Genomic DNA, 562,083 nt, shown 5'->3' with positions numbered 1-562,083 from the left:
ATGGTGGCAATTGTCGCAGACATCTTTTCATTAAAATCCTTTCATTAGGATTTTTCCTGCTGAAGCTGAGAAGTTTCAGCAACAAATGTAAACAATGGTTATCTGCTGCTGTGGAATGCAACAGGTGGATCCGTGATTGGTCTCCTGTGGATTTTTGGATTTACTGACCACTCACGGCAGAGCTGCTCTCCCTCTCTGCTGAGAGACAGATCTTTGTTATTCATTCTTTTCTATTCTTAGCTTAGCTAGCCTTCTGGGAACCTTTCCTTCTATTTTTTTTTAGTATAGTTATAAGGTAGTATATATATCATAAAATAATAAATCAAGCCTTCTGATCATGGAGTTAACATTTCCGTCTGTCTCTCATCCTGCAAACTCTTGTGACCACAGGCACAACTGGTGACCCCTGGACTGAGGAGGACAAATCATCACTTGGTGAGAACCCAGAGGAGCATTTGCTGCACTGGGTAAACCCCGAATGTGTGGCATTGATGGTTGCTTCACAAGTGACCACAGAAGAGGATTTCTAGCCAGGAGCTGAAGAACTGAAGATCCTGATTTGGACAGAGTTCACAGCAAGGCTGACCACAAAGAGAACCTTCTGAAAAGCCTCCAGGAGGATGGCCGGAAAGCTCAGCACCGTGCAGCAGGTCAGAGCATGCTGGACTCTGTCAAAAGGTACTGTTGGCTTTTCCCTTCCTGATGATCCTGGCCTTTGCAGGTTATGGCTGCAAAGGTGGTGGGGTCTTCCCATCAAGGCCAAGGTTCCTTCCTCCCCTTCAGAGGAGAAACTTATTGCCCTGTGGCAAAAATGGGATGAAGAGGATGGAATTCTTGGAATTTTCCTGGCAGAGAGACACTTATATGAGTTTATTCGATGGGCAAAGCTTTTTGGGTTTTTTTACAAATGTGCTGTATGCCCTGAATGTGTCTGTACGGGAGTGTATGGAATCCATTTTCCAATTCCTTTTGGACTGTGGATTCGGACACCCCCGAATTTACCTAACATTTAAGGCACTCTTTCTGGTCTTGGAACAGAGAGGAGCTGTTTTTCCCTGGATTGCTAACTGCAACGGGCTCGCTCCATTTCCCCCGACTCCAGCAGGAGAAGATCCTTTGGAGGGGGACAATTTGCTGCTTCCCAACCCCCTTGAATCGCAGCAGGGTGGAGGAGATCTTGCCCGGAGCCGACGAAGTTTTTTTCTCTGCATTTTCAGAGCATGGTCACACGGAGCCGTCATTTTCCTCTCCTCGCCTCTCTGCGGGGGATGATCAGTGGGCTGAGCCGCCCCTGGCAGCCCCGCAGGCCCCGCCACCGCCGGCCTCCTGGGCCCTGCCCTTCTCAGAGCTGGGGGCGGCACCAGCCTTCAAGGTCCCGCCTGTCGGGCCTGCGGGGCCGCCTCCCCGGGCGGTCCCGTCCGTAGCTCCACCGGCTTCCATGCCTGTGTGCGAGAGCTCAGAAACACCGCCGGGGGGGGCTGGCTCCACCGCTTTTGCCTTCTGCGACCGCATTCTCTCCGGCCTCGCCGCCTCCGCCAGCCCCCCCCGGCGGCTTCATCGCCTTCCACCGTGCCAGTCCCTTTTCAGGGTGATGCTGAAAACGGCGCAGAACCCGCGGGACCCTCGGAGCAGCCCGCGGTCCCGTGGGCCCCGGCGGCGGCAGCTGTCGCAGCGGCTCCTGCACCCAGCGTGATTTCCCCCCCCGAGTTTCTCGGGCTGTCCCGGGGCTGTCCCTGCGGGGGGAGCTGGGACAGGGGAAGAGGGCGTCGGTCTCTCCTTCTGTGGAGGAGGCATGGCCCGACAGCTGAGTGTGAGGGCAGCCTGGCTGCCGGCGTTCAAGATCAGCATGCTTGGTGGGTTGGGAGGTGTTTGGTTGCTTGGTCCTCCTTGGGGGTCCAGAAGTCCCTCCCGCCCCTCGCGGGATTACTTTCTGCTCTATCTTTATTTTCTTGTATTCTATCCCCCCTACAGTTAAAAGTTCTAACAGCAGCTTAAATTGTTTAATCAGTATCTTAATTGGGGTGGTGTCACAGACATCTTTTGTGAAAAATCCTTTCTTTAGGATTTTTCCCTCTTCTGGGAAGCTGAGGCTCCAGAAGAAGAATGTAAACAATGGTTATCTGCTGCTGTGGAATGCAACAGGTGCACCTGTGATTGGCCCATGTTGGATGTGTACAATTAAGGCCAATCACGGGCCGAGCTCTCTCGGGGACAGAATCAGAGAGAGCTCCTTTGTTGATTCATTCCTATTCTATTCTTAGCATAGCAAGCTTCTGAGACTTTTCTCTCTATTCTTTTTAGCATAGTCATAATGTAACATATATATCATAAAATAATAAATCCAGCCTTCTGATCATGGAGTCAAGATTCTCGTCTATCTCTTCACCCCTGAGGAGCCCTTGCAAGCCCAGAAACAAGGTGGGAATGTTGTACAGTTGTGGTGACTCTATTTTGGTTCCTGGTTCCTAATTGGAGCTCTGTTTTAAGAAGAGTGGTGACATCAGATAGATGAGAATTCAGATGCAGGGGGTAAACCTGCAGTTCTGAGTTCAGACACCCTGGGTTCACATCCTTGGGTTGTGGCAGCACTTGTGGTCCCCTTGAAGGGACAGATCCCTTCCTGACCTTGGTTTGTTGCTTTTCAGTTTGCTTTGAGAAGCTGAGCAACACAGCAAAGCTCCATTTTAATGCTCAACCTTTCCTGTTCTCCAAAGAAAGTTCTTTCCTTTCAGACTTCAAACACAAGTGCCTTCTCCAACACCAGAAGGATGTGGATTGATTTCACAGGTTACTTCTGTTTCTCAGCTTTGTTCCTTCCTTTCACTGTCAGATCTCTGCTTTCCCCTTTCTCTGCCTGATTTTTTGCATTTTTACCTCAGGCCTATCCAGACAAAGAAGCTGATTCTGTGTTTTGGAATGAAGATAAACTCAAATCCAACTGGCAATGTGAGTGGAGGTTCCCTGTGTAGCCCTAGGAATTTTCTCTGGAAGCACCTTTTCAATGTTAGTTGATGACTGCAATCCCTTTGATACCATGCAGAGCCTCAACATGTTTTCTCTCCTGTTATTTCCTCTTTCAGATGCCAGACTGACATTTTCCAGAGCTGAGGAGATGGATAAGTTACAGTCAGCCCCAGCTGATTGTAGGTAAGTATAGGAAAGCCATATTTTTGATTTGTTTGTTCCTGATTTTTTTTTATATAATAAACTTCCAGGGGAATTGCTATCCCAGGAGGGAATTGTTCATTCCTGGAGGAGTCCTGGGCTGATCCAGGAGAGCTGTGCCTTTTAACACTGTGTTTTGTTCCATCCTACTGCAGATTGAGGTGAATGGCTTCAGGACTCCAAGGGAGAGGAAGAAGCTGGGCCCACTGGTGCCTGAAGGATGTCCATTATTTGAAATTCCTGACACTCCTCCACTTACATAAAGCCCTGCCTGGAAGGAAAGGAGAAGTTCTTCAGTGATAAGACCAGGAACTTAGGTAAAAGGAGGATTTCTTTTTCAGCCTTTTCATGCTTCCTGTATGACCATCAGCAAGTCACATGCTGGGTCTCTGTGAAAGGTAGGAGGGCCCACCTTATTTCATAAAATTTCTCTTTAGAGACAAACTGGGCATCTGCTTCCTCTCGACTTCCAGGGTAGAACTAAGCAGCAGGTAGATTTAAACTAAACCTAGTGTTTAGTTTTCCTGCCAAAAAAGGCAATAACAAGTGTGTAAAAAATGAGCTGAATTTCCTGGTTTTGATCAGATCAGGCACTCTGAACACTCAGGACAGATTCTGCTTCATTTTTGAAAGGGAAAAGCGTAGTAAATGCCTATTAACTAAGGAAAATGTTGGCATGTATGTCGATCAGGTTAAACTGTGTCAATTTCTGGTTTCAGCACACAGGGGCAGTGTTGCACTGACGAACTTCATTTCAGAAAGAAAGTTGGACTATTTGAAGGAATCTAGGAAAAGACAGGGCAGTTGCCAGCTGCCTTGACTGATGATAAATACAGGGTTTGATTGGGACCTCTGCAAAGTGAAATTAGTGGTAACTTTTCCTGCTTTAGCAGTGCTCGATGAGGGAAAGTGTTCTGGCATGACTGTTCCTAATTTATTTTCCCTTACATGGCAACTGTGCAAAACTTCAATTAGATTGTTCTGTGTGGAAAGCCCTTTTCTGAGCCCGGGTTCTTTTGGTTGTATCCCATCAAAGAGTATGTCAGCTCTGTCCTGAGTGGAACTCCTGTGTGGAATAAGAGCCTGCTGAGGAGGTAGCACAGTATTTGGCAGCTCTTTTGAGGTGATTGATCAAACCTCTTTCCTTAGCTGGTTGTGAGTCTCTGATACATGGAAGCACCTGCTTGTGACCATTTTAGAGCTGGATTAACAGCATGAAAAAATGGCAAATTTGAGGGTGGTAAGAGGAGAAAATTCTGTGCTTGCAATGGTGACAAATCTGATGGAGTTTTGGCAAAAATTATGTTGGATTCAGCACTTGAAACAAACCACAGTGCTGGAGGAGAAGTAAAATTCTCTCTCAGAAGTATGTTGATAACTTTAAATCATCAGATGCAGCAGACCCTGTGAGAAACAGAGCTCTCACTGGAAATCTGGTGTCCAAAGACAGCTGTGATGACAAACGTTTCCTATGGGAAATGGATGCAATCCAGAGAAGTGCCTCGGGCTGTTCACAGGCTGCTGTGTCCTTACACAGCCTTACCCAGTTCTGCTGGCTGAGGGAGCAGGAGGCACGGCCTCAGGAGAGCTCCCAGAGGCTTTTCCTGTCCCTGGAAGGGCTGTGCAGAGCATGGGCATGAATTGCTCTTTGTGGTGCCTTGGAGCGAGGGTTTTCACACTGAAACATTAGGAGTGTAAAGCCTCAGAAATCTGATTTGAGTCAGGCTAAAGAGTGAGTTCTGGATAATAGCAACCTGTGAGCCTGACCAGGTTGTGAGGCTAATGAAAACTCAGCCCCTGGGAGGGAAGCTGAGGGGGCAAAGCTCAGGATAAGCAAGGATTGAGGAATCATCTACAATGAAAAATAAAGTGAGGGGCCTCTTTCCTGCATTTGTCCCCAGGGCTGTCAGGAATGAGACCTGGGATGTGTGGGGCAAATAGAAGGCTCTGGGAACCTGCAACATCTTAATGGCTGTAATGGGAATGGGGTGGCACGGACAAATGCAAGGAATCCTGGGTTTAAAGTCCCAGCTCCAAAGCTTTTCCCCCCCTGTTCATTAAGGTTTTGTTAACACAAGGCCCTGAGAGCTTGCAAAACCCAAAGGAGAAATAATGCACATTCCATGCATGGTGAGATCAAAAGCTGGGGGTGCCTTAGAGGCAGACACTACTGTGTGTTTCCTCAGCTCTGCCAACAGGAAAGGCAGTGGGCTCTGGTCTCCTCTCTCTATTGTCCCATTTGAGATCCAGTTAAAACTCAGGAAAGGTTTTGCACACCTTCTGTGACATGTGCTGTGTTATATGTTAAGGGATGAGCCAAGTTGTGAAGTCCGTGTGCACATACGGAAGAGCAGATCCACCCACAGCCACATGTTCTACAATAGGTAACTGCCTACACAAATAAAAGTATCCAGAGTTTTGGTGTTGTTTCTTATTCCATTTATTGGGAAAGCATTGGCATTTTCTGGCAATGTAAATGGGGAAAAGAAATATGTCCTGGGAAGCTGGTAGGCTCCACGCAGAGGAAAAGCACTTTATGAGAGCAGAATTATTAGCAGTGCTCCACTGAGCTGATTTGGAACAGGTCCATTGTGTTTTCAGCAACTGGCAGTTTGGATTGTTACAATTCCTTGGCAAGGACAATAGAAAGATGGTGGTTTCCGGGGGCATAATAAAAGGGTGAGCCCCAGCTTTGCACACTGCATTTTATAATTGCATGCTTGATGTGCACAATTGGGCAGCACTGCCTTACTTGCCTTAATCCATCTCTCTCTCTCTCTCTCTCTCTCTCTCTCCCCCCTCACTTCCTCACCCTCCTTCAGAGCAGCGGTAGCTGCTGCAGCTCTGGCCGCTCATCGGGGAGAGCACCGAAAATGAAAAGAGCTCAGCTATCGCCTTAACGTTTTTCCCAGAGGATTCATTTCACCTGCTACTCCAGCTTTCCCAATGGTTTCTTTTTCACTCTTTAATCCAATAAGTATGGAGTTATTTCACATTTTATACCCCTCTAAAGGGTTTTAGGAATAGACTTGCTCTCTCCCTCCTCCTCCCCTCGCCTTTTTTTTTTTTTTTTTTTGACAAGTCAGAAAATTGTGAAGTAAGCGAGCAGAGTAACTGAGAGCTGAGAGGGAGAAGACACTTCCATTCTTTTAGTGCAGTGGGCTGAGGCAAAAAGGCCATTGTAATGGTAAATCGCATGCAGAAAGGAAGAAAAGACTGATAATCAATCACAAATGAAGCATTCGTTTGGATTTTGGCAATTTACTGGCCGGGGGCTTTTAAATCCATAAACTTTTTCTTTCTTTTTTTTTTTTTTTTTTCCTTTTTCTTTCTTTCTTTTTTTGCCCCCATCTTTGAAAGCAGTTTTGATCTGCCTAAGGCAGGAAGAGAAATCTTTCCCGAGCTCTCATGCCCAGAGTAGCTGGGAATGGGGAGAGCTCAGTGCTGAAACTAAAATCCCGGTGGAGAAGCGGCGCAGTGAAATGTGGATGGGGCTGTTTTTAACCCATCACCTTGGACTCCAGCTCTGAAGCAGAACTTTCCACCTCAGGCTCTTGTTGTTCCTCCTATTCAGGGATGACTTGCGGTGGGCTTCTGGGGACTTTGATTTCCGAGCTGGTCGTTCTGTGACTGCCTGAGTGGGTTTTGTGTTTGCTTGAGTATGTGATTAGGACAGATGAGGATGCTGGACAACATTAACAGCAGCATATCCCCTTCAGAGTGCAGCATCACCCACAAGGGAAGATACATCTACCTGGAGGCACTGCTGCACGGAGGTGCTCCATGGGGATTCACGCTGAAGGGCGGGCTGGAGCACGGAGAGCCATTAATCATCTCCAAGGTAATTGTTCTCATTTTCTGTGCCATGCAAGCAAGCTGGGAGTGGTGCCCAACTCAGAGGGCAAGAGTTGTGGAAGTAACACCGAAATGTTATAACTGGCCTTGTATTTAGTTGGGTTTTGAGTGCTGAGCACCTGTTTGAGTCAGCAGCTTTGCTCAGGAGCTGCATATTTGAGAAACACAGGAGAGCTCTTGGCATTGTTTAACTATCCAAGTGCAGGTTTTGTCCCACAGGAAGTGGCTGTATTTATTTCACTGCCATCAATGGGAGGGAGCAGGGGACTCTGGTGAAGTGATCTTGTGTCGTGAAGCCGTGCCATATCTGAGCACGGTCAGTAATCCATCCATCCCCGCCACTCCTGAGGTAAAACACCGTGAGTGCTCCCAGCCACATGGAGGAATGTGCGCTATTTAGGAGTGTGTGTGTGAAACTGTGCAGTAAACACTTGCACCTGGTTGGTAAGTGGTTTGCTCACCCTGGTTAGTAAATATGTGTCAGGTATGGTACACCTTCAAGATGTTTACTACTTAATAATTGGGTATTCTCAACAGGCAACTAGAGGCATTGCTCTCAAGGATGTTTTGAGGGGGGAAAATGGGAGAAGGAATTCCTTGTTCTCATCAGAACTGGTGCTGAAGACCACGGATTTTCAAAAGCATCACCCTAAATCTTTGAATATCTAAAATATGTTTGACCTATGACCCTAAACTGTTCTGAAAATAGGATATAGGTAATTCTGAAATTTCACCTCTAGTAGGTCCTAACCATATGTGTCCTGCGTCATCAATCTGGTCAATTCTGTGTTTATAGTATGTATGTTAAACTACCAGTGCGCAAACGGACTTTTGTCCAATCCTACGCCCTCCTGCAAACTGGGATGTATGTGGGGAATTCAGTGGATCACAACCAGCAGCAGATACAAGAAAATGCTGATACTCAGAATCAATGTTGTTCAAATCCTTTGCATTTTCAAATCCCGTTGCAATTCCCTGTGCAAACACAATCACATGAAGACTGTCAGTCACTGACATAAATTAGTTATGATTACTACATTTACATGTTGAAAATAAAAAAAGGGGGCTCCTATTAAAGTCTTTCCAGCATAAAGGGATTTTAGAAATGTCACACAATCATCTTTCTTGCATCTTTCATCTTCTTGGAGGCAGTTTGGCATAGCCACAGACACAAAAGCCAGCCTCACTGAAATGGTGTTTTAATTTTTCTTTTATAAACACTTGGGACTAACACAGGCTGTTCACTGTTCCTGGCAGTGTTCTGCAGTTGTGAGGAAAGACTTTCTTTTTCCTCTGATATTCCTCTGTGATGTAAAAATTGCACTCCCTCCTTTTTTCTTTTTTTCCTTTTTATTTTTTTTTTTTAATTGGGGGCAGGGAGACAGAGAGGATGGGAGATGGCTCTGGCTGCTGAACATTAATTAATCTATGGGATTTGGTTTCCACAACAACCAAGCCCCTTAATGTCAAACATGCCCGGAGCGTACACAGTGCCACTGGGAGCTGTATGACTTGTGCCTGCCTTTCCTGAAACAACACTGCAAAAATGTGCTGGGTTTTATTTTTGGTGGGGTTTTCCCTTTTTTCTCCTCGTAGTCCCTGCTTGGTTTGTGCTCAGTGTCAGCATTTCAGTGTTTTGCTCATGCGTGGGTGATGCAGAGCTGGAGAATGGCTGCATGTGAAAGCTCTGATTTCTGGAATGCAGGCAGCTCCTGTTTCCTGGTTTCCAGTTTCAACTGAGAAATTCCTCTGGTGCTTCAATTCACTATGTGCTCCTCAGAATTAATTGCATATTACTCATTTAGTTAATTCAGTGTTCCTTGCCTGAGTGTACTGTGAAGTAATGAGGAACTGTGGGGAAATGATGAATTATGTTACAGATTTAATTCTGTACAAGAGTGCTTGGAGAATCATAAAAAGTTTTAGGTTGAAAAGGACCATTAAGGATGCAGGCACTGGGAATGATCCAACAACAGTTCCAGATAATACTAAAAATGCTTTTTTGCAGCAAATCACTTTACACTGTGGGACAAAAAAAAAAGAATCATGCATCAGTTTCTAATAACAAAGTAATTCTTAAGATTCTTAAATGTTTCCCTGAGAGAAGCCTCAGAATAAAGCTTTGTGGAATCCTCCCAGCATGTTTTTATTGTACCAGCAGGAAAGAAGGGGAAGGATGGCAAAAGGTAGGCAGTTGCATGTTCCTTTTCTGCTGCACCTCAAGGAAATGCCCAAAACTCAGCAGCTAAAGGAGCACCAGAATGTCCCTGGGTAGCAGTGAGACAGTGCCCAAAAAGAGGCAAATTAACACCATGTATTTTCCTTTTTATATTAATTGTGTGGTACAGAACATGCAGTCAATGACGTGTGGTCAAATAGTCCTTTGGCAAGAAGGTTCTCATGTTTTTAATTACTTTCCTTTTTTAAAAAAACAGGACACTTGTTTTGGTTTTAGTGTTTACACCCATTGGTGCTTAAAAAGTAACTCAGTGTCCTCAATGTGTCACTAAGGCTTCAAAATGAGTAGAAGTCAGATTCCCTGAAGTGACCTCCACTCCTCTGTTTCTAGACCTTGGGTCCTACAGCTGAATTTCTGATTTTTTTGTTATACCTGTTTAGTAATTTAGAACCCTGTAATTTTGGCCCAATTTGAGGATATTTGTTTGCAGTGGAAATTTCATTAAACAAGTGGTTTTTTCATCTGGAAACAGAACTTCAATGACAAATGCCACAGTGATACCAAGTGTTTAATAAGAATCCAATATTCTTTGGCCTCAAAATCATGATAATACCCAGAAGTAAACCCAGATTTCTATTTCCAAATTACTTTTTTGGCTCACCCTTAGCTGCAAAAATGCAAAAATGAAAGCCCTGACTGTTATAGGCAGTAAAGGCAAACTGGTAAGAGAAGGTAAGGTTTCATTCCCTCTCAATTTTCTCTAAGAATTTTTAACCTTAGGTAATTAATGTTAATCAGTCTGAACCATTTTGGAGCCAGGAGAGGTATTTCTGTGGCGTGTTTCTCCTCGCTACACAAACCTTTGGAACAGTTCTGGCTGTTGTAGGCCTCTGAAATGCCCTTTTATTTTGAGCTCCGTGTTGACAATGCTAACAAAGGAGTTGTTTCTCTTGCCTAGGAATTAAAGCATCCAAAGCCTTCTCCCTGGGATGGTGGCTGTGTGGGAACACTTTTCACATGCTGTGCTGGAGTTCATGGGTTCCCTTCACTCAAAAGGGCAGGTCGTTTGCAGGGACCTCATGCCAAAAGCATGACACAAACTCTGAGGTTTACCTCTCAGCAGGGATGTAGGAAGCAATAAAAGTTTAATAATAATGGGAATTGTTTGGGACAGAGCCTGAGAAATAATCTGGAATTCTTGTTAGGTGTTTAAATCTTGTCTGGAGCCTGATCCAAACTCTGATGGTTTGTGCTCTCAGTCAGTGCTTGCAGGGGCTGGACCCAGCTGCCTTCACAAGGCTCCCTTGCCTGTGCTACTTCTCTGGTATTTTTGGTTGAGGGAGCTCAAAGAGCACTTAGTGATGTGCAGTGGGAATTGTTCCACCATTCTTGACAAAACAAAACTCAAAAGGCCATTCTGTACCCAGCTGGTCCACAGACACTTAGCCCTGTCTGATCCAAACATTGTTTGTGTTTTCCCAGTAGCAGGAGCTCGTAGCTTTCCCCTCTTGAATGCCCAGAGTCCCCTTAAACAAAATAAAATTATCTTATGCACTGACAGGCAAAGTTCCTTTGCACTGTTCCCTGCATCCCTTGGTGTGACAAGTGGCAGTTTAGGAACTGTTACCCTTTTTGTAGGGCTGCAGGCACAAAACCCATGGCCCATGCCCAGGGTCCACGTTAGGGAGGCTTCTCTGAAGCTGGCAGAGTCATGAGAGACTTGTTGGCCTGGGCATTAGGACATGAAACTGAGCCAGAGGCACAGTGACATCTTCTGTGATTTATTTGAAATTTATTGTAATTTTTCTTTGGACATTTCCACCCCTGTTGCTGTCAATATGGACTTTGTTTTTCTCCTTGCTGCTGAAGAATAGCTCAGTGTGTTGTTAATTTTTGACAAAACCACGCCTTCTCACCCTTTATCTTCCAATATTCTGCAAGTGGGCTGGTGATGGTGAGGGGTCCACGGTGCAAAATCATCTGCTGGCACATCTGGCTCCTGCTGCAGGCAGCGCACAAGGCAGAGGTCTGATCCCAGAAACCAAGGGGATGTGGATGCTGCAGACTGGCAGCTGCCACAGTAACTGTGTGAGGAAGCAGCAGGCAGTTCCTCACCCCTCTTCCTGGCTTCCCAGGGCTCACATCAGGGCCTCTCCAAAGACTGCTGATGGCAGCACAAGGGACTACCTTTGCTTAAAGCGAGGGAGTTGCTGCATGAAAAGGCTTCTATTGTCAGCCCCCCCATCAGGCTGCTGAGCATTCTCCAGCACAAAAAGACTTCTGTTCACTTCCACAGCACTGCATTAGCAGCCACAGGCAAGCCCAGAGCCTGACGTGAGCAGGGCCTGGTGGGCACTGCTGCTGCCCCAGCAGGGTCAGGGCAGCTCTCAGACTGCTGAGGGGGCACTGCCAGCTGTGCTGTGGTGCATCCCAGGGAGCCTGGCTGCAGGGAATACCGTGCTTGTCCCAGGCTATGAATCCCAAGGGGCGCAAACAACTATGTTGTGAATGTGCCTGTGGAAGGAAAAGATGGTGAAAAGGATTTCTCTGTGCTGAGAAAGGGTGGGGATGGCAGCTGCCAGATGTTGGGGTCCAGCTGACCAGTCATGCTTTAGTTTCCTCCTCAGCAGAGGTCAGCCCAAGCTGTGAGGTTTTGGCCTAAATCCACTAAATCCTCTGAAAGATCAGGTCTCCACCCCTCATGGCTGCCACAGGAGTTACTGTCATGTCCTCCAAAGTCACAGAAAGGTATAAGGGAAGAAATGTTTTCCTCTCAGGACAGAGAGGAATCCTGTGTGATTAAACATAACACATAATCCTTAAGGTCCAGAAATGAAGCCTTTGTGAATCCTGCCTTGGCTTTACCTTGCGTGAAAGATTAGACAGAAAATGCCACATATCCTTGGCTGTAGCAGATACAGCCAGAGTTGAGGTTTAAAAGCTGATCCTAAAATGAGACCCAGGGAATGCACTCTTTAACTCGGTGTTTGTACACAACAGATGTTTGCTTGTGAAAGGGTCCACTACTTTCAGCCTTTACCACAGTTCTTGGGAGCCGAAGGCATAGGATGAAAACCCATCATTGATAATAGAGCTGGAGCTGAGCTAATCTCATCTCAAATTTCATCATTGTTTCACTTCAGGAACTTTTGAGGAAGCTCAAAATTGGGAAGCATGAATCCAGCATAGGTTTATTGCACAGGAAGTATTCACCCAGTGACAGGATCCCAGGGAGCAGCTGGAGCTGTGTCAGGAGGTGTTTGGCTGAATATTAGGAAAAGGTTTTTCACCCAGAGGGTGGTCAGGCACTGAACAGGCTCCCCAGGGCCTGCCAGAGCACAAGGAGTGCTTGGAAAATGCTCTCAGGCACATGGTGGTCTTGTGCAGAGCCAGCAGTTGGACTTGATGATCCTTATGGGTCCCTTCCAACTCAGGATATTCTCTGAACCAGTCAGAATTGGGAGGGAAGTGAAAATGAGGTGAGCTGTAATTTGCTTTCCAACAAACTCTGATAGTCAAAGGAACAAGTGCAGAGGCCTTTGAAGATAGACTGCTAAGGCAGAAAATTTCTGTTACTCATTTGTGTACTTCCAAAGCCTGGAGTGAATCCCCATCCAGTGGCAGCAGAGAGCATCCAAGGCAGTGCCAGGAAACCCCGAAAGATGTTGGTACCCATCAGTACCAACTGAGTACACCCAAGAGGTGGAAAAAAACTTTCCAAATGTTGTTTGTTTTAAGCAGGAGAAAGTTTGTGTCCACTCATTCACAGAGCTGAACCAGAAATAGAATTCCCATCTTTCCATTTTTAGCCAACCACTGCCTAAATCATAAAAAAACCCCAACAAATAAATGATTCCAGGTTTCTTGGTCAACTGAAATTAGGAGAAGAACAACAGGAGGAGAACAAGAGCAGCTTATCCAGGACACAGCTTGTTAACATCCTAACTGGTATTCAAGCATAATATTAATTTTTCACACTTGCATTAAAAAATCCCACCAAAAAAAATTGAACCCCAGTGAAGAATGATTCCTGCTGATAAGAAAATCACTGTGCTTAAATTCATTAATAGAATAGGCTGTGGGATACATTTCAAAGCACAGGGTGAGAAATAAGCTCCCAAATCCCATTAAGAAATAACAGGATTTATGTGCATTCCTCCCATATATTAACTTTCCCCTCTGGAAACGTCTTGTGCTGAGCTGGTGCCATTTTCCAGGCAGATGCAGTGTTTTGCAGTTCCCACAGACTCGCCAGATAATCTGGCAGCCTGAAAGCCGTTGCCCATTCTGCCCAAGAATGGGGATTTTGCGAGGCCCGGCCGCATGAGGAGCTTGGCTGGGTTGCACATTCTGCAGCGCTGCCGTCAGCAGCTCCGGCCTCTGCAACCCGTCCAGCGCACATCCAGCACATCCCGGGGCTTACAGCCACTCTTGGTAGCAGAGCATTTGCTGAACGTGACATGCAGGGTGCCATTTGTGAGCTGAAGTCTTCAGGGGATTGGTTTGTAGGATCAGCAGGGTCTGAAAATTTCCCAATACCTGTAGAGAACTGCTGACCCCCTGAGAAGGAGTGTTCACTGTAGCCCTATTACCTTGTTTTTCTGTTGAGTTTGTAGGCAGTATTTATTTTCTCTATCATGGTAGTGGCAGTAGGATAAAGGTAGGATAAAAGATAAAAGCTAAAGAAATGTTCTTCCAGGTGGTTGGAAGTTATGATACAGTCACGAGATGTAACTATAAAACCCCAAATGTGGGGATGGGTGAAGAGTTAAGCAAGAGTCTGCAAATGCAGCAGCAAGTTTACTACCTCATACATGAATGATGATGATGTTGCTTCAGATTTATGCATCATTTAATACTGGATTTTAAGATGTTTACAATGGCACATAATTGCTGGAATAATCATGCCCTTGAAAACTTGCAGTAGTGCCAGATCCATTATTGCTTTCTTTTAAAATTTTTCTGTAAAAATACGTGTTCTTTAAAGAAACACCGCATTTAGAAAAGTGGATTGGTCCCCAGTGTCAGACCTCATGTTTTCATACACTGATTGATGCCCACTCTTGCCAGTGGACTGAGATAGACCCACATTTCTCAAATACAGTCTCATAGAAACTGGGAAATGAGCTGATGGAATCCAGACCAAAGATCTGGCTGTTTTCCAGGGGCAAATACACGGCAAGACATTTCAAGAGAGAAGCTTGAAATGGAGAGAGAAATGTGAAACATTTGGGCAGCGAGGGGTGAGGTCATGGGGGGAATCTTCATTTTCTCAATGGTCCCTCTCCCCTCCCTCCTGCCCTGCTCCATTTGGTGTTTGCTTAAAAGCAGTTGCCAGTGTTTGTTGAATAGTGTCAGCACAGAAGGGATGCAGCCACTGACCTGACTAAAAGGCAATAGCAAAAGGTTAGCAGAATTAGTCTTGTACTGCAGACTTGTATTAATAGTTGTATTGTGGGGTTGTTGGCACCAACTCTGCAATTAAATAAGTTGTTGGCACTCTTCCCTAGGTTAAATTACTATGGCAGTTCCCCCTGCTTGCAAGTCAATGAATACAACACTTTTGGGGAGGCAAGTTCAAACATTTTTGTTCTTTGGGGATTCTGCACATTTGTGGTCTCAAGCTAAGAGGTTTCTGCTGGCTTTCCAAGCAGACCTCTGTTGTTGTTCTGTCTCTGCAAACAGCCTGTGCAAACTAATGCTGGAACAACCAAGCAGGGAAGGAGGTGGCTGAGGGAGACACCACAAAAGACTGATGGAGAAACAAATGCCCTTGGAAGAGGTCCTTGCTTTCTCTCCTGCCCAGATCCACAGATGTTTCTTAGCACTGGGCTATTGTTGGAGAGGATTAGTTTTCCATCACAGCTTCATCAAGGGCAACTTAGCCTTTTGGTAGGCCAAAAACACAGCCACAGACAGGGGAGGGGAGGGACTGCCTGCTTCTCCTTGCCCATAAGTGCAGAGCAGCCCCTTTGCCAGCCTAAGGCCCTGCTCCCTCCTGCTTTAGTCAATGGCAGTCAGGCTTGGCCAGGTGTCCCCACACTCCTCTGTGCCATTCTGCAGGAACCACTCTCAGCAATACACCACCACAGCTGGAAAAACTTTGGATTTTCAATTTATTAACAGTTCCTTCTACTTTGGGAACAGAAGTTCTTGTGCTTCTTTCTGAGCTGCCTCTAATGTAGCAACACATTGACCTGCCAGCAGCAGCTGTGTCCTCACCTGCTCACTAAGGGGTACATCCAAAAATCACTCTACCCTCCATGTAATCCAGTCTCTGTAAACTCCAGGCACAAGAACTGCAGGTGCTTCAGTCTTTCTTTTCCTGTAGACAGTGTGGAAAGGCAGCAAGACCATGGGGAGACTGTGCTCTGTACAATCTGAGCTGAGAAACCTGTAGAGAGAACATCTAAGATTTCTAAGAAACTGGTGCTATGCAAAAAAATGTCTGGGCACAACTTTCATCTGTGCTTTCCTTAAGACTGGCTGTTATTTAACCAAGTGTTGGACATTAATCATGAACTGCAGTTCAAGGTTTCCCTGCCCAGCAGGGACATGGGCTTTTTCTGGTTTATATCACTGTCTGATGGAGACTGATGGAGAGTGAACTGGAGGTTTGGAGGAAGGAGTAAGCAGAAGCAACAATAAGTACGCTTGGGTGACTCAGTGTCTCTATGACTTGTTGTGTATCTCGTCAGCTGCTGAAACAAAAGGTTCCTGTGCTGCTTGGAGCTGAAGAGAACCAGGGTGAGCATCTATTGTTCTGTAGGGTTTATTCTTCTCAGGTTGGGATCTTGTCAGCTCTCATTAGCTTAACAGGATGGACTGTGTCCCCCCTTGGATGGGGGAGTTTGCAAGGCAAAGAGAAATGACACAAAGTGGCTCAGTCTGTGGTCCTGCTGCTGCTGAGTCCGTGCTGAATCACTGACCCCTCGGGGTTTGTGGGGAGAGGGTGTGATAGCCCTGCTCTGGGAGACCTCCTGCCTCCGGTGATGAGATATTAGAGAAGCTCAGGGTGGCATATTGTACTAGGGGAAAAATGTGATGCCACAAGCTAAATTCTGGTCAGGATAAATCACATGGCAACAACAGCATTATCATCTTGATTTTTCCTGACTCACATTAAGCCCTCTTTGTAATTCACAGGGGGTTGTAGTCTGCCCCTGTACTTTTGGTGACTAGTTGTGGACCAAGCACAATCCTCAGTCAAATGTCTTTGGTTAGGTGCTGACTCTTCAGCACTCCAGAGTGAGTCTGCTTCTCTTTAGGGTAATTTGAAAATAGGGGCAGTATCCTGCCATTTCCAGCAAAGGCATTATCTTCCATCGTGCCTGTGGCCGTGGCATTCCCCAATGACTGGAAGGGAGCATATCAATCCAGTGGCAATTGGAGCTGCGTTGGCCCCCTGCATCCCTGTGAGATGTCACTGACCAGCTTCACAGCAATACCTAGAAATCTGCGAGGTGAGATTATTGTGCCAGAGGATGGCTTTAAAGTACTTCCTATCAAGGGAACTCAAGGCAATTACCTCTCTATGTGCTAAAAGTTGGGAATGTGGGAGCTGGGTAAGGAAGCCAAAGTTAGAGAGACACCTTTCTGTAAGGCGAGATGAGAGACTGGGCCTTTCCAAGCTCTGTAGATATCCCTGCAAATTCTCAAGCCAAGACAAAAAGAAAGGGAAAGAAAAAACCAAGATGGATAAAAGGAAAGTGTGGCTGTCTCATAGCTGCTCAACAGGCAACCCTGAGATCCCTCTGGCAAGAGCAACTGAAGCTGAATTTGTCATTGTTTGGCTTGTGTCACCCAGCTGGTCGGGTCAGAGAGCTTCTCTGACCTGAGTCCACGAGTGATGGACGGGTCTGTAGCAGGCATTATCACAACATAATCACATGGAGTGAAAGGAAGACCCTGTGTGCCTTTCTTAACTTCTTCTCTCCCTGTTCTCCAAATCTTTAGGATAATACATTCTTTTCTTATTTTACTCTGAATCCGTTAATGCTTCTGTTGTGTAATAAGGTTTTCACAGCAAAATATGGCCTGGAGAGTAGTAAATGGAATTCTTCCAAGGATCCCCAAAGATCTGCAAAGATTCTGTTGCACTGCTAAAGGAAGCATTAATCATGGCCAGAAATATCTCCTGCTGGGTTGTAGTATGCTTTCTGATTTCCTCCCTCCCTCAGGCACTAGTGGAAATTCCATCTGATAAGAAGGTGCGGGTTTTGGGGGTTTTTTGCTGGTTTCAGTTAGCTAAATTGGTTATGGAATGGAACAGGGGGTCTGTAACTTCTTAGTGGTGTTACTGCTCTTGCCAAAACTAACAGCGGCCAGGAAGAAAAATGCTGGAAACCCAAAGATCCTGGTCAGGAGGAGAACAGAGGAGGAATTTTCTTGGCCTGGTGGCTTATGAAATTCCTTTTCTCTTTCTGAATATCTGGATATATGTGTGTTGCTGGCTTGGGGGCAGCGTAGGAGATTTGGATTTGTGCATTTGGATCAGGCAGTATCAGGAGTTTGGTTGTTCACTTGGATTTACAGTTTTTATTTACTCACAGCATATTGACCATGGCATGAATACTAATTTTTAATACATGCAAAGCTTAAAGAACATAGAACTGTGTAATATTCTTGGTTTGGTGGTCTGTATAAAGAGACTGGTTCTTGTGGACCCTGAAACAAAATCATGGCAAGATGCGAAGAATAGAAAAAAATGAGGGACCAGTGCTGAACTGACAAGTTTTGTTTGACCCTGTATAATAAATGCAGGGGAACTTTGAAATGAAAATGATCACCACAAGCAAACCTGAAGTATTCTACTTTTAAAATGTCAAAGCTAAAAGTTTCAACCCTTAAAAGCTATTCCTGCTTTCATGCCTGTTGGGGAGCAACGCCCCTTGCTGCATTTAACCTGCATGTGGAAGCAGCCTTGTTCTTGCCACTGGAATCACTGTAGTTAAATGAGGGTGCCCCACTCTTGTCTTTTAAACTAAAGCTCTGCTTGAATGTGGAGTAATTTAGCTCTCATCCCACCTATGAATGGCACTCCTTATTATCTTTGGGGCTTATTTTGACCTTTTGTCTTCTGGTGAAATGGAGCTGAACCTTTCCAGAATCCCCCTTTTAAGACCTTTTCTTAATAGTACAAGGGATATCTTAAGCTCCTAGGAAAACTTAGGTAGTGAGGCAGAATTTTCATAAAGGAATGGATGTGATAATATCACTGGATATTATTCCTGTGCATGTAATATTTCTAATGGAGAAAGATATTTTCCCTTATTATTATTGATAACTGGAGCTGAGTGAAAAATGGATTTTCAGGTCAGTGGATGTTAAAAAAATATTTGCACTGGTTTCAGATGGTTTGTTTCAATAACATTTTTAGTTTTGACAATTCCCAGAGATAGCTTCAGCTACCAAAATCAAATCAAGTAATGACACACTAATTTAAATTGAAAAATTGTACCTTTTTGTTTTAAAAATAGTGACCTTCAGGCTGTTTGCTTTTTAATTAATATCTTATGGGAATCAGTATGTGTTGGGAAATGTTTTCTCTATTAACATGACACCAATTGGATTTAATCACCCAAGTCACATTGGCATTAGAAAAGTTGTTGGGCAGTCGTTAAAGCAAAGTAGATGAGAACTGGATTTGCAGGAGCCCTCAGTGTCCAGAGAAGTTTCCCTGGTTCTTGTTTGAATACCCATAAAAAATCTGGCTTTGTCACTCAAGTTCCCTGTTGGCAATTGCTCTTGTTTATTCACCCAGGGGTCTCACCCGTGATGCCTTTCCACCTTTCGGGAGGGGATATTGTGGCCCTTTGCCCATGAATGCTCCAGTGCAGAAAGGCAGGGAGAGTCATCCTGTAATGACCACCATGCCCAGGCGTGTCAGGGGCACTGGAGTTCCCTCTGCCTGAGCTAAAAAGCTCGGCTCTAAGCAGAAGCTTGGATGGAACTGGGTAAGGCCAGGAAGGAGGCACTGCGTGCTCAGCATCTGTGCTTAACCTCCCCACACAGCCCAGGCTGCCCAAACCTTGTTATTTCAACTATTCCAAATCACTTGTGAGATTTGTCTCTAAGTCTAGGGACGGCACTAATCCAGGCAAAGAGGTTTTGGTAGTGTAAGGCTTGGCAGTAGAGAAGCTTGTGAGGGTGAGGCAGCTTTTCTTAAAGCTGGTGTATGCATACCAATCTGGTACTTGTGTGCAGTGTGAGCCACTGGCTTTGTGCATCCTGCAAGTGTCTAAGGCTGGGCTGGACAGGGCTTGGAGCAACCTGGGATAGTGAAAGGTGTCTCTGCCCATGGCAGGAGGGTGAAACTACATGGTCTTTATGGTCCTTTCCAACCCAAACCCTAGGTGATTGTAAAATGGATATACCCCATAGGCTCCATTTGTATGGGAGCCATAGGTTTGGGTTACAGTGTCCCAGGCATCCAAATGTGCCTGTAGCTTGCTGCTCCTTGCTGGGCTTTGCTGGCCTGGTGGAGCATGCTGTGGAGATGGCAGCTACAGTGTCCCAGGCATCCAAAGGTGCCTGTAGCTTGCTGCTCCTTGTGGGGCTTTGCTGGCCTGGTGGAGCATGCTGTGGAGGTGGCAGCTACCTGTGTGCTGGTGAACCCTCCAGCAGCAATGTCAGCTGGAAAGTCAGAGTCTTGGTGTTCGTGCCCACCCTTGCTCTCAGCTCAGCATTGCTTGGGCTGTAATTCCCAGCCCGTGAGGCCTCGGCCCCGGGAGCGGCCCAGGAGCCGCGGTGGTGGCTGTGTCCCGTCCGGGCCAGGCCCGGGTTAGCTGAGGACAGCTCCGCTGCCCGCAGCCCACAGGAACGGGCGGGCGGCGTTGGAGCGAGCCCGGGATGGGTGCGTGTGTGTGCTAATGAGGCCCAGGGGTGCTGCCAGCTGGGCCTCTGCGCATGAGTGCACCAAGAATGCGCCGGCTATTCAGCGGTAATAAGTTTTTATAAGCACACGTTTCTGACCATGTCAAATTTTGTACCCATTCAGCTGCTAAAATCCATGGAATTTGACACTGGGGAAACAATCACATTTGAGAGGAGCTTGTACAAAGGGGAACTCACATTGCTTCCCAGCTAGAGCCTTGGCAGTTGATTGGCTTTTCTAACACAATATCACACATTTATTCCTTAAGCAAGATTAAAAGTTTAGAAGAAGAAAGATTAGTCAGCAAGATTAGAATAGAAAACATTCTTAGAGAGTTGTATTTTCCGTAAAGAATCATCTGCTCTCCACAACTGCAAAAAAGTAAAAGGACATTTTTTTTCTTCCACAGTTTTGAATAGCAGAGGTCTACAAACACACAAATGGGGCCTAGTCCATTCTCAGCTCACAAGTCCCATTATTTTCTCTAATATTACCTATGTGGGTAAAGTAAAACACGCTCAAGGGTATGATTAAAGTGAACAAACAGGAAAGAGTCATATTCCTGGAGGTCTTGGTGTCCCAATACCTAGACAACAGCAGCAGATGCTGATGTGCCCAAGGGGTTTCCACATTGACATGAGGGGAATGCAATATCTTCTCCATTAGAAAAAAATACACAATTTAAATAATGGAAAATCACTGGTGAGAGAGACCCAGTAAGCATCAAGGAGTGACAGCCACCACCACTGCACTAGCCACAAGGTGTCATCCTTGTTAAAAACAAAGGTTCTTAGGTTGGCTCTCTTTGCCTTCCTGGATGAAGTGTTGAAGTACAGGAGATGAAGTCTTATTTCCCACACTGCTGGTGTGATATCAGTTTACCACAATAACTGCTCTCTGGAAAAATAAACATTAGCTCAGCAGAAGGCAAACTGCAAAACACAAAGAGATGGAATATTAAGGAAATGGTGAGCAGTCACTTGAGCTTGCAGAGGAGCACTTAACTTTCTCACCCCAGGGGCTTGAGCGAGGTGAGAGGAGTTCCTAGGACTCATTAACCACAGTTCATTGTAAGCTTTTGCTGTGGGGTGATCGAATCTTCAGAACCTGCGTGGGAACTGACCGCAGATTAGGAGCAAATAATAAAAGTGAAACCAGCTTACAGGCCTGATCCTTCTGCACTGTGCCTTTGGGCAGGTTCATTCCTGGGCAGTGAGGAAAGCAGAGTGCTTCAAGAGAAGGGGCCCTGCAGCAGGACCAGGGAGCTGCTGCTTACAATCCAGTCCTGCCTCGGGCCCTCACTTGTGCCCTCTGTTACCTAACTTCTGTTTTGGGGCCGTTTGAGGTCTTCTTGCTGGCACACAAGAGGTGCAAGAGAAGAGCAGACATATAACACAGTCTTAGGTGTAGGTGATGGGCCACAAGAATAAGATGGACACAAAGGGCTTTTTGGGGTGTTGCACAGCAAGGGCTTTGAAGAAATACCCTTGAGTGCCTCTGTGAGGAGCATGATGAACCGTCAGAGTGGGAATCTGCTCTTGGAATTTCCTGTGGTAAACCTGGAAAGAATGAGTGAGGTGTCAGCAGTGTTTCCTCTGCTGTGCCCTGATGTAACTGGGGCAGAGTTTGGTTCTGGCTATTTAAGTGTCATGGATGAGCATTATTATCTGCCTGGAGAAATGGAGACACGACAGCAAAGTTATCCAAGGACACCCTTGGGAGCTGGCCAATATCCCAAATCTGTGCTATGGCATCAAAGAACAACATTTTTTATCTGGGCTGCTTCTCTCCAAGAAGCAGGGGAAATAATCTCTCCTGCCCTGATACTCCTTTGCTTCACACCTCTCCTGCTTTTCCCAGGCCACACGGGACTTGGAATTAGCTACTGATGGGAGAAAGAGAAGTGAGTGCTTTGTGTGAGCTACAGAGAGGGGATCTTTCATAGGACAGTGTAGCCAGGCCTTAGGAAATAAATTATGCCCTTTTTCTTTTGAGTTCTGGTGAAAAACTTGTATGATGCTGAAGAGCCATGAGACCTCTTTCTTAGATCCTGGTTCAATATTGCCTTCCCCATCATTCCCAAGAAAGCTCCCTGATTCATAAAAATCACCAGATATAACGCATGGAGCAATGATTTCCAGAGGCCAGTGCTTTTAGCTGGTGTAAATAAACACATTTGTCATACTGGAACAGCACCAGGATCTCAGCTGAAAAATTGCCCTGTGTTTTTCTTTCACTGGAGTGAATAATGTGTCCCTAAGGAACAAAACAAATTACTTAGGCATATTGCTCTGTCACAAGGAAAAGACCCAGGAATTCAGGTAGGCAGGGTTAGGCATAAAGCTCAGGCACAGTGTTCAGCATCTTAGAACAGAATTTCATGTGCTGCTTCAGCAGGACATTCAGCTGCTGAACTGACATTTTGAAAAGAAGGAGACAAGGAAAAAATGCAGAAAAACTTTAAAAAATGCATCAGGTTATTCAGTCCTTGTGCTGCCCAAATAGCAAGCCACACAGGTTTTGTTCAGAGTATACTCCTCAGGAAAGCATGAAGAACACTTCTCATCATCCTCCCAAAAGAGAAAGAAGAAATACCTGTTGGCAGACATTTGCTTCAAGATCAGCCACTTCCATCTTTGCTTGTGAGATTGAAAGGGATCTCAGAAGAGTCTGATTAGGCAGCAGAGTGGATCCTTGCAGAGTTGGAAAAAAGGTCTCAAAACTGAAAGTTTCTAAACTCCACCATGGATGTATTTCCACAATAGGAAAATCTGCATAATGAAGGGTGTTAGACACAAATATTTTGGGGAGCTTTGACTCTATGTATTTCATGGCTTTCATTCCCTCCACACAATGAACCATCTGCATTTAGTGAAGTCTGTGCCCAGCTTCTAAACCTTCTGCTGAGTTAATGGAGCTAGACCATGCCAGACTACTAGATATTAAAATTTGGTCTGTGTTTTTGGACTGATAAGGGAAATGTTGTGTTAACTGCTTTAATGCATTTTCCTATCACATTACATCATCTATGTGCATTTATTCATTCATTGTCAAATAGTCAAATTCTGGTTTAAAAAGTAGTATTTTAAAATCTGCAAAGAACTGTATTGACATGTCATGCTTCGCTACTTAACTCCAAACAGATTTCACCTGTGCGCATTTGGGGACCTGGGCCTTTATTGATTTCTTCCTGAATTAAATAAGCTTTTATGGGACAAGTAGACACCTAAACATATTGCGAGCATTTCAGCAAAAGCCCTTGTCTGAAACAGTAGTTTTTAAACCAAAGGACAGGGCTGCAATTTTGCCAGTGTTGTACTTTTTTTTATTGGGCTAGGGAGAAGCCATATTTGGAGTTGCACTAAACCTGCAGGTTCTCTGGCTGTGTTTCAGTCTGCCTTCCAGTCAAACTGGCATTTGTCTCCCAGTTCCAGAAATGTTACTGTGATGATGATGTGTGAAATGGAAACAAGACAATTAGCGTTTCAGACATGCCAAGCTGGCACTGGAACCAACTTACGTGAACTCCGAGGGAACAAATCTGATGTGGAGCCCATTCAGGGTAAACAGCAGTCTCAAAAGAGCAGCACGCCTTTATTTTCTGATCACGGTGGGTTAACGACTGCTTGTTAGTCCCAAGGTGTTCTCTGCTTCCTCACATCCATTCCTTGGGAGAAAGGAATGGGGTTTGCCCTTATTACTCAGATTACGAGTTTTGACCATGAAGTGATGAAGCATATGCAGGGAGCTATTACAGCTTCATTGGCAAGTGGCAGGGCAAAATTGTTCAGGGACTGTGAGCACAGGAATGGATGATAAGAGCCTTTTCATTTATTAATCACTTTAATTCACATCTAAAACTCAGCCAGCTGAAAAATAACCAGCTCTGGAGAACGGGCACGTAGAGCGCAGCACAGTCAGCTCATAGCTCGGTCATGACATCCATGTTTTACTACTTGTACTTTGGGAGGCTGTGCCAGGATTAATGACTCTGGACAATGCTGAGAAAGTGTTCATTATATGAGGAAGTTTATTAGATTAACTGACTAGGAGACATTTTGTGGAGATCTTCGCGGGGATGCTGCCAATCCCATGTTTTAAATGGAATATTAAGTGTTTTCAGTTGAACTACAAAAAACACATCACCGGTCGCTGGATGCTGAAGGGAAAACATTAAACTGAAGGTGCAATTTTTATTTTTAATTCTTTTTCCCCCAGAAAAGGAAAGTTTCAGATTGGTTTATGCAGGAATTACCTACTCATGAACCTGTGTTATCATGCTGAATGTTCACAAATTTAACACGTTTTTAGCTGTATTCTAAAAATCTTCCAAGGCTTACATCCCCTGTAGTCCATGGAGATGGTGGTGGCAATAGATACCTTGGGTAGATGGGATAGCTGGTGCTGGGAAGCTTGTACGCTCCCACAGCCTTGGAGGAGGAGGATGTTCATGGTGATAGACACCGTGATCATTCTGTCCTTGCACCAGGGTTACCCTTGCTGCTACTTGGAGTGAGGGAGAAGGAGAGGATTTAAAACATTTTCGTTCATTAAAGTATGACAAAAGACCTCATTCTGCCCAGGCATGCAGCCCACAAAGCTGTTTAGGGCCTGAAAGAATCAATTGAGGCGATCCAACGGCAGCAGGACAAAAGACCTGGGGCAGTGTAATTAGCTAAGTACTGCATGCTGCTCCTTCAGTCCCCTCTCAGTTAATCAGTCAGGACAGGGATGGCTGGGTGCAAAGCATCACTGAGATCATGCACTGGCCCCTGTCACCTGGGCTTCTCTGAAAGCCATGGCTGGCTCTGGGGTTTGTAGATTTTATCAGTGATTGAAACCTGCTTCCCCCACATGGACATGATGGGCATCCAGACTTAGCAGTTCTTGTGACAAATGGTAACAATGCCAGCGGCAAGTAGAAAGGAGAGACTCCATCCCTGCATTGCACACTGTTTAGCTCTGAAGACAAACACCAGCACAGAGTTACATCTGCAATTTATAGAGATCTCTAGGATCCAACAGGAACAGCCAAGAGGCCACCATAATCACTGTGCTGTTTTTGTACTTGGTATTTTGTCTCTCCATGCAGTGAAGGCATTAATCCTGACCTCAGTAAGGGCCAGAATGCAGGAGAGATCAAACTGCTCAGGCTTTGTTCAGATCTGGGGGTCTGTCCTGTCAGCAAAAGGGAGATTCAATCAGCTGGCTCTGTTCCTAATTCAGCTTGAGGAACAGATGCTGGGAAATTACTGGAACTGGTGCTCTGTGCAACTTTTCAAAGGGCCAGCACTGTACATTTTTAATTATTATGTTGGCAAGGGTGAGAGCAAACAGCAGCAGTTCAATATCAGTGCTCCTCAAAGTCTCTGCTAGGACAGCTGGAAACTCACACTTGCAGCCTTAAGGTTTGTTGTCCCATTTCTGGGTGGAAATCTCCTGCCAGGCCCTTTGAACCTGAGCTGACCTTCAAAGCTCATCCAAGCTTTTCACAAGTTCACCACAGTCTGCTTTGATACAAAAAAGGCAGTGCTTGCTTTTCACAACTGTCATAAAGACACTTCCTCAGAGAGTAGCTTTAAAATAATTTGGAAGCCTGGAGGAAGGGTTGCAGCTGGACATCTGTAGCCATAGCAAAGGAAATATCCATTCCAAGCCCTCTTCAGGGCACATTTTCCCTGAAGAATCCTTCTGTGTTGCGATAATGAGTGTTGCAGGGACCCCAGGCAGTGCAAAGGAGGGCTCTTTATTGCCAAAACCATGCCAGTTCATGCAGTTTCAAGGCACAACAAGCCCAGGTGAAGCAGCCAGCATTCACCACGATGTGGACATGCAGCATGTCTCTCACATCCCTCTATTCCAGCTAAGTCACTCCCTTCTCCTTAGCCTAAGGAACAGGCCAGAGCCCTGTTGCAAGGCCTTCCCTTTATAAAGCCTTACCCATCAGTAACACTTCTGTATAGGCTTCATCCTAACCTCATGAAATGAAAAAGGCATACACTGAATTTAGCAATGCCTGGTCAAATCCCTGGAAGGATATTAATAAAACTAATTCCAAACAGAGCAGTGTCTGCCACACTATTTCTGCTTTGAGGTTTCCAGTGAACTTTTTGTTCTTTCCTCTTGGAACTTTTACGCAATATTCAAGTTTTCTGCAGCTTGTTTGTCTCAAAGCTGTTGTTGCAAAATTGTTTGCCAGAAAGGACATTGTCATCATTCACAGGACCTATTTTTAAATTCCACCAAGATTCCTTAAGTGAGAATGTTATCCCAGAGAACTGTACATCCCAGAGATGCTGTGGAGCCTCTTGGAGCTGAAACAATTGAGCACATTCACTGAAGTGGCAGGGAGACCATGGGGAAACAGTGTCGTTACCTACACTGGAATTTGGCCAGCTGCCCAGCTGCCACTAATGCCTCCACTCTTTCAGGAATGTCCTGGGATTTTCATTAATGTGTAATTCAGCTTATAAAAACATGTGCCTGCTGCCTTATCCCCTGGAGCTATGGCAAGTAAAGAAATGCTGTTTGGCCTCTGTGTAGTGGCTGCCTTTAGCAGGCACATTCCCTTCCTTTCTAGTTATTCCTGCTCCTCTCCTTCCTCCTTCCAGCCCAGGATGTGAGGGTAAAGCTTCCAGTGCATTGTGTAAAAACGTGAAGCAGGAATATGATTTTTCAATGCCTAAGGCTGAAGCTAAGAAAACAGAAGGGCTATTTTTACCCAGAGGTTCATCATCACCACATTTGTAACAATACCTCCAGAACCTGGCATTATGTTCAAGAAGAGAGGAGGCCAGCAAGCCAAATGGCCTTCTCATGATGCAGGAGTTGGGGCTCATTTTGAGCCAGATATAAAACTGGAATATGAAATCTTTGTAATCCAATTCTTTCCTGACATCGGGAGCCTTTCGCTGCTGAGAGCTGAACACATCATTTTTCATTGCCCTTGTTAGTGAAAACCTCGGAGCTGTTTGTCCTGTCAGTTTATTTTCAATGACATTTTTGGAAACAGAAGAGCAGCAAAAAAAACCCTAACAAACATGAAGAGAACTGTGAGAAATCAGGAAATGGGGCCAAGTGGAGGAGAAGGCAGGAAGGGAATGTGTGTGTTCAATTTGTGTTTGCAGTGCTTGTGTGGGACTTGTCCCTGGCACAATATGGTAAAACAACAATTTGAAACCCTTCCTCTAGAAAGGAATGCCCATGTCATCCTGGAGATGCAGGGCAAGGTGTAAATCCAAAGCAAGCATGAAGGAGGAAGACAGCAGGCAATGTGCCTGGTGTTTTTGCAGGTCTGTTTACCTCATCCATCTCCGTGGCACCTGACAGCGCTGGAAACTTGGACCTGCCTCAACCTGAACTGCAGCTGAATTAATCTCTGTGTCTACTGCAGCTAAAAATAGTTTTGCCAAAAAGTGTTTGGCTTGGTAAATGAACAAGCTTGGAAATGCAGGTATAAATTCCCCTCCCTAAAATGTCTGGATAAGACATTTCCAAGCAGGATGTGGCCACTTCAGAGGATACAGGCTAAGAGAGGGAGAGGTGCTGCATGTGACTGTGGGAGTGGCTTTAGGGAGCACCTGTCCCTGCCACCCATATCTGAAGGGACTGTTTTAGAGGCAGAAGAGAACAAATGCCTTTCTTCTCTCACCCTGTCAGTTTCTGCAGGATTATGTCTGTATCTGCAGTATAAAATCAACAAGAAAGTTCCCGGAATGCTCTGAAATGCCTTGTTAATCACTAGCTAAGCCTGCTCTTATCATGTTAGTTTCCAGATTGCTCCAGCATTTCTTGAGCTGGTGAAAAACCCTCCCATGCAGGTTAAAGACATTTCTGCTAACATGTGGACAGGGAATTTCAGGGGCTTTTGGGCAGTAGTTAAAGAATTGACACGGAGCACGAACAAAATTAATTCAGTGCTTATTAACATGAATGTTCAATCATTTTTAGCAGCATAAGGTACTTTCAGGACAAACTCATAGGGAATGTGCTCTGAGCCACAGGGTGAACGATACTATCAGGAAAAACAGACCTCAGAGATCATGTCTGGCAGAGTGGGAAGCACTGTAAGATATCAGCCAGGCAAGCTGAAGGGGTCAGGACCCCTTCCCTCTCATTTTGTACGTGGACAGAGGACTGCAGCATCTCCTGATGAGCCTGCCTGGGTTTTCAGAACTGAAATTGAGGAATAAGGTAAATACCACTTCTTAAACAGTTTATTCTCGCTTTCCCACATAATAAAATTTATTCAAGCCTCTGCCTTTGAACCTTTCAGATACTTTCTGTGGCTTAAGTGCAGCACTGCTCTATTTTCACAACACCAGTAATAATTGAAAAATTATTTCCACTGAGAAATGAGTTCCATGGAGAAGCAGTTGTTCCCTGGAGCAGCCGCGGGGTGACAGCAGAGGACAAGGAAAGTGACTGCAGGCCGAAGCGGCCAGGGCTGGGTGCCCTTTACAGGGAGATCCTCCTAAGTGCTGCTCCATCTCTCTCCTGCTCTCAGGAAGACCAGGAGGCACCTCAAGACATCCAAACGACCAGAGCAAGAGCAGGCGCTTCATTTCCCGTGCTCTTTTCCATTTGGATAGCCTGCTACAAAGAAATGCCCGTTCTATTAAACTAGCTGCTGCACTTGGATCTGTGGAGCTGACCTTCCTTGGAGATCTCAGAGGACGAGTCTGCCTTGGAGACAAAAGAAATGGAAGAAGGTGGAAGGGAGGAGGGGTGACAAGCTGATCTGCAGGCAAGGAAAAGCAATCTCCCAGGCTGCGAGCCTGGCATCTTTCATGGGCACTAAATTCACTTGAGAAGAACTTACAGTAATTACAGAAGGCTGGGGGAATGAAGAAAGGGTTTGCCAGGAGTGATGTGATGACGATGGCTCGGGCTGTGAAATTCCTCTTTTGTCACGGCACCGTGGCCCTGAGCTGTGTGCTGTTGTCTGTCCCAGGGCAGCTCTGGCTGTGGCATTGGGCAGGGATGTGACCTGGCACCGAGTCAGGATGCTGGGTGAGCCGGCTCAGCTCCCTCTGCAAAGTCTGTTAGCTTTGCCTGCTCATCCCTAAGGGTGCCAGAGGTACTCTCCTGCCCTGAAGGACAACTCTCTGAATGTTCAGCTGGGTTTTATTTGCTGTTGGCCGCTCTAAGCTTTGATCTTCAAAGGGTGACTAAAAATGTTGATGTCTGATTCTCATTAAAATGAGGGAGAAGTGCATCCCTAAATCCCTTCAGCAGCTATTGAATCCTGGCAAGAGCTCCAGTTGATTCATCAAGCATGGCTCTGCTGCATGATCTATTTTTATTTCCTCTCAGATATATACTGTTTAGTGGTTAATGGTTTGTATCACTGGGCTCAGGGAGGAAGAAGAGCATGATAAAGAAGGGGAAAAGGTAAAAAGGCACATGATAGTATCATGAGGGAGAGGACAACCACAGCAAACAGAGGAGAATTAAACCTGTGGAGACAAGTGGGAAGCCAGAAATAATGATGGAAAGACATCCAAGAGCACTTCCTCATGCTTGTAGGAAAGGGAACAGTGCTGTGAGAGACAATGCCCCAGTGCTGGGGACATGGATGGAATATTAAAGGCAAGGAGTCTGGCTTGGCATCAGCACAGCATCATCTCAGTCAGAGCAGGGGCTCCAGAACTGCTGTGTGGTGCTTTCTGTGACCCTGGAAAAGATACATAAACATGGCTCCTGTTTTTATTCCTCTCTAATTTAGGAACAATACTTCCTGCTGTCTCCCTATGGTGTTGAAAGGCCAAATTAGTTAATGGAAGGAAAGTTCTTGAGGATGATTACTGCTGTTTTCATTACTATCATTATTGCTATTTATAATAGGTATAATGGAAGTGTTAATATTGGGGAAGGGAAATAAGGGAAAGAGAAGTGGCAAACATCAAAAGCAGTAACTGGCCATGCTGGGGCCAAGGATCTGTCTACAGGAAAGATAAGTACTACCTGTTCCAATAGCCAGAAAATCCCATAGCTTTAGATTCACCTAATTTATGGAATTACCTGATTGGAGGGTGGGTTTTCTTGACATTTCTGCCTTGAATCCATGTGAGCAATATGCCAAGGCAGGAAGTTCACTGCCTAATCCTGTGATGAAAAAGAACCTTGACAACTGTCCTTTGAGAGCTGCTGATTGTCTCCTTTCTCCTCCAAACTGGTCCCAGGTATGTACATCTCAGCTATATTTTCTTACCTGGGAGTATTTTCCAGTTAACCCAAAATGAGACAATCCCAAACCAGTCTCCTGGCACTTGGTCACCCTGTCAAGCCTCAGGGGGTTGCAGCAATATAGGTCATAAAAGCAAGTATAAAAACAGTAATACAAAAGTCTGGGAAGACTTGTTAAACATCCTGTAGAGAAGGGCACATTGCCATTTGTGCCTTGATTTTAGAACAGCCAGGAGATTAAAGCAGTGACTGAATTTCCTTCTATGGCTCTTCCTGTGATGCTAGGGTTGGCCTTCCCAAACCTTGGAAAGTTGTCCTTGGAGTAGGGAACAAACACAATTTTGAGGACACATCTCCAACTGGTCTGCTTTCCTAGATGGTGAGGACAGCCAGAGGGAGGGGACAGAAGGTACAGAAGGCCGTGCAGTGCACAACAAATAATCAGCCAACAGCAAAATATAATGACATGTGCCTAAACTGATCCAATTTCACTCAGTCCCAAAGGGGGCATTTTGGGGTGGGCCAATTCTTGCACCTTTAACCTTTTTGTGAGTGGATGGTAGTCCATAGCATCCCACAGTTTGAGGGATAGGCTGCAACCACAAGGGCTGTTTGGGGATGGTGTGTGTGCTCTGTGGAAGTGCCTGTGGGAAGGATTAGGGAACAGCTAATGCCACTGACTGTATATCCTAAGATTCATAGGGCTCAGGCAGTCCCTGAACAGCACCTTACCTCAGTTTTAGTAATTACAGCTGCTTCCACAGGCCCATGTCCATTTTTGAGGAATGTGTGGCACTGAGTGAGGAGCACTGAGCGCCACGGACTCACAGCTGTGAGGCAGTGCTGTCTCCTGTGCTGGGTGGCCACAAGTTTGACAGCCTCTTGCCTAGGCTAAATGGGCTTGCTGTCAAAATGTTCTAGGGACTGGATTTTAATTGCTGAAACCTTGTGAGAAATGTGAGGAAGGACTGTAAGGTTGGGGGCAGGATGGCAAAGCAGGGTGAAAAAAAAAAAATCCTTGGGTGTGTTTGGGGCAGAGCAGAAGACCTTTCCAGCAGACTCTTTGGCAAACAGCTATTTTTAACTCTCCCCTTGCAAAGCAAATATTAACTCTCAGCCATGTGCAGCCACTGGCTTTGTGTGCTCTGGAGAGGGGCGAGCTGTATCAGCTATAACAGAGGAACAGAGAATGAGTTCTTGTAGCCCCTTGAGCTGATACCGGCCGATAATCGCCGCAGACCAAACAGGATCAAGTAAACGTGCTCCAGGCCCCAATATTTGTGTCACCTGGTGCTATGCTCTCTGTGGCGTGCTTGGAATGGATTGTTTGCAAAAACCAAACAGTGAGCAGAGGAGTAAGGCTCTCTGATTGCCAGGAGCACGGGCAGGGCGTGTTCTGCAGGCTGGGATTGGAGCTGGGAGCAGGAAGCAGAGGATGAACAGGACGAAGTGGTGCCTCACAGGACAAGAACTGCTCTGCACCTGCACTGGCATCGCTGTTCCGCAGCTGACCCAGGTGTGCCTCAGTCCTTCCTTGCCTTGCCCACTTCCAGTGGGCTGTAAGCAACAGGAGGGAAAGGCGGGAGGAGGCTGTGGTGATGGATTTATGCTGGCTGAGAACCAGCTGTCTTTGCCTGTCCTGCAGCTGCTCTTCTCCCTGCCCAGAGGTTCAGTCCATGTGTCGCCCATGTGTAGCTGAGAGCCGACTTTGGTGCTGCCTCTCTGCTCAATCATCACAGCTTTTCCACATCTGTTTTCCATGCCTCTGTTTCTCAAAGCTGCAGGGCTTGGGGCAGGAATTGTCCATGATGAGGTGTTTGTACCAAGCCTTTGAAGGTGGGACCTTATACAGCTCAAGGCGTTGCCCACAGCAAACACAGATTAGTTCCTTGTCTTGTATAATCCAAGAGGGGTGGAGAAAATGTATTGTTGCTTTGCCTCCAGTTGCAGAAAAGATCCTGGATGCTTCTTGAAGGCCTGAATCCAAGCTGCATCACAGGCCCATCTTTCTTTGTGCATTAGTTGAAAGAAGACTTGATTTTCCCTGCCCCTTCCTCTTTTAAATGTAGAAATCTCTGTGGGAGCCTAGCAGTTTTGTGCTTAAGAAGGTGGAAAATTATCTTAAGAGCTAAGCCTTCTTTCCTCCACTGGCTTAGGAATTTAGAGTCACCAAGAGGAGTCAGACGCAAACTCATCCAGGCATGGCTCCTTATCTCTTGGAGCCCAAGCCAGCAATCTGTTTTCCATTCACTTCTTGCCACTTTTTGCTGAGGGGCTGGCTGCTGAGATTAACCTTGCTCCCAGGACAGGAAACAATCACACAGGAAATGGAAAGGTGTGGAAGTGTTGGAGCCTGCAGGGCAGTCCTGGGAATGACCTTGAATCCTCAGCACTTGTCAGTAACTTGCACCCCTCCTGCACGGATCCCACTGGCATATCTGCAGCTGGATTGCAGCTTTGGTGCCCACAGTCACTGTACCATCTGTGCCACTTGCACTCACATCCTGGGTGTTCATCAACATGTTCAGGCTGAGTGGGGGAGAAAATGCCTTCTTCTGCCTGTGTTAAAGAACAGATTTACTTTAAAGTATTGCAAAGGTTTCAGAGCACTGCTAACCCTTCAAAACTGTGGAGTTTAACTTGTTCTTCCACTGAATCAAGTTCGGCCTCTCAAGGTGCAGTCATTCAATATGAACCTTGTATGATCACCTGGAATAAATTAGTACACTACTATGCTTTGTACTTGGGAGCAGAAATGTTATTGTAGACCAATGCAGAACACTATGAGAAAAAAAGCCTTCCTTGCTCAGCAGCAGCATAAAACAATAACTAATTTGGAAACTCTTTCCTTAGTTTGGAGTAAATGGCAATAGCTGAATTCTCTCCAGATGCATCAGGGATGGGGAAATCCAACAGAGACATGGCTCCAGGGGGAGACCTTTGACTTAACTATTTCTTGATTGAATTGTCTTAACTGCTCTGTCACGCTGACACAGATGTTGGGGACAATGGGGAGGAATTTCTGTCTGCTGCATGTCACTGCCCCCCAGTTGTGACATGGCATTAAGGTTGAACGAGGGGAGCAGCATATCCTCTGGAGACATTCAGCAGCTCTGCAACTTTGTTTTTGGGTTTTGAGAACCATCTCTGAACTCCACAGGGGATTAAAAATCTCCAACACAAAGCCCACATCAATTCAGCAACTCAGTGAGTTTTCTGAGCAAGCCAAAATATATGTGCCCTGCTCTGCACTGGGTGCAATGCACCGGTGGTCTGGTGTGGCTCTGCTACACCTCATAGTGCACAGGGAAATGAAACATCCCAGTCTTCCCAGTTTGAAGCTCCAGTCTGGGCTCTGAAAAGTGACTAAAATCTTGGCTGTTGAACTTGGAGTGAATACAGTCAGATTTTCTGGTTCCACCCTTTCCCTCACATTGCACTGGTGCTGATGACCTTGTGAAGAGATGAACCCCAGATTCAAAGGAAACACATCTTACTACTGGAAAGAATGGAAATGGTTCCAGTGAAATACTTGAAAACAAGAGCTCTAAAGCAGAGAACATTTTTCTGTAATGCTGTTCCTGGGAAAGTCAGGGATTCCTTGCATCGGAGAATGCTCCCTCTCTATTCCTTCATGGGGGGAAATTGCTTCCTCTTTCCCCCTGTCAGTTCCTATAAAATCTTCAGCAGCTCAGGAATTCTGAACAACCACCTCCAGCAGTTCATATGTGATGCTTCTCTTCCCATCATTATAATACCTGACACAAAAAGGGCAGCAGTTTGTCATAGCAATTGCTGCTGCTTCTGTCAGCACCCTGCTATGCTGGCTTGCTGCTTTTTCCAGGGCATCTCCAGGTGTCCCCCAGGAACTGTCCTGACCTGCTGCATGGCTCTGCTCTCACCTGTGCAACTGCATACATCAGTGTGCACACATCATTGCTTGATTGCTCCTCTTTTTTGTTGAGAAACTCAAGCAAGTTTACAGTTTCAGAATCACATGTACTATTCACCATAGAAAGGACACAAAGATGGAATAATCCATCTTAAGAGCTGCAGAGAATTTGTTTTTACAAAAGCTCCTAGAAGAAAGGGAAGAGAGGGATAAATAAAGAAAACTTCTTTAAAATAACCAAGAAAGGCTATCAGTTAGCCAGTGTTCTCTGAACCTACAGTAACCATAGTGAGCCAAACAAAAGGCAGCAGTACTAAGTCTTATGTATCCTTGGTGATCTGCTTAAGCAACTTCTTGCTTTTACAGTAAGCCAAAAAAAGGGGGAACACATGGGTTTGAAGTCTCCTGCAGGATCTATTGAGTGACAAGAAGCCTCCTCTAATGCAAGAAAATGGTCTGGAATGTTCATGCAAAGCAGGACCAGGGGTGGCCTTTGGGATTTTCAGCAGAGGGCAGTGGGCATGGAAGGCTTTGCTGCAGAAAAGACAACGGCAGGACTGGAGTTTGCATCAGCCCAAGGAGACTCTGGAGGCCTTTTCAAGTGGGTGCATTTTAGGAGAGGCCAGCTTGGCAGGGAGCTCCTTGTCTTCTCCTTCCAAAAGAGCCTGACAGAATTGGCTAGATGGCTTTGTAATAAACAGGAGAAACGAGGAGGTGTGGAACCTGCTGCAATCACAGAAGTTTGATGGGGTTTCACAAGAAGTGGGAACCATCCTGTCTGGAACTTCATCAGGGAAGTAATACTTTGCTGTTGCATGTTTCTAATTGGCATGAACTCTCCCCAGGGCCAGGGCCTGGGAGCTAGGGATTTGCAGAGACATCTGGAATAAGAGCCAGGATCTGGATCATCACCACCCACAGAGCACTCACACATTAATTAGACAGGACAGAGGAGATAGAACAATTGTGTCCATTCCCGGGGGGAAACTGAGGCATGGAAAACAAGAGTCTTTATGCTATTGACATGTTTTGCTGTACAGATGTTCCTGCTGATTTCAAGGGCAAGGGATTGTTCTCCCCTCCTGGCACTGCCTAGGCTCTGGTCACAGCACCTGTAGTAAGCACCAGCCATTGAATCCAGCCCCAAAGGTTCAAAGCCAGACTGATTTTCAGGTATTCCTCTACCCCATACTTGTCAGAGTCACCTTTCATAACTTGACTTGGCAGAGCAGTGGGCCTAATTCAGCCAAAAGGAAAAAACTCCAATCCCTGGCTGGCTCCCACTGGCTCCTCCTGCTCCTGACGGATGAGTGACTATCATTACACCCACAAGGTGTGCTGGCTGCATTTCACCTTGTTTTTCTCAGCTTAAATAAACTGTAAGAGGTCTTGCTGGCCACTGATTGGCCCCTTGCTCGAGGTCCTGTAGCTTATGGCCATCACATTTTTGACACAAGTGACTACCGAGGGTGGTTTTGGCAATGCGGTATCTGCTCCACTTGCACACTGAAAACAACAGACTGCAGTGCTGGCTGTGCCCTGGCTGAGTGACAGCACTGAGATCCACTGGGGATTTAGGGAACAGTGGAAAGCTCACCTTCCCACTTCCACTCACTGGAGATCTGGCGCCCAGGGTGAGTCAGAGCAGGGAGCCACAGGCAGAGGTGGTCCCCACGTGGCGTTGTTTGGCTGCTGTGGCTGCATGGCGTGCACACATCTCCCATCCTCTGCTCTGTGCCTCCAGCACATCCCATCCTGGGCTCCGTGCACCCTCCTACAGCAAAGCAGGTGTTCATTTAACCAGGTTACCTGCATGGTGAGGTTTGTTTGCTTTGTTGATAATTGTTACACTGTGATAGAGCTTTGTGTTTATAGTGCAGCTCGTTTTGTTTGAATCACTCAATCCTCCCCAGGAAATTTCACCACTCCTTAAACACAAATATTTTCAGAGGCATGCAAAAATGAAGAATGGACATGGAGCATCTGAGCTTTGCTTTGGACTTTTGATGGAACCTTGTAAGTCTTTTTGCCCTTTTTGCTCCTCTGAGCAGTAGTACCAGGTCACAGGCCTGTTGTTAATGTTTTCTTCCAGGAACTTTCAGGGATTTGTATGCAGGTAACCCCAGCTGGGTAGATGAGAGATGAGGATGCTAACAGGTTTGTAATAGATGAGAGTGTCAACAGTAAAATGTCAGTCCACATCTCCATTTATATTCTCTCCAAGTCCGTAAGTAATACAGGTTTGAAGCTGCCATCTAAACCTTCCAAAGGCAGCATGTGGGTCTGGTTTTAGGTCTTGCTGATGGACAGTTTAAGCACACAGGAGCAAAGCAGTTCACTTCCAGCCTCTGGAGTAACTTGCAGATGACTCTACCCATGCTAACAAACTTTCCTTCAAGGCATCCTTTACTCTGGTACTGTGGCTGGCTGCTTGGCCTTGCAGGCTGCAGTTTAAGAGCCCTTGGGGTATGGATAAGCTGGAATGCATCAGGATTTGAAGAAAGATTTCTTTCAGACCGGTTAATAACGTTATCAGCATGATCAGAAGTATTGCAGGGTTTAGTCTTCCCTGAAAGTGTTTGATTTCACATTCTTTATAAAGGTGAAAATGGAAGAATCCAAATATCCATTTTCACTGCAAAAGGAGGAAAAGGAAGGTCTGGCCCCTGTAGTTGTAAAGACAACCTTAAAAGTGTTCCTGTGAAGTGAAAAACCTCAAATATATAATTACAATTGGAATTATTAGATGATAAATCACAGATCATAATTCTGCTGACATTTTAAGGTTAGGGTTCCTCCAGGCACAAATGAATACAAATGCTTCTGATGAGTATCACAGCCTTTGAAGTAGCTGGTATTTGTTACAAAACATATTTTTCCAAGCAGCACTTTTCTCCAGTATACATGCTGTAACATAAAGCAAAACCAAACATAAAATCCCTTCTGTTGACTATATCACAAGTTAATCTAACCCCTAGTACCCCACTATTGTATTTCATTGAAATGATACCCACCTGTTCTGCTTTACAGCAGCAATAAACTGCAGCAATACTGCATTTTTCGTTTGTTATTTATTTATACTGGCAGCAAGGGCTAATGTTTCATCTCTCACCCTTCCTGGTAATTGTGATACAAGGCTCTTTATGGGAAGGCTCATTCCTGTGGTTTTATTCATTCTTAAGAAGAAAAGAAAAAATTCATTCATCAGTGGAATGACTTCCTGGTAAAATGAATGACAATGATTTTTACCTCCCTTTGTAGGGGGTTTGGAGACTTTTTTGACTGATGTTTGGGGAAGTCAGATTTTACATTTTAGAAGGTACCTGGGCTGGAATTCCTTGGTTAGGAGGAACAGACCAGCTTTGCCAGTGAGAAACCACCATTGAACACCAAAACTAATGCCCTGGTAAAAACCTGGGCAGCGCGTCTGCATGTGCTGAGTTACATGTCTGGGGCATGGCTTAATTACACACTGCTTGGCCTGACTTGAAATAAAAGCAACTTCCAGAAGCATGCCTGCAATTCCACTGCCCTGGAAATCTCACCCCTGCACACAGCTGCCCTTCCTGCCTGGATCTGAGGCAGAACCAATGCAGCCACATCTCTTTGTGTCAGCAGGATGTCTGGGGAGGTGAGTGCCTGAAGGAAGTGCTTCTACTTCTGCTGTGCCAGGAGATGTTCCACAGGAGGGAACGTGTGGGTCCTGTGGCATCTGCTAACACAGGTCACAGCCTCTGTTGAGCAGGGACTGCACGGTGCTTTGAAAAGCAGGTGTTGTGGTGGCAGGTTTTGTGGCCAAAGTAATTATCAGTTGCACTTGGAGCTGCTGGCACTCCCGAGGCTCCTGGAACTCAGCATTTGCAGTGCCTAACCTGGCCCTCTGCTATGCTAGTATATGCCTTTGCAGGGAGAGTGCATCAGTGCACAAGGCTGCAATTCCCAGGTCCTGGGCCAGATTTTCTTCTCTGCCTTGTGTATTTCTACTGGCACACAGATGGGGAGTCACTACACTGTGTAGATGATGGGCAGTACAAAGCAGAGGCAAGTGCCCTGGGACTCTGCTTCTAGCCTTGCCACTCCATAGCCTGGATCAGACTGCTTACTTTCTCATAAAATTCAAATAATCATCTACTTTCTTTATATCCCTAGCTGAAAAACCCTACAGAGATGCTGCACTTCATTAACTACCTACACCTGAGTGCTCCTGCTTTGCTGCTGGCCAGTAAGAAAGAAGCTGTTGTTCATCAGGCATCTGGGTCCCAAAGGGGAGCTTGAACAAACAAAATCACATCCAAGCTCTTCTAATCCTGGCTTTGCCCTTGGGCTGGTGCCTGGGTGCTCTTATCAAGAGGCATTCCATGGCTGTTGCTGGAGTTCACTGCTTCCAAATACCAAAGACTTTTCAGGCTTATTCTAAGCAGTGCTTCTTGGCAGAGCTCATCTGGCTGCTGATTCCAACTCACTTCTATAAGAAATGTAGGGGTGTCAAGCACAGACCTTTGAGTGAGCTGGCTGGCAAAGGGTTTTTTTAATCCAAGAGCAGAGTTTGGGGCTGGTAGATCAATTCTTGAACAGAAGCACACTCTCAGCTCTGCAGGTGAAAGCCAAACTGTGTCAGGCACATCTCACTTTCTCCCTTCTCTCCTGTGCAGATTGAAGAGGGAGGGAAGGCAGATTCCCTGCCTTCCAAGCTGCAGGCTGGTGATGAAGTGGTGAACATCAATGAGGTGGAGCTGAGCAGCTCCAGGAGAGAGGCCATCTCCCTGGTGAAAGGCTCCTACAAGAAGCTGAAGCTTGTCGTCCGCAGGTAGGCGAGAGCCACAGTCATTCCCTGCCCTCCTCCTGCCCCACAGGCCACACAGCCATGCCCCTCACTACTCCAGCTGGAGCCCTATGGCTTGGCCTAATCTGAGCACAAGCCTTGTTTTGAGAGCACAGGCATGAGCCCACAGGCAAATGCTTGTTCTTTCACCAACATTTCTAGGGCTCCTTTGTCACTGACAAGTCCAAGCACGTGAAACACCCATTTCTCTTGCACTGCTCCCCTGCCATGTGGAGGGAACTCCTGCAATGTGCACATGACATTCCAGGATCCCTGTTCAGTGATGTACAGGCAGTCCCATCTTCCTCCCATGTCCCTGGGGCTCCCTGCCAAAGGGTGACAGCTCTGTACATAGCTCTTGCCTCATTTGCTGCACGCTGTCACTGTTGCTGTGGCAGCACAAAGATTTCCACTGGCCTCATCAAGATTTGGAGCTGTTTGGTGTTCTGCAGGTAAGTGATAGAGGATTTTGAATCCAAGATGTTTGGGTCTGGAATTTGTGTTGTTTTTTTTAAAACCTTAACAGAAATGCTACCTATGTCTTTTGCTGTGGCCATGGCCAGTTTCTTTCTGTGCTAGTTAAGTGATAGCTGGTATCACTTTATGGAGAGCTCTGTCCTCAAGCTCCACACTTGGGCAAAAAGAAGTCTGGGTGAAGATCAGCACAGCACCCTCCTGCTCTCTGGGCTGTACTTTGTGCTTTTGCTGACTCTCTTTGGTTGTTTAACTAAAACATCTTACAGCAAATTTTGAATATTCATGTACAGAACTATTACATGGTTTGTGCGCCCATTGGGAGAGGATTTGCAAAAGAAGCTCATTGCAATTTGAGTGTTTTCCAAAAATACCTTTTGGATTTGGTTTTTACTTTAAGCCTATGTAGATTGTAATCCAAATGTTTAATTCAAGCTACCTTAGCAAAACTGTGGAAACAGAACCTGTTTGTTTTGCAATGCAATAGTTTCTCTGCTTTTTTTTTTTTCCCCAATACCTTTCCACCTATTTTTCCCTCTTTAAAGAAATGCAAAGGGTTTTGATTCTTTTCTGGATTGAATTACTATAGTGAACATGAAAAAAATTTGGTTGGGAGTCTTTCATGGCTTCATTCATCACCAATAGAAGGATCAAGGACATTTACTTTTAGAGGTATTAGATTTGCATACCATCCCCTTGCCAAGGTACTTTGAATCCATTGTGCATATTTAAAGCTCAGTGATAATCCATACGTTTAGAACTGGAAAATTGCAATTAAGAAGTAAGAGCCCAGCCTTCAGGTAATTTGACCCGGTCTCAGCTCACCCTGCAGTGCTGGCATGAAAGCAGCAAAAATCAGGAAATGTGAGGTCCTGACTGCTCCCTCGGCAGTGAGTCACAAGTTTCTCTGAATTCACTCCATCACCACAAGTGGCCAGACTCAGCACACTGGCCAGGGTAGAAGAAGAGATTTCCTCTCCAGTTCTAGAAGGTAAGAAGACATAAAATGGTTGGCTGGAGATCTGCAGTACTACATAATCTGAAAATAAAGTATTTTTGAAATTCGTGTGGTGATGATGCTTGTAAACTTGCCATAATGATTGAATTGAACTGGATTAGGGTTGCTTGCTGCAAATACCAGTAGTTTGAATACTCCCTGACCTGTTTGTAACCTAAATTTTTCAGTGCTCTCAGTAGTCACAGAAACTCTTTCTTATGGGGTGACACAAACTTCCACAGACATGGACTTTACTCCTTACAAGTCATATACCAACAACAGCAAAGTCTGCTTGGTATATGTGCTTCTGGCTCTCTGCAGAGCACATTCCAGGTCAGCATGTTTTTGAGGGTTTAGCTGTTTGTTTTCCAAAGGAAAACCTGAGAAGTTCTCTGTAACTGTGTGGTGCTCACACCAACCATCATACCAGACAGAAAGCACACATTTTTAAATCATATGTATTGTGGCATAGTCCACACAGCATACTCAGATTGCTGTTTAATCTTGGTTTTTATTTCAGGACAAAGGTAAGCTTTTCGTACTTAAAGGGTGAGCCTCTCCATGTGTTACTAAGCAAAAGTAGATGTTACAACACCTTGCAGATCTGCAGGCTGATGCAATGATGTGGTACTTCCCTTGGAATGTCACAACTGATGTGTCATCATCAGTCTTCATCAACTCAGGTTTGATTGATCAGTGTAATGGAGGGACCAGGTGGGAATAGTTTGAAAGAAGGGAATGTGAAGGCAAAATTAGGGAAAATTCAGGGCAAGATAAACGGCTACAATAAGTAACAGTAAGAAAAATTATCTGTCTCACATGACCAGCACCAGAGTATTTAGTACATGAGGACCACACTCTGCCTCTCACTCCTGTGCAAATGTCCTGCTGTTCCCAGGGAGGAACTTGCGGGAGGAGAAACATGAAGCTGTGAATTTATACACTTTCTGCTTCCTTGCTCACAGACTTATAGCAGGGCAGAGGCAGAGAATGCCCTAATGAGCCCCAGTGTTAAGTAAATCCTGTGCCTGTTCCCTAAGAGGATCTTTATTTGGGAGATAAATGCTGAATAGTTTTCACAGATGCTCTCTAGCTGCATTTTGTTTGTCTTGTCCCCAGCTCAGAGGCCCTCAGTGACAGTTTTCAAATGTTCCATTTTCTCTGCTTCTTTAGCACAGCTGCTCACACCTCCCTTGTTTCAAAGGCTGTTCCCAAAGCCAGATCCTGCCTCTCTGCCCATTCCTCACTGGTTTTGCCCATTCATTTCCAGGACAATCGACTCAGATATGTGTGTTCATTCCTGTACACCTCAGGCCTGCAGCTGGTGTGCTCTGAGGGGCCTTGCTGATGCTCACTCCATCGTGCTGAGGCCAGAAGCAGCTGGAGCAGGAGCTGCTCTGCAGCCCAGGGAGTGACTCAGCGTGCCTCAATCACTGCTGGCGACAAATGTCTCTCACCATGGGCATAACAACAACCAGTTTCATCAGGCCTGAGGAATTCACAGGCTGGCGCTGGGGAGGTTGCTTTGCTCAGGGTTTGCCCATTTGGAGCAGTCGGTGTGAATCACAATAGGAAACTGGAGAGACCAGTTTGCTGGATTTTGTAGCACAAGGCTGGCCTACTGTCCTCAGCAAACTGCCTTACAGAGGTTTTGATACTCAGTTGATCTTTAACCAGGTGGAGAAAAAGCTGTTTGAAGGATACAGCTACAAAAGAAGTAAGACTTAGCTGGTTTGTTGTGAAATACATTATTTCCAACCTGGTTTTTTTTCTGTTGCTTCCTCTCCAACTGCATCCAAGCAGAGTTGGATGCAATTGCAAAAAGACCCTTTTCAGTTCTATCAGTCTGATCTAATTGTGTTGTGCATGCCTTCATCAGCTGAAGATAAGGCTCAAACCACAGGCAGGGCCTTGTGTGCTTTACAGCCCCTACAGTGGCCTGGAGCAGTTGCCAAAAATAGGCTTTAGCATAGGTCAGTGGGCAGGAATGGCTGCGGGAGCATCACACTGTTTACATGGCTGGACATGCAGCCTGTCCCTAACAGCGGCAATCAGGGCAGCCAGGCGTGGTGGCACACGGGGCTGTGCCACCAAGGGGGCCCGGCCACAGGGGACAGGTCCCACACGGCCTTTGCGGCACAAACACGGCCCGGCCAAGGCCTCCCACAGGCCGCTCCTCAGCACACCTGATTTGCTGCCACAGTAATAGATGGCCTGAGTCCCAGAGGATCCAATCCCCAAATGTTAACAGGTTTGGTAATTTTTAGTATTTTGTTACCTCTAAATCCAGTGTTGTTCTGGAAGAGAGGATGAAGATTAAATTCTCATTTTTAAATCATTTGGGATGAACAGGAGTATTTGTAACCAGTGACAGAATTAAAAGCCATCCTAGAAACACAGGTGCTCACACAGTGATGCTTCTGAAACTGAGATTAAAGCAAGGAACTCTTCTTACAACTTCTACAGCTATTTGTAGACTTTTCCTGATATTCTTCCCTTTGTCTTAAATCAGAACCTAAGAGGAAACCCCCCTCCACTACAGAAACAGCCAACAGCACATCACAGACACAAAAATACAGAGAAGCACCAACAAAGCTGAACTGGGCTGCGACAGGCAGCAAGGAGCCAGAGGGGTTAATGCTGCTGGTTTATCCTCACAGCACCCCAGGTTACACAATGTCACAGGGCAGCCTGAGATGCCCAGCTCAGCCCAGTGACATAAGGAGAGCTGGGCAGCCTCACCTCTGGCTATCCTCATCCCTCAAGCAAGCTCTCAGCAGCTGCCCAGCCGGAATTACAGCTCCTGGGGCTGCAAACAGCATCTCCACGGCAGTGCCCATCTATCTCCTGGCAAAGGACAAGCCCTCCTGTCTGCTCCCTGCTGTCAGGAGGGGGATGCAGAGCAGGGAGACACCACACCCATGCCAGGCACCCACCTTGGCTGTCGCTGTCCTGCTAGGCAGATCCTCCCGCTCTGACTGCCTGTGCAGTCCTTCTTGTTCAGGGGACAGTGCCCTGCAGAGGGAATCAGCCTCAGGCCGGGTTAATTAATGCAAAGCTCTATTAATATTTGCTGGTGGAACAGCAGTGAAAAATGTTCTGCAGAGAATTAACAGGGTTTTAGGCCCTTGCTCTGCCCATACCAATGTGCAAGGGCCCTGCAGATCTCTTCCAGGGTGTTGTTTTCAGGGCTCAGGCCAGCACAGATTGGGATGTGATGGTGACACTTGTGTTTGCAGAGCCTGTGAGACTGGACAAAGCATAAATCTCAAACTAGCTGTGATTTACAACAAAGCTGCTTGCTCCGGGATGCACATGTGTGCTCTTAGCATTTATCCAGTCATTCTGACACCAGTGACTGCAAGAAGCCTGTTCAAGTATTATTTATGTGGTGTACACAATATTGTAGTGAAGATCATTATTCAAGGTGGTTGATTTTCTGCTTTCAGTGGTAGTGGTTTGTGTCTGCCTCAGGCTTAGCAGTGCCTGCAATTCTTTTCCTTCTCAAAGAACCTCAAACTAAAAAGTCAAATAAAGGAGTGGGGATAGAAAACATCCTCCTTTTCCTGTTGTGCTAAAAAACTGTACAAAAAGGAATTATTAAGCTTATCCTTGGCTATGACCATAATCTGCATGTTTGTTTTCACGCTTCCCTAAAGATTCCCTGCATCACTTGGGTTATTTGGTAATTCTCTTGGTACATCCCTGGCCCTGGGCCCTCTTGCCTGAATGCTGAGACCTGGGGGAGATGCTGGGAGCGAGAAGGTGCTGGGCTGCATGGGCCTCCCGGGGCCAGGGCTGTGTTTTCAGACAGATCTAGTTCTAATCAACTCCTTTAAACACCTCAGTGGCAAGACCAGGAATTAAACCCAGACATCCTGAATACTTGCACTTATGCCATAGCTACAGAGTTGTTCTTGGTTTGGCAGCAAATTGCTATAACTGAGACTTTAGGAAAAAATACAGGAGAAAAGTCTTGCACTCCACCTAATAAATGACCCTGTGGAGGTGTGGAAGGACAGGAGGAAGATGTCAGCACAGCTGACATCTGCAGCTCAGAGCTGATTCAAGCCCATGGAAATCGGTGGAAAGATTCCCACAGACTCCAAAAGGCTTTGGCTTAGACCCTCACTGAGCAGTGATTTCCCTCATTGACCAGGAGAAAATGGGCTATTCCTGGAGAGTGGGGAAGCTGCTGGCATTTTTACAAAAAGACAAGTGCCAACACAATTCTTCAAAGAAGTCTGTCCACTAATCCTTTCCTCTTATGACACTAATGTAATTTTGTGCCGTATTTGACACTGTGCCAGAAAATTGCATCGAATAAATCCAAGGTTTGTGAATGAAATGAATGAGAACTGGCGCTGGCCCACGCCCCGCTCTGCAGCAGCGCCTTCCCAAAGAGCTGCTCTGCGGTGTGCTGAGGTTTGTTCCGTGCTGATGGCCGGGGGAATGGCAGAAAGGAAGGCTTCATGCACATGGAATGTTTAGCTGACAGCTCAGAGGCCAAAGCTGGCATCCGAGGGGCTGCCAGGGTGGTCTGTGTCTAGCGCTGGTTTCTGTTTGTTGTGAGCTCCTCCTCGGCTTTCCAGCGTGCCCCTGCTCATGTCTCCTTGTGTCTCAGCTCTTTCAAAGTGCATCCTTTTATCACTGAAAAAATGAGCCTTTGCTTGGGGCTGCAGCTCCTCATGTAATGCCAATGGGTGTGACCAGCCAAAGCCCACCAGGGGCCTCACCCACTGTTTGGATGGGATTTCCAAGCCCTGTACACTCTGGTAAGGAAAGGCCTTAACGATTCCTTGTGTCTTGGATCAAACTGGTCAGTCTTTAATATCTCAGGCATGAGTATTTTCATAGAGGAATTTCCCATGCATTCACTGAAATGTTTGCAGTCCCTGTCTCATTAGGAAGGGACAGACAGCTGAGAGGGGAACAGAATTTAATTTTTAAAACCCTGGAAAATCCTTACTGTCTAGGATTTAATTAGCTACAGCTCAGGAATGATAGGGTTTTAGTAAATGTAAGAGAGATCTAGATACAATTTTTGAACAAAAGCTTTTAGGTCACTGATAGGAACAGTGGGCAAATGCTTTGGAAAGAAATAAATGCCAGCCACAGTGATGTGTTATGGTTGCTGGGATGTTACAGACTGACCCCCCAGCTGAAGCTGCATTAGGAACCCAGGAATTTCCAGCCACTGCCATTCCAATTAGCTGTTCCTCTCACCCTGTGCCTGTGGATTAGTTTGCCTTCTTCAGGCAATAATCAGCCTGGGGTTGTATTTGTCAGCAAGTGACTCTGGAAAAGCTGGGAAATCTCTGCCAGTGCCATACAAAGTACATTTACAGTGTGAATCTCCTTTTTTTGGAATTTCCCAAGGATTAGGTTGGAGCTGGATCAGATCACAATAATATGAAAACTCAGACAAACAAGCATGTGTTCTCCCAGCACTCCCTGCATTGTTCACTATCTGGGATGGTCTAGAGGTGACCTTTAGTCCACAGGGCAAATACTGGGACTGGCCAAGGGTTCTGGTTACCTGTCCAGGTGCAGAGGGGTACAGGGTGACACCTTCACTGGGCAGCTGCAGGGAAAGCTGAGAATAGCTGCATTTCATCATCCCTGCGCTGTAAAGGAGCTGCAGTTGCATGGGAGCTGACTGTAAATACAGATTTATAAGGGGTTTCTTGCTTGGGTGACATTGATGTGGACAGATGTACATGTGTACACAGCCACAGCCAGGTTAAATATTTAGTTGCTCAGCTACTAATTTAAAATCATTTCACAAAATCTTTTCCTTGCTTTTCCTGCTTGGTCCAAGGTTTCCTCTAAAAGGGAGGTAGGGTCAGGAGAGGTTAATGAACACTGATGTAATCCTACTGATATAAATTGTGTTTGCCTGGATTTGCTTCAGCAAAACAGATGTTAGGGTGTAGTGTTTACTGTAACTCCTTTACGTTTTTTATGAATGGGCTTGTACAGGTCATCCAAATCCCTTGGAATTGCTTGTCCCTTAGGGCTGGATACATGGAATATCTCAGGCAAAAGAACAATGAAGAGCAGACACTGCACAGACAGTATCAAATATTCTTTCATATGCACAACTCTTCCTGTGTGTAGCGCAGAGCAGCCTGAATAACTCACCCAAACACAGATGGACAAAGAATATAGAACTTTTTTTTTCTTAATCCCCCTTTCTTCAGCTTCCTGCCTGACTTTGGTATTAGAAGGGAGGCAGGGCTGATCTTCAGTGCATGTATGTAAAGCATTTTTAGGTACGTTATACCTGCATAATAAACCATAACTTTTTTTTTCCTATTGAGAATGTGTAAAGAAATGAAAATCAGAAATAGTGGTTAAAAAATGCCTGTTTCAGGAGCTGGAAAGAGACTCAGCTCAGAGTTACCACTTAGGCTTTTGTGTTTACCAGGCTTTTAAAAACGATTACTATTGTCAGGTGAAATGTCAGGGGGTGAGTGTGAAAGAGGATGTATTTCCTTTACTTGAAGTCAAGGGGACATTGGAGTAGAGAAAATGTGGTGAACAGTATGGGTGAGACTGTGAATGTTTTGGTTTTACAGCTGGCCTGGAAAAGAGAACTATTTAGAGTTAAATGGAAATGCAATTGTGTGTTCTGTTTGGCCCGAAATGAACCATTTTGCTCCTCATAGGAAAAGCATGTTAATTTAATACATTTAATGTATATTTAATGTAGGTTTTCAGCTTTCTCTTGGATGTTAAGACAGCCTGGCTGGGTATAGAGCACCTGAACCTCCCATGCTGCATTAGGCTGCCTTCCTCAGTAGCAGGATGTGTCCAGTGGGTTGAGGGCCATGTGGTTTTCTGGGATTATTTCCATAGACTTCATCCAGTTTCCAGAGCCTTCTTCTGTGTCACCTTTTTCGGCCCTGCAGTCAACTGCTGAGCCCCAATTTAGGGGCCAGTGAACAACAGGGACCAACATCCCTGCTGCACCTCTCCTCCGCCGCGTTTATCCCCCACCCTTATCCCCGTTACATTCTTCATTAGCAATGTGAGGGGCGAACTTCGAGAGAAACAATAGATAGTTCCTGGCCGGCTGAAAACACCTTTTTCTTGGATATAGTTTCTTTTCTCCTCTCTCTCCCCGCAAAGCCCAGTGTTAATTACAAGAGAAGCCAAGCCCAAACCTGCGGGGAGCCGGGGCAGAGCTGACTGGCACTTTCACTCAGCACATTCCCCCTTTCCTCACGGTCCCTGCTCCTGTCTGTCAGGCCTGCTGACGACTGCCGGGTAGGAGGGCAGTAATCCGAGCTGCCTGTGCCGAGCCAACCTCCTGCTTTTTCCTGCGGGATTAGCGCCGAGGTGCCTGCGAGCACAGCACCTGTACCCGCGGCGCTTTATCGCGCTCCGGCCGCTGCTGCCCTTCCTCCCGTCCCTTCCCTTCCCCGCCGCCGGCCCCGCGCTCCCCTCGGGCGGGATGGGGATCCCGAGCCTGCCTCCAGGGGCTCCAAAGGTAAGCGGCCTCTGCGCGGCTCCGTCCCGCGGTGCTGGGCACAACGGAGGGCGGGAGCCTTAGGGACTCTCTCTGTCCTAAACCTCCTGGGCATCGGAAAGTTCAGAGCAAACGAGTGTTGGTGCAGTGCCGGGGGGGCATTTTTCTGGCGCCCAGCAAACGCGGAGCCGGGTGCTGTGCCGGCGCTCAGGGTCTGTCACCGGGAGGCTGTTGGGCAATCTAAGCAAAGCTGTCGGACTTCAGGCTAGAAAAGTGCCAGGAGCTCACAGGAGAGGTGAACTTGGGAGAGCCTCCAGAGCTGTGCAGCGTGTTGGCATCCCCCCCTCGGTGTCCAAGGGTAATATCAATGCCATGCACTTGGGATGCTGAGTCTTCGCCATCAGGGGCTCTGACTCACATCCGCACCACGATTTGTAGGGTGCAGTTTGCAGTTTCATAATCTGGAAGAATCCATGCTCAAGTTCGTGGCACTCTTCTTGGCCTTCACCTTTTATAAGTGGAGAGTCATTTAAAGTGGGTAGCAAACCGGGCACGAACTTTACGTCACTTCTGGACAGAGATGGACCAGCCCCGCAATCTGGGATATGCTCTTGTTTGAACATTGCAGGGAGCAGAGAGAGAATGTGAAAGAGGATGGTTCATGAGAGATGGTGATTAGTACAGCTCCAGTGCTGGCAATCACTGTAGCTCCAGGTGGCCCTGCACAAATTTGCATTCTTTGGAGACCTGACGTATGTTGTACACACATCTATCCGCCCTTCTAGATTGGTCATGAATCATAAAACTAAGTTCATTGAACTTGGATTTGATTTTGAGTATTTCCTGACACATGAACTCCTTTAGTAAACCTATTAACTAATCTTCAAACTCATTAGCTGCCTCATTGCTATTAGGATATTTTTAGTTTGGAGTTTGTTTGGGGTGGTTTTATCTTTGAGTATGGGCCAAAGCTTTAGCTGTGCACTTCAAGGGAAATTGTAACTGTTTTTCTCATCTAAGCTGTGGTGATCCACTGTGCTTAGGGAAAGTTGGCAGTGCAGGTTGTAGTGGTGCTAGTGGAATACTGGGACAAAACTAGTGGGCATGGGAGTATCCCTGAAGATTCCTGAGGCAGTGGAGCGGACAAGGATCCAGAGCATGGAGGAAGAGGTTGCTTCACAGCACAGATCCCACCACCCTGCCTGGCCTGATGCCTACAGGGGTGAACAGGGTGTTCCCAGGCTGCAGCAATCAGAGGAACCTCCCATCTGAAATTTGAAGAGATGCTTGAATTAAAGAGCTTGGGTGGTCACTCCCTTCAAGCAAATTGAAAAAATTCATCTCAGGCTGATGCTACTGTTTTCTCTGGTGTTAAAGAGAAGTCTTTTGGATGCCTTCAAAGGGCTGAAGGCAATACCTCATAGAAACCCAAGTGGCTGAAGAATTACCAGATATTAGCATTTACCTCAGTTGCCAAAGCTTGGACGTTTCTTTCTGCCTTTCAGAAATTACAGCCTGCAGGGACCATTTAGTAATAAATCACAGCAACTTGGCTTTTAGAGGGCAACCCATGTACAGAGACACTTCAGGGCTGTGCCAGCATCTCTTTTGTTCAATAAAAGTAACAGCAGGAATTTGATTAAAGACTGATAGAAAAGACAGGGAGGGAGAAACATAGCAAAGATTAAAGAAAGAAAGAGCCACCTGGAAATTTCATTCCTCCTTTATTTCCAACTTAAGCTCGTAAATACCAAATCTAAACCATTGTGTGTGTGTGAGAGGGAGGGAGAATTTCCTGCATGCCTGCACAGAAAAGACTGCACGTGCAGCCACCTGAACGACTTTTAGCAGAAGTCAGATTCTTTCCTCCAACATGGCTTGCTCCGTGTCTGCACTGGAAAGAAAAGGAACTAGAAAATGACATTCTCTGGGAGGAGGGCATTTAGGGGGTCAGGCGAGTCCCATGGCCGAAGCGGAGCGGCGCTGGCTTTGGGCTGAGCCTGCCCGGAGCAGGGAGCACATTTCCCAGCTGCCTCGGAGCAGCAGCCCTGCAGCTCGGCACAATGCGATGGCCAGCTGCACACGGCCGGCCCACAGCATCTGCCCCTTTGTCTCCAGCATCCTTGCTCCAGCATCCTCAGGAAAAGGAAAACCCGGTGGCTCCGGCAGCCAAATGCAAATTAGCCCCGAAGAGCCCGTCCTGTGTGATCAGCGAGCAACAAGCACATCGCATTCAGATTCCTCACTGCAGAGCCGGCCCCGCCGTTGTTTGGGTGTAGGAGAGCAGAACGCTGCCATTGAGTGTCCAACGGGAGCCAGGATGCATTTTCCTTGGCATGCCTGTGCCCTGGGAGAGCTTTGCTGGGAGTCACGGGCACGCTTTGGTTCCCAGGCGGGATTTGCAGGGCACAAAAGAGGAAGTCTGGGACCGTGAACTCCTTGGGAATGGGGAGTTCAACCCTCAACAAGGTTTTGCATACTTTGGGGGCTCTTGCAGGTAATCTTGCCCTACTGCAACCTAGATGGAGCAGCAAGGCAGAATGCTGTACCTGAAGTCTTTGGCTGCTGCATCTGGTGTCCCTTTTCTATATACTTGGTCATCTCTGCTTCTTAAATTGTGCTTTTCCCCACCTGCCACTTCTCTTAGTGCATCTTTACACTGGTTTCTCTCTGCTCACTTTCTCTCACGTTTCTCAGCTGTTTGTAATACCTGTTGGACAGTGAATCCTTTCTGGCCGTGGCCTTGGCTCTGAACTGTGCTCCCCTCAAGTGGTTAGGATGCAATGATGTCTTTGCAGCAAAGAGGACGTCTCTGCCTCTGTCCAGCCCTCCCCACCTCAAGCCCTTGTCCTGAAGGCTGCTGCCCCCTCCACCCAGGGAGCAGGAAGATGCCCAGCCCTGCATCAGGGTCTGGATCAGGCTCTTCGGTGCTGTTTTCTCACTCCCAATCAGATCACTACAAGGACGCAGGAACAATGTCCAGGACCGAGCCTCTGGTCGGCAAACCACATTCTCCCAGGCAGTGAAACTCTCCAAGTACCGAAATCCCGTATCCCGACAGGATTTGTGGTCCTGCTGCTTCGGAGCGGAGAGGAGAGAGGGCGGCGCGGTGTCCCGGGGACCGGCCGCCCTCGCCGGGGCCGCGTCCCGCCGGAATGCGGGGAATGCGAATGGCATGCTTGAGTGGACAGCTTCAGAGCCGGGCGCAGGGATGGCTCTCCTGCCATCTGTTGTGAGCCCCGCGGGCCCATAGCAACAGCGGCTCAGGAATGGGGCTGCTGCCTCTTTCTTGTAAAGAAATTCTTCCCGAGCCTCTTCTCTGCTCCTGCATGCGCGCACTCATGAATAAGCGGGAGCCGGGCTGGGATTCCTGCTCCGGAGTGATGCCTGCTGAAGGAGAAAGGGCCTTGTAGAGCTCAGCTTGCGTTTGGTTTGGGGAGGCATTTTCCTTTTTGTGCTAGGACGTGAGCCCATGTGTGTAATTTATTGTTAATTGTTTTAGGGGGATAGAATATAAGTAAATAAAGGTAGTATAGAAAGTAACCTTACCCCTTAAGGAGTTGCGGCTGAGCCAATTATTAAAGATTAGGAGCAGGCCTGACTTTAACAGGCCACAGCTGTAGCCAATAACAAGAAGAGTGCTATAAAAGAGTGGGTTGGTTGGTTGAGGGGACCTGGAGGCAGCTGGCTGCTGCGAGGACAAGGAAGAGTCAGTGGTTGGAGGAGCTGCCTATGGGAAACATCAGAAACATCAAGGAGATACCAAACTCTAGCAATGTGGAACCTTTGCAATGTAATGACAATAGGACTCTTGCAATATTAAGAAAACAAATTGCCAAAATCTAGTTCTATTCAAATCAAGTGTGAACCTGGGTTTGCCATGAGGTCAGTAAAATCTCCAATGGATGTACAACCACTTGATTGTCCTCAATAAAACAGAGATCACTTCTGCCTTGTTATTACAAATACCAAGGTTATAACTGATGTAAATAGTCCCAGTGGACTGATTTGTTGTGCCCATCATTTTCTTCTGGCCCTGGAGCTCCTCTGTCATGGCTGAGGGGTTTTGCTGCATCATGAAGTGGTGGGAGTGGATTCTCTGAGGTTACAGGCAGCTCAGCATCACTGGTGGTACTGAGAGATGCCAACTTGCGTTCCAGGGAAGATTTTGCCACGCAAGAACTCTGTCTTCCGTTCACCAGTGTGAGGTGGCATGCCATGGGGAAAGGTTAGTGCTGAAAGAGCATTTATTCTGTCAGCAGGGGCAGGAACAGACTGTCAGTCTGTCTGAATGGTTTTACTCCTTCCTTTCCTCTGGAAATTCCCTTCTGAAATGCAGATTTCTTTTCTCCCCATACCTTAACCTTTTTTTCCTGCTGTCAAGCAGCTGAGGCCTCATTCCTGCACATTGCTCAACCTCTCGCTGTGACTCAGCGAAGTGGATTGTGTTTAAGTGTTTTAATTCCTTTAAGATGAGGACTTGTAAGTTGCAAATTTACATGACTGTTTCAAGAGGTTTGACGTGAGACATTCAGAAGTTAGGGGTATTTAACTGTCCCAGACAATATATTGGTTTCTTTAGTGTTCTTTTAGTATTTTATTTCTATGCCTAACAGCATGCAACAAATACCAAAATTTGCAGAGAATCCTCCATGGACAAGAGGGAATCACGGAACTGGCAGTTTTATGTCCTTTGAAAGGAGATGCCACAAAGAGGAGAGGGGAGGAAACTCAGTAGTTTTCTCCTCAGTGCTCAGGGCTGTGTTTGAAGCTGGGCACACAGCTACAGTGGCTTGATCACAGGGAGTAGGGTATAATTTCAGTGAAAGCTGATATGTACAGGGAGGAGGGATAAAACTCTCCCTATTACAGGTATTTATTATCACTTGACAGCTGTCAGTTTGCAATAGGGGATTTGCCTTCCTGTCAGCTCTCTGAGAACCAGGTATATTTGCCCAAGGTTGTGGGGAAGGGTAGAAATCCTGCTTTCAAGCACGGGTATCATTTAACCGTGATAAGAAGGCAGGTAAGCATTTCTTCTGAAAGACGGCTGTGGAGAACAGGGGAGTCAAGTCTTTCTGGCCCTACCCAGATGGGAAAAAACAAGTCATTAAAATCTGATACCTACCTGCTTTTAATGAGAGAAATGTTGTTCGAAGAAATAATCTCAGTCCTATCACCACCGAACTATTTTCAGGAGCCATTAGCCTTTCACCTCCTCATATGTTTTATCTCTTACTTTTGATCTCATTCAGGGGAAACGGCAGTACTGCTGCAACCAGAGATTTGGGCTTTAGTCAGGAGCTTACTCAGTCATAGCCATGCTCTTTGCAGCCATCCTTCCCAGTAAATGACCCCCGAAAAACCATGGGGAGTGGGGTGGGGAAAACAGCAATTAAAATCAAGCACTTGGTGTCTTCAGTCACATTTAGTTCTTCACTGAGCCAGTATGGGTGTTCTTATGGGTTCTGCAGCGCTCCCTTCCTCTTTAGCCTCTTCTCCCTCCCCGGGAACTCTTGCACTGTGAGCTGCCAGCCTGAACTACAGGCACAAGGCAGTTGTGTTTTTGGCTGGAAAGAGCGAAGAGCAAGAGCCAGCTGTGGAGGGATGCTCTGAGCTGCACCAAGCAGTCACAAACTCTGCCTACATTTAACTGCACCTCAGTGTCAGCTTGTGTCTTTGCTGTGCTCTCTACTTGAAAGCTGTTCTAATGTAGAATAAGATCTTTGATCCAGGCATGGATGCTGTCACAATGCCCCAGCAGGAAGGGAACGAAGCCGAGTTGGGTGGTTTTGGTTTTGGATAGTGGGATCAGTAAAGGAAAGCTGTAGATGACTGAGGGCTGTTAAGGTTCAGTCTCCTTCTCTCTCTCTTCAGTGTTTATCACACTTTTTGTTCTTTGTACCATTCAGAATAACATTTCAAAACAGAACCAGCAATGTAGGCTTGAGTCTGCTGAGACAAGTCTGTGCCTTCTGCCTCATCCTGCCCAGGAGCCCACTTCTCCCTATAAAGTGTTGCTGCTGTTCCTATGCTGCAACACACCTCCTGAATCATCAATGTTCTTCAGTATTTTCTGCCTCAGCTCCAACATGTTGCATTGGATATTCTTTGATGCCAATTTTTTTCCTTGCATCTGTTAAATTCAGACTGGGATTCATTTTAGTGCCAGCCCAGTTTTATTTCAAAAGTTATCTGTCATCAGTATGTGAAGATAGAGAGAAATAAGTGAAAGAAGAAGGTCAATTATGAATGAGATATAATACCTACACATTTATTTCTGTGCTGCTTGTCCATATTTATTCCTTCTCTTTATCTATGGACATCAAAAGCACCCAAAAAATGCCAAGAATGCCACATCCCATTGAAGTTCTCCTGACGGGACATTCAGAGCAACCCACAGCAACAGCTGTACTGCCCATTTATCCTGAAGCAGAAAATTGTACATGGCCCAGGACAATGGCCAGCGTCACTGAACGACACGGGCTCACGTCTCAGTCAGGGTGGGAACGCTCCCTGCACTCCCCTGGGCTGTTTGTGTGCACAAGAATCATGCTTATCATATTGCTGTAACACAGCACTTTGCATCTAATTTAAGCAATACTGGGCCTTTTGTTTGTCTCGAGAGGTCTAACCCGGGGACAAAAGCCGTGGTCCAGCCTGAAGGTTATGAGACGTTAGCAGACATTCATGTTCACACATACACTCTCCGTCAGAGGAATTTATGGCCATTACCATGTTCTCTAATGAGTACAAAATGAGACCATTACATATTCACATAATTAGTTTGACAGATTTTCATTTAAATATAAAAAGACTTCTAGTCTTCAGAGAACAAAAGGAGGGGTTTGTTTCCAGGGCAGTTTTTGACTGGGCTTTGCTGGAGCAGGAGGTTGGGAGTGACAACTGAGGGGAGACAATTTGGTGTGAATAATTCTCAGCTTTTGATTTCGTGTTGCCATTTCTTTGCTGTTTATCCAGTTCCCCTGGAGCACCTCGAGGAGAGTTGTGCGATGAGGCCTTTCAGGTGCCGCCAGGAAAGCCCAAGTGTCATTTTTTGTTCTTAGATATTTGGGCATCAGGGAAAAAGATGTTGGTTTTTTTATTAATTTACTTAGATGAATTTCTCTTTGGAAAAGTTAGCATCAGCTTGCTCTGTACCTTTTCCCATGCCTCTTTCACACTTCTTTTACATGTGGTCACTTGTCCTTCAGGTTATTTATCTTTTTGTATTTCAAATGCACTGTTGGCATCACTTCAGCTGTGGTTTTCCTGAATTGGTTGGGCTATGCAGCTTCTTCAGGCATTTGTGGAGGAGCACTTGCTTAATTTCATGTCTGGGTTTTAGAGGCCACATGTTGGCCATCTCAGCATGATGAACACTACATGTGACACTTTCCAAGCAGGAATTCTTAAAAGTCAACATGAGGTGTCCTCCAAAGACCCATGCATGTACCCAGTGTATCCAAGCCCAAACTCCTTGGATTATGGTAGATTTGGATTGCTTTATGTTTGGGTGATACAACAGTATAATTGAGAAGTTCCTTTGGTTCATAGCGTGCATCTGTGGGGCCACTCACCTTTGTGTAACCAGCCCATGTCCTTATCAGAGCTGACAACGTTTGTTCCTACACAGAGGTTACATGCTGGGAGCCAGGACTAAGTGCACAGCTATTTTATTTACACATCCAAGTGCCTCTTGGATGATGCTGGTAAATTCCAGGACACTTGAAGTACCCTGTGACATTTCAAAAAAGAGCTTTTGTGGGAGAAGATCTTGAGCAAAATCCACACAGGCTCGGTTGTGACACTTGCCAGCCCTCCCTTTAACTGGGAAAGCTCAGGGCCCCCTTGTCCTTTGGTTTCCTGTGAATGTCCCCTCCTGGGATGTGCCTGCCACACACTGTGCCCAGCTGAGAGTAGGGAAAACTTTATTCACAGTTAACATGTAACCACACTTTGGAAATAGAGCTGTGAACTCATAGAGAGCACAAAGCATTTTGGTACTGGCAGATGCTAAATCCTCAGAAGGGCCTTATGTTCATCACCTGAGAAACTCCCCTGTCTTGTTCTTCTAGGAAATTGCTAGGTAAAAAGTGACCTTTTAAAAAGTGACCGAGTGCAAATATAGTACATTTGTGGTTTTTTCAGGATCCAAGCACTTTTATTCTGTGTTTTTTAGCTCTGTCTTCCTTAGTCTGCCATAGACTTTTAGAATGATGGCATGAGGAGGAGTTTGAGCTTAATGATGAATTAGTGCTATTGGAATTTGAACTGCTCTTGTTTTTCAAGTAATTCTTATCAGAGAGGCCTTGTTTCTGGAAGGAGAGCAGCGGCAGCTCCGTTCAGTAAAGCTGACAAAGCAGGAAATGATCACCAGCCCTTCACAAAATCCTAACTGAACATTTACTTAGAGCCACAGTGGGAGAGACCCAGACCCATAAATCAACCTATTAAACCTTCAGACATGAGTTTTTGGAACCTCCCAGGCATTTCTTTTTCCTGCTGCTCTTAAGAAGTCTTTTAAAGGCACAAGCTTCGTGATGTCATTAAGGACACGAGCGAGTGATGTTGTTCCAGGCCTGGAATCAAGGCAGTGAGTGACCTTACCCCTCCAGGAGCAAATCCCAGTGACTTCAGCCCTGGCTATTTATTAGACATAAGCACAAGCTGACACGAGGTGCCAGTTTATCAGGCAGGAGAGGTGGTTGTTTCTGTGTAGAAGGGGTAGAATCCCCTGGACTGTTTTAAGAAGGTCTGTGCTGCCTTTTATGGCAGGGTGTGAAGGTTAAGCCTAGCCTGGGTGGCTGAGGGGATGCATCTATCCTGATCCATCTATCCAGAGCCAAGCTATCGTCTTCTCACAGTCCAGTTCTGCACTGTGGAGGACAAGAGGCTTTTTGGTGTGCCTGAAATGGAGCCCTTCACTAAGCCCTGTGTACGGTGTGACTACGTGGGAATACCTCGTGCTCTGCAGAGACACAGCAGCCCTTCAGGGCAATGTTTAGGGGCAAAGAAAAACACAAACTCTCAGCTCTCAACATTTAAATTTGGGGGTAAGGCAGCTAGTATTATTCCTCACTGTTTAATCCCTGTGGAAGATTAAGGAAAGGATAATTAATATTTGCTGTTAAAAAATCAGCAGTATACTTCTTTCCTCATAGACAGCATTAAACTAAAGGCCTGTAGTTACATGTGTAAGGCCTGATTAGTAGGTGTGCAACTATTAGAGGGCCAGGATGCCTGGGTGTCATTTCTGCCTGTGCCACATACTCACTGTGGGATGGGAGGCAAGGTGTTTACTGCTGTGTATTTCCATTTCTCTGTGCAGGCAGTACGTGTGACAGCCCTTCCTCAGGTGAGGGATGTTGTGAGGCTTGATTGCCATGTGTGGTGCACTTGGCAAAATACCCTGCACCACTGAAGGTATGAAAAGGCAATTAAAAGAAAAATACAAGGTCTTTCTCTCTAATTTTCAGAGGAATGTCTTTGTACTGGTTGCTGTAACCGCAGCCCGGATTTTCCTGCTAAGTAGATGGTGAGAACTGCTTCTTAGAAAAGAAAATATTGCCTTCCTCAGCTGCAGCCACCCAAGAATGAGCCTTTGGTAGCTAAAAAGGGGAACAGATTCTTCATCATTCTCCCTCCCATCCAAGGCTTGGAAGATGGGGCTGTGCTCACAGGCCCAGAGTATTCCTGCATCTTCCTGCTTCACCTCTGCCTCAGTGACTGAGCGCTTATTCTCTCTCTGGCATGGGGCTGCCACCATGAGCACTACCAATGTGGCTTATAATTCCAGTGCCTCTGAAAGTATGGATAATAGAGACCCCAGGTGCCTGTAGCTGTCCCTAAGTGTGAGAATATATAGGACACTGGTCTGCTCCTGTCATCCCAGTAGGCCCTTGGCTGAAAGTTTTGCTGCTTCACTTGAGCTCTCTGCTGGAAATCACTTTTAATTCCAGCACTTTGCTGTCCCTGAGGATTCTGCAGTGCTTCTGAGTGCAGTGTTCACAGGGTTCCTCAGGAATAAAGAACACATGACAAAGAACCATAAAGGAGATACCATAAAGCAATTCTGCTGCAAAGGAGAGCCCAGAGAAAGTCAGCGTTGTGTCGTGCTTTATATTGTTGGAGTTGAAGATAAATCATAAGCCAAGGGGCTGGAAGTTCCTGGTGTGGGTGGGTGTGGGCACATGAATGGCTTCAGAGTGAGCCAAAAGGGAGCTGTGCTGAGACAAAATCAGTGAGGAACAATGTGGAGTTGGGTTTTGCTCTGCAAACTGCCCATTTGTCTCTTGGGGTATTTTGTTAATTATATAATTTACATACACAAGGCCAGCAAGTCACAAAAAGCAAGTTGCAGCTCAGACATGTCTGTTGATGGAAGTAGGGAAGCAAGAGCCTCTTCTCCTCCCTGTGCTGTTTGGGAGGGCAGCAGGAAGTGCTGACTGACCCTGTGAGTGGTGGTGCAGCTTGAAGAGAGCTGAACATCCAGAGCCTGGGCATCAGGAAGAATTTCTTCACTGAAAGGATTGTCAAGCATTGAAATGGGCCACCCAGGGAAGTGATGGAGTCACTATCCCTGAAGTGTTAAAGAAACTACTGGACGTGACACCCAGTGCTATGGGTTAGTTGACAAGGGCAAGGTTGGACTTGATGATCTTGGAGGACTTTTCCAGCCTAAATGATTCTGTGATGATATTGCTACACAGCACATCCAGCCTGTGACATGTGTAGAACATCAGGAAACCTTTCCAAGAGCTTTTGCCTTGCTGACAAGATCAAGCACTAGAGGAAAAGAAAGGAGAAACAAAGGGATGGACTGGGAAATGCTGCAAAGTCCCAACAGGAGAAGTGGCTGATAAAATGTCCCCATGCATGTCTCAGCACAGTTTCCATGGCTAAGGGCTCTTCTCCTCCTCCTGCAGGACTGCATGGACACCCCCTGTCTCATGGCTGCAGTGGGACTAAGCAGACAGTGAGGACTGCTTGTGTGAATAGTGCTTGCAGACCTGAGCTGCCTGCCCAGTGCTGCCCACACTCCAGCACTGATCTGGGCCATGAGCAGAGCACTGTTTTCCAGGGCCCTGGACCTTTTTGCAGCAAACAAAATGTTAATTTGAACTGTGTCTTATGACCTTGTGACCCACAACATGCTCTGGGGTGAAAGGTGCTTTGTTCCTTGTCCCAGTTTTGTCAGAGCCTCTGAGGGATGGGCAGTCAGATAATAGACACTGGTCCAGCAGTGTCAGCTATACTTGGCGCTAATGACCAGTCCCCAGTTTCAGTTTTAGCAGGTGGCAGGCTGGAGCAGCTCCTTTGCAATGTCCTAAATCTATTTTTACAAATGGCTTGGTCAACTTCATGAGCTAGTTCCTGTCCAGAGGGTGCTTTGGATCAGGTCTAGTCCTGCAGTGCTGGAGTGAGGGGATTGAGACCAAACATTTTACAAGTAAGTGATCAATGCCCTGCAGAGAGGTGTGCTGGATGCCAGAATGAGGACTCTGGCTCAGAATTATTGCTCATTGTTATCTACATGGTTGTATCTCATACAAACAGGTGGGTTACAAACCAGCAGTGCTTGCTGCCATAAAAGCAGAGCAAAATCCAAGGCAGGCCCTCAGGCATCAGGAATCTCCAGGTATGGCATCAGGCAGGCAGTCAGTCGGCATCAGCCCAGAGGGCATCACAGGAGCCTTTAGGGATGATTCAGCAAGTCACTGCTTACTGCTGACAGGGTGTATTGCCTCTGAACATTTATTTTATTAGTGACGTTCCATGTGAAGCCACTTCTGAAAACTGACTGAAAAATTGACTGAAAACTGACTGAAAAATTTTGCAAAGCGTGCTGGTGGGTGACAAACACCAGTAGCTCCAGTTCTGTGCTGGTCAGAGGTGGTGTCACTTCCTCTGCAGTAGTCCAGACATGGGAGATCCCATTGCACTCCTAGCTCTGTCCCTCAGCTCCAGGCTGGCACCAGAGCTTCACCTTTGCCTAAAGAAAAGGCCTAAGAGCTGAGCATTGTGTTTTCATAGTTAAGGTGTATGTAAGAGGGTCTTGCTTTAATTTCAAAGTTATTAACATATTTTCTGTCACAGAGCTTAACAGACAGACATCTTTCATCTGACTCACCCCTCTGTGTGTGTGGGGGGGGTGAATGAGAATTTGTGACAAATGGCTTTTTTAAAGAATGAACAAGGGTTCCTAGTTACCATAAGCTGCCTAAGAATTCTGAAGGATCTTATCTTTTTAATGGAAATGACTCTGGGTTAAATCTGCCAGCTTGGAGTTCATGTTGTCACCTTTCAGGTTCTTTACCAACCTTTGCTCTTAGGGGCTAGCATTCCAAGCTGGATTCACTACGGATCAGATTTGCTTGTTGAGAAGATTTTTATTTTTCAGTGTCACTGCCATTCCAGCTTCCTTGCAGGGAAATGAAGAGTGTGGTGTCATAGCTGCTGCTGGGATTGCTTGCTGTCAGTCCATGCTGAAGGCAGGTAGTATGTGGTGATGCTTACATAAGGCAGGAATGAGCAAAGTTTACAACAGTTTTCGAGGAGAGGAGTACACTAGTTGCCTTTAGGAAGATTTCACTGTGATGATGCACAGCTGTACTGATCTTCCCAGTTCCTGAGCTCTGCCTCTGGTTCTTCTCCTTAGGCAGATACCCAACTTTTTGCTAGTTCCTTCTTCTAGACTAAGAGAGAGGAATGGGATAGAGACTGGAAAGAAGATCCTTGGGATCTGTCCCCATGTTACACCCCAGCGTTTAAAAAAATCCAAACAACAAAATGCCTTGATTTGACTGCTAGCCTGTATGTTTTAAGGCTAGGCCAAGCAGGATTCCTGATCAAGGTCTGATCTCTGGCAGTACTGATTGCCTGCCTTTATCACCTGACACAGGCACAGGACAGGAGGGTGGTGGGGACATCTTTTCCCTCAAAGAAGGGGCAGTATTTGTTCCCGAGGTCAAGGGACCAGCTTGCCTCTGCCAGATTGGAAGCACAACCTTTCCAACCAGTTTGTCTGCTCAATTGTTTAGCAGCCTGCTTTGTTTATGCTATAAAACCTGGCTCTTGTGTTCAATGTGGAGTGCCAGAGGGCACAGGAACAACAGAGTGAGCTGCTTTAAATCTTGTGCTTAAACTCCATCAGGCCTTAGAAATGTAAAGAGAAGGTTTCTCTCTAGCTGATAGATTTATTTATTCCCAGCCACATTCCTGTGACCCCAGAGGAAACAGTCTGAGCTAATAGGGTGGAATACAGCTCCTGGGATGTGGGTGGAGTAGCCAGAGCTCCAGAGCCAAGACCCAAACACATCCTGCACCACTGGGGATTAAAGTCAGGCTGTCAGCAGGGCTTTAACTCCCTGCAGATCTTTCACCTGACATTGTCTTTAAACCCTTTTGGGCTCTAACAGAAACAAAGGTGAATTAGAGGAGATTTTCCTTGAAACCTGAGCCCCGGAGTTTTGAAGTTTTGTCAATGCTCACCTTGCAGCATCCTGCGGTTTGTCCCCAGCAGTTCAGTGAGCTGCTCCAGGCCTGGAGGTCAGAAGGTTTCCTTTACTTGCGAGTACTGATGTAGCCAAAGGCAAGCCAAAAATTCATGATTTAGGCTTCAGTGTAGCTCTGACCTGTCCCAAAGTCTGGCAATTGCTGCCCTCATGGTTTCACTGCCTTTATCTCTTACTGGGGGTGTTTGCTGGGCTGCTCCAGCTAAAGGGCTCGTAGAACATGAGTCACCAAAACAAGTGGTTCCCAAATTACCCAGTGCCAAATATTCTGGTTTGATCCAGCAAAGCTTTTCAGGTCATGATCAGCTTTAAGAGTGTGAGCAGTTGCACTGAAATGCTCTGGATTACCCCTGTGCTGGTGTGGGGACAGCGGGGCACAGCCTTGCAGGATCAAGCCTGTGGATAGAGGGGCCTGAGGCCATGTGCTGGAGGAAGGGAGAAGGTCACTGCCAGCAGTCCTGTCACAGAGTAGCACCCTGGAATTTAGGGCAAAAGCACATTGGGCTTTTTTTGTTTAATGCCAATATGCCCGAAGTCCTCAAACTGTGTAAGCCAAGATCAACAAAGGAGGCTAAAACCTCTTAACACTGGTTTCTCTTCTTTGCTGACAGTGATGTCAGGCACAAAATCAAATTCTTTCTGGGTGTCAGGTAAGTCAAAGACTGCAGAGTGCCCCAGAAGAGGATTCTTGGGGATTTATGTTCCATCAGCAAGACAAATGATAATTAAAGCCTGAATATTTCTGCTAAGCTGGGAAACAAAAAAGAACCGTCTTAATTCCTTAAATTCCTCATGCCAGGCTGTAAAATATATTCCATTCATGCCTGTGTCTTGCTGCTTGTTCTCTCTGTGTGTCTTTCTTTAGCATTCAGCCACCTGTTTGTAAGGAGTGTCCTGCAGGTTCTCAGGGCACTTTCCTCCCCACTCTGCCTGCCCTTGGACGTGCTGCTGTGACACTGAGGCCTCCTTGTCTACGGGAGACAGTCCATCAGAGCTCCCCAGCCTGCCCTGCTCCCATAACTTCATTCTTGGAAAGTTTCTGAGTTTCCCGGGTGATAAAACACGAGCAACGTTTGCTCTGACCCGAATCATTTCTGAAGGCATTGAGCCCTGTTTTGTTATGAAGGTTAGTCAGGGTGGGTGGCGGGGCATGAGAATTCCCAGTGATGGCAATTCCTGACAAGTGTCAGGAAGTCGCTGCCTGCACCTTTCACGCTGCAGGATTGTTTTGATTAGTTTTTTAGTCTATGCTGAAAAGTACATGTGACAAGCTGAGGGTGAGAGACGCCAGCAGAACAAATTGGCACGTTACAAGATTGTCTGCCATGGCTTGGCCCCAGCTCTCACCAAAAGGGGGGAAAAAAAAGGGGAAAGGAAAAAAAATCCAAGCCCCAGCTCTGTATATACAGCAGCTATCAAACTGTCACAGATCACCAGTGCTACAGCTGGGGTTAAAATAATATAATAGCAGAGTGTTTGCTGGTCTTGTAAAAACCTCCTGGTATTCACTGGAGACCAAACTCATGAATCAAGGGGACAGTGTTTAAAACTGTTAAAAAAACTATCAAATGACAAAAAGCCCCACACAGTAAATAGCTCTGGAATGTTGTGGGTTGACTGTGGGTTTTTTTTTTTTCTTTGCTCTGCATTATTTATCCCCTTAAAATTAATACCGTCTGCATGATGGGTGGCTTGGGGCTTAGAGAGACTTACAGAGCAAGTTCACTACCAGTTCTCAATTACTGTGGAGTCTGATTCTGTTCTCATTTACTCTACAGTACATGGGAAATGGTTGTGTTCCCCTTGATAGACTATATGCAGGGCATAATAAAACCTTGAGAGTCTGGCCTTTGCAAAGAGAGACCTAGGCCACACCAAATACTCTCAGTCAATTGGTTTAGTTTTTACTGCATTTCTGCTGGTGACATGCTGCATCTCTGCTCCCAGCTCAGCTCACAAGACCAGCATCACTTCTGTCAGAAATTAAAAAGCTTCAGGTTTGAACTTTGGAAATAATCAGTAACATGTCCAAGCTTTAATAAAAAAGCCCAACAGCGTTTCCATCCCGAGGGTTGTTGCCTGGCCAAACCTGGTAACTGAGCAACCTGCACAGGACACTGTGGTGTCAGTTCCCAGATCCATGGCAGAGGCTGGGTGGCACTGGCTTTCCTCCTGAAAGTAATAATCATTTTCTGCTCAAAACAATGAGTTAACTTTTTAGCTTGAAATTTCATTTCCTCTTAGGAGCATGAAAGATTAGGAACAGGATCATTTAGCAGTCAGACACCCGTCATACACACTGACTTGGCCTTTCCTGAAGCTTCCCAGCACATTGGCAGCTCCTGCCAGCGTGGCTGAAGGTCATTCTGCAGCCTCTGTGCCATGAGGAAACAGGAAGGTCATAGCTAATACTGTGCCAAATTAACAGACAGGATTTTAATTCAACACCAGTTATGGATGAACACTTGCATAAGGAATCCTGGGCGTGCTGTAAGCAAGGCCCCTGGGCATGTACTTCAGGCTAACCTAAGTGCTTCCTTGTGTTGTGTCTTGGAAGTGATGAATGCTGAGGTGCTTTCATGTCCTCTTTCCAGAAATCACATTGCCTTCAAAGAAGGGGAATTTCACTGTGCTGCTGGTGGAAGGAGGTGGAATGTTAGATGGGAACCATTGTGCCCTTTCAGTTTTTCATCTGAGTAAACTACTTTGCATGTAGGTTGACTGAGTGAAAAGTTGTACTATGAGGTTGTTAATTTCTCTTTAGCAATATTGAGACACTACCCAGCAAAGCATCTTGTGAAGTATTAACAAGGCCCCGGTTGGCATTCATGGGATCTTTCATCCAGGCTGTAGCTGCTTTCGGCATTAGCAGCTCTGGAGGTGTATCTGGGGAGGAGGAAAAAGCCATAGCAGGCTAATTTGAGAGAGCAGCTGGCTACCTGGCAGTCTAGGGACCAGGTGTAATTAAAAACATTCCTGTCTCCAGCACAAGGCTTATAGATCTGTCCTGCCTGTCTGTAATTAGAGATGTGGAGTGAATATATTGGTTTGGGAGTGGGATTATTTACACTTTCCTTATTTCTGGTCCTCCTGTTTTATGGTGACACCTTCTCTGGGACATGCAGGGGAGTTGGACACCCAGAGTGATCCCAGAGGGAGCAGGCTGAAGATAAAGAGGGAGCACTGCCCTGCTGGATGTGTACTCCGTAAAGAAAGCATGCTGGATTTCAGCACATGGTTAACGAAGCTGGAGGTGCCCTGATCTCCTGTTACTGATACAGTGAGGAGATACAGCCTGCTTGCATGGGGATGGGAAGATAATCACACATTTAGCAGACACACACTGTACCAGGGCACTGGAGCAGAGCCTGTGATGTGTCTTCATTTTGCTTAACCCTGTTTCCCATCCCAACCCTGAGTCACAAGCTTTTCATCAAAAGCGATCCTTATCTTTTTTCCTGCTTTTCCAAAATTGTGTGAATGGCCAAGAAGGACTCTTTGAAGTCAGTGGGGGCTGCAAACTGCTCTGTGCTTTGGAAACTCAGACCGTGAATTTAGACACCTGCTTTTTAAAGATCTTTATCTATAAATTTATCAGTGCTTCAGCTTCACTGTCCATATGACAGGTCAAGTAATTCCTGCTTCCTCCAGGATCAGAAATGCCCTTATTTAACTTAATGTGGATGTGCACAATATATGCCTAACTGGGGCATTATCCTTCAGAATATAATAAGGTAGGAAATCCTTTTAATCAATGTTTTAATGTACTCTCTATGAGACATTTAGTGGTTAATTTGATAGCATGGCACCAAATATGCACAGGAAAGTTATCATGTGTGATTCTGTTAGGTGACCTTTCCTCTAAGGATTCTCTTGTCTGCCTTTCTCCATGTTTCTTTGTGGTTTCTCTTATTTCTTCTGGCGTTTCCTTACTAATTTCAGCCTACTGCTCCTTTTTCATCCCTTTCCCCCTGGGGCAGAGGAGAAGCAGCAGCAGAGGAGGAGCAGAGGGATACATGTGAGAGCAACTTTTCCCCAGTCAGCCCTGCAGTATCACTCCACCAGGAAGCACAGGGCTTTCCCAGGACTGGTTCTCATTGCTGGAGGAGGAAAGGCAGTGTCTGAGCCAGGAGAGATCAGGCTGTTTCCCAACCACAGACCTGATGCAAGGGCTGGGCTGAGAGCATCCCTAGGTGTGGTTGTGAAACTGGCAATAAAATCTGTTCCTGAGCTCTCTTCATGGGTATTGGGGATCACACAGGGAGCTGATGGAAACCAGGAGTGAAGGGACAACCACTGCCATTGCCTTGGCTTCCTTTTGTTATCATTTCCCAAGGAGCTGTGTCTCCACTGTGACACTGGAATGGGAGCTTGTAAAGTTCTAAGATCATTTCAGGTTCTGGAAAAAAGTGTCAGATGAGGCTGGGCTAAGCCATCAATCCTTTGGGCAAGCTGGTGTGTTGAGCTTGGACAACTCAGGGTCACTAAAACACAGGGTCCTGCCTTAGCTTCAGAGCCACGGCAGGGCCTTTCTGGGAGGTGACAAGAAGGCACCGTCTCCCTGCTGCATCTCTTCTGCTGTTGCTGCCCCGCTTTAGTCACCTGGCTCTGCTGTGCTCCTGTCTCATCAGCTGGGTGCCTGCAGCGAGGGCAATTACTCCAGAGCCGCGGCTGGCTGGCTGCTGCCCTGTCATTACTGCGGCCGCCTGTTAAAAGGGTGAGCGGGGCTGGCTGCGCCCTGCGTGCCCCTGGCCTGGCTCCCCTGCGCCGCCGCCGAGCCCGGCCCAGGCCGCAGCTGAGGCTGCCGCGGGCCCGCTGCCCATGCAGAGCCACCTGCTCGTCCTCAGGAAGGTTCTGGCCCTGTGGAGCGCGTCCCACCGGTGGGTACCCGGCTCCGCGGGGTCGGGGGCGCCCGGGCACCGGGGCCCGGGGAAGCTTCAGCTCCCTTCGGTGGCAGTGCAGAGCAAGGCGCTGCTGCTCGGTTTGTCCGCCTGCTTTATGAGGGATGGGATGCTCGGAGACTCGGTGAGCTGGGACGCCGCGCTTTGCTGTCTCCTCTCGTTCTCTCCGGTGTCGTTTGCTTGTTCTTTTAGATGTGAATGGTGAGCGCAGCTGGGTCTGTAGTGGTGACACAACCCACCGGGCACAGGAGGTGGCACTCAGCTGTCAAGCAGTGCCACCCTGTCCCAGCCTGGCATGCTGCTGTAAGCGGGCTGCTCTGCTGGCTGCTTCGTGTCGTGCTCTGTGTGTGCTCCACATTGTGAGAATGTGTCTTTCTGATGGTTAGATGATGACAAGCTGATCAGAACAGCATTGTATCACCTGGGAGGTTAATCACAGGTGGCACTTGTCACTCAGACGAGTCCTGCCTTTGTGTGCTTGGTCACCGTCCCTATCAAGTGCATGGTATTTGCTCCTTTTCTGCTGGTGTGTTTGTCCAGGGGTGGGGGTGAGATTCAGGAGTTAGTTGAAGTACAAAAGACTGCAGAGAGATCTGTTTTCGGAACCTAACTCTGAGTTGTCAATCCTTTGATCCAATTATAGAAAACAACTTATTTGCCTTTGCATGGGTGCATAATTAACTGTGGTGGCACTGAGGATTTTCACCCACCAGGAGTGGCTGCCTAATGATACCAGGTGTGCAGCAGCCTTGTTTTATAGCAACAGAGTATCTTATAATTTAATCTTGACCTTATGAAATTACAGGATATCTTCCTTTTCTGCCAGGGCACTGTGCCTGCCAGTGGCACCATTCTTAGTGCAAATTGCTCTGGGGTTTAGGCAGGGTGGCCTCTCTCCTTTACAGCAGATTGAGGGCATGGGCTTGTTTTCAGCCATTAAATTATGCCTCTTTCAGAGCTCTGTTGTCACATAGTCTTGAATTACTGTGCAATTCCTGATAGCATCACTGTTCAAATGATTACTTTCCTTGCAGACCAAATATCTGGGAATTAAGATATAGCTGGCTTGGTTTTTCAAAAGTATTTCCCATCCATGACAATCCCAAGGAAATTATCGCGAGCTTTAGTTTAGATATATTGAGGCATTTTTATTGAGATATCTAAGATATTAGTTTTTACCTGTTTTACCCAGCTCTGGGTTATGTCATTCTGTACCACTTGGAGAGTCAAGTGTTTTTCTTTTGCTGTTGACTCGATAAGCATTAAGTGCAAATTCCTCAACTTGGCCTGTTCCAATGTAAATAAATCAGAATTTGTTTTAGTGATGGAAGTTAACAAGAGTTTAATTGACGTCAGCACAGGGTGAACAACATCATGGTATCACAGCATCAGAGTTAGGATGTGGAGTGGCTCCCTGGGCTTTTCCCTCTGCCACAGCTGAGGATACCAGCTGGGAAATGGCCAGTTCCAAAAGTGCCATTGCAAAACTTCTGGAAAACATGGATGGAACTGCTGCATGGAAGTAGTCAGAAAAGTTTTTGAGCCCAGTTGACTTGCAGATAGTGACTTTATTCCTGCAGGGGAAGCAAAACTTAATCCAACTGTACAAGGGAGTTGAGGCACCTAAACATTTATTCGGTAGGCTTTGAAAGTTCAAAAAGCAAAGGTTAGTGTAAGTGTGCCTTCACACACGTGGTGGGTGCAGCTGTCACTGCAGGAGGGCGTTGGTGAGGTGTCCCTTTGAGGACTAATGACAGGGCAGAGCAGACAGAGCCATGGCTGTGTGGAGCAGCCCATGTCCTCAGAGCAGCACAAACAGTAACTACAGCAGTGCCTGACACAGCTCTACCACAGGCTCCTTCCTGCCTGGTGCAATTAGGCAGCTCACAGGCTGCTGGGGCTTGGGAGAGACTTCAACAAGCTCAGCCTGTTCTGAGATAGGGCTCAGAGATCCTCCTGAGGGATCTCATGAGATAACAATTGAATTACTTTCATCAGCACCTTGACAATGTCTCAGGCTTAGTTCCTCACTTGGTGGGAGCGGTGTGGTGCAGTTGTTCTGTTCCAGTGCTAAACAACTGGCATTTGAGGTTCCTGCTTTGGCTTTATTGGTTTGCTTAGCTCCTGCTTGCTAAACAGCACGTGCAGGAAACGAAATTACTCTTCTTACCAACACTTTGGAATAACTGCACTTATCCCAAGTGTATTTTAGATCCAAATATATGAAATTTGGACCAGCCTCAGGCATTTTTTCCCAATTGATCAAATAGTATTCTTCCTTCCAGGAAACAAATTCCAGTTGCCTTGAGTTCTTATCACAGAGGCAGAGTCCCTGTACATGAGGGACAGTTCTGACTAAGGACAGTTTGACAGAACTAGACCAGGATCAGAAACTTCACGCTCCTCATACTTTTGAGGCGTTTTTCTTCATTTTCCCTCACAGCATTCAAACCTTTTATCTCTACTTTTGGGTCATATTTTCTGTGCTCTGGTGACCCTGCCTTTCTCTCCTGGTTTCCCTGAGCTCTGTCAGTAATTCAGTGTAAACCACCCCTCACTGCAACAGCGATTCTCAAGTGACAGCAGCTCTGGTGAGATGTTGAGCTGCTGCCTGGCACGCAGGAATGCTAACCAAAACCTCCACTTGTTTCTTAAACCTTTATCAACCCATTGAAGCAGGAGTGAGCACTGACCTAGAAATGTGGCAGCTGCAGCTCTGGCCGTGGCTGCAGAGCCTCTTGGTGACCTACTTTGTCCCAGCCCGGAGCATCCTGCTGTACAAGGGCGGGTCCTTCCCAGGACACTCATCAACAAATGCCTCTCCCTGCGTTTGGTTTCAGGGGAGGTGGCAGCTGAAGGGGTTAAACAGCTTAGGAACCTTGCTGGAGCCCTCCTCTGTTACACCCAGCTGTTAGCCTGACCTTATCTCTGCAGTTACAGTGGGATACCTTGGACATGCACTTAGGAAGCCCCTTGGGAATTGCCCAATGTAACCAGCACAGACCAGGTCAGAGAATTCTCTCCTGTAACTTTATTTTGGTTTAATCACCTTTCTTTGCTTTCCCATTTTGGTTTGTGCAGAGCAACAGTGACATCCATTGGCTTATTAGGTGAATCCAAAGTCCTTTACAAACACCATGTATTTACTTAAGTGTGCCTGAGAGATTATAAAATGCTGAATTCTCTGAATAATGGTTAGCACTGCACAACCAACCCAGGTAGGGAAAAGTTAGAACACATATGCTTCAGCTTTTTCACTCATGATAATACCTAAAATGTAAATTGCTACAATAGAAGTTTGTTCTATTTTAGAACTGCATCCTTTCTTGAAGGCAAGAGGGCTTAGAAAAAGAAGAAAATCAGTAGAAGTTGTGGGGAAGGAACTGACAGCCCGAGGGTTGTAAAAAAACCCCAGTGAATGAAAGACTGAAAGTCTGAAATAGAAGATTCAGTGATGAAAAAAAAAACAAACAAAACAAATCATTCATGTGAGAGGCTTTTCTGGAGGATTCTCATTCCATTCCAAAAAACCTGAAAACAGTTCAATTTCTTTTTAACCATGTGAGTGAATCAGTGGGCATTTCCTGCAGGTATTTCATTGAACAGAACAGTGTCTGCAGTAAATTTTTGACCTGCTGTGGTTACAGTCCCACTCCAGGGTCCAGCGCCTTGGCCTGGCAGGGAGTCCCTGTGAGAAGGAGGATTGAATTCCAAGCCCATTGGCCCAGTTTTGTTACTCCACAGCCCAGCACAGCTCTTGGGGCTGTGTGTGCAGCCAGTGCAGCTCCTCCCTGTGACTGGGACACCTGGGACTTGCACAGGCAGCACGGGGATCTTCCCTTCCAGAACCACCAGAGACAGAGGAGAAAGGGAGTTATGCTGGTGGACACCATCTGATCTGGAGTCTGGTTCATGGCTCTTAATTAGAAATTAAATTGTAAGTGCTGTGTAGAGCAATCATGACTGAGGGGAGCTACAGGTGCTCAGCAAAAGGTTTTCCATTCCATTCAGCAGCTTTGGAGCAGGCATCATGTCCACAGCACCTAAGAGGGATTTTCCCTTGATTTAGATTTTTATTTCAGTGGGAGAGGTCATGAAACATTCCCAGCTGATGCTCAGTGTACTGGGGAATTTCAGACTGCCCTTTGTGTATATGTGCACAACAGAGAGGAGGGGAAGTTCATGAGGAAGTTTTGCCTTGTATCCCTCCAGACTCCAACATGCTGGAGATGCTTTCATCCCATTTATGTGATTTTAGCCCTTAGAGTCTCTCTGCTTTATCTTCATATGCCATTGTTTGCCTTTGGCTGGCTCACAGCTTGAAAATATTTTTTCTTGATATTTCAGACACTGACACCGCAGTCCAGCCAGAAGTGTCCATTTGGAGACCGTCTCTTCTCCCTGCCTGCCTCTGGGGACTCCTCTGTGGAGATTTCCTGATACATTCCTTGCTTTCCCCCCTCCTGTGAAGTGCTTCCATGGCTGCATGTCTGCAGTTAATTCCACGGCACTGTTGCTGTGCTTTCATGGACTGAGAGAAGAGCTCACAATTTCTTTTTTTAATCTCTTAGTCATTCTCTGGCTGATCTCTCTCTTACAGCTGCTTTGCGGGTAAGCTCCACGCAGCACTGGGGTTTGCAGGCCCCGATCTTCCCGAGCCGTTGCCAAACGCTGGAATTCCCCTGGGTGTTGACTTTTTGGTGCCTGTTGAGCTCCTTTTCTCATGGCTGCAGTATGTGGTTTCACAGGGAGTGGCTGGCTGCCGGCTCAGGTTCCTTTGGCTATCCTGTGTATACATTTTCCATGATCAGAGAGGGAGGCCGGCGGATAAAATCCCGCTGTTTGCGGATAACAACGGATAGCATTGCTGTACTAACAGACATTTGCAGGGCAGATATGAAAACAGCCCCATTCATACCCTCCTGTCCTGCTGCTGGCTCTTACAGCTGCTTTGAAATTTGAGGTGAGCTGTTGCTCCATCGCATAAGGCTTTGCCACGGCTTCCCACAGGTGTGCACTGGACTTTCTGAGCCCTGGTCAGCCTGCTGGCAGCAGGAGGGTAAGCACAGCCCTTCTGCAAAGCTCCCAGCATCCTGGGGGGAGTTACAGACTGCTCGTGGCTGCCTTGTCTGCAGATTCCCATAGATGGAGGGGAAAACGCTTGATTTGCACTCCAGAGCAGGCTTAGCCCTGTTCTTACCCATACAGTAGGGATAATTCAGCAAAACACCACAAACATCCCAATTCCTTTTGGTAAGGAATAAGCCAGAAAGATGGGCTTCTCTCCAGAAAAGCTACTGACATTTCAGTGACACCCAGAATGCCCCCAAGCGCAGTTGCATGTCTGGAGACTGCACCGACCCGTTTGTGCCTGCAAGGCCGGCACTCAGTTGGCCTTTATGGTGAAGACAAACAGGGTTATCTCCTCCAGTGTGCTTGGAGCTGCCATGAAAGGGAGCCTTTCTTCCCCATTTCTGAGAGGAGCCATGCCTGATGCTCTCCTGTCACACCAGGACCTTGTTGTGCCTGTTTGTCCCCAGCTAATGACATCCGGTGCCGATTACTGGTGTCACAGTAGCTTCCTGCACTGCCCACTCTGGTACTTGATATTCCTTGTGCTGCTACACCAGATTGCCAAAATGCAGCAGATTTGAGGCAAGCTTTAATTTGGAAAATTCAGCCTGACCTGGGATCTTGCTGGGAGCTCCTCTGAGACTTGCCCAGGTGTCTGAGGTGGCACGATGTGGCCCATTTCTCTGCCCTGCCTGGGTTATGTTGGGGCCAAGTCCCTGCCTGGGGCTTTTGTGGCTCTGCTGTGGCAAAGAACAGCTCCCACTGTTTCCTTGCTCTCACACACTGGAACTGTTTGCACATTTAGAGCAAGTAATGCTTTATTACTGTTTACATGAAAGGGGGAAGGCAAAATAAATTTTAAAAAAAGGAGAGTGAGAACATCTTGTGAACCTGCTGTTCTGAGATCTCTCCGATAAGGACGGTTCCAAGTGCGTGAGAAGTTTCCTGCTCCAAGATTTATTTACTTCTGAAAGAAAAGCCACCTTCATCTCATTATTTTATTTTCAATACAGGTTTTAATTTGGTGAGAAAATATCTTCCCCTTAAAGAACCTATTCTGCCTCATTAACTCCTATAAAAAGCACCCCCCCAAGCTTGAAATGTTTAAAGAAGCATAAATTAAGGCTAAGTTTGTTGTTTGCTGCTTTAATCAACAAACAACTTTAAAAAGGACTCACAAAAGGTTCTGTACACTAAATTTATTAGTGAGCAGGAAAACAGGCCCTCAGCTGCAGCCTCCTCCCCTTCCCAGCCCCCTGGATTTGAAGGGGGGTGGGTTTTTGGAGTGACTGGTTTTGTTTACAGTGTCTTATTCTCTTGGGCAGGTTGTTGTGGTCCCATGGATCTCTGTTAAGCTTTTGTGATGCAGCTGAACTGAAGTGACTTGGGACAGTCTGTTAATTAGGTCTTCAAAGCCTTCTCCCTTTTTTCTTCACTGTACAAATGTTCTTTTTTTCCTCTTCTTTTCCCTAAGTCTTTTTGTCAGTAGCTCAGAAGGAAAAGAGGGGTTTTTTTTCAGAGAGGGTTCTCTCTGCCTTCCTTTCACCTCATGTTGGAGGAAAAGTGGATTCACATCTATTTTCTGCACTTCTCTCCTTGGAATGTTTAAAGAAGCCTTCTACTATTTCTTCTTTATGCTGTCATCATGATGTTTCTCTCTTAGGGATATCTCACACACAGAGAGGTGCTCACAGTGACTGCAGTGCCAAGAACTGAGAGAAAACTTTGGGGCACAGTCTAGAAATTTTCAGTGCAGAGGAAAGGGTAGTTGAATAAAAACATCAGGAATTAACTTCCCGGAGTTGGCACATGTGAATATGGGATTTCTTGCATCTCGACTGAATTCGATTAAACTGATTTTTCATTGGGTTTATTTGGGTGAAGTCTTCATGAGGAAATTTATGGGTTTTATTTGTTGCTGCAGGATTTGGACTTCCTCATTTCTTAATTTTTTTCACAGCTATCTTAAGTTCAGTCTGAGATACGCAGTGTAAGAGAGATCCAATAAAAATCCTTTTTGTTCACTGGAAAAAATGGCCTTGACCCATTAGAGAGAGATTTGATATTTATCTGAACACCACCTCACCTTCCAGGAGTTAATTTGACTTGGAGATAAGCCAAGACAGGGAGTTTCTCTAAACTTCTCCCAGCTTTACAGGCTTGGATTCAAAGAGACCTGGCTCTGAGCAACTCATGGTTCAAGTTTTCCAAACCAAAAGGCGACTGGGCACGTTTTGGAAAACCGGAGCCTCCCTGGGAGTTCTGTTCCCCCCTGATGGATGGCCCTGGCTCCAGCCCCTCTGTGTTCTCACTCTTCATGGTCTGTGGGTAGGTCAGCACTGGAAACACTCCTCAGAGGAAATCATCCTTCTCCAATGCAGCCCATAGTTTATGTCAAAACCCAATTTCCTCTGTGCATCCCACGCCTTCCCTTCCTCTCCCAGCAGACGTGCCAAGGGTCTCACATTTCACACCAGCTGCCTGGGCAAATGCAGGGGGGCCCTGCTGTGCTGCAGCCTGGCATCTGCAGTGCCCAGCAGGCAAGGGCCACGAGGAACAGCCACAGCACAGGCTCCCTTGGGGCTGTTTCACATCATCATCTCATCCTTCAAATAAGAGCTTTTCTCCATCTCTGTGACCCAGCCATATCCCAGCCCTGTGTCCAGAAGCTCGTGTTGCCAGAAGCGAGAAAACAGCTGGGAAAACAGCAAAGTGTGGGATGAGGGGGAGCACAGGGATCCAGGGGCACTCTTCCAGAGCCAGCACTGTGGGCATGCAGTGCTCCTCCCCCTCAGCTTCATTTTACTGGGAAGGGGAAACCTTCCTTGGTTATCCCATGCCCCCAGGAGCACACTATTCATGGCAGTACCAGGAATCCAGCTGGGCAGCTGGAGAGCAGGAGCACTGGAGGAGTTTTTGTGCTGACTAGAAAAAAAGCAAAAGAGAAAGGACTCTTGGATGAATATCTGAGTCCTCTGGTTCCCCACAGCAGAGCTATTCCTGTCATCTCTGGGACGGGATGGGATGTGGATGTGCATGGTCCTAGGGCATCTTCCCCTGCTCCCAAAGGCAAACAAAGGCAGTGCCATCAGGTGGTGTGTACACAGAGTTTGTGGGCTCTCTGTCCCTGTTGCAGCCCAGCTGGCAGCCCATGGAGCTGATGGCAGCAGTGTGTACACTGCCTGTTGGCTGTGATGTGGGAGCTGAGGTGAAACTACCTGCATGCTTTTGATCCAGGTGGGAAAGGGCAGAGAGATGGGCAAGCGCTTTACTGGACCTTCCTGACACTAACTCTGCCATAACTCACTCTGCTTCCCGTGCAACTTGCTGCAGCTGGCGGAGACAGGTGAGGAATCCATCTGGGCACTGCAGGGTCCGGCTCTCATTTCTTCAGGTGCCCTTTAAGTCCAAGGACAGCCATTTTCTAAGCAGTGAGAACACCAGCAGGACAGAGGAAAACTTCAAAGACCCATGATTGTTGAGGGAGATTATATGACCTCTGCTCTTGTGCTTAGATAGGATTAAACTGCCATCGGAAGCAAACACCAAGTAAGGAAACAAAATCCTGAAGAAAAAAAAAAAGAATTAAAACCAGCCCTCTGGTTCTTACCCCTTGCAGGATATGATATTTGATACTGGTGTCACAAGAGTCACCCGGTGGAGAAATCCTGCTTAGTTACAGACATTCTTTCATTTTTTTGTATGGAAGGGCTTTTCTTTCCAGAATAAGCACTGAAGGTCATGTAGGCTGGTCCTGGTGGAAAAAGTTCTGGAGGTAGTTCAGTGGGAGCGGAGCTATGCTGTCCCATCCAGGACGTGCCATCTGGGGCTGCTCCACCTGAGCAGGGAACAAACACAGGATCAGGAGGGAATTGCACAAAGGCCAAGGTGTGACCGGGATGGGTTTGGCTGTGTGGGGCCAGTGACATTCCAGGCAGGACACTGGCAGGAGGTGAGCTGAGAGCACTGAGCACCTCTGGGCCGTGGCTGCCATCGGGCAGAGCTGCCTGCAGCAGCTCAGCTGCGCCGTGTGGGTGTTTGGACCCAGCCCCATCAGTCTGCAAGGGAGGCCGTGCTCACTGCTCCAGGGCAGCAGGGACCGTGCGGAAGGTTTCGTTTTGTCAGCACTATGTGCTTGTTCCCAGTGGATTCCCATTCGGATTAGCTGCCTGTCATCTGCCTCAGGGCGAGTCCTTGTGCTATCCTAAGTGCTATTTTGCTTCAGTTAATAGTCCAAGGTTATGGGGAGCCTCAGGTTTATGCTATGGTGGTAATGTTTTTGTTGTTGTTTTTATGACAGAAGGACAAGCGTTCATGGGTTTTTATGATCTCATCCCAAAGCCGGACTTTGTTTCCTTGCCTGGTAACGTCTGTGACCCTGTTTGCCACTCGGTATCTTGCCAAATGGTTGGCCAAGATGCAAAGTACACTTCAAGTGTTTAAAATATCAATAAAACCATCTGGAGTCATTTATGGAGCAAATTATCGTGGGCCCTTCTGGGTCCTAATGGAATGATCCTGAGCAGGTGACATACGCTGCACATGCTGCTGTGGGAATCTACAGTGTTCCATGTGGTTTTCCAGTCAGGGAGGGGAGAAATCATGCCTTTGGGAGAGGTGATAGCAAAGGCCATGCCTCCAATGACATCTGCACAGAGGGACTCTGCTGGCAGCAGGGTCACCCTGGCTGGTGGCTGCAGACACCAGCTCTTGAGCGGGGTGATGGCTGTGCTCAGCTTGGATCAGAAAGGGCCTCTTGCTGTCAAAGGGGACAGGAAGGCAGGCACCACCTGAGTCATCCTTATTCCCAGGCTGCTTAATCCTGCTTCCCAAACCTGCCCTTTTGTGTCACAAGGCAGGGATCTGGAGCTGTTGAAATTATTAACCCATCCTGATGACACATCCCCTTATACACATGCACGGGAGGGGTCTGTTGTTGTCCCCGGTGGAAATCCAGGTGTGGGAGCTCAAAGCCATAGCAAAACAGGTGTGTGACACCACCCCAGGTTTTATACAGACAAAATATCCTCCCCAGGAAGCACAAGTGAAAAAAACCAGGAAATGACCCTTAATCTGCTGAGAGAGGTGCCACCTCATGATGGGTTTCATCAGAAGTGATGCTCACTGCCTTTGTAACCTCACCTCTGGTGCGTTTCTGCATCTGCCACTCTAGTTTATCGCTATGATTTCTGCAGCTGATGAAGTATGAAACATTTTGGGCTGCTGATTATGAGTGTGCAAGTAGTCAGAGAGACATTAACATCAAAAGTAGCACTGGCTGAGCATAATTTCACCTGACGCAGATGTACCTGTTCAATATTTTACTTCAAATGAGACCAAGAGAAACCATTTTAAGCTAGGTCAGAATTAAGTTACATATAAACAGAAGTAAAATCATCTATGTAACATGTTGTGGTAGCTTAACAGCAGGTGAACAAATGGCTTCAGGGAGGCCTCTTGTGAAGAGCATGTTGGGAGTGGGATTCTTTCCTGCTCACAATAAGATCACATCCTTTTCCCTCACTCTATAAAATACCAGTCTCTTTCTGTATAAAACAGAGATATTTTGGGGTGATGTTTAGATATTCCTGGATAAAAGATCCATTATGATGTATTGTGAAGAGCAATTTTCCCAGCATCTCCTTCAGCCACCTCTCTGGGTATTTCGCCACCTCTAAAGGTGTTTTCTTTCCCTCACATTCCCCCATTTGCCATCCTCGTTCTGCACCTCTCTCTGGTGCTGCCAGCAGCTTGCAGAGGAGTTTGAGTTCAGGGATTGTAACAGGGCCAGGTGCTGTATTTGCATCCATGTGCAAATCCAGAAAACGGGGGTGAACGTGGAGCCACCCCTTGAGAGGAAACAGCTCCCAGATAAAAACCCAGGAGGGTACAGAGCAGAAAGGGAGAGGCAGGTGTTCAGCATCACAAGGGCAGGAAAGAGGATGGCAAGTGGCAGGGTGGGAAAGCAGAAACCGATTTCATTTCGCCTGCAAAATCTGTCACCACTGGGAAAGGGAAAATGAAATCCTGCAGTCCTCAGCCAGGAAGACTTCCAGAGCACCTGGCCACTTCAATTCCTAGGCACAAACCAGCTTGGCTCTGTAATAGCACCGTGCTTGTTTCGTGCCAGCTGAAAGCAGGGTATTAGGAGTACAAATTCTTACTTGAAACTTGAACTCCTTCCGTGTGTAACACAAATCATTGTGCAGCATGAAGGGTTTTCTTGAGTTTTTCACAACATAAGAAATTGAAAGGGTTTATTTGTCTTGTCTCTGCCCGTCATCTTCCTTTGTGAGACACAACAGTTCAGATGTATGTAGTTTTAAAATTAATTTAATACAACTCATTTGCTGGTTAAGTGTCCTGTATGAAACGAACCTAGCAGGTGACAGCAGACGCTGTTAAAGCCACCCCAGCAGCAACGTGGCTTTGCTGTGGTCCGTGACACTCGCTCCTCAGACAGGACATCAGCGGGCAGGCGGAAAGCACCCGCAACAGCTTCTGATTAATGGGAAGGAGCGACTGGACTTTTTCAGGGACCAGGGAAGAGCGGCAGGGCTTGGAGGGAGAGCAGCTCTCTGAGCTCTGCAGCCGGGCGGGAGCTCGGGCGGAGCCGGCGCTGCCGGTGCGGGGATGCAGATGCGGCGGCCGCGCTGTGGCGGGATCGGGCAGCTTGCGGGGGCTCCGGGCTGCGGCCGCCGCGCCGGGGGGGCTCCCTCGGTGCGGGGCGGTGCCGGGGGCGGGCTGCAGCCGCGGCACCTGCCGGGGGCGCCCTCGCCCGGCGCGAGTGCGAGAGCGGAGCCGTCCGCGCCCCGGGGCACGGTGAGTGCGGAGCGCTGCGGCGGCGGGAAGCGGGGAGCTGGGTGCGCGGGGAGCGGGATGCTGGAGGCGGGGGAGATGGACGAGACCCGGCGTGAGGGGGCTGCCTGGGCTGCGGGGCAGGCGCGCTCCTTCTCCGAATGCCGGGCAGGGCGGGCTAACAAAAGGCGGCAGCCCCGCAGCTCGGCCGGCACCGGCGGAGTCTCCCGGGGAAGGGCGCCCGCCCCCACCCCTTCCAAGTGCTGTTTTCTCGTTCGGTGTTCTCGGCGCCTCCGGATGCTGGGAAGAAGCAGTCGGGGAGGGAAGTGGTGTAGGGTGAGACTCGCCGTGCCGCGCTCCCCCGTCCGCATGTGAAACGCATTGCTCGCAGGGGTTTCCAGGTGCGAGTTGAACGCCCTCGTTGTGCTGAGAGTGCACGGACGCGTCCGGGCCTGCATCACCCGCTGTGGGCTGCAGTGGGCAGGAGCTGCGGGGCTTGAGGGGTCCCTTTACTGCTCTTTCTCTGGAGCCGGGTGCCGGGCATCGGAGCAGCGGGAGGGTTCGTGTGCGCTCTCACCGTGTTACATGTTTTAGTAAGCAGTGTAGTGTTCCTGCACGGAGTTCTGCTGGCAGGCACCTTGCAACGAGATACTGGGACAGAAGCTGAGAAGTTTTATCACCTGGTTGGAGTGACCCACAGACTCCTTAAAATGGCTAGGAAGAGAATTGTATTCAAATTGAACACTATTAGCCACTGTTTTTCTTTGTAAATTTGGGAGGAATGTGTCCCACAGACCTCATTTGCCTTCACTCCAACTTTCTCCCCTACTTCTTCTGCCCACAAGGTCCAAAGGTCTGCTTTTCTCATTCCCTTCAGTAATGCCTTTTAAACTCTGATCTCTGTATGTTCTTCTGCCTAAACAACCCAACCTTAAATTTAGTTGGGTGCCACCAGCAGCACCCATTAAAACACATTCATTTCTCATCCCAGTCTGAGCCCCCTGTAGCTCATTCAGGAGAGGGGTGAGGCTCAGCAGCTCACTGTGTTTGCTCAGCCTGACTCTGCTCCTACAAGGTGCTTGTCCAGATTTTCCTCGACACCAGAAGAAACAACAGTAGGGAAAAATCAATGCCCTAAAACGCCTTTGAGTGAGAGAGGTGAAGTCCAGGCCAGCCTAGAGCTGGGAGAGGGAGGGCTGCTCTGCACGTCTGTAATGGGGGGATTTAGAGGATTGAGAGCTTGTTGGCCCACATTAAATGGTGCTTGGCACCTCTGGCTCTTTAATCAAAGAGGGAAGTTCAGTTCGACTGAAATCAGGATTACTGTAAATTTTAAGGAAAGTTCATTTAATAATCACAGAGGCTTATCTTCCAGAGGTCAGCAGGCCAGAGGTTTAACTGTAAAACATTGCTCAAAATGCAATAAAGACATACCAGGCCAGCTGTGGCCTATTTGGCATTGCTCTGCAGAGAGGGCTGTGGCACGTGGCAGCCCTGCCTCTGGGAGATGGTTCTGCAGCAGCCAGGGTCCTCCACAAATGCCCCTGTGTTCAGTAGGCCTGAACAGATTTTTTTATGAGAATAAAAGCAGAGTGATGTAGAGCCTTTCTCCCTGTACAGAGTATCCCAGGTCTTGGCAGCAATGGGAGAAAAGCTGGGCTCTAGCAGGAGGATGCAGCTGGCATCGGTGAGCAGATGGACTCGGGAAGGCTGCTAAGGGAAGAGCAGTGATGGGGAAAACATCCTTCCTGCCTTTGTTTAGTTAGGGTGGACCCTGCTTTAATGGTCAGCCCTCTGGGTGAGCAGCCATCCTTCACTTGGTGTTTGCAGAGCAGCTGGCATGGTGGAGCCTGGTCCCTCCCATCCCATCCCATCCCTGGGCTTCTTCACCCAGCAGCAGTGTAAGTAAATAAATCAGGAGGATATGATATCAAACAGGGTGTTTTATAATGCCCTGTGTGATTCCCACTTGGCTAACATTTGTTCAGGCCCAGAGTGCCTGTGGCTGGCGCTGGCAAGCTGCTGGACTTTAGTGGGTGTGGGAGTAGAGAATGGCTCATGGTCAGCAGGATCAGGCTGGAGCCACACTCAGTATCTCAAGGTGCACAGCACTCAGGTGCTCCAGGCAGTGGAAAAGAAACCCTGTGTGCTCAAAACCATGATTTAGGAGGTTGTTCCCCAGTTTAAGTGGAATGAAAAGCTTGGCTGCCCTTGATGAGCTGCATTGCTGCATGCTTGTCTCTGTTCTGACCAGAGCCACTTCCCTAATCCTTTACATTTCAGTTGCACCAGGGCTCAAATTAGTGGCAGTGTCCTTGGGTTTAAAGAAGCATGAGGAATGTCAGTCAGCAGTTGTTCGGAGGGAAGGGGATGGGGTGGGTTTTTCATGTAGCAGTAACTGTTGTATTGGCTCAGTTCTAGAGGTTGGGATCAGAAGGGTAAATTTATGCCTTTGAAAGGGGAATTTGATGGAAATGAAACCAGCCCACTTCACCCTGATTAGATTACATCGTGTTGTGCCTTCAAAATGTCTTCAGCAGCCTGGCAACAAGGGCAGAGATTTGAGAAATATCCAAAAGTTAAAAGAACGCGGTTCCTCTGGATTATCAGCCTGTCTGTTATTTAGAAAAAGAAAATCTCATCTTTACTATTCTTTCAGCAACTCAGAATGGTGTTGAAGAAAAGTATTCGGGGGGACAATAAAAATAGGCAGGCCAAGTGCTCTCCAGCAGTGACCTGATCCTGTCTCATGTGCTGCAGAGGGCACAGATTCCTTTGCAGTTACAGGCAGGCTCCAGGCTGGAGACAGACTCCATTTCAGCCTAATTTAAGCAAAGTACATGCTGATAGCTGGTGGCCAGTACAGTCACAGTGGGGACAGGGCCCCCCGTGCACGATGCATCCTCATCATGCTATGGCAGCTTGAATTTCCCATGTAGATGGGAGCAAGTATGTGCTATAGTAAGGCATGGCTCTAAAAACTCAGCTAGAGCCCTGATGGAAATACTGAGAGCCTGGAGTGGGTTTGTCCAATTCTGTGTTTTCCCATCCAGGCTAGGCAGAAGTCAATGGCATATAGATTCCTGTCCCCAGGGGCAGGAATGATCCGCAGGGAGAAGGAGAAGCTGGGATATTTGAAGTGACTCTGGCAGCCAAGGAGTTTGCCTTGTGAAATCATGGCTTGATTTGTTTGTCTTCCTGTGCAGACATTGTTTGCCTGGGAGCCCACTCACTCTGCACTGGCTAGAGTGCTTAATGCCCTGCAGCCCAGACCTTGGGATGGATCTGCTCTGTGCTGGGCAGAGAGTGGTTAAGCCAGACCAGAGAGAGGTGTGTGCTGAGAGCTGGATTGAAAGGGAAAGGTTTTATGGGGCCCAGTGGCTCTGTTGTGAAAGTTGCCAAACCTCCAGGCTGGGAACTGGGGGCTATCACTGTTGAAGCAAAAAGGGAGCTTAGTTTCTAAGTGGTTGCTGAGTTTACTACATGGTTTCTGTCAAAGGTTTGCCGGGGTGATGCTGATTAATGTTGTGTCCTTTCCCCAAGTCTGTCTGTTCCCTTCTTCCCTCTCACCAGGCTCAGCCTGACACTGTTTATTAGGCCACTTGTCCCTGCTTTATGAGGAATAAATACTGACACTGATGGCTGCTTAATAGGATTTTGGTTTGCTGCTTTCTCTCCAAATGAGTTTGGCACTTGTGGCTCGATTTGTTTTTGGGGCTGGCTCCTCCATTTTGGGAGGAGTGTTGGTAATGACAGTGTCACCAGGTGTGCTGCATGCAGGAGAGGCTGGGAGTGGGGGTGTGTGTTGCTCCCCTTTTCCATCTGGTATGCAGAGATCTCCAGGCTGGGACTCCAAATCATTGCATGTCCCTAGCAGAGGTGTGGCTTCCTTTGAGAGGGTGCTGCTGTTGCCACCGGGGAAGAAGAGTTTTTGATGTCTTGTTAACCTGTACATGCTGTGAGGGTCAGGTCAGAGTGCCAGCTGGCAGTGATATGGGTGCTCCTGTCCTCGCTGCTTCCTTTGGGGGCATCCACTCCAAGGAAATGCAGCCCGTGCTGTTTCAGAGGGCCTTGGGTGGATTTTTGAGATGTGTCTGAAGTGAGGAAAGGCCCATTAAAAGCTGATGGGCATTTAGGCTAAGTGAGGTTTTCTTGGGTTTCCCAAGAGCTGTGGAAGGTTTTGCATCTACAGAGCAGCACCTTCATGTTCCTGGAAACCCAGGAGCATCTGAGACTTGTCCCTGGAAGTCAAAGCCATATGCTAAGCTCTAGTGGAATTTCTCTTGGCTCTTGCTGGGAGTGGTTCACCTCAGTGGTACTGGAGGGCAGCATCACTGGGGAAGCCATCTCATCCAGGTGAGATTCCCCAGGTGCTCATCCAGCCCTGCAGTACTTGCAGAGAACATCCCAAGACCCAGCCTCAGATCTTGCTTCAAGCCCAAGGAATGATTTGGCATCACCAGACTCAGGATCACCAGACCAAAACACAGTAGACAAAGATGATGGGGAAGAGTTTTCCTGCTGGCAGGGCACATGGAAGGGGTCCCACACCCAGGGCTGTGTACAGGAAAGATGCTTGTGGTCCCTCCTCAGCAGAAGGATGGCAGATGACTCCTAATGCTGCTAAAATAGCTCCCTGCTGGGGGGAGTGTAGTCAGGAAGGCCAGCTGCCCCTTTTGCAGGGTTTATGTGAAAACAATGGGGATGCACAGAGGCATGGGACCAAGAGAGAGGAGCCAAGGATTCCTCCCTCATCTCATGTTCCTTGTGATGGTTGCAGTCCTCATCCTTTTCCAAGCTCATCTCTGCCAGACTGGCAGATGCTATAGGTATTTGGAGTGACAAACAGATATTTATTAGCTTAGCAGCCAGCATTTCTGTCACTTGCCTCGGTCTCTCTCACTGAGCTGGCCAAGTCCTCATCTCTTTACTCAATCCATCATCACTTCTTACTTGGGCAAATCTCCTGCTGAAATCCCCAGGAAGTAAATGGAATGCTGTGTTGAGTAAGGTGCCCAGGAATTTGTCCAGGAAGAGGTTGTGGGATGGAGAAGCAGCTCAAAAGGAGTAGCTCATATTCTGGGGATTAGGTATTGCTACACTTTCAAAGGTGATTTACATCTGCACGCTCCACCCGTCCAGTAAGTGCAATTAAAATCTGGAATACCAGGAAGCACTGCAGATAATCAGGTTAGAGAGGGCTGAGAGACAGCTCAGCTGCTGCAGACCTGAGTCCTTGGTGCTGAATGTCCACTGTGCCTGTGACAAATGGGAGTACAAGGCTTCCTTCTGCCCCTTCTGAAGGGATGCTCAGATTGTCACTCCTGTTAGTACAAATCACTGAGAGAAAACTCTAGCAATATGGAACCTTTGCAATATAATTACAAAAGAACTCTTGCAAGATAATGATGACAGTAGGAGAGCTGCAGTTACATTTTTAGTTTCACTTACACTTGTCCTTTAGAGCCAGCTTGTGCTTGGTGTGTGTAATGTAAGAGAAGTTAAATGTTATCATTTATCAGAAGGGCTTTAGATCCACATGATTCAGTGTGGGGATACCCCAGAAGCTGTCAGGCTGCTGCTTTAGCTGTGTGTGGTGGCCGTGGCCCTTACAGGGACAGGTGTGTTAAAGACCCTCCAGCTTACCTGAGCACTGCTGTGCATCATCTTCCTCTCAGGCACCTCTGCCCAACAGATCTGATGCACAGAGAGAGCTGATCCCACTGTTTTATGGCCAGCTCTGAAGGATTGTACCTCACAGCCTCCTGGTCCTGAACAGCCTGTGAGGAGAGGGGATGCTCTGATTCCCCAAGCTAATCCTGCAGTGTCCCCAAAGGCATCTCTGGAAGACCTCAGGAGATGCTCAGTAATGGTCAAGAGAAAGTTTATAGGATAGTCCTGTTAGTTGTGGGGTAGAAAAGAATGAAACTGTCATTTCTCTGTGGTTTTACTCCTGTCTTGACACAATAAGTAGGTAGATGTATTTTTGAGAGGGTTAAAGCTCTCTGAGCACAAGGTGCAGGTAGACGTGGAGTGTGCAGGATGGATCTCACAGCACTTTTTTGACAGACCAGGAGAGTTCTCACCTCTCAATTGTCTCCTCCTGAGAAGGTGAGATCTCCCCTGAGCGGGCAGAGTGCTACTCAAGTCAGTACTGCTTTAGAGTCATTTGCTTCCATTGAACTTGATCCCAGATTAGAACTTCAGGGAATGAAGCCACAGTCCAAGGAAGATGTGGGCAGAGCTGCACAGAGCCCACTTTGGGAACAGGCTGCCTGGGTGCTAACAGCAAGCTGTGACAGAGTCTAACCATACACCACTAACACAAAAAGCCAGCAATTCACTAGGGATAAAAGCTAAATCCTGAGCCACCAGGTTGTTTCTCCCGGCCAGGACCCAGGTGGTTTTGGCAGGGCTGTGCAGGGAGCTGTGCGCTCCAAACCGGCTGGGCAGCACAAGAAAGGACTGTGGGCTCCAGGGCTCCGTGCCCAGCTGCCTCCGAGGGCCAAGTGCTCATGCAAAGCAGGGAAGGCCCCCAATTGAGAAAGCGTGGATTTAGGGTGCCTGGAAAAGGGTGGCAGGCTCTGGGTCGAGGTCTGGGCACAGTGGAATGCTTATTGTCAAACCTAAAGACCAAAGGGAACGCTGCATATTGTGGGCCTAAATGCAGCTGGCACGAACCAAAAATGTGCATGTGAGTGCCTTTCTAAGTACCCAGTAATCCTCCAGGGCAAAACGGGGATTAGGGCTCTCTCCCAGACAAAGGAGGAGTTCATTTTCTCAAAGATCCCTTGGCCAGTGAAGTGAGGAACCCAAATGAATGCCAGGGCTCCTTTCAGCTCTGTGCTTGCAAACAGGTACGGTGCCGGAGCAGCTGGTTTGTGTGGGGCTGTGCAAACATAGCATGGCCAGATTGTGGGATTGAGGTCAGGTCAACTAAAACCCATCCACTCCCAGAGAAAAGGAGAAACCAGGAAAATGCTGGACAAGTAGGACTAGACAACTTGCACAGGGGAAAAGTGGTCTCCTTTTTCCAGAGTTTTTTCTCGGTGGCCCTGAAGGTCAGCGCTCATTGAGGTTGTTTAAGTTGGAGTTGCCTGAGTGAAGAGCCCTCTGAGAAGGAAAGCTGTGAGTCTGGATAAATTCCAGGTGACTTCTCAGCCTCTCTTGCTTTGCCCTGAAATCCTGCATGCTCGGAATCTCCAGTAGGAGCCCTAAGACTGAGAGTGATGGGTGCCTGAATGGGGGGATGGATCCATCTAAAATTCACCATCCTGTGATTCCTTTAATTTGCCTTCGAACAATGGCTTGTGCAGGTAGGAAAGCACAAGCCTGTCTCCTGGGAAATATATTTTCTCTTTTGGGATTGGCTTATGGCACAAAGATCAGCTCTAGTAATCCTGTTTTACCAGATATCAGGATAGATGTGCTTGTGATGTGTACAGAAAATGTGCATTAAGTAGTCCTGTTTCTTAGAAGCAGCAGCCAGCAGCACTGTGAATGGGTTTGGGTTGTGTGGGTTTTTTTCCCTGGGTTTTACTGACCCATCTGAATCCTAGGCATGGATATTATTGTTTCTACTTGAGAACTTGGACCTTGCTGCAGATCTCACGGAAGAATGCCTAATTCAGTCCCAAGATTCATGAGCTCAGTGAGCCTTACTGAGATTTGAGAGGAGTCTTGCTCTGCTTATGATGAAAATGTGCTTCCAGGAGTTACACAGGTGGAGCCTGTTGCGTTTTGGATTCATGAACCATTCTTGAATTCCTCATGTGTCTAATTAAGACTGTGGAGTTAAACCTGGCTGTTCCCCATCTCAGGTGAATGTTTGTAGTCACAAGCTAGAGCTTTTACGCAAGGACTGAGACTTTTTCTGGCAAAGGTTTTACAGGTTATTAGTGTGGGAGGTTTTGGTGCAATTTATAATTTTTTTTTCATGGTAAGTTTTGTCCACACGTTTCCTCCTGGTCTTGGTGTGGCTCGGGGGTCCTGTGCGCAGAGTAACAAAACAAACCTGTGCTGCTAGCAGGAGAGCACCTGGGCCTTTGTGCTGTGACACAGGGACACTTGCAGTGCAGCTCAAGGAGATTCTGGGAGCGTGACAGAGCTGTGGATTACAGGCTATTTCTGGGCCAGCCACAGGAGGTAACAAAATAAGAAATACGTCAGCACTCCAGTCGGAGCGGGAGGATCTGCCCAGCAGGACAGTGACAGCCAAGGTGGGTGCCTGGCATGGGTGTGGTGTCTCCCTGCTCTGCATCCCCCTCCTGACAGCAGGGAGCAGACAGGAGGGCTTGTCCTTTGCCAGGAGATAGATGGGCACTGCCGTGGAGATGCTGTTTGCAGCCCCAGGAGCTGTAATTCCGGCTGGGCAGCTGCTGAGAGCTTGCTTGAGGGATGAGGATAGCCAGAGGTGAGGCTGCCCAGCTCTCCTTATGTCACTGGGCTGAGCTGGGCATCTCAGGCTGCCCTGTGACATTGTGTAACCTGGGGTGCTGTGAGGATAAACCAGCAGCATTAACCCCTCTGGCTCCTTGCTGCCTGTCGCAGCCCAGTTCAGCTTTGTTGGTGCTTCTCTGTATTTTTGTGTCTGTGATGTGCTGTTGGCTGTTTCTGTAGTGGAGGGGGGTTTCCTCTTAGGTTCTGATTTAAGACAAAGGGAAGAATATCAGGAAAAGTCTACAAATAGCTGTAGAAGTTGTAAGAAGAGTTCCTTGCTTTAATCTCAGTTTCAGAAGCATCACTGTGTGAGCACCTGTGTTTCTAGGATGGCTTTTAATTCTGTCACTGGTTACAAATACTCCTGTTCATCCCAAATGATTTAAAAATGAGAATTTAATCTCCATCCTCTCTTCCAGAACAACACTGGATTTAGAGGTAACAAAATACTAAAAATTACCAAACCTGTTAACATTTGGGGATTGGATCCTCTGGGACTCAGGCCATCTATTACTGTGGCAGCAAATCAGGTGTTGGCTTAGACTCAGCAATCATGGCTCCAAGAGGAGGAACCATTAAAATATACCTATTCTGAAAAATTTTTAAAAAATTAAATTATTTTTTCCCATAGTTCCAGGTGCTGCTTGTGGCGCACCTCAGGCATGTCCTAGGACTCATCCCTGGAACTACAGGCAGCTAAGCCAAGAGTGCAGGATGGTAGTGCAGCCAGAAGAACTGTAACACTGTTGTCCTGGAAAATAAATGCTATGAGCAGAGAAAACTTCCCAAGTTGGGTTTGTGCTGCCTCCCTGTGCAAAGTCTGTCTCCTCTCTGGGAATTACAGCCAGGCAGCTGAGCTTGCACTGCATCATTTCCTCAGTGAGAGCAGTGATTTATGCTGCTGCCATTACTCAGAGAGCTATTGTTATGAAACATGGGCTTTAATATGATCTCTGCAGACTCTGATAATTGTCAGGAGAGCTGCTGGGCAGGGGCACCCACCCACACTTTCTGTCCAGGCTGACTTTAGAAAACTGATCTGTGCTGGAATGTGAAGGTTGTAAATAAGGATAAGGAAGACTGAAGAAAGTGAGGAGGAAGAGCCAGGAGCCCCAAAGGTTAAGATAAGTGCTGTGAAACGTTCCAAGCATGCAGGTAACAGGAGGTCAGCATGGCAAGCAGATAAGGGGCCAGAGGAGCTCGGAGTCAGCCCGGCTCAGAGGCAAAGGATCTCCCAAAAACAGCAACCGAGTTCTGCAAGGGCTGTGGCAGCTCAGGAGACGTCCAATGGCAGCAGCTGGCAAACCAGTCTTCTGGGGAGTTGATTAAAAAATAAGGCCACCCATGTGTTCTTGAAGAGCTCTGAGGAAGGTGGTGAGAAGGAGCGAGAGTTTCACAGATGCCTGCTGTAGAAAGGCTGTGCTGGCTGTGTGGGGAGAGATGGATGTGGGGTCAGGAGGTTCTGCCTCTCTTCTGGAGGGGGCACTGAAACTTCTGAAGGAGGTTTTCCTTGAAAAAAGCCCTTAATCTCTAGCACTGTATTCTTTCACTGTCAAGCAAGCAGCAAGGAAAAAATTCAAGCAGGCCATATTTTTAGATGAGAGAAAAGCTGAGCAGAGTGTCCTCATGGACATGTGTGGTATTAAATACCAAAGGCAGCATGGAAGCAGCAAGTATAAATAACAATTCGTAATTAAACACGAACTTTGCAGAAAAGGAAAGATTTCAGAGGCAGCTGCCAGCCTCAGGTGGGAGGTAAAGGAGTTTTAAATAGACTGTGTGTGCTGGGTTTCTAAAGCTCTCTCCCACTTGAGAGCTTTAGAAACAGCATGATAACAAAAGGAACAACTGCAGGCCCCTCCTTGCCAGGGATACTTTTTGGCTGTGGAATTGTGAAGCCCTTTGAAACATCCCAAAATAAAATGCAGCCCCAGGCTTTAAGAGCATCCCATCGGGCTGGGCGCTGCCACAGGGAGCTGGAGCTTCCAGAGAGGGGCCACTCTAAGGAGAAGGTGTGAGGACAGCCAAGAGGAAAGGTAGGCCCCCAACAGCTTTGCGCAAGAGTGGCTGTCTCCATGTAATGGTGGAAGAAGTGTCTTTGCAGAGATTAACACCCTCCTGGTTGTTAGACCTAAGGAGCTGCCTTCCTTAGGAATGTCGTGGCAAATGCTCTGGGCTAAGCAGCCAGGTGAGGCAGAAAGCTGCAAGGGCAGGACAGGTGTGGGCTTGGGGTCCTGTTTGGGGAGGTGTTCAGCTCTGCAGCCCTGGCTGGCCTCAGCTCTTCTCCCTGCCCTGCTGTCACAGGGACTCCCCCTCCCTCCCCTCTGGCTGTGCTCTGGCCCTGAGGTGGGTGTGCTTCCCAGGTGGAAGGATCCTCATCTCTTGTGTTCCCCGCTGGGCCTGGTTAATGTTATTTCTGGAGTGGATGATTAGTTTGCCGTGTCTTACTGAGCCTGCCATGCACCACAGAGCTCTGCAATTACAGTTTTCTAAGAGGCTGAGGAAAAACTCTGTTGCATTTCCTTGTTCGCCCAACAGCACCTCGGGAGCCCATTGAGACAGTAATTAAGGTGTCTGTCTCTGTGAGGTAAAGCCCAAAGTGATGCATGCTGGAAGCAGGGGTTGCTCCTGTGAGGGGGAACACCCAAGCTGCCTCTCCTCCCTCCCTCCCTCCCTCCCTCTGCTTGGGGCTGCCCCTGGAGGGTCAGGCTGGGCAAAGGCACTTCTTCAGAAAGCTCTGCTCACAGTGGAATATAGGGTCTGTGGTGTCTCTCGCTTTCTCAGCATCCTTCAAAAGCTGCTTTCTCTTAAAAAAAAAAAAAAAAAGAGTCCAAGTGCTGAAAGATCTCTAGGCTGTGGTGCCCATCCATGCCGGGGGAGCTGTAGGCACTTACTGCTCCTTTCTATCAGTTCTTCAGGCTCTTGATGAGTCTTCTCTTGGCCCAGGGGCAGTTTCCCAGCCCTACACATTGTCCCCCAGCTCCCTGAGAGACACTGGCTGCATGGAGGGCGTGAGCAGCTTTGCCCACTGCCATGGTGTGGCCTGGCACAGCCAAACTCTGTTCTCCAGGAAACAAGCAGGGAAGCACAGGGCTCTGTCCTCCAAACGCTGAAGCTGTGAATATGTTTTGCTCACAAAACTGTTAGACATGTTTGTAAGGATAAATTGTTTATATGCAATCTTTTAAATCCTCACCTGTCGCAGGCCTTCTGTCCTTTCCGTGTCTTGCAGTGAAATCTCCTCTGGAAATTGGTAATTTTTCATGGTAAGCTTGGTGAGCTAAGAGAAATAGAGCATTTAAGGATATTGACTCTTCCAGGGCTGCAGGAAAAGAGATTGTGCTCCTGGTGTACAGTGAGGCTGGAATGGGAACAAGGAAGGGAAACTTTCCATTTTGATCAGAGGCTTGACATCATCAGAGAGGAGTGGCAGAGACAAAGCAGGACGGGATTTGGCACATGGAAAGAAAAGGCAGCCAAGGCAGGATTTGGGGTAAAAATCGGGTGAAGATGAGCAGGGTGAGCAACAAAAGGCACTCCTGACAAGTCGCTTTCCCTGATGGAGGTGAAAGTGCTGCTGGCATCCCCGCTGTATCTCATCCGCAATGGGAGGCTTAACATTCCTGCCTGGCACGTGGGGGCGCGGGGGAGGGCCCGGCCGGACACACAGACGGCCGGGCTCTCAGCGGAATGGCATCCGAGCCATCTCAGCCATCCAAGGCCCCCGATGCCGGCATGTGGGCTCAGCGCACACTGAGAGGCAATTGCAGCTTATGCCGGGCCAGGGAGGGGCGCAGGGAGCCTTTCAGCCCCGCTTTTATTCGGCTTGGAGGCTCACTGAGCGAAATCTCAAATCCCTTCTGCACTGCAGGGCTCAAAATTGGAGCAAGTGGGAATAGTGGAGCCTTCCAGAGGAAAGGAAGGAGCTGAAGCAATGGTTACATTGTGTTTTTGTGACTTGGAGTGGGGTAAATATGTGTTTGCTGACTTGGTGGAAATATCAGCAGAGGTGTAGGACAGGTTTGTCCTTCTCCCTCTCACTGTGTGGAGTTTTCTCTTGGCTTTTCTCTTGTGTGTTCAGAGCAATCCCTGAGCTCTCATAAGGTGGTTACATGTGGAAAAAGCGTATCCCACAGTGGAACCCGTGACTCCATACCTGGGGGTTTAGTGTCCCCAAATGCAGCTGCAGGATAATGAGTTCTGTGCCCTGTGTACTGAGCTAATCTCACTCCTGTGTGTCGTGGGATTGGGCAGCTCCTCCAAAACACTCGTGAGGGACGCTCGCAGAGCCAAGCATTGCCCAGAGTAGAGAAAAACAAGGATACACATGACCTGATGCCCCTGCCTCGCCCTCTGGGTCTGTGCATTGCCGTCTTTCCCAAAATCCTGTTGGCTAAGGGCTGAGGTTTTGCGTGCTGGTGTTTACCTGTCCTTGCTCTCCTTTGCAGGGACACCCATGCAGCACAGGGATGCTCAGAGCTGTCTCCCAGCCCGCTCAGCCTGGGCTGCGTGACCACTGACTTCCAGCCCAGCAAAGCCACGTGGGCAGCAGGAGTCAAGCTACGGCTGAAGACCAGGTGAGAATGTGTTTGTGTGTGTCCCTGAAGCCTCTGCAAAGGCAGGGTGGAAAACAGTTACTGCTCTGGCTGCCTGTATGCTTGAGGGGCACTCACAGAGAAGGAGTGCTGAAATTTCTCCTTAGGAGCTTTTGTCAATGCTGGTAAAGGTCATCAGAAATGCTGAACCCAAATATCTCCACACAAGTGGTGTTAGTCTTCTCTGACTTCCCAACTTCAGGTGCCTGCCATTCCAAAATCACCTGGCTTCTTCAGAGTCTGGGTGGTTTGGTGGGAGTTTGGCATTCATGACTTTTGAGCACCCGTCTGCATCTTAGAATGATTAAATGTATTCAGAAATCACTTTGCTGAACTGCTCTGGATTGGCTGGTACTGTGGCCAAGCTTCACTCCCCTCCTTTGCCCATGCAGTTTAGAACCAAGTCCTACAGCATTTACTCAGGCAGAGCTTTTGCTGGCATCAGAAGAACCTCTTACATCAGTCAGCTATAGTCTGGGTGACCTCATAGATTTTTGTGTCTCAATCTTGTGAGATTTGTTCTGTGAAGCAGAAGCAGTGGCTTTTATTTGCAATATTGCATTTGGGTCAGACCTTGGCTTATTTGAAGTCAAGAAGCTACACTGATTTCCTGGAGCTGGTGGAGCTGTGGCCCAGTGCCTGTGAGTGAGCAGCTGAGAAGGGAATTCCACATTCTGATTTTATCAGCGAGGATGCATCTCTGGAGCAACCTCCCTGACCTTAGTGGAGGTGCTCCAGCTTCTGGCCACTGTAGGCAGTCATGGATGCTGACCCTGGCCCAGCCTTGGATGGAGCAGATTTTAGAGGCTGAAATATCTCCTCAAGCTGATTTGTTGAGAAGTTCATCTTTGACTGAGGAGTGGGACTCGGCATTTCCCCAGGTTATGTCACCCACAGGGAATTTGGGAAAGGAGCTCCCCTACATCCACCACCTCCCTATAACGAGTCATTCACCATATGCCCTCTGTAAATCCTTCTTGCCCAACAGTTTAGAACCAGATCTTCACAGAAACTCCAAAGTTTAGCATTTCACTTGGATAAATTTGCCTTTGGGTGTAGAGCCCAGTGTTTAACTTTACTTTTCCAGCAGCATTGGAAGCTGTGGCTGCAAATCTCAGTTTGACCCGGGCTGGAGCTTTAGTTACAGACAGGAAGCTGCTCTAATGTATAAGAATGTGCCTGTGGGAGGGTGTTTGAGACTCAGCAGCCTTTGCTTTGGCCCAGGCAACGGGTGCAGTTCCCTGACACATTTGACTCGCCCTGTTACCCCACCAGCTGCGTGCAAGTACCTCCACATATCCTCCTGAAGGCCCTGCTGCTTCTGTCCCATTTATGGCTCCTCCAGGAGGACTTGGATGTGGAGCCCACACTTGGATGTGGAGCCCATGAGCATTGCCTGTGATTTGTAGCCCTGTAGCTCAGGGGAGAGCCCAGCTGCTGCCTGGAGCCTTGCCCTGCAGATCCCCTTGGTTACCTGCCCAGCCTCATTGTCCACGTTCCGTTTGGATAATCGGGCTCACGGGGCAGGGTTCCTGCTGCCAGCCACCCAGCTCCTCCTAAGCACTGAAAACACATTCCTTCCTTTGTTTCCAAGTCTCTCCTGTTGCAAGTTGCTGTGTGTTGGGTATCAGGCGGTGAAAGAATCTAAGCTATGCTTGGGTTTCTGTCTTTTTAACTAATTTACTGACTGGAGAAGAATGAGAAAAAATTAATTGAATTGAGCCTGTGGGGCCGGTTTATCAGTCTGGATAAATCAGTGCAGCTCTGAAGAGCTCTGGGCAGGGAAGCCACTGCAGGCTCTGGCTGTTAGGATTTTCCATACTTGCTCTGGGAGAGATAATGTGAATCCCTGCAGAAGACGGGGAATAATAGGATCCTCCTCAAAGACTCTAAGTAAGTTAGCTGCTTCTTTTCCATGTCTGTTCTTTCTTTCTCTTTTTCCAGTAAAGGAAGCAGAATAAAATTACAGAAAGAAGAAAGTTGCAGAGAGTCTTTAACCCAGTGCTCTCCTGCTCCTCATTGTATGCATGGTCTAGGTACCAGGCTGAAGGCTCTCCTGGCTTCTCCATGTCCAAGCTGCAGTCCTGTGAGAGATGGACTATCTTGGTGGCAAGTACCTCTCAAAATAGAGATCTGAAATACTCCTTGTTTTGAAATTTAAATCAAACTCTGATGCTTGATAATGCTGTCTTCAAAATAGAAAGCTGTCAGAAGATCCCAGTACAACAGAGTCCTTGAACTCAGTAATCAGGAAGAGTGAGGTTTGTGTACATCACCTCTGTTCCTGTTGAAACCTGTGTCTGGTTAGTGTCAGGGAATGCCATGGGACCCTTTCTTTGTGTAGGGAAAAGTCCTCAATCTAAATATTGCCTGTCAAACCCGTGCTGGGGTGAAGGGAAGATGGAGCTGCAGCCCACAGCCTGGCTGCCAGCCCCTCACTCTTTGTTTCCTTTGCTGGACACTAGATAAATGCCTCTTTCTTGGATAAGACAGCGTGGGGGTTCCCAGAGATATGTGATAACACAGAGGTGTGACTTGCAGGACCAATAATCATTAATTACAATGTTTGACTGTTCCTAAGTTCAAGGAAGGAGCGCCGTTGCTCACAGCTGCCATCACCTCTGAGCGATCCCAGCACTTCCATCTGCAGCCTGTGCCTGGGGGCACTTCAGTCAGGAAAAGCCTGCATGAAAAAATCTGTCTCTAGATCCACATGGTTGTCATCTCTGCTTCCACAGAGGGATTTTCTCCCCAGTGGTATGGTGGGGAGTTTTTTCCCAAAGAGTTTCCCAAAGGTAGGAATTCTGAGAAGAAACTTCTGATTCCCTTCTTCAGAGATTTCAGGGAGATTGGTACCTGTCTCCCAGTTCCCAGATGGCACCCAGGGCATGGTCTGATGCAGCCCAGACATCTTCAGTGATGTTTGTCAAAGGGGAAAAACAAATGGTGTCTGACGTGTCAGCTGGAAACAGCACACAGGCACAGGAGCTGCAAAATGAACATTTTGTGGAAAAGCAGGTTGTGTCCTGGTATGAGAGTATTGAGAATATTGACACATTTCACCCAGCTGCTCTCAAGTGAAGGGTTTTTCATGTGTTTTTTACTCAGGGAAAGTTTTCATCTGAGCATTGAGGGGTGGGCAGTGTGGGCGTGATTCTCCCTTTCCCCTGTGGATGAGGAGACACTATTGGCCAAGATCCATGGTGTGAAATAACATTTCATAGACTTCAGGTCTTTCTAATGAGTCTTCTTTCTTTTTAGTCAAAATTGCGAAGGGACGGAGCTCACTCCACATCCTTTCTGCCCCAGAATTTACCAGAAGGGCTCAGTGAGCCTAAAAAGAGAGATTTAGTGAAAGACACACCAAGCTGACGCCATTCTGGTCCGACTCCTTTCTAATTGGCCTCGTCTGTTCTGCTTATTTTTAGAACCATGACTGAACCTTAATTAAGAGCGACGTTGCTTTGAGTAGATTGTGGCCTCGCTCTGTGGAAATCCTAATAGGCTTCTGAGTGCTTTACTTCTTCCTTCATCTCCTGTCTCCTGCCTAGTAGATGGACAGAGAGGCTGCAGCCACGTTTGGATGTCTGGAAAACATCTCCTTGTCATGCTCCTGCTCCTTTAGCAGTGTCTGTCTTGGAGACAGGTCTGTCCCAGTGAGAATTCAGATGGTTATTCTGCTTTCTGTCGGTGCAGGTGCACACTCACCCTGGAAGGAGGGTACGGGTGAATTGCTGGGATCAGGATCTCTCCATGTACAAAGATCCTGCTGCTGCACGTACAGGATATGGCTCAGGATGTAGTGCCCCTGCCACGTGGATTTTGTAAGGTTAGGGTTATCACCAGCTTGAAATCTCAACTGCAGTGAGGATGACGTGGTAAGGATGGGCAGCTGCCCTCTTGGCTTTCTCTCTTGTGACTCAGTGCCTGGGATCAGATCCAGGAGGCACCAGCTCTGCACTTGCATCCAAATCTTTCATTTCTCCTGCAGGAGGAGGGTCTGTGCTGCAGGGCCCCCATCCCTTCCCACCTCCCCACATGATAGGCTAGGCCATGGCTGTTCCCTTCCAGCTCCAGCAGCCTCCCACACAGCCACCTGGCTGCAGGGCTGCTGGGGGAAGCACATCCACAGGGATTGTGGTTGTGAGTGATGGCAGAGTGACCTTCTCTCTTCTCTGCCCCATCCCATCTGCCCTGGACACAGGAACACCAGCTGCTAGTCAGAGCCATCCCCTCAGGTCATGGAGGTGTGTCCTGGTGACCTCTGCTCCTGCCTGGATCCGCAGGTAGATTCTGCTTTCCTTGAAAAGTTTTGCAGTCTTTATCTTCAGCATTCCCTGTGTCTGCTGAGGAAGGGTTTGGAGCTTGTGGGGACAGAGAAAAATGACCGCAAGGTCAGTGGTACAAGAAGCATTGTTCACAGTTCTCTCTTCTAAGCCACCTGGATGATGTTTCTGATGGATGTGAGAATGGTGAAAACAACTCCCCAGGAGCTGTGTGGGAGTAGAAAAAGATCGGTTTATTGGGGCACTGATGACCCTGAGTGGCTGATTAATCAGCCACAACATCCCTCTCTGGCTTTCACTTATTAGCTTTCTAAGGATGTGGAAAAAATGCAAATGGAAATTTGAAGAAGCTGGGTTGTTTGCTTTGGTTGAGGATGGACTGCACCTCCTGAAGGATGCTGGGCTTGAGGTACTTTTGAACTTGCAGAGCACTCAGGTTGTATGTGTACTCCAGAAGTGGCAAGGAACAGTACGTGAAGAACAGCAGTCAGACTGACTACACTCTCCTGGATGTTCTCAGTTTGTGACCTTGAGGAGAAGATAACCTTTCAGTTAGACTCTGAAGAAAGCCTCAGATGCTGATTCATCTCTAGAGTTAGTGCCAAAGTGTCTCTGTAAAGTTCCATTCCTGTTTTGCATGCAATATAAAGATAATCTCCAGAGATTACAGAGAAGAGCACACTCAGCTCCTGCCAATAAGAGCGAGCTGCAGAGCTGTTCCTGGGGAGGGCCTCAGGGATATGAATGTGGTCCCTGCAGCCCAAACTGCTCCCAGTGTGCCAGACTGTAACTGAGGAGCCTCTGCTGGCCTGGGTGTGTTTCCATCTGCAAACACTGGGGCCAGCATAGCAATGGGCAGCTCCCAGATGGCAGCAGCTGGATGAGATGAAAACTATCCCTTTCCCTTTGACTTTCCAGTCTCCAGTGTGAGCTGGCAGTTCCTGGTCTGTAGCCTGGGTTACAGCTCCATTCGGATGCCAGCCTTGCATCACATCCCACTGACTTCTCCAGGTATTTTCACTCCCAGGCACTTGTCATGATGCCAACCTGACCTGGATGCCCAAGTTATCTGATCACTGCAAGTATCCATGAGGAACCAGGAGTCTCCTTTTCCAGCCTTGGCATTTACAACACAGGGATCACTTAGTCTGTTATTTGAAGAGGAGAATTTTTTGGTAGTAAGGCTGTCCAGACACATTCACAAGTACAGTAGAGAATATGTAAAAGATAAGGTGATGAGGTTGGTTTGTTATTGTTGTTAGTATTACAGTTCTGCAGTTTTAGATCCTACAGCCTTCTGTGCCAAAGTGTCACCTGTTGCTCCTGGTTTTGTTGCAGGCAACTTAGCTGCCCCAAAGTAATCCCAGTTAAAGATCTAACTGGTTTTTTGTCTTCATTCAAATCCAGCATTAGCTGCTGCATTTGCAGGTTGTGTCATTCTGCCAGTTGTCTGGGATCAGTCAGGATCTGCCACATTTCCAAGACAGGGTAGGTATGGAAACAGTGCAGGGTTGTCCCACACAGAGCTGCTAAGCTGGTACCATTTGTCTTGTGACTAAAATTCACAGCTGTGCACATGTGGTATTATTAGAAGGATATCAGACAAAAGAGTTAAAATACCAGTGGCTCGGATGATTGGCTACACAGCTCCCTCACTGTTTCTACTGATCAAACCAAGGGATAGCACATGCCTTGCACAGGATCATTCATTTTCCCAAGCAAAAAACTGGTGCTGATGGCTTGTACTCCACTAAAGTATTTACAGTCTTTAAAAATCTGCAGAGGAAAAGGTAAGAATGTGAGTTACTCTTAATAAACATTTTTGTCAACTTCCCATCTGGCAGTGTCCAGGTTCTTTGTTTTCTGGGCAAGGAGCTTAGCAGAAGAGCTCTGTCTTTAACACGCCTACACACGAAAAGGTAAAGTGGTGTTGGGTTCAGCTTGTCCTTTGCAGACCTCCAGTCCAGTTTCCCTTAAGACAATCCTGCAACAAGAGATGTTAAAGAGAAAAGCATGTCCCTTGCAGACAGTGAGGAAAAACCTCGCACTTGTAAAATCTGTATGGAAGAAATGCTGGAGAAATGGCCCTGCCTCTCACTCTCTGTCTGTGCTTTTCCATGCTGTCCAACATCAGCAGGTGCTGATGTTAACTGATACTAGGAAAGGACCTGACCCTAAAAAGCATTTTTAACTTTTTGCACTTTCCTGTACTGTTCCTTTTACCAATCTTAGGCAGTGCTCTCAGTGTCTGTGTGCCAAGGGCATTTTAATCTGTGTACTGATGTGTTCAGGACATGCTGTGCTGTGGATTTTTCAGTGAGACAAAGACTAAAGATGTGTCATATCCTCCTCTTGCATTTATTTAGTCAGAATTGTCCTGCAGGGTGTCACGTGTCAGTAGGACACAGGTCCAGGGCTGCTCCTCACTTTCCCAAGGAGAGAGTGAGAAACTGTGGAAATGAGTGCTAGAGCAAGGGAGAGAGATCCCTCATGGAAAGCAGCAGGAGGATTAAGGACATGCCCAAAGGCTGGGGCAAAGGAGAGTCTGTGTGGCCTCTTCAGGGGATTCGATCCCTAATCCCCTGCTTTGACTTTCCATTGCACCACTCTGTGCTTTAAATAAGGTGTCAGTGGGGCTTTTTTCCCTCGGAGCTGACAAACACAGGCCTTGGTGCTGGTGACTGAAGGCACCAAAGGGCAGCTGTGCCAGCGCCACGCCTGGGGACACACCCTGGGGACAGCTGTCTGCCGGGGTGGATGCGAGGGACACACATTGCTGGCACTTGGTTGTCACGTCCCGTCCTGCATTTTTAGCAGCCCCGAGGAGAGATCAAAAGTCCCTTTGCAGGCTTCCACCCCCTCATGGCATTCAGCGACTTGTGCAAATCCCAGAGGGAGCTGTTGTAGCAATGTGGGGACATTCACACGTGGTTACTGTGGGACTTGCTTGGAATGGACAGAAACACAGCAGGGGAGCACAAATGAGCACAAGCAGTTTTAAATGGTGGTGTTAAGTTCACATCCATCTTCCTGGGGAGAGCTGGCCTGTTGCTGATTTGCAAACCCCTTCTGCTTTCACCTAGGCGGAGTGAAACTCCAGGCCAACCTCACTCCTGGCGTTCCAGCAAACTCACGGAGAACCAGCCCGATCCCAGCATGATGCAAATATCTCAGGGTACGCTTGGCACCCCTTGGCATCAGTCCTACCACTCCGGGTAAGTACTGCACAGCTGGTGAGGGAAGGGAGGGGGCAAAGGTGTAGTGGGAAAATGGTACCAGTCACCTCCATACACCTGGACAGGTTTATACACAGCCAGGGTTCAGATCAGAGTTAGGAAGGCTTCAGTTCCTGTTTGGTTTCCCAGAAAAGGGGCTTTGTTTTCCTCCTATAAGTGCTCTGTGGGTTGATTAGCAGCTAGGAAGTCCCCCTTCCTACAAAGATGGGAGCCCACTGCCAGGATGGTGGTAGAGCTCTCTGTGGATGATCTCCCATACAGAAACACAGCATGGTTTTTTCCCCAGCAAAGGAACAGAAATCCAAAGTCTAAATTGGCCTATTGAACAAAAAGGAAGAAAAGGGTGTAAGTGGCAGAAGCTGTCAGTGTAACAGAGCAGCCAACAGTGCATTAGCAACAGTGCTGCCAGGGTGAGGAGTTCAGGGAGGGATTTCCTGCTTTGGCAGTGGCTTTCTGCAGGAGTCAGCTCTATCACAGCTGAACGTGCAGGGCAGCTTGAGGAAGGACAAGTTTAAATTCCGCCCTTGAAAGATTTTACCCAGAGAGGCAGAAGGGTTTGAAACCCCCCATTATAGACTCTGGGATTGAAACATCACTTTCTTCTACTGGCTAGACTGATCCTTGGCAGAGGAGAGGAAAGAGAAAAAAGAGCATTAAAGAAAGAGAGGAGATGGTTGCAGAAAATAAAGCGTGTTGGTCTGTGGCCTCAGCACAGCTCATGCTGGAGCACACTCCTTTCCCACCGAGGGGCTTTGCTTCCCAGGCAGTTGCTGGCAGAGCCTTTGGCAGCATGGCTCTGTCTCCTGGGTGCTTGAGAAGGAGCACAGGGAACATCTAGTGGCCAGCTGGCTGGGGCTGTGCTGGGCATTGCCAGGGAGATGGTTATTTGAATCCAGTATAGAGTGGTGCATTTAAATGAGCAAACCAGTTTTGTCCTGAGATTTGCCATATCTCTTCCTGCCCGTGTTCCTCTGCATCTCTCTGCAGAGCTGCTGTGAGCAGGCTTCCTTCTGCCTTTCCTCATCCTTAGCACCCTTCTCCCCTGGGTCTGTCACTTGTTTGGGATGTGATCTGGAGCCAGCTTCCAGCTCTGTGCCTTGCCCTGCCACAGCCTGTCCCTCCCTGCTGCTTCCCTGTGGCTTTGACAGGACAGCACATGTCATTGCACAGGGAACTAGAGAAAGTGATACCTGAGGAAGGGAAGCTGGGAAGAGAGGGAAGAAAAGTGAAATCCTCAGGCTACCCTCTCCAGTCCTCAGTGTATTTGCTTAAATCTGGAAGGGGAGATTAGCCAGGGCAAACTCTGCAGAAGTTTGTGACATCCCCTTGTGACTGGCATAGAGCTCCCTTCCCATGGATAGAAAGATCTCTGAATATCCTTGTTTTTTGATCACTTTTCTGACGGCTGTGAGTCCTCAGAGGAAGTGCCAAGGTGTACCTGCACCTGCTAAGCTACAAGAAGAGGTGGCAGTGCAGACTTGCTGGGAATTCTCAGACTGTTTCTGTGGTTGCACCCCACTTTCCTCCAGGCACAGGCACATACATCTCTCCTCTTCTTGTCAACTTAGTTTTCTCGCAGCAAACAAACTATCCTTGGGACAGCTGAATTTCCAGGAAGCCTGCCAGGGCATAGCCTTCATCTCCATAAAAAGAAATGAACTGGGAAAAAAAGAAAGAGATTAGATTCCCCCCAGAATGCCCCTCGTGCTCCTCTCCTCCTCAGCGGCGTCGGTGCTCATTCAGCTTTCCAAGGGCTTTGGATGGGTTTGCCGAGTGGGGTTGATCCTCCCTGGCTCCAGAGATGGACGATCTCTCTGTCTGTATTTCCCTCCCACCCTTCTGTGGTAAATAAGAGCCATGTGTTGCAATGTCAAGCAGTTCCTCTTTGTGAACTGGGATGACTCCAGACAGGGGATGGAGCAAGGCCCAAATATGGGTTTTCATCTCAAAACTAAACATCTTGCTTCTGAGCTCACTTATAAGTTGTTGTGCCTCTCCTCTGCTGGTTTTCACTCTTCCCTCGCTGTCCCCCAGCTCCTCCACTAGCGATCTCTCGGCGTACGAGCATGGCTACCTGAGGAGGAGCCCCGATCAGTACAGCTCCCGGGGCAGCATGGAGAGCCTGGACCACTCCTCCCCTGCCTACCACCCTTGCCACCTGTCCCCGGCCAAATCCACCAACAGCATCGACCAGCTCTCCCACCTGCACAGCAAGAGAGACTCTGCCTACAGCTCCTTCTCCACCAACTCCAGCATCCCCGAGTACCCCGCGGCCCCGGCGGGCAAGGAGCACTCGTGCTCCGCGGACAGCGCGCAGTGCCGCGGGGGGCTGCCGGAGGGCATGCGGCAGGCCGACATCCGCTACGTCCGGACGGTCTACGACGCCCAGCAGCGCATCTCGAAGGAGTACGAGGTGAAGCCCTCGGTCCTGCTCCCCGGCGGCGACGGCCGCGGCCACGGCAGGCTCCACGCCTTCGGCCGGCACAACGCCGCCTCCTCCTGGGCGCAGCCGGCGCAGGGCCCCTCGGAAAGCAAGAGCCAGCCGCCCCTGCCTCCCGCTCGCAGCGACAGCTACGCGGCCATCCGGCACCACGAGAGGCCCGGCTCGGGCACCGGCCTTGAGCCCAGCAAGCCCGGCCGGGGCCAGCCCAAAGGGGCCTGGGTGCCGCTCGTCAGCTCCCTGTCGCAGGGGCCACTGCTGAAGCCGCCCTTCGGAGAAGGGCACCTGCACACCGTGGTGGAGAAAAGCCCCGAGAGCAGCCCCACCATGAAGGCCAAGCAGAGCTTTTCCCAGGCGGCCCAGCCAGGGCAGCCCCTGCTGCCCACCAGCGTCTACGCCGTTCCCTCCCCGGAGCCGCACTACGCCCAGGTGCCCCGGCCTTCCGCCGGCAGTACCGGCACGCTTTACCCAGCTCTGGCCAAAGAAAGTGGCTACTCCCCAGCCCTCCCGGCCTCCTGCGACAAGGCCGAGGCCGGCGGCACCCTGCCCTTGGATGAGAATGGAAACCAAAGCACTACGAACAGGTCGACCATCTTCTACCAGCCCCCTGCCACTGAGAGAAAGCACGAAGCCAAACTCATCCAGCAGAAACCTCCCAGCGCAGCGGGCCCGGAGCTCGGCCTGGCTGTGTCGCGGAAGGAGGAGCTGCTACCCTGCTATTACAAGGCAGAACACAGCCACCGAGAGACCACCGGTACCACACAGACCTCCAAGCCCCTTTTCCAGGGTCCACAACCCCAGCCGAGGGATGCTAGTGAGAGGAAAAACCATTACCAGCCCAAAGAGGACTGGCCACCTGGATCCCAGGAGGAGAAAAATGGTAACACACAGGTAAACGAGAGAGACACTGGTGCTGCACATCCATGGGGTCACAGCAAGGCCAAGCAGTATGGCTTCTCTTCCTTACAGAACATCCCAGAGAGCTCCAGGAGGCAAAGCAGCTCTGACCTAAGGGAGACACAACCAGGTGAGGGTTATTCCAGCACCAGACTGTCCTTCCTGAACAGCAGCAGCAGAGAGGAGAAGGATCACAGAGAGCAGGGGCACAGACAGTGGAGTGATGGGGACCCCCAGGCCTTCACGAGGCAGGAGGAGGACGGCACAAGCATGGCTCTGTTCCATGCTGCTGAGCCAAAGTGCAAAGAGCCCCCTTCTCCTCAGCTCCCAAAGCCCTCAGATTTCGGGAGGAGCCGGCTCAGCTCTAGCAGCACCCCGAGCTTTCCCTACAGCAAACCAGAGGCTGGCAAGTCCCACTGCTCAGTGCTGGAGAAGGTCAACAAATTTGAGCAGCGGGAGCAGAGCGCTCCCCGGCCCCAGAGCGCCGGCGTTCCCAGCTTCGGCCAGCACTATGGGCCGAGCAGGACGGGCCAGCCTGCTGGCATGAGGTGCTCTGTGCACAGCCCAGAGGACATGAGAAGCAAGCTGCCCAGTGAGCCAGGCAGGGTCTCCAGCCCCTCCATCAGGAACGGGAAGCTGGAAGAGGCTGACTGGCGCCCTGTCGAGCTGCAGATGGTGGCTTCGGTGAAGCAGGCAAGACCCAGCGAGTACTACGGCCTGTGTCCTGAAAACGAGGTGCAAATAAGGGCACCTCAGCTTCCTCGGAGCAGGAGCACATTGCAGCTGGGAGGCGAGCCTGAGAAGGAGATCCTCTGGAAGGATAGCATCCAGAATGCGCACGGGTCGCAGCTGGACACATCATTTAATAGGGCCTACAGGAACAGCATCAAAGATGCTCAGTCCAGGGTGCTGAGGGCCACCTCCTTCCGGCGGATCAGCCCCCCGTTCGGGAACACGCCCAAGAGGGTGCCCCAGAGGCCTGCCTCGGCCCACGTGGGCATGAGGAGCACTGTGGCGTCCCCGCACACCCCCAAGGAGAGGCACAGCATCACACCCACGGAAGGAGGCTTCTCCAGCCTGGACCACGCCAGGACGCAGCAGGTGCTGCGCATCGGGGGCCGGAAGCGGCTGACGGCAGAGCAGAAGAAGCGCTCCTATTCGGAGCCCGAGAAGATGAACGAGGTGGGCATCTCGGACGGGGAGCCATCCCCTTTCTCCTTCCAGAAGAAAAGCATCCACTTTATCTTCCCAGAGAACACAGTGGCCGACCGGCGCAAGATCTTCGAGAGGGACGGCAAAGCCTCCTCCACAGCCAGCCTGTCCAAGCCGGAGCTCAAGCAGCTCCAGCAGAACGCCCTGGCCGACTACATCGAGCGCAAAATGGGGCGCCGGCCGTCCTCACAGGACATGGGGCTGCTCCGGGAGCGCTCCCACAGCTCCTACCTGCAGCTGGCTGGCCCCGACAGCCAGAGCCTTTCCTCCGCCTCCAGCATGAATTCCCTCCAGGACCAGAACATGTACCGCCACAGGGAGTCCATGGAGTGGATATCCAGGACGGGACGCATGTCTTCCACCCTTCCTCCTGGGCTGATGGACTGCTTGGACACGAGCGGAGATGAGAAGGTGCCAGGGCGCCAGGACAGCCTGGTCACCGGCCGGCCCAAAGCAGAGAGGTGCTGGGAGCACAGACCCAGATCGGATCTCACCAAAGGCACGCAGACAGACCTGCTGGGCATGCAGGGCCAACCCCACTACAGGAAGCAGGAGCAGGTCTTTGAAACCCCCTCCACCACCAGGAAATCTGGGAAATCGGTGTCTGTGGAAGACTTGCTCGATAGGTACGACAATCAGCCGGTCCCCGTGCATGTGCGCTCCAGGTCATCTCCCACGGCAGATAAGAAACACCAGGTATGTGGGAACGGGGTCATGTGCACCCACAAGAGGGGATCTCACAACCAGGGAACAGGGGGGAATGTCAGAGAACAGGCTGATGTCCAGTCATGGCCAGGACTCCATTGATTAGAGACACATTCAGCACATACTGGGGCAGTTTAGTGCACCTTAATTAAAAGATCACTGGTAGGGTTCAGCTCTCTCCCTGCTGGGGAGTCAGGGGTGTCAGGGATGCTGGGATTCCAGTGCATGTGCTGCTCTGGACATCCTGTCTGAGCTGTCCTGTCTTTACCTGCCAGCAGCACCAGAGATGCACTGAGCACTTTTCTAGTGGAGTGTTCCGCTTAGATGGTGATTTGCCTCAGCCCATTTTCCTGGTGCAACGTAGAGAGGATTAGAGGCTGCTTGGAATTGCCTTGGTTCCCACTGTGCCTGACAGTGCTGAGAAGTGCTGGGCAAAGGCACTGCCAAATAACCATTATGTTTAGCCTCCAGCCCTGGAGGGAAACATCACAGAGAAGACTGAACAGAGACCCTGGCCCTTCCATGTCTCCTGCTTGGTGGTTGGGAACATCACACTGATGTCACAAATGGGGAATTTGACTGACTCTGAAGATGGTAAACAGTAGAACCAGGCTAAATTCTTAAAGAACAACTGCCCAGGCCAGCTCTTCAGCTAGCTGAAATCTGTTCAGACCTATTTAGGAAACTGCAAACTGGTCGAGCCACATGGATTTGCAGCAGTGCTGGGTTTGCTGCCCCATCTCTATTTCCATGCCAGGCTCGATTCATCATGGAGAGAGGCAGCAAACAACCAAAATGTGGACAGGCTCCTAGCCCCAAATAAGCTGAGTGTTTGGAGAGGCTCACATGCTTACAGGGCAGTGGAGACCCAGGAAATCTCTTTCTACTCCTGCACTCACTCCTGGCCCAGAGCAGATTATCCAGGAGCAACAAAATGGTCCTGAGTCAAGTGACAAGAGAGGAGGCTCTGGGCAGCATCTCACAAATGGCCCAAACCAGGGTGGGGGGATGAAGCTGCCCCCCCAAACTCATTGTGTGCTTCATTCTACACATCCTCCCTCAGCAGCCCTCAGCTCCCATGCCACATCTTTAAATAGAGTGAATTAAAAAAGCATCTTGTGAATATCAGGTGACCAGAATGCACTTCCAGAACCGCCCCTGTCTCATGCCACCATCAGTATTTTTCCACCCCAGCCAGGCACCAGCCCCATCTGTGCCATTTTGTCACACTTGATGATCAGAGCAGCAGGAAAACCAGACATCCAGAAAGAGAAAAATCACCAAAGTGTACTTTGCAGTGACAGGTTGGATGACAAGCAGCCCCAATTCATTTTGCCTTGCCTAACTCTTATCAGGCGGGAGGTACAGGACAGTTCTTGAGATCTTCATTTTCCCCTCCTGGTTAATTTTTAGTTGTTCATACACTCAGCTGCCAAACCAGAGGTTCTGCCTCTTGGACGCCAAGTTGAGGAAGAGGGTGAAGAACATTGCAGACCTGAACACAGGGTCCTAAATCAGGCAATGAAGAGGGAAGAGCCCTTAGGGCTGTTTCCCAGAGGGATTTAGCTGTAACCACCTGTGGAACAAGGATTAGTCCCATAGGCAGCCAAGCACTTGTGAAAATCCTGGTCTTAAATCCTAACTTGACTTCCAGTGTATATATTCCAGTATATACACCAATCCATAGGGTCTGTTTGAAAGGGAAGTATATGTTGAAGTGCTTTCTTCATTAGGTTTGTTTTTATCCATCTCCAATGCAAACCCACAGCTATAAACATGGGGTAGAAAGCCAAACCAACAGAATGAGGTTTTTTTTAGTTATTTATTAGATTTCTTTTGGCCTTTTCAGATATTTTTGTGGGAAATGTTTATTTCCAGTTTAGCAGCAGACCTCTCTGCCTCACTCACTGTTCGTTTTTCAGGGCCTTGTGTACAGTGCTTAATATTCCTTTCAGGTTGCATACAAATCACATTGCACTATCACTGCAGGAATTTGTTTGGAGCTAGGCAGGAGTGGATGGCCATGGGGAATGACTTGCTCTCAGGCTTTGGAAGGCATTCTCATCCATGTTTTGGTGTTTTGTTTTGCTTGCTGCTGGTGCTGTGTTGGTGCCCCAGGAGCTGCTGAGGAGGGAGAGCAGCGAGTTCGGCGCCATGGTGAAGGATCCCTGCTACGTGCTCAGCGCAGGAGCCAGGTGGGTGTGTGTCCCTGTCCCCTGTGTCCCTGCACGGCCAGTTCTGGCCATCCCCCTGCCTGCCAGCAGCAGTTGTCTAGAGCTCAGACCCGCACAAACATGTTCCAGGTGTGCTGTGCCCAGCAGACTGAGGAGGAGTTGCTACAAGCTTTTTCTTCCACCACGGACATTAATTTACTATCAAGTCCTCTTTGTGTCATTGTGAGCATGTTTGTGCAGCAAATTCCCACTTTTGTAACTTCAGAGTGTGTTTGGTCTGCTGTTGAAACTCACAGTGTATGATAGCATTAACTGAAGGATCCTAAAGGAAACAGTACCTCCATGTCCCACTCTGGGTCGTTTTATCCACCAGGGATGCTGCCTCCCCAAAAGCAAGGGACTAAACCCAGGATATTTCCTTAATCATGCTCAACTGGGAGATGGCCTTTGGGCTGCTTCCGTTCATCCAGGCAGGATGTTGTACTCAGCAACAGGGGAGAGAGAAATGTTTTTAAAAATAGAAGAGCATAAGCACAAAACTCAATGTCTTAGGGCTTATGTAAGTCTCCACGTAGCCCCTGATTGTTTTGAAGTTAATGAGAACTGAAGTTGGTCGTGCTGTATTTACATTTAAATAATAAATAGATGTTTGCCCTAAGCCCTGAGTGCCCAAACAGCTAACTCCCATTACAGTAAAAGCCATCAAGAGGGAATAAAAGCATTGTTCACAAAGGAGCTCTGTTCCTCACAAACTTGCAGTAAATGCCAGCCCTCTCTGTGGTCACAGTGGGAGTTAACGCTGCTGTGTCCAAAGGTTTCTTCATGCAGCTCTGGGTCAGGGAGTGACAGCTAGAAGCAGAGGAAGGTTCCTACTCTGGCTGATCCTACTTCTGGCCATTTTTGCCCCTAAGAACACATAAATGTTGTTTTAAAAGGACTCAATCTGCCTTCAGGCACATCCTTGTAGGATTATTTAAAACACACTTGTTTACTTTGATTCGGAATAACTTTTTCCATGTTTTTTCCAAAGAGAACAATGCAGCTGTTTCAGTTCCTCCTGCCCCCCTTCTCTCCTAGAGATGGCATTTCATCCTGCTGCTCAATCACTGCTTGTGCCTTCCTTCTATTTTTTATTTTCCTTTCCCCAACCTATTTTCCAAGTAATGGGATGGAACACCCAGACTGAAAACAAGTTTACTGGGGCACGAAATGCAGGTTTCTCATTTTCATGCTTCACTGCACAAAGATTATTTGTTATCAACAGTTTTATGATGTTTGTGCAGCATAGGCATCCCACGTGCTCCACAAGCACATTTCTCCTGGGAGATGGGAGGTTGCTTTCCCTTCTTGCTTGGAATTGGACTTCCCAAAGGATAGAACAAAAGGACAGGAGAGGTGTTTTCCATGCATGGAGCCTTCAGGGAGGCAAGGCAGGCAGCAGGAATTACATTTCTATGTTTTCGTGGGACACAGCTGCTCCATGTGCTGCAGAGGAGATGGGACCATCCTTACCACCTCTCCTGCTGGAGAGGAAAACAGTCAGATGGTTAAGTGAGGAAAACCTTGGTCAGCAATCACTTGGCCCAGCCACACGTGCTGTTCCTCTGTTCCCCAGGTGTCACAGGCCATTGGGAACTGCTCCACCAGATTTAGAATGCACAGTTGCTTCCACAGTGGGAGAGATCTCTAAATTAGAGAATCACCATCTGGCATTCCCAACAAACACTGAGCATCTGAACAGAATACACACTGCTACTGTCCAGGAACCACAGACAATACCAAGAGCAGCCTGTCTGGGAAGTTTCCCCACCCCCCAGGCACAGGCTGCCAAATTCTGTTCTCAGTCACACCAGAATAAAGCCAGAACGACCCATGTCTTTGACAGAGTTGTTCTTAATTAGTACCAGTACATCTGAGAACAAATTTGGGGCCCAAGTCTCCAGCATGACAGATTGGCAGGATTATTTGACAGTGCATCTCAAGAACAGAAAATGCACTGGCAGTAGAGCTTCGTTGTGTTTTAGTGTTTATGATATGGCCTCGTGGTTCCAGGCCACCTTCTCTTGCCTCTGCCAGTGCCATTATTACTGCTCATTTTGTTTTCCAGCTAAACACCCAGACAGGCAAATAGGTTTGGCTCTGGATTCCAAGCAGAAACCTCAGTCCAAAGGCCAGATGCTGTTTCTCAGGCTCACATGACCTGGAACCTAAAAGACCTGGAAGGAATAATTCAATCTGCTGGCTTTGCAGCCTTAACATCCACTTGCAGTTGGAATGTGCTGGCTTTGGTGTTTGTCACACCTGCCTGTCTGAGGGAGCTCTTCCTTCTAACAGGATTCCAAGGCTGCAAGAGCTTTTTTCAATTTTCTCTATAGTCAAAATAGTGCATTTTTTGGCCTTTCTTCATTCTTGGAGACGGTTGAATCATTTTAATGGCGCCTTTCCAAAAGGAGCAGATAACATTATGAGAATATTTGGCTCATAGAGCTGAAATTCTTAAACTTTCAAGCAATTGAGAATGGAATTTGGTGGTAGATAATGTCAAATAGTCTATCTTACAACAATTGCTACTCACTCCATGTGTAATAAACAAAATTGAAAGCACAGCAGGAATGGAAGCCAGCCATTAGGTTCTCCTAATAGTTTTTCCATTGAGTTGCTGCTGTGGTGCATGCTATGTGTGTGATGTAGCACATACTGACAATGATGGGAGATGGTGAGAGGGAGTAGATCTGGCTCAGGATTTCATTTCCAGTTTCAAAGCTCAGCTGTACCTCACCTAGACCAGCAGGCAGTGATGATGGCCTCTGGTAGTGTTGGTAACTTGCCCATTAAGGAGGTGCACAGTAAATTTTCCTGCTCGTTGATGAGTTATTAATCTTACCATGGTCTGTCTCTTGGTATTCAGGTCTTTCAGCAAGAAAGAAAGAAGCCACTCAGAGAAAATGGCATTCACCAGTTACTGTCCCCATCCCCTCCGCAGCACAGAGCTTGTCGCCGGGCCTACTACGCTGGTTGAGAGTCACAAGCTCTCAGAACTTTCCAGGCCAGATAGCAGGACTTCTGCATTTTTCCCAGCCCCAATAGAGGCAAGGAGTCACTATCCTGAGCAAAAGCAAGGCTTTAAACCCTTGTTCCTTAACCTTACTCCTTCTGGGCCTGGCCACTCTTCCCCTAATACACCCGGCCAGGCTCCCGCAGACTTGCAGAGCACAGGTGACAGCCAGGCTCCGAGACAGCACCATGCCAAACGAGAGACTGCTCCCCCTGAGGGCAGCGGGAGCACTCAGGCACAGCCTCTGGATGCTGCCCAGGACAGATCCCCCAAGACTGCCATGGAGGAGATGATGTGGAGGAGGAAAGCGGGGCTGCTGCACAGGTCCCTCCCGCCCAAAGCAGCATGGGCTCATTCGGCCAAAGACAGCGGCTACACCAGGGCCGTGGTGTCTCCTCCAGCGGCTGGGCCCAAGCCCTCCCAGAGGTGGCAGTCCCTGCCCACACAGAGCAGCACTTCTTCCGACCCAGAGAGCCCTTCTCCCCAGGCCGTGACCCAGCTCCGCATCTCGGAGTCAGGGCTGCAGCTCACGCCCCCGCCGCCGCTGCAGGACGAGGAGGACGACGAGGTGTTTGTCGCGCCCTTCTCCCCGCCGCCGCCATCCCGTCCTCTTCCCGAGCTCCGCTCTTGCACTTCTGCCAACGGCACGGAGGAATTGCCACCTCCTGCCCCTCCTGCTGAGGGGAACGGGGCAGCTGGAGACAAATCCCCCTGGCTCCCAGAGGAGGCCGGTGTGAGGTAAGGGTGGGCTGGAGCGTGGCGGCTCGGGCGGTGCTGGGCCATATACAGTAAGGTATGCGGGGCTGGGACAGATGGGCTCGTCCCCGGGGCCGTGGGACCCGCAGCTGCTGGCCGGGCTGGGAGCTTGCACCATGTCAGGGGACAGGGAGTGACAGACTCACTGCTGGTCCACCAGCAGGTGCACTGACAGGTGCTCCCCAAAACCCCCAGGACAGGAGATTATGGGGGAACACTCCTGGGCTGGTTCTCCCGCAGATTTCAGTGTGGCTGCTTCTGACTCGCTCCAGCACAGAGCTGGAATGGCTGCTGGCTCCTTCCAGTTACTTGGTTTTGAGAGACAGCTGTGAAAATCCATGATGGGTTTCTCCAAACAGTTAGTATTTCCCAGAATATATTTTGGACCTGGCACAAAATAATGCTGTCATGAAGCGGTGACCGTCTGCCAAGAATGACAATGCAAATATGTCACAGTCAGACCTTGTATAGGGAAATTCTCCTGAAGGACAGGACTTTGGGCGAGGTGCCCAGGAGGTTTAACTCTGCACAGCTTCCCTCACTCCCAGGGAGCTGCTCTGATATCCATCTGGGAAGAATTTGACCAGGGCTGTAATAGTGACTGGCCTTGCAACATAGCAAGGACAAATGGGGTAGAGGCTGCTCAGGATGGCACTCCCAGGTGGGGACGTGCAATGTCCCCAGCCTGCCAGTGGAAAACAAAAATGACTTGGTGTTCACTAGTTCTTTCTGTGCTGGAAGGACAATCCAGCAGTGCCCAGGTTGAAGGGACAAAACAATTCTGGTGCCAGTGGCTTTACACTGTGGACCCTCCATATTGGAGTGAGAAGCGAGACACAAAAACAAGTGAGAGAGAAGGAAAACTCACTCCTTGTAGGCTTTTACTGTGTGGTACAATGGGAGTCTCTGGGTGGTAGGTTTCTCTTCATCTCACAGAATGTTTCTGTCCATAGCAGCTTCAAAAGCTTTCCCAAAGCCCTGGCTGAGAGGGAGACCACAGGGTTGGGCACCAGCACCATTGAAAATAACTGGTCAACCCCATTAAAGAGGACTGGCTCTCCAACTGCTGTGGATCAGCAGCACCAGTCCCCTGCTTCTCCTGAAGGGCCTCAGAGCACTGACAGACAGCCCATAACTCAGCCTGAAGGTAACTCCAGAGAGCCAGCATTGGAAAATGCCAGCCTGGACTCTGAGATAACCAGCACAGCACCCCCAATGAAGGCAAAGAACAAGACCCCAGAGGATATTAAGTCAGAGGCTCTAGCAAAAGAAATTGTCCATAAAGACAAGTCTCTGGCTGATATCCTGGATCCAGATTCCAAAATGAAAACTACCATGGACTTGATGGAAGGGATTTTCCCCGGTGGAAGCAGCGTGCTGAAGGAGAACAGCATGAAGAGGAAGATGTGGCAGACACAGGCCAGCAGGACGGCGGTGGCGGGTGACACGTAAGCACCACTGGGCAGAACTCCCTGCTCCCTTGCTTCTGAAATTTGGCCTGTGCCAAATTTTTCTGCATGTCTGTAGGTGCGAGTGAGTTGTGCAGTTCAGAGGTGTGAGGCCTGGCAGGGCATTTCCAAGCAGCCTTTCCCATGAGCTGGGCTCTGAGCTCACCTCTCTGAGCTGTGTAGAGAACGATGCTGAGCTTGGGAACAGAACAGGAAATGAAACGTCCCAGGAGATAGAACTGGGTTTTGCTATCTGAACCTTAGTAATCTGAAGCAGTTCAGTCCAAAGCAAAGGAACAGAGATAGTGAAGTAAAATCAGGATGAAAATAATGGCAGGCACAGAGATAACAAGAGGCCAAATTCTGGAAGGAGGGTTGAGGGGAGCTGCTTGTTACAAGATCAGCCCAAGTCGCCCAGTGTGGGTTTTTTAAGACAGAGACTTCCAGGTGGCAGCTGGAGAACTGTCCAGAAGTCAGGTGTACTGCATGAAGCCAGGTAAGGGCAGTCTGGCCACCTTCAGCAAGGTAAATCCTGTGCAGTGCTGTGTCCAATCACCTTTAAACCCCTGGCTGTGCTCTGCATCAGGGACCCCCTGATGGCAGGAATCTGCCTTGTCCTGGTGGGTAATCACCTTGGAAGGTACCAGAGAGGGAGTCCTGGAAAACCATGGGTCTAAACACCGGGAAAAGTCAGGCTCAGACTGAACTCTTGCTTTTTCTTCACTCTGGTGTAGGAGAGAGGAAAGGGAAGCTCCTGTCACCCTGGTCACCTGTCCTGCTTACTACAGCGTTTCAGCACCCAAAGCAGAACTGCTGAATAAAATCAAGGACTTGCCAGAAGAAGTAGGTGAGGAAGAAGAGCTGCTGGACATCAATGAGAAAAAGGTAAATTCAGCACACAGTACTGGTTGCTGCTCACATTCCCGAAATAATAATAAGCTCTGAAGTGCATTTCTATTTGATGTCAGCTTTTGGCAGCACCCAAAATTGCGTGGGAGCGGTTAGGCCACCCGTGAAGCTTCGTTAGAGTGACCCAAATTGTATAAGAGAGTTAATCTGAATTACTCACTGCAGATTGAGTACCAATCTTGCACCACCCTGAGGCGGGCCCGATCATACCAAATGCTGAGTGTACAGACTGTCAGGAGCTGTCCCTGTTCAGCAGCAAGGAAGGAAGAGAGAGAAGTGAAGCAAGTTGTGTGAGGCCAGCATGAGATGGAAACAAAAACAGAGTCCAGCAAGTGACTGCACTGAGTGCAGGAGATTTTTTTCCCCAGGACTTTCCTCTTTGGTGAAGTCAGTTTACCCATTTCACCTGCTGTCTGCACTCACTGCATCCAAAGAAACGTGGTTACTCTTTTTCCCGCAGACTATTGTTTCTCTGCCTCACTGAAAGCCAGGTGCACCTCAGTGGCTCAGTCAGCACAACCTTCCTGTGATGGCTTGGAAGGACAGAGAACAGGCAGGAGGGAAGGACACATTTTGCTCTCTTACTGAGCCTACATTTCACTGTGGAATGGCCCCCTGCTCTTGCTGCAGGCTTCCATGCTCTGCTTCCAGGGCATTTGAAGGGCCTTCTCATTTGCCCCGTGGTTGTCTCACATTAGTTACCTGGTAATTACAGGTATGCTGCTTAGTTCCCACATCCTAGGGGCCACAGGCTGGTGTTTGTGACCTGTCTGTGCCTCTCCTACACACCTCCTACTTTCCTGTCAAAAGCTGCCATGCCTGCCTCTAAGTCTAAACCATCCCACGCTGCAATGGAGAGTAGCACAGCCCAGATTTCATTTTCTGTTCACCACCTTTTCTTTCTGTGGAACTGCACAGATTCTGGGTCACAAATACACAGGTGGGTCACTGATCAAAAGCATTTGCCCAGGGCCTTTGCCTGCTGCTTTCATCATGTGGCCCAAAGCACTGGTTGTAGCACACCCAGCTCCAAAGGCAGCCCCTGCCACATCCATAGCATTCCTTGGACTCCCTTCCAAATCTGCCTGCTCATACCAAGGTGAGAGGTGCAGAACAAGAGAAGGGTGCTGCACCATGAGCCTGCCATGGAGGGCAAGTCCCAGCTTCAGAGGTTCCATTTGCATGGAAAGCCAGGAGGAGATGGGAGTGCTTAGGCCCAGGCAGCATATTCTGGCCCCTTTGCTCATGGTCTGTGTGCAGGAAAACTTGCACAGCCTTACCTGAGGAGGGGCTCCTGAGGGCAGCACCTGTGGGAAATCTTCTGGATAAACCAAGCACATTTCTACTGTAAGTGGAAAGAAGCTCTGTTGGCTGGTATTTGGGATTGCAGGAGAGTCACTGATTAATGAACACAAACCTAAGTCACAGCCCCTCCAGCTCCCAGGCCTTCAGAACAGAGGTACCTGACTCTCAGGAGCCCCATAGCCTGCTGCTGCAGTTGGAGGGCAGATCTCCTGGAACAGGGAGGAGCAGCTGCCGGTTCCCAGCAGCTCCATCCACCTGAAAACTTGCTGAAGTTAGTGCCAGACTTTGAGACCACCCCATGGAGTCCTGCCACAGAGACTTCCTCACCTAACTGTAACCCTGGACATGCATCCTTCCTGTTGCTCCTCAGGATTTGGTACAGCAATCAACTGCTGAGGATCTTTCTTTGGAAGGGGGCTTTACAACCACAGGCCCTGGGAAGGGCAAGGGCTGAGTTTTGTCTCTGGGTACTTCTGAGGGAAGAATGCCCATGAAGGAGTTTTGGTTGGCCCTTAGGAAGTGGAATTTAGTATTACCTTTCCTCCCTCTCCCCTGAGCTACCCTGCTAGCAGTGGAGGTCATTCCAGGCAGTGGATGTTTGTTTCAGGGAATATTAGTGGCCTTTTGCTCAGCCTTTGCATGTGTGTGGCAGCGGAGGGCGGGCTGTGGTGCAGGCACAGAGCAGCGCACGTCCAAGTGTTCCATCTAGTGGTGCCTGGCCATACAGAGCCATGTGCTCCCTGCTGCCAGAGCAGCTGGGAACCCCACTGCCAGCCCACCCCAGTGACCCCAGCCTCACCAGTGTTTGGAAATCCTGCCTCCTGCCTGCAATGACACTCAGTTGTGATGGAAAGAGGACTCGGAGAGAATCTTTTTAGACCACCTTGTGACTGACTTGTTCCACGCTGTGGTGTTTGCGTGCAGAGCAGATGAACACACAGGTGTTTTGTGCCTCAGCAGTGCAGGGACTGGAGACATTGAGAATCCCCACCCGTTATATGGAGAGCTGCTGCTGCTTGCTGTGCTCTGAGTTCCAAGTAAACAGAAGCAGGAATTGCAAGCCCTAGGCCAGAGACTTGCTTCTGCAAGTGTCTTTCCACTAAACCCTAACAGAAATTGGGATCTCCAGCACATGTGCAGCACTGCTGTTCCTGGAGTAACCAAACCCCGGGGGCCTCCTTTTATTTGGCAGGGAATAAGTGTCAGTGTTTCTGCAAAATGGGTGTGTTCTCTGTGTTCAGACACTGAGTAAATCCAGAGCATCTTTGGTGTGAAGGCTTCCTCGATGCCTCTGTGTGTGAGGCACTTGTTTGGAGCACTTAAAGGCATTTCAGGCTGGGTATGAGGAGCACATCAGAGACGTGGCTGCAGCTCTTTTCACTCAGAGATTTTACAGAACATTTATCTGTAGGTAGCTGGGTATCAGAATACAGTACACCAAATCAGAGATCTCTTTTATAAATGTTCATGGAACAAATACATCATCATGCAACCTGATGAGCTGCTTGGGTTATTTCCAAGGTGGGGAATTTCAGTATTTTCTCTGTTTCCTCCCTTCTTTGTCAGCTGTTGCTGACCTGACCCTGCTCCTCAGGACCTGCAGCCATATCCTCTTGTTGTCATCACCCATATGAGCAGGGTGATGCTGGTAACAAACAATGTGGCAATGCTTCCCCTCCAACAGGCTGAGCTCATCGGGAGCTTGACCCACAAACTAGAAATCCTGAAGGAAGCCAAGGAGGGCCTGCTCGAGGACATTAAGATGAATAATGCTCTCGGGGAGGAGGTGGAACTGTTGATCAGCACGCTGTGCAAACCCAACGAGTTTGACAAGTACAAGATGTTCATTGGCGATCTGGATAAGGTGGTGAACCTCCTGCTCTCCCTCTCGGGACGCCTGGCCCGCGTGGAGAACGTCCTGAGCAGCCTGGGGGACAACGCCAACAGCGAGGAGCGGGTAGGTATGGGCACAGCCCCGGCCTGCCCGGGCCTGGGGCAGCAGCCACCGCCGCCACCACGGCGTTACAGCGACCTCCAGGGGCTGCCAGGAGGGCAGCACGGGGCTCTCCCTAGGAGTCTTAATCCCCCTGTGTATAAATGGCTGGGATCCTGCAGCCCTTGTCTGGATGCAGAGCAGCTGTGTTGGGCACAGCCACATTTTAACATTTTTGGAGCGGCTTTGAAACCAGATTTTCCTGGTAGTTGTCGCTTTCAGGCGAGGTTTCCTGACTTTATTGCAGCACTTTCTGCCTCCCATTGGCAAGGATGTTCAGAGTCCAGTACAGTGGGGGTCACGCTCACTCCGTGATGAGGAATTCATCCTCCTCTCCCAGGCTTTTAACTGTGCTCTGGGAGCTCTGCAGCCATCTGCAGAGGGGGTTTTGGGAGGCAGGAAGGGCTCAGGGGGTGTGGTGCTGCTGGTACTGAAGGGCTCTCTCTGGTGTGCAGAGTTCCCTGAACGAGAAGCGGAAGCTGCTGGCTGGCCAGCACGAAGACGCCCGGGAGCTCAAGGAAAACCTCGACCGTCGGGAACGGCTGGTCTTGGACATCCTGGGCAACTACCTCTCTGAGGAGCAGCTCCAGGACTACCAGCACTTTGTCAAGATGAAGTCTGCGCTCCTCATAGAGCAGCGGGAGCTTGACGACAAAATCAAACTGGGCCAGGAGCAGCTCAAGTGCCTGATGGAAAGTCTCCCCATGGACTTCACACCCAGGGATGCAGCAGCAGCAGCTGCCCTGGCTGCAGCACTTGCTACCTCCTCCAGGGCCGGTGGTAAAACACCTCCAGCAGCCTCTTCCTCGCTCTAACCTGGCCCAGGTGGAGCTGGGGTGCAGCCCTGCCCGAGTCCCTTTAGTCCCTTACTTGGCAGGTGGTCCTCTTCAAAGGCCATGGATGGAGACAGGTCTAAACCAAGATTTTAATGAAGGAAAAAAGAATAGCAATAATAGAGGTTTTATTTTCCTTTCCTTCCACCTCTACTTCCTGGAAACTTAAATCATTGTGGAGGGAAATCTCCTCCTGCCCGAGATGAGGAAGAATCTCACAGGAACTAAACACATGACCTTTAATAAAAAACATGACCTCCTCTCTTCCCTCCCTTTTCTGCCTACCTGACACCTCATTAAATAATGAAGGATCTAAGAATGAAGCCTTAAAAATAAAACCAACCCATTTTACTGAACATTATTGATATTTATATTTTTTAAAGAACAAGACCGAATGTGTAAGTTTTTGTACATACTCTAATCAGTTACTTGATTCTACTTTGTTCTGTATGTAGAAAAGACATTTAATTTTGTATTTTGTGAAGACCTTAACAAAAAGAGGGAACCCCAAAGATAGTCATGCAGTAGCTTGAAACATCTCATCGTGGTTTTGTTGCTGTTGTTGTGATTGTTTTTTAATATAATAAAGGGCTACCAGAAGCAGCTTCACCCTGTTTCAACGCATGCTAAAGATACCATTAAGTGGCCTTACAAAGGAGATTTTGGCCACAAAAATAACAATTTTTTCCTCTTCTTGATCCTGTGATCCTCTGAGTCTGGAGTTCAAACTTCTTTTATGGCAAGCTACATGTCAGGAGTCCAAGCTAGCACTTGGCAAGGAAGCAAGGAATTCCCTGCAGGAATGTGGGGGAAATTCTGTCTTTATTTTGAATACTCATAGCTGTGGCCTGTGTTTCTGTTAAAGCCTGAAAGATTTCCCTGAGGTGTGACAGGGATCTCTGCTGATGTGATTTATAGGCCCTGCTTTGAGCAGAGTTTCAGGGAAACAGCGGGGGGAGCTGTTTCAATCCAATCAACGCATTTCATTTGCCCTAAAAAAAACCCTACCCACTGCTGCAGTTTAATTTATTAGATTTAAAAGCACTTTAAATCCAGATTACTTTTTTTTTTTCAGCCACCCTTCCATCTTATACTTAACAAAACAACTCACAAAGACATGGTAGATCTGGGAGGTGTTTGTGTGTTTTCCATTTAGCAAGTTCTTTCCTGAAAAATACAAGTCCTGGACTTTGTCCCCAGGTCAGGAAGAGGCTACATCCAAACAGGATCTGCCTGTTTGCTCCAGGAACCCACATGGCTTCAGGGGGAGCACCTCCAGCAAGTTTGGGGTGGACAAGGCAAGTCCTGTGTGTGTTCCCACAGTACAGAGAAACATCAGCTAATGAGGCAAGTGATAGTCACTGATATTTTTATAACAGCTTATATTTTCAAGTGAGAAATGAGTTAAAGCCACAATTTTTGTTCTAAGTGCATAAAAACTCTTTGCACAGTTTTGTTCAAAAATCACCTTCCTAACTGCAAAGTTTACTGAGTTTTGTAGAAGTACACCTTGATATAAATTTAAAGGTACTTACACGTCAGGCAAGCCTGAAGATTTACTTCTCAGCCAAAAATATTTACTTATTTTACTTCTGGCAAAAAGTGGAGTGTGTTTATTGCTCTTTATGCCACCTTGCTTTTCTCTTGTGGCTATGAAACTAGAGGATAAAGGAAACACAGAGTTTTCTGGACTGATTTTGTGGGACAGGAATACCAGGGATAAAATTTTACACTTACTGTCCAGTCCTGGTAAATTTACCGACACAAATCTGCATTTTGGGTCTGGCTACATGAGATTTTTAATAGTGAACCTGTATTGAAGTGGCTGCAGTGAGGAAAGCCAGTACACTAGATACAGTGAGCACAATCTGCTGTGCTACTCCTTCCCCAAAATGCACCTCAGGGAAGGGGTTCTCAGCAGCCTGGCAATTTTTGCTAGAAATGAACTTTATAACAGAAACATCTGGTTTGGATATTGCTCTGGAATGCCTAACATCCCACCCTGCCCCAGGGATGACAGCCTGGCCTGTTTGCCAGCCTGGGGGGGCTCTGTTTGTAGGTAACAATGGGTGGGACTCCTTCCCAAGTCAGTCTGTGGTACCTGGGTCAAGCACCTTCTCCAGAGCTGTCTCCAGGTAAGTCATGGACTGCTCAAGGATTGTGTGACAGCTACCTTCAGCTGGCCACAGGCCCAGTGGGAAAGCAGGATCTCCCTTGGGTGACTTGAGGAAAACCCTGGTAAGGACAGAGCAGTTAGACTGCTACACATGGTGCCAGCTCCAAGTAAAATCTCCTTGTGCAAAACCAACACCGCTGTGTTAGATTTGCACATTAGTTAGGAACAGCCTCTCTCCTGGGTCAGCATCGCTGAAATTATCATCTCCGCTCAAAGCAGGCCAGCTCTTAGTGAGGCCTCACGTGCTTTTAGCAACATGCATGTGATAGAAGCCAGGAAAATCTACTCATCCAACTTCAAATTGGCCTTTTTTTAATCAGAGCCCTTGGGCGACTGGCGGTCACAAGGAATTCACATCAGATGCTCCCTTCAAGACTAAATCTAGTAAAGAGTGTTTACATACCAGGGTCTGTTGGTTGTAGGTTTACACACAAACTCTTTTGTGAAGGTTACCTATAAAACTGGTCCAACCCAGAGCACAACAGTTTATCCGTCATCTTTACAACTCAGCTGCTGTCCTGATTGTTTAGGCTGGTAATTAAGAAAGTAAAGCAGACTGGATAGCACTCCATACCCACTCCACATAAATCCTGTCCTTTGCAGAACAGGAAACAGAGAGCTTTTCATTGAAGAGTCCCTGCTTTAAATCAGTGTGAGGCACACCTAGAGACCCCATCCCAAGCTTCTCTGTGCCTCATTCACTCACCCTGCAAGGCAGTGTTTCCATAAGAACTGCTTATCCCTTTACACCCCTCAGAGGGGACGTGTCCTGACTGTGGCACAGTGTTACGGCTTGGCTGTGTTCCCACAGGAGTGCTGCTCGTGCCTTTGCGCACCAACCAAGTGTCCTGCAGCTCAGCTGTGTGAGGGGGTTTTGCTATCCCTGTGTGACTGAACAATCAGCCCTTGTGTTGTGCAACTGGCTGTGTGTCTGTGGCCAGCCTTTGTGCAGCTTGGTGTGCATCGGTGCCAAAACCCATTGCAAAAATCTGCTTTCTTCTTGCCCATTTCAAGATGTCGGGGAGATGGAGCCAGCCAGGCTCAGCACCCTCAGACAAGCTTGAGAGGGGGGTCAGTGTGGCTCTGCCTGCTTTGAGATCAGGAAAAAGGGCTTGTTTTCTCCTCAACCATATAGGGGACAGGGGACATGTGAGCCAGGCAGCTTTTTCCTCTGTGGTTTGCAGCCTGAGGCCATAGCCTTCTGCTAGGGCTGCACTGAGAATCAGCGGCACTTCAAGTGAGAAAATCCAGCCTTACTTGTTAAATTCTTCCTTTTAGCACTAAATGAACTTAGAGAACTGAAATGCAAAAGAAAAACAAAACCAAAAAAAAAAAAAAAAAAAAAAAAAAAACGAGGACATAATTCAGCTGGGGAGGATGAGAGCTGGTGAAAGCTTGATGGAGTATGGGGGAAACCACTCATGAGGTGCTTGTGGTTTTACTGAGGTAAAATAAAACTTTGATTAAACAGCAACAACAAAAATAATTTAAAAAAAATACACACAAACCACCAGCTTAGAAAGGATGAAATTGGAATATGAGCAGCTGTGAGGGGAAGAAGTTTAGGGAGAGAAAGGGGGCCCTGAGCAGAAGCTGCTCATGGCTCTTCCCACCAAATTTTTCAGCAGGAAATCTTTTCCCTCAGGGACCCCGGCCGCCATCTTAGGGGGCTGCTGAGGGGAGGGCACCCTGTCCGTGAGGGACTCTGGACCCCCAGGCCTCACCAACCTCACCTCCAAAAATCTCAAAAAACTTCCAAAAATGAGAGCAGGGCTCCCTGCCTGTCCCTCCTGCTGTGTTTTTATTGCCAACACCTGTGTGGCCATCAGGGCTAATGAGGGACAGCTGGGCTGGGGCCAGCCTGACAGGAGTCCAGTCTGAGGGAGTGCCGGACAATGGACATCTCAGCCTGAAGCCTGCTGAGAAAAGGTGAGTAAACTCTATTCTTTATGTATTTTTTCACTCTTCATGAGGCAGATTGGCAGCGTGCAGCTGCATTGGAGGTTTAAGGGGAAAAAAAATTGCTGTTTGTTGGAAAGCAGGAGCGTCAGGTGTTTGGTTTCTGAAGGGAGGGAACATGTTGGCCTGTGGGGATTGCAGGGCACCCACACCATGGGGGTCTCAGCTCCTGCCCACAGCCTGGACAGGACAGTACAGGGTCTGTACCCATCTGACCCCAAGGATATCCCACCCCAGCACCATCCAGGCACATGCCCAGACCTCCATTGCACACTGGGAAAGAGGAATGGTGTGGTTATGGTTGCCTGTGTGCTGCCCCAGAACAGTTGTGAGGTAACACAGCACAAGGTTTGGGGCTGACTTTGTGAAGTGAGTCCTGAAGTGCCCTTTGGTTTGTACATGTTGGAACTGGGGCTGAGGGAGTGGGAGGTGAGGGCACAAGGGAGGAGGAACAGGAGCCAGCTGGTGTTAGCCTCCTCATTTTGTACATGGGTTGTTGGTCCACTGCCTATGTATATTGTTCAGAAGAAATTGTCAGGAGACATTTTGGTTGTCAATTCCACGGGAAGTGACCCTGCTGGCTTCTCGTGCCTCACCGAGGGCTGCCCCTCACCTTCCTAGCACCCAGCTCCTGGGTGCCCAGTGTCCTCAGCCTGTCTTTTGAGGCTGTGACAATCAGTGCCACACGCAGGCTTGTGCAGCCACAGTCACTTGGATGGCCTATTTCTGTCGAGTGAAGTTAATGTGAACTGCTCAGGGAGAGGTTATTTTCTGAGAAGACAAAGCTGCTGGTCTGTCTTAGCCCTCACTGCTCTTCTAAGCTGTGCATGAGATTTTAATTCCTGTCCAATCTATTGCTTCCAAACTCACCTTCTTTTAGAACTGGTTATTTGTTCTCATCTTCCAAGGTGTGAGGTGAAAGCACCTCTCACTTAATCTGTGTTGATAAAATCATTTCGATTAGAAAAGACCCTTAAAGTCAAGTGCAGCTGTGAACCTAGCACCACTAAATCCACCACTCTGCCCCAAGTGCCACATCTCCACCTTTCCTAAGTACCTGCAGGCATGGTGACTCCACCACTTCCCCGGGCAGCCTGTTCCCCTGAAAAAAATTCTTCTCACACCCAACTCGGTGTCCATGTTATAAGACAGCCTCACAGCTGTTTTGTAGAGGGTTTTGAGGTCCCATTTTCCCTGGCCATGACGCTGTAAGGAAATAAAATGGTGAGTGCCCACTGTGCAGGATTTAAACTCAGCAAAGAAAGAAAATCTGCACCCTTTGGCCATGTTGTGGTGCTTTCTGCTCCTCTCCAGAGCAAGCAGGGCTCAGGGTTCTCCCAGAAATCTTGACATGAGTTCCCTGTGCTTCAGGAGAGCACACTTGGCAGGGACAAATGTCACTTTCCCATTGACTGTGACCCTCTCCTCTGCAGCAGGCCACAAGAGTTCTGGCTTTCCCCATGGCTCTAGCAGGAGACAAAGCCTGGACAGGAGCCAGCCAGGGCACTCTGCATTTACTGGTGTCCCTTAAAGGGGCAGGATTACTTATAGCTCCTGGACATGGGAGCAAAGACTCAAAGCAGCAGGAAATGCTGGCAAAGGGATGTTTCCTTCCTCCCCTTTCTCCTGTTTTGTGGTCTCCTGAGTGGTAACTGCCAGTGCTCAAAAGCAGGATAAAGTGAATTAATTCTTCTGGGAAGTCCAGGAGGGGGGTGGCCCCAGGAAGGCGCTGTTTGTGCCCTGAGCACCGCAGTCAGGAACACTTGTGGCTAACCTAGCTGGCAATCAGGGCTGCCAGCTTAAGGAAAAAAATGGGATTATCTTTATTCTTGTCAGTTCTGAGGCACACAGACCTCACCTGACCAGGAACAGAGACACTCAGCTCTAAGCTCTCCTGTGCCACTGCTACATCAGGGCTGTTGTACCTTCTCAGTGTCACACACCTGACTGGACTTACCTTCAGCCAGGTTATGTGACAGAGGGAGAAGCAAGGCAAAAAGTGCTCTCTCTTCCCCAGCTCCCCACCCCAAATACCCTGCAAAACACAGAAATCCCCAGCCTTACCTGACAGGGCAAAGCACCAGCAGGACTTGTCTTCAGCCTTCCCTAACAAACACACCCAAGCCTCTAAACACGCAGCTTCCTGTGCCATAAATGATGCAGCAGATGCAGGGCAGGAATGAATCCCTCCATTATCTGCACCCTCTCCCCTGGGGGTGCCCAGCTCCAAGCAGCTGCTGCAGTGCAGGGAGGACAGTGCTGCTGGCATGAAGGCAGCCTGTCAGCCTGCCCACAAAGAGCCTGGGATGGCTCAAATGCTCCACAGAGGGCCATGGCCCTGCCCAGGCTGGCTCAGCTGTTGGTGGAGCAGCTGTGCCTGGCTTAGCCAGCAGGGATCACATTCCAGCACGGAGCAGCCTTTGGCTAAGGCAGCCTCACCTGCACAGGCTGTTGCTGACTGAGCCCCACTGGCAGCACAGTCACACAACCACCGAGCCAACCTGCCCAGGCTCCCCATTCCACACAGCGTGCAGCACTTCCTTACTTTCCATGGGTCCTCCAATGCCACAGCAGTCCCAGCTCCAGCCCTGGCTTGGGTCAGCAGGCTGTGGGGAAACAGCAGCAGCAAACACATTCCAAGGCATTGCACGAGTACAGAGGTTCTAAGCAGAAGAGACTCTTTACCAAGCTTTTTTCCTTCTTTGTCTGCCTAACTGCAGTTAGTTGTGTTCACTGCACTGAGGATTAAATGCCCCTGGTAACTCTGTTGGATACAGCCCTGTAGCAGGGAAATGTTCCAGACACTGACCCACAGGCTGCCACAGGGTTTGTCACCCATACTTGACGTGTTGCTCAGCCCCTGACTGTGCCTGATTGTCTGTCTCTGGCAGTGTCCACACCTCAAGTCATGAGCACCAGGGACAGCCTGGATTCCCTCAAGTCAGTCCTAAGCTTTCTGCCAGGCTTCACCTTTCATTCCACATCTTGTTCCCAGCCTGCCTACTGTTCACTGCTCCTCAGGTACACCAGTGCCAGCCTGCAATGCACACAACTGGGAAAGCAAAGCTCTTGGCAAGAGCACAAGCCATGCCCCGAGTTCCCTGTCAGTCCCCCATCCCCAGCAGGGAGCATCCCTTCGTGGTCAGGGATGGCACTGTGAACAGCCAACACTCACTTGTTCCTGGCTAGGACTCATCCTACACTGGAGGAACCAGAGAGGGACCACACAGTGGAGCCAGCAGGGTGAACGGAGCAACTCCTGCTAAGGCAGCTTCGCTCAGTCAGGCTTTGCCAGGCTCGTGTCTAGCTCAGTAACAGCTGCAAGGCTGCAGTGTAAGGAGGAAAATGGCTGGATACACATCCCCTCCCTGCCCACCCCCCTGCAGCACACACAGGAGCAAGCAGATTAGAGCAGGGAAGAGCAGAGGAAGCAGCCATTGCAAGTTTTGGTTTATTTCACTACACAGGGGGCAGAAAACAAAACAAACCAAGCTATAGCTGTTAGCTGAACTTAATGGCTTTGACTTTGAAGTCACCCTCCACAGCCAGGTATTCAATTTTCTCCATGCCCAGCCGATTTGGGAACTTGAACTCTGCCTCGGGCAGCTTCACCGTGGCCTCAGCTTCATCGAAGGAGATGCATATCTGTAGAGAGCCATGAGAGAGAAGGAAGGAAGGGAGGGAGGAATGAAGCTGACATATCACAGCTCCCAGGCCTTGCTCACTCCCACTGCCTCCCGTCTGGGCGCAGGAGAGGTGAGGTGCTGCTGCTGCCAAGGCCGTGCTCAGCAGCTCAGCCCCCTCCCTGCCAGCAGAGGCATAGAAGGGAGGGAGCTTCTGCAGCCGTGGGATGAGACAGACCCAGTCTGAGCTCAGTGCTGTTGCTGCTCTGAGGGGCACAGCTCAGCCCAGAGTGGGGCACCGAGCAGCTGGGCTTGACTTGGGCAGTGCAGCTCTAGACAATTCCTTGGCTCTTCCCCTGGGGCTCGTTCCCCTTTCCATGCTGCTCCTTCTGCCCCACACAGGCACAGGGCAGCATAAAAAGCTGTGCCCTTGGCCACTCGGTGCCTGGGCCCAGTGCAGCCCCTGGGGCCTCACCTCAATCTTGTCACCATGCTGGAAGGGGAAGTCAGCCTTCCTGTCCTCCTCCCCCCACACGCCATCCTCCTTGGAATTGCACACGATGGTGTTGACATCCCCGTGGCAGTCAAAGCGAGGGTTGAAATGCAGCATGAGGGTGCTGCTGTCCTTCCCCACGTTCACAGCAAACCTGGGCAAACAGAGCTAGTGCAGAAGGTGCCAGTGCTGGCAGGCTGAACACAGCAGGAGCTCTGGCTTCCCCCATCAATCCATTCACCACCTCACTCACCCTTTGGCATCAGACTGGATCTTCCCTTTGACCTTGATGCACTCACCAGGCTCAACATCCAGCTGAGTAACAACCAGTCCCTGCAGGGCCAAACCACAGGAGTTAGTCTATCCCAAGGCAAGGCTTCCAGTCCTGCTTGGGCCAGCAGCTCTGGCACACCCAAAGATGAGTTTTGTGCTAGGGGAAGGGCTGAGTCAGGCCTCTGCCTGTCCCAGCAGCCACGGGGGTCTCCCGCTCCCCTAAGCAGCATAAGGTGACAAGGAGGTGGGGTGGGGTGGCCCTGGCTGGATGCCAGGTACCCACTAGAGCCGCTGTCACAACTGCACAGGCGGAGAAAATACAACAAAAAGCCCATGAGTTAAAACAGAGACAGGGAGGGAGAGGTCACTCACTGATTACTGTCACAGGCAAAACAAAGTCAACTTGGGGAAAATAATTTAATTTATTACCGATGAAAATCAGAGCAGGATAATGAGAAGTAAAACAGGCTTTAAAAATGCCTTGCTGCCACTCCTTCCCGGGCTCTACCTCTTCCCCATCAGTGGCACAGGGAGGCAGGGAAGGGGGACGGTGTTTGTGCCCCTGCTCGAGGAGAGGAGTCTTCCCTTGCTCGGTGTGAATCGCTCCCACAGTGCTCCCCTCCAGTGAGTCCTCCCCGTGAGCTACAGCTCTTCACCACTGCTCCGACGTGGGTCCCTTTCCACGGGGTCCCAGCCTTCCTCGGCCATGCCCCTGCTGCAGCACAGCGCGCTCCCTGGGCTGCAAGTGCATTTCTGCCCGCCTGTTGACATCCATGGGCTGCAGAGGGGCAGCTGCCCCCCCACGGCCTTCACCACAGGCTGCAGGGTGTTATCACAGAGCCACTCCTGCCGTCCCTGATGGGCTCGGCCTTGGGTCCTGGAGCTCTGCCGACACGGGGGAGGCTCTGGCAGCTTCTCACAGCAGCCACCCCGGTAGCCCCCTCTGCTACCAAAGCCTGGTCACACAAGCCCTGTACTGAGCTACCTAACCGTGAGCAGGGGCAGGTAGGGAGGCAAAGTGCGAATCAGCTGGCTTGGGCGCTGCCCCCCAGCCCCCTGACGGCACCCTTGCCCTCATGCCTGCTCCCCGCTCTGCCCGCACACAGCCTGCCCAGCTCAGGGTTCCTCGAGTCCCTGCGCCCTTATTCCCACGGCACGAACTCTGCCTCCAGCCTCTGGAATGCGGCCGCTGCGCCCGGGGGGTCTTTCGAGGAAAGGAAAGCTGCGGGAGCAGGGGCGGGTTAGAGTACACTGCCAGCCTGCTTTCCTCTCCTGTTGCATTGAGTTAACCCACTCCTGCACCCAAAAGGCATTTTCCAGAAGAAAAATACACAGATTAAGGGAAAAAAGTATAAAGAGTCGGGAAACAGTAGAGTTGCAAACGGACCCAAACCTTTAGAGTACTTGAGAATAAAAACATTCCTCAGCTTCCCCACTTAGATAACATGCTAGAGAAGAGAAGAAGTACGGCTGGTCAGCCCTAACTGTTCTTCCCAAAGCCATACATCAGCTTTACATTTCCTTCTCTCCGCCCATCTCTAGCACCACCTCAAACCCCACAGGCAGCCCAGGCGAAATCCCAGTCCTGCTTGGCACAGCAGCCCGGCTCGCAGGCGGCACTCACTTTCTCCATGCTGCGGACACCGGCCCCGGCAGGCAGAGCAGCCCGAGCCCCTCTCCCGGCACGGAGTGACGCAGCGCCCTGCTCCGGCAGCTGATCCCGCGGGCAGGACCATCACATGCTCGGGGGGGACGAGCAGAGGGGGATTGATAATCGCAGCTGCTGGGCTGGGCCCCGAGCCTCGCAGCCATTGACAGGGGGCGGCGGGAGACCTCTGTCGATACTGTTCTTTGCGGGCAGCCTGTGTGTGATACTAAGAACTAGTGATTGCTTGCTTCTGCGTGATTCGTGCTGTAAGCTCTCCTAGCTGCTGTGCAGGATCCCAGGAGCCGGATCCCGGTGCTAGGAGCCAGGTGGCTGCTTTTTGTTCGGCGTTCCGTGTCTAAACTCAGGGCTGGGAGTCCCCGTGTTCCTGCTGCCAAGCGGCTGCCTCTGTGGATACAGGTGGATGCGCTCTCCCAGCCCAGCCTGGTGGGAGACATCGGGTACAAAGCCTCGCTGCTTGCAGTTAAATGAAAGCCGAGGGCTTGGTACAGCCCGTGTCAGCATTTCAGCAGCGCCTAAAAGGTTAAGGTTGGTGGTGTGGGGCTCTTAAGTAGATGTGAGAATTCATGCTGCGGCTTTTGAATAGTAGCACGATCTCGCTGGTTCCATTCCAGTTGCAGAAGGCTCCGGAGGGAAAAGAGAAATGCTTTGTTAGGGGAGGAAGAGGCCGGGCAGGGCTGTGTGCGGCCGGCAGGACCGGAGAGGAGGCTGGGCATTGCACGAGCACGACTGGCCCGAGGGGCTGTGCAGGGGCAGCGGCTGCAGTGCTTGGTGGGGTCCCTGGATCGGCTTGTACCTTTCCATGTGCTTTGGCAGGGTCCTCAGGACTCTGTGCCTCAGTTTCCCTGAGGCCTGATGTGACTCTAATGACACGCAGCTTCCCGATGCTGCCTGTAAACCCGCAGCGAGAGCTGCTCTATTAGCACAGGGTGCTGCTTGCTGGCTTGAGCCATGACCACTCTTGGGAGGGCTGCACTGGGCACCTCACAACGCAGAGCAGGAGATTGTGGCTGGGTGGAGGTGGGAAACACTCTGCCCTGCAGGAGGCTGCTGGAACTTCATTAGAGCTGGTACAGGAACAGCATCCTGCCCCAAATATCCCCCACACCCATTTCAGAACATTCCTGTGGCGTTTCAGCAAAGCTGAGCTGCCTTTTTACTAAAAAGTCACAAGCTCGAATTGCAGCCCTGTGAATGGGGTGCATAAAAGAGGACAGAATGCTGACTGAAAGTGCTGTGGTGAAAATCCTGCACATGCCCTCACCTCCAGCTAACTCCCTGGCGCACACAAGAGCCATCCAGAAGTCAGGAGTTAACTGTGGGAGCAGAGTTCACACAGGTAGCAAATGCCACTGAGAGCAAACCCCCTCCACAGAGAGTTTGGAGAAATCCCAACTAATTCCACCTTAAGTTAGCCCCATTCTCCAGCAGTGTTAGCCAGGATCACGTGTTAGAGACAGGCTTTAGGCCCTGCTCTCTGAACCTGAGTTACTGTTCCCCTGGTCGCTGGCACAGGGGAGGGATTGAGCAAATTCTGTTTGGTCAGTTGGGTTTGTGTATTTGTTTTCCTTTCAGCCCTGTGAAATCCCTGGAGACTTCTCTCCTCCTTTCAGTGCTGGGCGCTCTGTCTCCCAAAATGCACATTTCATGTGAGTTGCTCTTCTGGCCTGGTTTCCTCCTCTGACCCTTCAGACAGTGAATTACCTTTCTAATAACACCTGGAGACTGCTCTGTTTGTTTTCCTTGAGTGCTCTGCCCTGGCAGCCTGGTTGGTTTAGCAGCAAAGCCTTTGTCTTTAAAGCACTCCCTGTCGTGAGCCCTGTGATATCAGCAAGGTGTTTGTTATGGGGCTACAATGGTGAGTTGCCTCACTGTCCTGCATCTTTCTTGGGATTAAGTGGGAGAAAAACAGGGGACACAGTGGCCCTTCAGAGGGCAGGCTGCAAAGCAAGGCCACACTGACCAATCCCACCCATCAGGGAGGATCCTGATGGGAGGCAAAGCACACAGGGAGGGACTCAGGCCCCGTGCACCCACAGCAGGCAGGCAGAGGATTGGGGTGTGTTTCCAAGGCCTGGGGGAGAAGGGGAGAGGCAGTGCCCTGTGCAAGCCCCTCTCATTGCCCTGGTCCAGCAGGGGATGTTCTGAGAAGAAACCCTGGGCAGAAGAGCCCGAGTGAGCCCCACCTGGGTTGTTACAAGGGCCTGCAGTCAGTACAGGCCCTGAGAGAGAGTAGCAGGGCACACACAGTGCAAGTGTCCCCATTTCAGGCATCACAGCTCTCTGCCTGCTTTGGAAGAAGTGTTGCACCCATCTGGCAGCTCTGGCAGAAGCTGGGAGACAAGAATCATCTATCTCCTGCTCATCCAGAGGTGATGTAAGGAGGAATTTTTGGCTCTGGGGAAAATGAAGGCTGGCCTCCCGATGCTTGGCCATGCAGGCTTGCTTGTGGGTACAGTGTCCTGCCCAGCACCAGGTCTCCAGCCCAAACTCTTCATTCCCCTCTTGGTTTGCACAGGCTGAAGGCAGACACCTGGCCAGTCTGATTTCCTTGTAACTCCCTAGAAATGTCCCAGATTTGCTTCGGAAGCGAAGGGTGCAGCATGCTGAGTGTTCCTCTTTTTAATCTGATGTGAGATAATGTACACCCTAGCCATTGGCAAAGTCGTATCCCTGGCTAATCAGTGCTGTCATTAGCGATGGCTTTGCCCCGGTTTGGGAGGTCTGAGGGCACACCCTGCTGCTGGCTACCTCAGGGAGCAGGGTGTGACCCGGGGCCTGCTGGCTCCCCACCGCCCCTCCTGCTTTGTGGCGCACGGAGCCCACACACGCTGCCGGCTGCTGGTGGGACACGTCCCGAGGGGCTCAGGGCTGCAGCTGAGAGGGAGCCCCCAGCTGTTGCCGAAAGAGTAAGCAGAAGCTTTCTCCTCCTTGGGGGAAGGCATCCAGCCCCGGGGCCAGTACAGGAGTTCTGTGCATGCACCGCCCTGGGGGGGCACCACTGCTTCAGGCACTGCCCCTCAATCACTGACGCTCACCAATGCAAGGATTGTGCTGCTAAAATAATGACAAGAGAAACCCCTCACCCTTTCCTAGAGTGAGAGAAAGCTTACCGTTTGCTTTAAGCTTCATTTTCTTTGGGGAAGATTTGTTTTTGTCTCTGTGAGTTCATTCTCAATGCATCAGGCAAGGGCTGCATCTTTTTCTCACGCCGGCTTTAGGGAATATTTGTGTCAATACTGTCTGGATGGGATTCTGTTCTCAGCAATAGCCCCTGGTTACTCTTACAACCTAAATATTATTCTGTTACAGCATAACAGACATACACATTGCATTTCTATATACACTCCCAGGCTGTTTTGTCTCCCTTGGAATATCTGGGGACTTGAACTTAAGCAATCCTCTGCTCCTGCTGTTGAAGTGTCTGGTTCTCTGTTGCTACCACAGCCCATCAGTTTGTCTCATCTGAGAAGTTTCTGTCTTTTGGCTTGGGCAGTGATGACTCCCCTGAAGAGTTTAGTTGCACAGAGTTTCCCTGGCCCCTCTGCGGAGCTGGCTAAAACAATGCTCTCACTGCCACAGTATCTTCCAGCCCTGTGCTATCCTTGGGGGAAACTCTAGGGCTCGGCCGGATACCACAGAGGAGTGGAGCCAGACTCCCAGGAGGAGGCTTTAGCCTGCTCTCAGAAAAGAGAGTGACTCGAGGAGCCCCAGTGCAGTGTGGCAGGAGGGTGAGAGGCGCTCCAGAGCCTGCTGGCACTCAGGTTCCCCAGGCACTGCCTCAGAGGGAAGTTTGTGCCAGGAAGGCCCAGTCTGCCCTGGATACCAGCTGGGCTTGCGTGGCCACACCACAGGTTTTTATCCCTGAGGGCTTCCTGATTTCAGCTTTCCCTACATTCAAAAGGAGGCACCTCTATTCCAGGTTAATTATAAATTAAGTTAATTATAAAGAACTTCTTGCACTGTCACAAAGTGATGAAAGGAGTTTGCTGATTGTGTCACTGGAATTTAAAGTATGTCTCCTCATTTTATTTCCCTCACTAACATTGACCCAAGCTGATAATCTGTGTGTTTCTCTCATCTCTCAGTGGATTAGATTTAACTAGAGCAAATTGTTAACTACCCTGGAGAACTGGGCCTTTGTTTTGTTGGACTCACTTCACTTCGGCACCTCCCTCCTTCACCTTTTAAGTTTGAGGGTGGCAAACGCCTCGCTTCAAGAGTTTACTGCCTCCTCTGAAAGGAGCTGCTTGCATTTACTCCTCACTGGATGTCCCTGCTGTTATGAATAAGAAGCTTGACTAGGCCAATATTCAAGCAGCAATCAATTTATTAATTAATATGGTAAAATATGAGCAATACAGCGCTGCGTACAGTGGAGGAAGTTTTCCCTCCAACTGCACACCGACAATTGATGGTTACAGGTATTTATAGGGGTACTCATCAGTTTTTTTCAGCAGTTTCTATTTCCAATCTTTTACTCATCAGCAATTTTTATTCCAAATTATTACATGACAATTCCATACACTATTGTGATTTTAATTTCTCAGGATGGATCTCAAAGGAGTATCCCCAGGTGGTGACAGTCCAGTTTCCGAAAGAAGATGAATCACATCTGGTGGGGTCCAGCTCCCCAGATGTGTGTCCACCTTTTAATTGCAGAGACTGTAAATCTCATAACAGTGATGTCTAGCTTCCCTTTGGTCAAAACCATAAATCCTTGAGGTGATGTTCATCTTCCTGTCTCAAGCTGTTTTTCTCTGCTTCAATAAGGCGTGAGATAAGCATATTTCCTTTATATATATTCCAAAGCTATAGTTTCAAGGATACAAGTAATATTCTAAAATTATACTTCAAAAGATTATCATTGCAAAGCTTTCTATGGATTAAATGCAAGCAAAAAGCAACATCTTTAACACCTTAATTCCAATGCTCCTAAATCAACCAGGGTTAATTGCAAACAAAAGATAGGTTCAAAGGCCTTTTTCCATGCTTTATTCTCCTCAGTTATTATTAGAATTCACAGCTCTCCCATTGTCAGGGTCCCCACATTTTGCATTCACAAATACACACATCGCCTGTTTGTACCTGACACGAAACACAGCTTTGCATCTCACACTGCTACTCTGAAATTAAGAATCCAGGTCCATCTTTCCCTCCTCCTTGGGGGTCACCATAGCTCTTAGTCAGGCAGCTGTTGCAGTGGGAGCTCCATGCAGAACCCATGGATTAGTGACCCTTCAGGTGTTTTTCTCGAGGTCTCTCAACTCGGGCAGCACTAAGTACTCGTTTTCCTTAGCAGCACAGCTGTTTACTTTACATCTCTGACTGCACTGCAAACTTCTGCAACAGGGAGCAGACCCTGGAACACTTCTCACCGGGATGTCACAGCAGGATAGCAGCACTTCCCAAGCCTTAGATATTCCTGTGGTCTAGCCCCAGGCAATCTGGGTTTGATTGGCACCTCATGATCCTCACCTCCCCTGCAAGGGGATTTGTGTGGTGGCTGAAGATGGGGACCTATGGATTTTCCTATCCCTAACCTGCTGAATAAAACCTGTACAGCCTTGAAGGGTCCACGTGGCGAGGGAAGGTAAAAGGGAGTGCAGCTGCATTGCCCTCCACAGAGTAACTCCAGCAGTAGAGCTGGTTAGCTGGGTCTGGACCCCGTGTGGGTGAAACAAGGTGTCAGTGAAAAAAGGATCATCACTGGAGCAAGCCTTCTCAGCCACTTTCATCTTGAGTGGAGGTGTCTGCACCAGGCTGGGGTTCTAGTCTTTGTTTTGTTCCCTCTTCATAAATCAGCTTTTATCACATCATGCCACATGTAAAGTTAAAGCTCCCAGGGTTTTGCCAAGTAACTGGGAATGCTCTTCTGAAGGATTTGCTGCATTCCAGACCACAGGAGGACTGCATCTGGGTTGTCATAGTAGATACATCCAGGACACAGTAGACACCTCTGTTGGTCCTTTTATATTATCTCCTTAGCATTATAAGGCTTGATTTTCCTTATGTCACTCTCATTCTGCAAAACCTGTGAGGCAGAGATTTTCCTTGGACTGAAAGACTGTGAATCAGTTTCTTGTTTTGGGACTCTAATTGTTGGAGGAAAACCCCTCACAGTGACTTTGGACAGGGTGGGACCAGTGGCCACAAAAGCATTTCAGCAACCTTAGGTTAGACTGGTTTAGCAGAGCTCTTTTCTAGCCTGACATAGCACATAGAGCATGCCAGGATGGCTTAGAAACTCAAGCCATCTGGAGTTCTTTTCCACAAAAACGTGTGCCAGAATTGGTCTCATTTGAGCCACCCACAGTGAAAAGGGATTGTATTTAGGCTGGCTCAAGTTTCTTGAATTCAATTTTAGGCAAGAGAAAATGGTCAGCAAGTATTTGGAAAATGCCTTGGAAAGAACACGCTGGTTAAAAACGTAACAGTCTTAGAAGGAACATTAACATTGTCCATTCTGAGCCATGAGACACTGAAGAGCCATCAAAATGATGATAGGTGGGGAGAAGTTCCTTCCCCTTCCTGCCACCTTCTCCCCCAGTGATTTGTCAGCCAGATTTAGGGCTTACCCAGAATGAGTCATGAGGACTCCCTTGGTTCACAAAACAGCCCTGAGCTCTGGCTGCTGAGGTGCAACAAACAAAGAGACACTCAGGTTTAAGACTGATGTGCTTTTATAGGATACAGCAGCTGTAAAAAGTGTCAAGTGCAGGCAGCTGATTTGGTTGTCTCCCATAATTCATGAGGGGCCATTTCCCAGGCTGGCATCTCATCTGGTAGGTAAAGGGGAAGGACCCAGTTAGAAATATTCACACACAAGTTTGGAAATACATTTAGAAGTGGCAGATGAGTAAGTTCTGCTGGAAAGCAAGAGCATCATTCCCAAGCACTGTGGGCAGATCAGAATCCCTGCTCCTAACCCCACGTAAGGCTGTGGTAATCCTGGCTGGATTCATGAAATGAGTCTTGTTGTATTCATATTGTTCTTATCATATTTCTAGAGTCCCATATCTTCTGGGTGGTTTTCTCACACACAGCTCTTCGCAGCACTGTTGTTCCTGCTTCTTCGTCAGGGCTCCTTCAAGGCTTTCCCTGACTGGCCAACCCACCCCTTTTTATCCCAGTTACCTTCATTAGCCACAGCTGCTGCCCAATTAAGGACATCACAGCTGCAGCACATTTAGAACAACTAGGATTGGGGCAAGGCCACTTATACAATACATAGAGTTTACTAGGACTCCTACTATAGATTCTGGCACAGTGTGGTGAAAAAAAGCAGTGGTTCAGAGCCCTGCAAGGAAAAGGAAGGGCAGGTGGGATTTGTCACCCTGACAGGAAGGATTGGGAGAATGTGAGTAATGGCAAAGCCCCAGCCGTGCCTCAGGCCCAGGGGACAGCACAAACCCAACTGGCTGCCCCAATGCAGCCACCAGTGCAGCAGCCAGCAGGGGTGGCAGGCTCCACTGAGACTCTGCCCTCCCATGACAAGTGACAGTGTGCCCAGGGTGTGAGGAGCAGCCTGGCAGCTGGGCTGCATGGAATCCCACAGTGCCTAGGGACAGGCAAGGGGCATGGCATGCCTGCCAAGTCTGCAAGGTACCAAAATCCGAGGGAAGCACCCCTGCACCTGCCCTCCCCTTCGGCCATAGGCAGGAGCAGGACTGTCCAGATGCCATGCCTGATTGCATGGACCTCCAGATCCATGGCTGACTGCTGCTTGCCTCCAGCGCAGACATCCAGCAGCTATAAAGTCACCCATCATGAAATCTACAGGCAGCCACTATGAGGAACAGCAACCTTGGGCTTCTTGTGAGGCAGCAATGAAAAACCATGGAGAGGGCAGAGTTGCAAGATCTTGACTTAAATCATCTACTCAGTACTTATAGAGCAAACAGACAAAGAATCCAAATCACATGCAAATACCTCCTGAGCTCAAGCATCTGCATTCCCCCTGAGTATGCCACTCAGCATATGACTAAACCAGTTCCAGTGCTTATGCAAAGAAAAATGTGCAGCTTCCCTTGACTGTGCCCATCCGTGCGTCTCCAACCTGCAGGCAAGACTGCCAGGCTTAGTGACCTCCTGGGGATGCTGTTTATTAAAGCCACTTGCCTGGAAGCCTCCCTGCCTTGGCAAGAGCATTTCATTCCTCCTTTTTCCCTCTAAAACAATCACACCTGCTCTGGTACATCCCTTGCCCTTGCCTGCGGACTGTAGTGACCAGCACTCGGATGGAGAGAACCCATAGCAGCCTTGTGGCTTAGAAACCTCCAGCAGAAAGTATGTTAGGACAAGAGTCAGGCTTTACATTCCTTGCCACTGGTGATACGACTCAAGCAGAGCTGGAAACTCAGGTTAAGTATTTGAGCACAAGGAAGGAAAAGAATAAGATTATTTCTTAATGCATTGGGCTGTTCTACACACTTTTTCTTATGCAAGAGTTAATCCCCTTGCAGTGTTTGCATTTTACACTCTTCAGTAATATTCAGCACGTGCCCAGCAGAGGTCTTCCTGCCTGCAGGGTGACTTGATGCCACTTGGCACGAGCACAGAGGCTAAGGGACCCAGCCTGGCTCAGACACAGCAGGCAGTGTGACATTGGGTGTCAAACCAGGGTGACAGCACAGGCTCCCACCTTGGTTCCCCAGCCTGCCTGCGTGGGCTGAACCAGGGGCACTGGCATGGCCGGGCAGGGAGGTGAAACAATCCACAGTGACAGGCAGGCTTTCCCTTGGGTAAACTCACAGGGAGAGCAGAGCTGCAGGACTGGAAGCCAGCAGTGGTGCAAGGGAGGGACAGCTGCTGTCCCCAAGCTCGGCACAGTCCTGCAGGCTGCAAGTGAGCAGCAGCATCTGCTTCTCCCTTGGCCACTAGCAGGCTTGCAAACAGCCTGACTCTGAGGACAAACCCTGCCCTCATCCTTATCAGCTGCCTGTTTTGTTCTAGGGTCACTTTAGATACCATCACCAGGCATGTGAGAAGCACTGGGGAGATAAGGAGGGTGCAGTGTTTGTGGATGGAGGAGCACAGCTCTGCATCCCTGTAGCAACAACACTCCCCACTAAGGCCTGGCAAGTGCCTCTTGTCCTCTCTCCAAGTGAGACTCAAGCCCTTCCTATTTCCCTGACACATTCTCTGCTCTTTACCAGTGCCATGCACCTCCCACGTGGACTTTGGACAACCTGCAGTAACACCTGCCCTGTGCCTGGCTGTGCAAAGCTATTTGTTCCCTGTGGAATTACCATGGGGCTCCAGGTCTGTGACACACACCAATTCAAATTCTTCTGATTCCCACTTCCACTGAAATATCCTGGGCTTCATGAAAGTCTATAAAATACCTCTTCTGGTATCAAATTCTTCAGAACATTCCTTCACTCTCGAGCTGTGACTCAGAAAGGCCAAAAGAAAATATTTAAACCAAGATCTCTCTTTACAGAGGCCCCTCAGCAAGGGGGAAACTGCTGGGACACATCCTGAAGGATTGTGGTCCTTCCTTGCCACGGCAGCATTAGAAATGCAAACGGAGGCCAGTCCACATGGACAGACATGCTTGTGTGGAGGACCTTGCCAATAGTTTTGATGGGCCTTTCCTTCTCAACAGAAACTAGGACTTGTTAAGCAATTTATTTTAAATAGCTTGTGGCTTTTGAGCACATAGAGCATGGCTGCCTATGAAACATTATCACATAGCAAAAAAGGCGCCCAAAATCTTTATCAGACCCATCTGCCATGAGCAGTTTTGTGCTTTCCTCCAGTACCATCAGAGCTAAAAAATCTTAAGAGCGGTATAAAGATATATTTCACAAACAGGTTCTGGGTTACTTTTTATTTTATGACAGCCTGTACTGTAGGGAAGTCTGGATAAGTGTGAGGAGCTTAAGTGCCTTGCTGAAATCCTATCCAGATTTAAAATACCATGAGCCTTATGCTTATTTAAACCATCCAAAAAGTAGTTTGCTCCACCAGATCAAATTAACAGCTCTAGGACAAAGCCAACCTCCACAAGATCACCCATCTGTGTCTTTACAGACAAGTATTGCACTATGGGCTCAGTTAAGTATTTAACACAATAGTGCCTCTGTACCAAGCTTTTCTTGGTATCCTAAAATATATTTATTTTAATTAATGGTAAAACACATTTTCTGTGCTTAAATAGACTCATGATGGAGATGAGGGGTATTAATTTAACTAAACTAAGAACTCTCCTTTTAGAGCTTTCCAGTGTGACTGAGTTTTCAAAGACAATATTTGTATTTCCCTGAAAGGCTAACAGTTCTCACTCGCTGGGGAAATTCAGGCTGTAGTATTAATTGGGAAGGGGTGGGAGGGGGTTTCTTATACTAAACCCCACTCTGCTAACCTGTTGTTATTATATTGCTCTTATCGTATTTCTAGAGTCCCATACCTTCTGGGTGGTTGTCTCACAAGCAGCTCTTCGCAGCACTGTTGCTCCTGCTTCTTCATCAGGGCTCCTCCAAGGCTCCCCCTGACCAGCCAGCCCACCCCCTTTTATCCCAGTTACCTTCGTTGGCCACAGCTGCTGCCCAATTAAGGACATCACAGCTGCAGCACATTTAGAACAACTAGGATTGGGGCAAGGCCACTTATACAATACATAGATTTTACTAGCACTACTGTACTAACCTACATCTGGTGCTACCTGTAGTAAATGTAATTATGGGAAATTCTAGCTTTAACAGCATTTAGTAGCATTTGTGATTGTTTCATTACTTGCTAGAAGTGTGCAAGACTTTCTTCTCACTGTGGAGTTGTATACAAACTATTTAATTCAAAATGACATTTGTCATAGTAAGAAAAAATGTTTTGTGTGATGGACTCTCCTTTTTTTTTTTTTAACTCTTCAAGTTCTGTTTGTCTGCTTCATAAAGTGCTGTGATATAAAGGGTCCTATGGCCATTGGTTTCGGTTTGCAGTGTTCTGTTCTCTTGCTCACCTGCCTTGCCCAGGAACACTTTTTTAATTGCACAAAAGCCTCTTGGGCGCTTTGAGCTGGGCTCCCAGCGTTGCTCCACCTTTGGTCCTCGTCCCCACCTTGAGGCGTGGATCCAGCTGAACATGGGCCGTGCCGTGCGCCCGCTCTCAGCCGTGGTGCTGTGGGTGTGAGGGGTGGTGAGGGCTTACCCCTGCCAGGTTTGACAGCCTGTGCTGGGCAAAGGCCGAGGCGGGGAAACACCCTCCCCCTCTGCAGGACGGGGGCTTTGGAGTACAAAGCAGCTGATCAGAGATAAGCGTGACAGAGGGGAGGGGTGGACTTTGCCAGCAGCAGCCGCCGAGTGGGAGGTGTGTTTAAATGCAGCGAGAGGAGAGGGCAGAGTCCTGCCGTGCGTAATCCTGCGTTTCAGGGCGGTGCGAAGTCAGATGCCTGCACTGGGTGTGAGGCAAGGAGCCACGTCCAGCTGCAATGAGGAAACAGCAACGTGCACAGGTGTGGAAGGGGCCAGGCAGGCTGACAAGTAAGTAGCAAGGAGATGAGGAGAACTTGGAAATGCTCAGGCTGCATGTGTGTGTATCCAGTGGTGGATTACTCCTGGCTGGCTGGATCTGTGACGCACCAAGGCAGCAGTGGCTGAGGGAACCCTGCCTCCCACCATGGGCTGGACATGGGTTTCACACTGTCCACTGCTTATTTCACTCGCAGAAAACTTGGGAGGATGAGGCTTTCTGGGAGTTAAGAGTGGTTATTCCCCCAAATAACTGTGTGGTGTAGGAGCTGTGCAGTATTAGCAGTATGAGCAGTCCTAACACCACTGAGCTGATAAACCAGAGTGAATGCACACTGAATCCAGAATGGAAAGGTTTGAGCTTCCTAACAGTTGCTCTGTAATTCAAAAAATTGGAGAATCCAGCTTATCTGTCTCATCTCAATAGGCAAGCAAACAGTGATCACAAAATCAGGTCACAACTTATTTAGTTCAGCAGTCTGTCAACACTGCCAGGGAGAGAAAAGGGCTCTGAAAAAGGTGACAGGTGAGGGCTGAAACAGTGTGCAAGAAAAAAAAGCACCACTTTGGTTTGCGTCACGGAGAAAGGTCAGGGAAAGGGTGTAAGATGAGAATCCCAAGGTAGCAGCATGGAAGATACAAAGGGGAAAACCTTCTTCTTTGGAAGCTGTCTTTGGAGAAAAAATATGCCCCCCCGCCCCAGTTTTAGTCAGCTCACAAACTTAATTTATTTGGGGTTACTTCTGAGAAGCTCCCTGTACAGGAAGGCTCTGATGGCATCCCTGATGTACCCTGTCCAACAGGGTTGCTTTTAGGAGCTCATAGCCAAGGCTTGTGGAAGGCCTTAGGGATCCCTTTCCCCAGGGAGCCTGCTGCATGATGTGAGTAGTGACAATGGCTCTAAATGTGGTGGCAAAGGCTTCATTGCTTCATCAGGCAGCAGAGACTTTGTGTGTTGGTGTGACCTAGAGTATAAACCCCAGCTGGATTGAAGAGGAAGGGGGAATACACAGGATTCCTCCTGCTCTGGGAGGTCCCAGAGGGCCCTCCACATTCTCCTGCTGGTGGCTCAGAGGCCACTTCAGAGCTGAATTTCTTATGAGTTCAAGATGGTGTTTCATCTCAGAGAGGAATGATCATTGACAGGACACTGCTTTGGTTTACTAAACTCTTTCCCTGTAAAAGGAGAAAAACAGGCTGGGAAAAGGCCTCAACCTTCTGTGGCCCGAGAGTCAGGCAGAGTAGCTTCCCTTGTGCAGGAAAAAGTTCCTCCCTCAAATAAACCCCAAGCAAAGCAGAGACCTCAATTAGTGCTTGAGCAAGGACTCGAGGCATTCCCTGGCACGCGTGTTATGCAAGGGTCAGGTTCTGCTGCCCTCGTTGCTGTTCCTCCCCGAAACTGCAGGCACTCACACACATGCCTCAAATGCATGAGCGCTCCCACCTCCTGCTCTGCTGTGCCCCAAAGCCTCCCACTGAGGCTGAGACAGCAGGCCCAGTTTCACTGCTCCTGCACCTGAGGTCACCCAGCAGCAGCATCAGCCTGGCAGCACTGGATCCCTGGCTCGTGTATCTCAGCTCTCTTCCTGCCTCCACAGAGCATCTATAGGAGGGACAGATTAGGTGCAAGATGAACGTGTTGCAATTTTTGACACTTTAGAAGCTCATTTATGCTAAAGCTGAGAGCAGAGTACATTATAGGACCTACACAATCCACTGAGATTCCTAAAGACAGTTTGATTTTTGTAAACTCTGAGGAATTACTCCACTGGACATCTCATGACTGCACTTGGCCCCCAGTCCCACCTGCCCCCACCACATAAACACCTGACAGGCAGTTTGGGGCTGGTGTCTCTGGGAAGATGCAGCTCTGGTTATGAAACTGCCTTTCCTGCCTTTCCTCTGGGACCCGTCCTACAGCCCAGCTCCTTTTCTGCCCAACACAAAATCCTCCCGGAATGCTTTCCGTGCCGGGGCGTGGGAACATGGCCCTAGCCACAACACAGGTACCACTTCCTAATCCTGTGGTGTGAGGAGAGCAACTGGAGGTGCAGGAATGAGGGAGCAGCAGGGATACTGCTGGGCAGCCCCGGGCAGCTGTGCAGGGGAGCAGGGCTGTGGTGCTACCCTGCATTCCTTTCAGCATGGAATGGTGGGCAAGGTGGCCTGGGAAACGCCCTTCCCTACTCGCTGGAAGGCTGGATCTTGATCAGATGCATTTTTAAAAGAGGGACTCATCCTTAATCTGCTGGGATTAAAAAGGGATGTCATTTTACTGCTCCCCAGAATTGAGGTGGTGTAAACAAGTGTTTTGCAAACCCCGGGACCAACAACAATCTGTCACTGTCAGCAAAAGCAAGTGCTCTGCCTGGATTGGGGCCAGACTTGAGTCTCCCCCCAAAGCCACGGTCCCACTAATGCTGGTGGTCGTGGCTGCACGCAGCAGCTGGTCCTGGCCCTGTGGGCTGCGCAGGACTTGCCTCCCGAAGGTTCTTCCTCCTTCCAGCACAGTTACTGCATCCTTTTGCTGGTAGAAAAGCAAGAAATGGGAGGAAGGGCAGAGAGGCTCAGAAAACAGTTCATTGGAATAATTTAAAAGTACATTCTCCAGTAGGTTCAGTCTGTTTCACGGCTTTTGTTGTGCCTGCGTGGCTTCCTCTCTCAGGGTGGCCACCAAGGTCCCATCTCCACTGGCAGAGATGCCGGGAGCTGTCTCAGTCGCTGTCGCTGCCGGATTGGTGGGACACTGCCCCACGGCCGAGCTGCACCCTGAGGCAGGCAGGCAGCGCTGCCCTGCCGGCGGACGGCGAGACCTTGCTGACAGAGGACGCGCTGCGGGCCAGGGGCTGCGTGGGGAACATGATTGTGCCGCGGGGTGCCTCCAGGAGCTGCCAGATCTCCCCCGAGGTGGAGCTGCCCAGATATTCCCAGGGCCGGCGCCCGCTGCCGTCCCGCACCTGCACCTGGCAGCCCAGCTGCAGCACCAGCACCTTGATGACAAGCTGGTGGCCGTGTATGGCAGCCAGGTGCAGCGGCGTGTACCCGCAGCCCGAGCGCGCGTCCACGTCCAGGGCCAGCCCGAGCTGCCGCGCCGCCGCTGCCAGCTCCTGCAGGCCCGGCCCGTCGCCGTGCTTGGCCAGCCAGTGAAGGACCGTGAAGCCCGATATGAAGTCCCTCTGCAGGGCCAGCTCAGGCTCTTCCAGAAAGAGCCCCCGCACCTGAGCCCAGCAGCCTGCTGACATTGCCACCAGCCAGGCGTGCTCCCGCTGTCCCAGCGGCACCAGGGGCCCCCGGCTTGCGGCGTTCCTAGGGGAGCTCTTGGCGAGCACGGAGCGAGGCTGCCGCCCACAGTCATCGTGCGCTGAGGAGGGGGTGCCCTGCGCCTCCGACAAAGCGAGCTGGCGCCTGATGCTCTGGAAAACAGGCAGCGGTGCTGGGAGCTGGCTCTCTGCGGCTTGGGACACTGCGGGGCCCTGTGCTGGCAGCAAGGACTGGGATGGGGGTGACCTGGCAAGGGGTGGCTGCAGGGGGCGGCATGGGGAAGGGAGAGTGGCGGACTGTGGCAGGGATTGGGGTGGGGGGGGCCTGGTGGGGGGCAGGATCCCAGGACCTGACGGCAGTGTCAGGCTTTGACACGGGCGCAGTCTCAGGACTTGAAGTTGGGTTGGTCCCTTGGGGGTCAGCCCCCTGGATCCCCTCGGCAGGTCTGGGGACGGCCTGGTGGGGAGCTGCTGCAGGGACCTGGACTGCGATGGGGGCAGCCTGGTGGAAGCGAGCGCCTCGGGGCCCGACAAAAGCAATAGCGATGAGGAGGGGCTGGCAGGGAGCGCCTGCAGGGAGCGGGACAGGGGCAGCACCTCCGGGGCGGACAGCAGCGGCAAGGATCGGGAAGGGGGCAGGTCCCGCGGGGACAGCGCCCCGGGGCCCGGTGACAGCAGCGGGGACGGGATGGGTCCGGCGGGGGTTCGCCTCTCCGGGCTTGCTGAGGGCCGTGGAGCCTTCAGCAAGGGCATCCCGGTCGCGGGCTGCGGCAAAGATCGGGGCTGAGGCAACCTGTAGGGAGGCGGCATCCCCGGGCCCGGTGGCGGCGGTGGCGTCCGGGCCCGGGACGCTGTGGCAGAGGGCAGCCCGGCGGCAGGCAGCGGCGGCGATCGGGACCGGGGCGGCACCGCGGGGGACAGCGCCCCAGGACCCGACGGCTGCGCAGGGGGCCGGGGGCGCGCTGTGCCGCCGGGGCGAAGCGCCCAGGGGCCCGAGGACAGCGGCTGGGTCCGGTACGGGGGCGGCTCGGTCCGGTACGGGGGCGGCTGCGGAGGGGGCGGCGGGGAGCGGGAGCGGGGCGGCCGGGGGGTGGGCGGTGTCCCGGGGCCCGGCGCGGGGACGGCGGCGGCAGCGCGGCGCGCCCGGCGGCACTCGCAGCACGGCCCGCCGCGGCCCCGGGCGGAGCAGCCCCCCGCCCCGCCGGGCCGCCCCTGCTCCGCCGCCTCCCCGCGGGGGCCGCGCCGCCCGTCGGGGTCGCGTCGGGGCGGCGGCGACGGCTCGTTCTTTTCCTCCTCCTGCTTCCGCTGTTCCTCCGGCGGCGGCAGCTCCTCATCGAGGAGGTCGCGGTACCTGCGGCGGAGGACGATGTCCTTGGAGGCGCCGGGGGCGGCGGCGGGGTGGACGGTGGCCAGGGAGTTGACGAGGCTCTTGAAGTACTCGCGGCGCTCCCGCCGCTGCTGCTCCGTCAGCGCCGGGTCGCGGAGGAACCGCTGGAAGTGGCGGAGCAGCGCCGTGTTGGGGGCTCGCCCCCCGGCCGCCCAGAGGAAGTCCAGCACAGCCTCCTGGCTCAGCTCCCGCGCCATGCTCCGGGCCGGCCGGCTTTCGGTGCTCGGTGCCGTGCCTCGGTGCTCGGCGCTGCACCCAGGTGCGGCGCGGAAACCCGCCTCCCGCCGCGCCGGGCCTCTCCGCCTCCTCCTCCTCCTCCGTGGCCGGGCCGCCACCCCACGGTCGCCTTTGCCCCGGGTGGCGGCCCGTGGTGGTGCGAGCTGGGGTGACAGCGCTGAGGAGAGGTGACACCGAAGGAGAGAAGCAGGCTAGGGGGGCGGGAGGAGCTGAGAAGTGCAAGGGTCCTTTGCTGGCGGGCAGCGAGACCAAAGAGCTGCTTATCAGTCATTGTGTCAGTGAACGCACAGCAGATGATAGGCACAAATTGAAATGCAGGAAATTCCATTTGTGTGCGAGGGAAAACTATTTTACAGCGAGGGTGGTCAGCTGTAGGAAGAGGTTGGCTGGAGAGGGTCGGTCTCCATCCTCAGGGACGTTCAGTGCTCCATGAAACACCCCAACACCAGAGGTGCATCCCATCCTGAGCCACCCTGTGACGCCGGACTTGAGAAAATTGACAGTAAAGACTCACAAGTGTGCTGTGGTTTGGGGTAGCTATTATTACAACATGTACAGCAACCCATGCACAACAACCACACACAAACACCACGAGTGTCTGCAGTCACATCGTATCTCACCACATCTCATCTCTGTATTTGCTGCGTGGCTGAGAGAGGTTGGACACACGATGTGCTGTTGTGGGGATCTCACTTTGTTCTGTACTGCCCATGCTGATACCACAAGTGTGTACATAACAGCTGAGAGGGATGGTAAGATCAGTGCCCCCATGGGCAGTGGGCCCTGGGCACACTGAATAAATGACAGCCCCTGTCCCAAGCAGTTTGGGGACTGAATAGTGGGCAAAAGTGTGAGAGAGAAGGTGTGCTGGATTTTCTGTCTCACAGTCAGAGAATGGAGGGACTGAGCTCAGTGTGGGCTCTGTGGCTTTAAAGAGGTCTGGATCAGGCCCTAAGTCACACTTCAGAAGCCATCTCTGCCGCAGGCTCCTAGCTATCCGTAAATATTTTTAGCTGCCTCTCATGTAAGCAGCTGGCATATCCTGCAGCCTGCTGCAAACCCAGAAGTGTATGCAGCCCTCACAAACCACGGACAGAGATTGCAATAGATGCTGCGTACATGTAGGCACACAGTTTGTGGTCATTGGGAGTGGGGCTGTGGCCGAGCATCATCCCCAATGGGCTACAGCTGTGAGCAGCAGGTGAGCATTGCTGAAGGAGCAGCCATGGAGTGCCCAGGGGCACTGACCAATCACCGCGGGGAGCAGAGGGCACACAGGTGCCATGCATGAACCGTGAGGGTATAAAAGGCTGGGCTAAAGAACAAGACTGGTGCTTGAAGTCTTTGGCTGTGGTGTGGTGTTACTGGGTATAGGTTGAGCCTTCTGAAATGGTAGGATGATACTCTGTATATTGTGGCTTTGCAAAGTGTATGCCTAACGTCTTTGGGAACGTTGAAACAATTCCTGTGGGGTCTCTGGAATGAGGGGCTTGCAATTCCCTTTAGAAACATTGAAACAGTTTCTATGGAGTTTCTGGAATGAAAAGGCATTGATTTGTTAGCGTTGATTTGTTTGCAATGGGTATGAAATTTTGAGGAGCAAGGTACCGAACACTAACAGTTGCAAAGAGCTGCACTAGCTGAGCTCGGGGAAGGTGGCAAAATGTTTCTTTGTGCTGATGTTTTTCTCCCCCTGCTCTTTCAGCATGGATGGCCGTACCCAGGAAGGTGTCTGTGCGTGAGTATCATGGAGGAAACACGGCCACAGCTCTCCCAGCTCCAGGCCAAGGAAGGACACGGTGAGTCACATCAAGGTTTTGTGAGCACAGGAGATTTTCATGTTGGTTGAGTTATGCTGATGTGGGAGTATCGTGCATCTCTAATCCGGACGAGGGGAAGCTTTGTGTGCCTCACCCACAGGTACCACGAGGGCAGCCCTTCAGATAGGATCGCCAGGTTTCCACTAGAGGCTGCACTGGTCCGGGTGCCTTTCCCGGTGCAGGCTGGCTCAGCACCTCCTCACTGGAGCTGTGAGTGCAGGAGGAATTTGCTACAAGAGCAATAATGCGTCTAATGCTGAAGCCTCCCTCGGATCTTGGCATTAACGCCTGACATGTTAGAGTGATGAAAGCACTGCACCAGCTATGTTTGCCAAATGTTCTTGATAGACACCTTTGCATGTCTGTTGGTGCAGCAGCTTTGCTGGTGGGGGCTGCACCTGTACCCGGCTGAGGGCACTGTCCAGGTGCAGATCCTCAGCTGCTGGGGGGAGGAGGGTCTGGTAGTGCACTTCCATTGGTTCTGGTTCAGGCTGGGGGTGCAGGAGCTGGTGTGGGTGACCACTCTCCAAAATCAGCTCCTGAGTTCTTCAAAACACAATCATAAAAGCTGCAAGAAGGAGATACCTGGACACTGTAGCCTCTTCAAACAGCCATGTGTTACTATATAGCCATACAGAAACCGCTTTTTTTTGAGGGAAAGGTACGAGCCTGACGTTGAAGCGACTACAAATGGTAAGTGCACTGCAAAGGTCTATTTGGTTATCACTACCTTGGGTCATTTACTTGTGCTTTCAGTTTTTATTCTGCTGGCTTTTTTCTTTTGATTCTGTGGATGTTCTTATATGGGGGTAGCTCTGGTGTGTCCATAATTCAGTGTGTCCTTCAAGTGTGCAACAAATAGGGTCTCTTGTCTTCTGTAGCCCTTTGGGGTTTTATGTCTCACAAAGTAGTGCAGGGCCTTTTCTTCATCCCTACCTTGGCCATAGATTTGCAAGCAAGACAGGTTTAGCTTAGCCCTAAGAGTCCCCACTTTTTAGGTAAAGGAATATCATGCTCAACACCAGGATAAATGTTTGTCAGCTGGAGTGGCAAGGAGCCAGCTATGCTTCTCTTCAGCCCTAGAAGTCATTTAGGGGAGTGGGAGTGTGGGCACACAGTTTGTGGTGATTGGGAGTGGGGCTGCCGAGCCTCATCCCCAGTGGGCTCTAGCTGTGAGCAGCAGGTGAACATTGCTGAAGGAACAGCCATGGAGTGTCCAGGGGCACTGGCCAGTCACCACAGGGAGCAGAGGGCACACAGGTGTGATGCATGACCCATGGGGGTGTGAAAGGTTAGGCTAAAGAACAAGAAGGGCAGATGCTTGAAACCTTCTCAAGTGGTGTGGTGACACTCTGTATTGTGGCTGTCTCACCTGTGACATGCTGTGACATGGGAGAGCAACTGGCCACCGTGGCTGCTGTTTGGTATACCAAGTTTGTTTAGAAACTATGTTTGTGTATTTGACAGAAGTGCTCAGAGAAACAAGAGGAATGAGGTAGCATGTTTTGTCCTCTGTGTTGTTATACAAGGCAGTTAAGGGCTCCTGTGTGCCTCCTTGTTAGAAATACGTCTCTGCTGAATCCCTGCACTCCTACTTGCTGAGGAGGATCTTGCTGAGCGCTTGCTTGGCTGTCTCTTTGCAAGGGTCTCTGGAGCAGATGTGTCAGTATGTTCATCTGTGGCACTGCCAGGATGGGCGAGAGAGACCCTTCAGGGTTAAGGGGACGGGTACCACGGCCGGGCGTGGGCAGAAGAGGGATTAGCGGGGGGTTACCGCTGGGCACTGACTGCCGCCCCCCGGGACTCCCGCCGCCTTTCGGGGCTCCCCGGGTGGCGGAGCGGCGCCGGCCGCCTGCCCGCGCTGCCCGGCGGCCCCGGGGGAGGGCCGGGGGGGTCCCGCCTCGCCGCCCGGCCCCTTTGCATTGCGCATGGGCCCTCCCCGCTGGGTGGCCATGTTGCAGTGCTAGCAGGCAGCGCAGAGGCGGCGGGCGGCAGCGCAGCGCAGACACCGCTCCGCGATGGCCGTGGCCGTGGGCAGACCGGCGGTGCGCGGGGCCGGGGGGCGGCGCGGGGCCGGATCGCCCGGGCGCGGATCGCCGGAGCGCGGTGGCGGGATCTGCCGGGGGCTGCAGGGGCGCAGCGCTGGGGATGCCGTGCCGGGGGCTGTAGGGGAGCGATGCTCGCGGGGGGCTGCGGGGGTGCGGTGCTGGGGGGCACGGTGGACTCGCCGCCTTTGCCCCTTTCCGGGGCCGGGGGGAGCCCGCGCAAAACTTTTTTCGGCCCCGTTTTGGAGCCGCGGCTCGTGATTGCGGCGGGGCCGTGGCGGCGGCGGGCAGCTGCTCCCGGAGCCCCGCGGGCACGGGGGAACGGCGGGGATGGTCCTGGGCTGCGTCCGCCGCCGCTGAGGTGTTGGCGCTTTCCCCTGGGTGTTTCTGCCCCGCCGCTGCCCGCGGATGGGAAAGCGGAGAGCGGGAAGGGCTGTGCCCCGTGCGGGTGGGCGGGCGGGACGGGCCCGCGCTCCCCGGGAGGCTGCGGCGGTCCCGGCATGGAAGGGTTCTGGGGCACGCGTGTCCTGCGTTTTCCAGCGTGACCGTTTTTCTGGGGGTGTGGTGGCCGAGAGGGTTTTTAGGTTCGTTTTGAGAAAGACGAAAGATTTCCCCCTGACGGGGAGAAAGTGAAAAAGCCCCCAAACCCACAACAACGAAGTATGCCGAGAAAGAAAAGGAAATCTCTCTGGCGTCCAGCTTGCAGAAACGTGAATGAAACTCCACCGTGACCAGACTGAATGCGCTTTTGTGCATTGTCGGCCAGGGGAGGGAGAGACTTGACCGACGTCCCGGTAACTTTTTCAGTGCTTGGGAGTAACATAGAAGTTGCCCATGAGTGGAGGACTTGCATGTGACTCCCTCTCAAAATAAGAAAATGGTCTGCGTTCAAGATGTGACCAGGATGAGACAAGTTTCTTTTAGGGTTTATTAAGTGCTTGTGGGTCTGCGGGGCTGTATGGTTCCTCTGATGTGGAAAAGTGACTGTATGGAGATGGGGTTAATGGTGTTACTGGAGGTGGGGAAGTTATGCTATTAAGCAAAATGAGAGCTGGTGCTTCTTAACAGAATACCTATAAATTATACCAGCCATTTGTAAGGCTTCTTCTGAAATGTTTCCTTGATCTTAAGGTCTAAAGCATGGTTGGAAATTGAAGTTTGGCTTTCAGTGTAAGAATATGCATTGAAGGTGTGCCTTCAGATGATTTTTTAGGGCAAGCTGAAGGGTATTGCCAAGCAGAGCCTTTTGGCTTTGTGTGGAGCAGTAGCTTTGCAGCATGAAGAGGCTCAGGAACGTGGCTTATTGCAAGATGTGATTGCTGTTTGTTCTTGTGAATATGTTTGGCACTTTTTTTTTAAATTATGTTAAACTGGTGCTGCTGCTGAGCCTCTTGGGTTATTTTGGTGACTCCAAGCCCATGGCTATCCCAGAACCGAATCCACAGAGGGTTTTGCACCAGTTAAACCAAATTGTCTGTGGGCTGCTGAGTCCAGCCCCGTGGGACTGACTGGGGGATGAAGCATCTGTCAGCATGAGAGAAGCATGTGGGAGAGGGAGGGCGGAGGGCTTCCTCGGAAGCAGCTGCGGGGCAGGCCCTGCATCCTGCCGAGTCCGTGCTTTTTGGACAAGGGAGTTGTTTTATCTTGGGCTGATAAGAGAAGAAAGGATGGTGGCCTGGCACTCAGGAGGTGTTGGGCATGTTCTCGCTTATGTACCTCCTTATCTAATCCTCCATGCTCCCACTTTGCATGCTGCTGTTGTGCTGCTGGGAGTTGGAAGGAAGAGTTAATTATACGTTAGAGCAAGGCAAGACTGGTGAAGGTTTGCCTTTCCAACTTTGTTACAAAACATGATTAAGTGGAGCTGCGAGTGGCATGCATCTTGTTGGAGGGAGAATTAAAGGAAGGGGGGGAAAGAAAAAGGAAAGGAATGAAACCAAAAGCAAGTCACTTGGAGTTAAAATGATGATAACATTCCTGAGTCACAACCTTTTACGTCCTGGCAGGATATGATATTATGTTAATTGTAAAAGTATGCATAGAAAAATAACTTGAGCAAACTGCTCTGAAGTGTCTGTGTTTAATTGTAGCCGAGCAGGGCGTGTTTTGGTCGGATGGGAGGCTTTCCCTTTAAGGCCCTGATCCCACAGATGTGATGGCACATGTGTAATGTGCTGCCTGTAATTTCATTTGACTTAATGGAGACTGATCCCGGCATGCAAATGTAGAGGCATGCATAAGCAAAGTTTTGGCAGGATGGGTGCTGGGAGCTGCTGTGGGAGCTCTCAGCTGATGAAATCCATATCTATGCTTAAACATGAACCAGGCTGAGAGGATGCTGTGGTCATCTGGGCTCAGTGTGAGATAAGCCACTTCCAGTCTGGAAGCTGTTGAGATGTGCTGGCTAGGGGACACTTTTCTTCCTCTTGGATTAATTCCCAGTGTCTTGACCAGTGTTGGATGGTTTGTTGGTAGATCTGAGTATGGAAGAGGGCCCTGGCCTACCTACCCTTCCCTTTGTGTTTATCCTAAATGAGTACAGAACCAGAGCTTGGTTGTGTTACAGGAGTGAGACTCATGTTCATTTATTAATGTACCCCCTCTTTCTAAGCCTAACAAAAACTGAAGGGAAAATGAGGCTGGAGTGCAGATTTTGCATGGGAACCATAGAAAATGTTATCTGAGAGATTAAAACAGCACAATGTATTCTTACTCTTCAATCTGTTTTAAAAATACTTGATAATGAGAGACTGCTGGTTTCCATGGAGGGGAGGAAGGCGAGGGAGATGCGAAGGTAGTGCGGGGCTGAAGCCTCTGTGCTTTGTCTTTTAGCAGCAGATTTGCTGACACTCACTGGGCTCAGCAAGAGCTGGGGGCAGCACCTTTGGAGAGCCACATGTGTGTGTGCTGCTGAGTGCCACAGGGCCAGCGCTGGCCTGGGACAAGAGATGGGCAGCAGGGAAGGGGCTACCATGCTTCTGCCTTGTGGGGCTGCAGACTGCTCTCACTGAATGTGGTGATGCTGTGGGTGTGGGAGGCACTGCTTGGATTGCTGAGGTGGCCAGGGCACAGGGTTTGCCTTCCTGGCCTGCTGCTGCTAAGTGGGAGTGTTGGGCCTGGCCTGGCTCAGCTGTCTGCACCAAGGAAGCCCTGGGTGTTGCACACAGGGCTGTACTTTAGTTTGTGACCTTTTTGTTTCCTTTATTCACCTCGCTGTCTGTTTGCAGTAGGAAATTCTTTCAGACAATTCTTGCTGCTCCTGTTGATGCTAACAGTGGTGGGAACCTGCCTCCTCCTTGCTTTTATTTCAGCACAGCCTTGGTCACGGGCCAGGTTGTGTGTGTGCCCACCACACACTCAGGACCTCTAGCTTTTGCAGTGTGAATGAGCTGAGCTGGAGTCAGATACTTGAGATACTTGCAAAGTCCTTACTTTGTGTAGGTGAGATGATGGGGAAGCAATTTTAGTGCCTGAGTAAGGCCCCTAAAATAATGATGAGGATTGACTAAGCATGAATCTGAGGAATAAAATATTTACGCACAGCTGAGGCATGTTTTATGTATCCCCTTCCCACCCCTGCAGCAGCCCTGTGGCTCTTTGAGGTAATTCTGGGAGCACGGGTGTGAGGCTGCTCAGTGCTTGCTTGGCAGGAGAGATGCCAAGGGCACAGGGTCTTCTCTTGGCTTGGCAGATGCTGCAGCTTCATCCAGCCTTGCCCTTGGTGTGATTTGGCTCTGTGCTTCAGTCCTGTGAGCTGCAGGGGCTCTTTCAGGAGAAGATTCTGTAGCAGCTTCAGCGTAGAGCAGTTGGATGTGACCAGGTGATGTAAAAATAAACAAGAAAAGCCTCTCAATAGTACTCTAAGCTTTTTTTAGGTACGCTGTGTAGCTGCCTTCACTTCCAGCTCTGTGAGCAGCTCTCCAGCCCGCTGGAGGAAGCGATGCGGAATAATGGTTCAGACAAACACCACGGCACAGGGACAGTTCAGTGCTGCTGCTGGAGCAGAGACACAGAACCCACTTTGGGCTCTCTCTTAGCTCACAGCAGCCTCAATGGAAATTTACCCCAAATGTTGTTCTTGCTCCACAGAGTCCTTGTTTGTGTCCTATGCAGTGGGAGTAAGAGATGCCCCTTCTTGGCTGCTCCCTCCAATCTGGATGCGTTTCCCCATCCTCTGCACCCTGGTGCCTGGTTTAGACACCTGTGGGCCAGGACTTTGTTGCCAGAACTGTTGTTGTCCACAGCTTGGGCAGGTGTGATGAACGGGAGTGTAGGCAAGGTCCAGCTGGCCGTGCACAAGGTGCTGAAGGAAGAGCCACAAGAAGGAAGAACAGCTCCCTGTGGTTTTCCTTTAGCAGGTCCCAGCCTTTCTAGAAACTTTCTCCATCTCTGAAGTGCTCTGCTCATCCCATCTAAGTGGTGCTCTGCTGGCACAAGCTGTAGTCCAAAGGCCAATACTGCCTTTGCCTGCTAGTACAGTTATTTTGCTGAGCTCTGTGATTTATGAGTTTTGAGCTATCTTTGGAACTCCTTACTTAAAGACACAAGCTGTGCCCGTGTTTTTGGTGACACAGGGTTAGGATCTGGATTTGCAATTAGAGATCTTGAAGTGTCTGCAAATAGGAAGAAGCTGCATCTTTTCTTGCAGGCTTAAGGTTTTGTTTTCTGTAGTAGCATCCCACATAAGGTGCTGTCAAAAAGCAGACTGCTGCTGTTTTTGGGAGTTGGTGCTTTCTTCCTTCTGAGCTTACAGCTTCTTTAGGTCTTTCTATTGTCTAATTGGATTTTCTATTTCTGGGTTTATTTTCAGATGGGATCTAGCTGCTGTAAATATGTTATTGAAGTACTGTAATTATGGGTTATTTCTTTACCAGATCTGCTCATGAATACTTGGCAGAAGCTAATAGAAAAACACTTTGGTTTAAAAACACTTTGGTTTTAAAGCACTTTGGTTTTGCCACGGTTGCTGCCCCTGCTTTGCCGGCGGCTCCTGAGAGCTGATTCCTGTGCACAGCAGTAGTTCTAATAGAAATTGTTCCTGGAAATCTGCATGCTTCTCATGACTTTCATTCAGGAATTACATTAACCTCTCTCACGTGATGGGTGTGGAAGTGAGGCACTGTTTTGACTCCTTGGCGGGATGTTTTTAAATGTCTTTCTGGGCTGTTTGGGGCTGTCAGTGGATCTGAAGGTGGTTCCCTGGGTGGCTTTGCTGGGTACAAAGTCAATTACAGTGTCCTGTAAGCAAAAGGCTCAACAGAACTTATTTACCAGATGTGTTGAATGCACCAAGTGTGCAGAGTGCTTTGTGTAAGCACGTGAACTTGGCTTGAATTAAGATTCTGGCCGTCTGGTGGTGGCAGCTCTGTTTTTGTCTGTAGAGAAAGTGAAAGGCTCAAGCTGGGGAGATGGTTTGTTGGTGACCCCGTGAGCTTGTGGCTCCGCAGGGCAGCACGAAGAGGGGTTCACAGGGAGTACAGTAGTGACCTGCAGTAGAGGTGGAATTGCAGGGCTGCTTTTGGCCTTCCAGATAGGGGTTCCTGCTGTAGGCACAGACAAGCCTTTGCCTTTGGATGCACTCAAATCATCTCCCTTCAGTCCCTGTGCAAACCCTTCTCCTCTGATCTGAGTCAGTCTGGAGCTTTTGGCAGCTTTCAGGTGAATGAACAATGCCAGGCTGATGGTCCTGGCCTAATTTTTCTAGGACAAAATTTGGCAGGCAACAGACTAGCTTGGAAATGAGAAACTTGCCTCCTGGAAAGGTGAAGGTACCAGGTTATGGCTGACACTCATTCCTGGCATCTCCCTGAAGGAGATGGATTTCCCCATATCGCCTGGATGTGTCTAGGAAATATACAGGGTTGCCAGTAAAGAGATTGTGCATACATGTAGTTGGATTTTCCTTTTCTTGCTTCATCTGTGATTAAATTTTTTTTTTTTCTCTGTTGTCTCCTTTAGTTTTAGTTAGTATGATGACATTTCTTGGATATCTGGGAAGGAACACAGCCACAGCATGGCTGATGTTATTTTAGTCTTTGTTGTTGTTTTGTTCCTAGTTTGAAGTGTCAAGGCTGGTATTGTCAGGAAGTGTGGAATTAAATAATTGGGAGCAGTACTAATTTATTCTGAGGTTTGCAGAGAAAAGATTAGGTTGTCATACTGTGAGCAGGTATTGCTCCCTGTAAGTGCTGGGAGTGATTATAAGGCTTAACGCTGCCATCTGGGACTGAACATATGCACAGTCCTCAAATCTTCATGTCAAGGCCCCAAGAGGAGCAGGGATTTTGTGATATCGTCTGGTGACACATCGTACCACTTCATCACCACATCCATTGGCTGCTGCTTTTTCCTCCTTCAGATCTGCCTCATGTCTGGGTTGGCCTGTGGCAGGCCTCGTTATACCTTTGCATTTTTGGGCAGAGCTCTGAGCCCTGAGGTTTTTTGCCTGAGTGTAAGCACAAGGGTATGGACTCTGGGAGGCGGGGGGGAGTAATCTTTCAAATCTTGATTCAGCAGTTCAGCTAAAGCTTCCCATAATTCTGGCCAGGTAACTCAACTCCCTGCCACTGTGGTTATCTTAGCAGAAGAAACAACCAGTCAACCATTATGCCTTTGTTAACCTATAGAATCAGAAGATCAAGATTTTTAATTACATTTGAAAAGGGTTTTGTTGTTTTCCTGTATCTTGTATGTAATTTCCTAGCCAAGAGAAATCCCTAGTGCTTTTAAATGAATGCTTTTCTGCCACAAGCTGTCTTTTATCACAGAAAGTGCCAGCCTAGTCTCATTCTGTTTCATCTGCCTCATTAATATTAAATACATGGCACTTTATATGGCAGCCGGAGCAAAAGCAGGGAATTTCAGCTAATATCTGACAGTGGCAAGCTGAGATTAAAAGATATCAGTGCTGTTGCTATATATAAAGGAACTGGCATTTTTCAGGAGCACTTGACCTAATTTATGTCAGTTCTTTTCTCCCCCTGCTCCCTTAAATCTTTGCATCTTTAAGTGAGCCCTTAGATGCTCCTGCCTTTCTTGCAGGCCTGGTTCAGTCTTCTGGGAGAGGAGGGGGTTTGGTGCTTGTAGCACAAGTCCCTGGTGTCCAGTGGAGGCAGAAAGTGGCACCAGATCGGGGAGATGTCCGTGTTGGGGAGAGCCTTCATGGAAGAAGTGTGGACTTGGACTGTGGGGCAGCTCTTCAGCAAAGCTGTAGTAGACTCTCCTGATGGTCTGATTTAGAAAGCACCTGGCTGAAAGTAGGAGAATAAACAACTTTTCAGAGCACTGCCTCCCCTTCTGGGACGCACAGTTGATGGTCACTGAACAATTGGAACGATTCACGTGCGTTGTTGATATGTGATTGACTAGGGCTGTCAGGGGACCTTGGGTTGTGTGTTTCCAGGTAGCTGAATATTCATCCAGCTGGAAAGCACTCCTGCTATTCAGCATTTGCAGTTGAGCAGTTATTAATTATTAGAGCAGTAATTAGCAGAGCCACTTAGGATTAGGGTTTGTGTGGCTGCAAGTGTTTCGGCCTTTGATTTGGTGTGTGGTCTTGGGCAAATGCCTTTGTCTTGGTGTGCCTTTGTTTTGTGCATGTGTAAAGCAGGAGATAATTCCCTTCCTTGGTTAGTGAGGTGCCAAGGTGTGATCAGAGAATTAATAGCACACCGTAGTCACCTCTGCAGACCTCGCCCTGTTGCACCAAATCGAGTGAACTCTCGTGGCACAGAGGCATTACCAGATTAATGCTTTTAATTAAAACTGCCTTCAAGAAAATAGCTATTCAAATAGGGTAATATGCAAGTTGTGTTTTCAAGGAGATGTAACAATAAGGAGGAAGGGTTTAAAGGTGAGCAGTGTGAGTAACTGACCCTGTTTCTCTGGGTTTGCCTGAGTGCAATTGAGGGCAATTTTCACGTAGTGCATTCCTTAGTGATACTTAATTTCTCTGGTGTAGGCCAGAACCATTTAAACAAAAAGCCAGAGGTGTTTTGTTGCTTAAACAAAACATTATTTGAAATTGTGGGTTGCTATGTGACTCCTGTCTGTTACTGAACACACTACTTTTCCTCTAAGTTTGGCTTTGCCAGGCATGGAGCTCAGGAAAGCTTTATTTTTCTTCCAATGGGATATGCTTTACAGCATTTTGATATAACCTGAGAAAAGCAGGATTTTCATAGCCTAACCAAGTAACCTGATGATTTCTTCCAGTGGGTTGAGCCAGAAAGCCAGAAGTATAAATGCAGGCTAGCTGTGATACAGTTTATGTGCTGTCCCGGTTTCAGTTTGAAGGGAGCTATAAAGTTCGCACGGGCTAGAAAATGTTTCTGGCATGAAGTAGGTGGTTGGTCCCTATGTAAAATCCACACTAAGGAGTCCCAGGGGAAGGGTGTGTGGATGTTGTCAGTATCCACACTTGGTAAATGTATCTTTTTCTGAGCTGTGTGTGCTGAAACATCTTGGCAATTGGAAGCAGCTCAGGGCTGGAGCCTTGTATTCCCGATTTGGTGCCGTGCCTTGCAGAGGAGAGTGGCCCAGTGTGTAGGGTTCAGTGGTGCTGGGTGGAAGGAAGGAGGATGGAGATGGCTGGATGTGTGCCATCCTCCTGGGTACTGTGTGAGTAGGAAGGTAGTGCAAGCCCGCTCTCGAGGTTTATGCTTTAGTTGGCACCCTCAGGGGCTACTGAGTGACCTCAGAAAATGTGAATTAAGACATCAAGCACCTGAGGAAGGGCTGTTCCAGCCTGCACTGACTCTCCTGGGGTCAGCATGTGCTGCTGGCCAAGTGCTGATGTGTGACATGGGAGCCCTAATGCTGCGTGTACAGACTCAGCTCCTTCTCCTGGACAGCTGTGGGAGGAAGAGCCAGGCATTAGCCTTCCTCTTTGAAGGCTTCCCGAGTTCCTCAGCAGGTATTTATCTGTCAGACCCCATCTGCTCTGGGGTATGAGCAACCCAGGCAGGGCTGCTTGTGGCTTCGTGCATCACCTCCTGCTTTGAGCAACGTGGAGGTGGAGGCTGCAATCTTAATACAGGATGTGCAGCAGCAGATCCCTTGCTTTGGTATCTCATTAACTCACTGGAGCCAAGGGCAGAAACGTGCACTGCACATGGGAATTGTGCCCCAGTTTTGGCTTAGGCGGGTCTGCAGCACTTGGAGTTACAGAGCATGTCAGAGCAAGGAGCTCCTTCATGTGAACTAATCTTTCCTAGACCTCTGCTGGAAGTGCTTGCTTGGAGCAGCCGTCATTTGCCTTGGGGTGTGTTTGTCTTCCTGAATCCTTAGGTTTGGCTCCATGAATGTGCAGCAGGATTTACCTGCTCTGTCAGGTCTTTAGAGCTGGGCTGCTGCAGGAGCTGAGGCCGGCACAGCGGAGCCTGCTCATCTGTCACAGCCCTTCTCAGCTGCTGTGTGCTGGCACAGGGCTTGGCCAGGCCCAACAGCCAAGGGCTTTGCTGGTGGAGGGATACCTCACTGCCTGTCCTGGTGCTTCCAGGGAAAGAGAGGAGTTGAGGAGGAAAAAGGGATGAGGAATCTGAGTACCGCAAGCACAAAAAGCGACAGCGTCAAGTAACTGTGGGAGGTGCGAGCTAATGGCAAATCCTCTTGCTTATTGCTGTTATTCAGAGAAACAGCCTTGCAAAATGTTCTTTTCCAGAAGCTGTCCTTGAGCTATGAATCTCAACCAAGAGCAGTGCAATATGTATCATCTGCACTCATAAGGTTGCAAGAGTTTGGGTTATGTTTAGCTTGGCTGTTCTGGAGAAATCCGAGCAGCTGGACTCTCTAGAAGCATAGTGCTCCAGGGAATTCTGTCTGTTGGCTTTTGGGGTGTAAGGGAGAAGAACACTGCAAGTGTGGGGTTCATTTAACACTGCTCTGTTACAAGCAGTGGCATGGGTTGCTAAAGCACAAGCCTTGACAGGAGGGCAGAAATTAAGTCTGAACCCAACTGCTTCTGCTTTCCCTTCGCAGTGCAAACATGACTGGGGTGGACAGTCGAAGCAGAATGTGGAGGCCAGCATTAATTAATCTGTGGGGGTGGGTGCTGGCTCCAGTTGAACCTTCTAGCAGCTCCCACAGCTAATGGACGTTGCAGCAGCTTGCATACAGAATAATTTATGAATTTGGAAGGACACGATTCCAGAGAATGTGGGTGAGTGCCAGCGGTTTGCAAACCTCTGCCAACGGTCTTGTGAGCGGCGGGCTGCTGTGGGAAAAATAACATTGGATTAGTGCAGGGTGATGTTTGGAAGTGTCCCACTTAGCTCCTAAAGCCTGGCCCCTGTGCAGAGCTGGGCTCTCAGCAGGACGCTCCAAAGTACCAGAAATGCATTAAGTCTGAGTCTGCTGCATGTACCAAACGACAAGTGGGGAGCAGCACAGGGAGATGGTTTTGGCTGCAGGCTTTTCCCAAGCAGCCTTAGCAGCATCTTTGTTTGGGAGGACAGTTTCCTCATTCCAGGTAATTGGGCTGTCTGGGCAGGTGCAAGGTTACTTGATCTTGCAGCTCCAGGGCAGCTGGGTCCCACTCCAGACCTGTCCCCTGGCCTGGGAGCTGGTGTTGAGTGCCTTCCCTTGGCACCAGGCTCTAGAGGCGGATGTGAGCCCAGCAGCACTGCAGGCCTCTTTCCAGCTTTGCAGGCTCCTGCTTTTAATTAAACTGTCGCGACACTGGGACGGCCCAAGGATGACTGAGGTACCCGAAGCCAAAGGTCCTGCTCACAAAGGTGTTTGGGAGCCTTGGAATGCGGATGGGAAGCCTTGGACAGTGCACAGGGCAGGATCCATGCCTGCCTCCCACCAGTTGTGGTTTATTTGCTCTCTGCTCATCCATCCATTCTGTGGCAGGGCTGAAAACGTCTCTGAGTTCTGGCTTTAATATCAGAGCGTATCCTCACAGCTGAGGGGAGCCTTAAAAGATAGCTATGCCTTGGCAAACCTTCACTCTGCACAAGTTGATGTGCACCACTTACCTGTGAGGATCTTGGTGGATTTTAAATAATTCCAGATGGCTCCAAGGAGATTTGCTGTGCTTGATCTGTGTTATATGGAATTCCTTTGTGTTTTATGCCTCTAGACCCAGTCCCACAATAGAGCAGTGCTTGCCTCTGAGCAGCTGCCTGCCTGCTGGATAACTTGGTCCCCTTGTGGAGCTTACTCCTTTGCCAGCCATGAAACCATCTTCTTTCACACATCCTGGCCAAGTTCTCCTTCTGCTGTGTGTGTAAAGGACTGCTTGCTGCCTCTCTTGTTACAAATGCCCATTGTTCCAGTGGATAGGTTGAAATGCAGCATAATCCTCAAATGTTCTGTAGATTTGACACATACCAGGAGCTCTCTGAGCATACAGCTCTGCCAGACACTGTGTTGGGATGAAGAACTTGGGAAGGAGTAGCAGCTAGGGCAAGTCTGCCTCTGGGACTGATGTGGGGGGAATGCACCAAACACAGAGTTGATAGTAGGTTTTGGATCAAGTCCTTGGAATTGTGTGTAAGTGTCCAAAGAGGATTTTATTGTTAGAAATTTGTTTAATTAGCATCTGGAATGTAGCCACTAACGTAGGTTTGTGTGTGGAAAGATGGTGAGTACTTTCCTTTAGGAATTGTTGTTTCCTACGTGTAGATGTTCAATAGTTAGGGTTAATAAAACTTAGCAACAGCCAAAAGGAAAATATTTTTCTCTTTATTTCCTTGTGCTGTACATTTAGACACTGTTCTCATTGTTGGGGTTTTTTGTTGGTTGTATTTTTTTTTTTTTTTTTGTTTGGGCTATGTGTGTCCCTTTTTCTAGGGCAGAAAGGAAAATTGTTCACCAACAAAAGCTAAGCTTATGGAAACTACCAGTTGGCTGAAGGTTCAGGGGCTGGAAGCATCTGAACCTGCTGACATGAGGGGACTTGGGGGTGTCACTGGAGCCCCCAAAGCCCTTGCAGTGAGAGAGGAAGGAGGAGAAGGGTGGCTGTACAGGCTTGTGTTTTAGTAACAGCCATTGGTGAAGGGGCATGTGGGGAGGTTTTTCCATATGCAGCAGCTTATGCCAGTTTTGCATCTGTCTTTATTTGCATTATTAGGATTACACTAATAAATCTGCTCTAAACCTGTTTGAAATGCCTGATGCTGTGACACTGCTGTTTGCCAGCACTGTGCGCACTGTCCTTGCCAGCTTCCAGCCCTGGGGTGGAAGCTGTGCTCACACAGCTCAGGAGGCTGCTGCATCCACCCAGCTGTGGCCTCGCTGCCTTTACAATAAAATCCCGCCTGCACCAATGACATTTTTTATTTTCTTCCCCAGGAATTGCTGTCCCAGTTATAGATGTGTTTGGAAAAGAGGACCCTGCAAAAGAACCTTGTCACATAAGCCTGGTGTTGAGTGGTATTGCTTGTGATTGAGGGGAAGATTCTTCCCCACTCTGTGGAGTTCCCAGGCTCATCTGCTGTGGAAAAATCCTTTTCTTGTAGGGTGATGGTGCTGCCTGAGCTGCCTTTGGAGGCTGCCATGGGCTTCGGATTTCCTTGCTGGTGTTTGCAGGGGAGGCTGGGGATGTGTTGTGGAAGGGACATCGATGGTCAGCTGCTGGAAGGAGTTGGGCTGTGCTGCGTCACACAGAGACCTTGGTGGCCTATGCTGGGGACTTGTTCTGCCACGTCCTTCACACTGGGTTACTTTGTCACCAGCAGCTGGAATGCAAGGAAAGCTTTAGCTCTTGGGGGTGGGCAGGAGCAAGATAAACTCCACAACATAGGCGTGGGGCAGTGTGGGACTCCTGATACTTCTGGGACTTGATTTAAATCTCTGGAATGAAAGGTTTATCTCTGCTCCAGCTCAAAAACTGGAGCTGTCAAGCTAATCCTTGGATTCCTTGTGAGTAGAGAGTTAATCCTTTCTTCTGGTGCTGTGAATGTTTGTTTAGCTATGCATTTATGGAGTTCAGACACTTTGGAGTGTATGTTGGGCAATTGCTGGTGTCCTGTCTGGGGACTCTGTATGGCTTGGAGCATTACCAGGATTGTAGTGGCCATGACACCTCTTTGTGGTCCTGCCCTTTAGCAAGTGATGGATATGGAGAGGGCTGTGGGAACATTCCTGGCTGTGGGCGGCATGTGGGAAATCTGTTTTGTCCTGCAGTGTCTATTGACTCCAGAAATGTGAAGCTTCTGTAGCAGTTATCAGTGCAGCAAAACACAAGGAGGATAAAAAACCTGATGTAGGGTGACCTTCTGGTCCCATCTCCTAACAATCCCAGTGTTGTGGCTGTGCTGCAGGCCTAGATCAGATGGCCTTTTCTCCAGAGAAGCTCTAGCCAAGGAGGTTTTTTGGAAAGACAAAACATGGTCTTTCAAGGTAACCACAAAAATTTGGAGTTAGTGCGGTGGAGGGAAGGAAGTAATTCAGTTGAAATATAGAATTGCTCCTATTCATAAAAATTTTAGTGTTGGCTTTCCCTGTTTAGGGCAGGAAAACCAGGACTTGCTGAAGGCAAGTGGGAACTTTATTGCTTTGAGGTAGTTGAGAGCTCCAAGTCTATGGACTAGTATTCCAAAACTGTGGGCCAAATAATTGAGTAAACCTTCACCTTTTCCTCCACATGCAGATTCAATCTAACTTAATTCCCCTTTCCTTCTTGCTGAAGATGAAAAACTGTGTGCTAAGGCAAACAGTATTTGTGATCTTCAATATTTATTGATTGCTGACCTTTTCTTATTCATGTTGAAGGATTTCTGTGGTGCCTTGGAAAGAGCTCTGTGTGCCATGAGGGACTCAGTGTGTTCTGTTTCCCTTTTCAAAGCAGATGTGGGGGCTGTGACTCAACACTCAGCATATTAGGCTGTGCCATGAATTCATTCAAAGCTGGTTCTTTTGCTTTGTTGTTTTCTGGTTACTTGGTCAGTATCACACTCGATTGAGGATGATAACACTTGGCTTGGCTAGACACAAGATGTTTTCTCTGGTCTTTTACTTAACCTTAGTGCAATATATGCACATACGTGTTGCATATGAATTTAAGAAGAGGTGGTCTGAGCTAACTCTTTTCAATCCAGTTGGTGCTGGATTGACACTTCCTTGGTAATGCTGGACCAGTAAAGTTTCCCTGGGGAATTCCTGTGTGTATTTAGCACTATTTTGGGCTCTGCAAGCCTTCGTAGGGATTTGTCAAGGAACTGGGTGATGATTAGTTTGATGTTAGGACTGGTTTATACTTGCTGCTGTGGTACCTGGGCATGGGATAAGCCTTGTGTGTATGTACATCGGTGTTAGCTCAGGATTTAAGTGTGGGGACAGCTACTGTGATAGATCCTGAGCTCTTTAGTCCAGGATGAAGTGGTAAATAAATGGTCTGAAGCTGTGTGCATTGATAGGCACAGCTCCGGTGCCCTGTCTGGGAGCTGTGTCCATGTGCCAGGCAGCCACAGTGTCCCCCACCTGCCCCTGAGCAGGCCAGCAGGGCACAGTGTTAACATGGATCCTGCTCCTGAGTCCCAGGGATCATTCATTATCCCGAGCATGAGCTGGGGCACCTTCCAGTCCTGCAGCTTGTTGAATGGGAGCTGACAAAATGTGCCCTTGATACGTGGCTGCAGCTTTTCAGGAAGGAGCACGTGGGGTTAAGGAACTGTGAGGCAGCCCTGCTGGGCTGTGCCTTTGCCACCTGGAGGAAAGCTGCTGCTTTTTGTGTCCCAGGGGCCCTTAATGTGAGTCAGGTATTGGAACAATGCTGCCTTGTTACACTTTGTAAGCAAGCCCTTTGGGCTGCTTTCCTTTCTCAAAATCCTTCCTCTGCTCTGGTTGTGCTCACAACCCTAACTGGACTGGAGTTGGTGGAAGGTTGGAGGAAAACCTGGCAATGGGGTCGCATGCTCTGTTGCCAGGTTTGTCTTAATTCTGCCTTTTTGTGCCTGGGGACAGTGTCCCAGAGAGGTCCCCCCTCTCTGTGGGTGTAACTGGAATTTTGCCGAGTTCATGTGTCACCCTCCCCTCTGTGGCAGGTTCCATGTTGGTCTGTGCCTCCAGCTTTGAGCAAAGTATAGATCCAATGACTTAATGGCCCGTGGTGCAGCTGTTTCAAGGCTATTTTAAGAGCATGACAGTGAAATACAGAAGGAAATGACTGTTGGATTTTCTCTCTCTGCTGCCTTGCTGGACTGTGTCTGTGGTGGTGTGGCACTGTGCAGCCAGAAGGGCTGGAAAAGGGCAAAGAAATGGGAGAGAGCAGTGTTTCTAATGGCCATACAGCAATGTGCCTTCCTGCTGTCTCCCAGCTGGCTTCTGTCCTTCTGATGGGAGTTGTTTTTAAATCTTAAGGTGGCAAGTTTTCAAGTCTAGCAAAAACTGGGCTTTTTCTGGTCCTGGCTGGTGTCAGCTGGCCTGGAGTCACAGCCCGACTCGTGTGTCGTGTCACTGTGCAGCGTTTCAGGGCTTACGGGAAGGAGCCTGCAGCTCCCTGTGCTGTGCCTGCCTGAGGGAGCGGTGGGGATGCTCCAGGGGGAGCTTTGCCCTTCCCTGTGTGTGGCACTGCAGCAGCCCGAGGGCAGGGGCACCGCCATTGAAGCGGGAGGAGAGCAGTGGGTCGGCACGGGCGGCTGGCAGGAGCAGCAGCTCCCTTTTGATTCCCTCGGCCCAGCACAGGCGGGCAGAGAGGGAATGTTGCACGTCGTGCTCCTGTCAGGAGAGAGATTGGCCAGAGAAGCACAGAGCATCTGGTTCTCATTGGGCTCTGCCTTTGGATGGTCTTCATTCTTGTTTGTCACATTATGTCTTTTTTTTTTTTTTCCCTTCCTTCCTCTCTCCTTTTTTCTTTTTTTTCCCTTCAGCGAGTTTACAAGCCTTGCTGGAATGCACATATGGTCCTTATCATCCCCAAAGTCCAGCTTTTTTTTTTTTTTTCTTTTGCTGGTTAGCAGTTTGTGACATCAGGGGCTGTTAGAAGCATTAGTCACTTTGCCTCCAAATAGAAAGGTCCGTGGTTTTTGGAAACCTATGGAGGAAAATGTCTTTTATGTCAGTCCTTGGCATACATGGAATTGTGAGTGCTCTGAGCTTGTGCTGACCTTTAGCCGAACATTTTGCCTGAAGACAAATGCTCGTTCCCACTCTCTGCTGCCCCTCCTGAGTGGTCAGATTTTGCTGACTTCCCGCTTTCCAGAAGAATGCAACTGTATCCTTTTCCCTCCGTGCTCCTGCCGAGTTCCAGCCGCTTGCCAATGTAAGCAGCTCCGCTCGCTTCCCCGCCGGCGTGCCCGGAGGCGCGGGGCTGGCTGGGCCGCGGGAAGTGTGTCCTTGCCGTGTGACAGGGGTGGCTCTGGCAGCTGTGAGCGCTGCAAACCAGGACATTTGGTGCTGCGCGTTCGGGAGGTGGGCGCTGTGCTTCCCACCCCTTGTGGCATCCGTGCTGGGCGAGCTCGGAGCTGCTCGGGCTGGGGCACGCTGGCTCTGTGTGTGTGGGCTGCACCTAAGCAGGGACCGCCTTGTGGTGCCTGCTCGTTGTCCCCTCTGCCATCCTGCCCCTCATTCAGGGGGCCAGCCCTGCACAGAGCGTTGCTCCCGTGTGTTACTGCCTGTGGAAGTGTGTCCAGCATCACCAGAGCCTCTGGGGGCATCTGCTCAGGGGAACTCCTTACTTGGTCTCAGTGGCAGCCTCCTCTGGCCGGAGGTTCTGCAGTTCCATGAGATTTTATCTGTAGAGCATTCTTTTCTGCAAGGGGGGCAGCATGAGTCCCACACCTGCTCTTCCCCATCTGCTGCTGCCCAGTGCTCTGTTGGTCAAGTTGCTTCCAGCCTTCCTTCCACAAAATGACGTTTTCTGCCACCCTTTAATCTTGGGGATTAAAGACAAAATCAGGGAGAGCCTTTTTGTATTCCCTGTGACCTCCCAGTTTAATGAGCAAGGGAGCCAAGTGTGGCATAGCTCTGCTGACAGCATTCCCTGTTCCTGGGAGCAGAGACCTGGCTCCTTGCTCTTGTGGTTGATGTTGCTGGAGGGCTGGGCCAGGGGCCTGGTGGGGAGCTGTGTGTCCCTGGGCAGCTGCAGCTGGTGCCAGCTTTTATCCAGGAAGATCAAGATGCTTTCCTGCAGTCCATCCCTCAGGGACAATAGCTGCAGCATTGAGTCACTGGTGGCTTGGTGGCAGGCAGGGAGGCACAGATCTTCATGGCTTAACTGACACATTAATGTACAAAATGAGAGCATGCCTTCCACAGGGGTCTGCTCTCCTCGTTGAGAGAAAAGAGGGGGAAAAAAGAAAGCAAGGGGGAAGAAAAACAACCAAGGACCTCCCAGACTTGAGTAACTTGTGCAGACATTTGCCCGAGCCTGCAGCCAGCCAGCAGCAGCATGGAGCCAGGAACTCCCCCTCCTCTGCTGGTGACTGATGGTTATCTTACCCTGAAACAACAGCCAAGAAGTCCTTCCTCTCTTTCTGAACTGATTAACTGATTGATTGCTATCAGCCCTTTTCTTCTGGCATCCCTGCACGCCTAGGAGGGGAAGGGAGTTGTTCTTGCTTCCCATGTTCTCCCCGTGCTATTCATAAATCCATTTGTCCAGCAGTTAAGGGTTTGGCCATCCCTTAACTCTGTGTAAGGAAGGGGAGTGGAGTTATGGGTGCTGTTGGGAGGAACAGGGAGCTTGGCTCTGGCTTAGGCACTGGGAATATTTGGTACCCTCCTGGCAGGGAGATGAGCTCTTGGATTTAACTCTGGGAGGGGGATAGATATTTCTCCTCCTGACTGCTCCTTGCTTCTGTCCTCCTGCTCTTGCCTGAGCTGCTTTTTTATCTGAGCAGACTAAACTATCCCTGAGGTCCCTGGCTTTGGATGCAGCATCTAAGATGATTTGACCTAGTAATGAGTCAAAAATGTTGCTCGTCTGAGCTGCTGACAACAATAAAAGCTTTTAGAATTTCTTAAAGGTGCCTCCTAAGTCGTGTGGCCTCAAATAACTAAACACTTGCTTCATATTTGGTGTTGAGCTCAATATTTTGCATACCAGCCTTGTTCCCTTCTTGAATTTGAGGCTGGTTTTTGTTTTCTTTAACTCTTGGGAGGCTGTGTGAAGCTGACCCCCAGCCGCCAGCAGCAGTGGGCCGGGAGGGGCCCAAGGGGAATGTTTTGCCAGCAGCCTTAAAGCACAAGGGGCTCAGCCAGGAGCTTGCTTGGACTGGGGAATAGGCACCATCATGGTTGAGTCCTGAGCAAGGGGAGCAGCCTGGGACAATAAATGTCCTTGTGGAACTCTCCCCTTGGCCTTTTGGGAGTGGGGCTTCTTTCCTGCCTGGGAGAGGAGCAACTTTGCTTTGTTTCCAATCCACTGCCAGACACTTTTGGAAGTGTAAGGACTCAGCTCTGCTTTGTGCTGCTTCTGGAGGAGTGACATGGGGCGCACCTTTACCTCCAGCACCCTGTCCACACACAGATGTGCTGTTCCTGACTCCAGGGAGGAGGAAAAACTTCATTCCTGCTGGCCCTGCCAAGCTGTGGTGGCTTGGGAGGAATGAGCTGACTCGCCTTGCACGTGCCTTATCAGCTGAATTGTTTTATAGGGCTTCACTGATTCCTGTCCAGCCAAACCCACTGTTTGCCACAGGCCATCCATTACAGCATTGCCTGACCTGTGAAACCATTGCAACCAGGAGTTATGTGTTAAGAAAAAGATATCTAAAAGAGCCTTGAGAGGGTTCTGAGACTGCAAACCCATTCTTGTCTTTTGCAGGGCTTTTTTATCCCCTTAAAATGAAGAGCAGTGGGATGTGAGTGCCTGACAATCAATCTTTTTATATAAAGTAATGGTAGGTAGTATTTGCTGTGCCTCTGGGGGCCTGTCTCTGCTCAACTTACCCCTTCCCTTCCCCTGCTGCAGTTAAAAGCAGCAGCTGTGATAACAGCAGCTCGAAGATAGTTGTTGATCCAAGAAATATCGACTGTGGGATGCCTTGTAGGGCTTTCTGCAAAGAGCAGTCAAGTGATCAGCATCTTTTCCCAAGAAACAAGCATTTATTTGTTCATGTCATTCCCTAGTTTTTGTAGGGGTTAGCACATAGCTCTGGCTGTTCAGAATCCCATCCTGCTCATGGATGGTATGGGAAGAGGGAGGGAAACAGTGCCCTGTAAGGCAGGATTCAGTACGGGAGACGTGACTGCCTTGAGGAAGAGTTTAAAAACACAGGCCGCTTTTGGGATGTCTTAAGCTCTCCAACGTGTGAGAACATCCAGACACCCAAGTCTAGCAGCACATCTGGTGCAAGCTGGCTGGTCTCTGCAGGAGTCTGTGGAGCTGCAGTTTCACCCATGCTCATCTCGTCCATGGATCCTGAAGCGGGGAGCAAGGGAGCAGAACACCTGTGGGTTTGATTATGACCCATGGAGCAAATTAGCAGCTTTGTATGAAGACCTGGAAGCTGCAGAAGTTTAAGTAGTGTGTTATAAAATTATCACTGGGTGAAAGGGTGGATTTTGGCATTTTTTGGAATGGGAGTTTTTGGTGACAAGATGGAGGCACTTGGGTGTGTCCAGCCTTTCTTCTTCTCTTTCTCTACCTCCATCTTCTGCCGTGATGTTGGCACTTTGGGGTTGGTTTAGAATAGGAGTTCACTGTCTAACATAGGTGATGGCTATTGGAAAGTGATTGTAAACATGTTACATGGAGTTCATAGTCTAAAGAGACAGCACTGCCCTGAGGGCAATCAGAGTGCCGCTGGCTGTCCTGCTGAGCGGGCCTCAGCTAAACAGGAGAAAACTTTTATAGATAAGATATAATAAACAACTCTGAGACCAAAAACTGAAGAACTGCAGTTCATTCTTTGGATGTGTGGGATGAAACAGAGACTTTGCTCATGTCTCGGGGCTGCAATGACCGGCAAACTCCCGAGAGGTGCACACAGGGCTCTGGGGGGGAGCCGGAGCCCTGTCAGCCTTTGACTGCTCTTCAGCCCCAGGTGCCCAGTTCCCAGAGGGGTGACTGAGCTGGGATCAAACCCAGCCCACTGACTGTGCTCAGGAGCTTGTCATGGCAGTTCACAGCTGGAGAGGCAGGGCCCTCTGACTGAGCATCCCCTTGTTGTTACAACACTTCTGCTCTGCCAGACTGAAAGCTTGAATCACTTGCCTGCTCTGCTGCTGATACCCTGAGCAATCAGGCTTGTTGCTCTCCAGCAGATGCTTCCTTTCCTTGTGGATGAAGCTATATCCCCTTGAAGGGGTGAAAGCAGGAGCAGAGGCCTGGCTGCAGTGGGAAGTGGTTGTGCAGCGCATGCACCTCTTTTCTCTGGGGAGACGCAGCCTGCAGCTCCCCCAAAAATGTGTCAGGTTTCCAAGGGCATCTGCCTGCTGTAGAACTGGTTCTGTTTGTGTGTGGAGGAGATATCTAGAAATGTAATTTCTTTGGCTCTCCTGCCTCCTCCAGAATGTGTATCTGTGGGCCTTGTGCAGCACTGCAGCTATTTTCTGTGTCTGCTTTGCTCAGGGAGATGTGCTGCATCCTGGGAACACTGAGGGAGGTGAATGCTGGGGTTTGTGTTTCATCTCTGCCTGTGCCTCAGGCCTCAGATCTTTTCACCAGTGTTTTTGATGTTTTGAGCAGATATCAGGCTACTCCTGTCTCCTGTTGTGCAGCACAGCCTGTGAAAAATACTTGGCATTGCAAAGTGCAGAGTTAGTTTTTGTTTATTCCATTGTTGATGTTTGATGAAAAAAAAAGCAAGGGGAGGGGAATAAACTGGAGAAGGTCTGCAGCAAAAATAACTGACACAGATGCAAGAGATGAGTCTAACTCCTGTTCCTGCTGAGCAACTGATGATGAGGCAGTACTTGCTTTCCCAAAATATGTCAGGGAAAGAGATACTGGTGCTGTGCTGAGGGATGTTCAACACCCACCAGTTTGTGTGAAGCCTGTGAGTCATGGGCACTTTTCGCTTTTGGGATCTGCTCTGCACTCCCTTCACTTGATCATAAACCCAAGCCCACCAATTTTTTTAGAAATACTAATGTTACAAATATTTACTTTAACCCATTCATGTAATACATCAATCCCAAGACCTTTTCCAGGGAAATCCCTGCTGGGGGTGAATGAGGTGATGCTCTTTCTGGGTGGTTATCCTTTACCCAGCCTGAGAGAAGGAGATAGCATCTCTTAATCACCTTAAGCTTCTGTGGTGTGGTGCTGGTGAGTAGCTCCCAGCTTACGGAGGGATGGAGGTGAGCAGGCTGGTAAATTGGCATTTAGCTGTGGACAGGCCTGGTTTGGATGCTGAGGGAAGGCTCAGGTGTCTTGCACAGGTGCCAGGCTCTGTGTGCCAGCATGGCAGAAAGGATCCCTTTACCCAGACTCTTGGCACAGACTGAGGCATTTTCACTTGGACATGTCACTTTACTCAGGGAGTTTTGGTATTTCTTTAGGTCTGAGTTTATTTTCATGACACTCAACCCAAATGTAACTAATTTCTCCCTGCAGTTGGTGCCTGGTCCATTGTGTTCTGAGGAGGGAAGTGAAGCTGCTCAGCAATTTTGCAGAGAGTGGGAAGTCCTCCTCTGCTTTTGATTCTTAACAACCAAAGCGTTGTCTATGTCTGGTCCAAAACCCACTTTGTGGAAAGAAGCTGGAGCTTGCCAGCATCTTTAAACCAGCAGTCTGAGGCTGCCCACGACTGTAATTTATTGTGGCCTTGGGGAGTGACTCCATTGGAAAGGTTTGGGTTTGGAGAAAGGTTCCAAATTAAGGACAACTAACTTTAGGAGAAAAATGTGAAATAACAGCAGAACTGCTCCAGGTCTACTGAGTTGGTGGGGTTTTTTTTGCTTGCTTGTTTTAATGGGGACCTTGGCATAACCGTGACTTGCCAGGGAAGGAGGTAACTGGGCCGGGTTGCTTTTCCAAGCCTCTCTGTGGATTGCCATACAGCTGCTGTGGGAAGGACCCAAACACAAACTGGGGGTTGTGTCAAACTTCCCTTCTGCAAGCTTTGTGCTGCTCCCTTGCCCTCCACAGAGCAGCTTTGGGGTGTTGGATGTTGTCAGCTCAAGCCCCAAGGAGGAGAGCGGGTCATAAGGGGTGACTGGCACTTCTGGGCTGCCTGGCCTGGCTTCTTTTCCTGATGAGGAGGTGCACAGGAAGCACCAGGGGCTCTGTAGGTCACACAGGAAACACTGGGAACGGTGCCCTGCTTCCTCACCTCGTGTCAGATCAGGTTATTTGTAAACCAAGGCATGGCAGAGCAGCATGCTCATTTTATTCCCGTCCTGTCAAAGCCTGGAAAAGCTGGAAAGAGTTTTAGCTGGCTCTGGTGGCACAGTTGCTATCTGAGCTGTGTCCTGCTGTGGCCATGCTGAAGGGTTGCAGGGAAAGGCCAAGAATGTTGGCGTTTCCCTTGTAGTCCTGGGAGGACAGAGCACGTGTGAGAGCTGCTCCTTGCCTTTGGCACACTGAGCCAAGCAAAGCCCCACCTTGGCTCTCAGCTCGCCTACGCAGGTGTCTGTCAGGAATAGCTTTTGGAGCTGCAAGCAGGGCCATATCACAATCTGTGTCACTCCTCAGTGTGCTTCTTGAGGGAGCCAGCCTCACTGGGAAGTTTGGGGAGTTTCCCATGCTGCCGGGGAAGTTCTGAAGTGGAAGGTTGGCTGGTTTCTGCTGTGTAGCTGTGCAGTGGACACGAAGGAGGCAGCCTCAGCCGCTTCACCAGCTGAACAGGAACTGGTCAGCTCACAGCTCTGTGTTCCACTCTCTTTTCCAGGTGTCTGCCAAAATAATCTTAGGGTAAAGAATCATGGTTTATTGGTGATAAGCACGGAGAACCAGCATGGTGGTGTTTGTTTTGGGGACGTTTTAGTTCCTGAGCCCCACAGCAGAGATAGATAGAAGGAAAAGGAGAGTGTGTTTGGGAGGGACACCCAAGACACAGATCCTGTGTCCCAAAAGCCTTTGTGTCCTTAATGCAGTTCTGACAGGACCTGTTCCCTGCCAGAGGTGTTGCAACCCTGCTGAATGCTTTTCTGCTTTTCTCCTGGCTCTTACAGAACGATGACCTCAGGAACCTGTCCCTGTCCGGCCACGTGGGCTTCGACAGCCTCCCAGACCAGCTGGTCAACAAGTCAACGTCACAGGGCTTCTGCTTCAACATCCTGTGTGTGGGTAGGTCACCTGCTGGGCCCTCAGGGGCCACAGCCCCACACTCACACCTTTTCCCCCTGCCCAGGGCAGGGCTGAGCCTCCTGCAGGCTGTGCTTGTCTTCCCAGAGCTGCTCCATGGTGAAATGGAGTGTTCCTCTTTGCCCTTTCTCTGCCCTGTCCCCTGAGTCAGAGCATGGCAAGTGCTAGCTGTTAAACTCTATCCCTCTGATCATCCAGTGGTTCTGCTTTCCCCAAAGGCTGCCTGTAAGGAAACTGAACTTGGGAACTAAATGTATTTTTAAAAGGATACTCACTTAAATCTGCTTTTCTCTGGATTGGGTGTGGAGGCTGTTTCTCACCTAATTGCATTCCTTCCCTTCCAGGGTTTGCCTGTATCCTTACATTCTTAGTTTCTCCACTTGGAAACGATGCCATTTTTAGTCTCCGAATGATGTACTGGAGAACAAAGCTCGTCACCTGTCCTCTGCTGTATTTAATGTGGAAGTTGGTTTAATAGCCTGAGTTACTTTTCCCAAATTGTTCAGAGGGTGAAATACAAGGAAGCAGCATCTTCTCTTGGCTGTGGGGAGGTAGCTGCTGTCTTGGTACACTGTGGCTGCTCCACAGCTGGAAATCCATTGCTCAGCCCCAGGGACCTGTGAGCCAAGCCAGCTTTGGCTTGTCAGTGAACCCAGAATATGGTTCTGTAAAGAGACAAAACTGCTGGGTTTTTCTCTTAGCTTGGCAGTGCAGGCTGCAAACATCATCTTTCCATTCATTGTTTATTCAAGCCTCCAAGAGGGGAGTATTGTCCCTTCTAATAAGTTACATTAATTAGCTGGAAAAACAACCCTCTGACTGTGATTTTTCTACAGCAAATTGAGAATTTCTGTGAGCTGCCTGAAAAGAAATCTAGCAAACTTGACTCCTCTCTGTAGCTCTGTGTGTGAAAGGCAGAGATAAGAGAGTAGTTGCACTTGTGTGCACTCGAGCTCCCAGCCCTCACGTGACTCTCATAGCAGCATGAAACCATTTCAATCCAGCAGGGAACTGCCTGATTAGCAGGCAGCTCTTTGATCAAAATGGCATAAATTAATTGCCTTTCTCTCTTGAAGTAAATATGCCTTTCTTAGCGTGACTTAATATGTCTCCATTAGCAATTTGATCCACCCCTTTTTTTCCTTGTGAAATGTGACCATCCACCGATTTTCACCCCATATTAACGTTCCACACAAACTGTTGCAGTTGGCCAAGGAACAGAAATCTCAGCCTTGAAAAAAAATTACTGTTTAAAATTGTGATTTGAGAGAGGACACAATTAAATTCAGTGTTGTAATGTGAGACTTCTAATTGGGATGTGAAATGCTGCAGAGCCTATCTGGCATAGAACACAGCAGCTCACATCCGGAGCTCCCTGAAATTCGCAGCTTCAGCCATAGGCAGTCTGTACCATCAGTTTAGGACTTGGCTCTCTGTGTGAGTTGCCTCAGCCCACCCCTGCTCACAGCATGGGTAGCAATAGCTGCTTGAGAGTGTAATTGCTAAACAAACAGTTTTGACTGAAAAATGGGATTTAGGCTAATGCTTTCATCCATGTTGCTAATTGCACTGGGGATTAGTGAAACTGTAATAGTTTTAAAAGTTGGTATTTAACCAGTATGCCTTTTTCTTAAGAACTCTGGATATATTTCTCTGTCTCAGATTTTTATTGTCTTAAGTTGCACTATGGGTATTGGATGATCTTCTTGAGACAACAAAACTGCCCGAAAAAGGCTGAAACAAAATGAGGGAATCAGGTGTGGAGTTGAGAGAATTGGTAACTTGCTACCATTAAGAAATTTCCTGGGTCAGTCCTGGGGCAGTGGTCAGGATGGGGAGTGTCTCTGAAGACATCTCTTCCCGCAGGGATTATCTTGCTTAGCAATGTGCATGTAGCCTAATTCCGCTGCTGCCCAAGTGGAATAACTCCTTAACCTGGGGAACGTGCCAGAGAAAGAGGTGAGGGAGGCCCTGTCCTGACACTTGTGTCACTTCTGTGTGCTCAGGTGAAACTGGCATTGGCAAGTCGACGCTGATGGACACGCTGTTCAACACCAAGTTCGAGAGCGAGCCTGCCACGCACAACGAGCCCGGCGTCAGGTTGAAAGCGCGCAGTTACGAGCTCCAGGAGAGCAACGTGCGCCTCAAGCTGACCATCGTGGACACCGTGGGCTTTGGTGATCAGATCAACAAGGATGACAGGTAATCTGAGCTCTGCTGGGACACAAATCCCCCTGCTGGTGCCCTCTGAGGTGGGCAGCAGGTTCTTGGGGGTGTTTCCCCTTCCCAGCTGCTGCTCCTGCCTAACCCTGTGGAGAGAAGGGTGGGCAGCAGGGCTTAGGAAGAGCTTTTGTTCTCTTGCTGTGTCCTGGCATATACAGCTGTGGTGGGTGTGATTCGCTCTGTCCTCCAGTTTGAGGCTTCCCAGTCCTCCTTTGCGCTGCTTTTTTTGCGGGGTTTTCTTTAACATTTCTCCCAATGTGAGTCCTTACTGCTTTCTTTGCGCACGTCTCTGAGGTTTTTGGTGTCTCATGGTCAGAGACAGAATTTCCATAAGCCAGGAAACCAGAGAGGCAGTCATTTTACAAACCCACCTAGTGATGTCCATGAAGCTGCCCTTGGTGGAGGGGGAACACATGGAACAATTTTCTTTCCAGAAGCACAAACAGTTAATTTGAATAAGGACATGTTACGCTGCATGAACTGCCTTTTCTCCAACAAAATGGACCCACCAATGTCCATCAATGATGCAGTTGTCTTCTGAGCTTTGCTCATAGGCTTTAGTTCCTGACAAGTCCCTCTTATCTTGTGACTCTCCGTTCTCTCTTTTAAGATGATGAGATTTTGGACAAGCTAGGGGGTAGGTCATGTATTCATGTTTAAGTTTTTTTGTCAGATGATTTTCAGTGAGATTGGCAGAGCAGCAGCTCAGACTTGAATTGGACTGCCAAAGGCATTGTTCTTCACATTAGCAGTCTTGTGTGGTTTCCATGCACCTGAAATTGAGGGCTGTCATATCTGTTGTGCTTTGCCTGTGCACCAAGTGGAAACACACCCTTGTGAAGGAGGGACTGTAGGTTGGTGGGGAGTATCCTAAAGCAGTGCTTGTCCTGTGCCATACAGAGCTCCTGAGTGTCCATCAGTGTCCTGTGTGGTCCCAGCTCTAATTCCCTGCTTTTCTCTGTGCCTTCTCTCCCCAGCTACAAGCCCATAGTGGAATACATCGATGCCCAGTTCGAAGCCTACCTGCAGGAAGAGCTGAAGATCAAGCGCTCCCTGTTCAACTACCACGACACGCGGATCCACGCCTGCCTCTACTTCATCGCTCCCACCGGGCACTCGCTCAAGTCCCTGGACCTGGTCACCATGAAGAAGCTCGACAGTAAGGTACTGGCTGCCTGGGTCACCACGGCCCTGTGGTGCTTTCATTATCTTGCCATCTGCTCAGGAAAATCATGTCTGGGTTTAGCAGTGGAGAACTGCAGGCATAAAGTGTGAGAGGTGTACCTGGGGCAAGCTGCTGCACTGGGTCATTATTCTGCTTCACATGCTGCACAGATTTATTGAGAGTTTGGACTCCTACTCTTTTCCAACTCTACCTTGGGTGGGGAGCTTGGCCATGTGCCCCCCAGCTCATCTTTAAAGTCAATAAAGACAGTTGACAGTCTTTCTAGTCAGTTAAAAACAAATGGAGGTGCTGTGTCTGCTTGCTCTGACCTCATCCAGCTAGACAAAAACGGTGATGTGATCTGCTATGGCCAACATAGTGGTGTTCTAGCTGTAAAGTCATAGACAAGAATCTGAATAAATATGTTAGTTGGCATCTGCTCTTCCAGGTGCCCTCATGGGCTTAGTTTAAATCATGGTTCAAATGAGATTGCCCCTCTTCTAGGAAAAATAACTGAGGTACAAATGTAGAGCCTGAGTAGCTACACTGAGCTTCTCTGTGCTCCTTTCCATCATGATTAAGCAATTTAAATCAGTCCACTGTTCACCTCATTGGATCCTGATTCTGCAGGACATCAATGATGGCAGTGGTTCTTTGTTTCCTAGAGAGGCCAATCGATTGGGTTTTATGTGGTGAGAGAGAAAGTTCCTTGCCTTCTTCAACTGAAAATAAGGTTATGGAGATTTATCCCAAGTGAGCTAATTGACATTCCTGGTCTATCTTTTTGGCCAAGGGGGATTTAATAGCTCCAAACAGAATTAAGTGATGTAATAGAAGAGGATTTTTAAGTACTGTAGTTAAGATCCCTCGATATAGGTCGATATTACTGTTATCCTCAGTACAATTTCTGTCTGCTGTTGCAGGGAAAAACAAACCTGCAAGATCAAAAGCAGAAACTGTCCCTCTGAAGGGAGGAGACAGGGAGAGAAGGCAGGATCTTTATCCTTGCCAACAGCCTGCCTAGGGAAGAGAGGCAGTAACTCATCTTTCATGCAGAGCTGTGCAGGGAGGAGTGATCCCTGGTCCTGCAGTGCAGCAGTGTCCAGGGGCACATGAGGGCACACAGGTGGGGGAAGTGTGCCTGTGTTACTGCCAGCCCCTGTCCTGTGTGTCCCAGGGCTGGATAGGCACCATCTGCTTCCACCTCCTGTGACAGCAGCTCTGCTGCCCCTCCGGTGTCCCTGGTGACATTCCCCTAGTGGGGGTCTGTGACAGGCTGTTGTCTGAGCGTGGCTCCAGCTGAAATCCAGCCAGCTGCAGTACCAGGGGATGCGCAGAGATGGTCATTTCCTTTCTCTTTTTTTTTTTGGAGCAGCTCATAATAATCTATGACAACATTTCCTGTCCAGCCAATTCAGATGAGGAGGGGAGTATGACAGGACAGGAAATAGCATGCTGCCAAATTGCATTTGACTTCTTTCTTAGGCCATCACTGCTGCCTGGAAATCCTGCCTGAGGTGGTGCTGCTGGCAGCAGCAGCCCCAGGGAAGTTCATCTGCTGGGGATGCTGGCTGGTGGCACTTCAGGGCTGTCACTGGGTGTTCTGCTCTGTCCTCTCCCAGAGACACAACCTGTGCTGTCCTGTCTTGCAGGTGAACATCATTCCCATCATTGCCAAGGCCGACACCATTGCAAAGAACGAGTTGCACAAGTTCAAGAGCAAAATCATGAGCGAGCTGGTCAGCAACGGCGTCCAGATCTACCAGTTCCCCACCGATGAGGAGACAGTGGCTGAGATCAATGCCACCATGAGTGTATGTTATCTGGGGGGCTGCCTGCCCTTGCCTTGCCTGGCCCTGTCCTTGATGGCCCTGCTGGATCTTGCTTGGCTTCAAAACCGCAATTTTAGCACAGACATCAGCCTGGCCAGAAGGCTTTTGGGGGCTGGCAGTACCTGGTCTGATACGTTTCCTTGTGTGACAAACACTTCTCCCCCGTTGCAGTTCTCACATCCTTCCCCTGTTGCAGTATTCCCGTCTCTGGAAAGGAAGAGGATGGGAGGCAGGGCCTCAGTGTGGTCAGGGCAGAGAGCTGAGGTTTGGCTTTCCTGTCCCAAACGACCACTGGCTGCTTCATGGGGGTGATTCATTCACTGCCGCCTTTGTTTCGGTTTCCGCTGATGTTCCAGCTCTCCACAGCCCATCAGTGGCTCTGGCTGTTACCTCCTCCCCTGCCTCTAGACATCGGGTGGGAGGGCACTAAGGACTAGACTGGACCTAGCATTTTAGTGGGGGTTACCACGGGAAGCAACTCTGCCAAGGGCCTGACTCAGGGTACAAAGGGAAGAATCTGAGCTCAGGGTTGCCGGCAGTGAGGTGTTGATTGGCCCCAAGAGGATGTGCCAGTCTTAAAACAAGTGCACTCAGATTAAGCTATTTCTTTGCTATTTGAAGGCTGCTGTGAGTTTTGCTGCTCAAGGGTTTGTAGATGGGCAATTATCTCATCCAGCTGAAGGTTAGACCCTCTCCAAAGCTCTCTATTGCCTCTCTTGCTGTTTTAAGCAGGGAGAAGCTGGCACAGAGAAGGCATGTGGCTCTACCAGCGTGCATTGGTGCGGAGCTCTGCCTTCCTCAGGTGCAGCCTGACTGCTGTTAAACCCCTTTGCCAGATAATCCCATCTCCTCTGCCCTGACATCTTCCCTTCCCACCCAGGCTGTGACCACAGCTTAGCTGACACAGCTCCCGCTCCCAGAGCTTGCACCCAGCCCCTTTGGCTGCTGTTAAGGCAGGGAGAGTTTTCTGCTGGGCTGGGCTGGCAGCTGAGGTGAGCTCCCTCCTGGCAGCAGCCACACTTCTGGGAGTAGATCCCAGATTGCCGCCACCACACCCACAGAGAGACCTGGACGGAGCAGAGCTCCATGACTCAGATGTGTCAGCCAGGGCTGGGTCAGCTCCGCTCTTCCCCTTGCTCACAGCTTTGCCCTGTGTAAGAGGAAGCATTAGCAGTTCTTTGTAGCAGCAAAATCCCCCTGAATTTTGCCTTCCTTGAGAAGATCTAGTGTATTTTCTTTTTTATTGTTTCACGATTCTTTTTTCTCGGTGTTCAAATTCAGTTCCAGTTTGTAAGACTTGTTCTGTGCTTAAGACAGTAGTGCTTTGTAATTAAATGGAAAACAATGTACGTATCTCGTGTTTTTACAACCTCAGAATTTTGGGCTTTAAGTCTGATCAGGTTTCTCATCCAGATTGTCCTGTTGCTCTTCCTGGAACCAGACAAATTGCAAAGGTGTTTAAACAACTTAAATTTAGCAGAGCTGCCCCAGTAAACAGCTTTCTTGAGAAACAATCTCTGGCAAGGCAGCAAAGGAAATCCCTGGCCTCATTGTCCCTTTCCTTTTGTAGGTCCACCTTCCTTTTGCCGTGGTTGGCAGCACTGAGGAAGTGAAGATTGGCAACAAGATGGCGAAAGCCAGGCAGTACCCCTGGGGTGTTGTGCAGGGTATGTTACCAAGGGCACGAGCCAGGCCTTCTCACCCCGTCCCCTTCTTATCCAAGAATAACCAGTTCTGTTACTTCCATCTCTGGATGGCCCTTACCAAAATCTGAGAGAGCACAGCTTAGATCTGAGCATGGGCATCTGGACATGAAGCCAAAAGCTCCTTCCTGCAGGAGGGCAGAATTTGGCCAGGACACTGTTTGCAGCCCAAGCTTTACTGAAGCTGCCAAAAATCCAGACCTGATCCTTGCTTTCCAGCTAGCACTGAGAAGTACGGAATTGAGATGGTGATGGTCTCCTTGTGGCTTCAGTTGTGTATCCCATTGGAGAATGGCCCAGGAAGCTGCAGGGGAGCATTCACACTGAAGTTCTGTAAAACTCTCTGTTTTCTCAGTAATACCAGCTGCCCCTGAAGCAGCTTCAGAGACTTCCACTGTGTTTACCAGAGGATGGTACTGGGAAAAACGGTTAGGAAAGAAGCTGATGTATTTGGGAGGTCTTGGACTTGACCTGTGTCCTTCTGGGTTCTTGCTGTTCCCAGAAGACTAGGACCAGATAGCTGGAGATTGAGTTTAGACTTGGCCTCTGCAAGCCCCTATAAGTGCTAGGATTGTGAGTGGGTTTGGGTGGGAAGTGAAATCCTGTGAGCAAACAGATCATCACTTTGCTGGTGCCAAAATGGGTGGGGAGGTGGGAGCCCTGTGACAGATGGGCAATGCACAGATGGTGCAGATCCAGTGCAGGCCTTGAACTCAGGCCCGTGCTGGCGTGGGATGGCTTCAGCCCCAGTTCAGCAGGGCCTTTTGGTGCGGGCTGACTCGGAGCTGTGCTCTGAGGTTTGCTGCACTGGGGCCCAGATCCAGGGAAGGGGGGAGCCCAGCTCCCGGGTTTCATGTTCTCCCTGTGGATATTGTGTCATTTTTGCAGTGGAAAATGAAAACCACTGTGACTTTGTGAAGCTGCGGGAGATGCTGATCCGGGTGAACATGGAGGACTTGCGGGAGCAGACGCACACCCGGCACTACGAGCTGTACAGGCGCTGCAAGCTGGAAGAGATGGGCTTCAAGGACACAGATCCAGACAGCAAACCTTTCAGGTAGGGATGTGCAACACAGGCACTGCTGTGCTCTGCAGTCTGCTTGCTCTGCTGCTGCTCAGGGCTGCCTGAAATTCTGGTGAGGAAAAGTGCAGCCATGTCTGTGCAGCAGCAAGGTGGCCCATGCTCTGGGGACATGCTGAGGTAAATGATCTTTTGACCCTCCTGGAGCTCCTCACAGCTGGCCCAAGGTGAGCTGTGAAGAGGGTCTCATGCCTGAGGTTTGGCTGATTACTGAACACATAGTTCATTCTGTCAGACAGCTTTATTGGTCTGCAGCCCAAGCCATTAGCCAGGGACAGCAGCTGTGTGGGAATTTGGGAGGGAGTGTTTGTTTTCTCCCTTCATTTCCTATTTCCCATTCCTCCCCAGCTTTTCCCCAGTAATTGCACCCCCTGCCTCACAGTGTTCCATGTCCTCTCTGCCTCCTGGGGAAGGCAGTCAGAATTCCAGTGCACCGGTGGGGGCTTGCCCCTGTAACACACATGTGTGTCAGGGGCTGGCATTGGTTTGGGGTCTTGTTTCTGACTTACTGAGTTGATGCAGCTGCACTTCTTCTGCAGCAGAAACCTGGCTGGAATCAGTCAAGCCCAGTTCTGTTACTAAGCCCAAGTGTGAAGCTTTATTGGATTTCCTTTCTGGAGAGCAATGGCTTAAGATGGGCTCAGCCCTTCCTTTGGAGGAATCTGAGGAATTTCCATTGCTTCCTGTACACGAGGCCTCTTTTGACCAAGCTATAAGTAGAAAGGAAATGAAAATGTACAGAATTTCTCCATCTGGTACGTGCTAGTTCAGAGCAGCTCACTCTGGGTGCCTTTTCCCTCCAATAAACAAACAAAACCTATGATCCCAAGCTGTTTGGCCGAGGCTGATGTATATCTGAAATGAGGGAGACATTCTCTCTGAGCTCAGGGATCAAAAGGATGCTTTTCCCTGCATCTTGGCCCCAGGAGCCACAGGAACTGCTGCCCTTCAGCCAGCTTGCATCAGCCAGGAGCAGGGAGCCTTTGGCAAATCTCAGGGGGAGCAGGGCAGGAGGTCCCAGCAAAGCCTTGGTGCTGTGTAGGAGCTTCTGTGAGGTGTGGAAAAGGGGCACTGCTGCTGTCTGAGACCCCCACATTGCCTGGCCAGGCTGCAAGAGGTCGGGAGGGAGCCCCAGGATCCCAACAGGCACCAGCCCCATGAAATGAGGTCTCTTTGCACAGAGACCATTCTGCTGTCCTCTGTCTGTTGTGGGCTGAATTCTTTGCTGCTCTGGTTGAGCTTTTCAAAATACTCCTTTTTCAAATAATATTATTTGCCAGGGCATCCTTCAGTGTGTGGGGGAGTGTTGGGAAATCAAGTTACTCTTGTAGTTTAGGTTCATATGGTTGTGTACTTAAAAGCCAATTCCCTTGTCATCTTTGCCTGTGAGAAGCAGCAGGGATCCCAGTTGGTTTGGACTGTTATTCCTTAGGGCTATAATTGTTTTTTTTCACATGCAGCCTGGGAGTTGCCAGGCCTGTTTCTCTGAGAACTTGGCTCCTCTGGAAGTCAGAGTCACTGCAGCAGAGAATGAAGCTTTGAACCTGCGACAGTTTAACAGGAAGCCCCTGCCCCTCTCACTCCTGCCAGGCTTTTCCTGCTTGCCCATCACCCAGCATGGTGTTTCTGGAAGTGAACTTTGGAAGGAGTGGTTTGCAGTCCACGATCCCACGAGCTGCGTGCAGAGCTTTCTGTTTCACTCTCTGAGGCTCTGCTGCTTCCTAGGACACCGTGGCACTAATTGCAGATTCAGTTTGTGCTCACTGAGCAGCAAAGGCTCACCTGCCCTTGGGCTTTGCCACATCCTTCACAAGGAATTGAAGTTTCAGTGTCCGCAGTCAGAGCATTAAATCCAGCACTGAATTTTAGCGAGGTTTTGTTTTGAGTCTCCTGAAGACTGTATGCTGTGAGAGGTCTGGTTCTGCATGTAGCTAAAACTCCAAAGATAGCTCTTGCCCTGCTCTCCCACGAAAGGATTTTTGTAGTTTTTAGAATCAGTATTTTTGCTTCCATGTGTAGGAAGCTGGTGTGGTCATGTGGAATGGTGTGATTTCTCTGGGGCGGCCAGTGCTGTGCCAGAACAGCTCTGGGCATCCTGTCTGGAGGGTATTTTAGGAGGTAACTGAAGTGCCTATTAATTAGCAGAGTTAAATACAAGGCTTGAGATAATCTGACAAGTTGTGTTCCCCAGCTCAATATTGCATCCCCTAAAAAAGCCCCAACCAATAAAAAAGCCATCAAACCCCCCCGACACTGCTAGGAAAAGTAAAAACTTAACTTTGTTGGAATTAGGGTGTTCCACTGGCCCAAGAGTTAATGTGTTCCTTAGGCACATGGATGCAACGTGTCTGTGTGACTTCAGTGGAGTTTTCATTTTAAAAATGCTTTTTCAGAAAAGCCTCTTGGGGGAAATAGTTATCATTCCCACACTATCATTATGGCTGGGCTATCCAAATCCATTTAAGGAATAAAACAAAAGAGGAATTTGGCATCCAGAGTTCCTAAGAGGCTTTAAAAATCTCAGAGGTACATGGACAACGTATTTCATGTCCCAAATCTTCACTGCCTATCTCAGTGCTGGGGAGATGAAGGAATGCCAAGGAGTGGAGAGGGAATGAAGGAATCCAGTCATGTGGTTATTTGGGGTAGGAAGGCTGCTGATGGTTTGCAAAGGCCAAAGGAGAAAGGGAGGTCTCCCAGGATGGTGTTATCTAAATCAAGCTCCTGATGTGACTCTATCAGCAATGAGTAGTGAAAATGAATTCTGCTCTGTGTCAGTGTCGTGCCTAATGAGCTACACCAGGGGCAGATTTCTCCCGGGTCTGCTGCACAGACCTTGCATTTGGAACGCAGACTTGGCACAAACACAGGGAAAAGAGATGCGGTGTGGCTCCGAGGGATCACCGGCCCCGTGGGCATCGGGGATTACTGCAGGCACTTGTGTGGAGGCTGCTTCTCTTCCAGGACAGCCGCCCTGCCTGCTGAGTGATGCGCGGGACGCTGTGCAGGGAGCTCGGCTCCTCCTTTCCATTCGCCTCCCACTGCTGCCACCTAGCAAGCTGCCATGGCTTTCACGGGGCTGATGCTGCCTCTGCTGGAGCCTCTGCCGTGGTTTGCGACACGACAGCCTAAGTGCTGAGGTCTCCGAGGGCTGGAAGCTCCTGGCTGTGCTTGAAACACTGTTCTGACTGGGGTTTGTGTGCTTTTAACAGTCTCCAAGAGACTTATGAAGCAAAGAGGAATGAATTCCTGGGCGAACTCCAGAAGAAGGAGGACGAAATGAGGCAGATGTTTGTCATGCGAGTGAAGGAGAAGGAAGCAGAGTTGAAGGAAGCAGAGAAGGATGTGAGTATATTGTAACTGTGAGGGCAGGGCTGTTAGAGAACATGTCCTGCTGGGGCAGGAAGCTGCTCCTCAAGCCTTGTACTGCTGCAGAGGTGCAGACAGTGCCCTCAGTGCCCAAGTTCCCTTGTTCTGCACTAACCTGATAGAGTACCAAGGTACCAAGCACTGAGGGATGCAATATGGAGGTGCTGCTGCTATGGGAATTCCTGCTCTCTCGAGTGCCAGTGAGTGTTACCTGCAGGGCTTTTCTCACAAGTCAGGCAGAATGGGGACAGGCTGATGGCCTGCAGGCAGTGCAGGGAGGCCTCAGTGCCAGCAGGAATACCTGGGGCATCATAAATCAGGGTGGAACATTCCTTCCTCTCTTCCCAGCCAATTCTCACTGTCTCTGTCCCGGCAGCTTCACGAAAAGTTTGACCATCTAAAGAGAACTCACCAAGAAGAGAAGAAAAAGGTGGAAGACAAAAAGAAGGAACTTGAGGAAGAGCTGAACAACTTTCAAAAGAAGAAGGCAGCAGCTCAGCTATTACAGTCACAGGCTCAGCAGGCAGGTTCTCAACAAACCAAGAAAGACAAGGACAAGAAAAAGTAAGCGGTTGTCACCCAAACCCTTTGTAGGGTTTGTTATAAATTTTGGGAGGTTGTTTTTTTCTTCCTTGCTGCATGTCTGTATTTGCTTTTCCCCATTACCAGACTGGAAACAGGCCTTTTCTCAGCCTGATCAAATAAAATATTTTTTTTTCTAAAGGGTGGGCCGGGGACATGATCTTAATTTTTCTCTAGAAGAGTACCTTCAAATTTTATCTTCAAGTCTGACTGGTGTGGGAGGGCAATTGGATGGTGGAGTTTTGATTTGTGATCTGTTCAGCATCTTCTGGAACTATGGGATGTTCTGGACTCAGATTTATCTGCCTGAGCCAGAAGTATTAAGGGAGTTGCTACCCGTCCTTTCTTTCACCGGTAGTCTCCAGTTCCCATTCCTTAAGGTTGTAGTTGTAAGTAGAAGTAAATTAGAAACCAAAACCACCATGTTATTTTTACATGGGGAATGCTAGTGCCAAAAGTGATGACTTGGAAGCTTGCTTTAAAGACAAGAAGCTTTGGTTTTGTATTTTTTTAGAAAAACAAACTACTACAGTACTGTAATTGTGGTTAAATGGCGTTTGTGGTTGTATCAAGTTGACATAATAAGCTAAGTAACCTTTACCTTTTAGTCAAGATCCTGGAACTGTTTTTTACTATTTTATATTTGTGTCCTAGGAATGTGATCCTTTGCCCTCCCCTGGCTTTTTCCATTCCTAGTAAGAGGGTGCTCATGCAAGTCCTTAGTGAGTCACCTGTGCTAAGGGTGCTTAGTTGGTACTGCCATTGGGAAGGCTGGGGATGCAGCAGATCTCATTGGAAAACACTTGGTTAACCCACACACAAAAACGACAGTTCCACACTGCTTTCACTGCCCAGGAGAGAATGGGGTGTTCCTTAGAGTAACAGGGGTGGTGTCACCCCTGGCAGAGCCAAGTGCCAGCAGGGCTGTGCCTCAGACCCATGTGTCTCCCGTGCCAGCCTGGGAGCTGCAGCTGGCCTGAGCTGTGTGGCAGCAGCTGTGCAGCAGATGTGCTGGTGTTTCACAGCTTGCACCCTCGCTGCATGGCCCTGTCTCTGGTTCTGTGCCTGGGCAGGTGGGCAGGGCCTGGGGCCGCTTCCTCGGCTGCTGTCAATTGATGTAGCTCCTATGGAGCCGTGCTGCTCGCTGCTGCCCGAGGACCTGGCCCTGGGCCCTGCCAGGATCCATGGAGTGCTGCATGCTGCACACTCTGCTCGGGGAGAAATCCTTACAGACCAGACCCAGGGGTGTCGGGCTGAGCACTGGAACGGGCCAGTGGCGGCAGCTAAGGCCCAGGCATGCTGAAACCCCCTGCTGCAGATAGATAGCTGGGACACTCATCTTCTCTCACCCGAGATCTCAGACATGGTGATGTATTCCCTAAAGAAAATAGAAAGTTTTGAAGACCCTTTTCCTTATCTCTCAGAGTTAGCCTAGTATTTTTAAGAACTGTGCAGTCAGATTTTTTCGTCTCTCAGCTGTAAGACCAGTGCAGTACAGAATGGCCTGGGGAGTTCTGTCCCTTTGGGTGGTCAGTGTGAGCTCCTGTTTGGTTCCAGCCTCATGGGTGAGACAGGGCTGTTCCCTGGGACCGTGACAAACACAGGTTCTGCTTTGCTGCTGCGTTCACAGAAATCCAGCCTCAAGGAACATGCCCGTGTTTTAGTGTGTCCTTTGTGTCGCTCCATGCCAGGTGCTGTACCTGCTGCAGGTGTTCTCTAGTGTCAGAGTTACTAACAGAAGCTTTCAAGGGAAATGCTGATGCTCCTGCCTTGTAGCTTGCCTTGATTTTCTGGAGGCTTTCAGTTTCTCCTTGCACTCTAATGTGGAGCTGCAGTTTGTGTAGTTAAGGCTTCCAACCTCTCTCTCTGCTGCCATGGCCTGTGGTGCTTCTTTGCAGTTGCCAGAGGAAAGCCTTGCCATGCCTGACCCTTACAGCCTCCCCACAAAGTAATTAATGGGAATGCTTGATTTTTCTCAAGGTGGGATTGGATTTCTCTGATTTAGGCAAGAGAGACTTCCCACTGTGGTGTGCATGCTGGAGGGAAGGCTCAGGGTAAAATCTTCTGCTGGCCTGACTCCATGAAGGAGAGCTCAGCCTTCTTGATTTCCAGACTATTCCTCCAAAAATTCTCTAGCTTGTACTCTTTTTATCTAAAAAGTTTGGGGCTGTGGTCTGACAGCAGCAGTGTTTGGGGACAGCACACCTGTGTCCCTCAGGCACCGAAGGGGTGGCTGCAGAGCAGACTCTGGCACTTGCCTGGACGTGGGGCTGAGCCCCTGCTGTAGGGGACTGTGCTTCCAACCTGACCAGTCTGAGAGAGCTCCTGGCAGCAGAGCCAGTGGGAGAGGCAAGCAGCCTTCTGGTGCTGGCCTGCTGCAGGCTGGATGGCCACATGCCTCAACATGTGCCGTTGTTGCTGCTCATCCGCAGCCCCCCAGGAGCCAGGACCATCTGCTTGGCTTCTGTCTCCAGTTATTAAAAGCTGCCTCTGAAAGCCAAGTGTAAAACCTTTTTTTCTTTTCCCCAGTTCCTTTCCACTTAAGTTTCCAGTCCAATGTGCCTGGTCTGGCCATCAGGGACCATGCTAGTCCCAAAGCAGTCCCAGAGCTACAACACCCCTGTCAGGGCCTGGCCCAACACCCTGTAAAAAGAGGGGTTTGGTGGTGCCTGAAGGATCTGAGCTGACTGTGAAAGCCCAAGTGCTTGGAGACATCCTGGTGTCCAGGTGTGAGATACCTGAGCTATCCTGCTAGGATGTCCATGGCGAGTACCCCAAGCTGGCCCCCTGCACCCGTGTCCCAGCTGGGAACAAGTGAGCCCCAAAGCCACCGAGCTCTGTGGTGACAGGCTGTCACCTGGGCCAGCTTACAGGGTTGGTTGGTCAGTACTTCTGTGTCTGCAGTTTTTCTTTTTACTTTTGCTTGTCATAGGCCAGAGTAGAGCCCAGCCTTGAGGTTGAATTTCTTTGTAATTCCATAATCCATCTGCATGCCCACCCACCGGAGCGGGTTGCTGGTGTTGGCTCTCCTGGCTTTCTTTATTTTTTTTGCATTTTGAGTTCAATTAGTGCTAACTTTTTTGTTTTTTGTTCTGTTTTTTAACTTGCAGTGCAAGCTTCACATAAAGCCTGTCGAGCCAAGGATGTTCCTGCATTCACCTGCTTTTGCAGTAATGTGTCTCTGCCATCTGTTTTCTTTTTATATTTTTTTTCCATTTTTTAACATGAATAACTATTAACTCATCTAATAACATAGTGGGAACAAGAAGGAAGAGGGATTGGGTGCAGGACTGTGCAATTGGAATTTCAGGGGTGGGTGGAGGGACAAGGTAACCATGATGACACCGTGCATTTTTCTCACCAAGACCATCAGCAGTAAATTACTTTTGGCCCCCAGTCTGAACCAAGAGTCAGAGTTGGCTGTCAGCAGCTCAGGTGTTGGCTGGCTCAGGTGCCCTCAGTGCTGCTGGCTGTGCTGTGGGATCCCCAGGGAGTGAGTGGTTCAGGAATGTCCCAGCCAGCCCAGGCCGTGGCTGGAGCTGGAGTTTAGCCTGACCCACGTTCCTCGAGGGGCTGATGTGTTGAGCAGCCCCAGTCCCACGGGGCAGAGGGAGGGGGGTGTGTGCAGATAACCCAGTGTAACTGACCCTGCATGCTGTGACATTTGCATGATAATTTGTGTAGTTCCTGTTCCTGCTGTCCTCCCTGGCCTGGTTTCCAGCCTTGGGGAGGGACCATTCCCAGCACTGCTCCCCCTGCACCATTGCCTCAAACCTTTGGAGCCTCCCTTAAAATCCTGCCTGCTTTCCAAGGAGCAGGATCTTAACAAGGCTTAGCAGCCCTCATGGAATCAAATGCCTGGGCAGGGGGAAGGTAGAGCCTTCAGCATCCTCTTGGAACTTCCAGGTGTATGTGGGATCCACAGTTCCAGGTCAAGGGAGAGAAGGTGCCTGGACACAGTCTCTGTGCTGCCCCCCAGCCCTCCTGCAGCAGGAATAATGTCGCATTCAGGTGTTCCTAGGACATGCCAAGGAGCTGTAGGATAAGCCAGGCCCTGCTCTCTGGCCAGCACACAGTGGAAATGGGGGTATTTCAAGTGTTTTTTCCATGCCATTGCTTGCAGACAGTGTCATTCCCTTCCTTCCCAAGGAGTGGCAAGCCGTGCTTACCCTGTGACTCCTGGATTTCTTCCTCTGCCAGTGCACAGCCAGCACATCCTAGCTAGGCAGTCTCTTTAAAGCCTTCTTTAAACCCTTCTTACACAAAACTCTTCCTACCTGAGTCTCCCACTGCAGCTGTTTGCCTGCTTCTGGATGGAATTTCTCTGGGGAGAAAAGAAAAGGCAGACTTCTCACTTCTTTTAATCACTTTTTCCTCAGGTGTTGGATTGGGAGGTGCTTGGAGGTTAGCTTATGGGTTGTCCTGCTTTTTAACCCTCACTGCTTAAACATGGCTTTAGGAAGAGAATATCTATGAACCATTTCTTGGTAGACAGCAAAAATTGATAAATAAGCTGGAAATAAAGCAGTTAACCTTTTTATCCTTTTAAAAAATATGTATAATTTTTTTTTTATTTTTTTAAAGTAGTTTTTAAAATTATTATCCTTTTGTTGTTGTTGTTTGGGTTTGGTTTTTTTCCCCTCCTGGAGTTGCCAACTATGCACTTTTCATCGGGTTAAATAGGTTTGCTGCAGGGTTAATTGGAAAAATGAAATTCTGTTTCTTGTGGCTTCTGGCAAACCCAGCTTTGAAATCTTGAGTTATGAAGGAAGAAGTTTGAGTTGTTTGCATGAGTTTTTTACAGTCACATCACATGCCCATCACCGAGTGCTTGTGGCAATATGCTTTGCTTCAGCTGCCTCTATGCATGTCATCTTTTTAATTACCAGTGTTTTGTGCCAAGTAGAAAACTTAATTTTAACATTTATTTCTCCTGCTTCATTTAACAGCCCTTCAAGGGATGTTTAGCAGGGGAAATCAGCTGAGCTGAGCTTTTCCTTTTTGACAGAAAGCTGTGGCCAAGTGCATTAGTGTCTTTTTGGTTGAGTTTTTCTCCAGCAGAAAACCAGCTGTGTTGGAGAAACTGGGAATAAACCACAAACTTGAAGATGTCAAAGGTACTGTTTTGGTTTTTTTGCCAAAGGAGATGGAAACTACTTTTTTCCCCATCTTGAACCCCTCTGGGCCATGTTTAGCTTGTTCCTGCTGCTCTTGTTGCTTTTCCTTTCCCTGTGCCTTTTTTCCCAGTAGCCCCTGATGTGCATGGAGTGAATGATAGACTCGGGTCTGGCTGGATGTGCTTTCACCTCTGCATGTAAGTACAGCAGGAAGAGACTGACCCTTCCTGCCTCGCTCCTGATGGGAGAGCAGCTGTGCTTTTCTGGGAGATGCTCCAAGTCACTCACTTGCAAGTGGGGTGGTTAATGCCCCTCTAAAACTGCACGTTCCTCACAAGGTGGATTTCAGTCCTTAGGCTAATACAGAGGAGCAGGACAGCCCACTGAAACGTGCTTTTTCTGGGATGGGGATGTTCCCAAGGCATGAAGCAGACCCCCAGAATGGAAAAGCAAAGACAGTCCAGGTCTCTGTGAGGGGCTGTGGCTGCTCTGCAGAGAGGGGGCACACGTGGGTCTGGCAGGCAGTGGGAGAGGAGGAGACGGATTAAGGGTTTGTCCCCAAGAACCTTCTGGGGACGACATTGTTCCTTGCTGGGGGGGCAGTGAGTAGGAAGGTGCCCTTGGAGCTCATGGTTGTGAAATGCATCATGTTGAGATGCATCTCCTGTGGCGCTGCGGGAGCCACAGGGGAAAGCAGGCGCTGGCACCCACGCCAGGCTCCTCTCCAACTGGAGAGCTGCCACTCCTGTCACCCCTCCATGTGCTCCTGACAGCTTGAAATCCCAGCAGGGAGCTGTGTGTCTCCCTGGAAGGACATCTGTGTTAAACAGGGCCCATGGTTCTGCAGGCAGCTCTCCTCTGCTTCTCCCAACCCCTCCCAGTGCAGATGGAAGTGTCTTTTTGTGTGTGACCACCTCAGCTGTGTCCGTGTGACTCCAGTCCCCTTCTGTGTCCCTTCTCCCCGGGCCTGGGCTGCATGTGCAGGGTGTGAGATCTGCGGTGCTCTCACCAGCGTGTGCCAGCACAGAGCTCTACAAATATGAAGGGTTTTTTAATTAATGGGAAACAAAGCTGTGAACAGCAGTAGAAATCTTGTATTTTAATATCCTGATTGCCTTAAACCATAGATGTAGGACTTTATTACCTTGCTATTGGAAAATAACCCATGTTTGTAACTAAACGATTGTGTAACCTACATACAGTGTTAATGCAAATGATATGTATGCATCTGTTAGATATTGTCACTTTATTTGATGTTAAAATATTTCAGTTTTTGAATTACAGATGGAATAATAACCTTCTAGCATAAGCTCAGTTATTTCTTGTATATGCTTCAGGCTGCAGATCCACATAGTGCCAACACTTGAAGTGGGGAGAGGAAATATATTTTTACCCAAAGCTTTGGTCTTTGCGTGGCCTCTGTGACATTTGCTGTTGCTGTTCTGTGGCGGGGTGACAGGAGGGTCACCTGTCAGCCTCTGCCTCCCCAGCAGGTTATTCTGTGCCTCTGAGGTGCCTCTGTAGGTTCGTGCTGCTGTTTGTCAGTCGCTTCTTGTGGTGGTCATGAGCCTGGTCCCCACCCCAGCTGGTGTCTTGGGGAGCTCGGGCCAGAGTTGATGTGTGTGACACCTGTCCAGTACATTCCCTCCCCCGTGACTGATATTAAAAATGTTGTTCCTCCTTTGTTCCACCCTCACTTTTTCATTTCAATTCTGAACCTCTGTTTCTTTTCTCTTCTGTTTTTCTCTTTTTTTCTGTAGCTTCTTCTTTATGTAACCGTCACCTTGCCAAAGCCCCCGCACCCTCTCTCCCAGTGGACCGTAGGGCACTGGAAGAGCTGCGGATCCGGGCACCCCTGCCAGGAGAAGAGCCACCTCATTCCTCCATCACGTCTGCCCTCCTCTCCTTCCCCCTTTGTTCCCACCCGTGCGTCTGAGGGTGTGCTGTGCTGTGTGTCTGTGCGGGATGTGCCCGCTCCTGCGCGCCACCGACAGCGTCCAGGCTTGCAGCAGTGCCGGAGGGAACGGCCGCCGGAGGGAGCTCGGCCGCACTGTGCCTACTTGCTCTGGGTTAGTTGGATTTTTTTGCCTCCCTCCCCGCTTTCCTCTGCCCTAACGTGCACACGCTGCTGGTGACACACACAGTGACAGACTGGGGGGTGAGTGTGCATAGCTGGAGGATTTCATTTCTGCCTCAAGCCTGGCTGCTTTGGATACCACAACTTCATCTCAAGGGCGTCCTGTGCTCCTCTGGCATGGCTGGAAATCTCTCCATAGACCTGTGCTGTTCTCAGTTGTGTCACTGTGTGACGGTGGATGTCCCATCCTGTGGCACTGATGGAGCCTGTCCTGGACAGTCAAGGCCTTATTTTCTGGCTGTGCCTCGCTATGGGCAGAGCGGGATTCTGGTTTTGTACAGCCGAGCTGCACTGGCTCGCACGCAGATCCAGGGCTTCATTTTGTTTTCATGAAGCCTAATTAGTGATTATTTTTTTAACAGTGCTGAATGTGGGCAAGTTGTTAAAATTTCTATCTTGTTTACTTTGGAAGTGAACTCAACTGAAAAGTTTGACAAATGCCAAAGGATTGCTTGAAGGTGAAAACAAAACCTGTAAATGTGTGTAGTGACCTCCAGCTGGTTTGGGATGGAGGGGAGGAGGCAGCCTGAGCCTCTTGGGATGTTGGTTTGTGTAGAGTGATGCACTTTGATTTTGAACCGAATACTAGTGATTTATTCTTTGCATCTGTGAACCTTAATCAAGGACTTCCCTTCCTTTAGCCTGCCAAGGTAAAGCTGCCCTGAGTTGGTCTAGGTTTGGCCTCTGGCACTCAGTGTGTGACATGCCAGCTGCTGAGGGGCTCTGCTGAAATCTCCTGGGTTTTTTTTCACAAGAACAGTGTTTTGCAGCACTCTTCAGTGACAAGGGTCAGCTCCCTGCTTGTCCTGGAAACCTCTGCAACCAAAGAAGTGACTTTGTAGATGCACTTAGAAAGGTTATTGAGTGTTGGCCCTGTGTGCTGTACCCTGGTACGTAGCTGGACTTGCAGGCTGTTGCCCAGCCTGAAAGGCTGTCAATATTTGCACAAGTGTAGCTTGGGACAGGACTTGCAGTGATACCAAAACCAGAGCCTGCCCTGCTCTCGAGGCAGGTGGTACCCAGTGCCTCCCACCAGATAGCCAGGTTAGAAACCTGTTTAATTCAGCTTTAACTGAGTACAAAGCAGGGTTGAGGCCATTGCTGGATTAAACCTTGGCTGTGTCTGTCCCTGCCTTGCTCTGCAGAACTCTGTGGGTGTTTGTTTCAACTGGGAAGCACCACTTGCAGGATGGGATCCCTGTGTGCCCTGGGCCACCATCCCTACCAAAAAGTCATGGCCCGGGGTTCTCTGCACACAAAGCTGGTCACTGTTGACTGAGAACATGCCTTGCCCATTGAATGCCCAGTTTAGGCTGGCTTTTCTTCCAGTGGTGGCACCTGTGCCAGTCTGCAGTGCCAGTGACCAGTGCTGGGGGCCCAAGGCCGTGGCTGTGGGCTGTGCAGCCATGGCAGCCTGCAGCTTGCCCAGGTACTCTGCTCACTACTTGCCCGGCAGCCACCCCAAGTGCTGGCTGCCTCCTGCAGGCTCCTGAGACCTCTTCCAGGGAGGGAATCCTCTCCTTATGCTGTCCTCACACCTCTTTGTTGTTCCTTCTAAACTCCAGATGGAATATTTTAAAAGCCTAATCTAAGGAGAAGCAGCTGGGCACTCCCTGGATGCCAGTACTCACACGGACTGCCTTTATTTTGCAGCTCTGTAGAGTTGTGCTATGCTGGTGCCTTGAGTCCTGCTGGCAGCTCTGGAGCTCGTGTCTGCGGGAGGACATAGCGGAGTTAGAGAAGGGCACTAAAGGGAATTGGGATGGAGCAGCAGCGTGCCAGGTGAGGCGGCTCCCTTTGGAGAGTGGAAGGCAGAGGTGAGGGACGATCCAGCCGTGCTGCGAGCTGGAGGTGGCAGCACATGGCCTCTAGAGGTCCCCTGCAGCCCAAATTTATTTGTGACTGTTCCAAAGCTCGATGGCGGTGCGTGCCGAGCTGCCGCTCACCAAATCCTCACAAACTGAACTCAGCTCGAAGGGAATGGGCTCAAAACATGGAGTAGCTTTCTTACCGAGCAGGTACTAAACTTCCGGACTTTTTTTGCCCCAGGTTGTTGACGTGGACGGTGTCAGCAGAAGGTTTTGGGGTTGGTTGAGGGTTTTTGAAGGGTAGATTCAGGGAGAACATGTGCAGAAGGAAATCAGTGCCACTCCGTTGGTGGTGGATACAGGGCGGAGGGAAGGGAGCGGAAGGCACAGACGCTGCCAGCGGTGTCTGTGGAACGAGGGGCGGAGCTGCCAGAGGCTGTGGGGGCTTTCCCACACCCAGGGCTGGGACAAGGGCTGGGACGTGACCTTCAGCTGCTTCCTGCATGGCTGCAGCTCCTGGGGAAGAGGTGTCAGCGAGGGGCGGGGGCGGCTCGGGGAGGTTATTTGTCGCTAAGTGTCCCCCAGCAGAGCTGGGAAAGCCACTTCATCCACTCCCTCAACTTTTCAACTCTCTGAAGTTGAAAAGTTTTGCTTGTGGTTAACCCTTGTGTGCTGCTGCAGAGGATCCATGCTCTCATGTCTGGAGGGCAAATCCTTCAGGGGTGCTGGGGGCAGCAGCACCGTGTGTCAGGGTGAGCTGGGATGGCAGCTGCAGGCTTGGGAACACGCAGCAGCCCTCTGGCGGGGAGTGGCTGCTGTGTCGGGGGAGCTGCCTGGGCTTGGGGCACTGAGCAAGTGCTTGGGTTTGGGAATGCAGTGGCTTTATCCCACTGCTCCTGTGGGAGATGCTGGGCTCCTGGCCTGCACTGCTCTGCTGCTCCTGGGGCACAGACCTCGTGTTGGCATCTTGGGCTGCTCCATGACATGAAGCACTGGGGTGCTGTGAGCTTTGTGGGAAGGTCATGAATGTGAGGAGTGAAGGGCATGAGGGAATGTTTCCTGTGGGAAACAAGGAGCCCTGGCAGTGCTCCAGTGCAGGCCTGTGCTCCAGCAGTGGGAGCAGCATAGCAGCCAGCCTGCTGCTGAAGGTGGTGGGGCTGGAGGGGGGCAGCTGCTGCACCTGCTCCCGGGAAGAGCAAAAACAACGAGATGCTGTCAGGTGCCACAGCCAGGGATGCACCAAGCATCCAGGGCACATGCCAGGACAGCAGGACACTGCAGAGATGGCTCATCTGGACCAGGGTCAGGGTTTGTGCACAGCACCAAGGAAATAAAACGTGTCTGTCTCTGCAGCCCACTGGGACTGGGGCATGCTGTGTTTGGGACTGGGGAGAGGGAAAGCTGCCTCAGCAGCCAGGGACACTTGAGTCCTGCTTCCCTGGGCTGGCCAAGTCAGCACTGTGGCTTGGCCGGCATCAGGCAGCACAAGGAGGCCAGGAATGGTTTGGGGCAGTTTTGGGAGAGCCACAGTGATGCTGTTAATTGGGTGTGTTTTGGAAGGCAGAGCTCTGCCCTCAAGGCTGGCACGAGCTGGGGCACTGCATGACCTGCTCCTGTCCTGTGGCTTTGGGAGTGGGAAACAGTGATAAGGACACATTTACCTTCCCAGAGTGACACACAGCCATGGCTGCCGCACACCTGGGACAGCAAACTGCCCCAGAGGCACCCAAATATCTCGAGGCCCAGCTCCCCTCCTTGCTGTTCCAGCCAGGTCCCTGCCAGCTGGTACAGGCTCCCTGCTCCCACCCTCATGCCAGCTTCTCTCCCTGGGCTGGAAAGAGCGTGGCGAGGGGAGATGCCAGTGTCATTTAACTGGGAAAGATGTGTAACATGGCATGAGCTGGAAGCAGGGAGCCCAGAACTGGGCTGCATTGTGCTTTACTTGGGGATGTGCTTGTGACACCTTGAGCCTGCTCAGCAGCCTGGCTTTGGAAAACTGAGCCGTGGGATGAGGTGGTCAGGGACTGAAAATTCTGTAAGGATGGCAGGAAGCGCTGGAAGGGAAGGAAGACACACACCCTGCTGAGAAATGTGGGCTTGAGGGGGAATTTTTGAGCTGTGGCAGGAAGAAGCCAGACCCAAGGGAAGGTATCACGGTGGACTGCTGCAGTAAGGTGGCACCTTGGAAGGCAGGGAGCAGGAGGGGCTCCAGGACAGGGACATGGAGCAGCATCCCAGCCAGGCACTCAGCCTGGAGTGAGGAGCACCAGAGGCAGGGCCAAAGCCGGAACTGCGGGAGAGGCAGTGAGTTCGTGCTGGGTGCCTCCCCTGGCTGCCCAGCACCTCTCCTGTCACCTTTCCAGGGGTCTGGCACAGAGCAGCTCCCTGGCAAGCTCTAGGTAAAGCCAAGCCAGGTGAAAAGCACAACACCAGAGTGGGAATCCAGGACAACTTTCTTTATTGCTACCAGAAGGCCTTCATCAGTACAATGGCTCTGGTTACAATACCTTCCTCAGGGCTGTGGAGAGAGCTTACAGTTGGGACAGGGTGTTCTGAGAACAGGGTGTCACACGGAGGAGACGCGTTACAGGGCAGACTCTTGGTTAGAAGTTGCATGAACACAAAACTCAAGGGTTGGGGTGTTTTGTTTTGGTTCTGTGCCTGATGATGACACATTCCAAACTTCAGGTGTCCACAGCTGCCCCGGCACCTCACCCAGCAGTGCTGGGGAATGTGCAGGGAGAACCGGGCTCTGCACAATTCAAGGGTTACATCTGATGGAGAGAACCAAGCCTTGGTGAGAATCCACACTCAGTGCTACACAGCAAGAAAAAAATAGTTTCATTCTAGTGATGCATAAGCCAGTAACTGCTTTCTGTGTTGGGACAGACAAAATGGTGTAACAGGGAGAAGTCCCTGTGCAAGACACAGAGCACCTTCACACTCCTGCGGGAATTACTGAAGTGTGGACCAGCTTGCAAGCATTGGTTTGGGTTTTTTCCCTGCCTAATCTTTTGTTTAAATCCAGTTTTTCAATATTATCACATTTCAACACCCAGCTATTAATGAAAGAGGTTTTCTGTTTAGAAGGGCAAAAGAAAGCTGTGGTGGAGGTGGGGCAGGACAGAATGTCATGGACAAGACTGGCTGAGAACTAAAAGAGGAGCAGGCAGAAAGGGAGCAAGGAGAGAGTGGGAATGGGATCAGAGAGGCATTAGTTGGTTGGGAAACCCAGGACAGCTCCGCAGGGCTGATGTGTGAGCTCTCGGATGTGGAGAATGGGTTACAACACACAGGAGCAGAAAAACAGTGGAACCGACAACACTAGAAAGGAACAGGTTTTTGCTACTTTTTTTGTTTGGTTTTTGGGTCTTTTTTTAGATTTTTATACTTTTTTGTGTTTTTAAGTGCTTAAATAGTGGAACTATAATTAGCCGCACAAGAAATAAAATTCAAAAAAAGGGTCGGGATTTTTTTTTCCTGGTTTTCTTTTGGCTCCCTTCAGTTCAGCCTGACAAGGTACGGCCCCTTCTCACCCCGCTGAGGCCACGGGCTGCCAGGTCCCGTGGTGGCACCGGCAGCTACATGACAGACACCGGCTGCAGAGGGGGACAGGGGGACACGCTGCCCTCCTGCCGCGAGACGTCGGCGCCGCAAACGGAGCCCATGTTCTCCAGGGCCACCGCCTCCGGAGCCAGCTCTTCGTTGTACAGGCGCTTGATGCCGTCGTAGAAGTCGTCCACTTCCATCTCTTCCACCTTGCGCTTGGCAGAGCCTGCCTTGCAGCCGCCGGCGGGGGCGGGCGGGCGCGGGCAGAGCGCGGCTGTAGCTGAGACGGGCGCTTCTGGCCGGCCGTTGTCCTGGGACAAACCCGGCCCTGGGACAGAGGAGGGCTGGCAGTGGAACGCTCCTCTGTTACAGGTCACCAGGGTCTGCTGGAGGGGACTGTAGACATATACAGAGTTGGGCAGCAGAGAAGGCTGCAGAGTGGAAAGGTGATGTGCCACCAGCTCCCGGCAGTGGATCAGCTGCGAGCTGTCCATCTGGGAAGACAAGCAAAGGTACCGCGGCTGTGGGATCACTGGCAGGGTGAGGAGAGGACATGGGCTCCCAGCGCCCTGGCCACCTGTGTGCCTGACTTGCCAACTACCACGGTGACTTCCCAAGATACACCCCTGCTCCTTCCTGCACCTTGTGGGACTCGTGGGGGGGAGCAGGCAGAATTTTGAGATATTGAAGGATTTCACTGCCTCTTGTTAGCAGCTGAGTGTGCTCCCAGAGTACCTGCAAAGTTCCCTGTATGCTGTGAATGAATGGAAGAGCCACTAACAAGTGGAATTGTTCCCCGATGTGTTTTCTCCTGGTGCAGTAATGGCCCGTGTGTATCAGGGTACATGGCTCCTGCCCCTGTCACACAGTGGAGGCGGTCAGGACTGAGACCTGGCAGCACTGTCCCTCCAGGCTGAGGCCCAGCCATCCCCACAGGAGCAGAACAGCAGGCAGCCATCGGCAGCAAGGAACCACAGAGCCCCAGCTGGCCAGCAGCACCGAGCAGGATGTGCCCCCGCCCCTCCCCGCTCTGTGCACGCTCCCTCCTCACCTGTGCCTTCTGGAGCAGCTCGATGATGAGAGCCAGCCAGTCGGGGAGCAGCTTCTCCAGCTCCAGGCTGACGATGGCCAGCGCCAGCATGGAGCCCTTGAACTGCAGCAGCTGGAAACAGGCCATGCAGTGCAGCAGCTGCTTGGTCAGCGCCGCCACGTGCTGCGAGGGGCTGGGCGTGGGCAGCAGGGCCAGGAGCTGCGGCCTGCTGGACACCGCCACGGCGTGGAACTGCGGGACACAAGCACAGGGGGCAGCTGGCAGCGCTGGCCGGGCTGTGGCACACCTGGGAACAGTCTGCACACACAGGGATGCTCCAGCCTGACCCTGGAGCCAACTTCTGCCCCACGGGGAAAAATCCACCGTGCCAACCCACCAAAGCTTGACACGGCCTTTCTGGTGGGACCTGCCTGGGCACCAGGCTCTAGGGCTCTGCAAAAGGCCTTCCATACACCCTTCTCTCTCCAGTGCACGTGTGGCATTTGGGGGTCTTAGACAAACTCCTCACGGAAGGAGTGAGGATAAAATTCCACAGAGAACCTCAGGACCTCCCTTGATCTCCTCTCATGTGTGGATCTGGCTCTTGGCCGTGCAGATCTGGAGCAGGCATGGATCTACACTCACAGCCCACCCTTGGGGCTGTCTCCATGGCTGTACTCCTTGTTTCCCTGCTGCCTGGTGTTTAGCTTTGAGGAAAACCAGTGGCAGTGAAGAGTTAGGGGCACAATTTCCAGGAGCTGTGAATCTGTGGCTAAACACACCCCAGACCAAGACCCAAGGGTGAGACAGCAGGCTAACGTTTTGGATATTGCACTTCAAGAGTGACAAGTCTCCTCTGGAATTCCCTGGCAAGGCATTTTCTTTCAGAAACTACAGGTACAGAGGAATTCCAAATATACCCCAAGGTCTTTGTTCCCCTACAGGTACAATTTTTGTCTAGGTGCTTCTTGACACATTACCTGCGCTGACAGACACCAGGAAGAACACTAATAGCCCTTTACTTACAATATGAAGGAAATCCAGTGGCGTTGCCATGTGAAGATCCCAGTTCAGTTTATCCAGGATGATCTTCTCCATTCTGCGAATCTCAGCTGGAGAACAACCACAAAAGCTATCCCGAGCCAACACCTTCAGTACTGGAATCCTCTGCAAAAGCCAAGGCAGAAAAAAAAACCGAGAGAACCAGTCATTAGAGAAATCACACCAAATGCTTGTTCCTGTCCTGGCAAGTGGCAGCCACCAGGAGCAAGCAAAGGCAGGGATGGGAGGGCACAGTCCAACAATGCCACGGTAGGAAGAACAGTTACCTCATCTTCTTCAATGGTCTTTGCAGCGAGGAAGAAGCAGCTGATTGCAATACAGTTCAAGTACTTGGGACGGGCCTGTGGGACAGGAGAGCAGAGAGGGCTCTGTGTCATTGTGATGCAGCAATGATGTCCTGATCCTTCTGCTGGGGCATCCCAAGCCCCAGGTCTCCTCCTGGATGTGCGGGCTGACCTCTGGCTGCGCCCTGGCACTGGCAATCTGGGCCAAGCACAAATCCCTGCTCTGTGACGTCAGACAGGGCACGGATCTGCCAGCCCTGTGACCCACGTGGGCAGCACTGGACTGGAAAGAGCTCGGGTTTAGGCATGCAGCACAGCAGGCAAAGAGAAAATCCTGAGGGGAGCTTGTCCCCTCACAGAAAAGCCACTTCACCTGCTGCAGCAGAGCTCTGCTCCGAGTGCTGCTGTGGGTCACACACGAATGGGAAGGGAAATGGGAATTGGAAAACACTACCTTTGCCTGGGAAAGTATAACTCGGGAAAACTTTTTAAAAAACCCTTGTGAAATTACAAGTGGTAATTTCACACTACAGTTCCCAAAATTGTGGCCCAGGGATTAGTGAGGGAGAGCTGGTCCTTTCCACAAGATGTTATTTAGACAAGGTAAGAGGAATTTGGAGGGGAAAGGGGGATTTTTTGTGAGCTTTGTACATGTGACCACGTCGACAAGGAGCTTCGCTCCCACTGGCAGTGTAACAGCCACTGGCCATGGCCACATCCCGCAGAGTGGCTGGGGCTGGAAAGGCAGAGGCTGTTGCTAAACCCTGGCACAGCTGCGGAGCCATGAGCAGCTCCTGGCAGCTGAGCTCTCCTGCCTGTGGTCAGAGATGCTCAAGGCAAAGGGAAATGAAAATCCTGCACTTGCACCCTGCACTTGTGCATGCAGGTGTCCAAGGGAATGAACTCCCTAAGAGCAGAACTGGGACTGGGCCCTGCCAGGGGTCCTGTGCAGTGAGATACAGCAACACTGCTGGCTCTGGGGAACAGCCAGTCCCTGCAATCCCCAAGTCTGTTCCCGCGGAAGGGACTGGTGTTCATAATAAAATCCCACAGAGAGGCCCCTGGTCAAACACCAGGAGTTCAGCTGCATCAGAGGAATAAGCTTTGTGGGAGAGGAAAACTGGGGAGGGAGCACAAAGCCCCAGAGCTCACCCAGGCCAAGCCCCTTTCCACCTTCCCACTCACTGCCCAAAGCACACGGTGGGCTCTGGACTCACAGTCCCACGCTTTCTGTACAGACTCCTTGGCTGCTCCAACTTGCTGGAAGAAAACCTGCACTTGAGGCCATTGGCTCCTGAGGGATCTAAACATTAGCCACCTCAGCATTTCAGTAAATCAGCTTCTTTAGATTCTTAAAAATAGTAACTTCCATGGCTTGCATGAAAACACGATCAATATTTATTAGTATTTAAGGGCTGAGTTAATGACTGATGTCACTTGTGTTCTACCAAAGTCTCTCACATGGGAAAGCAAGGGCACAGGCTTGGAATGCATCCTCCAGCTGCCATTTCCTGGGGGATATTGCTTACCCAGCAGGGTGGTGCTGTGGGCTGAGACACGTGCAGATGAGACCATGGACTGCTGAGCATGGAATGTAACTCAGCAAACGTGGTAAGAAAGAAACTTCCAGAGCCTGACTTCACAGCTGCAGGCCAGGGCTTCCAGCTCGGAGCACACTGTGTTTGGTCACTTGGCAGGTGCAAAGCACAGCCTGGCTAAGGGGGCAGAGGGGCAGCAGGGCCCACTTGCAGGGATCCCAAATGTTTTTCCCCCTTTTAAAAGCAGTTTCTATGGAGGAACGGCGTGAAACCCAAAGGGGCTCATCCATTCCAGCTGGGTTCAGCACAGCAGGAGGGCACAGCTGTCACATGGACAGCCTGCACCTCTGTCTGCTTCCCTTTTTCCTTCCCACCTTTTGGACTTCAGTCCAAGATGGAGTCCATCAGGCTGTAGAGCAGCTTGGTAGGGAACTACTCCTCCGAAAGCCACTGTCTGTATTTCAACCTTCTTCACCCATTTTCTTTTCCCCCCCAGTTCCCTGCACCACCATCCTTGGCAGGCTCAAACCTCTCCTCAGTTTTTTTCCTAGCAGGTGCCCCAGCATTTTGGGGTGGTACAAAGGGGAGGAATGCAGCCATGGAGGTGAGCAGGGCCTGTCCCTGGTGCTGCTGGCCTGGGGCTTGTGGCACTGCCTTTGCCTTCCTGAGGCAGCCCAGGCACTGTGGGGCAGGGAGAAGGGGGAAGGAAGCGCTTCCGTCCGGCCGCACCGCTCGGACTGCGCACACCAAGCACGCGCCGTGTCTGTTCCTGCCCGTGCAGCTGCAGATATTTACCTTTACTGCTGCTAAAAACCTGTCCAAGAGGCTGATGGCCAGGGCGAGCGTTTCTGGATAAAGGTGGAACTGGTACTTGAGCTTGGCCAGCCACTGGATGACCTCATCCCTCTGCCTTGGAGAAATGGCTACATCCTGGGGGAGAGAAAGGATCAAAGGTTTTACCTCTGCAGGAGTGACTCGGCACAGAACAAAGCCTCCTTTGCAAAGGGGGAGCCTGGAGCCAGCCCCAGTCACCACTCTGTCCCTGCAGTTACTTATCCCATCCCAAAAACCTGCCCTGGAAAAGACAACTTTCCTTACAGCAATCTCAAACCTCACTCCAGTGTCACTGTCCTCTCTTCTGGGGAAAAGAGGATGGGTGACTTGTAGTTTGTCAAGCACTGGCAGCCTCAGCTTCAGAGTAGTTCCCAAAAATTTATTATTTATTTAGTGTTTTTTAACCTGCTCAGAACTATGTGGGTGCACAGCAATTCCCAACTGGAACAAAGCCCCCCTTGCCAACAGCAGAGTGGAGGGACTCTGGGGTTTTGTGGGGAAAGGTTTCTTATTTTCTTCAAATCATGGGGGTTTTTTTAGCTCAGTACTTGTTATAATAAAGAAAACTGCAAACATCTGACACAAGGCTCTCAGGGAACTGGGAAGGGGGAGGCAGCAGCTACAGCCTCACCTGCAGTTTGGGTTTGGTGTTTGGTTTGGGTGTTTGGCCCACGTCTCCCCATCGATCTGTTTGGAGAGCAGCTAAATTTCAACCACACGCACAGCTCAGTCACTGACACCAAATCCTTCCCCGTGACCCAGTTCAGAAGTATCTCCAGCTTTCCTAGAGCCTTTCACATCACCTAAGGAACTGTCTGGGCTCGCTCCAGTGGGGATTATTGGGGATGAGCAGCCCAGATGTGTCCAGAAGCACAAAAAGCTGAGCTGTAACTGCCCCCAGTAATGCCATGAGGGCAAAGCAGCAGGAATTTGGGAAAAACCACCCCAACACTGATACCAAATAAAGACTTCAGGCTACATCTGCCACTGGATCACCTATGTGTACCTTGCACTGACCATGAGAGCGCCCCATGTCACCAGCACTGCCTGCTGCTGCTCCACATGGGCCCCTGCTCTCAGCTCTGCTCAGCCACAGCCTGGCCCTTGAGGAAGAAGTACCTGCTCTTTTCTTCAAGGAACACTGGTTCTTCCTGAAATCACTGATGCAGTTCCAGGGTGAAATGTGAGCCCCCTGGGGGCAGGAGGGCCCAGGAGCACAGTGAACACACCACACACCAGGAGAGTTACTGAACGCTCTGCTGCAGGTGCTCCTGAGAGTGGGAGGGGACCTGGGCTGTACCTGGGGGGAGGAAAGGGGAATGCTCGAGGAGGGGGTGGAAACGGCACCTGTGGTGTTCCTGCTGGGGAGGGAGGGAGGGAGGGCTCTGCCTCAGCAGCCTGGGGGATTTCAACACCACCACCCCCCCCGGTCCTTCCATCCCTGGTAAATCCCATTGCTGCTCGATCCCACCTGAACAGGCAGCAGCTTCCACAGCTCTCAGTGGCCTCTGTCCTGGCTGGGTGCTGTTGCCCTGTGCCTGCCAAGGCTGAAGGTGAGGTCTTCTCCGAAAAACAGCATAGCTGGGAAGAGTAAAGACTCTCCCTCTGTGCTGCCTCTCCTCCCCAGCCCTCCAAGACCTGGCCTTGGATCCTGCTGCCCTTTGTGGGCAGCCCAAAGGCACCATTTCACTGAGGGAGCACACAGTGCCTGCAGGGCCCGGCCTTCTGTGCAAAGGGAGGAGCGTCTGACCCAAACCCAGAGCGTAGCTGGGATGGAAATCAAACCAAGCACAGCCCCACAGTGCCTGGGGGAGCAAGGAGAACTGCAAAGCATCCTCAGCTCGGTGCATGCCCAGCACAAGGCTGGCTCCAAAATGCACCTGGCTCCCTAAGAACCATCTGGGGAAGCAAAGGAAAGGAGGGAAAGGAGAGGAGTCTCCAGCTCTTTCTGGAACCCTACAAGAGGAATGTCTACTCCAGACCCTATGTGCAGATAAAGGAGCAGGAGGATGGGAGCACAATTCTCTCCCAGGTGAGTTTAAGCACCAGGAGAGGTTGCTACAGCCTGGTTCAGGGGACAGGCAGCAGGAGTGAGAACTGGTGCTCCTGCCCCCACAAACCCTGCTGCCGCTCCATGCAGGGTGAGGAGCTTCCCACACAAACACCAGGCTCTATCCCTGTCTCTCAGAGGTGTCCCTGTGACACCCTCAGAACACAAATAACAAAATGCAGCACAGGAAAATTAATTAAGCAGCGAGGTCACTGATCCTTAGTTAATTGAAACGAAAAGCAAAACTGAGACACTCTGGGGGCTGAAAGTGAGGAAGTCCCTTTGGGTGGAAAGCGAAGGTTCCTCCTTGGGGCAGAAGTACTTTCTGTGTGTCATCCCTGCTCCAGACAGGAGAACCAGGGGCCAAAACATGGTTGCTCCTGGAGAGCAAGCACAGAGCAAATCATTTCTAGGGATGCTGATCTCTCCCATACCTTGAGACTTATGGAATATGTAGGCTAAAATAAATATTATCTGTGAACTCCAACATGACTCTGTTTTACTGCTGCCTAATTGAGAGAAAACACCTCAGCTGATAATCTTCTCCTTCATGTCTCCTGTCCCAGACAGGTGTTCTGCTCTTTCACCATTTGTGTTGCTGCCTGGTCCCTGTGGGTCCCTGGGGCCTCCTGGGCAGTGAGCAGGTGACCTTTATTAGGATTGGAAATAAACTGAGCTCTCTGAATTCCTCAGGAGGTACAGAGAACAAACGGGGAGACAGAGTGAGCCAAAACAGGAAAGAAAGGAGGCATGACACAAGTGACACTCTCTTTCTAAAAAACATAAATTCAGAAGTCTTCACTGATGCCCCTCTCAGTCACAAAGTTACTCTGTAACAGGCAAAAATCAACCTTTGACCACTCTTTACGGCTCCATTTCTCAAGCCTTAATCCCAAGAACACTCCTGAATGTCACCTGCATCTCATATAACACATGGAGGGGGGGAAGGCAAGGGGAACCAGAAGGGAAAACATCCAAATCCATTCAGAAGCAGGAGGAGGTTCCAGACTCAGCCCACTGTTTTTTTATGCTGAAAAGACCTTTGTGAGATGTGGCTTTGGTATGCTGCACATACCCAGAACACTGGTCTGCATTTCAAGGAGGGAGTAGGACTTTTTACACAAGTACAAACAAAACAGAGGGATCAGGTACATTAAATCACCAGGAACCAAGTCCCCAACAGATTCTGCACCCCATCCTAAAATAGAAAGTCTTCCTGCTTCTTCAGCTGTGGGTTTCTTTCTTCCTGTCAAAGACCTCACTGTCACATATTTAGAAACTGAGTTTGTTCAGGCTTTAAACACCAGAACCAAAAATGTCTTCTAAAGAGTCAAAACAGAAAGTTTACTCCCCAAAAAAACCTCCCTAGAGTCTCCAGTCAGATCACTGGATGTCTGCAGTGGATTCAACGTTTTGCCACTGGCAAAGCAGGTGAGTCCATTAAAGCTCCGTGCAGCTGCTGAACCCTTAGAGCAGGCAATGGGAAGTTCCACACTCTGGCTCGGGCTGCCAGATCTGATCCACAGAAGGATGCAGATTTCCCCATTGCCACGGGAAATGAACAACACTGTCACGCAAGGGAGGTTTTAGGCTGCTGCAGCTGCTTTCAGAAGAAGGCAGTGGATGGTAGGGAATGTGACCTTCTCCCAGATATACAGAAAACAGGACAATTCACATTGCATATCCGTGCCTGCACCATGGCCAAAGTGAAGGCTGGGGGAACACAGGACAGTTGGACAAGCTGGGTGTCCTGAAGCACAGGAACAGAGGGCAATGTGTGCTTACATACAGGAGTGATCTCAGCTGCTCCGTGGCCTCCCAAGTCCGGGTTTCCCCCCAGCAGGCAGCTGTGTTTATGCTCTCCTCTCCCTCTGACCTTCCTACACCTCACACTCACACACGCAGCTTCCACTCCCAGTTAGTGATCCCATACTGCTAGAAAACATTTAGTGGCACAGCACTGATAATGTCACTGTCTGAGCTGGCATGCAGGAAAACATCAAGACAAGAGTTTTGGGAGTGGAAATTCCAGGAGCAAGGAAAAGCACAGAGGAGGAATTGCTGGGAAGTCTGCCTGAGGCAGGTGGTGGTTTCTGAGCCACCAGAACCAACTTGACCAAGGCAGAAATGCAGGTGCCTCATCCCCGTGAAATCCTCACCCATCAATCTGGTTTGGTTACACTCGAGTCCCTACCCTATCTTGTTATCCTGTAATCTTATCTCCCTGCAGTATAATCACCCCAGGAGTACAGCCAGCAGGGAATGACAGGCTGGTTTACCATAAGCCAGAGTCTGTACATGCCTCAAGACAGCCACAGCTACAACACACTCCACACCTCTGACAGCCAGATCACTTGTATGGAAACCGAAACGGGGATTAACCAAACGAATACTGAGGCCCTTCAAATGTATGTTCTCCTGCCCAAGAGCAGCAGCAGCTCCTTAGCCAGACAGAGAAAAAACAAACACGACAGGGATTAGCTCTGATGGCAGCTGACTTACCTGTGTGAACGTCTCGTGGGGTGCAGCAACAGCAAGCCTGGATCCTGGCCCTCAGTGTGCTTACTTCAGCCCAACCCGGCAACAAAGGGCCAGAAATTCTGTCACCACGTCCTCACATTCCACATTTTGTTTCAGACAGAACTTTGTGGTGTGCACAGGTGTTTGTGAGTGCTCAGGTGAGACAGAGCCACCTCCCAAAGGAGCACAAACCCACTTTGGGCTGGGTGAGGCCATGAGCAGCCTGGTCCAACCTCCCTGCAGGCCAAGAGGGAGCCTGGACTATGAGCCCCTGTGGGCTCTTCCAGCCTGAATTTTCCTCCAGTCCTGTGAGAACACTGCTCACTGCAACAGGCCAGTGCCTGGCTCTGCTCCCTTGACATGAGCTTGCACCCTGCTCTATAAATAGCCCTGCTGGACTCCGTGGGGCTCTTCCTGGAGCACGCATCAGATCAATGCTGCCATTAGTGAATTACTCCAAGAAAATGAACCTGCTTTTAGGAACTGTTGCAGAGTTGGTGCCCAGCAAACAGAGGTGCTAATAATCCACACAGTTTGCAAAATGAATTTAATCAGGACAATGTGTGTGTGCCTAACAGACACCTAATGCCATGTGCTGTGCAGTGCTCTGCACCCCTGGGCCAGGTGTGTCCATCCAGTAAAGAGGGAATCCCTTCCTTCAGAGGCTGATTCCCCAGGTGTCAGGAAATCTGACTGCTCCTGAACACCTCCAGTCCCACACCACCCCTCCATGGACAGTGTCCTGCCTCTGCTGGCATGCATGATGTGAAGGACAGACATTACCTGATTGGGCTGAATTTTCGGCACATGTGCTTTCCACATTTGAGCTTCCCTAGAGATTGCCATCTCCAGAAGGAGAGACAACCTCTGGCTCTCCAGGGGTCCTGAAAACTTCATGGTGACCCTTGGATCCACCTGCCACCCAGCTGGATACAGCTACCTGCAAAACCAAAGACAGCTTGGTGAAACACTGGGCTGTGCCTGTCCAGGCAAAAGGCAGTGAGAGGCGAATAAAGCTGCAGGAAATGGAACTATTGCCCTGGCCCCGGCACAGCCTCACTCACAGGAACATCCTGTCAAAAAACTTGTCTATTACACATGGAAACCAAAGCAGAGACAAGGCTTTTGTCCTTTATTTCTTTAAAGACAACAGATTGCACCGCCTGCTCTCAGATGGAGAAGATGATCTGATGGAAAGGGTTATTTAGGTAGTAGCTTTGAGACTGCCTACCAGCACCATGGCTGCAGATTTCTGACAGTGTTAACTCACTTAGGCAAAACAGGGAAATGGTAAATGAAGGGTAAATCCATGGGAAAGTTATTGAAACTTCTGATTCTTTGCAGGAGACCTTGTGCAATCCCCCCAAGGTGGATACTGGCCAAACACTAACCAGGCATTTTCATGTGAATACAACAGTCCAGGCTGTACTTACAGGAAATAAGCAAGGTGCTGACTCTGAAAAAATAAACAGAATCCACAGGGAAAACAATCCCTTATTATAAATAACAACAAAAGCGGCTCCGAGCAAATGAAAATTCAAGGTGCTTTCCCAGAGCTAAAGGAAACCTTGAAGATCAAGACTGACAGAGAACAACTGCTATTCTTTACTCACACAAACTGCACCAGGTATAAACCACACTGTAGTCCCACTTAAGAGCCCAGAAGGTATCAAGTGGCAAATTAATGTCAGGGCCCTCTGTCCTGAACAGGGACCCTTCCACATGAGATTTTTATGTAACAAACCCTGCTCCATTAACAAGGGACAGCCTGTACTGGCTTGGAGATGTCCAGGTGTCACTGAATAGGCAGAACACCTTGGAACCAGGAGAGCTGAAAAGGACCCCTAAAGCTCTGTGGTGTGTCTCTTCTCACCAGCCCCCAAACGGCCACTGTGGGCTGAAAAATCCCTGTCAAAAGTTCCTCTCCTGCCCAGAGGGAGACTCTGCCTGGGGAAGTGAAACTCCAGAACCTCCAACCACAGCTTCTTTACATGCATTTACTTGATTTTGCATGAGTTTTTAAAACCTGGGGCTGATCCTGAGGACACTCAGTGTAAATGGGGCTGAAGGGGAAACAGGGACACAGAGTCACAGCCTCCCCTCCAGCTCCTGCCCTTGGAGGCTTCATTAGCATCTCTTGAGCCTCCCATCAGAGCTACAGCTTTCCCTGTGGCCAGTTCCCAAAGGCTGGATCCCTCAGCACCTCATGGCCAAGCTGTGGCAGGCACTGCACCAGCTGGGCCGTGGCAAGGGTGGGAGCAGACCCACGGCAGAGGCTGAGGCTGGGAGCAGTGCTGAGAGCCGGGGGACCGGGGGCAGCTCGCTCCACACTCATCAGGAAAAAAGCAGGAGCTTTATTTAGCCCGGCCATGGCTCCTCCTATGAAATATTGATGGTCCTTCCTTGGTTTTGCAGGAAGGAGAGAGTAATTAGCCAACCCCCAAATCACTGGAGACAACACAGGGAAAAATTTCAGGCTGTTTTCTTCTGTTGTGACTGATAAACATTCTCAGCGTGTTTACAACACAAATGGGTTTCACAGCCTCTGGAAGCAGACAAGATCTCTTAGTTACCCTGATCCCTCTGGGGTGGCTGAGGTGGCTGTCCCTGTCCCAGCAGAGAGCTCGGTGTCCCTGGAGCCAGGACACACCCAGGGCCTTGCAAGGGGCACCTTTAGTGAGCGCTACAGCCAACTGCTCTCCGGTTGCCAAGGGCAAAAGAGAGGGGAAAATAACCTTTCCTTTGTGAACTAGGGCCCTCATTCAATTGAGGCTGAGGCACAATAACCTTTATAAGGGAAAAAGGAGGAATGACGTGCTTGAAAGTTTCCCTTGGAGCAAGAGGGTGCAGTTTTCCAGCAGAGAGCACAGCCGGGAGGCTGGCCAAGCACCCCGGGGCTGAATCCAGTTTGCATCTCCATTTACATAGCTCTCCATCAGATAAATGCTGCCTTTGGAAAAAAACGCCAGCAGGACTGTGTGCAGCCTTCCCAAAACACAAGGGAGCTCAGGCAGAGCAGGCTCTGAGAGCATGAGGAACAGCAGGGCTGGCACAGCTTCCCAAAATCCAGCACAGGGAGCTCCATGGGCTCTGCTCTCTGCCCAGCTCAGGACTCGAGCAGCCCAGAAAAGCGACAGCAGCTGAACTGGAGAAGCCTTGGGTGGGGCAGGGCCAGCAGGAGGCCTGAGCCTGCCCCCACACCGAACATTTCCTCCAGGCAGAAACTTCCCGCGTTTTCCTGCAACCCAGCCCAAGGCACCCACGGCTGCAGAACGGTCCAAGCCGGGACAGTTACCATGACCTAACTCACCCCGGCCTCCTGCTGCTTTCCCTGATTTACAATTAACCTTTAGCTCCAGGATGCTGCATTTTTGGGCTTGGGGCTTTTTCCCTTGTGGTTACTTTGGGAGTTTTTCAACCACTGTTCAAACAGTTCCTAAAGTTCCTGATCTTCACTGGAAGGTCATCTGGCTGAGCTGAAACCTCTTAAAGTTTAACAGTTGGGGAGCTAATAAAGGAGAAGTGAGCCCAGTGAAGGGACTGGCTTTGACGCCTCCTGTGAGGAGCTGCAAGTCAGATCTTGCTCCGAAATCAGAGGGTCAAAACTTTGGTGTGAGGTTTTCACTTGTGAGAGGCATCAAAAAGCACCTCCTTATCCACAGTAAACACCGAGCTGGTCCATAAAATAAAATCTCTCATCTCCAAAAGGTCTCACTTTGGTCCAAGTTTATGGCTACCTTGACTCAAATAAATGCTTTTCAGCTTCCCAGGGGATATTTTAGGCTGCCAAGTGCTGCAGGCTACAGTTTCCAAAAGCAGTTTCTGCAGGAATAGGGGCGGACAAGTCCCTGACCAAATAACACTTCATGGTTTGGGGGGTGCATTTGTGTGGGATGCAAAAGAGAGGAGGTTTTTTATTTTTAGGCTTTGTATTCACTCACAGTGCCTATAAAAAGTGCCTCTGGCACACAAAAGATGCTGCTCCAGGAACACACCATCCACTAGAAGAACAAGCTCCTAACACAGCTCCTGATTTTCTGCCCCCAGTTGCAATTTAACTGTCCTCATACAACTGAATTACAAACAGGACCACTGAAATAATTCAGTAACAAAATCCTCCTTGGTTCCGATTGTGGCTTGTTGTCTGTTTGCTGCAGGGGAGTTTGTTTGTTTGCTTTTTTTGCACAGCTCATTTTGTAAACAACAAACAAGACCTCTAGGGCTAGACAGGCCAAACCCCACTATGTCTGCTGTGCGCATCAACCCAGGTGGGTGCTCTGAACAAGGGGAGTCATTCCCGTAGAGCTGGAGCACCAAATTTCTGCAGACCTCGTATTTTCAGGGGCCAGCAGCCAAATCTGCTTCTGCTTCAGCAAACAGCAATAAAACCTCACAGATGACCTGCACACAGATTTTTCTGGGCAGTGAGGGGAAGGCAAAGCAGAAGGAAGAGAGGAGGAGACTGAATTCCTCAGAGCTCCAGCCAGCCATCTGTGATTTCAAAGGATCCAAGCCTACTGCTAGCAGAAATGTCTGACTGCAAGTTGTGATTAGAAATTTCAAAGCTGTGGCCGGGGGCTGGGATGGATGTTAATTTTAGTACCTGGGGCTTTCTCTCAGCTTAACTCTTTCCTCGTGCCCTGGCAGTGAGGCAGTCTGGGACTCCGTGCTGGCCAGAGGGAAATGCCAAAGCACAGCCTGAGGTGACAGCAATAAATGAGCAGATGACCAGCGTGGGTTCAAATCAACTGGTTTGGGACGTACAAAACAAATGGCCAATGAAAACAGCTCGACAGTGTTGTGAGACAACAACAATTATGCAGGCTGAATGGCTGGGAAAAGTAGGTTTGGGAATAGAATTCCAAATGTTAACACCTAAGTGAGCAAGTCAGTTTGAAGGAACACAGTGCCTTCTGGTCACATAGCAGAAGCAGTCAGAATTCTCCCTACCGAGGGCCTGCAGGGGCTCTCACACCTTTAACCAGCAGCTCCTGTGAGCCCTGCCCCAGCCCAAAGTGGGAGAGAGGCAATTTTCTGGAGGCTGGCACAGGAACAGGCCCTTGCCACTCGCCTGTGTGACTCAGCCCGAGCTGCCTCCCACAACCTGGTACGCAGGCAAGGCTCTGAGGTATTTTGGCAGCATCGCTCAGGCGGGCTCTGTACATCACACGCTCGCCACTGCTTTTCCTCCAACCAGATTTTTCCTGGGAGTGCAAATAAAGCTGACCTCATTTTAGTGCCACTTTTCCAAACAGATGAATTTTTCCAAACATTTTAAAGGAACCTGCCAGCTCAAACCATGGGTCGAACAGGGAATGCAGAGCAGTGTTTTGATGGGAGGGAGGGGAGGGGGTTTTACACCTTGTTTTGAAACAGAAATCCCAGGGTCCATTTAGCAGCTAGGAAGGAGAAGCCCTCTGGAAAAGTGTTGCTCCATAAATGGGACCACTTCTAAGAGATCTCTGCTCCACTTCACTCCCCCAGCCTTGTGACTGACACCAGGGGTTTGCTGTTTACAGGAAACTTAAAATGATATTTTCCAAAGTAGGAACTTTTAAAAAACAAGGTAGAAGATGAACTCCTGACTCAACTTTCAGACAATGGCACCATTCTTCCCTCCTGAGAGATGGGTGTGCTGCTAGACCCATGTCCACCCCACTCCCTGTGCTAATGGCTCTGGCAGGAAGGGCCAGAGCAGGATGAGGAGGAGGAGGTTTGCATTTCATTTTTTGTCTGGCTACTGCCAAGATGAGCCCATTCAAGCAGCCTTTGCCCAGAAAGGTCTTTGGTCAGTAACAGCTTAAATATTCCATGCCACAGCTTTCAAGTGGTGTAAACAGGCTGCTTTAATCCCAGCTCTTTTCCCTGCTGTGGCAGCAACAGACCAAGCAAACTCAGGATAAAAGGGAAACTCAGGATTCAGCCCCAGGAGAACAGTTCCAGCTGCAGAACGTATGTGTTGATACAAAAAAGGAGATGAAACTCTACATATTTCCGTGAGTTCAGCTCCAAGATTTTGGTTTATTTGAACCTAAAAATGAACAGAGATGTAAATTCCTTTTACAGAAATCCTTTTACAGGTTTACAGAAATCAGCCACAGGATAGATTTCAGAAGGAATGGGCCCTGCTATTGTTTGGCAGCAGAGTTTGTCCCAAGGCTCAGGAACAGGTCAGGAATGGGATCCTTTATTGTGTGAACTGGGGTGTCACGTCAAGGACAGTCAGCCCTCGCCTGGGACAGTCACAGGGGTCACATGGCAAAAAGACTGTGCCATCCTCTTGTTCAGAACTGAAGCACCAGACAGAGTAAAGCAAAGAGTAAGGAGTGTTTGCTGAAATGACCCCCATTAATTTCATGCTTTTTCCACTGTAAATGACAGATAAATCCAAGACAGCAATGGCTGAGCCTTGTACAAATTCCCTGTGCACCCCTGGCAAAGGAATGAGCAGCTCACACAGGCAACTGACCATGGTTTGCTTGGCAGCCTCTGGGTTCTGCTCAGGGACTCTCTGGATCTTTTGGGGACAAGCTTCAGGACTACTGGGCAACACCTGAGACCCTCTGAGGAACCTGAGGGGGCTGCTGGTGCTGAGCAACTGAACCGGGAGGCTGAAGGAACCCCAGCAGCTCCCCAGGAGCATCACCAGCTGCCCATCGTTAGGGAGAGCCCAGCAGCACCTGGGCTGAGTCTGAGTAAGAGAGCTGAGGCAGCAGCAGCTGAGCCTTTTACCAGAGCTGCTGTGGAGGGTGAATCTGGCAGCCCTGCTCCAGGATAACCAGTCTCAGGCATGGTGGTGGCACCTCAAGTGGCCATTTCTCCCCAGGGACTTGGTCCTGCAGAAGGTCTGGCTGCCTTGGAAGAGCCATGGTGCTGGCTGAAGGAGTTTTGGGAGGAAGTGAGCAGGCTGCACAACAGCAGAGTTTCATGGGATACAGACGGGATTTTCTCTGGGACTGGCAGCTTGCAGAGCCTCAAGCCCATCTGCACCAGAGAAGCAGGCAGTGCCTGCCCCCACCATGGAGGTAAGTGAAGTGTCTGGGGACAAGGGGAAGGGTGGCAGTGGGTCACTGCTGGCACTGAAAGGAAACTTTCTGCCCCACCTCAACCTATTTGTCACTACAAAATAGGTTCAAAGTGCGTGCGGTGAGATGACAGGAAGGCATCAAAAAATAACAACAAATGCTGCCTAAGTGGGGTCCCCTTCAGCATTTGCATGTAAGTGTGGCCAAGTCTAAGAGTTTCCATTCTGGAGAAGTCCCCCACACCCTTCCTGGCAGGGAGAAAGCACTGAGGTGTGGGGAGCTAACAAGGAGAGCTGTGTGCAGCTGAAAGGACACAGGCTGTGATCACAGAGCTGGGCTGGGATGGCTCCCGTGACCTGTGAGTGCTGCAGAGCAGGGACACAGCTCCATGGCAAAGAGGAGATGCTGGTGCCCTGGTCCCTGTGGGGACTCCCCATGACTGTGAGCTGTGCAGGCAGAGCACAGGGATACACCCTGGATACAGGGGTTCCACAGGACCCCCACCCTCCTACAAAGAGGGGCCTGTTGGGATTGGGAGGGTCAGAGGCTGCCTTGGCTGCAGTGACTGTGGCAGAGTGGAGGCAGCTGGGGATGAGGGCACACAAAGCCAAAGCCCAGCTGAACTGTGTTTGGCAAGCTATGGGGGAAACTCAAGGGGCCTGAGTACTTGGGTAGGAAGAGGAAGGCCAAGGAAAGTCTGGGCAGGCTGCTGGCTGGAAGCAGGGTCAGGATAAGCAGACAGTGAGGTGGATTGCAAAGTGGCTGCACAATTGTGTCCAGAGGGTGGCAATCAGTGACCTCTGCTTACTGTGAGGGTGATAGGGCTTTGGCTGGGCGGCTCAGGGAGGCTGTGGAGTTTCCATCCTTGGAGGCATTGAAAGAGTGCTTGGACATGGTGCAGAACAACTGGTTTTAGGAGGCCCTGCTCAGGCTGGAGTATCAGATAAATTGACCTTGAGAGGTACTTTGCAGCCTCAAGCACTTGGGGATCCCAAGGGGTAAAGGCTCAAAGCAGCCCAGAGCAGCTTGTCTGTTCTTCAGGCAGCAGGAAGGCTTTAAAATTAAAAAAAAAAAGGGGCAAACCAAACCTGGCATTATGTAATGTCTCACTGGTAGCCTCCTCAAAGCAACACATGCAGGGCATGATTCACTTCTCCCACCACCAGTGTAACTTGGTATAAATCAACAGTGACTTGAAGGAAGTCACTCCAAGGAAAACCAGGCTCACAAAGTAGGAGGGAGAGCAGTAATTTCACAAAACAGGGCCAGAGGCTTTCAAGCCCATAAAAACTAACTCTCTAGAGGCAAGGGCCAACAGGCATTGGGAATTGAAATCATCATGCAGCACCTTTTGAGTAATAGAATCCCCTGAAACCAAATAAACACAATGCCTCTGCGCGCAAAAGCACAGAGGCAGGATTCAGCAGTACCTCTGTGTGTCTGTCTGTCTGTCGGCAGCAGTCAGTCATTAACATCAATGAGCAGTGATAAAACCAAACAAGTTTATACCCAGTTCAACAGCCACATCCAAAAAATGTCTCACTACCATGGCTTGATTCCTCTTGACAACAACAAAAGAGAATTTTGTCTGAAAGTCTAAGTGCTCACCAAGGCCAATATTTTGCTTTGTAGATTCTGACTGGCTTCAGGATAAATTAGTGATTACAGCTAATATCAGGATACAGTGTGAGGCAGTAAAAAGAGATAATTAGGAGGAAATGAGGAATTATCTGCTGTTGAAACAATAGATCAATTATGAGGTACAGCACAGTAGCTGCAGAGCAGCATTCTTGTGCTCTGAGGGTACTGCCTCCTCTTTCTCATCAACCAAGGAGAACCCACAGTTATAAAGCTTAATTATCCTCCAGGAGCTCGAGCTCGCTGACTAATTAGCCTCTTGTTGAGACAATGCAGGAAAGGATACAATTCCAATTGTCCGCTAAAATGGCACGGCACAGTCCTGGCTCTTCCCTGCCTCTTCATCCCTCCTGTCCTATCAGAGCCCTGATATAACCACAGTCCTGACCAACCCAAAACCAGCCCTGAGCCTGAAATAAACTAAAGCCAGACAGGGGAGCTCTGAGAGGGGGGGACAGACGAAGGGGGGAGGAAGCAGAGTGTCTGAGGCAGCGTGTACAGCAGCTGGAGTTGTGTGAATCCCGCTCTGCTCCTGGCACTGCGTGCACGGACACCCGCACAGGGCTCCCACAAACGGGGACTCAGCTGCATGGCTGCAGTTAGGAGCATGTCAACACCAAGATTTACAGTCAGAATTATTTAAAAATCTGAAGGTTTTAGGAGCCAGGTTCTTGTCTAACAGACCACTGTAGTCAAGTCACCCCAGCCAAGAAACGGGGTCTTGCTGTGTGCAGTGAAAAAGCACCAAAAAGGGCCAAGAGCCTCTGGCAGATGGGTTCATCCAGCAGCTCCCAGCACCCTGGCAAAGGTGTTTGGTGTCTGGGCTGCTGAGCAATATGGAATATCTGCAGCAACATGTTATTGATGAGTGAGCTTTTAGAGGAGTTTATGGCACAGCAAGTGCAAATACCCACTGTGCTTAATGAATGTGCGTTGGTAATACTGGCAGTCAGCAAACACACAGGAAGGGAAAATGTCACACCACATCTGCCTGGTACAGACACTGGGGACACCTGAGATTTCCTTCCATTCAATGGCTTCACTGTGCTCCTCTGGCTTTGGAGAATAGTTTCTGTGAGAATGCAGTGCAATAATAGCTATTCTCCCCTTAACATCCACCTCCTGGATGGCCAGCTGGCTTTCCTGCTGCTTCCCTGAGCATGCTGCTGAAAAGGCTCTGGTCAGTAGCTCCTCGAGCCCCACAAAGTGATGGCAGCAGGGGAAAAAAGGCAAATACAGGCAGGTTCCTGGGCAAGTCAGCACTGCAGGGGAGGAATTCTGATCCCACAGCTGTGTTACACTCCATCTGGAGATGTAGGTCTTGTTCACTCACAGTCTGGTCCAGGCTCAGGCAGTCGAGTCCTAAGGTTATCATGTGGCACTCAAAATACGATGCTCAGTTTTCCTGAGGCCACTGGTCCAGCCTGACCTTTTTAAAATTCCTCAGTGTGGCATAAACTGCAGATGTTTTTATCTATCCTTCCTATCACTCAGTGCAAATGGATAACTAACACTGCTGTGCTGCTGGACTTTATTTGCTAAATATAAAAAGTGCCTTGTAAAATCACAGTGATTAGACCTGTGCATACAAATGTTGCCCAAAATTCAGTTCAGCATCAGGTCAGCACTAATTAGTGCTTTAACCACGGCATGGCTGCAGGTGTGCACGGGAAAGGCTCCCAGCAGGCCCTGAGGGAAGGCACCATGCACCCCAGGGATGCTGCTGGAGGTCTCCCTTCAGTCCCTGCACCAGAGAGGCTGAGGCAGGTGAGCACAGAAAGGCTGAGAATGGAAAATCAAAGGGGCTGTAATTACAGGGAAGATGCTCAAAGCTTTACAAAGCTGTAAACACTTGGACAAGAAGCTTCTCCCAGGACAGTGACAGGAGCAAAGACAGCAGCACTGAGCAGTGTCCTGCTTGGACTGAGCCCTGATTAAACTGATAAATGTAGGTAGGTATTACTGGAACCACCTGAAAACAGGACAACAACTCGTTCACTCACAGACAATGACTGCACCAGGGGTCACTGTAAGATGGGAGACAGGTCTGGAAGCAGGGAAGCACAGCTCCCCAGAGCCAGGCAGAGCAGAGCAGTGCAGCTCCTGCCCCCAGCACGGGCTGCAGCCCTGTGACACCCCAAACACGGAGCAGCAGCACAGCCTGGCCCCGCTGGCACCCAGCAAGGAGGGCTTCGTGTGGATGGGCTCTCACCAGAGCCAGTCAGTGTTTGTAACCAGGGTCCCTGAGCAAACCAAGTGCAGGGCTGGGGAATACACAACAGACACAGCAAAAGCAGCAGCTAGGATCAGTCCTGCCACACCAAAATGGGCCTAAGTTCTACGCAGGGGTGAAGGATAATTAAAACTCTGTGTGTGTGTATCTATATACACACACCCCCCCCCCCCATGTGAAAGTTCAGTTCCTGCTGGGGAGAAGCCAAAAACTCAGCTTCCCACATCCCACGCCGAGGTCTGTGTAGGCACTGATGAGAACGAGCCGTCCTCCTGCCCCACGAGCCAGCCAAACTACTTGAAAATCAAATCTGAATTGTGTGCAGGGATATAAAATCCAACCCTGGAGACAAGGAAAAGGGGCCACGATTTGGTTTTTGAGAGGCTGCCTCACCTTGCCTGACCTGGGCTCCTGGTGCCACTCCTGCAGCAAAAGGGCAGATGCTCCCCTTTCCCAATTGTGTCATGCATCTTGCTCAGTTTAAACATTTTATTTTAAAAAAACTCACCCTTCTGTCTTTAAAAAGGGCTGTGCCACATACGTGCTGGTGCAGCACACCACAGAAAGCAATGTCTAGGAGCAGACAAAGGCTGGTGCTGAAATAATTTTTAAATTCAGGCTTGAATCAGCCTGCCATGTAAGATCCTTTTTTTTAAGAGTGGTAAAATGAGAGATTGTTTCTTTTTCCCTCCTTCACAGGAGAGCAGGTTTTTTCTGTGTTCAATGGATAAGTTTTCACGGGAATTTTTTCTGTCACTCTGCTTTCTACCATAGGCACAAAAACCCACGGCGATCTCATTCCCTCCAGTTTCCCCCGCTCGAGATGGATTCAGAGCACACAACGCTGCTCTTCCTTCAGGGAAACTTCGTCCATCGCAGCTGGGAGAGCTAAGAGGGAAGTGGGGAGAGAGTGCAGCCCATCTCTGCAAATGAACTATGCGGAGACAAGCCAACAAAACCCAGAACCAGGAGGCCTACAGGGAAGCAAGAGAGACAGACTCTTCTTCAGGTACTGTACTGATAAGACAAGGAGTAATGGGTGCAGATTGAAAGAGGGTTAATTTACGTTCGGTATTCTGAAGAAACTCTTTACTACGACGGTGGTGAGACACTGGAACAGGTTGCCCAAGGGAGGCTGTAAATGTCCGAACCCTGAAAGAGTTCCAAACCAGGTTGGACAGGGCTTGGAAGAATCTGATCACCTGGAGGGGTCCTGCCCACGGCAGAGGGACTGCGAATACGTCATCTTTAAGGTGCGTTCCGACACCTTACCAATCTCTGATTGCAAATGCCGTGCGTCGCGCTGAGACCAGAGTCACACCTGGGGCAGAGATGCGCTGCTGAGACCCTGGAGGGGACGGGACAGGCACCCGCCGGGCACCGCACCCGCACGGGCACACAAAGCACCGCTGGCAGGATGCTTGGAGCGCTTTACTTTGCGCCTGTATAATCAGCGCGTTTGCAACTATGGCGTCGCCCAGCACACCCCTCACACCCCCGATCCCCCCAGTCCCCTTCCCGGCTCTCACCTCCCCTGCGCGACGGCGGGGTGCCCGGCGGGGCCCGGCCATCAGCACCCCATGGCGGGGTGGCGGCGCCGGGGCTCCTCGGCGGCGCTTCAGCACCGTGCGGGGCCCATGGCCGGGGCGGCGGCGGCCGGCGGGCTCCTCATGTCGCCATGACGGGAGCGGGAAAGGTGAGGGGGAAACTAAGGGGGCGGGGGGGGGTGGGGGGAGTTAGGCCGCCACCGCCGCGCGGGAGGGAGGGAGGGGGGGTTAAATTAAAATAAAATAAAATAAAAACGAAAAGGGAGGGGAGGGGAGCGAGAGGCAGCCCGCAGCCAGCCGCTTCCCGGGGGGTTCGGGGAGGGGAAGGGGAGGGGGAGAAAGAAGCGCCGGTGAGGCGGCGCGACCGCCTCTCAGTGCGTAACCGCCGCGCCTCAGCGCCGCCGGCCGCGGACAAAGCCCCGCGTCAGAGATGCGGGAGGCCGGCGGTGGCTGGAGGCGGCTCCCCCTTCCCCGTTCTCCCCTCCCGGTTCACCCCTCCCGGTTCTCCCTTCGGCCCGGTGGCTCTTAGGGGGCGCGGGGAGGACGGGACAACGGGGACTCTTTTCCCTGGCGGAAGCATCGCGCGGTAGTGTCGCATCATGCGGAGGGCTCTATGAGGGCGCTGTGGGGGGGACTCCGGGCAGAGCCGGGGACCGTCGGTAAAGTGGCGTTTAAAGCAGCGGCGAAGCGACGGCAAAAGGTGTTTGTTTATAAGTTAATTGCAAGCAAGCCCCGAGCTGTGCCGATCCCAGGCGAAAGTGTCATGGTCTCGCCTGTTCCTTGCGCATCCCCGGTCTCCCAGCCTGTGTGTGCTAGAACAGAGCTGCCTGTGTTAGCCCTGGTGATCTCTTGTTTACTGATCTGCAAAATATAAATAGGGATTTGCCCTGGGCTTCATTTATTTCCTTAGGCCTTCCCCGGCACAGAGGCCTGCAGCACTGTCCCTTTCCTTGTCGTTTCCAACCTGTCCGGCATTCCCACTGACAGCACAAGATGCCCGAAGTGTGGAAGCTGAGCCGTTGTCACACAGCTCCGTTTATTCCCTGAGACCTGGAAGCTTTTGAGTGTTTAAATCCTTTTGTAACCTAAGGTTTTTTGTTTTTTTTTTTTTTTTTAATGGGTTTGGGGCTGTGTTACAATACTGTACAGCAAAGACCAGGAAAAGAATAAATACTTGGCATGCAAATCCTGGCACGGTGATGAGTGTCAGAATCTTGCCGCACCACCAGCAGTTGAAATGAGGAGATAAAAGCAAGAAGTTCAGAGCAAAGGCAAATTGTTTTCTTTAAACTCCTTCCAGTATCTGTAGTTATTGGCTGTTCAGACAGTGCACAAAGGAGGATTTCCTCCGGAGATAATAAGCACAGTGACATATATCATCGAGGGAGAACATAGATTTTTTTTTTCTATTCATTTTCCAGCAAATTAACTCTGAAGCAGTTCGCTAAAAAATCATCCATCTCGAGCTTTTTTTAACCCCTTCCCTAGTAACATATAAGACTGAAATTAGAGTCTATTTTTGCTGCAGCAGCTCTTCTATGCTCAGGGTAAACTGTTCTTCAAATCCAAGCCTGCCATGTGCTGCTCCCTTCCATTTTTATTAATTTTTATCTTGAAACAGACTATGAATTTTAGAAGGTGTAGAGAAGGGCAAGTCCTGCTGGAATTTTATCTCGCTTTCACAATCCCATTCTAGGTCTTCTGGGTCTTGTTGCCTAAGAGTCAGTGTTTCAGAAGTCTGTAAAGCTGTGGCAGCTTTCCCAAATCCCAGTGGTAGTTTGAGACAGTGACCACAACCAAGGGATTTAGCAGGATGGAGCATGAACTCCATGTGTTTGCAGGGAGAGATGGAAAGAGGCAATAGGGCTTTGTGTTGACAACAAAGGCAAGGGTTAGATGGGATTTTAGAAGGAGTCCTGTGAGGGTGCTGAGGCCCTGGCACAGGTTACCCGGAGAAGCTGTGGCTGCCCCTGGATCCCTGGCAGTGTGCAAGGCCAGGTTGGACAGGGCTTGGAGCAGCCTGGGACAGTGGAAGGTGTCCCTGCCCATGGCAGGGGGTAGGACTGGAATGATCTGTAAGGTCTCTGCCAGCCAGGGATGCAAAGGTGAATGGTGATTTTCATACCCACCCAATCTAGGTGCACTCAAAGTTCAGCTCAGGGAGTTCAAATCACACAGCAGCCTCAGAGCAAGGGGAAACTCACCTTGGTGCCAGGCAGCTTGTGAGGCTACATTAAAATAGTTTAAGCTCCAAGAAATGAAGGAGCCATTTGAATATCCCAAGGGGCTGGAAGCATGCAGGCTTACAAAAATAACTTGTAAAAAAAATAAAAATAACAGCTGAACTGTTTGGGTTCAGCTGGTCAAGTTCCCTCTGTGACAGAGCACGTCCAGTGATCCTTGCAGTTACCACTGTGGCTGTGCTCTGACTCCAGCCATTACGTAACTTATCTATATTTATTGCCAACCTGTGATCCTTCAAGTAGCAAGCAGGCTTTGATCAGCCCAGAGGAGACAGTTTTGATGTTGGTTGAAGAAACAAAGCCTTAAAAAAAAAAAAAAAAAAAGGGAAACAGACTCTGCAGGTTTCTCGATTTTCCAGAAAGAAAGTTAAACTCTGTTTTCTTTGTGAGAGGGACAGCTTGCAAATGTGGAATGCTGGGGAAAGCAGCAGAAGGAAACGAGGAGAACCCTAAAAACATGGTTTGTGGTGAAATTACCTGACAAGGCTTTGCTCAGCTTCCAGGGAGTAAGTGCTTGTCAAGGAAAAATTTTCAGCACAAAGGAATTCTCCCAGGGGAATGAAATGGGGTTTGAACACTGAACTGTCTCGTCTCTGTGAAAACTGAACTATACAAAATCACTAGTAGTTCTTGAAAAACCTTCACCTTTTTCTTTGGGCAATGAATCAATCGATGGAATGCTGATTTTCCAAGTGAGCAGTGTGAAAATCAGTATATACAAATTATTAGGCTCTTCCACCTCATGAGTACATCAGCTGTTCTTGTTCCTACAGGCAATAATTAGCTGCACTTTGGGGAAAAAAAAAATTAACACCCCCCCCCCCCCCCAACTGGTATTGCTGAAGAATGTGGCAAAGGAAAAAAGGAAACTAGATGCAGGCTCCTTCTTTTCTTGGAGCTCAAGCTTAGCTTTCCAGCACAGCTGTTAAGGAAGGCTGTTGGCCTTGGAAAGCACCATCAGTGGAAGGACAGGAGTGTCAGCTCCAGTGGAACATCTCCACAAAGGCCCCTCAGGACTTTGTGTAGCTGTTCCCACCCTGCTCTTCCTCCCAGCAGGAATTTCAATTATTTACTAGGAAAACAAACCCTTCTCTTTGAGCTGCACAAGATTCTCTTCCTATCTGTTCCCAGCATGGAGCTCCCCAAAACACCAGGACACAGTTCTGCTTTCATCCAGAACAGTCAGATACATGCTCACATTTAGCAAATGAAGCACCTCTTTCACCTCACTCAGTGATTAATTCGGAGAGGGGAGCTGCAGACACTAAATTAACCTTTTTACCTGATTTAGTTTTACTAAATAAACAGCCCCATAATGTAATTTTCTCAACCAGAGCTGCTATTTTCTGCTGTTTGCTTTGCTATTTGGAACGTGTTCTGTTCCAGCTCTATTTCATTGAACTTGGTGACAGCAGTATCTTCAGACTGTCCCCTTCACCCTGGGGATGCCACCAGTAAATCCATCATTCTTCCCAGAAAATAGATTATTAACTGGAAACACATGTCAGAACGTGCAAGAATACCAGCAGTGACACAAATGTGCCTCCTCCTTTCAGCATTCCCAGTTTTACCTCTTTAGTTTTTGCAGAGTGGTGTCATTGAATACAGCTTTTATTCCATTTCCCCCTTCCAAAACATAAAAATTCCTTGATTTTCTCCGTTTTTAAAAGGCAGTTCATGTTGATTACCTGGCCGTGGCTATGCTTTCTTGTCCAGATCAATATTTCTCACCGGATGTTTTGTGTCCTGGCGAGTTGATAACCTTACAAAAAGATCAGAGTTGCTGTGATGGGTGTGGATGTGCCTTTCCCAACGGGCCATTTGCACTTCTCTGTGCGGATGAGGATCACGTTTGCTGTTGGTGCCTCTGAGAAAGTGTGTCTGGGTGATTTCTTCTGGCAGGGAGCAGCAGCGTGTGAGTGAGACGTGCCTGGATGCAGTATCCTGCCACAGAGCTATGCTGGCAATGTTCCTGCAGCTGTTCCTTGGGAAACATCTGTGGGGCTGGCCTGGAGCTTGGTGCATCTCCCTTCACCCCTCTCAGAGCAGCTGGGCTTTGGAAAGCAAGGGGGAAATGGGATATTCCTTACTGGCACAGAGTCCTCAAGACTTGCAGAATTCCAGTGCCTGTTATTTCAGTAGGAACAACTGATCCACCCGACTGAAACTTTTCACATTTACAGCTGGGAAAACCCTTCCATCTGTGATATCTGTGTTTGTGTTGGCTGATAAAGAGAATTATGTACTGGCTGATGCCATCTCATAATTAGTGATTGTCCCTGTGCAAAGTATAGAAGACATTGTCCCAAGATCTCAATTTTAGCAAAGGACATACAAGAATTTAACACAGCCTGGGAAAGGAGGATTTTGTGAGATAATTAAGGGCTTCTCATCTTTTCTGGAAAATGGAAAGTTAAATCAGAAAATAAGTGTTAAATCATAAAATAAATTTACAATACCTGGTCCTTAGAGCTGAATGCTTCCTAGTAAATCATTTTACTCAGCAGTTGCCTAGTTCTACAGGCAGGAAGGTGACTGCCTTTATTTTTTTCCTTGGTTTAACTTTTAATGACTAATTTAAATTCCATTTATGCAGAATCGCTGTGATTTCGAAAACGCCTCCTGAAATTATGCAGAACCACCTTTCTAAAAAAAAAAAAAAAAAAAAAACCAACAAAACTTTCCAAAGCCTTAAGTACAACGCTGCCTAGAATTATCCTGTCAATTAAATAAAAGAACCCACTTAAAGACTTGGAATTTCCTTCAAGAATCAGGGTTTTAGCACTGCATGCAATTTAGTTTTTAGCTGTGCTTTACAAGTTTTATGCCAGCTACTGGGAATAAGAACATTTTCCAAGAAAGAAACTGTTTCCCAGTAGATTTTTGGACTTCTCTCTTTTAGGAAACTCATCTTGGGAGTCTTGTCCCAGGACTGTGGTGCAGCTGTGCTGGTATAAGGGCTCTTATTTAAATAAGGCAGTTATTTTCAGTAAACAAAGTATGTGCTATTAGTACATGGTAGATTTCTTTAAATTATAACAGAGATTCTGTCTGAAACTTACTAAGTTACCACAGATTTGTGTTTGGGTCTTGTCAGCTCAAAATACTTTGTGCTCTGAGTTTTCTGAGCAAACAGGCTGGGTCTCTCTTTTCTGCCCCCTCCCTTCCTTTTTCCAGCAGCTGCTTGGAACTTGGGGTGTGGTCTCTGGGAGAGGCACTGTCACTGCTCCTCTCTGCGTTTGTCCAGTGAATCTCTTCCCTAACACCAAGCTCCGTGTAATCTCTTACTGGGATGCCTTGCTCTCCTTTGGTCTCACAGGCAGCAAGCAATAAATCTGAATAAATTAATTTCTTTGTGAATGCTGAACTCGATTTCCAGGAGCACCAGGTGAGAGGTGTGGAATTACACTCCTGTGGGCAGACAGGGGCTGGACCAGAGGGAACACTGCTCCATGGCTACTGGAGGATCAAATGCCACTTTCCCTCAGGGGCTGCTGTCTGGGGAACAAGGTTTAAACTCTGACAGATTTATGGATCATTTCATCTGCTAGACTCGTTCCTTCCAAAGGGCCTGGTGAGGGGAAGCCCATGCCAAGGTTTTGATAGCTTTTATCCCCTAGGCACTGATCCCATTGCTCTTGGAGCAACAGCACCTGTGAATTGTTTCTCAGTGTGTGTACAGGTGGAGCCTTGATGGGTGTTTTCTGATATGTGTGTTTTGTACAAAAACACCACTCTGAGACTCCTGCCTTGCAGGTGTGAGCAGTGCTGCTGTCCTCCACACCGGCATAATGGGGTGTGGAGCACTATAAGGGACACTGGGATTCATTTGAGGCTGTAAATCGGTGCAGCTCTTTGCATAAGTGGCTCAAGGGAACTGTTGCTCAAGTGACCCCCGCTTTTCCTCCGTGGGTGTCCAGAGTGGGCAGACAATGGCTGTGTCTGGAGCGTTAATTACTCTGTGTCCCTTAATCACCACGGTTTGTAATCCTATTGCAGTGTGGAAATCCACATGCCACAGGGCCCAATCAACACCTCTGTGTCATCCCCTGCCACTCAACACACAGCTCCCAGCCACCCAGAACCATTCCTGGGGAGTGCTTTGGGCATGCCTGGACAAGTTTTGCCAGGCCATTTTAGCAGATAGTTTAGCCAGGCTGGCCACAACAATCCCTGTTCAATAGGATGTGCATCTTTGGGTTCCCAAAGAATGTCAGGAAGGAACTGCTGCTCTGTAAAGCGTGTTACAGAAGAGGTAAATTGTGTTTCCTCAGAATGCTGGAAACGTTTCTTGTTCTCCCCCCACATTCTCACTCCCCTGAATCCCAAATAAATGCCACATTGAAGGAAAATTATTCCTTGAATAAGGGGAAAAATAGAAAAGAACAACAGATTTTGTTCGCTGACCTCAGCATGACTCCTCCTTTGCCTACAACACTCCATTGTTCTGCCAGGTCCAGGCAGCACAGGGAGCAGACTCATTTTCCCTGGTTTTAATCCCAAAGGTGCAGTCCATCACTTATATTAAGGATCCTTGGGGTTTGGTTGTTTTGTTTTTTGGTTGGGTTTTTTTTTTTTCCTTGATCCTACTGAGCTGTTTTCAACAAGTGAGTTAATACTGAGGAACAAAGATGGGGCAGGAATCCCTCTCTCCTAATCTGGGAAATGAGCCATGGTCTGGTAAGAGATTCCCCCCTTAGGCTACATGAGATATGAGGGATACTTTTTCAGAGTGTTCTATGAGGTTTAAATTAGTAAAAGGGAAGGAATGTATGTGTTCAAGCAGGTATCTGTACTGGTACTTTTGGAGCTGTCATGCTCTGTGCTTACACAATGAACCCTTTTGTCCTTTTAGGTAAACTGGAACATGTGGTGCTTTCCTACAGCAGCTGGAGAAGGAAGAACATCCCTACTCCATCTCTGTGACAGCAAGATGCACTTTGGAATGTGGGGAAGAAAAGAAAGGGAGCAACTGCTAGGGGGATTTTAATACCAGAGACTGGAGCTGAGACACTCATCCCATAAACATTACCTGAAAGATGTCACTGCATGCAGCTGGCTGGAAGTCAGTTCCATTAGCAGCAATTGTTCAGTCTGGAGCAGGTCCATGTCTCAAACAGCTTTTATCCTCCCCAGAAATCAGTCTGTGTGATGGGAGGGATGGTCAGGTATATCTGCTGGTAGCTACAGGAACTCCAGCCCACGTCAGGAACATCCTGAGGAAAAGTCGAGCATGTTTACAGCGATCTCAGAGTCGCTGGCATCAAAATAAATTTGAGGGAAGTGTTGGCCGTCATCACTGGCACTGCAGACAGGGACTTGAAGTAGAGCTTGGCAGAGCCCAGCACTGCTGATGGCTCGGTGGAGAAGGCGGATTTACTTTTCCAGCCTGTGACATTTCATAAACATTTTCTGTTTGTTGGAGCTGTGGAACCTCACGAGGTCAAACCCAGCACTAATCTGTCAGAGTTACCTCCCCAGACTTTTGTCTCCAGTGTGTATACACATCCAATCGCTGCACTTTGGGATTGTCCCGGGACATTTATCCCTTTGTGTTTATCCATGAGCACGTTGGAACAGCCCCACAAAGCCTCCAGAAGATATTTATTTTGTTTTTTCTGGTCCTGAGGACTCCATTAAGCAGAGGAGCCCTTTGATTCAGCCTTTGACTTTGGGGGTTGATCCACCACCTCCTTCCTGACCCACTGGGGCTTCGATTCATTCCACAGGAAGGGAAGTTTGGAAGTGCGCATCCCAAAACCACTGCAACACCGGGCTGCACAGAAATCTCTCGGTCTGAAGTAAGACACGGAGGGGTTTTAAATCCAGACGGGTCTTTGAGAACCCTCAAGGAACAACATGAGGAGAGTCCCACAGAGTTACATGGAGAGTTTGATCCATGAGGGCTGAGCATCCTCAGGCTGCTCCAGTCAGCTCAGCGTTCATCTTTATCCTGATTCGGGATACGGGAGTTCTGTGGGACAGGCGGTGTGGGGACAAGGGAGGGCTGAGGAACAGGCGGTGTGGGGACACGGGAGGGCCGTGGGGACACGGGAACGCCGTGGGACAGGCGCTGTGGGGACACGGGAGCGCTGTGGGACTGAGGGCGAGCGCTGCCACCCCCTCCTCCCCCCTCCATCGCCTCAGGACGCGCGCGCGCGGGCTCGTCGCGGTTGCCAGGGCTCGGAGCACTGGGCGGGGTGGAGGCAGAACTCGGCTGGCCAATCAGGACAGACCCCGCCTCGGGCGGTGGCCAATCGTCGCAAGTAAACAACACTCCCCTCCGCGAGGCGGGGAAGGGGCGGGGCGAGCGGCTCCGCCGGCCAATCAGAGGCCGGGAACCGCGGGCCAATCCCAGCGCGCGAGGATTTGGGCGGTCTTTTCAAAACGGATGAGGAGCCGCTGGTGTCCCTTTAAAGGCGTGATGCGTCCCTCGCTGTGTTCCTCCGCGCGGCCTCCCCGCCCCACTGCAGCAGCGCGGTGCCGCTCCGATCCCCGCTGTGCTGGAGCTCCGCGGTCCGGCCGTGCCCTCCCCGGACCTCGGAGACCAGTTGGGGCGCCCTCGGGCCGCGTGAGTGGGGCGTGGACTATTTGTCTTCCGTGAGCCGCCTCACCGGCGGGGATCGCTCCGCGCGGGACAACAGAAGCCGTGGGCGGGGACGCGGCGCCGCCATCTTGGAGCGGGGCCGGGGCCGGGGCGGAGGGGAGCGGCTGGGGATGGTGCCGTGACAGTGCCGTGACTCCCCGCGGGGGTCCAGGCCGCCCTGCCTGGATGCGGGGTCAGCGGCCGAGCCCACCCCCGTCCGCGCGGTGACGGGAGCCGGGCTCGCCTCCCCCTCCCCGAGCGGTGAAGGGCTGCGGGGGGGGCCCGGTGTCCCCTCGGCCCCGGCCTGCGGGGCCCATTTGTTTCCCTGCTGCGGAGGGGAAGGAGGCGAAGGGAAGGGAAGATGAGCAGCGAGGCGCTGTGGCTTTTCAAGCAGCTGAACCTCCATCTGGAGCTGGAGGGGAGGTTCCAGCCCCGCGAGAAGGGACTCAGCCTCATCGAGGGCGCCGCCGAGGTGGGTCAGGGTGTCGGGGGGCTCCTCTGGGCTGCACGAAAATTTCAGAGAAAATTCCGGCTAATGGAATTTAAAGCGCGCTAACTGCGGAAAGTTAATTCTTTTCTCTGTATGCGCCGCTTGCCTTTTGTTTTAATTCTGTATTCGTCTGTAGGTATTAACGTTACCTTATCCAAGCGCTGTGACCTGCAGGGCAAGGCGTTTAGTACTTTAGGTGTTTAGTATTTATTGTTTAAACTTGGAGCGAGCGCGGGAGCGAGAGGTTGTGTATTGTTACCGTCAGGAGAGCTTCCTGCCGCTGCAGGGGAGGTGGGATGTAACAAACAGGGGACCCACTGGCTTTTCATTGGCGCTGTCTGGGGAAATGAACCCAGAACCGTTCAATGCTGAGCAGCAAAATGTAAATAGACCATAAACGTCTCCGCGTTAACGACCAAAGTTCCTTACTGAGTTCGGGGCAGGCTTATTATGTGCCTTCGGGTGCATATGAGTTCTTTGGGAATAGCCTTAATATTTAAAAACAAAAAAAAAATCCCTGAGATAAGTCTGCTTGTTTGTTGTGAAAGCAGAGCTGTTGCTTAAATATTGACATGCAAGGCAGAGAGCTGTGTGGTCATTTTTAAGGGCGGGAGTCACTGTGTATGCCTGCAGTTGGTGACTTATTTAAGTCTTAAATGTGTCTTAAAAGAAGCAAGTGGAGAGCAGGAGATGTGGTTATGCTGGCTGTTGCACCAGTGAGGCTCAGGACCTGGCTGTACTCTCTGAACCGCGGGTGTGATTTGAGTCCAAAGTGTCTAAATTTATTTTCTTTTCAATTCAAGTGAAATAAAGTATTTAAGGAAAAGTTTGCTCCTGTTTGAGCTAAATAAAAGGCTCTTTAGGGAGTGAGGCACGGCGATTGCTGCTGCCACAGAATAATTCTGAGTTTGCCTCTCTTGCCATAGAATGAGAACACTCTGTGTCCAAGACAAAGGAATGCCAAGGTGGAAGATCTTTGGAGTCTGACCAACTTCTTTGGATTTGCAACTGAAACGTTTGTTTTGGCTGTCAACATTCTGGACAGATTCTTGGCTCTTATGAAGGTATGAGTGTGGCTCTTGATTCAGCAGCAGCTCTGAGGTCTCCTTTGTGAACCTGCAGTTGAGTGCAGTTCCTTTCACCCCTAAGGACAAGTAGCAGCTTGATTTACTTCCTCTAATAACTCTGTAACCATCACCATGCAGGTGTCTGAGACAGGAGGAATTAAGGGAAACAAGCCAGGAAGTGTTAGAGGCTGTCTCTGGGCGCTGAGCTAAAGCTTAGCTTAGCCTTGGGACCGACACCAAGTGATCATTTCCTGCTTGGTTGTGCTGCTTTAAGGCAGGAAGCTTGGACTGAAAGCAGTTCCTCATTATTAGATCAGCAGAGAAAACGAAGTTGCATCACTTCTCTGGTCAGGCTGGCCTTGAAGTGGCACGGAATGTACAGCGGTAGAGGGGAGAGGAGAGCAGGGGCAGGAACAAGCTGTGGAGGGATGGGGCTGCCCAGAACAGGCTCAGACTGGATTTGTGTGGGCTGGGCGAGCACTGCCGCTCGGAGGAGCAGGGAATTGCAGTTCCCACCGCGATGTATTTGTGTCCTGGTGGGGAACAACCTGAGGAGAGGCTGCTCAGCTGTGGGACTTGACTTGCTCAGCCCCAGTGGCGTTTGCTCCAGCTCAAGTGAGGGGACTGCTTATGGCTGGGGCAGGAGCAGGAGCTGGCCAGCATGGGGTTTGGTGGAGATGATTCCAGACACACTTGGTGATGCACTCATGGCTCTTCCTGTGGTTTTCAGGTGAAACCCAAGCATTTGTCTTGCATTGGAGTTTGCTGCATGCAGCTGGCCGCCCGTGTGGTGGAGGAGGAATGCAACATCCCGTCTGCTCACGAGATCATCCGCATCAGCCAATGTAAATGCACTGTGTCCGACCTGAAACGGATGGAAAAGATAATTTCAGAAAAGTTGCACTTTGAATTTAAAGCTACTACTGCCTTAACCTTCTTGCACTTGTACCATACTATTGTACTCTGTCATACCTCAGAAAGGTGAGCTGGTGGTGTTTGCTGAGCCCCTGTTAATCCTCTCTGAGATGATTGCAGCCTTGGCTGTAGAGGAGGCAGCTCCTCAGTTCTTGCTTCCTGGTGAGGGAATGCTTGTTCATGCAGACCCTTCCTTCTTCTCTTGGATGTCTCACAGGAAAGAAGTGTTGAATCTGGACAAGTTGGAAGCACAGCTAAAAGCTTGCAACTGCCGTCTGGTGTTCTCTAAAGCAAAAGTGAGTAGAAGCAGTTGCTTGTAGCTGCTGAGTGGGTTTGTGGTGGCTGTGGTGCTGAGTGCTGTTTCCTGGTCCTTTCAGCCATCTGTCCTGGCCTTGTGCCTTCTCACTCTGGAAGTTCAGACTCTGAAATCTGTTGAGCTCTTGGAGATCCTTCTGCGTGTTCAAAAGCATTCGAAGGTGAGTGTTCTCAGCGGGTTGTTTGGGCTGACATTGTTAATGATGGGTGATGTTGCATTTAGGGTCCCTTAAATGCATCCCTAAATGTGTCTTTACAGGGTCTGTTTGGCTGAAAGAAGCAATTAAAAAATAAGCTTAAATGTATAAAATCAGAGGAACTGCTGACCCAGTGTGTATTCAATGCATGCTTTAACAGGCAGCTGATGGAACTTCTACGGCTCTGGCTGTGTGGTCTGGGGAAACTTCCAGTCTGTTCTGGGGCTGCAGGGCTGCTTATTCTTTTACCTGAATAATTAAACCTGGGGGTACTATTATTATTATCATCATCACCATCACCTGAGGATTTTCTCCCTGGATGGAGGTCAGGCACTGAACAGGTTTCCCCCCCAGGGAATGGGCACAGCATGAGCCTGGCACAGCTCAAGGAGCATTTCGACAATGCCCTTGGGTACAGGGTGGAATTGGTGGGTTTGTCCTGTGCAGGGTCAGGAGTCGAACTCCATGATGCTTGTGGATTTCTTCTAGCTCAGGATATCCTATGAACTAAAATGGGATTCATGGCCTCTAGCTGTGTGCTGCCTGCCTTGATGGCCTAGAAGCAGCTTTTCACTCTTGCAGTCTGATGGAACAACCCCAGTTTCTTAAGGGATAAAAGTAGTTCCTTAAAGTACTATATTATTCTATTTTAAAATGGTGGTTTAAAGTTTTTTCTTCTGTTTTAAAGCAGTTTAAACAACTTCACTTCGATTTGAAAATGGAATTTTAAAAAACTTTTATTCCATTTTAAAATAGAATAACCTTTTTCATTTTTCCTTTGGAAGCAATAAAGAAAATGGTAACAAGGACTGACAGGCAAACTGTCAGCCTAACTCCACCTTGAGCAGGGACTTGTCTGGAAGGTGTGTAGGAGTTGGTAGCTCACCTTTAAAAGCAACTTTGACAAAGGTATCACAGTTATGACTCACTTCTGTTTGACTGATATTTTTTCCCAAGAAGGTAAAATGGAGGCAGGAGTTATCCTTAGAGCCTATATGTTATGGACTAACTAACTTCTGGGTTTTGGGTTTTTATTTTCAGATAAGTGATAGTGACCTACTTTACTGGAGGGAGCTGGTCTCTAAATGCCTGGCAGATTATTCTTCTCCTGAATGCTGCAAGCCTGATCACAAAAAACTGGTTTGGATTGTTTCGAGGCGCACAGCCCAAAACCTACAGAACAGTTACTACAGTGTTCCTGAGCTGCCAACGATCCCAGAGGGTGCATGTTTCAATGGAAGTGAGAGGTGGGTAACTCTTGGCTGCTTCATTTGTGGGGAATTCTCCTTTTCCTCTATGTAACTATAGAGGAATTAATTGCTGCTGCTTGGGAAATAACAAAGTGCTAGCTCTGACAGTATTGCTGGGCTTGGAATATGCCTTCAGCACATGGAGGGAAGGGGGAGATGTCATTGTTCAGAGCTTCTTGGCTGGGTGGGGGGAGGCACTATTGGGTTTCAGGAAGGCTTGCAAGGGTTTTCAGTCCCCAGAAGGAATTGATGCTTGCTGCCTGGAAAACTGGCTGCTTGCTCGGTAGGGTGGTGTTGGCATCAGGAGGATTGTGCCTTGTTAGGATTTCAGCTTTAGGAGCCCTAAGGAGCTTTAGGCTGAGCAGCATTTATTTAGATGCAGGATGTTGCTGCTAGCAACACAAAGTGTGCAAGAAATGCCAGGATTGAGGAGTGCTTTGCCACTTTGCAGGGGCTGTGCTTTGTTAAAATTACCTTTCCCACTGTTCCTTCTAGTGAAGACTCCTGTGAAGACATGAGCAGCGGGGAAGAAAGCCTTAGCAGCTCTCCTCCGAGTGATCTGGAAGGCACCTTCTTCTTTGAACTCAAACCTAAACCCAAGTGGCAAACTCTCAGCTGTGGCTCTTAGCATTGAGTCTGGATTGTATTAGGCTGAAGTGTTGAATGCACCATAGAGTCTTTTGGCAATAATAAATGAGGTGGTGATCTGTAAACTGTATTAAGGCAAAACTTGCAGTGGTATATCAATGCTTTGAATGCCTGCCTTGGTTTTTTGTTGTTGTAATTTTAAGGAATTAAAAAAAAAAAGTAATTCAGGTCCCCAGATCAGCAAAAAAAGAAAAAAAAGTTGTTGTACAGTTCTGTTGTCAACAGCCATGAATGTAGTTCTGTACCTGGTGGTCCAAAACGCTCAGCAGCTCAATACCTGAGCTGATTTCAGGGTCTTGTCTGAGAAGCATGGAGCAAGAGTGAGAAGCTTTCCTGAAGGTTAAATGGGAAGCACTTGGTTGATGGAAGAAACTTGCTCCATGGGTTCAGTCAAGCAAGGGAGGGGCCCAAGAGGAACTGTGCAGGTGTTGTCCTGGGATGTTCTCGAGATTCCACATGACAGAATCCCAAGCTTGGCTTGATTTCAGTGTTGACCCTGCTTGGAGCAGGAGATTGGACTGCAGTCCCTCTCGAGGACACCTCCACTCCTTCTGGGAGTGGTGTCCTGGGGTTAGATCCAAGTGGCTGGGTGGGTTACAGGGAGCATGTATGTGTGTACATAGTGCCAGGCTGGAATGGTTTACTCTCCAATGGGCCCAACACTGAAACTGCTTTTCCTTTTCAGCAGGGTCTTGAGTTGTGTGCTCCAAGTAGCAATTTTTGAAGCTTGGCTTTTATAAACTTCAGGGATCCCTATTTCACACCAGGAGTATGTGTGGTAAGCAGGAGGTTTCTAGTCAATATAGTTTTCACTTTGAGGTAGTATAAATTGTGTGGCCAGGAGTAATTCCATGTTTTCTTTAGTACGGATGTTTTTACACTGAAATTCACATAGTATACTTCAGTGTGTTTGAAATCCTAACATGTCAATCCATGCTATTAGCTTAGACTTCTTAACTTGGTAAGCCTTGCTAAGTCTACATTCCCCTGAATATTTAACCCTTGTAGTTGTTTTTCAGTATATTCATGTTATTGATTGAGTCATAATCAGACTTGTTTGCATGCTGATGTAAAGCAGTTAGTGCAGGAGAAGTGGAAATTACGCAGTAAAATATCAGGTAAATGTGATGGTGAAGTAGTTAATGTAATGGTTTTTCTTCTGAACTTTGTTATCAAAGCACAAGTTCCAGTCTAATTGTGTTTCTCCCTGGTGAGGACATAGCTAAAGCAGACTAAAGTAGCTCAGAGTAACGGTGTGAGGTGTGGTGGTGCCAAAGTAGAAATGAAGGAGCAAACAAGCTAAAAGCTGTTTCCTAGGTGCCAGCGTTGCTTTAGAAAGGTAAGAGTGATGCTGTAAGTCCATAACTGTTATGTGGTTTCAGTTTTCTAAAAACACACAAAAGTTTACAAAAAGTGTATATGAAAATGTAAATTTAAAAAAATGTACAGAAAAAAAATTTAAAACAAAAAAAGAGCAGAAAATACTGTATTTTTTTACATTGTATGTAACTTTTTGTAGGTCTGTGGCATGTAGATAGTAATTTATTGTGTACTCTGTATGATACAAATAATGTACCTCTGAAGACTTCTTGCTGCAAGTCTCTGCTCACTTCAGGAGTGCTTGGGTAAGGAACCTACTGAGTCTTGTTTCAGTTGAGAACAAAAATAAACCAAGTGCTCTGTTTGTTACCTGCTGTGGCAGTCGGTTCCTTGAAGCTTTTGGCTTCGTTTTTTTTTTTTTTTTTTTTTTTTTTTTTTTTTTTTTTTTTTTTTTGTGCTGTGCAGGGTGTGTGATCCCACAGCTGGGTTCCAGCTTTCCCAGGAGTTGTGGCAAGAACAAGGGGAGACTGCACAGCACTGGATGGAAATCTCACCTCAGCATGAGGTATTCCATGCTCATTGGCACATCCAGAGCTCCTGCCACGGGTTAAGGGTCATTCCAGCTCTGGGTTCTGCAGGAATTGTCCTTGCTGCTGTTTTTTTGCAGTGCAGCCTGGTCACCACACCTGGAGATGCCACTTGGGTCCCCTCAGCACGGCACCCTCCTGGCTCGGGAGTCGGCTGGAGCGCGTGCACCGCGTGGGTGAGCTTGGGGCAGGGTGGGAAGCCACGGGCTGTGTCCTGGGCTTGCACAGCTTGGGTGTGCCATCCAGCCCCTTTCATGTCTGTTCCATGTGGAGAAATGGGCTTGGGAGAAGGTTGTGGGCTTCACTTCTTTGGCTGGAATGATGGAGGCTCAACTTTGATTCTGCCAGGGCAGGTGGCTGTGGATCTCCCCGAGGAGGTTTGCCTGGCTTCCCCCAGAGAGCGGGGATTTTGGTGGTTGGCTTGTTTGTAATAGCAGAGGTCTGCATGGCTTGTAGGTGCTGTTTGGGGCTTGTGGTCACGGGGGTTTAAATGCCTGCTCATTTTCATAACTGCTCTGTCAGTAAGACTGGTTTGGGTGAGGGCTGAGAGGGCTCAAAGGCAATGGTTTTGTGGGGAAGCCATCCCCTGAAATAACTCCTGCCTGTGTCCACTTCCTGGGATGTTGCTTCCTGTGCTGCTGAACCTATTGGAAGCATAATGCTGAAAGTTCACACAGGTTTCTGAGAGCATCTTGAAATGTCATCCTGCTGCTCTCCTCTGGCTGGACTGGGCCACAAGGGATCTGTAGTGGAAGCACTTTTGTTCCTGGTGAGTTGTCATTGCATAATTAAATAATTCTAACAATGGCCTTTTAAACAGGAAACTTGACTTCCCCACCACTTGATGACATATGACAAGTGACACTCAGCAATAAAGTGTTCAGAATAAATCAGTGCATTCAGACCCTGGTCCTTAACAGCTCCCCTTTTTTTTCCTGATGGAATAAGGAGGATATTCCTGCCAGAGCTTAGAGCACTCTGAATTTAGAGCAGCATGCACTAAAGAGCTCTCTTTGGCTCTCTCTAGGCCATCTCTTTGCTTGGACTAACAGGTGAGTGAGTTATTCTGTGATCCCACTTGGCTGTCAGGGCTTTGGAGCTCAGCAAAATGGGAATCAGTAAATGCTTGGCACATATATAGTGTTATTTATCTTAAAATACATGTTGCAGCTGTGGGGTGTCACATGGCTACGCTTTGTGGTGTAAGCCTGTGGCTGGTGTAGTGCATCTCCTGAAAGCAGAAAGTTGCCATAACAACTGAATGAAATCAATTAGAGTAATAAGCAATTAAAATCTCATCCTTAATGTTGCATAAACATAGCATTTCGCTCATGAATTATTAGTGCTCTTGCCTCTAGACCTGTACATTCTGGTTCTGATTTGCAATCTCAACCATTTTTGAATTAATGAAGCGTTTAATTTCTCCTTCAAAGAGTGCTGGTGGGTTTTTTTTTTGGCCATGGCAAGTAGGTGGTTCATCAGGGACGTGAACACTGTTAAACTCCTAAATGGAGGAAACGTTTGTGATGGGATTTTTGGAGTGCTCAGCACTGGCTTTGTTTCTACCCAGTGAAGTCAAGAAGGGGAAGAGTAGCCTGTGGTCTAGGGAAATTTAGGTCCTGGGCCTATGTGGAGGGATAGAATGTAAGAAAATAAAGATAGTGCAGAAGGCAGTCTCACCCTGAGGAGCTGCAGCCGTTCTAATCACCAAAGATCAAGAACAGGCCTGCCCTTAACAGGCCACAGCTGTGTCCAGTAAGAAGATGAGTGCTACAAAAGGGTGGGTTAGCTGGGTGAGGGGAGAGCTGGAGTTGGTTGGCTGTGCTGTGAAGGAGGAGCCAGTGCTGCGAGGAGGAGGGGCTGTCCGTGAGAAACCACAGAGAAGGTATGGGACTTTTGCAATAAGATGACAACAGGCCTAGGAAGACAAAGGCAGATCCTTCTTCTGTTCCCCACTTCCTCCTTGGCCTAGGAAGACAAAGGCAGATCCTTCTTCTGTTCCCCACTTCTTCCTTGGCCTAGGAAGACAAAGGCAGATCCTTCTTCTGTTCCCCACTTCCTCCTTGACCTTCTGTGTATTCCTGAGCCTCTTGCTTCCTTTGTTCCCTTTGTAGAACAAAGCCAGGAATAGTTCCTTGCTGTAGTGCTCAGTTCTCAAGGATAAATCAGCTTAAACCAGGGAGTGGCAGAGCTGTTGTGGAAAGGTGTGAGGGCCTGTGGGGAAGCAGGGTTTGCTGACTGTTGGCTTTGCAAGGGCCTGTAGGCTTGTTCTGCAAGAGTTTTGTGTGGCTGGGGGTCAAATGTTTCAAAGGTAAGAGTGCAGTTTATAATCCAGAGTCTCCAAGGAACTTAGGAAAACATGTCTATTTAGACCACTAGCTAAATAGTGGTCCTGTCATGTGCAGTGGCTGAGTCAGGGATTTAGGAAGCCTTTGACATCCAGAGCTCAATTATTAACTGGTAGGGAGCAAAAGCACTGGAGGTGATCCCTGGTTTTCTTCTGGCAGGATGACAGAAGCCAAGGCCAGTGGTCTGAGGGTTTGTGCCACAGATGATCTGAAGGTGGGTGTGGTGTCTGTGCCAGCTCCTTGCCCAAGATACTGGCACAGTGCATCCACAGGTTATCTGTGTGGTGCCTTGTGCTTTCCTCAGCTTTTATTGTTCCATTGAATGTAATCCTGCTGCTTTTATCCTGCCTGGGCAATCAGGAAAGGGCCCACACTGAGTGCTGTAAATGCAGCGTGAGCTGAGAAATTAAACAGGGCCTCCTTGAAGGAATTTGGTTTTTTTTTCTGGTCCCAGGATGTGCACTTGGACTGTTTACCTCCACAGCCTCCAACTGGCACTGGAATAGCTGGTGGAGTATTCTTACAAGCCCAGGCTGGGATTCACTCCTGCACTGTCTGATTCCCTGTTTTCAGCATGTTTTCTTTAACCCCAAGCAGGTGGTGATGTGTTCTCCTCTGATCCATGTGCAGGGACACTCTGTGGCTCCTAGTGCCTGTGAAAACACGGATTTCTGCTCCAGAGGGAAAAACCTGTGCACTTACTGTGCTGGGCAGTGAGGAGGGCACAGTCATAGGACGTGTCCAGTGCTTTTTCCACAGTTAGCTGAGTGCTGGGCAGCTATTGCAGCTGTTAACCAGTGTGTAATTCTCAATGTAAGAGATTGGGATGCTTTGGATTTCAGTGGGAAGCAGCTGAAGGCTTGCTTGACTGTCAAATAAAGTCCTATTTAGGCTGTATTGAGGTACATTTTAGTGGTGTTCATCTGGAAATGTGCAGTACTGCCACACTTTTTGGGGAGAGACTTGGTGGAGAATTTACTGACTGCCTTACTCTGTTTAACAGCCTTTGCCCACAGTTGCCATGGAAGCCTTGCCTTCTGTCTGCCCTTGGGATTCATCCCTGAACAAAAGGTCCACCTGGAGTCACAGGGCTGCACTCTTCCTATAAAGCCTTGCCTCCTCAGAGGCTGAGAGCCCTGCTGGCTCTGCTCATAAATCATTTTCTGCTTCGCTGGGGTCAAAGCTTTTATGTTACTCTTCCTTCAGATCCTTCCAGGCCCATCTTTCAGATGCTGCAGCGTGTGGGGCATTTCAGCCTGCACTGGCCATGGCTCGATATTGCTGCTCTGGGATCAGTTTATATCTTTTGACAGCAGGGAACAACTGATTTTAATAGGCAGTAGTAGGTGACAATGCTCTGTCAGCCCTCAACTGATGCCCTGAGTGCCTTGTTACATAAAAGGCAGATAAAATGCTTTGTGAAATGTCTTGCTTCTTGGGGGTGTTGGGTCCTCAGCCCTGAGGATCAAAGTCCTTTTTCAAGTGGCTGACATCAGCATGCACTTTGTGTCCTTCCTCTTGTCCCTGCCTCAAACCCAGCCTCAAGAGAAGTGTGTGTCTGCCATGGAAATTCACCCAGCTCGATGAAGCTGCTTTCCCACCAGCTTGGAAATCCCCTCACACCTGCATGCCAGGTTGGGCCTGGTCATTTGCCAGGCTCAGTCTAGGGCTGTCACCTTGGCTGTGGAATAGGGAAGGGCTGGATTAGTCCTTCTGTTGTTGTGTCACTCAGGGATAGCAGGATTCACTTTTTCTGGAAAGGCTGAGATAAGGAACTACACAGGCAGGCTTTTGCCACAGATCTTTCAACACATTCACACTAAATCTTTAATCTGGACCACATCCATTCTGTGCTCCAGCTGCCAGTCCGCCTCCTGGGATCCTGGAAACACCTTGTCCAGGCTGGCAGGTCACCTGTCACCTCCACCAGTAACCTGGACTGGGGTCCAGTTGTATAGTTGCAGTTGGAGCAGGGATTGCTCCTCCAACAAGATGCCTGCAGGTATGGAATTCCTTGATAAGTGCTGCTCAGCTAAGACTGATGAAGTTCCCAGCAGAGGGCATTTAGGAAGGCTGTTTGGATGGCCAGACTGGAGCACCATTTTTCCTGCTGTGTGCAGAGAGGGTGATGCTTCCAGTCACTGCACACCTCCACCTAGCTCTACTTTCTGAAGAGATTTATGAGCTCCAAAATTCATGTCTTGCACATCTTCCCTTATCCCAAAGGGAAGGCTTTGGATGTAAAATACCTAATCAACACCTGAGTTTTGCAAATGGTAGCTTCAGCAAGTTCTCTTTAGTAACAGGTTTTTGGAAACAAGCAAGCAAAGCTGTCCTGTCTTCCTGTGAAATGAAAACGAAGTCAGAATGCTCCTGGACTTCAGGAAGTCTGAAATTCAAATCTGCACTTGTAGCTTGGGCCTGTGTCTTGATTTCCATTTCAGAAGTGGAAATACCCTGCTGTAGATTGAGCCAGGAGTAATTGGCCAGACCTTGTGTCTTAACAGAAAGTTTTGAGCAGACAAGATAGAAGGAAAGATCACAGAGTGTGACATGGGGGATCTCTGACCATTTTATCTCTAGTCACAAGCATTTTTAGAGCTGACTGGCAGTGCTGGTTGTACGTGCAGGGAGGAGGATCTGGGCTGGAGCATGATTTCCAGGGAATGGGGGATTAGGAGAAACCACCTCCTATCCCTTACCAAAGGCAGAGAAAGAGAGATTCTCTGAGTGTAGGATTTTATCATTAAAGGCCTGAAAAGAAACTATTCCAAACACATTTGGAAGGGTACCTGAGCGTGATGGCTTCTTTGAACCTTGTGAGAGCATTTCCATGCCCTCCTGGGGAAAAGGAACCTCCCTGCCAGATAAATCATCTGGGACAGGTTTTCAAGTGCAGCCTGCAGGGTGCTGGAGGCTTGACAAGCCTCTACGTGCAGCCTGTCAGGGGATTTGTTTTAAACCAAGGCATTGTGTTTATATGGGGTATTTATGGCACTGTGGGTGAGGGAGATGTGGCACAGGCCTGGCCACATCCCCCCTGATGGAGAGGGGGGCTGTCAATGGGGCTAATCCTGTGGGAGGGCTTTTTCTAGCAAGAACCTGCTACAGCTTTCTTTAGGTGTGAATAAGGGCAGGTTGAATCTTTCTCAGTGCCTACTGAGAATTGTAATGATATTTCTGAACTCTGTTTCTGGCTGCATCTGTCCTGGGGAACTGCCCCAAAGTGGCTGGAATAGTGAGGAACCCCCTCTTTTGCAGTGTGCATCCTGTTTGTAACAGTTAAAAACAAGCTTGGAGCTGCATCTTTTGTGTGCAAATAGGAACAACTCAAAAAAGTCTGGCTGCAGAGCCCCTTCAGCCCTCAGGGCTGTGTGAAATGGGTCACTGGAAGTGTGGAAGCAGAATGAAAGGAAAGTAAAGCCTGTTAATCCTGGGGTTTTTGGCTCCTTGGGCATAAATTTAATGTTAAACTGCTTTCTGACTTCAGGGATTGGCATGTGCTGAAAAGCTTTGGTACAAAGAGGGGAGAGAGCAGCAAGGCAGAAATGAAAGGGTACTCCTGTGCCTCTGAAAGCAGCAGTGATTTTACTAAAACATTTTGAGAAGGCATGGCAGAAGCCTCTAGGAAAGGACTCTGAGGCTAAAATGTCAGTAACTTGTCTTCTCATTAGCTCAAATGATTTCCACCTGCCTCCTCTCAGCAGGCAGTTGAGGAGGGCAGGGAAAGAAGGTGGTTCTCAGGTGGGGATGGTTTGCAAGGAATCAGGCAGCACGGTCATTGCCAGCTGCCCTTGCAGTGAGCTTCCTGCTGCTTGTGGGAGCCCCAGGGAGCACAACCACCTCTGTCAGCAGAGAGGCCTGGGGGGACAGTGTGGCTCCAGAGGTGACATGGCTCCTCCTGCACTGCTCCTCTCACAGCTGCTGACGTGGCCACACTTCTCTCTGTAAGTACACATGGTTTTTCTAATTGTTTTGCTGTGGTTATCCGGTGGCCCCTGTTGAATTGCAACAGGAATTTGTTTGTTCATAGCAATATGTGCCTTGGCCTCACCTTGTTTCAGGGGCAGGGAGCAGTCTCTATGTGCACAGTGTTTCTCCTGGCCAGGTGTTGCTTGGAAAAACACAGGCTGGTTGGTGTCAGTGCCACTTCTCATGGAAGCAGTTGAGTTGGAATTCACTCTTTGTTAGAGTTCTGTGCCAAGCAATTTTCCGAATGGTTAAAAAGGTGGTCTTAAGGGAAGGGTTTGTTTTCTCTAATGGATTTGGAATGTGGAGAGCAGTTGTTAGCCTGTAATGAACAGCCTTTTGGGTTTCTTGTGTCTTGTTTTTTCTGGTTTGTTCTTTCTGGGGAGAGGTGTAAGATTTTGTGTGCCTGACCAGTCTTGTCATGCTGGAAGTAGAAGGATAATGAGAGAATGACTGGAGGAAGGAGCAGAGCCAGGATTCTGCTTTTTCCATGCAAACTTTCCCTTTGTGTTTTTGAAATAGCCTGCCTTTCTCAGTGAAACACTGTCTGCAGAACAGAGGGTTAGGACAGCATTTTTATTTCCATTTTAAATGCTTGTAACTTGCTGTGGAAGTTCATTTCATCCCTGGAAATGTGCAAAGCCAGGTTGGATGGGGCCTGGAGCAACCTGGGATAGTGGAAGGTGTCCCTGCCCATGGCAGGGGGTGGAAGTGGATGGGGTTTAAGTCCCTTCCCACACAAACCAGTCTGTGACTCTATGTGCAGGTGGCTGCAGCTGGCCTGCAGTGACCCTGAAATGCAAGAATTTACTCTGCTTACGTGCACCTCAAGAGAAGGTTTTTTCTGTAGGTGTGGCAGAAACGTGGGCTTGAGGCTGGGCAGGAGGATGACTAACCTTAGGAGAGGCTGGGGAGGGAAGGGGTGAGCGTGCTGCTGTTCATGCAAACACGCTGATAGCCGAGCACTGAGAAAAGAGGGTAGAAAGGGAGGGAACAGCAGCAGGGAACAGCAGCCGGGCAGGGCGGATGGCTGTGGTGTCACCAGCGAGGAGGCGGGGCGGGTGGCCCGGGAGCTGCCACGGACGCGTGGTTGGATGCGCACACTCACCTGGATTGCCCCGCTCTCAGGGAGGGCAGCTGGGCGGGGCTGGGAGGACGTGTCAGGAGATCTGCGGGGACTGTGACCTCCTGCACATCTTCACGTGTCCGGTGGCTGCAAGGCAGGACGCAGCAGCCTTCCTCTCCCTGCCTACAGCTGGAGTGGCAAAAATACCTCGATGGCATTTAGCACCGTGACCTTTGAACGCTTCCACAGGCTGACCCAAGAGCAGAGACAACGCTTTGGGTGAGGCAGGGTGTTGAAGTGAGGGGGAGAACAACCATTGTGCATCGAACTCCGAATTTATTGATCAATCAGTCACTTTAAATAACAGTGTTAACGAACTTCATGCATATTCCAAAATACAGCTTTATGATAGGCTAACAGAGAAAACTCTAACCACTCCTTTTGTTTTACAATACCGTTGATTGTTTACATCAAACAAAATCAGTGTTCTCACTGTGATACGAACGGTTCTCAAAACTTCCATAACTGTTCCCAGGGTGCCATCTTTTCCCAGAGAGGATGTTACCTTTGTTATGGGAAGACTGCCTGAGAACCTTATTGTTTATACAATGATGCCTGAGAGAGACTAATTGTTTATAGAAGTCAGGCTGGGAACTGCTTTGAAACTGCTTCACAGCTACCTGTTACTTTCCTCTCAGTTGCATGGCTTCGTGGCCTTTTTCTTTAAGCCATGCTTGAACTAAACTCCCGACATTTCCCCCGTCTTTTTCTTTAAAAGAAAGGAGGTTAGTTTGCCACATTTTCTCTATCATCCTACTAACCATCTTTTGGATACAGCTACAGAAACAAGGCAAGATAAGCAAAAGCAATAAGAGTACACCTAATATCCCCATAGCATATTTTACAAGGTTTCTTAGCCATGGTCCCAATCCTAAACTTTTAAGCCACTCATCAATACCCAATCCTTCTTCTTCCTTAAGGCTGTTAAGCCCTAGTCATAGCTCCTTTAACTTAGCATGAATAGATACAGAATGATCAGATAAGTTCATGCAACACATCCCTTCAAACTCTTCACACCCATGGCCTTGTGCTAATAATAAGAAATCTATAGCAGCTCTATTTTGTAGAACAGCGTGATTAACACTTTGTACATCTGAAGTTAACATATCTAATATCTGTGAAGTTTTATTTAGTTCACCCTTAGCCCAACACCCTATTTGTTTTGCTAGAGTCATGGCTTTGCTTGCAGCACCCCATGGTAGGAGAGCTGGAACAATCACTTGTTTAAATCTACTCCAGAACCATGGATCCCCCACTGGACTACAGTCCAAGTCATGTAAGCTGCGCCCTTGCCTGCTTGTCTTATGACTTAATTGCATTAACACAAATATATTAGGGTGGAATAGTGATAACTTGCCTAAATAACAAGGTCCACCCTGAGGTTGGGCTGGTATTCCATTCCAGGCTCTATCTCCACAAACCAGAAATATTCCTGTAGGTAATTTCTTAGGTGTCATGATGCTAGAGCCTTTAAAATGGCTGTAGAGTTGTTTAGACACTATGTTTGGCTTTAGAGCTGAATCCAGAGTAGCCCATGTTTGTTTATATGGATTCATCTTTTGAGGATTAGAATAATCAAAGCTAAACCATCCACTGTTGGAAGTGCTGGTCATGCTAGCATTTGCACTTCCAAAAAGCTCCAACTCCTCAGGTGGAGAATGCAAAGGAGTATTAAGTGATTGAATTAACAGACATTGTTGGTAGCCATCACTCTGACTGGCAGTATACCCTTTCTGTGCAGGCAATTTAATATTTACCATATTGTGCATACATAAAGCACGATTATTAATAAGACTGCAGAATTCTTGAGGAGACGATACTGGCAATGCTGAGACAAAGCGACGACTGATTAATCTGTCTAGCAAGTGTTATTCATACATTATCTCTAGGTTGATTAAACTGTATTACCCTTAATTCTTCAGCTACCACTACACCTAGCAATATAACAAAAGTAAACCTCATTTTTCTGTTTTTACTTTGACCTTTTTTTTCTTATCAGTTTTTAACCTTTAACCCTTTTCAAAATACACTGTACCTCCCACCGATAATAAGCCAAGATTTTCTGCTCATGTGATTCATAAAGATCTAAAGCTGAGGCAGTGTTTAGTCCTGATTCGTTCGGTAGAGCCCACTCCCAATTATGTTCCCAGTTATGTCTATGATTACAGGTATCACACCATAAACGAAAAAGTGACAACTGATCCACCCAAAAGGTCTCATCACAACCTCCACAACACAGTGCAACCCAAGCAGCACAATGTGGGCTGTGACATTCAAGGCAGTTCTCTTTTGCCGGTCCTTTTATATGGAAAGATGATAATTCAATAATGTCAATCAGTTCCCTGGTCGTCCGGCAACATCGTTTTATCCCAAAGGGTTAAAACCACCCTCAGCTGAGCCACAATGTAGGGCCTTATCAGGCATTGCACGGTAGGTGGTAATTGGACTAAGAAAAGAAAGCTGTTAGCTGTTTTCATTTATGTAAACCTGGAGAGGAGGTGAAAGGCAAGTCTGAAAACGATCCTTTCTGTCCTTGAGATTTTCACATCCACCTCTTCCCTGGGTTTCTCAAAAATGTTCAAAATCAGTTTTATAGTCTGTAATCCTTTAGTCATTTGGCTGAAATGGTATCAGCTGGGTAATTCTCAGTCCTTTGTTGATTTGGAGTGGTGAGAAAGTAGTATGCACTTGAAGCACTTAAAATACTTAACTTAGCAGACTTATTTTCAAATTAATAGAACTTAACTGGCTTCAAAATTCTATGGGCTAACTGTGCTACACTCTTTGCAACATAAGAATAGGCAATTCTAATAACTAAATAGTATTTTCAGCTAGCAAGGTTTCTCTGATGTTCACAACAACACTTTGAACACAAGTCATAAAACAAACACCTATCGTAAAAGCATAAATCTATCTAACATCACTTAAACTTAATAGCACTTATACTTAAAATACTTAAAATATTTAAACTTAATAGAACTTAACATTACTTAAACTTATCTTTACTTAAACTTAATAGAATTTTAAATCAACAGAACTTACATGTAAAATCTCTTAATTCTAACAAAACTATAACAAAATTTAACTGATTTTAGACTTATTTGTAAATAATGTAAGATCAAACTTAACAGAATCTAACTTATCTTAAACCTAATATGATTTAACCTTAACAGACCTCGAACTTAACAGCAAATAAACTTAACAAACTTAACCTTAATAGTATTTAGCATTTAATTTAACTTAAACTACTTAATAACAGATAAAACTTACTATAGACATAAAATATAGCATTTACTATAACTTACTTACAGGCCTGATTCTAAAATATTAAGCTAAAATAACTTTGTTCACGTGTTTGCTATAGCATTTCTATATCAAAAAGCACACTCACAACATCTCACTCATACAATCAGTCTAACATATCTTAACATTTTTAACTTTTCAAAATATAATTCTAGAGTCTGATGTTCCACTGACTGAGCCATCTGGGCTTCTGATGTTAAAGTCTCTGCCAATACAGGTGATTTCAAGACAGCATAACCAATGCCAAGCCAAACCGGCCGAAATTTGACCCATGCATACAGTACGCTGATTCCTGTTTCAGTCTCTGCCAGGAAGAACTAAAGTGCCTTTAACTTTCCTTGTTTACCATCACTTGTTTCTTAATTTCAACAGGGATCTTTTCCTTTTGTTGACAAAAGTTACATCCATTAGGCTGTTAGGTCTTAAACTGAAGCTTTTGCCGGCTGTGGGGGGAGGGAGAAACGCTCCCGCTGCAAAAAGCGCTCCAGTCCCGCGGTGCGTGTGTCGGAGCGGGCGAAAACCCCCCCTGCGCTGGGCTCTTTGTTTACTCGCCGGCAGGCTGACTCTGCTGCAGGCACCGCTGCACCCGTGGCTCCCCCCGCGGCGGCTTCGCTCTCCCCCCGCGGCGGCTTCGCTCTCCCCCCGCGGTGGCTTCGCTCTCCCCCCGCGGCGGCTTCGCTCTCTCCCGGGGCGGCGCGCCTCGGCTCCCGCGGCGGCGGCTCCGCTCTCCCCGCCGCTGCCTCCGCTCCCGCCGCTATAGCGCAGCGTTTTAGGCGGTCTCTCACCGCGGCTGCTCCCCATGGCAGAGCGCCCGTGCCGAGTTCAGAGTAGCACAGACTCGGAAGCGCCACGAGCTGCGGCCGCTGTCTTGCACTCAGAGAGATAGTAAAACAGTGCACCATATATCACTCGCCATGACCTGCTTAGCTTCTTGGCAGTTTTACCACTCTCTAAAGCAGCCTCTGACAATAAATCACCAAATTCACGCAATTCCGTTAACTCGTAAACTGTGTGGGGACTCACAAAGATTCCCCGTTCCAGACCATAAGCCAAAAGACCTTGCAATTCCTTCCATAAGTCTATTCCCTTAATTTGCCTGTTTTGCAAAAACATAATAAAAAGTTCATACGCGGCTTGTCTTTCCATACCTCTTTTTAAGTGCGCACTTTCACCTAGCAGCGTTTTCCCAGACTTCTGCCGCACGTATCAGCTGGACCCATCTAATATGGTCGCCAGGGCACGGCGCGTATCGGCGGTTTTCTTTTTTCCTCCGCTTTAATTTCGCGCTTATTGCCGCTCCCGCTGCTTCGGAGCCTGAACCAGTCCTCACTTATCCTTTGGTGTTCGCAATCCCCGTGGTGGCCGCGATCGTCGTGTCCGCTATCACGTCCGGGTGTCACCAATTTGTTGAAGTGAGGGGGAGAACAACCATTGTGCATCGAACTCCGAATTTATTGATCGATCAGTCACTTTAAATAACAGTGTTAACGAACTTCATGCATATTCCAAAATACAGCTTTATGATAGGCTAACAGAGAAAACTCTAACCACTCCTTTTGTTTTACAATACCGTTGATTGTTTACATCAAACAAAATCAGTGTTCTCACTGTGATACGAACGGTTCTCAAAACTTCCATAACTGTTCCCAGGGTGCCATCTTTTCCCAGAGAGGATGTTACCTTTGTTATGGGAAGACTGCCTGAGAACCTTATTGTTTATACAATGATGCCTGAGAGAGACTAATTGTTTATAGAAGTCAGGCTGGGAACTGCTTTGAAACTGCTTCACAGCTACCTGTTACTTTTCTCTCAGTTGCATGGCTTCGTGGCCTTTTTCTTTAAGCCATGCTTGAACTAAACTCCCGACAGCAGGGCTCGATGGAAATGTGCTGTGAATCACCCTCTTGTGTTCCTGTTGGTCTCTCACTCCCAGGCATGTGAATTTGGGGCATCATTTCCTTTAGCATGACGAATTCAGCTGGGGAGGGCCCATTGCTGTTGCCTCCAAAGGCTGGATAAGTGTTGAAGCAGTGGGATAGACTTAAAGCATTGGTTTACATTGGCTGTAGTTTCCCAAATATTAAAATTCCCGGCTTCTGAAGGTGTTTTGCTTGGAAATGCATTTTGTCCACATTCCCTGCAGAGCTCTGCACTCCCTGGGGAGCAGCTGAATGCCCTCCAGTCCCGTGGGGTGACTTTCCCAGTATCACTCCCCTCCAGCTGGAATGATAACCAGTCATACCAGGCAGGAAAAACCAGGTTCAGGGTGGCTGGGGCATAACTGTCAGACAGGCTGCTTCTATCTGCCACTCTCCAGGGCATGCATGAACCCTGGGGGAAGTGCTCCCTCTTTGCCCAGGCTCTCCATCCTTCATCTTTTCTCTCTGGAGCTCTGACACTGCAGGCTGGCACCCGTGTTAGCACTTGCTGTGCTGGGCTGAATGTGTCTATGGGATACAAAACCCCAGGAGAAATAGCAGATGTTTGCCCTGCACTCTCCTAAACTTGGATCCCACTGTTGCTCCTCTTCGGGATTCAGTGGAGAGACCCCAACTGTGTGCTTTGCCAGGATTTAACCACAAACAGTGCAATCACACCCTCAAGAGATAGAAGCAGGCAGCCTGTGCTCTGCTTGTCCAGCTGCTCCAGCCGTGGTGTTTGTGGGTTTGTGTGGCACTCAACAGCTTCCAGCTGTTCCCAGGTGTGCAGCTGGACAGTGTCAAGCTCCTGTCTCTGCTTAGCATTGCTTAACCTCCAGCTTTCCAGCTGGGAATAGGGCCAGGGTGCACAGGCTGGAAAGGCACAGCACATCAGCCTGTATCCTCATGCCTCTGGCAAAACTCTAGGTATGCTAACAACTTGTCTCTGACCTTGGGAAAGCAGGAGTGGTGTGGATTTCATGCAGTCCCTGGCCATGCAGGAGGAAGCAGGCAGCTCTCTGTGCTCCTCAGCTCTGAGGGTGATCCATGCAGCATCTTCCTCAAGGTCCCTTTACATTGCTGCAGGGTCTGCGGGGTCTAACCTGCATTTCTGGATTTCCAGCATGCCTCTCCCCACCCAAAAACCTCCCCTAAACTCTGCTTTGCTGCAGAACATCAAGACAAGCTAGTTTTGCTACTGCTCTTGCCTGGGAATTGGGCAAAGAGCACCAGCCTGTGTGTTTTGGGAGAGGAGGAAGCCCTTCTTTGACTTCAGCTCTTGCCTCGTCTGTCCTTCCCCTGGTCTGCGTTCTGGTGGTTCAGAAATGCTTCTGAAAGCTGCCTTTCAGGAAAAAAACAAAAAGCCCGCTGAGGTGAGAGCAGGCAGGTGTAGCACTGGAATGATGTTCGTTCCTTTCTTCTGTACAGTCAGTTAACCTGGATTGTGATCCTCTGCCGGGATCTGCGTGCTTGGGCAGATCCAGTTTTTCCTTGTCCGGCTGCTCTCTGTGACGGCGGTGTCTGCTGCCCCCTAGTGGTCCCGGCTCTGAGCCTGCATGCACTGCAAAATGAGAACCTAGCTGGCGCATATATATATATATATATATATATATATATATATATATATATATATAAATATATAAATATGTATATATAAAATATATATGTATATAAATAAAACTCTATAAAAATATATTAAATATATATATATAAATAAATGTGTATGTATGTTTTAGATTTAGTTTTACACAACATCCTCCTGCCACAGCAAGTCTAAACCTTGTAACATCCACAATATCAGCATTTAAGCTGCCCTCGTTCCCCCAGCCCTAACCTAGAGGCAAGTCCCTCATTTTGTTGTGCTTAGGTTATAGTGGGAAACATCTTTCCAAGTGCCTTCCTTGTACTCCACACGGCCAGAACTGGTGGGTGAAATGCTCACTCCTGGCTGCCTCAAAGACCATGGGAATGTGGGGTATGGATGGCAGGGCAGATACCCCAAAAGCCTCAGCAATGTTCTGTATCTAAGCCAAGGCTGTGCCCTGGGACAGATGTGAGTCTTGAGGCCTTGCTGGTTTTCAGGGTGTGTGTGGTAGGTGACAGGCAAGATAAAAGCTGAGCAAAGATCAAAGTGGGTTTCATGGCTTGGTGCTCTTGGTTTCACTTTCATGTGTCTCCTGGAGCCTTTCTTCTCTCCCTTTCATCTCCCTCTGCGTTTCTACCTGGCAGGGCGCAGCTTGGTGACCTCCCAGCCTGGGACACGCTCCGGCCACCTTTCTTGCAGCCCCCAAATCTGGGCAGTGCTGGATGGCTTTAGCCTAAGAGGACTCCTTTCAGTATCAATTCTTTCAGCTGCTGAGATTTACATCCTTTGCAGAAGTTGGACTGGAGTTTCTCAGTCTCTTCTGGCAGCATCTCTGGGTGTGAGTGCTGATTCAGGGGTGCTGGTTCCAAGAGAAAAGTTGACAAGGGGCTTTCCAAAAGGGAGGGCTGCTCATTTCATTGGTATTGCAGCTTCCTTCTCAGTGAAGACGTGGATTTCCCCTCCTTGCTGTGTGCACTTCTACTTGCTGCTGGAGAACAGCAGCTCTTGGCTTGTTTGGGGTTTTTCCCAATAGAAAAATATCTACTCCTATGGTGTCTTGTGGGTGAAATGTCGGGAAAACATCTTCCCCAAGGGAAAAATTGGGGAGGCACTTGGCAAGAAGAGATGGGGCCTCAAAACATTAAGTGGACATTAATGAAAGTAACAACCCTAGGTGTAAGCCCAGGATGCATGGTCTAGTTTGGGTCCATTTCTGGTGTGTTTTTACCTTGTGTGTGGTTGAGGAGAGAAGCACTGTTTTCTGTGGATGGGCTGCTGTCTTCTGACATAACCAGCAGAAAATGGGTCAAGGCCATGTTAAGCTCTACCAGATATAATAGTTACGGGTTATTCTGCAAGTAATGTGGAGACAACTAAATTATGGGCTCAACTAAGATGGAAACCACAAATAATTGGAAAAACATAAAATGCTGAACTGGACTCTAACCAAACTTGTAGCTGCATTTATCAAGATATCAGTCTTCAAGGGGAAGGGGAGGAGACTTTGCCATAACACTCCTGGAGAGCCAGGGCTGTTGTCAAGTGATTGCCTGAAGGTGCTGCCCAGTAGGAATAACTCAGCTCCAGCAATGGCAGCCTTTGAGTTCAGCACAAACTTCCCAGCTTGTGAAGCTTGGGCTGGATGTAGCTGGAGGAGTTTTGGTTTTGTGAATAGACCTGGAATGCTTCTTCCCTAGCCCCAGAAGGAAGTGCTCAAAGCCAGAGGCCTTCCTCCATCCAGCGGGGATGTGTAGAACGCCACATCGTGCCATTGACACGAGGGCAGCAAGGCCAAGTCGCCAGGCACGGCTCACTTAGAACACCCCCAGCTGCTGTTCCTTGGCTCCCTCCTGGCCCAGGATGAAGGTTTCCCTCCTCATCCCCTTGCTCCATGGTTGAGCCCTCGCTGTCCCAGGGTGCCCTGATGCAAATGGCCAACGGCGCCTGAGGGCCCGGCGGCACCTGTGGCGTCTAGACCGGTTCCTGTGCCCACATGCAAATTGTGGGGAGCCAGCTGAGCCACGTGGCCCTGGTGACACTTTCTGGGAAAGTCCTTGGCTGCCATTCCTGCCTGACATCCTCTGTGCCAGGCAGAAGTGGCACTGAGGAGTAGCGGTGCTCCTGTGCTCAGTTTTGGGTTTGTTTTGGAGTGACTCGGGCAGGAAACCAGTGGAGAGCTCTGGAGCAGCACGGGGGTGCTGGGGTGTTCCTCATGGTGCTTTTCTAGCAGCAAGGATGGGCTGCCACAGAGGTCTGGGGGTTTCCTCCTGCGCTTACTCGGTGCCGTTTGCGTCTCTAGGGTGGCCAGGACTTCCCAGAAACTGTCCCCTTGGGTCTGTGCATCCCTGTTTTTGCATTGCTGTCCTTTCAGCAGTAGAAAGCTGCTCCCCAGAGGTCCCCATGATGGACCAGGGAGGCAGTTATGTTTAGGTTTCTTAAGTGTTTAGGTTTTTTAGGATTTAGGTTTCTTAAGTGTTCTGTAATTTCTCTTGTTCTTGCTCCTAGCCTTGCTCCATCTTCCTTATCCAATCCCTTTCGAAGCTGCCCTTCTTTAGCCCTCAGCACACCAAATACTTGGAAAGATGCCAGAGCAGGTTTCTCATGTGCTTGTAGTGGTGTCATGACACCACTGCTGTCTCCAAAAATGGCCCAAACTCACAATTTTGTCCCCTTGCATCAGCAGCAAGTCATGCATCTTCACTTGAAGGCAGCAAGTAAGAGTGAGCTCGATGTGTTGTTCACCCAGCCTAATTTTGGACTGATTTCGTTAGGTTTTGGCTAATTCTGGTGCTGTCATGTTGACACTGAAATGTGTGTGGGTTTCAGGTTTCTCAGGTTTGGGCAGGAAGCATCTTTATCTTTGAAGCAGGTGATGGACCACAAACCACAGTGGTGAAGATTCACTGCACTTGGGGTTTTTGGGGGATAATTTAAAAAAACCCCACAGGTTGGTTTTTTTTTTTTCTCTCCTGCAAGGAGCTCTGAGTGAGTTATGGGCAAAGGAGGAGTAAGCTGAAAAATCACTTTCTCTGAAGTGATTCTCTTTGAGAGGTTTGTTTGCTGCAGATGTTTGTGATGCAGCCTCTTGTGAGTCCTCCCTGAAGGGCTGGAGAGCTGCATCTCCTTGGCACTGACGTCAGGGTTGGGTTTCTGCCCATCCTGGTAAACATGGAAAAGGTTTTCCCTGTGGCCTTTAGGTGCTGCTTGCACCACTTCTTTGGAGGGCTCTGATTTAGGAAGGATTAAAAAGTATTACAGGTGTAAGAAATATTACAAAAATCCAGTGAGAATTAGATAAAAAATGACTAAAATCAAAGTCTTGCCTGCACAGGGGCAGCTGCTGCAGAAAACAGAGAAGCTGTGAGGGTGCTTTGGATGTGTTTCAGTTGAGGCTGGCCTGGATGATGCCACACATCCCTACTTGAGGGCCACTCTTCTGAATTCCTGGCATCCAGGAAGCAGTCAGCTTAAATGCAGACATGGCTCACATCCTCCCCCTGCTTCTCCCTTTGCAGAATTACCACTTGTGCAGAAATATCTGCCACCACCATGGCTGTGGCATTTCCTTCTGAGAAACCAGCCCAGTGCTCATCACTTACATCTTTCTTATCCAGCACAGCACTGTGTCTGCTACCCTGGCCATTCACACAGCCTCCCAAAGTCCATCCAGCTGATGCTTCTGGAGCTCCTGCTTCTTTCCAGGGTGGGCAGGAGGTGGCCACAAATCAGGGACAGGATCTGGCTCATCTTGCTCTGTCTGTTGCATGTGTCCAAGGATAATTTTCTTCTTGTACCAATTTCATTAAGCACTGCCACGAATGCTGCTGGATTCCTCCAGTGCTGAAAGTGCAGCAGCTGAATGGTCCAGCTCCATCTTTTCTGGGGAAAGTTGCTTTCACTTCTCTTGTTTTTTCCCAGTTCTAAAAAGCAGGACCATTTTATAGTTAGGAACTTCAGAAAGATTTTCAGATGTCTTTTATGCCTTCATAGCAGTTTGCATAGGTGACCAGTCATCTCTCTGCTAATATGCTGCCTTTCCCACCATTTTTTCTAAGAGACTCCTGCCACAACCCAGCAAAACCAGTCCTTAGTTGTGTTCCTTCTAATAAGTCTCTGCAAGGAAATTGAGAACTCTGGAAGTGTTAAAGAAAACCCAGTTTTAAGGTCATCTCCTCTTCCACTGCTGTGACAGCAAGGCACCCATTCTTTCTGTAGGATTTTGGGAATAGCTCGTGGAAATTGTCCCTGGCCTCTCTGTGATCCTGGTGTACAGGGAGTTAAACTCCCCACTCATCTCTTGCACTTCACAAAACTTTTGGACCTATCTCAGAGGAAAAACCCAAGATTTTCAAAGAGAGATGTGTAGCTTGAATGAAAGACTTTAAAAAAAATATTTACTATTTTGGTAACAGCTATATAAAATGCTGATGTGATTTGAAAGTTCCAAATGACAACATTATCACACAGCCACATCTCTTTTCTTGAGGCCTCTTCCTTCCTCCTTGCCTCGCCACATATCCCCTTCCCCTTTTGCTTCCCGGCTGGTGACTTCAGTGAATTTATTTAGGGCAAAGCCCGCATCCCACCAACACCTGAGGGCACAGGGTGCTCCTGTGGCCATCCTGGGTGAGTTACTCGCCCAGCCAAGTGTGAAATTTGAAGGATTTGAATGCAAGCATAGGGCAGGGAGATCATGATTGTTTTTCCTTGGCACAGCGTGAGGCGTTTTTGCTGATGAGAGAGGCGGCAAAAATAGCGTGGGGAAGATATAGCCCCAAGAAAGAAATATGTAAATGTCTGAGTATGCTAAAATCCCCCCTGCTTAGTCAGGGGCTTGGGCTCTGCTTTCATTCTGGGCTTTTTTTTGTGGCTGAGGGGTAAATGCTCAAGGGAGTGAAGGGTTATGTGGGGGGGATGTGTGGGGAATCCAAACGTTGCACTGCGTCCCAATGGCTGGTTTTAGTTAAAAATATTGACACTGAGCTTCTGGGCTCTCTGTGGGGAGCATGTGAGAAATGAACTGTGTGTCTCTGCTGGCCGGGTGTGACTGCTGAACTGTGAACTCTGTACCCGTGTCGGGGCGTGACCCTCCCTGATAAATAGGGCTGTTTGTGCTCCTGCAGAGCATCTGTGGGGCTGAGCCTTCCCTGAGGATGGGAGCCCCCCTGCTCCCTTGGCTGCTGCTGCTGCTGCTGGTGTCCCACTCTGCCCACACAGGTGAGCTCCGGTGCCTTTGCTGGCATCATCCTGTACCCAGAGCCACTGGGGAGCTTGGCATCCTCCTGCCTGTTTGGTGAGGGCTTGCCTTGTTGTTTGCCAGGGAAAAAGCACCAGCATCCTTTGCAGGGCTCTGGTTCAGCTTTTGGGAGCGGTGTGGGAGCAGGGAACCGAGCAGGTGCAGGTGGCAGCCTCTCACTGTGGTCCCTATCAGCCTGTCTGTGCCTGTAGCTGCCACCTTCTCTGTCTCTCAGCCATCCTGGAGGTGAACGGGAACCTGAGCTGTAGGTGTGCCAAGACAACCTCGGAATACATCAGTCCCAAGAAATACGAGAGCATTGAGATAAGGCCCGTGGGCAGCAGCTGCAGGCGCACGGAGATCATGTAAGTGCCGGGGGCTCCTCTGCTGCCACCATCCCGCTTCTGGAATCTAAACCTTTCCAAAAGCGCCACCTGCTTCCTGGCTGAAAAACGTCAGGGGCAGAAATGCGGATCCCCAGGGCCTAAAGGAATCTCTCCAGCAGGGGAAAGCGTGGTTTCCTCGAGCTGGAGCAGGGGTGTTTGCAGCCTGGAGGAAGCACTTCCTCCGACACTGAGGCAGCATGAGCCATAACAAGTTTTCCCAGATTTTTCTAGCTGCTTGGTGTTGATACATTTGTAAATCTCAAGAAAAAATTCTTGGAGCAATGTTCAGGGCTTCAAGTGTCTGCTCCATGTAGGAATGTGTTGCACCTTGCTTGTTCCCAGCCATGCTGTGGCTTTCTCTGTCTCTGGCAGCTGTCTACAATTGTTGGTACTGTGAGCAAAATGTGACTCTTCCCCATCAGCTCTGGCTGCTTGAATCCCTGCCTTTGGAGGGGACAGGAATGCTCAGTAACTCTCCTTGCATTTCAGCATTAAGTTAAGAACCTCTGGGAAGGTGTGTGTGAATCCCGAAGTCCCCTGGGTGAAGAAGCTGCTGAAGCGCATTGCCAGCACGTAAGTTGTTGGGTGGAAACTCCTTTGGCTCAGGTGTCCCTGGACAGCATCCCAGTACACGGTTCTGGGAGGCTCTCGTGGGCCCAGGAGCTCTGGGAGAGCTGCTGCTGTCCAAAGGACCCTCTTCCAAAGCAATGAGGGGCAACACTTTGCTGTGCAAAGCAGTGTTCAGCCCACATGACCCATCTGTGGGTCGTGCTGCCCCTGGCTTACACACTGCAAGTGCTGCATTTAGATTTGGGGGAGCAGCACGTGGGGAGCAGTGGCAGGAGCAGGGTTTGCTCGTGGCTGGTGCAGCAGTGTGATGATGCTGGGAAAGCTGCCCTGCTGTGTGGTGCCTGTGCTGGGTTTGTGGCCATCCTGGCAAGCGATGCCTGCCCTGGGGAAACAGCAGCGATTTCCCTCGGCTGGGGCAGGAGCTTCCTCTCCCAGACCCCATTTTCTCTGTGTTCACACCTTTCTCCTCTTTCTGCTTTTCACAGGAAGAAATAAAAGGTTTTCTGCTAAGGAAGTTGGTGCCCAGAGCCCCGAGGCAGGTTGGCAGATGATGCCCAGGTGTGCAGACCTGACTGCTCCTCACTTTGCCCTGTGTTCCTCCCCTTCCCAAAAGCCCCACATGTGGCTCTGGTGGCAGTGGCTGTGGGGAGGGGGCCTCACTGCTGGCCCCAGCCCTGTGGCAGGTTTGGGGGGAAGTTCTCCCCTGCTCTTGGTCCCTGGATCAGCGTGAATATGAATCCTTCATTTATTTAGTTGCCTGTGGACTGTGAAACTGTTCCCTGTCAGGGGCTGCTCCTGCTTCTTTAAGAATGACTTTGTGACTTTTTCCATGTGTAGTGCTCGGCAACAGAGTGTGTGTCTGAGGCTTGTGTGGCACAGCGTGGCATGTCCTGTTCTGGAAGCTCAAGTCCAATAAAATGCAGGATTTTTCTTTCTGTTGTATTTTCTCTGGATCTCCTAGCTTTGAAGCTGTGTATGACATAGAATCATAGGACAGCTTGGATTAGAAGTAACCTCAAAGCCCATCCAGTCCCACCTGCTGCCATGGACAGGGACACCTTCCACTATCACAGGTTGTTTCAGGCCCTGTCCAACCTGGTGTTAGACACTTCCAGGGGTCCAGGGGCAGCCACAGCTTGTCTGGGCACCCTGTGCCAGGGCCTGCCCACCCTCACAGGGAAAAATTTCCCCCGACTATCCCATCTAACCCTGTCCTCAGGCATTATGAAGCTATCCCCTCTTGTCAGGGGTCCCTCCCATCATAACCTGTTATCTCCCCTGGTGGTGATTTGAGGGCACAATGTTGGTGGTAGGGTGATGGGACACTCCAGCCGAAGTGCTCCACATCCAAGTGATGGAGCTGGGATTTATAGGTGGCTGTTTTAAAAACCAGTCCAGGCCAGTAAGGAAATATGTCAGGAATGAAGGTGAGTGTCTTGGCAGAGTTTTGGGGTAAAAAAAATCAAAAGCAAATGTCACTAGGGCACTGCTGGGTTGTACCTTGCAGGGGGACAAGGTGGCTGTAGGAGAAATGAGTAATACCTGATCGTGCAGGACAGAAAAGCACCCCAAAAAGCCTCCAGACTGGTGGGGCTGTGTGTGCTGAGAACAAAGTTGGAGGAAACGACCAAGAAAGGAAGGGGAAAGCAGAGCCAGTTTCGGGAAGCCAGGCCCCCTGCTGAGCCCCAAGGCACTTTTATCTGCAATTGCAGACTCAGCAGCGACCCTGGGGCCTCCTGTGCCCCTTTACTTCTCCTATTTCCCACTCAAATAGAGGGATGCTGCGGGGCCCGGGCTGGGGCTGGCATGGCTGTGCGGGCAGCCCTGCTGTTGGCCGTGCTGCTGCTGTCCCACCGCCCTGGGGACACAGGTGAGCCTGCCCTGCCCCATGCGTGGCCCTGGGCGTCGTGGGGGCTGCGAGGCTGGCCGGGTTTGGGCTGGGTGATGCAGGAGATGCATTGCCCGGGGAGGCTTTTGGGGTTTTGTGTGAGCCATGGCCGTGTGGTCCCCCAGCAATCCTGGAAGCCAACGGCAACCTGAGCTGCCGCTGCCTCAAGAGAACGCGAGCCTTCATCCCTCCCGAGATGTACAGCAGCATCGAGGTGTGGCCCGTGGGGAGCAGCTGCCGGCGCCCCGAGGTGGTGTAAGTGCTCCCAGGGCTGTGTGCCCTCTGCCCTGCCTGTCCTCCCGGACCTGCTGTGGTTTGGTGCTCATTGTCCTTGTGACAGGGGTGGGAGGCTCAGCTGTCTGCAGGAGGGGAAGTGTTGTGTCTGAAAGGCCGTGTGTTTTCCAGGATTACGCTCAAGAGCCTGAAGAGGGTCTGTGTGGATCCTGACATGCCGTGGATGAGGAAACTCTTGCAGGACCTTCCTCACCTGTAAGCTTCCCTTTCCCTCTGAGCACCAGGGGCATCCCGTGGGAACCTCTCTTCACACATGCTCCCCTTCTGCTTTTGGCAGGAGGAAGAAGAAGGCTCCCCGCTGAGGAAGCTGCCACGAGAGGCATGGCCAGATGTGCTGGGCCCAAAACTGCCTCCCTTTCCCATCCTGCTGTTGCCTTACCCCAGTCCAGAGGGAAGCATGCTGCTGCCTGAGCCCCTTTTAATGCCTTTAAACCCTTAAAAATGCCCATCCCTGCTTCCAGCCTCTCCCCATCCCGTAGCCATGTGCTGCGAGTCCCTTTTGGCCGTGACCCAGCAGGCCCAATAAAGGTGGCAGCCCGCTGTCCCTGTCCCTTGCCTCCCTTCACGTGGCATGCCAGGGGTTGGGGTGCTCGGGGTGGGAGGCATGGGGGGCAGCAGCCTTTGGCCAAAACCAGGTTTGAGGAGGTGGCCGCGGCATTTTCTGCTTTTTGTAGTGGAGGGGCAGGAACAGGCCCCGTGTAGCAGGAGGAAGCAGGGAAGTCTCCTCCCCCCCTCCCCAGAGGGGGTTGTGAAATCCCCCCTGGGGCGAGGGGCTGGCTATAAAGCGGCCCTGGCACAGCTCGGGGAGGGCAGTGAGGATGCGGCTGCTGCTGGCCCTGGCCCTGGCACTGGCGCTGGCCCTGCTCCTGAGCAGCCTGGTGCCAGTGGGCGGTGAGTCCCTTCAGGTTCTGTCCATCCATGGCCCCTCCAAGCGCCTGGACAGGGGTACTGGGTGTCCAGATGGGGCTGAGCATGGGTTTTATTTACTAAGCTTTCAGTTTTGGTTCTTGCCTATCTTTGAGCTTGTCTTCTAAATCCTGTGGCTAAGCTGGAGGGGGTACTGGGGGTGGAGAGGGGGGGTTTGCCTCTTGGGTTTAAACTGCTTCTCTTCCAGACCCCCACGAAATTCGAGTGCTCGGTGGGTGGGCAGTGGGTTTATTTCATAAAATGCTGGCTAAGTTTTCCAACCCTGCAGCTAAACCCCTTCCATATACAGGACAAGAAGCTTTGAGGCTGTGCTGGGAGGGATTAGCCCTGCTGGGTGTCAGGGATGGGATGGGAAGGGATGGGATGGGATATGCCTCCCCCTCGGGGGCCCGAGAGCTGGTGTGGGCTGCCCTGGAGTACAGGTCTGTCACTGGAGAGCCTGCTGACCAACATGAGGTGCAAGTGCATCAAATCCACTGCCCACGTCATCAACCTGGGGCTGATCCTCACCATCCACGTTACCCCGCCGGGCATTCACTGCAGGAGGAAGGAGGTCATGTAAGTGCAAAGCCTGGGAACCAATCCCTGCCAATTGCTCCTTTGTGTACTGGTGCAGAAGTATGTGGAGGGGGGAAGCCCATAAATGTCGGGGTGACTCTTGGTCCCAGTTTCAAGGGTGTCCCTCCCTGCGTGGCTCAAGGTTATCAGGTCAGGGCCCCAAAATGTTCATGCTGAGGGAGCAGGGGCGTTTTCTCTGTGGGTTAGAAAAGCTTTGGGGAAGGGACATGCATGGGGTGAGGGGCTCATGGCCTTACAGCCTCACCCTGAAGAAGAACAGGCAGGTGTGCGTGACCCCCGAGGCGCCCTGGATCCAGCTGCTCATCCACAAGCTGATGCAGAGGTAGGCGATGCCCAGAGGCTGGAAAACACATAGCCAACACCTTTGCAGGACCATCCCTTTCCCCTGACTCTCCTGGTTTCCTTTCTTTCCCTCCACAAACTCTCCAGGAATGGCATCAAGAAAGCGCTGCCACGGCTGCGGCGGGAGGCACCTCCCCTCGGAGACCTCCGCCCCGTCCTTCCCACTGGCCACATCCCAGGAATCCATGGTTATGAATCCCTCGTGGGACAGGAATGACACAGCCACCCTGCCCTGAGACACGCTGGGCCGAGTGGCACAACGCTGGCCCTTCTCTGCTCCTGGGTTTTGGCTGAGCAGGAGCCTTTCCCTGCTTTCCCCTCAGGCACCCTCTGCTTCCTTCCCTTTCGGGTGCCTGCGCTGTTCCCACACGCAATCACAGCCCATCGCGGTGGCAGCAATAAAAGGATGAATGTGCTCCCCCTCCCTGGCTGTGGCAGCTCTTTCTGCCTGGATTTGGGTAAAAATTGGGATTTTTGGAGTGGGGAGTTAAGGCTGGACTGTGGCACCGTGAAGCCTTTGGCTGCCTTGCCGAGGACACTTCTGCTCCAGGAGTCGGTGCCTTTTCCTGACAGCTCCTGGCAGGAGCAGGTAATTGCAGGAGTTGGATATGGTCTGCTGCTGGCTCCTGGCTGTGGAAACACAGAAATGGGAAATTTCCCAGTGACTGGCTGAGGCTTTCTGTGGAGTCCCATTTCCCAGCCTGGCACAGCAGTCAGTGTGCCTCGGCCACACGCACTGAGGTGACACAGGTGTGACTTGTGACCTGTGCAGGATTATCCCTGTTTGCAGTCTGGCTTGGCCATTCTGGGAGGACGTGTTTAAGGTCTGCAGGAATCAAATTTGTGTTGCCCGCCCACCCCACTTGATGCCAGTAATGTGTCCCTGGGCAAGCTGGGAAACGCCCACCCAGGCTCTGTATCTCCCTTCTTCCTGCCCTGTGCTCCTCAGGAACCACAGCAGGGATAAGAATGGTTGCAAAAGGGCTGTCTGTTGACTCCAGAAGGATGTGGTGGGAAGAAACCAGTGGATGTTTAGCCTTATCCAATGTGAGTGAGCAATATCCCATCTGCACAATGACCAAAAAAAAAAAAAAAAAAAGTAATTTTTAAAGGGAAGAAAAATGTAGCAGTTCAGGGTTTGATGACCTCCCTTTCCCCAGCTGCCCGAAGGTCCAGGGCAAGCAGTGTTTCCTCCCGCCAGAGGCCCCCAGGTCCCCAGATGTGAAGCGAAGCTGCTATTCCTATGAGGCAGGGCGTGAATCCCCCCAGAACTGTAGTGTAAGCTTGCCCGGGAGTGACCCTGCAGCTGCCCCTGCTCCACGTGCACTTCCACCTTCTCAGAGATGGGACCTCCTGCCTGCAAAGGCAGCACACAAGAAAAAAATCTGACTTAAAACCCCCTGAGCTCTCAAAGCAACCACTGCAAGGTGGTGTGGGAGCCTCCAAAGAGGATGGACGGACCCCAAGCACTGGGATCACTCTCACCTTCACCATTCCCACAGGGAAGGGTTGTGCCAAACCTGAATCTAGAGGTTTATGATCGCCACCTAAAATTATTTCTAACTGAAGTGGGTTCTTGGCTGATGCTTGGCAGAGAGGATTAATATGTGAGTGGTCCCCACCAGGTTCTCTTGGGATCTGGGTTACCTTGGAACACCAAAGGGTGAGGGGGAGGAGTGTGCGTGACCAAACTTGTGGAAGGTTCAGTCTCCTTGCAGTGAAAGAAGGAAGCAGAAATATTCAGCTGCATTGTACAAAATTCTCTTTTTTATATATATATATATATATATATGTATATATATACACACACACAAAACCCCGTAATCGGACAGATTCACCAGATTGAGTTTTTTTAAAAAGTTGCTTGTAGAAGGGTGTTGGATTTTGTTTTCTCTGCTGGCTTTAGGCAGCGCTGTTGCTGGGGAGTGGACACCAGGCACCGTGTTTGGGAAGCAAACAGAGGCAGTGAGCAGCAGGGAAGGACCTGGAGCCTTTTTTCCAGGTATTGCCTGCAACATGTTGGGAACCGAGGCCGGGAAAAAAAGCACCATCCCCTCACTGCTCCTGCTGGGAAGGGAAAACCAGGAGGAAGCCACACAGGAGAGGCAGGTAAACATATGCATTGACTGAAACATGAACAAAACTGGGTTTTTTTGTGCAATGTCTGTTAAAAAAACATTTTGTGTTAAAAACCATGTGGCATGATGAGCGTTGGGAAGTGCAGCAGAGAAAATCCAGTGGAACACCTTGGTGCAACAGAACACTTCCATGGCTAGAAACCCAAAGGAAATCCAGCAGAAGCAGCTTACAACATTTGCCAAGGTTTGGGTTTTCCCATCCTCTTCCACCCCCACATTACAAAACATTGGTGCTGGGTTTGGATTTTTATTACTAAATGGGCTCCTCTGCAGTTCATAGACAGTCACAGGCGAATTGGAAATTCCATTTTGTACAAACAGCTCCAAAAATACTGGGAGTGAAGTATGGTTAGGAAACACTGCTCACGCTGGGACCACTGTGCCTGGAGGAACAGGGGGAGCAGAGCATCCCCCCCTCCCCAAAAAACATACAGCAGCTGAATACAGAAAGGTAATGTCCACAGAATTAAGTTTTTCATGCTATTCTACTTTCCAGTGCTCTCCAATCCATGTGCTATGGCCAGGTAGGGAATGCTGAGGTATATTCCAACAGAGATACCTGCACCCAGAGGAAAATCCATCTCTGGAAAGGGATTTTTTTCCCCCTTTTTTTTTTTTTTTTGGTTTTGGTTTTTTGTTTGTTTGTTTGTTTTGTTTGTTTTTGGTTTTGCACAAAGCAAGTGCTATGCAGGACTTTCCCCCATTGCTTCCAATTGATCCCAGGCCATAGATGACACCCCCATTTTTTAGGCACTTTTCCAAGGGAGTTGTCACTTTGCTGAACCCATTTTTGCCTTCTGGCCTACTCCACCCCCTCCCTGGCCCCTAGTCAGAGTCAGGGAATAGTTTCTCCTCTAAGTCAAATTGATTTTTTTCCCCCTATGGAAAATTTCCTGTGTATAAAATGACAAAGGAATGTTTAATTAAAGAGGAGCAGCCTGACTTGGCAGTTTTGCAAGACAGAAGATGGCTCTTTTGTATTTAAAACTAATTTCACAATTCAAATCGGACTTTTTTTGAAGTATATGAATGAGACATAAATATAGGCTTATCAATCTGCTTAAAAATTTCATTCACATCATGGAAAATGCTTTTCATTTATTAAAAATATCACATTTGGAGACTAGAAACAGTAAAGTGCATGAAAAGTTTCAAATAGAAATTCAAGAAAATCTTATAGCAGCAAAAAAGCAGAATAAAGAAAAACTTAAAAACACAGACACGACCTTTTCCTATCACTTGCCTTTCTTTTAAACATTAAGCAGCCAAACAACTTGGTTTTTTTTTTGTTTGTTTTTTTTTTTTCTCCAGAAAATTGCATCGTGTTTAATGCCTCTTGAGGCACAAGGTTTTGAACTGGCCACCCAGAGCATTAAAAGGAAAGAAAACAAGGATTTCTAACACATCCAAAGAGCATTAACATTTGGGAAGGAACCAGCAGGTTTTTACTTCAGCCCTGACTGACAACAGCTCCCAAACAAATTGGAACCAGGAGGATTTAGAGCTTGAATTTGATCACAGATACTTGGCTATCTTTGGTTTTCTGATAGTACTGAGATGAGGGGCAGGGCCATGCTGCCAATCGTTTATAGTCAGGTAATTAAGTGCTTTGATAATGTGCAAAATTTATGTTGAATGCAGAGTTGAGTCTCCATTTTGGATTTGAACAAACAGTATTTCTAACATTCTTCCTACAATACAAGCATCTCTAGTTTTGTTTTTCTTTCTCCTAAAAGGTTGGCTCAATTTGCCACATTCTGGAAAAAAGCATTACCTTGAAATATGTTAAATGCAAGTTTTTTACATCTCTTTTGTCCATTTAGAAGTGCAGCTTCCTACTGAAAAGAAAAAGCCAGTTTAAAGTAAAATAAAAAAAAAAACCAAAACACAAACAAAAATTAAATTAAAAACAGGGAAATAATACTTTGGGGAATAATACTTTGGTTCCAGCCCTAGTGCCAAATGATACCGACGTGCACCAAAATGTGCAAAAATCTCTTCTCAAACACATAAGGAAAGGAGCTCGAAGAAGCAGCTGAAGGTTGGCCATACTTCACTCCTATCTAGAGGGATTTACAAGTGTACAGGTCCGTGGGGCGGGCGGGAGCTGCACTCACTACCTGCGGGAGGGCAGGTGCACGCCGTTCACCAGCGGCAGCAGCGGCGGCTGCAGCTCCAGCTGCGTCAGCAGCGAGAAGTGGTCCGAGGGGATGTGCGGGTGCGGGCACCCCGTGATGTTGTTGTCCACCAGCCACTGAGGGTCCAAAGGGCCCAGCACTCCCAGCACGTTCATGTGAGTGTTGGAGTAGAAAATGTAGTCAATCACACCCTGCGGAGAGAGGGAGGGAGCATGGTGAGGGCAGGGCCCGCCCTCGCTAACCCCGGGGCAGCCGAGGTCAGGGAGCCGAGCGGGAGCGGGGCTTACTTTGAAGTCGAAAGTGTAATTGGTGTAAGGCATCAGGTTGTTCTCGTAGGCGCTCTTGAGCTGGAAGCCGTGCGTGATCCTGCCCTCCGAGGCTCCGTTCTTGCCGTTGCCGCTGAAGTTCATCAGACACTCGTTGTAACGCAGCTCCTTGAAGTCCTTGTGGTTGTCAGCTACGATGCCATTGCTCAGGTATTCCACTACACCTGTGGGCAAGGGGAAGGGTTTAGGGAGCTGCTTTGAAAGCCAGCTTTGGGATATTAAAAACCAGAAGGCCACCAAGGCACCATGAGTTCAGAGTTAGCAAAGCAACCCAAACCCCCCTCATTGGAAAGTCTTCATCAGGAACTCACTTCTTTCCTACTAATTGCTGCTTCAGGCATGGGTGTTTATGTAATGATTTATTTAAGATCTAATTGTGCCTTTCTACACTTCTGCAGGTGCAGCCAGCTCTCCTGGAGTGTCTAGCTGAGCATGAAAAGCAGGCAACTCAGCCGGAGGACTCACAGTCTCTTCAGCCAGATTTCCAAAGGCAGCAGTTCCTAGGAAAGCTTTCATACATGCCTTCCCTGGGCAGTGCAAACAACCCCCTCACCTTCAGAAGAGAAAGCGGACCTGAACGTTCTAAGAAGGTAAGTTAAAAGTCAGGCCTAAAAGCCAGCCTTACCTGAGTCAGGCAGTGAGTTGAGATCTGCACACAGCACCAGGGGGATAGAGTTGGGATCTGCTGTTGGGCTACTGGGCCTGCTCGAGGCTTTCTCCAGGATGTTTTTCAGTTCTGAGACAAACATCATGGTCTGGATGAGTTTCACATCTGAGTACTCGGGGTCCCAGTGCATGTGGGCATTGGCCACAATGAGCAGCTGCTTGTCCACGTGAAGCGATTTCATACCTGGACAAACAATGTTAGCAGTGAGAGGTTCTGTGTTCCTCCTTGTGCATACTCGGGGTGTAGCTCCTCAGAGCTCAGACACAGCAGCAGATGGGTGTGTTTTCATTGCTTAAACCTGCTGAAATGCCTGTAAACAGCCCAGGGAGCTCCTTCCAGCCTCCTCTGAAGCCATGAAAACCCCAGCCATGGAGACAGAGGAGGGTGACAGAGCCATGGGGACACAGCAGCTACCTGTGTTGGAATTGTCTGCTGCATCTCATCAAACTTAATGAAAATGTAACAGTCAATCAAGAGGCAGGAAAAGATACCTGATAATCTCCTCCTTCCACATCAGTACATTAGCACTGACATCTAATCACTGGGGGAGGGTGGAAGGAGTCAATCCAGGGGAGGAAAAGAGAGTTGAAAATAGAAGTTGAACATTGTTGCCAACTACTGGTAAGAGCAAATGTGTGTAAACACATTGACCTTGGGAAAGCTGAGCTGCTCAAGCAGAAAGTAACAGAGTAAGTAAGCAGGGATAGAAACCTGAAAGGAGAAAAACAAATGCTGGGCTGTGAGCACAGCCAGACCATGTCATCTCTGCCTGTCTGAGCCACCATGGGCTGGGTTTGGCTGCACTACCATTCGGAACAGCGTGGATTACCTAGGAATAACTCATGCCTGTCCCTGGAACTAAGTAGCAGTGAGGACACCACAGTCATACTCACTTGCTCCAAATAATTCCTTGTGCACCTCCAGCACCACGGCGACCCCGATGTTGTCCTTGGTCATCACTCTGTTCAACATGGCTTCTGAGCCCTCCGAGTTGGCCATGGCCACCTGGTTGAACTCCACCGTGTGCTTCTGCACCAGAGTGAACCTGGGCAAGGAGGGGAGAAACACAGTGAGCAGCTGTGACACAGCCCCTGTGGCAATGTCCCCATCTGAAAAACATCCCTGTCTGTTCTCACAGGCTCCCCCTCTTCCAAACCAAACTGGGCACAACCTGAGAGCTGCGTTCTTCTTTTGCAGTGAAAACTCCGAGAGTTTTCACTCTCAGGCTTTGGGAAGCTTCCATCCTAAAGACTGGGAGCTGTTCTGAGGTTTAAGTGTAAATTTTGGAAGCTGCTGCTGCCCCTTACTTTTCTGTTTTGAAGAATATGGCGCAGCCATCCACATGCTTTTTCTCCTGCTCCGACATGATTTTGGCACGTGACTTTGGAGAAAAGAATCCGTCATATCCCCGTTCTTTCAGGGCTGGCAGGAAAAGGGTGAAGTATTGCTCCGTTTCCACTTCCTGCAATTGTACACAAACACCTCAGGCTAAAGAAGTGAAGGAAACCCTTCCTTGTGCCTGCCCAGGCTTGCAGGCAGAAAAGCTGCACAATCCATGTCCCTTCCTAGACCAATGGCCTGCTGGGAATGGATGTACATTCCTGCATTCCCTGGAATCCCTCCCACAGGCAAAGTGAGAGGTGTATTTTGGATAGCAGCAGACCACACCTGGTGTGTTTGACACTGGAATATGGATATACAGCTTGCATTGGGAAGACCTGGAATTTGCTATCGAGCAGGTGACTATGGTGCTCCCAAGGGAACATTTAATCCTAAAGCTGGAGGTTCAGGTTTGCTGTTTCTGATGGAAAATGTAGTTATGTTTTACTACCTGAAGACTGATGATGTCTGCATCACAGTTGACGATTTCTTCCATGATTCCCTTTTTCCTGTACTCCCAATTGAGTGCCCAGGACGGGCAGTAGCCATAGAGCTGCCGGGTGGCGTACTTATCACACAACACATTGTAACACATGACTGTAAATGAAGCTGCAAAGAGAGAGAGAAAAGGAAAGGTTGTCAGCCTCTGGAGATTGTCTCTTTGGCTTGGACAAGAGTGACAAAGCCCAGCGTGGAAAAGAAATGCCCAGCATCCCATTCAAATGGCAAAAATGGTATTTACAGCACAGCCATATGGTAATTTTTCTAGTACAAATGAACAAATTGCTGTTTTCACTCTGATCCAGGAAAATGAAGTCCAAGGTAAGTTTCCCAGTGTGTCACCTTGTGAACACAGATTTACCTGAGGGCAGAATTTGGTCTCGTTCTTTTAAAGTAATCCATGGCCTTGGAGGCAGCTGCTCTGGGTGAACTGCAAAAAAATTAAACCAATGATTAATTCAGAGTTTCTATTTGTAAGTTACAGTTCCCAAGTCAAAGTGATGACTGAACAATAATGTGTTTTGCATCCCCAACTCCCCGAGTCTTCAGGGGGGGCAAAAATCATTTAAATGAGTAGCTCTAGTAAGAGAAAAAATGTCATTTGTAAGATTGGTGACTATTTCTGTCTCTTCTTCTCAGATTTAGAAGCACAACCAAAATAAGTGAATACTGAAACATTGAATAATCTGCTGAAGAAGGAGGGTAAACCCTGGCATGGTTCAGCCATCCCTTCTCCAAGAACCTTGCCCTGCATCCATCGTTCCTGCAGTGCCTGAACCTGGGAGACATTGAGTGGCAAAGCAGAAGGCTCAGTTACAGAACCACAAAGCAGGACTCAGGTCAGGTACTGGATGTTCTTAATGGCTTCCGTGTTTCTTGAGCTAAATTTGACCTTCGGCTCGCATTCAAATGATTATTTCTGGTGGGGAGAACCAAAATGGCTTCAGCAAGGCAGACTTTGCCCTTGGCTGGTAATTGAAGGGTTTCAAACAGAACAGAGAGAACATTTGGCTGTTACACAGGAGACCCTTAGACAGTACAATCAGCCTCTTCCACTGGGGCTGAGGGTGTGTTTTGGGATATGACTGGAGCCACCAGACGAAAACACTGTGGCAGGGAAGGAATACTCTCCCTGCAGTGGTTCAGAGTCTTGTTTTAACAGCAAATGCTACTTTTAAAGCCTTTTTGCACCAGATCCCTGGGGCTGTACCTGCTAGATTGTCAAGCATGTAGTTCAGTAGCTTTCGGGTTCCGTCTGGATCCTGGTAGAGGCTGAGAATATCTTGGGATAAAGGATTGCCTGTCAACAGCACAAAACAACAGCAGGGGGATCAGCTGCCTGCCTTTCTTGAGGCTTTCCACCCAAAGAAAATTTCCCAGAATGAGAACAGACAAATTAACCCAGCAGGTTAAAGGGTTTATTTCCCTGACTGCAGATTTGAAATGAGCTCCTAAGGAAGTTTAGCAGCACTAAGAAAGAGAAGCATTGTTCCCCCAACTGCCTGGTCATTTTTGCTACCAACTTAATGCTTAAAATAACCTGTAAGAAAACCCTGAGGTAACAGAGGAAGGTTTTGAGGCCAGCCCCCCTCAGGATTCCCGAGAACTCGTAGGAATATAGAATTGGGAAGAGCTCACCTTTCAAACCCAGGGTTTGCAGCTGGAAGAGCCGTCCAAGTTCATAAGGCAAAACCCGTAACAGATTGTTATTTAAAAGCAATTCCCTGCAGCAAATGCAAAAACACTCTGGGTGAGGATTACTGCAGAACAAACTCCTAAGGTGCTGTACACTGCTCATCCTCAAAGAGAACAGTTTTCACCCTGAATTTTATTATGGAAAGATATGCCAATCTTCCCATGTCAGAGCAGGACTGAAATAGATTCATTAGGGGGGAAAAGGCCACAAAGCCCAAGATGAAACCAGGGATGGAAACAGTGATATATCAACAATCAGTGAACCCAAAAGTAATTATTAGAACCAAAGCTCTGCACCAGCCTGGAGTTTTTCAGGATTATTTGAAATAACAGGCACAGGAAAAAAACTGAAACTCTCGGTCCCAATCCCACGCCAGAGATTTGTTGGAAAGTTAACCAGAATAATTCCCCTCACCTGAGAGACACCATGTTTCCTAGTTCTGCTGGTAAACTTCTGAGTTTGTTGGATGACAGATCCAGGTAAACCAGATTGTGAAGCTTGGCAATATCAGGTGGAATGCGAGTAAGGTTGTTGTCATTGAGGTGCAGAGCAGTCAGGTGTGTCAGCGACCACAGCGATGTGCTTAAGCTCCGCACTCTCCCTGCAAGAGCAAAGCAAGGAGCTTAAACCTCTTCAGTCTGGACCCCCTCTGGATCTGGAGTGGCCTGGGGCACCAGCTCTGGGAATTTAAACCCCAACCAACTCACCCGAGATCTCTAGTTCAGCCCAGTGCGACTTCTTCCCGTTGGCCACCTCTTCCGCCGACATGATGGTGTAAATTCTGCGAGGATCTGGAGGATCATATTTTTCCTTTGGCATCCCTGTTAGTCTGAAACACCATCACAACTGTTACTGCACAGCATTCCTTCCTTTCTGTCCTGCCAGGAGCTGACCTTTCCCAGGATACCCTGCAACACCACAGGGTTTATGCACAATACCAGAGTTTATAGCAGTTTACCAATGGCAATGGTAAATACCAGAGTTTATGCACAACAACTGTGGGGCTGCCAAGCAGGGCTCACACCTGGGCAGAATCCCAGGATGGAGAAGAGCATTTCATCCTAGGAAGTTGGGGTTTCTGCAGTCACCTGCTGGGTTTCCCAGTTTATCCCCCATAACCCACAGAGTTTTTTGCTGTGTGCAGAGCCTGCAGACAAGATCAGAAACATTCTGCTGTTCCTGGATTGCTCCCTCCTGTAGCTTCCATAGGGAACCAAGGATTGAAGGGAAGGCTCTTAACTTCAGCTTACAAAGTCCCACTTCTCCACTGCACTGCACTCCATCCAGTTCATGGCTCAGAATTGCAGTCTGAGGGGGAATTAGCTCCATTTTCCCACTAACTATCCAGCTTTTGTGTTCTGTCTTTTTCATCCTCGGCATCAGTGAAGACCTTTGTATTCCTAATAGCCCAGGAGCCACAAAAAGAGCTCAGGTAAAGCTCCCATTTAGCTGTTCTGGGGCACAAAGGGCTCCAGCCCAGTGCAAAATGTGAATATCAGAAGCCTAAGGAAGAGCCTGTGCACGCCAAATTCATCCAGCTGTCCTGACTGTCAGCTCTGATGTCCCATTCAAGAACCATCCACTTGCCAGGGGACACAGGGAGAGGTTTTATTCCATGCCTCCCTAGGCTGTTGTGCTGGGCAGGACTCTGTGTGTGATTTAAAAACACCAGTTTGCTGCTGGCTGATCTTCTCCTCCCCAGACACACAAAATGCACGAGCCTTGATTTCGTACAATTCCAAAGCAGCTGCTCCAGAGGATGCAGCTCTTCCCTCATACAGACTCTCCTCCAGCCAGCTGCAGTAGCTGGGAAGTTCTTCAAACAGCTCCAACTTGAATCTCAGGTAACAAGCTGAGGGTTCTGTTCAGCAAGTCCAGCTAGCCCAAGATGCCACTTTCCCTCTCTGAGGGTCAAGTCCTGCAGTGTTTTCCAGCTGATGCTGACAGCCAGACCAGCATTCTGGCACGGGGCAGGAGCTGGCAGGGCTGTCCCCTGCCAAGGCTCTCACTCACAGGGCTGCTGCTTCCTTCCCTGACCAGGGCCCAAGGGAACTGCAGGGGCACATGTGAGCCCCACATCTATTTATAGCCCCCTGTGATGTCCAGGCGAGGTCACACGGCCAGCAGAGCTATGGGATAAGAGGATTCTGTGCTCACACTGCCTGGCATGGGGCCATGAAGGGAACCAGTTACTTAAGGACAAGGGATTACACCTGGAATCCTTCCATCTTTGCTCCAGAACCCCAAAATCACAACAGCCTTTCCCCCCCAGCACAAGCAGGCTGCGCTTTGGGAGTGCCAAATCTCTGGTGCTTTGCATTTTGCTGGATTTATCTTCGCTCTTCAAGTGCTGGTGTGAAAGTGGGGAGCACTCAGACAGACTCCTCACAGCCACAAGAGCCCCATTCCACCTGCCCTTGCTGCTGCATCTGTCAGATCTCAAACTGATCTGTACCTCTACGGCACCTGGACCCAAGACACAGAGAACTTCGCTGTCCAAACCCAGGATTTGGGTGAGTGCTCTGTGATGAAGTCCTTAAAACCACGGTGCTGAGACCACCTGAGCCACCCCCTGCCCATCCACAGCAGCCCAGAGATGCCCACTGAGCCCCTGAGACCATCTGAGAGCTCCAGGAGTGCTCCCTGGCAGGGCACCCATAGAAATGATGTTGAAATGCCATTGCAGAGCCATGTGTGGCCATCAGGGGCCTGCAGAGGAGTGAGCCCTGAGCTGGGAGGCAAAGGACATCACATTTTTCAGCTATTAGTCACTTGAATATTGCTTTGAAATCGTGGTGAGTCAAACAGGCAGCAGTGTCATTGCCACAGTTACAGAAAGGGGAAAACAAACCTAAATCAAATGCGCTTTTTTTCTCCTCCTGCATCACAGCAACATTGAGCAAGACTTCAAAGTCACCATGTGTAATTTTGTTCTTAGGCAAAAAATGGATTCTGCCCAACTCCTGCCATTCCTATCTCCCACTCTACCTGTCCTGAAACTAAAATAATATCCAGAAATCCCAACCTGGTTTTGCTCAGTCTTCAGGGAGCTGCACTGAGTTCCCTGGATATGTTAACTCCAAAATCCAATGTGCATCAGTGCAAATTTTGGCAGGCCTTTCTCCTAAAGGCTCCCCTTGGAAAACTTCTGAAGCTACTAAAACTTGCTCTCTGCTACAGATCCAGCCCTGATTTTGTGTAAATTAAACACAGAATCTCTTCCTCATTTTGTGTAAATTACAGAAAACCCAGAGAGGAGGACATCAGCGCATTAGTAAGAACAATATTTATAAACTCTGGGGGTTCCTAATGGAATTCTGTGGGTCCAAAAAAACCCAGAGGGGACTGGCAGAGCAGGATTCTTCAGCTGCAACTCTAAATGTGGTCCTGGGTGAGCCTAAGCTGCTCTCTGAGGTGGATATAAAAAGGGCCAGGGGCAGGTACTGTGTTCCCACCAGTAAGTCTGTGCCTGCCTTTTCCTTGGACTTTTGGGCTTTTATGCTGTTTTATTTGCTGGGCTGTTTTTGTATGTATGTATGAGGCATGCAAATGACTATCATTTAAAGCCTGGAGAAAAGAAATGAGTACTGGAACACTACTGAAGGTGTGAGGAGTGTCAGAAAGCAAAGGCTGAGTTACTGGGCTGCAGCAGAGGCTTTAATATGAAGAAATGTTTTTTGGGCAGCAAACAACTGTGTGTCTGGGTTTCAGACACACAGTCCCTTCCCCAAAGGGTGCAGAAGATGCACTGGTTAAATGACAGTGCCCATAAAGTGTTTTGTTCAAGTTGTTTGATACCTCAGTGCCTCAGAGAGGAGGCAAGTGGAGAAGAGCTGTGCCTGCCTCCTGCTGCAGCCCTGTGTTCATGGATGTTGGGCACAGCTCCACCCTCGCCTGCAGCCCAGTGACATTCCTTGTGACTCTTTCCTTTTCCCCCCAGCCTCTGTACATGGGTGAGTCAAGCTGCCAAAGCATGTTGGAAGCAATCCAGCAGGCAGGCCTGAGTGGCTCTTCCTTCCTGTGAGCACAGCTGAGTGTCCATGCCCTCCCATCTGCTGATCCCTCCCAGCAATGAGCCACGCTGTGGCTGGCAGGGCGTGCACGTGTGTGCACACACGTTGTCCAAGGCTGGGAGCTGGGAACAGCACCCTTTGGATCTCTTCATCCCCATGGCCATTCCTCTGCTTGGGAATCAGGCCTGAGTGGCTGCACAGGCTGCTCGTCTGCACTGCTCTGCTTTTAGGGGAATGGGACAAAGTCTCCCCATTTTGGCCTCCCCGAGGAGAAGAGAAGCACAGCCAATACCACAAACACAAAAACTGGATTTCCTCCTCTGTGGGGCAGGAAAACCAGGTGATTGTTCAGGGGTATGGGAAGGGCATTCAAAGAGACCTGCCAATACTGCAGTATGTACAGATGTGTCAGCTTAAGGTAAACTATTTGCTATATCCCTATATACAGCATCTAGTGGGTATAAATCAGCAAGAAAATATTGGAGAATGGGGAATTCTCATGGTCTTTGGCGTGGATCTGAGCTTTTGTCATGGTGCTTTCCTGTAGGACTGTGTCCAACCACCTCTGTGTACACTGCCTCTGCCAGGAATTCAAGGAGCACCCTGAGTCTGCCCTCCCAGGTACTGTGTCTTTCCAGCTTCTTACTCCAAGTACCCTGACTGGGGATAGAGATTAGCAGGGAATCAAATGTAAATGCCTCATCATGTTTTTTTTTAATTGTAAAAACCCAAACAATTAAAAAAACATGTTTGAGGAGATTTGAAAGAATCCCTGAGGGAAGTGTGACACAGAGCACAAGGAAATTCAAGTTGAGACTAGGGAAAGGCAAGAGGTAAGCAGAAACCTCCAGCTGTAAATTTAGTGGTGCTGGGGTCCCAGGGGGCTCCAGGTTATCTCTCTGAGCCCAGAGAAGCACAGACAAGTCATAGAAGCAAACAGCAAAAGCCAAGGGGAGGGGTGGGAAGGGAGGGAAGGAGCTGTATTTGATTAATTCCAGAGCCAACTGGCACTCACTTGATGGAAATGCTAATTCTCCCACTGACATACACCCACCAGTTATTCCCCTCATCTCCTCTAAACGAAGCAGGCTTTTCTTAAATCACAGGTAACACAAGCACATCCAGGTTTCCACCCTTCCTCTTCCTCCATGTCACACCCCCACTTACAGGACCAGCTGAACTATTTACTGCATGGAAATCCTCCACAGCATTACACAGCTGCTTTTTATTGTTGTGCTTGGTTAAGAGTCAGTCCTCCCTCCAAAGGAACAGTTCCTCCCTGCTGGGAGCAGCCTGTTACCTCTCAGGGTGTGCATGACAACTCCTGGAACCCACACCAGGTCTGCAGGTGCATTTTACACTTGGTGCTTCCAGAGCAGCTCTTGGAGCAAGCACAGGGCAGGCTGCTCCCCAAAATAAGGCTCTGCTTACCAAAAATGCATGCAAGGGGCCACTGTAGGGCAAGAAGTGTTCCCGGCAGCCAGCCTGTAAATAAATGTCATCAGAAGCCCCCAAAGGGCTGCTTTAAGCAGTGTGCTTGTTTATTTACACAACTATCTTGCACTGTTTCAGAGAAATGACCCATTTGCAATGCTGCTCCATCCCCTGGGGAGTGCTGGGCTTCTAATGCGATCCAGGACAGAGTGGCTTAAAGGATTAGGAGCTGAAGTCACCAGGAGTCTGGGGAATGAAGAAGCCAGTGCTGGATCAAGACAAAACACCGTCCTGGGCTGTGGGCATGGCAGAGAAGCAGCCAAGGATGGCTGCAGCTCAAAGCAGGAGGTTTTCCTGGGACTGGGGAGACAGAAAACCCCAAAGAGCACGAGTGCTGTGAGCTGGGAGTGCCTGGTGTGCCAGTGTCCCTCTGGGCCAGGAGGGGAAGGGCTGCTCTACTGACAAGGCTGATCTGACACCCGTGCAGTCAGTCACTCAGAAATGACACACAGAGCCTGCTCAGGCACTGTGCCTCACTCAGCTCCTCAAGATCAATACCTGGAGAGGAGTCAGCTATTGACCTGGCTCTTGAGCAAAACTCCACAGGAATTATGAATCCATGCACACTGAGGTCTTCTCAATGAACCAAGCTTAAGATACAGCTGGAACCATCAATACCCTTTCATCCTTCAAAGCAAAGTTTGTGCTAGGAGAAAAGAAATGAGATTATTTCCATGGCCAAGGTGTCATCTTCTCTTTTCAGTGGGAGACTGCCAGCACTTCCACAAAATAAGCAAAGCCCAGCAACAGTTCAGTTACTCTCCCTCAACAATCCAAAGAAAATGTGCCACTGAAAAACTCAATTCAAACAGCTTTAGGGTTACAAGGCTTGCCTTGTTCAACCACAGGTAAGTTTGGATGAGTCAAAGCTCAAGGTTTTAAAAGGAAGGAGGAGAAAAAGGGGAAAAAAAAAGCCAAAGGAAAAAGCACACACTGATAGTGGAAATATTTTGCAATCACTGGCACAATAAATGAGCCTTTTCAGTCTGAACAGGGCCCAGGATGCTCTACAGTGCTCAGAGTAGCTGGGCTTGTATGCTCAGAGAAGAGAGAAGGGATCTGTTAAACCCCCCCAGTTTATAGGAGTAAACCCTCTTCTCCAGAGGGTGTGTTTAAATGTACTTTACATTTTTAAAAAAAGTTTGCCTAATAGCCTGAGCAAAGCATACTATTTGAATATTGAAAGATAGTTCAGCTGCTTCTGTACCTGATTATCCCAGTCTTTCCCATGAGCATTTCCAACTTACTTAAACTTCCAACCAGAATCCCACACTGGTTTGGGTTGGAAGGGACCTTTAAGCCCATCCAGTTCCACCTCTGCTGTGGGCAGGGACACCTTCCAGTGTCCCAGGCTGCTCCAAGCCCTGTCCAGCCTGGCCCTGGGCACTGCCAGGGATGCAGGGGCAGGCACAGCTTCCCTGGGTAACCTCTCCTCAGCTTGTGTGGGCTCCTCTGTGCAGCCATGTGCAGGGATTTCACCCAAAGCCAGGGAATACCTTTGGCAAGTTTCGCTGCAGCTTTTCAAGCAGGTTGGTTTTCTGGTATTTCTGAACATGCAGGTGAGAGGTTAATTACAGAGCTCTCTGAAAGGAAGCTGAAGAAGACAAATGCAGTCCAAGGCCTGGTGCTACCTCCCCTGCTGTCCAGAAGTGGAGAGTAAAGGAAGAGCACAGACACAGTGGGTAGGTAAGGAGTCAGGAATGCTGGAGCCTTGTTGACAGCCTGAGGTTTTCAAGCAGGTAATTTGCCAAGCAGAAAATACTTGTGAGTTATACTCATCTCCCCATGTCCAGGGCTGTTTTGTTCAGACCTGCAGCTGCCATGAAATAAATGGCCAATGACTTAAAACTGAATTATTCCCCCTTTACCTGCACAGGAAGTACCTGGGGGTTCCTAGAGCAGGCAGAAAAACACCTTGCAGAAAAACACCTAGACTCAAACCTCCTGGTCTGTCCACAGGTCTCAAAATACTCCACAGATGTGCTTCTCTCATGCACTCCAAACATTCCTAGTTCCTCTGGTGCACTCCACTGCTTCCCTGTCTTTTGCTCCAGACTGAGGAGGAAGAGGAAGAGGCTCCTTGCACAGGTACAAACATGTCCCTGGAGACTGACCTGCTCCCAGTGGCAAGATATGACTTGGATGGGGGAAAAAAAAAGGCAAGCCCAGCTCTTCCTGGCACCTGGCAATGTTCTGGTATGTGAGAAGTCATCTGGCCCTGCTTTCCTTTTGCTTTCTTAACCTTCCAGAACAAAAAGGGATTCAAGGAAAGGCGTTCACATGTGGGAATTTTTGCCTGGGCAGCCGTTCATCCTGTGCTAGATCCTTCCCACTGCCAGGGCCAGTTGTAAAATAATGCAACACAAGAAGCAGAAATTGAATTTTGAGCTATAGGGGAAGCAGGAAGAGCAAAGGATATTCTCCACATGTCAAGGCTGACTCAGGATAAAGAACTTTTTTTTGGTCTCATACACACCCCTTGTGATCTCACACAGGATGGGGATATCCAGCAAAGCACACAAAGTATGCTCCCTGCTTTCCCCCTTCCTCAGTTTTCCTGTGAGCATCCTATGGAGAAAAAAGAGCTACAAATCTGCAGAAGGAAGGCTTCAGCCCTCTCTTTAGATGGTCCTTAAATCCAGAGCCTTTTGAAAGGGCCTTTAGATTGATTTCTTAGGAAGGAAAAAAAAAAAAAAAGAAAGCAAAACTAATTTGTGATTAGAAGGCACAAAGATGTTCACTCAGATGGAAGCATTCCTGAAAAGCGAGGGGAAAACCACCCAAGCAATTCATTCAGCTGCCCTAAAGGGTAAACAGCAAACTTGAACACCAGCCACAAATCCTGATTATTATTAACAGCTTGACCAAAAGCTTATGGGTTTTGTACTTTCTTTTGTAGTCCTGGAATCTGATGAACTTAAAAAAATGTGTTTGACACCAGAGCAAGGAGGAGGCTGCCTCTGCAGCAACACAAGGCTAAATATTCCTCCCTCTCCTGCAGCCTGACATGCTGCCTCAGCCCAGGAACTTTTTCTGCCTTTAAAAAATCATGTAAAATGTTTAATTGGGCCTTCCCTTCCAGGCCATTGGAAGCAGCAGTGTGGGGAGCTGTTGGCCTGGAGAGCTGATTGTGGAAGGGCCAGGATGAAGGAGCTTTGCTTTGCATTCCTGTTCCCAACACAGCCTCTGCAGAGCACAGGTGGGTGCAGAACCTGGCAAGGGGAAAGGCCCACGGGATGAGAGCTGCCTCCATAAAAATTCCTGCTGCTCCTGGCTGGGGGCACAAGAGGTTTCCCTTTATGCTTTGTTTAGGGTGTAAGGAATAATCCAGATTCAAATCAACAGGGATGGTGGCAGGGTGTTCTGAAGGATTTGTCTCTTCATGTCTGAAATTTCCCAACCCTCCAGCTGCAAGTGGGGGGAACCCAAAACCAAACTCCTGCTGAAGGGAAAATTTTAATTTAGAACATGCATTTACACCCCAGCCTTCATATCCTGCAAATCTGCATTTGGAGTCTCACAGCCCTTTTATTCACAATTTTTCTGTCTTTCTCAGAAAAACCACCAAGCTCCTCCCCAGCCAGGCAAGCAGAATGGGGAAGACAGCACATCCCACCCAGGTGAATGCTGAGCATAAACGGTGCTGTGCAGTCCCAAACAGCACTAATGACTGCCCTCAGGAAATGCCAGAGCAGGGGTGAGCACACAACACCTACAAACTGCAGGTCAATTACTCCCAACAGCTCACTGGGCTTCTCTTCCCTCCCCTGGTGTGGGTGCAGCTCCCAAAACCCCTGTGCTGGCTGACTGCACCTGACTTGGAGCTACAATTGCTCGGAGCTGCTTTTTGTTGGTCCTGGAGCATTTTTCTAAGTGCTGGTTGAACATCTGCCCCTCCAAGGGATAAAATGTGCTCCCTGTAGGACAGCACACAGAGCATTTCTGCCTGTCTTTAATTCTGTTTGCCATGACCACCTGCCCAGTTGCTTCCTGGTGGTGGCTGAACACTCCAAAAGCTACATCTCTGTAAGGAGATGTCCAAGAGACTGCAAAAATTGTTCTCCTAAACAGGATTCTAGGAAGATTTTCTTCCAGTGCTCCCTTTTACTCAGAGTAACTTCAGTTTGGTTGTTGTTTTGGGCAGAGTGTGAATTTTTTTTTTTTTTTTTCTCTCGTTTTCAACTTGGAGAGAGGAATTTTGTCCCACACAGCAGCCCCCCAGTCAGGCTCAGCACCTTGCCATTGGAGGTGGGTGTCACGTAGCCCTTTTGTGAATTTACTGAGCTGCCAGCAATGCCAGTCAGCAAGTTCAGCTAAAGGCCTTCCATGGCGCTCTCTGCATCCAGCCCTGAGATCTGAAGGCACAAATGGGACCAGAAAATCCTGGGCATGTCAAGTTCTTTTTGCCCTTTCCTGCCAGACACTTCAGTTTACTTGAATTTGAACTTTTTGGGGTGGTCTTGTGGTGGGAAGTTTGATGACAGCCCCGAGGTGCACAAAAGACAGGGAAGGAGAGCAGCAGAATTCCAGAAACATTGTCACCACGTAGGGATCTTGATAAATAAACCTCCTTTTTTGCTGTTGTTTTTTGTTTTTAAATCACTAAAGGTGAGATGGAGAAGCTGCACAGACAAATCACGGGAAACCCAAAGAATTAATCAGAAGGTGAGGTTACACCACACTGTCACTGTAACGAGCACCCAAGCCCTGATTACAGCTTGCCACCAAGAGAACCACAGAATCTGGACAAAAAAAAATATTACAAGAGGCTTAGCATTTAATGCTCTAAAACACTAAATCCACAGCAAATCCTCCTGAATCTAAATATGCCTAAGACATATTTTAACTTATTTTTTAAAGTTTTCACAAATGCCATCTTATGCTCCCAAAAAACTAAGCTCCACTGTTACTTCTGCTTTCTCAGTAGTCTGCGAATCAGGTTACAATCCTGTGCTTCGAGTGCCCTTTTGGCACTCCCCAAACCTCTTCCCACTAAACAGTAAGCAAGTAAAAAGTAAGCACTTATTTGGATTTATCTCCCCTTTTAAGCCCAAGTAACCCAAAAGTGTCCAGCAGATTAGAGCTGATAAAAGCAGAATTTTTGGGGGTGATTCAAGAAAGTTTGCCTGGAAATTATGCAAGTTACTGACGGCTAATTTTACCACCTAAAACCTCGGGGAGGGTTTTAATAAGAAGAAACACATCCCTCCATTTGTGCACACTGGCTCAAACAAAAAGGCCAGTGGCTGCTGTGATCTACCTAACTCTAAGTTTTAATTCTTAGTAGTTTAGATTTAAATTAAGTAGAGGCTTACCCAGTGTGGAAATTAATTAATTTTTCTCCACTGTTGCTTTTTCATTCTCCTAATAGAGTCCACACACATACCTTGGGATCACTTTCTGGCTTTTGTTCTCCCAGGACTGGTGTGAAAGCTAAACTTGGTCAAAACCACGACTGCTAATGGGAAACAACAAAATGCTCCCACAGAATGGAAGTTTTATCCCATGGAAAGAGAACAGCCAACAAGAGAATTCCCACTGCAAATGTGATGGGGCTCCTACAGGTTCTGGATGGGAAGAGGATGGTAAATACACCTGGAGCAGCCTTCCATTTCTCTCCCCTTTCCTTCCCAGGCAGGCAGATCCATGGAAGGAGCACTGCTCCCAGGGCTGGGGAGAAGCACTCTGGAGGCAAGGCAAACAAGCTCTATCAGTGAGAGTGCACTTGTGCAGATAACTGTGCTCCTCCTGCAGCTGGGCTGCTGCTGGCACTGCTCTGGCACTCATGCTCCAGCACAGCACACACAGAGCTGTGCCGGCAGGAGCTCGTCCTGCTGGGTGGGAAACTCCACAGCCACTGCAAAGTTCTGCCTTCCCCATGCTGCAGCCAGGGTGAGTCTGTCCAGCAGGCTGCTGGTGGGGAGTCTCAGCCCTGACACGTTAGGGACTGGCCCTCCAAGGGTGCCACAAAACTAAACTCTGCACAGGAACACCTATGGGCTGCTTACACTGAGTTTTGTCCTTCAGTTAAACGCACAAATGAAAGGAGAAAGAGCCCCTGTAGGAAGAGATAAAAGGGAATAAATTAAATTGTGCTGTACTTAGCACTCAGAGCAGCCCCTGCTTTTAATAGTAAGGAGGGAACAAAACTGAAAGTGTTTAGCAGGGTTTGTTTAGCAGACAGCAGAGCACTGCAGAGTTTCCACTGCTCTGTGAAACCCTACAGGCACACTGCAAGGGAGCTTTTGGAGTCACCTCCAGTCTCCTCGGCAGGAGATCTGGTGTCTGGGCTGGAGCTCCAACACAAGTTGTGTTTGGGTGAGCCGACCCCATGCTGCAGGCTGGATCACTGTTCCAGAGCACGGAGCAGTGAGGTGCCAGCAGTGCACGCTGTCCACCTGCTCCAGAGCCAAATTCTGCAGCCAGGCTGGAAACACCTTCCTCGGTGGGCAGGGAGCAGGGCTCCGTCCAGGACAGGCTGTGGGACAAAGCAAAACTCAGTGTCCTGCCAGCCTGGATCTGCTGGGAGGCACCACAGCAGTGTCCAGGGATGCTGCCCTCCAGGACAGGGATGTGTGGCAGGACCACTTCCTTGTTTTTCACAGAAATTAAATCCCTGACAGGCCGTGCTCCGCCTTCACCAGAGCTCTGTGGCCCTCCAAACAGGGATACGGGATGATACAATGATTCTAGGAATTCCCTGGGTTGAGAGGAATAATGTGCTAATTTTTTTTTTCTTTTTAAAAATAAGCACGTTGCCATCATTTTCATTATCAGCCATGTCTACACACCATGAACAACTCCTGGGTGGGTGTTTGCCCCTCTGGGTTAGCTCTGAGTTTTGTGGGTGAGCGTCACATTTTAATTGTAAAAAATTCCCTGCTTAACCAAGGCCGTGTAAAATCTTTATCAGCACGGTAACTCAGGAGAAGTTGTACCTCCCCAAAATAAATACTCAGCCTATTCAAAGTTTCCAAAAGGGCCCGATAAAAGCCATTGGTCTAAAGATTTCCAGAAGGTCAGAAAAAATGTGGCGTGGCTGGGAGCAACAGAGCCCTCCACCACCACATTGAACAGGAGCACTGCAGCTTAACAAGCGAGCCCCAGACTGGAACCAAACTCAGTGCTCAAGTGCGTGCTTTCATTTGCGAGCACCACGCCTGGGCTGGCAGCCCAGGTTTTACTGCACTCCTGTCACCCTCCTCCTCCCACGGAACTGCTGCGGACCACGGGGAAAAGGTGGCGAGACCAGCATCTCCCCAAAACACCCTAAGCCCTAAAGTACCCTCACCCCAAAGACACCGTCACCCCAAACACGCTGGGGTCACCCACAGTGCCAGGCCGAGATGCCATCACGGCACGTGGCGGGGATTGGGGCCAAGCCTTGGCCCCGTGGCCGGGATTCGCCCCACGGCCACGCACCACCCTCCAGCCCCGGTCTCCTCACGGCTGGGATCAGTCCCGGGGCTGAGGTTCACCTCCAGGCTGGGATTCACCCACAGCTGGGGCTCACTCCATGGTCGGGATTTACCCCATGGCCGGAATTTACCCCACAGCTGGGGCTCACCCAATGGCCGGGGTTTACCCCACGGCCGGGGTTCACCCCACGACAGGGATCTGCCCCGTCGATGGGGCTCACCTCACGGCCAGGGTTCACACCGGGGCCCGGCTTCACCCCACGACCGGGATTAGCCCCAGGGCCACGGCTCATCCCACGGCCGGGATCCGTCCCCCCGCGCCGGGAATCGGCCCCACGAGCACGGCTCTCCCCACGGCCGCCCCCCCCGGCTCCGAGGCGAGCGCGGCATCCCCTCGGGCAGCTCCGGCTCCGGTGGCAGCGCGGCCGCGGGCTCCGGGGCTGCTCGGCGGTGCCGATCGCCATCTCCCCGCGACGGGGGCTGCGCCCGCACCCCCCGCACCCGCGGCCCGGCCGCGCCGCTGCCGGCGGGGCCCGACATGGCGGCGGGGCCGCTCCCGCCCGCTCTCACCTGCATGCGGCGCGGCGGGGCGGCGGGGCCGGCGGCGGCGCGGCGGGGCGGGCGCACACGACATGCGGGCGGCGGCCCGCGGGCAGCGGGGACGGAGCCGCGGGGCCCGGGCGGCAGCGGCAGCGGCAGCGGCGGCGACGGCGGCGAGGAGGAGGAAGGAGAGGAAGAGGAGCAGGAGCGGCGGCCGGGGCGCGCAGGGCGGAGGAGACGGGGGCGGGCGCGGGGAGGCGGCGGCGGGCGGTGCCGAGGCCGCGGCGGGGGGAGCGCGGGCACTCGCGGGGCCGTGTCAGCGATCACGGAGCGGCTCCGGTGGGGGCACGAAGGAACCCGCCGCCCCCTTTATCCCCTCGTTTCCCCTCCTGTTCCCCCCTCGGTTTCACAGCCGCGGTGGGAGAAGGAAGGGACGCCTGGGAATGCGGGGCGAACGGCGGGGATTTGAGTGTGCGGGCATCTGCTCGGTGTCTGCCACCTCTGTTTCTCCTCCTCCAGGCAGTGGGGTTTATTGGGCGCCCAAGCGTCGGTGGCACGGATCCTCGTGGGCAGCCGGAGCAGGGAAGTGCAGGTAAAAAAAAATTAAAAAATTAAAAAGCACCAGGGAGTGTTTGAGGAAGCAACAAGCGGTCGGGGGAGCACAGGGAGGGACAAGAGATCAGGCTCTGGGGCTTTTAATTGGAATTTGCTTTCTGCTGCAGCTGCCCGAGGTGATGCTGGACCCAAGAAGTTCATTGTTGGCTGGAGAGCGGGAAGGGCCTCAGCGATGGATCAGGGGCTGTTGGTAGGAAACAGACTTTGGGGAGAGTGAGGTGTTTGTAATGGGTGAGCATTATCTGCGAGCCCGTGTATCTCCAGAAATCCGTGCTCCATCCATGCTCCAGGCAGAGACCTGCTGGGTAAAAGGCCAGAGGCTCACAGGGGACTGAGGGACAGGGGACAATGCCAAGTACCTGTCCAAAATAATTTCATTTTACCCCTGGAGCCTTAAACAAACGGCTGTCACTCCTCAGCTGAGGTGTTTTAGCCGAGGAGGGTTCCTTTTCCTCCCGTCGCCCTCCTGCCTCCCCATGTCCATCCTTTCTGTGGACACTGAGCCAGGTGTTGGATTGGATGAACAGTTTTGTTTCAGTTTGTTTTACACAGCCACCCTTGTCTGGTTTAATAATCCTTGCACACAGATCCATTGGGGAGTTCTAGGCAGCCACATATCCCTGATGTAAAAACACTTGGACACACACTGATTGGGAAAGACTAGGAGATTGGAATGTTTTTAATCAAAAGCACATCAGTGTGGAATAGAAGCCCCCTTTAACCATTACAGTTTGTGGTGTGGATCTGAACAGCTCAGGACATGCAAGTGAGTGTTTGTAAGTGGATGCTGCTCCAGGACAGTGAATTAGGTGTCTCTTTTCCCACCCACCCTACAAGGGAGTAGGGGTGCGATGGCAGCCGCAAAATCTCTTTTTGGAATTACACGTGGCTTGCAGCAGGCAATGTTCTCGCACACAGCCGTGGCTGAACAGGTGTCAACGCCCCCATGGCTGAAGGCCGCGGCTCTGACTGCCCTCAGGAGCCGCCGCCATGTTGCTTCAGGGAAGGGGGACCAGTTAGGCCTGCAGCGCTACGAAACAACCCGGGTTCGCCCTGAGGCCCCTCTGAGGCCACTGAAGAAGCGAGCTGGAGGCTTTTGACCAGCCCTGGGCAATGGTCGCCTCTCTCGGGGCAGCGGAACCCGCGCACCCGCGGAACGGTAGGCTCGGGCGCGGCGGGTTGGGGGGACGGCGCTAGGTGGCACACCGCTAAAGATCCCGGGCTTGCGGGCGGCCGGAACGCTTCTTCTCGGCCCCAGGGAGCGAGTTCCGCAGGGAACGGTTCCGGTGGCGCACTAGGGCGGCTCGGCAAAATGGCGGCGCCCAGCGCCCGCTGCCTGTGGCAAGGTGAGGGGGCCGCGCTGAGGGAGCCGCGGGCACTGCCCCGCGCTGCCGCGGCCGTGAGGGGCTGCAGGGGGGACTGTCCGGGTGGGTCGGGGGTGCGGGGGCCGCGGCGCGTGTCTGAGGCAGTGTTTGCTCTCTCCCCTCAGCGCTGGCCCCGCGGTGCGGCTGGGTCCTCCCCGGGCTGCAGCAGCGCCCCGCTGTCCCCGCCGCGGTGAGCCCCGCCACCGCCCGGCCCTACGCGGCCGCAGCAGCCAAGTGAGTGCGGGTCCGGCGTCCCGGGAGGTGTTGAGGGGTGTTTGGGGGGTTTGGTGTCCGCAGGGCTGGTCCGACAGCCGGCTGACCCTCAGAGGCTCGCGGAGAACAGCCTGCGCTCGCAGGGAATGTTTTCTATGCTGATGGCATAGGGAAAGCTTGAGGCTGTGGTGTTGGGCTGTGCTTTTGCGGGTGTAGCAGGGTCGCATGTCAGAGTGAAAGCTGGTGAGCTTCTGGAGTCTGTTTGAAACCCTTCCCGTCTTTTAATTGGCTTTTCATTGTTTAATTTGCCGTCTCTGTAATAACAGTGTGGCTGGGAGAAGCAAGAGTAGACAAGGGAATGAAGTTTTCTCAAGTGCTGCAGACTCTTTACAGAGGGATGGAGGGTCCAGTTATTATTTTAATATTGCTTTCCTTGCCTGGATACCCTCTGAAAATAGGGAGGAAAATGAGAATTGGGTGTTCAACTGAATGCAAAATGCCACGGGAGAGGGAGGAGAAAACCTTGCTTTATAAAATCAGAGTGCTGTGAAAATACGATAACTGATGACGTCACAACGTGCCCGGGGGGGTTTTTTTTTGGTCTTAGAGCTGCCAAAAAAGATGCCAAGAGGAGCCGGCAGGAGAAGGCGAAGGAGGCGGCCAAGGAGAAGCCCCTCCCTCGGAGGCGGCCGCTGATGAGCAAGCCCGTGGACGACGTGTACCTGACGTGGCTCTACAGGAGACCCTCCTATGGGCTGGAGCAGGCCGTGGGCATGCTCAAGAGGTTCCAGGAGCTGGACTTCACCCACCCCAAGCAGTTTGTGTACATCAACGTCTTCCTGGACATGGCACTGCAGAAGAAGGTGGGGAGGCAGTTCTGGCACTCCTGAAGGTTTTGAGGCTGCTCAGACTGAGGGCTGTCCCTCACCTTGTTTGCATTTTCTTTTTTTTCATTTTTAGGGGACCAACTCCCTGTGGTGATGTAATTTACACTCAAGTCCTGATTTCTGTTTGTTTGCTTTAATTTTTTTTTATTCCTTTGCCAGAAAAAAGTGGATCCTTTTTCCAGCGGTGTCGCTCTCCCCCATCGCTTTACGGATGAGGTGAACAAGGTCTTGGTGTTCACAGAGGTGGGTGAGCCAGAATTCCTTCATTTTCATGGGGTTTTGGTGTTCACAGAGGTGGGTGAGCCAGAATTCCTTCATTTTCATGGGGTTTTGTGCTCACAGAACTGGGTGAGCTAGAATTCCTTCATTTTCATGGGGTTTTGTGCTCACAGAAGTGGGTGAGCCAGAATTCCTTCATTTTCATGGGTTTTTGTGCTCATAGAAGTGGGTGAGCCAGAATTCCTTCATTTTCATGGGTTTTTGTGCTCACAGAGGTGGGTGAGCCAGAATTCCTTCATTTTCATGGGGTTTTGTCCTTCATTTCCATGGGTTTTGGTGTCCAGCACACTCTTGCAACTGTCCTTTGCCAATGAATCATTTTATCTCTGTGAGATGATCCCAGAGGGGTGCCATGGGTTTATTTGGTGGCTCTTTGGACTGAATTGTTTGGAATTCTCTCCCTGAGCTCTGCTGGCAGCTAATTTGCAGTGCAACTGTTTTTAATTCCTTTTTTTCTCTCAACAGAATGAGCAGGAAGCTGAGGTAGCTCAAGAGCATGGGGCTGCCATCGTGGGAGGAGTTGAATTAATCAAATGGGTGTGTATTTTTCTTAAAGAATTACATAAAAATCCTAATTGAAATTGGAGCCTGGAGGGGAGGGGAGGAAGTCTGATGTCCAGTGAGCTCTGGCTGGGAGGCAGCAGGCAGAGAGATGTGTTTCTGTGCTTGGATCCTTTTATAAACCAGCTTGAATGCAAGGAGTGGAATTGTGCTTGTTGCAGATCCTGGAGGATGAAATCCAGGCTGATTTCTACGTGGCTGTCCCTGCCATCATCCCCAAGTTAATCCCCCTGAGGAACAAGCTGAGAAAGAAGTACCCCAGCACCAAGAGAAGTAAGGAGCAGTTCTTGCTTGCAGCTTTTAGCAGCTCCTGAGGGGGCTGGAGCCCTGGGGGTGCCCCTGGAATGGTTTTTGTCAGGATGTGGGGTTACTTTAGGAGTTAGGTTGTGGCTGCACCACTTGTCTTAGTCAAGGGAACTTTAGGGATCCATTTTTTCCTGCAACAGGTAAACCTGGGATAAGAACCCAGGTGCATTTGGCTGCTAGGTGCCCTTATGGTTATTAATCCTGCTAAGAGGGGAAGGAGGGAACAGGGAGACTGTGATCTCAGTGAGGGCACCATTGTCCTCTCTGTGAAACTGTGTTTTGCACTGGTGTTTGCTTTAATGAACAGATTGAATGATCTCTTTCCTGGTGCCAGACCCATCTGTGCCAATAAGCATTGCTCAGCCAGCTTCTTTTGTTTTGTTTTTGAACAGATTCCCTGGGCAGTGACATTCCCAGAATGGTGCAGTTCTTCAGGGAGTGTCACGAGTACTCGGTGGAGGACGAGAGTGTCATCAAGACAAGGATAGCCAGAGTAAGTTGTGTGCAGAGCTCTTACATTTGCTGCCCTGAGCAGAACTGTAGTATTCAAAGAGGGGAAAAAACCATCTCTTCAACCTCTTTCTCAAAGTTTTTGACCGCTTTTTCACTAACCTCTGGAGAAAATACAACTCTTTTTTGTGTGGCATCTTCAGCTGGTTTTAAACTTTTTGGTTGTTGTTTTTTTTTTTTTTTTTTTTTTTTTGGTAAGGAATAAACTATGGGTTTGTAAGTCCGTGATCAATATGCAGAAGAGTCAAAAAGTCTTTGCTTTAACCAAATAATTAAAGAATTCTAATTTTGATAACTGGAATTGGAGTCGGAAGCAAGAACTGTTTGTGTTACTTGAAATAGAAAATAATTTTGGCTTATTTATTCATTTTCTCCGCCCTAAGCTCTGGTGGGTTTTTTTGTTTTCCTTCTGGTTTGCATCTTTGTAATCCTGCCTGATGTTTGGTGTTCCTCTAACTGAGGGTGGCACAGGCAGGAAGGGTAGGAAATGCCTGGAGCTTTGCCTGGCAGTGCTGGAGACAGATGAGTTTATAAATTCTCAGTAGCTGCTCTGAGCTGTGCATGGGCATTCCAGGGGCTTTCTTGTCTGTATTTTTGTGTGTAGCTGGAATTCTTGACCTTGCTGTTGGAGGAGTCTGACTTAGTTAAGAAATAAGAAGGGAACGAAAGGATTTACTGTGAGAAGCTGGCATCTTCATTTGGGAACTATTTTGGAGTGCTTAGAACCCTCTGAGCATGACCTGTCCTCATCATGGAGCTGATGAGTTGGTTCTTTTGATGGATTTCATTCTGTTCAAGCTCCTGATGCCTCCAGTTCTAGGTGCGGATGCATTTTGTGGCCTTTGACAGCTCCTTCATTTTAGTGAGTTTTTTGCAAAAGCACTTGTGTGTATGTTGGTTTTTTAAGAGTTGGTTTTTTTTAAGAGTTTTCAGCCCTTAAAGCTACATGTTGTTACAAAGCCCTCGGAATTTCGTGTCCTGAGTGGAACTAGGGAGAAGAGTGAGCAAATCAGCATTTGGATAAGGCTGTTAATGGGATTTGTCACTCCTTCACGGGGAGCACACAGAAAGGAAACCTATCCAAATGTAGAATAAACATCAACAGCAGTGCTTTCAGATCCATTCACCTGGGCTCCAGGCATCATCACCATTACTAACTTGGCTCTGTCCTTTTGCAGCTGGATATGCCCACTGAGCACATCATTGCCAACCTGAAAACAATTATCCAGGATATCTGCACCTTCAAGCCATCTAATTTTGGTAAGATTTGTTCAGGCTGCAGCAAACCCAGGTGGGAGATGGGAGTTCTTTACTGGCTAGTCGTGCAGTTACCTTGCTGCTCTCCAAGTATCTCTAAAATTCCTGCTCCTCCAAGGGAAAGTTGATTCTTTCTTTCCTTTTTTTAAAAATTTTAATTCCTTAGCCAAAGGAATAATCAAGTCAACTTTAAGCAGAGGGCATCTGCTTAGCTGGACAGGAAATGGTGATTCCTGAAATAATTTTAGTCAAGGAGTTTTGTGTAAGCTAAAATGCCATTTTTTTGTGTTGATACTTGCTTAATGTCTGCCAGAAGAATGATCTTGCTTCTCTCCTAGTGATGCTGCTCAGAGTAGCTGCAGACACAAGACCATAAAAAGCCAAGTACATGTGCCTTGAGAAGCCCAAATGAAAACTATAAGAGGTTGCCTGACTTGAAATATAAAGTAGGTGCAGAAAGGAATGTTTTGTTTTGATTATTTTTTAAAATGAATTTAAATCAATGTACATCAGCCCATTTTAGTGAGGATTAGCTTTTCTACTGATTTGGAGTGTCAAGCCTGATTCTGGTGGTGTTCTTTCACTGCCTTGATGGCAAGGGGTGGAGTGATCAGTTGGGTGGTGCCCCTTGTGTTTCTAGATCCCATTGTGCAGAGGCTGGTTATCAGATCCTCCACCAGTGAAGGCTTGCTGCTGAACCTCGATGGAATCCTACCTCAGGTGGAGAAAGCAGAGGAGAAAGAGGAAGAAGATGCAGCTGATGAGGATCAGCAAAAAGCTGTCCAGGAATCCGTTAGTACCTGATGTCTTCTCCTTGTGGGCCTGGCGCTCCAGCTGGGGAAGCGGATGTGAAGTGTCACTCAAATCATGCTCTGTGAGAACAAAAAATAAATGCAGCTTGTGGATTTCATGTCTCAATTGGGTGTAACGTTGTCAGGAGCAGGAGCCTGTTGTCAGAACCCAGCAAGTGTTTTCCCCCAAGGAAGAATCGGACGTGATTTATGAGGGGAGCGAGCATTCACCTTGCCCCCATGTTTTCTGGAATACCAGCTGCAGACGCGGCTCTTTGCCGCTATTTTCCGCTTTCTTTCCAGGAGGTGGCGCTCCCGGCCTTCCCTCCTGTGCAGGCGTTGGAATTTCCTGGAATTTCTCCTGAAGTGGTTTTTTTGGGGGGTTCTGTTGCTGAACACTTGTTCGTAAAGCTGCACCCCGAAATGTAAGATGGTCCCAGAAAGGATTGGCTGTTTACCACAGGGATGAGCTGGTCCAGATCTGGAAAGGTTTAAATCATTCCTGTTACTGGAGGTAGGCCTCCTTTTTCCAAGAGCTTACTGGGATCTGGCTGCATGGGAGTTCTTTTAGCTCCCATCAGAAGCATTTGGCTGCTGTCAGTCAGGGTGACCAATTCCTGCCAGGCCACGCTGATTATTTTTGGTTGTGTGTGGGGTGCTTTGCTCAGAGTTTGATCCAAAAATTCCCTTTTAGGTGTGTATAGGAAGGTTTTACAGTGACTTAATAGACTTTGCATGTTGCAAGTGGGAAAAGGAATGCCAGTGCACTGGGATGTCTTTATTGCTTAGGAATTACACATGTAAGGGATATTATGAGGCATTCCAGGGGTTGTGTATTGTTTGTGACCCAAAATCTGAATGTGAGTTAGCTGTTGGTGTAGAAAAGCAAAGCCTGTGGTATTATCTGAATAGATTTCTCTTTTCTCTGTTCTCCTGCCTTATTTCCAAGACTTCATTGTCCATTTTGGGAAAAGATAGGCCTGCCCTCTTTGATGGGTGTATTTAAAAAAAAAGTGATGCTTAAGCAGAAATGCACAGGTGAGCTTAAATCAGAAGCTCTCAGACTGCTGAGTGTGCTCTCAGAGAATAAAAGCATGGAATAACAAAGGTTCCTGCAGGGATCTGCACTTGGAAAATCCCAGAGCTGTGGGGACACAGGAAATCTGGGCCTCTGGATGTCAGGGGGGCAAGAGAAGGAGCTGGTGGGCTCAGCAAGTTTTCAGGTGCAGTTCTGAACTTGTGCTACTGATTGCTGAGGGAGTAATGCCCCTGGTCTGTGCCATGCTGAAACAGTGCTGTACAAGCTGTTGAGTGCCTTGGGACTTATTTTTATCCTGGAATGCTGGATTGGCATGGGGAGGGGAGAGATGGAAGGGATGATCAACGTGAGATGGTTCCTCTGTAATGAGCAGAGTCCCCAGACAGGCAGAGTGGGACTTGTACATGTGGTTCTTGGGCCAAGGTGCTTTAGAAATCCCTATAATTGTCCCACTGAGCATGGCTGCAGTGGCACTGCTGGCTTCTGGAAGTGACTGTGGGATGGAGGGAGGCAGTGCTGCAGCACCTTTAGCCCTGCAGATGATGTATGATGGCTTTTAGGTTTGTTTTTCTGGCCCTGCTGTTAGTTTAACTAAGGAGAAGAGCTGGGATTCAAGCTCAGTGAAACAGAAACATTTGCCCAAAGAAGGAAGAAGTTGTCCTGGGAGCCTGTGTGCAGCTGTGGGGAGTGCAGGGCTGACACTCAGCCTCAACCTGGACTTGTAGGGAATTTGTGGCACTCCAAAAAACCTGGAATCCCTGTGGGTCAAGCTGAGTTCATGGGAGTTGTGCCACGGCTGGAGGAGCAGGGCAGGGATGTTGCAGCTGCCACCAGTGCTGACAGGTTTTTAGTGCTGAGATGGGTGTTCTGAATGATTAAATAGGATTTTGTTATCCATGTTCTGCAATACCACTGGTCTTGCCAGACTCTGGGAGAGAGGCTAATGCTGTAGCCAAAACTGTCCGTGTGGGAATAGTTGGATTGACTGAAATAGGACAGAGGAGGGAAAAAAGCTTTTGAGGCTGACAGAAAACGCTGTGAGGGATAAACTTAATTTTCCAAGCAGTTATTTCTGTCAGTACCTCAGCTTGCAGGTGTCTAGAGGCTTCATCCCACCAGGACATGAAGGCAGAAGTGTCAGTGTTTCTCCGGCTTGGAAAACAAGAGGAAAATGCCAGTCTTCCCAAATTGTCAGGTACTGGGAGATGCTGGGTGAAGGTCACACGTGGTGACCCTGCCATGCCATGTTGTTTTTGTGGGCTAATCTCATGGATTTTAAAAAGGAATATTAATAAAATTGTAAAAAAACCCGGTTAAAAGCTGGAAAAATATTTAAGTGTCAGGGGTTCTGGAAGTGGGGAATGCACATGATGCCAACTTCACTTGCCAGAGATGGATCCTTCTCAGAGCCATGTTTGTCCAGCTGTTCTGTACAAGTCTGAGCCAGCACGTGGCCAGCTCTCCAGGAACACAAGGTATGTCTGGCTCAATCTCTTCAGCCAGGGATTTGCCAAGTGGAGGAATGGCTCTTTCACACCAACTTGCAGAAAACTGACCTCTGCCTAGAGGTTTGGTAAAAGGGAGGCTAAAAGTGGTTAATTTCTACAACCCCAGTGACTTTTTGTGCCATTATTTCAAAGATCTGTGGCAGCAGCTGACAGCTGCATCAGTGCTTTGCAAGTTGTACCCTTCAGGCTTTCAGCCTTTGAACGATCTCATATTTCTCCTGAGAGAGTCTGAAGCTTATTTGATAATTTTATTTGCTGCTAATCTGTAAGTAGACTCAAAACAGAAATGCTGCTTTTGTGTTCAATAGGATGTGAAGGACAAAACTTTAGCAAACTTTGAATTTCTGAAAATTTCAGGTCTTTTGCGCTGAGTGCTAAACTTAAGAAATGCTGGAAATGAGTGCTTGCTAGAGGGAAAATCTGAAAAATTATCTAAGTTATGGGTCTGGAGTTCTCCTGACTTTAACAGGGTCTTTGGAGCAGTGTTGTGGGAACAGCAGGAAGGAAGGTAGGAGAAATAGGGAGGAGTAGGCAGTAGCTGGACTAGGGAAACAAGTTGTCAAAGCCCAAAGAACAGCAGTAGGAAGATGAAGAACAAAAATGGTGAAAAGATGGACTGGACACATTTATATGAAGCTTGTTCTGTATGAAGTTGTTGAACACTATGTGCTTGGCTTTAATATTTTCACCTGTTCTATATGAAATTATTGAACCCTCTGTGTGCTTGGTTTTAATTATTTGCACCTGTTCTTTCTTGCTGGTGTTTCTTTGAGTTTGGTCAAGTTGTCCAGAGTTTCACCTGAGGAGTTAGAAGGGACCTGGGGCTTGTGTGTTTTTTGCTGTGGGAATTCTGGCACAGTGATTAAAGGCATGCAGTCCTGAGGAGGAAAAAAAAACCCTAAAAAATCATTAGGAAGTGAATCAAAAGTGAGCAGATGGAGTTACCACGGGGAATTGTTATCAAATTGAGCTGCCATCGTTGCATTTAATCAGGTAAGCAGGAGATGAAGGCAGCAGCAGCAACCCAGCCCTGTGCAACCAACTGCTCTGTGGGAACTAGGGTACTGCTATGAAGCGGGAACGCTGAAATTGGCAGGGAAAAAAAAAAATTTCATTCACAGACTAGTAAAAATAAACTCACTTTCTGAGTTCATTTTAATTTGGGGCTTGGAATGGCTGTAACTTCAAACTGGGGCTGTTTTTCTTTATCCTGTGACTTGTAGGAGCCAAACGTTCATTTGGAAACGTTGGCTCTGAGATGTGTTGAGTGTGCACTGCTGGAGGAAGCTTTTCTTGAATGGACATGGTACTGTGTGTGTGTGTGTGTGTGTGTGTGTGTGTGTGTGCAAGCCAAGAAGAAATGGACATGGAAAGAGACTAGGCTTTGCTATTTCTTGTTATAATCCTACAACCCAAACTGACACCCAAAACACAACAAATCAGAAGCTTCCAACCCGGGTTGAGAGGGTGACCTCTCCCTTGCAGCCACCGGGATGGATCGAGTCACTGGGGTCAGGTCCAACACAAACACGTTTGATTTGCCTGATCCTGGCACGGCTGCGGGATCGCCGGGGGCTGCTCCATGCCTAGGTCGCCGGTGTGAGGGGGAGGAGAAGCCGGAATCCTCTGCCTCCCCGGCGCAAGGTGCCGGGGAGTGGGAGGAGGAGGAGAGGCTCGGATGCCGGGAGGAAGGAGGGCGCAGCGCTGCCCGGGGCGGGGCGGGGGGCGGGCGGGCTGCGGCGCGGAGCTGCCCCTTTGTCTGCGGGCGAAGTTTGGCGGCGGGGCGGGGGCCGAGGCGCTGCCCCGGCACCTGCCGCGGGCCCGGCGGGCACTCGCTGCTCGCCGCCAGGGGCCATGGGCGCCCCGAACGCCGCCGGGGCCACCGTGCTGCTGCTGCCGCCGCTGCTGCTGCTGCTCCTCCCAGCCGCGCTGGCCGATGCCGCCTCAGGTGAGTCCCGCGCCGAGCGCGTCCCGGTCCCGCGGGCGGGGGATCCCTGAGGGGAAAGCGGCTCCGGGCGCCTTTTCCCCTGGCACATGGGACGGCTCAGCCTCGCTGCCTCGCTGGTCGCGCTGCCGGCCCGGGCGGGGGTCCGCCTCCGCCCCCCGCCATTTTGGCGGCTCCTCCACAGGCGAGGTGAGGGGCACCGGGGCGAAGCCGTGCCCGGCCGGTGGGCACGGGGAAACGCCGGTCCCGCTCCGGGCTGCCCCTCACGGCGGGCGGGAGGGAGGGAAGGCGGCGGCGCTCGGCCGTGCCCACGTGAGGGGAGCTGCCCCGGCACGGTGTGTGGCGCTGAGGGGCCGGGGCGGGCAGCGGCAGCCGCAGCCCTCGGGCAGCCCGCGGGTGGCGGGGCCGTGCGGAGCGGAGCGCTCGGGAATGCGGCGCCGGGAGCCGGGCAGGGCCGGGAAAGCGTGAGGGGGAACCGGCAGCAGCCCTGCTCCGCTCCCTGCGGCTGGAGCCAACTTGGGCGCTCTCGGGGAGGCACACCGGCATTTGTCTCGGGTGCTGGACGGACTCGTGGCCAGCGCAAGGCTGTGCCGTGCTGATGTTCGGAGTTTGGGGGTGCGGGTTGGATGCGTTCGTGCTCCTGGGTGGTTTTGCAGCCTGTCCTTTGGCTGTAGGTTGTTGGCTTCTGAAGTGGCAGTCTCCCCGAGTCCTGCTCCCACCGTGATTCCCGATTCTAAGTGCTGCTGTTCCCAGTGAACAGCAGCGGTTCAAACCAGCGATGTGCGTGCGAGCCGAGGCGCTGCTAGGTGTGGGCTTGGACATTTGCTACCCAGTGTTAACTCGTTGGGTAGCACTCCGACAGAGTTCACTTTTTCTGGTTTCAGAGATTTAATTTTTGGTAAATGACGCTACCAACAACCCGAATCCAAGATGTCCCCCACAAAAATACCATAGCAATAAGTCCGGGGTGCTTTTTTGGGTGCTTCAGTTTGTGCAAGTCATAATTTGCAGAATGCTTTTCAGGTGTGCTTTGCAACAGGTGGTGATCACACCTGGGGCTTTGAGTTTCTTGGAAAATCAGGGCACTGTTGCATGGCAAGCTTAATTAATTAATGTGTGTAGTGTGTTTGGCTCACCCATAATTGGGGACAAAAGTAAAATTTATTTGTAAGTAAGGATTGTCCAAGTCCTGCTGAGCTGGCTTGTATCTTAGTCTCCCTTGGTAACTTGTAAAGGAGGGAGCTGTGTCTTTGCCCTTTGTGGGGAAGAGGGATCAGAGTTGGTGAATTTGCTTTCTAGTCCTACGTGGTCCCTATTCCCTGCTCTGGCCCCGGAGGGGATGAGCACACTGGTATTTTAAGGAACTCTAGCTGTCAGTGAGCTAAAAATGAAAGGCAGCCAGCCCTGGAGGGGTAAAACAGATGGGTTGTGCTGGTCTTAACTAACTGATGTTAAATTTTTGGGTTTTTTTCCCCCCCACCCCATGCCTCCCAATAATGTGTGACCTCGCGTTTTGCACTGAATTTTGAGGTGGAGCTGGATGATGAACCTTGAAATTATTTTCTCTTGCCAAAAGAACAGCTATTTGCTGAATTTGAGAGAAATGTGGCTGGGCTCCTGTGGCTCATCTTCTTGGCAAGGGAAAATAATTCCTGGGGGTGCCTCCACAGCCACTTGCGGCTGAGCTGAAGATGAGCTCAAAGGAGGAGTTTTTGATTCCAAGAAGTGTAGCTCACAGGCTTTCTGTACAGATTGGTCTAATCTGCATTTCTCGGGAAACTCCACTTTTTGGCAGGGAAATTCTGACTTTTTTGGGTGGTCCCTCGAGGCAGCCTTTCCGTGGTCTCTTTCCCTTTCATCCTGGAGCTCCTTGGGTTATTTTGGTTTGTGTATTCCCCTCACCCTTTTGGGAGACAGATCATGTGCAGTTGCTCCAGGGTGACCATTTCCAGAAAATCGATAGAAGAGCTGTCATTCAGCTTACTCCTGGTTTTACTTCCTAACCTCTTATTTGATTATTGGGGTGAAATATGTGAATATATTGGAATATATTGGTTGGGTCCCTGTCCGTGCCTGGGACAAGCTTTCTCTCAGTTAGCAGGGCCAGGACAGCTGAAGCAGGAGAGCCCTGTGAGCCTGTCCTGTTGTCCATGCAGGAGAGGTTTAGGAATGAGGATTCACACTGACTCTTCTCACACTGTTATTTTGGCAGGCCCCCTCTTTTCTCCCTGCCTTTCTGAGCCGGCCAGAGGTCCTGTCCCTTACTCAGAGGTTGCCCAGCTGCCCCAAAACTGTATTTTTTTGTGGCTGCCCAGTTCAGAGCAGGCTCACTGAAGGATGTGCTGCTGCTCTTACTCGTTTCTAACCTGATTTATTTTTTTTTCTGGTCCCTCAGGTGCCTGTGTCTCCCACGGCCTCTTATTTGAGGTAGGTGAGCTCGAACGTGCCGTGCTGGGGAAGGGTTGGAGAGGGTGCTGTTCAATGAACTTGACTCCAGTTCCTGCTTTTTGTCATCCCTGTGGCTGGGGTGCAGGTCTGGCAGCTTCCAGTCTGCTGGAGAACACACATCCCTCTCATGGAGAGGTTGGGAATTCTCCCTGGGCCTTAGGACCCAGCCAGTCCAACTGGGTGAGAAGATGTGAGGGACTTCTGGGGTGTTGGAAGCCACAGATGCGCAGTGCCGGGCAGGATGGAGGTGGTGCTTTGTAAAACATGAGTGAAATGCCAGGCTATGTTCTTTCTATGTGTTTCTTTCCCTGAATTAATGAGCTGTTAATGACAGCAGCTTAACACTTTTTGCCCTCAGCTGGTCACGGTGAGTCTGGTGTACCCTGACTGATCCTTACAAACGCAACACATTTTCTTTTCTGGCGCCTCTAGAAACGTAATCCGTGAGTGACTCGGTACAAGAATCAGAGTTTTTAAGTATTCATGAACGGTGTTTTGCTCGGTAACGCTTGTCTGCCTTGCTCTGGTACTACTCTGGGCTAAAAGGAGGTGCCTGAGCTACTTTGTGTCTCTGGAATGCTTCTGGATGTGTTTGCTCCTCTTCCTGGTGCACTGTGGAGGGTCCTGGCAGCCCCCAGGAGAAACCTGTAGCGACTTTTCATTGTGTTTTAGACGGTGCTTGGAAACACTGTTTCCTTTCAGTGTCTGGTGAGGGTTTTTGTCCGTGTCTGGTGCGGAGGAGGATGATGATGAGAGGGATGGAGCACCCATTCCATGGGGAGAGGCTGAGAGAGGTGGGATTGTCCAGCCTGGAGAGGAGAAGCCTTGGGGTGGCCCTTACCTGAAAGGAACATGAAGGAGAGATGGAGAGAGGCTGTTTCAGGACAGAGGGGAATGAATGGATTCAAACCAACAGAGAGGGGAGGTTCAGGTTGGATATTGGAAAGGAATTCTTGGCTGAGGGGGGGGGTGAGGAGGCCCTGGCACAGGCTGCCCAGAGGAGCTGTGGCTGCCCCTGGATGCTGGAAGTGTCCAAGGCCAGGAGCTTGGAGCAGCCTGGGTTTGAGGGAGGTGTCCCTGCCCGTGGCAGGGGTGGCACTGGATGAGCTTTAGGCGCCTGCCAAGCCGTTGTGTGATTGCACGTGGAAGTGGCTGCAGGTGAGCTGCTCCTGGGTGATTGTGGAAATGCTGTTTGCTGCACAAGTCTCTGAAGTCACCTGGAAAGCCCTTGGTGCATAATTCAAACCTTGAAGTGCAGCGATGCAGGCACTGCAGGTTTGCTGCAATTGTTAATGCTGCACAAGTCCTGCCTCTTGCTTGACTGACTTAGCTCCAGGGTCAGCTGGTGTCTGTGGCTTTGCTCTGAGGGAGGGAAAGCACCTCCCTGAGCGTGATTCCCAGCTGAGCTTCTCTGGCTTCTCCTGTCAGCGAGTTTTCAGCTCCCTTTACTTGGAAAGAGGAAAATCCACTTTACTTGTTCTTAGCTGCAGGCCACGAGGAGACACACTGATGTCACTCTGGAAGTCAGGGTGTGTGGGAGGTGTGGAGCAAATCCAAAAAGCTGGAGGCTTTCTGCCAGCTGGTTTGTGCCAAGGGGGAGGGGAAGGACGGGGCTGTGCCTGGAGGTGCTTTGAATGGTGAGTGTGATTGAAAAATGAGTTTGTGTCTGGTAGAGGCTGCAGCACAGAAGGACAAGTCCAGCTGAGCAACATCCATTTCCATTTTGTCCTCTTTCAAACATGGATGTTATCTGTGGCACCAGCTGCTGGTAGTGCACCCAGGGATGGGTTTCTGGGCTGGATTGTTTTGGAAGTTTCCTGAGACACAAATGGGCTGCTTGGTTTCAACACTAGAAAGCACTAAAGAAGCGTTTTTTGAAAGAAAATGTTTGTAGTCTTTGGGTCAAAAATTGTGAAGAGAATGAAAAGCCTGAGCTTAATTGTACTTGTGCTTCTACCAAAAATTTTGCTTTCTTTTGTAACATCTGTGTGCGTTTTGTTGTCAGAAGTTTAAACAAATCCTGATTTTATGCTTTTTAAATCAGATTTCTGTTTCTATCACTAGTTTGCGCTGGGCAGAATGAGAGTGGAAAGGTAATAAATAAAAAATGCTGGGAGTCTCTTCTCCCCCAAATTTCCAATCTCCCAATCCAGAGAGCTTCTACCCTGAATAAATTCAGTGACCTTTAAAATAAATGTTAGCCAGTGCAAAGCACTTCTGGTTAGGGAATATATCAAATTAGCAGTGGAAAATGGGCTTCATTTTAATTTCATTAGAAAGATAAGGAGTTACTACTGAAAAATGAGATCAGAATTGAATATTTCACTTGAAAGGTTTGCTTGTTAACTCTTATAATGGTGAAGATATTTTTGTTTATGTGATGTGATTTAAATGGCACTACTTAGCCTGGGGCTGCGTCCTCTGGATGTACATGAATGTTTTGCAGCTAAGATTTATGAATACAGTAATGCAATGCCTCTCATGGAGCAAATCTCATCTGCTTGTGGGTTTCAGAAAGCTGGGATCAACTGAGGATCAAAAATAAAAGTGATTTTTGAATCAAGTGTGTGCTCTATGTGTGTCCCTTCTTTGTGTTCCTTGAAAACAGCAGTGAAATACAGAGGGATGGGATAGGCTCTTGATTTCATGGTACCAGGTAAAAGAACCTTAGATGTAAGAGTTTTCCTCTGAGGATGAAGTGAGTTTTTTCCCTTCATCAGCAAATGAAGAGGACTGAGGAAGACATTTTAATACAAAATAATTTTTCTGTTTTATCTTAGTAGATCTAAATGTCACCTCCTTGCCCAAGCAAATGCACCCTCATGCAGCAGCAGCATCTCTCCATTCCCCCTGAGGCTGGAGCTGGGCAGGGGTTCAGATCCACAGCCCTGCTGTCTGGGAGCAGCAGTGGCACCTGGAGAGACACATCCCTTTCCATGAGGTGTCTGGGCAGGGCTGAGGCCCTTCCCTGCACCAGGCACACCTGCCCTGCTGCCACAGGAGCACCCATCCGCTGTCTGCTCACCCTGAGGTGATTTATCTCACCAGGTATTCCACAGTGGGCTGCAGGTGCATGGGATTCACCATCCCCTTCCCTACCCTCCAACCCCTCTGAGCCTCTGGACAAATCTCAGTGTTTTTTCTCAGTACCCTCACTGCTCACAAGTTGTTCTTTCTCCTTCTTTTTCTTCTTTTTGGATCTTGTATTCCCGCAGTCCAGAGCCCAGCAGTGAGGCTGTGCCCCTCTTCGGTTGTCTGTGCATGTCTTTGGCCCCCTGTTGGAATCCATGGGGTCTCTTCCTAAACAGCCAGGTACAGGCAGGGTTTTTTTTTGGCAAGAAGGGATTTTTAAAAAGACTCCTCTTTGCTTTGGATAGGAGGAATTAATAAATCTGGAGAAATTCATAAACTACAGAAGAGCTCTGGGAGTTGTTGGGCTTTTGGGCTTTAATCTGACACTCTGGTCTGTTCTCCTTGGAGCTCTGAGTGTCTGCTGGCTGTGATGTCCTTCTTGGAGGCCTTTCTTCTCCATCCTGCTTGGTGCAAGACTCATGCCTTAATCTTCTCTGTGTTGTGGGAGTTATCCGGTATCAGCTTTATTTGGAGATCAGGGTCTGTACAAGAGCTGCCCTGTTCCACATTTTCCATCTGTCTTGCTTTGGAAAGACCGGAGTCTACTAAGGAAGGCAAGAGCCTCCCCTGAAATGGAGAATGTAAACCCACCCCACCCCTCTGAATTGCTATAAATTTGAAATTAAGGGGCTCTCAGGCAATAATATGTGAGCAGGAAATAACAGTTCTTTAATAGGGAAGAAAAAATAAAAGGATAAAATAAACAATGCAGTACACTAGAACAACACTGACAGAGTCAGAACCCAGCCTGACACCCTGTGGGTCAGGGTGTTAGCGGCAGTCCAATTGGAAATGTGGCTGCAGCCCTCCTAAAGTGTCAAATGTGGTTCTGTTGGAGCAAGGGGGATCTGTAGAGAAGGATTCTTCCTCCAAAGATCCCGTGGAAGAGGAGACAGCTGCTGTTCCTCTGGGGAATCCAGTGGAGAAGCCGCGCTGGTGTCTCAAAACCTCTGGATTATATCTGGGTAGCAATGCTTGGCTCCTCCCTCTGGGCAGAGTATCTCCCAATGGGATGCTGTAGTTCTTATCAGCCATGCAGTGACATTCAATAGCCGTTATCAGCAGATGTCCCTTCCCAGGGAGGAGTGATTGTGGTCACTCAGAGAGAGAGATAAGGCAAACTGCCACTTGACAGAAGACAACTGCCATGCAGATGGCAATGGAATGCATCTTGCCTTGCACTCTGGAACAGCATCCCAGTGAGCTCCTGGGACAGGAGCTGTTGTGCACGGGCACTAACTGAAGTATGCACATTTAATAGCACAGTGCTGGGAGCTGTGGGCCAGAGCCTTGGCAGGAGATAGCAGCTTTCCCATGGATTCATTCACCAGGACAGGAATTCAGCAAGTATCCAGCGTTTAGACATTTTCCAAGTCATTGTGCCTTCCATCTTTCGGGATGCATTTGAGCAGCTCTTTATCACACCTTATAATTCATCATTTACTTCTTCTTCTTAAATCCCCACCATGCAAAATGCCTTTTTCCTTTGCTGGGTCTCTTCCTCATTCTTTCCCTTTCCTTAACCCCTTCAAAACCTTGGTCATGACTACCATTTGCATCTTCTCTTTAAAGGAGGAGTTGCAGTGTCTAACTAATTGGTAAGAGAAATTTTAGAACTTTGCTGTACCTTTTCAGTGACTTCCAAAGAGCTTAGGGACTTTGTAAGATGGCTGAGGGAAGTGGATCCCCACTTTGCTGACAAATTGAACATCTGGAGAGAAGAAGTTAAAAGGAACTGAATGTCCTCTCAGGCTTTGGAAATAGATTGTTGGTGGTTTAATCCATCGTAAACCTTGGGCAAAACTGGACTGTTGTGTCTGGACAGTGCTCCCATGTGGAATTTCTCATCTCTAGGGTGGTTTTGTGTTCCTTTTCCCCTTTCTTTTTTCCCCTTGAATAATCCCCATCAAAAATGCCATGATAGTTAAATTAGAATGTTCAGTGTTGTCCAGGATACATCATTCCCTGTGCCTTTTCAGCAGACATTGCCTCTCCATTGCTGCTGCTTTAACCACTGACTTCACCCGAGGTACTCCTTGGCACTTTCAGGAAGACACAAACTCCCAAATCTGAAGTTATTCCCAGCTGGGTGCACTGATTTTATTTCAGCCACGTGGTGCTGTGAGGTTGGTGATGCCAGGATGCCAATATTTCTGCCAGGCATATTGAATAGCTCCCAGTGGGAATGCAGGCAGCAGGCTTGCCTGGGAAGGCTGCTGTATTTCTCCTTGTGCTGTGGTTTATTGCTCAGCCACAGATTAAGGAGGCCCTTTAGGATAAAACACTCGATTTTGTAATCATTGTATCTACTCCAGAGTCATTCTGTAATGAATCCTCTCACTAACCCCAGGAGCACAGCAGCCAAAGGATCTTTATATTACCAGCTGCTGCGCTGCAGCTAAGGGAGAGTCCCAGGATCTGTGTTTCTGAGGATCAGCCATGCGGAAAAAATCCTCTCCCTCCTCCTCCAAAAGATAAATCCTGAACATGACTTCTTCCCAGATTAATTTGAGTAATTTAAAGCCAGATGTTTTGTTACTAAAAAAAAAAAATAGTTTCCTAACCTGCTTTGTTTGTGTTTTATGGACATGAAAATGAAACTTCTTGCAGGCTGAAAACTGGGAAATTTTAGTTTAAGTGTAATACATTTTTGGGGACATCTACAGGAGCTGAAAGATTGCAAAGATTAGAAACTTTCTAGTTATCAAACTAGAAATCTTGTTTCTAACAGAATGGCTCCTTGAAAATCTGAAACTTTTCCTTTCCTGGGACTTCACCTGTTGTCCTGCCTGAATAGATTTGGTCATGGTCATGTGGAATTAATTCCTTTTGGGTGCTCAGCCAGCTTGAGACTGACATGCCATACATCAGGTGTTGTGGTTCATGGCTGTTTATGTGTTCAGAGGAAACACAGGGTTGGTTGTTTAATTGGGAAAAGCTCCTGCTGCTGGAGACACAGTTGTCATTACTGACATGCCAGGAGACATGTTCTGAGTTAGTGGATGCTGTAAATCCTTTTATGCATCGAGCCTGGAAAAGTGGTTCCAGGGGAAAACATGAGCAAACTTGTTAGCAATTTCTTTCCAACATTTTTTTGCAGTTTTATGGATTCTTCTGTGTATGTGAAAAGCTTGGTTTTCTTGACTGCCTAAGGAATTCTCAGTGTTGTAGAGTAGAAGTAACTTGCTATGCTTTTATTCCAGTGGGTTAATTTTTTGTTGTTATTTTAAAAAATCAGAATTCAAAGAGTGTTCCATTTTGAAAACCTGGGTTTGGTTTTAAATTGAAGGCACTTAAAAATTGCATTTACTCTTTTCTGTCCTGATTTCTCTGTGAAATTGTAAGACCATTGTGGTTATGGAAACAGAACCCTCAAAGTGTCTCAATCTGCTGTTAAATGGAAATATTCCAAACCAAAAATGAATTATGTGCTTCTATGGAGTGACATAAAGGGTAATTCTTAGGTGTCTTTTCCATGATTTATTTAAAACAAAAATTCCCTCAATGAAACAATAAACTTAATGAAAACCTGTTTAAATTTTAATGAAATCCTTAGGACAAAGCAAAGTCGAATATGTTACTTCCAAGGACGTTGGGAGACTTCATATTAGATAAAATGGAACCAATTGAGATACAGTTGATTAAAAAATGAGCAGAATTTGTCCCAGAATTTAGGCTTTAAAGCCTTGTTACCTAAGAGGAGTCTGGCCATGAACGCAGGGCAGTGTTTTGCAGTATGTTTTTCTTTATTTCCATGTTGTAATTTTACTTTCTGAGAGGTTTTTGGAGGCTTGAATGCAATCCATGGAGGAATGCTATGGATGTGTGGTGTGTGATTAACAGGTGTATCTGTGATGGCACAGTATAACTGAGACCCATCAGCATGGGAAAAGTAGAATGGATTTTAAAGACATTTACCTCTGTAACGTTGGGGGTTCTTTTTCTGTCTGGTCCCTTAATACTTGGATTTTTCTGAGCAGACTTAATTAATTAACAGTGGTCCTGCTGTTTGTTTTGGAAGGTGATGTGGCTTTAACCGCCCTGTGCACATCCTGCTGTGCACCTCAGAGTTCCGCTAGCCACAGGATCCTCTGCAGGGGGCTTCAGAAGGATTTGCTGGCTTTAGAAGAATGGTTAGGCTTCACTCTTTGGAGAGGAGTGTGCTGGAGTTACCACAGATCCTTCCCTCTCTCTGACCTCGTTTTGGGGGGGAAGATCTAAGCTCACAAGATGTAAGACTGTCAGTTCTTCTTCTTCTTGCTTCGGGCAGAGAAATATCTGTGAGATCAGAGGCAAGCCTCTTGAAATCCCTGGGAAAAGGCATGATCCATGATACTCTGCAGCCTAGGAGCGAGCTGTGCAGTTCAGCTGCTTGTCCTGCTGGGATCAGCAGCCTGGGTTGCCCAGTTATCCCCTTGGATGGCATTTCTGTCTGGGCAGAGCTGCCCGTGGGCACCTGGTGTGTCCAGGCTGCCAGGAGCACTGATGTGTGACATGGAGCCCTCTCATCACCAGTTTGTGAATGATTATGGTGATGCTGATTTCCCTCATTAAAATAGGAAGTGTTAGTAGCAAGAGTAAACTGGGAATGATGCTCTCTAAGCAAAATGCTTTTGCTGGTCTTTTGCTGCTTATCAGGAAGCAGTGCTTGATGCTGTTGAGTCTGTGGCTTTTTGAAGAAAATGCAGGATTGGAATCTAGCACAGGGAACCTGCAGTTTGTTCACGTGTGATGGTTTCCCTCCTTTTAGTCTAGCATGGGAACAGGCATTTTATTCTGCAGGTCTACCTGATGTGATCTTCAAGGTCAAATCTTCTCCTCAGCATCCTGTTTATACAGATGCCTTCATTAGCCTCTGCAAATAGCTGCTAAATCCACATGTTCAGGCTGAGGAGATGATAATTCCTCATCTGGCAGCCTCAATAAGTAACCTCCTTATTAAAATCAGCTGTTGGGCCACGTAAAAGGTGCAGTGAGGTCTCTACACTCAATATTTTTAGTGCATTCTGCATGGTGCCAGCATGTTTCTAACCTTACTGAAGTCATTTCATGCTTCTGTAATTCATTGGGTTTTTAGTGTATTTATAGATGCTATTTTATGAAGCACTGCAGTAGAAATGATGAGAGCATCTGGTGAAATCCATCACATCTCATGCAACAGCCTCTGAAAAAATAACCTTGGTAATCGAGCCTTTCCCCCTTTGGATGGTTCCACTAATGTTTTAAAGGCTTTAGATATTTAATGTCACTGGGGTGCCCTAAATGTCACTTTCTGTGACATCAGCCAGCAGTGACACCTGAAACAGCAGAGCCACCCTTCAGCTGGCACCCAGACCCTCAGCTGTGACCATGTGGAAACCACAAAGCTCTGATTTGTTGGGATTCCTCTTGGGAAACTTCCCTGAGGTGGTGTTGGCAGCAGCATCTGTGTGGGGTGATAGAGCAGGGTTGTGTCAGGAGTGTTGGGCAGGCCAGAGAAATGAGAAATATTCCCCTGTGCTGGCAGGGAGAGCTGTTCCCCTGCTGCATCTTCTAGTCTCTGGGAAGTGATGCCTGAGTTATTTGGGTGGGGATTGCAGCCCTGCCAGCCTGCAGCCTTGCAGAGGAGCTGGAGGGGAGGCTCATGGAAACAGGATCAGCACGTTTCTATTTGGGGAGCCCGCATTCCTGGGCTCCTCTAAGTGCTGCAGCTGCTTTGATGTCAGTGGAGCTGGGCATTTTCCCAGCTGAGCACTTGACCCTGGTGCTGGCAGTCAGCCTTCCAGGCACTGAGCTCATGTCATGAAGCAGGGCTGCAGGCTGGCCACAGCCTTGCCAGTTAGTGTTTTCCAGAGAGAGCATGGATTTGCCTTCTCATTTCCCTTCAAGGGATTTGCAGCAAGCCCAGCTGTGCCCAGTCTCTTTTTCATACCTTGTCTTGGCCCTATATGTGAAATTTTAGCTCTTGTGAGCCAAGCTCTCACCTACACACATAAAAAACTGATTTGGCATTGGACCTGGAAGTTTAGAGAGGAAGCTGGCTTTGGGGGATGAGTTAAAGGTGGGATGGAGATTCCCTTCACGTGGCTGCCTTTAGACACCCTAATGCTCATCTGCCCTGGATGGGAATGCAGTTCCTTGTGTGATTCCTGCACTTCTGGACCACTTCTGTGAGGGGCAGCGTGCTCCGGCATCCCGAGGCTGCAGTCCAGGCTGGAATGCCAGAGGTGTTGGGAGGTTGGTAAGGTCTTTGCTGCACCCATTGTGGTGTCCTGGCTGTGGCTACGGTGCCCAGGTGATGTTCTCATGACTGAGCTGGGCAGCAGGGGCTGTGCTTTGTGCTCTGTGCATGTTCCTGCAGTAGTTCCAGCAGGGTTACTCTCACTCCAGTCAAACAGGACTATCCTTGTCTTCCCAGGCACATGGAGTGCTGGAAATCCGTCCCTGCTTTGCCTCTGGCTTTCTGCTGGCTGTGCCTTGTGTTCGTGTCTCTGCTTCCTGGCAGGGCTCTTGCTGTGGCTGCTGAGAAGTCAAATGAGGTCCTTGACTGGGCTTTCTTTCCCCTCTTTGCACAGTCAGTTTGGTCACTGTGAAGGTGATGATCCCTACGTAAATGGTATTGCAGGATTCCAACCAAAACTGCGTTTCTCTCTCGCCTCCCCTCATTTCCCCTTTCTCCTAATCACCACTTGACACAGATTTCCAGAGGGTTTTCTGATGAGCTTTTGGCCTCCTTATGTTCCAAATGCTGCTTTATTGACCCTGTTGTCAAGGTGGGGACCTCAAAATGAGAGCAGAGCAGTGGGACTGGTGTGCAGGAATCTTTTGGTATCCTCTACACAGAGAGTAAATTTTCAATTTTATCAGTGACAAGGGTTCTTTCTATACAGTGTTTTCCCTGGCATTTCAATGTGAGCATGTATATGAATAAATAAAAGTTCCTGCAGGCATCTTATTTTTTTTTTTTTTTTTTAATAGCTGCACTTACAGGAGCCTGTTTCCAATTTCATCTGATTTTTTACAGACCTAGGGAAAGAAAAGGCCTTTCCTGTGGACTTTAGACTTTCAGAGTTTAAGTCCTGTAGGAGAAGATCAGCAAGGGGCAACCACCCTGACCCTTTGAAGTGTTAAAAGCAGGTGTGCACCTCCTGTATCCAACTTTGGGCAAGGTGTGTGTACCCTTTAAAAAAAAAAAAAAGGCAACTTGGAAGCTGAACTAAGCAGTGGTTCGTTGTATTTCTGTGCCCTTGGGTTTGCTGGAGGTTTGTTTTCTGCCAGATGTTTTGCTGTTTATTTTGTGCACACTACATCTGAAGAGTCGCTGTAGGTAGGGCAGTATTTTGGGTAGCTCCTTGGAATAGCATTAAAACAAAAAAACTGCAGAGAAGTCCTGCAGTATTTACCAAACAGAGGATGCTGTGCATCAAGGGGTTTGTTTGTTTTCAAAATATTTTTTTTGAAAGTTTTTGATTCAGGATTTAGGACAGCTGTGATAAACCTGTTGCCTTTGCTGGGGTTGTAGATGAAGGTATTTGGGAGAGAAAAAAACCCTTCTGGTGTGTCTTGGATCTTAATTTCCATCTTAATTTCCTCAGAGCAGGACATGTCCTAGCCCCAAGGAGAGGAAGAGGTTCAGAAGCTCAGGGCTTGCTCCTCCTTGTCTGTCTCAACCAGATTCATGCACAAAACAAGCACAAAGCTGGATTTTCTTTGGGAAGCAGTGATTTATGGTGTGGAGTCACTAAACATGTTTGCACATGAGTCCTTTGGGCACACATAACAGCTTAGCTGGGGAACCTACCACAGAAGCATTCATTCCTTCTTATCTTGCCCCAGAGGCCAGGGCCAGTGCTGTTTTTGTTTCTGGTCCCAAAGAACTGGCTGCAGGCAGGGGTGAATTAGAGGGGGGGTCTCCAGGCTTTCTGAAAGGGGGAAAAAGAGCTACACTTCAGTATTTTTCACAAAAAAACCCCCACATTATGATATATTACATCTGAATACAGGATACAAACATCCTGGCTTGTACTGGAAATAGTGGAACAGCAGGACCAGAGCCGGGACTGTCCCTGTGTGCTGGCCGCTGCTGAGGCCCCACCTTGCACCCTTGGGGACAATTTAGGGCTCCTGGCTCCAAGGAAGGCACAGAGGGGCTGGGACATGTCCAGGGAACAGAATGGATCTGGAGCACAGGTGTGGTGAGGAGTAGCTGAGGGGGAAAATAGGAGGCTCAGGGGGGACCTTCTTGGTCCCTGCAACTCCCTGACAGGAGGTCACAGTGACAGGACAAGAGTAAACAGCCTCAAATTGTACCAGGGGGTGTTTCCATTGAATTTCAGGGGAAATTTCTTCAGTGAAACAGTGGCCAGTCCTGGAAACAGCCTGCCCAGTGCAGTGGGGGAGTCCCCATCGTGGAAGGGTTTAAAAGCCCTGTGGATGTGGTACCTGGGGACACGGGTTAGTGGTGGCCTTGGCAGTGCTGGGTTGATGGCTGGACTCCATGGTCTTGAAGGTCTTTTCCACCCTGAGGGATTCCATGGTTCTGTGACTCTGGGAAACATTCTGGGGGCTCCTGGTGTGTTCAGACTCGAGTGTTAACGTGTGATAAAATTCCTCTGTGAGTATTAGGGGCTTACAGTTCAGAGGGAGCAGTGTTACATGAGCTGGGTGTTTGGCACTGCTGTCACAGCTGGAGGAACATTATTCTGATTTTTCACTGTTCATTTGTGCTGAGATGTGGGGGGGATGCACAGGGATGGAGGAGATCCAGAAGAGGGTCATGATTCCTCATTACAAAGGACTTGAGCACTGTCTGCACTAGTTCTCAAAGGGAAAGTTAAGGGGTAATTTGTAGAATGCTACAGAGGGAACAGAAATTATTATAAATAATCCTCTTCTACCCGTAAGAGAATGGAGGAGCCAGAAAATGAAAGCTAGATAAATTCACCCTAGGAACTAGGTAGGTTTTACTGTGGAGATTGGAAATTGTTAGAACTGTTTCCTGGTGTGTGCTATGAATTATTCTGTATCACTAGAAATCTTTAAATCATGGCTGGCTTCCCCCTCACTGAAAGTTACTCTTTTGTTAAATTGCATCTTTTGGCCCAGAGTCCAGAATGAATTGATTTATTGGCAGAGTCAAGCGGCACAGCCCCCCTGCATTGCAAACCAGGCGGTTTTGGGGTCGATCTGTGGAAGTGCAGCGGCACAGGGACAGCCTCGTGGGGAAGGTGCAGCGTTCATCTCTCCTGCCTTTTCACATCACAACTAAGTGGAAGCTGAGGGAATTCTGTCTTGCTCCACTGACACTCCTTGTGTGTGAGTGGAAGGTAAAGCCCACTCCTGTCCCAGGATTAAAAGCTGTGTCTCGCTTGCACGTAACTCTTGCTGAATAACAGCAGTATACACAGAAATGGCCAAATCACTGTGTGCTGCTTTATTCCTTGTTCTGGGAAAAGGGAAAGGAAGGAGGCAAAGGCATCCTTCCCACCTGCTGGTAACATCCAGCTGATTTACACCCTGTCCCTGTGGCTCTTGTTCTCCACCAGCTGGGGTGAGTGGCCAAATGAATGCCTGGGAGTTATGATGGCATAAAACTGATGTGAGAGCGGAATTATGGAGGGCATAAGCTTGTTCCACGTTGGAAACCAAGGCTGCAGGAACAAGCTGTGCAGCGCCCTGGCTCCTGGGAGGATTAATTACAGATGGTGGCTGTGGCAGCTAAATCAAGTGCCTCTAATGTTGTGTAAACTTCATTAAACAAATGCTGAAGCAGGGCTGTAATCTATGCCAAATGGGATAGGATGGCGAGAGTAGAAAAGGAAAATACTCTGTGAGAAGTTAATAAAAAAGAAACCTCAGTGTCTAAATCCACTGGAGCAATTTCTTCTACCTCTTGTGCTTTAATGGTAGAATTTTAAACCACAAGCTTTTAAACTTATTATCTGGTAAAGCCTCAGTAGCTTGAATTAATAACAACTTTCTGCTAATGCCTTGCTGAATTCCTCTTAGTCAGCAAATCCTGGTTTATCTGATATGCTCAATCCTTCCTGATATTCTGCCACCACGTGCATTTGGCCATTTCTTTTCCACTTGTGGCAATGGCAGAGGAGGAAGCACTGACCACCAGCTTGGTTGTGGCTGCTGTTGTTGCTGGACTGATGTGGTGCAGGGCTTATGGGAGCCCTGGATTCTCATTTTGGCTGCAGGTTTGTGTTTTAATCTGAAAGTTAAGAGCTTCTACATGTTGATATGATATGCTAAGCAATGTTATCTGATTTAAGGTCCAAGAAATGCAAGTTCCTCCAGCTGTCACCTGTAATGGGTGCAGTTTCATTCTGCTCTGACTCGCAGGCACTCGTGTGCTGCTGCAGAAAGGGGTGCTGGCATTCCCCTGCCCCCCTCCAAGGAGGCAGCAGCCTGGGTCAGGGAAAGGGGAATAAATCTCTGCTGACTTAGCAAGTGAAAATCTGCTCAGCAGAGAGTCCCACGGATGGCAGCACTGGGGCTGGGAATCAGGGCACGGAGGAGGGCTGCTCTGGGGAAGAGTCCAGGGCATAATCCCACAGTGGGATTAATTCATCTGCAATTTGTGATTCCACCCCTTGGCAGCTCAGGTATTGACGTGGTGAGGGGCTGAAAGGCCCCTTAAATGAACTGAGCTTTTCCAGACAGGGAGAATTGACTGGGGAGGAAAAGCCAAGAGTCTACTTTAAAGTGCTTTTGGTGGCCAGTGACAGAGTTTTTGTGCTTGTTTAGTTCAGCTGTTTGTTTGAAGTTGGACAGTCAGGGTTGTGTTGGACATTTGTCACTACAGACACTCTCAGTGTGACCCTGTGCCTGGCTGAACAATCAAGTGGATAGCAGCTTGTCCTTAAAGGAGCTGCAGGAGATCTAATACCCAAGGGAGTGCCTTTTTTAACTATTATTTTCTCTCAAAATAATATTTTTGAATTATTTCCCCTGCTGTGTCTCTATCCTCTCCCAGATCCCTGTCCATGTAGGGTGCTTTAAGGTGACTTGTGTAGCTCATTCAAGATCAGGAGCCTGAAGTCAGGCTGTGGATTTAGGGATCCTGCCTGTGATTTGATTCTTTCCTCTGCTGTTTTAGCTGTGTGGTGGCTCCACAGGACTTGTGAATGGTCAGCTGAACATGGGGCTTTTGGAGAGGAGCACTGAACACTTTGATGCATAAATTTAGGCTCAGGAGCTTGATTTAGCTCAGCTGGTTTGGAAAATGCTGACTTTTGAAAATGTCATCTTTCTCTTGCAGTTTAGGAGGGCTTAAAAGGAAACCAATCTTGCCCAGTGTCCCTTTTGGATGTAGGAAGGAAGTTTAAAAGTTGTACCATTTAAATGAAGGTAGATTTCAAGCAGCAAAAATATTTCAGCTTTTATGTTGGCATTAAGTCAGTTTTGGTTTTGAAACGCATTTTTAAGTCTTCTTTAAGGGATCCAGGACTAAAAGCCTGGCCCTGCACTGCCCTGCAGGTAAGTGCTCAGAGGAATTGCTTTTGGTTACCCACAGTTTAGATGCAGCTGAAGAGAAATATTTTGGCCTTTGGGCTTCATCAGATAACACAGCACAGGCTCTGTGATCAGTGGGAACAGCACATGTTCTTAGGGGAAGTGCTGGAATTTTTATATTCGTCATAAAATGCTGCAAAATGTCTTTTTCTTTTCCTTTCCAAGCTGTTCTGCTAAAGGGAATCCTCATTCCTCCTCTAAAGCTGCTCCTTGCAGTAGGAAAAGCAGCACAACAACCAAATGTTCTTTGCTCCCTTGTCCTCAGGAGCAGCTCAGGGGTGCACGTGTGTTTTGTGCTCAGGGTGATTAATGCTGAGGAGTTTTACAGAGCTGATGAGTGCAGTGCCAATGGGATCTCTGTCAGCTTGTTTTTCAGGAAGGAGGGATGTGGCTTTCCTCAAACAGGGAGCTGGGCAAGCAGCCAATGGGGTACCAAAAATAAGAAAATCGTGCAAGTCCAGACCCAGCCGAATTGCTAATGGCTTTGAATGGGCCTGCCTGGAAAATCTTGGAGCCACAATGATGGAAAGGTCTTAATTGCTTTTTTTTGAAGAAGCATGTCCAATTCTGACAGTCCAGAAGCCCACATGGACGGGGGGAAGGACTGATAGATCCATATGTGCAAACATTTAGTCATTGCATTTATTTTTTGGATGCTTTATACCTAAAATGAGGGGAAATTGGAATTAAAAAGTAGTTTGCTGCTGGGTAACACCTGTACATTTCTATTTGCCAAGGCATTTATTTTGTGTGTGAGATCTGTGTCAAGCCTGGGAAATACTTTTCTGCAGATGCCTTGAAAAGGAACATTCCTGAAGCAGTGTTGGGTTTATGATCATCTATTTTACCCCATTTACTTCCTGCTAATTGCTGCTGCTTGGATTTATCTGTATCACTGTGAGTTTGCTTGTTTGGATTTATCTGTTGTTTGGATTTATCTGTATCACTGTGAATTGTCCTTGCTCAGGAAAGGTATTTTCCAAGAAGAGCATTTTTATGTATTGAGGATAATTAGTTTATTTGTTTCTCCTTGAGGGGTCTGTTAAGTCTATTTTCTTTAAAAAAAAAATATTTTTTGAGTCTTCTTAGCCCTGTTGTGGTGCATTGATGGGAAGTTTAAAAAAAACCAAACCTATAAATCATGGATCCTTTGGGAGGATTTCCAAAAAAATCTCATGGCAGGACAGTTGGGTGGTGCTTTGGAGCCAGGTCTTTTTTTTCCTCCCTTTAAAAAGACTAAAGTAGGTTTTCTGGCCTTCTGGGTAAACCTTGTCCTAATTTGTGTCCCTCTTACCTGCCTTGGTCTACGTGAAGCTCCAAAATGCCTCTAATTAGGGAAAACGTGGTAATGAAAAGCAATTTAAAAAAGAGTTGTTTCTAACGAGGCTTTGACACCGGTGCTGAGGGTGAATTTCCAGGCAGGGGGAATTGCACGGGGAGCTGTGTCTGGCAGGGTTTGATGGATCCTCTTAGCCACTGGAACACGTTTTGCTGCTTTGGGCAACGCTGAATTTACTGTTGGCTCGGCCTTATTTTTTGCCAGCTCTGCCTGGAGGGAGGCAACAAGCCATAGCTGCTTGGGAAAAGCAGCCTGGGAAGCCCAGGAGTTGCTGCTTGGCCCGGGATAAAGGGCTCGCTGCAGAGCTGGGCTGGCCTGTGGCAGCGTGAGCAGTGTCCTTTCAGCGGGGTTGGATGCAGAGGTGTCCCTGCAGCTTCTCCTTCCTCTCCCTAGCCAGGGCCCAGCGCCCTGGGATGGAATCGCAGGTGCCCGTTTGGCACCGACAGACAGCAATGGGAACGAGCGCGGCCCAGCAGCTGTGCCTGGCTCTTAATTGCAGGTCCCTACAAGAAAGTGGCTGTTGGATGCGGTGCAAAGGAATTAAATCCTAATGGCCCGAGCAGATGATACAAAAGGCCTGTGACAACTGGATGGATGGTAATGGTTCCCTCGGTCACTGGAGATGTAAACAGGCACTTCACACCCCATTTTCCCCGCTCTAACTCCGCTCCTAACAGAAGGATGGGCTGCCTTGAATTTAAGCAGATGCGAAGCGGCAAGGAGGGGAGAGGAAGCCTGTGCTTGCTCACGTGTCTGTAGAATGCTGAACACACAAAGATGGGGTAATTGAGACAAGCCAAATGTTTATACAAGGGCATTTCTGGTGCGCCCATCCTTAGCAGGACCGGAGTTCAACTTGCCTGGGGGAGAGGATGAAATGAGACCAGAGACTTGTTTTAGTTTGTTTATCCGCAGGAGAATCAAAGCAGGGCAAGGGACAGCTTTGATGCGGGTCAGACGTGGGTTTTGTTAAGTGCGGGGCTTGGTTTGGATTCATTAGCCGGATGCAGAGGGAGGAGACCTCGCCCGGACGAACACCAGCAGGAATCATTGCTTTGCTGGGAGAGGAAGAAAATCTAACAGTGGAGTCAGGGTGGGTTTCTGCTGGCTTGGCTGCGCTGCTGTGTTTGGGCAGTGAGGAACCATGGCTTTATTTCTGGATTGCCCAGTGGCAGGCACTGAAATGGCCTTCTGCCTTTAGCTGGTCCCTTTTAAAGAATTTATTGTGGAGCACCTCCTCTTACTCCTTTTACAGTCTTGCTCTCGGGTTTTTTTCGAAGGGACACACGTCTCCTGATGAGGAAGGTGGTTTTGCTCACTGTCATGAATTCCCTCCGAGCTAACAGCTCCTGGATGAGTTTCAGTGTGGCACCCTGCTCGTCGCCAGAACAGCCAGGGTTCTCAAGCTGGCAGCAAATGTTCCTGACTCCCACAGACAGAGATTTTGGAGAGATCAAGCAAGTTCCATTGTACTACACTAGCAAATTATTGGTGCTTAATACTTGTCTTGAAAAAATTGCTAACAAAGGGCATATCACAGCCAAAACTTGCACAGGTTTTGGCTGCTCCTGGCTGTGTGATCAAAGCGCCTTGGGAGGATCAAAGATCCCTCCACCCTCTTAATGGGGGTTTGGCTCTTGGGCTGGAATTGCCATTCAAGGGGACACTTGTTTCCCAATGGGATTTAGACCTGTGGCCGTGCAGGGGCAGAGCTGACACTGCCAGCTGGCTTTGTGAAGGTCACCAAGCAGGAGTGGCCGTCATTCATTAACAGCCTTCTGAAACACAAAGCTCTGCTTTCCTGCCCGTTTCCTGAGAGGCTCCCTGCTCCCTCCTTCCTTGGAATTCGTGCGGTTTGCTGCTACACTGGAGCAGCGGACAGACTATGAGTATTGTGTGTGACAGGCTGCTCCTCCTAGGACTTCCATCTTGCATAAATCACTTCTCTTATGCCTCTCTATAAAATTTAAATGACATCTGAAAGGAAGGGACTTGCCAGCCCCGTCCAGCTGAAATATTCAAGTTGTTTTACATTACATTGGTATTGCTCAAATCAAAATCTCAGCCTTTAGGATGGGACTTGTGACCACCTAAAAATTAGGGCACAGCATCCACAGGAGAGATTTTGGAGAGAAAATGTGATATTATTTCTTACTGTAAGGGTATGTGAGCTTTTGATTTTCTTCTGGTATCGCACTGGCTGCTGTGTCTTTTCATTGAAAGCAATAATTGCTTGCAGTCCTTGGGTTTTGGGTCAGCAAAAAGGGCAGGTTTGGGTCTACTTTACATTCTGGTCCATGAATAAATTGTCCCTTGTCTAAAGTGATTTTCCTTTAAACTGTTAGATCTTGGAAGCAAGTGTTTTTATGAGACAAGGTGGTTCACTGGAATACTTCACCCTGTTTTTCCTCAGAGGTATTTCAAAGCACCAGTAAAATGTCATCTCCTTTCAGAGTCTCTTTATGTTCTGGGAAGGTTTAAAAACTCAAATATTGAAAGATAAACAGGCTTTGCAATCTAAAAATTGTAAAGAGATTTGAATGCTGAGATGGTAACACAATGGCAAAATTTGGTGAATGCCACAATGGCACAGTGGTGAAGCTGGTGAAGTTTTGGGAAGTTACAGCAGTTAGCAGAGCCCACCCCCAAAACAAGCAGGAAAAGGTAAATGATATGAAATGGGCTGAATGTTAAGAATGTAATGAATGATGTCTGTAAGAAGTGGAAAAATATCAGGGAGAAGAAAGGAGAAATGACAGGAAAGAAGGACATGCTGGGAAGATGTGGAGAATGCTTCCCTCCCCTGTAGCGAAAGCATTTTAAAATAACTCCTGCCATTGTGGATTTTCTCAAAGTCCTTGGTGCTTTCCCAAACCAGCCCTTTGTCAGGCATGGGGATTTCAGTTCTCTGCCCTGAGTGCATGCAGCACGGCTGCTGGGGGTCATGGCAGGAGGCTGGATTAACATTCCCAGCAGGCTCTGGGGTTTGGATAGTCTCTGTGATCTTTCCTTATCCCCTGCCATGTGGTGGGAACCATGTGCTGATGATTCCGAGCAGGTGATGTGGCTGGAGGGGATTATTGGAAGCACAACTCCCTCTTCTTTAGCATGGCCACGGCTTGGAGGTCCAGCAAGGAGCCTGGGGGCCTGTCTGCTGTCCTTCTGCCCCAGGTTTTCCTCCTTTTTCCTTCTGGAGACAGAGATACTCACTTTAGCATGGCAACACAAGGAAAACCCCATCCTTTCCTGCCATCCTGGATGACATTTCCTTACCCCTGCAGACCCAAGGTGGAAATGCAGTGATCGTCTGCATAAGCTTGCTACAAAAGCTCCAGTGGGATGGCTACTCCTTGTCCCTGAGAGGAGAGCTCTCTTTAGGTACAAACCTCTGTTTTTCCAGTGCAGATGCTGGGGTGGGGAGGGTGGGGTGGACACGACAAGACTTGTGCACGTAGCTCATGGGCACTTCAGTCTCGCTGTGCTCTGCCTGCAGACGTGGGAGTGGTGCCCAGGTTAATCATCCAGGCAAGGGGAGGGAAAAACATCCATGGCTTGGCTTCTTTTCAAGTCAGGTATGCTCCAAGCTGGGCTCTGAAATTCTGCCTCCCTCCGTTCCTCATCGTGGGGAGGGAAAGTTCTGCACATTAACAGGGGGTGAAGCAATTTTTTCTGCCTTTGTTCATCCTCATTTCCAAGAACAGTGTGTCTCAGCTGTCTCAGTGTCTCAGTCCTGTGGGAGCTGGTATGGGCTGAGGGATTTGGGATTTCCCTGGAGCAATCTGCTTTTGCAGGGAGGGCCCTGACTGTCTTGAGGCTTTCATCAAGCATCTTCCACTGGCCTCTTGAAGGTGAGGGGAAGCTGGAGCATCTTTAGTGTGCTGTTTAAAAAGAGTTGCAGGCTTGCTTTCCTCTTTGTTTTTAGGAGCCTCCCCTCAGTGTGAGGCTCTCTGGTGTGTGTTTTGAGGAGGGGATGCTGGATGGCTGCAGTTCCCACTGGGTTTGGCTGCTGTTTTAGCAGGTTTGTCCTGGAAGGTGATAATGCAGCCACTTCCCACTCACCTGTCATGCACATCCTCTGTTCAACATCCCCTTGTGCAAGGTATTCTGTGTATTCCTGGAAATAGGAAACAGTCATAAATGACATCAGTGACCTAAAGCTCAGCCATTTCCAGCCCCCTGCCATGGGCAGGGACACCTTCCACTAGACCAACTTGCTCCAAGCCCCATCCAGCCTGGCTTTGAGCACTTCCAGAGCTGGGGCAGGCACAGCTGTACTTGCCAGAAGCTGAAGGTTGCATTCCTAGCAGGACTTAAGCAGCTGTCAGGTGGATTCCAAGTGCAATATTTACTGCACTGTAGAAAAGAACACTGAAATACTTCATGTTCCCAAGCTCCTGAAAAATGGGCTGTCTCATGATGGCAGTTTCTTCCCAGAGCCTGAAACAACATTGCTCATGGCCCTGAGAGGGGAACACCAGGCACAAGGTGAAGGCTGTGTTTTGGGGCAGGCTCTCCTCTGGGCTGGTGCAGTGCAGGAGCTGTGGCTGAGCCGGGCACCACTGACCCAGGGAGCCAGGGATGTTTCCCTTCAGGCAGGAAGGGAGGGAGCCTGCTGCCAGCTTCACTCTGGTGACCCACACATTGCTTTCCTTTTTTTCTTTTTAAGATAAAGGTAACTCAAGATGCAGGGAAGAATGTGGCCTCTGGAGGTCAAATGAAATGATGGATGCAGGTGTTTGGAAAAGCCATCCATGCATGCTGGTGTGCACAGACCTCTGGGAAGGGTGCCAGTGCAGAGGAGTGGAAGAGCTGTGCAGGAAAGAAAGTTAATTCATAGTATCCAATCTCCCAGCTCAGTTTTTTTTATTTTGCTGAGGGGGAAAAAAAGGAGGGAAAGGGGAGGAAGGAAAAATACAACAGAGTATTTTTCTAAATCCCCTACTCTTTTTTGGTATCAGGTTGTGCTTTGTTTACATGCTGCTGGTTTTGAAAGCATAGGGAGTAACAGGTAGGGAGACACCTGAAAGTGTTGGAAGCACCAAGGCCTTGCTGATGGGAATTCCCACCACCATGACCTTCAGGAGAGATGGGTGTACTGAAACCAGGATTGTGATTGGAGCTGCTCTAAGTATCTGCAGTTCAGGAAATGTTCCTTTGTGCTTTGCTGTAATGTTCTTAGAAGTAACTCTTGTGCAGCACAGGAGACTACCCTGCCTTTTCTCTGGAGGGCTTCTTCCTTAGAACTGAGTTAATCCCTGCAATCAGGTGGATCCCATTCATCCCTGGTGTGGGATTTCTGTATCTCTAGGAAGGTGCCAGGCTGGTGATGGCATCAGCTACAGTCATGGCACAGACAGGGTGAAGGTGGGGAAGGAGAGTGTGGAATCATCTCCCAGGTTTTACAGCTGTGTTACAGGGGAACCTCTCCCTCTCCATCCTGGGCTTTTCCTTCCTGACCCATTCAGTAGAGAGGACACTTCCCTCAGGGGTGTTTCCTGTGCTGCTTTTCCAAAATCTCTGCATTCTTCAGGGAAGCTGTGACTCGTTCAGGGAACAGGCAAGCCCTCAAGTGTGGGACTCTTCTACTTTGAGACCTTCTCCAAGTAGATGCACACGAATAAAAACTTAAAACCTGAGGATCCTGCTGGAACCTGGAGTTAAAGGCATTGTGAGATGTTTCTGAAGAAACATGTGAGATGTTTCCATGTAGAACTTCATGAACAAAATATTGGAAAATGGGATTTCCTTCTTTGAGGAGGAAAAAAAATTAAATTAAAACTACCTAAGCTGCGCAGTGGTCAATCTGTTTCACATCATCTTCGAGAAGGAAGAGAAGGAGATTACAAGGAAGAGTTCTGCCCTATCACAGTGTCATGATTAAATTTGTAATGAGGCAGCAATTATTTCTAACCAAGCGTGAAGCAGCCTGACAGGAGTTGGCTCACACCATGTCAGGGAGCAATCTTCAGCCTGGCAAATATCCATGGCATGGACAGGGATGTGAGCAGAGCCCTGTGCTCCTCCTCTCACTGAATCTGTGTGGACAGTGATCCCTGAGGCTTCATGTGAGCCAGAATACACATTACCAAGCACTGCTGCAAGCTTATTAAAGAGGGAGTGTTAAAATGGTTAACAAAAGCACTTTCTCAGGTATTACCTGGTGTAATACCCACCCCATTCTTGCTGCCTCAGGACGGAGGGAAGATGCATTTTCTTCTTCAGCCTGAACTTAAGGGATGCATATGCTTTGCCTCTGCTAAATATTTCTTGGAGCAGCTTCTGTAGATTGAGACATCACTACAGTGAAGGAGCCAAGTGCTTTGATATAAAACTGTCCCTGTTTTACACGATGGGCACTGGAGAGATTTAGGAACCTCCCAGTCTGCTTTCAAGAGTCTAAATAAGTGCTTGTGCTCCCTCTTAGCCTTGCTGCTGCAGCCCCCATGATGGGCTTGCTGTGTAAATTGTTCCAAGATTTATTCTGAGACAGATGTTCAGTACTGAGAAGGGGGTGAGAGACAAAATTCATGTGCAGGAGCTCTAGAGGTTATGGTAATCTTTGTCCTTGGCTTGCTTCTCCTGTGGACAGTCAAATTTTGTAAAATCAGTTTTTCTATAGAAGGGTAAAGGGAACAAATTGGAGAGATGCTCCAGGTATGGATCATGGTTATTTCCAGAGCAACTCCTGACATCTCCCTGGCACTGTGCTGGAAATCAGGTCCAGATTCATGGTGGTGTGCACTCATCAGAGTCATGGTGGTGTGCACTGAAAAAATAAATATGCTTTACATAGGATTACAGGGCTTCGATTTTAAATAAATATTTTTTTTGCCATGACCCTACACACGGTGCTTCTGAATAATGAAAGCAAAAGGAACTGTTCCAGCATGAGCTCAGAGACATGTGCAATTTGCTTCCTGCTGAATGCTGCCACTTAGCAATGGATAATATGGTTTATTTCTGACTGATGGCCAATCATGCTAATTAATAGACTGGTACTTCGTCTGCTGAGGCCAACCCATGCCCTGTTTCTCTGTCCATCTTTTATCTGCCTCACGGGAGGGAGTTTCAGTGCCTCACGGAGCTGCTTTTTATGCCTTCTTCTCTGGAAAGCCATGGTTTGTGATCCGTCTGACCAGCCTTTCCAGCCCTGGAGTTACTTTTTCCTCCCCTGCACCTTCTGGCCATGGCTGCTTCCCTGTTGGTGTTATTCCACAAGTTTTGCCTCTTCTTCCTCAGTCTGCTCACCACTCTTGGACAGGATAAGCTTTTGTAACCCTGGCACTTTCATTTCATAGAGAGAGGGGCAATTAGCTGTAGTTCTGCTGAGTTGTTTGGTGGGATTTTGTTGTCACTGTAAAAAAAATAATGATAATTTTTAAAGCACGTGTGATCCAGTGAATGCCAAGAACTGTGCTGCTTAACTTCTTCCCTCCTTCCCCTCATGCTGGCCCTCTTGATCCCAATGAACTTGATTCCACTTCACAGCACTGAAGCACACAAACACATCTATCATCTTTGTCCTCTTCAGGATATTTTAAACCTGATTTTGTTTTTTGGGCCTGTAGTTTCCGTGTGCCAGAGTCAATTAATTGACTCATTTGTAAGAGAAGGCAGCAAGGAGCCTGTGTTTGAGTCAAGCACTGAGGTGTCACCCACTTTCTGCTGCCATTATTTCCATTTGGTTTTGGACATAAGACTGTCACCTTCTTGACTCTCAACAGCTCCCAGTGAACCAGAGCAATACTGGAAACAGTTCTGGAGGACGTGAGGATACTCTGCACATTTCCTTATTCTACAGGCTTTTCTTCATCATTTTTGCTCTTTAGTGAAGCCTTTGCTCTCCAAGATTAATGACTGTGCAGGGGTCCTCTTTCCCTTTGGAAGGGAAGGGAGAACCACTTCATTAATCTGCTGCCCAGGGAGCTGAGATGGAAGATAAGGACATAAAGGGCTGTATTTTCTGGGGGCTGGAAGGGACATTACTGTGCTTGGACCCACAGTGACAACAACAGGATTTGAGGTGTGTAATTCCTTGCTTGGAAAGGACACTTCCTAAATATCCAGCCTGGAACTGGAGATAGCTCTACATTTGCTGACGTGGCTTGCAGAATTGCTCAGGAGTGGATTGTTGCCTTCAAGAAGTAGAATTAGAGTTACCTTTCACCTGGTGCAGAGCTTCTGAGGGCCATGACTGGTACTGAAGGAAATTTCCTTCCTCTGCTGAATCAGCTGCAAGGGTTTTCATGGCCTGATGGGATTTTTTTTTTTTTTTTTTTTTTTTTTTTTTTTTTTTTTTTTTTTTTTTTTGTTATTATTGTTAGAAAAGGGATAAAAGGCTTAGTCTGTCTTGTTCACTCTGCCCTGGCTGAGATGATGCAGTTAGCATGGCAGCATTTGGCCCCCCATAACCTGCATTCCAAATTGAAATCCCACATCCCCCTGGCAGTCTCACTTCACCATTTGACACATCTGTCACTGGCTGATGGCTGCTGGCATCCTGGTGGCTCTCCCAGGTTCAAGTTTGGAGCAAGCAGCATCACTTGAAGGGGACAGAACATGACCTGCGTCCAGAGCATCACAGAGCAGAGATGGGCACCCCTGCTGCTCCAGAAGTAGCCATTATGCTGTAATAAGTGCTATCATTAAAGCTGTGATCTAGTTTAGATTAAATTATTCCTTTGCCTCCCTTCTTTTCCACCGCTGTTCAGTCAAGCACTTTGGGTTTGACATCCATTAACAGTTTGATATCCACTCACAAGTCATTTTGGGGGCAGGATGTTTGAAATTTGCCAGTTGGCAGGTTAGGAGCTACTTGGGCAAAGGGGAGAAAAACCAGCAGGAGGACCCCAAATGTTATTCCTGCATGCTGAGGAGAATTTCTGGTCTGTGCTGTTCATCAAAACACACAACTGGGCATGGAAAAATTCTGCAGCATAAGAAGATGGGAGAAAATAGTAACTGTTTTTCCTATTTAGTCCATTTATAGATTGATTTAATGTGAGAATAAAATTTGCAAAGAGGCTGCAAGTTGTTTTGGGTGAATCTAATAGTGACAAACCAAAAGGCATTAACCTTTCTAAGGGAACACTGCTGCTCCCAAAATATTGAACAAAGACCTCTGTGTGCTGATTTAAATCCTGGTTAGAACCAATAATTTGAAACCATAGTTTTACATAGTGCATTTGGTTCATTTGGGGCCCTTTCCTGGTGTCTGTGTGAAAGATAGGATGAAGATTACAGCAGTACCTAAGTATTTGAAGAATATTTTGGAATATCTATCCCTAAAATATCTCAGGACTGCTGGGAAATGTTATTTTTAGACTCTTGATTTTTACGAGGCTGGTACAACTGGTGAAAGATTATCACAGTTGGAAAACGTGGCAGACTGTTGAACTGTGAAAACAGTACCTTGTTTTACTTTATGTAACTTCTTAATTCTCTGACTGGAAGAAGGGGAGAGCTGGTTCCCTTTCCTGGAACAGTGTGTTCGTGTTGCTGTGCTGTTAATCAAGCCCTGTGCTTTACCTTAGCCGCTCTGTGCTCTCCTAGGACATGGGACTGCGGCTGTTTCCACGGAGAGGAGCTGAATTTCCATGTGATTCCCGAGCCCTGTGTTCCCGTGTTGCTCTCTGGCTGTGGGCATGCTGGAACGAGCCCATTAAAACCCCCTTGTCAAGGAGCTTCTATTATCTGCCAGCAAATACCAGATCTGAAAAACACACTCAGCAGAGCAACAGCTCCCCGTTGCCAGAGATAAAACATCAAATCCAAACCCAGTGGACACTGGGAATCCTTTATGTGGCTCTGAATTGCTTTCATCTCCTCATTGCTCCACTAATGGGTATCCCCACAGACCATGCAGTGCTCTCCGTGCTTCCCCCTCCTTGGGGCTTCTCCTGCCAATTTTCTGGCATTGTCAGGTAATTGGAGTGGAAATGACAAATGAAAGCGGTGCTGCCAGGGCTCCTCGCCTGGCAGCCGCTGGGTGATGCTGGTAATTGTTACCAAAAGTGTAATTGCTCCGGGCTCTGCCTGCCTGGAATTCCTCCTCTGAGACACCCGATCCCTGCCTGTTCTCAGTTGTCTCTGGCACAGGAACGACTTGGGAGGTAAATCCCACCTGGCACTCGGACTTGGAGCTCCCTCGGGGGTTTCTCCCCGTGGTTTCTCTCCCAGGGGTTTCTCAGCTCCCTGCTCCCCAAAGCAGAGTCTGGGGCAGAGCAGCCTCTGGGAGAGTTACCCGCAGAATCCCAGAATGGCTGGGGGTGGGAGGGAGCTCTGCAGGTCACCCAGTCCAACCCAGGCAGGGTCACCTGGAACAGGGATGGGTCTGGGTGAGTTTGGTCCCTGGGCAGCTGTCCCAGTGCTCTGCCACTCTCATGGAAAGAAGCTCTTCCCCATGGTGAGGTGGGACTCCTTGTGTGTTAGTTTATGGCTGCTGCCTCTTCTCCTGTCACGGGGCACACCAAAAACTGGCACACCTTGGAGATACTTGTATGGATTGATGAGATTCCCTCTCAGTCTTCTCCAGGCTAACCAGGCCCAGCTCCCACAGTCTCTCCTCGTGGGAGAGGTGTTCCAGACCCCTCATCACCCTCAGGTGATTGGTGGCGGGCAGGACAAGCAGCAACCACCTTGTTTTTGCTGTGACAGCACAAACGTGCGGCTCGACCCCTGGCTGGCACAAGGGCTGCAGCTGTGCTCTGCTGCTGTCACCCTGCTGAGCAACTGCAGCCATGCCACCACCCCAGGGACCAGCTTCACAGGTCCTGCGTGCTGCAGGGGACACCCCAGCGCCCAGGGACATTTCAGGCATGGACTGGATATTTTCAGGGAGCCATAAGAGGATGCAAACCAGCTGTTGTGTGCTTCTTGTTTCCCCTGTCGCTGCACCAGAATAGCTCCCACAGTGTTATCTGGTGTGATGATATCCTGAATACATTACTGAGGCTTTTCACATATTAATAGCAGACTGGTTATTTGTGATTTGTTGGGTGGGGTGGGTTTTTTTTTGTTGTTGAGGTCGAGGAGGGACAGGTGCAGCTGTCTGAAGTGCTGATAGCCAGTTGAAAAAGCACTGCTCCAAGAGATTTAGGTCTTCCTGTGCTCTGGTTCATGTGACAGGGTGGCAGCAGCAAACCAGGAGCACTCACAGCTGCTCTGGGCTCCCTTTGCTCCATGTCTGCTCTTTGGAGCTTTTTCTTTGCTTTTACTGCTTGTTGTGTTCTTGCCTCCTACTTTTATCTTTTTCTAAATCCTCATCAGTATTCTCCAAACCCATCACACTGTGCTCCTGTGTCTCCAGTTTTATCTCATTTTGTCTTGGTCTGGCTGTCTGCAGGCTCAAAAGGTTTGGGAGCATTTCTTGGTTTTTTGGCCCCTGTTCTGCAGGCTGGCCCAAGTAATGTAGATGTATCTCTTCTTGCAGCGTGGTGTTTTAAAATTCAGTTGAATTAGGTATCATTTCTTCTTTTGATGTAGGGAAATCCAGGGAATTAATAAATTATAATGGCACTGCTTGGTGTTTAAGGAATCCTTTCCATCTTCAAAACGCTCTCTGCATGGTATTTCATTATTTATACTGTTAATTATATTAGTACTGGTAAGGAAAAAGCCCCTGAAATTGTCATTGATAAAAATACACTCTCAACAGGATTGGAATCCAGCACTTATATTGCAGCAGATAATTTGTCCAGTGAGGTGCAGAGTCTTGGAGAAGATGCCAGGCAGGTTTCCAGCAGTTCTTTGGGTCCTCCTCTATGTTTGGAACTGCATTGCCTGGGAGCTTTGAGGTGTCCTTGTGCCTGCTGGGTGAGCACCAACAAACTCATCTCACAGCAGGACAGATAGGTGGGATCCAGACTTTCCAAATTGGACACTTTAGGTCTGCTGCCAGGAATCCTAAGCTAAATGTTGAATTGTCCAAAGAGCTGGACACTGAGACCCGTGAAGTGCTTGGGAAACTCTCATATCCCAACAGATCAGGTGGTACTTTCCTGACTATTAACTAGATAATGAATTTTTTAAAACTCTGCAGGGAAGTGTTGGTTTTGATCCTCTACCTGGCAAAAGGAATTTAGAAGCAGCTGATTTGAGCCCACAGACAGGAGCCAGCCTGCTTGGGCTGTGATAGAAACCAGGGGAGGAGGAAGAGCAAAGAGGGGTTTTCTTACCACAGACCTGAGCATTTAAGTCTGAAAATGTGAATAAGGATGGCTCTGTGTTGACATTGTGCCATAAGGTTCCTTTGGTTATTATTTCATGGAGAAAATAATTTTCCTTTTTTAAAAGTTTTACTAAGCATGAGAGATCAGAGGTGAAGGCTTAGGAGAACCAAAGGATGGGGCACTGAGTCTGTCCCCTCCCTTCCCACTCCTGGTTACCCTGTGGCTGCCTTCCCTGCCAGCTTTCCAACACAGAGCTCTGCTGAAGCCAGCAGGATGAGTTAACTCCAGTGTAGGTGTTAGCTACAGCTTGGCACACACGTCACTTAACCTTCATTTCTTCCCTAACTGCACTATCAATCTGCTGGCAGAGATGATGTCAGGGTTTCTGTTCTGCAGCCCTGTGTGAGCCAGGGGAGAGCCAGCTGTGTTCCTGAGCAGGAATTACCAACCCTCTTTGCCTTGCCCAGGGGCTGTGCACCTTCTAAGGTCAGCATTGCCACTGATGTGGGAGAAATGCTTTTGGAAAGCAGGGCAGAGACCCAAGGAGGTTTTTTTTTGGTAATATTTTTGACCATCCCACTATTTGCAGATTGATGTTCTTGAAGTGCCTGAGCAAGTGGCCTGGTTTTTCAGGATATTTTTTCTCTCATTAAGCGTCCTAATGGGCCTTTAAGGCACATTTCAGTATTTTATCATTATGCTTAACAGTTTTAGTAGTTAGCTGTAAATGTGCTCGTGGCAGTCAACTGTTAATCATCCTTCCTAAGTCCTGCCTAGCACTGTGAGTATATTGAGGTAAATCACTACACGGTGTAAATGAACAGCAAGGTCTGGTCTCCTTAGAAAAGAGGCTGGATGACTGGGCTGGGGGCTGTCCATCCTACCCAGGAGAACATCCTGTGTGGTGCCAGTTTAGCCCAGTGTTTGTCTATACAACAGGGACAGGGATTGTCTAGCTGCAAGCAGTGTTTCAGCTGAGAAACTGATCCTCCTCTTGCCCTTTTCTTGTGGAGGCAGCGTGGGATCGTGACCTCTGCGGGGAGGGAATGGAAGGGGGTCAAGCACGGCTGGTGGAAACCCTTGTGAATTAGCTGTGGGTGTTCCAGCTGGGTGCACTGATGGAGTGGTGGTGACAGCTGTTTCCAGATGTTTCAGGCTCTCTGCATGGCCAGAGTCTCCTCCGTGGTGTTTGGGAATACATGTGCCCAGGTAGAGCAAAGCCCAGGAGCGGCTTTGCCTCAAAGCCACCTCTGCTGCCTCAGCACCACCTGGGACCACCCTGCAGTGTGGGCAGTGTGAGCCTGATCACAGGGAAGTTTTCCAGAGATGTTGTACTCACCTGGGGCTCTTGGAGGTTGGATTGTGTTGCTGTTGGAGCTGATGATTGGCCCTGCATGGCCTCGTCTTTCAGCTGTGTTTTGGAAGCTGCTGAGTGACAAGTGCCAACACAGGGCCTGAGAAGCGTGTGGGAGGGAGGGGCTCCGTTGCAGTCCGTCTCTGTGGAGCTATTTGAGAGATGCTGTCAAGACAGGACGTGCCCTGTGCTGCATGGGCCTGGTTTCCAACTTGCTTTGCAGAATAACACCTCCTGGAAGCCGGATTCCTGCCAGGACTGCCGGTGCCGGAGCGGCGTTGTCACCTGCCAGCCTACAGTCTGCAGAGCCCCTCAGTGTGACTTCCAGAAGGTAAGGGCTGAGTGCCTGTGGCTGCCCAGAGCCAGGCACGGGCTCTGAGTCCCTGCACTCCTCCTTGGAGTGACAACACATTGTGGGGGAAGCCTTTGTCCCTTTGGCTGCAGCCAGAGGCCGGGTGTTGGAGCAGCTTGATCCCACAGGAAGCCCCTGAACTGGGCTCCAGCCTCCCAGCATGAGCCTCCCTTCCTTTGGAGGTGGGGCTGGGGCTCCCTGGAAGGTGCAGATGGGCACTTTCCACTCTGCTGAGCAACAACAGAGCTGAGATTGTCTGTCCTCCAGTTTCTTCTTCCTTGTGATGGTTGCTGAACTTTCCTTGTCTCCTGCTTGTTTTTGTCTGGGTCTTCGTTAATTGGCCATGGGATTGGCCTTGCATTAACATCTGGATTGCTGGGGTAGAGTGCACAAATAGCAGTGAAAAAGACTGTTTTAAAGAGGCTGTCAGGATAATTATAAGGCTTTGTGAAGCAGGTTAAAATGTTTCCCAATATGACAGCACTAATGAGGAAATAATTTTGATTCTTACTGGTTTTCCCCATTATTATTGCTGTGTATTGATTAAAGCTAGACTGAACGAGTAGGAATTTTTGTGCTAAAGAGGAGGGAGATCAAGTGCTGTCATGGCACATGTAATAATGAGTGCACTAGATAAAATAATAAAAATCAGATAAATGAAAAGGTAGCTACTTTAAAGCTCATAAAGGGAAATAGGTTTATAGTGTCAAGCGAATCTGTGTGACTCCTCGACATGGGCAATCTCCAAGATAAAATGTTTAAGTGTTCCAAAAACATCTGGTCATTTAAACATTGAAAAGGATCACCAAGGATCTCAGAAGAAAAAAATCCTTTCATGCTTCAAGGCTAAACCACCAACAGAAAAGCAAGGTCAGAAATCATCGTCTTTCTCTATGGTTTATTTCTTATCTACTTATTATGAGATTTATGCAAATATGGCTGATCTTGTTTCAGCAACATCTGTCCCATGTTTCTCAGTGGCCTTTTAGTGAAGAACCTTGAGTTTTGTTTTTCATTCCTTGAAAACTGGTTCAGCTGAAGAATTCCCAGCTGTACTCTTGGGAGTGTAAATTCTGCTGTTATTTTGAGGGCACAATGTCAAACACACAAAGTGCTGTGCCACCTCTCAGAAAGGCAATGTAGTGCAGCAGCATTCTGTATTTCACCTGAAACCTCTCCTTTCTGAGCTGAGAGCACCAGGTCCAGCCAGGCCTCATGGCTTCACTTTCATTTTAGAGTCCCTGTTTGATGTCAGCTGCTTATTGGAATCCTGTCTCTTTTCAGGGAGAAGTGCTCCAAATAGCCTCCAACAAGTGCTGCCCCCAGTGTGCCTCCCGAGCCGAAGGATTCTGCCAGCACGAGGGACAGATCCACAGCGTGAGTGCCCTGCCCACTGCCTCAGCAGGGACCATCCTTACCTGCTTTTAGCTCCCTGTTTGCTGCAGCCAGTGGAGGCTGCTGAGCTGCTGTGCGGGGGAAGGATGGATCTCTGCATTTGTATCCTGTCACTGCCAGAGAGTAGAATTTAGCAGGAGTTTGGTCAGCAGGGTTTGCAGTTGCTGAGCAGTTGTGTGTCCTGCGTGGCTTAGTGGGAGAAATTCCCCCACTGATTCCTTCCCTTTGCTGTTTCTGTGCTTGGCTGAGGCAGTGCAGTAACATCAGAAGGGGAGCAAAGCACAGAGAGCTTGACATATTAGCTGTGCTCAGAGAAGCTTTCCTCTCAGCAGCCACCTATGCTGCCAGAGATTGATTGCTGCTCTGCCACCTGGGTTCTGTGTTCTGTAATCCTGAATTATTCACAGAGCAGGTTCTGGGATGTGGTTTCACCCAGGGGGGCTGAAAGGCCAAAACAATCAGAATAAGTGTCTGGAGATGAGGAAAAAATCAAGATTCATGGGTAATAGTTAATGAATCATGTCAAACAACTGGCAAATGTAGAAAAATGACTTAACAGCAAACTCAAGTCCTATGTGTGGTCTCTTACAGACTTTTCTGTTTCACAAGAAGGAAGTCAGGTCCAAACTCAAGAAATATGCTAAAATGCCCAGACATATTTGCAGGGCTGTGCATATTGGAGGGCTGTGCTCTCCACACCTGAGATGGATGTTGAAACCCTCTGTTCCAGCATGAGGCATGGCCAGCATGAAGCTGGTACAAGCTAAACAAAATCTGGAACAGGAGGGGTAGCATACCCATCCTCTTCTCGTGTTTCTTTGTGCCTGTCATTTGGTGGCACTGTGTTTTATCATAATACATTACATTTCTTCTTGTGCTATTTCTGCATTTTCCTGTGCTGTTCTCCTGCTGCAGCTTTTGTCTTTTGGCTCTTTTTGAGCCTGTTCTTTGGGCAGGCATCCCCACAAAAAAAGGTACGGATGTATTCGTACCTCAATTGCATTTCACATCCCAATCCTGCTGCCACGTGGTCAGAAAACCACTTTTTATCAGTGCCAGGCCTCATCCTGGAGAGAGGAGGAGCTTGCAAGGGGACAAGGCTCATTTCCAGCTCTCACTGTGCCCTTGGTTGTGTTGTTGTGTTGTGTGCAGCATGGCACGCAGTGGGCCAGCTCGGCATGTGTGCGCTGCTCCTGCGCCCACGGGAAGGTGACCTGCAGCCCCAGGACCTGCCCAGCCCTCACCTGTGCCCAAGGGGAGCTGCAGGACACTGCCCAGGGCTCCTGCTGTCCCAGATGTGTGGGCCCTGGTGGTGAGTACTGTCTGAGCTCAGAACCTCCTTTTAGCCCCAAATCTGGAAAGCTTTTCTGTTTTTGTGCAGTTTTGTTGGGGACACACTGTGATAAATTCCCTTTCTCTCCTGCTGCCATCTTTACATTTTTAATGGCTTCACTCATGGGCCAAGAGGTGGGGGCAAGCTTTGAGCAGGGAGCAGATGTGCCTAATGTTGTCCTCATTTTGGAGATTAAAACGGGGAAAGAAACCTCAGGTATTCCCTGTGCACGTGGAGTGCAAGTTCCAGAAATGCTTCTTCAGCTGTTGGGTGCCTTTCCTTGTAGAGTCCCAGTGGGAGTGATGCATCCAGAGCTCTTAACTCACAAGCCCCTTGGAAACTGGGGAAATTGTTGCCCTCTTAACCTGCTTTGGCAGTTTGGAATTCTGAGATGCACAGGAGCTGTGTTTTAACTATGGGTGACAGAAAGGGATGAAAGGGCATTGGAAAATAAACCTCCTCCTTGTTTTCCTGTCCCTTAGAGCCTTGCTCCTTTGATGGCCACGTGTTCCAGGATGGAGAGGGCTGGAGCCTGGGTCAGTGCTCCAGGTGTGTCTGCAGGGATGGTGCAGCTCAGTGCTCCACAGCTTCCTGCCAGCCTCTGCTCTGCAGCCAGGTCAGCACCCTCCAGCCTTCTGGGAATGCTCCTCAGCACCTCCCTTCCTGTGGGCAGCGTGCATTTCTCATGCTGGGGAGCAAACCAGCAAGCAAAGCTCCTGGGTGACAAGTGGGTGGTTTGGAAAAGAGATATTTGCCCTGCAGAAATGGTGTGGAGTGACGGTGAAGCCTGTGTGTCTGTTCCCTAATACTTTCTTTCCTCATAATTTCATTTTTATCATCCCTTTGCTGGTTAATTAGGCAAAAATTATGTATAAAGAAGCTACTTTTTGTTTCTACTAAAAAAAAATTGATCTGAAGTTGATCAGGAAATGTTTTTGTTTTTGTTGGGTGAAGGAATGAAAACACAAGATTTATAATGGGGTTTAACTTTACAAATTTCAATGTTTGGTTTGCAGCTGGAAAGCTTGATCTGCAGATTTTGTTACTTTTTTTTTTTTGTACAAGAACTCTAGAAGTGCATTTGAGAGTAGTCAACTGTGGGTGAAATTCCCCTTTTGCCTTCAGAAAAACAAGGCAACTTGAGCTGAAAGAAAAGTCTCAGAGCAGTGTTCCTTCTGTCTCTGTGTTTAGAAAACAACAAAACTGGGAAGAGGAGTTAGGCAAGCTCATGGTTTTAGTCCAGTTAGGAGAGGAGGGACACTGCTGTCTCCAAGGTCTTTGCTGTGGACAAGTGATGAGTTTTTACCATTTATGCAGGGATCAACACAGCCAAAACCCTACAAGACTCTACACAGCATTAACACAGGGTTAGGAAAGGCAGCAAACTGTTCACAGTACTCCGGACTCAGGGCAAATCACTTAGATTTTGGAATTCTTGTTGTTGTGTTGAAGGGTGTGACTGTGCTCTTTGGATCTTTTTCATGGGGCCCATGGTACCCTGGTTTTGGGCCCCTTGGTGTACTCCTTTGCAGCAGCATGCCTGGAACTGCTTCCCTGGAAATCCTTGTCTCTGACCTTGACTTTATGTTTTAGGGACTGCCATTTTTCAAGTATTTTTGATATATCCAATGATGAATCCAGGAGCTCCCTGAATGAGAGCTCTTCACTGAGAAAATCAAAAGCAGTACTGACAAACCTTTTTCTCTATTGATGCATTCCCAGCTTTCTGTTACTGGACAGATGTTTGGACAATTAACACTTTTTTTTTTTTGATAGATGAAACCCCACCTGTTAGTGTGTGTGTATGTGTGTGTGTTAATTGTGTTTTGCTTTGTCCTGAGATATTCCATTAGTATTCATTTACAAAGTACTGTGCATTAAAAGGAATTTTTGCCCGCTTTAGATCCCTCCTTTCCCACTCCAAGTGGGCTGGCGTTACCTGCTGAGCCATTGCACTAATGTTTAATCAGCTAATCATTAGGATCTAATTTATGGAATCAGGAGTGACTGGGTTGTTGCTGGGATGTATTTGAGAGTAATTGGGTAGCAGCATCCAAGTTAATGCAGCAGAAAGCCAGTTCTGATGGTGTTCCAGGCATTTCCTACCAAGGACATGTCCCACTGGAAGGGACATTAGCAGGGTGTGCAAAGAACCTGTTCTGATCTCAGCCAAACAAAAGATTTTCTTGCATGGGCCTTTATCTCTGTCCCTTCCTTTATTCTCCACTCCACAAAAGCCAAGACAAAAATTCTCCCAGGATTAAACTCTCATCTTCCATCTTTCTGATAACTTTGCTCTTCCCTAGGAGCTGAGCGAGAAGAATGCCAAAAATTCCAGTTGCATGCCACCAAAATACACAAAAAAGGTCCTTTAACTCTGCTGGAAAATTTTGCTTGGTAACTTTTGTGCAAAGTCTTCCACTGTTTCTTTGGGAACTCAGGGTTTGACTGATCAACAGTGCTGTTCCCAGCTGTAGGAACTGGGAGCAGTGGAATTAGCCAGGTTTTGGATGGTTGGAGTTGAGGCACACAGGAAAATTAATATTGGTGTGAAGTGCCAGCATTTTCCAACATGATTTAAATCCATCATAAAAAAAATTGAAATTGGAAAAATCCAGTTTTAAGCAAAATTTAGCATCTGCACAGACAGTATGGATGGATTTAACTAAAACAGTGCAGATGCCTGAGAGGTGGTGAGTGTAAATCACACCTTCAAAACTTCAAAATGTGGCAATTCCAGAAAAAAAATTCTCTCATCCATCTCCTGCTTTATTGTGCTTCCCTGCAAGCTGTATAATTAATTTTTTCCTCTATATACCTGAATGTAAACACTTTATGTCATGTGTATGAATTTATCTGCATCTCTCCATCTATTCACACCTCAGCTGCCATCTAAATAAGCACAGAAAATGAGGTGGAGAAAACATCTTTAAAGCCTTTTACTCTGCTCCTGTGGGGCCAAAACGAAGCCCTGAGTGGCAGAGGGTTATCCCATGGATGCTAAATGCCTGGAATTCCAAGCACTGATGTTCATGCTTTCTTTCCCTTGTCTCTGCCTTCTGTTTAGGAGGAAGTCATGGTTCTGCCTCCTGGAAAATGCTGCCCAGAATGTGTCCCCAAGCCCTGCTCGGTGTCGGGAAGAACGTTCCAGGTGACTTGTGAGAAACCACACCAAAACCACTCCCAATTTTTGGCACACCTCTCTTTTCCTTCTCCCCAGCCTCTGACTTTGTGCCAGCACTGATAGCTTACTACAAACACTGCTTTTTTCCCTCCTGGCAAGGCAGGAGAGCTGAAAGAAATCAGGACTTAATAAGAATTTGCTGGCCAAAGCAGATGAGGCACTTTCCTTCTGCATTTGTTTTGAAGGAGGAAAGCAGAAAGCACTGGTGGTCAAAGTATTTATAGCTTTCATTGTGTCATCTGGAATTAATTGAGTGCATTATTTAATGTATGTGGGATTTTCTGTCAATGATTCTTTTTGGCTAATAATAGTAGTTTAGGCCTCCCCAAAGCCACTAGCTTGCAATTAATGAGAAATACACATCCACAGTGTGATCTAGACCTCAGCCCTCTCCTTCCTGTTTGCTGAGCACGTAGAGATCAGCATTTTCTAAGGAAAGTTTATTATCTGATACAGACATGCAGAAGGAGCCATCATATTCCATAAGCAGCTCAGGTTTCTGAAAGGAATTTGGTTGTTTTCCAAGAGTGTTTAACAGCTCTATCCATGTTCTTTTTCAACAGCACGGGGAGCAGTGGCAAAAAAATGCCTGCATTACGTGTGTGTGTCAGAGAGGGGAAGTCAGGTGTCTGAGGGAGACCTGTGGCTCTGTCACCTGTGAGGAGGTACTGAAAAATCACCCACCTCTGAGAGCCCAGCTGCACTTCTGCTGTGCCAGGGGCCTCAGAGAGCCCTGCTCACGGCTGGGTGCTGTTTCCAGGGGCAGAGCAAGGTGCAGCGCCCTGGGAAGTGCTGTGAGGAGTGTGTATCTTCCAAAGGGAGCTGCTTGGATGGTGGCACCATCAGGTACCACGGGGAGATGTGGAACAGCACCCTCTGTGACTTCTGCATGTGCCAGGAGGGGGAAGTCACCTGCCAGGGAGCTGAGTGTGCCAAAGTGGAGTGTGCCAAGGTGAGAAAGGCTTTCTTCTCAAGGCTTGGGATCTTATTTTTTCCCCTCCCTTTTTTCTTGTTTCTCAGCTTGAGGCACTTGAAGAACCAGCCCTTGTTTTGTGCAATCCCCTCAAAAATATTTCACAGAGGATAGCAAACCTGGAATTTCCCATGCAAGTTTGCACAGTGGGCTTCCACTGTGAAGCAAATCCAGTTAATTTAACTTGGATTCCCTCTCATGCTGTGTCTGCCTGCTGTAGTGGAGGGTCAGACACACAGGGGATTCAGTGGTGATCACTGGACTTAACAGGAGCTGAACATGGGGAAAATGTGCAGGTCAGAGATGGTTTAAAGCCTAAGAAATGTCCCTTTTATCTTCATTCTGCATGCTGCAGTGGTCTTCAGGAAGGTAGTTGGACATGGAAGTCAGTGTTCTACTTTTCTTCATTTTTTCCATGTCACTCTCAGCATGGAAGTGAGGCTGGCAAGGTGTTTTATTCCCAGTGCTGTTTACTCCAAAACTAATACCCTCCCTGCCGGGTTATGTTATATTTGCTCTGCAGTGGATGTGCAAAATGCATTAGATAGGGTTGAATGCTTCCCCCACATGCTTTGAATTGGCTTTTTTTGTAGTGGGATTAGACTTCTGTGTTGTCTGTGACTGCACAGGCTGAGAGGATGGGATTGGTCATCTTGGAGAAGAGAACGCTTTGGGGTGACCTCATTGCAGTTTCCAGTACCTGAGGGGCTCCAAGAAACATGGAGAGACTTTTTGCAAGGGTCTGGAGTGACACAATAAGAGGTCATGGCTTCACACTGGGAGAAAGTAGGTTTAAATTGGATATTGGGAACAAATCCTTCCTGTGAGGGTGCTGAGGCCCTGGCACAGGTTGCCCACAGAAGCTGTGGCTGCCCCATTCCTAGAAGTGTCCAAGGCCATTTGTCCCTTCCAGCCCAAACCTTTCAGTGTTTCTGTGATCTGTTTCAATTGGTGGGTTCTTACCTGTTTTATGCCTACGGCTCCACAGTGTCAATGAGGAAAAGGGAAAGAATTGTGGCCTCCTGGGTTTTCTGCCTCAGTGGTGATGCTTTTCTGGTGACCCTGCCTGTGTGTGCTAACTCTTGAGCAGCAGCAGCAGCACCCTTGTGGTGTGTCTGAGGTCCAGCCAAAACCCAGCATAACGGTTTCACTGGATTAGCTTGTTTTAATGAGTGTTCAGAGGAGTAAAAACCCACACATGGGCTCCCAAATGGGACACAAAAGGGTGCACCAAGGCATAAAAGTGGATGTTCACCTGTGGCTGTGCCTTTGAAAGAGCCAAAATGCCCTGAGTGTGGGACCCAAAGTCACCCCTGGCGTGGTGCTGCTGCTGATCACGGGAGCTGAAACTGCTCAGAGAGATTTTGCTGGATGAAAAGTCGTGGTTGCCATAAAATCTCGTGCACTTGCAGCTGTCTGAGCGAGCTGCCTGCGTGCTCCTGGCTGTAAATTGGATCATTTACACTAATGATGATGGCCTGCTGTCAAGGCTCAGTGGGGAGGATTAGTTAATATTCATGCTCACATCTTGGGTACTGACAAAAAATATCCACTGTTCAGAAAAGCCAGGGGTGTCTTGCAGAACAACAGCTGGAGATGTTAACATGTAGGTTCAAAACCCCTCAAGTCATGTTCAGTCCTGGTTTGCCTCAGTAGTGCAAGGTGTGCATTAATTAATTACAAGAAAATGTTTGCTTAGAAAACAATGCCATGTTTTCTTTCTCCTTTGTATTTTCCTTCTAAAGTTGCAGATCTGTTTGCTCAGGCACCTGCCTCAATAAACCAGAGCCAGTGTGAAGCCAGGAGCTCTTGGATTTCTCTCCTCACAAGGCGCTATTAATTTCCTGGTCACATCCTCCTACTGGAAGTGTAATGAGGCCACAGATAGGAACTGCAAGCGGTTCAGCTCCAAACCCTTTCAAACAAACTCGCCCGGCAAAGTGTCCGTGGTGATTCTGACCTAATCCTCAAAAAGCCATTTTCAGCAGGCTGTGAGCATGTTCTCCACCTGGAATATGATCAATCTCTCTGCAGCAAAGCCACACGTTATCTCCCACAGCCTCTCCCTTTTCTGAGCCTTGGCAGAGCAGCACAGCTGCATTTTTTTGGGGCTAGGCAAGCTGTGTTCCATGGATAGCTGCACCCAGTTTTCCTACAGCCCCTGTTTATGGATGTGGGTGGGGATGGCAGGGTTTACAGTACACAGCAGTGACATGAGATCCAAACCCTGCCAAAGGCATTTTGGAGTAATTGAAGAGCAGAGATGTATAGAAGTAGCAGGGAGAGATTTGGGCTGTGTGTGGTCCTCAGAGACTAGGAACCAGGTGGTTCCTCCTCTGTTTCCCTGCTCAGGAATGCCAGAGTGTGGCCTGGCTTAGGTGTTCTTCCTTGGTGACCCTAGCAATGACCAGTGCTGCTGCTGCCCTGTCTATGTCCCACACAAAGATTGAGTGTGCCAGTGTGGCACAGGGAAAATGATCCTGGAACAAACACCCAACTGGCATAAATCAGAAAAACTTACTGGTAATCCTGGAAACCAAAGCTGTTTCTTGTGAGCTATGTCCTGGTTCCCTAGGAAAAAGAAATCTCTCTCTTTTCTAAATATTCAGCTTCCACTTGGGCACAAAGAGTCGTAGTGAATTGGGGCACTTTATTCCTTTCTCCTGCTGCTAAATTCTTATCTTCAAACTGAAGTTATTTAAGTGGAATCTGCGGAGCTGTACAGTTGTGACAAAGAACAGGCTTTTTCCATCTGGGATAAATAGAGCATGTGCTTTGAAATTCTCTTGGGGAAGTAAAAGTAGAACATTGAAAAGGAAGGTAAGCCTCTATGCATTGAAGTCCTGAGGTTGGCCTGGTAAAATCCCAGTGATCCATGGGAGAAAGGGGGAGTATTTCTCTGTGGGATTTGAGGATGAGATAATGGCCTTAGCGCTGAATTCCGAGGCCTTTCCTGGGGTTTATTCTGCAGCTGCAATATTGGCCAAGCACGTTTTCCAACCTCTGCCTACAGAGGTGAAGTGGGATAGGGAGAAGATAAGATGAAATTAGATATTGGAGATTGCATTCCAGGGCAAGAGCTGTTCTGCCTCGGCATTCCACAGTGGTTTTGGCAGTGTTGATTCCGTTGGAATTGCTGCAACCTTTCTCTTCTTCACAGGGTGAAGAATTAATTCACTTAGAGGGGAAGTGCTGTCCTGAATGTATCTCCAGCCGTAGTGACTGTGTTTACAAAGAGCATACCAAAGCTGTGAGTACCCTTGTACAGGATTGCAGCAGGGAATAGTGAGTTCTGCTCACAAAGGTTTGGAGGGGCTGGCTCTCCCCCTCTGGTTCTGAGAAGGATATTATTTGCAAGTGTGGTAGCAAAATAATCCATTAATATAGTCTGCAGATTGCTTTTGCAGTTTGCAGAAACACTTGTGTGCATCTGCTGCAGAATTTCAGTTTTCCTTGGTCTCCTCTGTGCAGCTCAATCAATCATTTTCCTTTAATATTTAATATCCCTACTCAGAGGTTTCCTGCACATTTCATAATGATAGTTGATTTTAATCCTATCAAGCAGAAGCTACAGAGCTGGGGCAGTCTGTAGCTTTCTGCCAATGTATCCCACTGATTATAATCTTCACTGCAGCAGGAGCCCATTATTAATATTTTCAAGGAACTTCCCTCTGTAGTTAAAGAGAAAAGAGGGAACATTGATTTAAATATTAAGTTTAAATATGCCAGTAGTGGACTATTCATTGCCCTCACTGATGAGGGCTGGAGCTGACAGCTGCTCCTTGCCAACAAAAGTGGGAAATGGGAAATTTAATGTTGTGGGGGGCTATTTTTTTAGACACTGAGCCTTTCTTTGCTCAGATCCCTTTCTCTGCCCCAGGTGAGGTAAAACACTGAGGTGTGAGTTTTTTCCCAGTTGGTCTTGGCAGAAAAGCTTGGTGAGCCTTTGAATTGCCTGCTGTCTCCTTTCCGTGCCGTTCAGCGCCGGCCTGGCACAGGCGGCTTCCTGAAGGCCTGTTCTCCTGCAGGCCGCGCAGCGCTGGGCCGAGGGGCCGTGCCGCGAGTGCGAGTGCCGGGACGCGGCCGTGACCTGCTTCCAGCGCTCCTGCCTACCCTGCCCGCCGGGCAGCCGGCCCCGGGAGGCCAAGGGACACTGCTGCCCCCGCTGCCAGCCAGGTACGGAGCCCTGCCTGCTTCTGGAACCCCTGCCGCCCTCCTTCCTTCCCCCGTCACCGCTCTCATCCAGCCCCCAGTCTGCAGGCGCTGATTAACTCTACGGTTTAGCTCTTAGATAAGTTTGAGGCTCCCAGTGACTTCCCCTGAAATGTTTTGTCTTTTTTCTTCCACTGCTCCTTTCTTGAATCCTAGCGTGAGTTTTGGAGTTTATGGGCTCCTGATTATTTCTTGGGAGTGGGAAGAAAGACTGTGCGCACACTGTTAATGCCACAAGCTCACCCGAGGCTGACTGGCTGCCAGTTAATAATTGTTTGGAAAGACTAGCCTAGCCTTGGCCTATATGATAATTTTGCCTATAAATTCCTTTTTCTCCAGGATATTGTCATTCCCTTGGATTTACTTTTCATGGTTGGGAGGCTTTAGCTGTGGGTTGCTCGTTCTTTTTGGTAGCTCTTCTTGTTGCAGTCACATAACTTTGGTTTTATCAGGGTGCTCCAGTTAATGCTTTATCTCAGTAAAAAAGAAAATAGCTTCACAGTTTAATTGTGCTGGAGTGCCCGGGCACATTTGCCATCTTCTTGTTTTAAAGCTTGTTATTTGCTGCATGCTAATGGAAATGCAAAGCACTAGAGATAGAAAACTGAAGGAAACAGGCTTTAGAAAGTTCTGATGGAATTGTCCTGGATTTTTGAGACTAAACAGCATCTGCACAGGCTGCTGAGGAAGAGATAGATGATACAGTATTCTCAGCACCTCTCCCTTCTCCTTATCAAGAATTGCCTCTGTCTGCTGGTTATCCTTGAAAAAGTGGTCATTTAGCTTCCATCATGGTAGCATTTTGGAAAACCTAGGCTTTGGAGTCCTGGTATTGGACATTCAGAGCCAAGCCTGCATTTTTGTGTCCTGAAAGGTAACTGACAGTTTCCCTCATCCAAACCTACTCTTTTCCCTCTGTGTTTCTTCTGTCTTGCAGTGGTGGGGGATGAGAAACAAATGCAAAGTACAGCCTGCAGCAGTTTGATCTGTGAGCCCAGAACACCAGCCCCTGCTGCATCTGCTTCCATAAAGCCAGCAAAAATTGATTGCTGCTTCTCAGAGATGTGCTGGAAGGAAGAGGGCAGAGAGAACCCACTCCTTTTCAGCCAAGAGAAAGCAAAAAGCCCTGGGCACTGCTATATTTATGTTAAAACCAGCAAATATTCCCTCTCACTAAGAACCTTTGGCTTGGAGCCTCTCTGAGAACACTTGGCTGGGAGCAGAGGGGCTTTTTTGTAGCTAGAGAAAAATTGTTCTGTTCTGAATCTCTCCACTTACCTGTGGCCAGGAGATCCTTCTGTGGTGCTGGGGCATCAAGGTTTTTGTGTAGGGGTAGCAGTCTGCCAGCTGTGCTGTGATCTGGCATGGACACAGAGTCATGACTTACTGCAGGGTTTGGCTTTAGGAGTCTCAAATTCAGGTTGCTTCGGGCCATTGATTCCTGGTGACTTACAATTTTCACTGCTGAGAAACCATGTGGACAGTGAATATCCCTTTAATCAACTGCCTAGAAAATCTGAGTCTCTATAATGGCTCATCACATACTGAATAGAGCAATAAAACATTTAGCCCCTTTGAAATAATCTAGTGTATAAAAACCCACTCCAAAGCTAGCATACCTTGCACCACCCAGGGAAACAAACCGTGAATTTCACTTGGGTTTCAGAGTTGCTTTCTTTTGCTCCTTCCTGGCTGCCAACACTGCTGTGTGTGTTGCCCCTGTGCCAGGTGGGTGCCACCCAGACTGTGTGAGCTGCTCCCAGGCCTCTGATCGCTGTGACTCCTGCCGGGACCCCAGGAAGCTGCTGCAGGACGGGCACTGCGTGGAGATGTGTGCAAGGGGCTTCTACCTGCACGGGGGGGCCTGCCTGGGTGAGTTCTGCAAGGGGCTGGACCCCCCTCCTCTGCTGCATGCTGTGCTTTGGGCTGTGGGATCCCATGGGCTCGTCCTGAACAGGTTGGGAAAGCATCCAGGCACGTGCTGTGCTGTATCCATGAGACCTTGGGAGGTTTCAGATGGAAGCAGAAGCAAATTCTTGAACTCTTGAGCTAAAATGAGGCAAAATAATCTCATTTTGTCAGACCGGGGGTGGGGGGGTCCTTCTGCATCAGGGATTTGGGATTGATTTTCCTTCTCTCTTTCCTTTCTCCTGGCAGCCTGCAATGAAACCTGCTCAGCCTGCAGCAATGGATTTGAGTGCTCCTCATGCCTGGCACCCCTGCTGCTGAAGGACGGGCAGTGTGTGCCTTCCTGTGGGGAGGGCTACGTCCAGGATCAGCTCCTCTGCACAGGTACCTCCGAGGACAAGGGGCTGCAGCCCTCTGGGATGGCAAAGCAGCAGCAAAACTTTACCTGGGCTATGAGAACCCTCTCTCTTGAGGCATCTGCTGTTGACATAGGTGTTAATGTTCACCCTTGAGTAAAGGAAGCAGTGAGTGAACAGAGAAACCAAGCCATGCAGGGTAACGTTGATCACTGCTTGCGGAAATATTCGTGACAATTCCTCAGTGGATCAGTTCTGTTGTGTGATTCTTTGACTTCAGTGCAGACTGCCTGTAAGTGCTCAGGATATGGTACTTTGATGTGTATAGAAAATTGCCTGCAGGGGTGGGGGATTGATAGAACTCAGGAAATACTTTCTGGGGAAGTTTCCTGCTTGGTTTTGCTGTTCACTCAGTCCATATCATGTGCTCTTCCTGGAAGTGCACTGAGCTCGCTGCTCTCAGGAAGCATTCTTACAAGGTAAATTGGTAGTTCTATAAAACACTGAGCACTGTCTAAATAATTTTTCTTAGCAGTTGGAAAGACTGAGAATAAGATTGGAAAGTTAGCTTTCTCTTTGATGGGACTATGACAGTGCTTTTATGAGCTTCCCTGGCTCCTTTGAAATACTTTAAACTCTTCCCAAACTGTAAAGCAGCTGCTTTTTCATCATGGCAGTTTAATTGTTTTCTCTAAAATTAACACTTTTCTCATCTTGATGTTGGCCTTTTTAGAAGGCTTCTAATTATTTCTGCAGTTCTGATTCAGCAGAGGGGTGGAGCAAATGCTTAACTTCTGAGCCATCGCTTCAATTTCTTTGGAGCTAACCCTCCTGCTCAGAATTAAATACAGGCTGAGGGCTTCTGGCACATTTCAGGGCAAAGCACTTTAGAGGGTAAGTCCAGCTTCCTTTTCTGAAGTGGCTTCCCTTGAAGAGCTGACTACTTGTTTCAGGTTGTGAAAGTCTGAAAAACCTCTGTCCTCCAGCAGCCACTACAGCCCAGGGTACCATTGTGGATGTATAAACAGACAAGAGAGACCCAGTCCAAAGGAATTTGTAGGCTTAAGTATCAAATAATCTTCTCCTTCATTTGGTTTTATTTTATCATTTACTTTCCACCTGCTGGTGGTGGTTTAATTGGCAGTGCCCATGTACTGCTGAAGGGGTAGGGAAAGGCTAATGTTTCATTTTATTGCTGGTTTGTAGATTACTGATTGTACACTCCATCCAAATTTGCAGTCACGCATGCTTGTGGCTGAATGTTGCTGGGAAAATTTGTTCCTCTTTCCTCAAGGGAATTGAACCAATTTGCTTTAGTTCTGCATGGCTGCATTTTCTGCATAAAGTCAAACCAGTGGAGAAAGTCTTAAGTTTCAGATGCTGTCCGTAATTCATGGCCATTCACTCTTTTCCTTGTATCCTCTTTATTGCTGCAAATCTCTAATCAGATTGTCGAGATGGGCCTCAGACTGCTCCAAAAGATTTTCCTCATAATGGTTTTAACATCTACAATAAGCATGGTACAAAAGCACAGAAAGGATGAACTAGACTGTGTTAATTGCTGTAGCTCCAGTAAACTCCCTCTTGAGGAATTTGCTCTGGACTTGAAAGAGACTTAACACCAGGTTTCTTGCTCTAGCCTCTTGTTGGAACACTGTTGTCTGCATTGTAGAAAAACACAGTGAATTAGCCTTTCCTTTTGTTCATGTTTTATAACAGCTGGTTTAATTGAGTCTCTTTTGAATTTTTGATTACAGTTGTTTGATCTCTGCCCTATTTGAATCCTACACTGGGGTTGTTTCCTGCCCCCATCCCTCCACTTGCTTTTGTGAAGAATTAAAACCATTAAGAGAAAGTAGAGTTGAGAATAAAAGGTAATAAGTTCAGTTATGTAGCAGTGGGTTTAAAGTTCACGGTTGAGTTTGTGTCAGGCAGAGTGGTGGGCTCTCCCTTGGCAGAAACAGAACTCCCTTACCAAAGGCAAAGCAAAGGGAAGCAACAATAAACTATGTCAGCATGGTAGAATGGAAGGGCTCAAAGGAGTCACAGTGTTCAATGCTCTCACTGCATTTTTCTTACTTAATTATTTATGTTTTCAGGATTATTCAAAAGCCCAGGCAGAACTGGAGTGTTCCTGCTTTCATCTCCCAAAATGCCAATGTTGAAGTGTGTAACTTGACACTAACAGACCCTGCTCGCTCTGGAGCAAGGCACTTGGATTCCTGCTGCCTACATGTTGCTTTTCCCTGCTGTCCCTGGGCTGTGGGGGATGCTCCAGGATCCAGCACAGCTCAGCTGAGCTTGCCCAGCTCCCAGGGAGGAGTGCAGGGCAGAGGTGGCACAGATCCATGGCACCCCAAAGCCCAGCAGTGCCTTTGTGTTCTTACTGGAATACCACTGGCATTGCCCTCCTGTTGTGGTCACACCTGGGAGGGTTTCAGGTGTTTGCAGAAGTTTGGTGAGCTACAAAAGAAGCCCCTACAAATCCCAACTGGAAATAGTCAGGGGGGTGGAATCAGCTTCCTGGCTGCGCAGTCACTTCTGTTGATTTATTTTCACACAGCCACTTGGTTGCTGCAGGCAAAGATGTTTGAGCTGACAGTGGCTCATGGAATGCTTCCATTTCCCCCCTGTTCTTTCTGTGGACCTGGTGCCTGGCTGCTTGGGTGAGGAGCAGCTGCTGAGCCTGGCAAGGATCCAGTGCTGAGGGAGCCAAGGATTCCGGAGTCAGGGTGTGTAATCACAGAATCAGGGAACCACAGAATGGTTTGGGTTGGAAGAGACTGTAAAGATTATTGTGTTTCAACTCCTCTGCTGTGGACACTTATCTCTATCCCAGGTTGTTCAGAGCTCCATCCAATCTGGCCTTAAACACTTCCAGGGATGGGGCAGCCACAGCTTCTCTGGGCAGCCTGTGCCAGGGCCTCACCCCCTCACAGAGCTTTGCCAAGGGCCAGCAAGAGCCAACTGGGAACTGTTCAAAAACACAGCCAGGCTGCCAGCAGGGAAAAGTGTCTCCTGGAAAGGAGCAGCACATCTAGGGAAGAATTGAGAGCTTTGCAAATGGCTGTGAATGTTCAGATGTGCTGACATACTGAGGCAGGTTAACAGGCAGGGGTCCCAGCTGTGCACTGGGAAGTCTGCAATTAAAAGATCCAAGTCCTGGCACCCACTCTTTAAAAAATATGTTGAAAGTTAGAGTGAGCTCAGAGAGGAGCAATACAGGTCTGGAAGGTGAAGTGAGGACATTTCACTGCTTAGAAATTTACAGCATGAACTCATACTCTGCAGTCAACTTTGAGAAATCATCCAAGCTGGAATGAGATGCAGGTTTTGTATCAGCAAGGGAAATTATCGACTGGAGCAGGAACTGTGCTCAAGCTCTGCCTTGGGATGGGATGGTTGGTGTTTGTGTGTTGGGATTGTGAGAGGAGGATCCTACCCAGTACAGGATGCCCAGGGTCCTTTTGAGACACCCCTCACATTGGGGTGCTCAGGAACCAGAGGAGCCACAGCATTCTGGAAAGATCAGGAAGGAGGTGCAGGGAAAGAAGATGCAGGAGGGTGAGAAGGACGAGAGCAAGCAGCTAATCAGGACAAGGAAAGGGAAAATAAACCAGGGTGGAAGTGTGGAGAAGGAGCATCCAGAATGCCCAAGGACCAAGGGCATGAGCTCAAATGTCCTGTGTCTTGCCGCCTGAACACTCCCTGTTCTAACCCCAGGTGTTCAGTTCCCTCTGTGGGAGATGGAGCTGATAGCTCTCCCCTGCCTAGGGCAGCAGGGAAATCCCCTGGGATGGGATGCTGTGCCCCTCTGTGCCATAGGACTCATGTATAATGTGCTCTCAGTGCTGTGGATGAGCTGCTGCTGTGCCTGCACGTCCCTGCATTGCGCTGATGCTGCTCACACATGAGTTTTTCTTGGGTGGCTGCAACTTCAGGGCAGTGTTGGCAGGACAAACATCAAGAAGTTCCCTTTTCTCCCACCTGCCACAGACTGGGAGCACAAGCATTGGGACATATTTGGGTGTAATTGAGGAAAAAAAAACAACCAAACAACCTTAACAGCTTCAAGAATTGTAATTTGCACTGTTCCTGCAACACTAGTAGCACAGGATTTGATAGGAGTCTGTGTCCCATATTTTCCCCAGGAATTACTCAGGCTGAGCATGTGAGGTTTCCTCATAAGTCAGTTCCTTCTGCACCTAGAAGGACAGCAGGAGTTGTTTCTAGAAGCAGGCTGGCTTGTTTTGCTTTCTGCCAAACCTTGACTGCAGCCCTGCAGCACAATTCTGTGCTTGTGCCTGGAGCTGGGTTACTGTCAGCAGCCACCCCGAGCATCTGAGTTTTAAGGAGCCTCTGATGGGATCTCTTCCTATTTCCCTTTGTGCTCCAGGGACTTTAGAGTGTTCCAGCACTCCTCCTGGGGTGGGAACAGCTACACCATCTTCTCTGCTCTGTGCTGCTGCCATATTCCAAAACGTACAAAACACAGCGGGGAGTTATCCTGCTGGGATGGCTTGGATGAAAGATTCCAACCTCAGAGCAGCAGTGGGTTGTGTTGGTTATTTTTCATCTTCTGTAGCAGTGAAAGGCTGAGCACACCTGAGAGGAAGGGCAGTGGTGCAGGCCCTGGGCTGTAAGGAGCTGCTTGGAGGGGGTTGTTGGCTAATCCTGCGCTTCTCTCCCCTGCAGCCTGCCATGAGTCCTGCTCCTCGTGCTGGGGAGCTGCTGAGAGCCACTGCCTGTCCTGTAGGGACCCATCACACGTGGTCCAAGCTGGGCTCTGCCTGGCCAGCTGTGCCCAGGGGTTCTTCCCAAAGGATGGTGTCTGCACTGGTAAATACCTGTGAGAGGAGTGCTCTGTGCAAGCAGCAATCAATATTTCATTTTGCTGTGCAGCAGCTGGGGCTTTATTCATGTCTGACAAGCCAGCTGCACCCTGAGCATTCATAGGGGATGAGGGAAGCTGCTGTTTGTTTGTGAGATTATTAATTCATTTGCACTAATCAGATGCTATAAGGTTTGAGGGGTTTTTCCTTGCTGAACAGCTTGAAAAGCTGGGCTCTTTCTGAGGGCTTGACAAATCCATTTGTCTGTGGAAAGAAAAATGGCCTTTGCCAGCAGCTTTCTGTAAATTTAATTATAATTCAGCATCACAGTAACTAATACCTGCACAGCAGATGTGCCTTGGGAGATGGGAAGGTTTGCTGGGAAAAAGGGAGAAGAGGTGGCTAGAGGGGATTAAAAGACATAAGTCAAACAGATCCTGAAAGGGAGAAAAAAGATCTCAGATAAGGAACCTGGCATTTGCCACATGGATTCCAGTCCAATCTGGATTGCTGTTGGCAGCCACCTCCAGCTGCTTGGGAGGACTGTCTATGGTCAGTCAGGGCTTGTTGGGCTTCAGGTGTGTGGCTCACACAGGTGTGTCTGGGCTACAGCTCAATAGAGAGAGCTTAAAAGCTGGAACATGGCGGCAAAATTGTTGCTGTTTGTGCTTATTCTCAAGGACCAGATTCCCCTTCATTTTGGTCAGTGTTTGTACCAGGCAGCTTTATTCACCTATGTTTTAAGTGTTCAGGCTTGAAATCTTAGAGCTGAAAATAATTTAGGCTGAAAAGGAAATTTAGCTCAGGTTTGGTTCTTATTGCCAGTGGTTTCTCAAAACCCCACAGTTGTTCCTTGAAGCCTCTGAGAGTCAGACCTTTCACCTTCTACCAAAAACCATACATTTTGATACCCAGCTGGAGAGCTGCTTTGTCTAGTGAAAAGAAACAGAAATTGTTTAAGTAAAATGCTTGACTCTTCTAAAACTCCAGCAGCATATTGCCTTAGGAAAGCCATGTCCTGTTTCATGGACAACAAGTCAGTTCACTTCAGAGCTGATTGCCTAGGACAATGTATGGATCACAGGAATTGATAAGAAAAATTATCATGCTGGAGTTCAGCTGCATTTTCCCACTTTGAAGAGAAGGTGGAGGGGGGAAATTATCATTTTTTTAAATCACCTTTCCCCCCCCCCTGCTTCCTTCCTGAACAGTCTGGTAACTGCTGCTTGTGAAAATGTATGGGGTGCTTTCCATCCATGGGGAGAGGCTGATGGCTTTGCTGTTCTTCTTCTCGTGGCAGCTTGTGGCCAGTTCTGTGAGAGGTGCTCTCCAGAGGCAGGCAGGTGTGTGAGCTGTGCTGCAGGGAAGCTGCTGCACCAGGGGGAGTGCCTCCCTCAGTGCCCACACGGACATTTCCCCAGCAGCACTGGAAGGTGCACAGGTAAGAGGGGTATTTTTGCAGGTAAGAGGGGTATTTTTGCCCTTTTCTAAGCTCTCGGGGCACCCCCCTTGTGTTGTCTGCTCTTCCTCAGTCATGGGGAAGGAATTTTGAGAGCACAGAAATGGGAGTGGGGACAGGGAATTTGACTTTTTTTGGTTGTTTTCTTTGGTTCCCTTGTGATGGATTGTCTCAAATAACCTCTCTTCCTTGCCAAACATGCTGAGGTACACATTCAAAACATCGTGTGAGCGAGAGTAATTACTGGTAGTGCTTATTAATACATGGGCACTTCTGCTCTCATTAGTTCACCTAGCTGAGTCTGACTCCAGCTGGGAGTTTTCTGCAGCTGGAGAAGGCTGTAGTCAGCAGCAGCACCACTCTGAAGGAGTGGAAATGGGAAGTTTCAGCTCTATGCACTCTGTTTCTCTGTCAGCTTGTCACGCTTCATGCTCCACATGCCAGGGACCTCTGGCCACTCACTGCACCTCCTGTTCCTTCCCTCTGGCCCTGCGCCAGGGCCAGTGCCTGGAAAGCTGTGGAGAGGGCTTTTACCAGGATCACAACATCTGCAAGGGTAAGCTCTGCACTTGGGATAAGTTCCCCAGCTGCTGTAAACCAAGTTTTGTTTTTCCTGTATCCTGTGCTGAACCAGTCAATGCTTGATTCCTGCCTTTCCTGCTGATTGTTTTCTGCTTTGAAAAAAAGTGAATTTTCCCACATACTTTCTGATTTCACACCCCCAGGATTTAGTGATTTCTGGGACTTTTTTTTTTTCCCTTCTCTGTGTACATTGCTGAAATAAATGTACATTGCTCCCAGTTTTTTTTCAACACTATTTAAGAGGTGGGTGAAATTCCACATATACCTGGTATGAAATTCCACATATACCTGATATGAAATTCCACATATGCCTGATATGAAATTCCACACACATCTGGCTGATTTGCAAAGACTGAGGTCATCTTTGCAGTAGTGGGAAAAGAGAAAATTGGAAAGGTGAATTTCTTTTTTGTGTGAGCCCTTCACACAAAGGGCTTTTCTCCTGTCATTTCTTGCTGTCCCTCCTAATGAGATTGAGCTCACTGTAGCAGTTCCAGAAATTAAAGGAGAATTGGCTGTCTGTGGCCCAGGGCTGCAGTTTATTATTTGTTCACCAGCTTTGCTCAGGAAAAGAGCTGCTCCTTGGAGGTGTGGGGGAGCAGTGTCAAAGTGTTTTTCTCAAATCCTGTTCTGTTGTAGAGAGCAGGACCACATGCTGCTGAGACTTGTCTGTTGGGTCTCTGGGAAGCTGTCCATGCCCTTCTCCCTGGGAAAGCTGTGGCTCTGATGGCTCTGTCCCCCTGTGCCCAGGTTGCCACCCATCCTGCCACTCCTGCGCCGGCCCGGGGTCCGCGCAGTGCCTGCAGTGCCGGGCACCCCAGGATGTCCTGCAGCCTCACCTGCCTGGGGAAGGAGCTCTCCATGGCCTTTGCCTGCCCCTCTGCCCATCCCATTTCCATGTGGACAGCACAGGAGTCTGCAGAGGTGAGAGGGGCTGGTCAGAGCCCTGGGGTTTGGGTGTTATGGGGGAGCTTGTAGAGCATTTGATTTGTACAGCCCTGTGCTTGCCTCGTGACTGCCATGATTGTTTAAACTCTGTAACTTTCAAAATGACACATCCTAGTGCTTTTGAGGGAAAATGTAATCTACATAAGTCTCCTGACTAAAGGACTCAGGTACTTTCTTTTTGAATGCCTGTGTTCAAGCCTGCACAGCTCAGCTCCTTTCCATTGAAGCTGAGTATGTGATTTTTAGCACTGACTTACTTTGAAGCAGGATCAACCCTTAAATCCTTTTCAAAAAAGACTGAGCTTTCTCCTTCTTAGCCCTTGGAGCAGGTCAAGACATCCCACAGCAGTCTTTTCTTTTGAGGAAGCTCTTCTGCTACATGCCCTGCAGCACAACTGCCATTTCAGCCACTCTCCTGAAATACCAACTAGGAAGCTTTTCCATGAAGGCTGGACTTTGGAAAAGGGGGTGATGGGATGTACACTGGGGATATGTGTGGTATCCCACCAGTCAGAGAGATAGTGACTGAAGTAAAGTAGTAGTAATAACAATAGTAACAATTCTACAGGTGACTGTTTCTTCCTGTTAGGAAAAAGCTATCTGTAAAAGTGGACGTAATTTAAAATCCAGGTTTTTTGATTTATAGTGCTTTGAAAAGCAAACTCACAACATTGTGCAGAACAGAAGTATGTTCATATACTTATATATATATATACATAATACATAATCATATACATGTACATAGGGCAAAATGCTGGTTTTATAGAGTCATAGAATGGCCTGGGTTGGAAGGGAACCCTAAAGATCTCCCTGGCTGCCAGCTAAGTGTAATTGTATAAATTACTTTGTTTCATTTAATTTCCTTTGTCCAGCCCTGTGTAGTTGTATAAATTACTTTATTTCATTTAATTTGCTCTGTCCAGCCCTGTGTCGTTGTATAAATTACTTTATTTCATTAATTTGCTCTGTCCAGCCCTGTGTCTTGTCTCCCCAGAGTCCAGAGGTCTGCGTTCAACACACACAGTAGAACCTGTAGCCTCCAGCCACTCTAATAAGTGTGAGGTTTTTGGCTAGTGAGTTTATGTATTTATTTAATCAGATGGCTTAGCTGAAGATGGTTTGGTTTAGGGCCAGTTCCAGGAAAGAAATGCAGTTTTTAACTGCTCTCCTCCTTCTTGCTAGGCCACCCTTGTGGTGAGTGTTTGTTTCAGGTGGCCAGTCCACCTCTGTGGGTGTTTGCTCCAGAATGGATGATAACTGTGCAGTGATAGGAAACCCTGCCTGGAGTGGCTGCAGGGTGATAACAGAAGGTGACCTCAGCAGCTGGTGAGTTTGCAGAACCCCAGAGCTCTTCCAGGGAGGACAAGAGCTTCACATGGTGTTGGGCAGCTCAGCTTTGCATTTCAGTGGGTGCAAAGAGATATCAAATCTGCAGCTGTCTCTGCCTGCCCCTTATCTTCAGGAACTGCTCTCTACTTTGCTTTCCTTCCTACCTCTCCCAAGCATATTTTGAGGCAGTAAGGGGCGAAATAAGGCGGAATTAACGTGGCTTTCTGTGTGTTGTTGTGTCTCCCTGTGCTGTAGAGTGCCACTCCTCCTGTGCAGGCTGCGTGGGGAATTCCTCCCAGGACTGCACGGCCTGCCCGGCTCCTCGCGTGCTGCTGCAGGGCAGGTGCCTCCCCTCGTGTCCTGAGGGGCTCTTCAGCCACAGGAACCGCTGCTCCCGTGAGTGCACCTGCAGTTACAGAGGCTGTAATTCCTCTGAGGGTGTTTAGGTATTTTCAGTCCGATTTCAGGGAATGGAATCTCCTCCTAATGAGAGAGAGAACGTCTGCCGCTATAGCGTGTGAAATGAAACGGCGCGGACACACGGCTCGCCAAGGTTAAAAAGAGGGAAGTTGAATTTCTGACTCCAACATTTATAGATTTCTAAAAGTGACAGTGGATTGGGGGATGACAGTGCCACCTCTCCAATGGCACTGGACAAACCAGCAGTCTCCATAAAAGAATTTCTTCTCCATAAAAGAATGCAAAACAATAAGTTATTTACATAAAGTGTGTGAGAAAGTTCGTTTCAAGAATGTAAACATCAGAAGGCTTAGAAAATCTAAAAAAACTAGGGCAACAGACATGCACTTGGAATCATAAATTGCAATAAGTTTTGCTCCTCAGGACTGTTTCCCTGAAGATATTTTGAGCTTGATTTCAGGGTGGTGTTCCTAGCTTGTGTGCTGTGGGAAAAAACTCTTTAATGAACAACACCAAAAAAATAAAATGCTTTTATTTGGCAAAGCCTCAGATTTAGAGAGAAAAACCTTTCCTAAAAAGTCCATTGCTCTATTTATTTAATTTATTCAGCCAAGGAACAACTCTATAAATAGATTTATTTGGCAGGCCATTGTAAAGATTCATCAGTTCTGAGGTGTGCACTGCCACCTTAGAGCTGAGGTAACTGCTGAGTGCTGCTTTACGCCGTTTCAGGCTTATAAAAATGTCTTAGAAACAAAATTTTGGTGTCAGGAAAGTGCCATCTTGCAAGCTGTGTCCTTTTATTCCTAAAGAGCTTTGAAAGTAGTTTTTAAGAATTTTTTACTGACTGGTAGCCGTAGTATTTTTATCTCCCTCAGATCTGTAGCATGGAAATCTGACATCTGTCATTAAAGCTGGGAGGATACAAAAGCAGCCCATGAAATATTTTTGAGTGCTCTTAAGCCACTTTCTCTGCCATGTCTTTGTTGAGCTTTTGGCAGACAGAAGTGGCTAATGAGCTGGCAGGGCATTCCTGCTTCAGAAGTTTCAGTTTGGGAGGGCTTGGTGGAAAAACCATTCCCCAGTTTTCCTCTCATGCATATCAAGCACCACAGTGATGTTGACAGAGTCCCAAGAGAAGTTTAATTTATCTCCCCTGTGCGTCCCACTCTGGTTTTTTATATGCACAAGCATATGCTGGAGGGAGGAATAACAGGGCCAACCCATCTCTCTCTCTCTCTTTTATGTTGTGTCTAGATCTATACCTTGATTAATGCAGGGAACAAATCACTGACAACCCATTTCTCACCTTGTTTATTCAAAATGAGCCTTCCAAGCCACAACCCTGCAGTCCCTGGTGCCATGAGACCACTTTGTGCCCATGTTTTGTGGGAGCAAATGATGGTGGGAGCTGGTTTTTGGAAAGGGAGGGGAGAGGGTTCACCGGTAGCCTAACCAGGAGTGTTGATTCTCTCCCTCAGCCTGTCACCCATCCTGCAAGACATGCCATGGCCCCTCTGACTGGGAATGCTCCACCTGCCACCCCCATGCCACTCTGGATGGTGGCAGGTGCAGGACAGGCTGCAAGGAGGAGCAGTACCTCAACCTGGTGGGCTACTGTGTGGGTGAGTCAGGGCAGCTGCTGGGGCATGAGCTGTCTGTGCCATTGAACTGCTGCTGCACACTACCAGCAAAGCTGCTTGGGTCCTGCTCAGAGCTTCAGGAGAAGGAGCTAAGTTGGAATTTGTGATCCAAAGAAGCAGCTGATGGGGCCCTAAAGAAAAGCTGGCGCAGCAAGAGTTGCTGTGTGCATTTTTGGGAGGTAATAGGATTTCTGGATGGGGGTTGTGCTGTGTGGGTGCTCACTGCCTGCACTTAAGCCCATCATCTGAAACCACTGATTGCATTTATCTGTTTAAAAAGAAAAATCGCTTTTAATCCGTCCCACAGACACGTATAAACATATCCTGGGAACTGCTCCAACCATTTCTGAGCTTTATCAAGCCTTTTCTTTTTTCTTTATCAGAAAAAGCTACGGTGTGTGAGGCTTAATCCAGGCTGAACAGTTCCAAATGAGATAAGGAATCCTAAGAAAAGGGAAAAATGCATTAGGAGTAATAAATATATCCATTGAGAGGCTATTGTTCTCAGTTTAATATGATTTCCCTTCACAGAGCCTTCTCTTTGCTGAACATCTATGTCCTGGATGTTTTTTAATGAAAGACTTGTTTCTTTGCTCTCCACAGCTTAATTCTATGAACCATTTCTTCATCTCCCTTTTAAACAACAGTGACTGTTTTGTCTGCAGGGACAAAAAGAGCAGGAAAAGTGTGTGAGGAGCAGGAAACTATCCTAAAAGTACTGTACAGCTCCTTAGGAATTCAGGCTGGGGAATCAAGATAGAGCCAGATAACTGCAAACTGGAAATAATTCAGCACTTCAGTGTAAAGAAGTGTCTCTGTCCTGTACAATTTTGTGGGATACAGTGGTACTTACTAATGTCCTGGCATGTGAGAGCTCTGTATTTCTTCCACCTTATTTCCCCATTAATTTGCATTATGCTTCCTATGAAAGAAGTCCTGTGGAAAAGTGGCCTTCCCCTGTGAATTGTATTGGGAAAACCTAGTGCCATTTATCATCAGTCAGCACTCTTTCTGAGGAGGATTTATTCTTTAATTATCCCTTTGTTTGGTGTCATGGACCAGTTCTCCTGCTCCCCAGTCCCAGTGATCATCAGGGAGATGTCCCAGGAACTAGAAGCAGTGTGGAGGGCATTCCTTGTGGCATGGGAACCTTCAGTGTCCAGGTGTTTCTTTGTCCCGCAGAAACTGTGAGAACCCTTGCAGAGCAACATAACTGAGGTTTTTCACCTTGACCAAAAAGTTGTGCTCTGGCCCAGGATCTGCAGTCGGAAGTGTGTTGCTCTTTGTGCTAAATTTATGTCTGGTGTTTAAGGAAAGGATGTTTGTGGCCAGTTCTCCTGGAGGTAAAGTGCTCCACATCCAGATTGTTAAGTTTCACTCAATCTTCTCATTTAGCACTGATTGAAATGCTGAATTTGCCCTTGCAAGTTATTAATTACCAGTTAAAGAGCAGCTGTCCCATAAAAGAGCACATTGAAACTCCTGACACCCTCATAAGATATGATTTGCAACAGAATCTAACAAAGCTTTTTCCTTCACCTCCCAAAGCAATATATTTTTACAATTATCTTCCCATTTATCTTTAATTCCCCACCCTGCAGGCAGAATTGTGTTATGGCTTATAGGGCCTGCTGTGCATCAGAGTCACCTGCCATCCTTTATGGACCTGGAGGGGGAAATCTTTCACAGAGGCTGGAGAAAAGCAACTGTCACTCCAAACCATTGCCTGGGAATTAATGGTGTTATTGTGACTGTTACCTGAATGAGGATTGGAACATTTGCCTTGTTAATAGGAACAAAAAAAAGTCTTGTTTTCAGCAGTTAATCAAATAAGCATTTTACATTTAAGCAGAGGAAAGATAAAATGTCCTCAACTTTCAGAAAATCAATGAGTCCCTGAGCTCTGTTTTAGACACAAATTGAGCAATTGGCAAATTGGCAAATTTGTGCCAATTCTCCCCTGAGAGTGCTCAATTGATTAATTTCACTTTATAGCCCAAATGTACAGGAATGTGCTTGAGACTTGAGCCATCCCCCGTTGGATCTCACAGCTTCTGTGGTGTTTGTTTTCCCAGTTCCCAGATGTCCCTCTCCCTCTTGCTCAGCTTGACCTCAGCTTCAGGAAACTTTGCAATCAGCACTCTAAAAGTCCCAATCACTGCGGAAAGCCTTGTCCTGCTCTTGCTTTTCTGATTTGAGGTTTCCCTGTTTATCTGGAAGCTTCCCTGGCTTTTCCTGACTTTTCCTGACTGTATGGAAGGGCAGAGGGACTAGTGTGGAAGAAAACTGTGCACCCCAGCTGATAGAGAATCCATCTCAGCCTGGTTTTAACTCCAGCTGCAAGGGAGCTCCCACTCCCTGTGTTCCTCAGGCCCTTGCTTTCTTAGCCTGTGTGCAGTTGGGAAAACCTTCAAAGCTAAACCAGAAGAGCTCGCTCAGGAGGGGGCCTGTAACAAGCTTTGCTGCCTTGCTCTTAAAATTCCAGAAGGGACACTCTGACAACAAGAAATATCCTCAGCTCCTTGTAAAATTAATGAGCTGTTGCTGTCCGTTTAGAGAGACACTGATATCATCACAGAGAGCTGGAGCAAGAGGGGCTCAGCTCCACTCCCTCACTGCTCTGCAGCCTCCTACAGAGCCAGCAGCTGAGCTGCCAGAGGAGGGAAAACCCTTTCCCTGCTTTGCTCTGGGCTCCTTTGTGCCAGGGACCTTCCAGCTGGGTCTCTCACCTCACACTGCCTGGGGAGGCTCTCCCAGAGCAGGCAGATCCCTGCAAACCTGGTGTCACTTCACCAGGAATTCACTTGGCTTCTTTCAATGACAGATTCCCTCTCAGGTCTTGGAAAAGAGACACAAGAAAAACATTCCAACAACCAAAGCAAGCCAAAGATCCTGGTCAGTGTTGCATATCCTTCTAAACCAACCACACTGACTTGCTTTCTGGAATTACTGTAAGACCAGAGGCTTTTTTGCCCATTGAGGTGACTCTAAAGTGTGTGGTGTTTTCAGTGCTGATTTTAAGTCATGCTCTGTTGTAAACCTCAGGTCTCACCTCAGAGCGCAGCACAAAACTTGCATCAGGAAATACTTTCCTGTAGAGCCCCTAAGAGGGATGATGTGTTTCAACAATATATGCTCAGCAAGTGGTGGAGCTGAGAGGCAGAAATGCCACTGGTTTCCTCTGTCAGCATTCACAAACACTTCAGAGATGGTTGTGTCTCCCCAAGAGCCTCTTTTGTCTTAGAACACCCTGTAACAGATAATTTCCATATAGGAAGGGCACAGTTTTCTTGCTTTATTTGCTAAGAGGGTGTGGAAGTCAAGTAACTCTGGAAATCCATGTAAGTACTTCCATTCTGCTTTGCAATGGAAGTAGCTTCACAGGAAGATCGGTGATGGGGGGGTGTTTTGCATAGAGGTGAGGAAGAGGGAAATCAGAGTCAGCTGGCAGGGGAGGAGGAAAACATTTTGCTTGGAGAGTGGGAGGAAAGTCAGCAGTCTCAGAAAGATGAGGAGGGAGGCATTGGGACTACCAACTAAGGGGTGACAGAATTCCTAAGAATTCAGTTGGAAGGGATCTAAGGGAATTAACTAACTAGTGTGGCACTGACCTGCAGCCAGCTGGAGATGTGAAGGCTCCAGAAAACCCAAATCCCACAGGCTGTGCCCGCTGGCTGAGCTGGAGGCAGGACTGACAGGGATAAGGCAGAAGCAGGAAACAAGAAGGGCTGGGGAATGACTGAGAAGCACAAGGAAAACATCCCCCTTCTGTTAGTCCTGGCTTCAAAGGGAGCCTGCTGTGAAAAAGTGAAATCATCTCTCCCTAAACAAAGCCCTTCAGTTCTTCCCTCGCTCTCTCACTCACTCCCCAATGTCCCTGAAATTCACCATGTGCAGCAGCCCTGGGTTTTTTGTTGGCGCTGTGTGTGCTTTGATCTCCAGGCTTGCAAAGGAACAAGAGAGTGATGGGGCTGATTCATCCTAAAACAGTAACTGAGAAAACTCTTGCCACTCGCTGGAGCAAAAATAGAGGCTTGTGAAGGGAAAACTCTGCTGCAGCAGCACTGAGTTTTGTAGATACTTGGATTTTTGAGTGTTAGTTTGTGAGAATCTGGGTTTTTGCTGCAGATACTGACTGTGTGGATACCCTGCATTTTCTCAGCCTCATTTTTATGCTCTGTGTATGAAACCTTTTGAGCAGATTTGTTACTCATTATACCCTGCCAAAGCTCTTTATTAGAGACCAGGGTCTCTAGCAAGAGATTCAACTGGAAGAGTATTATTTTAGCAGTAAGGAGAGTCAACATATTACCAGGTAAATGTGGAAGTACAAAAAACTAATTGGATTTTTGGTAATTTTATTTGTTATAAGTACATAAACTTCATCACCCCACCTCCAGCCCATACAAATCACAGGTACTCAGGGCCTTTGGGATGATCTCCCAGTCCTTGCTCCCTAAGGTGGGCTGCATGTGATCCTTTCTGGCTCCAGGGACTCCACCTCTGTACCCCAACTCTGGCTGGTCGTTTCCCAGCTCCAAGGCTGAGAGCACAGGGCAGAAACTCCATGGGTTCTGCACCCTGTAAAAGCAGGAGCTGAAGGAGGCAGCTCTGTAAGAAGCTTGGATTCCTGCCTGCAGTCAGGACTGGATCAGTTTCTGGGCTGCTTCTGGGCTTTTGCAGCAGTGAGGGGTGAGAGTCTCCTGTGTGTGACATGCAGGAGATGTCAGCTGGGGCCAGGCTCCTGCAGCTATGGATGCAGAATTCCTCCAGGCTCCCATGTGAGCCTGTGCTCAGCTTGTAAATCTAGATTGCCTGACAACCTGTAGTAGTGCTGTCACAGGAGACAAAAGACAGAAAGGTGAACCTGCAGCAGAAATCTGACAAGAGGCCAGGCACTCCAATCAAGCCTCATTGTTACATATCTTTCAAGACAGTTGTCATTTCCTTTATAATTTTCTCGATTACCATAATGAGGATTAATTTGGCTTCCAAGTTGCCTTACACTGCACCTTTGTGCACACAAAAGCCTTGTTGTCAAACCTTGTGAAGCACCTAAGTTCAGGCAGAGGTCAGGAGACGCAAGCTTGCATCCTGCTGGGGAGAAATGGAAAAAGGAAAAGGTTTTGAGGCACTCTGATGCCACTCTTGGCCTGGCTTGGAGGGCTGCTGTGGCTGTTTCAGGGTGTGGATGGCTGGTTTGTGTGGGAAAATGGGAGCAGCAGGAACTACAGGAGAAGGTCATGCAGCTGTCCAGGTCCTGCTCCTCGTTTTGCCATGGTGGGAGCAGAGGGAGGTGGGTGCCTGAGGCCTCCGGTGGGGCTAAAGAGGAGCCTTAGGCAGAGGCACTCAGCATCAGAGAAAGGGCTTGGGAAGCAAAGGCCTTTGAGCTGGCTTTGTGCAAAACTTTCCCTTAAGCTCACTTAAGGATGGAAAGAGGATGCTTCAGTGGGGCAGGAGGGATACAGAGGGAAAGTGAAAATGCTGTGGTGCTCAGGACGAGCACAAGATGAGGAGGAGGCAAGAGGAAAGGACGCGGGAGTTTCGGGTGGGGGGATTTGCTCTCCAAGTTCCATCTCTGCTGCCCTGCTGTCGTTCTCAGCCGTGCTCTGTGCTGTCCCTCCGTGCTCAGTGTCCCTTGTTCCCTGCAGACTGCCACCCCCTGTGCCAGCGGTGCGTGGCCGACCTGCGGGACAGCGGCAGCGTGTGCCTCAGGTGCCAGCACGGGCGGCACCTGCTGCTGGGGGATCGCTGCCTGCCCCGCTGCCCCCCGGGACACTACGCCGAGCACGGAGCCTGCAAACGTGAGTGCCTCCTGCAGAGACCTCGGGGAGCTGCAGGGAGCTGCCTGCACCCCTGGGACGAGTCCCACCAAGTGGTTCCTGTCCAGTGGAGAGGCTTTGTCCAGCTGGCAAGACGCTGCGCTGGAGCAGTTTTATTTTCGTGCTTGTAGGAGTTTTTTCAGGATGTTTTGCAGCCTAAGGTCTGTTGCTGAGGCTTGTCTTGGTGCAATAATGGCCCTGAAGGTGATGGCTTGTAGCAGCTCCCAAAACAGAAAGCCAATTCCATTCAGCTTTCTAGGCTGGTGCAATGGATGCAGCACCCAGGGCACATTTCATTTTCTGACACGTGCCTGCATCTCCTCCACTTGTTGTTGTTGATGTGGTTTCATGTTCCAGTCATTGTCTGAGCTGCTTTCTACTCCCTGGGCTCTTAGAAGGAAGCAGATTCCTTTTCTTGATCTGAGCCTGACAGAGAAGTGGTAAAGCTCCAAGCTGAGCAGAGGGTATTGCACTTCAGTTTGAGAGAAAAGAACCCAGAGCAGAAATTCAGCACAATGGAGATGCTCCTTTTGCAGGAAGTGGCATTTCCTAATCTAGTTCAGGGCAGGTAATATTTCAAAGCTTCTCTCCAGCATTCTGGGAGCTGTGTGTTTATTTACCTGGTTTTGACAAATGAGATCTCAGAGCTATGAAACATACTCTATGTCACTTGATTGGAAAGGCCCCTGAGAGAGAGAGGTTTTGCCTTCCTGGCAGTGTAAGCCTAGGGATAACATTTCTTCCCTTTGGTTTGAAGGTTTGATTTAAAAGGAGTTGTGCATTTTTCAGACTGTGTCACAGCCTGTAGGATATTTTGTTCTGCCTTTTAAGATCCCCAGCAGAGCTTCTGATCCCTTTGCCCCCTCTTTCTCATGATTAATTTTACACCTATCATGATAGGTGTAATGATGGCATCAATCTTTAAATAAAGGCCTGTGAAGAAGTAAAACAGATTAATCATTTTGTACGTAACCTCTCTGGAGAAAGTAATAGGGTACATTGGCCTCAGCCCCTGTGATATTTTAAATCCCTTTGGTCAGACTAAGAAATGAGCCTGAAAAGTCATGAGGGAAATGTGGAGAGGGTGCATGGAGGTAGTCTGGTCTCCATCAGTGCAATTCCTGCTGAAGGGATGGATGTGAATCTTCAGGGAAGTGTGGAGCTGTCAGAAAAGCACTGGATGGCTCCTGCACAGACACAGAGGATCTAACCTGAATCTAGCTGGGAGAAAGCATGAGGAGGAGGTATGTGCTAGCCCTTTTTTCACTCTTCTCTGTTAGACAGGTCCTGGCCACATCCTGCAAGGGTTTTTCTTAAGAAGGAAAGGCTGAAGAGAAGAGGGTAAAAAGAAAGAAAGGAGAGGATCCTTTCTTGGGTGGGGGGCACTGTGCACCACTGAGGGCTTAGACTTGGCAGGAGCTTCTGGTGCTCACCACCCCTGCTCCCAGTCTCAGAGTGTTTCTGCTGAAGCCTGTGACACTTGCCCTGAGACCTGTTTTTCCTTGATCAGAAGCCTTGTTTTTGCTGTCCCTGCAGCGTGCCACCCTTCCTGTAAGAGCTGCACTGGCGAGGGTCCCTTGTCCTGCTCGTCCTGCAGTGCCAGCCTGGTGCTGTCCCACACGGGCGCGTGTGCTCGGCTCTGCTCCCTGGGCTACTACAGGGATGACAGCAACACCTGCAGACGTGAGTGCCTCTCCCCCAGCCCCCTCTCCTTCCCACAGTGCCTTTTCCAACCTGGCTTTTCTTGCTTCTTTGCTCACCGTGGCTGTTGCCTGGGGAAAAAAAAGGGTTCAGGTGCCTAAAAATGTGATGTGAGTTGACAGAGGTGATGAGCTGCCTCGGGAGCAGAGCCTAGAGCAGGGCTGAAATTTCAAAACAGTTGCAGTTTTGTTATTGACCTCAAAAGACAAGAGGCTTTGTGTCCTGCTGTAAAAATCTGCAGGAGCATTTGTGTAGGTTTCCCTGTAATGGATCCTGGACTTGATGAAAACTTGGCAAGTTGAGACCAGTTTTAATGAGTCCTTACTAAGGCAGACCCCCTCCCCACTGCACTGCCTGCCAGTACATGCCATGGAAGCTGCACTGGAGCTTTTATGTCCATTTCTCCTCATGGGAAACCCCAGGAGAGTTGAGGCACAGCTTTGTAGACACAGACCTGAGCTGATCCTAATGATCTGGTGGAATTGATCTGGTGTTAGGCTATGTTTTATCCCACTATTGGTATCCTTTATGCATCTCTCAGGGCCTCTCTTTTCCTTTATTATTTTGTGTTCACTCTGACCTTGGGTTATTCCTCTCAAAAATTATTTGGCTTGATGTTCTAAAATTCAAAATTATATGGCCCAAAGACACAAAAAACTGGAAAAAGCCCTGCTTGAATTGTCCCACTATAATATACATACCTAAAAGTGAGTGAATGCTGATGTGGTTTGGTCACTGTGAACCTGAACACTCAGATTAGTGAATTCCTGTGTCACCCTGATTCAAATTCTCCCAATTTATGATAAAATAACTCTGTTGCACTGAGTCCAGGTATCAGTGTCATCCTACCTAGACCAAATTTTGTCACTGATGAGGTCCTGTAGGAGGAAACTGAAGTGGTTGTCAGCTTTACCTGCCTGTTCTTGAAATAGATGGTTCTCCTGAAACTATTATTTCCATCTGATCAGCAGAAATGGAGACACCTTACATAAGTTCAAGGAAATACTTGTACCATTCTTCTGTTGTGGAAAAAAAAAAAAATGAAAAAGGGCATTCAATAATAACAATAATAAAAAAAAAGGGAAAGTAATAAAAAATAGGAATTAAAAAAATGTTCTGGCTGGCTTCTTACAAGCTCAATAAAATACTCTCGGTTTTCTCCAGCAGTAGGGATTCTCTTCTTGCTTGCTGCACCAAATTATCTCCCTTCCTAATGAACATGTCCCTTTCTAATGAAAGCTTTCCTGTTGATAGCTCCTGCCTCAGGATATCAGCCTAGACTGGGAATGTTCATGAGGCCTGCACCCTTCCTGAATTTGGTTCAGGGGCTCAAATAGATTTTTTTTTTTTTTGCAAGCCAATTTATCTACTCTAATCTCCTTATTGCAAATGGCTTTTTAAGAAGTGTTTGTAATCCTTGGAGCAGGGGGCTCAAGGCCAAGTGTGTTGGATTTTTGTCATTCCAAGTGTCACTTGTGCCTTTTCAAGTGGTGCTGATAAGCCAGGGAGATACAAATTGTCCCAGGCTGCTGGGAAACTGCCACTTGGAGGGAATGAAGATTGTTTAATCGGAGGTTGGCTGCCAGGCTGAGAAAATCTGGTCCCTTTTCAACGTTTATTTTAGTCTCTTTGCACTTTTGAGGAACTCAGGGTTGGAATGAGGTTCAGAGAGATGCTGAGTGCACGTATGGGCCCTGGAAGATATTTTTAAACTCAAAGACATCCTGGCCCACGAACAGTGAGAAGCTTAACGGGCTTAAAAATGCAGATAGGGAGTCGTGCTGATAAAACAAGCAGACAGGTTTGCTTCCAGATACAGTTTTTGCTTACTCTTCTGGCATGCCTCCATGGGTAGCCAGATTCCCGTGGATTTAGACCTCATGTATAATGTTTTACTGTATTTTTAATAGTTGGTTCTTTGGAGCACTTGAAAAAAATAATTTTTTCATGTAGTGTTCTTAAGTAAAGAAAAATCAGAGTGGCACCAGAACACCTAAAAGCAGCTGCTCGATTCTTTAAGTAAATATTTTGCTAGAAATCATTTGTAGATCAATAAAATGCAGACCTTCTGTGACATTTTTTAGAGTACTGTTTTGAAAAACACTGTGTTCCTGCTTCAGGGAGAGCAACATGGGTATTTTCACATTTACTTTGGAGGATTTTTGGTTATAAAACTGTGTTTTGAATGAACCTGTCAGTATTTATCACCCAAACTGTTAGTACAGCTTCCCGCAAAGTTTAGTTCCTGGACATCAAAGAGGTGAGTTGAAATATTCTGAACCTCTGGACTTTGATCCTAGATTCAGTAAATCCCTGAATTTTTTTTTTCCTGGCATCTTTTTTGCTCCCTGCAGCTCCAGAATTTCACACTGTGCGCAGATAAAAAGGTACAAACGTTAAGTGAAATTAAATGGGCCTTTGGTCCCACCAAGGATTGCAGCAGTCTACTCTGCTCTCCAAATTTGTGTGTTTCAGTTGTATGAAAAAGGAAATTTAAAAAAAAACACAGGCAGGGAAAGCTCTTATTTGGGTTTTGGATTCAGGGTCCATGTTTTGCCCTGACCTGTCCAGAGGAAAGTAAGAAGCAGCGTGAGGGGACATTCCAGCCTACTCCAAATGGAACAAGGCTCTTTACACTTTGGAGATTGCGAAAAGGAGCAAAACAAGCAAAACCCCTGGAGTGTCCACAGAGGATAAGAGGGGTAGCAAGGCTGCAGGGTAACCAGAGTGAGGAATGAGCCTGTTTTACCTTGTGTTCCCACAGCCTGCAGCAGCCAGTGCCGGAGCTGTGACTCGGCCGCTGGCTGCACGTCGTGCAGAGATGCAGCCAAGGTCCTGCTCTTTGGGGAGTGCCAGTACGACAGCTGTGCTCAGCAGTATTACCTGGACTTTTCCACCAACACTTGCAAAGGTGAAAAATGCCTTGCTGGTATCAAGGGAGAAAAAAAAAGGAAAGAGAAAAAGGAATAAATGCAAGTGACCTTGGCTAAGAATCCGTTAGATGGCAGCGGGAGCTGTGCAGGTGGCCTGCTTTAAAAAGGGTGCAGGAAGGGGAAAATTGTTCAGTGACAGGTTGCTTGCGAGGTTTCTGCAGGTTTTTTTTGCTTTTTGGGCAGCCTGCTGTCACATACTTGAGCCTTTCAGTGGAACAAGATGATTGCAAACCACTCTCTTGTAAATGATTTTGTAACTGAGCCAGCAAAGTTTTCAGGGGTCAGGTCCAGCAATTCATTTAGTCACGGGTCAGCTGATAAGGAGTGAGCTTGCCAGGCTAAGTCTCTTTGCAGGGGCTTATCTGGCCTCCTGTACTTACCTGTCTCTGTCTTACTAAATCCTGCATCAGCGGATGGCTGCAGAAACAGCAGTTTGGAGGGATTTAAAAGACACGTGACTTGAAAGATTTCCAGAACTCCCCAGCAGAGTGTTCCATGATGGAAATAAGTGATGTTTTCCCACAGCTTGTAGACCCCAAGTGCTAAGCCCTTGTGCAGGGTGAGCACCCCAGAAAGGGCTGCCCTGAACTGATTTCTGTTTTCTTCCAGAGTGTGACTGGAGCTGTAACGCCTGCAAAGGTCCCCAGAGGACTGACTGCCTGCAGTGCATGGAGGGCTACGTTCTCCATGAAGGAGCTTGTGTGGAACAGTGCCCTCCAGCTTTCTACCGGGAATCAGACACATGCCAGAGTGAGTTTTCATGGAGCATTCCCTCCAGCATGTTCCCTGCTTGTCTCCCAAGAGCTGCCATGCTGAGCTCTTTGCCTGTGTCTCTTCAGGGTGTGACCAGCCCTGCCTTCAGTGCCACCAAGCAGACAAGTGCAGCCTCTGCCCAGCCCCGTTCTTCCTCCTGGGCAGTGCCTGTGTTCCCAAATGTGGGCCGGGATACCACGCAGACGAGGCACAGCGCCAGTGCACAGGTGAGCACCATGAGCTTGGTGCAGGCACGGTGGGCAAATGAGGAAGGAACTGCTTGCCAACTTTTATCATAGCTCTTTGCCCACTGTTTTGACTCTTTTTGTCAGGTAGGTAAGACACACATAGTGGTATTTCTGCTCTGAGCCTGGGGACAGCTCTGCGTGCCAATGGCTGTGCTGGTTTTGAGACTGAGACTGGTTTTGTCTCAGTGGGGTTGTGCTTACCATCCCATGCAGCTTGTCCTCCTGGATGCCTGGAGTGTGACAGTGGCAGCCTGTGCCACCTCTGTGACAGCAGCACGTTTCTGAAGAATAAGATCTGTGTTTCTGCCTGTGGCCAGGGTTTCTATGGCAATCCATGGACCAGAGAGTGTGAAGAAGGTGAGTGCTTCTCAAGAGACAGCACCATTTATCATCGTTGTAAAGCCAGTGACAAAATGTCTTGGGGGAAATCCCTTCCTGAATCAAACTGAGTGGTTACTTATCCATTCTTTATTCTAAATGAAGATTTACTAGTCTGTCTGCAGCTGGCTTTCAGTTCTGTGACGGGGAAATCAAGGTGGGAAGTCATTTGCCCAAGTCGTGGTGGGGATTGGGATGGCTTGCAGTTCACCTGGGTCAGGAATGAGCAGGCCACCCAAAACCAGTGCTGGCAGGCATGATGCCAGCACAGCCCGTGGTGGTCCTGCAGTGACAGCTCTCCCCCTTTCCCTTCAGGCAGCAGGCATCCCCGGAGCTCCCGTGTGGGCAGCACCCTGACGGTGGGCATTGGCGGGGTGCAGCCCCTAGCCCCGGCCCTGCTGGGCTGTGATCCGGCCGGTTCCTGGCGCCAGCCGCAGTTCCAGCTGGACAGCATTCCCTCCAGCGGCCGGCTGGTGATGCTGCGGGCCGGGCGGGAGGCGCCGCTGAGCCCCGGGCAGCGCTTCGGCTGCGCGGACCTGCGGGACAGGAGGGTGCGCTTCGTGCACGGCACACAGGAGCCCAGGTGACTCGGGGTTCTTTACTGAGCTCTTGCCTCACAGAAAAATTGCTGTATCTTGAGAACGGCTATTTCCTTTTCTCTTGGAAGCATTCCTACGGGGAGGCACACTTCCCACTGCTGCTAAATCGACTTGCAGCTTCTTGCACTGTACCGTGGTGTAACTGGTGCTGCAAAACTTCTCAGTTCGTGGTGGAAGAGCTCACTGTGACCCGATCCCAAACCTTCTGTGCTTTTGCGGTGCAGGGATATGTCCCATCCTCAGGGCACTCAGCTGAGAGTTAAAACTGGCGTATTAATCTGATTGTTACCATAGTTTGTTGACATTGTTAGGAGGATGCTCAAGCGATGTCACTGCTGTGCTCTCGGCATAGTTTGCCTTCAGCTATTCCTTGTTTGCCTCCAGGGTCAGCTCTGTTAGTACCCTGGAATAATTAGTGGTGATTAGTAGCTGGCAAAGCTCACACTGCAAGGGTGTTGCAGGGAAGCAGATTTTTCCTGCAGCCAGGCAATAAGCCAGCCACCCTGCCAAATCTCACACTTGATTTGCATCACCATAAAGCCTTGGCACCAGAGTGACATGGGTGCAACTGTTCTAAATTTCTGGCTGTTTAAATCAGGGAGGTCTTCCATCTAAATCAGATCTGAAGAAGACTTTCAGGGTGTCCTGATGCCAAGGGTTAGCTGGTGCTCACCAGACTTCAGGCATATGTTCCTGTATTTCCTGTATCCTGCTTTTTTTTTTTTTTAGTCTACCTGATAGTCACCATGAAATGTCAGCATCTTGTCTTGAGAAACAAAGCTGCTTTATTACCAAATATCACTCTATTTATTATTTATACTGTTACTTTAAACCTCAAGGTGTTTGGGGTGGCATCACTGAAAAGTAAATGGGAAGAAAAATTCCTGGCAGGTCCTGAAGCCAGAGAAGTGAGGTTTTTCTTTAGCAGCATTTAGAATTGGTGCTTTATCTTGGGGATGCCATCTGATGTTACTCAAAGGGAGATGAGGGTATATTATCACACAGCTAAAGGTGCTTTATTGTCTGTTGTGACTGTTGTGAATCTTCAGGAAAAAATACTATAAAAATGTAATTGAAGGAAACTTGAGCTAAAGCTTCTGTCACTGAGCCAGTCACTTTTGCTGAATATATAATGTGCTTATCATTGCTGAGTCCTGGAAGAGTACTTCATTAATTTATATTATCCTGTATTTTGCCTTGCTGGGGACCTGTTTAGGAAAGGACAGTTTTCCTTGAAGGTCAGTGACCACGAGTCATTCTCCCACCTTGAGGTGATCAACATTCAAGCCTTCTCAACACAGGTAAGAAAGCATGGAAACAACCCCAAATTTGGTACCATTTGAAGCCCTGGTTTCTTGCAGGGGTAACAGAGGAGCCGGGCACAACTTGAGCAGGGGCTCAGATCAGGCAGGTTTGGCTCAGCTCTCCCTTAGGGCAGCAGCCAAGAGTTACATGGAGGAAAAGAACTTGGGGAATTGACTGGAGAGGTTGGCCTGTGCCATTTTGCCTGTGCAGGGAGTGGCAGCTGTGCAATCACAGAGCAATTATCAGTGAGGGCTGAGGAATCCCTACTGCTCCAGTCGTCCTCTGGATCTGCTGATGCTCCCATTCAGCCTCTTGCTGCAGGCCAGTTGGGCCAGGATTGATCCTGACTGCAGGAGAGCTTTGACACTCAGGTTCAGTGCTCTGTTCTGGGGCAGCTGGGAATTAAATCAGCGTGAGCTGAGCTAGTTAAAGCGTGTCTCTTAAACTTCTCACCACTTCTGGGCAAGGTGATGATGCTGCCAAGTGTCTCCTGTGCTATTGTTATTTAAAGTCTGTGGACAATCTGTGGGTCTCACCCCAGGGAGGGTACAGGCACCTGAACAGGTTCCAGGTTTCCAGGGGGGCTTTGCAGCTTACACTGAGCTTTTTCCAGTGTGGAAAGCTCTATCAGGAGTTGTGGCTACTTGGCATATCCTTACAAATAGAGATCCTAAAGTGCAAAAGAGAATCTGCTACTCTTAAGGCCCATTTACATCCTAAGAGGGGCACCAAATGACTTGACAGAACTGTTCTAGTGCTGGCTCCTTCCTGCCTACAAGCCTGGCTCAGCCTCCACCCTCCCCATGGGTAATTTATATTCCATAGTAGTCATTCCCATAACTTCTGGAAATTAGAAGTGCTCTAGTTTGTCCTTTAGAATAAGACAAACTGTGGGTTTTGATCCTGCAGTGTTTATATTGATTCTGGCTGGTGCTGAGATCTTGGCTCAGCCTAATCTCTTGTTTGCCTCAGTAGGACGTTCACCTGAGTAAGAGCTGCAGTCACTGCCCCAGAATACATAAGTGAGGTTTAATGATAGGAATTCTGGCTGCTGATCCCTAATAACCCTGGGAAGCCGTGCACAGGTGAGGTGGCTCCCTGGTGGATGTTCCCAGGGCTTTGCCTTTGTCTCTGTGGGAACGCTTCCCTCCCGAGGCAGTGCATTACCCATGGCAAATGGTGTTTATTGGGATCAATAGACACTGCAGATTGAAACTTTTCTTGATGACAAAGAACTTGGAGAACTAATTTAAACCAGCAGAAATATGGCCTCTATCAGGTTTTTGGTATAAGTTGAGTAAGGCAGTGGGGAGTGTTGGGAATGAAATAAATACTGATGATGAAGACACCCGGTTTTGCTGTCATCTCAAAAGGCTCATGAGGATCACCTAGAGTCACATGCTTGCTATATAAATGTCCCAAGTTTTTGCCTCTCCTAAGCCAAATGTGGCATGAGAATCTTCTTTTAAAGGGACTAATTCAGTTTAAATGCTAAATATTCTTAGATCTGCCCATTGGGGGAAAATGTGTGGAGAGCAATTCTCTGCTGCTAAGAAATAGGAGATTTCCAGGGATGAAGTGAGCTGATGTCCTTATCCCCAAACTTTTAATTCCAGCCTTTGATCATGATCCAGCCTCCCAGGCTCAGCAGACACCTCAGAGCTGCTTTTGTGTTCCAGGCGCCGTTCGTGTTCAGGAACGAGCCCCTCCTCGTCGGCAGGGGGCAAACCGGGACCATATCGGAGCTGGTGCTGGGTGTGGGGGACAGTGACAACCCTCAGGACGTGGTGCTGGTGGTCCTGGAGCCCCCAAGGCACGGCAGGCTGCTCGGGGCCCCTGGGGACCCTGCCACCTTGTCCCTGGGTGACCTGGCAGCAGGGCGGCTGCGCTACGCCCACGACGGCTCCGACAGCCGGCAGGACGCGGCTGTGCTGCAAGTGAGCGACGGGTACCACTTCCAGAACATCCTGCTCCTCATCAGGATTGCTCCCGAGGTATGTGCTGGCACATGAACCCTGGCAGGCACGCTGGGGGTCTGGAGGAGGGCCACTCTGTCCCTGAGGTGTCACTAATTCTGAGTAACCAGCCGGAGGAGGTAGTGGGTTGAGTGGGTTTTGGAGGTTGCCTGAATTTTTGGTTTGCCGCAGCTCCAGTCGTGCAGCTTTGCTGATTCAAAGTCCATAGTTACTTGATAAAAGGTAGTAAACTGTAATAAAGCAGAAGGAAAAAAGCTGATGTTCATTCCTTCCTAATGTGAAAGAGTAGCAACAAGTAGAGCTGTCATTAGAGGTCATGGTTTGCAGTTTTTTATGTAGAGATCTGACACACTTTCTTGGAGTTCCCCACCTTGGAAGGAGCTAGGAGGAGATGACATTGCCCCCCTTTGGCCCTCTCTGCCGTATGAGATGTCTTTCACAGCAGCTTGGGCAGGACAATTTAAGGGAGCTTGGTGAGTGCTCTGTGTGGCGGTGGAGCTCTGCAAAAGGAGGCCCTGATCCCATTTCGACCCTGCAGGTTCCCCTAAAGCCATGGTAGTAATTAATGTTAATTAGTGCTGTGACTCTCACAGCAGCCTGAGGATGAAAAAGGGATTGTTTTCAAGACTGGTGCTGCTATTAGACTCCTGGAATAAGAGGAGCCCTGCCTGTGGTTTTCACCCAGACCGCTTCCATGGCCCTAAGGAGCCTGAACAGGATCACAAGGGCAGTGGAAATGCTTGGACACCACTCTGTGTTCTTTGTAACACCTTCTTTTCCCCACTGCTGATTTAGCACCTTCCTGTAAATGCCAGTGAGGGTGAATAACTGAGAGTGGTTTCTTTTATTAACCTGTTTTGTGCTCCCTTGTCTCTCCTTATCATTCCACATTTCTCTGTGCAGCACTTGGCTACGGAGGGGAATGAGGGTGGTGACAGAGGTGAGAGCAGGGCAGCTTTTAGGGCTTTTCCCAGTCCCTTTGGTTGCTAATGGCTGCTTTTCCCATCCAGACCCTTTGCTGGAACAGTTGCAGTTCCAAGGGACATGGAAGACTTTCTTTTCTGAGAGGCCAGGGGGAACACAGAAAAAAAAGGCAAAAGATGTTTATTTTAGGGGTACCCTGGACCTCTAGAGATCCAGCTAAGGGAGGCCTCCAAGGTATTTGCAAGGCAGCTGACCTTGCCCTGCCTGGAAGCAGGTAGATGTAAACACTTCTACATTTAAAAAATATTTTTAAAATAGATTACCAAGCAAAAAGGGCTGTCTCATGAGTCTGTTCTTATTAACAAGCAGCATCAAAGCCATGTGGGAATGGTATCACAATGTGCTGGACAGGTTCGATGTGGCCAGTGAAGGAACATTCAGTTATTTAGTGACCTAAGAGCTGAAGGTTTCCATGTTTATAACAAACCCACAGTGTAAGTGCAGTACAAAATAGGTGGGTGCACAGCAGACATGCCAAAAAGGAGGTCAGGAATCATCCTGTAATGTGGTTCCTTTTCACAAACATCGTTTTAGCTTTCTCTCCTGTCTCTGTGGCAGATCCAGAAGAACAGAGCAGTGAGTCATTTATCAGTTTTGGGGCTGATTATGTGGAGTAGCAAGTGAGGAGGGAGGTGATCCCTTAGATGGAGCAGTCAGGATTTTGACTGATCACACAGTTCAAGGCGAACTGCAGCCACAGCCAGTTTCAAGGTGAATGTGCAGAAATCCATAAAGAAGTCACATTTACAGCAGCTGGGCTTATACAAAGGAACCATGGCATGGAAGAGGTCACAGGGATTTTGGTGACCTGTCCAACAAAGCAAATTAGAGCCAAAAAGCTGATATAATCATTGAATGCCAGAGTAATGTTACTGAAATAAATGGAAACTGTAGTGAAACTATTATTGCAATCCAGTGCTGACATCCACATTTCAGGAAGCTTAAATTAATATTGGGAAAAAAAATTTTAAAAGCCACAGGAATAGTTTGAAGGTGAGGAAACCCACAAAGTAACTAAAGACTTGGGTAGATGCTCAGAGAGATTGAGCATGCTGGTAAAAGAAAAAATTATGGAGGGAGACTTGAATTTAGGGTCAGCAGCAGGAAATTAGGAATTAGAGGATGAGGTCAGTTCTACAGGCTGGGAATGGGGTCTGAGGGATACAGCAGAAGATTTCTTCAAGCAGACAACCAGGGTAGAATGCCTAAGAAATTCCAGAACTCTCCTTGATCCTCTCTTTTCCCTTGGAAGTGCCATTGCTGACGTTCCGTCTTTCCCTGCTGTCCCCTGCCTGCAGGGCGCCAGGAGCCCCCGGCTGGTGAGCAATTCCCTGGTGTGGGTGCCCCAGGGAGGAATGCTGCAGATCTCCAGGACAATCCTGCACGCCGAGCTGCCCGGTGCCAGGGACTCTGACATCACCTACACCATCACTGAGGGGCAGCCCACACATGGTAAATGCCCTGCAGCCCTGCTGCCCCACAGCAGAGCCCTTCCAGGCTGTTATGTGCACGTTTGGGGGAATGTTTCCTTCGGATGGTGTGGTGGCTGAGTGTGCTGACCTCATCTTTTTCCACTCCTAATGGCTGTACAGAGGAACAAAGCACTTTTGCCCTTCCTGATCATCTGTGTTCCTCCAGTTGTGGTGGAATCCTGGCGTGTTTACAGCCCTGAGAGAGCAGAATGTTAGTGCCAAAAGATAATCCTCCATGGTGAATGCCTGCCTTGAGAAGCACAGAGCAGTATCTGCCTCTGGAAACTGCTGAGCAGAAATTTACCTTGAAGAATTCCCTACATTCTGTGACATTTGATTTAATTTGGCCCAGAGGAAGGGGTTGCTGACCGAAACAGGATTTCTGGTGTTGTTTGGATCTGTAGATAATTCTTGTCTCCAGATTCCTTCTGAGAGACTCTGAGCTCAGCTCTCAGAGGAGTGACTTTCACCAGAAACCCCATGCTTAGGGAGGATCTTCTGGGTACAGGGTAAGGAGGCTGTGGAAAGTTCTGGGATTTGTGACTGAGCCATAAATGGAGAAACATGGGATGAAAAAGACATGTCATGTGGAGGGAATTGAAGTATGGAAAGAAAAGAAAAATGCTTCTTTCTTTCTCAGCATCACTATTTTCTTCACAAAATCCATGTGTTCAAATAACATGTTTTGCATTTCTAAGAAATGATACTGCATATAATTTGCCTGTCCTCCCAGCAAAAGAAAATAAAAATTTTTTTTATTTTCTTTTGCTGGGAGGACAGGCTGGTTTCCATCAGCTGCCAGCACCTGATGGAAACAGAGATAATGAGAGTTTTGCAGTTTAGAAGAGAAGTAATTAATTTGTATTCCCCCTTTTGCTTTCTGCAGATGAAGGTCTGTCTTCCAATTTTTAATAAGCATTTACAGGAATACAGGAGTTTTCCCTGAGGAGCTTGTCTCCTGCTGCCTAACCCTAACTAAAATTTATAATCCCGTATTTGTATCACCATAATTATTGCTGCTGTGATTATTTGCAGTAATATAAGCAGGTTTGTAGCTGCAGGAAGAAGCAGCAGAAATCAATGATCCCCAGAATTTTATCTGAAATACTGTTTTGCAGAAAGGGAGGGAAAAAGTAAGAGAGAAATTTGGAAAATTGGTCCTGAATCCAGGAGGCCTTATCTGCTTAACTTAGTCTGTGAATAATGGGAAAGATATTCATACCTATAGAAAATATCGAATTTGATTTTTAGGTTTTTAGGGGAACTGTCATAAGCAAAACCATAATATCTGGAATGTAATTAGGGTACTGAAAAAGGAATTTTAGCCCAGAGTTTGATGATGGAATGGAAGTGTGATATTGCATCTTGCTGAACCACTTTTTTTTGTTGCTCCAACTTTTCAAGGGTGGTTTGAGGAAATGAAATGGGAGAGCTTACGATGGATGATTCACATAACAGAGTGATTAATTATCAATCAGCAGAATTATCAACCCGTTTAATGGAATTAATTAACAAGATTGCCCAATGTCACCGGGATGTCTCAATGACTGCTGATGGCTTTTGGGAGCCCTGCTGGCATTTCTGTCACTTGACACTGCGTGGAAAAAAGCTCTGAGTGGGTGGGCATTTGCCTTGGCTGCTCCTTGGCTTGCTGCCTGTGTTCTCCAAAGCTCCTGCTTGCCTTTCCCAGGGGAAGTGGTGCTGCTGGTGCCCATGGTGGCGGACGGCCCGGCGGGCTCCTGGCAGCTCCTGCCCGATGGAAGAGCGGCCTCCCCCACCACCTCCTTCACCCAGCAGGACATCAGCGACGGCATCGTGTGGTACAGGCACTCGGGGGCTGAAGTGGAGAGTGACTCCTTCCAGTTCCAGGTATTCCCTAGAAATACCACGTGGCAGCTCTCTGAGGTGACTCCACTCGTGTCCTGTGGAGTCAGGACACAGCGCCCTCTCATACAACCTAGAATATTGACACCGAGTGAAAAACATTCCAAGTGACTTTTTAAATATTGGTGAGCCCCAGAGTCACACAGCCCTTGGTTTCTAAGCTAATAATTTCATTTTGGCTTCAGAGTCCTCTGTCTTGCGTACAGGCCAAAAGGTAGAAATACTCCCCAGCAGCTGGGAAACTGAAATAAATCCCCACTCCCCAGAGGTTTAAGAGCCATAAAATTGCTCAGACAGGCCCTTGCTGTTTTCTGGGAGGGTTTCACAGCCTGCCCTCAGTAAGCCTACGTGAACACTGGCACACAGTGTTTGTTACATCTGGTTTACAAGGCAGGAGCAATTACTGTAGCACCGCAGAGGCAATTAAGGTAATTTCTAAAGTAATTAACATAAGTGATAACGAGGAATTTGTGAGCGTCAGTGTTGAACAAGCTAATCTTTGGCTTAATTGCTGCATTCCTCTTAGAGACTATGCATTTTGCATGAGTTGAGTGTTTGGGTTCAGTATCTCAGTAGCAATAACTGCACAGAGAGCTCAGAAGGGAAGCTGGGAATACCTGGTCACATCAGGACACCATGGCACCCCTGTCCAAGTCCAAGCCTTGAACTTTGGCTTGGGACATTTCATTGGTTTTAGGACAGAGCAGGTGCAGCAAATGGCTAAAATGCATTGTTCCTTTCATCAGAGCTTACATTTTTATGCATTTTCTAAAAATTAAGGCTTCAGGATGTTCACTTATCCATTCCTGTGGCCTTTTCTTCCCAGGTGTCCAGCTCTGCCAGTCCACAAGCCAGCCTGGAAAGCCACGTGTTCAACGTTGCTGTTCTGCCCCAGACACCCAAGGCCCCTCAGCTTTCCCTCGGCTCCTCTCTGCACATGGCTGTAAGTGACAGCACCACACATATGGCTGGAGTAGGAATGGGAAAAAAGCAGATTAGAAGAGTAACTGGGCTGGGGGATGCAGATAATACCCATGAAAAGCTGAAAAACTCAGCATTAAAAGTAATGAATGTACAGACTGGAAAGGAGAGGGGGAAAGAGAAGCAACATCAATGTTTTATGTAGTTCTTACCCTTTCCTGAGAAGCCAGGAGGAATGGCAATAGAGAAAAACTGTGGCTTAGACCATAATGAGTGGGGTTTGCTAGTAGTTCCACTGTAAACTTGATCCTACCTGCTGCTCTGGGAATGACTATTTGAATGAGAATGGTCTCTCTAAGCTGGTTCCTTCCCCAGCTGTGTTGTTTGGAAAGATGATCATAGAGTTTCAAGTCAGTTTTGTGGGCTCTCAGGCTGTGGTGCAAGCTTTCCCTGTGTGTCCCCACCACCTGTGGCTGTCCCTTCTACTTTTCCTGGCCTGCATGCCAGGCATGGGGCCAGGAAAGGCACAGGAAGCAAAGGAGAGGGATTAGTGGGAAGCCCATGGCACAACAGCACTGTCAAGGTTTGAAATAGTGGCGACCTTTCCCGGGTGATAATGAAACATGGTCAGACTGCTACTTGGAGCCATTCATCTTCCTGCTCCTGACTTTTTGTTGTTGTCATTATTGACAGAATTGATGGGAGAGATGTCTGGCAGAGCCACACAGCACTGGGTTTTATAGCTAATTACTCCCCACAAAATTCAATAGGGCCATAAAACACCTTTTACCTCACCACCTACAAGTCCCACCTTTGGGAGAGACAAATAGGCCTTGGAGGCAGCGAGGAAGAAACATAACCTTAAATCTTTCTGTCAGAAAATCTCACTTCCCTACCCCAGTGTGATGGAGTCCTGTTCATTCATCTTCAGACTCCTTCAGAATGAGACTTCCAAAGCTGAGAGGAAAGCACAATACTGTGAGTCCTCCCATCCCTCTAGTCTTGACTTGGACTTGTGCTGCTGGGAAAGGTCCAGAGAAGTTTGATGACTCTTTTGTTAAACTAGACACAATGTCTATATTGGTTTTTCTTCAGTCAAGTAAACCTCATTTCCCCATGTTGGTAACCTTTCATGTTCCAAAGCAGGTTATTTAAGTGCCCAAATCCTTAACTTAGCTTGTTCTCTCCCTGTTTTTGCTCAAGATTATGAAATGAGCTGGATGCTTTTCATACCCAGCTGAGCAGTTTAATTTGTTAATTCTTCAGGATTAAGGTTCATGAACATGTGGAAATTAACTGGTTTTGGGCATTTAAGTCTCTTCAAGTAGCACTGTAATTCCTTTAAGGCCCTGCCTGCCTTTGGTTCATGATAATCTTGTTATGGAAGGATGAGAGCAATTTTAGTCAGGTTTAAAATAAAAAGGAGAGCTTTGGTTCCTCTATATTCCAGTTGAATGGGCTGAGTAATTTTCAGTAGTTTTCTTTTGAAAGAGAATGAAGTCCAGCCACATCAGACTACATGAGAAAACTACACAGACAATGAACTAAGTGTTCATCCAGGGGATTCTTGATCAAACTAGGTTTTCCTTTCTCTCTGTTTAATTACTGTAGGCCAAAAGAGAAACCTGGCCACCTGTGAGTGTGGAGGTTGTGCATCTGCAGGGGACAGGGGGTCAGGGTCAGGTTTCAGAACTGGGCCTTTACATCTCAAGACTGCCTTATATTTACTAGAGCAAAGCAAATTCTCTTTCAATGCATTTTTGGGTGAATCTTCCCCTGTCTCTGGCCTTGATGCTCATGGTCTGATGTGTTTATTGAGGTGCTGGAGGACCGTGTGACAGTGATTGAGCCCCATCACCTCTCCTTTGTAGACCCGGAGGTTCCCAGTGAGAAAATCCTGTACAACGTGACTGTGCCTCTCCTTCCTGGGCAAGGCAAGTGTACCTGCTGCACGCCACATTTTCTGAGCACATCTCCTCCTTCCCTCAGAGCATCACTCTGTGGAGGCACCTGTTAATCCATTTGGCCTCTTTCCTTGGCTTTTAAACACCTTGTTCCTTTACCCAGCTTGTTCAGGAATGTGCTGCAGGGTTCAGACAGTTTTTGCTGCTGTCTGAATAATACTGAATGTTGTGTCCCATGGCTTTCTGCTTCCCGCCTCTCGAGTGAGTGGTTCTGTGAAGAAATGCCTCAGTGAGGAATCATTGTTTTATTTCTCTTGACCTTAGAGCCCATCCTCCATGCAGTTGCATCCGTGTGACTTGTTCTGGAAGCAGTACAAGGAAGTACCCAAAGGAGAAAAAGCAAAGGAAGCTGTGGAATCAGGTAATTAACCCCTCCTGGTAATGCTGGTGTCTCTGCACCCACAGGTATTGTGGAGCACAGGGACAAGCCTCTGTCCCCAGCCAGGTTCTTCAGCCAGGCCGACATCAACCACGGCAGGATTGCTTATCGCCCGCCGGCCGCCGCCCCTCACCTCCGGGAGATGACGGCCTTTTCCTTCGCAGGTGAGCTCCCAGTGCCCCTGCAGGGCTGGCACAGCTGCACTGCTGCTGCTCCTCCCTGCTGAGGAAAGGCTCTGCCCAGTTCAACATCAGCACTTCAAATTCCCCCCAAATCCACTGAGTCCCCATCAAGGCGTGCTTTCCCGTCCTGACCACATCGCTCTGTGCTTGTGTTTGTCCTGCCAGGTCTCCCGGAGTCCGTGAGCTTCCGGTTCACAGGTATGTCTGTTGCCAGGCTTGCAAGGGTCTTCCAGGGTGAGAGAGAGACGAGAGTCTTGATTCCATGATCAGAAGGCTGGATTTATTATTTTATGATATATATGTTACATTATGACTATGCTAATAGGAATAGAGAGAAAAGTCTCAGAAGCTTGCTATGCTAAGAATAGAATAGGAATGAATCAACAAAGGAGCTCTGATTCTGTCCCCGAGAGAGCTCGGCCTGTGATTGGCCTTAATTGTACACATCCAACATGGACCAATCACAGGTGCACCTGTTGCATTCCACAGCAGCAGATAACCAGTGTTTACATTCTTCTTCTGGGGCCTCAGCTTCCCAGAAGGAAAAATCCTAAAGAAAGGATTTTTCACAAAAGATGTCTGTGACATATGTCAGCCGCTTTTTCTTTCCTGGCCACAGCAGTTTTCATCCTTCTTTTGCCCTTCCCATTGCCTGTTGCCCCTTGGCCTTTGCTCTGCTGCAGGCACACCTGTGGGCACTCAGTAGGAATTTCTGGAAATGCACGTGCCTGGGGAATATTAATTTGTCAGGTTCCCAGCAGTGCTTTACAGGAGCTGAGCTGCAGCTTGCTAGAGACATCTTTTTCCAGTGATTGCCTGGAATCAGTCCTAAAAGCCTGATTTATACCCATTGTCCCCCAGTGTGAACAAGGAGTTTTACGCTCTCATTTTCTTTAATACAGCATGGAGACATTTCTGCAATTAAATTGCCACAGATAAGCTGCTTGCTTGTTTAACACATCCTTCTGTTTCCATGTGCTTTCTGGCTTCCACTAGCAAGGAGAAGTCCATGTTCTGAGTTAGGGGCAGAGAGAAATGCTCTTGGCCTGAGTGAAGCGTGTGTATACTCACAGATAAAGGTGGGAGATGAGTCAGCCACGTGGAATGGTGATTTTTGTACAGACAGGTGAATTTCCCAGGTGAAGGGTCCCTGCACTCAGGCATGGTTTCTGTCTGTGCCTAGTGTCTGGTGGGGAGCACACGAGCCCGGAGATGGTGTTTGTCATCCACCTGCTCTCTGCTGAGCAGCAGCCTCCAGTCTTCCAGATCGCAGCTCCCTTTCTGGAGGTCAGCCAGGGGGGCAGAGCCACCATCGGTGAGTGGGGTGCATGGGGCACGGGCTGGGGCTCAGTTCTCTGCCAGGAGGCCCAGCTTTATTTGCCCAGGGGTTGCTTGAGAGCTAGTCTAGGAGAGAATTCCCTGACACAGCCTGAGCATCATCAGGGCACAAACTATTTCCATGGAACTTGCAGCTCTCAGGCTGGGGAAGCTCCAGAATTATTTACTTTTCTTGTACTGACTGAATTACAGGTTTTTTTTGGCTCCATTCACATCAGCTATGCTCTCTTTCCCTGGCACAGGGATCCAGTTGGCTGTAAGTGACACGGATACAGCTCCTGAGGGCCTTTTCTTTGAGCTGGTGAAACCTCCCCATCATGGCATCGTGCTCAAGTACAGCGCAGATGTGCAGGAGCTCATGAGAGCAGGTGAGTGGAGCAAGAGTTTCCCTCAGTGCAGGAGAGGGGTCAGCCTGGCTGGTTTATATGAGCAGGAGGAGACAGATGCTCCTGGCAGATCAGGATGCATCCATAGGGAAGCCTTATCTAGCTGTGAGCTCAGGAAGCAGCTGGGAAGAAAAGGAGGGTTGGTGCCCTCCTTGAGAATCACGAGGAGTCGCTGGCGCTGGGAAGGTCACAGCTTTTCCTCTTCCCTGCCAGCTCCTTAATGAACGTCCTCATAACCCACAGCCCTGGCAGGGTGGGATGAAATGCCAGTTTAGTTCTTGATGAAGGTCATTTGAGTTGGATTCCTGCTCTGAGCAGGGTCTTTCTGACTCGCGTGTCTCCTCCCTGGGCAGGCGACACCTTCACCTACGAGGACGTCACCCGGAACGCTCTGCAGTACGTGCACGACGGCTCGGCAGCGGCAGAGGACAGCATGGAAATCTCTGTCACCGACGGTGTCACCACGGTCACCACGGTGCTGAGGGTGGACGTGTCCCAGCTGGACACCCACGGCCCCCAGCTGGCCCTGGGCTGCCTGTTGGCTGTCACCGTGGCCAGCAAAAGCTCTGTGACCCTGTCCCGACAGCACCTGGCTTACACGGTGGGTTTGCATCTGCTCCTAAGCCCAGGGAATGCTGCCAGGCTCCCTTTCCTCATCCCCCACACACCTCCCTGCTGTCAGCATGGATTCTGGCTAGAGAGCTCAAGTTTTGGCTGCTGCCAAAGAGAGGATAACAGACTCTTTCATCCCACAGGGATTTAAGGTTATCCCCATTTGACTGTACCAGAGGTGAACTGCCATGCTAAACATGAGAACCTAGTTAATCCCAGATTTTTCTGTCAAACAGTCTTGCTAGTAAAGCACGTGGATTTGCCAAGTGTTAATCCCTTGAAAACTTCAGCCTCCTCACCCACCTTTTTCTGGGCAGATTGGAAGGGGGAAGGAGTAAACAAGCCTAGGATGCTGCAGAGCTTGGTGGCTTGAGTTGGTCCCAGGGCTTGTGGGCTGTGCAAGAGTTATCCTGCTGGTGACATTCCCAAGAAAGCTCTGTACTCCTTGCAGATGATGTAATACCCTCCTGAGGGAGGAGAGATCACAGTACAGATGCAAGGCTGGAGAGACCTGAGCTGAGAGAGGCTGGCTCTTAGATTATTGAGAATTTTTTTTGGTTTTTTTTTTAAGGGATCGGAATAGTCTGAATACAAGTCTGGAATCTGTCCTGTCCTCCTCTTAAGGAGGAAGGCTGACTAGGGAGATGCTCATGTTTAATCTGAATAAGATAGGGAAAAGAAGATTTCACTTCTGACCCATATGCTCAGGATGTGTTGATTTCTGCTCTGGGCCTTATTTTTCAATCACCTAACAAAACTCTTCTAAGAAAGATGACATCTGAGTTGTGATACCACAGTGTGGTTGTAGCTAATGTGGTTGAAAAGAGACAAAATCAGCTTTTAGTTCATTGTGAAGTACTTTGAAAATGAAAATACCAGGCTTATGTCTGGGAGACTGTGTTAACGTGACACAAGGACATAGAGAAAGCCTTGCTGAGCTGAGAGAAAATGAAAATACATTTCGTGGTATGCTTTGAAAATGTCAACCCTCCTGACTCTCTTCTCATCAGTAGAGTTTCACTTAATATTCATCTGTGGGTATGACCTAACTAGGCAGGTATAAAACTATAAAACTTTTATTCTTCCTTCCATTTTTAGTGGGACACAGCAATGGCTAATTCTGCACTGTTTTCATTTGGTTTGTTTCTTCATGCTTAGGACAACAACTCCCCTGACTCAGAGATCAGAATCCAGCTGATATCTCTGCCAGCCTATGGGACCCTCCTCAGGACATCAGGCTCCCACAACGAAGAGCTTTCCAAGGTTTACAATTTCACCATGGAAGACATCAACAGCCAGAGGATCAGGTAGCAAAGAACACTGTTCTCCCTCAAGCCATACCAGTTAAAAGCTCACTGAGCTTTTCCCCAGGGATCTCTGGGCTACTTCAAAGAATTCAGGGAACGAAAGCGATGGAGGGTTGGGAACTGAGACACCACCTCTCTTCCAAGAGGATGGGATGGATGTGCCTGGGGGTCAGTGAGGCTCCCTGACTCCCCATGTGCTCATCCCTCAGCTACTCCACCACGTTTGAGACCAGCAATCAGCCCGTGACTGACATCTTCCACTTCTCAGTGCTGGATGCTGACAACAACAGGCTGGACAGACAGATGTTCACCGTCACCATCACCTCCGCCCCTGCACTCATCGCCTTCGCTGACCACGTCACCGTGAGTGCCTGGGCACAGGGATGTGGCTCTGGGTGCCTGGGCACAGGGATGTGGCTCTGAGTGCCTGGGGACAGGGACAGCCATGGCTCTGAGTGCCTGGGGACAAGGACATGGCTCTGGGTGCCTGGGCACAGGGACAGCCATGGCTCTGAGTGCCTGGGGCAGCCATGGCTCTGAGTGCCTGGGGACCGGGATGTGGCTCTGAGTGCCTGGGGACAAGGACAGCCGTGGCTCAGATGGGAGCAGCTGAACAGTTTTCCTGGACTGAGGGGAAGTGACTGAATAAAGTGTAGTGTTACTTGTGCCCCCCAAAAGGTGGACAAAGCACTTGGAGGCTGGAGGAGGCTGACAGTCCATCTGCATCCCCAAACCTCATCTGTTTATATCTGTCCACTCAGGAGCTGCTTGTCCCTAGGGTGTCTTCTTGATATCAGTGGAACAAGTCACATTTAGCCCTACTCAATATTTCATCCCTAATTTCACCAGTGTATGTGTAAGAGACTCTTCAAGTCTGAGGACACCTGGTGCTTTGGGCTGACACAGATCATTTCACACTCCTTATCCAGGCCTTTGGAAGTCATCTCCCTCCTTTCCAGCTGTGCATTCCCCCTCTCTTGCCTTCAAAAGGCTCTCCACAACAAGAACTGCAGGTCTTGCCTTCCAGGAGGTCACCATGACACTGACAGTTCTTTTCCTGTCCTGTCCACGCTCCTCTTGGAGGCCAGATGGGCTTTGTTCTTCCCATCCCACGTCACCTCACCTCACCTCCCTGCTGAATTCCTGATTAACAGACCCAGGGGAGGGTGGGACAGTGCTCCAGCGCCCGGGCAAGCCTCTCCCAGGGAGGCAGCCTTGTTCAGTAAGGATTTGTGTTGTCTGCTGTTGCTTCCCAGGTGGATGAGGGGGGCAGGGTCCCGCTGCTGGCTCATCACCACTTGACTGCTGACTATGACACTGCTGCCAAGGAGGACCTGAGGGTCACCATGGTCACTCTGCCTGTGTATGGCTGCATCGAGAACACCAGGACAGGTAAAACTGCTGGGCACTCCCTTCTTTCCTCCTCTGGGCTCCTAACAGGATGACATCTGTCATATCCCATGAAGGGGATGGCTTGTGCTGCAACAAAAACTGCAGCTTCCCCAGGGCCCACTCTAATACAGCAGATGTTTTCTCCCTCAAAGGCCACTAGGTGTGGGAAGCCAAGCTGTAGAAGGGAGCATCCCTTCCTCTGCAGCCTTCACAATGTGCTGGGTCTCTGTTCAGTTTATCAGCCATTTGAGCATCTTTTCACCAGCGATATTCTGGTTTGCAGGAGAGAGCTTTGGCCCACAGAGTGAGTCTGTGGGGAGCACAGATGTGTCCTTTTCTCTTCATGATGTCCTGGAGAAGAGCATTTACTACTTCCAGAGCGTCCATGAGAGCATTGAGCCCACAAGTGACGCTTTCAGCTTCTATGTGAGTGATGGCTTCAGCCAGTCAGAGGTGCAGAGCATCAACATCACAATCCAGGTATGCCAGTTGCCGGAGCCCTCTCCTTTCACACAAACTCTTTTTCAAGGCTTTACTCCTTCCTTTTTAGTATGTGGGAAGGGGAATTAAAGGGAGATTCCTTCCTCTAGCACAAATTTACCTGTGATGCCCAGGGACAGTTGTGCATTGTAGCTTCTTCCCCAGGGCTTACTGCTCTGGTGTCTCCTCCGTCTTGGAAGCAGCCGTGGTGCTGGATAGGTTTGGAGGGACTGGTGATGCCAGCTCCAGTTCTGTCATTTGGGAGCTTGTGTTTCAGTCAGGTGGGCCTTTCCCTGTGCTCATGTTCCTTTTCCTGGCTGTGTGCAGCGGCAGAATGACGAGCCCCCCAGGATGGTGCTGGAGCCCGTCCGGGTGCAGGAGAGCTTGGCCGTGGTCGTGACCAACGCCTCCCTCAGCCTGCAGGACTTGGACACGCAGAGCAGCGAGCTGGTCATCGTGGTCAGCCAGAGCCCTGAGCATGGTACGTCCTGACAGGCTGGGGCTGAGAGACAGGGAGTCTGTCTGTCTGTCTGTGTGTCTGTAAGAGCCCCTGCTGCGAGAGGGAAGCCTGGCATGTGGGAAGAAGCACAATCTGGACCAGGACTACGCTTGAGGAGAGCCCTGTTCTTGGCGGCCTGTCCCTGCTCTTTGCCAGGGAGCACAGGGGTGGTGCAGGTGTTTCCCTGGGGATTCCCTGCTGGCAGGTGCCTGTCCCTGCAGTGCCCAGGGCAGGCAGGGTGCCAGGTGAGGGCGGGCCCTGTCCCCAGCGCGCTGTGCTGAGCCGTGTGTGGTTTGGCAGGCCAGCTGCGCAGAAGGCAGAGTGCAGCGGAGGCGCCGGAGCAGGGCCGGCCGCTGTCCCGGGGCTCCTCCTTCACCTACCAGGATGTCCTGGAGCGGCTGATCGTGTACACCCGGAGCGGGGCCGCCGCACACACCGACGGCTTCGGCTTCTCCCTCAGCGACGGGCTCCACACGCAGGCAGGGAGGCTGGAGTTCTCCATGGAGCTGCCCAGGACGCTGCCACTCACGGTGGCTGTCAGCAGGGACCTGCAGCTGCCAGCTGGTATGGGGACAGGCGTGAGAGTGGCATTGCTGGGCACTGCTGTCGCTTGGCCGGGCTGCCTGAGGCTGCCTCTGAAGCTGATTGTGGGTTTTGCTCTCTCTGGTGCAGGCTCTGCAGCTCGGCTCACGGCTCAGCACCTGAAAGCAGCAGCTGGACATTCAGAGGACACGGCCATCAGATTTGTCCTGAGAAGGGACCCCAGCAGGGGCCAGCTGCAGCTGACCACAGCTGATAGCCCAGTCCAGATCTCTGCCAAAGGACCCCTCAGAAGTTTCACCCAGGCTGATATAAACAAAGGTGAGAGTGCTGGATTTTAGGTAGTCACGGCAAGTATATCAACCAAGCCTGGTTTAAGGTAGTCCTGTGAGGAGCAGGGAGTTGGACCTGATGATCTTTATGGGTCCCTTCCAGTTTCAGATATTCCATGACTCTGTCATCTTTATGAGAGGGGAGTGATGAGCTGAAGTAGGGAAGGGAGAGGGAAAGAAGTAAGCTCAGGTTGTTAAGTTAGAGCAGAACCATGTATCATTAAATATATGTTAAAAAGTCTCTCTCAGCAGAAGAAAGAGAATAAAGAGAGAAAAAAAATGTTGAAACCCAAATCCAGGAGCCCTGTCAAGCCCCAGGTGCCTCAGCTGATGGTGCCAGCCTGCTTCTAAAGTAAGGATTAAAAGCTGCAGCCTGTACTAAAGCATCTCTTTTCTGCTCTCCCTCTCCCCAGGGCACATGGTGTACAGCCATGGCAAAGGGGATCCCGGCGGAAACTTCCCCTTCATCTTTGATGTGATGGATGCAGATGGCAACAAGTTGATGGACCAGGTTTTCCACATCCATGTAATAGGTAAAAAGTTCTGCTGAAGTTGTGTTTTCTTTGCTGCAGAGCTTGAGCCTGCCCACAGATCCCCATCCCACATGTACTGCAAGGCAAAATGGAATTTTTGAGCTGTGGTTTTGATGAGCTGTCAATTCCAAGGCCTTTGAAGTGAGGGGCACGGGGAGATTTTGCAGATGCAAGGGTTCATTCTTTGGCTTCTGAAAAACTCACTGAAAAGGTAGAAAAATTCCTCTTAATGCCTTCATGCTGTTTAGATAGTCTTTAGGACATTATAATGTTACCATCCCTGATAAATGGGATGGCCCCAAGTTCCTGTTTTGGAATTACCAAAATGTTTGTGCGTGTACTGTCTTTGCTTGAGCACAAGTACCTGAGGGATGGAGTGCGACTGTCTCCTAACTCAGCTTTGTGTTTAACCCTTCCAGAGGACAGATTTCCCCCCTCCATCATCACCAACAAGGGGCTGGTGTTGGATGAGAACACAGCCAAGGCCATCACAACCCTCCAGCTCTCAGCCACTGACCAGGACAGCGAGGCCTCCCAGCTGCAGTACAAGGTGACCCGGCAGCCACAGCTGGGCCATCTGGAGCACGTGGCCTCCCCAGGTGAGCAGGGAGGTGCTGGGCCCTTGGAGCAGCAAAACACTGGAGCCTCTTGAGCCCTAAACATTCACTGCAGGAAAAACGTGCCCAGAGGCAGCAGCACGGAATTCCCAGAAACTGTTAGAAATCAATCCACAGAACAATTCACAGAATTGTTAGGAACCAAAGGGCCATTAGCCCAGAGGGTTGGGGAATAAGGTGAGTGGAGGCAAAGCAGCCCAATAATCCCAGTTGAGGATTTATGTGAGTTTATGGCCCTACTGCTGCTTCTACATGTCAGGAAAACCTTTGGCCTTTGCTGTGAACAGCACAGTGCCCCAAAGAATCCATCCCTTAAAGTCCTTGGAAACAGCCCATCTTGGTGAACAGATGACTTGTCCTGCACATGTGATCTGAATTTCAGAGCTGCCTTTCATGCCTGCTGACAGTGTGAGTGTGCTGTCCCTCTCTGATGAATTAATCTAAATCTGTGGTGTCACATTATACGCTCTTCTGATTTTATTATACTCATCTAAGATTATATTTCTTGTTAGCTTTAGATTTCTCATTAACATGAGATTAAAGTGGAAATATCTGCTGTGTGTTTTCAAGATGCAGACAGTCCCTGTACAGCTCAGTTTGAGTGTGGGGTTTGCCTCATATTCTCACCAAAAACGTGTTGAAAGGGCAGGAATAATGAATGAGTTATAAAACTTCACTGCTGAGAGTAAATTAGAAACATGCACTGTTTTTGCCTAAATTGCAAACTAGCCAGTAAATCTTGTACTTTGGAGACTTCAATTAAGGACTTTATTCCTCCTATTATTTAAAATCTGATGATGATTCTGATTTCTGTGTTTTTTCATGTCTGTGAGGGACTAATAAAGATACAGAGTCACAGACTGAGGAGTAGTTGTAATCATGATTTAAACAGCCTAAACCTAAGAAGAGAATACTGAAATGTTCAAAAGAGAACCCAAACCTTCACAGCTGATGAGCCATGAAGAAATATTAGCTGAATGTTCCATTTTGGCTCATTTATTTAAATCAGATCCTGGTGTCTTTTGTAGTGTGGCCAGCATCTGTCAGCAGCCATTTAGATATATTAGTGATAACTTCTTGTCAGGGTGTTTGTTGACAACAGCAGTAAAACTGTTGAACACAGCAACGAGATTTAAAAAGCTCAAGTGCTTTTTGAAATGCTTGTCAGGTACCTTTCTGTGGCTGTGTCACACCTAATGGCCTGTAAAGATGTCACTATAAATCAGTGCTGAAAAAGGAACTTGGTGCGAAATGCAGGGGTACAAGGAGGGGCAGAGAGAAGAGACACTTGGAAGGCATTTTGGAAAACTGCTGTGAGGCCAGGAGGCCTTTAGCTCATCCTCAGCGATGCCTTGGTTGGGTTAGTCCTGCCCAGCAGTCACAATCCAAGTGTTACATGGGCCATTTTTCTCCCAGCTTCTCTCCCCCTCTGCCCCAGGAGGCTCACTCCCAACAGGATGAGGTCAAAAGAAGCCTGGACTTCTTTCGGAGAAGGAGATTTTAGGAGGCTCTGTGCCAGCTTAAATCCCTGGCTCCACTGAGATTCATGGGCCAGCCTGACTTGGATCAGAACCAGCCAAAACTGAGTGCTTATTGCTAAATATGTCCTGTTTCCTGTAGTTTTTCCTTGCCTTGCTCTTTCTGTTGCACATTTTCCCCCTGTTGTTCATTTCCCAGGGACAAGAATTAGTTCCTTCAGCCAGGCAGACTTGGCCTCTGGCAGCATCCAGTACATCCACACCAGTGACATGGAAAAGCACAGGGACACCTTCACCTTCTCTGTGTCTGATGGGACAAACGAGGTCAGTCCCAGCCTGACCTCTGCCTGAGAAGGAGCCTGGGCAGAGGTGGCTGTTCCTCCTCCTCCTGCTGTGGGATTCCCCACATCCCTCAGGGCAGGGAGTAAGCCCTGTGCAGGGAGCAGGGAGCCACACAGTCAGACCCTGGAGAAATGCCTCTTTGCTGCTTTCTGAAAGAGCTGCACGTAGAGGGAGAGGGGCAACACAGACTGAGAAGACGGAGGGAGAGTGCATGTCCATAAATATCACAGAAAGAGGGAGAATTAATTAGTGAGGAGGGATAAAGAAGGGCATGTTCATGTGATCTGGGCTTAGCAGCTCAGATTTACTCACCAGACAAGGCTGAAATGAAGTGACCCAACCTGAAGATTGCTGTGCTCTTGCCATGAAGTCGCACTCTTGGAAGGCTGAGTTCATCAAGAGAGGTTTTTCCTCCTGTGCCAGGTGAGCCAGACCTTTGACATCACCATAAACCCCGTGGATGACTCCTTACCCGTGGTGCAAATCTTTGGGATGACGGTTCAGGAAGGGGTGAGAAAAACCATCACTGAGTTTGAGCTCAAAGCAACAGATGCTGACACAGAGGTAAGGCAGGACCCCCCCAGCCTCCTCCCTCCCCTCTTCTGCTGCACGTCTGGGCTGTTGGGAAAATGGGCTTGTGTTTTAGGATTCATAAACACTGAGTTTATGCTTAGCATGGATGAGAATGGCACTTCCTCTTCTTGCTGGGTCTGGCCAGAGGCTGAGCTGTCTGACCCTGGCTCTTCCTCACTGCTGCTTCCCCTGCAGCAAGAGATCCGGCTGCCTGAGCCAAAATCCTGCCCCAAAGGTTTTTGCTGCTTCTGCCCTGGCAGAGTGGCAAGGGACACATTGCCCAGCATGGCTGCAGGGCTGGGGGCCGCTCTTGTGTTCCTGGAGCTGTCCCGGGGTGGGAGCTGTCTCCAACCCGCTGAACCAGGAGTTGGGTGGGACGTGCCTTGCTTTGTCGGGAGCCGCCTTGGGAGAGGGATAAGGCCAGGGCGGGGCTCAGGGGGAAGCAGGAACGTGCTGGCCCTGAGGTGGTGTGCCAGCCTTGGCCCTCCCTGTGCGGGCACAGGTGGAGTCCATCACGTTCCGGGTGGTGCAGCCGCCCCGGCACGGGCTGCTGGAGCACGGCGGCCGCGGGCAGCGTCCCCTCCCGGCCAGCACCTTCACCATGGCTGACATCTACCAGAACCTCCTCAGCTACAGCCACCACGGCGGCGGCGCCGCGCTCAGGGACCGCTTCACCTTCACCGTGTCCGACGGCACCAACGCCCTCTTCGTGGTGCAGGAGGGCCAAAGGAAGGTCAGGGGGCACAGCGGGTGGGAAGGGGCCTTGAGAGCGCACAGGGAGCTGCCTCTTCTCGGGGCAGGGGCCTGAGCTGCTGTGGCTGCAGGCAAGGGCTGAGTGCTCTCCTTTATGTGATCCCTTTGCTCCTTCCCCTCCCTGCCCTCTGGGTGTGCAAACTCACCCCAGGACCTCGATGGCAGCAGAGCTGAAGGGAGCTGAGCTGGTGATGTGTTGGGGGAGGCTCTGCCTCCCAGAGTCACCCCCTTTTATCTTGAACTGTTGTCAGGTGGTGACCGCAGCGCCGCAGCGCTTCCAGGTGGAAATCCTCCCTGTGGATGATGGGACACCCAGGGTTGTCACCAACGTGGGCTTGCAGTGGCTGGAGTACACAGATGGCAAGGTAACACCTGCCTGGCCTCGGCCTGGGCTGCTTCTCAGGCTGCTCCAGGAGAAGGGGCTTCTCAGGAAAACATCCTCATCCTTCAGCACTTCTGTTTTTGTGAGGGAGAATGCCCACCCCAGGGTACATTTTTAGCTTTGCTGATGGTGGAGATGGCTTGATGATGTGCTGTAGCAGCCATGGCAGAGATATGTGGCTTTCCAAGCATATGGTGCAGGAATTTCTTGTTGTGACATACCTTTGTTGTGCTGAAGTCCAAACAGAACCCCAGGAAACTCTTGGCTTGTTTTTGAGGAGCCAGTATTAACTGTAAAGAAACACTTTGATTCATCCCAGAAAAAAAAAGAGTGGAAGATGGTGCAGTAAGAAATTGTATTAAGAAATGGCTATCTCAGCTCAAACTCCTCATTTCAGGAAAAGCACTCCTGCAGCCTCAAGCAGTTCAATTTTCTCTCTTTCTCCTGCTGTTAAAAACATTTTGTTTTTGAAGAGGAAGCAAAATGTGGTGGAACTGAATCAAATCCCTGTGAGGGCATTTGAAAGAGGCTCTCATGGAGACTCAGCAGAGCTGTGTGAAGAGTCTTGAGTGAGTCCTTCAATCTGAGGCTGTTTGCAGATTTGTTTTTTTGCCAAGCAAGGCCTCACCTGAGCATCAGCACAGCTCATGGAATAGAGGTGTCTAAGAGAAACCCAAAGATTTGTCCTAGCTTTTAGCTCCAGCTAAATAAGGCTGGGCAGCTGCTTTGGAATTTGCTTTTCTTTGAGCTGCATTTGTCTTTTAAATTCAAGTAACCAGATGTGAGGCAAAATTTGAATCCTTCCTGTGTTGTCATACATGTTGTGGGTTATCTCTGTTCAAGGCTGCTCTGTACTTCCACATCCCTAGATCTTCCCTCATGGAGAGCTGTTTTGACAGAAGGATGGTTGGGCTTTTTGTGTGAACAGTCAATCAGACTTGCACTGCTGGAGCCTCAGTTTTACTCCCTTGATTTGGCTTTAATCCAGGCCACCAATCTCATCACTAAGAAGGAATTACTGACGACAGATCCTGACACAGGTGACAAACAGCTGATCTATGAGATAACAACTGGTCCCAGGAATGGTCATGTGGAGAACAAGCTGAAGCCAGAGACAGCTGTGACCACCTTTACACAGGGTATGGACCTGGGCTGTGCCCTGCTGCTTTTTTTTGCATCAGTTGATTCAGTTTGTTAAAATAAGAAAAAAAAAATAGGTGGGAGGGAAGAAAGCCAAGGGGCAGCATGTTGAAAACAAGCATTGAACTTTGCTGTCAGTTGCAGAAATCCTACAATTTCTTAGAGACAACAACCTGTGTCCTGTAGGTTGTCCCAGGTTCTCCAGGCTTGTTAGAGCTGGAGATGTGACTTGGGGCAGTAAAGAGAGGTTGCAGATCTTGCAAGTGCATCTGATCATCACCGTCTGGCAGAGGTGCAGCTGTGCAGAGTCAGCACTGTGGGGGAGGCTCACTCTTGCAGGGCTGAGGGGGTAACTGCTTCCTATGCCACTGGGATCCCCAGTCCCAGCAGATCCACACTGCTCATCCACAAAGCTGCCTTTGGATTCCTGTGTTGACTCACTGGCTGTTCCCTCCTGGCAGAGGATGTGAACCAGGGCCTCATTCGGTACGTGATGCACGAGGAGAAGGTTCAGGAGACCACGGACAGCTTCCAGTTCCTGGTGAAGGACGGCAAACCCAACGTGGTCAGCGGCAACGTCTTCCACATCCAGTGGTCCCTCCTCAGCTTTACTCACTCCAGGTAAGTGCCATGAGGGTCACAGCACTTGCCTGGCATCTGGGCTCTTACCTGAGCTCCCTACAATGTGGGAAGGAAATCCTGCCAGTGAGGAGAGGGCCCTGCCAGGCTGAACCACGGAGCAGCTGCCCAGTTATTTCCCTGCCTCGGATTTTCCACGGAGCCTCACCCTCAGTGTCACACAAACACGCAGGGTTTGCTCCCCAGCCTGTTCCTCACGTGCTTGCTTGATCCCTTTCCAGCTACAAGGTCAGGGAGAGCGCTGGCTCTGTGAGCGTCACCGTGAGGCGGCTGGGGAACCTCAACCAGTACAGCATCGTCCTGTGCCGCACCGAGCAGGGAACGGCCGCCGCTGGATTGGGAGTACGGCCCGGAGAGGAGGACTACGTGGAGTACGCGGGGCAGGTGGGTGGCACACAGCAAAGGGACGGGCTCACCATGCCTGCCACCAAGCCTGGAGCAAAGAATGGGTGGGAAGTGACCAAAACACCAAGGAGGGTGTGTTCTGTTAGTAAACTCAGGCGGGTTGTTTGCTGTTGGAAGAGGGAGCACCTCAGGAAGGACGGGGAGCTCCAGGTGGCACTCCAAGGACAGCAGTCATCTTGCTGCCCTGTAGGTGCAGTTTGAGGAGAGGGAGGACACCAAGGCCTGCACCATCGCCATCCACGACGATGATGTGTTCGAGGGCACGGAGAGCTTTTCCGTGGAGCTCAGCATGCCAGCCTACGCCCTGCTGGGCAACGTCACCCACGCCACTGTCACCATCGCCGACCCCGAGGACGAGCCCACGCTGCAGTTCGACAGGAGCACCTTCCACGTCAGCGAGAGCGCTGGCTTGCTCTCGGCTCCTGTGCAAAGGAAAGGTGGGTTGGGCCGTGCTGAGCCCCGTGGGAGGGACACGTGCAGAGGGGGAACCCTTGGCCTTTGTCTGTTTATGGTTTTGGAGCCTTCTCCCATGTTTTGGAAGAGGTTCTGGAGCACAATGCAATGGCAAGCAATGCATGGGGCAGCGTTGTTTATTTTTTTAACCTTTCCTGTCTCTGCTGTTAAAGCCTCTTGGGTTTAGATTTGTTCCAGCTCCCGGCATGAGCAGGAGCAAACCTTTGTATTTGTTTGCTGCTTCTCTGTGAGCTAGGCAGTGCTTTATGTGGAGCCTGTCAGTGTCTGTGTGTTCTTTAACAGGCAAGTGCCACCTCTCGGCTTCCTGAGTGGGGTTTAGGAGCTTGCCTGGAAGTCATGTCTAAGCCAGCCGCTATCCAAGTTCAGCATTTCATTCCTCATCCTCTTTTCCAAATGCTGCTTTATTATTTAAGTGAAAGGTGTCTCCACCAAGTAGATTTAAAGTATTTCCACTATGGAGTTTTCCTATTGCTTCCTAGGGGATGCCAGCAGCACTGTGTCTGCCATCTGCTACACCGTCCCCAAATCAGCCAGGGGCAGCAGCCTTTACATGCTGGAATCTGGCTCCGACTTCAAGTCCCGGGGGCTGTCAGACGAGAGCCGCCTCGTGTTGGGGCCGGGGGTCACTGTGGTGACCTGTGATGTCACTCTGATCGATGACAGCGAGTATGAAGAGGAGGAGGAGTTTGAGGTGGTGCTGGCCGACGCCTCGGACAACGCGCGCCTTGGCAGCCGGGCTTCGGCCAACGTGGTCATTGCTGGTCCCAACGATGCCTCCACGGTGTCCCTGGGGAATGCCACCTTTACTGTCAGCGAGGCTGCAGGTGAGGAGCAGAGGGCTGTGTTGGGATGCTCCCTGTAGAAGCTTTCACCATGAAGAGGTGTCAGAAGGAGCGATTCGGGGCACAGCAGAACTGCAAAGATGTGCTGCAGAGGGGCTCTGTGCTTCCCTCTGTGCCGAGGGGGAGGCTGGGGGCAGGAGCAGTGCTGAAGGGAAAGGGGTGGGCTTGTGGAACGTGGCTGCTCTCTCAGTTTGTTCTCTGTCATGTGCATCTGGCGCTGCAGGACGCATTGAGATCCCAGTGCTGCGGCAGGGACCCGACCTCTCCACGCCCACGTCGGTGTGGTGTGCCACTCGGACATCAGACCCGCCCTCGGCCAGCCCGGGAGTCGATTATGTGCCCAGCTCCAGGAAAATAGAGTTCAGGCCAGGCAAGACAGAAGAGGTGAGGAGCCACTTGGACTCTTGCTGAGTCTGCTTTGCCTGGCAACACCTGTCTTGTGTTTCTGTGCATATCTGCTATTTGTTTTGAAAATCCTCTCAGGGCCACTTGAGAACTGTTAATGATTCTGCTAGGCACAGATTCCCCATGCCATCAGTACTCCAGCCTGGAGAGATTTGGTCCTGCCACCTCTTCCGGGGCAAGGATCGCTGCCTGTTCTCTGAAATGATAGGCTGAGTTTGTGTAGAACATTCTTTACATTGATTAGTGGACTCAGAAAACATAATTACATAATGGCTTTACACTAGACTCCCAAATGTGAGTGCTGGGAAGGATGAAACTTTGTATGTCTAACAGCAGGAATTCCACTTTCCTCCCAGTTCTGCCCCCTGACAATCCTGGATGATGCCCAGTACCCAGTGATAGAAGGACTGGAGACATTTGTTGTTTACCTCAGCTCCCCCCACGGAGCCGAGCTGGCAAAGCCCTTCCAAGCCATCGTGGCCATCAATGACATCTTCCAGGACGGTAAGTCATCCCTGGCAGCTGTGACTGCTCCCTCCTGGCCCCTTGGCTCCCTGTGCAGCCCCAGCACTGCTTGGCTCTGTTTCTGCCCCCCTGCAGTGCCCAGCATGCAGTTCAGCAAGGACAGCTACACGGCCAGGGAGAAGGAGGGCACCCTGCACGTCCCCATCTTGCGGGCGGGGGACCTGAGCTACGAGTCCTCCGTCAGGTGCTACACTCGGAGCCTGACAGCGCAGGTCATGGAGGACTTCACCGAGAGGAGGGATGCAGAGGAGTCTCGCATCACCTTCCTCAAAGGGGAGAAGGTGAGCTGCACCTGCCTCCTGGGGGAGTGAAGAACCAGTGCTGGGAGAGGTTCACATCTCCTCCTTGGCCCTCTGTCACCAGAGGGGCTGGCAGACTGCTCCGGGCTGGTTTCAGATACAAATTCTTGTCCTGGCAATGTGACCCACTCTGAAGGGGTTGGGTGTTCCAGGATGGAACTGGTTAAACTGTGAAATGCAAATCTGATGCATCAGGAGGACCCAGGATTGTTGTACAGAGAGCTGTGGGTTTGTGGAAGGAGATGCTTTTGCTTCTATGTCTCATCATGTGACAGTGTGGTTGGTCCACACTGAAGGAGCAGCCCTAAAAATGGAAGGGTTTCTTCCAGGATGGACAGCACTCCAATGTGCAGCCCTAGATAGGGAAGTACACCCTGGCCTTTATCAGATTTATCAGAGTTTGCTGCTTTCTCCTTTTCACTTGGCTTTAGGTGAAGAACTGCAGTGTTCACATCAGTGACGACTCTGCCTTCGAACCAGAAGAGCAGTTCCAGGTCTATCTGGGGAGCCCCCTTGGAAACCACTGGAGTGGAGCTAGGATTGGGAAGATGGATGTGGCAACCATAACTGTCACCAACGACGAAGATGGTGAGTGAGGCTGCTCAGCAAAGGTGTCTGGGGTGTCCCGGGGAGTCAGCACAGCCCCGTCGATGTGGATGCCTTTGGTGCCACGGTCACAGCCTTGTGTACAGGCCACTGCTGTGCACTGGGCTGGGCTAAAGGGAGAGGCTGGATAGGAGTGCTTGGACCCCCCACCTCTCCTATTTCCCAGTCCCCTGCAGCTGGAGTTGCTGTGCTTCCCTTGGGAGATGTTCCTCTCCCTCCACAGCAGCACAGCCTGGAGAGATCTGTGGGGGAGAAGAGGGATGCCAGGCTGGATCACCAGCACGTGGCAGGGATTTGGGGACGTGTGGGAGGCAGGGATGGGAGAATCATTTGCCATTCTCTGTAGCCCAACACCCTCCTTAGGTTTTACCCTAAGTCACACCCAAGCCTTTTTGACCCCCGCTTTGAGGAGCTCCTTGCCCTGAAGGTGCGGGGATGAGCCTGAAAGGTGCCAGGGTGCAAATCTGGGGCTTTTCCCTCCGTGCTGTGCCCGCAGCCCCCACCATTGAGTTCGAGGAGGCGGCGTACCAGGTGCGGGAGCCGGCGGGCCCCGAGGGCGTGGCGGTGCTGAGCATCCCGGTGGTGCGCAGGGGCGACCACAACCGCACCTCCCACGTGCGCTGCAGCACCCGCGACGGCTCCGCGCAGGCCGGCGTGGATTACTACCCCAAGAGCCGCATGCTCAAGTTCAGCCCAGGTAAAGGGGCCCCGAGGGGAGGGTTAGGGGTGGGGGGCGTGGCCAGAACGCCCAGGGATGTGGGAAAAGCCACTTGTCGCAGGAATTTTAGCTGATGTGTTAAACGAAGGGTGATGGGACCAGAGGAAGGAGCACTGGCACCTGGCAGAGTGAAGTCCTCCTCGGGGAATGTAGGGCTGTGAGCACCTCAGACCATGTTGCTGGACCCTCACTAAACAGCTCTGCACACCTGAGGGAGAGGAGGGATGGCAATGTGCTTTGCATCCCAGGCTTTTCCTCCAGACAGCTAATAGAAGACAGTCATTATTAATCCTCAGTCAGCATCTGCTAGTAAATCTATCACCAGATCGATTGGATCAGTTGTCATAGCTGGAGTTTTATGTTGATAATAGACTCCTCTGGGTAAATTATTAGCAGCAATGAGTGGAAATAAAATTTATAATGTGTATTTTATCATAATGTCTCTGTGGTCACAGCCTGGAGCAGCTGTGCAGGGCTTGGACGAGAACTTGAGAGCAGTCTCTGGTGATGAATCAACTTCCCTCTGTTTCCCTTGCACTCGCGCCCCCAGGTGTGGCCCACATCATGTTCAAGGTGGAGATCATGTCCAACGAGGACCGGGAATGGCACGAGTCCTTTTCTCTGGTGCTGGGCCCAGATGATCCAGTGGAAGCAGTCCTGGGAGACATCAGCACTGCCACAGTGACTATTTTGGATCAGGAGGCAGCAGGGAGCCTGATTCTCCCAGCACCTCCTGTGGTGAGCGGATGTGATTTAGTGCCCTGCAAGTACAGATTGGAAACCACAGTGGGATTTTGGAAATAAAATGTAGAGCTGCAGTGACAACGTGGGAGGGAAGGATGGCATTTTCCACCCTCTCCCTCAGCCCCTCTTGCCTCCACACAGGTTGTCACCCTGGCCGACTACGACCGCGTGGAAGAAGTGACCAAGGAGGGCGCTAGGAAATCCCCCTCCCCAGGCTACCCCCTGGTCTGTGTGACTCCCTGTGACCCTCACTTCCCCAAGTACGCCCTGATGAGGGAGCGCTGTGCTGAGGCTGGCATCAACCAGTCCTCCATCCAGTTCAGCTGGGAAGTGGCCGCCCCCACAGACAGCAACGGAGCCCGGTCACCTTTCGAGACCATCACGGACAACACCCCCTTCACCAGCGTCAACCACAGGGTACGCAGACATTCCAGACTAAAGTCTCCTTGGATCTGAGGCCTGGGGGTTTGGGTTTAGAAAACTGAGTGCCGTTTTCCCTTAGCCTGCTGGAAGCACCAGTGGTTTCCCCCTCCTCGTTCCCTCAGGTGCTGGACAGCATCTACTTCAGCCGGCGGTTCCACGTGCGCTGCGTGGCCAAGGCTGTGGACAGGGCCGGCCACGTGGGGACGCCCCTGAGGAGCAGCGCGGTCACCATAGGCACAGACAGTGCCATCTGCCACACGCCCGTGGTGGCGGGGACGGCCCGAGGCTTCCAGGCACAGTCCTTCATTGCCACGCTCAAGTACCTGGATGTGAAGCACAAGGAGCATCCCAACAGGTATGAGGCTGAAGAAAGGGGAGTGCAGCCCTTCCCCAGCCCCCCTGGGCTTACAGGGGTGCCCGGGCTCACAAGCACGATGTGTGTGTGAAACACATCCCTCAGGCAGTACGGGCTGCTCGGGTTCCTGCTCCCACTCTCGTCTCACAGCCTGCCCAGCTGAGGGGGTGCCCTTCCCTGCAGCAGCGGGGAGCTGGGGGGACACAGCTTAAGGCTGTGCTGCTGGGGGGATCCTGTGCCTGCCAGGCTGCTCTGTTCTGCTGTCTCACGTGCTGCTTGTTCCAGGATCCACATCTCGGTGCAGATCCCCCACCAGGATGGGATGCTGCCCCTGATCTCCACGCTGCCGCTGCACAACCTGCATTTCCTGCTCTCCGAGTCCATCTACAGGCACCAGCACGTCTGCTCCAACCTGGTCACTGCCAGGGACCTCAGAGGCATCTCAGGTAACCTTCAAAGCTTCCTGAAGGTGGAAGCCTGGAAAGAAGTCAGAGAAAGGGTCTTTGTCTTCCTCTGGGCTCTCTTGACGTGATGTAAATAGCAATGAATCTTCCTGGTCTCACAGCAGTGACCAGAGTTGCCCCATTGGAGATGGGATTCCAGGCATGGGAACATTTGGGGTTGTAGGTTCATGTTGTGCTAGTGGTTTTCTGATTTTTAAATCATTTTTGTGATATCTTCCCGGTTAGAGAGGGATCTGCAGGGCTGGATCACTGTGTCTGGGTCACTGAGGTCTCCCATGAGGCAACAAAATCAATTCACTGCTGAAAGAAATATCAGAGCTGAAAAGAACAGGCAGATTTTGTTTCTGACACTCCAGGGAATGAAGTCCATGCTAGATCCAGGCAGGATCTTGTACTTTGTTCTGATAATCCCACACTTAACCCATTCCTCATTCCTTAAAGGTTAACTTCAGCCCTGAATCAGTCGGTCCCTAAGTTGGATTATTAGGATGCTTGCCCCATTCCTGTAACGGTTTCCCCTGTGAAGACCTGAGTGTGTCCTCCAGGATAAGGAAGGGAGAGGAGCTCTGGTGATTCAGGAGTGAAGCGAGCATGTGGCGTGAGGCAGTTTAAAGCCGGGAGGGGTCACTGTCCTGGTTTGTGTCCCTCAGAGGCAGGGTTCCTGGCCGAGGTGGCCCCGGAGGGCTTGGTGCTGGGCCCGGGCTATGACCGGCCCTACCAGCTGGACCCTGCAGTGCGGGAGCCCAGGAGCATCCAGCTGTACCAGCACCTCAACCTCAAGAGCTGCATCTGGACCTTCGACGCCTACTACGACATGACCGAGTTAATCGATGTCTGTGGGGGCTCTGTCACTGCTGACTTCCAGGTGAGAGTCCATCCCCAGCTCTCCCACTATCCCAGATCTCAGCTCTCAGGCACAGCTCTGCCTTGCACTTGAGTGTAGCTTGCTGCTCTGCTCTGTACAGGTGGAGTGTGCCTTTCCCTCCCTGTCACCTGGAAGAGAACAGTGCTGTGTGCATTTATTTAATGTATTTTCCTAGGAGTATCACAGGTTTTATTCTTTTAATTTCAGAGCACCAGAAAAATATTTGTTTTTTTTAATGTATAGCCATACTGGAAATATAAAACATTCTCAGCTGGGCTCTCTTTTATAATTTTGGCTGTGTTCTCAGCCAGTAGAAATGAGCCAAAAACAGAGCAGAAACAGCTTAGTTCATGCTCTACAACAGAGCGAGGCCATGGGATATTTTAACTCATTTCCTAATTAACAGGCTGGCAGACCAAAACCCAGGAATGTTCCTCCATAAATGAGTGGCTTCCACTATGTGAGGTGTCTCACCGCCCTCTCGTGGCTACATTATCCATGTGCAGCGCACTCCACCTCCCCTAAGCTCAGGCATTAAATTCCCAGGCACTTTGCTAGGACCAGTATCATCTCTTTTAATTCCTGCCAGCCTGGACTGCTTCATTAAGTTTCCTTTTATAGCTCCAATTGTTTGCAGAAGCCCAGAGAAGCTACTTGGCCTGAACAAGTGCCCACTGGAGCATGTGGAGCCTGGCACCAGCCAGGCTGGAACATCTCCCTGAATTCTCCGGGGCCTGCAAAGTGCAGCTGCACTCTGCAGATAATTAATGGAGAGCTCTGGGAGGCCTGAGCAAGCAGAATTGCTGATTTTTAATTCCCAGCCTTGGAAGCTGGGGGGTTTTGAGGTGAAATTGCACCTAGAGCTCCTCTGTCCCATGGTCCCAGCAATCCTCAGCACTGCCCCTGAATTAAAACCCAGGTTTGTCTGAGGTAAAGAATACCCAGAGACACCTCTGACCTCCCCTGAAGGTGCCTAACCCCCTTTTTGGGGTTTTATTGCCAGGTGAGGGACTCTGCCCAGTCCTTCCTGACAGTCCACGTGCCTCTGTATGTGTCCTACATCTACGTGACGGCGCCGAGGGGCTGGGCTTCCCTGGAGCACCACACGGAGATGGAGTTCTCCTTCTTCTACGACACCGTGCTCTGGAGGACAGGTGAGCACTCCAAGGGCTGTGGAATAAGTGGCTCCTTCATGTTTCCCCTGAGCTCCTGCACTGCCACCAGAGTCCCGAGGGAGTGGGCACTCGGAATATTCCTTCCTTTATGCCTGTGGGGGACTTAGCCGGGGGGGAGGGAGGAAGTGTGCAGCTGGCTCAGTGGAGGATGATGCCAAGGAAACCCTGCCTTTGGGAGGTCTCCCAGAGCTCCTGGGGCTGGCAGAGGCCAGCTGAGCAGCGAGCGTGGCCCCGCTGTGCTTGCAGGGATCCAGACGGACAGCGTGCTCTCGGCCCGCCTGCAGATCATCCGCATCTACATCCGCGACGACGGCCGCCTCGTCATCGAGTTCAGGACACAGGCCAAGTTCAGAGGTGAGGGCACTGATCCGGGCAGGGACACACGGCAGGGTCACACACAGCTCTGCTCTGGCACCATGGGCAGCAGAGCAAGTCCCTGTCCCCACCAGGAGCCCCTCTGTGCTGACAACATGGGACCTCTGTGCCCTGTCACCTCCTTGTCCCCCCCCAGGGCTGTTTGTCATGGAGCACCACAGCCTGCCAGATGTCAGGTCCTCCTTGATGACTCCAGAGCACCTGGGAGGGATCGAGTTTGACCTGCAGCTGCTGTGGAGTGCTCAGACTTTTGACTCTCCCTACCAGCTCTGGAGAGCAACCAGCTCCTACAACAGGTGAGGGCTGGGGGTCCAGTCCCCTTCAGCAGCTTCCCACAGCACCAGGCTCTCCCTGGCACCCCTCCAGCAGCCACTGCAGTAGTGTGGAATGCTCAGGAGCTTGGCCAGAGCTTGGAACACTGTTCTACTGAGAGGAAAACCAGCTCAGCCTTTTGTAAAGGAATTTTTCCAGCAATGAAGCATGTGGATAGGCTGATCCCAGAAGTGACGGTGCATTTCAGGTCACGTTCGTCCCTCAGGGACTGCTGGAGGACATTGCCGGGGCAAGACAGAGCTGCTGCCCTGGGTGAAGAGCTCTGAGCTCTGCTTGGTGACTGCTCCTGTCTGTTCCCAGGAAGGATTACTCTGGAGAATACACCATCCTGCTGATCCCCTGCACGGTGCAGCCCACGCAGCCATGGACAGAGCCTGGAGACAAGCCCCTGCCCTGCACGGCTCACGCTCCCGAGCGGTAAGGAGGCCCCGGCCCCAGGGCAGGGCCAGCCCCTTTGAGCTGCACAAACCTCATCTCCCCTTTCTTTCCTTCCTTCTCCCAATTCCAGGTTTTTGATCCCGATTGCCTTCCAGCAGACAAACCGCCCGGTTCCGGTTGTTTACTCCCTGAACACAGAGTTTCAACTCTGCAACAACGAGAAGGTTTTTCTCATGGATCCCACCAAATCAGAAATGTCTCTGGCAGAAATGGATTACAAAGGGGCTTTTTCCAAGGGTAGGATTTACCTCACCTCTTCTGCTTGTTCCCACTGTTTTTCCCTGCACAGCTTCCATTTCCTGGAGAGGAAAGGGCAAAACCCAGATGTGGCTTTGCCTCTTCCACAGCAATAAATGGCATTTTGAGCATCTTACAGCCCTGTAAAACAGCAACATGCTCTGGCACCTTGTTTTGTCACTCGCACCCCCCAAGCCCTTCCCAAACAATCCAAACCCTTCTCAGCACAGACTCACCTGTGGTCTGGCACACTTGGCTCTGGCAGTGTTCCCCTGGTTGGGGGATCACCTGCTTCTCTTTGTTCCCAGGGCAAATCCTGTACGGGCGTGTGCTCTGGCACCCGGAGCAGAACCTGAACGCAGCGTACAGGCTGCAGCTGGAGAAGGTTTACCTGTGCACGGGCAGGGATGGCTACGTGCCCTTCTTCGACCCCACGGGCACCGTCTACAACGAGGGGCCCCAGTATGGCTGCATCCAGCCCAACAAGTACCTGAAGCACCGATTCCTGCTCCTGGTGAGTGTTCTGCTCCCGCTTCCCCTCTGGGATTTCCTCTGGCAGCAAGCAGATCCTGACTGCAGAGGGATGAAGAAAGGAGCTCACTGGATCTTTTGTACTGCTGGTGCAAAGTGTGAGCACAGGACTGGTTTTTCCCCACCCTTTGTCCACGAGTGTCCCTTAATCCGTGCCTGCATGTAGGTGTGGAGATGGGGCATTTGCATTAGAGCCCTTACCCAGGTAGTGCCCTGCCTTCCAGCCTCTTTTGGGAAAGCAGACAGCATCCCTCAGGACACTTCTCTGCCTTCCAGGACCGAAACCAGCCGGAAGTGACGGATAAGTATTTCCACGATGTGCCTTTCGACGCCCACTTTGCTTCTGAGCTGTCCGAGTTCCACTCGGTCAGCAGCATGCCCGGAGTTGATGGATTCACTCTCAAGGTGGATGCTCTCTACAAGGTATGTACCCAGTGCTTTTGATAGCCCAACACTGCCTTGTCTGTCCAGGACCTCCCAAACACTTCATGAATTGCAGGCTCTGGGCCCTCAGAATTCACCTCTGACACAGGAAATGGAGATTAGGATATTTTTCTGGTGATTTTATTTTTTTTTCTGAAACATTAATGAAAAAGCTCTTTAAAAGCATATTATTCATGTTCCTGAATAAATTACTGCCTCTGGCAAAGGCTGGACATCCCACTGGGTGGTCTATATTACTGCTTAGAAAAACCCACTGAGATGAATTTGTCAGACACAGGACACAAAAGACACCAGCTTTTAACAGAATCACTTGATGTAAAACCCGACAGATGTTAATGACATCTGTCCGTGCCTTCTCTTTGGGAAAGGTGGAAGCTGGGCACCAGTGGTACCTCCAGGTGATCTACGTGATCGGCCCGGAGGGCACGGCCGGGCCCCGTGTGCAGCGCTCGCTGGCTCGCCGCTGGCAGCGCGGCCGCAGGGACCTGCCCGAGGCGCTGGATGCCTCCCTCGTCTATGACAACGAGGGCGACCAGCTGAAGAACGGCACCAACATGAAGTCGCTGCTCTTGGAGAGGGAGGAAGCTGCCGCCGCAGCCTCCTTGTCCCAAGCGGGCGCCTCCCTGGGCAGCGCCTTCGCCGCCCTCACCCTGCTGCTGCTGGTGCTGTCCGGAATTTGCCTCCTGGCTAGGGAGTGCCGCAAGCTGCGGAGGAAGCGGGAGGCTGCAGGCGGCGCTCCCGAGGAGCACCCCTTGAACACCAAGGTGGAGCTGCCCCGGGGTGGCCCGCAGGCCGTAGGCAGCCGGTGTTGCACGGTCAGGAACGTTCATCCCCCGCGGGACTACGGCGGCAGCTGCCAGGGGCATGGCAGGAAGGTGAAGCAGGTGAACTTGGAAGTCAAAGTCCACAGCAATTTGCACGACGGCACGGAAGTTTAACGGAGCACACGCGTTGGGAAAAGCTTTTTATAAACTGTAAAATAAAGATAATCCCAAACTGAAATGCCGTGTGGGTGTTTTTTTAGTTTGCTGAGGAGGGGCAGCTGTCAATTCCCGCTGCTCCTGTCCTAGCGACTTTGCCACATGGCATCGCTGCCCTCTCTCGGTGCTGCTCTAGCTCGGCGGGCTCCAGCTCTCCCCGGCGCTGGGCAGCGTGGGGAAACAATCCTTCATCCCCGGCATGTGGGAGCTCTCAGCCAGTCTCTGCGTCCTCTGGAAGAGAGTAAAGCTGAAATAAAAACTTCACCCCGGGTGCCCGGGCTGTCCTGTCCTCTGCCGCCCTTACGGTCCCGTTCATTCTCCTGGGGTGCGGCGGGAGCCCCTCGGAGCTGCGGCGCCGGGGAAGGGAAGGAGGGAGTCACGGGCTGCTCTGGCCCGGGGGCGCCGCGGCCTCGGGGGGCACCGGGCCGGGAGTGCTCCGGGGTGCGGTGCCGGCCCTGCCCCGCACCGCGCTCCGTGTCCGCCAGAGGGCGCCCTGCGAGGTCCCGGCCCCACACGGCGGCTCCGCGCCCGCACCGGGGAACGGCCGCGATCCCGCACCCGGCAGCGCCCCGTGCCCGCGGCCGTCACGCCCCCAAACCGATCCCGGGACCGAAACCGATCCCGATGCCGCCTCGGTTCTCCCGACGAGGGAGAGGCGGCACCCTCCGGGACCTCGGCAGACCCCGGCAGGACCCGAACGCCCCATCCCGGCTCCGGCTGTGGGCTCCATCGCCCGCATACGGTCACCGTGCTCCCGGCATCGTAGCAGGAGCGGGCATCGAGCCCAGGCTGGGCTTTGCCCAGTCTCAAGCCCAGTCCGGCCGAGAGCCGCGACCCTCCCGCCGGGGCAGAGGCAGCACCGCCCCTCGAGCAGGCACCGGCAGGACTCGGTCTCACAGCCCCGTCCCCAGTGGCGGCCGAGGTGATTTAGACCCCGGAAATCGCCTCGATCGCCATTTGCTCACTCAGAGCACGGTGCGGACAGGAGCCCTCTGTGCGGGCTCCGCAGGTGAGGCACGGAGGCTTCGGCCTCCCCTTCTGTCCCTCTCTCTACCCCTCCCTCCTTCTCCGCGTATTCCCTTTCTTTCTCCCCCTTTCCTCTCGCCCTGAAACGCTCCTTTCGTCTCCTCCCAAACTGGACCCACTCCCACTGCTTCCCATCCTGTCCCTTCTCCGCTTCTCCCTTCTATTCCTCCGCTCTCCACCGTCCCTCTTCTCCCCCTCGGCCTTTCCCTTCCTCTCCCTCCCCGTCCTCACCACCCCCATCTCTCCTGTCTCCCCGTTCTCCCCTCTCCTCCTTCCCTCGCAGCCGCGGGGCTCGGGGTGCCGGGCATTAATAAAGCCCTGAGGGCCGGAGCCCGGCGCCCCCGCCCTCGCTGGGGTCCCCACACGGGGCCGGAGCCGCTCTGCGGGTCCCCCCATTGCAGTGCAACACAGCGCCCCGCACCGCCGGGGCTCCGGCTATCCCAGCACCACACTGGGGGGGTCCTGGGGCGGGGGGTCCTAGTTACAGGGGCCTCCTCGTTAGGAGGGGGTCCCAGGGGGAGGGGTCTTAGGAGGGGCCGTCTCCGGAGGAGGCCGTCCTGAAAGTGGGCGGGGGCTGGGGGCTAACTCCCCCTCCAGGCCCCGCCCACTCCTCCGGCCCGGGTCCCGCCCCGGCTCCCTCCCGAGGATCCCCCTCCTCCAGACCGGGGCCCGGGGGCGGGAGGGGGCAGGGCCACGGCCGACGGTCGTGTGTCAGGCAATTCCCCCCCCCACCCCCCCCCGTGTGTTCACGCTGCAGAGTGACGTATCCCCCTCTGCTTCCCTCCCACCTCCGGGCCTCCCTCCCCCCGGGCCCCGGTCCGGAGGAGGGGGTCCCGGCAGGAGGCCGGGGCGGGAACCCGTCCGGGGGAGGGGGCGGGGCCTGGGGGTAACTCCCCTTCTGGGCCCCGCACACTCCCCCGGACCCCTCCTCCGGAGGGGGCCCCTCCCACCGACCCCCAGGGAACCCCCCAGTGTGGTGCTGGGATAGCCGGAGCCCCGGCGGTGCGGGGCGCTGTGTTGCACTGCAATGGGGGGACCCGCAGAGCGGCTCCGGCCCCGTGTGGGGACCCCAGCGAGGGCGGGGGCGCCGGGCTCCGGCCCTCAGGGCTTTATTAATGCCCGGCACCCCGAGCCCCGCGGCTGCGAGGGAAGGAGGAGAGGGGAGAACGAGAATAGGGGAGCAGTGAGGTAGGTGACGGGAAGGTGGGGAGAGGTCGGGATGTGCAGGGCAGCAGGGGAGGGGGCTGGGAGGAAGGCAGGGTGGAGGAAGGAGCAGGATTGAGGGCAGGTGGGGAGCGACTGGGGGGGTTAGGGGAGCAGGGAGAGGGGATGGGGGGAGCTCGGTTGGGGAGGGAAGGAAGAGGGAGGGTGTTGGGAAATTTAGGTGACTAGAGAATGGAAAAGCACAAAGCCATGGCTAATTCCAAGTTCTGCACCTGCTAGATAGCGTGTCCTTGGGCCTAGCTGTAGTACAATAACAAATAGTGAAAGAGACATGAGAAAAGAGAGATGTAACCCCTAAAGAATGAAAAAGAGTTCATGGTATAGTTTAACCAATAGATTGCTTGGCTTACAGAATATTCATAACCTTATTATTTGCTATATAAGTGTTTAATGCTTTCTTCAATAAACTGGACCTGTGATGAGCCAGCTGGTGTCCGGGTCCCCTTCCTACGACAGGAGGGAATAGAGGAGTAGGGTGGGGTACGGTAGGGGAATAGAGACAGGGGGGCGGGGGCCGGCCGTAGAGGAAGAGGGAGGGGAGGGCTTGGGGGTAGTTGGAGGGGGGAATTTGGTGGGGGGGAGGGTGTAGGGGAGGGGTGGAAGGGAGGGTAGGAAGTAGAGGTATAGAGAAAAAGAAATACAACAGAAAAGAAACGTAAAACAAAAGAAACGTAGAGAAGAAGAGCTATAGAGCCTCGGGCAGCAGCAACCTCCCCCATCGAACACCGAAGGGCAAATAGCTCAGCCGCTTCCTCCCCGCGCCTTAAATCCCCCAAGGCGCACTGGGGTCCCTTGCACCTGTGCCGGCCCCGCCCCCGGGGCCCCGCCTCCCCCCCGCCCATAAATCCCGGCGGATCCGCGCCTGTCCCGCTTTCGGCGGGGGATGCTCAGCTCGGGATGGGCGGGAGCGTTGGTCAGAGCGCTGTGCGGAGATCCGGATCGGGGAGTGCTGCTGCTGCGCGGAGTTCAAGACGCTCAGGAGTCGGGATCTGGGCCCAGGAACCCGGGTCCGGACCCTGCCGGTGTTTCCTGTGGGAGCCGGGCCGAGCCGCTTCTTCCTCGGTGGTCAGGGTGTGGGTGGTGGGGCCGGGGGATCGAGGTGGGATTGGGGCTGGATCGGGACCGGCATCACCGCGGGGGGGAAGAGCCGCTCCGGGACGGGAAGAGCCGCTCCGGGACAGGCGCTGCCGCTCCAGCTGCGGCCGGCGCAGGGCTGGGTCCCGCCGGGGCTCCAGGCCTGCTCCGGCTGCGGCGGCAGGGAGCCGGTGCTGTGGCACTACCATGCCCGCCAGGAGGATGCCGCTTCCCAGGAGCAGCCTTTGGATCACGGCTGGACGCGGGAAGGACACGGAGACCGCCCGTACCGGCCTCGGGACCCCATCAGTATCGCTGCTCGCTCAGCGCTGCTGCTGCCCCCGGCCCGGTAACCCCGGGGGAGACACAGACGCCCTCCCCCCCCCGGCCCGGTAACCCCACGAGCCCCGCGCTCCCCTACGAGCCCCAGCGCCCGCAGCCCCTTCTCTGTGCCCGCACCCCGGGGCTGCAGCGCCCCGGCCGGGAGCAGCTGCTCTGGGACGGCCGCTGGGGCCGAGGCGTTGCTGCTCCTGCTCCAGTTGCGCCTGTGTGGGACTGGAGCCCCAGGGAAACAACACAAGGGAAAAACCCCCAGTGTTTAAAAAAACAGTGAAAATTGTTTGTTCTTTATTTCCAGAGCCGTGAGGATCATCGAGTCAAATGTTGAGAACTGACTGGCCCAGCTGCACATTGAACACAGAATTTTGGTCATCTCAGCACCCTGCTCCAAACACCTGGGCCAATCCCAGGGCTGTTCCAAAGGCCCTGTGTGGGATGGGAATGACTGCTGCCAGTAAGAGAACTCCTCTGCAAATGCAGCTCCTTCCCTTCTGCTAATGCTGCTTTACACACCAGCCCCTGCAATGGCCGTAGGGCACAACTGGCTGGCACTCAACATGTCAGCACCAAACCCTTCCCCATGACCCTGATTTTTCTGCCCTTTCCAGGATTTACCCAGCAGCTGTAAACGTGCTCACACAATGTCCCTCTGCTTCCCCAGAAGAAGTGAACAAGACAAGTCCTGAGGGTGACCTTGCTCCGTGGCCAAAGCTCCTCTGGAGAGTGGCAGGCGGCGTTTCCTGCAGGTGAGCGCCGCCAGGCCAAAGTGATGGCGGCTGCTGAGGCCGGGGCTGTTTCTGGCCCAGAGGCCTCGGTGTCTCCTGCTCGATGCCAGCCGTGCTCCCTGGTGTTCCCTCAGCGTGTCCCAGCTGGCTGGGAGCGCAGGGCAGGAGGAGCCAAAGCTCCTGAAGGCAAGCAGCCCCTCGTGTCTTTGGGATCTGCAGGAGGAGCTGTGCCTACACCGTGGCTCCTGGGCCAGGGGCTGCTCTGAGCAGGCACGTGGAAATGCTCCAGCCCGCACAGAGAGCACCAAGAGCCCAGAAGGACCCCAAGGAGCAGCTGGCATTACCAGGGAATGGAGGCACAGGCTGTTTGCAGAGGGGCTCACACAGCAATTCCCAGTTCAGAGCTCCCACACAGCTGCAGGTATGTCCCAGCCACCCCAAATCCCTTCCCTCCTCCCCAGCCTGAGGCCATCATCCATCAGCAGCATTAAAGCCCAGGCAATCTTCCCCCACAGATACTGAATCCCAGACAGGAGCCCTCAGAGATACCTGAAAATCAGTGGGATGGAGTTTGGAGTTTTTCAGGGATCCAGCAGCAAGTGCACAAGTGAAGGAAAGCTTTCACAGGTAGGCCCCACTGGAGGTGTGCTGTAGACAGAGCTGTGCATCCCCTTCCTGAGGGAAAAGAATTTGGAGAGGCCACTGCTGAGGCTCTGAAAGGAGCTGAGCTTCTGCAGGGAGAGATGTCCCCCCCGGGCACAGGGGCTGCCCCAGCACTGGCTGGGGGCACATCTGACCACTGCCTTCTCCTGCTTTGAACACCAACTGGATGTTCTCCACTCTGGAGCTCAGGGGGGTGAAATCAGCTCAATTCCAGGCAGCTCTGTCCAGTGACCCCAGGGACACCACTGGGGTGAGGGTTATAAACAGCCAGTTCTATGGAATATAACCCTGTCCTTGTCCCTGTGCTGCTGAGCTTCCTTGGAAGCTCTGCTGGCTCCTGGCACAGCTGCTGTCCAAGGCAGCAGCTCTGCATGGCAATGCCCACACTCCATGGGGCACTGGGAGGTTACTGCAGCGGGAATGGAGCGGGGAATTTGGGGCTCTGGGAATAATTCATCAGAATTAGCACAGCTAACATTGAACCCCAAATCTGGGCCCCACACAGAGAACAATCTTTGTCCTGCCCTGTCAGCTCAAACCCCTGGGCTGCGAAGTTTTGGGAATAGAATAAATGGAATTACACAAATCACAGCAAGTGGCATCACCCAGAGGGACAATCCAGGTCCCAGACAATTCCTCCACAATCCACTATGGGGGAAACCCCCTGTGCCTGCCAGGAGCTCTGAGTCTGCTTTTCCTACCAGCTCCTGAGCAGTGTCAGGGCCACCATGAGAGCTTTAAAATCCAAATAAACCCCAAATCCCACACAGTGAATAATCCAAATAAAGAAATGCATTCTTGTCACCAAAGCTCAAAAATGTGTTAGGAGTTCTAACAACAAGTTAATGGGATTCCCAGGAATCTCATGAATGCTCTTGGTTTCATTTTTATGTATTTTTAATCCCTCAGTGGGCAGCCTGTACAACTTACCCTGGGATTTAGAGGCTGAGCAGGGCTGGCTTTGGATTGACCTTCACCTCTGGCCCAGCCTGTGCAAACACACCTTGTGCCAGGGTGGGTGAGCTCATCACCTCAGCTTTTCCCTCCTAAATACCCCCTGCTTATTTCCCTGCAGAATAACTCACATTTTGCCCCAAACCATCCACTCCTCACCTCCATGTGGCCTCCAAGTGTCCACTCTGTTCCTCACAGGTGCCCTGGTGGCACCACATTGGTCCCTTTGCCTTTCTCCAGCCCGAGGCCGCTCCTCTGCTCGCTCTCTCCAGTCTCATCCCACAGGGATCCTCTTCTCCCTTCCCTGCTGGCTGCTGCCAAGGAAGGAGCACACAGTGAGTCTCAGGGCTGCCCCCTCAGCCCTGGAGAGCCCTGGCTGTGGGCCCTTGGATTTCCCAGGGGAATTGTCTGCTGCTCCCCCTTCAATGACCTCAGCAATTCCCTCACAAATGCCACCTCACTGCCCCTGACATCCCCTCACATTGCATTTTCCCACACAAACAGTTCTTGTATCCCCTCTAGATTGCCCCAGGTTTGCAGCTACATGAATGGCATCATCTGTGCCCACTGCTCGTTACTCAACCAAATCAGGAGCAAATGTTGGTTGGGCTTTAATAACAACTTGAAATAACTTTAAAGCAAAACAAGTCACCTTTTTCTTCTGTGTTTCTGGACTTACCTCCGAGGATGTGTGCTGAGCTCTGGGTGGAGGGGCCTGTCAGGCTGAATGGCTGAGTTTGTGTTCCTCTCACTGGGGCACCAGAAATCCCCCAGTCCCTTTTCCCAGGCTGTTCCCAGGCTGTGGCAGCACAGGCAGATGCAGCTCTCAGCACTCCCTGCTCCAAACACAACTCTGGCCTCCGCTGCAATCTGTCTCTGCTGGGAGGCTTTCTCCTAGAGAAATCAAAGGATTGCTCATGGCAACTGGGAGAATGAATTTGCACAAAGGGAAGTAAGGAATAAAATCCTGCTCCAGGAGCCCCTGGGATCTGCAGGGCTGCTTAGGGAAGGGGACAGTCACTCCCTGCAGTGCCCCCAGCCCCACCTGCAGCACCAGCACAGGCTGCCAGCTGGGCTCTGCCAGCCCCTCTCCCTGTGCTGCTCCCTCTCAGTGCCCTGGGCAATCCAGCCCTGAGCCTGGGCAGCCCCAAGCTCTGGCTGGCAGCCCAGGGACAAAGGGACACTGCCAGGGATGAGGCACATTCCCAGCAAACGCTCCCAGCAGAGCACACAGGCACCCCTGGAGCTCCTGCGGGGGCTGGCAGGAGGGCACAGCCCCCGTGGGGCGGCAGTGGCAGTGACAGCAGCAAACTGCCACGGTCTGGTGGCACAGCAGAGACACCAAGGGCAGCAGTGCCCATGGGAGGGGCACAGTTAATGCTGCTCCCTGTGCTGCCCCATCCCAGCAGGAAAGCTCCAGGGGGATGGACACTCCTCCCCTTCCCCCAGCCCCAGGTAAGCACTGCTCAGTTTCACACAGCCAGCTCTCACCTCCAGCTGCTCTGGGGCTGCTGCCACATCCCCGCCAAGGTGCCAAAGCCACTTGGGACAGGGCTCTCTCCGTGTCCCAGGGCTTGGGGATGGCAGGGACCAGGGTGCTCCAGCAAGGACAGCCTGAAACCAGAGCAGATGTCTCAGGGTCAGCAACGGGCTGGGGATGGGAGTTCTAAACCCAGATTGCTGAAAACAGCCCCCAAAATGTTCTATGATCACACCTTTAAAATGGCTCCAAAGGGCAGCAGCTCTGGTCAGTACCTGCACGATTCCCTGTGCCAGCCCTGGCTCACTGAAAAACAAAACAGATCAACCATCACACAGGCCCTGTTTGCAGAATTCCTGATCCAAACCCTCACCTTTCCTGCCCAGCACTGAGGGGAATCTGACACAGCACTAATAAGTAACCTTTGCTGAGAGCAGCCACCACCCCAGTCCTCCAGCCTTGGCAAGATCTGCAGTGAATGGACCTAAGTTCTAATCCTGAACCTAAATTTCTGTCAGTTTTTGTTAGAAAGATACTGGACAGTAAATCATGCAACGGAATTTAAAAGTTGCACAAGGAATAACAAGGCCCAGAGCAAACCCAACCACCCCCATCACTGCTCCACCCCAGTTTTGGGAGAAATGCTGATATCATTGCAAATACTCTCCTTCCCTCCCACTCAGTCCTTCCCTGCACATCCCTGGAGAGGATTGACTCCATCTTTTGTTCCCAAGAGCCCCTCTCCAGCCCAAAGCCCACTTCTCACAGACACAAACTGAGCAAGCCTGAGGCATTGCTCCCAGCAGCAGGTGCAATTGCTGAACTCCCTTCTCCCTGGATTGCTCCTCTAAGCACTTGCAGGAAACTCACCTGAGCCCAGAGCCTGTTGTGCTTTCCCAGAGGGAAACAGAGCCTGATGGGCCACAGCTCTGGCCACATTGCCTTGTTCCTGCTGACCTGGGAGGCCACAGGTGAGCCCAGTCCCTCAGAGCCCATCCCTGGGCACCAGGAGAGCTGGAGCTGTTCCCAGATCCCAGTGCCCTGCAGGGCTGTGCTGACAGAGCACAGGCTGAGCTCTGTGCCCACACCATCCCTCATTCTCCTCCCACTGCTGCCAAACCCTCCCAGCCCTGCCCCTGCATCCGTGCCAGGGCCAGGGCCTGCCCCAGCAGGGGCTGTCACCCAGCCCTGCCCTGCCCTGCCCCAGCAGGAGCTGTCACCCAGCCCAGCCCAGCCCCAGCAGGAGCTGTCACCCAGCCCTGCCCTGCCCTGCCCTGCCCCAGCAGGAGCTGTCACCCAGCCCTGCCCTGCCCCAGCAGGAGCTGTCACCCAGCCCTGCCCTGCCCTGCCCCAGCAGGAGCTGTCACCCAGCCCTGCCCTGCCCTGCCCTGCCCCAGCAGGAGCTGTCACCCAGCCCTGCCCCAGCTGCCCCCCCTGGCAGAGCTGGGAATGCACTGAGAGCTCCTGAAGCCCAGAGCAGTCCTGGGGGCACGGAAAATGCCCAAGCTGCCCCTCAGGGCACAGCGAACACCACAGCTCCATCATCCCCAGGGAACTCTGGCATTTGTCCCTTCACCTCTGCCCTTGTCCAGCAGGCACAGCTGGGGCTGGGCTGGCACAAATGGCATTGCCATGGCAGGCAATGCCAGCAGAGAGGAAAAGAGGAGCCCTGTGTCCCTGTGACTCACCCCCACAGCGTGGGCAGGACCAGAGCCCTCCAGGGCAGAGCCTGGTGCTGAGGCCTCTTGCCTTTGGCTGCCCAAACACCAAAGCTTCTGGCAAAGATGGGAGGAGCTGGATGATTTTTCCTGCCCTGAAAGAGAAGAGAAAAAGAAAATTAAGTCCACTGTGGAAGTCAAAGGATCCTAGCTCTCATACTTCTGCTCTGATTGCTCCCTACGGGGTTTATCCATGACAGGTGGCACCAATTCAAACACAAATGTGTCCTTTGCCAGCATTTTTATTCCTGACTATTTCAGACAATAGCAGGAAGCTTATTTTTCATATTGCATTCTCTGCCCAATTTGAACAGAACCATTTTTATCCCAGACCCCACATGTCAGTCATTCAATCCTTCACCACTGGACTTTGCACAAAGGCAGGGACACTCAGGGTGCTGCATCACAAGAAATCCCAAAGAGAATCCCCTCCAAAACCTCACAGAGAAAGGATTTTTGCTTTTGGGACACAAGAAAGGCCTTTGACCATTTGCATCCACGTGGAAAGCCCACACTGAGCACTTGGCTTTAAAGATGTTGCACTTGAAGTTACAGACATGGAATTGCTCTGGGATTTGGCATTTCCTGCACCCACACAAACACATTAAGGGAATGAAGTGCAGAGTCCCAAAGTTTGGTTATTCCAATGCTGCTTTGGTAGTGCCCCTTGACACACCAAAATCCACAGCAACACTTCAAAAAATGAAAAGCAACTTTCACCCCACATCCCCCTTCCTTTCGATTTTGCAGTTTTGGGCTCCTCTTAAGAACAGGTTAAAGGAAAGAAGAGAAAAGCCCAGGACCTGCTACCAGCCAGTGCACCAAGCACCTGTTTCCCACAGATTCTCCTGACAGCTGATGGCTTTTCTAGGAAAGCTTCAGTTCCCCTTACCACAATCACCTGCAGCACTCAGCGCCAGCCCCAAAGGGCAGAGCACATCTCTGAGCTGTCCAGGAGCTCAGTCCCTCTCTGTGGGACAGAACCTGCTCTGGGTCCCAGAGCTGACTCCAATCCCTGCTGGCTGAACTGTCCAGCTGTAGGATCCAGCTGGATGCTGAGGGGCAGAGCGTGTGACCCTGTGTGAAAGCCAGGCTCCAAAGGCAGCCCTCGGTGCCCAGCACTGCTGCTGGCAGCCCTGGCACAGACAGGATGGGGCCTCCCCACAGCTCTGTGCCCTGGCACCGAGGGTGGCACAGCAGAGGCTGCTGGAAGTGAAACCAGCGCTGCATTTCCATGGACACTGACGGCACTGAGAGCCCAGCCCAGAGCTGCTCCTGCCCAGCACAGGAGCCCCAAGTGCTGCTGCAGGCACAGGCTCTGAGGGAGCCCTGCAGCTGTGACAGGCAGGCAGCAGCAACAATTCCCAGGCACAGAGATCCCTCCCCAGCTGCTCCAACAACCGGACCTCTGTGGCTCAGCCTCAGGGCTGTCCCTGCTCCAGGCAGGAGGAGCCACACAGCCCCGAGGCTGGGGCACACCCTGCCCTGCAGCAGGAAACAAGGGGTTAATGAAGCTTTGGGGACACGTCCTGTCCCCAGAGGGGTTTGACAAAACATCCAGCACTGTGCATCTTTAATAAGGACAGCTTGTACCTATCCTTGCAACAGACTCACCTATGTTATTTCCTCAAAGTCCCTGTTTTAAAATCTTTTGCTACTCCAAGTGTGTAAACAAGATTGACCACGAGCTCTGCACCCTGGCCATGCTCCAAGGCCTAAGGAAGAGCTGGACATCCTCAGACCCATCCAATCCGAGGCGCTGCTGCAGCGCTAAAACATTTAAAAGCCACCCCTGCCCCGAGGGTGCCAGCCCAGCGCTAGAGATGGGACAGCAGGAGCAGCAGCGACAGCCACTGCAGCCTCGGCACCCTCAGCGCTCTGGCTGCACCGTCCTCATTGCCCAGCGACGCTCGGCTCTGTTCCCAGCAGCCCAGCACGAACCTGAGGGCCCTTTCCAGACGCAAATCCCCAAAGAGCCGCTGCTCTCCCCTCTGCCCACCCTCCCGCCCCAGCTCTGACCCCTTTGACTGCCACCACCCCACCCAGGACACAGAGGAGGCTCTCGGGTGCCAGCTGAGACCCAAATCGTTCCAGCGCCTCAGGAAATAAATACTAAGAAACTCGTCCCTTCTAGGGTAACAAAGTGTCTCGGTGCCCAGCTCCCGTTTCCTAAGGCAGAACACACGGAGCAGGGGAAATGCCAAGTCCCAAACCCAACAAAACCTGGTTTTCCATGGGTTTCCATCAGGACTGCTCAGGTTTCCCAGCGCCCCCCAGCTGCAGCCACAGGAGCAGCTTCTCTCTGGGACCCCGGGGTGGGCACAGGGACCCGCATCCCGCTGCTTCCCGGGACACAGAGCCCAGCCCAGCCCAGCATGAAACCTAATAAATGCAGTTATTGCCTCTGCCATTCGTGTATTAGCTCTGGCACAGTATGAAACCTAACAAATGCAGTTATTGCCTCTGCCATTCGTGTTTAGCTCTGGCACAGTATGAAACCTAACAAATGCAGTTATTGCCTCGTGTATTAGCTCTGGCACAGTGTATTAGCTCTGGCACAGTGGTATTGACCACAAAACTCCTGAGACAGTACAACCTGTAACTACTGCTCTTGATAAAAGCATCATCTGTAGTTCATGTATGCACTGCAGAGCTTTAACAAATAGCAGTGCAAGAGATACTATTTTAGACTGCAGCATAATAGAAACTGTGAAATGGTAAAATGCTTTTACATGTAAGGAACTCAGAACATGGTGTAAGATAATTAGGTGATTTCCCACATTTGGGGACAATCTTATCTGAAACACAAGATAACAGAAACAGAAACCAGAGCACCGAGAAAAAAAGGAAAAAAAATTATTGACCCTCGTTGTCAAATACCGAGGGAGTGAAAATAAAACAGGATGGCACCACAGGAAGAAATAAAGTACACTGGTTTAATCCATAAGATGGCACGAAGGTTAAAACCAAGCAAAAGAACATCTAAACTCCAAGGACTATTTGAATATGTACAAACTCGAATGAATATGCATACACCACTGCAATGGAACAGAATCTAGAGAACACGGTTTAAGGTAACCGGCTGCTCCTGGCAAACAGCCCAGCACCCCAGCGCTGGCTTTTATTCCTTAACAAACGTGTAAAAATTCTAAGGAGTGAACTTTGTTTCTCACACAACAAAGCGCTGCTCCCGCAGCCGGGACGAGCCCCAGCTTTATTCCACGGAACGCGATCCCAGAGAGCCGCAAGGCCCGGGACAGCCCCGTCCCACCCACAGCGGGTCCCCCGCAGCAGCAGCGCCCGAAGCAGCCCCGGCCCGCTGTGGGTGCCCCGTCCCGCTGTGGGTGCCCCGGCCCGCTGTGGGTGCCCCCGGCCCGCTGTGGGTGCCCCGGCCCCCTGTGGGTGCCCCCAGCCCCGCTCCCTCCGCTCCGGCCGCTCACCTGAGGGCACCGCCCGCCGCCTCCCGGCGCCGCTGCCGAGCCAAGGCCATTGGCCCCGCTCCTGGCTCCGAAGCCGCGTTCTGCGCTGCAGGGCGCGCTCCGGGGGACGCGGGCCCGGGCAGTGCCAGGGTGACCCGGGCTGAGGCGGCTGTGCCAGCGCTCTGTCCCCTCACGGGGCTCAGGCCCGGCAGCGGGGCCCCGCCACCGGCCGCCATTGCACCGCGGAGCAGAGTCAGGGACGGCCGAAGAGCCGAGTGCGGCCGAGTGGAGCCGAGAACAGCCGAGTGCGACCGAGAACAGCCGAGCGTACCCGAAGGGCCGACTCCGGCCGCGATTTGCCGAATCGATCCGAGTTTAGCCGAGGTGAACTGAACGGAACGGGACGGAACCGCGTTCAGCCGAACCGAACTAGATAAACCGAACCGAACTAGATAAACCGAACCGAACTAGATAAACCGAACCCACGCGAGATCAGCCGAACCAACCTGAACATTACGGGATCGGTCGAACCGAGCCGAGCTGAGCTCCGAATGCTGCGATCGGCTCCGAGTTCAGCCGAACGGAGCCGAGCCCGGCCGAACCCGGCCTGCTGCTCTCGTGCCCATTAATTAGCGCGAGTGCAGTTACAGCCTAATGAGCGCTGAACGTGTCACAGACACACCAGCCACCCTCCTGACACTGATGCTCCCAGGGATTTTCCTTTTTCCAGGGTCCAAACTCATCCCAACGAGTGAGAAAATGATGTTGGCATAAGGAGCTGAGCAGTTCTTGGGAAGGGCCTGGCTGGACAAGGGACACAAACAGCACAGGGAGCATTTAAAGCAAACCAAGTGACAAAAAGCCACCTTTAGGTCAGAGAGAGGCTGAATCCCCGTAAGGAAATCCACTGAAACAATAAGCTAAGTGATGGAAATTCAGGGTTTGGCTGTGGCCACCACCTTCTGGTAGGAAATGTTATCATATTATCCCAAATAGTCACAGAACAAAACAAATAAAGGCATTTTAAATCCTAAGCTTATGAAGTGTAAGTGCAAATGAGATCAAATGCACAAATTCAGGTAAGCTATGGACTGTGATCACTGTTTCTGTGGTTAATGGCTTTGTGTTTGAACCTGAGTGACCTCCCTCTCCTCTGTCACCTGTGTGTCCTTGCTGTGTTTCTTTGAGTGTCCCAGAATACCTTGGAAGAGATTCTTCCCCTGCTCCTGCCTGTATTTGTCAGAAATGGTTCATTTAGCCAGCACAGCACTCACAAAGAACCAGCCCCTCAGGAGTCACAGCACCATTGCCCTCTCCCTGAAATCCTGGCCAACAGCACCAGCTCTGTGCCCTATCCCCAAACTTCTGTCTGCCCAAAGTTTTCAGTCCCAATTCAGCAAGACAAGAGAATTGAAAAGGATTCAAGTCTTGAACATCAGATGGTGACAAAAATGGCCTATTTAATTCCTAACTCTTAACCATGACTTATTGTTATTTCTGCCCTCTGTGCTCCCTTGTCCCTACCCATTCTCCTGGGCAGGATTATAAACTGTACTTTGAAATAACACACTTGCTGCAACCTGAGGAGCTTCAATATCAGCACCTTGACCTTTACTTTCTGAATTCCCATCCCAGTAACAGGATTTCGGGCAGTGTAAAGTTTTAAAATTTTATTTACTCCATACAATTTCGAGGCCACATGTTCTGCACATCCCTTTCCTCCCTCACAAGCATTTGTTACCTGCCTGAGACAAAGCAGCTGAGGTAAGGCACAGACACCAGGTGAAGACAACCAGGTAGTGCAGGAGGACAAGGAGCTGTGCAGAGATTTATTTTATTTACGTCTCTGTAACGAGCTCTAAGATGGAGCACAGCTCAGCCAGGAAGGACCTGGCAGGGGCTGCAGTGCCCTGCGTGGGGCTGGGCTGGAGCCAAACCACATCCTTGGGGAGGCTGTGGGCCCTGTCCTCCCTGGCTGTGACACACAGCCTCTCACTGAGCACCTCCATTCCCTGTCAAACACAACACTCAGGAAGGAACACAATCACCAATTCCAACTGCAGAAACCACTGAGGTGCCTTTCAGGACCCCACAGTGTTCAGTCAGTCCTTACTTTGCAGTGCACGAGGTATTTCAGCAATAAATTCCCTGTCATTGCTAAGAGCTGAGCAGCTCCTAAGTGGGAGGGTTTCCAGTTATGTTTTTCTAACAGCAGCTCAAAGCTAAAGTAGTTTCTGCATCCACCACCCTGAAGCCCATGGATTTCAGGCATCTTGCATGGATGTTTTATAACTTAACTGGAAATCCTACCTGCAGTCTTAAATACATAAATATCTTCTGCCACTTGGCTCTACTGAAAAGCTTTCTGCTGATATAACACAACATTTCTTTAACAGAGGGATAACCATATTCCTAGTTTGCACATTTTCTACCAGCACATTGGTTATTTTTCTACGCCAGCCTCTTGGTGCCAGGTCCCACATCAGCAGGATTTAAAGCCTTGGGCTTTTCAGGGGAGTTTTTGCCCAAGTTCCAAGTCAGAGCCAGCATCTGCAGTTTGGGCAATGTGCATCTCTGTGGGTGCTCGCAGCCCGCAGCCCAGCGCTGCAGGGGTTAATGGTGAGGGGACACTTCTCCCACGGGGCACTGTCACTGCTCAGTCCCAGCCCAGAAGGCAGCAGGACTGTCCTTCAGCAGCCCAGGCGTTCCCGGGGCATTCCCAGTGCTCTCCAGGGCCGTCCCATCACACCATGGTTTCTGTTTTCTGAATGCTCTGACTGCGCAGGTGCTGCTGGATCAGCCTCTTCTCTCGTGTGTACCTGAGAGGGAGAAGGCATTGAAATAACCTCTGCAAACCTTCAGCACAAATTCCAACCAGCTGCTCACACGTGGGTCCATTCCCAACCTTTGTGGCCATGGCCCACTTTTCCAATGCAGGCAAGTCTGGTATTTTCTAAATGTTTCCTGACACTTGGATTCAAGGTGATTATCAGCCCATCATGCAGTAACAGATCTGTGGCTGCTGCAGCCTCTTAGTGCTCCTGGACTCAGGAGAGGCTCACAAATATGGCAGCTCCTCTGGCTTGCACCTGTGGGACAATCCCCCTTTTTGCCAGGGGCATTTCCATCACTCACCTCAAGTTTTAAGGGGACATCAGGCACTGATGTGGCTGAAATGGTACAGAACCAAAATGGTGCCACGTGTGGTGCTGCATTTGCCCTTTCCAAGGGAACAGCAGCAAGTACCGACCAAGCCAGTCAAAGACCCAGAAAGCAAACAGCAAACAAAATAAAGAGAAGTTACCCTGAGGGTCCAAATTTTCTGAGGCCTCCAGTCTGTGTGTAGTCAGTGTTAATTATGGAATCTTTAAGAGCAGCAGGATAGGGGAAAGATTACAAACCCTCCCAATGCCTCCAGCCTTCCAATCACAGTGTTCCACCTGCACTCTGCTACATCCATATGTTCTCCTCATGAGCCAATTGTACAGATTGCCCTGGACTCTGTGACACCTCATTTTGTGTCTGCTTACCTTGTAGTTTTCTGTTGAATCTCCAGCTCCTCCTCTTCATTTATTCTGTGCAGAATGGATTCCAAGAAGGGAAGATGGAATGAAATGTACTGAGCCACCTACCAAGGAGAAGACAAGAAAGGCACTACTGACTGTGGTCACTGAGGAAAACTCCATGAGCTTTGAGAAGTGAGGATATACATACATCACTGCTGATCTCCTCCACGTCCCCATCCATGAGAAAGGATTTACCAACTTTTCAGAGGGCCCCTGCAGCAGCCTGTGCAGCAAGGGAACATCTCTACTCCTCAGCTGCTTCCTTTCTAGAATGTATAAGCAGTGTCACAAAACACAGAACCAACCACAGGGGCTCCATCTACCACCTGCAGACATGAGCCTTTTTTCCTGACAAGGATCCCATACTGACTCGAGTGCAATGACCAGATACCTAACAGGTCCCTAATGTTGTGCTATTTAAAATACCTTCTCCCCCAGTTCCCTCCTATTCTCCCAGGTGTTCCCTTTATTAAAGATCAAATCTCCCTTTTCCTGGAAAAGTAAACTGCTATGGAAGTAACCTTTTTCCACTGACCAGTGAGTACTTTGAACTCAGCATAAGCAATGCAAAGCTGTCAGCTGAAATACACAAAATTATTCAGCTTTTCCTCTCCAGAGGAGACATCTCTGAAGGGTCCCTGAGAAGGCAAGATGTCACAGCACACACACAGTGCACAAGCAAGGACAGAGGCCTGGCACAAGTCCTATTACTCCAAGGGACACATTCCACACAGACACAGAATGATCAGAGCTGAAGTGCTCAGGCAGCAGTGGCTGGTTTACCTCCAGATGCATGGATAACCTAAAGTGCAAATTCATGGGGGCTGTTTTCTAGCTGTGAAAAAAAAAAAATTCCATTCAGACTTACAGATATTCCCAGCACTTCCCTCTCAGCACACTTTCCCTGTGTGTGTCAGCTCAGAGATTTGGATCCTGTCTGTACAAGAGTTAAAGACAGTGGATCTGGATGAGGCAGAAAGCTGTGCTGCCATGTTCACTGTCCCTGTGCCAGCCCTCACCCTTGTGTTCCCACAGTAACACACTGCAAACCCAGATCTGTCCTGCCTGCTTTCCTTGCAGCATCCTTAACTGCTTCCTAGAGCTTATTCTCCCCTCACACGTAGATCTGCTGTTTGTGCTGCCATCAAGGTAAACCTCTGTGACCTACCCTCGTGCCTGACAGCCACATTCTGAAAACAGCACAGCTTTTGAACACTTGCTTTGCAATGTATTCCCTACAACTCTAGTCCCTGCTCTGGAATTCCCTTCCTTGTTACTCCTAGAAGTTGTTTTCCTTCTGAGACACTCACAAGTCTTACTAACCACACAAAGTAATTCTGCAATAGTGAAGTCTCCAGATAAGTTAAATGGGAAGCTTAAGACCATTAAAGTACAAATTAAATACTAAACAGCTATGGAAAATCAAGATATTTGAGAAATATGCAGCAGCAAGGGCAAAGCTACTTCTGACCACATACGACATTGTTGGTGGGAGATGGTTCCAAGTAACTTAAAAAAAAAAAGAAAGTAGTTTCAGACAGCATAGCACTGGCCTCGAGCAGTACTTGTAGCTGTAACCTTCCAATCTTTCCACACTCCTGGCTCAGAGAAAGCCCGTCCCAGACAGGCGCTGGCATAATCGCCGCTGTTTCAGGCGAGGCGCAGTTCCCGAGGCTGTCCGCGGGAGGGCAGCACCACAGGGTTACAATTGTCCGTCTGGGTTTTTACACTCCGCTCCATGCACTGTCCTCACCCAGCCATCCCACACCTTTCCCGCAGTGCTGGGGGAGTGCACATGGGAATGAGCGCTTCCAGAACGCGGCCACGCTTCCTCCTCCCGGCAGACTTACCTTAAACTTCCGAAGCAACTGCTCTGTCACTTGTCTGCTCCTCATCTGGCTGTGGATCCTTATTTTGGTTTCTGACCCAAAAGCCGGAGTGAAAACTGATGTCTGGGAACAGGAACAGCCACACCACGGCCTGGGCCTGCGGCACACCTCACTGGGCAGGGCTCCCTGTCCCTCAGGTGACAAAGCCAAGCCTAACATTTCCTACCTCGTGGTCGTAGAAGCGGCCATTGATAGAGAACCTGTGAGTTTCCACTTCTGTCCTGGTGCTGGTGGGGAGCTCGGTCCTCCTGCGCGCGGCCGCGGCATCGCTGCTGCTGCGGGGCACGGTGGCACAGTCGAGCTCCTGCTCCCTCTGGACCTGAGAGCGCGACTTTCATAGCACGGATAACCTGGGCAGAAGAGAACCACGCGTCCTGTGCAGCTGCCAGCACCCCCAGAGGAGGGAGGCTCTCAGGGAAGGGCTTCATTTACTGTTTACTGTTTATTATTTTTGGGGGGGTGGAGCAGGAAAGGAACGAGGCAGAGGCATACGATGAAGAATAGGCTGCTTGCAGGGGTTGCAGTTTGCTGATTTGCTCCCTTGGGAATGATTTCTTGGATGAAAGCACAGCTCATTGCCACTGGCTGTTCACCAAGTCACCTGCAGAGCCCTAAGCAGCCCTAGGTGAGTGTTTCCCCAGCTTGCAGGGCATGTGACACACAGCAAAGAGACTTCCCTTGGCTGGCAGGGAAGGGCTGATGTGTGTGAGAGGCCTTTTGCACTGTCACAGAACACAGAATTTTTGGTTAACCTGAGAGCACTGACACTGACTTTTCTCGAGGTCTGGCTGCTCCTCAGTAGATTTCAGTGCCTCCCCACTGATGTCATGGAGGTCATCAAAGTCTCCCCAGTGAGTCATTCCCCTGAAAGACAAACAGAGTTACCATTGACTGCTCCTCAGTAGCTCAGTGGCTGCATTTATCCTGTGCCCAGGGGTCATGTCATACATTCCTATCCCTGCTCAACATACAGACTTCAGCATGGTCATTTTAGTTCAAGTCATAACACAATCATATTAAAATACTGTATGACCAGGGGTCCCAAATGTAACACATCCAATGTAAAACCTGTTGAACACCAACCAGGACACAAGTTAAACAACTGGCAGTAATTCCTGATCTGTTTTATGCAATATCCTGGATTAATCACACTCAGACTACCAGGCAGGCACACAAAACATACATGTTGTTGTTTAATAGTTACAGGACACAGGTCTGTTACACAGGTTGCACTTGTGCTGTCCGAACCAGCTGTGTAGGAGAGCAGGAAGTTCCATCCAGCCTTTCAGATGTCAATATTTCCATAAATCATTGCCTAAACTCTTCAGCATAAGGTCTTCATCCAGTTACTGCTCTGACTGAGAATAAACCAATTTGTAGTGCAATATTAAAAATAAATTTCATATGTATATGTATATATAAGTATATATGTATTCCCAAGAATACTCAGCTACCCCCAATTTACATGCCAAACAAGATCTTGGTTGTATTGCACACATTTACCAAGTTCCTTTAAGATCAGACAGCCAAGCTGCTCTGCATACCTTAAAGCATGTCAGGGCAGCCTCACATTTCTGGGATCATGAGTGAATGTTTACTTTAGCATACAGATTTCCACCAGCCAGAAGATTTTTAAGAACTGCCCTGCAGGCCACATGCACCCCACACCAGCAGACCTGATCAAGGTAAACTGAGAGCCATATTTGCCTAAAACTCAGGTTCTTTCCTAGTTACTCCTGTCAAAATTCATCCCTGAATTTCAGCAGCCAGAGAGGGGGAAGAAGACTTTACTGGAACTCTGCAGCTGCAAAGGTTGCAGAATTAAATCCCCAGTTCAGTTCCAACATGCCTCACATGCAACCGAAGACAATAAGTAATTAGAAAAATAAACTCTGAAATACTCAATTTATCAGGGAGTCATTCAGGGTGAACATTGGCTCTGCCTCTGTATTACAAGATTCAGAATCAGCTCATCAAATTTACCAACCAAGGCTGGGGAAACAGTGTTCAAAACAAAGGAAAAGTACACTGAGTACCTGTATCAGCTGAGCAGAACACATTCGGATATAAAATGCCATTGGCAGATGCTGGAACAGCTGGTCTCTGAGTGTTTTAAGAAGTTTTTACACCAAATTTTGCACAGACAAAGCCAGTATCCATTCCCTGACTTGAACTTCACCTGAGCAGCAATGGTTGCAGACCTCACATACCTGTAAGCTGGGACAGACAATCCTTCAGCACTTACCCACCAGATTCTGGCTTCATGCTCCAGTGTGCACCAACATGAGGCCTCTCAGGGGCTACCAGTATCAGGTGCACATGGAAACACAGGGGGATTGTTTGGTCTTTTCCTATACATTTATATACATCAATTTCCCAGTCCTTGTATAGAAATTGTCAGTTCTCATGAAAAAGAGCAGCCTCCTTCCAGCTCCTCAGGCTGAGGGCTAAACAAAGGTGCTATAAACACACACCTTCCAGCCCAGCAGAGGCTGTTCAAAGGCTCTGCTGTCCAGCAACCACCACAGCCTTTGGGGAATCTGGGATATCCAGGGCAGCCAGCCACAGCCATTGAAGCCACAGCATGAGCTATCTTGCATACCAGCCTCCCTAGGGAAGTCCATCCATTACCTTTTACTGGGGGAAAAGCCCAAATTCTCTGTTGATTTCAGGGTTACAAAAGAGAGTATCTGCTTCTCATCCTGAATCTTTAATCTGATAGGATGCCGTACGCCCCAGAACATCGACAGGATTCCTTCAATGAAGGGGATGCTTCCTTCCTGCTGGAGAAAAACAGGGAAATAGTCAGTGCTGCATAATAATGGAGTAAAAATAATCAACTAATAATAATCTGCCTCTCCTCAAAGTAACAGGACTACAATGAAATCTCTGAGGCTGACACAGCCCTGGAACAGATTACATGGAGGATGTGTAACCTCAGTTTTGAGGAATTTCCAAAACAGCCAAAGCTGCAGGCTGACCTGATCAGTTCAGTAAACCAGTTCTGGTTTATTACATTAGATGGAACCTGTCGTGCAATAACAACACCACAGCGAGTGGAGCTGAGTCCAGTGCTGGGAGGAGAAGAGAGCACTAATTTGTGATGTCCAGATTAGTGGAGTTTCTCACCCCTAAATCCTTACCTGATTATATGTCAGTTGCAGATTCTCTTGATCTGAATAGTAAGAGTTATAATTCTTCAGAAGAGAATTGAGCTACTCTCTAGAATAAAGATCACAATGAAAAAAAATTTTAACATCACTGTAAAATGCAGGTGGTATGTGACAGAGTAACACCCCATAACTGTGCTACCCACTGCACCCCTGTATAGGTTTATTAATGATCCATACATCATTTTCTGAGAGAAAAGTTTTGCCAGGTTACTGAGTTGCTCATAAATTACTTCTTTAAAGACCCAGAGGAAATTAATTAGTCAGCCTTACATGACATTAATAATGCTGCCCCAGCATAGCTTGTATTTTGCACCTCTGTAGCAGCCATGAGGAGGATGCAAACAGAGCAACATCCCCATGCACCAATGCTCCCCTGCCAAGAACAAGGAGCCATGGAGACAAAGCCAGCTGCAGCTCAGGCTATGGAGGGCTGAGCAATGACAGAATTATTGAAATGCATTTAGAGGCCATGAGAATGAAACACTTTTCCCCACACCATTTAAAGACGGCTCAGCCTGTAATTCAAGCAAGCATTTCCCAGCAGCAGAGGCAGTTAACCATGGGGAACAACTGCATGGAAGTGTACAAATCCTTCCTTGTGGACTAAGGATTACGATGGTTTCATGTCCTGCCTCGCAGCGAGGTGTGAGGACACTGAGTTTGTTTCCAAATACTGCCTGTTATTTCCATGTTTGTGGGAGCTGTTGGAACAGCAGACCCACAAATGGAACACACAGCACCTGCAAACTCTGCAGCACATGTTCCTTAGAGAGCTGCTGGAGCTGTTCACAACTCATGCACCATCAGAAACACTATTACAATTCCTCCACCAGTTTAAAATAAAGAAGTGCCTCAGAGAACTGACAACCCAGCATGGGTACAGGCCCCAGGAATGTGGCTTTCCCCTGGGCCCAGGTGTGCACACACCAGAGAGGAACCAGGGACAGCCAGGGGGGGCAGGTAACACGTCCAGGCTGTGCTTGGGGCAGAGGGCCAAGCAGAGATGAACGTGGAGAGCTTTCCCTGGCATTCCTATCTCTCCCTCTCCACTTAATAAACAGGACAGTGTCCTGTTGCTTCAGACAGCCTTTTCCCATGGTGAGAAGGGAAAAGATCAACTGGGCTTTTACCTAGCAGGTAACATGAGGACAGGGGCTGCAGCACTAAACTCAGAGTTCATTGCATTCCCTGCTAATTCTGTGGATGTAAATGATTTACTTTACATTACTGCAGTTCCACACACAAAAATATTTTTAACTAGCTTTATCAACTGGATTCTAAACAAGGATTTTCAATATTTACTTCTACTTAGTTTGTTCTTAAATCCTCAGAATACTGGTGGCAAAAGTCCTTCTTTGCACTGGGTTGAGATAGCTCATTCCAGGTTCTTTGTGTCTCTGTGAGGGACCACATTCAGGTCATCCCACCAAAAGGGAATACAAGAAGGTTTAGATATGAATCAGAAGCAAGCCCAGCTCTGATCACAGAACTGGCTACAGACAAGCAAGATGAAGCACACCTTGGCCTCGTACACAGGCAAGCTCCAGATGCAGCTCAGGATTACCAGGCAAGTAGGAGATAGATCTGCAGTTCTGTCTGACAGATGTTATGACAGACCTGCTGATCCTGCTCCAGAGGTGCTTCAAACTCAAGTCTCTGCACTTCACAGCATTTGGCAATCATTTATTGACAGCTGTTATCTCACAGGTTTTTTCCAAGTAGGAAGTTGAGAAGGTGAGCTCCTTGAAGATGGATTAGAAATACTTAAGGACTTGGGGCACACTCTGAGGCTCACCTATTACTCTTAGTCCACGTTGACTGCAAAGGCAAATAAAATCATAGACTAACAGCAGTTACTGGTCTGGTAAGGGTCATCTCTGAAAGAGGTTCTGTTTCTCAGAGCAAGCCCTCAAGATTTTCACAGAGTTTCTCGCCTTGTCTAGAAAAACTTGCCATTACCTTCCTCAGAAGTTTGCATAAGTAGTTCTTTCAGGTTTCAGCCTTGCATTAGTGCAACCAAGAGTGACAAACCACACAAACAATTAGAAAAGCCCTGAGGGAGAGATTATCAGCAGCTCACTCTGACTTGTTTGTCCTTGTGTAGTAGAAACATAAGAGAAAAAAACCCATTTTCCTTCATTTTGCCCCAGAAGGGAATATGTGCACCAGCCCAGTTCCAGGAGTGGCCTAACTGTAACACATCTTCCTGCTGCCCTAACCTAGAGACAGATGCCATCTCTGCTGAGTTTGGTGTCTGGAAAATCAGATGCTGTTGTGACAACGGCCAAACACAGCCATTAACAGAAACCAAAGTCAAGTAACTGGCAGAACAACTCAAAAGCCCAAAAACATAACATGCACTGCAGATTCACCACTTTATCCAGTAGCAAAAGCAGAATACAATGGAGCTGCAAGGTCAAGTGCCCCAGTGGTGAACCACAACAGAGCCCAGACTGCTCTCTGGAAACACCAGCCCAGGATAGCTCACCTGTGCTCTCTCCTGCCCAAGCCCTACACATGATCCCTGAATATTTATGGCAGTTTTGCTGGAGAGGCTGCAGTTCAGCCAGCCAAATCATCCCACAAGCTTTGGTCAGCTTGCCCCATCAGCAAGATTGCAGCATAGAACTGGAAGATAAGCAGTGTAACAGCAGATTCAAGGCAGAGATGAGGGATGACAGACTGGAAATTGCATTGGAAGCAAGCCTGAGTGCATATGGAATGTCAGTGGTTCTTGAAACACTTATTTCCCTTCATGCAAGGTGAAGACAGTTTTAACCATAGTCATGCAGAAAGGTCTCAACTAGGAGGCACATTTTACCACAGGAACAGGCAAGCGCATAGAGGAATAAAGCCCCAGAGACTCTGGTACACCTGGTACATTTCCAAAGGCTTCTGCATGCCAAGTTCACACACATGAATTACCTCTGGCACAAAAGCACTGTGTCCCAAATTAACAGCAGCATAAAGGGAACAACTCTTGAAGAGAAAGAGAGTGATGCATCTGCTGCCTGTGTGCTCTGGGCAAAGCCCTGACAGCCTTCCTTGAAAAGGGAGAAACTAGCATTGCCCAGGCCACACAGGAAAACATCAGGAGTCAGGAACAAATTTCTCCTCCAGTGCAATAAATTCCATTGCAGACCCATCCCTGGCTGCATCCACAGGTAGTTTCTTTCCCATGGGAGGACAAAGAGCCATGGAAAGAGAAGAGAGAAGAGAGAAGAGAGAAGAGAGAAGAGAGAAGAGAGAAGAGAGAAGAGAGAAGAGAGAAGAGAGAAGAGAGAAGCTCCTTCCAGCTTCTGCACTCTTGTCACCAGGGGAAAAACAATTCCCTAAGAAAGGGGATGGAGCTAAAGGCCAGGTGGCTCAGAGTTTGGGGCAGCAGTAGGAAAAACTCCTCCCAGGGAGACTGAACTGTGGAAAAGCACCCCACCAATGAATTTAGACTGCAATTCTGAGCTTTTTCTACAAGTAGGTGAAAGAGACACTTCCTCTGACCACAGCAGAGAGCTAGCAGCCTAAAAGTCTTTCTGCACAGATTCCCTGCCATCCAGGGCTGCCAAACCCCAAGCTGCAGACAAGCTGAGCTCAACTCTGGAACTTAGGGTCAATTCCAACAGATGTCCAAGGCAAGAAGGTCTTCTTCCCTAACTTTTAATTTTATTTCAGAATCCTCTAGAGAGGCTATTCTCCTTAAGGAACAAATCACACAGACCCTAAGGCTTAATGCTCTGATCTTTTGATTCCATGTGAAGGCCAGCTCTTCTCTGTAGACAGCTTAAACTAAGTGGTAGAGATTGCTGTGGCTGCAGACTCAGCTGTCTACAGGATCCCCTGTCAAGGAATACATGTGGAATCACTTGAAAGAAATCAGCAAACTCATTAAATATTCAGGGTTTTAATAATTTACCTGGTTATGAACTTCTCTTCATTGATGAAAAGAAAACCAGATGTTGTGCCTTCATAGTCCCTTTCTTCATTTACTCAGAAGAGATGAATCTAAGCAAAAGGTGAAAAAAAAGTAAATACATCCATTACTGCTACTACAAAAGATGGAATAGTAATCAAGCACAAAGCTTTAGCTGGCTAAGTGACCCAGGCTGGGACAGTCAAGCTGAGAGCTCACTACACCATATTTTGACTACTTCACACTTAGCCTTAATAACCAAGTATTTCCCACTCCTCAAAAAAAAACCCATAAGCCATTCCCATCAAGTGTATAACAGTAGCTTAAATCCCAAGCACTACATCTACCAGGACTTTCTCAAGCAGTTTTAAGACTTGTTCAACTCCAGGATTATGCTGGAGTTGTTAGCAGTCTGAGACAGCAGCCCAGCTACTGGCCAGGATCCATGTGTCCACTATGGCCAGAGTACGACCACTGTGACTCTGCCAAGCACCCCATCTAGATTCCTAAAACTAGGCAAGGGAAGGAGTGGTGATGGTCAGCAGTGTCCTGCAGCACACCAAGGAAGCAAGTGGAATAGCAAAGAGAGAACAAGACCGTAATTTCAGGGAGGTAGCAATACAATTTGCAGATTTACACACAGGAGTTCAAGCATATTATGCAGGCACCAAGCCAGAGCCATGAGACTTCAACAATGCATTCCTCAATAAACTTAATTATGGAGTCTAGGCTCCTTCTTTCACCCTCAGGTACTAGAATAAAAGGAAGACTGAGGAGTTAACTGAGCAAGAGGCATCACACATGGCTGGGGAAAAAAACACCTCAGAGAATCCCATGAAAAGCAGTAACATCTCCAAAGACTGCACTGGAAGTTGATCATTCCATTTCCATTTCTCTTATTTGGACACGATGACAGAGGAATTTGTCTCACAGCACTTGATGTCCATTGTCCCTTATGCCAGGGGATTGACTTAATTATGGAGTCTGGGCTCTTTCCTTCACCCGAGTTGGGCCGAATCGAGCCGAGCTCGGCCGAAGGCAGCGAGCAGGCCTGGCCCGGGCGCTGCACGGCCAGGCGGCTGCCGCCTCCCGTTAGACACCGGGCCGCTCACGGCAGCCGCCGCCTCTGCGTCCGGGCCGGAGGGAGAGCGGTGCCCGGCTCGCCCGGGGCAGCAGCCGGCCGGGATTCCCCTACAGAGCCTGGAGCGGGGAAGCCGGGACAGCCGCACAGGTGTTCGGGGGCGGGGCGGTGCCTGTGCGGGTACAAGAGCGGCAGCGGCTCCTCCTCTCCGGTTCCGCGGTGGGAGCGCCCGGAGAGGTAGCGGCGGCGCGGAGCAGGTGAGCGGCGGCGGGACCGGGAGCTGCGACGGGGCCGGGGCAGTCCGCGGCCTGAGCCTCGCCGGGGCGGTGAACTGGAATATGTCCTAGCAAATCACAGGGTTTTGTGGGCATAGGAGCAGGAAATGTCTCTCCGGGGAGTTTGCCGTAGTAAAGGGCGTGATTTAGGTGGTGAGCTTTTCAAGAGAAAATTTAAAACACTTCCTAAAAATCGAGTTAAGAGATGCAAAGCGTCTTAAAAGCAGGGCTGTTTGCAACTCTTTGCAAATGAAAAGATGCTTGATTTGTGGTTGGTGTAAAAATGATATTTTTTTTAGAACAGGTCCTTGCTGATCATTTTCTTTAGATCGAACAGTACTTTTGAAACTTCTTTTTCTATGTAATTATAATGGCCGAAGTAAAGCCTAAAATGAACATGCAATTGAATCAGGGTATTAAAGTCTAGCTAAATTTTCATATTCTTTCATAAAAACTTTCTAAGCACAATAAGCAGGAAAAAAAATCTGAAGTACAGACTCACTGTCCATATATTCTACTTAGAACAGCCATTTGGTGTAGGCAGTACTGCTGAGCTTTGCCTTGTGGCGGTCACCAGCAGACAGGGACAGGTGTGGTTTTGTAAAGCCTTTATTTTTTATTTTTGTTTTAGAGAAAGAATTGAACAGCACATAGTGTGACAAAAGAAGATTCATGAAATATTCATTCAGTACCAAATGAAAAAGGGTAAGGGGTGGCAGAAGTTCCACAGGTTTTTCTTCATGTTTTTCTCACTGGCAACCTAGATTGGAGAGACAAAAGGGAGGATTTTCTAAATGTAAAATCTTTGTAAAATGGCAGCATACTGGCAGCACCTCAGTTATTTGAGCCCTGTGCAGTGGCAGGTGGTAAAACAATTAGGGAAAACACAGGTGGTGGTTAAAGGGAAGCTGGATGCTCTCTGGGGATAAGGAAGTGAAGTGGGTGGAAGGGTGGCCAGGAAGGGGCAGACAGACTGACAGACAAAGGCATTTGTGTATTACTGCTGCTACCTACCTTAGATTAAGCACCAATTCCTAATATGGCTCTGCTCTGGACTATTAGGGAAGCACCCTGGGAAAAGGAACACAAACAGTTGTCAGAGAGAAGCAAGGGGAAAAGCAGGTTGTGCTTGAGAAGGAGATGTTAGAAACTTAAACTTGTGCCTGAATTATGGTTCAAGGGATAATTCTGATGGTACTTCCTGACCCTAGGAGCCATGTGCCCCTGGATGTTGTGTGTCTTCCAGTTTTGTCAAAGTAGCAAAGAAACTTTTGGAACTGGTTAGAGACAAAATAACTCTTTCCTAAGTCTTCCCAATGTATTTAACTATGTAACACTTGGGATATAAATAAAACAAGACTTGAATTAACAAGCACTTTTATAATAGTAATAGTTCCGTGTCCTACGATATAATGAGGTGGCTACTGCAAACTGTCATTTATCCTTGCTGGCAATGCCACATGGCTCCAGATAAACCTTTTCTGTGACATGATCAGCCCAACTCCTGGTAGATCTGTATTTGCTGGGCACTTCTGAGAATTGATCCAGATGCACTTTTTACTGGTAATCCCAGAGTAGCACAAAAGGAAGCTTATGTATGCTAGAGAGAAAGTTAAATGCTGCACGTGTTTATTTTTCATCTGTGGCTCTTCTGACAAGACCTGAGAGAACTTAACCTAATCTAGGACTGAGATGTTCTTTGAGCAGGTGGTTTGACTAAATTACCTCCAGACAACTTCTCCATGTGAAATTGTTTAGTGACTGTAATCTGTGCAGCCAAGATAAACAGTGAGCTCTGGCCATTTATTGTAAAGGCACAGGGACAAGTGACCACAGCAGTTTGCAGAACAGCTTTCTATAGTACTTAGCTTCCAGGTTCCTGTATATGTGGTTTGAGGGTTTTTATTTGAAGATTTTTTTGTTGCTTTGGTGGTTTGTGTGTGTTTTGTGTTTTGTTTTTTTTTAAAAAAAGGAGATAGAAAGTACCTCTTCTCCAAGGCACCCTTCAACATCTGCCTGCTTGCAGCACTTTTCCACCATGGCAGTGAAACTCCCACCAATTGTCTTCATTTGTTCTTCTGTCATCTGGGGCTTGCGCTTGATGAGGTTGACGAGCATTCTGAAAAGAAAGCCACAAGACAGAATTAATCTTGCTGTAGGATTCCTGCTTTACAAGACCTCATTCCCCCAGGCACTGCTCATTTCAGGGTTTTTTTTGTCATGCCTAGACAAGCCTGTTCCTGTTGGTGACTCCAAACTCCCAGTCCAACACAACCATCAGTTGCAGCTGAGTAAGAACTTAGGGGAAAGGATCTGTATGTTGTCCTAATTAAGTACATCCCAAGATTTGCACTGGCAGTGGGCCTACATGAAACTGGTCAGTTAACGGAATGATTTCAGTGACTAAAAAATTCTCTTTTGCCTCTTCCACACTATATGATGTTATATGCTGAGCGGGTCAGTGCAAAGACATAGTTCCATGTGGATTTCTGTGTTGCTAGTGTAGTCCCAATCAGATGACACAACAGGGTGGAGCTTCCTTCTGTACTCCCAAGTGCTGCAGTTCAGGACCCCCCTACAAGGTGTCTTGGGGCTTACTTGAGCTGCCCTGCTTCGCGCTCAGCTGGAGCAGCAGTGCACAGCTTCTCATCGAAGTTGAACATCATGGGGTCGAAGGGTGGTGGCACGTATTTGGTGTCTACACCCATGGCAGTGAAACATGGCCTCCTGTATGAGTAGAGCTCATTGCAGCATTGGGAAACCTGCTCATTGATGGGGGTGCTCTCCTGCCTCTTGCACATGTCTTCAATGATGATGCTCAGCTGAAAAGGGCAAAGGTTAGTTACATCTTCCCAAAAAACACAGCAACTAAGTGATGTTTTTATCACAACAGCATAGCTGGAAACGCCTGCTGAGATGTGGTACGTCTTTAAAATTTAAAATACATAGGTACTCCTGGAGTGAAGCATTTCTTCATCTGCAAACAGGCAGGGCATTGGGCTACAATCAGTAGGTTTGAGGGTTTTAGGGCACTGTTTTAGGACATTTCCCAAATGCAACCTGCCACAGTCTCAGGTATGGAGCTCTGGGCAACTTGGTCCAGTGGAAGGTGCCCCTGCTCATGGCAGGGTGTGGGAACTGGACGATCTTTAAGGTTCCCTCCAACCCAGGCCATTCTATAGTTCTGTGATTCCCAATTCTATGAACTCACTCTTGCTTGCTGAGACAAAGCAAACTTGAACTAAAATTCTCACAGGATACCATCAGCTAGGTATTTAAGCTCTCACATTCATTAAAAAATGAACAGACTTGGAATTCTGTTAGGTAGATGCTTAGTGTGGTGTTTATGGAAAGATACTGTTTGCTATCTCACCAGAATTCAGTGTTTTTGTGAACAGGGAAAATCTCCAGGAGGAGGAGGGGAAAGAATAAATCCATGTACTCACGTAGTGCTCAGAACAAGACAGGCGTTTCTGCTCAGGGAGATTGCAGCACTTCTTGCCAACCGCTGTCATTTTCTTCCCGATTTCAAGCAAGGTCTCACTTGATACCTGAGGCATTTTCTTGGTGTAGCGGACCAGAATTCTGGCAAAGTCAAATCAAAATGACAGTTAGTAGAGCGTTCCTCAAATAGGAGCACATCTGGGCCACTGAAGGGAAAAGCAAAGTGAGGACTCCAGAATGTTTCTCAGGAATCACTCACCCTTTAAGGAAGTCTGCCTCGCCATGGGTATTGAACAGCTCACAGTTGGTCTTCACCACATCCTCGGTTTCCTTGACGTGCTTGTTCAGTTCCTCTTGCTGCAAACAAGTGCAAGTTTATTAGTGATATTAGAGAAGGAGTTGCTGCTAACAGTCATACAAATGTAACTTCTGACCTCTTCTAAACCTTATGTACAAAATACTCATTTTGCGAGGCTGATCATTTCTGCATAGCCAGGCTGGCGTAGGCAGGATTTGATTCCCTTGTGGGTCTTAAGTTCTAACAGAAATTTCCTTGAAAAAGGCAGCTATTTTTAAAATTTAGTTTAAATTAATTACCTGTTGGACTTATTTTATCAGCAGTGGGGATTTATGTTGATTTGCTTAAATCAAGTAAATATTTCAAATTATTATCAACTACGAGGGGAACATCTCTTGGCCAAAGCTTTCAGGAATTCAACTTATGCTGTGTCTTGTGTGTGACTGAGTTGTGGATCAGACCTGTTAGGTGTCTCTGTGTGCTGGCCATGCACACTCTCTCCCATCACAATCCATGAGCAGCCATACTCAGTGTAAGCTATGGAACTCAGACAGTAACTGAGCTATTAATTGTCAGCCTCAGGACAAGCAGAATCACATCTGAGATACGGAGGCATCAGACAGTTAGCTGAGTGAGACTAGTCTGAAATAATGTGATGTGACAAATGAAGTTACCCTGTAATCTGAGATAACCCTACATCCTTGCCATGGGCCATGGACTGCTTCATCTCCCACCAGGACATTGACCCCCCCTGGAATTAGTGTCTCCAAAAGCTTTCTGTCTGCTCTGCTGTGGGAGATCCTCAACACAGTTCTTTGATGACAGGTACCAGCCCAGCATTCAAGCCAGCTGCAAATACAGCTTTGCACCTACAGCGTTCCCGTAGCACTCAGCAGGGTTGTCTGTCTTGCAGCACTTATCCAGGAGTGTTTCATATCCCTTGGTAATCCTCATAACCAGCTGTGTGGAGAGCTCAGGGTGTCTTCGTGAGTATTCATAAACAAACCTGGAAGGCACAGCAGCAGCCAGAGCTCCTAAGTAACGTGCTGCTGTCCTCAGCACAGTGCAGCAATAACAAGGACATTTCCTCAGGGGGACAATGAGCCTGCAATGCTCTGAGCACTACTTACTCTGACAGGAATGCATCATGGTTTGCCTCATAGCTTTTACACACTTCCTTATCTTGAATGTATTTTTCAACTAGTGAAGGAAGGTTGTCGGGTTTGTTGTCAAACTCTGCCTCCATGATGCACTTGGTCCTTTCGACAGCTGGCAGCTCGCAGCAGGGCTTGAGTTTACTTGAGAAAACATCTTGTTTAGAGCACAGAGAGGCCACGAGCTCGGACTGTAAAATTAATATGTAGTATCAGACAAGCTATGAAATAATAATTTAAAGACAGGTTAATTAATCTGCTCTCTCAGCTTCAGACTCTTCTCTTTTCATTCAGGTCACCTCTTTACTCAGCAGTTTGCTAAAAAATGCTGTCTTCACACAAAGAGAAATAACTGGGGCATGGTTCCCTCCCTGATCCTAGACACTCTGGTGAGCCAGGGCACACTCCTGAGTGCCCTGTCACAAGGATGCTTGACGGATCTTGGCAGTCCTGACAGGATGCCCAGCTCTGATGGAGGACTAACCCCAGAGCCCTGGAACGAACAGGGTCAATGAGTGTGTTCAAGGTGGAGTCAGCCAGGCAATATTGACATCATCTCACTATTGCAGGGGTTTGTTCATCTGTTTTCTAGCATTCATTAGCACTACAGGAAAGCTGGATTAGTTGCAGTATGCTCGACAGGGCAGGAGAAAAAATTGCAGCCTTTTTGCATCTGCTTTTTTTTTTCCTTTATTTGTGATTGAATTGAAGTGAATAAATACTATCAAGTAGCCTCCCTGATAAATGTTCAGACAGGGCTAGATCCAGAGCTGGGCTGAAACCTACTTCCAGTAAGAGTCAACTGTGCTTATCCTGAGCTTTTCAGTGCTTGAGGAACCTTCCAGCAGTACTGAGTACCAGTTTAAGTTCCCTGGACTGTGAACATGTAGCTGCACAAATTACTGTCTTTCTAAATATCTTTCAAATATGTCGACTTTGGTCTAAAATAGTGAGCTCACCCAGTCATCCACACACTCCACCATGTCCCCATCACAGCACTCTTTGTAGACATCCTTCACATCGTGGACCATCTTAACTAGCTCTGCAAAGGGAGCCTTGGGGTACTTCTGGCTCAGACGAACAAGTTTACTGGGTAGAAAAGGAGAAAAAGACACTTGTTTTAAAGCACTGTAGGGAACAGAAACCTTGCAAGTCACTAACATGGTAAGGTAGGTCGGGATTGTTTCAAGAAAACACTCATTGTACTCATCTAATTCCTGGTGGCTAAAAAAAAAAGGGTATCAACATCTGCCCCAATAAAGCCAGAAAGGACCAAGTCTGTGGTTTTCCTGTTCTGCCTGAACTGTGAGAATCACACCCCAGTAATCTGCATCACTCTTGAGCACCTGGAAAGTGCTCCAGGTTTCTTGGCACAGGTAGATACAGTCCTGATGACATCTTTAAATGAAAGCTGACTATGTTTATAAGATAATCCTAGTCAATGTTGGTGTATCAGACTGGCAACAGAATGAAAGCACCTCTCTGTGCCCTAACAGGTTGAACCAGTTATTAAATTGAAAAAGCTTTTCTTTGTCTTACAATCACATGTTTTAACAACTGTGGTTCTGCCAAGACTGACTTTTTGGTTGGCTTAAGGTTCAAACTAGCCCCTTACTCTGCTGATTAGTGATGTGTCCATCACCAAAAGCTGTAGGCACTGGAGTGGGGTACAGCTTTGGCAAAAGTGTGCCTTAAACACACTGTGATCTCTGGTTCTGAGGGACACTCCAACAGTTAATTCTCCATCCTCCAGACTCATTCCAGAGATGGTTTAATTGCTCTGCAACTCTCACAGCTGAGCTTTTCGTAGGTCTCTCTCACAGGCTGACAAGCCTATATTTTATCCAAAAAAGTGATGGGAACTTACCTTGCTTGGAAAGTCCTCTCACCATACTTTTCAAGGATCCTGCATCCGTGCTGCTGCTTCACATCTATCTTCTTGGCTCTTTCCTTAATGACAGCTGCCTGTGGTACAGGACACACATTGTCACATTAAACTCATTATGTGCAATGGATAGGATTAATCCTGGCCTGTCTCTCCAAGTTCTTCATGCAAAGCTTTGCATGAACAGAAGCCTTCTGCCTGTGTCCTACTCAGTTGTTTAGTGTTTATCCACAGAGACCAAGCTGCTGTACCTGTGCCTCCAAGCAAGCACCAACATCACTCTCTGAGCAGCAGCTTTTAAGTGCGTTTTCATACTCAGCAGCCAGGCCCAGGATCGCTGGGGCGTGCAGGAAGGGGTTTCTTCTTGCAACACTGTAGACAAAACTAGAAGCAAAAGGAGAGCATTAGTTCTGTGTTCCAGTAAATGGCCTTAAACCTCTTGTGGCTTCTCTAACTTGTTTTCTAGTTTAGAAATCTACTTCAGAAATCTAGTTTAGTAATCTGCTTTTGAGACATAATGCCTGCATGATAGGAAATGCTCTGCTAAATCTCACCCTTCCCAAGGCAGGACTCACTAACTGTGGGTAAAGGGTGAACTCCTGATGTTCTCAGCCATCTGGTTTGACATCCATCTGCTTTTTAAAATGTGTTGTCAAATGTTGGGATTTTAGCTGACTAGAGACTGGAAAAGTACAAAGCCGTGGCTAATTCCAAGTTTTGCACCTGCTAGATAGTGTGTCCTTGGGCCTAGCTGTAGTAGGATAACAAATAGTGAAAGAGACATGAGAAAAGAGAGATGTAACCCCTAAGGAATGGGGAAGAGCTGATGTTGTGGTGTGGCCAATGGACGGTGTAAATTACAGAATATTCATAAGCTTATTATTTGCTGTATAAGTGTTTGATGCTTTCTTCAATAAAATGGGACCTGTGATGAACCATCTGGTGTCCTGGTCTCCTTCTCTCGACAGTCAAATACTTGAAAATTCTAGTTTTCAGTGTGAAAACTCCATCTATGGACCTGCCACCAAGATTTTATTGCCAATTTTTGTTCTTTTCACTGTTACCTTTCTTCCTTCTTGCCAACTACACAAAGAGAAGTGGGAAGCTGGAGCGAATAAGTTATCTAATCAGGATTGGAAACACTGAGTTTTCAGCAGGTTTGGGGAAGAAAGTTTATCCAAGAGGTATAAAATGGGATCCTTAACCCCTGTTTGGCATGCAAAAACCTGCTCTTGCATGAGATGAGCAAATGTGATCAGAGTAAGACAGGACAAGTGGCCATTTCCCTTACTTTCCCAGGAGCTGCACGCGGTGGTCCTTGTACTCGTTGCAGATTACATCAGCAGCAGGTCTCTGGTAGGGCTGGACAAAGTCTGGGTGCTGCACTTTGAAGGACAGGAAGCACTGGTTTCTTTCGGGGTCAGCTTTACCACAGCAGTCAGCCATGTCACCATATGAGTCACGGAGTTTGTCCACTTGGCAGATTTCATCCAGGAAAACAGAGGGCTGGAAAGGGAGAAGGGAGGGTCACAAGTAGTGTTGATATATAGACAGCGCCATGTATTGTCTGCTTATCTGCAAAAGAAAAGCCAGGCTGAACAGTAAATAGGTTTTTACTGAATAAGATTTAGACCATAAATCAAATTAATCTACTGTTTTTCAATAATTTCATTAAGTTTTATTTTAGGTAGTCTGTCATCAAAATGGTTCCAATGCTTTACTGAAAAAAAAATTAATTATAATTTAAAGTACTCTGTGCAAGACAGTGATCTACTTTTACTTATAAGCTAAACTGAGTTTTATGAACTAAACTGAGTTTTCAGATGATTTGAAGCAGAATTTGGTGGAAGCCTTTAGGGAGAACTCATATCTAGCTGAACCTGTTAGATGTCCAGGAGTCCTAAACACCTGCACACTTCTTTGGTTACCTGATTTTAGAGGAATTTTTTAAACCCTCATAAACTAAGTGCCTTAAAGTAGCACAGACACCTTTTCAAGTCACCCCAGTGTGGAAATCCACACACTTGGGTCACTAACACCTAGAATTAGGCCTGCACTTCACAGCTGGGGTTTTGTACCAAGTGCTAACGTGTATTTTCCGGCAATTCTAGGCTGAATGTGCCAAAGTGTGGTATTTGGTCTCTAACATAATGGATCATTTAGGCACTTGTTAAAGGCAGAGGTTTAGAACCTCACAAAACCGAGTTCTTTGTTCAAGCACTGAAATCTGAGCATTGGCCTGTGACAACAGGCACACCTGAAAGGTTCAGGTGTAAGCCCTCAAGCAGGGTGATCCTGGCAGCTGCACAAAGCGAGGAGAAATGCAATAGTGAGGTTTCACTGCCTACCAGTGGTTTTGAGCACTCGGGAGCATCCTCGTTGGCCACACACTTATGTGCCAGGTCAACCACATCCTTCACCAGCTTGGACAGTCCATCGTAGGAGCATCTCTGCAGGTACTGGGCAAATGTGATCATGGCACTGAAATACAAAGCACAGTTTGACGCTGAGGAACATCAGGCAGTATTTTCAAAGGTGCCTCTGAATTGAACTGGTTTGTTCAAATGACATGCACAAAGGTTCACCAGAATACCATCCAGAGCACAGTGCCATATCTCACTTCTGTCTTGTTCTCTCCTCCTCTCTGAACATGTTTTAACCTTCCCAATAACCTTTTAACCTTCCCAATAAAAAAGTCTTGAATATTAAATTATGAACAAACCAGAAGAGACTGTGATTGGAGTTGTCTGTTGCTTTTACCAGCAAACTCATAAATGCCATGACCTAAGCTGGATTTGGCCACTGTTACCAATTATGACCTTCAGGCTGCTTTCTGTCAGCACTTATGTGTCTGTCAGGGCCCTCTGTCTTTCCCAAAACCAGTTTCAAATGAAGGTCACTGATTTGTCTCAGAAAACCTGTCATAGGTTTGTTTTTTGAGGTTGGTAGTTTGTGGTTTTTCTGGAAATGTTGCCAATGCAGCATAATTTCTCTTCATTCAAGGAACAGCAAACCTGCATTCCTCATGCGTATTTTATTTTCAGAGAAGGAAGAGGCTTTTTCACAAGGTTTGCAAGGAGTTCTTTTCCCAGAGAGTAAGTCTTTGTGACATTTGCAGGTCTTAAAATATTTCTAGGTTTTGCAGTAACAGTAAGGGGCTAAGTCAGTGTGTCTGACTTAGGGACAAAAAAACCCATCAGAAGATGAAGTTGAACATTCACTTACACTGCCTTAAATGTCTCTTCCTTCAGGTCATTGAAGCGGTGGGCAATCGGGCTCTTGTGCTCTAGGAAGGAAAACGGAGGGAGCGGTGGTGCTCACTGTCACACTGGCTGTGCTGGACCCTGCAAACACATTCTAGGCACCATGGGCCAGATTCTCACCATGTTCAGTGTTCACCTGACTCCTTTACTTGATAACTTAAGAACTTGAACTCTTTCTTATTCATTTGTCTGCAGATACCTGACTCTTAGGTCTGCTTGTCCTTCTGAGGGAACCCCAGCCTGTGATTTTTATGATCCTAATAGAATATTTACCTCGGTAAGCAACTACTTCATTAAGATACTCAAAATGACTATTGGGACTTTACTATTTAGGGTTAGCAAATGTGTCCTTTGGGTAACCACCACCACCCCCAAACGCTGCAAATAAAGCAGTGCAGCTGCAGTTTGATTAGAGCAAACCTTCTTCCTCTGAACACTGAATTATTAACTTGTCAAAAGACAGAACTCCCACAAGCACAGTGCAGCTGCTTTTTCCCTGGTGGGAAGGAATAGATCCTGACTCATTGACATTTGTTCATGCACCACACAGATGTTGCAGAGGCATGGCACCACACTTGCTCAGCTCAGTTGTCCTGAGTGTCCTACCCATCTCCCCCCCGTCTCTTCATTTTGTTTCTTTTCAAGTCAATCATATTTTTCTGTTCAATATGGATCAGGCTCCCACGAATTGTTAGTGAAGCTCTATTAAAGCATTAAATTGATAGAAAAAAGCTTCCAAGAGAACTAATTAGTCTTTTCTTACCTGCATCTCGTGCAGTTCTTTGCAGATTCCTGGAACTGGCAGAGCTCAGGAAGATAATAAATGAAATTAATGTTAACCACTTCATGGTTGCAGGTTATGATGTGAGCAAAATTGCTCAAAAATGCTAGGAAGATTGAAGGAAGAGCATTTGCTTATATACCCTTCACTACCTATGCCTGTAAAACATTAACTCTTGAGCTGGCATTTGTGGATTGCCATTTGGCCTGAGGAGGATTACAAAACTTCAGCTGTCCTTGACAAAAATTAATTTGATATTAGTTATTTATTCTGTGTTGTTACTATGGGCCTTTTTGTCCGGAAGAGGTCGAACCTCACAGCACCCAAAAAAGATAAAGTTTTGCGTAAATTTCCTTATCAAATGACAAACAAGGAGTTCAAGGCATCAGACAAAAATGTCATCAGGGCTAATCCTATAGCCTTCTTTTTTTTGCTACTATTTGTTCAAAAGCAAAGCATGTTGGTTTTGTATAGCAACAGCTCACCCAGAGAGGACTCAGTCCACCTGAAATTAGAGAATTTTAATTGTAAATCACTTTATTGAGATGACATGGCTAATCTAGACATGTGTGGCTGATTTGAGCTCCTGAATTTGTTAGGTCCTGCTCTGGCTTTCCCTGGGTGCTGCTGTTCACTGATATCCAGAAAACAGCCCAATGCATGGGTAAACAAATACAAGAGCTGTCATTTCAGAATTTTTGCAATTTCTCATTTGTACTGAAATCTTCCCAAGAGTGATCTCTTAATTAAACATTGCTCTCATCTCTGTAAAATTTCTCATTGGTTAGTCAGTAACTTAGGAGACCAGACACAGGAAAAATGTGCAGTTTGCACAGAGCCCCAGGACATGGAATAAATCAAAATTACTTTTCAGGAAACCCAGTGAGATGCTTCAAAAATTCCCAAACAAGTACAGGGCTGGATCCTTGCTGAGTGCAAAGTGGTGTATCTTCCCAGTGGGAGATAGTAGGATTTACTGTAATTAATTTATGTCCCCAGTGTGTGGATATCAGCCCACACAACTGGAGCTTGTGTGCTGCCTTGCAGCTCTGCTTTGTGAGCACCCACATGGTAGAGCCAAGCCTGCGGTCTCCAAACCCTTCCTCAGTTTTTAAGGTTCCCTTTTCTGCTCTGTTTTTGTTCCTCTGGTGAGAAGTTTTGCCATGACTCCGTATTATTCCTAATGGGAATAGTAAAATCAATTCCATGATCGGTCCTGTGGAAATTTGGCTAAGTACATGCCTAATACTTCCTTTTGTTTCTGAGTGTGAGCTTTTAAAGACTTTTGAAATAAAGCAAATGGTATGTCTAAGCCCAAAATATTTGCAGGCAGTTTTCATTCAGGAAAATGCCTAGGCAATGCATCTTATGTTCTGGAAAGGTTGCTCTTTTCTCCAGGAATAACCACATAAAATTGAGATGAGTTCATAGAATAGTTTGATACAATGGCATTTCTACAGTCTGCTGCTGTTGCAAAAACTTTCTGCATTTTCCTGAGTCTGCTCCTGATGTTTTTGTAGGTGAAAGGCAGCATTCTGATAGTGATTTCAATGAACAAGGCTCTATGTTGGGAATTAAAAGGTTATTTGGATAACTCTTACATGAAGGATGGGGCAGGAAAGCCAGGCTGGCAGAAAAGCAATGTTAGAAATGTCATAATATTAGACATGGGGCTTGTTTTCAGGTGGTTTTAGCAAAATCCCACATTTCTGGAGAATGATGGGAATTGATGAGCAATCTGGAGCTTTCAGACCTATGCTGCTTTAGCCTAACAAAATCTGGGGAAAGAGCTTGTTAATTCAGTCTGTAATTATTTCACTGACCATATTCCTCTGTCAGAGAAGAGACATCTCCTTTCAAATCTTAAGAGAGCATTCAGTGGGACAGAAACACACATTTAGGTATTTTGTGGATAACTACAAGGTAGTAAAAATCTGTGGTATTGGTGAATGATGTCTTGGAATAGCTCTTGAGATGCTCTCAGGCTGTACCAAAGAAGTCTCCAGAAAACTACTGCTAAGGGCAGGGAGAGCAAAGCTGAAATTCAGCACATGATTGCAGTGTTGCATCTTGGAAGCTCTCTGGAATTTTCCCTTGCAGCATTGTGCAGTGTTAGCAGGAACACTCCTGGTCCCCTGGAGTTAATATGTAAGTTTGGAATACAGGGTCCATGTTTATTTCTAGATATCTTCTGTTGTCTGTCCTGTACTTGATGCCAATGGTTCATGTAACTGCTGAGAGCTGAACTCCAATGCTCATGTTTGTTTAACAGTATTAAATAGTATACTGAGTTTCTTGTTACTCAGTGCTTTCACACTGCATTGATTTCACTCCAACAAAGTTGTCCTGGTATTAGAAAAAGGAATTTATTAGAAAATGGCATTTTAGGATGATCCATTTTCACACTCATTTATGTCTAAAGTTACATATGATGACTACTTTTTATTCCAGGTGTGGGGAACCAAAGGGCAATAATTCCAAGAGTAATTGAGCTGGAAATAAAAAGGATGCATCCTTTTAAAATGTCATCATACCAGCCTGTGCAGAGTGGTAGAGCAGAAACAAAGTGGACTGAGATGTACTGATACGGAATGAGGCTCTTGAGAAAAAAATGTGTACTGTGAGAACAGCTGTCAGAGCCCTTCTGGGAAGTAAGTGCTTTTCAAAGTAATCTTTCAGAACCCAAAGGACATCAAGAAATCCTTTACTTTTGTGGCCCTCTGTTTTATTTACTGCTGTTTCTTCCTTTTTTTCAAGACCTGTAGTTCTGTTTGTGGGACTGGACCATGAGGCACACACCAAACCTGGAGACAGATGTTGCTGGGCCAGTAGCCACAGTGAGTAGCTGTTTATTAATAACTGTAATGATTAGTATACTTCTAAATAAATGTCTCTAGCTCTATATGTCTGTAGCTCTGGACATAAGGACAGCTATCAGGCATTACTTTTTTTTCCTGCTCTGGTGAAGGATGTTTGCCATTCTTATCACTGATGTCTGATTCCTGTGCAGAACAAGTCAGACATCTCAGATATATGGCTTTTGTTTGAACAGAGATGGACTCATGGATACAAAGCAAACATAAAGACTCAAGGGGTCTGATCACTGTGGCAGAACGGGCAGAGACTGCTCAGCTGTAGCTAATAGTATTCCATGTCAGGTGTATCTCGTGAGCATATCCATCAGTGAGTTCTGGTACTCAGCTGTTCCTCTTCTGCCATCAGCCACCCACCTGCAGTGTTAGTGAGTTCTGGATCATTCAGATAAGGGTTTTTGAATCACCAAGATTACTGTTATTGCTGATCCTGTGCACTTGATCTCCAGGCCATTCTAGCATCCCTACTCCTTTGTCTCACAAGTCCACAGTGTAGTGATGTAGCTGTTTTCCTTATTTGTGACTGTTTGCCAACATCATTCTTTGGCAGCAGGAACAAGAACAGCTTTGCTTTGCCTATTAAGCATTCGATTGCCTGAATATATCCAAATATACAGCCTTCAGTGCTTTTTGAGGGTGTCAATTCTGAGACTTCTCAGGACTTGTCTCTAGTTTCCATGTCTGTCACTGTTATATTTTCTGAAAAATCCCTTTGCCAGGATTTCATCTCCTGGGAGGCTGAGAAGCCTCAGAAAAGAATGAAAACAATAATTATCTGATTGCTTTGGAATGTGGTCTGGAGATCGTTTACCACCAGGTGCATCTTTGGTTGGTTCCATGTGAATTGTTTTAACTTCATGACCAATCACAGCCAGCTGTGCTGGACTCTGAGATAGTCAAGAGTTTTATTCTTCATTCTTGTTAAGCCTTCTGTCCGTATCCTTCCCTTTCTCTAGTATAGTTTTAGTATAGCATTCTTTTAATATAATACCATAAAATAATAAGTTAGCCTTCTGAGAACATGGAGTCATTCTCATCTCTCACCTCATCCTGGGTACCTCACAAAGACCACACATGTCCCTATGACTTTTTGCTCTGCCAGTACCAGTAGGAAATCCACAAGATAGCTGAGTATTGGCATCATCTCTTATCCATTTCTAAGGTCCCTCAACAAAAATCAGTGTTGTATCTTGGTATGGGTGTATCTAAATACAAAATAGATGTGGGAGAGTAATACCCGAGGTGCAGCATTGCTCTATTCAGGAAGTCCTTCTCAGGGAGAGATTTTTCTTCAGTAGTTCTTATAATGCCTTTGATCATTGTCTCTGGAACTGAAATCGTTGTGGTGCTGTGATTGATGTTTGGCTCATGATAGGACTATCGGTGGAGATCTATTTTCTTCCTCTTGCATAAGTCCCAGAGACCTTTGGAATCCAGTGCATTCACTTGTGCCCTAGAAACTTTTTGGCACTCAGTTTCCAATTTCTGTGCTGCTCTGCTATGCTACCTGATGACCTTTGGCAGGAGAGAAGAGCCATTTAATGTGGTACAGTCAAGAGCCAATGCTGAAAGCTTCTGCTTGGCAAGATATTGTTAATATTTCTTTCCTAAGTTTGATGTGCTTTAGCAATAAAATAAATAGTGAAAACTTTTGAGGAGCAGCAGGAAATGTTTGGAGCATTTTTTGTTTTGCTTTTCTTTAGGCCATTGATCTGTAACCTTCAAATTTTTAAAAAAACCTGTTTTTATAACTGTAAGCTGTTTTTTTGCTAAAATCAGAAACAAAACGTGTAAAATGAATTAATGATTCTGGGAGCCCCTGGGTTTGCTCTCAACTTGAAACACTTTAGGAGCTGAAAAAAATTCTGTGTGTCTAGAGGGACTGTAGGACTTGTGGAAAATTTCTGCCCACAATGTTACTGCATCATCTGGCAGTACTGACATTCTTACTTGCCTTATTTTTCATTTAGTTTCATTGTAAACTTAGGGTTTTCCTATTCTGGCCTAAAAACTGCTAAGCTGGTAAATATTTTTCCCTTCATGTCCATCTCCATAGAAACGGATTCTGTTACTGCTAGAATTGTTCTCTTGTGCTGTTTTTTCTTTTAGGATCTTGGGGTTTCTTTGCTGGTTTCTTTCTTGGGAAAATGCTAGTTCATCCATTTAAGACAACTTGTAAATGTTCAAGCATTAAGGACATAAAAGGAGTTATTCTTTTCTCAGCCTTTCCTCTATTCCTGAGCAAACAATTTCTTTAGATAAAGCCCTCATAACTTTGAAAAATTAAAATATAGTAGTTTTACATGAAGTCCTGGAGCAAGAATAGTGTTTTCCACCTCTAATATTCCCTACTGTCTTTGGAATTTCTTTAGCTAACTGTCAGGGGCCTCAGGTGGCACCTCAGCAGGAAAAGAAAAAATGGTAGAGCCATTTTTAGGTCCTTGTTACTGGAGCAGGCAGGACAAGACATTTTAAAATTTGGCACTGCCATTTACTTGCTGACATAAAAAGATAGTCCACTTCTGCATATTATGCTGCAATTACAAATTCTAGGCTGTATGAATGAAATGGGAAGCATCTTTCCCCATAAGTGAAATCCAAAGACAGGGTGAAATATTTCCACATTCTGCCTTAGCCTGTGAAGCCAAATTCAGTTAGTCAAATCCAAGTACCTGTACTTTTCTGTTGTAAAAATCAACTCTTTTTCAAGCAGCATTCAACTAGACCACTTTTATTAGGTGAGCTCTGGCTTGTAGTTCCAGGTTCAGTACTTCCTTCAATGTCAATCAGATTGGCAATGATATTACCAGGATGTAAGGATCTCTTAAAGAGAACCGGAGTTGCAGCAGCAACAAAACATTGTCTTTCTTCAGGTTGCTGTTTTCCTTCCCATGTTCTCCTTCAACTGGATTTGTTGCACTATGACATGTAGTTCTGGAAACTTGGGATTCCCAGAGTTAAGGAAGTGGCTACACGTAAGACAAAACTGAGGAAATATTTCTCAGGTTTTTTGTTTGTTTTTCTTAAGAGTAGTGCTTATAAACTCTGACTTTCGAAGGGGTGAATAGCTGGGGTTTGAAATTCAGGCTCTCTGAGGGCCTTCAGGAAGACTTGATTTTAGAAGAAAGGTTCCTCACTATATTTCCAGAATCAGAAAAATTTAATCAGAGACCAAAAACTGCAATTGAGCTTAGCAATGATCTGTATAGTTCATGTGGTTCTCTTAAATAAGTTATCAAAAGATTGGTCCATACATCAGAGGAACTAAAGAAATCTATCAGGCAGATCTGTGTCTGTGCAAAGCCCAAATATCAGTGATTTTTTTTTTTGTTGTTTTTTTTTTTTTTAATTTCAATACTACACTGGGAGTCCTTCTTAAGCCATACAAAGAAATATTAACAAACTCTTTGCACATGAAGCTTTTGGTGTTGTCTTTTGGATCAATTAGGCAGAGGCTACACTCCCAAGGGCATTCCTCTGTGGTGCTCTCCAACCCCATGCTGGCAGTCCTTGACATTTGCTTTCTGCCTAAAGGCTTTTTTTGCTCAAACCAGCAGTGCTTCAATATTGCCAGCCAGGCATATCCACAGGTCTCAGAAATAACTCAGGAAATTCAATTATAACAATTGGTGTAGTAGTGCCCTTCTCTGGTACCTTCAGTTCAGTGTGAACTTGGGGTTCTGACGTTGCTCCTTGACTCTGAGTGCAGGAAAGCAGAGTTTTCCCAGTGCAAAGAGGCTTAAGGCTTCCCTTAAAGTCAGTGTAGATCTAGGCAGATGCCTGGCTCCCTGGACTGGGAGATTGGAAGCTGGGCAAATCATGTTTGATCCAATTTCTCCCAGTTCCTGCTGGCAGAGAGGACAGCCTAGTGCTAAGTCAAGACTGAGGGCACTGTTCCTGGTGAGCCCAGGAAGCCTGAAAATGCTGTGAGTCTGAGATGAACACAAGTCTCATGGTTTCTGAGGTCCTGCTGCACTGTTGGGCACTGCAGCCTCTCTGCTGTCAGCAAGGAGGAGTTCTGGGATGGATCCTTTGACATGCCAGAATACAAATGTTCTTGTGTCACTTGACAGAAATCTCTCAAGTTCAGAGTTTGCCCTCCCTGCAGGTTTGTCAGAGCCAATATGGAAATATAACTGGACTTTATGAAAGTTTATCAGTACTCTGATGTTTCCAGTGAAACATTTTGGATTCAATTCATTTACATGCTTTATTGGTGCTGGGTTATTGGTTGGATTTGATGATCATGAAGAGACCAGTTTGGTCAGTCACAATCTGCCCTTAGTGAAGCTGTCCTGGGTCGCTGCTCTGTCTTGGATGTGCCTCACACTGATTCCATGAAGATCTGCTCCAAGATCTTCCCTGGCACAGAGGTAAGGCTCACCAGTCTGTAGTTCCATGGGTCTTGCTTTCTACGCCTCTTAGAAAAAGTTCCCCTGTCCCCAGTCCCTGAAAACTTCACCTGATGGCTGTGACTGTTCCAAGATGATGGGCAGTGGCTTGGAGACCACGTCAGTTCCCCAGGACCTTGGGATGTGTGTCATCAGAGATTTGCGGCTTTAGAATGTTCCATGTCATTCCCACTATCCCACGGTCACAAAACAGAAACCCCACTGACATGGGTTTAGGTTATTTTGCCTGTCCACCCACAATATGAAAACTTCACACTCCAGCTGCTCATAAAATTCAATCCAGAAGAACATAACATCAGAATTGAAAATTGTGTGGAGAAACTGAAATTGAGACTAGGCTTGCCTAGGAACTTCTGTGTGTTGTGTTAGTTAGTTTTCAAAGAAAAGTGAGATTATTTTATTTGATTCTTTGTTATCAGCTAGGTAACCTCTTTGCTTCCCCTTCTGAAAGAGAAATCAGGTTTTCCATTCCTACTTTTAGTATATAACTGCACTTTAGGCAGAGACTCCTATCTCTTGGGCACTGATATTGCTTAAGGAGCTTTTTGGCAACTCACTAAGGTTACCAGGTTTTCTGTGCAGGATTTTGAAATATATTCAGCATTGACCTAATTCTGGTCTTGTTGAAGTCAGTGCCAAAACTTGCCTGATTTTTCTGGAAAGCGAGCTAGATAAAAGGCAGATTTTCAACCCTCCCTTTAGGGAAGTTATTTCACAGCAAATCACCGCAACGTGTTTAGATTGGTTAGTGGATGAGTAGGATGTACCTGCAAAAGCAGGTCTAGCTCAGGTCATACCGAGACTACTCTAAAAACGATGTTCAATCTTTTCCTAAAGGAGAGCTCTGACGGAGAAAGCTGTGCTGTGTCCTGAGTAAACAGGTATCAGCATTCCATAAGAACTAGCCCCATGAAGCATTTTCCAAGCTCTCAGGCAGGAGCAATCTGCCACCTACTGTTAACATAGCTATTTGCACAAAGAGGCTGTAGACCTCAAAACTGAGAAAAATTTCATATTCCTGTTGGCAAAGACAGTGACAATCGTAGAGAATTGCCACAATGATGTATCTAAAAAAGAGATCAGCCCTCACTGGAGTTGGATTAGTAATAGAGAGAAAACTCAGCTTGTTGATTAGTAATGATGTGTGATTTATTTGGTGCTCTTATTGCAAATTATTTGTGTAATCCTTATGGACGCACTTTTCTTGGAGAGTGTTTGCGTTGTCCTTACAGGAGTCCTTTTAAATTAAAGAAACACAGAATGTGAGAAGTTCCTTAAGATATGAGGTACTGCTGATAGAGCACTCCACAAATTCTGGACTCCTTTTCTGGCTTGTGACAGCCATATCTAACCAAGAGATGCACAGGATTTGGCATTAGGGTACATAAATGTTACATGTCAAGTGCTTTGCTGAATCCAAGTTTAAAACTCACTGAAATTAAGCAGCATTTAAGCGTTTTGGTGTACATAGAGAGACTGTAGGGATGTCTGAATGTAAGCCTGGTAATTTATATTCAAACTGAGTTCTACAAAGTTAAGTATTGGAAATTAATATATTGTCTTTAAATCTGCAGACTTGAGAACTGAGCTGAGGCATTGAATCAGCATTCATGAATCAAAATAAAAGTTATAGATTTACCTTTCGAGATGCTCATAGGCTTACTCACTGGACAGTTTTAAGTTTGACATTTGAGATATTTCCTCATCAAAAAAATGTAAATTAACTCAGAGTCATAAAGAAGAAAGTAAGAGAATGACAAGCGACAGAAAATTCACCACACCAGCAATTTTTCTCTTTATTGAAAAGGTCCCTAATTGAGGAACACAGAGCTATTCAAGGCAGCTCCTAACTTTGTAACTAGCTAACAATAAAGTCAATGGCATTGTAAATGCCACACACACACACAGAAATGCTTGTTTAGCCTGCTGAAAATAAATTGCATGTAAAACAATCATTTCATATTTACTGTCAAATAAAAAAAAATCAAGACATAGATATTTAAGAATCAAATGCTTTAGTAAAAATTAGTTTCCAAAGCATTGGAAAGAATTAAAATCAGACTAATTTTAGCTGCAGGTGTGCTGCCGGCTTTTAGCTCCACCTGCTGAGTCCAACTGAAATAACAGCAAGCTTGAGCTCTCCTCTGTTTTTAAAAACCCTGTCCCAAGGGCCCCTAAAGCTGAGCAGGAACCCACAACACTAGTCAATAAGTGAAATAGCACACAGTTAGCAAGTGAGGGCAGGTTCTGCTTGAAAACAGAGGCTCCACGGGACCTTGGGGGTTAGGGAATTTTAGACCGTCAAAAACTTGTAGATGGTTTTTCTAGTTGTAATTTGAATTCTGTAAAAATGTTCTTCCATTTTAAGTGCCTTTCTGAGATAGCAAAGGCATTTCATACACTGCCTTCACTGAATCCAAGGTCTTACTGAGTTTTACATGGAGATTCCCACTCCCTTCCTTATCCAGAGATAAAACTACCCTGGGAGGATAAATATTTTCAAGGCACACTATATGAGGAGAGAAAAAACAGCCTGAGCCTTGTTGTTCTGCATGCCAGCAGAAGGCTGCTTGCATTGAGATCTTCCAAGCTGCTCCAGGAGAAGCTGTTTCAAGGACTAATTTCAGAACTAATCAATTGTTGACTTTAAAAAGTGGTTACTATAGAAATTATCATTATGGATTGGCTGAACCCAGGCAAAACACTAAGTGTAAGAAATGTTTAACCTTCTAGCTGACTCCTGTGCAACCCACAGCTGATGCTGCCTTAAATGTCAGCAATTAAAAAATAAAATTAAAATAAGAGAAACAACCAACAAAACATTTATTTGACAAGTAAGCTTTAGGGTTCAAATATAGGTGATGCAGCTTTGGCTTGAGAGGTGTCATTTAGAGTTTTGGATTACAGATCCCTTTTACACAAAATACACAAAAAAAATCACTTTATCTTATGATTTATCTTGTCTTTGTTTTATGTCACCTGTGACCACGCTTGAAGAGAATGAATCCAGAATCTTCTCCAGATGCCCTTTGCCTCTATTTGCTATGGTGTTTTTCAGGTTAATACTCACAAAGGATCATTGTTTTGAAACCTTATAAAGCAAATTAGGAGCCTAAAACACACCTTTGGAATAATTTATGCATGTTAAAATGTAAGGCTCACAAAGCACTAATGCATTTTAGGATTTAAAGTGCTTAAGCCATTTCTTAACGAAGACTCCCCAAGTACTACATATATTACAGAACCAATGTTTTGTTTTTTAACAGAGCACTTGCAGATTTATAAATTGAATCAATTGTTGAAAGGTTTTACTTTCTGTATTTGTTTTTCCTGTCACAGTTCTCCCTGTGAGGAGGTGGTCACAGCTGATGTTGTAAGAGCACCATCAGTGTCTGGTAGGGAACAGGAACGACTCGCAAGGCACTCGAGCGGGACGTGTCTGTGTGTTTGCAGTGCCATGGATCATGGGTCAGGACAGCCAAGGGCAAATCACCTGCCTTACTGCACCCCAGAGGCTGGGGCTGGTCCCAAAGGGGCTCTCACACTGCAGGGCTTTGAGCGTCAACAGTAATGTCAGTGCACTTTGGGTGTGAACAGGAAAGTAAATTTACCTTCTGCTGTACCTCTGTGCACTTCTCCTGGGCTAGCAGTGCTCCTCTTCAATTCTCCACCTGTCTGGATTGTCTTTATTTTCTTTACTCACAAGGCCACACCACCTGAGATGCTCACAGGAAACTCGCTGTAATGAAGAAATGCAGATAGTAAGTGTAATTTAAAGCAAATTACATGGCTCCATAAAATCTGTTCTAAATGATTCTTTTCCAAGTGCAATTTACTGGGATTAAAACTGAGTGGTTTAGACAAGGCTTAAAATGTCTGTCATGGAAAACTGCATTTCTCTGAATGTTCAAACATTTGTGTTCCTCTCCTTCTTTCTCCCTTTGCCTTGGACAGCAGGCATTGCATGCTTGCTGAACAACTTCACTTCTGTTACTTCTGTTTAAAATCAGTCATGGTGGTGTAATTGTAGCTAATCTTACCACCCATTTCCTAGATGGATCTTCCATCTAGGCACCAAGGAGGTCCAGTGAGCGAGTCCCTTGTGTGTGTGTTGAAACAATGCAGGCTGGGGTTCACAGTTCCCTGAATGATACACATCAAAACATTCCAGCACATATAGAAGCTGCAATGGTGGCAAAACTGTACATCTCAAAGACAACACAAGCATTCACCAGTCAGAATGGCAGGACTGGGGTTTGGATTGAAGTTTATTTGGATGGTCAACTTGGTAGCCTTGTGGAAGTTAGAGCAGTCCTGAGTTTGGGTTAAAAATTCAAGAAGTTTTGAACTTTTTTCAGTCCCTGTATTAATTACAAACAAAACTCATGCTCTCTTGCTCCCTGGCCTTGACAATAACACTTCTTCCAGTGGCTCTAAAAGAAACTGAAAGCAGATCCTTGAGGATAATTATACCACAGCAGAGGTTTCAACACATTGTTTGTCCTGTAGAACTTTTTAAGGAATCTGGCACACAGGAGACAGTTCCTGAAAGTATTCACTGAACCCAGACCCCAAGCTTTCCCACTACTCCTATGAAGTGCTCAGTGGAATGATCAATAACCTGGAGAAAAATGAATAAGTGCAGAATCAGAAATCACAGATGAAAAAGAGAACAAAGGATTTTCATTTTTCTCAATATTTAGGAGGGTGGTGAGGCCCTGGCACAGGTAGTCCAGAGCAGCTGTGGCTGCCCCATGCCTGGAAGTGTCCAAGGCCAGGTTGGACAGGGCTTGGAGCACCCTGGGATAGTGAAGGGTGTCCTTGCTCGTGGCAGGGGTGGGAACTGGGTGGTCTTTAACATCTATTTCAACCCAGACCAGTTTGTGGTTCTATGACTGTATGATTTCCTGCAGCTTTATGCTACCAGTAACCCCAAGCGCCCTAAGTTAACCAACTTCACAGACTGGCCAGGGAAGGAAATGTGGTTTTTAGGAATTACTGCCCTATTTAGAGCCTACATTGACTTTTCAGTGATCTGCGATCCATTCCATAAGAGCCCTATGAACAGGAAACACAGCTATGGGTCGTACACTGTTGTGGAAACTGGGACACAAAAAAACCCTTAATTAAAAAAAAAAATCTGGATTGTTTACTCCTTCATTATGTCTTGGTGATTATCATAGTATTTACAACAATGTTTTAGTTTGGGTTTCTAAAATATAAAGTGCAAGAGAAGTGTTGCACCTTCCCGAGGCATTCAAACCATCCAAACCAAGATGCTTAGGAGCAGACTTGTGTTGGCAGCTTTTGCCTACGACTCAATCAAATCTTATAAACCCCATGGGTTTAAGACTGAGTGTCTCTAAAGAACTCAAGTGCTTTGCTTGCTGCTGCACTCACAGAATCTGAGTCATTTAGGTTGGGAACCTCTTACACGACCATGGAGTCCAAGCGGTGACCAGTCTCCAGCATGTCAACCAGCCCAGAGTACTGGGTGGCCTGTCCAGCTGTCTTTTGAGCACCTTCAGGAGTTGAAATAACCGCGGGCAGAAGACTTTTCTCCTTTTTAATGCCCTTATTAAAAGTGATCAGCTCTGGGGGGAGAATTGAGGGGTCCATGCTCACACTGCCACTTGTCCCAGGAGTGACTGGAGAGGAGGAACAGTGCAGCTTTGTCCACTGGTCTATGGGCAGAGCCGGGGCTTTCGTCCTCACGATAGCATCGAGAAATTCTTTGTTCCTCCGGGCTGACCTCCAGGGTGCTACCTCTGGCCGAGGTCCTCCCTGGCTAGGGTGAGGGGGAAAAAAGGGTCTCAGCATCTCTGCAGGCTCTGGGCTTTGTTCCTCACGTCTAGTTATCACTTTGATTTGTCACTTTTGTGTTGGCTCGCTGTTTTAGGGGGTTTTGGCTAGGTTTGGTGAGGGGTCTCTCCTGCTGTATGCTGGATCCGATGTCATTTGCATGTTGACTCGATGTCCCTTCCCCTCCACCGTCTGGGTGTCATCTTCTAGGAAGCAGCAGGGTGTCACTGGACAAAAGGCGGAATTCTTAACCATCAACGACAGGTAGTTAATGAAAATGACTGGTGCTTACAATAACAAACAACCCTGGCACCAACTGGTCCAACTTGTTCACTCTGCAACCTTTTAAAAAAATTGGCAGCTTTTTCTACTTATAACAGGAATGGTAACTCCACCCCTTCCCTGAGCAGTCCCAATGCTTGACAACCCTTTCTGCGAATAAATTCTTCCTCATTTCCCAACTGAACCTCCCGTGGCACAACCTGAGGCTTGTTTCTTCTTCTATTGCTTGTGAACTGGGAGCAGAGCCCAAGCTCTACCTGGCTGCACCCTCCTGTCTACAGGGAGTTCTGGAGTTCCTTGAGCCTCCTTTTCTCCAGGCTGAGCCCCCCAGCTCCCTCAGCTGCTCCTCATGATTTCCTCTCTAGATCCTTCACCTGCTGCACTCCAGCACAAAAGGCTCAAGCTGGGGTGGCGGGGAGAGCAGTGAAACGGAGGAAATGGACTTGCCCTGCAGTGCCGAACGAGGAGGAGCCACTCTTTGATAAGAACAGAGGTCACCGCCATAAAAGAAACGGCACAAACAGACACAAGCGGCGCTGCTAACCGCGCTCCATGCGACCCCGGCCTGGGGAGAACCACACACACATTAAATACTATGGCTGCCTTCGGTAGCAAGAAGCTGGAGCCTTTCCAAGTCGAACAGCCCGAATGGATATTTGCAATAAGGCGCAAACGCAGCCGGTCTCACAGGCAGATTTGTGATACAGTGTAGCCAAGAGTGAGCGCAGCCCGAGCTCCGCGGCAGAGCCGCTCACTGGAGGCCATTCCCCGGGAAGGGACAGAGAGAGGGCAGAAAACAGCTCCAAGGGTAACACCCAGCCCTGCAGCCACCCTTCCCGCACACAGGCGGGTCAATGTGGTGCATTTGGACCCGTCTGGCTGCTCGTACAGCCAGAGCCATCTCAGGTGTGTTTTGTTTAAAGTCACCCACCTCTCGCATCAAACACTGAAGTGGCGTCCTTGTCACACCACAAATCTCAGCTGGTCGGGCTGAGATTACCTGTATTTACTCCTTGTGGTGACAACAAATAATGCATAAATGCTAAAAAATATATTTATTATATGTAATTGTAACAAATAACAAAGGTTTCATCTCTGCTTCCGCCCCGATAGAAACCACTAAAATCAAAGCATTTGCATTAATTTTAATGCAAAAAAACCTATATATGTAAGAGGACAAAAGTATTATTGTAACTGATCTCCCATCACACATCTCATGCTGGTGTGGTTTGAGATTTCTGCACAGTCACACCAGGAAGTTGGAGGCAGGTGGCTTAGAGTATTCAATTTATTCCTCCTGGATTACATCAAACTATCATCTGCAGAGATATTTATAAAGGAATAAGAAATAATATATAGATATATTATATATATAATAATATATAGACCTTGCACCTGAAGATTAGAAGTTAATCTTCTGCATTGGAAGGCACAATGAGCACCAGTTGAGGATTTATTTTAAAAAGAATGTGTGATTTCAGAGGAGCTGCACACCTGACCGGTGCTGTCCACCATCAGCCAAATAAGAGAAAACATCTAATTACTCAAATGACAACAATCTCTTTTCATTTCTGTAAAATATAACCAGAACAGGCATTGTTGGTTTGAAACACCAATTCCAAGACACCCATAGTGTACCGGTGCATAGAGCCATTACTGATCTTAACAATCGTGTGTTTCTGTGGTGAAAATAATTTTTATTTCCAACAGGTCTAAAAAGACTTGGTCTGCCCTAATGGAGGCAACAGTATTAATAACCCAAGTGCACTCTGGGGATGAAAATCTGGGCTGGGGGGCCTGAGGGCTGAGCCAGGGCATAATGGCATATTCAAAGGGTTTCATTAAAGAAATATGGTCAAATTGGCATGGGCATCTTAATGTTGGTTGTTTTTAGTGAAATTGTAAGAAAATTATTGTAAAACAGGGATTTGGAGGTTACTCTTGAATGCATAATGCTTGGTGGGAACGAATTGTGTACAACACAGAATCCCAGAAACACTTAGGCTGGAAAAGACCAACGACTTCAACCTCTGACAGATCACCACAGACTGCCATGTCCAATCGTTCCTTGGACATCGCTTTTAACTGGAATTCCGTGCTCTGTGGTTTCACCGACCACCACTTTTAGCGATACTCTACCAATTTACTTTCTGACCCTTTCAACGACGCCCCCCCCCGTAATTTCTATTATCAGACGCGTTAGGAGGTTGCTTTTTAATGCATATTGTCCTCACGGTGTGAGAGACCATCACTTTTAGGCGGAATTCTGAGTGCTGTGGGGTTTCAACACGGGCCTTCCCTCACGGCGTTTTCCCGCCCTAGGCGCGCTCCCAGGACCCCGCCGGGCCCTGAGGGGGTAACTCGGCACCTCTGTGCCCACGGGGGGGCCTTCGGGGAAGGTTCCCGACGGAGGCCAGGCCGAGGCACCGTTGCCCTTACCGAGGCGCAGCGGGCCGAAGGCTGAGGGTGATGACGCAAGCAGCGGTTCCGGCGCCGGGGCGGTGACCGAGGCGGCGGCGCGGGCGGAAGGAAGGGAAGGAGGCGGGGGGGGGGGAAAGGGGTGTCTAGCCGCCGCCGCCGCCGCCGCCGCGGTTCCACTGCCGGGAGCGGGGCAGGGCCGTGAGGGGAGCGGGAGCGGGCGGCGTGAGGGGAGAGCGCGAGCGCGCGCCGCGTGAGGGGAGCGCGAGCGGCGCGAGCGGCGGCCGCCGGAAGTATCGCGAGAGTTGGCGCGGCGGCGGCGCCGGCGCTAGAGGTGACCGAGGCAGCAGCGGCCGCGGGCGCCTCCTCCTCTTTTTCCTCCTCCTCCTCCTCCTCCTTCTCCTCCTTTTCCTTCCTCTCCGGCCATGGAGAAGGCGGTCGGCGCGGCGGTAGCGGTGACGGCGGAGGAGGGAGGCGGTGAGGGCGGCGGCGGCGAGGCCGGCAGCGCCACAGCGGGGCCTGGTCCCCCGGAGGGGCCGAGCGGCCCCGCCGCGCCCCCGTCGCCGTGCGGGCCCGGGGCGGCCGGGCTGGTGCGGGTGTGCGACCTCCTGCTGAAGAAGAAGGCGGTGCCGGGCAAGGCGAAGCGCGGCGGGCGGGCGGCCCGGCCGGCCAGCAGCAGCGAGAGCGGCGGCGGCGGCAGCGAGAGCAGCAACAACGGCAGCGACGACGAGGAAGAGGAGGAGGAGGAGGAGGAAGACGAGGAGGAGGAGGAAGAGGAGGTCTCCGAGGTACGGCGCGGGGGAGGCCCCGGGGGTTTCCCCGCTGATCCGGTTTCATAATTCCAGCTGGCTCCCGGCTCCCCCCGCCCTCGGCCCTGCGGCAGAGCCGGGAAGGGGCAGCACCGGGAAGGGGCAGCACCTCGTGGCGGGGCACGGCCGATCCCGGCCTCCGGTCGCGCCCGCCGCGGGGAGCGGTCCCGGGCCCCCTGCTCGCCGGGATGCGGGGCCAGCGGCCCCCAGCTTTCCCCAGGGCTCGGGGGTTCCCTGCGAGCCGCAGCCAGCGGCCGCCTTCGTCCCTGGTGTGGTTTATCCCGAAGGGAAAGCGCGGGGGCCGCCGCAGGTGCTGTGTACCATGTGCTGTGCCGCGGCGGTCGCGGGAGCCGGGAGAGCGAGAGCCGAGCGGTGGCAATGCTGCTGGCTGGCAGGGCCGGCATGAGGCTCCGCGGGCAGGCCCGAGCGCTGCCTGCCGGGCTGGGAAGGTGCTGGCGCGCCCAGCGGTGGGAATAGATCCTCTGGGAGTGCGTGTGCAGGTAAAGCGGGTGAAGGTGCAGCTGAAGGTGCAGCCAGGCGAGGGCTGCCAGAGAGCCCAGGGTGTTGAACTGTTGAGGGGCGTTTTCTCCGAACCTGAAAGCCGCCCTGATTCCATGCAGTGCAGAAACAGGAAGCATTAATAGTCGGTTTTGTCTGGTGTTAGGATTTTCAGGTAGGTATGGTTGGAAAAGGCCTGTAAGGCTCGGAGCCCCTTATTTGCATATGTAGCCGCGCAGGGTTGCTTTGTTGAATGGTGTTAATTCCGTAACCTCCCCAGCTGAGCATTCACTTCTGCTTTGTTTTTTTTTTTTTTTAAGTAGTGTCCGCAGAAAAGTTCTCTTGAAGTTTTTAGCTTTTCTTTGAACTTGGTCTCTAAGCGGTTTGGCTTTTGAGCGACATATCTACAGTTCTGTTAGAAACTGGGCAGGAAGGAAGGGTCTGATAGGTTCGAGGAAGGGCTGGGCTGGGATGGTGATAGCTTTTTCCACAGTTAAGCAGCACTCTGCATTTCATTCCTGCTGAAGTTGATACAAGAAGCATTTTATCCAGCTGTTTGAGATAAAATGCACGCAGTGAGCGTGTCTCAGTTTGTATTCTCCTTTCTGTGGTGTTGATTTTCAGCAAAGTCAATATCATTGTCTAGGTAGAAGTTTTTATGGCATAAGACTTGTAGGATAACTGCTTTGCTGCTGATCTATGTTGTCCAGCAGTCCCACAGGTGCTTGGAAGGCTCTGTTGAGCACAGGCCTTTGGGATTTGCTGGTACTGTGTGGTGATGGGATGGAGGCCCTGCAGTGACTTCAGTGTATCGGTTGACAAGCCCTGAGATCAGCTGTGTGTGGTGGAAACATTCAGCAGAATTTGTGTCCAGGCAGGTTTTTGTTTAGTGGTCCACAGCCGTTCTTCCCAAGGGCTCCTTACACTGAGAGCTTCCAGTGGAATTGTGTGTGTGGCAGAGACAACTGAAGAGTGCAGGTAGTGGGTGAGGTGAGCCTTTGCCTGCTTGCTGTGCCTTCAGAGGCACCTATTTCCCATTATTTGGGACCTGCAGAGAGGAGGAAATGGCAGTGATCATTAAATATCGTGAGGCAGCAGAATAGTTCACTTTTATTCTTTGACAGAGTGGCACGTGCCATAGGTACTGAGATGGGTAATTTGTGAAGCGAGTTTGGCCATCTGGAAGCTTCCCCAATGGTTTCATCTTATCCTAGGTGAGGGCTTTCCCAGGCTGGGTGGTCTGGGATTAAATATTAAGCAGGGCTAAGTGAGCAAGTGAATAATACTGAGAGGATGAAATTCAGGATTCACAACAAAATACATGCCACGTGCTTCGTTTATAATTGTTCTTGGTCATGCAGGTTGCTTGCAAAAATCTGTTCTAGTCTTTCTCCTAGTGACTTCAGGATGAAAGGATGCAGCTTGTAGAATGTGCACGACTGAAGTCACAGTTTTTAGGAATGTGAACGTGAGGATGGCCTGGTTACTGCAGCAGAGCATCCAACTTGGACATCGTTCCCAGCAGTTCCTGGGAAGGAAAAGTGTTTTGTGTGATCTCTGTGCAAGGGAGGTTTCCTTGTCTGAAAGGAACCTGATAGTTAGCTTTGGCTTTTAGAAGCTTTAAAAAAATCCCACTGGAACAAAGGGCTTTTTAGTTGTTTGGGGGTTAAAATTTCATTTTATTTCACATATTCTTGAGTTGTGCCCAGCTCTTCAATTTGGTTGTGGTCTTCTGACCATGGGCAGTGTGGAAGGCACATCAAGTGAAAAACAGGAAGAAGTGCAAGTTGCTGGTTTTGCTGTGAATGGAAACTACTGTGGGAATGCTGCAGAAGCTGCTGTTCCCTCCCAAGCGTTCCCTTCATTATCTCTGTAAACTTAAGATAGTTTGTCTTAGGCTATTTTTTGCCCTTCCCATGCTTAATACATTAAGACTTCTCTAATCTCTAAAGCAAAGTGCTTCTAGATTGGACTGCTAGTGAGCCTGCTTCTAAAAATCAGGAGTGCTGTAGCAACAAGTCCAAGGGGTTCTGAAGGGAAACCTGGTGCATCCTGAGTCACAGAAAGCCCAGGAGCAGAAAGACATTGTTCTGCTCAGTTGTTGCTGAGCTGATGGAATGGAATCAGGAGTTACAATCAGCTGTTTTCATCTCCATGTCTGAACTCCATCAGATCTCAGTGTGGCAAGACAGGCACAGTGGAGAGCTTTGGGAGAAGTTTAATGGGAATTTTATACCAACAACCTTATGAGTTCATGGCAACCTCCAATGTTGGTCTTTCAAATTGCAGCAAATTACTGCAAAACCCCAAGACTTTAGGTAGTGGGGTCCAGTGTTGTCTGTAAAAGGTCAATTGCCTTTTCCCTAAAAAACAGTTGCTAAAAAATGGCAACTTTTCTGGGTATACAGGAAGAGGAATCTTGAGGTATGACAAGAATGGCAGTAGGTGTTCCCATAGCAGGGGAGGTCAGCTTGTGGTCCTTGCAAGTGTTCTTGTACGTGCCAATTTTGTTCAACACTTCCATTCATAGTGAAATAGTGTAAAAAATGAGCAGGTCCTCGTAGCAAGGTGCTGCTTAGAAGCTCAGTGTCCAGAGTGCATTAGGGCTTTTCTTATTTAACACTGAAAGGTTTAGTTGTGTAATAAAAATTGTTTACAAGCTTATTTCAAGTCTGTGAACTTGGAGGATGTTTGCTGCTGGCAGTGGAATTTATAATTGCCCTTTATATCCATCTTAGGAATTTGTGAGTTACATCTTGCCCATGAACCTTGTGGTGATCCAAGGTGTAGATCCGCCTTGGATTTGTGTGTATTTAAGGCAAAGTTAATGTGAAATCTTGGGTGTCCTGGTGTGGTTTCAAGAGCATCACAGGCACATGGTTGTAATGTTTAAATTGAAAAAGACTTGAAGAGCTTAAGTGTTCAAATGAGCTGATTTGAAGCACAGAATTTATTCTAGCAATCTGTTTCCTTTTTTTTAACCCTGACAGTCTTCATCAGAGTCCTGGAGCAAGGCCTTTGGATTCTGCAGGGCTACCATGCCTGGCTTGACCCCTGTGTGCTGCGTTGCCTTCACTGCCCTTGCTCTCATGTGCTTGGGTCCTCACAAGTGACTGAGCTTGCAGCTGATGGGCCCTGTCCTTGTGAGTGTGGCATCCTGAGGTCCACTTCAGCCTCACATTCTGCTGCAGTGTTTATCTTGTAATTATTTCTTTCCCTGTCTGTTTCAGCTGTCTTTTGCCTGTACCACTTAGTTTCTTCCATTCAAAAGAGGAAATAGGAGAGAAATACTGTAGGATGGCTCTCAAAAATCTCTGGAATCTCAGGGCTTGTCTCAGGGCTGTTGGTAGGGGAATCCTACAACCTGCTGTAGGTGACCCCAGGAAGCATTAGTCAAAACTGCTTAACATCCCTTCCTTACTGTTCCTGGACTAGCTTCCAGCAAAATCAGGTTGGTTAGACCTGATGCTTTTTATTTTTTTAGATTGTTAAATATTACTCTATTTTTATGTGCTTTATTTAATTCAAGTAGTCAGTGAATATCTGGGTTGAAAAAGAAATCCCCCAGCAGAAAGTAACCACTGCAGAAGGTGGGGTTCAATATTGGTGGCACCATGTGAATTTGTTTACTTCCTTAGATATTTCTTCAGGAAATGTCCTTATAAACACAATTCCCATGTGCAGGCTGGAGCCAAACACCTCACATTTTAAGCCAATAATTCAGTTCTGTAAAGAGAATGGTTTCTCTGGAAGGAGTTTAGCTGAGAGAATTTCCTCATCTGTCTAGGTTGAAGGCAAATGGGATTATGTGTGTTTGGTATTTTTCCCTCTGTGTTTTAAAACCAAAACTGTTGGTGTTTATTTATGATATAGCTGATTTGCAATTTGGTTTAGGAATTGAAAAATCAATGCTGCAGATCCAGGATAAGTAAGAAGCCTTTTTTTGGAAGATAAGGGGACAAGCCCTTCTAACTTGGTGTAAAATAAAATTGCCTAAATTTGCTGTTAGTGTCTTTGGGCCATCTGAGCAGAATCCTTGGCTGCCTGGGGACACATGATGTGTTTTTTTCTGAAATGCTGTGCTTTTGGTTTCTTGATGGTGTGGCTTTGTAGGTGACTCTAGTGAGATGACATGCTGAAGATGTGTCTGTAGAGCTCCTGCTCATGTGTGGGACTTCCTTTGTCTTGTCCATAACTTTGGGTCTGTTGAGTAAGAAAGCTCTTGGTGAGGAAGGACCAATGCTGGCAGATTTGGCTAAGCTCATAGAGCTAACCTGTGTACTTAGGGAAAAGGTCTTCCTTGATGTGAAGTTGGCAGTGAATATCAGTGCCTTGGTGTTAGTGTGGGAATTCTGGTGACCTCCATCCAGGCATTGTGCAGAGTCCACAGGAATTCTGGAGGAAAAAAATCCATTGTTGGCCAATGAAGGGCAGCATTTCCTCTGTGTTGGCACTGGCAGTGCTTTGTGTTAGTGGGTACTGGGAGAGGTTATCTCAGCATTCCAGATGTTTTTCAGCTGGGTTATCCCCCTTAGGCTGTCCTGAGCTCATGACTGTGCAGAGAGCTGAAGCCACATGGAGGTATTACTTAACTCTTGTGTCACCTTGTTTTCACATGAGGTAATAGTTGTACACCAGGCTAAAAATCAGCCACAAAGCCAAGCATACATTCTTTAATACATCCTTGTTTGTGCTTGCAGTATTTTCTTTTGGGCTGCATGTTGTCATTAGGGTGATTCTCTTGGCGTTACCCAAAGCAGTTTTTGACAAATTCAAATTACCGGTGTTTGATGTACAGGAGTCATTCCTCTTCTGTATTTTACCTGCATCCTCCAATTCCTGGAGCATAATGGTATATTTTAGGAAATGAGCTGAAGTAAACCTTGATTTTATGTTTTTCCCTGCCCCACCCCAATTTCTTATGTGGTATTGATCATCAAGAGTGGATAATGTGTCCAAATAAGCAGCTGCTCAGAGCTAGAAAGATGTTGGAACATTAAGAAATATGATGAAATATTTCTATTTAGAATATCACTTTGGGGTTTTGACTTCCATTCTCCTCGAGTTTAACCTGAGACAATCAGAAAGTGTCTACTACGTTCTTTATTTTTTAGGTTAAAACTGAAGAGATTTTGCACTCAATAATCCGAACTGCTGCTGGGGGGGCTGCCTCATATTTGGTCTACGGTTTGCTTTGCCTTGTGCTGATGTACAGGGAATGGTTCTTTCAGTGTCTGTCCATCTGTCCAGCTGTGCAGGAGCAGTTTTGGGGACTGCAGTCCCAGCAGAATCCCAGGGGAGTATCTGAACCCCCCCTCTCGGGCAGGGAATGATTCAGAGATAAGAGGAGGAAGGTCGCTCTTATCCTCCCAGCTGTACCTCCCAGTCCTTCCCACACACAAGGAAAAAACCAAACACTTGGAGGAGAGGCTGGAGCTCCCCTGTGCATCTGTGTCTGGCAGGTGACTCACATGTTTTCCTGTCCTGGAGCTTTCCCATCTCCAGACTTCAGGTATTCTTGCCTTTTGTTCAGTCTTGTCCTGAAATGCTTTGCCAGTGGAATTTTCCTCTTGATGCTGTTCTGCAGGTGTGATTTGTTCTCCTCCACAGAATGGGGAACAATGCTTTAATGAAGTTGAAATGTTCAAGTCATGATGTGACTTTAGTTTTTTTCCTCAAGTGCCTGGTGCTGTTCAGCCCCTGCACCAGCGTGGGTATCAATCCCACTGAAGTTGGGGGAGTTGGGCTTGGAGGAAGGCAAAAAAAAAGGCATTCAGTGCTCCTCCCAGCCACTTGGGAAATGATGTTGTTGAAAAAAAAAACCTCAGTAAGAGAAAAAACACATTTCCAGTTGATCAGTTCCTGGATCCAGTCTGTCAGGCACAGGAGCTTGTGCTGACACAGCGAAGAGCAGGAGCTCAGGCAGGGAGGAGGGTGAGCACTGCCTCTTTTGGTGGGATAATTCACTGAAATCCCTGTCATGGAAAACGTTGCCATTGTTGCTGAGGACTCCAGTTGGTAAGGATGGCACAGATCAGTGAGAATTTTTGTCTTCAAGGGCAAATTAGTCCTCTTGACACTTCCTCTGGATCTTCTGTTTGGAAGTGACTGAAACAGATAAATCACACAGGTTCTTTTTTTTTTGTTGCTTTATTTTTGTGTGTGTGTGTAGCTTAAAAACTTAGAGCTTCTTCAGATAAAATCAGCACTGACTTTTGTCTCCGGTATTTGTTCAAATTCTCAAAAGCAGCATATTAAGGATAGGGAGAAAGAGAGGAATTAAGCAGGATTTTATTAAAATATTGCAGCCTTTTGGTTTATCACCATCACTTTTGTGTCACTTAGTGCACTGCAGCAAAGGAGTCACTTTGAAGTTTGACTAAAAAAGTCACAATTGTGATCATAATCACAACACAAAACAAGCTGGCTTAAAGAAAAAAGCACTTTGAATGTTACAGTCTGCTCCAGGGATGAACATATGCCTTCTGTCCATCTCTGTCACTAGCAGAAGTGAAAGCTGGCATAACAGCATGCTGGTATTTTTGTGGAGAATCAGCTTGATCAAAGAACTCCTCAAGGATAAATATAGTGGGCAACTTTCTGTGCTGAACTTCAGAAAAGGCCTTTTCTGGAGCTTGCATGAGGAGGGAGATGTTACAGTTCTGTGTGAAATCACTCCCTGAATGCACTTGTGTCTTCAAGGTGAGAAAATTTCCTAGTGTCTTTAGGTTGGGGTGGGTTTAGAAACCTTCTGGTACCCGCCCCACAGCTGGGTTCTGCAGAAATGCTTGGGTTAGAGAAAGGCCCAGTGTGATGGGTTGGCTTTAGAGCTTCCCTCTGCCCTCTGGAGCTGAGCACTGCTGGCACAGCTGTGCCAGGGGCCTTGTCTGTTATCAAAGCTGATATGGATGCTGATTCCTCCTGTGCTTTGGAGCTGTTGTGGCCCAGCACTGTGTTCAGGTAGGTCAGAGTATGGCCGACATCTCAGTTAGACGTAGAAAAATCTTACAATAATAATAATAATAATTTACTGATTTAATAATAAAGTGGGTCAGGAAGTGACACCCAATAAGCACTTGCTTGAGCGAATTAGATTTGAAATAAAGTTACCAGTAGAACTCAAAGAACTTTATTTTTAAAAAAAAAATACATTAAAAAAATTGCCAAAGTGTTCTCAAGAAAGGCAGATGGCCTCGATGGTGGCTTTCATTGTAATCTAGAATTGGCTGTTAGGGAGCACACAGCCTTTCCAAAAGCCATTGGAATAGTTGCTAATAGAAATAACTCAAGCAATTGGTTTTATAACAAACTATTGTCCAGAAGATACTTAGCTTTTTAAAAAACTTTTTGTCAACTTCCCCAGCATTTATTAAACTCGGTCATAGTAAAATAATTCTGTCAGGCTCTGTGTGTATGGTGTAATTTAAATGTGGTGGAGGGGAAGAAGTTCTTCTGTGGGAGGGGTGTGTTGGGTTGACAGAGGACCTCAGCTTGCCTGCTAGGGCAGTGAGGGGTTTGAGGAGTGTTTAAGGTTTTTTTGGTTTGGATTCTGATATTAGCCCAAGACTTTAGGGTTAGTCTTGGGCTAAAATCAGGCTCTTAATGTGAGCACATCTGGAATTGAGGGCAGGTGTTTGCCATTAAAAGTTTTATCTTCTCGTAATGTGAGATAAACTGAAGTGTGATTTTATTTCTGGAGGCCCAGCAAAGAGGAGGTGGGGAACAGGAGGTGCTGAGCTCCAGAGTTCAGCTAGAAGTGTTTCTGTCTGGCAGCTGGTCCAGCTGCCCTGGTAATAAATGCTGGGAGTTGTGCTGTGTGGTCCCCAGTCTGTGCTGGTCTTCCAGGTAACCTCAGATGTAAAAGGTAATGAACAACCATATTAAACAAGAACAGAGATCACATTAGTATCTCATTTTTTAAATTCAGTTTATGTGGTTTTTCTTCTTCAGCCTAATCCAGCTTGTTCTGTTAAACTCCAGGCTTGATATTGCTGTCAGTGAATGGAGTGGGTTTTCCAGCCATTTTAGTCTGTGAATTTGAAGATGCCAACTGAGTAACTCTGATTATTTATAGTTTTGTAAAAGAAAGAAACCTCAAGTACATTGTTATGGTTCCTGCTTTTGGAATAGGTTTCAAAATCTGGTATTAACCCAGTCCAAGTTCATGATGAGCAGCCTGGATGTAGAGCTGTTGAAAAAACCATCCAGTTCACAGCCAGGAAAAGAAAGACAGGGACATCCTGATCCTGCAGGCCCTGGATTGGAATTTGATGTGAGAATACTTGATATAATATTCACTCAGTTAGAATTTATGTGTGGAAGTAAATGCTAGATGAGACCACTTAAAAAGGAGTAGGAGATTTGGTCCCAAATAGTGGCTTTTCCTGGTTTAAGATTTCCTTATTCCCTAGACAGGGAACATGTCTGCACTTGAAAACTTTTTAAGAACTTGCACTCAAATTTTCATGTTCTCATTGGAGATACCTTGGATTAGTACCTGCCTTAGGATTTGAGAGGTGTTAGTATGAATCTTGTTGGACTGTATATGCTGCTTGGTTACACACAGCTTCTCTGTCACCAGTATTTCATATGTGGAATGAGAAAGGAGTAGAAGTTATTTGTTTGAGGAAAGATCTTCCATGTCCCAAGTTGTGTTTTCTGAACATGTTCCTCATTTCCCTTGTGTTTTTCCCAAAACCAGGGTTCTTGAGTGTGTTCATAGCCCTTGGCCTGAGGACTTGGAGCATTGTATTACCCAGTGAAAACTTACTGGCTTTACTCTATGGATAACTTCAAGGAAGATCTCTAATAGGAAGACGTGAGAGTGTCCACCAGTAATCTTGCATTTCTGCCAAAAAACCCTTTCCAAATGCTCGTGTGATTTTGTCTCCCTTTTTCAGGTCTTGTCAGGTGCATTTGGATTTGCACTGGGCAGTTCCTCCACAGCAAAATCAGAGGAGCTATCTTGTCATGGTTGTTTTTTAGTGATGTTGTAGTTCAGTTCATCTTCAGGGCAGTGCTGTGCATGAGTAAAGGTACTTTCTTTGCTCCTTTTTTCATGCTTAGGTTTGCCTTAGGGAGTTGGAATCAGGAAGAACAGGGCTGATGCAAGCACTGACCAGGCTGGAAGGCTCCTGGCTGATGAGCAGGGTTTGTCTCTCTCTGTGCCAGGGTACTGCTTGCTTGGTGGGCTGTAAAACTCTGCCCAGGTGTCAGATGCATTTAGGCAGAGATAAATAAGGACTTAATTCAGAAATGGTTTTATATTGTGCCTCTGGCTCCTGGCTCAAGATGGATGGTGTGACAATAAGAGGCTGCTGATAAAGTGGGGCTGATGAGCTCACAACTCTTGCCCAGTGCTGCAGTCTGCCTCCAGGCAGAGCTTGCTTTTGACATTCCCTGTCTTCAGGTTCCTGGGAAAAGTGCTATGAGCTGAGTGCTTGTTGGCTGAGCTTGTATGGTCTGGTAGTGAATCTTTGTATTTCTGTTAACTTCCTGGCGTGATGGTGCTAACTCTTAATTCAGTTGTGGAATTAATCATCTTTTTTATTGACCCTTGAAAGAGAATTGCTCTATGAAATGGTAATGCAGCTGGAATGCTGAAATTCCTAATAGCCCAGCTATAACTGGGAGGAGGGCTCCACCTCTTTGAGGAGGCTTCTCTGGGCATGGAGTCCTTCTATCCCCTGATCCCATCCTGACAGTTCATGCAAGCTGCCAAGTCAGCTTCCCCAGCACAGTGCTTCTGTTCTGGGAGAGCAGATTGGAGGAGGCTTTATGCAGGGAATTGTGGAAGTTACTCCATCAGACAGGTCATAACCATCCTAGTCTCTCAACTCAGGCCTGAAACCTTTTCTGTGTATGCAGTCTTTTAAATGGGCATAAAAAACCTCAGGATAGGCTAATTGTGGTGCTTTCAAAGGTAGTTATGTCAGATACCTTTTCCAGATTCTAGTTTCCTGGAGCTGTGGAAAACCTAGATTTCATGGATAGCATAAGGAAAATAATTCCATCCTTTCCAGCTTTGTCCCTTGACCCAAAGCAGTAGCACTAACTGAACAGCAAACTCTGAATGTGTCAGAAGGGTCTGGAATGCTGCCCTAGGCCAAGGGAAGAATAGGCTGGAGAGAAATGCAAGATCTGTCTTGGCAGGAAAATGAGTTTTTGAGTGGGAAACCATCTTGGATGGTTAAAAAAAGTTGTTACATGTTTGTTAGAGAAGAAAAATATGTGGCTTGGTTATCAAAGTTTCCTTGTCTGTGGGAGATAACGGAGCTGAATCAAGGGTGGTGTGATAATGACAATGGGCAGCAAGGATCATCTTGTGACTGTAAAACTCGTGTGAAAGCTCCACTGCAGCTTTTGGCAGCAAGGTCTGAAATGCTCAGAGAGACATGGGACTATTAGGCTGAGGGAATAAAAAAATCAGAATAAAAGTATGTCTTCAGTATTTATCAGGTTGAGGCCCATTGTCCTTGCACATCCCCACCACAATAATAAAAGTGAAAGGAAGAAAGTAGGTTTCTTTTATTTGGAATTCACTAAAGCACCTGCCTGAAGGATGCTGGAAATTTAGCCAGGCTGACAACCGCAGAGCTGTGATTGCTGCAAGAAGTGGAGTAAAAGAAACCAATATACAATGTGAAAATAGGAAAAACAGATGGGAGTCATGACTTCAGGTGGTGCCTGAGGTTTGGGTTTGGGCTGACTTGTTTTTATGTAACCACTGAGGATCTACAGTTGGATCAATCTCTCTGGAGGGAGAACCTGAAACAGTGGGTTTAAAACTCGTTTTGTTTTATAGTGACATAGAACTAAGGGACCTTAAAAATTGTACCAAGTGGTGACTGATGCAAACAGCCCCAAAGCAGAGGTGATGCTTTTGGGGTATAACAAGGTTTTTGTGTTTAAAACAGAAGTAGTAGAGAATAATGTTTTTAGTGTCTTGGTGGTTAAACTGATATGATGGAGCGCTGCAAGTTATAGGCTGTTGTTCCTAATGAAGGTGGATAAATCCTAGTGCATTTATCTGGAGCAGTGAGTACCCTTAGGGGTATCTGTTGGGGGAAACATTCAGTTCTGGCTTAGTTGTAAAGGGTTTGAAAAATTGTTTTTATTGGGAGAGCAGCTATGAAGAATTGGGTTCAGTCCAGCAACATGAATGTGGGTGGGATTATCAGTGCTCTAAAAATGGAAGAATTGGGCCCAACACAAGTTTGAAGCAGCCTTTGAAAAATCTGTGTGGATATTCCTTGCACTGAGTATTGTTCTTGTATACTAACAGCTGCTCCTGCATCTTGTCATGGTTTTTTGTTTGATGTTTGAAGAGCAACTTGGTCATTTGATGGTTTTAATGATGGACTTTTTCCCTTGGTGAAGTAACTGAGTCTTCTGATTTCAAGTGTATTTCTAATTAATGTGAAATGCCATCTTGTGTGTGTGTCTTGTTTGGATTTTTCATTGTGATAGGTACCTCAGTTTTCAGGGTATTCCATGTGACAGTGGTGGATGTTTTCCTCCTGGCAATGTAGCAGATAACCAGAATGTCACAAAATTTCAGCTGGAAACTTACGCTGGTTTTTGATCTTAATTGTCTCAGGAGCTTTATGATTCTGTCTGACTGTGTACCCGCTTCTGGAGAGGGAAATACTGGGGAATGCCTGCTGAAGGCTATAACTGATAATTGGTACTGTATTGAGGGCCTGTGTGCAACTCTCCTTTTTCTCTTCTCAGAATGATTTGGTTTTTTTAGTAATTAATGCACCTCGTGATCTTGCTGAATAAGGTGTTAGCAGCTGCATGGGACAGGGTTTAAAGAGCCCAACCTTGACACTGTGCTCTGAGAGCACACACAGAGACGTGTGTTTGTGCGCTTTGGGCCAGTTGGTGACCAGTACTGCTCGATCAGCTGGAACCAGATAACAATGTGCTTTTGTGATATGAGAGTGGCAATTGTCTGATCAATTGTTCAATGCTCACATTTCTGGGTGCCAGAATCTGTCTGGGATCAATGGTTGAAATGCCTGTGCCTCAGGGTGACGTGATGCCAGCTCAGAATTGCTGGTGGCTTGCGTGCTACCGCAAGGTTGGGATGGAAGATCTTCCTAAAAACTGCCTGTGAGCTCTTGGGCGTGCCCAGCTCTGCTCTGCATGAGCAGCAGGATTCTCTGGAGGGTTTTGTTCTCCCCTTGCTCATTTCCACAGAGTTACCAGTGCTGTGTGGGGAGCACAGGGCAGAGCAAACCAGCCTTGGTTTGTACCCTCGGAACACTCTGAGGATTCCCCTTGGCTTAACATGCTTCATGGGGCTGCAAACAGGGCTTTTGTTCACTGTTTTTAAATCTGTCTCCTCAAGCTGCACTTCAGATGTTTTCTCTGCCACCTTCCGTGGGGAACAGGAGGGTTTGGTGTGTTTTAGGCTCACAGAGTGTAAGGGAGGTGATGGATGGACGTGCTACGTGGTTTTAGGGCTCCACTTGATCAGGAGAACGCGCTGAGTTTTAGTAGTGGATGGTGACAAATGAGGGCACTGAGTGGATCATGCCATTCAGCATAAGGCTAAATAAAGATTGTTAGCTTTCAAGGAGGAGCTGAGATGTTTTGAAGAGATAATGTGTTTTATCTTTCCTAATCAACTGCTTCAAGTAATTCCTAGAGCTGGACTTGAAGGTGAGGACGAAATGGGTTTTTGTTTACCTGTGCAGAATTGAAGATGTATTTCCTGACCTGTGTGTGAAACCCAAAATCACACCGTAGAAATAGAAAAGGAATTAATCATAAGGACCTAAATATTTTTTTGCTTTTTCCCTCGAAGTTTTTTTGCTTGTGTTTTTTTTTTCCTTTATTTTTCAGGAACAGAAGCATGTGTTAAAGCCTTTACTTTACACCACTATGAGATCTTCAGTAAAACCTCAAGAGCTGGGGATGGGCTTTTTAGAATTTGGTATTCCATACTGTAAATATTTTTCAAGTATGAAAGAAAGTGTGAGATTTCATTTTGCAAGCAAGTGCTTCTTTCTAAGCCAGCACCAGAGAGCTGCAGATTCAGGTGGACCAGGAGAGAGGAGGAAGGATTGGGTATTGAGGTTCTGAGTGTGGAATTTGGAATGTTTGGTTTGCTGCCCTGGAACAAATGTTGAGGGTGACTTGCTTTCAGTGCCAGGAGGATTTTTCACACAGCTCACATGTAGAGTCCTCCCATCTCTCATGGTGTAAGGGAAGCTCTGAATGGTTCTTTTAGGTAGGTTTGTCACAGTTTGTGATGCTGTTGTAGGCAGGGCTGTGCAGTTTGCCCAGCAGAAGGGGAAATGGTTCAGCTCTGAAGGTGTTGGGTGTTCCTTCTTGTCCTGAAAATCTGGTGCTTGATTTGTGGGTCCATGTGGGGAGCCCATGCTGTGCAGTTTGCCCTGTGTGGAGCAGACAGCTGCTTTTGTTCCTGTGTATGCTGCCTTTGCAATTGAAAATGTTTTCAGTGGTGTCACTTGTGAAGTGTCTCTAGCTCTGTGCTAAGTTGTGTGCTTTAAGCTTCTTTCTTTTTTTTTTTTTTTTTTTTTTTTTTTTTTTTTTTTTTTGGTGTGATATAAGGTATCTGTTAATTCTTTCTGAGACTCAGAAGACTGAATAACTTGTCTTTGGAGACATCAGTGTTATGTGGGAGGTGGTGGCTGGTTTTTTCTTTTTTTTTTATATATATACAAAGAAATCCTTCAAGCTGTCAGGGACAGCTTTGTACTTGGGCTAATGTTTGTGCATTATTGCTGGATTTCATGTACATTGGAACAGTTGCAAGGGGCTCCTGGGGATGTTGGAAATGCCACCCTAAAAGCATGACTCCAGAGGAACAGTGGAATATTGTTCTGTGGGTCTTCCTTGAATTAGTTCTCAGTAAAACTGTAGAATCTGGGCTGTTCTCTGAAGTGGAAAAAGAGTGGAAAAACGGACAGCCTGGGCAGGTGTTGAGTATTTGGGAAATGAGGGGCTTTGTAATAAGCGAGTAGGATGTAATTCCCATTTTTGGTGGTTAAATAACATTTTGAAATGGAAGAATGCAGCTACGCCTAAAATTGATAATGATCAACTGGAATTTCTCTTTGTGATGTTACTAGCCAGTCTGGCCAACTTTTTTAAATCCAGGTGAGAATATTCTTACTGTTAGGCGAGTGTTTTTAGCAATTTTTTGGGAAAAGATAGTTTAACTAAGTGATTACTATGAGTGTTTCTTCAAGTAAAAATGGGAATTTAATTCTTTTGGCCATTGGACTCCTTTGTGCTCTGCTGAAATGACATCATGAGAGAGGAGATTTTTGGGGGGTTGACAAGATTGATTATGCTGGATGTTTTGAACTGGAAAATTAGTTATTTTGAGAGCTGTAGATATAATTGCTCAGTGATTTTGACCTGCTGCGTACAGAATTGGTCTCACTGTCATCTAGGGTTGTGGAATATGTAAGATATTATCTTTTGGCCCATTTGATGGTTTGGGTTAGGCAGAGACGTGTGTAGGTAAGAAGTGGGTGCTCATCTGGGTGGGTAGACGATGTTTCTTAAAGCTGCGTTGTGGAAGAGGTGCTAACCTTGCTCCGTGCGGTCAGCACCTTTTTGTCCCGGTGTCACAGCCAGTTTCTGCAATTGCTGCTGGCCGGAGGAGGAAGGGATGCGGGCAGCTCATGGAGTAGCACTGCAAGAGCTCCGGGAGGGTCTGGTCTAATGGGAAGCCAGCTCACAGCACAGAAACAAATGTGGCATGGCACGGATCTGCCTAACCCAAGGGCTGAGGCTTCTGCGAGTTCGCGGCGGCGAAGGAGGTGAACTGGTCCACGGGACGTATAAAAACGAGCTGCTTCTGCTCGGTTTTTTTCCGTTCAATTGCTCGGTATGTCCGTCCCCGCGGCGCGGGCGTTGGGGAGCGGCGCGCAGCCCCCCCCGCACGCGGTGGTAGGCGCCGGGCGCGCACGGGGTGGAACGGTCCATTTCCTGTTCCCGTGTCGCCGGCGGGGGGGGCCCGGCCGTGAGGGAGGGGGCGGCGGGGCATGGCGGCGGCGCGGTGAGGCGGGGCGCGGGCGGCCGCGATGGAGGCGTACGTGCTGGAGGACATCCTGGAGGTACGGCCGGGCCGCGAACAAAGGGGCCCGGGGATGGCGGGGGGCCGCGGGGCCGGCACCCCGGGCCCGGCCGTTGGGGCTGCGGCGCTCGGTGGGGCCCGGGCGGACGGGGCCGGGCAGCGGCGCTGCCCCCCCGGCGGGAGGGGTGCGGGACGCGCAGCCCCGGCGGTGACATTGCGGTCACATTAGCGGGGATTTCAGCCACTGCCTGCCATAACTCTCTCTCTCTCTCTCTTAATCTTTGTTGCCAGTGTTTCCGTTTCATAGAATCGTGGAATCACAGAATAGCTTGGGTTGGAAGGGACCCTGAGGATCATCCCATTCCAGCTCTGTGCTGTGGGCAGGGACGCCTCCCACTATCCCAGGCTGCTCCAGGCCCTGTCCAGCCTGGCCTTGGGCACTTCCAGGGATCCAGGGGCAGGCACAGCTTCTGTGGGCAGCCTGTGCCAGGGCCTCAGCACCCTCACAGGGAAGGATTTCTTCCTGGTACCTAAATCTACTCTCAGTCAATTCAAAGCCATTCCCCCTTGTGCTGTCACTACACACTCTTGTAAGTAGTCTCTCCTCCTTTTTCCTGCAAGTTCCCTTCAGGTGCTGGAAGGCCACAATTGGGTCACCCTGAAGCGTTTTTCTTCCAAGCTGAACAATCCCAATTCTCTCAGCCTTTCTTCATAGCAAAGAGGCTCCATCCCTGTGATCACCTTGGTGGCCTCCTCTGGAGTCTCTCCAGCAGCTCCATGTCCTTCCTGTGCTGGGGACCCCAGAGCTGGAGGCAGGACTCAAGGTGGGGTCTTAGCAGAGCAGAGAGGCACGTTTGTTGCAGTATATAATTCCTCTTACTGCATTTCCAGTTGTCTAAATGTAGCCTGTTCTTGCTTCCTCTACAGTAGTAGATCTCCCTCTGCAGCAGTAATTTATTATGAAATAAATGGCATAATCTCTTCCTGTGAGGGTAGGCTGGAAGTAACCTTTCAGCCAAATGGAGAGGCCAGCCAAGAAGTCATAGAGTGAAGCAGGTCTGTATTACAGGTTATATTTGCTGTAATAGTTCAAGGAAATGTTCCCTGGCCCAGGTTGCCCAGAGAAGCTGTGGCTGCCCCTGGATCCCTCTAAGTGTGCAAGGCCAGGTTGGACAGGGCCTGGAGCAACCTGGGAGAGTGGAAGGTGTCCCTGCCCACGGCAGGGGGCTGGAGTGAGATGATATTCCAAACCATTTTATGAAATACCTTTTTCTTGTTCCTGTGGTTTTTCAGGTTTTGCAAGCAAAATCATGGCCAGATGACTTGTCAGAATATTTGCATGTGTTCTTTATTGTAACGAGAAGCCACAGCCTTGTTAGCTGCTGTCAGAATTCTGACAAAACAGTGCTTCCACTGTGCTTCTCCTGCAGGCTTTTTCCTGTGGTAGCCACACTTAGGTTACCCTAAAATTTTTGATCAATAGGAATACTGCTGTTAACTTCTGTGTGGACTTTGGAACTGTTTAACATAATTACATCCAGAATATTAACTCAGCTGTTACTTTGTGCTGAATAAACTGGCACAGGTGTATGAGCAAGACATTTTCACCAATATCTGTGTGTGTGGCTGGGTTTGTGTGGGGAGGTAGGAAGAGCAATTGTGAACTGGGCTTTGTGCCATCAAATAAATATTTCAGTACTTCACTTGCCTCATTGCATACTAAAAGCTTTTCCCTTTTTTTTGTTCTTTATTTTAACCACAGTTGCTATATGCAGTTTTGTAGTATGTCAAATTAATTAGGTACATGGTGCTTATCAATAGTCCAGTTTGGAGGGGCAGTTGGGAAGTTAATTTTGTCAATTTTGGACTTGTGTGAAATGAGCAATTACATCTTGCTTCCCAGTGGGATGTGGTGGCTTTTCTTTTTGACAGTTTTGTCACACATTCACTTCCTGTTCTCAACACCAGCTGGATCCAGGTAAAAAACACCCTCAGGAGTCAGGCATGGCCTGCCTGGCTTTAGGTGTGCGTGAGGTACGGCTGAGTCAGTTGATGAATCTCCCAGGTACTCTGGTACCAGTGCAGTCTATTGATGGTTTCTTGGCACATCACTGGAAGCCATGTTCTGAAGTACAATTTATAATTGCCTCCAAACTTGTGTCTGTTGTAACTTCCAACAGTGTTTACAGTGAGTGTCTTATTTTCCCATTTCAGGGCTTTTTTGTTTTTCTCCCATGGAGCAGTTTCTGGTGCTCATTCTAAGGCAGCAGTGTGGAGATGGAGAGAACTGCTCTTGCTTGGGCAGCAGATCTGTCATCTCTGTTGTTCTGAAAATAACTGGTGCTGCTTAGTATTTGGTTCAGTTTGGAGTGATCATCAGGCCTTGCCTCTTCATAAAATCTTCAAGAACGTTCTCCCTCTAAGCTGCTTATAATTTAAAACCAGAAAAAAGGTGTTTGCTGTAGTGTGCTAGTTGTGTTCAGTTGCCACAGAGGCTGAGGTAGATGGTGTCAGAGGTCCTTCCTGCAAGGGCTGCCTCTGGGGCCAGGATCACTTGTGAGTGCCAAAACAGCGGTAAGTCTTCAGCAAACAGAATGCAGCTGCAGGCAGCCGTGGCTCTCAGCCCAGAGGGTTTCCCACCGTGTCCTGGCTGCCCTGTGCTCAGGCCACCTGGGAAGAAGGTGCAGGTGGTGCCCTAGTGGAGCTGGCTTTGCTGCTCTCAGCTGAGGATGGCATTGTCTCAGCCCTGTCACGCGAATGTGGCATGGAAGGCTTTGTGTGGGCATGCAGGTGGATCCAGGGGTGGCACTGTGGGGTTACCCTGCAGTCCTCACCCGGTGCTTTGGCTCCTGTGTCCTCAGCATGTGTGTTTGTTGGTGTGGGCCTTCACTGACACAAGGCTTTCTGGGTGGCTTTCAGCTTTCAGGTTTTGGCTTGCACGTGCCTCATGACAGCAGAGCTTGGTCTGGTGTACACCTGGAGTTGTGGTTTGGTGCTTGGATTAGTCAAGATCAGGATTTGGGTGGGAGAACAGCAGGTTCAGTGCTGACAGATGACTGTGTGGTCTGTGTTGTGAGGCTCACAGCTCAGAAATGCACTTAGGAAGCTTATGACAGTGGAGAGGTAAATTTATGTTCCCTGTGTTGGTTTGAGACTTTCAAGAGCAGCAGCCGTGTGCTCTGACCTTCAGGTCCTTTGAAAGCTCATTTGTGCTTGGCTTTAGGGAGACAGGCTGGGCTCTAGCACAGGCCCACACGTGGGGCTTGCTCTGTGTCCTTACTCAGTGTTTTGTGTCCTTCACCTTTCAAGCTTAAGGTGGATATCTTCCACCTTCTTTGAACTGAAACTAAAAATCACTGTGAGAAAACCTTTCTTTGTTACTGTGATATTGGGAGTGTTTCCTGACTGCAGAAGGGTTTTTTTTTGTTTGACTTCATACTGGAGTCATGGGGATAATTTAGTAATGCCCAAGATGCTGCTTTGTATGTGGCTGCCAGTGGTGCAGGTGGGAGGTGAGGTGATATGAAAGGATCAGGTGTTAGGCCTGGGATTGTGTGGCTGAAGCACAGTGAGGACAGCAGAGCAGTTCAGGTGTGAGCACAGAATTTACACAGAGCAGGGACTGCCCTGCCTGAGCTCACAGGTGCTCCATGGAGCTGCTGGGAGGGACAGCAAACAGCAGCAGAGTCGTGTCTGCACTGCACGTTCTGAGGTCAGGGAGGCCTCTGCAAAGCAATTTTTCTTTTCTTTACCAGGCCAAGTCTTTTAATATTTATAAACATATCTCTCGGTCTGAAGATTAAAATCAGCATTATATTGCAGTGTTGGGGCATTTGTAGCTTTCCCATGTTCCATCTCTTAAACAGGCTAATCCTTTCCTTGTTTTCTTTCTCACAGTTTCTCTTAGTAATCTTGTCTGGTTTACTTTTTACCTGTTTTCTTGTCTTTAAAAAGAGATTTCCCATATGAAGTTGGTGTTGGCTGCTGTGTGCTTCAGTATTTCCTGGTGTGTTCAGTCATAGAATCTCCTGAGTTGGAAGGGACTCAGAAGGTTTCCCTCTGAAGTGCAGCTGGAAATCCAGCAGAGTTGTTGCAGTTGTTCATGGGCTGCCAGGACAGGCTCTCTATGCCTTATTTCCAAGGAAATTGGAGCCCTGCTGTAGTAACCCTTCCATTGAGGCACCATTGCTGAGTCTGGGCCACATCTAGTCCCAGCCCCAAATGGGACAGAAAATCTCATGGATAGAATTCCTCTGAGTCTTAACCTGTTTCTTCTTGACTTGCAGGGAGAGCTTACAGACTTAATGGTATAATTTGAAGCTGTTCTTGTTGTTTATACTTTATTGCTGTATCTCTTTCAGTAACTGTAATATGAAAATGCAATTGTTGTGTGAGAAACCTGTAAGTAACTGACTTCATACAGGGTAACTATTTAAAAGATCAGTATCATTCCATGGTTGTCTGCCAGTGAGGGTCTTAGAAGCTGGGAAGTCTTAGCCAAGGACTTGACAAGCAGATGGGATCAGTTGTTCAGCCAAGGTCTCTTTGGACCCAGGCTCTTCAAATGAAGTCCTTAATGAAAAACCAGTGAGAGAATTGAGAGGGGTATTTCAGACAGATGGATTTATTTAGATTTTTTCTGTTTTTTCCCACCTCTTCATAAATCCTGTCTTTAAATGTTCATACAAATGTTTAAAGAGGATGTTTCCATGGCCAAGGTGCTTGTTACTTTTTTGCTGCATGTGCCTGAAATCTCTTCAGATCTTTGCCTCCCTGGAATTTGCTGGCTGTGTTGACTGATAGGAAGTCACATGCTCTAAAGCTGAAACCCACACTCCAAACAACCTGTTGCACTGCCTTGGCATCAGAATCCTGCAATAAGGAAATCCAGGGAACTGGCTGGTATAAATAGTGGTTCTGTGTCACTTAATGGCCATGTAAATATGGAATAAATAACATTAAATATCTTCATGGAACAGATGTGATGGGAAGCATTAAAGAGAGACTAGAAATGAAAATTGTGTTGACTGCAAGGAAATTGGCACATGATGTTTATATCTAACATGGGAAGCAAACACTGAAAAGCCAAGACTCCACTTCAACTTGTTGTCTTTGCCCTTAAACATTGATTTACTTTTTTAAAATAGAACCTCTTTTTGATAAGATGGGAAAAATAGATATATTTGGACTTAGTCATACTTGTGTCTTGCTTTAACTACCTTCACAAGTCTGTTCATTCACCATATGTTAGAAACTGTTCAAACCTTTCAACATGCTGCAGCTTTCAGTTGGGTGTGCCAAATAGAGCAAAAAAAATTGTAACTCATTTATTAGATATGCCTAACAGTAGTTTGTATTGAAGGAAGAATTCAGGGACTGTCAAGCTTGTCAGAATTTTAACCAAATGAGTTGAAGTTATTAGAAATAATTCCTTCTGTGTTCAGTTCCACAGGCAGTAACAATAGGAATTCTAATCAGATACTGAATCCAACTGTCTCCTGCTGTAACTTTATCCTTTCACTTCTCATTGTAAGAGAAGATTGGTGAACTAGGCCATACTGGTTCCTTCATTGAAAAAAATACTTGCCTTGTAAATGCCAAAAAAGGGAAGGAAATCTACATTACAGTTCAGCTGGTTCACTTCTCTCCTTTGTTGGGTTCATTTGTTGTGTGTGTCAGTGTGGTTGGTGGTTTGGGACAGTGGCACAGCCATGTCTTCATTTGACTTTGTAGGACAGGAGTAAATACAGATGAATGAAACTGGAATAACTTGAAGTAATTTCAAAGCTCTTGACCTAACTAGTCATATCTTCCCAAACTATATTTGGTTAACATTATTAATGTCTCTACTTAATATGTGAACTTGGTTATGCTGCATGATGAGGGATATCAGCACTTTTTAATATCAATAATTATTTCAGCAAGATAATTACATGAAGAAATGTAGATGTCCTCTAAGGACCTCTGGTTTCTCCTATCCCTTCCCCAATCCTGATGGTTAAATTGGATGTGGGCTGCAGAACTTGTGGAGGCAGGATAAAAGCTAGTACTGATGGAAGTCATGGGCACAGGGAGAAAAAAGGGATTTCTGTAGTTTGCCATAAACTGAATCTTAGGTAGGGTTTGATCTCCAGGTTCTGCTGTGATGGTGAGTTTCAGGCAGCAGCAGCTTTGCTGTTTCCTGGCTTGGGAAGTGAAGGTGAGGGAAATGGTGGCTAAACCTTCATACCCTGGAAGCTTTCACAGTTTCACTTAAACTCTGGGGAGGCTGCAAGCAAAATGCACATGTCTGCAACATCTTTTTTTATGATTAGATATTTGAAATCTCAGTCCTTCTGGTAGCAATAATTTCTGCCGTGTTGTGTTGTATTTTTTGTTTCTGATGTGGATTAGAGTCTACACCTCCTGTCCATCAGTCACCTAGCGTAGCATGGCTTGAGATAAAGAGCCTGGTGTCAAGTAAGATGAGTTGTGGGGCAAAGAAACCACATTTCTTTGGCTTTTTCAGACCTTGGAATTGTGTTTGGCATTAAGACTGTGAAGAGAGGGATAGTCCTCTCCTAGGGTGTCCTTTCAGTGAACTGGTGCTCCTAATTGCTTTGATGATGGCCCAGGAAAGCTCTGACTAAGCCAAGCTACATGTGTTGCTTGATGAAAAAATTTGTTCTTGCATTCCTGCCATTTTTTTTTTTTATTTTTTAATCTATCTGCTCAGCAGTAGATGCTGTATTGCTGTGAGAAGCCCATGCTCACGTCAGTGTTTCATTCATGCCAAAGGGAATTCTGAGCTGGACTGGAACAGAGTAGCTGTTTGTGTGTTCATCCTGTCCCTCCTCCACGTGTCCTCCTTCCCTTCTGCTGCCTCATCCTTCAGAGCAGAGCACTTGCTTGCTGTTGTGAGGAGCAGCCGACCAAATCCACTTACAGAAGGGAAAGATTGCCTGCCAAATTTGTGTAAGAAAACATGTGGGCAGCTTAAAACTATTTCTGTTTGAAACCCAACTGGTGCTGTTCAGTTGAGGCCACTTGCTCGCTGTGCTTTATGCTCAGTGGCCACAGTGAATGGTTGAATACATTTGTGTGTCCTACGGGTGACTGTGGACCTGGTGCCTGAAAGGGCCATGGCAGGGGGTGTGCAGGAGTGATCAGAACTGAGACTCTGAGAGGATTTTCTTTTTGCAGGAACAAGGAGGAGGAAATGCTGCCTGGGTGTGCTTTCAGTATTGTGTTTGAGGGCTTTTAATCCGCAGTGTTGTCTTGTGGGGGAGAAACAGTTTTGGGGGGAGTGTGGGTTATACATTGTGGGCAAAGCAGGCAGACTGGAGTGGGAGGAGAACAGCTTTTCTTCCTTGCAGTGCTGGGAGAGATGGATGTCTGCCACTGACATGTCTTTTCCTCCCAAGTAGATCTTGGTTTGCCTGAGCACAGGCAGGGAGGCAGTCTGCTGCCATGGAGGGGACAGACAGGGCATGTGAGTGCCTTGGGTGACAATATTTTTTGGCACAGTTCATTTCCAGCACTGCATCAACCCACTGTGCTCCTACTGCAAAATGCCATTATCTTATCCTGGGATTGGTATATCATCCTTTCAGTGGCTAAAAACAGTGGGTGTGTGTTTGCTTCTTGCTTGATGTTAACTTGATGTTGTACAGGGGTTGTTAAAGCTTTGAGACACCACAGTGTTGGGTGACAGCTCTTGTAGAGAAAGCTCTCCAGGTGATTTTTGAGCCTGAGAAAATGTTCAAAGAGCTACTACAAAAATAAAATTTACTTGTCCATGAAGCAGTGAAAGTGTTTTTTCTTAGTTTTGCTGGTAACTGAATGGCTTTGTGGTTGGGAAGGGGAATTCCCTGAAGCCTCAGGTTTGTGTGCACCCCAAATCCAGTTAGAGTAGTAAATTGGTTCTCACAGGTGGGTGCTGCTGGGTGCTGGTGGTGGGTTTCTGCCAATGCTGTGGGGAGGCCTCATCCCAGGAGAAAACAGAGCTGTTACCTTGGAAGGTGTGGGGAGGGCAAGGGGTTCCTTAGAGCTTTTTAGGATGCAGTGTTTGAGTCCATAGGAGAGGACATTAGGAATCAGAATAACTTCATCGTACAAGATACCAGATCCTTTATTTCTGCTCCCGTTGTTTCTCTTGTCCTGTGGTCTGACCAATCTGTTTGTCTCAATATCTGTGTGTGGGGATGAAATGTGGACAAACATGGATTACTGACTTGCCTTCTGGTACTGTTGAAGTGAAATAGTGTTGACTTGATAGCTTGTCTGCTGTAGATTTCCATGGAATGGAGATCTGTCTTCTGTTTGGAAGCTTTGTGGTGTAAATGAGCATGTGAGCTGTCCTCTCTTTTGACAATGAGTTTGACTTTAGGATCAGAATTGGGAAACAGACAGAAATAAGACATCTGACAACAGTTAGGAACCAGGAGTAAGCTCCTTATGGGAATTGTAGCTTCTGTACTTCTGCTGTAGTCACTTGAGGATGCAGGAGGAATGCAGCCAAGCTGACTAGGCTGGTTGCTGAAGGTCTGTGCTGGCTGAGAAATGCTTTTTGGCACATTCAGTGTAAAAATTTAGAGCATTTATTGTTGAAGACTGGAAAAGTCCGTGGTTTGTCTCTTCTTAACCTTAAAAATGGAGCATGCTTTGTCAGGGAAAGCTCTCCGTGCAGAGGCTTCCTTTTGGGAAATTGATTTTGGATGGCCATAGATGGTTCTGCTGGAGGGGTAGGAGGGTGGTCTTGCCTGTGACTGGCATGATGACCTGTAAATGCCTGTCCTCTTTTTCCTCTGGATCTGCATGGTTGCTAAGTTCAGCAGCTTGCTTGGCATGGGCTCTAGGGGAGCTGCTTTGATCCGAGGGCTGGCTGCACTGCAAGGAGGGATCATGTGCTCAGATGGGAGAGAGCTGCTCCTGCATGGACACACATCAGCTGTGCTGGTGGGAAATGTGGGTGAAGGCAAGGCCCCACAGCTCAGTCTGCCCAGAGCTTTGTTGCTGCTGGCTTTGTCCACTTAGGAGCTGGGATGTCGTGTTTCCATTGTTCAGCTGTGCTGAGCTCCAATCCTTAGAAAAACAACTTGTTTCAGCTGGAAATGGATGGGTGTGCACAGTTCTGAGCTGAAACTTGGACACCGTGCATGAGGCTGGGCAAATGGAATGGGGGAAATATTCCAGAAAAAGTATTTGTGAGAAGTTGTTCCACCTTGAGTTGTGCAAAGCTAAACTCCCTTTTCAAAAGATGGGTGAAGGGTTGAGGTCTGGTGCAGCAAAGTCTGAGTGTGACATAGGAATGGCTGCTTATTGAGCTGTGAGAAGAGGGCTCAAGGTACTTCTCCTTGAAGGCTCTGCAGGCAAGTAACATGTGGAAAGCCCCCTCAAGTTAATCAGTGATAAAGATAATAAATTATCATTGGGATTTGAACCTTGACTCTTGTAGAGATAAGATTGAAACAATGCATTTGTGTTTTTGAGAGCTGAGGGTTTTGGGGTTTCTTTTAGGTCTTCACCTTTTCCTTAGGTGTCATTTTAAAGGAAGATGCTTCAAGGATCCAAGCCAGTCCCTGTGGATCTGTCAGTGTAACAAGGTGCTTCATGGCATGCTTGGGAGTGTCTTGTATTGAGAATTAGCCAAATCTATCCTTGGACAGTCAAGGCAAAAGGTGACTCCGGTGAAAAGGAACGTGATTAACTGTTAGAGGAGGATTTTCTCTTTCTTGGGAGCTCACCTTCCTTAAACAAGGCTTAAGAGAATAATTAGTCCCTTGAAAGTAGGGCAGTGAGGAATAGGATGTAACGGTGCACAGCAGGACTCCAGTCCTTTCTCAGCGGTGCACAGGTTGTCTGCAGATGCTGCTGCTGCTGCCAGTGAGCTGTGCTTCAGGTGGAGGGCTAAAATCTTCTGTTCAGAGCAGAGTCATGCTTCGTGTGCTTCCCAGGTTGTAATTACTGAATTGACCAAGTTGAAATAACTTCATGTAGCACCTCCTGCAGAACTACATTGTCCTGTGCTGCTCGTGTTCTTTGCCTTGCTCAGTTCTCGCTGCTGACTCCGTCCGAGCTGGCTGTGTCATGTTTAAGGATCTTTCCGAGTCTGGTGATGATCCTCAGGATGTGTTTCTCCAAGGAAATTTAGAGTCCTTGAGCTGTCCTTCAGGAAAACTCCAAAATGCTATTTTCTGTAGCTTTTGTTACTGAGCCTGTGGCACAGTCTGGGGAGTCAGAGGGAACGTAACCCCTCTAAGCTTTTCAGGGCTGTGGTGAGGCAGCTCTGGTTTGAGTGGCCCTGTAAGTAATTTGCTAAGTAGCTTAGGTGGTGCTTACCTCAGGTACTTGAGGGGAGAGTCTTAGGGGGCTGCAGTTGTTCAGGTGTGACATTTGGGGGTTTTGGCAATGAGGGTGATTCTGGGAAGCTCAGTGGGTACCATCTTCGTCATGGTTATGTGATCCCTTTACTTGGTCTCTGCTAAATAGGTGTGACAGTGAGGAAGACTTGAGAGGGGACTTGCTCAGGGTGGCAAAAAATGCCTGCATAGGCTCAAGCTATCCCTTTAGTACCCCTCAACTGTTGGGTCTTTTGCAGGGATTGGTTTCCATTTTGGTTCTGCAATGGCATGGGAAGAACCTTTATTACAAGTGCTGCTGTTTGTCTGTGGCTCTGATGCAGACCACCACATCCCCAGTGATACACAGGAGTTATGCATACACTGTCAAAGCTTTGCTTCTGAGGTCAGTTCTTTGAAAGCTGCTCCAAAAGAAGGGGTTTCTGGCAGAAGTTCAGGTTGAGGGAGGGCTGGGAGGAGAGTGAAGGTGCGAACTTGTGTTGAGGGCTTGGATTGAAAATGTGGCAGCTTTATATTGTTGATGTAACAGTGTTGTCTGAAGCTCAGCTTTCAGAGGCATGAGTGTGTGTTTCAGTGGCTTTTTTTATAGTGATGTTTATATCTTGTTATTCATGTCAGAGACTAAAATGTGTGTTTTTCCCCCACATAAATGTGAAATTTGGGCAGGGAAGTTAAAATGATAGTGAGATGAGGTGTTGCTATTTTTACACGGGCATGAATTTTTTCTCGCATGAACGGTTGCAGCTGAATACCAGTTAATGCATGAATTTGCTTCATGTGGAAGTATGCCAAGTGCTTGGAATGAGGGTTTGAAATGGAAAAAGAATATTATTCCTTGCAGTTTCACAACCTTCTCATAGCTCCAGCTTTCAGCATGCCTGTCCCTGTGTCTTTATTGCTGTGTATGCTGCTGGGAATGCAGCATGCGGAGGAGAGGAGGGAATTTTCCTGTGAATACCTCAGCACCTGTCTCGTCATCAGAAGCACACTGCAGTCCTAATGCAGGTGTCCCTGCAGCAGAGACTCGGCTGGTGCCAGTCCTGGGGACTGTGTTATGCCATTACAGCAGCAGGCTGCTCCTCTCACCTCCCTCTCCTCTCCCCCTTTCCATTTTTGTGGCAGCAGCGAGAGAAATGCAGAGTACAGTCAAAGGAATAAAATGAAAGAAGACACTGTTGAGATGTTCCAGATCTGCAAGCCATGGGATTTGTGCTGATGGAGGCATTTTGGTTTGGGGAGGGTCAGTGCACGTTGAGAAGACAAGGGATGTGATTGTGCACCCCAGATCAGGGGGAGCAATCCTTGCCATGCAGGGAAGGGGTGCTGCTGTCAGACGTGTCTGTGCTGGCAGTGCTGCTGTAGTAGCAGGGTAGGGCAAGTGAGAATCACACAGCTTGCTCCTCTTAGGAAATACATCTGAGGAAAACACACAAAATCTGCAGAGCCGAAATGGAGTGGGCACTTGATCATCTGCTGCACTTGGCTTCCGTGTCTGCTTTCCCTTGCAGTGACCAGGAGCTGATCTCTATCTAATAAAATGGTGTCTTGTGTAAGGAGCTAGAAAACCATCACTTACACTTCAGGGATATGACATCCAAATGGGATGGTACTGAGGGTTTGACCCATAGAAATGACAGGCACTGCCAGAGCCTTGGCTTCAGTAAAGCCTTGGATGGAATTTTTTCTATGATGCATTATTAATGTTGTGAAGATCTGCAAAGGGCCTTGAAACCTGTGTTTCTAAGTGGTGGTTTTACCTGAAAACATGTAGGTGAAAAGGCAGAACCCTGTACTTGGCCTCAGTAGCTAGTTTGTGAAAGTCAAAACCCATTCTCACGGTTGTGTTTGGAGCCATGTGTAAGTTCATTTCTCTGTCTTGATGTTTCAAATCCGAGTATTTTTTCCAGTAAGCTGTCCTGACACTGCGATGGGCTCATGTATTTTGAAAGCATCAGAGGTGATATTCTGAAGGCTGAAAGGTAGCAGGGTGTGGGAGAGCAAACAGGAAGTTCTTGCTGTAGTATGGGATATTGTATCTTGCAATTTGCAGAGGTTTTGGGTTGCCAATTTAAATAGTGTGTTTTGGATCCCAAAGTGAAAAATTGGTGCTCAAAATACTTGGCCCAGTTTGTCACATTTCAAATGATCCTTGCTTTGTTTTTATTCACTCCTGCCTCATGAATCCCTTGATGTGCATCAAATGGTTAGATATAAGGCATGAAAAAGCCCTAACAGTGTCTTGCAAAGTGAACCTAGCCTGTTATTAGTCAGAGCTGGACTTTGTTCTTGCTCTGGGAATGGGGGTTTATTTCCTCTGTGTGTTCCCCTTGCAAGGTAATAGTATAAACATTGCTATTTCTGTGTGAAACAGACTTCAAGTGTAGTCCTGAAGTGAACAGAAGAAAATACGCTGTCAAGAAATGCTCAGTAATGTATGAAGTGTAGATAGATAGATAGATAAATTATTTTTCAGTGCAGTGTGAGAGGTGTGAGAGCTGAAATGATTCTGGAGGGAAAGCTGAGATTATCTTGGACAGGAGTTGCTGGAGCACCAGGGAAAGCAGTGTGGGTGTAGGTCAGGCATGAGGAGTTCCTCCTGGAAATCAGGATTAAAATTGCTCACTGGAAGGGAGTCATTTTTAGCTGAGTAAAGAAAGAATCTGAAACTTCCTTGCTCTTCAAGCAGAGAAGTGGGGCTGAAGTCAGCAGAGTAGGACTAAGTATGACCTGGTCATAGTTGTGGTTTTGCTCTGAAGGTGGCTTTGCAACACCAAACAGAGTTGACAATTCTTGCTAAATTTATTGTTGTTTTTAAAAACCTGCTACTCTCCAAAAGTTTTGGAGCTTGGAAAAATCAACTGTTCAAGTGCTTGCTAGCTGGCAGTAAGTGCCTCACAAAGAACTGATCCTGAAGGGGTGTCAGGTAACATTTGTCTTAGGGGGTGCAGTTTGCTGCCTGGTAATGGCAGTTCCTTGTCCTTAAAGTTCTCCTGAAGGGCTTTGCTCTGGTCCTCTTAGGATTTGTTTGGTACCCTCTGGGTGTCAAACACCAAAGGCCCAAATGCCAAGGTAAGAATTTAGCAAGTTCTAAATTTTTTTCCTTGCCTAATAGAAGACAAAATTCCTCACTCAGAAAAGCTGAGACATGAAGTATGTGGAAAATAGGGGCCAGCCCCAAAAATAAGCAAAAAGATTTTTTTCCTGAGAGGTGGAATTTTTTTGTCTTTTAATACTTGTCTGAGCTGGTGTGGTTTATCCAAATGCAGTTTCAGGTGCTGCTGTTCTATATTGTGGTGCTTAAAAACATTGAAGCTTAAAAAGTAACTCCTGTTAGGTTAATGAGCCTGACTGGCTGTTTCCCAGCCGTGCAGAGCTGCTGTGCAGCCTGGCTGCCAGACCTTCACTGCAGTGCTCTGCTGCCTTGGTGCTGCCTCAGGAGCTCTGCACTGATGCTCTGAGCCTGTCAGCAGACCCTGCATCTCACAGATGGCTAAAGGCTGCTTCCAGGGAGATGGCACTGGGTGTTTGTCCCAAGGTGCCACTCAGGGTCTTCTGAGCAAGGCTTTGGGCTGGCTAGTGACCCTGAGTGCCCAGTTGTGCCATTTGGGACACTCGTTGCTGCTCTGCCTCCACATGGCACGTAACAGAGGTGATTTCAGCTTTTGTAGTTTAGACAGAGTTTTGTAGTTTACCCAGGATTTACCCAGCTTGCTCCGAGTCAGTGCTGGAAGGCAGGAGCACATCAGCGCTGGGTGCATGCAGGATGGGCTGAAGGAGAAGGAGCAGGGAATGGGGTCAGCAAAATGGCCTCTTGGAATCAGGGAACCTGAGATGGGAAGGAGAACATTGCTTTTTACAGCCTTTTCTCAATGCTTCAGGGTTGTTCTTACAGCGAAGATGTAATTTAGGAAAACTGTAACTCAGTGATACCCAAATGCTAGAGATGCTCTGTAAATGAGCAGAGCCGTGTACCGATTCAGTGGATGAAAAATGGAGCTTGTGGCATTTGCAGTGAGGCTGGTGGGTGCTGGAAACCAATTGTTTTCTGCCTGGTTCCTAAAGGGATTGTTTGAGAGGTGGTTTCATTCTGGTAGAGCTCAGTTCATTTTAAAGTTCTCAGGTAATGGAACTGGTGGCAGGTCCTTCTGCTGGGAGTAAGGCTGGAGTTGCTGTTGTTCAAACATGCAATGTTAATTTTGGCATTGTACACTCATTTTGGGACTTTGCCTAGCTTGGTGCTTTAGTGGATGGTGTGGTTCTAGAGGGGCTGCTTAGTGTTGGGTACTGTGTTTCTTCCTCCTAGGAGGAGATTGTGTGAAGAGACAGTTGTTTGTAGGTGGGATGTACCTTCCCCTCTCCCTCCCTCCCTGGCCTGGTGTAAAATTAGTAAGATGCTAATCCATGTTTAGCCTTAAAAGCAGCAAGTTTGAAATCAGTAAATAACCCAAAGCTTTTCTTCAAGTCCTTAATGCTAGAGAGTTGTTATTTGTTTGTTTGGAGTTTTTATGTGTGTGTCATTACTTGGGGTTTTGTTGTGTCTTCTTACTGTGAGAGACCCTCTGAGAGGAAGTTGATTCTTTGACCTTAGTTTACATCTGTGTGAAATGATGTGGAGGCTTGGGTCCACAGTGGGATCTGTGCTGGTGGCAGTTCTGTGTGTGGGTGGCTTGATGGAGAGAGGTGGAGAGAGGTGGATGAAGTCAGAGTTAGGATCAAGAGCTGAATTCTGTCTCTGTTTGGTTCAGCACTATGTGGTGGCAGAGCCACACCAGCTAGGGCAACTCAGGTGTGCTTTGTCTTCCTGTCCTAACCTGGCATTTGTTCAAATGCATGTTCAGAATTTGGTGTTTGTTAGTCAGAACAAACTTATTGGCATCTTCCAGGGCTGTCTTCAGGGTGTGCAGACATGAGTCCTGTTTAAGAGCAGCCAGAACCTGGGACTTTTGTTCTCCTGGCACCTTTTTGATAGTAGAAGTATCAAATATTACTAAAAATTGAGCAAAGTAAAGCTAGGCCAGGACAGAACATGATATTCTGAGTGCAGGATGAGAGGGTAGGAGAAATCTTGTAAAAGGGCTGATGCTGGGGCTCTGAACAATTGAGTTATGTCAGAGTATTGTTGGATTGGAGCAGTGGTGATGGAGCATGCAGATGAAATATTCTGATATGTAAGGTGGAGCATTTGTATGCTATTCTACTTTTTATAGTCAAGGGAAATAAAATACGTCTGAAGCCCTTTAAAGGAAATGTCTGTTTACTTGACCTGGTACATGGAAATGCTTTGTCTTCATTTGCAGCTTCTGTGGAGAAGGCAGGGTTTTCTGAGAAGCAGAAGTAGAGTTTTCCCTTCTACCAAAATAGGGTTTTGTTCCTTGCTTTGGTACACCATGTCTTTATCACTGTCCCTGTATGGTACTTGGTGTTGTGTAGAAAAACTGAGAAGACAAGACTGTAATGAAACCCTGTAGGTAAATAACAGTTTTGAAACTGCAGAGGAGATGAGAAGTTCTGAAGCTTCAGGCTGAAGGTGGATCTCTTCTGCCTTGCAATAGAAAAGATTTTTACTCTGTATTTAATATTAAAAAATAGTGTCAAGAGTTTTCCCAATTAGTTAATTTCTTGTTCTGTTCTGAAATGTTTTCAGTGACAGCACATAGTATAAACATTCCCCAAACTTTATTGTGAGGATGTTTTCTGCTGGTCCCTCACGGTGCTGTGTTTGTGGGTGGATTTCTGCTTCTCCCTGTTCTCCTTGGGTTGTTTATTTAATCACACCATGCACATATTCTTAGCTGGAAGGAAGATGGGAGGATTTTTGCATTTGAAACTTTAACTGCGTGAAAGACCTAATTTTGGGGAGAGATGTGTGGGGGAGAGTAGTTTTCCTATTTTGACTTTCTTCTTAGCAAATATTTCATAGTGTTAGGAGGAACCACGACCAGCTGTTCATTATTTCACTTGGAGGAGATTTTTTTCAGTCAGTCTGAGCAGTTGGGATTTTGCATGTGTTGGGTGAGCCAGGAATCCTTGCACAGCTCTGGAGTTTGCCTTTCCAGGGGTGAGAGCTGTCGCTGGGCTCCTGAGCAGTGCAGCGGTTCCGCTGGCCTGCCTCAGCAGGAACACACATGGCAAGTCCTCAGATGAACCACAGCAGGCCTGAAATACCAGTGTAGGTGCAGGGAGCGGTGCTGGGCAGAGGACCCTGGCAAGGCAGGGTTCCTGAGCACTGGGGGGCAAACTTGGAGCTACCTTCACCAGTTTGCCCAACTGCAGAGAGCAGCCCGTGTGAGTATGGCTGGAGAAAACACTGCTGAGGAGCAGATGGGCAGTGCTGCTGGACTGTCCTGCTCTTGGCATCAGAGCCACTTTGGTCTGGAGCTGGAAGTCCTCCCTTTCAGCTTGATGTTCTCAGATTTGCAGGAGGAGGGGAGAGTGGCTGCAAAAGAGCAGAGGCAGCTTTTAGAGGTGCCCTTGAGATGTGTGGTTGGGTATTGCCCAGAGCTGGCCAGAGGCTTTGTTTCTCAATGGTGGTGTTGAAGGGGTAAAATGAAGAAAATGGGGAAGTAGTGCTCAGCCTGCCCTCCTTAGCAAACAGGGGATTTGGGTTGAAGCTGAATGTGTCCCACAAGTGTGCAGTGGGAGACAGAAGGCAAAAGTGGTGTGAGCTCCCCGCTTGTGACAAGAGAATGGATGGGGGAGGCTGGAGGGACCTTCCAGGAGTCCTTAGATGACCTGCTTGCTCTTCTGGTTTGTCTGCCCACATGGATGGGTTCTTGGGGAATGTATCTGCAGGAATCTGAACTTGTGATGCTCATGGGACTGCTTTGAAATTTTGGAGACACAAATGAAGCTTAAGAATAAAATAATTTTCTGTTTCAACGAGGTATATTCCATGTGGAAACCGATGCAGACAGTGGCTGCTTTTATCCAGAGGTGACTGCAGTATCTCATTGTTGTAGGGGTGGCACATGTGATTTCTCTGTTGGGCAGACTGGCATTTAAATTGATTCCGATTTTGTATTGGGATTGAGATTAGGGTTTTGAAACTGGGACTTTTGGAAGCTGTTGAGCTTTGTAGGGGGATATTTACCTTGGTCTTTTTAATTTGATAATTGTTTGTGTGACTAGTTCACGGGCTGTGGAGTGAGCTCATGGACCTCTCAGAGAAGTGTCTTCTCTGCACTACTTGTCCTCTAGCAGGCAGGATAACACAAATGAGTGTTAGGGCTTTCTTCTCTAAAGCACTCATCTTGTTCCAAATTTCTACCTATTTCACAGCAAAAACAGATGGACAGAACAGAAAAGTAGGGTCTTCAGAAGAATTCAGACAGCTCAGCATCTGTTTTCTAAAAAAGGCAGATAAACAGTTGCATATTTTATAGATCAAGTTCGAGAAAATGTTTTCTTGAAAAAGATGCTGTGACATAAAGTAATTTTACAGTGGCATTGATAATTATGTGGAAGGTGTTGCTTGTCCGTGTGGTTCTTTTCTTTGGATGCTGGATTAGGGGACATCAGACCCGAAGTGAGATACCTGAAGCCAACAAAGTACTTAAAAATAAAATGCTTAAATAATAATTTCAGCTGTAGGTTTTTTCTGGTTTCAGTCTGTTTTGGTCAATTATATCATTCTTAATCCAAGTCTCTTACTTTTCAGGTGGAATCATTTATCTTGGATCAGGATGATCTCGAAAACCCTATGTTGGAAACAGCTTCTAAATTGCTGCTGTCAAGTACTGCTGATGGTGCTGACCTGAGAACAGTAGATCCTGAAACCCAGGCGAGATTAGAAGCTTTGCTCGAAGCTGCGGGTAAGTCCTCGTGTCCCGTACGGGTTTAACCCCAAAGCCCTGACAGGAGTCCTTGCTGGAATCGCTTGCGTAAGGCTAATCCATGGGAGCAGGATACAGCTGTGAGACGCACGGCAGGGTGGGGTTTGGCAGGGGTGTCACTGAAGAGAAACAAGTTCATTTTAGAGTATTCCAAGGTCTGGAAAATCAGAATTTTACATGAAGATGTTTCCAATCAGGTTTCTTCAATGTCGGCATTTTAAAAGCCTGAATCAAAATTGACGCCTGACTTTGGCGTGTGCCATTATGTCAAACCCTGAATGGCTCAATAGGTTTTATTTTGTAGTAGTTGCTGTGTGAAAGGCTTTCATAGTTGCTTATATTATGTAGTTTCAGTAGCTGAAAACCGATTCCTTCCGTGGCTTGGAGGGTTTCAGTCACGTGCAGCTTGGAATGAGTGCTGTGAACACTTGAAGACATTGTTTTGGAAGCTGTAGTGGATGGTGCTTGGAGCGTTAGTGCCGACAGCTCTCAGAGGCTCACTTTGACCTTGTGTGCTCTCTCCTTGCTGGCACGCGTGCCCCCGGGCTGCGCTCTGGCATGGCAGGTATAGGGAAGCTGTCCACGGCGGATGGGAAGGCGTTTGCGGACCCCGAGGTGCTGCGCAGGCTGACCTCGTCCGTCAGCTGCGCCTTGGATGAAGCGGCCGCCGCGCTGACCCGGATGAGAGCCGAGAGCACGGCCAGCGCAGGACAGACGGACAAGTAAGGCAGCCCGGGCCTGGAGCCTCTCAGCCCTTTGCTCCCTCTAGAAGTGGTTATTCTTGTTCTAGCGCTTGCACTGAGGGCATGATGAAACTCTTACTCAAGTGGAGTTGGTGCCAAGTTATCACCTTTGCTTCTCCTGCTGAAATATTTGTGGACTGGCAGGTCTTGCAGTAGGGAGTGAAGCAATTCATGCTGCTCAGAATTACGGAATGAAACTCCAAGGAGTTTATCGTGACCAGCTGTAGAAACATATCTAAACTCTTCAATGGTATGGGCCTTAGAACTGCCCATTTACAACTCTCTTTACCCAGAGAGTTGTAAATTCCCACGTGGGTCATTCAGTGACAGCATGAAACAAGATTTCAGATGAAAAAAATCTTTTAGGGAATTTCAGAGTGCCTTTTTAATTGAGGAAGGGAAACAGCCTTTAGGGATTGGAGCTCCATAGTAGTCAGTGTCACCTCAGCCAGGGAGTTGCTGCTCTTGTACTGGACTTGGTGGCTTCACATGTGCAATTTTTTCCACTGGGGTATTCAGGAGGGAAAGAAGAAGGATGTTTCCTTCCAGACTGCCATAAGGCTTCAGTGCAGTGGAAGCGTTGTTAGTAGGGACAACCAAGGGTGCTGTGCTAGTCAGAAGTTTGTTCTTTCTATGCAGAATAACTGCAAAGAAAGATTTCTTGGTGTAGGAACAGCTCGAAGAGCAGTATAATTTTGCGTTATGTCTGCTTCTGTTCTGTCTGCATCCCCTCTTCTCCTCTGCACCTCTTTCTTGGGAATGGTGGTAGTTGCCAAAGTTGTTATAAAAACAGAGGTGCTTGGAAATTAAAAAAAAAAGGTCATCATGTAGTGAAGAGACACATTTCAGAACTGATTCTCCATGTATTAAAATTATGTCTGGTTACGAGACCCTGGAATTTTCAGCACAGGACAGAAGGGAAGTGGTTAAGTTTCCTACAGGAGAACACTGATGTTGGTGATTTGTTTTAGTTTAATTTATAGTTACAGTGCTGAACAAATAAAGTTTTCTGAAGATTGGCAGGTGATTTCCATGTCCTCTGGTCCTGGGCAGTCCTGCATCTATATCTCTTGTAAACTTCTGTTAAAAATTCATAGCAGGAGTGGATATGGACACAACTTAATTTTCAGCCAAGTTAGCTGGGAAACCTCAAGTGTAAAGCTGGCACTTCTTTAATTAGCAGTTGGCACGTTTTTAGCTGGTGTTTCCTTTTTTGCTGATGTGTCCTCATGGCCCACTGGAGCTGAGGCAGAGTCCCTTTCCACTCTGAATGCTTTCCCCTTGTTAGCCGCAGCCTGGCCGAGGCCTGTTCCGAAGGAGACGTCAATGCTGTGCGGAAGCTGCTCATTGAGGGCCGCAGCGTGAACGAGCACACAGAGGAAGGGGAAAGCCTCCTTTGCTTGGCCTGCTCAGCAGGGTATTATGAGCTTGCACAGGTTGGTTTCCTGGCTGTTTGTACCGTTTGTGTGTTGTACATAAAGAGATGTTAAATCAATTATTAGCATTTTGTGCACCTGGAAGAGGGTGTTAAGGTAGTGAGAAATGGCAGACGAGTCTCACACATACACTAAATGTTGCTGATACATTCTGGGTGCCTATTTTGTGCCAGGATTGCTCACCCAGCACTGGGGTGAAGGTGGGGGTTGGTAGTGCAGGGGCAGGGTTTGTCCCTCGGTGTTGCTGATCGGTGTCTCTTGGCAGGTTCTCCTGGCAATGCATGCCAATGTGGAGGACCGGGGAATCAAGGGAGACATCACACCTCTGATGGCTGCTGCCAACGGCGGGCACGTCAAAATTGTCAAGCTGCTGCTAGCTCACGGTGCTGATGTGAATGCACAGTCATCCACAGGTAAAGGGGCTCTTGGGAACCACTGCAGAGCTGGCATTTGCTCTGTGCAGGCAACTTGGTGTGGAAGTTCGGGAGCCATGGCTCTTAGCCCAGCTAGGCAGAATGCTTCCTTGTGGTTTTGCCATTTAAATTCCCTTTTCTAAGTGGAACTCTGAAGTATTGTTGGATGCAGATCAAGTATTGTGGAGATGTAGAAAGGTGGATAAGGCCAGTTAGTAACTCGAAGGTGTTTGAGTACCTAGGATTTGTTGTCACATTTTAAGCACAGTTTAGTAAATTTGTGTGTATGTGGAAAAGTTATGTGGTGGCAGGTCAGGAAACCCAAGGGGAAAAGTGAGAAGAGGGCCTCCCCTTCCACTGTTCCCGTGGTAATTTGCTAGCGATTTGTGTTGAAGTGACCAGATTGGGAAATCCTGTAAGTTTTTGTAACCTGGAAGTGGAGAGCTGGTGTGTAGTCAGCAGTACCTGATGAGTGGAGAGCTGACCCTGAGTGAGGGGGAGAGGGGGATTACCAGAAGACACCTTATTTATTTTTTAATTTTTTTTTTCAGTGAAGCAGTTTTCTCAGTGGTAATATGGCCTTGACCTGTAACATTTTTCAAGGTGTCTTTCACAGAGGCAGATTCTTTGACTGTTGTGTGCAGATCCATGTTTTTGTATTTTTTCCACCGAAGTTTTTTTCCTCTCCTTGTAAAGACTGGGAACATTTTGGAACCAGTCCCTTGCAGGTGTTTAAGACCTGATTTAGAAGCAGCAGTTAATTCTGCTCTGGGTTTTGAGCTTTCATTTTACAGCATTACATGCTTTTGCTGATTAACAGGAATGTGGCTGGGGGTTTTGTGACTGGGCTAGAAATGGGAAGAGAGGTGCATAGTGCAGGCACAAGGAGGTCAGACACTCAATCTGTCAGCACCAGGCTGCTTGGTGCCACTGCTGATTCCCATCCCCCCATAGTTCTTCTGTAGTGTGAAAAGCCCTGTTCCATCAGGTATCCAGCTAGAAAGGGTGGAATGGAGCACCAGGTGAAGTTGTGGGTGAGGAAGGCCATAAGGCTGTGTTCCCAAGCCCTGTTCTCTCTGGCCCAAGGCAACACAGCCCTGACGTACGCCTGCGCCGGGGGCTACGTGGACGTGGTGAAGGTGCTGCTGGAGTCGGGCGCCAGCATCGAGGAGCACAACGAGAACGGGCACACGCCGCTGATGGAGGCGGGCAGCGCCGGGCACGTGGAGGTGGCCAGGGTGCTGCTGGAGAACGGGGCGGGCATCAACACGCACTCCAACGAGTTCAAGGAGAGCGCCCTGACGCTGGCCTGCTACAAAGGTACCGTACCGGGTGGGCACAGGGGTCAGGGACAGCCAGGAGTCCTTCAGCCTTGCTGCCCATGGCAGGGGAATTGAAAGGTGTGAGCACACCCTGTGCTGCTCTTGTCCTGGCTGTGATACCACTCAGGGCCAGCGTGCATTCCTTCAGCCTTGCTGCCCACCACCTGGGGAATTGAAAGGGTGTGAGTGCACACTGCTCTTGTCCTGGCTGTGATACCACACAGCACGCCTGCGCCATGTGCAGAATCATCTGTGTGCAGAGTCTGAGTATCAAGATCTAAAACTTTGGTCTTAGGTATGATTATTTAGAAGATGCTCTGTTAAACAAATGAAGGGACAAGGAGCTAATGTGTTATATTACAGAAAAAGTAAGCTAAACTTTCTGTATTACAGCTGTTTTATACCGGGTACCTCTGCTTAAATACAGCAGATACTTCATTTTAAAGGACTGGCACTGGCAAATCATGGAAGGTTTAGGACCTTGCCTTTTAGGTGTCCTTGCTGAGGCCTTTTCCTCCCTTAAAGCATTAGGCAGAAAAATTGCAGCACCCCAGAAAGGGATGAAGATGTTTAATTAAGACGCAAAATCTGTTCCTACAGCCCAGCAGCTGCTGTTTTAGTCACTTAGGACATGTTTTATTAGGCCATTTGCCATCATGGAGTACTTGATTTTGGTAACAGAGGTTCTTGTGTGGCACCTGTGTAGAAGTTGGTCTTAGTCTTTCATGTATATTTTTTACCAGCTACACTGATAAGCTGCTGTGCACGTAGATGGCAGAGATACAAACACACCTTTCCAGAGTGGACTCTTTATGTTGTATCACAGACATCCATGACCTTCATTATGTGCTTTAGAACACTATGAGTGTTGAAATGCACTTTCTCAAGCAGTTTCCTTCTGTTAACTATTTTTCCACACAGGCCATCTGGAAATGGTGAGGTTTCTGCTGGAAGCTGGTGCAGACCAGGAGCACAAGACAGATGAGATGCACACTGCTCTCATGGAGGCGTGCATGGTAAGAGATGTAAGGCTCGAGCAGTGAGGTCTGTGGGCTCTCTTTTCTTGCTGAAGATGGAGAAAGTGGTTCCTTTGAGTTTCTTTCTGGTACAGAATCTAACTGTGATGTTTTGGTTCTCTTGTCTGCTTCATGGGAACTTTAACTTTATTGTTAAACTGAGAATTATTTTCTTAAATTTTCTTTTTATCCTTCTCTCCAACTAGATTCCTCATGTGTTGGGATTTTCATGGCATTATTAGACTTGTGTAATGTCACACTGTGAACCCGTGGCTGTAGAGGAGGGCAGTGAATCCCTGTTTAGTCTGCCCTTCCCTGAAACAACTGCAATGGTTCTAAATCGGCCAGTTGTGTCTGCTGAAAGAAGTTAATGGTTTCACATGGGGGAATGATTAACAGAAACCATTACACTTCTTGAAAGTTGCTCCAAAGAAAGTCACGTAGGTAAACAGAACTCGAGCTGTCCTTTATCTCACCCTGAAATCTTACTAGAGCAGCCACATGAATATCCTTGGCCATGGTCTTGCAGCCAGTTCCTGGGAGTTGATGATAAAATGACCTTGTTTGATGTTGCAGTTGCCTTCTCATCAGGATGTTTTTTGTGGTGAAGCTATGGATCAAGCCTTCTTTTCCTTGTCATTCCCTTCTGCCCTTTTAACTCTTCTAATAGACTAAAAAAATTCCATCAGACCCACAGAGGATGTTAAGACCTAATTTTTGTTACAAATTACTGAGCAGTAGGAAAAAATTCTTCTCCCTTATTCCTGCAGGAAGCTGTTCCTAGGGAGGCAGTTCCATGCTGGTGCTCTGAACTGGCAGATAGTTCAGTCTCATACCTCAGCTCTGCTGACGAGAGAAGGAGCAGCTTTCTCTAGCAGTATTTAAAAGCCTTGCAGTGTGAAATGAAGCAGAGCAAAGACTTCCATCTCAGCATGTTCTTTTTGCAGAAACAGTTACTGCTCTTCAGTGGCACAAGAAAACTTCCTTCTCTGGAACAGCTTTGAGCTTGAATGTGTGCTCACAGAATTGTCTGTCTGTGGCATAGCCAGTGCAGGTTTAAACCCTTCTGCAGCCTTGTGGATTCAGGAAGACTTGTGCCTGAGAGTTTTTTCAGACAGCAGTTAATACCGATTTAATGCACAGGAGGTGTTGGACAGTGGCACTTGCCTTGTGGGAGCAAAAAGCAGGGTGATCTAGTTGGTGTTTCCTCTCGCTGAAGGACTGCTGCCCACAGAGCTTCAGCTTTAAAATGCAGCTGATGATCTTGTGAAGATTGCTCAGGTGACTTTTCCTGTTCCCTTAGCAGTTGGTAGGCTTTTCCTGGCTGTTGTAGGAGAGCTCAGCAGCCCCACCCCACTGCAGGGTTTATTAAAGCATGGATCCAGTTCCCTTGTGTGGTGGAGCTCCAGCAGTTCTCCTGCAGGCTGCTTGGCCCACATAGGAAGCTTTGAAGCAAGCCTGGGTGCTGTGTTGTGCCATCCTCAGCGTGGAGCAGGGGTGAGCAGGTAGCTGTCTTGCCAGAGCCTGATGGATGAGGCACTGTCTCTGCATTTCCCTGAGGAAAGATTCTTTATGGAGGCTTGGAGTTTTTCCCTAAAATAGTTCTGTCATTTCATGTAAAAGGTGAATATGTCCTAGTTAATGTCCTAGTTATTTTTCCGAGAGGAAGCCGTGCTTTGCTCCCTGGATATCAGAATAAGGCATGAAACACTTGAGAAAATGAAGCGGAAAAATGTCAGATGCAGTTTGGTGTTTTGTCTGGAAAAGAGATTTTTGGAGTTGTGGTTTCCAGCTTGGCAAGGATGGCTGTGGATGAGATTTGCTGCCTCTTAGGAATTAATCTGAAATCAAGGTGTACTTACCTCATTCAGAGACAACCTTGGGAATGCTTGTGTTCCTGGTGAGGGGCTGTTTTATTTGCTGCAGCCCTCCAGTGTTTTGTTTGTCAGATTTTGGTTCCTCCAAGTTGGAATGGTGGCCATCTCCTCGTGGAGAAAACCAGCTTGGAGACTTCTTGCTGTTGTTGGAGCGCAGCGACCCAGCCAGGCACTGCTTCTGTCTGAACAAAGCAGTGTGGAATGGCAATTGGATGTGTCACTGTCAGGCCTCCAGTATAAACATGAAGCTGAAAAGCCACTTCAAATAGTTCCTGACTTTATGGAATACTGAAAATGAGATGGACATCCTGTGTTGATGTATATTGCAAGGAAGAAAGCAAATTTAAGAGCTGCCTTTTGGTAGAAGGGGTGTGATCACAGTGGAGCATGATCATGGTGTCTGGAAAACCCTGCCAGAATGCTGCCAAGGAAAAGCTGTTGCTCGGGTGGGTGGCTCCTGGGATGTGTAAGGAACCCCTGACAAGTGGTCTCATTTTGGCTTTTCACTTGGAAGGAGAAAGTAAGTCTTGACTCTGCTGTTAAATTGAGCAGTGAAATGGTTTTGCAGGGGCCATGAGGCAAGCCCAGGTCAGTGTGCATAGCTGCTTTGTAAGGAAGGGAGGAAGCAAAAGAATCTCACTGTTGTTCTTGTGGAGGAGACAAGCTTCTAAAATAGTCATGAGCTCCCTCTTGACTTTCTGGGCTTTATTTTGGAGTTTCCCCCTGCCCCAAGGAAGTTGATCCCAAACACCTGAACTGGAGTCTGATACAAAGTTGTCCAGCTTGTTGCTTACACCATTGACAGAGAGGTCTGATATGAGGTTCATAGCACATATTTAGTAAAATGTGCTCAGCATTTCTACAGGTGCGTGTTCAGTAGGAGACCTTATGCTTTATCCAAATACTTAGGGAAAATAGCCAGAAAAACTGTTCATTGTATTTTTGGACTCATTTTACTCCCTCATGGCTTTTTGTGTATTTTGAGGGAATTTGAGTCTGTGGCAAAACCATGGAGAAAAGCAGTTTTTCCATTTGGTCAGTCTTCTGATCTTATTTTTTTTTTTGCCTTTGCAGGATGGTCACGTGGAAGTGGCAAGGTTACTCCTGGACAGCGGAGCTCAGGTGAACATGCCTGCCGACTCCTTCGAGTCCCCGCTGACCCTGGCAGCCTGTGGTGGGCACGTGGAGCTGGCAGCTCTGCTGATTGAACGTGGAGCTAACTTGGAAGAGGTCAATGATGAGGGATACACGCCGCTGATGGAGGCAGCTCGGGAAGGCCACGAGGAGATGGTGGCACTGTTACTTGGGCAAGGTAACGCTGCTCAGCAGGCTGGGGAAGAAGCTCTGAGCTGCTTTGATTTTTGCTTTCTTTGGTTATAAGATGCCTTGTGCATGTGGAGGTGGTTTGTGTGCTGATGCTGCCCTCTGTAACCAGTGTTTTGTGTTGTTTGCAGGAGCAAACATCAACGCTCAGACAGAGGAGACGCAGGAAACCGCACTGACTCTGGCTTGCTGCGGAGGGTTTCTGGAGGTGGCCGATTTTCTCATTAAAGCAGGAGCTGACATAGAACTTGGCTGTTCCACACCTTTGATGGAGGCTGCTCAAGAGGGGCATTTGGAGCTGGTCAAATATTTGTTAGCTGCGGGTATGGAGTCGTTTTGTTAATGCTTTTGTAAACGCTTAATCTAAAGAGAAAAATACTTTGTCCGACAGTCATTACATTTTCTTTAGCAGCTTCTTGAACTTGACTGTGAAGGTCTTTGAAGCCCAAAGTAATTTACTGGTTGGACTCTAATTTAGCTTGTGAAGATTGAGTTGATGTAAACTTGTTTGGAGCTAACTTGCAGTTTGTTTTTATTCCTCTTAGAGTACAGTCAGGTCATCAGTTTAATAGATGCTGGATTGGAAGGGGGAAGCTTCATTTGCTGTTTGATCCTGTAAAGATTGTGGAAGCTTGTATGTTTTCTGTAATGCCCATCATAAAGCTTCCAGTATTTTGTCCTTGCTGTTTCAGGGGCTAATGTGCATGCAACAACAGCAACAGGTGACACGGCACTGACGTACGCCTGTGAAAATGGCCACACTGATGTAGCAGATGTCTTACTTCAGGCAGGTGCAGATCTGGTAAGTCATTTACCTCCCTTAAAAATGTTAGTAAGATATTAAATTATCAGCATCTGATATTCTTCCTGTTTCTGTGTTCATTGATGAAAATTTACACATTCTTTAATGTATTTTGGGCTATTAGATTACCCCAAAGTACAGAGGTCAGTTACAGTCCTCTGGTGATTGATGTCTAAAGCATTTCCAAGCCATTCAAGGTTGCCTGGACAGGAAAAGAGGGAATTTGATTCTTTTAACGTGGTACTCAGCTTCAAATTGTTGAGTTGATTCTGGGTTAGTCCTTGTTCCTGCAAATCTGTTCTATTCCTTATGCATCAGATAGTTGACAGTCTGTTTGGTGTGCTGTCATGGAATTAAGATGATGGAGGTAAACTGATTTTTCCTTTTCAGCGTACCAGTGTGTTATCAAAAAGTGATGTTAGGTGTGTCAGAAGATGTCCTGCTTAACTAAAATCCCCCTCATGTGCCTTGAATGCTTTTTGTCCAGGAGTCCCACCTGTGCAGACACAGGTGGTGAATGGTTCACCTGCATTCAAGATACCCTCAGTTCAAACATTAGCTGAATATTTATGGCTAAGTGTGTGAAACAGTAGAGAAGGATGTTCTGTGTCTAGCATCTTTCCATTCAAAAACTCAGGAGGCTGGCTTGCCTTCTTTCACATGCCACTTTGGATTTTGAAGCCTTTCTTTATCTACTCTAGGAGCATGAATCAGAAGGTGGAAGAACCCCACTCATGAAAGCTGCCAGGGCAGGTCATGTTTGCACTGTTCAGTTCTTGATTAGCAAAGGTAAGAATGTGGAATGGTTTGCGTTTTCCTGACATTAAAAATACTTCAAGTTAAGAACATGTCAGAGCTAGTGTAATTTCCTTGGATTTGTTTTAAATGTCCTAGCTCCAGTAGGCAATTGATTCTCCAACTAGGCATGCAGTGATTACCTGTGGGTTCTGCTGAGATTGGTGGAACTGCATGTAGTTGTAAAAATAGTGTATTTCAGTCTGTAATTCCTAGTAAAAGCAGCAGTATTAGGGATCCCTGGGGTCTTCATGCCCCATGGTGCAGCTTTGGAGCACGGTATTTGGCAGTTGAACTACAAGTCCCTTTTGGTTTCCAGAGTTTGACTGTAGTTTGCTTGATGTTTCAATACAAACCAGGAATTTCCATTTTCCTTCTCCTGGGCTGATTGTCATGAGTTTTCTTGTCCCTACCTTGTATGGAGTAGGACATGTGGCAGGATGGAGTTTTCCCTGTGTAGATTGCAGAGCAGTTAATTGTGTTAGATTTGACAGAGGTGCTACCTGTTGAAGTGAGTTTCAGCTGATGTTTGCCCTTGTGTTTGTGCAGGAGCAAACGTGAACAGGACCACAGCGAACAACGATCACACAGTGCTGTCGCTGGCCTGTGCCGGAGGTCACCTGGCGGTGGTGGAGCTACTGCTCGCTCATGGTGCTGATCCCACACACAGACTCAAGGTTTGTCTCTCACCTCCCTCATTTTCCTCTGAAACTCAGGATAACCAGCTGGGTTTTCTCCTTTTGTGTTCCCTACAACTCACCCAGCTTGTGATGATTTAAGTGGAAGTTTGCACAAGCAGATGTTCTGCTCGTGTATGTGTTGTTGGAGTTAGTGCAGGTCTCTTTGATCATCATGAGTATTAAGTGCTGATTGTGGAAGGGGAAAATTTTTTAAAGTATTATTAAATTTTTTTTTAATACTTCATCAAGCCTGCAAGTTTAGATGTGAGCTTGTGGAGATGGAGTATTTACTAGAGCAGAAAGCAGTCCCATAGGTAGTGTGTTGTGTGTCCCAAAATGCTGCAGTGCAGTTTTCATGATGCTCTGTTCTAACTGTGTGCTCTTTCCCTGTCAGGATGGATCGACCATGCTGATCGAGGCGGCCAAAGGCGGTCACACCAGCGTGGTTTGTTACCTTCTAGATTACCCAAACAACTTGCTTTCTGCTCCTCCACCTGATGCCACTCAGCTGACCCCACCATCCCATGACCTCAACAGGGTAAGATTCCAGGGCTCATGGTATGCATGGTTTTTTTGCACTTGATTACTCAAGAGTTTAAAGGTGAGAGAAGAGTCAATCATGTCCTATCGTAAACTGTAGTTGAGCACACTTAAAATTACTTAGAGTTGCAAACCTGTTCTATTCCTTACATATCAGATAGCTGACAGTCTGTTTGGTGTGCTGTAATGGAATTAAGATGATGGAGGTAAACCGATTTTTACTTTTGGGGAAGACTTTTGAACGTTATGATGTAGTGCTCTCATCATTCTTACTGTTCTCTAAGTATTGCTGGAAAAAAACACTGAGGGTGGACAAAACCAGCAAGTGCAAAGATCTGCTTAAATGAAACTACAGAATTGAATTTATGGCTTGTATTTGCTGTACTACAGTACAGCACTGTACCAGGCTGAGTATAGTTCTGCAAGTAATTTTTTAGGTTAAAAATGCAAAGTATGTGGAGATCACATGATCTGTAGGTGTTAATTATTGAACTCAGCATATTAAAAACTATATTGAATGTTGTTAGTCACCATTAAAGTCTACTTTTCTAACAGATTTTGTTTGCCTTGTGTTGAATTGTAACTAGCACAGAGTATGAGAAAAGTAATCTGTTAGTATCCGACGTTTTAGGCTCCTCGAGTACCAGTGCAGGCGCTGCCCATGGTCGTCCCACCCCAGGAGCCTGACAAACCCCCTGCTAATGTCGCCACAACCCTTCCCATCAGAAACAAAGGTCAGTCCTAGTTCTGCAGCTTATTTTCTAAATATCCTTCCTAGGTAGAAGATAGAGGCTTGCACTTGTAGCAGAGTAGCTCCTATGAAGAGTGTTTATGGATTCAGTCAAGGAAACTGCAATTTTGATTTTTTTTTTAATTATTTTTTTAAGGATTTGTTTGTCCACCAAGTCAGTCATCTAAACCTCTAATCATAAAACATCAAGAAATCTGCCTAAGTAAATCTGTTAAAATCTCTAGTCTGACACACTGAACTAATGCAGAATGTTACCCAGAAGTCTATAGAAATTGGATAATGGAAGTTGCAAAACCCATGTTAATCTCCATATCATAGTTGATTTGATAACTTGTGTTTCCTTAGGGTAGTAGTCTGGGAGTGGGTTTGACTAATTGGATTGAAGGCGGAATTTCTTGTGCAGTAAAATCTTTAGTCTGATGTGGCTCAAGTCCTCCTAGGACTAAATTTGCATCTATTTTGCTCTCGCCATTTTGACACTTAATGCTTTCTGTACTTAAGAATTCTCGTCAAAAACCAATTTTTATCAAGCATCAGCAGTAGCAAATACAGGCGTGCATGTCCTAAAATTAATCCTGTGTGTACACTTGTATTGTTCTGGAGATACAGCGAGGATGGCTGGAAGAAACTGGGCACCTCCACTGCCTCAGATCCTGAGTTTTGAGTTGCCTTTCGCCCTTCAAAATTAACCGATTGTTGCTTCTCCACCTGGTATGGCAGAGCATGTCAGCTGTGTTACTGGGGACTTCTGCATAAAACACCAGTTGGATTAGTCCATCGCTTGTTCTTGCAGGAAGGCTGAAATACTTGCCTTGCCTGGACAGAGAGCTGAGCTTTGACACAGGCAAAATCGTGTCTGCTGTGGATAAAACCTAGTGGCTAAAGACACCCTGTTAGGTCCTGCTAAATGTAAATGACAGTCCTGGGTTCTGGCACTCTTTGTCACCTGAGCAGAGCTGGATACCTGGAGTGAAAGGATGCCTAGTTGTAGAGAGCCTAGCACTTGTTAAAGCCTACCAAGTCGGTCACAAAGCCGGCAGCCTAGTCCCAGTCCTAGAGGTGTTTTTGTGTCCCGTGGGCTGCGCTTTCAGGGCTGTAAGCGTTTATGTCCCAACACCACACCAGACGCAGAGCACCAAGTAAAGAGGCAGCATATCCTTGCTTTTTGTTCCCAGTTTCCGTGTAGCAGCACTCAGTAGCAGCGGCTCGAGACAATCGCTTCTTTTGGCAAAAGTGTGCCGATTGCTGGAGCAGCCCTGTCACCGTAGCACAGGGCTCTGTGGGGTGCATGTGCACTGGTGTGGCCTGTTAAATTGCAGTCTGACTGCTGGGTACCCGTTGGCAGGTGTCCTTGGAGGGCCTTGGGGACACGCTGACCTCCCACGGGTGCCGTGCCACGCAGCGGCCCAGCAGTAGCTCTGTAATGAGGATGCCGTTGGTATGCACTTCCATTGCTTCTGAGGGGGTTTCTTTTTCACACAGCTGCTTCTAAACAAAAGTCCAGCAGTCATTTGCCAACAAACAACCAGGATGTACAGGGTTACATCACCAATCAGTCTCCAGAGAGCATTGTAGAAGAGGCCCAGGGCAAGTTGACAGAGCTGGAGCAGAGGATAAAAGAAGCCATAGAGAAGAACGCTCAGCTGCAGTCCCTGGAATTGGCACACGCCGACCAGCTCACCAAAGAGAAGATTGAGGAGCTGAACAAAACGAGAGAGGAGCAAATTCAGAAGAAACAAAAGATTTTAGAGGAACTGCAGAAAGTGGAGCGGGAGTTACAGCTGAAAACTCAACAGCAGCTAAAAAAGCAATATCTAGAGGTAAAAGCGCAAAGAATTCAGCTCCAGCAGCAGCAGCAGCAGCAACAGTCTTGCCAGCATCTGGGACTACTGACTCCAGTTGGGGTAGGAGAACAACTCTCAGAGGGAGACTATGCACGATTGCAGCAAGTGGACCCCATCTTGCTCAAGGATGACCCTCAGCAAGCTGCTGCGCAGACGGGTTTTGCACCAGTTCAGCCTCTGGCCATGCCACAAGCTTTGCCTCTGGCAGCAGGTTCCTTACCTCCAGGGTCCATCGCAAATCTTACAGAACTCCAAGGTGTTATAGTTGGACAGCCAGTGCTGGGCCAAGCACAACTAGCAGGGCTGGGGCAAGGAATACTGACAGAAACACAGCAAGGGTTAATGGTAGCCAGCCCTGCTCAGACGCTCAATGACACGCTGGATGACATCATGGCAGGTGGGTTTACATTGTTATGAGCAGGTATAATATTTGCTTGACCAGTTGAGGGTATGTCCACTTCTTTTTATGTGTGTGTGTGTGTGTGTGTGTGTGTTTGTGTATTCCCACGAGCTCTATGGCAAGCACCACTCGTCCTCTGATCCCTGTCTCAAGGAGTTGGGAAAAGTAGCTTTTAACTTTTCAGTTTGCAGGGTGAGCTGAGCTGTGCCTGTTGGTCAGGTTGGTATGGCGGAGTGGTGTTTTAAACTCGTCATGGTTTGGGGAAGGGTGTATTAAAGTTTATGTGGCCTGATTGTAGCTCAGGAATAGCACCATGATGGTGCTGGGTAGTGCTTTGGGCTAGCTGAGAGCTGACTTGCAGTAGGCTGAGCAGCTGTAGCACCACAAGTAGCCTCTAAAGTGTGAGGGACCCGTGGGTTTATCTTCAGAATAAGAGCTGCTCCACTTGGCCTTATGTAGTCTACTTATTGGAAGCTTTTATTTCTGCTTGGGAAAAAAAAAGGTGATAATCCTATGACTTTCTGAAACATCTCCTCATAAAAATGGCTGCCAGCAGAAAGCATGTTTAGCCTTACCAAACTCTTGTCATTGCTTCAGAGAATTCTCTGCCCGGTGACATGAATGCTCTAAGGCCTTAAGCAGTAAAACAGGAGAATGAAGCAGGTTTTAAATGAGAGTTGTCACTGCTGTTTTAGTTTACACCTCACTCAGTTGTGCTTCATCTGAACCCTTTCCATGCTAAAGCAATCATTGAAATACCCCTTAGCTGAACACAGGTGAACTGGTAGGACACAGTCTTAAAAAAAGGTCACTTGATGAAAAGGTACCAGATGCTCTTGGTTAAGCTGATGCACTGTCATTTTTACAAGTGCTGTCCATCTGAACAAGTCTGCTTTGCAAAGCTGTTGGCATGAGGGATGTGTGCCAGAGGAAGGCAGGTCTCAGAGAAAGTGTTGGCCCAGAGCTGTTCCTGCATGTACTGCCCGAGCTGGAGCACAGTAGTAGTACAGAGTCATGGAAGGTGTGCTAACTGATTAAAACTACCAGGTGGTGATTTTTTAAAGCACTTGGAACACCACTTTTGTGGTGAGACATCTGATGAGTGACCTTGTGTCCAGGCAAAGCTTCATTAAAGGTGACAAAAACTTCTTTGCTGGAAATCTCATGTTAGAATTGAAGCATAAGTGTAAAGATTGGGAGTGGATGAAAACACAAACACAAATGTAGGCATGAAAAAGTAGATTAAATGACATATAACATGTACTGACAGTAACAGTTTCTCTCATGGAACTGCTGGGATGCAGGACAACATGAATTTAAAAGGTGGGATGTTTGCAGTTGTTGGTAACTTACAAAGAATCTGTGCAATGCACTTGAGTTGTGTTTAAATACAAGTTAACCTAGAGTTAGGACGTTTGGGACCTGTTTAGCTACATGTCACATCCTGAGCAGGTGTCATTCCAGGTCACCTGCTGCATACCTGAATGCCTGTTTGTGCCTTTTTGGGCAGTCAGGTATTTCCAGTGGGAATTGGAGGGAATATTCTGGTTCTGCTGAGCCCCACTTGTTGGTAGTGTGTGCACACGTGCAGTTGGGAACGAAGTCTGAATTCGTTTTCTGTCAAGTGCCTGTGATTATAGGGTAGTTTTTTTTAGCAAGGACAGACACAGGCCTGAGTACAGAACTTCAGTGCTAGCCTGTAGTGAGTCCACAAATCACAGTTTAAAATGTGGAGCTGAAATGGGCTCAGTGTAACACACAACATTTAAGTAGCCACTAAATATTTGGTCAATAACTCCGTGTACTGCTTTAAAAGAAGCTTCTAGTGTATTCTCAGAGATGTAAATTCTTGTTTCAGAGATGCCCTGAGTTTAGTTCCATTGCAGAGCTGTGTTTGCAGCACGAGTTGCAGAAACAAAGCTTCACCTTGACTGTGCAAACTTGATTTAATGTGCATCTCTGTGCTTTATTAGTTGAAAACAATGGCTAACTAGTAAATAATAGTTAATTTTTTCCTTTGGGCTCCTTTATGATCCTGCTGGAGTTGAGGACAAGCAAAAGGTTTGCTCTTGAGCTTCAGATGTCAGGCAAGTTTTTTGCTTGCTGTGAGGCACATAAAAAGTATTTTTTAGGGTTAGTTGTGTAAGGCTTGTATGGAAACATTGCATCTGTTAAGTGATGTGGTAAAGATCCAGGGAGAAAAATCACCTTGTTTTCAATAGCAAGGTTTTTACAAAGTAGGAACCATTCCAAGGATTGTGTCCAGTCACAGAGCTTTGCAAAGAACTTCAGGAATCTTGAAGCTCTTGATAAAATGCATTCCTGGAAGCTCCCTTGTGGGTTGAGTCAGTTGGAAATGCAGCTGTCTGAATTAAAACGTCAGAAAGCAAGCTGTAAGCTTTTCACAGAGACTCAATACTGGAAAAACAAACGACAATAGAGTGCCAGCATCCCAGGAAAATCAGGTTGTGTCCCACTTGGGGCCTGAGCAGGAGCTGGTTTCACATGGGGCTGGCCTGCCTTAGGCTGCCTTGCACACTGTTGACTAATAACCACCAGGACTGCAGGTGTGCAGTGGTTCTCAGCCCCATCCAAGGAGCCCTTCTTGCACAGCAGCAGCCCAGTGTTGGTGTTGGAATTCAGAACATAACCTGCACTGTTACAGTCCAAGGCATGTTCTGCATCTCAAGTGCTCTAGAGTGATTTTAATCCTGTGTGGCACCAACATGGTTTGTAATAACTGAGGTGATACAGAGGAATTGGGGGCAGAGAAGGAACTGATGTGGAACAAGTCTGTAGAGCTGGCTTGAAACCAGCTGGAAAAAGCTGAGATGTCTCATACATGTCTTGTAAAGTATGTTTTTATTCGGTCCCTCGTGTTGCCTCATTGCTGTGTAGTGTGGAACAGTTTTTATCTGTCTGCTGTTGACAGTGCAGGAGATAAGGAATCAGTGCATAAGACCAATGCTGTGCTCGCAACAGGACAGCACTTGTGGGACATGTGATGGCCACCAGAAGTGGGGTTACAAGGCCATGTCACTCTGGTGAGGCCAGTGGGCACAGGGCAGGAGGTAGCTGCTCTGAGGGTGTCCTCTTTTCATCCAAGCTAAGAGACAGTTGAGATACGGACAGAAGAAAATCAAGATGAAGAGCAGGTCTGTTCCAAATATCAGTAAGCACAAAACTGATTGTCTGCTAGCCCAGCAAATGTCCAAGACTGGAACTGGAGTAGTCAAATGGTGCTTGGTGATGTCTTCTGACCAAGAAGCTTGATGAAGGTGTAGGTGCTCCTATACCAAGTCTTGTATATCCTAAACATTCCAATAGTGACCTAACTTGGAAGACTTGGTTATCCCAGGCATGAAATAAGGAAGTTTCCACGGTGAGGTACAGACTTGAGTTCACTTTGCCCTTAGGCCATTAGAGTAGGGCAAGGAGCAGAGTGCAGAGATAAATATTTGTGTCAGTGCTTTTAGCATGTAGAATCAAGTTGGTTACTCCTCTCAGAGCTACAGACTGCTCTGAAAACCTTTTGGGTTATTGAAAACTTTGAATATTTTAGTTTGGGTGCCATAAAAATTCTGTTCATCGCCCTTAGCATGTTCATTAGAAATTTGAACTCCACGCAGGTGATGTTGAAATAAATATAATCAAAGTGATTACCCATAAAAGTGGATATTGTGTCCAGTGAACTGTGCTGTAGGTATCTGAACTAAATTTGTGCATTATTGCTGGAGCACGTCTTTCTTTTTTGGGTTGGTTTGTTTTGTATTTTGGGGGTGAGGGGCAGTAATTTGGGGTTTTGGTTGCCTTTTCTTCCCTCACTACAAATGTAAAAAGTAGACTTCATCTCAACTGAGACCTTCTTAACTGACTTGATTTTTTTTTTTTTTTGCCTGAGAATTTACTAATGTCTCCTGTAATAGTGAAGATGCTTCCCAGTCTCCTTTTTGGGATTTGATTAGGAATTCTTAGAAGCTGTCTAAAATACATGCAGTTTTTGACCTTATGTCAAAATATTTTGGCGCATCTTCAGTATGTTAATTTTAATCCATACCTACTGTGATTTGTGAGATAACTTTTCCAAAGGCACTCAAAGATCTAGGTCAAGTGGGTTGGAATTCTGAATTCTGACTTTGGTAGGAAATTTTGTGTAGGAAGTCCAGAAATTAAATTAGTTCTGGGTGTAAAATACAGCTGCCTTGCAGAGGTGGGAGCACACAACTGGGCCTGTTAGGATACAGGTTTTGTGGCATCAGTTGGAAACTGTTCCATTTTGCAGTTTAAAGTGCTTTTGTCAGCTGGAAAGAAGTGTGTGCTGCTGCTTCACCTTCTCCTTTGCTGTTACACCTGAGAAACAGCTGGAGAAACACTGGAGAGGTGACAGGGAAAAAGCAGTGAGTTGTTGTGAGGAAAAGGAAGAAGGGTGTTGGGGTTTGCTGTGCGCTCCTGAAGGTGCCCTGCACAGAATGAACCTTGGGAGGCATGGCAGTCGGTGCTATCTGTGTTGTGTTCGTACACTGTTATCCCTGTCACTGGTGTTACCTTTGCTTACCTAACACCTGGACCAAACTCTCTGCAGCCTGCTCTTCCAAAGCTTCCACTTCTCTGGTTTCAGCAAATTCTGCTATGTGAGCATCCTGCCCTGTTGCTTTTTTGTGATGTTTATGGAGGGGTGGGGGTGAAGGTTGAACAGACTTCTACATGAAAACATTAAAACTTTTAAGAAAAATTGCATAGGTACCCGTTGGTTGGACTTGGTCTGCAGCCCTGCTTCCAAAGGTATGGAGCTCCAGGTCCAAATTATGGCTGATTTGTTGTAGGAAAGATCTTTGGGTTTAAAAAAAAACCAAAAACCTTTTGGTGGGCTTTTAGAATACATGTCAGTCTGATACTTAACTCTTTCTTTGATTGAATGGAGTAAACCTTTTTCATAGTTCAAATTCTGAGAGTTAAAGGATCAAAGGTTGGGCTCAATGTGTGGAATACATATATTTGTGGAAAACAACAGTTTTTGAGGAGTTCTATCTGTCGGTTGAAATTCATCCCACTGTCCCTTTATTGTCACATTACATTGGGAAGTATTTTGCTTTGACTTAGTGTGGTTCTTCTGTCCAACAGCAGTGAGTGGAAGAGCATCTGCAATGTCAAACACTCCTACCCACAGCATTGCAACCTCAGTGTCCCAACCTCAGACGCCAACTCCGAGTCCCATCATTTCTCCTTCAGCCATGCTGCCCATCTACCCTGCTATAGACATCGATGCCCAGGTGAGCCTGCCACTCCCACAGATGCACCAAGCTGCTTTTTCCTGCATCCTGAATAATTCAGTGGTGGCAAACAGCTCTGCTGTATAGTGGATTGAGCTCTGGAGACTGGGTTTGCTGCTTTTGGATAGGCAGAGCAACGCCCCCGAGAGTCACAACCCACTTTCCTCTGTGCTCACACCGAACAAAAAAAAAGGTCTCTGAATGACTAAACACTTGCATTTCTTATTCCTGTGTTGTCAGTGGCATTATGAGAAACAGCAGAGTTGCCTACTGACAGAAATTAAATGTTTCCTGGCCTGGTATCCTAAGACAAAAATAATCCTTAAAGCATTGCACACAGAGTTTTCAGTTGTGCTTCCAAGTTGTTTGCCAGAGATCACGGATGTGTGAAAGTCTTGAAAGTAATAATTGCTGTGATTTTTTTTTTTTTTTTTGAGCAAGAGGAAATAATTCAAGCTCTCATTTCCACTAAGGGAAAGACTTTTCTGTATGAAAATAACTGTTAAAAAGGCAGCTCTATTTTGACTTGGAGCTAGCTGGCCATCAGCAAAAAGCATACACATACTGACTGGCATATGCACCGCTCTGGGCTATACATAACATGACTGAGATTGGGCAGCATGGAGCAGAGCAAAGGCATGAGATCATTGGGGAGAAAAGGAAAGAAACTTCTGGAAACTCAGCCCTTGCTACTTAGTTGCTTGTGACACTTGGCTTGGATTGTGCTCTGAAAGCCTTTGGCTGGAGTGCCAAGCATTAAAGACAGAATTCTTACCTTCATTATACCATGTAAAGGTCACAGTCAAGCAGTGGTAAAGAGGTTAATCTGGTTAGCAGAGCACAGATGAGAGCTCAGTTCTTGAAGAATCTCAGTTCTTGTCAGGATTTCTTCTTAAACCTCCCAGCAGAGCTGCCTTGAGAGGTAGAATCCTGTCAGGAACTTGCACAGAGCTGTCAGGGGGGCACCCATAAACACGCTCTTAGCTTATGGAAGCTTTTCCTTTGGCATGAGTACAGTTATGTTTTGGCTATAGCAGGGGCTGTACTTGAAAAAGCAAGTATTTATCTTGTGTGTGTGTCTGTTTGGTTTAGACTGAGAGTAACCATGACACAGCCTTGACGCTGGCTTGTGCTGGTGGCCATGAAGAACTGGTACAAACCCTGCTGGAGAGAGGAGCTAACATTGAGCACAGGGACAAGAAAGGTGGGTGTCTCACCATGGCACTGTGAACCGTGTCTGCTTTGCCTGTGTGTCTCACTAAATAAATCCCCAGTAAACCTACACTTGATGTGAAACCTTCAGGCTTGCTCTTCTGGTGCTGTAACTCGTGTCATGTTTGCTGTTTCAGGGTTTACTCCGCTCATTTTGGCTGCTACAGCCGGCCATGTTGGGGTTGTGGAAATCTTACTGGATAATGGAGCTGATATTGAAGCCCAGTCTGAGAGAACCAAGGACACTCCCTTGTCTTTGGCTTGTTCAGGAGGGAGGCAAGAGGTGAAGTAAACCTTACATCTTGAGATGCAGTGTGTGAATGACATACTGTGTCAGTACAGTACAAGAATCTTCCAGAAAAGATAGAGTCACACAGGATGTGTGTTTTAAAAATGTGCAAAGGGCTTCACATTTTCCAATTTACACGTTGCCACATGTCTAATCTAGACTGCTTTTTCTCTTGATAACTGGACTGGTGCTGTCAGGTGTCCTCATGAATGCAGTCATTAGTGCCCCATTATGGGACTTTTTATCAGCATAATTAAATGTAGATATGAAAGTGAACACTATCATGAGTATTCTTGCTGAGAATCAGGAGTTAGACACAAATGGGTTACATATATAAGCATTAGAGTTTTTGGGGAAAGAAATTGGAAAAAGCTGAGCTTTGGGTGGCAGAGATGATGTCAGAACACCCTCCTGCCCAAATTTTGGGTTTGACAGTGTGTTTGTTCTGTGATTTCATGGGAAAACATTCTGATTGAGAATTGTGCAGGTCTGATCTAAACTTTTTTAATGCTTAAAACCTGAAAGTGAAGCAAATGTAATATTGCACTGGAAGTAACATCATGGGTTTTCACCTCAGTGTACACTGTGATTTTAAGTTGCTAGACAGTTCAGTTTCTGGTCATGTCCTCTGCAGGAGAGGACAAAAAGCAGGAGTACTTTGTATTCCATATTGAAACTGAATCTCTGGGTCTGGCACGCTTTAAAGATGGCTGAAATAATCATGAGGAGATCTGCTTTTTCTTAGTCTGCTGTTGAATTTAGTAGATTGATGAGCAGCCATGATAGATTTTTTTTTTAAAGGAAGTTTTACAGCGGCTTTGGGGACACAGGTGTGGCCTCATGAAGGCAAGGGGTATAGCGAAGCAACTGATTGAAGCGCCTTTCTTACCATTGACATCTTCCAACAGAACATTTAGGTCTAAAAAGCATTTGTGTTGGCTAGATTTGCAAGTTTGGGAGCAAACCAGATGTTGTGTGTTGAAACACTGCAGGTGGTGGAGTTGCTGCTAGCTCGAGGGGCAAACAAGGAGCACAGGAATGTGTCTGATTACACACCTCTGAGCCTCGCCGCCTCGGGTGGCTATGTGAACATTATCAAGATTCTGCTGAATGCTGGGGCAGAAATCAATTCCAGGCAAGTTCCCTTCACAGCCCTTATCTCGTGTGCTTGCTTGTGAGTTATGTGAGGAAAGCGTGTGTGTTTTCCCTGTGTAGTTTTCTCTGTGTGTGTGCATTTATGCCATGCTTTTGCATATGTTGGGAGGTAGAAAACAGCTCAGGTGTGAGCTGCAGGGGTACAAGGAAAGGGCCAAGCACAGGCTGTAAGTCATAAGCACACCTCATAAGAGATGCCCTTCAATTTGAAGCCGTCTAAAAGTAAAAGTGGAGTCTCTTAAATAGAAACACCTGTCCAAAACCATACTTGCTGTGCAGAACCTTTTGTAGGTTCAGTAGAAGTTGGTATGCAGCTGATTTTTCAGTGTGTGAATTCTCTGCCTCCATTAGTTTATTATAGTCACATTTCTGAAATAACCTTTGAAACAGTTGTGTTTCTTTCTTCTCTTTCAGAACTGGTAGCAAATTGGGCATTTCTCCCTTGATGCTGGCAGCCATGAATGGGCACACTGCTGCTGTCAAGCTGTTACTGGACATGGGCTCTGATATAAATGCCCAGATCGAGACCAACAGGAATACAGCTCTGACTCTGGCCTGTTTCCAGGGAAGAACTGAGGTGGTCAGCCTGCTGCTTGATAGAAAAGCTAACGTGGAGCACAGAGCCAAGGTAAAGAGCAAACAGCCGGAGGGGGCTCCAGAGGGAGGTGCTTGTAAGTCATGGTGTCTGCATTGGTACCTGATTTTCTTGCCTTTGTGCAAGTCAATTTCTCTAGTTCAGTTCTCCAGTCCAGTTAACTAAACCAGATGTCATATAGAAAAAAAAATGGCTGCATTTAAGGAGTAAGATTTTGGTGGTTGCAAAGCTCATCAAAAAATGTGTTTCTTCAAATAAATGTTGATTTATCATGTGGTGCTTACAAGCATAAGAACAGTAACCCATGGTGTTTGTGAGTCAGATAAGCACTGTGTCTCAGGTAAGCCACTCTCCCCCCACTAATGGCTTCTGTCTGCTTGTCCCAGACCGGTCTCACTCCGTTGATGGAAGCAGCCTCCGGGGGATACGCAGAGGTGGGCAGGGTCCTGCTGGACAAAGGTGCAGATGTCAACGCTCCCCCAGTCCCTTCATCTAGAGACACAGCTTTAACCATTGCAGCAGACAAGGGGCACTACAAGTTCTGTGAGCTCCTCATTAGCAGGTATGCTGTTGGCATGTGAGCAGCTTGAAGGGAAACGTGGCTGTGTTTACGCTCCATTGTCCCCATGTACAATCATATTTCCAAATAGCCAGCAGGGGGTCAAGAAATGGGAAAGGTTCTGTGTGTCTGTTGACTGCTGTCACATAATTTAATTTATCCCAAGGACTCAAATGAAGTTTTTTTAAGGGTCAGAGTGCTTCCTGTTGCCTAAATGCAGGGTTTTGATGGCATGTGTTTGGTTTGTAGGGGAGCTCACATCGATGTGCGGAACAAGAAGGGTAATACTCCCCTGTGGCTGGCAGCAAATGGGGGGCATCTTGATGTGGTCCAGCTGCTGGTCCAGGCTGGAGCTGACGTGGATGCAGCTGATAACAGGAAAATAACTCCTCTCATGGCAGCCTTCCGAAAGGTAGGTGGTGGAGTTCAGCTTTTCTCTTAGCAGGATTGTCCTGTTCATCCCTACATAGCTGTTAGAAATAGAGCATACTGACAGAAGCTACATATTTAATAATATCTCAGTTAATTTGAGTATTTGGCATTGAATCTTCAGAAACAGGTACATGTGTCCCCTGTGTAATGCCTGTGTTCAATTCTAATTGCAATTTGCTTTATAGGCAGTGAAGTGAGTCTGGTTCTGGTGTGTGGGGGGTGAAATTTGCAGGGTTTCTGTGTGATAGAAGTGGGGGGAAATAGGATTGGTTCCTTAAGCGAGAGAGGGTGAGGACTTTGGTCAAAAAAAGTGCAGTTCAGCCTGATTTGAGTCTACAGATGGCTTCTGTTAGTAAGGGAGTGTAGTTGAGGTTATGCAGTACTGGAAACATTGCAGATGACTGTAGAAGCCTGTAGGTGTTAAGCTGTTAGAGATGGGCATCTGAAAACTGCCCTAAAAAGGCAGAAGTTTTTCAAGTACTTCTGGAGTAAGGGCAGCCTGATGAGAGGTAATTACTTGCCTTCTCTGGTGGCAGAAATGTGCCTCACTAGTTCAGAAGGTGAGAAAGATCTCAGAAAAAGCATTGAGAGTTTCATGTGGTGAGGGGTTGGAAATCAGTCCTTTGCAAGGAGTGCTGGGCTGAAGTGTTTCTCAGTAAGGCAGAGGCAGCTGGTCTGATGGAAAGGGCTGTCCCTTGCACTGTGTTTTGCAGGGCCATGTGAAAGTGGTGCGTTACCTGGTGAAAGAGGTGAACCAGTTCCCCTCAGACTCGGAGTGCATGAGATACATTGCAACCATCACTGATAAGGTAAGCTGGGGGCAAGGAAACACTTGACAAGGAACAGTACTGTGTCTCAGCCTCAGAGACAGTGATGTGACCTCTCTTCAGCTCATTGGCTACCAGCTTTCAGCCACAACACGAATCCCATTGGAATTTCTGGGGAGAAGCAGCAGGAAATGAGAACACTGGCACTTTGTTCTCAATGCACTTTGTCATTTCAGGAGATGCTGAAGAAGTGCCACCTGTGCATGGAGTCAATTGTTCAAGCCAAAGATAGACAGGCTGCAGAGGCCAACAAAAATGCAAGCATTCTTCTAGAGGAACTGGACTTGGAGAAGGCAAGTGCAAAGAGTTGCAGCTGGGAATATTTCTCTCTTAAAATTCCTAATTCATGTTCCTTCATGATGATAAGGTTGGTAAAAGTAGTTATTGGGATACAGGAGTGTGTGTAATGACCATAATTGGAGTGTCCAGAGCTGAGCATCTTGCTGTTCAGGTTATCTTTGGACTTTGTTGTTGTTCAGAGTAATTGGATCAGGAAATGCCAATATAACTATTTCCTCTGTACCAAAAGAAGGATTTCTGAATGTGATTTGTCAAAAAAAATGAATGTGGCATTTTCTAGTCACACTCATATGGATTTTAGGTCTAAACCAAATTTGGTGTCCTAAATATTAAAAAAAATTACTAATTTACTAAAAGCCATGGTACTGTAATAGAAGTAAAACAGAAAAATCAAAGGACATAAAAAGCATTTGGATTTCTTGAAATGCATGGGACATCTTGTAATGCTGTTCCATGTGCTTAACTTGTAGTTAAGGGAAGAAAGCAGGAGACTGGCTCTGGCTGCCAAAAGAGAGAAGAGAAAAGAGAAAAGGAGGAAGAAAAAAGAGGAACAAAGGCGAAAACTAGAAGAAATAGAAGCAAAAAATAAAGAGAATTTCGAACTCCAAGCTGCTCAGGAGAAGGAGAAGTTAAAAGCTGAAGGTGATTACTGCAATTATTCCAAGGAAAGAATGAAATTTGGTATGAGCTGGTATGACATCTGTAATAGATTTATGGATGTCTCATAGTCAAGGGTTTTGTGTGTTTCTTGGAGCTTTGCAAAAAAGTTAGTCCTAAAGTTTTTTGATAGGACAGGTGTGATTTGGAAAGCAAAACACTCAGGTTTCCTCAAACCAGTTAAGTTACTCCTGCTTTTTTTTTCCTCTTATATCAGATGATCCCGAGGTCCCAATGGAGCCTCCCAGTGCTACCACCACCACTACCATAGGTATATCTGCAACCTGGACAACGTTAGCAGGCTCTCATGGGAAGAGGAATAACACCATCACCACCACGAGCTCCAAGAGGAAAAACAGGAAAAACAAAGTAACCCCTGATAATGTTCAGATTATATTTGATGATCAGCTTCCCATATCCTATAGCCAGCCTGAGAAAGTGAATGGGGAATCCAAGAGCAGCAGCACTAGTGAGAGTGGTGACAGTGACAATATGAGGATCTCCAGCTGCAGCGATGAGAGCAGCAATAGCAACAGCAGCCACAAGAGTGACAATCATTCCTCCACAGCTGTCACCAACACACAGAGCAACAAAAAGCAACCGTCGGTGCTCGTCACTTGTCCAAAGGATGAGAGGAAAGCAATGCCTGGCAAGTCATCCATCAAGTGAGTTCCTGTGACCACAGATGCAAAGTGCGAGTCATCCTTTTTTCCTCCCCCACATAATGACAGCATTTAATTCCTTTTGCAGGTTGTCTGAAGTTATTAATGAAGTGACAAGTAATTCCTTGTCTACTTGCACAAAATCAGCTCCTTCTCCCCTTTCTTCTCCAAACGGAAAGCTTACCATTGCTAGTCCTAAACGTGGTCAGAAAAGGGAAGAAGGCTGGAAGGAAGTTGTGAGAAGGTAAGCAAAATAATTCCCCTAATCCCCTTTGGTGCTGTCTTTGTGTGGCCTTCCTTGGAGTTACTGAATGGCCTTCTTAGTGGGTTTGAGCTGCTGCTGCCTAAGTTGAATTAGAAAATACAGTGTTCTTTTGACCACCTTGCCCGCAGCTTTCTGCTATGCAAGTGTTTCCTACTTAATATTGTTTCTGTTTGTGTGTAGATCCAAGAAGGTTTCTGTCCCATCAACTGTGATTTCCAGAGTTATTGGTAGAGGAGGGTGCAACATCAACGCGATCCGTGAGTGCACGGGAGCACACATAGACATTGACAAACAGAAGGATAAAACTGGAGACCGAATCATCACCATAAGGTGGGTGAGCAGGATCCTGCATTGGCTCTGTCTTGTGGGTATTTTCTCCTTTTAGAAAGTTGGTCTGCATAGGAAAATTAAAGGCTTGATCTGGTTGTTCCTTGGAACATCCCTTGAAAGCAGGGGAGAGGAAAGGGGTGGGGAAACAGTACAAGCAGCAGCAGGTACACAAGATGGCTTGTGAGAAAATAAGTGTTGGGATTCTGTGTTTGGGCTTGTTAATACATGGTGAAATATGAAAGAATATTTAGGGAAGCAAATATTTTATCCCTTTGAGCTTTTTGGGATTTGGAGTATTTTAAACCTAATTTCTTGAGTAATTGTCTGCAGCAGGACTGTGCTAGGCTCAGTTTTTGAATAGAGAGTTATTTTCCTGTTTGCGTTAGGGTGATAGAAGACCGGCTGGATCCTGTGTGGGAGGGCTTTGTGTATAATGTGTGTAAATACTTTGGATGCACTTTTCCCTGTCCTTCCTTTCTGTAGGGGTGGCACAGAATCAACCAGACAGGCCACGCAGTTGATCAATGCTCTTATCAAGGATCCAGACAAGGAAATCGATGAACTTATTCCAAAGAACCGTTTGAAAAGCTCAACTGTAAACTCCAAGATAGGGTCCTCGACACCTGCCGCCACTACAGCTGCTAACAGTTCTCTCGTGGGCATCAAAGTGACCACCGTAGCTGCTTCGTCGACATCTCAGACGGCCTCCGCGCTCACCGTGCCTGCAATCTCCTCAGCATCCACTCACAAGGGCATCAAGAACCCCGTGAACAACGTGCGGCCCGGTTTCCAGGTCTCCCTCCCGCTGGCGTATCCTCCTCCGCAGTTTGCACACGCGCTCCTGGCCGCTCAGACGTTCCAGCAGATCCGTCCCCCGCGGCTGCCCATGACGCACTTCGGAGGCACCTTCCCGCCGGCCCAGTCCACGTGGGGCCCGTTCCCTGTCAGGCCGCTGAGCCCCGCCCGCGCGACCAACTCGCCCAAACCTCACATGGTGCCTCGCCACAGCAGCCAGAGCGGCGGCGGCGCTCAGGCCAACGCAGCCAGTTCTTTGACGACGAGCCCCACGGCCACGACGACTTCGGTGGCTTCTACTGTGCCTGGATCTTCGGCGAGCGGCAACCCGAGCTCCCCCTCGGTGAGGAGGCAGCTGTTCGTCACCGTGGTGAAGACATGCAACGCCACCACCACCACCGTGACGACCACGGCGAGCAACACGAGCACGGCGCCCACCAACACCACATATCCGACTCCTACTGCCAAAGAACACTACCCCGCATCCTCCCCCTCATCTCCCTCTCCTCCCGCGCAGCCGGCGGGCGTCTCCAGGAGCAGTCCTCCCGACTGCGCCACGGCCGCCTCTCCCAACAAAGGCGCGCCTCCGTCCGAGCCGGACGCGGGGAGCCCGCCCGCCGTGGATGCGGGCGGCTTGACCGGCAGCAGGCAGCCCAATCCTGGGACCGGCAGCTCCTCCGTGCATCCTGCTCATCAGCAGCCCCCGGGAGCTCCTCTGCCAGAGGCCAGGCCCCCTCTCCAGCAAACTCAGGTTCCCGCACCAGATCCTCGCATGGTCGTGCCTCCGAGTTTAGCGGCGACGAGCTCATCCGCTCCGGCAGTCGGCACGAGTGGCGCTCCCATGACCTACCCCGTGTCCCAGCCAGCCATGGGCTCGGCTCAGCCCGCAGCCAAGATGGAAACCCCAGCCATCAGACCGCCTGTCCACGGCACCGGCAGCGTCCCTAAGAATCCAGCTCCCGTGCAGAACTCCCCCGTCGCAGTCCTCAACGTTAACCACATCAAAAGGCCCCACAGCGTTCCTTCTTCAGTGCAGCTTCCTTCTACCTTAAGTACACAAAGTGCTTCTCAGAATTCGGCCCACGCGGCGAACAAGCCCATGGGGAACAACTTCAGTGCTACCCTGCCTTTCGGGCCCTTTAGTACGTTGTTCGAGAACAGCCCCACGTCTGCTCATGCCTTCTGGGGCGGCTCCGTCGTTTCCTCTCAGACAACACCGGAGTCCATGCTCTCAGCTAAGTCCTCGTTTTTGCCAAATTCAGATCAGTTACATCAGTCTGATACTTCCAAAGCCCCGGGTTTTAGGCCACCGTTACAGAGGCCAGCTCCAAGTCCCTCAGGTAAGCCTCTGGCTTGTGTCCGTTCCATAGTAATACAGTTCCGTTCTTGTGTTGTTTAAGCCAAGCGGAGTTCATTTTAAGTGCCCTGTCAAATCTAGTAACTGTTTGGCAGTTAATGGGCTTGATATAAGAGGGTTTTTGCCATTCCAGTCTGTTCCTCTCCCAATAGCTGAGATGATAAAACACTCTTATTTCCACTCCCCTTCCGTACTAGATAGTGACTGTTCCAGCTTGTGATACCTTGTCCTGAGGCTGCAGAAAAATGTGCAGCATCTTCCAAGTTCTAGGGTGGTAAAAAAGTGAACTTGTAACTTACAGGCGGTGTCTTCTCTTAATTATTAAATTTGATCCAAAAAATGTAATTTCCTTGACTGCCTGCATTTTTTAGTAAGACATTTTGCTTTCTGCCCAAAACAGAAACCAAGAGGTTGTCACAGAACCTGTTATGGAGCTTCCAGAAAGTAGAGATGGTTTGGACCATCTCTGCCTGTTTTTGTAGGAGCACTGAGGTGCTAATAGATTGAGAGATACAGTAGCACTTTATTTCCTATTTTGTGAATATGATGGTGCTTTAATATTTTTACCTTGGTTGCTAGTCAGCATTTTGACTAGGGCCCTGTATGCCCCTAAGATATAGAAGTGTGTAAGTCTGAGATCCCTAAGGTTTTATTTTTCCCTTTCTTCATTGAAGAGGACATGAAGGGAGCAATAATTCTTTTATTTGGGATATCATTCTCAATTTAGGTGTGCAGCACAACTGCCACACACTGAACAGACTTGCGAAGTGTGAAGCTTAATGCTCCAGTTGCCTTTGGAAAATTGTAACACATGCCCCTAAAGACGGGTGGGATAAAAGTTTTCCTTTCTATTTCCATGCTACCAGGGATGTCTTGCTGGAGTGTTGGAGTTGTGGGAGTCACTTGTGCCCATTTTCTCTCATAGGTATTGTCAGTATGGATTCTCCGTATGCTTCTGTAACACCTTCTTCTACACACCTGGGGACCTTTGCCTCGAACCTGTCGGGAGGGCAGATCTATGCGCCCGGGACACCGCTGGGCGGCGCGCCTGCAGCTGCTAATTTCAACAGACAGCATTTTTCCCCTCTTAGTTTATTGCCTCCATGTTCATCAGCATCAAATGGTGAGTTCTGGTCAGCAGGGAGCTGCTGAGAAGCTGCTGTATAAATAAAATTGTCTGGCAGAACTGTATAAGAAGCTCCAGGATAAAATCCTTAGGGCAGGTTCTTGTTCCTCCTCTACCATTGGCCCCAGCAGTTAGGAGATTTTGGACAGAAAACAAATAAGCTGTGGGGTGCTGGCTTATTTAGGGAACGTGTTAATGTGTTTTATTGGCAAAAACAATGACAAACCCCAGGGAACAAATCAAAAAGAAGAAGAAAAAACAAACCCAACAAAGACAGGTTTATGTGGGCTTATTTCAGCTCTGATTCAGAATATAATCCTCAAATCCTCTGTTGCTGATAGGCAGTGATGCTTAGTTAAGGTTTTGTGGTGTGTGTCCTCCAGTGGCTGAGCTACCAGGGCATGATAAGCATTTTATATAAGGGGTGAAATCGTGGTGAATATCTCTGCTCTGGAAATAAAATGATCATGAGGTGGGTGAATGTTGCATTAACCAGCTCCCCTTGTCAGTTGTTGGACACGGAGGGCAGGTTTTTAGGGTCTAGCTGCCATCACTAAGTGCTCCTGTTGCTCTCCTTGCAGAATCTCCTGCTCAGTCTGTGTCCTCTGGAGTACGAGCACCCTCTCCCACCCCTTCAGCAGTGTCCTTGGGATCAGAAAAGCCCAGTAACGTTTCTCAGGACAGAAAAGTTCCTGTTCCCATTGGGACTGAACGGTCTGCACGCATTAGACAAACTGGAACGTCGACTCCTTCTGTAATTGGGAGCAACTTGGCTGCTCCAGTGGGCCACAGTGGGATCTGGTCCTTCGAAGGTATAGGTGGCAGTCAAGGTATGTGGTGTTTATAGGTGCACTTGAGTTGATCACACCATTGTGTTTGTCTTCAGCACAGCAGCGTGCCAAAGTTGGGTGCCTGAAAACACAGAAATGTCCTTTCCAAAGGCTTTGGAACAAGGACTTCTCTTAGCCTTCCTGTCCACTTAATTGTTTTAACAAGGTTTCTGAAGCCCTGGGGCATTCTGAAATGTCCTGGCTAGGAAGATTTGGTACTCCCAAGTAGGAGCAGGAAAAATAAAAACAGGCCTTCCAGGCATGAACACAGTGAGGAACATGGAATTGAGGAAGAGGGGAAATGGAGGTGTCACAAGATAACTGTCTGGAGTTTCTTGTTGATAAAGAGGTTGTTTGTATGGTAGGAGTTAATATTTAATTTGTAGCTAAGGTAGAACTTTTTGTGCTGAGAATGGTGCTTTTATAAAGTGATAAAAATCCACATTTGGGTTTCCTTTATTCTTTTCAGCTGTCCACCTTCTACTAGCACAAGGCTCTTGGCTCTCCTGGAGTCATATAGAATCTAGTATTTTGGATTTTATTAACAATTTCAGTTAGTGGTCTTACAGCTTTTCTTAATAAACCTGTCAGGAGTCTTGGATGCAATTTCTGGGAGACTGATTAACTTCTTCCATATTAATTGCGTGTTTTTTTTTTTTTTTTTTTTTTTTTTTTTTTTTGTGGGAAGTTATATTTTTAATTTCTTTAGGGCTTTTTTGCTTGGGATGGGGGGGTATGAATATTGAGGCTGTGTTGGATTGGACCTCTGGATGTCCTGTCAGCCTCCTGCACAAAATGGGGTTTGCCATGAGTTCTGCCTGTATTGCTCAAGGCTTTATCCAGTCTACTCTGGAAAACCTGCAGGGACTGGAACTGCTCCACTGTTCAGAGCAATCCCTTCTGCTCCTTGACTGAGTCCAGACAGCTGAAGGTTTTAATTGACTGACTGTGCTGGCATTTTTCCCCAAATACAAACTCTTTTTTTACTTCACTGATGGTCTTTTCCCAGATAAAGCTTTAGAAATTCACTAATTATTTGCCTTGTGTAGCTGTGAAAGTTGTCTGTTGTACCTGTCTTGGCTTTTGGGATGCTGCTTTCTTTCTGCTTCGGTCAATGACTTCAACATTTTGATTTTCAGTTCACTTTGGGATTGGCTCTTCTCTACTTGAGTATTGGAGTGCCTCAGAAATGTTTCTGTACCCCTTCTCCAAATAATTTTTTTTAATGTTTTGTTTTGAAAATTGGATTTTTTGAATGTCTGGAGTTTGAACTGTAGCACCCAATACCAAGCTGCCTCTGATGAATTCACAGAATTAGGACATGAGCACATATCTGCAGCTGGTCCTTTCCTGGTTTTGGTTTGCACAGATACTTCTGTGTCCCTTAGAATATGAAGTAATTAATGGAAGAATGGTAGTGAAGTAGAGCAAATAGTCTTCATAGTGTACATACCCTCTCCACAGCACCAAAGGCACGAGGAATTGAGGTTTTTGGAGGATCTGAGGTTTTTGGAGGAGGGAGAGTTAGCCCAAATTCCAGCTTTGCTGTTGAAATGGAGGAAAGTTGCAGGGGCAGCGCTCTGGTTGCAGGTAACTGTCCCAAACTCCTGGCAGCAGCTCAGGGCTCCTGGCCCTGCAGGTGGCACTCCTGGTGCTGTCCATCCGTCCATCTGTCCGTCCATGCACGCCGTGGGCTCCTGCGCTGTGGAGCGGGTGGGGGCTGAGCTCTGCGGGCTGGCAGGGGCAGGGGTGCCGTGGCTAATGCCGTGTCTCTGTGCTGCTGGCAGACAAAGTGGACTGGTGTCACAGCGGCATGGGCAGCCACATGATCCACAGGCCCATGTCCGACCCAGGCGTCTTCTCGCACCAAGCCATGGAGAGAGACAGCGCGGGCATCGTAGCGCCTTCTGGTACATTCCATCAGCCTGTCCCTGCAGGATACATGGACTTCCCAAAAGTCGGGGTAATGACCTCCTTGGCTCCTTTTTATCCTGCTGGCCATGCAGTGGCATTCATTAAAGCATCCTGTGACTGTTCCTTTCCTTCCCCCCAGGGAATGCCTTTTTCTGTGTATGGGAATGCCATAATTCCTCCTGTAGCCCCCATCACAGATGGTACTGGAGGCCCCATCTTTAACGGGCCTCATGCTGCTGACCCATCTTGGAACTCGCTGATAAAGATGGTTTCAAATTCCACAGAAAACAATGGGCCTCAGACGGTAATTGCTCCCCTTTTTTGCACTGTGTATTTCACTCAAAATGTATCATAATTCATGTCTGTGCAGTTAGGCATTTGGGAAGACAAATCTTGGGGCAAAATTTCATAGGAAAAGCCAGTTCATGTGCTGTTAGTTGAGCTTTCCCTTACCGAGAAAGGGATGCAGCAACAGGGCTGCTGCTGGGCTCTGTAGTTGAGGATGTTGTGACTGTGTTAGGAGCCCCCTGAGGAAGGGAGTAAGTAGCTCTTTGCTGCTCTGATCTTGCCTGGCTTGCCTACTGAATATAATTTAGGTAGAGGGATTAATTCCTCTAAACCTCTTGTTCTTACTCAGGAACTAATACCATAATGGAACATCAGTAGCTCTGGTTAGATTATATCCTGTGATTGTGTTTAATTGGACAGTGATCCCTGTTAGTGTTACTAAATAAAGTTGTTTCTGGACTGAATTCGCTTGGGAATGATCCAAGCTGTGGGGAGCACTCCCAGCTCTGCTAGGCCATAGGTGTGAAGGAGAGGGGATTTGGCCACAGTTTAGGTATTGCTCTGAGGTGGCTTCTCGTCCCTGCAAGGTGATTTCTGGTTTCATGAGGAAACTTTGCCCCCCAAAGAAAGCTTTACTGGGTTAGACCTGGGATTCCCCAGAGCTGAAAGTGTTAGGGGAAGGTAAGGTGGGAGGAATCAATTTATTGTTTGTCTGAACTTATAGTCAAGAAGAGTGCACATCCCTTGCTCTGGGTGTGGAGGGATTTGGGAGCTGGGCTGAGCAATCATGTGCTGCATCCCCAGAGCCCTGTTGGTGGTCCTGGCCAGGAGAAGTGTGACCCTGCAGCCCCTGTGAGCTGTGCCCTCCTGGAGCAGCCCAAAGCACGGTGCTAACCTGGGTTTCTCTTGCAGGTGTGGACTGGAACCTGGACACCTCACATGAACAGTGTGCATATGAACCAACTGGGCTGAGTGGGATCAACGTGCTGGCCTTGAGATTCCTTTTTTTGCAGAGGAAACCACAATTGGCAGAAACAGTTTATGTGCTCCCAGATCATTCTACTGATGTGCTTGACTGAAGTGTGTAGGCTTTTTGCAGAAGAACTTACTAACTGACCTTTTTCTGTGAACATTGTGACCGCCCATTCCCCACCATCATATGTTTCAACTTAGTTAGACTTTCTTCTTTCCTTTCCTCCTCTTTTTTTTTTTTTTTTTTGACATAACTTTCTGTTGAAGCTGTTCTTTGGCTGGTTGGTTTTAGTACTGTAAACTGCTTCTGAGCAAACACAGAAATTTAGCAAAATTATGTAAACTTGATCCTGAAGTTTTAGAATGGCAAATAAATGTACAATTGTTTACATAACAAATGGCTAAGCAGAAAGTAAATTTCAATATGTCAGTTATAGAGGCTCTACTTTATGTAGACTTAAATTAATGTGAGATATGTACCTTCATATTCAGAAATCTGGATGTTTCCTTCATACATTAAACTATTAATAAGCATAACTTTTCTACTTGTGTAATTTAAATAAGTGATAAAAAGAGAAACACCCCAGGCATTATCAGAGGGCCTTTTCCAAATGTGTGTTGGATTTTTTTGAGAAAACATACATTCTTTGTTTGACATTTCAGGAGAGCTTCCTTGCTGACGGCTCCAGAGGCAGGTCTCTTCCAGAATCAGGCCCATGTAGGTTTATTTGGAAGAGTCCAAGTGGGAATTCCCATGTTCATTGTTAGGAGCTGTCACCTGTGGGCAGAAGTAGCAGGAGATGAAGGAGGGTGGGTCCTGTGAGGCCGGGCTGGGGAGCAGTAACACAGATCCAGTCAGGATCCCTGTACAGCTCCCTTAGAGAGCACTTAAAGGAGATTTACTGCTCAGATTTAGGAAGTATTATTTGGTTTTATTATGGTTCCTCCTTAGAAAACCAAGCAAACACCTCAGCTGGCCACAGAAACTACTGCCTTTTAACGATTGTGGTGGTATTTGAGGTGTCCCCAAACCTTTGGCATACCCAAGGCTGTATACCTGTCCTTAGGTGCTGCTCTGAATAAAAGCAAGTTCCTTTTTCCAGCAGTCTGATCTCCTTAAATACATCCTGTGAAGATCTGGTGCTAGCAAAATCGATCCCAGAGTGAGGAACTGCTCAGAAAAAGGTTTGAAACTCCATCTCACACCTTATCAGTGTGGGTGAGTGCCCTTCCTCTGTGCTGCTACAGTCATTTGCTGCAGGCTTTAGTGCTGTTTAGGGTTACTAATTATTAATCCTACTGGGAAATAGTGCTCAGTATTTATTAGCACCATGAATTCCAGAGTATTTTGTTGACCTGAGAGTTACATCCATGCCTGGAGCAGTAACAGGCCTGATGCCACCACTGTGGCAGTGGGCTGGGCACGGGAGATCCTGGGTGGGTGGAATTGGACCATTTTTATTCTCAGATAGTTTTGGGTTTTTTTCCCCCACAGTGTAATGCTTTTTGTTTGTCCAGTAAACCAAGCAATGCGCTCTTCTGGGAGCGGGCAGGTGCTGTTTATTTGGGGAAAGGGAGCAGAACCAGGGTTAGAACAGGAAGAGAACACAGTGCAGTGCATGGTCTAAGGGATGTTTTGACCTCTCCTTGCCACAGAAAGGGGTAAGAAGACAGGTCAGAACCTGGCTGGGAAGGAAGGAGAACATTCCTCGTGTGGAATGATGAAGTGTTTGGTTATGATTAATTACTGTAGAATATAATCTTCAGGCTGAGAGGGTTGGGACTGTTCAGCCTGCAGAAGGGAAGGCTGTGTGAACTCCTCACCGCAGCATGGCATGTATCTGAAGTGGCCCAAGAGGGACTCCTGTCAGGAACTGCAGTGATACGCCCACAAGTAACGGGTACAGTGGAAAAAGGGGAAATTTAGGCTAGCTATTGGGAGGAAGTATTTACTGGAAGAGGGGTGAGACAGTGGCCCAACCCCGGCAGGGCTCAAAGCCGGTTTGGACAACACTGCCAGTCCTACGGTGTGATCCCTGGGGATGCCCGATGCAGGAACCACTCCGTCGTTCCTTTCCAAGTCAGCACACACACAGTGATGTGGCGGGAGGTGTCCCGGCCCGGGGCAGCCGGGTTCCGACCCAGCGCAGGGCACGCCGTGAGACGCCGCCCTCCCCGTGCCCTCAGCCGCCATGGGGCGGGGCCGCGCGTGCGCCGCATCGGAGGGGGCGGAGCCAGTCGGCATGTGGCGGCTCGTGCGGACGGGCGCGCGGGCCCCGCCGGCCGTGGCGGCTCTGGCGGCAGCGGGAGCGGGGCCGGGGCCGGGCGGGCACGGCGGCACCGAGGGCTGGTACGAGTGGGCGGCAGGGTCCCCGCCCGTGCACTGGGCCGAGGGCGGGCTGGCGGCGCTGCAGGAGGCCACCGGGCTGCCCTGCTGGGCCGCCATCGCCGGCGGGGCCGCCTTGCTGCGCACCGCCGTGACCCTACCGCTGGCCGCGCAGCAGGGGCGGCTGCTGGCTAAGGTGCGAGCGCTGAGGGGCTCTGAGGGAAGGACCGGTGGAGGGGCTGAGGGGGCCGCGGAATAAACATCGCAATTCCTTTATTGCAGCGGGTTTGGGGGCGTTTTTTTGGTTGTAGAAGTGAGCGTGTGTTGCACTCGTGTAATACGGTCTCTTATGCTGTGGGTGGTGACTTTGTTCACTGCCGAGTTGTGTCCTCATGGCCTTTAATTTATTACTCTTCATTTTGTTTATATATATATACAGTTTACATATTTTGTCATGTGTAACACAATATATTTGTAAATAATACATTCTATTATATTGTAGTGGTTTTGGTTTGTTAATTTAAGATTTTTCTTAAGCATATATGTATTTTCTATTAAATATTTATATTTGTATATTATTATTAGTTTTTATAATTGTCCGTTTGTTTTTTTTTTTTTAATATTGAAGTGCTATTACAGCTGAGTCTTCTTAAGTGGAGTAGCTGATTACAAGTCCTGAATGCAGGCAAAAAGATGCTTGCTAAGAATTGCCCTGGTTTCAGCTGTAATAGAAATCACTTTTTTCTTTAAAAAGTACAAAATCTAAAAAGATTAAAATTCTGTATTCATTTCATGTAGTAGTAAGAGAGTATTTTTGATTGTTTCTGCAATTACTTGTCACTGTTACCTTTGCGTAGTTATTTTGTTTAAAGATGAAAGGTGTTCACTGATGTTGAGTGAGGCGTTAACAAGATGCCTTGTCCCTCACAGGGGTTTCCTACCCCTACAGGTGTTAACTTACAGTGGTAATGAATACGTTTGATGCCTGTGCTGGTATTAAACCATAGAAGAGTAATAATTATTATAATACCCATCGAGGTATTGAATTTTACAGTGGCAATGTGTATGAATTACTGTACATTATTAATACGTATTAATTCCTGTACAGAAATTAAATTTTACAGTGATAATTAATAAGTGTAATACTTGTTCAGGTGTTGAGTTACCAGGGATAACTAACAACGGAGGGAGGGAGGGAGGGAGGGAGGGAGGGAGGGAGGAAGTGTTACCTGCCATTGTGCCCAACCAGTTCTCCTTTTCTTTAGCTAGCTGGAAAACCTGCAGCCCGAGATTAAGGAGCTTGCCCAGCACCTTCGCTATGAAGTTTCAGTGCGTGGAAAGCAGCTGGGCTGGTCTGAAAAGGTGGCCAGGTACGAGGGGGATTGCCCACACCTCCTGAATCCGTTCTGGAGTGGGGTGTGCAGGAAGGAAGATGCCACAAACAGCGCTTTGGCAGCAAGGTTCTGCCACGGCCCACAGCTTAGATTTTCTTTCCCCGCCTGTGGTTTACTTATTTATTTATTTATTTATTCTGTTACCTTTCAGATTTTGTCCATGTCAAAGCTCTGACTTGTGATTTCCTCTCCTAAAGGTCCCACTTTGCCCGGAACATGCGGAGGATTGTCACGGAGCTGTACATCCGGGACAACTGCCACCCCTTCAAGGCCACGCTGCTGCCATGGGTGCAGGTGCCCATGTGGGTGTGCGTGTCCCTGGCTCTGCGCAACTGCAGCGTTGGTGCGCTGGGCTCTGAAGGTGGGCAAGTGCACTTGTGGAGGTCAGAAAAAGGGTCCTGTCCCACAAACAGGTGCTGCACCTGGACACAAATCTTCTCTCACTGTCACCTCTTATCCACTTGCTGCCTTCACAGGCACCTTGTTGGTTAAAGGGCACAATGTCCCAAGCTTGGTGTACAAGCTGATATAAAAATCAGTCAGCTACTCAGGTTTTAAACCTAATATATAATAAATAATAAACCTTGTAATATAATAAACCTTAATTAATTAATATAAATAATAAGTAATATTTGAAATGAGTTCTAAACTCAATGTAGTCTGACAGTCCTGTTTAGCAAATCATATTACATGTGCCACACCACACTCACTGTTAATCTGTATTTTTTCTCTTTCCATTCTCTTTCCATGTGAAATACTGTAGACAAGGTGAATGTGTGAGGGTCTTTTAAATTTAAAAAAAAACAACTGATTTTTTAGACAAGAGTTTATACTTTGTTTTTTTAAGCAAAGATGGCTAGTTATACAGCTACTAAGAAGAATATAGTTTTCTCAAAATCAGGAAATAAACACTGTAGGTTACTGCATTCCTATTTTCCTCACTGACTTGTAAAATATTTGAGATTGAAGTATTTTTTATTGCAGATTTTCCTGTCTGTGGCTGTCATGAGCTGAGCCAGGTCTCAGCTTCTATCTCTCACTTTTCTTACTTATATTGGTAGCAGAGTGTTAAACCGAAGATTTTGGCTTTAATTGTACTTACCATGTGGATAAAACATACCTAGAAACTTTGGTCTCTGATTTAACATATGGTACAGTTCTGGCTCACTTGAGACAGCAAATTATACTGAATTTTGTATTTTCTTCAATTTTTTCCCTGTAGTGCAAGAACAGTTTTCCTCAGGAGGAGCACTGTGGTTCACAGACCTCACAGCACCTGATTCCACGTGGATTTTGCCAGTGTCCCTGGGGCTGGTGAATTTGCTGGTGGTGGAGGTATGTTGGTGGGATAAACCAGCAGCAGTGACTGCAGAGGGCTAACACGTGAAGGTGGCTGCAGATTGTCACTGCTTCAAATGCACTGGGCAGAAGTGAAACACAATCTCTTTGCTCTGTATATTTTAATGTGTTAGGTGTTTTTGTTCAGAGGCCTTCAGGTCGGATGGGACATGTCTCAGATCTACTTGAACTTCAGTAATATTTAGTCTTGACTGCAGTTTCTTTAGGATGCTGCTTTAATGAGATTTCTGGGTGTTAATCTTGAGTACAGCCGTTTCGAAAAGAGTTTGTTTGTAACTGTGAGTTTCTGCCCTTTCAGATCTTTGCTTCCCAAACAAAAATGCCAGTTTCACGGATCCAGAGGCTTGTCACCAACTTCTTCCGTGCGGTGTCCGTGGTGATGATCCCTATTGCTGCCACAGTGCCCTCTGTAAGTACCCAGGTGACCTCTGGGATGGCACCTGTGCCTGGGCTGTTCTGGTGCTTCGAGGACAGCCCGAAGGCCTCATGTGTTTCTTGTCTCTACTGCTGTGTGCTTAAGAAAAGTCACATGTTCTGTCTACGTGTATGCTTAAATCTCGTTGCCTTTGGGATGTTTTTGTTCAAGGAGGAAGACTTTGCAAACTTGAAGGGTGTTAATGTCCTCCATGTAGCCTGAAAAAAGGAGAGGAAAGCTTTGTGTAAAGACACACAGACGAATGTTTGTTCACTGGAAACCAGTGTAGTTCTTAAATTAGGAAATTTTCCACATCTTCCTTTCTTCAAACACTTCTCATTTTTACCAGGTTTTGTACTGCAGAGTGTTCTTAGTAAAAATAAAGTGTCTGGTTGTTTGGCTCAATTATAGTTTTAAATACAGAAGTTGAAGCAAGCTTAATATGAATTAAGAGCTGTCAAGCCTCAGTGTAGATGGCACTTTTCCCCAGAGGAGTTCAGAGACAGACAGTTACATTTCACATGGAAGCCATTATTGCAGATGAGAGCAGGAGGAGTGGTTTAGGTGAGTTGTTTTCATCAATCCCTGGGAATAACCCAGAGCTGTGGTTCAGGAGGAGCTGCCTGAGGCTGGTGCTTTACTTGCCTCCAGGGAGCTGACGTGTGCTTGTGTTGTTGCAGTCCATGGCGCTGTACTGGCTGTCCTCGAGCCTGCTGGGGCTGTCCCACAACCTCCTGCTGCGCTCTCCCGCCTTCCGCCGCCTGTGCCGCATCCCCAGGACCCCGTCCCACTCGGACACGCCCTACAGGGACATGCTGGCTGCCTTGGCCTCCAAGTACAGCTTCAGGAAACAGCACCTCTGAGCTCCAGGAGGAGCTGCCTCAGCAGTGAAGTCATGCTGTTCTAGTCAGATGTACTTATTTGCTGTATATTTATTTTCCCAATAAAATGCTGGCTGGCCACGAGGAAGGATTGGTCAGCAAAAATGTGTCTTTACTGGGAAGCTTTGTTTCAAGGGGGTCCTTTTGCTGCTGCAGTAGTCCAGAAATCCAGGTTGGTCTCCTGAATTATCGTAAGAAATTGGCCAGGTGAGTGTTAAATAAAGCTGCGACTTGTATACAGCACCTCTCTTTTATTCTTAAGTCCTAAAGGTGAAAAGGTTTGGGGTTGTTTTTTTTTTGTTAAAATAAGCATTAATTAATTATTTACCTTAACTTTTTTAAAGATTCCAAGCTACTACTGTGATGTAAACTGACAAAAATTCAGAAGCAGAAATTTTTAATGCAGACTTGTAAACATTTACTTGAGTTGCTGTGATAATCTAGTGGAACTTTACAGATAGGGCTGACTAAAATCAGCAGTTTAGAAGAAAAAGTGCAGATGTCATTGGACTCACAACACTGCACTTTACCTGTAAGGATGTTTCACTGAGGTCTTCCACTGTTTTCACTGTTAGGAGTCTCAGAACATCAGTGATAATTGTGTATGAATGCTGCCAGGATGTTTTATACCAAAAAATACTCCCCAAAACAGGTGTGAAACGGATGGCAAAGCAGCCAAAAGCATCTCATCTAATGGTGTCTAACAATTCAAAACCCACAGGTAAGGAGATGAGAAGGTATGTGATAAAGCCCTTTCCTGGTCTGCATTACAGGTAAGATAATGTTCTAGACTTTTAAAGGGTCTTTGAGGTTTCTCTGAATGAATATTGTCATTTTGCCTCATCTGAAGGTGTTGGGAAAAGACTATGGAAAGGGGAGTGAGTTTTTGTCTGGGAAGCTGGTGGTAGGGGGAGCTGGTGCTCCATGCAGTGCAAAGGAAAGTCAGCTCTCCTTCCTCAGCAGTCTCACTTGAGAGGGGCTCACATTCCCAGCCTGGGAACAGGGCAGGCTGGCAACAGCTATGTCTTGTGTGCAGTAAAAAAATAAAATTATATTTTTTGGGAAGCATAAAGAGGGCTGTGAAACTGGTCACTGAAAAAAATGACTCGCAGCTCTGTCAGGACCCCATGTGTTCAATGCAGGAAATGTTCAAATGCTGGCCTTGTTAGGTTTGCAGTTCTCCATTTATGTTTGTTTTACACCATTTTAACCTTATAAAATTACACCCAAGACCTACCACTGCGAGATAAAAGAGAATAAGGTTTCTCCAGTGAGTGGATTTGGTGGAGGATTTATCACAGCATTATTTTAGTCTGGAAGAGGGTTGTTGGAACACTGCATGGACTTAAAAGGGAGCCTAAGCTTAAGAAACTGAAGCAGGCAAGTCCAAGTTCCCTGAATGGGTTCTCTTCAGAAGTGCTGAAATATCCTGGCTGGGTGATACTTTTCATCCTCTGTCCTGAAGATGCAGTGTGAACTTGGAGAACTTGATGCTTGTTTGTGGTTGTGCCCTGCAAAAAGACATTGTTTACACAAAAGCTTACCTCTGTTCCCAGCCATAGTAATGACTCTGTTCCAATACATTGTCTGGCCTAAAATCCTTGTCTCAGTGTTAGATGCTCTTCCTAGGAAATAGGATTGGAGATTTGCTGTTTGCCTTTTTATGGTAATGCAGTTTTTCTGTTGTCAGTCCATGTCGATGAGACAAAGATGGAGCAACGATACGTACGATGGTGTGTGTCAGGTCAAATGAGTGCTCCTTGACTGTGGAAGGGCTAAGGGAGGTTTCTGGAGAAGAAGTCAGAAAAACCTGTCGCTGTGTTCTCTCACAAACCCAGCTGAAGTGTCTTAAAAAAGCCTGTACAATATTCTTTGTGAATGACCCTTTATTATTTAAGTAATGTGGTTTATAGCTCTGTGTCTCCACCTCTCCTGTTTGCTTCCTGTTCTGGCTTTGCTGAAAACAAAGAGATTGTAGGCAAATGAGCAAAACCCAGTAGTGATAAAATAATTGTGGTTTTAGAAAGGAGGGCAGTTTCCTTCCTAGCTCCGCTCTGATTATTAGCCTGAAACACTGTAGGTGAGATGAGCTGGCTGCTGTCCCATTGAGGAATGAGGTATCAGTATGATCCAACACCTTTTACAGGCTGGTGGAGGGGTTGCTGCTGTCTGCCGGAGAATTTGACACCTTGCCAGTCCACCTGGTGGTTCTTTGGCGTTGTTTTAGTGGGGAATCCAAACTCCTCATCCAAAGCTCAGTTACTAGGATGGATTCCTTGAAGTGCAAGAATTTTTTTTCCTGGACTGAGTGTCATTTTTGGCACGGTTCCATGGTTTCTGGAAAGTAAAAATCTTTAAAGTACTGTTGAGTGCATTGCTGTACACACGGGGGTGCTCCTGTTCCTATCAGCTGCAGGGCTGCTGGGTTCTGACATCCAGGACAGGCAGGCAAGCATTGCACTAAAACTTTTTTCCTCCTCTCTCATCTTGGTGCTGTTTCAGAGCTTAATCAGGCTGTCCTTCACAGTGTACGCTGCTTTTCCACCTCACTGCTGTGCCCCTTTGAAGTAACCCAGTGCTCAACACTGCTGAGTTGAAAATAAAGGGAAGAACTCCTTGCTGCTCCCTCTTTGTGGCTGAGGATGCCCAAGGAAAGCAGGCAGATGTCTGGAGCAATCTGGTTGTCTTTGCAAAGCCCCCCAAAGTTTGTGCAGCCGTGTGGCCAGCTGCCAGCGGGATCCCTTTTTCACTTGGTGTTATTAACCTACTTATATTTAATTAATCTAATGCTTTCTAATGGTAAATAAGGTATTCTCCATTCCTTTGAAGCTCAGCGTAGTGCTAAAAAGCAACAGCAGCTGCTGCTTTCCTGAGTGAGGTGTTCTGTTTTCTGAGTTTCAGGGATCACAGAAAAATTCAGAATGAGGGATTAGTGCTTCACATCAATGGCACCTCGATGATTTTGATCCCTTTTTGCTGCACAAAACTGTAGTGTTACGGGCTTTGGGTTTGGGTAGGGATGTTTGAAGAAGCCTGTGTAAATTAGGTTCATCATTAAGGTGAGTGCACACATCCCTATGTTCCTTTATTTAAGGAGTTGAAGTCTGTGGATTCATTTGTCAAGGTACCTATTCATAATTTGATTGTCTTAATTAACTTTGCAGTTGGAGTAATAGTAAGTAACTTTTTTTAGCCTATTTTACTTAATATAATCCCTTGCTTTTGTTTGAAAGTGGAAGAGACCACTACTGACTTATTTGTAGGGACTGGGCTTCTGGAAGAAATCTTCCAGCTCCCATACTCAAACTCTCATGAAAATAAGGGGGATTGTGCTGTGTGCTCTGAGGCTTAATATTACCTGGCCTTTTCAGGCCTGGAGAGAGGTAGGGAGGCCATTTCCCTGTGCCAAGTACCCTGCCTTCCTTCCTGCAGGGCAGTCACACTCCTGTGTTCACACTTGAGCAGTAGAAAGGTGGTTTTGGTATTTGCTGCTGAGAACAGCAGAGAATTTGGGATGCTGCCACAAGATTGACTTTGGCTTTAGGAGTCCAAGGCTCAAATGTGTGAAATGGAGGGGACAGAGAGGTTGGAAAGCCACTTGGAATATCAGTGGCTACCACACAGGCAGTAATGGGAAGAATGTTAATTGGAAACAAATGCCAGCCTTCAACATCATCCACTCCTGAGGAGAAGGGCCCTGTGGATTCAGGAGTTTGGGGCTGAGTGTGTTTATCTGGAGTGTTCTGGGGAGCTGTTGGTCAGGGGTGTGCGGTTGTTCCAGAGAGGGTGGAATGCCAGCCCCTGGTGAGTGATGAATCCTTGCAAGCACAAGAGAAGAAGAAGGTCTGTGGATTGTAGTTACAGTGTGCTCTTGGCAGGCAAGTAAAGCAAGCCAGGAAGTGCTTTTCCACTCTGGTCTTTTAAGACTACCTGAGATGGGCCAGGAATCTTCAGGCAGGGACATGGTAAGTTTAGAAATACTTAAATTTGAGCAGGACAGATCATCTGCTTGGCTTTAGGGCTGTGTTGGATTCCCATTTGTCCTTGTGCGTGCTTTTCACTTGGGAATGTGTGTAGGAAAATGGTGAACTGTGAACCTTATCTGACAGGATAGCATTTAAAATACAGATTTCCTGGAAGTTTTGAAAGGCTGGATTTGATTTGAGAGGTCTGTTGGAGGTACCAGAACACTCAAGTGCAGTGGTTTTCTTTCAGCACTTGAATTTGAACAGAAAACTGACCTCTCTCCTGCTGACAGAGGTTTATCAGGCATACCTCAGAGCTGGGGGAGCTGCTGCAGACAGAGAGCACATTCTTCTGGATGAATTCCTGACCTTGAGCCCTCTCTGTCTAGAAAATAAATGATAAAATCTTCTACTGGGGGAAATCGGTTGCTAAGAAATGTAGCTAATAAAATATAAATAGTGGTGGTACTCTCTAGGCATGTTATTTCTGCTTTGAGGAAGAACTGGAGATTGAAAGTTGGCAGACAGCAACTTTCTGGAGGTTTCATATCAATGTAGCCTAAACCTTGTGAGTACAACTAAAGGGATTTTAGTTTAGGTTTAGTTTAGAACCCAAGTTCTTTGTGCGTTTTGTTAAAATCTAGCTCATATAATGAGAAAAGGTTTTTGGTTTTTTTTTATTTTGAAGGGTCTGTAAAGAGGTACTTGATACTCACTCAGCAGTTTGGAAATATTTCTGTTTCTTGTTTTTAGGACTTCCTTTAATGCATCGCCAGAGTTACAGTTGAGCACTAGGTCCTTATTAACTTTTGTAAGTGGAGAAGGTGCAGCTTTGTCAGAAGAGAAATGGAGAGGGACTGCAAGTGGGTCCATGGATTCCCAGGTGGGGCCATTTGCCTGGAGTCCCTGGTTTTCCTCTGTAATTGCTGTGCAGTCCATGGTTTTTATATCATTACTGCCTAAGTGCTTGCTCCAGAGTGCAACCAACAATTCTGTTGTATTTTACAAAGTAAACAAGTGCAGATTAATTTGCTAATAAAACTTTTGCTAGTCTTGCATTTTTCCACTTTATACGCTCTCTCTGGAAGGCTGAGAGATAAGCTTTGTTTGGAGATATTTAAAGTCATGATTTCAGCAATAAGTCCCCAGAGACTGACTTATGTACATGACAACAATCTTTAAAAAATTATATGGTGACCTTTTCCCCTTCAGATGCAGATTGTTTCGAGTGAAGTGATGGTAGAAGTTGAGAAAGAGGAGAAGCGGAGATGTTTTGAGCTGCTTTAAGGCAGCATAACTGTACCCTGAGAGCTGCTCCTGCAGGTAACTGCAGGCTGTGTTTGGTTGTTTCCCAGTGTTTCCCGTTGCTGCTGCAGTGTGGCAGTGTTGCCATGGCATGACAGAGTGGAGCAGAGTGCAGCTGACAGACCATGAGGGCTTGGAGCTGCAGCGTGTGTGCTTTTCCAGGGCTGCCAGCTCCCCCAGGACTGCCTCCAAGATAAGAATAGTCTGGCTCGGCTCTGGGTCTAGATCGTGGTGGTTGCTGCCACAAGCTGTTTGCTCTTGTGGCAATGCAGAATTTGGATTGAAGATGCTGGTGGAAAATCAGACTGAAATCTGGGAGGTGCTGCACTGCAGAAGTGAGGCCTTGATTACTAAGCAGGTTCTAAAAACCCTAAAGATAGGAAATACTGAATACAGGGAAAAGTAACTCCACTACTCTGGCCAAATGAAATCTGTCTGGTGCTTTAGCCTTTTATAATATTTCTCCCCAGGTTCTGTCAGGTGAGAGGATGTTCTAAGGCTGTTAAATTATGCAAAACACAGATTTGTGGTTCAGGGCTGAGCTGAGGAGCTGTCATGTTCCTGTGCTGTCAGCATCTGTGGATTTGGGTTGTGTTTCTGTCTCCTCATTGCTCTTTGGATGAGCATCACTGGGACTTGTTGTAGGCCAAAATTTTTCCAAGTTTTGGCCAAGTGTGTTATTTTTATGCTTCATTTGAGTGAATCCATCTAAGATTCCCTTTGAGAGAGTCTGATGTCTCAAACCTGCTGCTGCCAGCAGGAGTTATGTGACTAATTTCAGTGGAATAAAGATTTCTTTCTTTTCTCCGTTTCCTTCCTCCTGAGAGTAGAATGATACAAAGATTGTTTCTTTTTTACCCCTTTGCTTGTGCCATGATTTGGACACATGAGCGGACAAGGAACATGTCTCCTTTTTTATCTGTAACATGACTGCCAAAAATACTGAAATGATTTAGCAACCAACACTTGTTTCTCTCCATGGTGTATGGGTTATGGCTGAGCATTCCAGCATGCGTAGTAGGATCCTTTCTGACTGTTTCCATCTAAATATTTCTGGTTTATGGAAGGAAGCTGAGCAAATAAACTGCTCCTCATCATAGGTCTCTCCAAGTTTAAAATATCTTTCAAATTGCAAAAGAAAAGCTCAGAGGAGGTCAACTGTGTGAACTCTGTCTGAAGTTTATCGCTGATTAAACGCCCTCAGCTTATTTTATGTAGACTTCTTGCTTTTTTTTGGGAGCAAGCCTAATTACTATTCCAAGCTTGCAGCCTCTGTTGCCTTTTATTACTAAAATTTGATGCTGGAATGCTGAATATCTTTGTAAACCCAAGGATATTCCACCCCAAAGGCTTGATTCTCAAGCCATAAAGGCTTTGTGTAGGGAAATATAAACAAAACTGATGAAGGAATTTGGAAATGCGGGTTTTGTGTATGGGTTTTGTGCTCCTTCACACCCTGAGGACAGCCAAAAGGCAGGTTTTTCTGTTGCATGTCATAGGAGCTCACTGAGCCCTGGAAACAACAGGACCTGACTCCTAAGAGCTGTTTTCTTGCCTGAAGAAGACATTTTTGCTCTAAGGAATTCACTCAGGGAACCTCATTAGTGTTACATGTGGCATGAATTCACCTCCAGAGACATGTAACCATCACCCTGGATCAGTGCATCTGGATGGTGGCAAGATTCTTCTTTAATCACCAGCTACAGCTTGGTTTCTATAGAGTTATACTTTTTTTTATTTAAAGACTACATGTGTGTCTGTATGCAGACACAGAGAGGGTGTGTGACCTAGGGATGTACATTTATTTGCCATTTATTTCCTCATGCCTGTGGCTGTGTGTCACAGAGCACTGTGAAATGGCCACAGACAGTTGCAGTGCTGGCAGCTGTGCCTCAGTGCACAGGGTGGGTAATGGATGCTCAGAGGGTTGGGGATTGCATGAGGCTCTTGAATGGGCTGTGGGAGATGGAGTTGGAATGAGACCCCCCCTGTTGGGGTTCTAGGATGGCTGTCCTAGTGCTCTCTGCCTTCCTTGAGGAGCCGTAGGTTGTTTAGCAGCCATCTGGCCTTCAGGCATTGCATTCCTTGCCTTAAACTGCTCCCATCAGCTTCAGCTTCATCTTCTAGGAGGAGTCAGTGTGGTGTGGTTTTACTGTCTGGGTGCTGGCAGCTGCTCCTCACGAGCTTGTTGGGCTCCTTTAGACCCAAACAGGAAACACTGACTTGCCATTTGGAGTTTTCTTTGTGCTGCTCATAGAAAAGTCCAGTGCACTCTCGGCTAAATGTTTCATTTGCTGTGGGAATTTCTTTGGCTAATGCAGTTTTTAAGACCTGTTGGTTCATTCAGAGGTTGAGGAACATTTATGTAAGAGAGTCCTCAATAACATTCCTTAAACTTGGCAAGTTGAAAAAGCACAGCACCAATTTTTTCTTCTCTTTGGAGTATTAAATTTTTTGCATGGATCCTCTTAATTTCCAAAGAGTTAAACTGCTTTAAAAGTGTGGATACAGCATCATGTAAAGGTAGAGACAGGCAGTATGGATTAGTTCCCATTGACGGCCCTGTCTCCCTATTAATGAGGGTTATCCCAAACCCCAGCACACTCGGTTTTCAGGTAGACAGAGGTAACATTTGGCTGAGCTTCCATACTCCACCTTTCTGCTCTTAGGATTTTTCAGGCATCCAGACATGGTGGAGATGGCGGGTGTGAGGGAAGGCTCTGTGTTCTCTGTGTGTAGCTATTTCTCTTCACTGAAAATTCCACAGTAATTTGGTGTTTTCTGTCTTACTTGCTCAGCAAATAAATTCTCAAAGGCATTTATCTTCTCTCAAGCCCATAAAAACCCCCTCACTTTTTGGTGAATTCCACATTAAAACATCAGGTTAGGAAACATTTGTACTGATTTCTTTCCCTAAAAAGGTAGACAGACTCTTGCCAGATCCAGCAAGGTAGGTTGGGGACTGATTTTCCTGGGCTGCCTCATGTCAGTTCAAGCAATAGGAAAATGAAATATCTCTCCAGAGAGGTGTTGCTTTTGTTTTTTACATTAAATGTGCTTTCTTGCCCTTTCATATGCAATTATTTGGTTGTGTGGGCACGAAATTCATGTTGTGATTATGTAAAGCTGAAGGAGGAGGAAAATCAGGGCCACTGCTGAGACACAGGGGGAGATCCCTGGCTGATTCCTGTGATTTCAGGTATCATAGAAACACTTGAAGGAAATCTGCCCTTAACTTTATTTGCCTCCTCGCCATTTCCTTTGGGTCAGAATGATACTGATTGTTTTATCACCCTGTTTTATTGACAGATCCTGTGGTCTGCAAATATTAACCCTGGCTTAACAACAAAAGTGTGTTTTATTGTGGATTGATAGAGATGTGTCAAAACTGTCTTGTTAGGAGAGGTTTCCTGAACCATGATGGGACATTACTCTGTAGAGGGATAGCTGACATGGCAAGAACCAGGGTGAACAATTATGTGTCTGTCTGTGGGCTCTCCTGGAGATGTCATCTGGGCAAGTGAGGCAAATGACACAAGAAAGGGAATTTGAATATGGAAAATTTTAAAAAATGAATTGGTGACATGCCTGCATTGAAGAGAATAGTTCTGGAGTAACATTCAAAATGACTGTGTGGCAGCTCTGTCACTCCACTGCTTCTTTTCAGGACTAGTACTTTTTACTCAGGATTTTTATGATTATGAGAAATTAGGATCCACTTGTTGGGTACCAGAGTGACATCACAACATTACCACTGCTCCAAACTGAGAGGCAATGATGCATGTTTGAAATAGCCAGAAAATAGCCAGTTCTGTCCCTTATCCCAGGAAAGTTACCTGCTAAAGCTGCTATACTTTGCAGGTTTTTTGGGGGAAAAAAAAAAGACAGTGGATGTGATAATTTCATGTGAGAGAAACCCCAGGTGATGACAAAAAGTTGTTTTGTAAAGTCCTGAAAGAAACTATTTTGACCTTGAAACGTGCTCAGCCTTTTTTGTCGTGCCGCAGTCCTTGCAGTTATACCTGTGGTGAATTAATCTCTTTGTTAGCTACGTCTGAGTGCGCAGGAAAATTGATCCCTCAGCTGGGCGAGCATTCCAACATTGTTTTTGTGCAAAGAGATGTCACCGTTTTTAATAGCACATCCTGGGAGGGTGGCTAAAGCTTCTCACTGCTGAGAGGGACATGGCTGGGCTTTAAATGAAGGTTGGAAACACTGGCATAGTAAGTATGTTCTAGTGCCTAAACACATACACGTGTACACACACACTTGTGTCTCTGTCTTTTACATGTGTGAGCCTTAAGAAAATCTGCAGTTTTGCTGCTGATCTAGTAGCTGATTTTCTGTCTGTAACAGGAAAAACATGTGATTTTTAACTGTATAGGTGTGGAAACTCATCTCTCGAATCAGAACTGCAGGGGAAAACTGCTATTATAAAGAAAGGTAAATGGCAGCTACAAAATACTTCATACATTTATCCTTTTTTTTCATTCTAAAATTTTGGTAATTTTGATAATTGCTCTCAAGCCTTTTCTAAGTGCTTTTTTGTAATGACTTTCAAGTGGTTTCTCAGATTTGTTTTCAATATGTTTGTCTTGTAAGCAACACTTGATCCAAATATTTTACTGCCTAGAAAAAACAAATCCAGATTTTCAGTAAGCATTCCTGAATTTTTAAAAAGTTTTCCATACTGCTGGAGTATTGGAAAAACTGCAGTTCTCATGGTCCTTTTTGACTTGAGGCCCTAATATAAAGCTATAATAAAAAACTTGATTTCTAGCTTAGACTTTTATGCGCTTGATCTCCAAATTTCAGACACTTCTTTGCTGAAATTGAGGTAAACCTAGACGGCAAAGTGTTGTGGTAAGTGATAGGAGGGAGGAAAGTACCCATTGTGCTTAAAGCTTCTTCCTTGGGTGGTGATTAGTTGGCCTCCTAAGATTATTAATGAGATAGAGAAATTATTGCTGAAGCAATCACGGTGTCTGGTTTTCTCTCTGGTGAGACAATTTGGGTCCTTAAATAAACACAACCAACCTACATCTTTTTAGAGTGGATGAAAGTTGCTGATGCTCCTGGCTGATGATGTTAAGGTGCTGCTGCCTCTCTTCTGCACTGTTTTTATCCACTGGAAGTGGGCTATGCTGGCACAGATGTGTCAGCAGGTAGAGCTCACACATTGTCACATGTGCACATCTGTTGAACTCTATGTCACTTCCAGGAGTTTTCACACTGAAACAAGCAGCTTTCCAAATATTTTGTGGCACCTCAAAACACTTTTTTTTTTGTCTATCAGTGTTTTCTAACTGCTTTTTCTCAGAAACACTATTTATTTTCTCCCAAAGCTGGTAGTCTGAAGTGCCTTTTACTGTTTCATAGAATTCTCTGGGCCAGCTGCAGGTGATTTGCCTTTTCTTTCTTCCTGCAGTACTGTTTGGGGAAGTTTTGAAGTAGAGGAGAGCTCCAGCTGGAGTCCCAAGTCAGTGCTCAGGAGAGGGCAGCCCTGCCCAAAGGAGCCTTCAGGTGGGTTCTCAAGGGGTACATGGGAAATATGCTTTTTTTCTGTCATAGACTCATAGAGTTTTGAGATTGGAAAAGCTCTTCAAGGTCTGAGTCTCCCTATTCCCCGACCACTGACAGGGACACCACTGACCCATCTTGTAAGTGCTTCATGCTGCAAGTGAGCCAGGAGTAAAATGCACCTGGTAGCACTAGAGTGGGATAAAAGGCAGTTCTTTATCAGGAGCCATTTAAAAAATGAGATCTCCTTTCAGTAGGGTCTGGGTTTGGTTTGGTTGGTTGTGTTTTTTCAATGAACTAATTTGGAATTTAAGATTATTATACCCTAACCTGCTCAGTGTGTTTAGGGGAAAGTAGTTTGATTTGCTCTGGGCAGTACACAGAGAAAAAAGGCAAGTTCTCAAGAGGTACAGTAACAGATTTATTTTCAAGCTTGCAAAGGTAAAAGAAGGTACTAGGCGAATTTTAAAACAACATCCAGACAAAGGTAAGATGCTTCACAAGTTTTAACTTAGCAAACTTAAACTCAGCCAACTTTAACTTATCCAGACACAGCAAGGCACTTGCTAAGGTGATGACTGCATTTTTCTGTCTGGCTTACATTATATTTTATTATATTGTATTTTGAGAAGAAGAAGGTAGGAGATGAAAGAGGGAAAGAAAGAAAAAGAGAAAAGAGAAAATATATATATTGATCACCCCAGGATTCCACGTGGTCTCAGCTGCTTCTAAATCCATGGCAGTGGAGTGTCTTAACCCATGTGTCATTTCTTTTATCTGCTCTGGTCTCCTGGGGCCTCCCCCAGGCACAGATGCACTTTAATGTTCACTGTGGGGCCCACGCAGTCAGTCACAGCCATTTTGGGTCTCTAAGCAGTCTCTGTGGGCCAGCAGCCACCATTTTGTGGCTCTCAGTAGTCTGTGCATCAGTCACTGCCATTTTGTATAAGGACACAGGTCAGTTCCTGCCATTTTGGACTTCTCAGCAGCCTGTGGGTCAGTTAATACCATTTTGTGGTTCTTGGCAGTATGTGGGTCCGTCACCACCATTTTGTGGCTCTCGGCAGGCCTTGGGTCATTTGCTGCCATTTTGTGGTTCTCAGCAGTCTGTGGGTCAGTTGTCACCATTTTGTGGCCCTCTGTGGATCATTCACAACCATTTTGGGGCTCTCACCAGTCTCTGAGTCGGTTCCCACAATTTTGGGCTCTAAGCAGTCTCTGTGGGTCAGTTTCCACCATTTTGCAGCAGTCTGTGGGTCAGCAGCCACCATTTTGTGGCTCTCAGCAGTCTGTGGGTCAGCAGCCGCCATTTTGTGGCTCTCGGCAGTCTGTGGGTCAGCAGCTGCCATTTTGTGGCTCTCAGCAGTCTGTGGGTCAGCAGCTGCCATTTTGTGGCTCTCAGCAGGCTGTGGGTCAGCAGCTGCCATTTTGTGGCTCTCAGCAGTCTGTGGGTCAGCAGCTGCCATTTTGTGGCTCTCAGGAGGCTGTGGGTCAGCAGCCGCCATTTTGTGGCTCTCAGCAGGCTGTGGGTTGGTGCCATTTTGTGTCTCTCGACAGGCTGCGGGTCAGTCAGTGCCATTTAGAGGCAGGTCACAAATGAATCTGCCTTTTTGGAGCAGGCCATGCAGTCAGCCTCAGCCATTTTGGTGGACAAGAGGCTGACAGTGGCTCAGACACGCGGGGTGGAGCTGGGCCTGCCTTACATACAGAGAGCTTGGCCTGTGCCCCCCTGCCCCGCTTCCCACCTGGCTTTTTTGAGCCTGTCAGCCATTCCTCTGGTTGCCCACGGCTCTCAGCAGTGACCAGGATCTGAGTGATGGGGCCTTTTTGTCTGTGATGCTAGTCCTAACCTAGGAGATGGAGAAAGAGGAAAAAAAGGAAAGGATTGTCCTACAGCAGACAGGTGCTATTCCTGTAATCAAAAATGTAAGTCCCGTTCATACAGATATTCTGCTCAGCTTCTGCTTAAGATTCCAGCTTTGACCATAAATCAGTTTTTCTTTGTCCAACACTGTTATCCCCACAAAAAAAACTCCTCAGCACCTCTTGGAGTAATCCTGTCTGTGAAGCCACTTTTAATGTTATGACCTGCCCCTGAAGGTGGGAGTAACCCAAGTTGTTAATAGATCCCTGGAGGTGGATTTGAGCAAAATGACTGGTGTTAAATGTAACTATAACTATAAATAATATAAATATTTGGGGTTTATTTTAGAACCGTTTGGTTGCAGTGGGAAGGAGATGTCTAGCCATTTTGTTTATTATCTGTAGAAATGTAGCAATATAAAAGCATAAGAACATAATCAAATGAAATATGTAATGAAGAGAAAGAAAGGATAAGAGTAGAAGGATATCCCTACCTGTGGATCCAGCAATGACACATCATTGTTGTATTTCAAAAGTTGGTTGGTCAAAGTGATGGTCCTGGTGGTGAATATGTCGAGGGGGGGAAGATCCTAAAACATAATGTTTGAGTAGTCTGTGCTGCCAAGTTGTGAAGAAAATCCAGCTGCTGAATTGCTGTCAGTCCCTGGATAATCACAGAAATTTGACAATTGCGAGGCATGTACTGGTTTTTTTTGATGACATGAGTCTCCTGCAGGATCAGGTGTGTATAATATTTATGAAAGAAAAGATCCACCACCAGAAAACTCCACTTGATGCTTCAAGTGGAATTTTCAGGACCCTACCCAGTTATCCCAGCTCTAACCCAGGTTTCTTAAGCCCTCGTGCTGAGGTGAGAACAGGCTCACTCCAGGAGGCCTCAGTGCTGGCTGCTCTGTATCTGTGGAAGCAGCGCCATGATTTTGTAGCCTTTCTTTGGATGTATTTGGGGCATCCAAGATCAGCTTCCTGCCTGAGTCACTCTAGACAAGTAGAGAAATCGGGAGATATTCTGACAGTTTGCAGGATGGAAATAAACTGTGTTTGTTCAGGAGGCAAAGGGGTGGGCAGAAGGTGCAGCAGCAGGGGGAGAAAGCCATGGAGAGGCTTTCTGAGGTGGGAGGGAGCTAGGCAAGAGGTAAGCAGGGACAGAAAACATCTGGAGGGGAAGTGCTGACACATGCTTTTATGTGCCACCTGGCTGTGAATGCTGCAATAAAAAATAGTCTCTTACAGAACAGGTCAATAAATGAATTGGAAATTGCAGGCTTTATTTCTGAACAAGTCATGTTCCTTGTATTTTCATGTATTAAGGATGTAAACACTTTTCTGATAATCATGAAGCAGTTTCTTTATAGGGTGATAGAATATAAGTAAATAAAGGTAGTATAGCAAGTAATCATCTAATGAGTTGCATGCGAGCCAATTATTAGAGATTGGGAACAGGCCTGAATTTAACAGGCCACAGCTGTGGCCAATAAAAGAAGAGTGCTATAAAAGAGTGGTTGGTTGGTTGAGGGGACCTGGAGTCAATTGGTTGCTGTGAGAAGAGGGAAGAGTCAGTGCTTAGAGGCACTGCCTATGAGAAACATCAAGGAGGTACAAAACTAGCAATATGGAACCTTTGCAATATAGTGACAGTAGAACTCTTGCAATATAATGAAAACTAATGGTGACCTCGATGTGACCTTGGGAAAAAGGACTCAAATATTAAACTATGTGACCCTGTGGATTCGGGAAAAAGGACTCGCATACTAAACTATATGACCCCACAGTGATTTGGAAAAGGGGCTTAAGTATCGACCAACATGATCCCGTGGTGATGTGGGTAGAGAACTGAAAGAGGAAAAGTAATAAAACTGAAAGAGGAAGGAGAGAATTTACTAAAGCAACTGTAAGAACGGGGAAAGGAATAGTTCGGTTATTTAGTACAATGTGTGTATTGATTGGTGAAATATATCAATTGCAGCTATTAATGTTTGTTAAGCATAAAAGATTTTGAAGATAAGTACTTTGTAAACTGAAGAAAAGCTACAACACTGAACTAACACTTAGAAATACATATATTCATGCTATAATATGTTGTCTGAACATTTGTATAACTATTAGTTCTGAATGAAATATATGAATGTGTCATAATGTTAATTGATTTGAACATGTCCTTCTAGAAATGTTGCAACTCTGTGATTAAAAGAAAAAGGGGGGCTTGTAGGGGGATAGAATATAAGTAAATAAAGGTAGTATAGAAAGTAATCTTACCCTTAAGGAGTTGCAGGTGAGCCAATTATTAAAGATTAGGAGCAGGCCTGACTTTAACAGGCCACAGCTGTAGCCAATAACAAGAAGAGTGCTATAAAAGAGTGGGTTGGTTGGTTGAGGGGACCTGGAGGCAGCTGGCTGCTGCGAGGACAAGGAAGAGTCAGTGCTTGGAGGAGCTGCCTATGGGAAACATCAGAAACATCAAGGAGATACCAAACTCTAGCAATGTGGAACCTTTGCAATGTAATGACAATAGGACTCTTGCAATATAATAACAACATTTCTCTAATTCAGAATGGTTTCTAAGCCATTCCAAGCAATTTTCTAACCTCTGCTAGAACATTTAGCAAATGTATGCTACATCAGTACTCTGGCCAGCCAGACAAGATATTTACATCCTTCCCCAGCCCTGAGCTTTTACCACTGTCCAGAAAGAACACAGCAACTAAATCTTGTCCTGACGAGGCAGAACTATCCCAGCCAAGGTTCTGCGTCTTTGTCTGGCTGATGTCTCTGCAGTAACAATTATTTAAAGCACTGTGAAGTGCTGTGATTCACATGTCTCTGTAAATAAATGAGTATCTTGGGGAAAAGGCTATGGCAGCTAATGGGGAATGAGAAACTTGGAAAGGACCTTCTAGTCAGTATATTTCTGACTTCACCAGGACAAAGAACCTGCCTGAGAGGTAGATGTGTAGATTTTAAGAAAAAGGAGAGGAGATAATAAAAGTTGCAAATGAAGAACAGTTTGATATACATTGAAAGGGGAGAAAACAGGTACAAGGTGCTCTGTATTTCTTTATATACATTATGATGTCAAGCTGTCACGGCTTGATGCTGGCACAATGCCAGTGCCCCTATGAAAATATATGCTCCCTGGTGTCTGCTGTGAGCTGTGACCAGGAATAGAGCAAAGCAGACCCCAGCTTAGGAATAAAGAAAAAACTTTATTATGTTTTTAAAACTTTACAACTATGTGTAAAAAGAAACACACAGAAAGAATTAAAACCTTCCAAAAACATTCCTCCTCCCCCCTACCAAATGTCCAATACATCCACCCCTCAGAGCATCAACTCTCAGTCCATCACCACCCTTTAGATAATCAATTCTCAGTTCATCAAGGAGTGAGGACTCCCCCTTCCCTTATGCCATAGGCTTCCCCTGGAAACACAGTTGAGACCTCTTGTGTTTCCTGTTGCATGGGGCACTGCCCGGAGATCTTTTCCATCGTGACCTCTTCCTTCCGTGTCCAGAGCTCTCACCACTGTGCGTGGACCAGAGCTGCTTCTACGGTTCCCCTTTAAGGATGCTTTGTCCCATTCTGAAAAAAGGCACAGTCTCTGACTTTTGGGACACCTGTCCCTCCCAAATTCACCCCCTGGGGCTGAGGGGTCTTGAGAGCAGAGATCTTCTTCCCCGAAGACAGAGGGCACCACCACCCTCCTCACCTGTCGTCTCTGTTCACGCACTCCTTCACATAACATCACTGCACTCTCTTGGCTCCAAGCCATTGCCTCCCCCTAAATGCAGTCTCTGTCTCAGGAAAAATGGTTCTGTCCATGGCTATACAAGAAAAGTCCAGCCAAAGGCCACTCCATCACCTCTGCCTACTCGAGATTCTTCTCCACTTCTCTCGTGGCCCATTTCCTCTTATCTCATCTATGTCTCTCTTCTCATTCAAATCCAGGAGGATCAGCATTTGTAAGGTTTCCATCATCCAAGACAAGGGTTAAAAATCTCAGGCTGTGCCTGTCCAGAACTCGCACAGCTCTGCCGGGCACCTTCTCACCGCACCTGCCCCCTTCTCCTTCTTGGCTGGCCATGCTCTCAGATTTCAAGGTGGCACAGGCACCGTCTTTCTCTCTTTCTCTCCCCCCTGGGGGGGCTGCCCCATGACTCTACAGTGTTGCTCCACCCTTCCATCCTGCAGCCTTCGCCTCCCTTCTCTGTCCAAGGCCCTACCTCACCCGGCAGGCGGGGGAGGTCTGAACTCTTTCACGCCGGAACACAAGAGAAAGTTTTCCTGGGAGTTCTCTTCTTTTAACCCCCTGTGTTCTCAGAGGTGTATCCATGTCCTCAGTGGCCACACCAGGTGCCAATATTCAAATCTGAGCACCTATTGATTTGACCACAGCATCCCAAAAAACTTACTTTCTCTCAAACCAGGACACAAGCTTAATCATTTACATGTTTTAAAATGTCAGAATACAGTTCAAAACTTAAAATTAGAAGTAGTTCAGCGATGTTTGTTTTGTAGGCCAGGAGCTGGTGTAAGCCCATAGTCAAATGAGGATTTCAGTGAGAGATTTTGTTGAGTTTTTTCCCTGTGTTTTAAATTTTATTTTAATAGCAGTAAATTTGTATAAAAAATAATCTGATTCTTAAGATCGTAGGCTGGTTTATGTTGGAAGGGACCTTAGAGATGAGTTAGTACCAATGTGTGTGCCCGTGGGTGACAAGGAATTGGCAGATGTCAGTGAAGAGTCAGGAATTTCTCCCTGCTATGGAGAGTTATGATGTAGCAGAGAGAGGAGACTTGGCTTCAAAACTACAGGTGTCATCAAGTGCAGTTCTTTACTGGATCTGGCAGAACTCAGGATGTGGAAAAACTTGGAAAGTGGATAAGAGACAGAATTCTTCTTTCCACTCCAGGGACCTGGCTTGATTGCTGGAGCTGCCTCCTCTTGCTCTAGCCAAAGATAGCAGATGATTTTTAATAGCCACACCTCTTTAGGATTGTTATTTTTTTGTCTCTTCCAATAAAGGATGGAAGAAATGTTGTTCTGTTTCTGAAAAATACGACTGGCATCGTACTTCCATAGCTAACAAGTCTTTAGAGTAATAACCGCGGTCTGGGGAGTAGTGGACTCAAATTCTGTGTTAGTGTAATTTTTGCCTAATGGGACCATTATTAATTTAATTAGTATTTATTGTGCTGACCCAATTATAAAATGTCTCCCACCTTCTTCTGGTTTTTAGCAAGTTGCAAGGAAATGGAAGCAGTAACTTCTGTCATGGAATCACAAAATGGTTTGGGTTGGAAGGGGTCTTGAAGGATCATCCCAATCCACCCCCCTGCCATGGGAAGGGACACCTTCCACTAGACCAGGTTGCTCCAAGCCCTGTCCAAGCAGGACTTGGACACTTCCAGAGAAAGTGTTTCTGCAGCTTATATTGTTGCATGACTTAAAGTTTGTGTTTACATGTGTTGAATTTACAGATTTCCTGTATCAACTTGCAGCATGGAGTTTTCTTGGCTGGTTTCCAGCATTTATTATGGAATTGTGCTGGCATTCCTAATCTTTGAGAGAGCCTGAATTCAGTCTGGCACACAGGGTGTTAATGAAAGCATTCTTGATGTTTGAAGTGTTTTTTGTGTAAAAGAGTTTCTGCTTTAGAATGTGGTTAGAGGCTCCTTGGTGCCCTTGCAAGACCAGCCTCCAAGCCAGGCAACTGGCTGATTTAGAGCCTGTGGAATTAGTGCTGTCCCCATACTCCACCCAGCACCAGGAAACCACAAGAATCAAGCAAACAATAGGATTTGTTTGGTAAAAAAAGATTTTTTCCCAACCCTGCAAGATGTCATTTGTTGTACATCAGGGATTTATGGGGAGGGAGGGGAATTCCACTTCTTTGAGCCCGGTCTCAAGGGAATGTATGAGCATGTCTTTGGTCCTGTGAAGAACTTCTGAACTGCTTCAGGGAAAGCACACACAGCTTAGGGACTGGTCAGGACAGCTCCCAAAAGTGCTGAGGAAGTTGAGTGCAGCTCAAGTGTGACATGACTTCATCTCTTTAGCTTCTGTAGTGAATTTTGCTTGTCCAGTCCATCCTGCCCTGTGGTTAAAGGCTAACCGTTCCCAGCACTGCATGCATGATGCCTTTCCCTGTATACATTTCACAGCCTGCTGGAGGCTGGGTGACCCAGAGCAGCTTGGAGCTTTCTGAAACTTCCAGGATACCTTGGAAAAGTCTTACATTACATGACATTTCCTGAATATTTCCCAAGCATTTTTCTGAAAACATTTTTTCAGATAAAATAGCAATAAGCAGATATTTGTTTTGTGCTAAGAAAAAAAAAAAAAAGTTTTTCTAGAAGCAAATGTAGCTTGAAAACACTTGTCCTGTTTCATACAGAATTAAAGGCAAGTGTTATTGGGACAAAATTGAATCAGATTTCTGATGAACTCCTGATAGTTTCATTACCACTCAAACCCCAGGTATAGGAAATTCTCATTGGAACTGAACAACCAAAAAAGATTTAAGCAGCTGAAAGTTTTTGGCTTCAGTTTTATCTTTTTAAAACATAAAATTGCTCTTTCAGTTGCCTAAAATGAATGTGAAGGACATAGGTCACAATTAGCAATAATATCAGTGAGATGGTCTGGAATGAATCAACCTTACTGGAGCCTCTTCCATCTTGAAAAGGTGAAATTGTGAATTTAACACATTTCTCTTTTAAGAAACAGGAACTGCGGTTGCTTTCTGTGGATTCAAGTGGAAGTGAGCAGTCCTGGGATTCTGAGGTAGGTGATTTTAATTTCTAATTGGTGACTCTTCCCTTACAGTCTTTGTGTAAATAATTAAGCTGATAACTCTTTCACTGCCATATCAGACATTTAGCAGAGACTTGCCACATTTAAATGGTGCAAAATCTGAAGATGTTGCAACCTTAAGTACTTCAAGATAATGGTAAAACACTGGAAACAAAACTTGCAGAGTTGTAGAGGAAGAGTCATTGGCGAGACATGCTCTTTGCCTTATAAAAAGCTTGAAAATTTAGAGGTACCAATAAAATCTTTGGAAAATGAAAAGAAAGAAATAACAGATTGGCCTAGGAGTTTGATGTGGAACCAGCAGCTCTTGGCTGTGTACAAATTCTTTCAAAGAAACGTTTGGAAAAGTTCTTTGCAGCATTTTTATTGTGTTTTTCTTCATCAGTTTTGTTGCCAAAATGATTTAATGCGGGCTGAATACTCGCTGTGTCTTATTCTCTAAAAGTTCTTTGACACAAGCCTCTCAAAAAAAGGCAACTTTTCTCTGTTAGACAGCTCAGGCTGGCTCTTTGGAGCAGGGGAGCAGCAGCTGTAATGTACAATAATGCAGATGGATTTTGGAATGCCTCAGGCCGAGGCTGTGCATCCTGGAACTCAGGAATCTGTTCATGGCTTTTCCATAGCAATCAGAGACGGTCCTTCCCTGGTTTGCAGTTGTGATTAGTGAGGGTTGCAAGAGAGATCCTGACTTTGGGACATCCCAGGAGCCACAGATTGTAGTAAAACCACTGAAATGTCACTGGTTCAAGTGGTTAGTGATTCATATGGCACCAAACCCAGGAGTAATTGGGAATTTCTGTTGAGCAATGGTGTGTTTTTGTAAGAGTAGAAAAGTTGTATTAGTTGAGCAGATAACTGTCCATCTGGCCTAATATCCCACTTCTGAGTACTTTAAAGCAAGGTGTTAATCTGCCTCTCCCCAATATCATGTTAATTATCCAACACTGTAGCTGTGTTGGGCTTGGAGTAGAGAGGATTTCTTCCTGATCCCAGCTGGTGATCAGCTTATGCCTTGATGATATGGACTGATAGCCCCGATAATTCTTATATAAGCCAGCAGCAGTTTCAAATTTAATCCTTTTCATAATGGAAATTACATTTATGTTTTGCAGGCATCCACCAGGCGAGGTGGAATCTTAAATATTCCAGCAGCCTTTGGAAGTTTGCTGCCTAGTTTGTCTCAGTAGCCTCATTCAACCTCCTGTGAATTTGGTTAAACCACAACTGCACTTAGCCACTCTCATAACAGTAGAAGCCAAATCTTTTCATCCATACGGAATAAAGTCCTATTATGTCTAACAAGATTGACCCCAATCCTCCCTCACAGGACAGGCAGTGCTCCATCTGTACCAATTTCAGGCACTAATATTCCTCTTCACTCTGAAAAGTCTCTGATTTTGGGGATAGTTTGAGAAGCCATGAAGTCATGGTTTTGTTGTTTGCTGGCCCTTTTCAAGGACACCCAAAAGTTGTGGTGGGCTTTTGCTGGTCTACAAAGAGTCCAGGTGTTCTTTGTAGATGCCTCCCACTGCTCTGGAAGAAATATTGGTAGTTAGGATTAGATATTTTGGATTTCAAAGCTAGGATTTCTTTATAGGAGCAAGCTCTTGATCTCTCCTTCTAATTTACTAATGCTCTCACTTCCTTCTGGTTTTTGGATTGCTTCCAGCCTAGTCTGAACAGCAGCTGTGACCCAATGTGTTTCTTCATTAAGCTCATTTTGTAAATCATTTGTGCTGTATCTCCCTGTTCGACTGCTGAAATGACATTTGGATCACAGTTGTCTGTTCTAGATTAATAGGCAGTGTCTCTATAGGGAGTTTTTCTGTGATGGCATGTAAATGGACAAACAGAACTTGAATCTGTCTCCCTTTGCTCTTGGCTGAAGCACCTGGGCAGTTCCAAGCCCAGTCTATGCCCTCCTTATCTCCCAGGGAATGTAGGGTTGGACAAGGCCCCATGCCACTGGAATCTAGCACTGCCTTGACTTTGTAAGAGAAAAACAGGTTCAGAATGTGGCTTTGTAGCATTGGCAGCACCCACTTCAGTCTTGCCTTACGTCACCAAGATCAAAAGAGAGCTGCCAGTGACAACCATATCGCTCATGTCATGGCCCTTCACAGGCAGCTTCCAGCTGCCCAAAGGGGATCAAAGATGGAGGAGAGAAATCTGGCTGCCTGCATCCTGGAAATTCATTGCAACTGAGCTGCTGTGGCTGCGGTGTCTGTGAACCAGCCACATGTCCTTAGGGGTTAGTATTCAGGGATTTTTAATTGGTGGAATGAAATGGGAATGTCCATATTGACAGTTACCATGTCTCTCCTGTGGACAGGAGCTTCTTGGGATGTCCTCATGAAATTCCCTGTAACTGCGCAGTAATCCCACTGTACCTCTGTCTATGAACCGTATAGATCTGATGCTGAGTTGGGTGTTTGTTTCTTGCTTGTAAAGAGTTGCAAACAGGCCTGATTTTAATTCCTGGTAATGTTGACAAACTCTGGTGACAGGCATTGGCTCGCTTTCAGACAGAAAACAGGTACCATTTCTCATACCTGGTTTTTATTTTCTATGCTTTGCTTTCCTATGTTGCAAAGTCAACCACAGGAAGCGTGATCCAACCCATAGGTAGCAGGATTCCAGCAGGGCCCAGGCCCATACTGTGTTCTCTATTCCTGGAGCAGCCAGTGTTCAACAGGAACTGGAAATCTGACATGGATTTGTACCATGGAGGAGAGGTATGGAGATGTCTCCAACTCAAAATGGGGCCCACCACTGTTTGTACATGGTTCTTCCCTGCCTTCCTGTCCATCTTTTCAAACAAGACCCACGTGGGAGGCTTTTAATTTTCTGTGTCAGACCTGGAGATGGGATCAAATGTCAGTTGTTTGCCTTTTTCAGCATGTGTTGCATTCATAGACCATGAGAAGTCTGTGTTCCACCAGGGCCACGAGAACCATTGCCAGGTTTGGACTTGATGGACCAATTCTCATTTTCACTGCTATTATCAGAGTGAAAAACAATCCTTTTAGATGCCAGACCTGGCTCTCACTCGGCTTGCTACTAGGGTTGGCAAACTTTCCATGAATCTCATGTTCTGACTTGATCCCCAGTGCCTCAGTTATTTCTTAGAAAAACATGTTTGAAATTAAACACTGGCCATAGTAGTGTGCATTTGTGTAGCAGGGATCACCCCAAAATCTCCCAGTGGATCTGTTCCTGACTCTGTGTGCAGCCTTGAGGCATCATGGGATGATGGAACCCAGCAGGAAACAAGACAGTGCAGTGCTTTGGAAGAGGAAGTAGAAATATTATGGAAAAGCCAGTGGTGACCTCTCCTTCCCCTCCCTGTATGATAAGTGCAAGATGGTTTTTAGCAATTAAATGTGATGAGAACCAGTGTTATCTCACCCCAGCTCAGCCATCTCCCCCACTCTTCCACAGGGTGTACATCTGGTTTAAGCACTGCTTAAAATCAAAGTCCCTGAGTTTCGTGAACCTCCACAAAGTCCAGTCAACTGGAAGTTCAAGGTTTGTTGGGTGTGTGACCTTTAGAGAATAAAGAAATAAAACATCCTGTTAATAGTAGGTGCTGCTAGTCTGGTCTTTATTTCTTCCTATTAATTTCTCTCGGTTATACAAGAAAAATTATATTTTTATTTTATAAATAGTAAGTTCTTTGTCAGCTTTCAACTATCAAAAATACACTTCTTTCATGCAAATTACTTTTATATTTAGGGTGATGGATGCATCTGTTTATCCTGAGGCTGACACCAGCCTGAGGTAAAACGTGAAAAGGTTTGTAGCAAATTATTCCTTTCTTCTCAGAATGATGCTCATCACTTGAGCACTGCTGCTCTCAGCTGTACCATTTGCAAGGACTGGCAGGATATGAAGTAGTACTGCTTGCTTTATGCGGAAACTTTGCTACTCTGGGGATCAGCTCGAGTAAAGCTGGAAAATGTGATCATTATATTTTCCTAGCTCAGTGCAAACTAGGCCAGCCCAGGTGGCACCATGAGCTGTGCACAGTGCCCAGTAGCCCGCAGTGCCAAACTGTGTGGAGCTGCATCTGGCTGCGTAGTGGGAGTGCCAGGAGATGGGGGCAGAGCGAATTCCTGTTCCACTGCTGTGCCCGTGGTCTGTCAAACACACCAGTGCCTTCTGTGTGGGATCAGTGATGGAGCTGGGACAGACCTGTGAGCTGGTGAGGGCCTTTAACAATGCCTGACAAACACACATTGCAGGAGGGAAATGGAGTTTAGGTATAACTAATACAAATACCTTTTCTCTGCTGCATTAGAAATTGAGCACCAAACCAATTCATAATTTGTCATCAAGCCCCAGAGCAATATTTGGAGACTCTTCATGTCCTTTACATAGGAAAAGGTCCCAGCAAAGGTGACACCAGCATCTCTTCTCCTGATACCCCAAATCTTGAGAGCTATTTTATTTAGATTGCAGGTTTGTTATCAAAATTATTGCAAACATGCAAGCTGTCTGCACTCCTGCTTTTCTCAGATATTCTTCCTGTTGATCCTGGAGAAGCAGGAGCTGGGATGGCGCAACAGATACAGACAAAGCTTTGTCTACCCCTCAGGAGTGTGTTCCCAGACCCAGCACCTCCTTATGGCTCTAGGATATTTGCAAAGGTGAAACACTGCTGTCACACATCCTGTATGGTGAACTTGGTGAAGCTTACAGTCTCATCCTCCCTAAAAATGGCTTTCCCTCAGTTTAGATAATATTTCCTCAAGGATTCTCGTTTGAGAAGGCTTTTAGCATAAAGAGAAATGGACAGTCTTTTCTGTGTCATTGCTGGAGCAAATCTAGAGGGAAACTAGATCCTTAGGAAAAGGTTTTGTGGGATGGCGTTCAAACCTGCACAGTCTAATTAGTGGTTTGATTTGTCAAGGTTTTATAATTTCTGCAGAGCCTTTTTAAATCCCATGAACACCATCTTGCTTTCATTCCTCCTAGACTAGATAGGGCTGTTGAAAAGGTCCTGTTGTGCATAAGGATAAAATCACAGAATCACCAGGTTGGAAGAGACCTTCAAGATCGAGTCCAACCCAGTCCTAAATGAGCTGATCTGTTGGAACTTCTGCACTTAACAGGCAATTTCCATTGATTTTGCCACTTCAGGGCAACAGACTATAACAGAATTAGACAAAGTAGACCAGAATTTGACAAAAATATTGCTATTTGTCAGTTTAAGGAACACATTTTCAGATTTTTTGCACCATTGCTACATTTTGCTATTGATAATAAGGCTCTTTCAATTAAAAGTTGTTTAAAAATAGATCTGCTAGATAAAGCAGGAATGTCAAATATCACGTGAGTGAGGGCAGAGTTTGTATCCCGTTTTATTTGCATGTTTTGGTGATGGGCGCACTTAAAATTAAGTGGATTGAAACTGGCTTTGGACCTGTTCCATGCTATTTGACTGCCTGGGCAGCATGGTGTGGGTTGGAATACTTGGGGTTCCACCTTAGGCAAAGCAGAGCTGTGCTGCCTGGACATGAAAACACACCTAGGAGAGACAAGGTTTTAGGTGACTTCATGAAAAATAGACAGATTAGGTCTTCAGGTTGTTTTCTAAATGCCTCTGCACCCTCCCCAGCAATGACACTGGAACATTCCTTTAGCTATTACATGAGGCAGGATCTCCTTTCCAGAGTGTTGGAATGTGCAGTCGATCCAGACATCTGATGGCTGGAAAAAAAGCAGGGGCACTGGGCAATTTTTATTTAAATCACAATGCTCTGGGTCTGTGGCCTCCAAACCATTTGTACTCCTTGCAATGAGCAGATAACTTGTAATTGATGAAAGATACTAATGCAAATTCCAGTAAAATGAGCACATATCAAATTCTTGGGAAACACTGAAGTAAAAAACTCTTATGCTCTTGGAGCAGCCATCAAGTGATTGATATGATACAATATCATGTGTTGACACAGTGAAACCTAGTTATTAAAAGAGGATTAAAGATTCTCTGCTTGAGGACTGAAACATTCTGCATTGTTTTTTTGCAGTCAACAGATAGTTCCAAGATTTCAGGGTTAATTCTAAATGTCATGTTTTGCCACTATTCATTGATGGTTGCAAATAGCTAAGCTCAAAAAAATAGAAAAAGAGAACAAAAGAGGTTTCAGATATCCCAGTACACTCCGGGAAAGCCTGCCAGATCTCCAGAAAACTGAACTTAGTAACTGAAGCTATTAAAATCAAAACTCTTTATAGAGCTTTCATTTTGTTGCACTTTCATCCTAAGGTATTTAATAGAAAATGTTGCACACAGGATGTTGTACACTGCCCAGGCTTTATGTGCAAGGTCACTGTTGGTGTGAATGCAGCAATTTCACAGCAGATGCCACTGCCATGGAGCAGCAGTGCTTCCCTCTGGAACATTCCCTGGGCACTCAGGGAGGGGTGGGCAGCAGGGCTGGGTGCTCATGTGTTCTCCCCTCATCAGGAAAACTCTGGGCTCTCACACTGATGTTCCTCACAGCACAGAATTTGGGGGAAGGTGATAAACACAAGGGCTGCAGATGGAGTGTGCCACATGTTTTTTAATAGTGGTGAAACAAAGGGAATGAAACAGTTCTGGAAAACATGGCTCTTGCTCTGAGTGCTAGTGCTTCAATAATGCCTTCTTTTTGTGGGAGAGGGGTGTGAGACACAAGAGGAGATGCTGTACCTCTGTAGGTACACTAAGGTTTGCCCCTTAGCAGCTCTCTCTGCAATTAAAGGTAAAGTAGTAGGAATTATTCTGGAATAAATCCCAAAACAGCAGTGTAAGGATGAAATGATAACCAAGAGGGAGATGGTGAGTGAGCAGAGCATTGGACAGACACTCCATAGTGGATTCTCTCCTCTGTCCTGGTGCATCAGGATTTTGCAGTTAACTGTTTGAAGGGAGGGAAAAGTGATTTCTCAGGAGTGCACCTTTCTCCCCACTAACACTGGGATGATACTTGTTTCATATTGCAGTGGGCACAGTTGGAAATGTAAATGTGTGAAGTTTTAGTGTCTCATCATTCATAAGAGACACACCCCAGTCCCCCTCCCTTCCCAAAAAAAGCCTCTGCAGGTGTCCCAATGTATCTCCCATATCCCTCTGTGGGCAGAACGAGGTCTGCAAGTGCTGTTACTTGGTAGTTTGGAAGACTAGTCGCTCAGAGAGATGTTGTGTCTTCCTGTTACTGCTCACAAGTGCTCAAGGCATGGGGTTTTCAATGAGTAACTTTTCTGTGTTGGTGTGAAAAACTAAAAACGAAATTTAAATCACAACATTCTGACACTTGCCATTATTCGAAGTAAAGAAACTTGTTTCTTTAACTTAATTCCCCTTGCCCTGTGCCCATTATCTTTGATTTACTCATCAGGAAAGGTTTCTCTAATCACCTTTGCTTTACCTTAAAATTTGTTTGAAAAATTGTTTCAATTTACAGGGGTTCTGTGCTACCTGGTGAAGTTCTTGTCTGGGCAACCCCTCTTCTGAAGGAAACTTCAAAAAAACAGTTGGGTGTGACACTTGGTTTGGATGGCCTTGGTACAACCTAGTCATCCTGCCCATGGCATGGATGAGCTTTTAGGTCCCTTCCAACCCAAACCATTCCAGGACTCTGTGATTAGTTTTAAACCGTCCCTGTCCACTGCCCACCACCTTTCTTACATGCTTTGTAACATCATTGGTGTGTAACAAACTCCACACCGGGTGACATCTCCAGTCTTCAGGACAACGCCAGGGTGCAAAAAAATCCAGAGGAGACCACGAGTGTCCTGGGGCACCATTAAATATTAATTATTTAAATTAATTAATATTAAATATCCTTATCTGAAGGGCAGACAGTCAATGGGCTGGGAGTGTGGGGAGGGAGCAGGAAGCTGGGGAGTTTTGGTTGAAATGTCAGGTTGTTTTGAAGCACTGTGTGTGCAGTATGTAGGTCAGGGCTGGAGGGACAGAGTGCCTCTGCAGAGGTGCTGAGAATGATTAATTTCCCTGGGCAGAATTCTCCGGGGTTTTTTCAGTGTGTGCTCAAGTCAAGCTGCAATTTCTCATGGACAGTGGGCTCAGGTTTTGAACCGTCTGCCCAAAGGGGAAATTTATCCTGGCAGCTGCTGAAAGGGAAACTCTTGTGGATTGGTATCAGCTTGTGCATTAAAAAAAAGGGGGGTTTTTTTGCTGCATATTGGGCAGCTTTTCAAGGATGGTTTGTTTATGTTGCTGCTGTGTTCTCTGTCCATTTGCATCAGTGAGATGTGATATTTGGGTGCTTTCCAGCAGCTGCCAGGCACCACGGAAGGTGTGGGCCAGGCTTCTTTCACTGCCTGAGCAGCAGTACCTAATTTCCTGTGGAAAACTGTGTCCTTTCAGTCCTTAGCCCTTTGTCTGATGCCCAGCTCCAGTCTGTATTGCCAAACCAGAGGTGCTAATGGGCTAGTATTGTTTCAAACACAATAAAATCCAACCTCGTGAAATACTTAGGGATGACTTGAAATCTCACTAACTCTTCCTTTGTAAGAGCACAAGCCTTGTTGTTGTTCTTCTTCCCCTTTATTCCCAAGCAGCCTCAACCTCTGTCTCCAGCAAAACATAGAAAAATTGGCTGATAAGTAGTTTTACATGTCAGTAAAAAAAGTCTGGAAAAATTGCTTGATGTTCTAATATACTAACTTTAGATATTCTAAACTATTAACTTTAAGTAGCATCTTATTGTTTGTTTTTTGTCACTTTGGTGTTCACATATGCAGGAGTGGATTTTTCAAACGGCTTCTGTGGTTGTTGCACAGCCCATCTTCTCGTGCTTTACAGATGGATAGTGGTCCTGAAATTGTCCCAAGGAGCATGTCTGCAGGGCTTGGGTTTTATTGGCCTTGCAGGATGCCTGAGCACAAGCCCTGCCTTCCCTCCTGCTCACTCTCTGTGTTGTCACACACTCCAGAGTCCCTGAGAGATGAGAAGCAGGTGGAGGGATTATGCATAAGGAACACAATGGATGCATTCTGTGCTGCAGGGATGCTTTAAAGGTGGCTTTGCTCAATAATTATCTCAGCCAAATTTTCTGACACAGCTTGGCAAATTCCTCCAACACTTCTGGTATAGATGCACGTGTGACTTGTACATATCCTCAGAGCAGAGCTTCATCATTTGAAAGGAGGCTTGCAGACAGTGCTATTTACTGAATAAAATGTGTTTTCCTGGAATCCCAATGGATTGATTTCTTGCCTCTGCAGTTTTTTTCTGGCAGCTGCCCCATTATGGAGTTGTGCCTTCTGGGTCAGAGATGAAAGGAGCTGGCTGTAACCCTGCGCAACTGAAACTCTTTTTCCGGAGGTACTGTAAAATTTTAGCTGTTGAAATGAAGCTTTGCCTGCTCAGTAAAGCTATGAATTCATATTTTTGAAGCAAAGAAAATGCTTGGATTCTTTGTTGCTGGACACCTTGGGTTGCTGCTGGATTTTTGAGATGTCTAAGTCAAAAATACTTTCTTTTCATTTTGACCTCTTTTTCATGAATGATGGAAAAACTCTCATGATCTAGAATTCTGTTTGTGGATAAGTGTATAATTTCCAAAGAATTTCTTCCAATCCAGTAGAATCCTGTTATATGGGGAAAAAAATACTGTTAAGGATACTTGCAGAGATTTTGTATTGAGGACTGCCAGTTTTTCTCAGATCTACCTTTAGAAGATTGTCACTCTGCTGACAGCTCTTGAGGTCAAGTTCATAAGTATTTTCAATATTTATGGTGCAAAATGGCATCACAGTGTTAAGATAAATTCCTCCATCCTGAAGCAGAGCTTGGAAGTGAAATGACAGGCAAAAATACTGGGAAGTAGATGAGTTTTGTGTGTTTCTTGTCACCGCTCAGATCACACCCAAATCTGAGGGCTTTCTGATTTTCGAGCAGAATTTTCAGTTCTGCAATACCCTTTTGAAATTCCAAATTTCAGCTGAAACTCAAACTATTAAACCAGTATGAAATAATCTGTGCTGGAGAGATTTCCAGCCAGCTTGAAACACAATCAGTACTGGAATTTTCCTTTGAAAAATCTGGTCTTGCAAAACTGCTCTGTGTGTTTCCAGGCCATTAGAGTCTGGACAATCTAAGATGAGCAGCTAAACTCCATGGATTTCTTGCAGCTAGCTAAATCTGACTTGCAGGAACTCACCACAGGCAAACCTCCCATGTCAGAGGCTTGTAGAGACAAAAAACATGGCTCTCAAAGTTTAAAAGCACTTAATCTGGTTTTAAATGTTTTGGTTTTTTTTCAGTTAGGAACGTCATTTTTTTTTCCTATTTTTTGGATGAAGGAGTTTTTTGTTATTAGTAGTATCTGTACATTAACTATTATAAATTAAGATGTTTTTAAGAAACCACAAAAAATTATTAATTTTAGAGATCTCAGAATTTCTGGAACTATATTCAGAAATATAAAACTGGTCCATTTTTCCTGGATTTGAGTCTCCTCCTATGAAACTATAAGGGAAAGAATTCTCACAGGAAGTATAGACCTGTCCATTTTCCAGGGGCACTGAGGAGCTGTGGACCTGGAATCACTTCAATTGCATCAGGGTCTGAGTGTACATTATCAGGGAGGAATTCCTTTTTCTCAGAAGTGACTGACATTCCCAAAAAGTGTCCATTTTCCTCTTATTTTTAGGAAAAGATTTTGAAAGGCAACATTGTGGTAATCATTTTTGATCTGCTGTTTCATTGACAGAGGTGAGAGTGGTCATGGATCTCACAGTTGGAGAGAGGAAAGTTCTCCAGGAATAGGATATGATATGTTGATATGTATGATATCATATCCATGAATAGGATATGTGTTGGCTGCTTCCTTGTGGGATTATCAGGAGAGCAGAGGGAGGGCTCTTCTTCTAGTGTGCTGGGTGGGTTTTTTGGTTTGGTTGGTTGGAGTTTTAATTCATCCAGGTTTTTCCTTCCTCTCCTCCCATGACAACATGCTGAAGTTTCTGGGAAGGGGTAGCATGGTAGAGGCATGGCTAGCAAACCTGAGGAAAATTGGTAGAATTTATGAACTTCTCCAATCTGCCTTAGTCCATGTTTACAGTGAAGCATGTTATGATTATATTTACCCATTTTTTGGGTTTTGAGGGGAACATTCAGAATATCCTCTGAATGAACACCATGACTTTTAATGTCCCAGTTTTAGGGAGGTGAGTGGTTCTGCAGGTATGCTAACATTTGCTTTTTTTTTTTTGTATGCCAGCAGCCATAACAGCAAATCAAACCAATTTGCATCTGATTCTTCTCTTGCTCTGAGATCAGAAGACATTTTCTGAAATGTCCCTTGAAGAGCTGCATCCAGACAAACCAAGGAGCTTTGGCACTAAGGGTTTGTGTAGAATCCCTGCAAAACCTCACCTGGCAGGGCAGGTCCTGCTCTGACCGCCTTGCTTTCTTGATTCCTTCTGAAGTTCATAGTCACAGGAACAAGGAGAAATTGCAGTTTATTATGCCCATATAAATCTGAGAAATTACTGATTTAGTAGTGTCTAATTTTTATGCTAAGTTTTGGAAAAATATTTCAGAACTTTGAGAGTTCAGTTCTTGCCTCTAAATTTGATTAACGATTTTTCTCACTCCTTGCCACAAAGGAATATAGAGAACTCTGATTATTTCATCTGAACTGGTGTGTTGTAAATTAAGTCTGCTTTTTACAGGGGGTCCACACCCTAAGTTCCCCCTGTGTGAAAAACATTTTTCTTAGGAACTAAAGCATGCTTTTAATTCTTGTCCTCTTCAGTGAGGGGCCATATAGTCCTCAAAGCTGCAGTGAAGGTATGTGAGCACCCTGAGCTACCCCAAAGGCAGGGCATGGCAATTGAAGAAGTGATAGATTCAGAAATGTGCTGCTGAACATGGGAAATCCTGCAAATACCGAGGTTATTGCACCCAACAGATATGAAGTGTTTCTTTTGCATTTTTTACTTTAAAAGAAGAAAAAAATGAGCATGAAAGAAATCTCAATCTGAATTATTCATCTCATAGTCCTCAAAAGAGTAACCACTTCAGTTTAGCCACAGAAAAATTAATATTTCCTGCTAAGGATTGTGTTCTTGAGATACTCATCAGTGCATGCAAGAATATTACATCGCTGTCCTCTGGGAATATCCATTTCCATCTTTTTCCATCCCATTCAGTAAAACACTCTGTGAGAATGAAATGATTCTCTGAATGAATTCTCATTTTCTTTGACCTCTGCCCTGCTGAGGAACCCTATAAACACAGAACAGAATTAAGTAGCACAGAGGAAACAAAGACATACTTTTATATTAAAAATATTATTAAGGCCTCTGCATCTGGGGATGTTAATTCCCAGTCTGGAGAGTGGTGCTGGTTTTTGGATGAACCACGTCCCTGGTTTCCATAGGTGTGGCATATGTGTGATTTTCCCTGTTCATTTTGGCAGGAGAATCTGTCCAGAGCCTGTTGAAAGGAAATGGGGCATGGTCAGGAGCGATTTTTCCTCCCTACGGCTTGCAAAGCCCTGTTCCTTCCACTAGACCCTGATGCTCCAAGTCAGAAATAAAAGAGCTTAAAGCATGGGTTTGCTGGGATTTTGGGACTTGGGGAGCTTCTCCATATTCAACATGAAACTTGTGGCATTGCCATTGCATTTCACTCATGCTCTGCATTGCTGGCACCAAAATGTCACTTCATCAAGAGCAGATGTTGTTGCTATTAATAAATTAAAACAGGATGGCCCTTTTCACTTTGTTTAGCATTTAGGATGTTCCTGTGGCTGGAGTCAGATAATGGCTTTGTTGTTGTTGTTTTAAAGTCTATAAACACGGGCCTTTAACCAAACCTTACAGCAAGAATGTTTCTATACTGGCTGAAGAGGGGAGTGAGTCAGACTCACTGTCTTTTGGACTTTTGGAAATATTACTGGAATATGACAGTGAGTTGTTCCTGTTGACGTCTGAGTATGGATAGGATGGGAATGTGGGAGGTCTGATGTTGAGCAGGACCCCACCTGTGCCAGGACTGTAGGAAAAACCAAAACAGGTTTTTCTTCCTCTTCCATTTTTAAAGCACTGTGTTCCACATGGAAAGATAACTGTTATTTACAGGGATTCAAAGAGAAACTGCTAAGGCCCATCCCCTTTGCAATGCTCTGGGTTGTGCTGCAGAGATACAGCAAATCCCAGAACCTGTTTGAATGATGTGTGGCCAGTTTTAGCTTATCTTCTGTCCAATTTACAGACACTCCACAGGAAAGTATATTCATGTTGGGCTGGACATTCTAACTGCTCCATGGAAAAGGTAATTCTAAGGCTTATGGCAGATTTTAAGCTATTTTGTATTTGTTACAGATATTTAAACAAGCTATAATTTAGGAGTTGACTCTGGATTAAATGTATTCAGTGAGAAATCATGCTGGAAATTGCTGGTGAGCAAGATTTCTAACAACTCCTGGTTTTGACAACCTTGGAAGCATAAGAGGAGTAGCCTTCCTGGTTTCCTGCATTTCTTCAGTCTTCAAAGGGGCTTTTTTGTCATTTTGGTTTGGCTATTCAGGAGAATACAAACTCCAGTTCTTAATTCATTTGAACTTTGTGTACATCCTCAGAGTCTGTTCTGTTGTTGGACAAAGCTTGGAGGGCTTTGATTCCTATGACATCTCCTTTATCCCTCCTTTTAAGCTGATACAGGAACAATGCTGAATAGTGCAAAATTCAGTGTTTATGTGGCAGGCTCCAAAGTTCTCTCTGAAACTGCATTATTTCTAGAACAAGGTGTTCTCTGAGGGTCACATGTGTGGGGGTAGGTGTGAGCAGAGGCTGGGGCACAGCACCAGTATGAAAAAGAAGGCAGAGTCTATCCCAAAACATGATCCCACCAGCTGCCTGTGGAAGCTGTCCTGGGCCAGGACAAGTGGATAAGCACAGAAAGCCTAAAAAAATGAAGTATTGTTTCCTCAGAAAGGTTTGTTTAACTAATAGACTTAATTTGCCAATGGTTATCTTGAAATCAGAATTTACAATCCCTTGCCTGATTGCTTCAAGATGTACATTTTTTTTTTCCTTCGTGGACTCTTAAATCCCAGGGGACTCCATCTGTTCTGGCTTCTTTAGAGATGGGGATGGGTGGCTGCTGTGATACTGTAATTAGATAGGGCTCCTTGATTAACTGGGATTCTTGTGTCCACCTGGTGACACCTTTGAATGGGAGCAGAGAAGTGCCCGTAAGTGAAAGAACTTCATCTGTCAACATGCTGAAATGGAATTCAGGGCTTGTTTTATTTCTATATTACTTTTGTTTTATGCATGTAATTATCTAAGCTCTTTAGGGTATAATTTAGCAAAGTTACCACAGGTTAAGGTCATGGTTTGGTGTGAGCACAGCAAGTACAATGATATATGTGCATCCAGTGAAAATTATTTTACCTCATGAAGGATAAAATTCCCAGAGTTCTGAACTGATCTAATACTGCTCTTACCAAAGTTGCCACAGGTTTGAGAGGCAGTTTTTGTAAACCTGTGTGTCCTTGTATATTATTTCTTCCTTATGTCTTTTGCAAAAAGGTTCTGGCCATTTGGTTAAGTGCATGGGCCTGCTAGTGTGTAAAACAGCAGCCTGGCCTCATTTAGCAGACCGAGCTGCTGTTGGAAGTGAAAGGAAAAATAATATTTTAAGTCCTGGAGAATTGGAAATGAGAGCTGGATGTAACAGCTTGTCTCTGGATGGGCAGGCAAAGTCTCAGACCCCTCAGTTCCTGTGGCTCAATCTATAGATTGATCTGAATGTGTATTCTTGGATTTCAGGTATGGACCTGAGTTAACTGAACTTCTCCAGTGTTAGGTGATCATTAAATTGGACTTGGAGTCATGAGAAAAGTGCTGCAAAACTTGGAGCTGGCTCTGAATTGCCATTCAAGCAATACATGTAAAAAAAGGCTGCCAGGCATTCACACTTGGCATAGCATCACTTTTTTTGCTTTGCTGAAGGAACGGAAGTGTTGAAGTGAGGGGGAGAATGACCATCCTATAATGCATCGAACTCCGAATTTATTGATCGATCAGTCACTTTAAATAACAGTGTTAATTAACTTCATGCATATTCCAAAATCCAGGTTTACGATAGGCTAACAGAGAAAACTCTAACCACTCCTTTTGTTTTACAATACCGTTGATTGTTTACATCAAACAAATCCAGTGTTCTCACTGTGATACGAACGGTTCTCAAAACTTCCATAACTGTTCCCAGGGTGCCATCTTTTCCCAGAGAGGATGTTACCTTTGTTATGGGAAGACTGCCTGAGAACTTTATTGTTTATACAAGGATGCCTGAGAGAGACTAATTGTTTATAGAAGTCAGGCTGGAAACTGCTTTGAAAACTGCTTCACAGCTACCTGTTACTTTCCTCTCAGCTGCATGGCTTCGTGGCCTTTTTCTTTAAGCCATGCTTGAACTAAACTCCCAACACGGAAGTACCAGATTATCTCTCTAATGCCAGTGACCAATTTCCAGTGCAAAGAAAGACAAATAATAATGCAGCCTTACTTCATTGTGATGGTGGTTGTGATGGGGCTGGTGACAAAGGAGTTAGTTGGTGACCGTTTAGTTTCTGTTCTGCTGAAGATGCCACTTAGGATTGAGTTTGGGGAAGGGTGAAATTCTGAACTCCTGGCTGAATCCTCTGCACAGAGAAGCTGGGTTTGGAGATGAAACACTGAGTTTGTACTCCTGCCTCTCACTAATCATTAAATACACATGAGTAGCCGTGGCAGATGGGCCACGTTCCATGTTTTCAGAGCATATTTCAGAATTAATTGTGCTGACAACAATTTAGAAAGAGCAGCTCCAGACTCTTTTCTCTTTGGCAACAGTGGCTTCTGGCTGCTGTCAGGCAGATGAACATGTTTTTCTGGGTTTATTATTTTGGGTTTGGCTCACATACTCACTGTACTGATGATTAGGGGTATAGGGGGACCATTACCTGTGTTCATTAACCAGGCTTCAAATACTTGCAGCCATCAACAGCTTTTTACCTGAGTGCCTGTGGCTCTGGGAGGGGAATAGCTCTGGGAGTGGATAAGGAGAGGTGGGAGGGAAGCCTGGAACAGGATCCACGCTGTGTTGTTGTTTGTGGCCAGCAGAGATGGCTGTCAGGGATCCAGGGGGCTGAGGTCTGCTCTGCAGAGAATTCCAGCGTGGTTTAGTCTAGACTAAATAGTTTTGGATGCACCGAGTCTATTGCTCTTGCTCACATTCCCCTGCCAGGGACTAATTGGAGCTGATGATTGCCTGCCATGAGAATTGCAAATTCCTTTTCAAAGGTGCTTTTTTTTGTTCTTTTCCTTTTTTAAAATGCAGTTTACAGGTTTTGGCAAGAGGCTGTTCTTGGCTCTAAAATGACAAAAATGCTTCCAGCGTAGATTTAGGCATAACTGTTAATATTCTCCAGATTCCTTCCTTGAAAAACCAGGCCAGTTACAAACAAACAAAAATCCACTCCTCTCTCCAATTTGGTTGGCCAAATTTACTTTCTGTTCTTTTCAGCCCATAAAAGCTTTTTCCTTCAAGCCTTGAAATGCAGAATGCATTCTTTCATTCTGCTTTTGACAGACATCCGTTATATGTTTCTCCCACAAAATTTGCATGCTGTGGTGGGATTTCCAAAGCATTCCCCCTCAGCCTCATATTTCTGTGCTTGGAGTCAGCAGGATCAGTGTTAGACTGACTCTGGATGCCCTGGAAATCTCTTTCTTGTTTGAACACTTTGTTTTTTGTTCTTTTCTTAGAAAACTTTGGGTTTTGTTCATTTCTTCAAAAACATTTTACCTAGCTAGACCTTGAATACCTTTACTTCATTCTGAGTTTTCAATATATATTACTTGACAGTGCAAGAGGAAGAGAATATGTGGTGTACTAAGATGGGTGTTAGGAATTGTTGAAGGTTTTCTTTAATTTTTAGAAGGACTTTTGAAGCATCTTCTCACCCCATCTCCAGCTTTGTCAGTTACAGGAAGAAACCTTAAGGACAGATATTTTAATGGTGGCAAATCAAAGGCTTTTTTGAGAAGAGGTGTCAAAAGCCAGTTGCTGTTAAAATTAAGGTTTTCTTATGAGGTTTTTTTTTTGCGTTCTCCTAATGCTAATTCAGGAACAAGGAGATATCATACAAGCTGTGAAGCAGCATTTTTTAATAATGCAATTTTATTAATGTACATTTTCAAATTCTTTTAAAATCAAAGCCAGATCCAGAAGTAGCTGCAAGAAAGCTGCAGAATGGGGGAGAAAGTGAGAAACACAAACTTTGCAGAGGAAGATGACTTATCTGCTGCCTTAAGAAACAGTGTTTATAAGCATAAGGTAGAGACTGGGATTGGGATCAGAATAAGGGTCTGACTGGGATGAGATAAAACGTTGCTGCTTCTCAAAAATCCACCTGAAGCTAGTCAGGGTTTGAGGGCTTGGATTTAAAAGATCTAATAATTACCCTAGCATGCAGTACTGTAATAATCAGATAATTATTATCTTCTCTTTGTGTGGTGAAGTTAATTTCAGTATTATTCTGAAAGTCCTAGCTCAGCTGTCTGGCTGGATGGGAAGAAATGCAGACTTCCAGAAAAACTCTCCCCACTTACTCATGGTTTTTCAATGGTAAAGCCTGTTTTGTGATGAGTCAGGCAGTTCTGGCTCCCATTTTGTGGGATAAAACTCCTGACATACTGTATTCCTCCTGTTGCAGTAGCAGCCCCTAGAAATCTTGGGAACCTCCAAGTTTATTCCAGCTCTCCTGAGATTTCTGCAGCGTCTTGGGAGCAGCTGAAGCAGATTTCTCTTTGTAGAGAATTCTCCTGGTGGGCCTGCCTTCTGTGCCCTCGCATTCCTTGGAAAGGCTTCTGAGGAAGTGACAGCTGACTGACCCTAACAGGATCACAGGGACTGGACTCCTTGATGTTCCTCCTATAGCTGAGGCAAACTGCTGGATGTAAGAACACACAAAAAAGAGGTGAGATTCAACTAGGAATGGTAATTCCAGTTTGAGACTCATCTGCCAGTCCAGGTGAAAGTCAAGGTAAAAGGTTTTGGTAATTGATTTTTTTTTTTAGGAGTCTGAGGCTGATCTTTAAATAAAGCATTTGCACTCACTTGTAGGAGCTTAAGCAAGTTGTGTGCCCTCTAATTACATCAGGCCAGGAATGGAGATGTTGGAAACAGCCCCAGATACTACAGGAGCTGCCAAGAGGGATTTACTCCAAGCACCCATGCAGAGTCCTAGCCTGTGCTGAAGTCACAGTGTATCTCAGCAGTAATTCTTGGGCTCTCTGCTCTGGTGTTAGTTCAGTCATGGCCTTGTAACAGCCTCAGTGGAAAATGCTGGAGAAATGCCATGTTAAAACACATAATGCCAGAACTGGAAGTAGTGGGTTCTTATATTCTTGTAAAAATGAGCCTGTAACAGACCTAAAGCAAGAACCCAAATAATTTCTTCTCAAATCATAGAAGCAGTAAGATAAATAATATTAAATAGCATCGCTCCATTAATCAATTAATTTTCCTTGATTTACAGCAGCTTAGTGTCACAGCACATTTCTTACCCTAAGGCAAGCTGTTCCTGGGAGATGTGCAAAGGATTTTTCTCCTAAAGAAACCTGGGATTTAAAAAAAAAGGAAGTAATAAAATGTAGAAGAGGCCTTGTCACATGGTTTGAATTTACCTGGCCCCCAGCCAGCAGCCATAGGTTTGATTTGTATCCCAGCAGGTCACTGCAGATCATAGCATTTCTGTTAAAATGTGCTCAAATTTGTTAAAAGGCAGCATACACACACAGTGTGTGATCAGTTATCAATTTTAATAGTATTTCCCTACAAAAGTCAGCAGGAAAACTACTCTATTTGTCCCTGTGGCCTGTTTTGCTCTTTCTTATAATACATTTATTTTCTTTTTACTGTACTTAAACTCATTACCCATTCTAAATTCCTTCCAAATCGCAAATAAGGGCATTTTGCAGCATCATAATAAAAGCTGAAATACATTGTATCAGAATTAATCCACTGATTAGAAAAATGGTTTAAAAATCAATCAGTATAATTACTTTAACTAAGTGCCTAAAGGATAAAGGCTGTTTCTTGGCTCAGGTGATGCTGGTGGTGGGCAACCTTACAAACCTATAGCAAGTTTGATCTCTTATCTCAGAGTAAGTCAGAGTGAGTAATCTTTGTTTTTTTCTTTAAATGCTCAGCACACTATTTTTTTTATTGTAATTTCCTAATTTATCTCTGTCTTTAGTGTTAGAAATCCTTCAGAGTTTTGCCCTTCATAGAAGCAGGATTAAATCTGCTAAAAGCCAGCAGTGGTATGAAAGAAGAGTACCAGGCAGCCTTGAGCCTCTTGG

The 562,083-nt window shown here is 48.1% G+C and overlaps 15 protein-coding genes, 3 long non-coding RNA genes and 1 pseudogene across 27 annotated transcripts; 12 read left to right on the top strand and 7 right to left on the bottom strand.

The window, feature by feature from the left end:
* Positions 1-6,841: 6,841 nt before the first annotated feature.
* SHROOM3 (shroom family member 3) lies at positions 6,842-117,097 on the top strand. Its single transcript, XM_059470332.1, has 11 exons — positions 6,842-7,006; positions 38,808-38,962; positions 91,099-91,227; positions 98,615-98,746; positions 100,802-104,012; positions 106,140-106,216; positions 109,104-109,988; positions 110,960-111,454; positions 112,189-112,339; positions 115,353-115,625; positions 116,117-117,097. The coding sequence occupies exons 1-11, from the start codon at positions 6,842-6,844 to the stop codon at positions 116,474-116,476; spliced, it is 6,033 nt and encodes a 2,010-aa protein (XP_059326315.1). The 3' UTR covers positions 116,477-117,097.
* Positions 117,098-124,062: 6,965 nt separating this feature from the next.
* Positions 124,063-126,732, bottom strand: LOC132072509 (16 kDa beta-galactoside-binding lectin). Its single transcript, XM_059470873.1, has 4 exons — positions 126,643-126,732; positions 124,999-125,078; positions 124,728-124,899; positions 124,063-124,274 (listed from the first exon to the last, which is right to left on the bottom strand). The coding sequence occupies exons 1-4, from the start codon at positions 126,649-126,651 to the stop codon at positions 124,131-124,133; spliced, it is 405 nt and encodes a 134-aa protein (XP_059326856.1). The 5' UTR covers positions 126,652-126,732; the 3' UTR covers positions 124,063-124,130.
* A 14,137-nt stretch (positions 126,733-140,869) lies between these two features.
* On the bottom strand, positions 140,870-142,999 carry SOWAHB (sosondowah ankyrin repeat domain family member B). Its single transcript, XM_059471197.1, has 2 exons — positions 142,177-142,999; positions 140,870-142,050 (listed from the first exon to the last, which is right to left on the bottom strand). Exons 1-2 carry the CDS (start codon positions 142,997-142,999, stop codon positions 140,870-140,872), a joined length of 2,004 nt encoding a protein of 667 aa, XP_059327180.1.
* Positions 143,000-146,808: 3,809 nt separating this feature from the next.
* Positions 146,809-188,419, top strand: SEPTIN11 (septin 11). 3 transcript variants are annotated; one of them, XM_059469867.1, is made up of 10 exons: positions 146,809-146,904; positions 169,912-170,026; positions 172,051-172,246; positions 173,245-173,431; positions 175,085-175,246; positions 176,835-176,931; positions 177,856-178,024; positions 181,261-181,393; positions 181,794-181,981; positions 185,110-188,419. In XM_059469867.1, exons 1-10 carry the CDS (start codon positions 146,878-146,880, stop codon positions 185,123-185,125), a joined length of 1,290 nt encoding a protein of 429 aa, XP_059325850.1. In that variant the 5' UTR covers positions 146,809-146,877; the 3' UTR covers positions 185,126-188,419. The 3 variants fall into 3 exon arrangements, with proteins under 3 accessions (XP_059325850.1, XP_059325851.1, XP_059325852.1); XM_059469868.1 differs by lacking the exon at positions 146,809-146,904 and adding an exon at positions 156,926-157,063; XM_059469869.1 differs by lacking the exon at positions 146,809-146,904 and adding an exon at positions 165,675-165,692.
* A 5,083-nt stretch (positions 188,420-193,502) lies between these two features.
* Positions 193,503-216,709, bottom strand: CCNI (cyclin I). Its single transcript, XM_059469974.1, has 7 exons — positions 216,354-216,709; positions 204,712-204,868; positions 199,320-199,454; positions 196,969-197,043; positions 196,667-196,807; positions 195,662-195,892; positions 193,503-195,104 (listed from the first exon to the last, which is right to left on the bottom strand). Exons 2-7 carry the CDS (start codon positions 204,823-204,825, stop codon positions 194,643-194,645), a joined length of 1,158 nt encoding a protein of 385 aa, XP_059325957.1. The 5' UTR covers positions 204,826-204,868; positions 216,354-216,709; the 3' UTR covers positions 193,503-194,642.
* An 8,592-nt stretch (positions 216,710-225,301) lies between these two features.
* CCNG2 (cyclin G2) lies at positions 225,302-231,771 on the top strand. The gene is made up of 7 exons (XM_059470459.1): positions 225,302-225,672; positions 226,617-226,754; positions 227,488-227,738; positions 227,890-227,968; positions 228,050-228,148; positions 229,226-229,431; positions 229,930-231,771. The coding sequence occupies exons 1-7, from the start codon at positions 225,562-225,564 to the stop codon at positions 230,060-230,062; spliced, it is 1,017 nt and encodes a 338-aa protein (XP_059326442.1). The 5' UTR covers positions 225,302-225,561; the 3' UTR covers positions 230,063-231,771.
* Positions 231,772-238,093: 6,322 nt separating this feature from the next.
* On the top strand, positions 238,094-253,371 carry LOC132072396 (interleukin-8-like). Its single transcript, XM_059470699.1, has 5 exons — positions 238,094-238,284; positions 251,363-251,456; positions 251,711-251,840; positions 252,351-252,434; positions 252,917-253,371. The coding sequence occupies exons 2-5, from the start codon at positions 251,393-251,395 to the stop codon at positions 252,924-252,926; spliced, it is 288 nt and encodes a 95-aa protein (XP_059326682.1). The 5' UTR covers positions 238,094-238,284; positions 251,363-251,392; the 3' UTR covers positions 252,927-253,371.
* An 866-nt stretch (positions 253,372-254,237) lies between these two features.
* Positions 254,238-255,155, top strand: LOC132072397 (C-X-C motif chemokine 5-like). The gene is made up of 4 exons (XM_059470700.1): positions 254,238-254,301; positions 254,445-254,574; positions 254,725-254,808; positions 254,891-255,155. The coding sequence occupies exons 1-4, from the start codon at positions 254,238-254,240 to the stop codon at positions 254,913-254,915; spliced, it is 303 nt and encodes a 100-aa protein (XP_059326683.1). The 3' UTR covers positions 254,916-255,155.
* A 271-nt stretch (positions 255,156-255,426) lies between these two features.
* LOC132072395 (interleukin-8-like) lies at positions 255,427-256,883 on the top strand. The gene is given in 5 exon segments (XM_059470698.1): positions 255,427-255,504; positions 255,963-256,098; positions 256,358-256,441; positions 256,549-256,593; positions 256,595-256,883. Coding segments are annotated over 5 exon segments (441 nt in total). The 5' UTR covers positions 255,427-255,431; the 3' UTR covers positions 256,698-256,883.
* Positions 256,884-259,677: 2,794 nt separating this feature from the next.
* Positions 259,678-278,892, bottom strand: CNOT6L (CCR4-NOT transcription complex subunit 6 like). Its single transcript, XM_059470052.1, has 12 exons — positions 278,803-278,892; positions 266,015-266,136; positions 265,722-265,908; positions 265,250-265,335; positions 264,822-264,911; positions 263,973-264,041; positions 263,562-263,719; positions 263,038-263,192; positions 262,624-262,775; positions 261,689-261,913; positions 261,025-261,227; positions 259,678-260,928 (listed from the first exon to the last, which is right to left on the bottom strand). Exons 2-12 carry the CDS (start codon positions 266,124-266,126, stop codon positions 260,716-260,718), a joined length of 1,650 nt encoding a protein of 549 aa, XP_059326035.1. The 5' UTR covers positions 266,127-266,136; positions 278,803-278,892; the 3' UTR covers positions 259,678-260,715.
* A 223-nt stretch (positions 278,893-279,115) lies between these two features.
* Positions 279,116-285,669, top strand: MRPL1 (mitochondrial ribosomal protein L1). Its single transcript, XM_059470050.1, has 10 exons — positions 279,116-279,364; positions 279,495-280,733; positions 280,877-280,985; positions 281,572-281,827; positions 282,011-282,094; positions 282,596-282,667; positions 282,853-282,964; positions 283,390-283,490; positions 284,686-284,767; positions 285,405-285,669. Exons 2-10 carry the CDS (start codon positions 280,700-280,702, stop codon positions 285,566-285,568), a joined length of 1,014 nt encoding a protein of 337 aa, XP_059326033.1. The 5' UTR covers positions 279,116-279,364; positions 279,495-280,699; the 3' UTR covers positions 285,569-285,669.
* A 4,217-nt stretch (positions 285,670-289,886) lies between these two features.
* On the top strand, positions 289,887-395,376 carry FRAS1 (Fraser extracellular matrix complex subunit 1). The gene is made up of 73 exons (XM_059470308.1): positions 289,887-290,050; positions 292,443-292,474; positions 322,216-322,323; positions 323,629-323,721; positions 324,892-325,051; positions 325,555-325,688; positions 328,140-328,223; positions 328,820-328,921; positions 329,017-329,208; positions 332,390-332,479; positions 333,258-333,405; positions 335,170-335,313; positions 335,599-335,733; positions 340,401-340,544; positions 341,838-341,978; positions 342,412-342,552; positions 343,329-343,502; positions 345,111-345,251; positions 346,757-346,900; positions 352,570-352,722; positions 354,277-354,423; positions 357,206-357,352; positions 357,984-358,124; positions 358,214-358,354; positions 358,589-358,736; positions 359,076-359,336; positions 360,569-360,653; positions 362,337-362,651; positions 364,916-365,069; positions 366,780-366,958; positions 367,800-367,916; positions 369,714-369,828; positions 370,264-370,401; positions 370,585-370,617; positions 371,603-371,734; positions 372,000-372,125; positions 372,497-372,744; positions 373,914-374,062; positions 374,272-374,425; positions 375,319-375,454; positions 375,738-375,934; positions 376,262-376,415; positions 376,734-376,997; positions 377,106-377,294; positions 377,719-377,838; positions 378,258-378,437; positions 380,133-380,257; positions 380,699-380,839; positions 381,351-381,581; positions 381,853-381,966; positions 382,972-383,122; positions 383,585-383,744; positions 383,984-384,146; positions 384,358-384,604; positions 385,121-385,465; positions 385,707-385,867; positions 386,245-386,392; positions 386,489-386,694; positions 387,144-387,300; positions 387,815-388,015; positions 388,587-388,774; positions 388,922-389,197; positions 389,326-389,558; positions 389,844-390,004; positions 390,673-390,887; positions 391,891-392,041; positions 392,309-392,416; positions 392,574-392,733; positions 393,071-393,187; positions 393,279-393,445; positions 393,754-393,959; positions 394,253-394,399; positions 394,789-395,376. Exons 1-73 carry the CDS (start codon positions 289,957-289,959, stop codon positions 395,356-395,358), a joined length of 11,973 nt encoding a protein of 3,990 aa, XP_059326291.1. The 5' UTR covers positions 289,887-289,956; the 3' UTR covers positions 395,359-395,376.
* Positions 395,377-399,339: 3,963 nt separating this feature from the next.
* LOC132072456 (uncharacterized) lies at positions 399,340-408,256 on the bottom strand. 2 transcript variants are annotated; one of them, XR_009418320.1, is made up of 8 exons: positions 408,044-408,256; positions 404,574-404,698; positions 403,121-403,191; positions 402,897-403,019; positions 402,085-402,299; positions 401,565-401,719; positions 400,338-400,463; positions 399,421-399,508 (listed from the first exon to the last, which is right to left on the bottom strand). It is a non-coding gene; the product is annotated as an uncharacterized LOC132072456 (long non-coding RNA). The 2 variants fall into 2 exon arrangements; XR_009418319.1 differs by having other exon boundaries at positions 399,340-400,463.
* A 1,449-nt stretch (positions 408,257-409,705) lies between these two features.
* Positions 409,706-420,630, bottom strand: LOC132072393 (ras association domain-containing protein 6-like; annotated as a pseudogene).
* A 1,876-nt stretch (positions 420,631-422,506) lies between these two features.
* Positions 422,507-432,881, bottom strand: ALB (albumin). The gene is made up of 15 exons (XM_059470307.1): positions 432,721-432,881; positions 431,920-431,980; positions 431,043-431,175; positions 429,986-430,200; positions 428,946-429,078; positions 428,677-428,774; positions 427,769-427,898; positions 426,786-427,000; positions 426,529-426,661; positions 425,617-425,714; positions 425,360-425,498; positions 424,512-424,735; positions 423,900-424,032; positions 422,928-422,984; positions 422,507-422,673 (listed from the first exon to the last, which is right to left on the bottom strand). The coding sequence occupies exons 1-14, from the start codon at positions 432,803-432,805 to the stop codon at positions 422,934-422,936; spliced, it is 1,848 nt and encodes a 615-aa protein (XP_059326290.1). The 5' UTR covers positions 432,806-432,881; the 3' UTR covers positions 422,507-422,673; positions 422,928-422,933.
* A 2,308-nt stretch (positions 432,882-435,189) lies between these two features.
* On the top strand, positions 435,190-444,171 carry LOC132072869 (uncharacterized). Its single transcript, XR_009418420.1, has 3 exons — positions 435,190-435,389; positions 435,496-435,575; positions 443,363-444,171. It is a non-coding gene; the product is annotated as an uncharacterized LOC132072869 (long non-coding RNA).
* A 4,582-nt stretch (positions 444,172-448,753) lies between these two features.
* On the top strand, positions 448,754-517,379 carry ANKRD17 (ankyrin repeat domain 17). Of its 4 annotated transcripts, none has more exons than XM_059469903.1 (34): positions 448,754-449,313; positions 482,891-483,044; positions 483,631-483,787; positions 485,097-485,244; positions 485,510-485,657; positions 486,744-486,977; positions 487,901-487,995; positions 490,947-491,184; positions 491,327-491,518; positions 491,888-491,997; positions 492,699-492,786; positions 493,342-493,469; positions 493,867-494,010; positions 494,644-494,746; positions 496,246-497,004; positions 502,132-502,277; positions 503,370-503,481; positions 503,627-503,772; positions 504,771-504,913; positions 505,348-505,561; positions 505,915-506,090; positions 506,337-506,499; positions 507,233-507,328; positions 507,523-507,639; positions 508,117-508,327; positions 508,521-508,968; positions 509,054-509,209; positions 509,411-509,560; positions 510,044-511,695; positions 512,638-512,835; positions 513,420-513,668; positions 515,456-515,631; positions 515,722-515,886; positions 516,783-517,379. In XM_059469903.1, the coding sequence occupies exons 1-34, from the start codon at positions 448,951-448,953 to the stop codon at positions 516,840-516,842; spliced, it is 7,839 nt and encodes a 2,612-aa protein (XP_059325886.1). In that variant the 5' UTR covers positions 448,754-448,950; the 3' UTR covers positions 516,843-517,379. The 4 variants fall into 4 exon arrangements, with proteins under 4 accessions (XP_059325886.1, XP_059325885.1, XP_059325888.1 ...); XM_059469902.1 differs by having other exon boundaries at positions 502,129-502,277; XM_059469905.1 differs by having other exon boundaries at positions 448,760-449,313; positions 508,117-508,288.
* Positions 517,380-517,982: 603 nt separating this feature from the next.
* Positions 517,983-523,328, top strand: LOC132072439 (cytochrome c oxidase assembly protein COX18, mitochondrial). Of its 4 annotated transcripts, none has more exons than XM_059470764.1 (6): positions 517,983-518,061; positions 520,434-520,538; positions 520,760-520,923; positions 521,785-521,897; positions 522,220-522,330; positions 523,017-523,328. In XM_059470764.1, exons 3-6 carry the CDS (start codon positions 520,779-520,781, stop codon positions 523,197-523,199), a joined length of 552 nt encoding a protein of 183 aa, XP_059326747.1. In that variant the 5' UTR covers positions 517,983-518,061; positions 520,434-520,538; positions 520,760-520,778; the 3' UTR covers positions 523,200-523,328. The 4 variants fall into 4 exon arrangements, with proteins under 4 accessions (XP_059326747.1, XP_059326744.1, XP_059326745.1 ...); XM_059470761.1 differs by lacking the exon at positions 517,983-518,061 and adding an exon at positions 518,968-519,364 and having other exon boundaries at positions 520,438-520,538; XM_059470762.1 differs by lacking the exon at positions 517,983-518,061 and adding an exon at positions 519,106-519,192.
* Positions 523,329-542,608: 19,280 nt separating this feature from the next.
* Positions 542,609-546,249, top strand: LOC132072864 (uncharacterized). The gene is made up of 3 exons (XR_009418417.1): positions 542,609-542,673; positions 545,884-546,028; positions 546,145-546,249. It is a non-coding gene; the product is annotated as an uncharacterized LOC132072864 (long non-coding RNA).
* Positions 546,250-562,083: the final 15,834 nt, after the last annotated feature.

The sequence above is a fragment of the Ammospiza nelsoni genome, chromosome 4 (genome assembly GCF_027579445.1).
Source record: "Ammospiza nelsoni isolate bAmmNel1 chromosome 4, bAmmNel1.pri, whole genome shotgun sequence".
In the NCBI taxonomy this organism is placed as follows: domain Eukaryota; kingdom Metazoa; phylum Chordata; class Aves; order Passeriformes; family Passerellidae; genus Ammospiza; species Ammospiza nelsoni.
Note: the sequence above shows the minus strand (reverse complement) of the source record. Positions and strands in the feature narration are given on the sequence as shown.

Coding starts and splice junctions, on each gene's coding strand:
- SHROOM3 (XM_059470332.1), top strand. CDS start 6,842: ATGAGGATGCTGGACAACATTAACAGCAGCATATCCCCTTCAGAGTGC. Junction 91,228..98,614: donor AAGCTACGGCTGAAGACCAG/GTGAGAATGTGT, acceptor GCTTTCACCTAG/GCGGAGTGAAACTCCAGGCC. Junction 115,626..116,116: donor ACGCCAACAGCGAGGAGCGG/GTAGGTATGGGC, acceptor TCTGGTGTGCAG/AGTTCCCTGAACGAGAAGCG.
- LOC132072509 (XM_059470873.1), bottom strand. Junction 124,900..124,998: donor ATCCAGTCTGATGCCAAAGG/GTGAGTGAGGTG, acceptor CTGTTTGCCCAG/GTTTGCTGTGAACGTGGGGA. Junction 124,275..124,727: donor AGCATGGTGACAAGATTGAG/GTGAGGCCCCAG, acceptor GGCTCTCTACAG/ATATGCATCTCCTTCGATGA.
- SOWAHB (XM_059471197.1), bottom strand. CDS start 142,999: ATGGCGCGGGAGCTGAGCCAGGAGGCTGTGCTGGACTTCCTCTGGGCG. Junction 142,051..142,176: donor CCGATCTTTGCCGCAGCCCG/CGACCGGGATGC, acceptor CGCGGGACCTGC/CCCCTTCCCGATCCTTGCCG.
- SEPTIN11 (XM_059469867.1), top strand. CDS start 146,878: ATGGCCGTGGCCGTGGGCAGACCGGCG. Junction 170,027..172,050: donor CTTCAACATCCTGTGTGTGG/GTAGGTCACCTG, acceptor CTGTGTGCTCAG/GTGAAACTGGCATTGGCAAG. Junction 181,394..181,793: donor TGAAGGAAGCAGAGAAGGAT/GTGAGTATATTG, acceptor CTGTCCCGGCAG/CTTCACGAAAAGTTTGACCA.
- CCNI (XM_059469974.1), bottom strand. CDS start 204,825: ATGAAGTTTTCAGGACCCCTGGAGAGCCAGAGGTTGTCTCTCCTTCTG. Junction 197,044..199,319: donor GGTTTTTAGCAGCAGTAAAG/GTAAATATCTGC, acceptor CCTGTCCCACAG/GCCCGTCCCAAGTACTTGAA. Junction 196,808..196,968: donor AGACCATTGAAGAAGATGAG/GTAACTGTTCTT, acceptor TGGCTTTTGCAG/AGGATTCCAGTACTGAAGGT.
- CCNG2 (XM_059470459.1), top strand. CDS start 225,562: ATGAGCAGCGAGGCGCTGTGGCTTTTCAAGCAGCTGAACCTCCATCTG. Junction 225,673..226,616: donor TCATCGAGGGCGCCGCCGAG/GTGGGTCAGGGT, acceptor CTCTTGCCATAG/AATGAGAACACTCTGTGTCC. Junction 227,739..227,889: donor CTCTGTCATACCTCAGAAAG/GTGAGCTGGTGG, acceptor GATGTCTCACAG/GAAAGAAGTGTTGAATCTGG.
- LOC132072396 (XM_059470699.1), top strand. CDS start 251,393: ATGGGAGCCCCCCTGCTCCCTTGGCTGCTGCTGCTGCTGCTGGTGTCC. Junction 251,457..251,710: donor GTCCCACTCTGCCCACACAG/GTGAGCTCCGGT, acceptor TCTGTCTCTCAG/CCATCCTGGAGGTGAACGGG. Junction 251,841..252,350: donor TGCAGGCGCACGGAGATCAT/GTAAGTGCCGGG, acceptor CTTGCATTTCAG/CATTAAGTTAAGAACCTCTG.
- LOC132072397 (XM_059470700.1), top strand. CDS start 254,238: ATGGCTGTGCGGGCAGCCCTGCTGTTGGCCGTGCTGCTGCTGTCCCAC. Junction 254,302..254,444: donor CCACCGCCCTGGGGACACAG/GTGAGCCTGCCC, acceptor GTGGTCCCCCAG/CAATCCTGGAAGCCAACGGC. Junction 254,575..254,724: donor TGCCGGCGCCCCGAGGTGGT/GTAAGTGCTCCC, acceptor TGTGTTTTCCAG/GATTACGCTCAAGAGCCTGA.
- CNOT6L (XM_059470052.1), bottom strand. CDS start 266,126: ATGCCAAAGGAAAAATATGATCCTCCAGATCCTCGCAGAATTTACACC. Junction 265,336..265,721: donor GGAAACATGGTGTCTCTCAG/GTGAGGGGAATT, acceptor CATTTGCTGCAG/GGAATTGCTTTTAAATAACA. Junction 261,914..262,623: donor CAAGGAATTATTTGGAGCAA/GTGAGTATGACT, acceptor TTGTTTGTCCAG/GTATGAAATCGCTTCACGTG.
- MRPL1 (XM_059470050.1), top strand. CDS start 280,700: ATGGCGGCGCCCAGCGCCCGCTGCCTGTGGCAAG. Junction 282,965..283,389: donor GTACCCCAGCACCAAGAGAA/GTAAGGAGCAGT, acceptor GTTTTTGAACAG/ATTCCCTGGGCAGTGACATT. Junction 284,768..285,404: donor CTTCAAGCCATCTAATTTTG/GTAAGATTTGTT, acceptor TTGTGTTTCTAG/ATCCCATTGTGCAGAGGCTG.
- FRAS1 (XM_059470308.1), top strand. CDS start 289,957: ATGGGCGCCCCGAACGCCGCCGGGGCCACCGTGCTGCTGCTGCCGCCG. Junction 323,722..324,891: donor ACGAGGGACAGATCCACAGC/GTGAGTGCCCTG, acceptor TGTTGTGTGCAG/CATGGCACGCAGTGGGCCAG. Junction 392,042..392,308: donor CACCGTGCTCTGGAGGACAG/GTGAGCACTCCA, acceptor CTGTGCTTGCAG/GGATCCAGACGGACAGCGTG.
- ALB (XM_059470307.1), bottom strand. CDS start 432,805: ATGAAGTGGTTAACATTAATTTCATTTATTATCTTCCTGAGCTCTGCC. Junction 431,981..432,720: donor AAGAACTGCACGAGATGCAG/GTAAGAAAAGAC, acceptor TTTCCTTCCTAG/AGCACAAGAGCCCGATTGCC. Junction 430,201..431,042: donor CCGAGTGCTCAAAACCACTG/GTAGGCAGTGAA, acceptor CTCCCTTTCCAG/CCCTCTGTTTTCCTGGATGA.
- ANKRD17 (XM_059469902.1), top strand. CDS start 448,951: ATGGAGAAGGCGGTCGGCGCGGCGGTAGCGGTGACGGCGGAGGAGGGA. Junction 507,640..508,116: donor AGGAACTGGACTTGGAGAAG/GCAAGTGCAAAG, acceptor CTTAACTTGTAG/TTAAGGGAAGAAAGCAGGAG. Junction 515,887..516,782: donor AAAACAATGGGCCTCAGACG/GTAATTGCTCCC, acceptor TTTCTCTTGCAG/GTGTGGACTGGAACCTGGAC.
- LOC132072439 (XM_059470761.1), top strand. CDS start 519,035: ATGGGGCGGGGCCGCGCGTGCGCCGCATCGGAGGGGGCGGAGCCAGTC. Junction 519,365..520,437: donor AGGGGCGGCTGCTGGCTAAG/GTGCGAGCGCTG, acceptor TTCTTTAGCTAG/CTGGAAAACCTGCAGCCCGA. Junction 521,898..522,219: donor TGAATTTGCTGGTGGTGGAG/GTATGTTGGTGG, acceptor CTGCCCTTTCAG/ATCTTTGCTTCCCAAACAAA.